Source organism: Chlorocebus sabaeus, chromosome 20 (assembly GCF_047675955.1).
Source record: "Chlorocebus sabaeus isolate Y175 chromosome 20, mChlSab1.0.hap1, whole genome shotgun sequence".
In the NCBI taxonomy this organism is placed as follows: Eukaryota; Metazoa; Chordata; class Mammalia; order Primates; family Cercopithecidae; genus Chlorocebus; species Chlorocebus sabaeus.
In genome coordinates this window covers 125,444,135-126,015,276 of record NC_132923.1, presented here as the reverse complement: position 1 = coordinate 126,015,276, position 571,142 = coordinate 125,444,135, and the positions used below count along the sequence as shown (strand labels likewise).

Below are 571,142 nucleotides of genomic sequence, written 5' to 3'. Positions count from 1 at the left end.
TCCTTCTGCTCTAAGGCCTTTCGCCCCCCAACTCACCCATTAAGCCCAAAACAGGTGGCACCTCCTCTGGGGGGCCGTTCCTGATGTCCCCCTGCCCCAAATTGGATTAGACACCCTGTCTGTGCTCCCATAGCCCCCTTGTTTTCTCTGTCAGAGCATGTATTATAACTGTCTTCTCCCTAAACCCTCCCATTAGATGGTGTGTGTGTGGTTTTAAAATCTATGTTTAAATCATCGCTGTATTTCTTTTTGTTTTTTTTTGAGACAGAGTCTCACTCTGTCACCCAGGCTGGAGTACTGTGGTGCAATCTTGGTTCACTGCAACCTTCACCTCCTGGATTCAAGCAATTCTCCTACCTCAGCCTCCTGAGTAGCTGGGATTACAGGCACCTGCCACCATGCGTGGCTAATTTTTGTATTTTTAGTAGAGACAGGGCTTTGCCATGTTAGCCAGTCTGGTCTCGAACTCCTGACTTCAGGTGATCCACCTGCCTCAGCCTCCCAAAGTGCTGGGATTCCAGGCGTGAGCCAACACACCTGGCCTAAATCATTGCTGTAGTTCTGAATTAACCAGTTCTGGGTTCAAATCCAGCTCTGCTACTTACCAGTAGTGTGACTTGGGGCAACTCCCAACCTCTCTCAGCCTCAGTGTCCCCATCTCTAAAATGGCAAGAAAACCAGGTTCTGCCTCACAGTATTGTCAGGAGAATTAATTGAGATAATTCATGCAGGGCACTTAGCCTGGATTCACACGTAATGACTGTTGTTATGATTATTTCCAGCATCCAGCAGAGTGCTTAGAAAATGACAAGTGAACGAATAGTGTCTCTTTGCTCGATGTGCATGCGTGGTGGGGGATGTGTGGCGTATGCCAGGGCATGGGGGTGGGTAGGAAACCAGGATGTTCCAGGAGGCAGGTCCCGTATGGATGTGTGTGTCCACTCTGAGGGTAATGGACTCGTTATTTATGGTCAGGGCTTAAAAAAAAAAAAAATGAAAAAAGACAAACCAGTGTTCAGTAATGACAAAGTAATTACCTTTTTATTATTTTTTCAATAGGATTCAGAGGAGTGTGGGTCTTGGCTGCAGCTTGGCTTCCTGAGGCTCTGTGCTGTCCCCGTACTGTCTCCATGCCCACTGCCCTGCCAGGGAAGAGGCTGGGTGGGAGAGGGCCGAGCGGCGCTCCTCAACGTGGAAGGGGTCAGGGACCAGGGAGAGGGGCCACCCAGTTGACAAAACAAGAACCCCCCGGCCAGGTGTGGTGGCTCACGCCTGTAATCCCAGCACTTTGGGAGGCCGAGGCAGGTGGATCACCTGAAGTCAGGAGTTCGAGACCAGCCTGGCCAACGTGGCAAAACCCAGTCTCTAAAAAAAACACAAAAATTAGCTGGGGGTGGTGGCGGGTGCCTACCATCCCAACTTTTTGGGAGGCTGAGGCAAGAGAATAGCTTGAACCTGGGAGATAGAGGTTGCAGTGAGCCGAGATCGCGCCATTGCACTCCAGCCTGGGCAGCAGAGTGAAACTCCATTTTAAAAAAAAAAAGAGAGAGAGAGAGAAAGACCTAGAAGTGAAGTTCTCCCAAGCCCTGGCAAGATGTCCACGACAAAGGGGCCAGACCCACAGCCTAGAACATTTAAGAATGGTTCAGAAAGAAAAATTAAAGCCCAGAGAGAGGAAGCGGCTTGCATACCAGTGACCCTGGTGACCATGCAGAGCTAGTGACAGAATGAAAACAGAGCCTGGGTCCTCTGGCCCCAGCCAGGGCTCTTTCCCACCTTATGACTTACTTGAAAATGGGGTCTGGCTGGCCCTGGTGTTCTGCCTCAAATTTCAACCAGGAGGGAGGCCCCTGCTAGATGGTGATTTTTTTCGGAGTCCCTCAAGAATTGTTGAAGACATAATTTCAAGGTGCCAGGACTCCTAGGTGTTAACTAGACTACACTGTGATTGACATTAGCTATCTAGCAAGTGACCATCCAAGGTGCCCTTTTCCACTGTCCAGGAAGGGGATGAAATCAGCTTTAGTCTCTTATGCATTTATCCACCTATCCATCCAATAATCCATCCATCCATCCATCCACTCACCCAACCTTTAATCGATCCATCCATTTATCCATCTGTTCATTTATCTACCCTTCCATTTTTCCATCCATCCACTCATCTATCCATCCGTCCACCCTTTCATCCATCCACCCACCAATTCATCCATCCAGTCAGCCGGCCAGCTTCTATCCTTCCATTCATCCATCCACTAATCCATCTATCCATCCATCCACCCAACCTTTCATCCATCCATCCATTCATCCATCTATCCATCTATGTCCCCTTCCATGCATCCACCCACCAATTCACCCATTCATCCTTCCATCCATCCAGTCACCAATTCATCCATTTATCCATCCATTCATCCATCCATCCACCCAACCTTTCATCCATCCATCCATTCATCCATCTATCCATCTATGTACCTTCCATGCATCCACCCACATATTCACCTATTCATCCTTCCATCCAACCAGCCACCAATTCATCCCTTTTTCCATCCATCCATCCATCCCTCCATCCAGCCACATATCTGACAAACATTTGATGAGTGCCCCCATGTGCCAGGCACCTTGCTAGGACCCAAAGGTCTGGGGATGTTGAGATGCACAAAACAAAAAATTGGGAACAGCCAGTGGAGAAAATCCAGCGGCATAGGCGGTGTCTCAAAGACATCTAGAGATAAGTGCAGGTAGATGAAAGCTGACTTGACAGGGAGTCAAGCCCCCTGGCTTCCAAGCCCAACCCTGTCATTAACTTGCTGGAGAGTCTTAGATATGTCCCGTCCGTGTTCTCTTTGCTATGGTTTCTTCCTCTATCACTTGAGAAGGTTGGACTAGCTCAGAGGGCAGGCAGACATTATCCAAAGAGCCCCTGGATGAGAAGTATTTTGAATGGGAGGTTGTAAAGTGCCAAGGAGACAGGGAACAAGAGTTTCTTTGGTTTTCAGGGAGAGAAGGAGGACCAGAAGATTCTGAAAGAAAAAGAAGGAAGAAATGAAGAGTGGGCGCTCTGTCCCAGCTCTACACTGCTGCGGATCTTCAAACCATTCCTCTGCTCTTCTGCCCTTCTTTGTCAGTCTCTGGATCTGGGGGATCCCATTCCTGGTAACTGACAAGGCCCATGGCCCTTTGTCCTCCCTTCCCCACCTCCCAGCCCCTGCCTCCCTGCAGCTGTGATAACCGACACGTAGCACTTTACCCTCTGGAATTTATTTTAAGGTCTTGGCTTGTTTATTTATTTTATTTAGAGATTTCTCGGCGCTTTGTGGGGAGGAAAATTCGAATGGGGTGATTATGAAATACTATTTCACCTCGCTGTTCATTCACAACAAACAAAGAGAAATGATTGGTGATTAAAAATGCATTCTCTCTGCTTGTTTTCTTTTGTTTTACCATTATGGAAATATTATAAATACTGAATACTAATCTGGACCTGCGGGGACCTCACAGACCTTCCAGAAAACGAGTCTCCTGTTCTTTCTTGGGGCAACCTCATGCTGTCCTCTGGGGCTCCAAGCTAGGGCTCAAACCCCTGCCATTGCTCTGGTCCCAGGCCAGGCGTCCCTGTCACCCTGGGCAACCCCATTCAGTCTTCCCTGGACTGGGACAAAAGTCTCCTCACCTCCTTCTCCCAGTTCCCTATCCAGCAGAACCTAGTCAAGGAGAATAGGGACGTGAATATGAAGAGCATTTGCTTAGTCCCAAAGTCACCATTCATGGAGTTTTCTTCCCAGAGTCAGGCTGCCCAAGCCCAACGTCCTGCTCCACCACTTCCTGGCTGTGCAATCTTGGGCACTTTGCTTGACCTCTCTGAGCTTCTGTTTCTTCTTCTGTAAGATGGGAGTAAAAATGGTACCCACCTTATACACTTGCTTTAAGGATTAAATGGGATCATAACATCTCATCTGATCATAGCGAACGGAAGTGCTCAGTTAATGCTGGCTCCTATACTGAGTCATATACTATCTCCCTTTCCTGGGTCTCAGTTTCTCCCTCTGGAAGGTGAGAGCTATGTTGGCTGCCCTCTAAGATCCCCCCCAGCTCTGGTGGGGTGGAGTGGGAATGCCCTCACCCACCTTGACTCTCACGGAGACCTTGTTCTCCTTCCCAGGAACGCAGCCTAAGCCTGCCTCGTCGGAAGCCCTGGGCCTCCTTCTTGGGTTCTACTTTCTACCATCTCCTTTTGAGCCATAAAACTGGCGCTTTTCCGTTTATTTTCATCACAAACAAATAAATAAGAGTCAAAGTGCCCGATCCAATCACAAAGTATTACACAGAGTCCGGATAAACAGCGAGTCCTGCGGTGTCCGCATTCCTTTTATCTTTCACTTTATTTAACCAAATTAACCGCTGTCCGTGTCCCCTGCGTGTAAGTGTCTCTCTCTGTCATATAAAATACAATCACGCTTGCTTGCTACATGTTTCAGATACTTTATCATTAACATCAATTCCAGCCAAATTAGGAGTTTCTCCCAACATAATTGCCCTTCCCATTATCCAGCACTTTATTTTTTCAAAGCACTTTCCGACCATTAATTAGTTAACCCTTAGGACGCCCCAGAGCCGAAGCTCAATGTCACCCTCCCCGCCTCCTAGCTGGGAAGAGGGGATGGGGAGGGGTCAGGTGGTTTGTTGGAAGTCACCCTGGATGTGGGGGCTGGGGGCTAGGGTGGGACCTTGGAAATCCTCCCTCCAGCCTCACTTCCTGGCCTGGGGTGCCACTGACTTTAATCTAATCTGAGGCGGGTGGGGGTCCCCAACACCTTTAAATTTGATCTGAGCTGGCAGGGGTCCCCGACACTTTAAATCCTCTAAATCTGCATTCTCACTATGGTTCACCAAATGAAAAAGGGAGCAGAATAAAACATCGGCTGGATGGCGGTACCACCTTTGCTGGGCAAAGGGAGACCAAGGCACCCATCAGCCAAAGAGACAAGCAGGTGCCATGTGGGCAGCCCAAACCGTGCAAACCATGTGTTTGCCCCCACCATCCACAAGCACCCACGGAGTGCCTAAGAGGTGCCATGTGCCATGCCCTCCCTCCTCCAGAATGTCATGAAGCCAAGTGCTTTTGGTGTGATGGTTATAGTTAACCAAAGTGAGGGAAGACGTGGGGGCCATCTGGAAAATGGAATCTCTCAGGCACCGTTCCAGAAGTGTTTGGGGCCCAGCTCGCTCTGCAATTCTGCCAGTCCTATTCCCTTTCCTGGCTAGGTGCAGTCATGGTCTTAGTGGGTCCTGAGTTAGGTGGGCAAGTTAAAAACTTTGGAGCAGACGGCCTGGGAAGATTCAAGGGGAGCCATCTCGGGAAAACAAAATGATTCATTTCTTGGACATGGTTCTGGCTCATCAAGATGAACTCTGCCTACAGCTGCTAGGGATACACTGTCGAACCACCTATATTTTACATTTACGGCCTCTCCAGAGTCCTAACTTCTTTAATGATTTTTTTTTTCTTAAAATACATGAGCTGGCTCCCACAGGGACATTGCCAGGAACCTTCAGAGAGGTTTTCCAAGAGGCTCGTTAACTGGAGCATGGTGGGTTTTGCAAATTTGTCAGTTTCAGCAGTTTACCTTCCTACCAGCTGCCTGGAGGCTGGGGCTGCACGAGCTAAGGCAGCCTTGCAGATAGAACACCAGTTACCAGCCTGGGAACTTTCCCCTGGCTCCCTCCACTCTTTCCATGCTACTATTCTGTGTGAAATCAGACTCCAGCGAGCTCTTTCAACCCAAGGAATAGACCTGCCAGGGCAACAGAGCAGAGCTGACCTTGCGGTCTCCCGAGTCAGACACCCTGGGGTCTGAATCCCAGCTCCACCTCGTACTAGCTGTTTTGACCTTGGGCAAGGTGACCTCTCCAAGCCTCAGTCTGTCAACTGGAAAATGCAGCTGTTGAGAGGGCTGAGTGAGACGAAGTATGTGAAGGTCTTAGCGCGGCGCCAGGCCCATCGTGAGTGCTCAGCGTGCCTGACCTATCATTTTGGTCAAGGAGCAGATTGTAGGTTTTATTGTGAATTTCATTCCTCCAACCTTCTGTTTTCATTTTGTCTCCATACCATTTCTTTCAGACTCTGGATCTGAATATGCAAGCAGGGTGATGTGGTTAGATAACACCCTGGTTCTTAAACTCTGCATTTCATGGAGGGGAACAGACACAGAAAGGAGGAGAAATCTGGTTGGCCCCAAGTCCCCAATCTGCCGCCTGAGACACGTTACCTTCCAGGTGGCCCTCATGCTGTGAGGTCAGCTCCCTTGCCAGTCACTGAGAGCACCGTGAGAGCAGGACAATGTCTGGCCTGTCCAGGGTTGTAACCGCAGCTCCTATCCATGCACTTGGCTCGCAGAAGGTGCTTTACTGCTACCAGCTGAATACTTAAATTGTCCCTGAAACTGCACTCTTCTTCTGGGCTTGGATAATTTTGTGTATGTCTCTTAAACTTCTGGAACTCTGTGCAAATAACAGGTCATAGCTTGAAACTGTCAAAAACCATGGGGGAGCTCTTTACTCAATTGCCACTGTCTTTATAGTTTCACTTAAAAGGACAACCCTACTCATCCTTGTCTAACCAATGATATTCCTGCAATCACACACTCATTTGTTTATTCGCTCAACATATATTTACCGAGTGTCAGGTTTAGCTGAGCTGGGTTCGAATCTTGGCTCTACCGCTTACAAGCTAGGAGAACTTAGGCAAGTGACTTAACCAGGCTGAGCCTAGTTTCTTCCTCTGTGAGAGGGTAAGAGTTGATGAGACACAGTGACTGCCCATTGCTCAATACAGTGCCTGGCACATAGTGGGCCTTGCATACATGGTGTGTATTTTTTTTTTTTTTTTTTTTGAGATAGAGTTTTGCTCTTGTTGCCCAGGCTGGAGTACAGTGGTGTGATCTCAGCTCACTGCAACCTCTGCCTCCTGGGTTCAAGCGATTCTCCTGCCTCAGCCTCCTGAGTAGCTGGGATTACAGGCGCGTGCCACCATGCCCGGCTAATTTTTGTATTTTTAGTAGAAACAGGGTTTCACCATGTTGGTCAGGCTGGTCTTGAACTCCTGGCCTCAGGTGATCCACCCACCTCAGCCTCCCAACGTGCTGGGATTACAGGCATGAGCCACTGTGCCTGGCCTATGGCATGTATTTTTCTCATGGGCAAAAGTTAGTGCTAGGATCATAGTCGGTGCAGAGCTGAATTTGAGTCTTTTCCTGCAAAGGGTTTATAATATAGTGGATAAAGGTTTCCATAGGACAGTTAGCCAATTTTGACTGCTAAATAACATAATTGCAGAAGTTTTGTGAATGTTATCAATTTACAGAGCACTCATCTGGAGACACTGTCTGCTGCATGATTGCTAGCCTTGTTTCACACAAGGAAATCAAAGCTCAGAGAGCTTGTGTGACTCTTCAGGTCACAGAGCAAAGCCAATCTAAGAACCTCACACTCGGTTTCTAGCACCTTTCTCAAACTCCTGCCACTACCTTCATGCTCCTACTCTGCCTGGCTCCCCCTTCGCTGCCATACCACCAAATGACATCTTTTACTTACCCAGGGGTGGCCAGGGGCCTTCAACAGCAGGCTGGAGTGTTTGCCTGGCACTCTGTGGGATTGAGACACCCCCAGGCAGACCCACCATGGCCATGGCAAGGCGGCCACACTATTGACTCCAGCAATGCTGCTTCTGTGACAGCAACCATGGAAGCTGCCCAGTCCTGGGGCCCAGCAGTTCCTGGGCCAGAAGCACTAGGAAAAAGAGGGTCAGAGTCAGCCTGGCTTTCCCTGAGGCTCCCACCACCCTGCCCCTTCTAAGGACCCATTGACACCCTCACCGCATGTCCTCGAATCCTGACACTGAGTGAGGGACCCCTCCCAAGCTGTCCCTGTGGCCCTGCCAAGAGGCTGGCACAGCACTGGTGGCCAAGGGCTGGAGGCACCTTCCCAGATTCGTCCTGTGAGCCATGCTGGGCTGGAGGTGGGGCCCTCCTGCTGCCCCCAGCCCAGTTCTGCTGGGGCCACTGCCCCTCCTGCCACCCATAGTAAGTGCTGAGGGCTTTGACTTCCAGCATCTTATTTAAGCCTCACCCTCACCCCTTTGAGACGGAGTCTGCCATCATCCCCATTTCATAGATGCTCAAAGTAAGGCTTAGAGGGGTCGAGAGACTCAACTCTGTGCCCCAGGAACCCAGCCCTGTGCTCAGCAGGTCCACAGTAGACATTTGAAAGAAGTTTGATGAATAAATAAAAACATAACCAAGAGGGTGGACGCACGAAAGGTGATAGTTCCTGTTAATCAGGGCCTGCCATGTGCCAGCCATGTTCCACAGAATTTCTACATGCTAGCTTGTTGAATCTCTGCAGGCATCCTGTGATTGGGTGCTACCCCATCAAACCCTCCAGACGTGCACATCAAGACCCAAGGAGATGAAGAAGTGACTCCGTTGGGGGCACACAGGTAGCGGATGGTGTGGCTGGGAGTGGAACCCAGGCAGTGTGGCTGCAGAGCCTGCCTGGTTACATCTCTGTGCCACAGTAAAGCTTCTGGGAGGTAAGTAAATGGGGGGAAGATGAGGGTTTGGGGGTCCAGGTGCTCTGCTCCTACAGCAGTGAATATTCTCAGCCTGTATCCAGGCAAGGGGAAGCATTTCCTCTAAGTCCTGACCGCTCTCCCCGGCACATTCCCACCGTTACCTACACAGGGAATTAAGACTCAAATCCTCGTTTGACACGATGCAGGAGGATGCTAAGTACTTAAGCGCTAATTAATTAGTGAGCTGTACCCGCTGCCACCAGCCGCCGGAGGAAACCTCAAACAGACCCCCAGAGCGCCAGCGCCCTCCCCGCCACGGGTGCCAGCCAAGCCCGAGGACAGTGAGGAGGGGATCGCATGGGCAGGCCCAGCCTCTGGTGAGAAAAGGATCCAGACCAGATCTGACCCTTGCCTTCCAGTCCTCAGGAACCTGGGAGAGGGCTGGAGTTTGGGGACCCTGCCATGCCGCAGCCCTGGATGTGACTCTCACAATGAGCAAGCCGGGGTTTGTCTGACTTTGCGACAGGCTCTCCAAGGAAAAGTAAGATCGCAGGGGTTGCACTGAGCCCCAGTATTGGGGCCAGTTTTTGGGGTCCTTTAGACAAGAAGGAAGCATCGAATTCCCCCAGACCAACTGGTGTGTGTTTTCAGGAGCTGGACCAAGAGGTCCCCTGAAGCCAGCCACACTGACAGAGCACCGGCTTAGCGTAGGGCGCTCTCCGCCTCACTGGATCTTGATTTCACCATCGGTGTCAGGCCAAGGTCAACTTCCCAGATGGGGCAGGTGGTAACTGAAACCTAGTGCTTTGGACTCAGACTGCACTGGACTCTCTGCTCTGCCACTTCCTAGTTGCATGACTTCATGCAAGTCAGGTCCTAAGCCTCGGTTTTCTCGGCTGTAAAATGGGACTAATGAATCTCCGCAAGGCCTGTGGTGGGCGTAAGTGAGATGCTGCCTGTAAAGCTCCTCTGATGGTGCCGGGCATCTAGTGATCGCTCAATAAATGGTTAGTTGTGTTAATATTAGTGGTTGTCGTTTTTATTATTATCATCATCATCGTCTAAGGAATCTTCCCATTTCATTCCTTGAGGCCTGTAGAGTGAACCATCACCCCGATTTGCTCAAGATTCTACTGGTTTAGCACTGAAAGTCCCATGTCACGAGAAACTCCGCAGTCCAGCACAAGCCGGGACAGTGGATCAGACTCCCAATTGCCTCCAAGGAGGGTGGAGGGAAGGAGAAGAAACCTGACATTGTGTGCCGGACAGTCTCTACTACGCCTTCTCCCCAGGGCGGGACTCACACAGACTCCAGGCCCTGAAGCCCCTCTGCAGAAGTGGCTAGACCTGGGGGAGGGCCAACTAGGGTACCTGGAGCGCTGAAGGATCTGTGGGTGGCAGAGGCCAGGGCCCTGGCCTTGGAGCTGCAACTCTGATAGTGTTCCCAGCCTGCGTCAGCTCTGAGGCCCTGCCTCCTGCAATATTTGCTTAACAATCAGCCCAGAAACAGCATTGTTCAGAACAGAAGTGAAAAACATTAGGCTGGGGCTTGTTTTTTCTTCTCTGTCCAAATTCTTCTGGGCCCTTGGGAGAGGAGACTGTATCTTGGCACCACCCCCTCAAGAACAGGCAGAGGCGGGAGTGTGAACTCCGGGTTCAGTTTCCCACCTCTACTACCCCTAGGAGCTTGGGGGCAGGTCCTCAGTTTCCCCAAGTGCTCAAGAGGGGGAACTTCAGCCTGGAAGCTTAGTAGGGCCGGAGACTCTGTGGTTAAGTTGAAATAGCTATCACCCCTTGCACTCTTACTGAAGCCTCAAGACCATCCAGGGAGAAAGTCTCACTCCCATTTTACAGATGAAGATGTTGAGGCTCAGAGCACCCACCCCAACCAGCATGAACACCAAAGCCAGTCCCTGGAGGTGGAAGAGGGAGTGGCTATTTGGCATCTCAGGGGAGCCGAAGGCTTCCGAGAAATGGGCCTTGTCTGTTTTGTTTGCTAGCTAAACACCTTTATCGAGGGCTGAGGAAGTGGGCGGGAGGAAGGGGAGGAGGGGGCTTTGCACCTTTCTCCAGAGTCGACACCTACCAGCACTCTTGGGAGCCCTTAGAGAGGAAGGCTGCCCTCTGTGCCCAGTGCCCACTTTCCCTAGCCCCAGCCCAAAGGGGTAAGAGCCCTGACAGGGCCCTGCCCCTGCTCGGCTCCCAGCTCTTTCCCTGACACCCACAGGAGGGGGAGGAGGCAGGCGTGCCTGGCTCACCTGCCAAGGCTGGCAGCCTGGCATGCAAATGGGTGTGGGGCAGAGACTGAAGGTGCCCAGGCAGGGGTGTGGGCACCTGCAGGGGCCCCCACACTACATTTCTTCTTTCTTTTTCTTTCAGGGTCAGGCTGGCTGCTGGAGAGGAAGGCGGGCAGACGCTCCCAAGCCCCTCTGTGTTCCGGGCATGTAAAATGCATCACCTTATGTCCTCACAAAAACCTCAGGAGGTCGACTGGTCCTCATCGCTGTGTTCTGGGGTGGTGGGGAGGAAACTGAGGCTCGGAGAGGTGGCTTAATGGTGGAACTGGAATTCAAACCCAAGCCTTTCTGACTCTCCGCTTGACACACCTCCCATCAGCCGGGTGGCGTTAGAGACAGCTCTAGGGCCAGGTCTCACAGGTTCAAATCCTGACTCTCTCACTTTACAGCCACTGCAGAAATTACATCCTGGGCCTGGGCCTCCGTTTCTTCATCTGCAAAATGGGTCACTAGCACAACCTCCTCATAAGGTTATCATGAGGGCGCAATGAAATCGTGCGTGCAAAGTGCCAAGCATGTACCAGGTGCCTGGCGGGGCAGCCGTTATTATCCCTATCTGTCATCCGTGGAATCACCTCACTGCTTTATGACAGAGGCTGCCTCTTTGAAAGCAGCAAGACTGGCAGGGGGTCCCACACTGGAACCTGGTCCCCCTGTCGCTCCCCACCCCTGTTCCTTGGAAGATACTTGTTATTCTCAGCCTCTGTTCTGGCCCATTCTAAATGCTCTGGTCTTGCCAGGACTATGTGAGATCATATTTGTCTGTGGCCTGAGCAGGGATACCGTGATGGACCCTCATTCCCACAGGTGCCCACTATCCTTCCTTGTCCACGGTGGGGAAGGGGCGCGGGTTTGCGCCTCAGCTCATTGTCAAACTCAAGCAAGAGCCTCTCCCAGTTCTAGGCCTCTAGGCTGCTACCCTAAGTAGCTGCTGCCCTTGGTAGGGGGAGAAGGTTTGAGAACTCATGCCCTGATTGCCCTGCCTGGGGCTGACTGGGGAGCACAGTTCCTATCTGCATCTATAAGCCCCAGGGGTCTAAGATGTAGGAGTTCCAGACTGAGCCGAAGGAGGAGGAAAGGCAATTCTGCCGCCCAGGCTCCCCTGGGATTCTGCGGCCTCCTCCTTGAGGGGTGCTGGCCCTGCCCACCTGCTGTTCGTGCAGCAGCAGACCTGAGCCCACAGTGCCCTGCTCAAAGCCCATCAGAGGCTCCTGGGGCCTGCAGGACGTGGGCCAGTTCCCTTCACATGACTTGCAAGGTCCCACCTCCCTCTCTGGCTTCACTGTCTCCTCTCTTCGCCAGGGCTCCCCCTCTCCAATGCACTGGCCTGCACTCACTTCCCCAGGCCCAGGTGGTCTGGCCCCCGGCCTTTGCCCCTGCTGTGGCTTCCCATAGAATGCTCTTCCTACCTGCTCCCTGCCCCCACCCTTCTGTTGTAAGGTCTCAAACGAGACAGGACCTTCCTGGCCCCCACCTCCCTAGCCTTGTCCCTCCTCAGTTCCCAGAGACTCTGGCTTTCCCTGCGCATAGGACACCACCTGGTCCCTGTCTTCAGAGAAGGACATGAAGCAAGCCCACTGGTACTGGCTCCTTCATTCAGCTCATTCTTCAACCAACAAGGATTTATTGAGCACCTACTATGAACAGCTGCCAGGGCTGAGCCTGGGGTGCTTGTGCTCCTGAGGACCGGAGCCCTGAGACCCAGGGGGTGTGGGCTATTTAGAAAGGGGCTCTAGGAAGGCACATGCGATCTCCTCTCCTCCAGGCCTGAGAGTAGTCACAAGGCCAGTACCACGTGCTAATAATGTTTTACTTTTCCCCATAGAGCACAGCATTGGGCTTGGCATACAGTAGGGGCTCAACCAATGCAGGCAGAAGAGAACTGACGGATGATCAGGTTTTCTCTTTTTTTTTTTTTTGAGACGGAGTCTTGCTCTGCCACCCAGGCTGGAGTGCGGTGCTGCAGTCTCAGCTCACTGCAACCTCCGCCTCCCAGGTTCAAGCGATTCTTGCACCTCAGCCTCCCAAGGAGCTGGGATTACAGTCACCCGCCACCATGCCTGGCTAATTTTTGTATTTTTAGTAGAGGCGGGGTTTCACCATGTTGGCCAGGCTGGTCTCGAACTCCTGACCTTAGATGATCCACATGCCTCGGCCTCCCAAAGTGCTGGGATTATAGGCGTGAGCTACCGTGCCCAGTCAATGATAACCCTACACCAGGAACTTCATGAGTTCCAGGAGGGAAAGGCAGACCGGTGTGTGTTGCAGCAGAGAGGGCTTCCTGAGGGAGGTGCTGGGAACAAGGCCTTAAAGCCTGTGGAGGCTCAAAGTAGTTGGGAGGGATGAGGGTGGATGCTTTCTAGGGATTGTGGAGACCAGGATACAGGCAGCAGGAGCAAGAGGTGTGAGTTTGAAAGCAGGTGGGAGGGGGTGGGGCATCTGTACAAACATCGTGGGTGATGTTTAGGAGAGTGTCAGGCTGTGCATCTGGACACCACCATACCTAGGACCCCTAAGTCTTGCTCTGGCTGGGGGTGACTAGGGGCCACAGTTCTTGTCTGCAGGAAAACCAATGGCTGCAGTTAAAGACAAGGCTGCCCTCCCCCCAGCCCTGGAGCCTGGGGAGTGCCCCGGGCAGGGCTTGCCCAGACCTGGCACTCCAGCTGCACCCTCCGCCCTGGGACATCTTGTACCCAGGAGGACCTATTAAAGGGACAAAGGTCCCCATGGGGTGCAGGCACCCCAGGCTCGGCCCTGGCAGCTGGCCCAGGCTTGGGCTGCAGCAGGAACCCCCACTCTCAGCCCTGCCATCTCAAGCCTCAGGGCAGAGATGGAGGAATCTGGGTCTCAGGTCCATCTCCCTTGAGGCAGAGCCTCCCCCGTTGTGTGAGGACGGGACAGTGCTTGGCAGGTGCTCTCCCTCTGGCAGGGCACAGGCAGCTGGCGGGACACACAGCACTTCAGTCTGGATTCTGGGATCCAGCAGTCTTGAGTTCGAATCCTGATTTTGCCCCTGCCCAGCAATGTGAACTTGGGAAAGCGACTTGACGTCTCTGAGCCTCAGTTTCCTCATCTCTGAATAAAACAGGGTTAAGAATAGTCCTGGTTATTCATGATCCAGTGAGAACCTGCCCCCAACACTGCAGAGCATGGAGCAAAGTCAGTGTTCAGTGAATGGGAGCTGCCGCATGCCGCTCTTGGGAGAGAGGGATAGGTAGATAGGTACCACAGGAGTCCTTGGGCTCTTTCTGCAGGTCCTGGAGGAAAGCAAACAGCTTTGAGAGACATGTAGAGATGGGAGGCTGCGTCCCCTCCCTGGAAGTGCCCTGGGGAGCCAGCCAGGTGTGGGGGTAGGAGGGTGTTGGTGGAAACCCCACTGGGTGGCAGAGTGGGAGTGGTCTCCTCCACAGAGGCCTCTGGTAGCACAGGCCATAGGCTTCTGTATTGCTGAATCAGGGTGTGGGGGCAATCAGCTGGGTGATTGTCGCTGAATGTTATTATCCTTGATAAGAAGCAGATTAAACAGGGGAGGGGGGCAGAGGGGAGAGAGGGTGGAGAGAGGGGCGGAAGGGTGAAGGAAGGAAGCAAAGTGCAGCTTCGCTTTCGCTGAGCCAGTCCTTGGCTGCTCTCGGGCTGGTCAGGGCCCAGTTAGGACCCCAGAGTCAAGCTCCTTCCACGGGACACTGGGAGGGGCAGGGATAAAGGGACTGGTGGGTGAGCTGCCAGGCATGGGCCAGGCTGGCCGTGGAAGGAGAAGTACGGACTTCCCACGCCGAGGGTGCCCACACAGGCCCCAGCTCTGGTCCTCGGCAGCCAGCCATCACCTAGGGCTGCCTACTGAAATGTCCCAACCAGGGACAGAAGCCGGTGACCCTGGGCAAACCAAGTTCATGCTGTCAGCCTCGGTTTCTCCACCAGTGAGGCGTATTGATGAGTGCGCCTCCTGCAAGGATCAGGGTGAGGAGGAGATGAGGTAGAGGAGGCGGGGTGTCAGCCACACAGAGACACACCTCCCTCCTCCCACCGCATCCTTCCAAATAATCAATGACGCTCTGATGCCATCTTTGCCTGGCTTTGCCTTTGTCCCTTTCCCTCTCTTGCCATCATGGGAGCCTACCTGAGGGACCCGCTGACCCTCCGCCCCATTCTCTCCAAGCCTCCGGACACTTCCTCACCAGGGGAGGCAGGCAAGGCCCAACATTCCCGTTTTACAGATGGGGAAAATGAAGCCCAGAGAGGGATAATGGCTGCCCAAGACCAGAGTTGGAACCCAGGAGCTCCGGCTCTCTGTCCAGGGCACTTTCACCTTGTTGGCCAGCCTCCCCACCACTCTGACACCTGGCTGGGGCGGGGGCCTGGCGTCGAGGGCACCAGACTGCTGGGGTGTTGGGCTGGTGTGACTGAAGAGCCCCCAGCCCCTGGAGGTGTCTCTGCTCAGGGGACAGGACTCCCTAGGATGGGCCCCACAGGCATTCCTGGCCATCAGGGAAGGCTATAAAAAGCAACACTTTTCAGCCCCAGAGTGTGACCTGTGTGACTTCACAGAATCCAGGGAAAAACACAGATAACCTTGGGGAGGCCTGACCTTCAAGAGGGGTGGGAACAGGAAGAGGGCACCCTGGGGCCGCAGCTTGGCCTGGGCTGGGGACGGGACCTGGGGGTATGGTGTGAAATGAAGCATGGAAGCTCATTGGAATAATGATAATCACTGCTATTATTTTATTTATTCATTTATTTTGAGACAGAGTCTCACTCTGTTGCCCAGACTAGAGTGCAGCGGTGCAATCTCAGCTCACTGCAACCTCCGACTCCTAGGTTCAAGCAATTCTTGTGCCTCAGCTTCCCAAGTAACTGGGACTACAGGTGCTTGCCACCACACCCAGCTAATTTTTGTATTTTTAGTAGAGATGGGGGTTTCGCTACATTGGCCAGGGTGGCCTCAAACTCCTGACCTTAGATGATCTGCCCACCTTGGCCTCCTAAAGTGCTGGGATTACAGTCATGAGCCACCGCACCCAGCCTGCTATTATTCTTCTGTGAGCTACTGGTATTCAACACTGGCCAAAGGCAGGCTCTATACATCAACTCCAGGGTCCTCCCTACTCCCAAAAGATGGATTCTAATGTAATACCCCGTTTGACAGACCAAAGGATGGAGACTCAGAGAGGACCAATAATCACACAGCTAGGAAAGGAAGAGGAGTTGAGTTTCACAGTCCCCCACGCGCCCCACTCAGCACACTCCATATTTCAGCCACGCCAACACTGGCTCTTCTCAGGACCCTCACACAAGCTGCTCCCTCTGACTTGGGGGCTTGTCTACTCTCTTTGCCCATTAAATGCCTCTCTATCCATCAGAGATCAGCTAGAACGTCATCTCTTTAGATAGGCTTTCTGGACAACCTTGCTCATTCATTCACTCATTCATTCAGCACATATTTATTGAGCACCTACTACGTGCCAAGCCTTGTGTTGGGTGCTTGTGACACAGCAGTGACCAAACTAACGAAATCCCTGGCCTTGAGAAATTAACATCCAAGTGGATCATTAATTGTGAGCTTCCCTAGCAGGCGGAGCTGACCCCCACCCTGGAGAGATGAAGCCCTGGGATAAACTGGCACATCTTCCCAATCCATCAGTTTCTTTCTTAAATTTTGGTTGGGGGAGCATTAACTTTTCTTTTTTGAGAGGGAGTCCTGCTCTGTCGCCCAGGCTGGAGTGCTGTGGCACCATCTCAGCTCACTGCAACCTCCGCCGACCGGGTTCAAGTGATTCTCCTGCCTCAGCCTCCTGAGTAGCTGGGATTACAGGAGTCCGCCACCATGCCTGGCTAATTTTTGTATTTTTAGTAGAGATGGGGTTTTGCCATGTTGGCCAGGCTGGTCTCAAACTCCTGACCTCAGGTGATCCACCCGCCTCGGCCTCCCAAAGCACTGGGATTATAGGCATGAGCCACCGCGCCCGGTCAACTTTTCTCTCTTTTTTTAGAGGCAAGGTCTCACTCTGTCTCCCAAGCTGGAGTGCAGTGGTGTGAACACAGCTCACTGCAGCCTCGACCTCCTGGACTCAAGTGATCCTCCTGCCTCAGCCTCCCTTATAACTGGGACCACAGGTGTGTGCCATCACACCTGGCTAATTTTTAAAAGTTTTTTGTAGAGATGGCATCTCACCATGTTGCCCAGGCTGGTCTTGAACTCCTGGTCTCAAGTGCTCTCCCTGCCTTGGTTTCCTAAAGTGCTGGAAGTCGGGTGTGAGCCACCACGCCTGACCTGCATTAACTTTTATTTAAGCAACACAAATCCATTATGGGATAGCACATCAAACTTGCATAAACTTTTAAGAGATACTCTAGACTGAAGGGGGCCCTTGGAGCACCCTGGGTAGTGGCCACCCTTAGTTGGGGGAGAAAGTTTGAGACCTCATGCCCCAAGTGAGCTGCCCCAGCCTGAGAAAGCCAGACCTTCAGAAGACTGGGCTAAGGGCTGAATTTCTCTGGGCTACCCTCAGAGCAGGGAAAGGCAGAAGGGTCTGAAAGCCAGGAGCCCCGAGTTCCAGTCAGAGCTCTCACTGTGCCTGCTGTGTAACCTCGGGCAAGCCGCCCCACCTCTCTGAGTCTTTGTTTTCTTGTGGGTAAAATGACCAGCATATAATAGAGCTCTGCTAGGATCCCAGCAGGCCCCACAAACCTGTCTGACTCTAAGGCCAAGCTCGGGTGGCCGGCTTTGAGCAGTTCCACACCCTCTCCCAGACTCCTCTGCTCCTCTGTGGGCTTCCTTCTCCTTCCCTGCCTGGACAATGCCCCCACCCCATCGGTCCTACTGGTACCTCCAGCCCAAGCCCCAGCTGCAGGCAGCCACCCTGCCCCACCCCTCCCCAGGTTCCGAGGAAAGAAAAAGGAGAGGCAGAAGGAAGGTCACATTTCTCACTTGGCCCGCTGCCTGGTTTTCATTAGGCCCGCTGCCTAATTTTCCTGGGCGGCACTCACTTTCTTGGCCAGTCTCTCCTCTTTCTTAACCATCTCAGAGCAAAGAGCTGTCTCACCCACGGGCCCCTCGCCTGGTATCATGGCCTGGAGTTCTTCCTGCCATGTCACCCCGTGCGTCTTGCTGCCTCGGTCAGCCCACGCCCCCTTTTCCGGAGTCCCCAGGGACAGAAAGACTTGGCTCATAAGAACACCAATTATGATGATGCGCATTTATTGAGCTCTTACTGTGCGCCATGGTCTGTGAACTCAGTGACTTTCCCCAGAAGCCTAATGAGGCTGAGGCCCTTCTTTATCATCCTCATCTTATAGGTAAGGAAAATAAGGCTCGGAGATGGTGAGTGGTGGAGCTGGGACCTCAAATCAATGTTTCTAACCACTATGCCACGTCGACTCAAAGAGTCTTTGAAGCCGGGTGCAGTGGCTCACACCTGTAATCCCAACACTTTGGGAGGCTGAGGAGGCTGAGGTGGGTGGATCACTTGAGGTCAGGAGTTCGAAACCAGTCTGACCAACCTGGTAAAAATCCCACCTCTACCAAAAATACAAAAATTACCCTGGCGTGGTGGTGCACACCTGTAATCACGGCTACTTGGGAAGCTGAGGCAGGAGAATTGCTTGAACCTGGGAGGTAGAGGCTGCAGTGATACCACCACTGCACTCCATCCTGGGCAACAGAGTGGGATTCTGTATTTAAAAAAAAAAAAAAAGAGAGAGAGAGTCTTGGAATGTCCTCCTCTTGGCTGAACATGCTCCCCAGCATCCCCCACCACTCCAACACACACATACTTGTCTTGTAGATCTTGCTCTGTCAGTTCCAGAATGGTGCTTTCCTTAAAAGTAGGGAGTCAACGCCCCCAAAACAATGCCCTTGAAGCAATAGGCTCTGGAGGACCCAAGCCATTTGAAAGGTGAGGGAGATGAGGCTGCCCAGGCAGGACCTTTGGGCCCCAAAGCTGGTTTCTGGGGATACCAGGGGCCAGGCAGCTTCCTGGGAGTGAGATCAGCTGCAGATGGAACCGCAGGGGCATTGAGCTGCTGGGAAAAGGGTGGAGAGAGCCAGCGTCTTCATGGGGATTCTCACTCCCTTATCTGGGAGATGCAGGGCCAGAGAGCTGATGCTGGAAGTGAATTCGTCCCCACCGTGGACTGAACTTTCCCACCAGTAGAGATCCGTGGAGGGGAGAGGAAAAGGCTGTACTTGGAATTTGAGCTTTTTGTCCTAGCTTGATGGGGGAGACACAGGCCCTTCCATCTTAAGGAGAAGTGAGCGTGCTGCTCCCTGCAGCCACGCTGCTCTACCCTACCCCGACCCACCCCGATTTCCCCCAGTACCCAGTCCTTGGCAGGCACCAGTGGGGCTGCCCGGCTCCTCAGGGACCAGGCCTGCGATAAAAATCCTGCAGTGGCAACTGCAGTGATCAGAGTCAGGAAAAAAAAAAAAAAAAAAAAAAAAGAGAGAGAGAGAGAGAAAGAAAGAAAAGGGGAAAAAAACCCTCTAGTGCCTGACATTCTTTTTAGGATGCCCATAAAAGATAATGTGACCTGTAAAATCTGCAAGCTGTTCCCAGCCTGTGGCGCCTGGCCCCACGCCCCACTCCCACTCCCAGCTCCACTCTCCTGCCCCCAGGCTGAGGACACTACTGTGGGTGTTCCCCAGGGTCCAGGCCCTCTAAGCATCAGGGACCCTCAAGTTGGGGGAGGCAGCTGCCCTGTGGCACCACAGTCTGGCCAGGTGGGCAGTGGTGAGACCCTTCCCGACTGCCAGTGCACCCTCCTCTTCAGCACCCCCCGCCGACCGTTCCTGGGTGCTCAGGTCAGCAGGGCTGCTGCTGCCAGGCCAGGGGGTGGGAATGTGCTGGGGCAGATCCCGGCTCTCGTTCTCGGGTGAGTCACCCCGTGGGAGTGTGTTGATGAATCCGAATCCCAGTTCTTTGTTTTCAGCTACTGGGAATTCACAAATTGGGGGCAGACACTCCATCCCCTGGTCTGCCGCCAGGTAGGGTGGCAAGATGGGAGCCAGTAGGCCTGGGGTCTATTCCCAAATTCACCACCAATTGCCTGTTTGGAACCTTGATAAGTTCTGAGCAGCTTTGAGGCCTCAGTTTCTCTACCTTTAAAATGGACATAAAAGTCCAGCCCCTTGTAATTTTGCAAGAAGATAATAAAGAAAAAAAACCTATATCCTAGCAAGCATAGTTCTCGGGATGATGACAATAACCATCACTTACAGAGTGCCCTGCTGTGTGCCAGACACCATACTAGAAGGTTTATAGTTAACCCTCCGGACAACAGTAAGACATCTGTGAGATCACGATCTCTTTTTTAAAAGAAGGAAACTGAGACTCAGAAAGGTTAAGTAACCTGCCTGTGGCCACATGACTTACATACCCAACTACCAGGCTCGCCGGCCACCCACAGTGGAAATTAAAGACACCCCTGCAAATGCCAGGCACATGATCACGGCACTGGCCGAGCCCCTCCCCTGCTGTCCAGGAGGCTGAAGGCGGGAGTTTCCTTCCACGGCTTCCTCTCCAGATAATCCACGCCTGCCACAGGTCCTGATGGGACTCACAGCAGGACCCTCCCCAGCCATGTCCCCACCCCACCTCTGACTCAGAGAGAACTCAGAGAGGCCCTGGATCCTCCCAGCACCCTCTTGTGAGCAGACAGGGCTGAACTCTGTTTCCTAAAACTGTGAGGTGCACACGTCACAACCAGGGAGCTTCCAGACAGGCAGATGTGCCTCGAGAAAGGCCTGGCAGCCGGGTTTCCCAATTTCCCTGACTTGACATCCTTGCCCCATCCCGGGAACCCAGCAGTTCTTTGGGGCCCCACAGCTTCCTGAGGGCAGGCCCTGGGTACACCCTTCCTTTGTAGGGTCCATTTCTCCAAGCTTTGCTCCTAACTTCCTCACAGACCCTCTCCTGGGGTCCACCTGACAGTCCTCAACACTCCTGTTAGGCAATGAGGCAAGGTTTAAAATACTCCCTCCCCGGCCAGGTGCAGTGGCTCACGCCTGTAATCCCAGCATTTTGGGAGGCCGAGGCAGGCAGAGCACTTGAGGCCAGAAGTTCGAGACCAGTGTTGCCAACATTGGTGAAAACCCTTCTCTACTAAAACTGCAACAATTAGCCAGGCGTGGTGGCACACACCTGTAATCCCAGCTACTAGGGAGGATAAGATAGGAGAATCCTTTGAACCCGGGAGGCGGAGATTGCCGTGAGCCGAGATTGCACCACTGCACTCCAGCCTGGGCCACAGAGCGAGACACAGAGGATTACAAGCTTGAGCCACTGTGCTGGGCCAATAATAAATTAATTAAATAAATTTTTTAAAATAATAAAATACTCGCTCCCCAGGCAGAAACCCTCCCCCAGTGTTCCTGTTTCTCTACATTTTCCTAAGTACTCTCATTCACGTGTTCCAATCCCCAATGTGACGAGACAGCAATGGCAGTGCGTGTCCCGGGCCGCGCGTGCTGCGTGTGAGGTGCTGTCCTTACAGTTAGTTGCTCATTTCACCTTCCTGTACAGATGAGGAAACTGAGACTCTGGGAGGTCAGGTGGCTGGCCCAAGGTACACATTTAGTGCATGGTAGACCCAGGATCCAAACCCACATCTCTACCCGGCACCAAGACCCTGGCTCTTAATCAGCACGTTTCTCTTCTGTCCCACCATTTGCAAGCCTTTTGCTGCCTGCACCAGAACAGCCCGGTCCATAGCTCTTAAGAGTGTCCAGTGAATGCTTCCTGGGTAGATGAACTTACTGAATGGTTTTTGAATGTGTGAAAACACAAATGAATGAATGAGTGGACAAATGGATGAGTGAACGACTTCAACTCTCACAATAACCAGGAAAGATATGCAGCTTCTTCCCCACGTACAGGAAATTGAGGCTGAGAGAGAGAAAGTAACATGCTTGAGGTCACACAGGGCGTTGGGGGCTGTGATGGAAAACCCAAGCCACCCAGGGAGGCGGCGGGCACAGCGTCTTTAAGCTGCCCTTTCAGGGACGAGCCAAGGAGGGCCTGGGGAGGGGGGCTCCACCCAGCACGCAGGGCCAGGAGCCCACACCCGTCTCTCTGAGATGGGGTCAGTGTGGGGGGTCTTCCTCTGCAAGCACTTACCGCACAATTGATGGGAGAGGCGCTCATCAAATGAGGGACAAATCATAAAGTTCGGGAGATGGAAATGAGGCACGGACAAACGAACCAGGTGCAGGGGAGATTTATGGGGGAGGCTGTATTCTAGCTAATGATTTCTGCTAATGATTCTCCGAAGTGTACAGTGGCACGGGGCCCGCGCTCCGTGGGGTGACATGAACCCTGCGGGCCGATGAAGGACGTTCCTGGGGAGACGGCAATGGCGAGGGGATGGGGAAGAAGGGTGGAGGAAACTCCCCGAATACCGGGGTCCCCGGTGGCGGGAGGGGACGGGGTTCTTGGGGTGTGAGTAGGCCCTGCCTGAAATTTATCGCTCGACCTGGCTCCTCGGTCCTTTCTCCACTCGCCCTGAAAGTGCCTCCCTGCCTGGCAGCTCCGAGTGTTGGCGGGGCCTGCCCGCTGACACACACATTTTCCAAGCCCACCGCCATCTTTCATCCCGGCAGCCCCCATGACAGACGCAGGTTTCTGGCTGTAAACCGTCCCTCCCTGCCCCTTTCTTCTCCCCTCCCCGACCCTCTCCTCTGCAAGAGCTGTCCCCTCCAAAAGGCCACTTGTGCCTCCCACCCCACTTCATAGCCCTTCTCTTCCACAGGTACGTTTCAGTGTCTCTGAGACGGCCACCTCCGGAGGCCCCAGCCAGAGACTCTCCCAGCATCTGGTCCTGAAGCTCTCAGTCTTCCCCCATTTTCCTCCATCACCAGACCCAGGGATGCTGACACTGCCAGCTGGGACAGTCCCTCCCACATCTACCCTAAATCCTGCTTACAGTAGAACCAGTGGGGGCCTCCTGTTTCTGTGGCGAGGCCCTAGGGCAGTGGGAAGCCTCTGGCCTTCAGATCCATGACCAGGAAATGCTCAAAGGAGCTCATTCCTGGCGATCAAATCACCAGAAAACGACATTTGCTTTTTTTTTTTTTTTTTTTTTTGAGACGGAGTCTCACTCTGTCGCCCAGGCTGGAGTGCAGTGGCCAGATCTCAGCTTACTGCAAGCTCCGCCTCCCGGGTTCACGCCATTCTCCCGCCTCAGCCTCCCGAGTAGCTGGGACTACAGGCACCCGCCACCTCGCCCAGCTAGTTTTTTTTTTTTTTTTTTTTTTTTAGTAGAGACGAGGTTTCACCGTGTTAGCCAGGATGGTCTCAATCTCCTGACTTCGTGATCCGCCCGTCTCAGCCTCCCAAAGTGCTGGGATTACGGGCTTGAGCCACCGCGCCCCACCGACATTTGCTTTTTAGAACCTTGGTGCGTTTTCTAACTTCCCCACAATGAACGTGTGTGTGTAATTTCTTAAATGGGAAAATTGGCAGGTGTGAGGATGAAGGAATGGAGGCAGCCGGAGCGCCCCCCACCCCATTGCCCAGGCCACCCCTGCCTCTCCTGGACAAACTCCCTTCTCTCAGCGGTGCTTAGCCCCTGCAAGCCCAGGACTCAGCACACTCTACGGGCAAACTCAGGAGTTTTCACAGCAGCCCTGCAAAGGTTTTTTTGTTGTTTTGTTTTTTATCGTCCCTGTTTCTCTATTGGAAAATCGAGGTTTGTGGAGATAAGAGGTCATTCAAGCCATGCACAGTGGCTCTTGCCTGTAATCCCAGCACTTTGGGAGGCCAAGGAGGGAGGATTGCTTGAGCCCAGGGGCTCGAGACCAGCTTGGGCAACATAGTGAAACCCCATTTCTATAAAAACAAAAACAAGCAAACAAAAAATTAGCCAGGCATTGGTGGTAAGCAACTGTGGTCCCACCTAGTTGGGAGGCTGGGGCGGGAGGACGGCTTGAGCCCAGGGGGCTGAGACTGCGGTGAGCCATCATCATGTGCTGTCACTGCACTCCAGCCTGGGCAACACAGCCAGACCCTGTCTTTAAAAAAAAAAAAAAAGTCATTCAAGTCCTCGTGCTTAGTATACGGCAAAGCTATACTTGGAACCAATTCCTTTGAACTCACACCCATGTTTTTCCCACTGTGTTGAACCCTCCCACCCGCCCAGACCAGCTGAGCTGAGACCCCCTCCGTAGACGGATCCAGAGACCGAGGAACCAGGTACTGAGACAACCTGGCAGGAGGGCCCAGGAGAGAAAAGCCGGAAAGGGGCAGCCTCGGACCACCTGGCCAGGGAGAGTCAAAAGCCGGGAACAGTGTCGATGTCCAGGGTGAAGTAATTGGTGAAATAAAGTGTGGCCCAGGGACCCTTAGGTCTCCACTGAAAGCAGCTTTTAATGCACCAGCACAGACAAGCGTTCAACATACACTGTGAAGTGAGAAGGGCAGGTTTCAGAACAGTTTGAGGCACACAGCATGCCGTTTGTCATAAGGGAAAAAGATCTTTGTGCAGATATATGCACAGTGTCACCCCTTCCCCCAGTGTTGGTGTCGAGGAAAAAAGATTTGGGGACCTTTTTCTCTGTATTGTCTGAACCCGATACAACAAACATATGTGACTTTAATCCTCAGAGGGGAGAAACCCAACAAAGCTATTTTCATTTGGAAAACAGAAAAAGAAACGACCCGAAGGGTGAGACAGTGACAATGCCAGGTGGGGGCTCTATCCTTAGATCACTTGCTCGCCGCCACCCTGGTCTCTTGTCCTCGGAGCGTTACTCCAGGCAGCAGATACTTGTACATAGCAGGGAGGGTGTCACCTTGGAATTCACTTTCCCCAATGTCCCTGACAGCCCCACACCTCCCTGGCCCACCCGCCACCCACCCCGGGCATGATCAAAGGCCAAAGTGAAAATGAGATCTGAAACTTCAGCCTGGAAAAGCAATGATGCACTGATGCCGGATAAGGAAGGAAGGAAGGATCACCGCTCACCAGCTGGGCGCCCCCCCACCCTGGCGCCGCCCCTTCCCCTCGGTCGCCTCCCAGCCTCCAGCTCAGGCCCTGTTTGAGGGAGTGCGGCTGCTACCGGGGGCATGGCCCCAGGAACCCTCTCCCACCCTCTGTCCTAGAGCAGGTTGAGGGGCCTGCCCTCTTCTCTCCCTTCTACTGGCCTCTGTTCCTTGGGATTCAGGCAGTGTCTCTAGAAGCATCTCTAACTCCTCTGATGGAGTTAGCAAGTTCCTGGAGAGAGGTAACCCATTACACAGGCTGGATGAAGTGATCAGGTCAGCAGCTGATGGGCTGGGACCCGGGAGAAGTCAATGTAATGGGAACCAAGTGGCAGCTCCTGGGGCAGGGGGCGCTGGGGGGCAAGAGGAACCCTAGGGAGTTAGGAGGGAAGCTGTGAAGACAAACTCCACAAAGCATCATGGGAAGATCATGAACCCTGGCACCCCTAGCTCTGGAACCTTGGGCAAGCCACGCAACCTCTCTGACCCTCCTTGTAATCACCTGTGAAATGGGAATAATATAGCAACAGCTTCACCCTGCAAATGGAGGGGTTCGATTTAATGTATGCAGAGCTGCTGGTAATTGCTAAGGGCTCAATTAATGGTGGCTGTTACTATTCTTGTCAAACTTACAGAGGAAGAGACAAGCGGCCTAGAAGAACCATAAACTTTGTCTTGGATAGATGAGATTGGGGGCTGAGTAGTCACAGTGTCACTCTGGCCCACCCAGTGACTGGAGGAGGGGATGAGGACAGGAAGAGGAAGGGGAAGGGGAGGCACTGGGAGATTACAGAGATAAATATATGTCATGATCTTGCCCCATCTGGGTCACTGGCTGCACCCCGGGGGTGATGACTCACCTGCTGAGAAGTTCCCCACCCAGAGACTGGTCCCACAGGCTGTGGCTCAGCCCCACAGGCACAGCAGGCACGCACTGGGGAGGCCCATGGAGCAATGCCCAGGGTTACCCATCTGCTTGAGGGCTCAGGCACCCCTCTTTGACCTTTTCACACCCCTGTCCAAGCTGCAACCTAGAGCCAGCCAGCTGACTCTCCTGACGCAGGGCAGGCCCAAAGAGATCAAAGAATTTGCCGGGGCCAGACAGCAAGTCCTGTGAGGTTTCGTCCCATTTAAACCCAGAGAGGTCAAGTCACTTGCCAAAGGTCACACAGCTTGGATGTGACAGAGTGGGGAAGTCCAACGCTTGCCTGTAGTACCAGGCTGCCCGGAGTCCGGCTGGAGACTGGCACTGGTGTGAGCCTCAAGCCTTTTAATCCTAAGACCTAATAGCTGGGCAGCGCCCCGGAAAAGCAGCACTGTGGGCCCAGTGGGCCCTGTGGTGCTCAGAGGGGGCTTCTCAGAGACTCCTGAGGACCAGACTCAGGGGGCGTTTTCACAGCAGGCCTTGCTCTCGCATGGGCAATCCCACCCATCCACATGCCCTTGGGGACTGGCCTCAGTGCCGGGCTCCCCAGGGGACTCCCCTTCCACCAGGAACTCCTCCCCCTTGTGCTCCCATTAAACCCAGATTCCCATTAAACCCCTATTTTAAACCCTCTGGCCTCCTCCAGGCAGCCTCCCTGCACCACTGTGCCTCCCTGAGCCATCTGGCCCTCCACCCCAGTGCCCTGAAATCAGCATCTCTGCCCTCTGTGTGGCTGGGTGACTTCTCTGGTCTTCTTTTGTCTTTTTCTTCTGTGTGTGTGAGCATCATGTTTATTTCTTTTCTTTTTTCTTCTTTTTTTTTTTTTCTTTTGTGACAGCATCTTGCTCTGTCACCCAGGCTGGAGTGCAGTGGTGTGATCTTGGCTCATTGCAACCTCCGCCTCCTTGGTTCAAGTGATTCTCCTGCCTCAGCCTCCCTAGTAGCTGGGACTACAGGTGCCCACCACCACGTCTGGCTAATTTTTGTACTTTAGTAGAGACAAGTTTTCGCCATGTTCACCAGGCTGCTCTCAAACTCCTGACCTCAAGTGATCCACCTGCCACGGCCTCCCAAAGTTCTGGGATTACAGGCGTGAACCACATCATGGTTATTTCTTCATGGGTTAATCATTATGTGTGATGTGAGCTCTAAGCTCCCCAAAGGTCATGACCATATAATCATTTCCCACCCTCACGACCTAGGACGGGACTCTGGCCACAGTGGATGGTCAGAAGATTCCAGCACACTCAAGAATAGCTGGGAAGAAGGCACCCAAGGCAGCTTTGCTGTAAGTGAAACTGACTCTTGACTTGCTAACCCAGTATACTAAGGGGTAAAATCCACTCTACAGAAAGCCTTTGCTTTAGAGAAGGATGCTCACAGGGGTTCTTTAAACAGCCAGGTCTCTTGGTACCTGCAAGACAGATTTATTCACAGATTGCCAACTTGCCTGGCCTGCTTGGAGCATCATGGGCTGGGTCCACTGGCAAGCCCAGGGAGCCCACGTACCTGTCTGCCCTGTCCGCCTCTTTTGTGTGGCATTCGAGGCCTTTCCCAATCGAGCCCCAGCCTGCCTTTCATAACAGAAATAAAAACTGACAGTGATCCTACGGGTTAACATTGGCTGAGTGCCTCATGCGTGAGGTCACCTGGCAGATGGGGTCGCTTCATTCATTCTCCAGGTAACTCTGAAATGGGGTGTCAACTGTCATCTTCACTTTAGAGAGAGTGACAGAAAATCCAGGATGTCCCAGAAAGAATCTGGGATTTGAGCCCAGGTTGACCGCCTGGCCCTTTGGGGCAGCCTTCCTCTCCAGGCAGGCCAGCCAGCCTCTCTCCAGCCAACACTATCATTCTGACCATAAGCCTTCGCACACACAGTCCCCCTGCCTGTCCCTGGGCCCAGCTCCTACTTACCTTTTCAGACTCAGCTCAAACATCACCTCAACTCCACCACACAGAATTCATCCTGATGGCTCTGAGTTCAGGTCTCTGTGTGGCGTCAAGGACGTGGCCTTGGTATTGTCCGTGTCTGTTCCCCTTGCTGAATCAGGAGGAGTCCCGAACACTCAATCAGGATGTATTAAAATCGTTCACCCAGGCCAGGCGCGGTGGCTCACGCCTGTAACCCCAGCACTTTGGGAGGCCAAGGCAGGAGAATCACTTGAGCCCAGGAGTTCGAGACCAGCTGTGGCAACACAGTGAGACCCCCTTTCTATGAAAAATTTAAAACATATGCTAGCTGGATGTGGTGGTGCATGCCTGTAGTCCCAGCTACTTGGGAGGCTGAGGCGAGAGGATTGCTTGAGCCTGAGAGGTCGAGGCTGCAGTGAGCCATGATCATGCCACTGCACTCCTGCCTGGGTGACTCAGCAAGATCCTGTCTCAAAAAATAAACAAATAAAATAAAGTAATTCACCTGGTCAACCGATATTTATTGAACACCTACTATGTGCCAGGCGTTGGGGTAAACAAGGTGGACAAGGCCTGAGCTCACAGGGCACAAATCCAAGAGGGAGACAGCAATACCCATGTCGGCTGACACATGAGCAAGCTAATTTCAGACAGTGATAAATCGTATGAAGAAACAAATTGAAGTTCTAGAGAGAACCTGAGCTGATAGGACTCTAGCTTTCACCAAAGCGAGTCCCTCTCCCAGCTTGACCTGGCTTTCTCTCAAGACCAGCACATTTGTTACTCACTCACTCATTCACTCACTCATTCATCCACTCATTCACTCGCTCATTCATTCATTCATTCACTCACTCACTCATTCACTCACTCACTCATTCATTCACTCATTCACTCACTCATTCATCTGCTCATTCACTCGCTCATTCATTCACTCATTCACTCACTCATTCACTCATTTGCTCACTTATTCATTCACTCATTTACTCATTCATTCATTCACTCATTCACTGAGCACCCACGATGCCAGGTGCTGTCCTCCAACACCCTGGGGTCCCTGGGGAAGACAAACCTGCTCCGAGTGCCAGTGTATCCAGGGAGACTGAGGCTAGAGCAGGGAAGGAGGGGGGCAGGGGCGGCGGGGGGGCGCTGCATGCTATAGAACATTTCCACCCCCTCTGATCAGTCATGCTTCCTAATTCAATAAGGTGAGAAGGAGCATAATTTGATCATATTTGTTTTGCATCACTGCAAAAACAGAAAATGAAGGGCTGCAGAACCGCACCAATTTACTTCATCCGACCTTGATTAAAAGAAAATTAATTGTCGCATCTCTCAGGATATCACAGGCAGCAGCCAATGGCTCTCCAGGATACCACAAAGAGAGGGAAAGGGAGCGCAAGACGCCCCATGCCCTTTTCTCTAACCACTTCCAGCCCGGTTCACAGCAGAGACAGTGGAGCTGCCAAGGCCTCCAACTGCAGAGGAGGCTGGCGGCGGATGGGAGATGGGACCACTGAGCCCCTGAGCCCCACCCACTCTGAGTTGCATTTCCTCTACCCGCCACCCACTCCCCAGAGAGGGTTCTGAAGGCTGGATCCCCATCCCAGAGCCCAATACAGCTTTGCAGAAGCCCTCGGGGGCTCTCCTCCCTTTCCAGGGCTGGCAACTGCCCTGTGGAAGAGCCCCAGAAAGATGCCCCCCAAAGATCCAGGTCCCCTCAAGTTTGCTCGACTTCACCACTGGCTCCCCCGCCCCAGCTCCGAGATAGAAGGAGGGGAAGGAGGAGGCTTGGCGCTGCCCGGGTGAGCCAGGGCGGGGGGTGACAGTGGGGAGAGCAGCTCATGAAAAGTTAATGCCCCCTTGCAGGTTGTTGATTTTTGTTTGTTTTTCTCTTTTTGCCAGAAGAGAAGCCTCTTTCATTAGCCCAGACTGTCATTACCCGGCATTAAATTTTCATAGAGCGGGCGGGAGGCCGGGCAAGGGGAGGCAGGCAGGGGGGCAGGCTGGGGCCTCCCTGGGCCGGGCCTGCCGGAGGCTGAGACCAGCTCCCCTGGGCCCCCATCTGCACACTGCTAGGTCTCAATAAGAAGAACTGGCTTTCTCCATCGCCCACTATGGGCTAAGTGTGGCCCATGGACTCAAGCCTTTGATCTTATGCTGCTAAGGTGTGGGTTCTGTGATCACCCCCATTTTACAGATGAGAAACTGAGGTTCAGAGAGCTTATGTCTCGTGGCCGTCACAGCCAGAAAGTGGTGGCACCACTGACTTCCAAAACATGCCCTTCTCACCAGGGCTGAGAGGCCGAGGGAGGCACAGGGGAGATGGTGCGGGCTGGAGGGGCAGGGGAGGTAGCCCCAAACAGGGAGGAGTTCAGGGTGCCGTCGGGGGTGCTTTCCCCTGGGGAGCAGAGGGAGTCTGGACCCCCAGCCCCACTCGCGGGAGGCAGTGGGCGGCTCCTCTCAGCCAGGCGGGTGAGGGTCTGTGCCGGCAGGGCATGCGACCCGCCAGGCAGGTGTCAGGGCCCTCACAATGGTGCACCTGGCGTGGGCGCCAGGCCTGCCCATTCAGTCCGGAACAATCACTGCTCGGCAGCCGCCGGCCCAGCGGCCTCCAGGGGCGGGAGGACCGAGGGCGGCAGAGCGGCAGATGGGCCGCGGGTGTCAGGTTTCCAGCCGGAGGAGGGGGCGGGTAGCCCGGGAAGGGGACGGGGAGGAATCAGGCTCCTCCCCACCCCCACTGGCCCCTCCCAGCCTTGGGTGTCGGAGCAGGGTTGGGCAGACTGCCCACCGCCACTGCCACCTAGAGCAGGCCGGAGGGGGAACAAAAGCCCCAGGTCAGGGCTGGGCTGAGGGTGAGGGGCTTGCTGTGGGCTTCTCGCGGGGCTGATGAATCCTGAGCTCGCAAGCCCAGCTGGCAGAGCCTCTCTGGGCTTCAGTTTTCTCATCTGTGAAACGGGTGTCCACTCGCTAAATAAATACTGAGCATTTGTTCCGTGCCAGGCACTGCTCTGGGCACCAGAATAGTAGCAGTGAGCAAACTGGAAGCAAATCCCTGCCCTTGATGCACTCATGTCCTGGTGCAAGAGACAGACAAGAATCAAGATTAAGGAATGGGCTGGGCTCGGTGGCTCAAGCCTGTAATCCCAGCACTTTGGGAGGCCGAGGCAGGTGGATCACTTGAAGTCAGGAGTTTGAGACCAGCCTGGCCAACATGGTGAAACCCCGTCTTTACTAAAAATACCAAAAAAATAGCAGGGCATTGTGGCGGGCACAAGAATCGCTTCAACTTGGGAGGTGGAGGTTGCAATGAAATGAGATCACACCACTGCACTCCAGCCTGGGCAACACAGTGAGACTCCATCTCGAAATAAATAAATAAATAAAATAAATGGCATACATAGTCACTCAGCTAGGAGCAGCGGGGCCGCAGAGGAGGAAGTTGGGCGAAGGAGTAACGACCTGTGATAGGAGGTCCATTCCAGAAGGAGGTGGGGAGCAAGCCAGGAAAATCTGGGGAAAAGCATTCTAGCCAGAGGGAACAGCGGTGGAAGATTAGTAGTCCTACCCTGTAGGGTTTGCCTGGGGCTAGAGGAGGGGACACAGGTGAAACATCTAGAGCCCGTCTCACTGTCATGCTCCCGATGTGAGGCAGTGACCCCACGTCTATGGTGGTTTGTTGGTCCGTCCACCCCTGTAGCCCCTGAGCTCCTGAGAGATGGCATCATCAGCCCGTCTCTGCCGAGACTCGGCAGGTGAGTAAAATGCCCCGCAGTCTGGAAATCTTCCTAGTCACTCTCAGCTGAGCTTCAAGGGACCAAGGGCCTGTGGGGACAGAAACAGGAGGATCTGAGAAGGGATGGGGGAGAGTCCAACCCTTTTATGTTACCAAGAGGGAAACCAAGGCCCAGAGAAGGCCTTTGGAGAGGCAAGCCCCTGCTCATCCCCGGCTTTGGTGATTGCATCTGTGCAATGGGGGTGGGGCTCCAGCAGGTGTAGAGTGCCGGCCACTGCAGGGGTGGAAGGCATCCCCAGTCCATGGAGGGGAGGGGCCAGCCTCAGAGATCAAGTGAGCAGAGTCTCCTGAAGGGTGTGGACACATACAGATGTGCACACCGCAGGGAGGCAGACGGGGAGCAAAGAGACCAGAGCAGGCGGCTGCTTAGTTCTCAAGCTCCACTGCTACTGTCCCACTTCTGGGGGTGAATAGATGTCAAGAAGCCTGTGGGGGCCGAGCCTGGTGGCTCACGCCTGTAATCCCAGCACTTTGGGAGGTTGAGGCAGGAGGATCACTTGAGCCCAGATGGTGGAGGCTGCAGTGAGCTGTGATTGCACCACTGCACTTCAGCCTGGGAAACAGAGTGAGACCTTGTCTCAAAAACAAAACAAAACAAAACAAAAAGAAGAAGAAGACGCCTGTGGGCTCTTCCCTAGACCAGGACGGGGGTAGCAGCTGGCAGGAGGTGGAACTCATGGGCCCTGGACGGGCGTTGGCATTACAGAGATCTGGATTCAAACCCAGGCTCTGCCTCACACTAGTGTCTGACCCCAGCCATTCACATGACTTTGCCAGGCCTCGGTTTCCTCATCTATAAAATGGGGAGAATAATAGCAAGAGCCCTGGCTTCGTGGGATTGTTGGGATGGGACTATACCCCAGGCCCCAGCCAGCCCAGGCACAGGGTCAGAGCTAGAGGCAGGCACTGTTGTGGGTGCTCGATGGGCTGAGAAGGAGCATCTCACCTGCAGGAAGGGTCACAGGGAGGCAGCTGAGGCTTGAAGTGTTTAGGGGATGCGCCTAAGCTCACACTGCTAGTGAGAGAAAGAGCCGGGATTTGCACTCGGGTCCTCCTCCTTCCTGGGCTCTTAGCAGCCTCTGGTGCACAGTGGTGGGAGGGAAGGCCAAGGGAAATCAGTGATGTGGCTCAGGGACACTGAGGTCACTCCCAGGCCCCTCCCAGGCCCCGCTGGCCCCCCAAGGGACCCCCACTGGCGGGTTCAGGGCCTGACAGTGCCTGCCTTACTCCTGTTGGCGGCACCAAAAGGCGGCAGATGAGGGATGAGGGGACCTAGCTCCCCCTTCCAGTCACTCTCGAGCTTGGCTGGGTTCCTTTCCTTCTCTCCCGTCCCCCACTTGCTCTTCTAGGAACAAAGGCAGCACGGGCACATCCCCCTTCCTGGCGGTGTTGATTATCTAATTCTCTACCCCTCAATTACCGCTTCCTGAAGGAGGCATTACCCTGGGAGCAGCCGCCTGCCTGGCCCAGAGGCTGCGGAGGGCATCTGTGGTAAGGGGTCCCCATCCTTCAGGGAAGCCCACAGGGGACCAGGCTGGGCCCTGGACACTGGCCCCTTGGAAGTGCCCCAGGAAGTGCACCAGCCTCCAGGAAGTGTGCTTTCCAGTGGGACGCCCCAAGGCCCTGCCCCTGCACTCCTTCAGGATCCTGGCCTCTTGGCCCAGGCGGCCGCACGTCCACAGGTTCCCACACAGTCAAGGCCAAGCAAGGGCAGGCATGCGTGTGGGTGTATGTTAACCCTTGTAAGTGATTCATGCATGTGAGCCAGCATGCAAAGGTGTAAGCACATATGAATGTAGAAAACGAGAATGTGGATGTGTATATGTGACTGGGTGTGTAATGGTGCATGTGTGCAAAGCTGAATGTGGCACAAGTCTCTGCACACATGTGTGGGTCAGTAACGAAAATGACTGCATAAAGGAGTGTGTAAGTGTGTGCAGGTGTGTGCGGTGTGAATAGGTTTGTGTGCATTTGTGCTTGGGTAAGTGTGTTTTGGACTGAAAATGATAGTGCAAGAGTGTGACTGAGTGTAAGTGTGAGTGTGGACAGGGCCCACTGAGGCCAGGGCAGGGGAAGGGGACCCCCTTATCCCAAGCACGGAGGCTGCTGGGTCTGGCAGTGCAGGAAGGACTGGGGGGATGGTGGATGGCCCCAGCCCAGCACTGCAAAGACCTCAGACCTCCAGCCAGCTTCCTGCTGGACGGGAGCTAGCATCCTTCCTGTCAAAAGGAAGGAAGTGCTCACCTATGGCAGGTGGTCCGGCTGGCAGCAGATGCAAAAAGACTGAGTGGAGATTTGCATCTTTCATTTGCATATATTTCCATAGGGCTCACTGATTGGTTACTTGAAAGTCCCCAATTCCTGTCAACCCCTGTCTGCTTGCAATGGCCCTGTGGGGTGGGAGTGGAGGTGGGGGAAGTGTAGTTGGGCTCTGCTTGGCTGAGAGCTGAGGCTAGCCCCTGAGGGCTGAGGCTAATCCACAGGCCACATCTGGGTGGGACTGAGGGTGCTCGCTGAGAATCAGGCCCGTAGGGGTTGCTCACTGGCACAGAGCAGGTAACAATCCCAGGCCTCGCCTAACACAGAAAGTGCTCAGCCAGCTCTTTCTTCAATAGATGAGCAAAGCGTGGATGGGGCAAAATGAGCCAGTCTGCTCAGATCTACAGGTGGGGTCTTAGTGATGGGGTCCTCAGCACTGCTGAGATGGCATCTGGTCCCCTGGGCCAGCGTGGCCAGCCCTGGGGGGTGGATGTCGGGGAATCTGAGAGGCTGCCGGTCAGATGCTGCCAGCTTCACCTCCTGCCTTCCCACTCCACCTGGGGACTAGGTGCCTGGCTGTGCATTTGTGGAAGCTCTGTTTCCACAGCCACCCAGAGGGCAGGCAGCAAGAGGCCGAGGAGTTCTCAAAGAGGAGGAAAGGACTGTTAGTCCCAGCAGAGGGCTGAGTGTGTGTGCATAGCCTGTGTGCACAAGCATGCCTGTTCAAAGGTACACGTGCTTTGGTGGGTGAACATGACAGTCTTGAATACAGGGGAGTTGTGCATCTTAACACAGATGTACATGGATCTGTACGTCTGTGTGCATAGGTGTGCGCCTGTGGGGTGTGTGTGCTCACTCGTGTGTCAAGGAAAATCGAAGTTTTCAGTGTGAAAGGCCTCTATGGCCCCTTTCTGTTTGCCTTTTTGCTGAATTACCTGACCTCCCCCTAGAGTGAAGAGCACGGCTTGACAACAACAGGGCTTTTGAAATGTCCTTTCTTCAGAAACACATTACACACATGTATGTGGAGACATAAACATCTGTGTGACTGTATTATTGAGTGTATGCACACCTGTGTGTGCACATGTTATACATGCACGTGTAGGCTGGGCGTGGTGGCTCACACCTGTAATCCCAGCACTTTGGGAGGCTGAGGTGGGCGGACCACAAGGTCAGATCGAGACCATCCTGGCTAACACAGTGAAACCCCATCTCTACTAAAAATACAAAAAAATTAGCTGGGCATGGTGGCGGGCACCTGTAGTCCCAGCTACTTGGGAGACTGAGGCAGGAGAATGGCATGAACCCGGGAGGCGGAGTTTGCAATGAGCCGAGATCATGCCACTGTACTCCAGCCTGGGCGACAGAGCGTGACTCCGTCTCAAAAAATAAATAAATAAATAAAATAAATGCACATGTACATGTACCTCCATGTGTATCAACTGTAAACATGCTCATGTTAACAACCAAGGCTATTGCATACACCAGGGCACATGTGTGTTCCCATGTATCGTTTGCCCATGGGACTCCTGTGGGACTCACGTGCGAACTGTGTGCAGGCATGCATGGGAGATCTCCCCAGCATAGCAGAGAGGTCACTGGGAGTGGGTGTCCAGAGATTCCCATGGGTACATGTGTGCCCTGAGTTGTGCCTGCACACACGTGTGAGTGCGGGGGGTGTGCGTGACTGTGCGCAGTAGGTGTGTGTACAGTACAGCATGTGTTTGCATATCGGGAGTTGGGGATGTTTAGTAATTAAATCCCTTTTCATCCTTCTGCACCTGTCTCCTTCTGAAAGCTGAGAGAACAGACGTCAAACGGGACAAGGGCTGGATTGAATACAGCCAATTCTGAAATATTTATTAGCTTGCGACTCTGCTCAATGGAGGAGAAGGAATGCCAGCTAATCCACCCAGCAGCGCTCACAGCAGGGACGCTTTTCAACAGGGACTTCTTACATTTCAGTGACTGCCCACTCTGTCCAAAAATGAGAGCGTTTTCATCTGGGTCCGTGCAGCGTTCTCCAGAACTCTGGTTCGGCATTCACGGGGCAGAATCAAACCTGAGCCTGGGGCCATGAAGGTCTCTCTTCCTCAAAGACGGTAAACCAGCAGGTCCGGTGGTGGCCTGTACCGGTCACTGTTTATAGGAGCCTTCCTGTGTTCCAGGCACCGTGTGTGGGCCTTTCCATACGTCTTCTCATCTAAATCTTCACAAAAGCCCAGTGAGATAAATGCCGAGTATGACCCCATTTAATACACTAGGGAGCTAGGAAATGCAGAAACTTTCAACGAATGAGAAACAGAGGCCCCCAGTAATGATGCCACTTGTCTGAAGACATAAGCTACCTAGTGGTGGAGCCAGGATGTGAGTCTAGGGAATCAGCACCCCCAAACTCAAACTCTCACCTGCTACCCCTGCTGCCTCCTAATGGAACCGTGACAGACCTCCTACGTTCTCTGTGTGGAGAATTATCAGGGTGCATCTAAGATCATTGAGAAAGAGTGGGGTGGCCCACTGTGGCAGGAGGAGATGGCTGTATATTTGATGCCCCTCAGCCCTGCCCCACCCCACGCCACACCTGCTCATCACCAAGCCTGCCCTTTGCTCTGTCACCCAGGCTGGAGTGTAGTGATGCAATCAATCTTGGCTCACTGCAACCTCCGCCTCCCAGGTTCAAGCACTTCTCCTACCTCTGCCTCCCCAGTAGCTGGAATTACAGTTACCTGCCACCACACCCAGCTAATTTTTGTATTTTTAGTAGAGATAGGGTTTTGCCATGTTGGCCAGGCTGGTCTCAAACTCCTGACCTCAAGTAATCTGCCCTCCTCGGCCTCCCAAAGTGCTGGGATTGCAGGCATGAGCCACCGCGCCCGGCCAAACCTGCCCTTCTTATAAGTGCAGCTCAATTCCTCTAACTGCTCAGGCCAAAACCTTTAGAGTCTTCCTTTACTTCCCTTTCTCTCTACCCCACATCCAACCCTTTGGCAAATCCTGGTGTCACTCCTTTCAGAAGATACCCAGGATGCAACCACCGCTCACCCTCCCAACTGGTGCGGCCCTGTCTGAGTCTCCATCATTTCTCCCTTGGGTGATTGCAGGGGCCTCCTTATGTCTCCCTACTTCCAATCTTACCCCCTGCGGTCCAGAGTGAACCTTCTAGAACTTAACTCAGATGATCCTGCTTCTCTTCTCAGGGCCCTCCGATAACTTCTGTCTCACTCAGTGTAGAAGCCAAAGCCCTTGCATTGATCACAAAGCCCAACCTCACTGACCTCACCTCTACTCTCCCCCAAGCTCATCCGGGTCACCCTGGCTGGCCTGCTCCTCCGTGAACACAGCAGGCACGGTCTCTTTTCAGGGCAAAAATCAAATGTGAGCACTTGTTTCTGGGCTCCTGGGGCCGTGAAGTTTGCTCTTCCCCAGGTAGAGACTGGCGAGCCAGTGGGTCATCATGGTAGCTTGTACCAGTCACTGCTTATGGGCCCCTTGGAGCCCCAGGCTGCTCCCCTGTGCCTGGGATCCCTTGTCCAGATCCTCACGCAGCTGGTTCCCTCGCCTCCTTCAGGCTCTGCTCAAAAGCCGCATTCTTGGAACCACCTTGTGGAAACAGTGAAAGCCCTTCCAACGGGGCCCACCATTCCACCATCCCTGTTCCCTTTACCCTTTTATTTATTTATTTATTTATTTATTTATTTATTTATTGAGACAGGGTCACACTCTGTAACCCAGAGAGGAGTGTAATGGCAAAATCATAGCTCATTGCAGTCTCTACCTCTTGGGCTCAAGGGCTCCTCCCACCTCAGCCTCCTGAGTAGCTGGAACTACGGGCATGCACCACCATGCCCAGCTAGTTTTTAAAACTTTTTTTGTAGAGATGAGGTCTCACTGTGTTACCCGGGCTGGTCTCAAACTCCTGGACCCGAGTGATCCTTCCATGTTGGCCTCCCAAAGTGCTGAGATTACAGATGTGAGGTACTACGCCCAGGCTTTATCCTGTTTTATTGTTCTCCATAGTTTATATTTCACATCCTAAACACTTGTGGATTTCATTCATTTTACTATTCAACAAATATTTACTGAAAATCTGTGCCAGATGCTATTCTTTCATCACTGGTTTTCAGTAATTTGACCATGATGTGCCTGAATATGGTTTTCTTCAGATTCCTTCTGCTTTGGAGTTCATTGGGGCTTCTTGAATCTGTGGATTTGTCATTTTCATCAAGTTTGGAAAAGCTTTAGCCATCGTTTCTTCAAATATCTTTCCCATCTCCACCTTTTTCTTCTGGAACTCCAATTACACATATATTAGACCTCCTGTGTTGTCCCACAGGTCGCTGAAGCTCTGATAATATTTTTCCCCTCTGCATTTCACTTTAGCTAGTTTCTATTGCTATGACTTTGAGGTCACTAATATTTTCTTCTGCAATGTCTAACTTGCTGTTAATTCCACCATTGTATTTTTCATTTCAGATGGTGGTTGCATTTTTCAACATTAGAAGTTGTTGAGTCTTTTTAGTATTTTTATTTCTCACACCATGTTCATGCTCTATCTTCTCGAACATGAAGAGTGTATTAGTTGTAGTTGTTCTAAATGTCTGCTAACTCCACCATCTGTGACATTTCTGGGTCTATCTCTATTGATTTGTTTTTTTCCTCGTTATGGGTCATATTTCCCCCTTTCCTTGCTTGACTGGTAATTTTTATTGGATGTTGGACATTTTTAAAATAAAAATATATTTTTTGAGACAGGGTGTCGCTTTATCACCCAGGCTGGAGTGCAGTGGTGCAAACACAGCTCAGTGCAGCCTCCATTTATCTGGCTCAAGCGATCCTGCCCCTTCAGCTTCTCAAGTAGTTGGGACTGCAGGTGCACACCTGGTTAATTTTTGTATTTTTGATAGAGTCAGAGTTTCACCATGTTGCCCAAGCTGGTCTGGAACTCTTGAGCTCAAGTGATTCGCCTACCTCAGCCTCCCAAATTGCTGTGATTACAGGCGTGAGTCACTACACCCAGCTAAAATACACTTTTAATTTTGGAATAGTTTTAGATTTATAGAAAAGTTGCAAAGATAGTACAGAGAGTTCCCATACACTCCACACCCAGTTTCCCCATCATTAACATCTTACATTGCTTTGATATATTTGTCAAAACTATGAGCCTGGGAGCTCGAGGTTACAGTGAGCTATGATCTGAGCTCTGAGTGTGCCACTGCACTCCAGCCTAGGCAACAGAGCAAGACCTTGTCTCAACTAAAAACAACAAACAAAGAAACAAAAAATTATGTAACTGACATTAGCCCAGTACTGTTAACTAAACTCCAAACTTTATTTGGGATTCACCAGTTTCGCCATTAATGTCCTCTTTCTAGTCCAGTATCTAATCCAGAATATTATATTGCATTTAATTGTCATGACTCCCTCTGGTCTATGACAATTTCTCAGCCTTTTTTTTTTTTTTAACAGAATCTCACCCTGTCACTCAGACTGGAGTGCAGTGGCGTGATCACAGCTCACTGCAGCCTCAACTTTCCACTTCAGTCTCCCTATTAATGGGGACTACAGGTGCATGCCACCATGCCCAACTAATTTTTTGTTTGTTTTTTTGTAGAGACCAGGTCTCTCTACATTGCCCAGTCTGGTCACGTGATCAGTGTCTTCTTGTTTTGCATGACCTTGATGATCTTGAGGCATATTGGCCAAATATTCTATAGAATGTCCCCGATCTGGGTTTGCCTGTTGTTTTTCTCATGAGTAGATTGGAGTTATGGGTTTGTGGAAAGAATATCACCATGAAAGTGAAATGCCCTTCTCATCACAGCATATTGGGACATCACGAATGAGGCTAACCCTCATCACTTGATTAAGGTGCTATTGACCAGGTTTCTCCACTAGTAGTAGCAAAGGTACTATTTTTTCCTTTCCCTGCCCTCTTCTTTGGAAGCAAGTCACAAACTGAACCTCACACTCCGGGGGATGAAAACTAAGCTCCACTTCCTGTCAGGAGAGAATCTACACATATTATTGAGAATTCTTCATGAGAAAGATTTATCTCTTCTCCCTCTTGTATTTATTTATTCAATTGTATATTTACATCAGTATGGACTCATGCATGTTTATTTTATACTTTGGGGTTATAACCAAATTCTACATTATTTATTTTATTGTCCAAATTGTTCCAGCTTTGGCCATCGGGAGGTCTTCAGGCTGGTTTCTGTGTCCCTTTGACATGTCCCCTCCTGTTTTTGGAGTCCTTTCTTTGCTTACCTTCTTTTCTCTTTTTTCTTTTCTTTTCTTCTTTTCTCTTTTCTTTTCTTCTTTTGACAGGGTCTCACTCTGTCACCCAGGCTGGAGTGCAGTGACATTGTCACTGCTCAATGCAGCCTCAACCTCCTGGGCTCAAGTAATCCTCCCCTCTCAGCCTCCAGAGTAGCTGGGACTACAGGTGCACGCCACCGTGCCTGACTAATTTTTGTGTTTTTTGTAGAGGCAGGGTTTTGCCATGTTGCCCAGGCTGGTCTTGAACTCCTGAGCTCAAGTGCTCTCCCTGCCTCGGTCTTCCAAAGTGCCGGGATTACAGACGTGAGCCACCATGCCTGGCCATAGAATCTCTTTTGTCTCAGGTATGAGCCACCGTGCCTGGCCTGCTCTTTCTGGTATACACGATGCTCTGCCTCATCTTGTATTTTTCCAGCTCAGGTCCTGGAATCCACCATTTTCCTTTTAGTGGAGAATGGTATTAGAAGCCAAGATCTGGCTGGGAGTGCTTGCTGCTACTAGGTTGCCACTGCTGCTAGGCCCTCTCAGAAGACATAACCCATGTATCCACACATGCCTGTACTCCTTTCTGTATCCATCCATCCGTATCTACACTGAGCTAAGCATGAGTTCACACTGATGTCTCCCGCTCTAATCCACAGAGTCCATTCCAGGCTTCCCTCCTTGTTTTTCTGTAAGCTTCCTCTCCAACCACAAGAAATCTGGCTCCCACCGACCACCATCCATTTTCTTATTGTTCAATCAGCATTTAAAATATTACATTTTTGGGTGCTAGATTTTGTTGGATTCCTTTAAATATTGCTGGCTTTGCTCTGGAACGCAGCTAAGTTATTTGGAATTGGTTTGCTGCCATCAAGGCTTGCTTTTAAGCTTTGTTAGCACTTGTTCCGAGCAGCCTTAGTCTAGGGTGAATTCAGTCCCACTACCAAGGTAATGCCCTGCTGGGATCTCCATCTGATGCCCCACGGAGTACAGATCTCTCCATTCTGGCCACAGAGAGAGGGAACACCTCCTCAGGTCACTGCACCGTCTCTCTGTGCACCTCCTTCCTCTTTGGCATTTGCTGCACAAAATCTAGTCATTCTACCTCCCAGAACCCCAGATTCCATCTCCTCAACTCTGTGACTCTATTTTGCCTTTCTGTTTACTTTCCCTGGGTTCAGGCCTGGTAATTCTCCAGGAGGTAAGCTGAGACAATTGCAGGACTCATCTTTGTTTTCTTTTTTTTTTTTTTTTTTTTTTTTTTTGAGACGGAGTCTCGCTCTGTCGCCCAGGCTGGAGTGCAGTGGCACGATCTCGGCTCAATGCAAGTTCTGCCTCCTAGGTTCACGCCATTCTCCTGCCTCAGCCTCCTGAGTAGCTGGGACTACAGGCACCCGCCACCACACCCGGCTAATTTTTTGTGTGTTCAGTAGAGACGGGGTTTCACCGTGGTCTCGATCTCCTGACCTTGTGATCCGCCCGCCTCAGCCTCCCAAAGTGCTGGGATTACAGGCATGAGCCACGGCGCCCAGCCTGTTTTCTTTTTTTCATTTATTTATTTATTTATTTAAGACAAGTTCTCACTCTGTCTCTCGGATTTGGAGTGTGCACTGCAGCCTCTGCCTCCCAGGTTCAAGAGATTCTCTTGCCTCAGCCTCCCAAGTAGCTGGGATCGCAGGCGTGTGCTACCACACCAGGCTAATTTTTGGTATTTTTAGTAGAGATGGGGTTTCATCATGTTGCCCAGACTGGTCTCAAACTCCTGGGCTCAAGTGATCCGCCTGCCTTGGCCTCCCAAAGTGCTGGAATTCCAGGTGTGAGCCACCACGCCCAGACTTCTTTGTTTTCCTTTTCTTAGAGATCACCTTCCAGCGTTGCTTATTGTCCAGTGTCTGAAAACCACTGATTCATAGATTTTGTCCAGTTTTCTGGTCCTAATTTTTTAGAGTTGAGGTCTTGCTATGTTGCCCAAGCAAGACTCAAACCTCTGGGTTCAAGTGATCCTCCCACCTCAGCCTCCCAGGTAGCTAGGACTACAACATATGCGACTATACCAGGCAGAGTTTTCTGGTACTTGAATGTGAGAAAGTAAATCTGGCCCTGTTACACCATCATGTCCAGAGGCAGACGTCCAAACACTGTTCTAGACGCCAGGGCACAATAGTAAATCAACGGACCAAAAGCCCCTGCCTGTGAAGCTGGCATTCTAATGCAGGGTCAGGCACATTCTAATGTGGGCAACCACAGACTTCTACAAAAGGCCAGATGGGCCGGGCACGCTGGCTCATGCCTATAATCCCAGCACTTTGGGAGACCAAGGTGGGCAGATCACCCGAGGTCAGGAGTTTGAGATCACCCTGGCCAACATGGTGAAACCCCGTCTCTACTTAAAAATACAAACTATTAGCTAGGCCTGGTGTCATGTGCCCGTAATCCCAACTACTCAGGAGGCTGAGGCAGGAGAATTGCTTAAATCCGGGAGGCGGAGGTTGCAGTGAGCCGAGACTGTACCACTGCCTTCCAGCCTGGGCAAGAGTGAGACTCTATCTCAAAAAAAAAAAAAAGAAAGACAGATGGCAAATATTTATTCTTTGTGGGCCACAGGTAAAAGTGAGTTAAAACCACATCGCTGTGATTTGTAGTGTGCAAAGCGACGGGAGCGCCACATGCAGTCTCCGTCATGGCTGCCTGACTCCACCATCACAGTGCAACAGTGGCCACAGGCAGCATGGAAATGAATGAGCATGGCTGTGTTCCAATAAAACTTTATTTATGGATATTGGAATTTGGATTTCATATCATTTTCATATATCACAAAGTATTATTCTTCTTTTGATGATTTTATAACTAGTTAAAAATGTAAAAACCATTCTGAGCTCTCCAGCCATACACACACAGGTGGTGGGCCAGATGTGGCCTGCTGTGGTTTGCCAATCTCTGATCTAGTGGAAGGGACAGAAAACAATCAAGATAAATAAGTTAAGTATGGCCAGGCATGGTGGCACATGCCTGTAATCCCAGCGTTTTGGGAGGCTGAGATGGGTGGATCACTTGAGCTCAGGAGTTTGAGACCAGCCTGGGCAACATGGTGAAAACCCCATCACTACAAAAAATACAAAAATCAGCCGGGTGTGGTGGTGCACACCTGTAGTTCCAGCTACTCAGGAGGCTGAGGCAGGAGGATCACTTGAACCCAGGAGGTGGAGGTTGTAGTGAGCCGAGATCGTGCCACTGCACTCCAACCTGGGTGACAGAGAGAGACTCCGTCATAAAAAAAAAAAAAAAAAAAAAGCCAGGCGTGGTGGCTCACGCCTGTAATCCCGGCACTTTGGGAGTCCGAGACGGGTGGATCACGAGGTCAGGAGATCGAGACCATCCTGGCGAACACGGTGAAACCCCGTCTCTACTAAAAAATACAAAAAACTAGCCGGGCAAGGTGGCGGGCGCCTGTAGTCCCAGCTACTTGGGAGGCTGAGGCAGGAGAATGGCGTAAACCCGGGAGGCGGAGCTTGCAGTGAGCTGAGATCCACCCACTGCACTCCAGCCTGGGTGACAGAGCAAGACTCCGTCTCAAAAAAAAAAGGAAAAGAAAAAGAAAAAGAAAAGAAAAGATAGAAGTTAAGTATATAGCATGTTAGATAATAAAAAGTGTCAAGGAGGAGGAAAAAGATAAGCAGGGAAAGGGGAAAACCTTAGACAAGGTATCCAGGGAACATCTTGCTGAGGAGGTGACTTTTGTGTCAAAATCAGAAGGAGTCGTGAAGACGAGCTCCATGCTTACAGCACGTGCGAGGCTGATTAGCTGCTGGGCTCATGTCTGCCGCCCTGACCAGGCAGAACTCCCTGAGAACAAGGGCTTTGTGTCCTCAGCCCCTGAAACACTGCTGGCCTCGGTGATTGCATCTGTGCAATGGGGGTGAGGGGCCCACTGTTGGGCTGAGCCGGGCTGTGTTTCAGGGTGTGCTGTAAACCCCACGGCTCACAGTGGGCGCTCGGTAAGAAAAAATAATTGTATTACTGGACTGACCAAATGATTCCCTGGGCAGAGGATGCCTGGCAGAGCAAGGCTAGAATCCCAGCTCAGCCGCCTTTGTACTGTGGCACCCAGGAAGGCTCCGTTACCTCTCTGAGCCTGTTTCCTCCCTGAGGAAATGGAGTCTCCCCTGCCCCAGGGACTGCAGGGTTTATGAAATGGCTTATGGGGTGTGCCTGACTCCACCTGATGCTCTGTAACATTTTACCAAAAACAGGCTGAAGGGCTGCCCTGGAGTGGCCCCTGTGTTGGATCTGTGAAGCCAAAGGCCTGAGCTCCCAACTCATATCCATCACCTCCTTCCCCCAAAAGCCCTGGACTCCCAAGGCCCAGGAGACAGGGACCTCCTTACCTTTCACCATAGGTAAGTGGACAGTGGGAGGAGCACTTTGCAGGAGTCCAGAGCCCCAGCTTCCAGTTCTGACTGCATCACTGCTTCCACTGAAGCCCTGGGCAGGTCATGCCCTTTGCCTGGGCAGCCGCCCCTAAGAGAAGGCAAACAAACAAGGCAAGCCCTGCCATTGCCCCAGCAGGACACCCCAGGCCACAGCACAGGGATGGGAGGGGACATCCGAGTCACCAAACCTTGGCCTTAACCAGCATGCTGACCTGCTGTCACTCAACCAACCCTAGCCCCCGGAAAGGGCTGGAACTGGGGACGCCGGGTTTGAGTCTTACCATTGCTGCCTCCTGGCCAAGGGAGCCCGGATTGTCAGAATCAGAGGCAGATGCTGTCCACAGAGAGGGCCCCTCCTCTCTCTTGTCATTCAGCCTAATGTCACCTTCCCCATCTCCATCCCCCATGGAAACTCAGGTCACTGTCACAGCACCTGCTCTTCCTGCCCTCTGGGGCTTACCACGGCCTGGTTCCCCTTCCTCCTAGTCTCCTGTCTGTAACCTCCATGGGGACTGGAACTCCACGAAGGAAGGCAGTGCCTATGTGGGTCCCATTTGTCCCCACACCCCCAGCCCCTGAAACAGTTAGGCAGGTTGTAGGTGCTCAGGGAATATTGTTAAATGGATGAAGCCAAGATCCCTTGGCAATCGTTCAGTCCAGCACCCCCCACTTCCCCGCTATTATGAAGATGGGGAGTAGGTTTGAGGACCACACAGGGGTGGGGCTTGCTGAGGGTCACACAGAGGGTTTGAGGCAAAGCAGAGCCTCAACTTTGGGCTGGCTTCCCTACTGCACACAGGTCATCTCTGAGCCTCAGTTTCCAAGTTAGGACAATGGGGAGGTGGTCCCTCCTCCTTATGGTGGGCTCTCTGGGGGCACGAGGGTGCAGCAGTTAGTTCTGATGAGCTGAAGCTGGGAGGTGGTGGGGACCCCTCTTCAGAGGTACCAGGCTTGCCAAGGTGAGGATGTCGGGGCTCTGCCAGGATAAAGCACTTAGCCAGTGCCTGGCACACAGAAGGGCACAGGAAGGGCACCACTGCACTTACTCCTTTGTGTGGTTTTTTTTTTTTCTTTTTTTAAGACTGAGGCTGGAGTGCAGTGGTGCAATCTCAGCTCACTGCAACTTCCACCTTCCAGGTTCAAGTGATTCTCCTGCCTCAGCCTCCGAGTAGCTGGGATTACAGGTGCACACCACCATGCCCAGCTAATTATTGTATTTTGAGTAGAGTCAGGATTTCACCATGTTGGCCAGGCTGGCCTCAAACTCCTGACCTTAAGTGATCTGTCTGCCTCGGCCTCCCAAAGTGCTGGGATTACAGGCATGAGCAATAATAATAATAAAGCACCCGGCCCCTGGGCTTACCATTACTACTGCCCTGTCTACCCTTGGGCTTGTTCTGAGGCCCCATCACAGCACATCCATGCAAGTGAGAGAGCTTCATTCTTTGTGACTGGGCAGGACAGTGCCAAATGTTAGGGCTCAATTTTATTGTTCTTACCAATCGTATTGATACTCTAAGCTTGGGTTTCCACGGACTGCCTTCCAAAAGGTATAAAGTGCTTTGCCATCCTCCTCACTCACAGACAAGCCCCAGAGATAGGCCAGCAGGGAATATGCTAATCTGATTACCCAGGACCTGGAAGGCGGGGTGACGAGTCTAAGGGATTGTGGCCAGCGACCTTGCTGCTCCGGCCCCCACCACCCATGGAGCCAGGAGCCCTTCCTCACCCGCTGCCTAGGTCTGCTGACCAAAACCCAGCCCAAGTCCCCCAGAGCTTGGCTGTCTCTTCCATGCAGACCTCGGGGGAGCCCCCAGCCCCTGGGGTGGGGGGTGAAACAAGTCAAGGTCAGACAAGGCTGATTTGGGTCTGATGCCATTAAATTCATGGTGCCTAGTCAGCCACTAGCCAGTCTCTAGGGACGGACATCAGAGCATTTAAAGGGGTTCAGCCCATAGGAGCTGCGGGGTTGTTATATCCCCAGCCCCAAGCCCTCCCCTAGCTGGTCCTAAACTGGCAGCTGAGCCCGGCCTGTTCACATTCTCTCCTCTGTCCTGAGGCCCAGCCTGTGCCCATTCACGAGTTGAGTGGGGGCACCAGCTCTGGGTGGCCCAGGGTCAGCAGAGGGGCCGTGAGTCAGCTAGTGACCTCAATAATCAACAAATTTGGCAATTTCAGAGCACTTCCTGAGCCAGGTCTGTGCCAGGCACCTGAGGCTGGAGGTAAAACGCAGGTCCCTGGCTGAAGTGAGCACAGAGTTTGCGGCAAAGCACAACTCCAGCTTCGGGCTTGGACTCCAACCATCACACCCTCACCGGCCCCCTTTACAGACACAGTCAGTCTAGCTGTGGAGTGAGGCAGATGACAGACTCCTGCAACATAGTGTGGCCATCGCAGATGCCAGGGCTCCCCAGAGGAGGTGGGGCAACCTCATCTGAGGCTGTTCAGGGAAGCTTCTGGGAGAAGGCTACTGAACTAGCCGGAAGGACAAACAGAGTAACTAAAGGTAAGAAAAAGAAAAAGGGCCAGGCACGGTGGCTCACGCCTGTAATCCCAGCACTTTGGGAGGCCAAGGCGGGCGGATTACAAAGTCAGGAGATTGAAACCATCCTGACTAACATGGTGAAATCCTGTCTGTACTGAAAATACGAAAAATTAGCCGGGCGCGGTGGCGGGCACCTGTAGTCCCAGCTACTTGGGAGGCTGAGGCAGGAGAATGGCGAGAACCTGGGAGACGGAGCTTGTAGTGAGCTGAGATTGCACCACTACACTCCAGCCTGGGCCACAGTGCGAAACTCTGTCTCAAAAAAAAAAAAAGGAGAAAGGGGATCCCAGATGAAGTCAGTTCCTCATCAACAAAGTGAATAACAGACCTCAACTCAAAGGGCTGCTGTGTTTTAAGAGAGAATGAGGGGAAAGTTCTTTTAAAATGGAATCACAGAATGAATGCGAGGAATTATTCTTCAGGTCCTTATTAAGATGGACGGGGTTCTTGGGCTCCAGGTCCCTCTCTCAGACCCGAAGACTGACCCCAGGACCCACCCTGCTGTGGCTGATGTCCACCTGGAGAGTCCAGGCCCTGCAGGAGGCCTCTAGGTCATGAGGCCCACCCTGACACCTATGCCAGCTGCGAGGCAAAAGACGACTCACCCAAGACACGTTGTCAGACTTGGATCTGAGCCCCATGACCTAACTGTTCCCTACTTTGTCCAGCACTTGATCCTTTCTGCCTTGGGCTACACTGGGGGAAATATTCCTTTTGGTTGCTTTCAGCCATCACCATGACAACCATCATCAGGATTACCACCACCACCTTGCTCACCAAGAGCACCATGAGCACCACCACTACCATCACCACCCTCACTAGTCTCCCTCCACTGGCACGAGAACTACCACCATGAACACCGTCATCACCATGACCATGATTTCCACCACTGCCACCATTACTACCACCATCACCATCACCGCTATCACCACCACCACCACCACCAGACCATGACCACCACCATGATGACCATCACTATCATCACTACCATTGATAGCCTCACTCCACACCACAGGCACTACAACTATCACCATCGCAACTACCACCATGAACATCACCATCGCTGTCATCACTACCACCATTACTACCACCATCACCATCACCATCACCACTATCACCACCACCACCACCAGACCATGGCCACCACCATGATGACCATCACTATCATCACTACCATTGATAGCCTCACTCCACACCACAGGCACTACAACTATCACCATCGCAACTACCACCATGAACATCACCATCGCTGTCATCACTACCACCATTACTACCACCATCATGATCACCATCACCACTATCACCACTATCACCACCATCACCACCAGACCATGGCCACCACCATGATGACCATCGCTATCATCACTACCACCATTACCATCACTCCTGTCACCACCAACAACAACATCATGATCATCACCACGGTGACCATCACGACTATCAGCATCATCACCACTGCCCTGATCACCATCATTACCATCTCCACAATCACTAGCCTCAGCACAGCCACCAGCACCACCACTATGATCATCACCATCACTGCCACCATCACCACCCTCATCAACACCATCAACACCACCACTATCACCACCATCATCACTACTGCCATCATTACCACCATAATCATCACCATCACTACCACTATTGTTATCACCATCATTACCACCATTGCCACCGCCATCATAACCACCACTATCAGCATATCACACCACAACCACTACAATGACCACCACCGTCACCACCAAAATCACCACTACTACTATCCTGATCAACATCCACATTGCCACCTGCCACTACTGTGGAGTCCCAATCAGGGAAAAGGAGTTGGGCTGGCAGGAGCAGGGGAAAGCAGAAAGAAAAAGCAGATAAGCTCTAAGTCTGCCTTTCTTCATGGTCCAGGACATGTAGCCCTCCTGAGCCCAGCTTCTCACCAGACACCTGTAAGTTAGCTCACTGCAACCTCGGCATTATCAGTACTGCACAAAGCCCTCTTCAGCACACAGCACAAGCACCATCCTATAAAATCCCCAGTAAGCCTTTGTCTCCTTGCAGTCAACTCCTTTGTATTAGTCTGTTCTCAAACTGCTATAAAGAAATACCTGAGACTGGGTAATTTATAAAGGAAAGAGGTATGCCAGGCACAGTGGCTCACACCTGTAAACCCAGCACTTTGGGAGGCCAAGTCGGGCGGATCATGAGGTCAGGAGATGGAGACCATCCTGGCTAACACAGTGAAACCCTGTCTCTACTAAAAATACAAAAAATTAGCCAGGCATGGTGGTGTGCGCCTGTAGTCCCAGCTACTCAAGAGACTGAGGCAAGAGAGTCACTTGAACCCGGGAGGTGGAGGTTGCAGTGAGCTGAGACTGCACAACTGCACTCCAGCCTGGGTGACAGAGCAAAACTCTGTATCAAAAAGAAAAAAAGCAAAGAAAAAGAAAGAGATGTAATTGACTCACAGTTCAACATGGCTGAGGAGGCCTCAGGAAACTTACAAGCATGGCAGAAGGGGAAGCAGGCACCTTCTTCACAAGGCAGCAGGAGAGAGCCGAGTGATTGAAGCAGGGACTTCCAAATACTTCTAAAATCACAAGATCTTGTGAGAACTCACTCACTATCATGAGAATAGCATGGGGGAAACCACCCCATGATCCAATCGCCTCCCACCAGGTATCTCCCTCAACATCTTGGGATTACAATTCAAAATGAGATTTGGGTGGGGACACAAAGCCTAACCATATCATCCTCTCTTGCTGGTCTGCCCATTGCACCCTTGCAGTGTATTTTCATACTTCCTCTAATATGTCTGCCTTTCTTTACCTACAATTGTCTTGGTAAAGTCTTCTTACTGCCCTTGTGATGCCGGTCTCAGGTAGTCACTGCTCACCTGAGACAGCTACCATCTTCAATTCCATCATCATCATCCTCCTCCTCCTCCTCCTCCTCTCCCTCCTCATCTTTCTCAGTCATCACCATCACCACCTTCAACATCCTTCAACAACACCATCTTGTCCTCCTACATGATGAAAGGACCTTATAGGTTTATTTTCCTTTGGGGACCAGTTGTCATGAGGAAGATCTCTGCTCTCTGGGGTTTCTGAATTGAAGGCCAGCACTGCTGCTGGGGATAGGCACAGGGCTGGCGGGATTCTAAAGTCCTTCTTTCCCTACCACTTGTGCTGAGACTCCTGAGCTCCAGCCCAGATGACTGCAATTCCCCATGGGCTGTGTTTGCCTCTACGCCCTGCCCTGTCAGTTTCCCCTCATCACCTCCGTGGTGGACTCAAGAGTCAGCCCTCCCAGGAAGGGTTTCAACCCCAAGTCCAGGTTGAAAGCCTATCTCAGGAGCCAAGGCACCTGTGGTTCACTTGTCTTGCTACTTGTCTGTCTGCCCCACTAGAGAGTGAGCTCCTTGGGGGCAGGGCTGGGTTTCCTTCAGCTTTCTATCCCTGGCACAGTGCCAGGCTCAGAGGAGGAGCTCAAGAAATATTTGTTGAACAAATGAATGCTTGTTAAATAAATGTGTAAGAAATGTTGCAAATCATGAATCAGAAAGCTTTTGGCAGGGAAGAGGAAACAGAAAGGTTCTATACTCACCAGGGTAGAGCCAAGGACGGTGAGAAGTGGGAAGCTAACTGTGGAGGGGAATGGAGTTGGGGGCTTGATAAGGCTTCCCTTGGGAGGGAAGGTCTGACTCAGATACACTCTGTCAGCCAAGGAGCCCTCTCAGTCCATAGCCTCTGGGGTGAGGTGTTTGGGGGAAGTGGGGTCAAGGGTCAACTGCCCACCAAGCTGGCACTCTCCCCGGGACCCCCAGCCTTGGGGAGGGAGAGGAAAGTAGGTCAGCCCCCCTCGCTGCCTAGTGCACAGTGGCCTCCACTCGACCCCTTTAAGACAGCCTGGGCGGCTTCCCTTTGCTTGTTGAAACTGTTCAGTTTTCGGACAGGACAGGGGAGGGGGGCGGGGGGGAGGTCACACCTGTTGTGGAACTTGAGAGAAGGCTTATTTATAAATGTTCAGGGCTCGGGATTCTTGCGGAGCTGATGTCCGGAGGGGAAGGTCACCAAAATGCTTGTTTATAAAAGCAACAGCAACTGGGAACACCATAAACGGGCTAAACGATGAAATTAACAAGCCATCTGAGGCGGGGCATGGCGGGGCACAGCCGGGCCTCCGCTGGCCAGGGCGCTGCTGCTGGGCAGAGCCCCAGACCTGCCTCCAAGCCAGGGCCCTCCCGGGCCCCAGCCACCCTGCCTGCCCCCCAAACACGGGCCCAGCTCCAGTGCCACCCCCACCCCACACCAGCCCTTGCCCCGTCCTCACCCAGGGGCACGTGGTTCACACAGCAGCTCCTCCAAGGCACAGTCTTCGCTGTGCCACCCCAGCAAGAGCTGGTCCTTCACCATTTCCAAGGTGGGCATTTCTCACCACCACCCAAACCCCCGCAAATGTACCAGGATGATGCTGGATTGGGAGTGTATTTTTTTTATAGCTATCGAAGGCCAAACTTGGGCCTCCAGCCTGCCTGGGAGTGGGCCCGGGGCCCCGTGGAAGTGTCACAGAGCAGGCATTTTCCCCTGCTCACCCCCTCCTGGGACTCTGTCCGATTCCCAGTTTTAGGAAAGCTGTATTTTCCTTGGGTGACTGATGGCTGAACAGGTGGCTTCTGGGTTAGAGAGTGTCAAGTGAACAGCGGCAAGGAGAAGTGGCCCTGCCATGGCTCACTTTCGCTGCCTGCCTGGCCCTGGGCTGCTGACAGCTCCCTGGCCTCCCCTGCTGAGGGCGTGTGTCTGGCCACCCCCCACCAGACACCACCCTGGCCCTGCAGCCCACCAGCCGGGGCTGTCTGCACGCAGAGTCCTGACAGCTGAGGGGGAAACTGGGCCCTGCCCTCTTCCACACGCCACACACGTGATCACAGACACACGAGCACAGTCACATGAGGAGGCCACGCGTTCTCCTGATGGAAAGTGCCTGCCCCCCACTTTCCAATTTTCCATCGAATTCACCGAGTGATGGTGAGCCTCGCAGTGTGTCTTGTGCATCAACAGTCCCAGAGCCAACACGCATGGACACGCTGGACTCCAGCTGTCTCCACCTCCTGCGTTCCCGTCTCACAGGCAGAGGCCCCTGGCCCGGCACCCCACTTCTTGGCTTCAGTATCCCTCTGTGTGTCTCTGTCTCTGAGAGACTCTCTCATCATCTCTGTCTCCCTCCCGTTCTCTCCTTTCTCTTGGTCTCTGTCTCCGTCTCTCTCTCCATCTTTTGTTAGATAAATTGCTACCTCTTTTTGTCTCTCTCTCTCTTTCTCTCCATCTGCTTCCTGCCTTGGTGTCTACCTCTTTCTGTCTCTCCCCTCACTGACTCTCTTCCTCTCTCTCCAGCTCTGTCTGTCACAGAACCCCCCCACCCCCGCCCCCAGCACATGGCCTCCGTAACTGGAAGTCCCATCCTCTGGCATCAGCGTCATCGGATCTATTTTCTCCCTCCGCCGCACTGCTCAGAATTTCTGAGAGGAGCTACTGGCTTCAGCCTGGCCCTCACTGTGGGCCTGGTAGGTGGAGCGGGCAGCTCCCTGGGGCCATGGAGGACCCACACCCAGGGACACAGGCTGGACTGGCTCAGAGACTTCCTGGCATGAGCCAGAGCCGGCTGCCAGCCTCTTGGCTCTCCTTGGCACTGGAGCCAGTGAGGCCATGCATTTGAGATCTGTGTGACCTGGTGCCCAGTGGGCCACAGCAGTGGGACCAGGGCCGCAGGAGGGGGCATCACCAAAGTTTCTTCGTCGGTCACTTCCTCGGCCAGTACCATTCTCTCCCCGAGAGGACGCGGCCCTCTCAAAACCTGCTTAAAATGCTGGATTCTGGCTCCCTGGTCAAGGGGAAGGGATGTTACCCTGAAAAGACCCTTAGAAGGAACAGCCGAGCTGCCCAGCAATGCTTCAGCTGCCAGGCAGTGGCGGGCCTCAGGTGCCTTGTGTGGCCTGGTGCAGCCCAAGAGGGAAGTGCCTGGGAGGGGACACTGGGGACAGTGGCCTGGAAAGCACCCTCCATTCCACACCCGTGCCCAGAGGGCATCCCGGCTCCCCATCAGCCCTGAATCCACAGGGAGGCAGGAAAGCTCCATGCCAGCGACAGAATGGGCATGGGGCCCTGGGGAGGGCAGGGCACGTGAGTGACAGGTGTCATTCCTGAGGCCCAAGACAGAGGGAAAGTGGGTCCAGGAGACCACCGCTGCCTGAATTCTAATCTGCATGCCCTCATCCCCCACTTTTTTGCATGGATATCAATCAATCACTCCTTCACTGGGAAAATACGTATTGAGCACCTACTATGTGCCAGGCCTTTACCAGACACCCCGATAAACCCACAGTATGGAGAAGGAGCAGACAATAAGCAAGAAAACAAATATCTCATCACAAGCTGGAATTAGTGAAGGAAGCAGGAGCATGTTGCAGGGTGAAGGGAGAGGGAGAGGGAGAAGGAGCCTCCTCTGATGGGAGGTGGCAGAAGACCCCTCCGAGGAAGGGACATTGGTGTCTCAAGACCCTCCCTCCATCCTGGAAGCACCTCCCCTCCAGGTAGGAAGTCAGGAGTCCCACACCCCAGCTCATCACAGACTGTGGGCAGACCCACCTTGGTTCAATAGTCAAGAAAACTTCAGCCATCACTTAACTCATTGAAGACCTGTCTGTACCAAGTGCTCTGAAACTTGTTTCTGTGTATTATCTCTTTTAAAGTATAGAACAACCCAGAGGCAGGTACGAGTAAAAAAAAGACTTTTGGCCAGGCATGGTGGTTCACACCTGTAATCCCAGCGCTTTGGGAGGCTGAGGCGGGTGGATCACCTGAGGTCAGGACCAGCCTGGCCAACATGGTGAAACCCCGTCTCAACTAAAAATACAAAAGCTAACTGGGCATGGTGTCAGGCGCCTGTAATCCCAGCTACTCGGGAGGCTGAGGCAGGAGAACTGCTTGAACCCACGAGGCGGAGGTAGCAGTGGGCCAAGATGGCGCCATTGCACTCCAGCCTGGGTGACAGAGCAAGACTTCGTCTCAACAAAAAAAAAAAAAAAAAGAAAAAGAAAAAAGACTTTTGGCCAGATACAGTGGCTCACGCCTGTAATCCCAGCACTTTGAGAGGCTGCAGTGGGTAAATCGCTTGAGTCCAGGAGTTCGAGACTAGCATGGGCAACACAGTGAAACTCTGTCTCTACAAGAATTACCAAAAAAAAAAAAAAAAAAAAGGGCATGATGGTGCTCATCTGTGCCCTCAGCTACTTGGAGGATGAGGTGGGAGGATTGCTTGAGCCCAGAAGCGGGAGGTTGCAGTGAGTGGAGATCACGCCACCGCACTCCAGCCCGGGCAACAGAGCAAGACCTTGTCAAAAAAAAAAAAAAAAATTTAAAGATGAGGAAACTGAGGCTCAGAGAGGTTCAGTGGCTTGTTTGATGTCATGCAGGTTGTAGGAGGCAGGACCAGGATTTGAGTGCCCAGTGCAACATCCATGTACCCCAATTTTCCTTCTGTGAGAGCCATCTCTGACCCCAGAAAAGAGGGTAGCAGCCTGCATTCTGGGATGGGACAGGAGGAGCTGGAGGAAGAAAGGGGTTTTTCAGGCCCTTTCCAGGGCATCTGTCTCCAGTCAAGCCCCCTAGACTGGGACTCCCAGCCCCTCTCATCTTCTCTACTGTGGACTACGGACCACACAACACCTCAATGCCCCCATCTGGCTTGCAACACCAGTCCCCCAAACCCAGCGCAGACTCCCCCACCCTCAGGCACTCTGGGTACTGAGAGAGGCCCCATCCCAGTCCCCCTGTTGCCATTGTCTTCTCCAGACAACCATTAGCATATGTGCAATGCAATTACCTTTCAGCTCTCCTGGCCCGGGGCTGACACGGAGGTCCCCATCCCCAGTGATTTGGGGGGAAGGGGGGTTATTACAACTCACAAAACCTTAAATTAAGAATGAATAAGAGAAGCGTTGTATGCCATTTCTGAAAGGCTGCCAGCCCAGGCTGGGGTGGGTGACGGGTGTATTATACTCTGCGCCGATGGAGGAGCTGATGGATGTGCGCGTAGTGAGGAGGACGGAATAGCAGCTGGTACCTGTCCGCACCAGGCCCAGCACTTTTCCAAAGCGGCTGGGTATGGAGAGTTAATCCCTTGCTATCCCCTTATGGCTGCAGGGTTTGCAAAAGGCAGAAGTAGGACTTGATCTAGACTTGGGTGGGGAAGGGTAGGTGTGATCAGAGAGCCTCCCTGGAGAAGTCAAAACAGAGCTTGCAGGTTGCAGAGGAGTAAACCCTTCAACCCCCAGGTACAGAGCAAGGGGGCAGAGGTCTGGGTAGAGAGACCAGTGTGTGCCAAGGTCCTGGAGTCGAGGGTCACGGCGCACAGCAGGTAAAGAGCTGGAAAGGCATGGAAGTTGGCCCTGGGGAGCAGGGAGGAGGGTGTGACTCTGGGGAACTGGGCAGGAGTCACTCTCTGGCGAGCCTTCTTGTCCAGCGTCCGGATTCAGGATTTGGTCCTAGGAATGCCAAGAGGAGGAGTGTGCAATGTGACTGTGTTGTGTTTAAACAAGGTCCTCTGGCCACGGTGCAGGGAACAGACTGGAGCTGGCAGAGGCTCTATGGACGCTCCAGGGGGCCCATGCGGTGGGCTGGGAGAGACGGTGGTAGCCTGAGCAAGGGAGATGGGGGCAAAGGAGAGAAGCAGGCAGACCAGAGAGGGTCAATTACGGGAGGATCGATTAGTCGTGGTGACGGTGGCAGGGAAGAAGGGGTGGGGGCAGGGATGAAAGCCAGATTTGTGTCATGTGCAGTTTGGGGGATGGTGGAGCCACTTATCTAGATAAGGAAATGGAATGGGGACACAGATTTGGGGTGCAGGAAGAGAAAAGGTTCAGGTGTGGATATGAATGTCATCACCTTCCTGAGCCACGATTTCCTCTGTCCGTAAAGTCCGACGCCACACCTGGCTCACACAGAGCTGTGGGGCAGGCCTCTGACACTTAGTTCAGCTGTCCCCCAGGTGTGAGTGTGCGTCCACGGGCTTGTCCTTTGACCACTGTGAGTGTCCGTTTCCTCAAGGGCAGGGCCAGGTGTGAGGCTCAGAGGAGAACCAACAAAGGAAGCACGTTACAACATGAAAACATTAGGCAAATAAGTGCCCGTGTGCACCTTCCCTGCTCGCTCTGCGATCCTAAGCAAGATCCTCATCCTCTCTGGGCCTCAGTTTCCCCAACTTGAGTCTGGAATCACAGGCTGGCTCAAGAGGGGCCTTCTAGCTTTAATGCCCTCAGTCAGGGGCAAGACCTCAGGACTCTGGCCCAGGCCAGCCCCCAGGAAAGGGGCATCCCAGCCCAGGCCCAGGGACTCTCAGGAAGGTGTAGCCCATCCACTGCTGCTTGGCTGAGCTGGAAGGTGCCACCCATCGGCCTGCCCGCGGGAGCCTGGCTTCCTCCTCCATCAGAGCTTAGGGTTGAAGGTGGGTGTTCCGATGCCTTTCTCCTGCAAGTCCCACCCCCTGGTCTGTATCTCAGGCTGTGCCCTGGGCCTCCACAGCTCTGGGGAATCAGAGCAGGTCAGGCCAGGGTCCCTGGCCCTGGGATCTGGTGCAGTCCTGGGCTCCCCCAACCTTGCACATGTCTTTCAGGCCTGCAAGTAGGCAAGGAGCTGGGAGAAGCAGCAGCTTTGAAGTCAAAGGGGATGAGGTCATGGGCAGGGGAAAGACGGGGCTGACAGCCCACCACACCCACAGGGGCAGGGTGTTGAGACGGGTCCCTCCAAAGCCCTGTGACCCTGGGATGCAGGGGAGTGGGGGGAAGGGAGGAGACAGCAGTCCCCTTCCCCCAGCCAGGAGCCCTGGGCTGCTGCTCGTATATCTGTCCCTGGATAATGTATATCCAGCTTATGGAAAATATTCATAATGCTCCTTACACCAAACTGGCCCCCTTCCATAGTGCGTGATCTAAAATTAAATCCATTTCAAATATACAGTAGATCGAGTCAAGCTAATATAAATGAAACATGATTAATAGGCAGAACGCTGTCCTCCTTAGCAGGACTGAGGAGGCAGGGCTGGGGCCACTCTAGCTCTCCCTCCCTACAGTCCCCAGCCCCCCAAGGCCTCCAAGCCCCTATCCTTATCCCAAACTCCCTTTCCTCTGCATCTGAAATTCCTGGAATTCACCCAGTTGTGAAGGGCAAGTGTCAGGGAGCAGAGCAGTTTAAGAGCGGACTTAAGTGTCATGACAGAGCTGAGACCTAAAGCCGGTGACCTCACCTCTCTGAGCCTCAGTGTTCTCATCTATACAATGGGACGTTAACAACTCCTGCCTGGCAGGGATGTTGTGAGTGTTAAATGCAAGAATAACGCAGGTTAAGCACAGAGGACCAGTCACCCGAGAAGGGGACCCTCGTCCCCAAAAGTCTGCCACCTCCACCCCCTCCTCAGCCCCCAGTGGGAGTGGGGATGTGTGCCCCCCACTGGCCCCCTGATCAGCCGGCAGAACAAGGGCCAGCCGGAATTCCTGCCATTGCAGGGATATGCTTAGTGGGTTATTTTTAGTACGTTGGCAAGTGACTCTGTTACTGACCAAATGTTCCCACATTGGGGACAGAATCTGCTAAGAGGGCACTTGTGTGCTGAACCGAGGAGGGGGTTTGAAGCCCATCTCAGGGGCTCCTCGTGTGTCCTTTTTTCCACGCACATTTGAACTTGGGCCCCGTGGCCACTGAGGGAGGGAGAGCAGAAAGAACTTGGGAGCTCAGGGAAGCACGCGCGCCTGGCCTGTCTCCTTCCCAGCTGGGCACTTGGGCGCCTCACACGAAAGATGCTCCTCAGTGTGGAACGAGAAACAATGTCACCCTGGGAGAGCGCTCCATGCTCCCCCCTTCAGGAAAGACCCAGGCTTCCACTGGCTGAGTGTGTGCACCTGTGTGTGTGTGTGTGTGCACGCGCGCGCCTGTCTGCTCATTGCTCCCCCAGGGATGTCTTGTTGCAGGTATGCGTGTCCCTCACTGTCCACCTGGGTCCCCAGCCTGATCCCTGGATCTTTCTGCTCACACCGTCAAGGATGTTCTTCTGAACTCCTCATGTACTTGCCCCGACCTGGGCACCCCACCGTTTGTGCAGGCCCACGAGAGTCAGGGGGGTGTCTGCCATCATCCATCCAACAACAGCCCTCCACTGTCTTCTTCTCCCGGAGGGGTTGGAAGAGGAAGAGTCCCTCAGGGTGGGAGGGGGTGCTGTTGGCTTTTTCCCTGTCATTGGCCATTTGCTGCCTGCTTCACCAGGCGTGTTTTGAGCATGTTTGCATAAAGTGGATGCAGGCTGCAATTCCGTGATGAATTCTATGAATACTAATCTGCTACTACCCTTGACCTTGGGGTCACCGAAAGATCAAAACCAAACCATTTAATATTTTCCTTTTTCAGATCAATAGAAGCATAAATTCCCCCTCAATGACAAGTATAATTTCAAACAGATCTATAGAAGCCATGCATGCATTTCCAGCCGGGGACACTCACTGCCTGCTTTGCCTTTTGGGGAGCAGACGAAGAGTTTCTTGCCTTTTCTACCATTGAATTTCTTTTTGCCTTTTTTTATGGCGCTGAAATGCTATTTTCAGCAGCTGCTGTCATATAAATATCTCTTGTTTTTCTTCTCCTCTTTCCCTCCTGGTGAAAAGGGCAGAGGACCTATTGAAAATTCCGCTTTATCTCTTTCAGTCGGGTTCAAGTACAGGTCGAATAATCGATCCCTCCTCCTTCTCTTTTTTAAGTTTCCTGTCGTTCTTTTGGCCAGATCAGCAGCGGAGAGAAATCAGGAGGGCAGCTCGCTTTATGGAGATCTTCTCAGAGTGTCTATATTGCTGTATTTGTGTGCGTGTTTGCGTGTGCGCGTGTGGGATCTGCAGTTTGTGTGTGTGTGTGTGCGTGCGTGCGCGCGCGTACCTTTGTGCACCCGATGATAAACACTTGCTCCCGTTCAAACACTCGCCCAGAACTCGAGGAGACAGAAAACAGAAAATTACCAAAGAGAAAAAGTTAAGGGCTGGAGCGGGCATTGTTAACCGTTGCAGAGGTCCCAGGCAGAGCTGGGGTGGGGCTGGGAACATCTCCCAGCTGGACCTGCTGTCCTTGCTCCGAGAACCACTTCACCTCTGTGTGCATCTCCCCAAAACTCCTGAGTCTTTTCTCGAATACAGCTCTAAGAAGGGAAAAAAAAGATGCAAAAAGAAGAGAGAGAGAGAGAGAGAGAGAGAGAGAGAGAGAGAAAACAAAAAAAAAAACGGAGGCAGACTGGGGGAAAAGCACAAGAAAAGAGAAAAGAGAATTAAACCATTAATCTGCCTGGATTTTCCACTTCACAGAGTAATCAGTTTGGAAGAGACTGAAATAAAGTGGAATGTATGATTGCCACCACCTCCTCCCTCCAGTCCGCATTTCTTATTTACAGAAACACGAGGAGCTAGGGAGGTGTCCTCTCTGCCCTACACAAAGGCCCCCAGTGTCCACTCCAGGAGGGGACAAGGACCCCAGCCCTCGGCCAGAGCTGCCCACTGCCTCAACACCCGTGTGGCATCCACTCTGAGCTGGAGGTGCAAAGCCAAGATGATTTAATTTATAGAAAGGACAAGGATGTCGTGTAGCAGATTTAATCATCAGAGAGTTTAAAAAAAAAAAAATAAGGACCAGGCTAATGTCATAATTTACATTTCAGGATAATAAAGAGAGAAAGACAGAAAAGGAAGGGGCCTGCAGCCTGCAAGGGGAGCAGGGAGGGGAGAAGGACCAGGGGGCCAAGGGAGCCCAATAGATTTGCCTGAAACACCAATAAATTTAAAAACAAACCCAGAAAGCTAAAGACAGCCCCTGGAAAGTGCTGGGAAAATGGACCATCGATTTTAGACTTGATCTGCATTTCGTATTTTAATAATGCTCTCTCTGTCTTTCCTTTTCTCTCTCTCCCTCTCTCCCTCTCTCTCTCTCTCTTTTGCAAAATATAAAAGCTGATCTGATAAATATTAATTTGAACCATCATAATGTATTTGAAAATTCCAGCTAAAATGTCACCACATGGAACATTAATGTAATATTTCAAGGCCCTGAGAGCAATACTCATATTGATTGCATTTATTTCACTCTAGGGAGGAGAGATAATTCTTCAATGTGGGACACATCTGGGAGCCAAGGAGGCAGAGGCAGAGGCTGAGGGGAAAAATGCGAAATTATATATGGTCATAAAAAATACAAAACAGAAAATCCTCCCCAAAACTCTCTCCTCATCCGTGGCATCCCGCACCCAAACTTGCCATTTTCATTTCCCAGAGTAGCGTGGGGCCCGCGGGAAAGGCAGAAGCCCAGGGCCCTCTGGGACCGCGGTTGCGGGATTGAGAGCTCAGCAGCCTCTCCCAGGTCCCTCACTGTGTAAGCCTGCCTTGACCACGACAGACAGACAGACAGACAGACAGACAGACAGACAGACAGACAGACAGACAGGGGCTGCCCACTGGAGCCTCAAGCTCTCCGGGTGAAAGTTTGTGAATGCCCAAGGGCTGTGAGGTCCTGGGAATGGGGAGAGAAGAAGGAAAGGAGGGGAGGGGAGAGAAGAGAGGAGAGGAGACAGCTGAGAGAGAAAGGAAAGAAAGGAAAGAAGAGGAAAGATAGCAGGACCCAAGGGAGAGGAGGGAAGAGGAAAGGAGAGAGGCAGGCAGGAGTGAAGGAGAGAGAGGGGAGAGGAACGAGGAGAGAGAGAGTGAGAAGGAGAGAGGCAGGCAGGAGTGAAGGAGAGAGAGGGGAGAGGAACGAGGAGAGAGAGAGTGAGGAGAGAGGGGACATGAATCAGGAGAGAAGGAGGAAGGAAGAGTGAGCCGGGAGGGGAGAGGACAGGAGAGGTGGAGGCGGGGTGGGGGGCTGGGGCTGGGCCGTCTGGAGTCCCAGCTCCTCTCACTGTCATTAAGGATATTGATGTGCTCAGGCGTCAATGAGTCTTTGCACAAGTGAAAGGAAACCCGATGCTTGTGACCCTGAGCCCACGCCCTCCACCTGCCCCCCACACTGGTCCCGGCCCTGGAGCTGAGAGCTGGGAGATGGAGGGGCCAAGCCCCTCACCAGGGGCTGAGCTGCTCAGACTCCAGGATCCCAAGTATCCCCAGCCCAGCACCCCGTGCAGGAGTGGGGAGGGGCCACCTTGAACCTGACCCTTCTGCTGCCCAGTCCCCAGGGCCCCAGAGCTGACTGGCTGCTGTAACCAGAAGAAGGCTGGGCAGGAACCTCATCTCATGGCCTCAGCCCGCAGCAGGGTCTCCCCAAGACTCTCCCCCCTGCTTCTCAGGATGTGTGTGGGTTTTGGGCTGCTGACTTTTACAGCACCTTTAGAAGGCCAGGGGCCGGGCAGAGAGAAACCCCAGTGGCCCAGGGACTGGCCAAGGTCAGCCCCCTCTTTGCCAGTCGGGTCTCTGCACAAATGTCACCTTCTCCCAGAAGCCTTCCCTGGCGATCCGAACAGCCTCAGCCGAGTTTTATTTTATGCAGAGCGCTCACCTGGAATCATCTTCCTTGTCTGTTTATGTGCTTTGGATCTGCACCACCCCCCCGCCCCAACCTTTGAATGTAAGTTTGAGAAGGATGGGGCCGCGCCTACCTTGTTCCCCATCACATCCCCCGCCCCTCACGCTGAGCCAATGCTCCCTCTGCCCCAGCTGACTCGGTGGAGGACGGACGGACGGACGGACAGACGGACGGACGCTGCAGCCTCCGCCCTCCGCTCGGCAAGCCCCCCTGCCTGAGCGCTTCGGGGCCGGGTGACCCAGCCGCGCCCCCGCCTCGGGACCCCTCCCAACCCCCGCCGCCCCCGCCGCCGCTCGAGGCTGCGCGCCCCCGCCTCCCCGGAGCCGTCACTCGCAGAGCTGCCACAATATTGTGAAGGCTCCGCGCTCCCGCTCCGCGGCGCAGCCCGCAGCCCGCGCGGGGGCCGTGAGGGAGGCGCGGGCGGGCGGGCGCCCGCGATGAATAATGCATGACCAAGGCGCCCCCTACCGGCGGCCGCGGGCGGCGCGGGGACGGCCCCACCGCGCCCGAACCCGGCCGGACCCGGGACCCGCACGTGTCGCTGCCCACTCGGGAGGGAGCTCCTGCCTCTATCCCCGCCTCAACCCCGATCCGGCCAGGCCCTCCTCCCCCACCCTCCACGTCCGGGGAGCAGCCTCCTACTCACCCCAAGACCGAGGAACGAGCTTGGGGAGGCGGGGAGGCTGCACAGAGCCCAAGCTGGAGCCCCTTCCTGTGCTCCCGGGTTCGTGGTGCAATGGGGACCAGGACCCCCCATTTCCCCTCACCCTCACCCCAGGGCTTCTGGACCAGGACTTGCAGCCTCAGAGAAGGACAGGCTCGGAAGGACAGAGCAGAGAAGGAGATTTCACTCGTTTATAAAAATGAGTACAAACAATTTCACAAGAGTTTCCAAGTTTCTGCAGAATATTTACAACATTGAGATATGAAGGCTTTTTTTTTTTTTTAAGTTCAAATGAAATACAGGAAAGCCCACTGTCTGTAGATGGGTCTCTGTGCTTTTAGAATAAGGGTCCGGGAAGTGTCTTCCTGGGGGCTTCTTGGTGGAAGGAGTGGATCTTCTTGGTTGCAGATGATCTGCTTGGATGGTAGAGGACATGGTGTGGGGAGCCATGACCAAGAGCAGACCCCTGACGGGTTTGGAGTGTCCCCTAAGATGCCCGTGATCTCTGGGGATCTGCCTGCACGCTGTCGCCTGTTCTCCAAGCCTGCCAGTCCTCATAACAAGCAGGTAGTGAGGAGAGCAGAGGCCTCTTTCAGGCAGCCGCTTTAGCTCCCAATCACGCAGGCCCCTGGGGAGCTGGGCCAGCCTCTCGGCCTCATGGCCTCTCCTCATTGAGAACAGATTCTAATGACCCCCCCGCCCCCGTCCACTCCCCATGGTTCCTGCTGTGCCCTGACTCCCCGCCCAGCCTTAATAAGCCAGAAGGCAGAAAAGACCATCACAAGGGCGGGGAACCCAGGGCCATTTGTCGAGCATCTGCTGAGATGCTGGCTGGTGTTGAGATCTCTCATCCCAGCAGCATTCGGATTGTAAGCCCCATATTACAGATGAGGAAACCAAGGCCCAGAGAGGTGCTGTCATGGGCCAAAGATCACACAGCTGCTCAGAGATGAGCCCAGAGGCGTGGAACTGGGCAGAGGAACTCCATCCCCCGACCCAGATGCTGCTTTGTGTCCTGGCCCCATGTCCGGGAGGTCAGATTCAAACCTTGCGCTGGGCTATAAGCCCTCCACATTGGAACAGCAGTTGGTCTGCGTCACTAAAAATGAGTTGCAAACTCGGTTGCCCTGGGCCTAGACTGGCAAGGCAAATGCATAAAGTGGACCACACATGCAAACACATGGTTCCCCCAAGAGTTTCCCAAATAGTTTGGCTCTTCAGGAAACAACGGTTTAAGGTGATATCTGACAACCGGTTAGCAACCTTTCCCCTGGAATCTTCCTCCTTCAGGCGAGGCCTGGATTTCAGCCCCTTTTGCTTGGCTCTGTTATACCTTGACCAAGGAGTCTTACCTCTCTGTTCCTTCATCTGTAAACTGGGAGTAAAAACACTACCTGTGTCCCAGCAGGGTGCGTGGGCCAGAAGAGAGGAGGGACGTGTAGAGTTCTGCAGGGTGGGCCAAGATAATTCTGTCTGCTAAGATAATTCTTGTTAGTAAGCTGGGGGTCTCACCCCTCCTTTATTTGGGCGTGATCCCCAAAGAAAATGGTAAGAGAGTGGGGAGGCAAAATGTAGGAAGCCGTGTCACAAGGCAGTTCCTGTGTGGGTGGCCGGTCCTCAGCTCACCTGGGGACCCTGCAAAGCCTGTGGATCTCCGCTCCAGACTCTCCCAAGAGGTGTTGGGGGGCGGGGAGGAGGTACTTATTTATCGACCAACTGTCATCTGTCATTGGTTGAAGGTCACAGGGGGCCAAGCTTGCTCCTATGGCCAGAAAGATATCCTTGGGGAACTTGAGGTAGAGTGACAGGAACTGTCAGGAGAGGCTGCAGATGCCCTCTGTGTAGACCAGAGGATATGATGGGGGCCCAGTGCCCACTCGAGTGGTCTCACGCCTGCCAACTACACTTGTCATCAGCAGAGCCCACCTTGGGCTGTACAGGCTCTGGAGCCAGCATCGGGCCAGATTCAGCCCTAGCTCTATTAAAGGGGAGGGAGGAAGCTCACTCTTCCATAGAATGCATGGAATGAATGCTGGGAGACAGGTGAGCCCCTTGCCTTTTAGGAGCCAGACACAGGAGTATTCAGTTCAGCCTGGAGGCTCAGAAGGCTTCCTGGAGGAGATGACATTTTCCTAGCAGAACTCTGAGCTGAAACTCTGTTCTCTGTGCTGGGACCTAGGGGGACCTCACCCTCCAACTGTCCTCTGTTGCCAAAGCTCCTTCTGGCCGTGGTAACTAATGTCACACTGCTACAGCTGGAGTGGAGAGGTGTCTCTGCCTCTCTCATCATCCTGGACTCCAGGACAGCTGTCCTCCAATCCAGACTCTGTCGTGCCCCTGGTGCTCCTGGGTGCAGGGTAGACTCTCTTTCTTGAGAGGGGATTAGGGAAGAGAGACAGTAGTTCTGAGCCTAGGACCTGAGGCACTACCAGAGGTTAGCCAGCAACGTTTTCAGAACTTTAAACAAGTCTGGGGAGCTTGTTTAAAATATAGACACAGATCCCACTCAGATCTCTATGCCCAGAGCATCCAGGCAGGGATTGGAACTTCCTCATTTTTAAAGCAAGCATCCAGGGCCTCCTCATGCAGTTGGTGGATTTGGGTTGGGGACCCATTCTCCTGCTGTGTGCTGAGCTACTAGTCACCTCCCCCCACCTCACGGAAATCACGACAAGAGACTTTCTATGGTTGTGAGCTCCTGGGGGCAACTCCTCCTTGGCCATCCCTGTATAGTCCCTCCTTCAACACTCCTTCCTTACTGGGAGCTAGGGCCAAGCAAAGAGGGTGGCGAGGAGGACACAGCTTCCCCAGGGATCAACCTCTGAGAGCTCCACTCTGCAAAGACCCTCCCACCTCTGTTCTCTGGAGAGCATGGGGGCCCCTCCCCCACTGAATCTATGACCTCCCATTCATTCATGTGCGTGGATCAAATTTTGGAAATGCAATTAATTACCTGTTGTTGTATCTGCTTGAATTATTGTCATGTTTTCTATGCACTTTATGCAACTTAATAAACAGTTGAGGAAACAAGATCTTGGTGGGGCCGGGGCTCAGGAGAAGCTGCGCCCTTTCCATCATCATTCATGATCAAACCCACTCATTCCTTCTCTCATTGGCTCATTCATTCATTCATCCAGTCAGCCATTGATTCATTCACTCAGTCCTTCATTCATTTGGATACTCATTTACTCATTCATTCATTTACTTATCCAGGGAATACTTGTTAGCATAGTCACGTGACAAGCTCCAGGACAGGTGCCAGGAAGCAGTGGTAAATAAAACGACAAGGTCCTTGCCTTAGAAGAGCTGACAATCTGGTGGAGACACAGACAATAAATACATGCAATGATTACAGAAAAGAGCTGGGAAAGTCAGGGAGGACTTCTTGGAGAAGGCAACATTTAAATCCACTCCCTGATTTATTCATTTCTTTATTTATCCATTTAGGCAGAGCAGACTCTGTTCCTGGAGAGGGCAAGAGATGGAAGGCCCAGTGCTGAGGAGCCAAGACTCAGGGGAAGAGTCAGCCAGCAACCAAATTATTATAATGCAATGGGGAAACATGGTGGGGAGGAAGGAACCAAGAGAGATGAGAGACCAGAGGCTGGGGAAATGGCTGGGGAAATGGCTGGGGAGGTTTTTCTTGGGAGGAGGCACTGAGAAGGTCTTCCGGGACCTGTAGAAGGTGAGTGCTCTGAGCCTACAGAGGACAGTTCAGGGGTCATGTTCCAGCTTTTTTTCTTTTCTTTTCTTTCTTTTTTTTTTTTTTTTTTTTTTTGATGCAGAGTCTCACTCTGTCACCCAGGCTGGAATGCAGTGCTGCGATCTCAGCTCACTACAGCCTCCACCTCCTGGGATCAAACGATTCTCCTGCCTCAGCCTCCCAAGTAGCAGGGATTACAGGTGTGCGCCACCATGCTCGGATAATTTTTGTATTTTTAGTAGAGACGGGGTTTCACGATGTTGACCATGGCTGGTTTCTAACTCCTGACCTCAGGTGATCCACCTGCCTTGGCCTCCCAAAGTGCTAGGATTACAGGCCTGAGCCACCATGCCCGGCCATGTACCAGCTGTATAAGCTAGCCATGCCTCTGCAGTCAAATCACCAGTCAATAACTTCAAGGGGGAAACAGTCAGGGCCCCAGGCCAGGGCAAGATCAGGTGGTAAGAGCCATCAGGATGACCGCTCCAGGTGGCCAGGAGTCCAGAGGAGAGGATTAGGCTCTTAGGGAAAGAAAAATTCAAAGTCAATAACACCCTAGTGTTTACCAGGTCCTTCCTCCTAGGCAGTGGCTTCCCATTCTTCATCCCATTAATAATAGTAATCGCGGGAGCAACAGCCACCTAATAACTAACACTTATTTTGTGCCAGCTTCTTTCTGTTCTAGGTGCTTTTACCCATATTGATTGCTTTAATCTTCACAACAACCCTATGAGGTGGGTACTATGATCACTGTCCCCATTTGACAGATAAGGACATGGAGGCTCGGAAGCTGAGTGGCCTCTCCAGGGAATAAGTGGCTGAACCGGAATATGCACTGAGACCTTCCTGATTCCACGGTCCGTGCTGGCTTCATTTTGCCCCACATTCCATCAAGGGAGGGGCTGGGGCAGGGGTGTGGGGCGTGGGCCCAGGGTCCCTGTGAGGAGCTGCAACCTGGAGTGGTCCTGTCCCTGTCCCTGTCCCCTCCCCTCAGGCTGCCTCGGGCTGCATTCCTCCTCTGCTGATTGAGGCTGGTGTTTTATGAACCCAGAACCGCAGCAAGATTCTCCTATTAATTTATTGGTATTGCTAATTAAACATCATATTCGCAAATGTAAATTTCCTAATGGCCTCCCTTCCATTTCCGAAGTTTCCTAAAAGAGCCTTCTTGTTATGGTTGTCAATTGAAACCAATTACATCTCACCGGATGGGTGGGCTGTGGCTGGCTCAGGGGTCACTGGACCTGGAGGGGATCAGGGGCCTCTGGAGGGGGTCTGACTGGAGCCCTTTTTGACCTCAGGGGAGAACAGGAACAGGGGAATGTTGGGGAAGAGAAGTAGAGGAAGCCCAGTCCGAAGCTCTTGGGTGTCAGCCTCCTTCTTCTCCCTGACACGCCCTTGTCAAGGACAGGCTTTCTCCTCTTGCCCCAGTCCCCATTCTGGTTGCTGGCCTGGGCTTGTAGCTGTTTGCAAGGCTATGTCAGGGAGGCCAGGGCTAGGATGAGGAGGCAGCGTGGAGGAGAGAATACTAGAATGAGCAAATGTCAGTGTTTAGAGGGACCTCAGAGATTTTCCAGTCTAACCCCCCCATTTGAAACATGGAGAAACTAAGGCACAGTGGAGGAAGTGACTTGCCCAGGGCTACAGAGTCAATCACTAGAGGAGTTGGGACCTATATAGAGGTCACCTTCTGATCCCTTTGAAAATCTGATGAAGCCAGGAGCCATGACTGATGCCTATAATCCTGGCACTTTGGGAGGCTGGGGTGGGCAGATCACTTGAGGTCAGGAGATCGAGACCAGGCTGGCCAACATGGTGAAACTCCATCTTTACTAAAAATACAAAAATTAGCCAGGCATGGTAGCACACACCTCTAATCCCAGCTACTCAGAAGGCTGAGGCAGGAAAATCACTTGAACCTGGGAAGCGGAGGTTGTAGTGAGCCGAGATCGTGTCACTGCACTTCAGCCTGGGTGACAGAGTGAGACCCCATCTAAAAAAAAAAAAAAAGAAAGAAAGAAAACTTGATGATCTGTGCCCCCTACTCCAGACAAACGTGTTCCCTGCAGGAATTGCATAATTGCAGAGACAATGCTCTACACCATGGCAGCCTCCACCCCAATTCGGTCACTGTGTGGTGTTTGAAAGCAACAGCTCTTGGATCAGGGAAAACCACTTTTGAATCCCACATGCAGCAAGTTCTCCACCTCTTGGGACCTCAGTTTCCTCATCTGTACAGTGAGGACAACAGTCTGTTTCTCCCAGGGCTGCTTAGAGATTATTTGGCAAAGCGTGTGAGTGAGTACTCCATCACGAGTGGCCGGTATTGGGCTGGGCCTTGTGGTGTCAGAGCCCAGCCTCCTAACTCAGTAGGGCAGAGGACTCTGGCCAGTCCTGGCCAGGTTGTCAGGTGGGACCCAGGGAGGTTGGGATAGGGTGAGGCCACCCAGGCCTAGGACTTGGCCTCATCTTTGGAATAATGTTCACCATTTCCTGAGCATAGTGCTGAGACTGAGACATCACGTGCATGGTCTCCACAATCCTCCCCAACCCAGTTACAGATGGTGAAGTGGAGGCCTTCGGGGTTAGTTAGTGACTTGCCTGGCCTGAGGTTTCCCAAGGGAGGGACTCTCTGACTCCAGGGTCTGAGTTGGCACCTGCTCTGTTCTGCCTTTACTGAGCACCAGCTCGAGACGTGAGAGCAAATGTAGACTATCTGCCGGGAGTTCAAGCTCCCGCTCAGTGGCCTCTTTGCTGGGAGACCTTGAGCATGTCAGGTCTGAGCAATCAGGTCCCATGTGAGACACATCAGAGGGGAGTGCAGGTCCCTGCTGGCCCCCCGACACCAGAATGCACGCTGATGTCAGCATTGCCAGTTCTGCTCTGATGACTGTGGGCCCGGTGTCCCTGCCCCACATCCCTAAGCGCAGCCTCCAGGGAGCAGGGCAAGAAAGGGAACCTGCTGGGTAAACTGAGTCAGAACATTGGCAAGGACCTTGAGGGTGCAGAAGACCTTCCCTGTGACTTTGTCTCTGGTACGTCTGGGGACAGCTGGAAGTGGAGCTGGCAGGCCAGGGGTGAGAGGTGACAGACACTACCCAGATACCAGGGAGCAAGCAGCCTACGTGCGTTTGTGGTAGCCCACGGGGAGAAGGGCCTCGGAAGGTCACCTCCTCCAGCCTCGGCCCTCCAAGTAGGGTCACGCATCTGAAGGACGTTCCCAGCCCTCTTCCTCCTGCCTCGAGAAGCCTGTACTTTCCAAGTTGCAGATTTGTTCTTCGGGGGCCCCCATGGCCCACTCTGCTCGTGTGTCATTATCTTTAGGGAGCCAGTGGCTAATCGGAGTGTTTTGATGGCTGCTTGGGAATCTGCATTAGGGAAAGCTTTAACAATACACTCTATCGGCTGGGCGCGGTGGCTCAAGCCTGTAATCCCAGCACTTTGGGAGGCCGAGACGGGTGGATCACAAGGTCAGGAGATCGAGACCATCCTGGCTAACCCGGTGAAACCCCATCTCTACTAAAAAATACAAAAAACTAGCCGGGCGAGGTGGCGGGCGCCTGTAATCCCAGCTACTCGGAGGCTGAGGCAGGAGAATGGTGTAAACCCGGGAGGTGGAGCTTGCAGTGAGCTGAGATCCAGCCACAGCACTCCAGCCTGGGTGACAGAGCGAGACTCCGTCTCAAAAAAAAAAAAAAAAAATACACTCTATCATTGTTTACTATTCATGGCAATGACACGTGAGGGCAATGATGCCCCTCAGCCCATCATCCGGGGCTTGCTATGTGCTGGGGTTGAGCAGCCGCACCAAGAGCCCTGCATGGAGTCTGGGCTGGGCTTGAGGCATGGGATGAAGCCCGGGAGTATCCAGACTTTCTCTCTCTCTCTCTTTTTTTTTCCTTTGAGACAGGAGCTTGCTCCAGGCTGTAGTGCAGTGGTGTTATCACAGCTCACTGCAGCCTCTATCTCCCAGACTCAAGCCATCCTCCTACCTCAGCCTCCCGAGTAGCTGGGATCACAGGTGTGCACCACCACACACCTGGCTCATTTTTAAATTTTTTTGCAGGCTGGGCACAGTGGCTCATGCCTGTAATCCCCACACTTTGGGAGGCTGAGGCAGGTGAATCACCTGAGGTCTGGAGTTCAAGACCACCCTGACCAACATGGAGAAACCCCGTCTCTACTAAAAATACAAAGTTAGCCAGGCATAGTGGTGCATGCCTGTAATCCCAGCTACTTGGAAGGCTGAGACACTTGAACCCTGGAGGCAGAGGTTGTGGTAAACCGAGATTGCACCATTGCACTCCAGCCTGGACAACAAGAGTGAAACTCCGTCTCAAAAAAAAAAAAAAAATTGTAGAGATGGGGTTTCTCCATGTTGCCCAGGCTGTGTCCAAACTTTAAACTTCTTTTTTATTGTGGTGACATACACAGAACATAAAATTTACCAGTGTAAACCATTTAAAAGTGTACATTTCAGTGGCATTAAGTACGTTGACAATGTTATGCAGCTATCTAATTCCAGAACTTTTTCATCATCCCAAAAGGAAACCTCATACCCATTAAGCGATCACTCCCCATTTTCCCATCCCCCGCATCCCTGACAGCCACTAATCTACTTTCTGTCTCTACGGATTTGCCTATTTTGAATATTTCATATAAATGGAATCATCTGATATGCGGTCTTTCGTTTCCGGTCTCTGCCTTTCAGCTTCATGGTTTCAGGGTTCGTCCAGGTCGTGGCGTGGACCCGCGGCATCCCTTGTTCTGCGTGGCTGAAGAGTATTCCGTTGCACGGATGGACCACATTTTGTTTATCCAGCCTCCCACTGATGCACATTCCGGTTGTATTCCCCTTTTGGCTATTGTGAACAGCACTGCTGTGAGGTGTCCAGATGTCGAGCATGTGGTTCTCCAGGCTCTAGGCAGGGAGGAGATGTCTAGATTCTGGTGCACAGGTATCAAATAGTAGGCATAAACACACCCAGATATGCTAGGTGTGACAGTGATTAGCCTGATGCCCTCCTCAGGTAGGAGGGTTTCCATAGGCCCTTCTCCTGGTCCCAGTGCTGAGCCCCTGGGGAAGTTCTTGGTTTTCTTTAAAAAGAAAAGTTTTCTTTTTAAAGAAAACTTTTTAAAAATCTCTGTAGAGAGGGTGGGGGCTTGTTTGTTGCCCAGGCTGGTCTCGAACTCCTGGTTTCTTTCTTTCTTTTGTGTGTGTGTGTGTGTGTTTGTGTGTGTGATGAAGTCTCACTCTGTCACCCAGGCTGGAGTGCAATGGCACAATCTCGGCTCCCTGCAACCTCTGCCTCCCAGGTTCAAGTGATTCTCCCACCTCAGCCTCCTGAGTAGCTTTGACTACAGGCGTCTGCCACCATGCCTGGCTAATTTTTTGTATTTTTAGTAGGGGCAGGATTTCACCATGTTGGCCAGGCTGGTCTCAAACTCCTGACCTCAAGTGATCCTCCTGCCTCAGCCTCCTGAAGTGCTAGGATTACAGGTGTGAGCCACTGTGCCTGGCCAGTGAAGGCTTCTTGAGGTAGATGGAGGAGGGGCTGGGAGTGCCCCTAGATGTGTGACCCTGCTTGGAGGGTGGGGGCTGGAGGAAGTGACCTTCTGAGGACCCTGCTCGATGTGGGCTGCCACAAAGGCACAGGGCAGAGCCTCTGTGCAGAGATCATAGAAGACAGAACATCAGAGAGAAGCCAGGCTTTGCTGCTGTTCCATTCAAGTGCCCACCCAGGGGTGTTTTAGAGATGGGGAAACTGAGGCCAGGGAAAAGAAGTGACCTCGTCATTAGCGGCGGCGTCACCAATGCCTCAATAGGTACCATTGCCCGGCACTTCCCATGTGCTTGGGGGGGTGGGCACTAGAGCATCCTTCAGCCACACAACATAGCAAGGGGCCCTGTATTGTTATCCCCATTGTACAGATGAGATTATGAAGGCCCAGAGAAGCCAACTCGTTGCATAAAATGTAGGAGAGGAACAGATGTCTCTAAAGGGAGCCAGAGGTTTTACTGCTAGCTATGCACCACTGCGGCCTGGTCAAGGCCAGCACTGAGTCACCTTCTACCAGGGGGTTAGCAACCCTGCAACCTTCTGCTGGGATCACCATCCCTCAGCCCACCCCCAAACCAGAGGCCGGACACCTTGGGGAGGTGACATAGATTGTGGCAACAGCCCAGACAAGGGTACAAATCCCAACTCTGCCCCTTGGTAACTAACTTATTTTATGCTCCTGGGCCTCAACTGTGCCCACCTGCCAAATGAGGAGTCTTGCCAACACCCACTGCAGAGGGTTGCTTTAAAAGTCAAATGAGTCGATGCATCTCCGATGCTTACACAGAGCATGGCACACAGAAATTGCTCCCAAGTGAATTCACATGGCCTCCACTCACGGCCTCACCCTGGCCTCCCACCAGGCCCTAGGTTCCGAAGCGCTGGGTTGCCTGACAGACAGGAGACTGGGGAGACTGGGGCCACCCCCTGAAATCTGTAGCTACAAAGAACGGTGTTCACAGCATCCCTGGGATAATCGGAGAGGACACCACCTTAATTCCACCTCCATCAGACCTCCGCCAGAAGACACGACCCTTTCACCTCATCAATATTCAAGAGCTTAACAAAAAAAGCTATAACTAGGGAAGTCAGAAATAATGGAATGCTGTATTGATTATTTTATGGTGCGATTAGGGGTAATTACATCTCTCAAATTTTATTTTAATGTTACTTTCTACTACTTTTAGCCTTTTAAAATTATCCCAAACATCCCCATTTAATGGAACACCCATGCCTTCAATTTCAATGTGAAATACTTTTTTTCTGCTAAAGTGTGACCTCGGTATATTTGAAAACATAAATTACACTATGTATAAACCATAAAAAATGAATGATGAATTTAATTCTGGTGAAGCGTGAGGGAACGGGGAGGCAGGCAGGCGGAGGTGCTGTTTATCCAGCGCGGAGGGGACAGTCAGAGGCAGGAGGGGGCAGTGGGAGTCAGAAGGGGTGCCTGACCTTCAGGGGCACCAGGAACAGGGCTCAGAGCTCTGGAGGACACAGGCCAGGGAGGGATCCGAGGCTGCACCTGCCCCATTGCCCTCCCTCCTTGTTGTCAAGTGAGCTCAGGCTAGTTCCTCCGTAGGAAGTGAGTTCCAGGCCGGGCGCGGTGGCTCAAGCCTGTAATCCCAGCACTTTGGGAGGCCGAGACGGGCGGATCACGCGGTCAGGAGATCGGGACCATCCTGGCTAACACGGTGAAACCCCGTCTCTACTAAAAAAATACAAAAAACTAGCCGGGCGTGGTGGCGGCGCCTGTAGTCCCAGCTACTCGGGAGGCTGAGGCAGGAGAATGGCGTAAACCCGGGAGGCGGAGCTTGCAGTGAGCTGAGATCCGGCCACTGCACTCCAGCCTGGGCGACAGAGACAGACTCCGTCTCAAAAAAAAAAAAGGGAGTGAGTTCCAAAGCACGTAAGGGCCCTAGGCTGGCTTGCGCCTCCCAGCCTAACTCTGCCTGTAATCGCTGGTGTGGTGTGGTCACGAATGCGCCGTGGCTCCATTTCATGGGTTCCATTTTGCAGATGTGCAAACTAAGGCTGAAGGGACTCGCCTAAAGTAGCTGGTCAAATAAGTGCTGCAGTACTGGGAGCCAGCTGCAGACCCAGAATGTGGGACTCTCAGCCCAAGAGCTCCTGCTGTCAAAAAGAAGAGCCTGGGCTGGATGAAGTGGCTCATGCCTGTAGTCTCAGTACTTTTGGAGGCCCAGGCAGGCAGATCACTTGAGCCCAGGAGTTCAAGACCAACCTGGGCAACATGGAGAGACTTCATCTCTATAAATAAATAAATAAATAAATAAATAAATAAATAAAATAAACAGAAAAATTAGCCGGGCATGATGGAGCATGCCTGTGGTCCCAGCTACTCTAGAGGCTGAAGTGCAAGGATCACCTGAGTCTGGGGAGGTCGAGGCTACAGTGAGCAGCGATTGCACCACTGCACTCAGCCTGGGCAACAAAGCGAGACTGTCTCATAAAACAAAACAGGCTGGATGCAGTAGCTCACACCTGTAATCCCAGCACTTTAGGAGGCCGAGGTGGGCGGATCATGAGGTTAGGAGTTCGAGACCAGCCTGGCCAACATGGTGAAACCCTGTCTCTACTTAAAAAAATAAATATACAAAAATTAACTGGGTGTGGTGATGCGTGCCTGTAATCCCAGCTACTTAGGAGGCTGAGGCAGGAGGATCACTTGAACCTAGGAGGTGGAGGTTACAGTGAGCCAAGATCGTGCCATTGCATTCCAGCCTGGGTGACAGAGCAAGACTCCACCTCAAACAGACAAACAGAAGAGCCTGTTATAACTACCTGTGTCACAAGTGGACATGACTGTGCCCTTGTGGACATCAGGGCGGCAAGCAGAGTAATTAGGAACATGGACTCCAGGGACAGACAGCCCTGGGTTTGAAACCTGGCCACCTTCTAGGAGTGCCAGGAGGACTCTCTAGCACTGTAAAGCTCTGAGCAGGTTGTATTGGTTTCTCCCAGGCTTGCTGCACCCCTTGCCCGGGGTGTGTGTTGGGGGTGAGGTTGGGGTTGAGGTCCCTGGGATGTGGGTTTACACAATGTGGCTGAGACCTCTTCTGAGCCCTTAGGACATGGCCTCCACACCTTCTGGCCTTGTCTGGTGTCTGCCCTCTCCTTTTCCTTTCCTCTCAGACGACTGGCAGCTCATTATTGGGAACCCTGCTGCCCCTTGGCATCATGAGCCCTGGAAGGGCAGGGGCCACATCTCCTTGTTCGTTGCAGCACCTCTAGCACCTGTGCATCATAGGAGATAGAGAATGTGATGTGAATGAAACGCGCTCTGCAACCGTGACCTCGAAGCAGCTCATTCCAGTGGTCTCAGCCTCTCAGCAGTCTTTGTGGCTGGGGGCCTCTCCCTCCCCCAGACACTCTTGTCTTGGTTTCCTAGACTGCAGGCTCCTGCCTTCCCTCTGACTCCCCCGGCTGCTCCTTCTTGCCTCCTTTGCCCCTCTTCACCTTGGAGAGCTCATCCTGGGGGCCTCTCCTGTACTGTACTCAGTCCCAGGGTGACCATCCTGCTCACAACGTTCTTTTTCTTTTTTTTTTTTTTGAGACAGGGTCTCACTTTGTCACCCAGGCTGGAGTGCAGTGACGTGATCATGGCTTATTGCAGCCTCTGCCTCCTGGGCTAAAGCAATCCCCTGCTTCAGTATCCTGAGTAGCTGGGACCACAAGCGTGTAGCACCACACCCGGCTAATGTTTTAAATTTTTAGAGATAGGGTGTGCCATGTTGCCCCAGCTGGTCTTGAACTCCTGGGCTCAAGTGATCCTCACACCTTGGCCTCCCAAAGTGCTGGGATTACAAATGTGAGCCACCACACCCAGCCCTGCTCATAGCTTTAACCACCATCTAGGTCAGTTGCTGTCCAATAAAAACAGAATGCAAACCTCCAAGCAATTTTAAATTGTTTTGGTAGCCACATTTTTAAAAAGAGAAATGAATTCAAATACTCTAACCAAGTACAATGTATCCAAAATATTATCGTTCCAACTTGTGATCAATATATAAAATCACTAATGAGCCATTTTGCTTTTTTTTTAATCCAAGCCTTTGAAATCTGACTTGTATTTTACATCTGGCGACACATCTCAATCAGACTAACAGCAGTTCAAGAGCTTGGTAATCACCCGTGGCTGGCAGCTGCTGTATTGAGCAGCAAGAGAATCTATCTTGACCATTCTATTGGCGTCATCTCCAGCCCAGCTCCCCCTTCTCAGATCTGGAGGCACGTGTACTTACTCCTACTCCGCATCTCCTCTTGGCAGTCTAATAGGCATCTCAGACGCCAACCTCCAAAGCTGAGCTCCTGATCTTTCCTCCACCACCCACCCCCCATCCAATTTCCATGATTGCTGCTCTAGATTCAAAATACACCCAGAGGCCGGGCACGGTGGCTCATGCCTGTAATCCCACCACCTTGGGAGGCCCAGGCGGGTGGATTACCTGAGGTCAGGAGTTCAAGAACAGCCTGGCCAACATGGTGAAACCCTGTCTCTACTAAAAATACAAAAAGCTCAGCGTGGTGACGGGTGCCTGTAATTCCAGCTACTCGGGAGGCTGACGCAGCAGAATCACTTGAACCCGTGAAGTGGAGGTTGCAGTGAGCCAAGATTGCCCCATTGCCCTCCAGCCTGGGTGACAAGAGTGAAACTCTGACTCAAACAAACAAACAAAGAAACAAACAAAAAACCCAAAATACATCCAGAATGCGATCACTTCCCACCTCCTCCACTGCTGCCACTATGGCCCACGCCACCAACACCTCCCCTCTGGATACCTGCAATCACTTCCTCCCTGGTCTCTCCACGTCCACTCTCGCCCTTGCCCCTATAATCTGTGCTCCACCCAGATCCCAGAGTGGTCCAGTTAAAGGCTAAATTGTTTGCTGCGCCGAGCGCCGGCAAGGTGGGTCACGCCTGTAAACCACCTTACAGGCCGAGGCGGGTGGATCACTTGAGGCCAGGAGTTTGACACCTGCCTGGCCAACATGGTGACAACCCCCAACCCCTCCACTCCATCTGTGTACTAAACTACAAAAATTAGCCAGGCACAGTGGCGAGGGCCTATAATCCCAGGTATTCAGGTGGCTGGGATACCAGAATTGCTTGAACCCAGGAGGCGAAAGTTGCAGTGAGCCGAGATCGCACCATTGCACTCCAGCCTGGGTGACAGAGGTAAGTCTGTCTCAAAATAAATAAATAAATAAATAAATAAATAAATTGGCTCTTGTCACACCTCTGCTCACAACCCTCCAATACCTCCCTGTCCTTTATAGCATGAAAGCTAAAGTCCACACATTAGAGCTCAAAAATAGTAGCCCAGACAAACAGATGTGTTCCTGCCTCAGGGCCTTTGCACTGTCTGTTCTGGGCTTTCCCACAGCTATCTACAAGGTCTTCCTAAGTAACATTGACATTTCTCTCCCCACCTTCCTACCCCCTCCTTTATTTCTCTCTGCAGCACTCATAACTTTCTAATACATTACATCATTTATGTATTTTTTTGTTGTTGATTTTTTTGGGAGACTCACTACTCCCCCTACTCTATGAGGTCAGAATTTTTTTATTTTTTTATTTTTACTTTTATTTTTATTTATTTATTTATTTATTTATTTTTGAGACAGAATCTCGCTCTGTCATCAGGCGTGATCTTGGCTCACTGCAGCCTCCGACTGCCAGGCTCAAGCGATTCTCCTGCCTTAGCCTCCAGAGTAGCTGAGATTACAGGCACGTGCCACCACACCCAGCTAATTTTTATATTTTTAGTAGAGACGGGGTTTCACCATTTTGGCCAGGATGGTCTTGATCTCCTGACGTCGTGATCCACCCACCTCAGCCTCCCAAAGTACTGGGATTACAGGCGTGAGCCACTGTGCCTGGCAAGGTCAGAAATTTTTTATGCTTTTGTCTGTTTTGTTCACTGTCCCACCGCAGTGTCCACATGGATGATGTTTGACATATGTTATGCATTCACACATATGTGATGGACAAATGAAAAAATAAGTCCCCTGTAAATGGATAGCCATTTGGATCAAGACCATTTACGAAATTCTGCTTATTTGAAATGTCACCTTTATCATAAACTAATCTTTCACGTAAATATGGACTAGTTCCTATCCATTGATCAATTTATCTAATCTCATTCCAATATTGCACTGTTTGGATTATTACGAGTCTATAGTGTTTTGTCAACTGTTAGAGCTCTTCTCCTTCAAAAAACTGTTTTCAATATTATTATGTATTTTCTTCTTTTTTTTTTTTTTTTTTTTGAGACAGAGTGTTGCTCTTTCCCTCTGGCTGGAGTGCAGTGGTTCGATCTCAGCTTCCTGCAACCTCTGCCTCCCTGGTTCAAGCAATTCTCATGCCTCAGTCTCCTGAGTAGCTAGGATTACAGGCACCCACCATCACATCTGTCGAATTTTTGTATTTTTAGTAGAGACAAGTTTCGCTGCATTGGCCAGGCTGGTCTCGAACTCCTGACCTCAGCTGATCTGCCTGCCTTGGCCTTCCAAAGTGTTGGGATTACAGGCGTGAGCCACCTCACCCAGCCCCTCTTTTCTTTTCTTTTTTTTTTTGAGACAGGGTCTCACTTTGTTGCCCAGGCTGGAGTGCAGTGGCAGGATCACAGCTCACTGCAACCTCGACCTCCCAGGCTTAAGCAATCCTCCCATCTTGGCCTCCCAAGTAGCTTGGTTTACAGGTGTGCACCACCACATCTGGCTAATTTTTTATTTTATTTTATTTACTATGATTACTATTTTATTTTTATTTTTTGGTAGAAATGAGGTCTCATTATGTTGTTGCCCAGGCTGGTCTTGAACTCCTGAGCTCAAGCTATTCTCTCGCCTTGGCCTCCCAAAGTGCTAGGATTATAGGCATAAGCCACTGTGCCCAGCCCATTTTCTTTTTTTATATGAACTCTACAAATGAACTATCATGTTTGATAAACATTTGTGTTGGAAACTTCATTGAGATTACATTCCATTTATTAAGAAGACTTATTTCGATATTGTCATCTCATCTAAAATATATCTCTCCATTTCTTTTCTGTTGTTGTTGTTTAAGGCCATTGTTGTTCTGTCCCTGTAATAAATCCTTTAATTCATTTAATTTTTTTAGAGATAGAATCTCGCTATGTTGCCCAGGCTGGAGTGGCTTCATGGGCGTGATCATCACACGCTGCATCCTCAAACTTTAGGCTGAAGAGAGCCTCCTGCTCCCGAGTAGTTGGGACTATACGTGTGTGGCACCACACCTGGCTCTCCATCTCGTTTTTTTTAAAGAAATGTTTTATATAATGTTTTATAAAAACATTAGAGGAAAATATTTTCACAAACTCAGGCAGGAAAAACAAGACACAATCCAGGAGGCAAGAGGAAAAATAGTGTTATATTCTTTTATGACGTCAATATTTAACATTTCTATGTGACAAAACACCAGCAACAGGCTATGAGAAAAATGATTTATACCTAGAATATATAAAAACATTAGGAAATGCACTAAAGATATAAACACATTTCACAGAAGATAAAATGAAAATGGCAAATAATCATATGAAAAATAATTCACACTTATTAGTAATCAGATGAATGAAAGTTAAAACAATGGCATCTTTTTGTTCTTGCCTGACAAACTGGAAAAAGTAATAAGATGGATTAATATCTAGTATTGGTAAAAATGCAATGAAATGGTCACTATCATACAATGCTGGTGAAGGGCTACACAAGTTAACTTTTTGGAGAACAGTTTGTTTGTTTGTTTTTTCTATTTTTATTTTTTTGAGACAGAGTCTGCCCTGTTGCCCAGGCTAGAGTGCAGTGGTACCATCTTGGCTCACTGCAACCTCCGCCTCCCAAGTTCAAACGATTCTTATGCCTCAGCCTCCCAAGTAGCTGGGATTACAGGCGTGCATCACCGTGTCCAGCTAATTTTTGTATTTTTAATAGAGACAGGGTCACCGTGTTAGCCAGGCTGGTCCCAAACTCCTGGACTCAAGTGATCTGCCCACCTCAACCTCTCAAAATGTTAGGATTACAGGCATGAGCCACCAAGCCCAGCTAGATTTTTCATTTTTTTAATTCTTTTGGAGACAGGATCTCACTCTGTCTCCCAGGCTGAAGTGCAGTGATGTGATCTTGGCTTACTGCAGTCTTCACCTCACGGGCTCAAACCATCCTCCTGCTTCAGTCTCCTAAGTAACTGGGACTACAGGTGCATGTCATTATGTCTGTTTTTGTTTGTTTGTTTGTTTGTTTGTTTTGTTTTGTTTTCTGTAGAGACGGGGTTTTGCCATGTTGCTCAGGCTGATCTTGAACTCCTGAGCGCAAGCAATCTGTCCCCCTTGGCCTCCTAAAGTGCTAGGATTTCAGGTGTGAGCCACCACGCCCGGCCAGAACCATTTGTTAATATCTATTGAATTTAAACATTTGACCCAGGAATTCCACTTCCAGTGCTCTCTTTTCCAGAAGGACTTGTTTGGGTGGGCAAAGATGTATGTAAGGATATTTGTCACTTTGCCTTTTTGTAATAGAAAATATGTTTGAAAAAACATAAATGTCTATCAATCAGAGATTGGATAAATACTTATAGCATTGCCACACTGAGGAACCCTGAACAGCTACTAAAAATGTGAGGTAGATCTATGAAAATCTGTAAATATCATGGAAAGATCTCCAAAACATGCTGTGAAGGGCAAAGAAGCAAGTCAAAACAACAAATGTGGTGTGATGTTATTTATGTAAAAGGTAATTAAGATACTTGAAAAAGGGCAAAGGATTTGAACAAACATTTCTCCAAATAAGCTATACAAATGTCCAATAGATGAGAGAAAAAATGCTCACCACCATCAGCCACTAGGGAAATGCAAATCAAAATGACAAAAAAGTACCACTTCACACCCACCAGAATGGCTATAAGCAAAAAGACAGATAATAGCAAGTGTTGGCAATGGTATGGAGAAATAGGAACTTTTCTACACTGCTGGTGGGTTGTAACATGGTACAACCACAAATCAGTCTGGCAATTCTGCAAAATGCTAAACATGGAGTTACCGTGGGACCCAACAGTTCTACTCCTAGGTATATACTCAAAATAAATGAAAAAGTTTTGCTGGCCAGATGCAGTAGCTCATGCCTGTAATCCCAGCACTTTGGGAGGCCGAGGCAGGTGGATTGCTTGAGGCCAGGAGTTCAAGACCATCCTTGGCCAACATAGTGAAACCCCCGTCTCTACTAAAAATACAAAAATTAGCTGGGTGTGGTGGCGCATGCCTGTAACCCCAGCTACTGGGAGGCTGAGGTATGAGAATCACTCGAACCCAGGAGGTGGAGGTGGCAGTGAGCCAAGATGGCACCACTGCACTCCAGCCTGAGTGATAGAGTGAGACTCTGCCTCAAAAAAAGGAAAAAAATTTTGCCCACACAAAAGCTTACATAAGAATGTTCACGGCAGCATTATTCATAATAGCTAAAAATAGAAACCCAAATGTCCATCAACAAACGAAAGAATAAGTAACCTGTGGTATATCCATACAATGAGTTATTATTTGACAATGTAAAGGAATGAAATATTGACAATCCATGCTGCAACATGGGCAAACCTTGAAAATATTATACTTAAGTGAAAAAGCAATACATAGAGATGTATGATTGTCTGTTTCCATTTATATGAAATATCCAGAATAAGCAAATCCAAAGACAGAAAACAAACTGGTGCTTTCCTAGGGCTGGACACTGAGAGGGAATGAGGAGTGACTGCTGTGGTCACAGGGCTTCTTTTAGGAATGATGGAAATGTTCTAAAATTGGTGTGGTGATGGCTGCACAATTCTGCATATACTAAAAATCACTCGATTTCACACTTTATTATTATTATTGAGACAAGGTCTCATTCTCTTGCCTAGGCTGGGGTGCAGTGGTATGATCATAGCTCATTGCAGCCTCCAACTCTTGGCCTCAAGTGATCCTCTCATCTCAGCTTCCCAAGTAGCTGGGACTACAGGCGCACACCATGACACCCAGTTAACTTCTGCATTTTCTGTAGAGACTGAGTCTTGCTATGTTGTCCAGGCTGGTCTTTAACTCCTGGCCTCAAATGATCCTCCTGCCTCAGCCTCCCAAAGCGCTGGGATTACAGGCATGAGTCACCTTACCCAGTTGAATTTTACACTTTAAATTAGGTAAACTATATGGCACGTAAATTATATCCCAATAAAGCTATTTTTTAAAAAGATAATTAAGATGCTTGCACGTGATGCTTTCTCACTGGTTAATCACAGCCGAGGTAGTGGACTCTCACCCACAGTCCAAGTACCCCTGAATGGGTCTCCTTTAAAATCCGTGGTGAACAATCTACAATGAACAAAATCTCAAAAGTTTAAATATCAGGATCAGTATTCTGATTTTTCCTTTGCTGCAGGCTCCAATATGTCTCAGCTAGGCAGTTACTGATCTTGTCTGTATTTAAAATTTTGATACGTTGTTCACCACAAAAAATTTTGCATTAATTTTGCTTTTAAAAAGTATTTCATTAGGCCGGGCGCGGTGGCTCACGCCTGTAATCCCAGCACTTTGGGAGGCCGAGGCGGGCGGATCACAAGGTCAGGAGATCGAGACCATGGTGAAACCTCGTCTCTTCTAAAAAAATAGAAAAAATTAGCCGGGCGCAGTGGCGGGCGCCTGTAGTCCCAGCTACTCGGGAGGCTGAGGCAGGAGAATGGCGTGAACCCGGGAGGCGGAGCTTGCAGTGAGCCGAGATTGCGCCACTGCACTCCAGCCTGGGCGACAGAGCGAGACTCCGTCTCAAAAAAAAAAAAAAAAAAAAGTATTTCATTAGGGCTGAGTGCAGTGGCTCATGCCTGTAATCCCAACACTTGGGGAGGCTGAGGCAGATGGATCACTTGAGTGCAGGAGTTCAAGACCAGCCTGGGCAATATAGTGAAACCCTGTCTCTATTAAAAATACAAAAATTAGCCTGGGGTTGGGTGTGGTGGTTCACGCCTGTAATCCCAGCACTTTGGGAGGCCAAGGCGGGTGGTTTATTTGAGGTCAGGAGTTCGAGACCAGCCTGGCCAACATGGTGAAACTCCATCCCTACTAAAAATACAAAAAATTAGCTGGCGTGGTGGCACGCACCTGTAGTCCCAGCTACTTGGGAGGCTGAGGCAGGAGAATCACTTGAAGGCAGGAGGTGGAGGTTGCAGTGATCCAAAATGACGCCACTGCACTTCAGCGTGGGCGACAGAGTGAGGCTCCATCTCAAAAAAAAAAAAAAAAAAAAAAAAAATTAGCCGGGCGCAGTGGTGCAAGCCTGTAATCCCAGCTACTCGAGAGGCTGAGGTGGGAGGATCACTTAAGCCCAGGAGATGGAAGCTGCAGTGAGTCGTGATCTCTCCACTGCACTCCAGCCTGGGCCACAGAGTGAGACCTTGTCTAAAAAAATAATAATAATTAATAAATAAATAAATTGCACGAAAATATTATTTATCTTGATTTCTGAGGGGTTTTTGGCGCCCCCTGAAGTTTGGCACTCAAGTGCCTCATTCGCGCCCTACCCAGGTCCCCGCCCAGGATCACAGGATTTGTGACCCTGGCCTTGGCCCGGCCCTAAAACCTTCACCCGGCTCTCCCAGAGAGGGATGGGGCCTCCAGACGCTCAAAGCCCACAGCTTCCTGCCCGGGGCGGCTGAGCGGTCCTGGGGAGAGCCCTGGAGAGAGACAGAGAAGGGGAGGCGGGGAGCGGGGCCCCCACAGCAGAAGAGGGGCAGGAGGGAGGCGAGAGGAGGCCGGAGTCTGGCTCGAGCCAGAGGGGCGGAGAGGCGCGGGGTGGACGCGGCCCGGGGGTCCCAGACGCGGCGCCCCTCCCCACCCGGCCCGCCCCGCCCCACCCCCGGCGCGGGAGGCCCCTGCTCTGCCGTCGGCGGCGCCCTGGGGAGGGGGCGCTGTGGGGGCTCCCGGCCGCCCGCCGCCTGATGCGTATCGATCGGAGACCGGGGTCGGCGCGGGGGCACCAGCTGCCGGCGGGCGGGGCGACCGCACATTAGCGCGGCCGGGACCACTCCCCGGAACGCGGGCCGGGCAGCCCATTAGACGCCCCCGGGCGGCCGGGCGACCACCGCGCGGGCGGGGCCAGGCTGGCTCCAAGCAGGCGGGCCCTGGGCGGGCTGCGGGCGCAGCGGGGGTGCCGGGCCTGGCCCGACGGGCGAGGCTGCAGGCCCCTCCGAAGCCCCGGCACGCCCGCCCCGGCCGGCTGGCTCCCTCCGTTTCCCGAACTGCGCTCCAGCCTCCAAGCTTTTGCCCGTGCTCTACCCCCTGCCAGGGACGCCCCCGTGCCATCACTCCTCACCAAGCCTAACCCTGCTCGTTCTCTGGCTCCCTGCATATTAGTGGGTTCCTTGAGGAGATTGCCCTGACACCCCTGATCCTGTCGCTGGCCTTGCGCTTCTTCAGCCGACCCCATGAAAGCATCTAACTCCCCATACCGAAGGCATAAACACAAAAGCAGCAGGAGGCAAAACCGCGCAGCCCACAGGCGCTTCTGACAGGGAGCTCCCAATCCGATCCCTGAGAGCAGGAGAATATTGGGCAGAATTGGGGCTGAATTCGAATCTACCACTTAACAGCTGCCTGACCTTGGGCAAGCGACTTAGCTTCTCTGGGCCTAGTTCCCACATCTGCAGTTTCATCGAGGCTTGGTGGGAAAAGGTCCATGCGGATCCTAATTCCTCCCCACAGCGGGAGACTCCCAGAGACCAGTACCCAAGCTGGGGAGGTGACTGGAAACCCCATAAGGAGAGGGCTCTGAGTGCACTGTGGAATCTCCAGCGGGGCATGGGGCAGACGGGAAACAGGCCATGCTCGGGCGCTGCTGCTAGGGGCCCGGAATGGGGAAATTCCACACGGGCAACCTGGCAATCTAATGGGAGATGGCACCTCCCATCTAAGGCCAGCACCTCCCGCTGGGCCCCGGACTCATCCCTCTCCTTGTCTGGGGACAGAGCTCCAACTCCATTTCAAGCAGCAGGAGCTGTCCCTGTCTTGGGCTCATCAGCCTCACTTCTCCCTTGACCCCACCTCCCTTTGGTTACCATCCTAGTCTCAGACTCAGGGAACTCGGGTTCCTCTCCTCCCATCCTCTATGTCACTAACTGCTCTAGTCTAGGGTCCAGGTAGGGAGCCCAGTCATCAGCTCGCAGCCCTTAGGACCCAGTGGTCCCTACGCCCTCCTGAACGCCTGTTCCTTATTTGGCTGTTCCTCGCCGTTTTCCTCAGCTGCTCCTTCCAGTCTACTCTGCAGCTTCCTCTTCCTCATCCCCACCATAAACACCCAAGCATCCTCTGACTCTTCTCCACGTGCCGCCTCCCTCTGAGAACCCCTCTGTGCCTTCACTCTTTAAACACCGAGCATATGCTGACAATTTATAAACTTCTATCTGTCGCTCAGTCCTCTCCCCAGAGCCCCCAGCATGTCCAGAGCCTGTCTGCTGCACATCTGCACTTGGAGAAGAGGCGGGGCTGCCTCCAGCTCTTACAGCCTTTAGCCAGTTAGGAGAAAGTGACTTTCTAAAGCAAAAGAAACTTTCTTTAAAACTTGGCACTGCACATGATCCCATCCAGCCGCGGGAAGGCTGGACGGGAGGAGGCAGAGCGCACCTGCTTGCTCCAGACCAGGCCAGGCAGCCCCAGACTGGTCCTTGCAAAGGGAGGAGGAGGGCACTAGCTCTGGGGTTTAATCAGTAGCATCCAGCTTCAGTTCATCTGAACAGCAGTTCTGTAAATCAAACTTCTTGTTAAATCTGTGGCCAGAGCATATGCATCCCGTTAGAAGCGGTGCCTGGGCTGGGGCATGGCAGTGCCCCCGCACTCACCCCTTTAGCTTGGCCTGGGTTGGCTCGGAAGCAGCTTTCCTGGGGGCAGCAGCCCAGGCCGGGCACACACACCTGCTCACCTACACCAGGCACTAAGGTAACAGTCACACTCTGACCACTCCCCTCACCACCCCTGCCCTGTGATGCAGCCTTGACAGGTTTAGACTTGGGTGGAGGTGGAAACTGGGCTTCCCAAGGAGGCTATGAGCAAGAGGAGCAGCCTCAGGGGCTGCTCTGAGCGTGACTGCAACAGAACACCGTCCTTACCTGTGTGCAGGACCTGGAAGGTAGACAGATCTACGATCAAAATGAAACCCCCTTGGTTATGCTGCCCTGGTATAGTGTACAACCTGTACAACCTTACCTGACAGTCCTGCTAATAGGTGCCTGTATTAGTCAAGATAAATTATGCTGTTGTAACAAACAACATTAAAATCTCAGTGTCTTAGAACAACAAAGGCTTATTCCTTTCTGATGATACAGGTCCAGGGCAGATAGGCAGGGGGCTTTCCTTCATGAGTCACTCAGTAACCCAGGTTAATGCAGGTTCCACCTCAGTGCCTCCTCCTTAGGCAGCCTCAGGACAGAACCCGCGGAGTTGGAGGTGATTAAATGCCCTGACCCAGAAATCATACATATGACTCCCCCCCACAATTCTCTGGCCAGAGCTAGTCTCATGGCCACATCTAACTTCAGTGTGGCAAGATGTACCATCCTCCTATGCACCCAACAGAGAACAGGGTACCAAGCTCTCAGTGATGTCTGCCTCAGCCCCCCAAACATAACGTGTTCCAACCAAATTCCTCCCAGGCTTCCCAGCTGTCCTAATGGCATCTCCACTTCTCCAAGGCTTGGGTGTCCTGGATTCCTCTCTTTTAAAGATATCCCACAGCCAGCCAGGCGTGGTGGCTCATGCCTGTAATCCCAGCATTTTGGGAGGCAGAGGCGGGTGGATCACCTGAGGTCAGGAGTTCGAGACCAGCCTGGCCAGCATGGTGAAACGCCATCTCTACTAAAAATGCAAATAGTAATAATAATAGTAATAAAATAGCTGGGGGTGGTGGCACATGCCTGTGGTCCCAGCTGCTTGGGAGGCTGAGGCAGGAGAATTGCTTGAACCCGGGAGGTGGAGGTTACAGTGAGACAAGATTTTGCCATTGCACTACAGCCTGGGAGACAAGAGTGAAACTCCATCTCAAAAAAAAAAAGAAAAGAAAAGAAAATCCCACAGCCAAGTGATTTGCAAACCCTGTCAACTCTATTTACAAAATTCATCCAGAAGGAAACCACTTCTTTCCAGCGCACACTACCCACCTGGGCTGAGCTACCATCATCCTGGACTGTCACAGAAGCCTCCGAAATTCTACCTTTGCACTCTATGCAAAGTCTCCACTCAGCAGCCAGAGGCATCCTGTTAGACATAAGCTGGATCACATTGCAGCTCTGCTTCAAACCCTCCATGGCTCCCACCAGGACCAGAGAAAAGCCGAAGTCATCACAGTGGCCCTCAGAGCCCTGCCATCTGCATCTCCTCCATTATCTCTCTGATCTCACCTCCTCCCACCTCACCTCTCCCTCTACTCCAACCCCACTGGCCTCCTTGCTGCTCCTGGGACAATCAGGCCACTCTGCCCCAGGGCCTTTGCACTGGCAGGTGCCTCTGCCTGGAGTGCTTTCCCTTCAGATCTCAAAAGGGCTCTCTCCTTCACCTTCCTCAAGACTTGGCATGAATATTTCTTTCTCAGGGATATTCCTTGACCTCCCTATTTGAAATTGCATGCCGACTTCTATACTCCCTCTGTTTTTCCTTTCTTTCTTTCTTTATTTTTCTTTTTTTCTCTTTCTTTCTTTCCTTTCTTTTTCTTTCTTTCTTTTCTTTCTTTTTCTTTCTTTCTTTTTTTTCTTCCTTCCTTTCTCCCTCCCTCCCCCTTCTTCCTTCCTTCTTCCTTCCTCTCTTCTTTCTTCCTTTCTTTCTCTTTCTTTCTTCCTTCCTCCCTCCCTCCCTTCTTCCTTCTTTCCTTTCTTTCTCTTTCTTTCTTCCTTCCTTCCTTCTTCCCCTCTTCTTCCTTCCTTCTTTCCTTCCTTTCTTTCTCTTTCTTTCCCCTCCCTCCCTTCCTTCCTTCTTTCCTTCCTTCTTTCTTTTCTTCTTTCTTTCTTTTTCTTTCTTTCTTTCTTCTTTCTTTCCTCTCTTTCTTCTTTCTCTCTCTTTCTTTTTCTTTCTTTCTTCCTTCCTTCCTCCCTCCCTCCCTCCTTTCTTCCTTCCTTCCTTTCTTCTTTCTTTCTTTCTTTCTCTCTCTCTCTCTCTCTCTTTCTTTCCTTCCTTCTTTCTTTTCTTTCTTCTTTATTTTTTGAGACAGTCTCACTCTGTCTCCCAGGCTGGAGTGCAGTGGCACAACCTCAGCTCACTGCAACCCCCATCTCCCAGGTTCCAGCGATCTCATGCCTCAGCCTCCCAAGTAGCCGGGATTACAGGCATGCACTATCATGCCTGGCTTATTTTTTGTATTTTTAGTAGAGACGAGGTTTCACCATGTTAACCAGGCTGTTCTCGGACTTCTGACATCAGGTGATCCGCCCGCCTCGGCCTCCCAAAGTGCTGGGATTACAGGCATGAGTCGCCACGCCCAGCCCCTCTACCTGCAATAGCATTTCTTTTTTTGCCAGGAAACTTGCCACCTTTTAACAACGTAAAGATTATACTTACTGTGTTCACTGTCTGTTGCCACAACTAGAATGTAGGGCAGAGATTTTTATCTGTTTGGTTCACTTCTATATACCTATCATTTGTAATAGTGCCTGGCACTAAGTAGGTCTCAGTAGATACTCTCGAATAAATGAACAAACCAAAGCATTGCATAGTGGCTAAGAGCTCAGACTCTGGAACCAGAATGCTGGTTCCAGAACCAGTTTTGCTACTTTCTGTATGATTTGGGGCAATTCACTTGACTTCTCTGACCCTCAGTTTGCTCATCTGTACAATGGGAATAAGAATAGTACCTACCAGCCAGGCACAGAAGCTCACACCTGTAATCCTAGCATTTTGGGAGGCCGAGGTGAGCAGATCACTGGAGGTCAGGAGTTCGAAACCAGCCGGCCAACATGGTGAAACCCTGTCTGTATTAAAAATACAAAAATTAGCTCAGTGTGGTGGAAGGCGCCTGTAATCCCAGCTACTCAGGAGTCTGAGGCAAGAGAATCGCTTGAAACTGGGAAGTGGAGGTTGCAGTGAGCTGAGATTGTGCCACTGCACTCCAACCTGGGAGACAGAGTGAGACTCTATACTCTATATCAAAAAAAAAGAATGGTACCTACCACAGGAGTTGTACATTTCAATGAGCTAATACATGTAAACTGTCTTTATAGTATCTGGCATACACATGCTTGGTATATGTTGGCAATTACTATTTTAAAACTTTGAACCTATAATTCTACTTCTATTCACTTATAGTAAAGAAATAGTCAGAGATTGTTCTGATTATGGGCAAAGATTTACAAACAGTAGTTTCCTCATGGTGTTTTTTTAATAGAAAAAGTTGAAAGCAATTAAATTTCTGAGAAAGTGGGATGATTGAATAAAATATGGTACTCCCATTGAAGGAACACTAGGCAGCCATCAAAATTCAAGTTCTCAAAGAATATTTATTTATCTATTATTTTTATTTCGTTTTGAGACAGGATCTCACCCTGTCGCCCAGGCTGGAGTGCAGTGGTGTGAACACAGCTCACTGTAGCCTCAACCTCCCTGGGCTCAGCTGATCCTCCCACCTCAGCTTCCCGAGTAGCTGGGATGACAGGTATACGCCAACACGCCCAGCTAATTCTTTTGTATTTATTTTGATAGAGGCAGAGTTTCACCATGTTGCCCAGGCTGGTCTCAAACTCCTGGGCTCAAGCGATCCTCCTGCCTCCACCTTCCGAAGTGCTGGGCTGGGATTGTAGGCGTGAGCCACCACCTGAAATCCCAGCACCTTGGGAGTGGATATCTGGTTGTTTGTTTTATTATTATTCTTTAAACTGTACTTATACTCTTTTGCATATATTAAGTAAATCATAAAATTCAGGAAAAAAGCAGGGTATGAAACTATATGATTCTTATGACTTTATATTGATCCTTAAAAAAATATAAAAAACTATATGATCCTAATTCAGATTTACATGCACTCCCCTAATCCCTACATATTCATAGAAAAAAAGAGTGGGCGATGAGAAATTGAAGGATTGGAACTTTTTTTCTATTTTTTATTATATTTTCCATATTTCTTACAATGAACATGGACACTGCAATGCTTTAGTAATCAGGAAAAGGGGAGTTTTTAAGGATTTAGGTCAGCATTTTCCAAACACTATTTCCACAGCACGTTATTATAATAACAGGTGGCCAAAACCAAGATTCTGAAGGATCAGGGAAGTTTGACAACAGTCAGGTAAAGAGAACATAAGCGGCTCAGCACGGTGGCTCACGCCTGAAATCCCAGCACTTTGGGAGGCCGAGGCGGGCAGATCACTTGAGGTCAGGAGTTCAAGATCAGCCTGACCAGCATGGTGAAACCCTGTCTCTACGAAAAATACAAAATTAGCCAGGCATGGTGGTGGGTACCTGTAATCCCAGCTACTCAGGAGGCTGAGGCGGGAGAATCACTTGAATCCTGGAGGTGGAGGTTGCAGTGAGCTGAGATCCCACCATTGCACTCCAGCCTGGGCAACAGGAGTGAAATTCCATCACAAAAAAAAAAAAGAGAGAGTGAGAACATAAGCATGAGTGCAAACTATGGTGGTGGGAGGCATGGCAGGACAGGACTTAGGAAGTTTCTTTTGCTCTTTGACCCAGTATTGGTTGAAGGAGTGCAGCCAAAACTGTAACCAAACGAGGCCTGATGCTTCCAGAAGAGTATTGCAAGCAATAGTAGCAGCTTTAAGGGAAGGTAGAGGGATTCAACTAGTTGGAGTGAAAGCTGGAGATGAAGTTATTCTCCCAGAATACGGAGGCTCTAAAGTTGTTCTAGACAACAAGGATTCTTTCTTTTCTTGTCTTTTTTTTTTTTGAGATAGGGTTTCACTCTGTCACCCAGGCTGGAGTGCAGTGGCGAAATCTCGACTCACTGCAACCTCCGCCCCCTGGATTCAAGCAATTCTCCTGCCTAAACCTCCTGAGTAGCTGGGAGTACAGGCACACGCCACCACGCCCGGCTAATTTTGGTATTTTTAGTAGAAACAGGGTTTCACCACGTTGGCCAGGCTGGTCTCAAATTCCTGGCCTCAAGTGACCCACGTTCCTTGGCCTCCCAAAGTGCTAGGATTACAGGCGTGAGCCACCATGCTCAGTTTTTTTTTAGATTTTCTTTATATTACTGAATTTATAAAGCAACAATTATTACAGGAAGAAGAAACTTCAGTATCCAGCCCATATTGTCAACCAAGAAGTTAGGTGACATTTTGCTTTGTCTTTGAGATTTTAGATGAAGAGATGCTTAGGGAGAGGTATGTGGGAAGGGGTGCGGAGCTTCCGTGCCCTCTCTGGACATGCCGCCCACCAGCAACCTCCACTTACTCAGAGATCTGGAAGCCAATAAGGACTATTTCTTATTTAGAGATGGTGACATTCTTAGGATGTATGTGGACTGAAATTAATTGCTCACTGAAATGGCATCACATTGAAGCTGCCATTCCACTGCAGTTCTGAAAGTTTCACCGTGTAAATAATTTGTATGTCTCTTCTATAAGAAACTAATAATATCTAAACCAAAAAAGACAGAAACCAAGCAGTTTCACCTCTGCAGGCCTTCTCAGAGCCTTTATAGTCGCACCCACCACGGCCCAGTCAACAGCGTTTCCTGGATGTAGCGGGAAACAGAGTAGCTCATGGTGAATCCCTGGGTACCGAGTGGGGCTGGAGGTGCTTGGATGCCATCTGTACTCGTGATGGGCCTCTGAGGGCTGCTGTGGTCTCTCCAGGTTTCCCCACACAGAATCTGGAATGTGGGCCTGCGTCAGTCTCTTTGGGTCTCCTCTGCAAGCCTCTGCCCACCTGGGGTGTCCTTCCTCTGCACTGACCCTGACCCAACCCTCCCTGGAAGTCTGAGCCTCCCTCACTCTCTTGAGCTCCAGTGGCATTGACTGAGCTTGGGTCGGGGGCTTACTGGTGCCCCTTACCATGATTTCATGACTGTATTTGGATGCTCTTCTGCATGACTAGGGGCGTATTCTGTCCTCCCAGCCAACTTGTAAGGTCCCTGGAGGCAAGGCTGGTTGTGGGGACTTCCCCTGGGTCTCACGTAGCACTGAGCACAGCCTGGACACGCTGCAGACACACCGCAAGCACTTCACTGGGAAACCCACTTCCACGACCCACTTCCAGCTGCCCTCTGCTCCCAGAGGCTGCCTCCCTTCACCCAAGTCAAGACACCCAGCTTCCCCAAACTCTCCCAGGGTCCCACCCCCAAATTCCTGCTTGCCTCCTCCTCCTCCCTCATGAAGAACTCCTGCCATCCCTTCCTCCAAGAAGTCCTCCGTGATTCTCAATCCAAGCGGAAGTCATCCCCTTCTCTGTCTGGCAGTGCTAGAAAACGCCGCTTCCCTGCCCCCAACGCCTCCACCACCACTACACACACACCTGTGCCAGGCCCAAAAGCTTGGGGACAAATGTGGCCAATGGAGAGGGCTCTGGCCTGTTTTTCTGGAGCATCCTGAATCCAGGTGACCTCCTGGGACTTGCCCACTGCTGCTGACTCATCCAGGGTCTGAATCATTTTCTCTTCCTGGGTTTCAGTTTGACTGTCTCTCCAAGAGGAACAGGAGACAAGAAAACCCCCCTTGCCTGCTGTTGAAGGTGTCGCTGTCTTTGTGTCCACCGCTGGGGCAGCCTCGTGGAGCGGGGTTCGCTTGGCGTCCACTCATATTAGCGTGTTTCCAGGACACATTGCCCCTGTGTGATGCGCGCATGTTTGTGGGTATGAGGCGTTGAAGACCTGACCCTGAATCCCTGTGAATCCTGGCGAGTGTGTGTATGTGTGTCTGTCTGTCTGTCTGTCTGTCTGTGAGCAGATGTACCCATGACTCTCGAATGACTCAGAGCTCCCTCCTTCCCCCTCAGGTCCGGAGAGAGCTCTGCAGACCTGGCCATAGGGCAGGAGTCCCAGGCAGAGTGGGGCCGGCTCAGCCCAGGATAGAATCTCTCCTTGCCCGTCCGCATCCCCAGCCCAGCTGCAGACAAAGTGAGGGAGGACTCATTTTCCCTGGGGTGAGCCATGCCAGCCACATCCTCTAACGGGATGACCAGGAGTCCCAGGGGTCGGAGGGCCCCCTCAAGGCTGTCAGGCCCCCCAGGGCCCCGGGCCTGCTGTGGGAAGCCCCATAAGGCCCTCCCTGCCCTCCCACGGCAGGCACAGTGGGGAACACCTCACACCCTGCCCAGAGGGACCTGGCCTTGACTCACAGCCACAAGCAAATGGAGTGAGGATCCCCTGGCGCCCCGGCTCCCCGCCCCCACCCTCGGGGCTGCTCTTCCCGCAAAATCAATCATCCTGCCACTGTTTGCGGGAAGTGGGGGCAGGAGGCCTCGCAGGGCCCTGGCTCCCTTGCAGGGTGACAGCCCTTGTGAGTGGTGCCCGGGCTCACGGGCGATGCTGGGGGCCTGGCAAAGCACTCCCAAGAGAATCCCACCCCGACCTCTGGACCCCTTCCCAGCTGGTCAGCCAGGCCCAGGGCTGAGAGGGCAGGGTGGTGGGAGTTACCCCAGGGCTACCGCCAAGGGTGCGGCAGACAGGGCCCTGGAGACAGAAGAGCCCCCCAGAGGCCAGGGTGGAAGGAAGTAGCAGGAGGGTGTGTGGAAGTAGCTTGAGCTATGTTAAGTGTCTCTTCTGTCTCTTCCACAGGATGTAGGACCCGATTCATTCATTCATGTGTTCAAGGGGAGGTGACCAAGGACTTCACGGTCCTCTAGGAGCTGGAATGTTATGATACAGGGGTCTCGACTGGCAGTGTGGGGTGGGCCAGGGTGATGAGTAAAGGCCCCAAAGACTTCCTCGGCTGCCTGGATTCCACCATAGAGAGCCATTGCCCAGCCCCAGGGAGGTGGCCCTCCCGCTGTCCTGTCCACATGAACATGCCCCATGGCTGGGGAACAGACCAGGAGCTGCCAGGTCTCCGGTACCCTCTGCTGCCACCATGACTTTTTGTAGAAACACAATTGAAACCTCACACTGAAAGAAGGCTTCAGGACATAGAAAGTACCCTGTAGGGGGCCGGGCGCGGTGGCTCACACCTATAATCCCAGCACTTTGGGAGGCCAAGGCGGGAGGATCACTTGAGGTCAGGAGTTTGAGATGAGACTGGCCAACATGGTGAAACCCTGTCTCTACTAAAACTACAAAAATTAGCCATACGCGGTGCCACACGCCTGTAATCCTAGCTACTCAGGAGGCTGAGGCATGAGAATCCCCTGAATCCTGGAGGCAGAGGTTGCAGTGAACTGAGATCACATCACTGAACTCCAGCCTGGGTGACAAGAGCGAGACTGTCTCAAAAAGAAAGAGAGAGACAGGGAGGGAGGGAGGGAGGGAGGGAGGAAGGAAGGAAGGAAGGAAGGAAGGAAGGAAGGAAGGAAGGAAGGAAGGAAGGAAGGAAGGGTCCTGTGGGGGTGGGTGGGGGAGCAGATGTAATGATTTTCACCCCATTTTACAGATGAGGAAACTGAGCCTTGGAGAAGTCTGACTGCCTGAATGAATGAGCAAATGGCAACACGTTGTGGCAATTAGAGCTCAGGGAGGAGGATGAAGAGGAGGCGCTGGGTGTGTGATGGGGATGTGGAGGGTGCTGAAGTTGGGGGCAGGAGGACAGTCTCCCAGCTGATGTGTTCTCATGGGAAGAGCACTGCACTAGGAGTCCTGCAGCCTGGTGGAGCCCTGGCTCCTGTACTGACACGTTGAGCAAGCTGAGTCTCTTCCCTGGGCCTCTACTTCCCCCTCTGTAAAATGGAGTTAATAGCCCTGCCCTGCCCTGTGGGGATGTTGCAGGGAGCAAACCAGTGCTACCGGATGGGAAAGGGCTTTGGAAACCACAGGGAATTGCCAGTGCACCAGAGTCATCTGCCCACGTCTGCCTCCCGGTCCTCAGGGAGGCAGCCCAGCTGGATCTCGGGGTCTAGAGCCTGGACCTTAGCCCAACTTGGAGTTCCAGAGCCTAACCTCTCTGGGCTCCACTGGGCTCAGCAGCCTCCTCTCCAGGCTGTGAGCTGAGGGGACCTGGAGAGGCAGCCCGAGATCCACCCAGAGCCTCCTCCACCTTCCCCAGTAGCTGGGACGGGGGTGTGTGTGGGGGGGATAGCAGGCCGGGCTGCCAATGTGAGTATTAGCTGGCATGAAATAATTTGATGGTGGTGATAAAGGCTGGGCTGCCTGGGGCCCCGGAGCCCCACCCAGCTCCCCCACCCCAATTCCGCTCCCTGCCAATAACATTGAGGCTGAGCTGTCTGGGTTCCGGCTCCCCATTCTCAGGTGATGAAATCCTGGCTCAATCGGGCTGGCTAGCGCTGCAGTTACCAAATCGCTATAATTGAGATTAATTTGGGGGCTGATTGGGTTAGCCCTTGCAGGCACCCATTAATTAGTGGGGGAGGCTCAAAGCCCCAACAGCTGGGCCCTGCACAGTGGAGCCTGAGGCCACTGTGGAGGGGGGCATTGAGAGATGCTCAGGTAGGTGTGTGTTCCAGAGGAGGGGGCAAGCTGGACAGAGCCTCACCCCCGCACCCATGCCACTCCCACCTCCTAGCCGGTCCTAAGCTCGCTCCCACGCCCAGGAGGGGAGGGGACAGCAGAGCCTTTGACTCAGGCCCAGAGGCAGCTCTGGGCCTCCAAGGGTTAAAGGGCTCATTACAAGGGTGGGGAGAGGTGGAGAGGTGCTCAGAGGCTCCTTGGACTTCAAACAGCTCTTGCAAAACTTCTAGATGAGTTAAGTGCAAATGAATTTGAAACAGACAATGAAGTTCCCTTTAGAGACACCTGGGCAGAAAAATGAAGGGAAAAGTGCCTCAGGGAGAGCTCGTTTGTGGATTTTTTTTTTTTCCTGAACCCAAAACACACAGGGAAAAACAAACCCACCCGTCTACTCGTCTGCTCCGGGTGCCAGAGGCGGGCAGGCACGCCCTGACTCAGTGCTGGGCTGGCAGCAAGTTGGGCACACACGTGAGGCCCAGGCACACGCTGCGGAGTTGGGGGCAGCGGCACAGATGTGTGTGCAGAGCCGGAAGTTCCGGGCACACCAGTGTGGAAGTGGCACTGGTCCTGGAAAGGAGCAGAGCCCCTGGGCACGGGAGGATGAGTCGGTAGGGGGAGGGCACACGTGTATGGGTTGCTGGAAGGAGGCCAGATGAGGGTGAGGGGCAGGGCCCATTTGGGGTGAGGGGCAGAGCTCTGGCCCCGCCCCATAGGGGCCGTGGCACCCTAGTCACATGAGTGCTTCTGGCCCCGGGGTGGGGCCCTCCCAATTGCCAGGCGGGTGAGGTGTCAGAGTGGGGGCCTCTAGGCCTGCCTGCCCCGCCCCACTCACCCGACTTGCTCCGGTTAATTGCCCGGTGTTTGATTTTTTCCCTGTGAATCTCACAGAGGGACAAAAGCAAGTTCTGAGTCACCAGGAACCGCCTCCCGCTTCTGCCCACGCTGGAGCCTGGTCCCCACCCCACTGGGAGAACCCAAGGACCCCGAGGCGGCGGGGCCTGGCCCAGGCTGACTTGTGGGAGCCCTGGACCCTGCCGGGTCTGTGAGGTGTCCCCACCGCTGACCAGCACCCCTGGGGCCCAGGCGTGTGACTTCCCTGGGGGCCCTAATGGAGCAGCCTCCTCCCTGTGGCGCATTTGCAATTCATGGCTCCAGCCGAGATTGCATTAGGGCCTGGCTGTCACTCGTGATGAATGTCGCTTGTTTTCCAGAAAAAAACAGCCCCTGGATCCAGAGTGACAGGGCCTCGGGAGGCACCGGCCCTCCCTTCTGTGCCTGAGGACCGGGGCATAGTGGGTGTCCCCAGTGGTCTGTCAGCAGCCTCAGAACCTGACTCCTTCGGGGGCTCTCTAGGATTCCCAAATAGAAACTCTCCCCCAATTCCGGCTCCCCAGGCCTGTCTTCCCGTCCCTCAGGTTCTCCCAACAGCTCTGTGGGAGGAATGCTGCTAGAGCAGCTCCACTGGACAGATGAGCAAACTGAGGTCTGCAGGAAAAGGGAAGGTAGGCACAAGTGTGTGGGCTGGAGGGGAACTGGAGAGGGGTCCCAGGATCTAAAAGCTCAGAGAGGTTCCTGAGGGGGTCATCTGGGAGACGGTCTTAGGGGAAGTGGATTGCAGGGGTGGGAGGTGAAGAGACTCCTTGCAGGCTCCAGCTCTCCCTACTACATCCTGTCTGTGGGGCTTGGTGGCCACCCCGGGACCCAGGACTGCTGTCGGCCCTCTCTCTTCCTGGCAACTTCCTTTCTGTCCAGAAGATGGGGGTCCTGCAGGTCTGAGGCTCTGGGCTGTGCCTTCTGGCAGCCAGTAGCTTCCATGAAGGCAAAGGAAATGCATTCGTTCCCATCCCACCTCTAACCAGGCCCACAACTGGGCCTGGAGGGATGGGGAGCTGGGGCATGGGAATTAGCTGGAGGTCTCAGCAGGGCCCCCTCCCACCTATCCCTCCCACTTAAAGAGCGCGCGTTCCCCAGGACTTTGGGAACAGAGAGGCCCGGATGGGCCTCCCCTGTGGCTCAAGGGCTCCCAGTGGCTCCCACTTTCCCACATCTTACTCTGTTTCATCTCCATTCCTGCCCTCACCATCTGGGAACCATAGCCTTGAAGAGTGACAGACAGAAGAAAAGAATTATATCCATGAGTGTCTTGTCAAACCCATTCCCAGGAAAAAGAATGATGCTCACCGTGCCCCTTCACCTCGGAGATCGAAACAATTTAGGCAGAAGGAGATAAAATGGGTCATGCGAATCCCCTCATCACAGATGAGGAAACTGAGGCCGGGGGCTCAGAGCAAGAGACAGAGGTTCTGTCCTCTGTTGAAAGTAGTGGATTTGCCGGGCGCGGTGGCTCACGCCTGTAATCCCAGCACTTTGGGAGGCCGAGGCGGGCGGATCACAAGGTCAGGAGATCGAGACCATGGTGAAACCCCGTCTCTACTAAAAATACAAAAAATTAGCCGGGCGCAGTGGCGGGCGCCTGTAGTCCCAGCTACTCGGGAGGCTGAGGCAGGAGAATGGCGTGAACCCGGGAGGCGGAGCTTGCAGTGAGCTGAGATTGCGCCACTGCACTCCAGCCTGGGCGACAGAGCGAGACTCCGTCTCAAAAAAAAAAAAAAAAAAAAAAGAAAGTAGTGGATTTTTGTTTTCTTTTATTTTTATTTGTTTGTTTGTTTGTTTTTCTGAGACGGGACCTCACTCTGTCACCAGGCTGGAGTGCAGTAGCGTGATCTCGGTTCACTGCAACCTCCGCCTCCCAGGTTCAAGCAATCCTCCCGACTCAGCCTCCCAAATAGCTGGGATTACAAACGTGGGCCACCACACCTGGCTAATTTTTGTGTTTTTAGTAGAGACAGGGGTTTGCCATGTTGGCCAGGCTGGTCTCAAACTCCTGGCCTCAAGTGATCCTCCCACCTCAGCCTCCCAAAGTGCTGGGATTACAGGCATGAGCCACCACCCCCGGCCAAAAATCGTGTTTTGTTCACTGGTATATCTCTGTACCTAGAACAGGGTCTGGCGTGGAGTAGGCATTTGCTGAATGAGTGACTGAATGAGTAATGGCCCTAGCAGGACACAGGAAGCTGTGGGCTGCTGGGGAGGCTGAGCCATGAAGCCTGGCACTCCAGCACTTCATGCCCCCTCAACTGCCTCCCTCTTGTGTCCGGGGCTAGGCAACCTGCTGCCTGCTGACACAGTCCCATGGGTGTCCTGTTGCAAAGCCAGCTGATGGGATGGGGGCCTCACTTTCCCCCAGTCAGAGTCCAGGTTCCAAAGTACCAAAGCTCCGCAGCCCCAAACCCACCCAAAGGGACCAAGGCAGTGCAGTCCAGAAGGGAAAAAACACAAAACACCCTTCGCTGGAGGTCTGGAGCCTGAGGCTGGGCCCAGATGGGCCATTCTAATCCCAGCTCCTTGTGTGCCAGGCACCGTGCTGGGCAGGCACACATTGTGTTATTTCCTCCCCGTGACAGTGCGCTAAGCCAGGTGCTGTCTTCTGCTCATTTTATACCTGACCACATCCCTGGAATGGCTGGGCCCCTGCTGCTGTCCTTGCTCATGAAATAGCTGGGGAGCCAGCCCCTCTGGTGGCCCTCCCCTCCCCAGGTAGAGCCCTTGTCCTGTCCTGGCATTTTTGCCCAATGTGGAAAGCCTTGTCCAGAAGGCCAGGAGTCAGCTCCTGCCAGCTGCCTGCCCCATTTGTTCCAGGGTGGCCCCAGGGGCATCCTCACAGTCGGACCAACAGTCAGGTTTTCCTTGGCAACAGGGCCAAGGCTCTGGATCCATGTAAGTGACCCCACCCCCTCTGCCGCAGCCCCTGTCCCCGGTGTCTGGAGGCCAAATGGTTTTCCAGAAGCCAAACCCGCTGAGTCCCTGACCCTTCCCTGTATGGGCAGATGTTGGTCCCATCCCCTACGATGTGAACAGCTGAACTGCAGTCTGGAGCAGGCCAGAAGCCAGGGCTCAGAGGCAACATTGTCCCCACCTCCAACCGCACCTTCCAAGCGAGGCATGGGGCCAGGCAAAGAGAACACTGGTTCTAGAATGAGCTGGGTTCAAATCCCAACACTGTCCCCTCGTAGCTGTGTGACCTTGAACAAATGGCATCCCCACTTTGAGCTTCAGCTTTCTCATCTGTAAAATGGGCATGACCATGTCCTACATCACACGGTGGCTATGGGGTTCCCGGGAGCTACATGTGGGCACTGGATTCCACACGCTGGGTACGTGGGCACCATCCCTCCAGGCCCTGGGTCCCCATCCACCGCTGTCATCTGTGCCTGCTGCTGTGCCACTTCTACCACCATCCATCAGAGCCAGCTGTGCCTGCCGCCATCGGGGCACCATGCCCAGCCCCATATACCCCAGGGGCCCTGCCACGCCCTGTCCTCCCTGCAGCCCACACCGTCCAGTCCAGCCTGCTTCAGGCTCCCAGATGAGAAGACTACAGCAGCACCCCCAGGTCCCAAGGGCACCCTCTTTATCTTCACCCACGGGGGCCTTCTGCACACCCAGGGACTCCTCACGAAGATCTGGGACCCAGGGGCCAAGCTGGAAGCCCCTCTGCTCCCAGAGGGCAGCCCCCGCCCCTCTGCTACTCTGCCCGGCTCGTACCACATCCTGCCGCAGCCCTGCGTCTATTTCATCAGGCCAAGGATTGCTTTTTAAATAAATCTAAAAAACTCCACTTCCTCCTTGGCAAGTTCATTTTAAGTCATTTTATCTCTTTCCCCCCTATATTTTTCCCAAATAATGTGATTAAGTGACTCAGCGCCGGCTGCCTCTGGCAGGCCTGGTCTCTAATTCAGTTTGAGGACGGCCACCTTTGACCCCACTCCACTCTGGCTAAGAGAACACTTAAGCAATACTCTACCGCTTCCTACAGAGGGAGGCGGGTGGGGGGGCCCGCAAGGGGTGGGGGCGGTGGGGGGCGGGGGGCCGCGAAACAAACTTTCACATAAAATTATGGTATATGGATAATTGAGAAGTTTAAAAACATGAATCTAATTGTACGGTCCCCAGAGAAACCCATATCGAGCCACCCTATAAGAGGCCTGGAATCTCCCGATGATGATTTATTGCTAAATCCTAGTATTTTTCAATACATTATAGTTTTTAAATTGTGTTTAAATTGAGTGTAGAGGAGCAGAGGCCATTAGGAGATGCAGAAATGATGATTATATTTAAATATTCATGCACGCAGTACCTTATTATTGAATCTGAACACTAACAAAATCAATATTAAGTGCGGTTTGACATGAATTTATTTATGAATTTCGACTTTCTAAGTACTGTATTTTTTCACTCAAAAATTGTGAGTATAATGTAGTAATGATATCAAAACACGGTGTCAGGGAGCATTAGCTGGGGAGGTTATAAACCTCTGGATTAGGGGGCCCAAGATTGCCCTCAAAAGTGCTTAGTATACAAAACCCAATTCTTTTTTTTTTTTCCCCTGTTTCTGAATCGTGCAGATCCACATACACTCCGGAGAGGGCGGGCGGGAGGATGGGGAGAGGAAGCAGGGCTGAGCTGTAGTCGCAGGCACGGCCACGGGCACTCAGCTCCGTGGAGGCTGGGGTGCAGGGGAACCAGGATTCTCCGCCAGGCCCTCCCCTGAGCTCTACGCCCCAGAAGCAGCCCCTCTGGCCACGGGCTCCCTGAGGATCTGGGGTTCAGACTCCCTCGAGGGGCACACTGTGGGGGTGGGGAGAGCGGGGGGTGTCTTTACATCCCAGGCTGGATTCTGGGGGCAGGGTGAAAGCTGGAGGCGTCTGGCCCCAGGAAACCAAAGCAGAAGGAGGTAGAAAGAAAACCTTTGCCCCCAGATTCTGAGTCCTGGCACCGAGTGGGTGCCCAGGGCAGAAAACTTGGGCCACTGCTTCCTGCTCAGCCCACCGGGACCTCCTGCCCGGATGCTGCCAATGATGTTGGTGAAGATGAGGAGGGCATCCTTCCTCCCTCTCCCTGAGCCCACTGGGGTAGGAGGAAGAGGCCTGGTCCTCTCCATCCAAAGCTTCTCCTTCGTAGTATTGCCTGGAACCCCTCCCCCACCTGCCACCCCTGTGCCACCCCTGCCCAGGAGGCCGCCAACAGCTTCAGGGTTTCCCTCCCTCCCTCCCCTCCAGAGAATCGATGTCTGTGTGCTGGCAGGGGCAGCCCCCAAGCCCGGCATAGCCACAGCCTACGGTGGCCTCTGTGCCCCGGGAACCACCCCTCTGTGCGCCGTTCACATACACCAGGATCCCACAGAGCCCCATGTAGACAGACAGAATGACACACTCATAGATAGAGCATGGAAATGAATTAGAGGCCAACTAGGAGGAGACCCCACTTTTCAGATGGAAAGTAATTCCCTGATAATGCAGGCTTTTTGGAAACAGGTAACCTACATTCCCCAACGGGAAAGAACTGGACATCGCTGCTGGTCCCTGACTTAGGCAGACGACCCCCAGCCCACTCCACGCTGTGACACAAACCTGACCTTGGCCGTCAGTGGCCCCAGGACACTCTAGATAGACTCACAGCTCTGCATGCATAAATCCGTGAGCGCCCACTGCCCAGTACTCACCACACCCTGCTTCTAGGGCACCCACCAGCACTGTAGCACCCAGGCTCACACCCCAACAACCACCACTCTCCCATTCTCCCACAGAAACAGTCACACTGGTAGGTATTGCCGAGCACACACGCTAGCACACACACACAGAACCACAATCACCTTTACACAATCCCACACACCTCAACCACTTCCACACAGGCAGACCGTGACATGCACACAGACGCCCCAACATACACATGGACACACACAGGCACAGCCAACATTCACATGACACCCCAACATAAACACGAACACCCTCACTGACACATGGCTACCCCAACATACACACGAGCACACTCCCACTTCCCAACACCCAGCCTAAGTGCTCAACACGTCCACACTCGCCCGCAGCAGGCTGGGGCCAGGTGAGCCTGGCCCTCCAGCAGCAGGAGGATGCAGCCAGGGTCGGGGGTCAAACAGCACTCAGAAGGTTTGATTCAGAATATTCATCAGTCTTTAGGGGGGAAAAAAAGGAAGCCCACACATGGGGGAGGAGGAGGAAAAAACCCAACCCCGACCCTAAACTCTTTTCCAGTAAATCGATGTATTTTGCTATAATTTTATTAGGAATATAAAAGGAGCCTTTTCAAAAGTGCTTAGGACGCAAAAAAAAGAGGCGGGCGATGGAAACATTAGTCTGTCTGTATTAGCAATCCCATAGTCACATTTTATTGTTACTGTCAGGATGCAAAAGCTGTGCTTAAAACAAAATAATACATAATGTATTACTGAGGCATAAACATCAGCGAGCCGCGAGCGGCCGGTGCTTTTATTTTAAAAAGAAGATGCAGAGAAAAAAAAAAAAAAGTGGAGGGACAGAGGGTGGGGGGAGGGGTGTGGGCAGCCTCCAGGGATCAGTCAAGCTGGGACCCCAGACCCAGAGGGCAGGGGAGGCCAGAGCAGTGATGGAGGCTGATCTGTACGGATGATTTCAACCTAGGAGAAACAATGTCACCCCCGTATCAGTCCCCAAAAGTAGCCCCAGGTTCAGGGTCCTCCTACCTGCCAGCTCTGCCTTTGGCACCTTAGGGTTTATAAAACTCTGGCCCATGTCATGCCCCAACCTCCACTCTCACCACGTGCCAGGGAAGGAGGCTGTGCGGCTCTTCTTGTCCTTGTTTTGCAGGAAAAGACACTGAGGCTCAGAGAGGGCAGCTGTAGACTTCAGGTCGTGTTGTCAGTGAGCTGGGTGTCCAGTACTCAAATCGGGGCAGAGTACCAGAGTCCCTGTTCCGTGCATTTTCTACTGTTCTGAGCTACCCACGTGCTTGACAGTCTCCAGGCAGGCCCTTGGGCCCTTGGGCCCCTGAGGTGGTCTCTCTGCACCACCCTTGCTCGCTGTCAACTATTCTCCAACATCAACAAATGTAATCTTCCAAAATGCAGACCTTGTTTCTCCCGTGCTGAGACCTCTATGCCCCGTTCCCTCCTACCTAGGAGACAATTGTGGCCCTGCAGGATTCTCCTTGGTCTGGCCCTGCCTTGGGCTTGCCTCCTCCCCCATCCTCTGCACTTGCTCACTCAGCGGGAGACCTACTGACCTTCCTATTCTTTGAGCCCACTAAGTTCATGCCTGCCTTAGGGCCAGGGCTCCTGCTGGCCCCTCTGCCTAGAAGATCATTTCCAGCCCTTTATAGCAAATACTACCTCCTCTGAGAAGTCCTTCCGGATCACCTAATCTAGACAGATCCTCCATCACTTTTTTCTGGCCTTTGACAGTTAATACTATCTCCTCCAAGAAGTCCTCCTGGATCACTCAATCCAAACAGACCCTCCATCACTTTTTGTTCTCTCTGATCTCTCTGGTTTTCTTTTACTAGGAATATCAGGAATTTCAACAGCAGAATGTCTAGTGCCCATTTTCCCCAAACGAAACAGTAACCCCTGAGAAAGCACGGGCCTCATGGTCCTGTTCACTATGGTATCCCCAGCACCTGGCACAGGCACAGTCCGTGTGTTCCAGGGAAGGATGGATAGGGCCGGGCGCGGTGGCTCACGCCTGTAATCCCAGCATTTGGGAGACTGAGGCAGGTGGATCACTTGAGGTCAGGAGTTCGAGAGCAGCCTGACCAACATGGTGAAACCCTGTCTCTACTAAAAATACAAAAACAAGCTGGGCATGGCGGCGGGCACCTGTAATCCCAGCTACTCAGGAGGCTGAGGCAGGAGAATCGCTTGAACTCTGGAATCGGAGGTTGCGGTAAACCGAAATTGCGCCACTGCACTCCAGTGATAGAGTGAGACTCCATCTCAAAAAAAGAAAAAGAAAAAGAAAAAAAAAGGATGGATGGGGGACCGCATTGCCACTTGGCTGTCATAGTGGGCAGGTGGGCCTGACTCATGGAAGCCTGCACACTCCAAGACAGGGCCTGCCCACCTCAGCAGTGTCTCGGCCAAGCACTGCCTAGAACATCTGGCACGACCTCTCCCCCAACCTGTACCTGCTCCCCAAGCTTCTCCCAGCTGCCCTCCAGTACTCTCTGGGGGATTCCCCTCCACTCCCTGACCCTCTGCCCCCTCTCCTTCCTTCATCTCCTAACCCATTGGGCAGCTGCCAGGGAATCCAGTGACAGCTGGGACTCGTCCATCCTCCCTGCCCATCACACTCCAATCACCTGCCCCCTCTGAGGCTTCCCACAGAGCCTCAAGTCAACTTCAGGGCCATTGTTCACTCAGGGGCCACTGATCCTTCCAGGAGGGCTTTCAGGAAGCAGAACTGAAGAAGGGACCCAGGCAGACCCAGTTTGAGGCTGACTCTGCTTCTTAGTAGCAGTGTCACTTTGGACACACGGCTTTCACTTCCCAGAGCCTCAGTTTCCTCATCTGTGAAATGGGGACAAGATGGTACTTATCTCGTTGGCCTGTGAGACTTGTGAGGACATGTGAGGGATGTATGACCACCCTTTAGCACAGCTTTCTTACAGGCTGCCATGCCATTCAAGAAAGGGGACATGGGGACAGGAGGCCCAGTCAGAGCACGAATGTAAGGACCGGCCCCTCCACCTCCAGCCCTGAGCCCTTCTGGGATGACTTCCTGCCGTCTCAGGGCACTTGGCGCCACCTAGTGACGGGCGGGGGCACCAGAGGGCCTGGCAGGGGCAGGGTGGGGTGAGGTGGGGGGCCTGGGGCAAGATGGAAACCAGAAAGGGTGAGACGTGGCCAAGGAGCAGGTGTCAGCAGCTTCTCTGGGCCCTGCTTGGGGCCAGTGTGCACCAAGAGATCACAGCCCCCTCCCAGCCTGGAGGCCATCCTGGGAGAGCAGAACAGGACAGTGGGGGGCATGGGGGGAAGGGCTGCAGCGGTTGCTTCCAGAACACCTGGGCCAGCTGGGGAGTCCCCAGCCAGCCCCGCCAGCAGCAGCTCAGACACCAGCATCCCACCAAGAGAGGGAGACTGAGAGCTGTGCGGGAAGGAGTGGGGGTGGCACCTGCAGCCCCCAAGGGACCCAGCCTCCTGCCTGTTACACCAGCCCCTCCTCGGGACCGGGACACAGGAAGCCCTGTGTGCTGAGGCTGCATGGCCCTGTTCAATCATCCATGGAGTCCCTCCCTTCTACACACATTTGTGAGTCCCCACTGTGCCATAGGACACTGGGGACAGAGGGAACAGGGCAAACGCCCCCCTCTGTAGGGCTGACATTTCGTGTGAGGGTGGGGAGAGGCGAGGAGGGAGCAGAATAGCAAATACTGAAAGTTCACAGTCTGTTTTAAAGGGCACCAATGGTTAAGGTGGCAAGGGACACCAAGCAGGGGGCAGGCAAGGAGGGAGGGCTAGTGCGGGTGACAAGGGTTCACCCCACCACCACAGCATAACCTGGTAGTTAAGGCCTTGGGCTTTGAGCCACCAAGCTGCTTGTCTCTAATCTAGCTCTGTGACCGGGTGAGCTGTTTAATCTCTCTGTGCCTGTTTCACAATTCCTAAAGTGAAGAATAAGAGCTGCTCTCCACTGGGCTTGTCCCCAGGGCTGAATGAGGCTCAGAGCACAGGGAGGACCTGCGGCTGTTAGACTGGCTTCAGCTCCAGGACCCTCTGCTTTGTGGAGTAAAGTCCAGGGCTGCTTCTAAGCCCCTGCCCAACCACCTTCTTCACACACACACTCACGTGCACACACACATTCTCACACTCACACACAATCAGGCACACACACGCACACCTGTGTGCACACACACTCAGAGCAGAGGAACACGGGGGGCGGGGGCCCTCTGCATATCCAGGGAGCAATGCCCAGGCAGTATCAGGAATCAGGGCTGAGTCTGGACACGTGTGCAGGGACCGCGTGTTGTCCTTCCTGGAGAGCCATCTGTGCATCGTCACATGTGGTGGGCATGCAAACGTGAGCCTGCGAACATGACTGTGTGGGGGCAGGGCTGGGGCTGCCCATGTAACCACGTGCACTCTCGTAGGGTCCAGGTTGCCAGGACCAGGGCTGTGCTCTGTGCCTGCGTGTGGGGGTACAGGGCCCCAACTGGGACTGTAGTGACCACTGATTGTTTAGGGACATCATTGCAGAGGAAACGTCACTCAGCCACTCCTCTTGGCCCGTCCCTGGCCCACCAGAGCTGAGAGTGAGAGGAATTTCCAGCCTACCCACAGGGCAAGCTCAGGGCCCAGCCCAGTGTCCTCTCTGGGATGTTCCTGTGCTTCTAGAGCTCATCCCTGGGGTCCAGGAGTCTGCTCTGACCTGGGCTGGGGAGCAGAGTCCAAAGAGGCTGCACCCAGTCTTCTGCCGTCAAATCACTGGCAGTGCTGAGATGGACTCTTCCTGCAGTGCTGAGATGGACTCTTCCTGCAGTGGTATCAGTGCCATCATTCCAGGCCTGCCCTGCATGGAAGTCCCAGGAAGGGGAGGCTGCAAGATCTCAGACAGTCTTGAGTTCTAATTTTTGGTACTGCTTCTTCATGGCTGTGTGGCTTTGGACAAGTCACATAGCTTCTCTGAGCCTCATTCTCTCCCCTGTAAGACGGCAATAAAGATATTCACTCCTGCAGGATCTCTGGTGGGAACTGACATTACAAGAATGTATGAACGGCCGGGCGCGGTGGCTCACGCCTATAATCCCAGCACTTTGGGAGGCTGAGGCGGGTGGATCACTTGAGGTCAGGAAGTCAAGACCAGCCTGGCCAACATGGCAAAATCCCATCTCTACCAAAAATACAAAAATTAGCCAGGTGTGGTGGCGCATGCCTGTAATCCAGGCTATGTGGGAGGCTGAGGCAGGAGAATCACTTGAACCCAGGAGGCGGAGGTTGCAGTGAGCCGAAATCGCACCACTGTGCTCCAGCCAAGATGACAGAGCAAGACTCCATCTCAAAAAAGAAAAAAAGAGTATATGAGGCTTGGCCACTGGCACGGGGCAGGTTCTCATTCATGGTGCCTCTGCGGTGCTAATGGCTACATTCATGGAGCTGGAGCCCATGGAGTCGCCGTGCGGAGCCCTTTGCACCACTGTCTTGGTCTGCAAGTCCCCCCCACAGTCCTCTGCAGTGGCTGCTTTACTGCTCTCTCCATTCCTCAGATGAGGAAACTGAGGCTTGGTGAAGGGGCATGACTTGCCTGAGTCACGCAGCGAGCAGGTGGGAGAGCACGACATGCATTCAGGTGCCTCCACCGGCCTGGTCCTGCCCTCGGGGCATTTCTGCTCCCAGTAGACCCCTTCATCACGCCCCAGCTCAGCCCCCAGGGCTGGAGTTTGCTGAGTATCACCAAGTTTCCAATGAAGCCAGAGTGGCTAGATGGGATTTCCTTCTGAAACCCCTTCCTTCCCCCTTCCCTGTCTGGTCAGGCTGGGAGGCTGGATCGCGAGGAACCTGCCTCACCCCCTCGGGGAATCCCTGAGAAATGAGTTGAAGGAGCCCCTCAGTCTCCTCCTCATCCAGCATTCTTCTTTCACAGGTGGCAAAACTGAGGTCTGGAGGCCCAGGTCACTCACACAGTCCACATCGGGCCTAGCCAACAGTGATTCCCTACAATGAGAGCTCAGGGAATGTGGGCAAGGAGGTAGGATCCAAGCTCAAGGGATGGATCCCTGGCTCCCAGGATTAGTGTCCATCCTCTGCGCCCTCCAGTCGGTCAACCAAGCCCTGTCTAAGCACTTCCAGGTTGACCAGGACAGGAGATGACGATGCCTGGGAGAAACAGGACCTGTGGCCTGCCACAGCCTGGTGAGCAAAGCCAACAAATAGAAATCAGTAAGGTGAGCCCACGGCCAGGGAAGCAGAGGAGCATTTGCCCTGGTCATAGGAGGTCAGGGGAGGCTTCCTAGAGGAAGAGGTGAGGCCTTCCTGGCTCCCAGCCTGTTTAAGCTAAGTCTTAAGGGATGAATCAAACATTTGCCGGAAGAATGAAGGAAGGGTACTCCAGGCAGGGGAACAGTGTGGCCAAAGGTGGAGAATGTGGGAAACACCATAGCATGCTGGGAACTCCAAATACATCTATGGAGGGAAAGGTGTGTGGGGAAATGGAGAGGTTCCGGGGAGATTGTTCCAGAATCTATGGCTGCATAACACACCACTCCCAAAACTTCGTGGCCTAAAACAGCCATTTTATTATGCCCATGGGTTGTCTGGGACATGAATTTGAACAGGGTATGGTGGGAACAGCTTATCTCTGTTGCCTCATTCTAGGGTCTTGTCTGGGAAGACAAAGGCTGGGGGTGACTTGATAACCAGGGAATGGAATCAGCCAAAGGCACATTCACTCACACAGCTGACAGTTGGCTGGGATCTCAGCCAGGCTCTTGGCTAGAACCCCATGCACAACCTGTCCGCATGGACTCTCCACGTGGGTTAGCTTGGGCTTCCTCACAGCATGGTGGCTGGGTTCCAAAGGCAAGTCCTAGGAGAACAAGACGGAAGTGCATGAAATGCTGGTGATCTAGCCTCAGAAATCATGTAGTGTCCCTGCAGTCATGTTCCATTGGTTGAGGCTTTCACAAAGTTCTGCCCAGATTCAAGGGGAGAGGACACAGAGGCCTCCACTGGAAAGGAGGACCACTGAGAGCACACTGTAAGAAGAACCTGCTGATGAAAGATGCTGCTGCGGCATCTTCAGAAAACACAATTGGCTACAAGGGCCATGCACGATCTTGATTGCTGGGCTAATGGGGCTGACTACTCCAGTACATGGGGGAAGAAAAAGAGCCCCAGAGATAGAGGAAAGAAGACCAGAAAGCTCTGGGGAACCACAGTCACCAGTCTAAGGGGCAGAAGCTGGTGTCTGGGATTAGGACTTCTTGGTTAGTCCCCAAAGGATGCCACCCAACACCATCCCTCCTTGCATCCACACAGGGCTGGGGTTGCAGGACCTCCCACAGTCTTAGAAGGCTCTGAGGCCTGGGAGGTGTGTCTTTCTGGAGTCCCTTTATCCTGGGCCAAGAACCCCTGGCTCTGGCTGACTTCTCTCTGGTCCTGGACCTTCCCAGGCACAGGCGGGAGGGGGTAGCAGCATGGGGTGCCTCAGCCTCCCCCATCGTTGCTCCTGTACTCCTGTCTCTAAAGTTGGCCTAGCATGGCTTCCAGAAGGTGCTAAACCTTACAGAGGGCCAACTTTCCTCTTTGTAGTCTAAGACAGGGATTGATGTCCAGGAAGGGAAGAAAAAGGTTTCTTTCCTAGACTGTGCCAGGCTGGGTCCCATATCTCCCCTCCAGGGGTCCTACCACGGACCTCAGGGCCAGGAAAGGGTGGCCTCCCTGCTGCAGAGCCCCTGCCTTGTCTCTCAGACTCTCAGGTCCAGGTGACAGTGCTTAGCAGCCATCAGAGTCTCCCTCCCTCCACCAGGCAGCTTCTATGAGCAAGGGAGCTACTGGGACAGGGTCTGGCCTTCCAATTTGATGGACCCAGTAACTCATTATTTGCTTAGAAGCCTGTCTCCCCATCTTCACTATGAGCCAGTGAGGGCTGGGACGGCCTGCTTCTTCTCTGTGACCCAGCACAGAGCCCAGCACATGGTGGGTGCTTATTTAATATGAGGTGAGTGAATAACAAATGAATCTTTTAAATTTCCATATTCCCCTTACATAGTACTTGGCACACGATAGGTGATCAATAGGTGTTTGTTGAACGAACAAATGAGCGAATGAAGTGGATTTTCTTTTTTTCTGGATCCCTAACGCCCAGCAAAATTCCTGGCACAGAGTAAGTGTTCAGGACTTATTGAATTGAAATGACAAACTGAAACCCCTGTGAGGCAGGCCTGTCTGGTCCAAAGGGGACTTCTGTGATGGGCTGTCACTTAGACTGGCCACAGAGACCCAGCCTCGGCATCCCAGCAGGGCTTGGGTTCTGGGTGCTGTGGCCCACTCTCTTCCCACCTCCACTCTGCACCATGTCCCAGAGTGGGTGGAGCCTCCTCTCCCTGGCACAGGAAGAGCTGGGTCAGAAGCAGGAGGGAGAGAAGGGAGGGGCAGACAGACGGACAGACAGACATCACTGAGATGGGCCTTCCCCGTAAAGGTGGCACGAGGGCACCAGTCGGCATCTCCAGAGGCCCCTCCCCTGGTCCCTATGGGTGTCCCAGTGAAAAGGGCTCTCCTGAAGGCCCCTGACTGAAGGCCCCTTGCTTCCCAACCTTTAGGGCACTCAGTAGACTGGGGAGGGGGACAAGCAAAGGGGAAGACAAAATTCTTCCTGGCAGTTTAAAGAGTTTTGGCATTTTCACGAGGGCACATGTAATATTTAAATTACTTCCCCCCGGCACGCCCGCATGCCTGCCTTGGCTTCCCAGGTGAATTTGTAGGCGCTGAAATGGTCTAATTTCCCACACAAGCCATGTCAAATATAATTTGGGTGCAAAGTTGGTAATTATACGTAACATCAGTCTGATGTTAAAAACACTGAAAAATTTAGCAAGAAGAGACGACTGGAGAGACAGAAGTCTGAGGCCCAGCCAGGAAAAGGCAGGCCTGGGCCCCACCGAAGCCAAAGTCTTTAATTAATAATAGCATGTTTTCAGGGACTCAAAGGACGCAGGTCCCCAACTGTCTGAAACTCCTTTGTCTACCAATTACCAGCTTTTGGGGAGGGGAGAGCCAGGGAGGAAGTGGGCGGGGGGCACCCAGATCTTGGCGGAGAACTGCTGGGGTTCTCCCTGTGGGCTAACATCCTGTGGCCAGGCAACCCCACCCTGCTCCTCTATCACCAGAGACCAACCCCGATGGGCCCAGGGTCAGGGAGGAGGGACTCATCCCCCTTGAGTCTGGGTCAACTGTGAGGTGGGGGTGAGCGAGGTCGGACCAGAGGACAAGCAGTCCCAGAGGTTCAGAGGGTCTGAAAACTGTGTCCAGGATCCTCTTGATTTAGGTGATGCCTTTTTCATCTCTTTTCAAAGAACTCAATCCATCTTTTTGTGAAGACAGGAGCCACATATTTCTTGTGAAGACAAGGACACGTCCTTGTGTCCCTGGCACCTGGCACATAGTAGGTGCTCAACAAACATTTGTTAAATGAATGCATCATGCAAAACAAGGTCTAACCTGTTCTCCCCTGCCCTGTGTGGATGGAGTGAGACCCTCCCCCCTCCCCACCGCCTGAGGAACAGCACAGCAGAGGTCAGAAAGGTTAAGGAGCAGGCACAGAGCCAGGAGTAGAACCATGATTCCATACTTACTGGTTACCAACACTCCGCCTCAGTTTCCTTGTCTGTAAAACGGGCACGGGAATAGATCTACCCCCTAGGATCGCTGTGAATTCTGAGTGGGAGACATCGCGTGAAGCACTCTGAGCAGTGCCAGGCAGGTAGCTCGTGTTTTGCTCTAGGAGATGGATAAGGTGCAGCTTTGCAGAATAGCTCCCCAGATGGGGTTTCCAGAGGCTGTGGGAGGAGGGACAAGGAGAGAACAGGCAGCCGGCAGGGCAGAGGAACCTGGAGTGAAGAAACACATGTCCAGTGGTTGCTTTAATAAAGCTTCTGCTGTTGGGGTTGTGAGATGAAACTTCTTCCTTGATTCCCCAAGAAACCATCCACAAAGGCCAGTTGTGGTGGCTCACGCCTGTAATCCCAGCACTTTGGGAGACGAAGGCAGGTGAATCGCTTGAGCCCAGCAGTTTGAGACCACCTTGGGCAGCATGGCAAAGCCCTGTCTCTACCAAAAATACAAAAATTAGCTTGGTGTGGTGCTGCATGCCTGTAGTCTCAGCTACCCTGGAGACTGAGGTGGGAGGATCGCTTGAACCTGAGATGAGGAAGTTCCAGTAAGCCGTGGTTGTGGCGCTGTACTCCAGCCTGGGTGACACAGTGAGACCCCCTCTCAAAAAGAAAAGAGGGGAAAGAGAAGAAAGAGAGAAGGAAAGAAGAAAGAAAGAGAAAGAAAGAAAGAAAGAAAGAAAGAAAGAAAGAAAGAAAGAAAGAAAGAAAGAAAAGAAAAGAAAAGAAAAGAAAAGAAAAGAAAAGAAAAGAAAAGAAAAGAAAAGAAAAGAAAAGAAAAGAAAAGAAAAGAAAGGAAGGAAGGAAGGAAGGAAGGAAAGAAGGAAGGAAGGAAGGAAGGAAGGAAGGAAGGAAGGAAGGAAGGAAGGAAGGAAGGAAGGAAGGAAGGAAGGAAGGAAGGGGGGAGGGAGGGAGGGGAAGAATAAAGGAAAGAAAGAAAGAAAAGAAACAGAAAGAAAAAAGGGAAGAAGAAAGAAAAGTAGAAAGGCAGGAAGGCAGAAAGCAAGAAAGCAAGGAAGAAAGAAAGAAAATTGCCAACAAAAATCTCCTCTCCTCTCTTGTGTTCACGTTATGGGATCACGTCTATTTGGGACGTGTGGCTTCCAGGCGGGCAAGAGCAGGCACAGATGAGACCGGCGAGGTGGGTCGTATCATTATTTGTGTTTTGTTGGTGTGAAAGTGAGCCACAGAGAGGTTCGATGGTGTGCCCACACTTCACACTTTGGCACAGTGGGTTTATCTTCAGACGCCAGGCTCTTAACCCTCTGTGTTCCCCTGGCAGATTCTGCCAAACAGTAGCAAAAACAGTAGCTGGCATGAAGCACTTATTGAAAGCCAGCTGCTACACTAAGTCCTTCATGTGGTTTAACCCATTTCATCTTCTCAACAGCCCTGGGGCAACGGGTGGTACTGTTCCCTATCCCCATTTTACAGATGAGTAAGCTGTAGCCCAGACAGGTTAAATCACTTGCCCCAGATCACAGAATATAGGAAGTGAAACAAAACCCAGGCTGGACCCCCAGTGCCCTTCATGGTGACAAGATCATCTCCATCCAACCTTGCCCTTACCCTACACCCCTGCCCCAGCTAAACCTCCACACTGGGGTTCTCAGCCCTGCACACTGGAGGCATCTGAGGATCTTTGGAACCACTGATGCCCCGCTGTGAAGCGCTGTAAGTGCTGTCTGGGCGTTGAGATTTTTTAGCTCCCAGGTGATTCTAGGGTTGGGAGTTTAGAACATTAAACTTACCCTACTTCAGCTCAATTCTCCAACTGCGTCTCCAACTGCAATGTGCCTACGATTTACCTAGGAATCTTGTTAATATTCAGGCTTTGATGCAGTCGGTCTGGGTGGGTCGAGAGCCTGGGATTCTGCATTTCTGACAAGTTTCTAGGTGATGCTGCTGCTGCGGTGGTCCAAGAGCCACACTTTGAGAAGCGAGGCTCCAGATCAAAGGCTCTTGAGTTTGCTGCACATCGGAATCTCCTGTGGAATTTGAAAAACCACAGATGCATGGGTTCCAGCCCAGAGATTCTGGTGTCATTAGAATAGAAAGTTGGTGGTTTTCAGGCCCAGCTGCACATTCAATCAGTTGGGGACTTTGAAAAATTACCAATGCCCAGGCTACATTGCAGACCCATGAGAATCTCCGGGGCGGCCCTGGAGCCCCTGTATTTTTTAAAGTACCCCCGGTGATTCTAATGAGCAGGCAGGGTTGAGAACTACAGCTTCGAGGGGCGTCTCACATAGTTCTTGTAGCTAGATCCCGTAAAATCCAGGCCTTGGTGTGCTTCTCCACGGGGTTCAGATTATTGGGTCAGGGTGGAACCTAGGAGCCAGCATTCTTTTTTTTTTTTTTTTTGAGATGGAGTCTCTGTTGCCCAGGCTGGAGTGCAGTGGCACGATCTTGGCTCACTGCAACCTCTGCCTCCCGGGTTTAAGCGCTTCTCCTACCTCTGCCTCCAAAGTAACTGAGACTACAGGTGCCCACTACCATGCCTGGCTAATTTTGGTATTTTTAGTAGAGACAGGGTTTCACCCTGTCAGCCAGCCAGGCTGGTCTCGAACTCCTGACTTCAAGTGATCCGCCCACCTCACCACCTCAGCCATCGCACCCAACCTGCCAGCATTCTTTTTTTTTTTTTCTTGAGACAGAGTTTTACTCTTGTTGCCCAGGCTGGAGTGTAATGGCATGATCTTGGTACACTGCAACCTCCTCCTCCCGGGTTCAAGCGATTCTCCTGCCTCAGCCTCCTGAGTAGCCGGGTTTACAGGCATGCGCCACCACGCCCAGCTAATTTTGTATTTTTAGTAGAGATGGTGTTTCGCCACGTTGGTCAGGCTGGTCTCGAACTCCTGACCTCAGGTGATCCACCTGCCTCAGCCTCCCAAAGTGCTGGGATTACAGGTGTGAGCCACTGTGCCCGGCCCTGCCAGCATTCTTGACACACTTCCCAGGGGATGATAAGGCAGTGGGCCTCAGGCTGTAGGTCAGGAAGAGCTCCTCTGTTTCCTCATCCTCAGCCCCTCTAAACCTGCACCATCCACCCAGCACACACCCCCCACAGCCAGTGGGGCTATTATGGGATAACCACAAGGGAGAAGAGGGACATGGAGGAAAGATCTACAAGGTGCTGGCCCAGCCACAGCTACCTGTCGCTGTTGGTGGTTGAACAGGGCTCAGAGGTCATCTTTGCCCTGGGGCAGGCAGGGAGGCAGGACCGTGCTTCCAAGAAAGGCAGTGGGGGAATAGCAACTGGGAACCAGACGAGAGGTCTCCTGTCTAGCCAGTTCCTTCCACTGGCTCCCTGGGCCACCCACCCAGGCAAGTTAGGACAACACCTCCCCTCCATGACTCCGTTTCCTTATTTCGAGAATAAAGAAAATAATCTCGCCCCACCTCACCTTGTATGCGTGATTTTGTATTTTTATTTTATTTTTAGATTAAAGTAGTAACTGCTCAAGGCAAAGAATTCAAACAGAGCAGAAGCATGTGAAGTGAAGTGTCTTTTAGAGATCCACTGATAATAGTTTCTTGTGTGTGGTTCCAGACAATTTTTTTCAGCATGTGCAAACATGCATCTGTATATACTTTTTAAAAAAGAGGATAGCATATATCATTGCAATTTGTTGTTTAATTTAGTAATGTATCATGCGTATCCTTCCACAGAAGTCCGTAATGATCTATCTCATTCTATTTGCTTTTTTGTTTTTTGTTTTTTGTTTTTCTTGAGACAGAGTTTCGCTCTTTCGCCCATGCTGGAGTGCAGTGGCTGGGATACCAGCTCACTGCAACCTCTGTCTTCCAGTTTCAAGCGATTCTCCTGCCTCATCCTCCTGAGTAGCTGGAATTACAGGCATCCGCCACCACGCCTGGCTAACTTTTGTACTTTTTTTTAGTAGAGATGGGGTTTCACCATGTTGGCCAGGCTGGTCTTGAAGTCCTGACATTGTGATCCACCCGATTCTGCCTCCCAAAGTGCTGGGATTACAGGCATGAGCCACCGCGCCCGGCCTATCTCATTCTATTTGAAGTCTGCGTAATATTCGACAGTATGGAGAGACCACACTCTATTTAGCCATTCTCCTACAGATAGACATTCCGGTTGGTTTTCATTTTTTTCCTGCAACAGACAACGATTCAATGAACACTCTTATCTTGAACACTTCGGCAAGTATATACAGAGGCAAATTCTTGGAAGTGGCTTTGAGACTCATCCCCCCACTTTCCATCTTGTTTTATGGGAGATTGACAGGTTGGAGTCTGCAATATATATGGATCTTTAATGAGAAGTGACAAGCTGATGACAATCAGGTCTGCCACGGATTCTGCACCACAGTGAGAAGAATTTCAGGTAGAAACTGATCAACACCACCTACCTCATTTCCATGATCACCGCCAGCACTAACCCCAGCATCAGCCATAACCTCTAACTCACACGACTCTTCCTTCCAACCTCACCACCAGCACTGGTGCCATCCCCATAACCACCAACACCACCATTTCCAGAGCAGCCGGTGTTCTCAGTTGCAAACAACAGAAGCCACTCTGGTTTAAGTGGAAAGGTATTATAAAAGGGTATTGGGCATATATCTAATATACCTATATATACCTAATATAGCACTATACTAATATGGTATATTAGGTATATGCCTGGAAAAAAAATATAGGAGAAATTCTGTAAGAGCTTGGGTTAGGCAAAGGTTTCTTTCTTTTACTTTTCTTTTTTTTTTTTTTTTTTTTTTGAGATGGAATCTAGCTCTGTCGCTCAGGCTGGAGTGCAATGGCGCAATCTCGACTCACTGCAAGCTCCGCCTCCTGGGTTCCCTCCCGCCATTCTCCTGCCTCAGCCTCCTGAGTAGCTGGGACTACAGGTGCCCGCCACCACACCCGGCTAATTTTTTTGTGTTTTTAGTAGAGACGCGGTTTCACCGTGTTAGCCAGGATGGTCTTGATCTCCTGACCTCATGATCCACCCGCCTCGGCCTCCCAAAGTGCTGGGATTAAAGGCTTGAGCCACCACGCCCGGCCTATTAAAACACAAAAGCACAGACCATGAACGGAAAAAAATTGATAAATGTCATGTCATCAAGATGGAAAAGTTCTGCTCTTTGAAGACACTGGTAAGAAAAAGAAAAGGCAGGTCACAGATTGGGAGAAAAACATTTACCAGACACACATCTGATAAGAGACTGGTAACCTATATATAAAGAACTCTCAAGACTCAAAAATAGGAAAAGAACCCAATAAAAATACGGGCCAACCTAATAAAAATATGGGCCAACAATGTAAATAGACACTTCACCAAAGAAAATGTACGATAGAAAATACGCACATGGGCCGGGCACGGTGGCTCAAGCCTGTAATCCCAGCACTTTGGGAGGCCGAGATGGGCGGATCACGAGGTCAGTAGATCGAGACCATCCTGGCGAACACAGTGAAACCCCGTCTCTACTAAAAAAATACAAAAAACTAGCTGGGTGAGGTGGCGGGCGCCTGTAGTCCCAGCTACTCGGGAGGCTGAGGCAGGAGAATGGCGTAAACCTGGGAGGCGGAGCTTGCAGTGAGCTGAATCCAGCCACAGCACTCCAGCCTGGGTGACAGAGTGAGACTCCATCTCAACAAAAAAAAAAAAAAAAAAAAAAAAAAAAGAAAATACGCACATGAAAAGATACTCAGGCCAGGCGCGGTATCTCGAGACCAGCCTGACCAACATGGAGAAACCCTGTCTTTACTAAAAATACAAAAAATTTAGCCAGGCATGGGGGCACATGCCTGTAATCCCAGCTACTCAGGGAACTGAGACAGGAGAATCACTTGAACCCAGGAGGTGGAGGTTGCAGTGAGCCGAGATTGCACCATTGCACTCCAGCCTGGGTAACAAGAGCAAAACTCCGTCTCAGGAAAAAAAAAAAAAGATACTCAACAGCATTAGTCATTAGGAAAATGAAATAAAATGAAATGAAAATAAAGCCACAGAGAGATACCACTACACACCTATTGGAATGGTTTAGATGAAAACTACAGGGTCGGGTGCGGTGATTCTTGCCTGTTATCCCCAGCACCTTGGGAGGCCGAGGCAGGCGGATCATCTGAGGTCAGGAGATCGAGACCAGCCTGGCCAACATGGTGAAACCCCATCTCTACTAAAAATACAAAAATTAGCTGAGCATAGTGGGGTGGCATGTGCCTGTAATCCCAGCTACTTGGGAGGCTGAGGCAGGATAATCACTTGAACCCAGGAGGTGGAGATTGCAGTGAGCCAAAACTGCGCCACTGTACTCCAGCCTGGGTGACAGAATGAGACTCCATTTAAAAAAAAAAAATGTAGATAATAACAAATGCTGGCAAGGACATGAAGCATGCAGTGCCAGCTGGAACTCTCATACGTGGCTGGTAGGGGTGCCAAATGGTGCAGCCACTTGGGAAAACTGTTTGGCAGTTTCTTACAAAGTTACACATACATTTAAATAGAATCATATCGTATGTGACCTTTTATGTCTGGTTTCTTTCACTTAGCATCATGTGTTCAAGGTTCATCCGAGTTGTAGCATCTATCAGTACTTCATTCCTTTTTACGGCTGAATAATATTCCATTATATGAATATACCACAATTTGTTTATCCATTCATCCACTGATGGATATTTAGGTTGTTTGCAGTCTTCGACTATATGAATAATGCTGCTACAAACATTCACCAACAAGTTTCTGTGTAGACATGTCCTCTTTTCTCTTGGGTATATGCCTAGTAATGAAATTGCTAAGTCATATGGTAATTCTATGTTTAGCTTTTTGAGTTAAGCAGCCAGTCTCCCGTGGCTGCTACAGTGCCACTGTACCAATGAATGAGGGTTCCTATTTCTCCACATAGTCAACACTAATTTTCCTTTTAAAGAAATTATAGTCATCCTAGTAAATATGAAATGGTATCTCACTATTGGTTTTTGTTTTTGTTTTTAAGACAGTCTTACTCTGTCACCCAGGCTGGAGTGTAGTGGCAAGATCTCAGCTCACAGCAACCTCTGCCTCCTGGGCTCAAGTTCTCCTCCCACCTCAGCCTCCTGAGTAGCTAGGACTACAGGCATGTGCCACTATGTCCGGCTAATTTTTGTATCTTTTTCGGTAGGGATGGTGTTTCACCATGTTGCCCAGGCTGGTCTCACACTTTTGGGCTCAAGCAATTCACCTACTTTGGCCTCCCAAAATGCTAGAATTACAGGAGGGAACCACCACACCTGGCCTCACTACTGTTTTGATTTGCATTTCCTTAATGACCAGTGATGTTGAATATTTTTTCATGTGCTTTTGGCCGTTTGTATATCTTTTTTGGATAAATATCTATTCAATTATTATACCTATTTTAAAATTGCAGAGTGTATCATTTTGTTATTGGGCTGTAAGTTATTTAGATATTCTGAATATTAAATCTCAATTCTTGGCCAGGCACAGTGGCTCACGACTGTAATCCCAGTACTTTGGGAGGCCAAGGCCGGTGGATCACGAGGTCAGGAGATCGAGACCATCCTGGCTAACATGGTGAAACCCCATTTCTACTAAAAATACAAAACAAAATTAGCCGGGTGTGGTGGCGGGTGCCTGTAGTCCCAGCTACTTGGGAGGCTGAGGCAGGAGAACGATGTGAACCCAGGAGGCAGAGCTTGCAATGAGCCGAGATTGCGCCACTGCACTCCAGCCTGGGTGACAGCAAGACTCTGTCTCAAAAAAAAAAAAAAAAAAAAACTCAATTCTTTTATTTAGAGTCAGGCTCTTGTTCTGTAAATCAGGCTGGAGTGCAGTGGCACAATCATGGCTCACTGCAGCCTTGAACTCTCCCACTTCAGCCTCATGAGTAGCTAGGACTACAGGCACATACCACCATGCCTAATTTTATTTTACTTTTACTTGTTGTAGAGACAGGGCCTTGCTATGTTGCCCAGGTTGATCTCAAACTCCTGCCCTCAAGTGATCCTTCTGCCTTGGTGTCCCAAAGCCCTGGGATTACAGGGATGAGCCACTACCCAGCTTGGACTCTCAATTCTGTTCCAATGGTTTACATGTCTATCTTTATGCCAGTACCACACCTTTTTGATTACTGTTGCTTTATAGTAAGTTTTGAAATCTGGAAATGTAACCCTTTGTTATAGGCTGAATTGTGTCTCCATCCCCAAAATTTCTATATTGAAGTTCTAGCTCCCAGTATACCTCAAAATGTGACTGTATTTGGAGATAAAGCCTTTACAGAGGTAATCGAGTTAAAATGATGACATTATGGGGGGACCTAGTCCAATAGGAGTGGTGTCCTTACAAGAAGAGGAAATTCAAATATAGACACGCGCAGATAGAAGACCATGTGAAGACACAGAGAGAAGAGAGTCATTGCAAGCCAAAGAGAGAGGCCTCGTCAGAAACCAAAACAGGCTGACACCTTGATCTTGGACTTCAACTTACAAAATTGTGAGATAATACATTCTGTTGTTTCAGCTACCCAGTCTGTGTTACTTTGTTATGGCAGCCCAAGCAAACTAGTATATTCCTCCAACTTTGTTTCCTGTTTTGACTATTTGGGGCCTCCTGCAATTCCATATGAAGTTAAGGGTCAGCTTTTTTATTTTTGCCCCCAAAAGACCATCGGAATTGTAATAGGGATTGCACTAGAATCTGTGGATTGCTTTGAGGAGAATAGCAATACTTAGCAATACTAAGCAATACTAAGCTTTCCAATCTATGAAAATGGGATGTCTTTCCATTTAATCTTTAGTGTTTTTCAGCAATGTTTTGTAGTTTTCAGTGTACGAGTTTTTCAACTCCTTGGTTAAATTTTTTTCCTAGGTATTTGGATGCTGTTGTAAATAGAATTGTTTTCTTTATTTCCTTTTCAGTTTGCTCATTCTTGGTATATAGAAACACAACTGATATTTGTGTGTTGATCTTGTCTCCTGCAACTTTGCTGAATTTATGGCCCATAACTTACAAATGATAAATTGTAAATTTCAGGCCGGGTACAGTCACTCATGCCTGTAATCCCAGCACTTTGGGAGGCCGAGGCAGAAGGATCACTTGAGGTCAGGAGCTCGAGACCAACCTGGCCAACATGATGAAACCCTGTCTCTACTAAAAATACAAAAATTGGCCAGATATAGCAGTGCACACCTGTAATCCCAGCTACTCAGGAGGCTGAGGCAGGAGAATTGCTTGAACCCGGGAGGTGAAGGTTGCAGGGAGCTGAGATCTTACCAGCCTAGGAGACAGAGTGAGGCTGTCTCAAAAAAAAAAAAAAGTAAATTTCTTATAGCCTATTGACTCTCACAGAGTGCTTCAATTTTGCCAAACTCATGTAACTGGAACCAACCTGTGGCTGCAATTGACAAACAAGTGCAGATCCGATGTGAATGTTGGTTGATATTTTACTTAACGTTAGAGAGTAACAATTAAAACAACCGGGGCTGGGTGCGGTGGCTCATGCCTGTAATCCCAGCACTTTGGGAGGCCGAGGTGGTTGGATTGCTTGAGCTCAGGAGTTTGAGACCAGCCTGGACAGCATGGAAAAACTCCATCTCTACAAAAAAAAAAAAAAACACAGCCGGGTGTGGTGGCATGTGCTTGTAGTCCCAGCTACTTGGCAGGCCAAGGTAAGAGGATCACCTGAGGGTCAAGGCTGCTGTGAGCCGTGATTGCGCCACTGCACTCTAGCCTGGGCAACAGAGTGAGACCCTGTCTCAAAATAAAGCATTAAAACCACCTATCTGACTGGGTGCAGTGGTTCACACTTATAATCTCAGCATTCTGGGAGGTCGAGGCGGGCAGATGACAAGGTCAGGAGTTGGAGACCAGCCTGGCCAACACAATGAAACCCCGTGTCTACTAAAAATACAAAAATTAGCTGGGCGTGGCGGTGGGCGCTTGTAATCCCAGCTACTCAGGAGGCTGAGGCAGGAGAATCTCTTGAACCTGGGAAGCAGAGGTTGCAGTGAGCCGAGATCATGCCACTACACTCCAGCCAAAAAAAAAAAAACCCAAACATACAAACAAACAAACAAAGTCACCTACCCTCGCATACAACTTGGACACTGAAGACTGAAGCTATCTCCCTTCAAACAAATGACAGTGTACAACAAGACTTCTTTATTCCATTGTCTCCATGCTATTCTGGGAGACTCTTGCCCACACAAATGACTTGATCGTGCATTAGACAAACTGCCCATAAGACCCACCAATTCCTCAATGGGAAGTATTGACAGACAGCACCCTGAGATTCTCAGACTCCCCTGTGTCACAGACTCTTACCTTGCTGTCTCCAAAACAAAGCAATCTCCTGGACTGTGTTGTGACCCTAACACAATCCTGTTTTTTATTGTTGTTGTTGTTTTATTTTTGAGACAGAGTCTTGCTCTGTCACCCAGGCTAGAGTGCAGCAGTGTCATCTCAACTCACTGCAACCTCCGCCTCCCAGGTTCAAGCAATTCTCCTGTCTCAGTCTCCTGAGTAACTGGGATTACAGCCCAACTTCCAGCCATGTCTGGCTAAGTTTTGTATTTTTAGTAGAGATAGGGTTTCACCATGTTGGCCAGGCTGGTCTTGAACTCTTAACTTCAAGTGATCCACTGGCCTCGGCCACCCAAAGTGTTGGGATTACAGGCGTGAACCACCACGCCCAACTCCTAACACAATCCTAATCAAACTCCTGCATGGAAAGACCCTCCTTGACCAAACTTTCAGTTCTTAATGGATTCCGACTTTGCTTTCCCACTTTGAAATAGCGGCAAAGCCCTGCCAATGTGATGTTCTCCCTTCCTATAGCAAGCAATAAACCCAGCTTTGTTTTATCAGTAGGTTGTACTGGCGGCATTTGGGGAGCCATCATTTGAGAAGAGTAAGACAAAAATAAAACAACAAAGATATATGTCAGGACTTCATTAGTTCATCAATGATGTGAGTGACTTCTTTGCTGAGTCAGATCATAGTTTTTAAACACTGGAAGAATGTTTCCTTAATTTTTTGTGTTATTCTCAATGTAATGGCCACAGACATGACACACTTATAAGTTTCAGCTGTATTATTTGCCCTTTCTCCACTACTTTGTCATGTCTAGACAATCAGCAAAACAATAAAATCAGACCTTGATTTGTAGCATTTGCCAATGTCTCTGATATAAATACTACAGCCATGGCCAATTTTAAGCTGCTCACATGGGGTCACTGAATTCAAAGTTGAGAAGAGCTGTACATTAGCGCATCATTAGATAGTACTTCTACCATATAGATACAACGGACATAAATAATCTCAGGTAGGTGCGGTGACTCACGTCTGTAATCTTAACACTTTAGGAGGCTGAGGTGGGAGGACTGCTTGAGGACAGGAGTTCAAGACCAGTGTGGTCAACACAGCAAGACTCTCATCTCTTAAAAAAATATAATAATAGGCCGGGCGCGGTGGCTCACGCCTGTAATCCCAGCACTTTGGGAGGCCGAGGCGGGCGGATCACAAAGTCAGGAGATCGAGACCACGGTGAAACCCCGTCTCTACTAAAAATACACACACAAAAAAATTTAGCCGGGCGCAGTGGCGGGCGCCTGTAGTCCCAGCTACTCAGGAGGCTGAGGCAGGAGAATGGCGTGAACTCGGGAGGCGGAGCTTGCAGTGAGCCGAGATCACGCCACTGCACTCCAGCCAGGGGGACAGAGCAAGACTCCATCTCAAAAAAAAAAAAAAAAAAAAAATATATATATATATATATATATATATATATAAAATAATAAAAAATAATCTCGGGGCATCTAAACAGTAAAAGGTAGCAAAATAATTAGGAGGTGTTAAGTTTATTACCTTTGTTTTATTTTATTTATTTATTTTATTTATTGAGACAGTGTCTCACTCTGTCACCCAGGCTGGAGTGCAATGGTGCAATCATGGCTCACTGCAGCCTCAACCTCCCAGGCTCAATCGATCCTCCCGCCTCAGCCTCCCAAGTAGCTAAGAGCACAGATGAGTACCACCACGCCTGGTTAATATTTGTATTTTCAGTAGAGCTGGTTCTACCATGTTTCCCAGACTGGCCTCAAACTCCTGGGCTCAAGCAATCTACCCACCTTGGCCTCCTGAAGTGCTGGGATTACATACATGAGCCACCGTGCCTGGCCTTATTACCTTTGTTTTAATATAAATTTTTGTTAGTTTATATAATTTAATGTTTAATGATGACTATGTTTAAGAAACAGCTTGCAAAGTTCCTCAAAACCTAACAACTGGCTCCCATGAACTGATACTAACCAGCTCTCTCACACCACTGGGTTTGACTACCAAGCGGCACTTAGAGATTTTGGGAGTTCTGCATCTTGATTGTGGTGGTAGCTACATGACTGTGTAAATTTGTTAAGGTATATAGAACTATCTGCACAAAAGAAGTAAATTCTACTACGTGTAAATATTACTTCAATTCACCCAAAAACTGGGGCACTAGGTAACTCACAAACTCTCTAGAGGTGCCACAGGATCAGACTTGGAGGCTGGACTAGCACCCAGGGATGCTCCGGAAGAGTGATTTCAGCTGCTGTTGCTGAGCACAGAGATGGTAGTTCAAGCCACCCTAAGTTATCAGGAATACTCCTGCCAGGACACCACCACTGCTGCCTCTGAAATCTGGCTGTCCCCCTCCCAAGCTCCATCAGCACAGAGCCTGCCCACATCTCTTCCAAGTAGAAATCCTGATTGGTGGAAGCCAGGTCACATGGGTATACTCTAGCTGCAAGGGAGGCTGGCAAAGTGAATTTCTGACTTCTACCTTGGGGGAGCAGGACTCCTATCGTGACAGATGCCTCCACTCTAAAAAGAGGGTTCACAGGGCGTTTCCATAAGCATGAAAACTGTTCCCTACAATGACCATGAGTTACCATCACCAGCACATCACCACTGCACCAGCATTGTGATGCTTACTGTCAGGAAGCCTGGCCCTGGCCCTTCTGTGTTCAGGGGCACTGTTAGACACTCACATAGGACAGGTATGAGGTGGGCCCCTTCCTGGAGAGGGGTGCTTTCAGGTTGGAAGGCCCAGTCACCCACCCTGCAGGACAGTGTGTGCTCAACTGCTGTCAGGGAAAGTGAGACCAAACATGGGAGGGTGAACCCGAGAGAGAAAGAGAGGGTTCCAGGCATTGGAGAGGAACAGGGAGGCTTTCCAGAGAAGGGAGTATTTCAACTGAGCTTTAAAACTGGCCAGGTGCAGTGGCTCATGCCTGTAACCCCAACAGTTTGGGAGGCTGAGGCGAGTGGATTATTTGAGGCCAAGAGTTCTAGACCAGCCTGGCCAGCATAGTAAAACCTCATCTCTACTAAATACACAAAAATCAGGCAGGCGTGGTGGGGAGCATCTGTAATCCCAGATACTTGCGAGGCTGAGGCAGAAGAATCACTTGCACCCGGGAGGTGGAGGTTGCAGTGAGCTGAGATTGTGCCACTGCACTCCAACCTGGACGACAGAATGAGACTCCATCTCAAAAAAAAAAGGGGGGGTGGGTGGTGAGCGGGGCAGGCATGATGGCTCACACCTGTAATCCTAGCACTTGGGGAGGCCAAGGCGGGTGGATCACCTGAGGTCAGGAGTTTGAGACCAGCCTGGCCAACATGGTGAAACCCCATCTCTACTAAAAAAAAAAAAAAAAATTAGCCGGGCGTGGTGGCAGATGCCTGTAATCCCAGTTATTCAGGAGCCTGAGGCAGGAGAATCACTTGAACACGGGAGGTGGAGGTTGCAGAGAGCCGAGATCGCGCCACTGTACTCCAGCCTGGGCGATAAGAGTGAAACTCTGTCTCAAAAAAAAAAAAAAATAGCCAACAAAAGGTGGCAAAAATCTAAGACAAGGGCAGCAGCAGCAGAAGGGACCTGAAGAGGAAAACCTGTGTGGCTTGGGGCAGGAATTGTGCTTGCCAGGCTAGGGCACTTGGCTGGTATGGAAATTCTGGCCATGTTTCTCAACATTCTTGACCATGACTTCAGAGTAAGAAATATCTTTTGGGCCAGACAGGGTGGCTCATATCTGTAATCCCAACACATTGGGAGACTGAAGCAGGAGGATCCCTTGAGACTGGGAATTTGAGACTAGCCTGGGCAACATAGTAAGACCTTGTTACCACAAAACATTTTTTTTTTTTTTTTTTGAGACAGAATCTTGCTCTGTTGCCCAGGGTGAAGTGAAGTGGCACAACCGATCTTGGCTGACTGCAACCTCCGCCTCCCGGGTTCAGGCAATTCTCCTGCCTCAGCCTCCCAAGTAGCTGGGGCTACAGGCGCGTGCCACTAGGCTCGGCTAATTTTTTGTATTTTTAATACAGACAGGGTTTCACCGTGTTCACTAGAATGGTCTCAAACTCCTAACCTTGTGAACCACCCTCCTCAGCTTCCCAAAGTGCTGGGATTACAGGCGTGAGCCACCACACCTGGCCTACAAAACATTTTTTAAAATTAGCTGGGCATGGTAGCACACGCCTGTAGTCCCAGCTCCTTGGGAGGTTACGGGCAGGAGGATCGCTTGAGCCCAGAAGTTCGAGACTGCAGTCAGCTGTGATAATGTCACTGCACCTCAGCCTGAGTGACAGAATGAGACTCTTAAAAAAAAAATGCTTTAATTAAAAGATTTAGAAGGGAATTCTGTCATATGCTACAACAGACATGAACCCTGAAGACATTATGCTATAAGGGAACTAAGTCAAACACAAAAGGTGAGAGAACGTAGGATTCCACTTACATGAGGTCCTCAGAGTGGTCAGATTCACAGAGACTGATGTGGTTCGGATGTTTGTCCTCTCCAAATCTCATGTTGAAATACAATCCCCAGCCGGGCGCGGTGGCTCACACCTATAATCCCAGCACTTTGGGAGACTGAGGCGGGTGGATCACGAGGTCAGGAGATCGAGTCCATCCTGGCAAACACAGTGAAACCCCGTCTCTACTAAAAATACAAAAAAAAAAAAAAAAAAAAAAAATTAGCCGGGCGTGGTGGCGGGCACCTGTAGGTAGTCCCAGCTTCTCGGGAGGCTGAGGCAGGAGAATGGTGTGAACCCGGGAGGCGGTGGAGCTTGCAGTGAGCAGAGATCACGCCACTGCACTCCAGCCTGGGCAACAGAGCAAGACTCCATCTCAAAAAAAAAAAAAAGAAAGAAATATAATCCCCAGTGTTAGAGGTGGCTGGTGGGAGGTGCTTGGGTCACGGTGGGGATCCCTCACGAATGACCTGGTGCCATCCTCATGGTAATTAGTGAGTTCTCTCTCTCAGTTCATGAAAGATCTGGTTGTTTAAAAGAGCATGAGGCCAGGCACAGTGGCTCACGCCAGTAATCTCAATACTTTGGGAGGCCAAGGCTGGCGGACCACCTGAGGTCAGGAGTTCGAGATCAGCCTGGCCAACATGGCAAAACCTTGTCTCTACTAAAAATACAAAAATTAGCCAGGTGTGGTGGCACACGCCTGTAATCCCAGCTACTCGGGAGGTTGAGGCACGAGAATCACTTGAACCCAGGAGGCAGAGGTTGCAGTGAGTGAGGTCAAGCCACTACACTCCAGTCTGAGAGACAGAGTAAGACTCTGTCTCAACAACAACAACAACAACAACAACAACAAAAGACCGTAAGGCTGGGCAAGGTGGCTCACATCTGTAATCCCAGGACTTTGGGAAGACGAGGCGGATGGATCACCTGAGGCCAGGAGTTCGAGACCAGCCTGGCCAACATGGAGAAACCCTGTCTCTACTGAAAATACAAAAATTAGCTGGGGGTGGTGCTGCGTGCCTGTAATCCCAGCTACTCGGGAGGCAGAGGCAGGAGAAGGGCTTGAACCTGGGAGGTGGAGGTTGCAGTGAGCCAAGATCGCACCACTGCACTCCAGCCTGGGTGACAGATAGAGACTCCATCTCAAAAATAAATAAATAAATAAAAAGAGCATGCTACCTCTCCCCACCTCTTGCTCCTGCTCTCGCCAAGTGACACGCCTACTTCCTTTTCGCCTTGCACCAAGATTGGAAGTTTCCTGCAGCCTCACCAGGAGCAGATGCTGGAGCCATGCTTGCACAGCCTGTAGCACTGTGAGCCAATTAAATCTCTTTTCTTTATACCTTACCCAGCCTCAGGTATTTCTTTATAGCAATATACAAGTAGACTATTACAGAGACAGAGAGTAGGGTGGTGGTTACCAGAAGCTGCGGGCAGGGGGGAATAGGAAGTTAGTGTTTAATGGGTGCAGAGTTTCAGTTGGGAAAGATCAAAAAAATTCTAGAAGTGGATGGTGGCAGTGGCTGCCTAATCATGTGAATGTACTTAGTGCCACTGAACCCGTGCACTCGTACACTAAAAAACAATTAAGATTGACTGCGTGCAGTGGTTTATGTCTGTATTCCCAGCACCTGGGGAGGCTGAGACAGGAGGATCACTTAAGGTCAGAAGTTTGAGACCTGGGCAACATAGTGAGACCGTGTCTCTACCGAAAAAAAAAAAAGATTAAGAGTGTAAATTTTATGTTATATTAATATTTATAATTATATAAAATATAAATATTATATAAAAGTATATGTTTTATATAACATTTATATATTTATATATATATATATATATTTTTTTTTTTTTAAGATGGAGTCTCACACTGTCGCCCAGGCTGGAGTGCAGTGGCGTGATTTTGGCTCACTGCAACCTCCATTTGTCTCCTGGCTTCAAGTGATTCTCCTGCCTTAGCCTCCCAAGTGGCTGGGACTACAGGCATGTGCCACCACGCCTGGCTAATATTTGTATTTTTAGTAGAGACAGGGTTTCACCATGTTGGCCAGGCTGGTCTCAAACTCCTGACCTCAGGTGATCCACCCACCTCGGCCTCCCAAAGCGCTGGGATTACAGGCATGAGCCACCACACCCAGCCTATATGTATATATTTTTTAACACACACACACACACACACACGATTTAGAAAGCTCTATACCAAGCTTACCCAACCTGCGGCCTGGGATGGCTTTGAATGCAGCCCAATACAAATTCATAAACTTTCTTAAAACATTATGAGATTTTTGTGTGATTTTTTTTTTTGGCTCATCAGCTATCATTAGTGTTAGTGTATTTTATGTGTGGCCCAAGACAGTTCTTCTTTCACTGTGGTCCAGGGAAACCAAAAGACTGGATACCTTAGCTTACACAAATCTAACAGTAGTTACCATGAGGAAGGGACTGACTGGGGCCAGTCTAGGCAAAAGGGTGTTTCCTGTTTTACGCTCTATGCCTCGGTGGGTTTTGTAATTTTTGTAATGAGTGCTTTTCTTCAAAGTGACTTACTTGATTTTTAAAAACCAATTGACTATATATATATGTGTGTGCATGTGTATACATATATATACACACATATATACACATATATATACACATATATATATACACACACACACATATATATATATATATAAAATTCAGAGTGGCCGCAGGAGTAGAGGGTTAGAAGGTGGGCATGAGGGAGGGGCTGGGATCTGGGGAGGTCTGGGGAGGCAGGCACGTGTGGCCACAGGCAGTACCCCATTAGGTCCAGTGCAGAGTGGAGCTGGGGAGGGTGCCTAAGTTGGATAACCGCTCACTGAAAGAGGGAGTTAAAATCCACCACAGTAAACACTAGGAGCTCTAACCCAGTGTCAGAACCCAGGGAAGGTCAGGCACAGTGGCTCACGTCTGTAATCCCAACACTTTGGGAGGCCAAGGTGGGCAGATCACTTGAGGTTGGGAGTTAGAGATGGGCCTGGCCAACATGGAGAAACCCCATCTCTACTGAAAATACAAAAATTAGCTGGGCATGGTGGCACGCGCCTATAATCCCAGCTACTTGGGAGGCTGAAGCAGGAGAATCACTCGAACCCTGGAGGTGGAGGTTGCAGTGAGCCGAGATGGCACCACTGCATTCCAGAGCCCACAGAAGGTGCCTGATCCAACCTGAGGACCCGGAGGGCTTCCTGGAAGAAGTGGCTGGCGCAGGGGCACTGAGTGTGAGTGGTGAGGCTGAGCAGTTGTGGGGCCTGCCAGCAGGGGAGACTACCATGAAGCACCGTCTGGAGCCCGGCGCCTGGGTGGACCTCAAGCATCCCCAGGGCTGCAAGCTGAGTGAGGGAGGGTTGGACTGGGCTGGGGGCTGTTGTCCCCTGATCCCCGCATCCACATGGGTCCTGCCCAGCCCTCTCCCCAGAAAGTGGCCTAGGGCACCACAGGAGCGGTTATGCAAATCGCCTCCAGGTGTGGCTCTCCTTCCCTTTTGGTGGCTGGGGCCGCAGAACGTCCTGAGGCCGCTCTGGGCCGGAGGTGGGGGGAGCAGGGACGGACAAACAGCCTGCACCCTTCTCTTTCCCCAGCTCCAGCTCCAGTGGAAAAGAAAAACATCTCTCTTCTGGAAGAGCCCCCAAGACCTCATCACATCTGGTTCCCATTGGCCCTGTTTGGTTCTAATGATCCCGCTTCCTGCTACCGTCTCTGGGGGCCTCCAACCCCTGCCCAGTTGTGGGAACAGCCCCGACCCCTTCACTCAGCCTTCAGCAAATCCTGCTCAGTGGGGTCCCCGACAGCCTCATTCAGACATGGGAGACTGGTACTCAGGAGCTGCAGGTGGTTGTCGTCCTGGACAGTGCAGCTCTAGATTGAAAGGCTCTGTCGGGGTGGGTCCCAAGCGTCCCCCTGCAGTCCTGGGGATGCTTGGGGTCTATCGAGGCTCTGGAGGGTCCTGGCCTCACCGTGAATGTGATGGATCATCTCGCTGCCCCAAGATGTGTCCCCAGACCTTTCCTCTGGCTGTTCCCGTGGCTTGGGGGCCTGTGCTTTCATAGTGCCACCCACAGCCTGCCAAGTCCTGCCCAGACCTCCAGGAACCCCACTGTCCCCTAGGCCTGGTTCCCCTTACCTTCTGGAGTGGGTTCTCCTGTGCATCAGGCACTGTGTTGGGCTCCCTGCTCCCCACCCCCACCTCCCACCAACCCTCCCTGGGAGGTCCTTGGTAACCAGGAGTGAACCAGAGGCTCTGTCTGTGCTGAGAGCACAGAAGCAAGATGGAAGTTCTGTTTACCTGGAGGGTGTTTCTCTTCAAAGCCACTTTCAAAGGCCTCAGGGCCTCAGGGACAGAGCTGGGATAGGGTAGGGTAAGGGTGGGTGTGTCAGGGAGCAAAGAGATGACGGGTGGCAGGCGAGGCTGGGAGACTAAGCCCAGAGAGCATGGACTCCAGGCGCAGCCCAGGCGGACCCAGAGAAACCATTTGGAGGGAAAGTCACAAAGTCCCTCTGCTCTCCCCTCCAGGCGGTGGCAGCTTGGGACCTGCTGGGAGTGCAGCTCTCTCTCCGGGGCGGGACACTGCCTTCAGCCCTCCCAAGTGCAGCTGTCAGGACAAGGTGCCACGTGACGGACAGCATTTGTTCCTAATTATTACTAATCATTAACAGGTTGCACACACTGTGCGCAAAGCTCTGCTCTGCCTGAGTCGAGGGTGTTAACTCCCTTCATCCCCACAGAAACCCGAGAGGGAGCTGCTTCCATAATATTGATAATGATTATCATCCCCATTTCACAGATGAGAAAACTGAGGCATAAATAGGTTAAGTAACTCTCCCAAGGTCAAACAACCAGGAAGCAGTGAAGCCAGGATGCGGACCCAGGAGCCACTTACCACTCCCCGCCCTACTGTACGGAGGCCTTGGGGTCCCCCAGAATGCAGGGGTCTCTGACTCCACCACTACCTCTCCTTCCTAGACTGGACCAGACTCTGGACTGGGAGCTCCTCGAGGGCAGCAACGGGGACAGGTTTCACCTGTGTCTCCTCAGCAGCCAGGACTAGGCCTTCATTCATTCATGCATGCATGCATTCATTCATTCACGATTTTTATGAGCAGCAAAAAGCACCTGGGAGCCATGCGCCAAAACCCCTCTGAGCCTCAAGACCCCTCATCTGCAAAATGGGAATATTGTTGGGCGTGGTAGCTCACGCCTGTAATCCCAGCACTTTGGGAGGCTAAGGTGGGTGGATCCCCTGAGGTCAGGAGTTCGAGACCAGCCTGGCCAACATGGTGAAACCCCATCTCTACTAAAAATACAAATATTAGCTGGGTGTGGGATGTGCGCCTATACTCCCAGCTTCCAGGGAGGCTGGAGCAGGAGAATTGTTTGAACCCGGGAGGCAGAGGTTGCAGTAAGCCGAGATGGCACCACTGCACTCCAGCCTGGGCAACAGAGCAAGACTCTGTCTTGAAAAAATCAAAAAGAACAAAACGGGAATATTGTCTAGAACAAAGCAGTCCAACAGAAATAAAACAAACCGCCAGGCACAGTGGCTCACGCCTGTAATCCCAGCAGTTTGGGAGGCTGAGGCGGGCGGGTCATCTGAGGTCAGGAGTTTGAGACCAGCCTGACCAACATGGAGAAACCCCAACTCTACTAAAAATACAAAATTAGCTAGTCATGGTGGTGCATGCCTGTAGTCCCAGCTACTCAGGAGGCTGAGGCAGGAGAATTGCTTGAACCCGGGAGGCAGAGGTTGCAGTGAGCCGAGATCGCACCATTGCATTGCAGCCTGGGAGACAGAGCAAAACTCCGTCTCAAAAAAAAAAAAAAAGTAAGAAGTACCAAGTGAAATTAATTTTAACAACGTGGTTTTTTTTTTAAGCCAGTAGCTCCAGAATATTATCCTGTCAGCCCGTAGTCAGGGGTAAAATGATGCATGAGATATTTCACATTCCTTTGCTTGCACCAAAGCTGAGCAATCCTGTGCATCTTTTACTTGTAGGGTATTCAGACATGGGAGACCAGTGCTCAGGAGCCACAGGTGGCCATTGTCCTGGACAGTACAGTTCTAGATTGGAAGGTTCTGTCAGGGTCCAGAGCGTGCGCTGGTGAGAGGGTCCCAGCCCCCTTTCTCTCGGCCTGGCAGAGCCTCCCCTTTCCTTCCTTGCCAGCCCTGCCCAGCAAGTCGGGCCCCTCTGGAGCGCTCCTGGAACCAGGACTGAGGCCTGCTGGTTTCCGGGGAAGGAGGAGGAGAAGAGAAAGAGCAGGCTGGGCGGTGAGGAGGGAGCTGCTGCCTGGCACGGGGACAGGGTTTGTTTGCACCTCTTTGAAGCCGGGAGATGAAAGCGGGACCCACATGGGCTGCATGGACTGCCTTTGATTCTCTCCTCCCTGGGCCCCACGCAGCTGCAGCCGGGCCAGGCCCAGCCCTCCACTGCCCCAGGGGGAGCAGAAGAGGCCCTACGCTGAAGGTGTTGCTCCCTTGGGTGGCTTGGGGTAAGTGGACAAGGCATCCTCAGCCCTGGGGGATGGCCCTCCCACAGACCTACCCTAAAGGGACAGCCACAGCCTCCCTCAGGAGGAGCCAGCAGGTGCACTGTGCAGAACCTGCGGCCCCAAACCTCTCCTCTGCCAACACCTGGATGCCCGCCCTAGCAGCCAGCCCTGAAGGACAAACACAGTAAGAGCACAGAGGCTGAGAATCGGGTGGATCTCTCACCCTCTCCAAGCCTCTTTCTTAAGTATCCGTTGAGGGCCTACTGTGAGCCGGAACTATTGTAGATGCCCTTCCACTGTGTGTCACAGAGCAGATGGAATGTAATGACTGCGTAAAATGCTCAACACTGCAGCCAGGCGCAGTGGCTCACGCCTGTAATCCCAGCAGTTTGGGAGGCCAAGACGGGTGGATCACTTGAAGCCAGGAGTTCGAGATCAGCCTGGCCAGCATGGTGAAAACACGTCTCTACTAAAGATACAAAAATTGGACGGGCGTGGTAGTGCATGCCTGTAATCCCAGCTACTCGGGAGGCTGAGCAAGAGAATCACCTGAACCAGGGAGGTGGAGGTTGCAGTGAGCTGAGATCGCACCACTGCACTCCAGCCTGGGTGACAGAGTGAGACTCTGCCTCAAAAAAATAAAATAAAAATAGGCTGGGCACTGTGGCTCATGCCTGTAATCTCAGCACTTTGGGAGACCGAGGCTGGCAGATCACGAGGTCAGGAGATCAAGACCTTCCCAGCTAACATGATGAAACCCCGTCTCTACTAAAAAATAGAAAAAATTAGCCGGGCATGGTGGCGGGCGCCTGTAGTCCCAGCTACTTGGGAGGCTGAGGCAGGAGAATGGTGTGAACCCAGGAGGCGGAGTTTGCAATGAGCCGAGATGGCGCCACTGCACTCCAGCCTGGGCAACAGAGAAGGACTCTGTCTCAAAAAAATAATTTTAAAAAACTTAATAAAATAAAATAAAAATACTTAGCACTGGGTCCGGCACATAGCAAGCGCTCAGTGCATTTAACCAGCCTCCCCATCATCATTGTCATCACTACTGCATTCTCCAAGGTCTCTTAACTGCCACCAGGCTCTGAAGGCAGAGAACCAGCGGCTAGAACAGTGCCGATCCCTAGGTCCTGTCCCTCCGTGTTCTGGCCTGACATCAGCCTCCTCCACTCTCCCAGATCCCTTGGGGGCAGCTTTCGCACTGGTGGAAGCCAGATGACTTCACTCTGTGGCCAGAGAACAGCAGCTCAGATCCGAGGCGTCATGCTCCAGAGACCCCCTGGCCATTATAGAGGCAAAGCCCCTCAAGCAGTTGGGGACTCCAGGTAGCAGCAAAGCTCTGGGGCCAGTAGGGGTCAAGGCCTCTGCTTCACCAGGGGGGTGGCCTCTGCCATACTGGACCCACCATCATTTCAGGCAGCATGGATCAAGTGTCCTAGGCCCTCCCCACTATCCAAACAGCCTCTGGAGCCCCCCAGTCACCCCACCTCTGTGGGCAGGGACAGCCACCTTTGTCTTCCTCCTTCTTCCACCAGGGCGTGGACTGTGCTGCTGGTCACAGCATCCTCCCACACAGGGCTTGCTCTGTTCCCAGGCAGCGCAGGGACAGACGGCAGGAGGGCCCGTGAGCCCCTCTGGGCATGCACCTTTACTCCTGATTCTCCCTCCCTGGACCTCCTGCTGCCTCCCGTGGGTAGGGGAGGAGAGATGGTGAAACCAGGCTGGTGACAAGGAGCACAGTGGACAAGAACCAAGCCCTGAGGGCTTGCAAATGACCGCTGGGTTTGCAGGCCTGGCTGAGGCGGGCTGTTTCCAGGTGTGTCTCTGACCCTTGCGTTGCTCTTTCCAGGCCGGCGTGGTCATCCCCATTTCCCAGATGAGGAGGCCGAGGCTCAAAGCCATAGAGACGTTTGTCCACGATCACACTTAGGAGTTAGTGCAGCCGGGATCTGATCCCAGGTCTGACTGATTCCAAGTTTGTGTTCCTTCCACCCAGCCACACTGCCAGGGAATTCAGCCCCTCTCCTTGGTGTGTCACGCAGCTCCAGGCAGCTCCTCTAAGGTCTGAAACTGCGCGGCCGAGAAGCCAGCCCTGAAAATGACTCGTGAGAGATCCAGCGCTGGCCTTGGAGGCAGAACAGCCAGGCAGGACTCTCACCAACCCCATGGCCTTGGACGGGCCACCTCACCTCCTGACCTTCGTCTTCTCTGCCAGGGAAGGGGCATGGAGGCGGGATTTCCAGAAGCATGTGAGGCTGGCACGATGATCTTCGCGTTTTCAAATGCTGTAATAGTTTTAAATTTGTTTTATCGTGTATTAGAGCAGATAGAGGTAACTAGTGTGTCAAATTCACAGCTTCAGGGACATTTTTGCTTAGGTACTATCTACATAAGTAAAAGAAGTGCAGCAATTTAAGGGAAAATACTAAGTAAATGAAAAGCCGGCTGGTTGGAGGATATGGCTCACGGTGTGGAGGAAGATGAACACGCTGGTGTCTCAGCAGTAGAAACCAGAAGACCTGCATTGACCGGATCAGAGCTCAGGTGGGAAGGGGCTGGAAAGGAGTGCCCTGGCCCCCGGCCCCATGGACAGGAGAGAGGGACTCAGGGAGGAGGGAAGGCAAAGCCCAGGAGAGGAGAGGGAGAGAGCCGAGTAGACGCTTCTAACCAGGCGCCCCACGCGGAGCCTGGAAGCCACATTGCTGCCCCCGACCCCGGGCCGCCCTGTCCGCAGCTGGCTGATGTAAAACACACATGTTTTGACTGAAGCTTCTCTCCCCCCACCTCCTGAAAAACGCCAACATTAAAGGGAGCGTAGCTTTGTAAAACTGAAACTGTAAAACGCTTCTGAAACCCAGCCTGGGGGATTAAAGAAACCACATGAAAAGGGACTCGGGACGACCTGGACGTTGACTTCCTGTTCAGAAGTTCGTTCAACATGTGCCTCCCACCCGGGCCCATGGCGTGTATGGAGGAGGGGGAGGGAGGAGGAGAGAAGAGGAAGACCAGGACCGGTAGGGGCTGGCGGGTGCCTCAGGGGGCTCCGGAAACCCAGAGCATGGCTAAGGTCTGAGGCCTGCAACCCCACGCCAGAAAAGGGTTGATGCTGATCTTGGCCTTGGGACCCTGCCCTGTAGTAACAGAGGGGTCAAGAGCAAAAGACCGTAGGCACCCAATGCCCCACCTCCCTGCCTCTGCCAGTCTCCCCTGCTGTTCCCAGCACGGTCCTCCCTGGACCTGGGCATTCGGAGATATGGAATTCGCTTGGACCCCAGCTCAGCCTCCCATCCAGTGGTGGTGAAGAACTTTCCCCAGCCAGGCACAGGAGCGACTGTGGGTTCAAATCCCAGCTCTGCCATTTCTTAGCTGTGGGTCCACCCAGAAATCCTAAAACACTCACCCCATATGGCTATTCAGGAGAATGTGCTCGGCAGGGTGCCTGGCACATAGTAAGGGCTCCAGGAACGGCAGCCACCTTCAACCAGCAGCCACCCACCTTCTCCCCATGGGGCGGTGGGAACATGCAGTGTGTGTGGGCAAGGATGCTAGGGCCGGATGGTGCAGCCAGCACCCTGTGCTGTGATGAGGGGGACGAGGCAGTTCCTCCTCTGCCCTCTGAAGACGGGGTCTGAGTTTCCCCCCTGGTCCCCTCCTTGCTACGTGGCCTTGGCCAAGTCACCTCCCCTCTCTGGGCTCAGGGCCTGCATCCTGGGGAATAGAGGACTGGGTCGAAGGTCCCCTCCAGTTCAGATGTTCTAGTTTGGGGCCAAAGGATGAAAAGAAAGGAGGAAGCCTGTGTGTTCCCTGTGGCTGCAGGACCCCAGCAGGTGTAATAAGTGATTTCTGGCACTGCGGCTGAAGATGGGGCCCGCTGTCCAGGGCTATGGCCGGGGGAAGCCCTGTCTATGGACACTCACACTCCCTGGATCTTGCACAGGTCACACACACACAGATACCCACCCATCACCCACACACACCACAGGCCACTGGGTGGCCACCACCCCCCAGCTTCATCACAGCCCTCCCTCTGCTACATAAACTCCCCATGCCCTCCAGTGTCCCCCGCAATCACTTGCCTAATATTAGGATATTAAAAAATATGGCAAGATTTTAAGAGACTTATTAAAATGCAATTAGCAGCGTGTACGACTTAAGCAGAGAGATTATTTTTAAAAATGACTTGATTGTGCGGAATACCACGCACCTTCCCGAGGCCGTAAACCTGCCAATCACACACGTTCTCAAACGAGGAGGTTTCCTTGCTTTCTCTTTGTCCTTCAGGCTTTTCTCCTGTTCCCCTTCCCCCAGTGACCACTAAGGCTGTGGTCCCCAGCCCACAAAAGCCACCCACCCACCCACGAACACAGAGACCCCTCCAGAGGCCCCTCAGAAGGAAGCCAAGGGTTAATGAAATCCAAAGCAAAGCCTGGAGAAGCTTTGAGAAAGCAGGCACGGGGTGGGCAAGGGGATGGAGAAGCCCCCTCCTACTTACTCCCACCCCCATAATCATGTGGATTCGGGCAGAGGCTGCCACCAGGGTAAGGATGACAAACTGTCCTTGCCATGAAGGGACAAGGGGTTGGAAGGGCTGAAGGGAGGAGGAAGAGGTCCCAGGGTGGGGGCTACTTCTGACCTCCTCCGAGGGCTGAGCCTCAGGGACCCCAGGGTTTCGCAGCCCCTGCAGCGCCCGCCGGACGGGCTGGAACGGTGGGTTATGCTGCTCCCTGCTGCTCACTCTCTGAACTGCAGCTCTGCTCCCAGGACCTGGTGTCGGAGCGAAGGCATTGGCGTGGTCCCAGGGCCAGCCCTTCTCCAGCTGGGTGGCCCACGGGGCCCCCTGGGGTCTTCCACAGTGCTAACCTGAAGATAAACATGTATCTGGAAATGGGGGGAGCTTCTCTCTGGCTGCCACCTCCCACACAGCCCCACCCCTGGCTGGAGGAGTTTATCAAATAACTTGCTACTTCCTGGCATGAGGCTCCCCCTGGCACTTTTATTCCAACCATAAAAAGGCTATTTCATTGAGAAATAAAGTCCCATCCCCCTGACGTGTAACTCCTTTCAGAGCTCTTACTCAACTGCCAGGCGAAATTTATGTTTCCTGGATGTTCGTGCCTAAGATTGCAACTGGGAACCGGGAGAGGGCTGGAAGCGGGGATGCCTCTCTGGCGGGGGAACATGCGGTCCAAGAAGCCGCAGAAACCCAGTGTCCAAGAGAGAGCCCTCCCCCTGGAATGAGGAGGCCGGGGTTTTGGCCCTCGTGCCACCATCCGCTAGTTATGACCTTGGGCGGGCCCTGAGCCTCAGTTTCTTCCTCTGTAAAATGGGAAAAACAATTATTTTCTCCCTGGAAGGGATGCTGCTGGGCACAATGAACAGATGGAGGTGGCAAGTACTTGGGCGGTGTATGAGAGTCAAGTGTTGGATTGTTATGGAGGCTGTGACATTCTCTAATTTAGGGAGTATCCCTCGCAGATTCTCTCATGCAGCACTTCTGAGCTTACACAGTGGGGCATCAGAACCCCCTGGATGACTTCAGTCCCGCAGACTGCCGAGCCCCACCCCTGAATTCCGGCTCTGTAGGTCTGGAGTGGGGCCTGATAATTTGCATTTCTCTAACAAGCATGAGATCGGGGTATGGGGGTGGGAAGGACTGCTGTTCCGGGGACGCTACTTTGAGAACCACTGTTCTGAGAGCTTTTCGATCTGGGATGTGGAACAGCTCAGCCTGATTGTCGGGAAAGGAACTGGGAGCAGGTGGGAGGTCATCTGTGGAGCAGGTGACAGGTGGGCTCTGGCTGCCTGCATGGGAATGAACTTCTGTCCATATCGTCCCATCTTGTCCTCCCGCCTGGCTTGGCTTAATGTCTCTGGCAGCCCCCAGCCCCAGACACCAGACCTGTGAGCAGCAGAGGTGTTGGGCCGTGGGCCGGGGCCGGACTGGGCTGGAGATAATGGACCCTCAGAAGAAAGAGGTTCTCCCCTGGCTGCATGAGAGACTCTGAACGTCCTATCTGCATGGGATGGCCCAGGTGTCCTCCTGGATCAGAGGTTGCTGGGCCATTCACTCTGGTTTCCAAACAGCCCAACAGCAAAACTGAGGCTCAGAAGGTGAACTGACTAGCTCAAGGCCACATGACTTGGGGGAACAGATCTGGTTTCCAGACCTCCAGAAGACACTTCCCAGCCACACTGCCTCTCTGGTTACACAGCAATTGGGAGGATTACTAAATAGAAACTACAGTTCCAGCTTAAGTAATGTTCAAACACCCAACCGAAGGGCTGGACACAGTAGTTCACGCCTTCTAGCGCATTAGGAGGCTGAGGTGGGAGGAGCCCAGGAGCTGGAGACCAGCTTGGGCAGCAGAGCAAGACCTCATGTCTACCAAAAAAAATTTTTTAAAGCTAGCCAGGTGTGGTGGAGCATGCCTGTGCTCCCAGCTACTAGGGAGGCTGAGGTGGGAAAATCACATGAGCCCAGAAGGTCGAGGCTGCAGTGAGCTATGATTGCACCACTGCACTCCAGCCTGGGCAACAGAGCAGGATCTTACCTCAAAAACAAAAACAAAAACAAATAAGAGTATGTTGTGATGTAAAGTCTGCTGAGGGAAGCATTGAACCTTTGGCGGCCAGGCGAGGTGGCTCATGCCTGGAATCCCAACATCTTAGGAGGCTGAGGTGGGCGGATCACCTGAGGTCAGGAGTTCAAGACCAGCCTGGCCAACATGGCGAAAACCCATCTGTATTAACAATACAAAAGTTAGCCAGGTGTGGTGATGTGCGCCTGTAGTCCCACCTACTCAGGAGGCTGCGGCAGGAGAATTGCTTGAACCCCAGAAGTGGATTGCAGTGAGCCGAGACTGCGCCATGGCACTCTAGCCTGGGCAGCAGAGTGAGACTCCTTCTAAAAAGCAAACAAAAAAACTAGGAATTCAGGACCTTCAACCAGGGAAAAACAATGAGCCTGGATGCTGAAGGGCGTGAAAGGCTTTGTGCTCAAGAAGGAAAGCCCAAAAGAGAAACTGGACCAGCTCCAGCTGCTCCGTGTGGCAGGAGAAAAGGACAATAAACGCAGCATAGACTTTGGACTTCATGCAGAGTCGTGGGGGGTGGATAAAAGATGAGAATCCAAGCCGCTAAGGGCGGGGAACCACCGAGCGATGTCTAAGCACCTGGAACAGCCCAGGCTGTCAAAGATCTCCCGGCAGCTGCTGACCCCGAGGGAAAGAGCTGCTCCCTTCCAGAATTTCACTGATCACAGACGTGTCAGCCATAAACAAATGACTGCAAGACCTGGGAGGTCTCAATGGGAAAACCGGCAGAGGCAACACCCGTGCGTGTCCCAGGATCAGGCATGGGTGCCAGCCAGGTCTGCCCTGGTCACAGAAATGGCGTTGTCCCATCTGGAGGGAGAATGGGAACCTTCCCGAGAACCCCAAGCACTTTCTAATTAAGCACGACTGCCCGCTTTTGAGCGGGTGCAGAGCGAAGCTGGGGGAAGGAAGAGAAGTAAAGTGGTTTGTTCCAGCTGCACGGAGCGCTGAGCTGGGAAGAGTGCCCAGAACAGTTAATGCCCAGACCCTCTCAGCCTTGCAAATCGCCGCCCGCCTGGGGGGTGAAGAGCCATTTATGCCAGGTAAAGGCTGGTGATTTCATTAACTCCCTTCCCTCTGTCTTGTCTCCAAGGGCACAGGGTGGTTGTTAAACACAGGAGGACTTGGTAAAGGGTTAGCCCTGGTTTATAGGACTTTCTCGCACATGGGTGCTCCTGCTCTACCCTGTCCCAAAGCTGGGGAGCTCTACAGGGATAGAGAAGGGGCCGGGGTGGATGGAGGTGGATGGAGGTGGAGGTGGAGGGGAGGAGGCAAAGAGAGACAGAGACTGTTTCCTGGGAAACACACCATGGCCAGTGTTGAGATAAAAGATGCAAGGTGGGCGGATCACAAGGTCAGGAGTTTGAGACCAGCCTGGGCAACATAGTGAAGCCCCATCTGTACTGAAAATACAAGAATTAGCCGGGCGTGGTGGTGTGAGCCTGTAGTCCCAGCTACGCAGGAGGCAGGAGAATCAATTGAACCTGGGAGGCAGAGGTTGCAGTGAGTTGAGATCAAGCTACTGCACTCCAGCCTGGGCGACAGGGAGAGACTCTGTCTCGAAAATAAGGGCCGGGCGCGGTGGCTCAAGCCTGTAATCCCAGCACTTTGGGAGGCCGAGACGGGCGGATCACGAGGTCAGGAGATCAAGACCATCCTGGCTAACCCGGTGAAACCCCGTCTCTACTAAAAAAATACAAAAATCTAGCCGGGCGAGGTGGCGGGCGCCTGTAGTCCCAGCTACTCGGGAGCCTTGAGGCAGGAGAATGGCATGAACCCGGGAGGCGGAGCTTGCAGTGAGCTGAGATCCGGCCACTGCACTCCAGCCTGGGCGACAGAGCGAGACTCCGCCTCAAAAAAAAAAAAAAAAAAAAAGAAAATAAGTAAATTAATAATAACAATAAGATGCATCATGTCTCCAATGTCACTAGAATAAGATGCATCATGTCTCCAATGTCACTAGGCAGCCACTTCCCCTGCGTCATCTGGACGCAGGTGTGGGAGTGGCACAAGCCCTCAAAGAGGAGACCCTTTGTGTCACCTTTCCTTTCAGTGGGGCTGCTGCTCTGCCCCTCTGACGCCCACTCTCCAGCCAGCCTTCTCAAGCCAAGGCTACTGCTTTGCTCAAAGGCCCCTGTTGGACCAAAGGCCCCTGTTGGACAGCCCATGAAGGCCAAAATAAAATCCGGGCTCCTGATGGCGTCTGCAAACCCTGGAGGCCCATCCCCCCTGCACTCTCCTGCTCACACCACCAGCTTCCATGGCCTTCTCTCCATCCTTCCAGCCGGCCTCAGGGCCCTTGCTCTTCTGTCCCTCTGCCTGGACGCCACCCCCAGCTCTTTCTGCGGTTGCCTCCTTACCTCCTCAGAGGGGTCTTCCGACCTTCCCACCCAAAGCAGCTGGAAACCCGAGTTGCCTGTTTGCTCCTCTTCAGAGCAGGAAGCATTGTCTGAAATTGTTTTGTGTCTATTATTGTTGTTCAATCCCCCTCTCACGCGCACTCTAGAACTTTCCTTCCCACACCGGGGATTTCGTTCAATTCACCGGAGCCCTCCCGGGGCTGGAACAGTGCCTGGCACCACCGAGGAGGCGCTCCATAAACCTTTGTTGAGTGGTGGAGTCCCAGACACACACTGTGAGAAGGCGACTGGGAGGCTAGGGCCCTCCCGCGTGAGCCTATGGCATCGGCGCTGGGCTCTAACCACTGACCCCACCAGCCTTTGGAGATCATCGGCCTCCAGCTATGGGCTCCTGTGAGCCTCCTCCAGCTCAGGCCACCCAGCCCGGTGTCCAGGGTGGTGGCCAGAGACGCAGGCCTCCTCCCACTGGCTTTCCCTCTAGGTGTCAGGCTTCCCCAGGCATGGGGGCCGCCGTCCCAGGGCAGCGGCTGCCCGCAGGGGAATCGCCTGGTAGGGCTGGTGGGGGCTGGCCTTGAAGTCACGGCTCCGATTCGAGAAGGGAAATCATCTGAGCTTTTAAAAAATTAAATGGAGTCAGTAATTTGATTTCAGAGAGAAGCTGAAAACCTCGTAATGGCAGGAGCAGCTCAATCTCGTGGTGAAAAGGAAAAGCCTTAAATGGGGCTATTAAGCTTTTGCCTGGGACGGATCTGCCCGGAGAGGGAGGAGGAGGGTGCGCAGAGGGGGGAGAAGTCTTCTTCGAGGTGGGGACCGTTTATCAGCCAAGACAACCCTGATTACTTATTTATTTATTTCTTGTTCCGGGCGGGCGTTGCCGACGGTCTCCTCTTCTTGGCTGCATTTCAAATCCCACTTCCAGTGATGGGTCGGCCTGGAGGTGGGCGTCTGGGGGGCCACCCTCCCAGGGAAGCACCGAGTGAGTGCTCTTCCGGCCAGAACACTGTCCCCAGCCACAGATGGGCATTGAAGCCAGGGAGCCTGGGGGCAACTGGTCACTGAGGGTCACCGGGACCATCCTAGCCAGCAGGGTACCAGCTGCTGCCCTGGAATCCAGAGGAAAAGAGTGATGAGTAATGAAAACAGAGCAGTGACATCCCATTATCCTCCCCTGGAGTCCTTTAGAGACCTGGGGTCATGGCACCCCAAGGCCTGGGGAGGGGTAAACACCAAGAGTTCGTATCACCATCACCAGCCACCCCCAGAGATGTCTGAACCATGGCTCAGGCCCGCCGTGCTTTCCTGGGCCCGCAAGCATCCCCTCTGCCTGCGCTGGGAGGTAGATGGTGAAATGATCACCATAAGAACAGCTCTCGAGCTCTGGGCATGCTGGGTGTCATGCTCCGTGAGGTGGATGGTGATGGTGTAAGATTGCCGCAAGAACGGCTCTTGAGTTCTGAGCGCACTGGGTGTCGTCCGGCTCCACACCAAATGCTCTATGTTCCTTTCCCACACAACCCTCAACGGCCGCATCGGAAGGAACTGTTACCGTCCCCATTTGACCCATCAGGAAACTGAGGCTCAGAGAGGTGAGTGCCTTGCCAAGGTCACACAGCCAAAGGACAGAGGAACTGGGACTTGAACCCTAGCTCCTGGCAGGCCTGGCTGCAGAGGCTGCGCCTTACCCTGATGCTTCCCCACCTCTGACAGCAGAGCAAGCCCAGAAATGCAGCTGGCAGGTCCAGGGAGAGATGGGGGGACACTGCCCTGCACTCAGCGCCTCTTCCCTTGGGGAGGTCCGCGCAGGCAGATGGCCTGCCACTTCACCACTCCCTCTGGGTTCCATGGCAGCAGCTGGTACCTTGCTGGCTTGGATGGTCCTGGTGACTCTCAGTGACCCAGTGCCCCTGGACTCCCTGGCCTAGATGCCCAGCTGTGGCTGAGCACAGCAATGATCTGGGCCAGAAGAGCACTGGGGCTTCCCTGGAAAGACAGCCCCCAGCCCCCACCTCCAGGCTGACCCATCGCTACCTCCCACCCTTTGCACTCCACCTCCCCAGGTGCACCCAGGACTCACCGTGGAGTCACCATGGAGACTCAGCGTGGGACCTCTCAGGAAGCCCCTCCACACTGTCCTGAAGCTCAGGAGGCCTGTGGCTTTCAGCACTGGGGGCCAAGGTGGGCCCTGTCAGCTCCTGCTGGGGTGAGGCCCCCCGGCCAGCCAGGAAGGGGTGTTCAAGCTCTACCAGGCTGGGTAGTGACTGTCCTGTGGGAGCCCACGGGCTCAGGGTTTGCGTGGACAGAGGACTGGATGCGTGTGCAGCCCCCGATTCCTCCTGGCCCGCAGAGCCAGGGGTACACTCCAGGTATAGGGCCTGGTCTGACCCTCCTGCAGATGAGGTTTTGGGTGTCAGAAGAGCTGCCGGGCGAACGAGTTCTGCTGGCAGAGGTTCCATAGGAAGAACCGCCAAGGGCGCTGCCGGCCTCACCCTGGGCGTCCCGGTGAGTTCGGGTCCTGAGGCCCCGGCACAGGCACTGGGGTCTGGCTGCCTCACACTTGGGGTGGAGAATGTGGCATCCCTCCCCAGCAGGGTGGAGAGTCCCGGCCCCTCCATGTCCTCGCTTGGCTCTGAGGATGAAAAGTCCACGAGTCCCCTGGCCCCCTCCCTGGGGAAACCAGGCCCAGCCTGGCGCAGCCTCTCCACCTCTATTCCAGAGGATGTTTCCTGGGACTCTCGGGGAGAATGGTGAGAAACCAGTGCCTCTGCCGCCAGCCTGGCCCGCCAGGGCCTCATCAGTGGCTGGAGCTCCTCGCTGGCTTGGCCAGGCTCCCCCGAGATGGGCTCAGGTGCAGCCATATCCCCTCTTGACAGCCCTCTCAGCAGGAGGGGACTTCCTGGAGACTGGGCGGGGTCCTGCTCAGGCCTCACAGTTCCTAGACCTTCAGTCAGGGTGACAGATGGTCCCGAGACCAGGAGCGATTCAGACTGTCCAGGCCTCAGGGCTGGCAGTGGAGGAGAGGAGGCGTCTGAGGACACAGGCAGGGTCAGAGTCGGGTGCACTGGCAAGACTGGATGTGGCCGCCAGGGACTAGCCTGGACACCCTCTACAGGCTCCGAGGGGAGCGTCACTGGAGGCGTGGGGTGTCCAGGGAACCCCACTTCCCCTGGGGGAGCCTGGAGACCTCGCTGAGCTTGCATCACTCTAGGGAAAATGGAGGCAGATGTCTGGCCTCTCCTCGCCAGTTTGGCTGTTTGCAGCAATGGTCCAAGCCCCTTCTTCATCAAGAGAGAAGTGGAGAGAGAAAAAGCATCAGAAACAAGAACACATGGGCTCTGGCTGCCCTGAGAATCTCAGCCCAAAGATGGGTTCGAGGAACCGGGTGCGGTGGCTCACGTCTATAATCCCAACACAATAGAAGGCCAACACAGGTGGATCACTTGAGGCCAGGAGTTCCAGACCGGCCTGGCCAATATGGTAAAATCCCATCTCTACTAAAAATACAAAATTAGCCAGGCGTGGTGGCACGCGCCTGTAATCCCAGCTACTCAGGAAGCTGAGGCAGGAGGATCGCCTGAGTCTGGGAGGTGAAGGCTGCAGTAAGCCAAGATCGTGCCACTACACTCCAGCCTGGATGACAGAGCGAGACTCCATCTCAAAAAAAAAGAAGAGCTGGAGGAAGCTGTGACCTCTGGGTCTCCAGTCCTCTGGTGTGCCTCAGTTTCCCTCCCTCCGTTTGTGTGCATAGCTGCTGACACCCCCACTGCCTCCTTTGGCTGTGTCTCAGGGCACTGGGAGGTTGCTGTGTTCCAGGCTGACAGACGAAGGGGGCTGCCCTTAGGTGGGAGCTCTTGGGGGCCCAGCTTTCTCTGGGAAATATTCTGAATTTGAGAAGGTGACACGGTTGGGGATCACAGTGGGGCTGTCTTTGGAAGAACAGTGGTGAGAGAGAAGGGCCTCAGGCCCAGCTGGGTCTACCGATACCTCACGGGGACCCGACTTTTTGGAGGAAACCGTGGGCAGAGGATGTAGTCATAGACTTGCCTTGGCCAGCGCATCAGAAGGTTGGTGCAGGAGGTCCCAAGAAAGCCATTCCTGGGCAGCTGGTCCTGCAGCCCACACCTGGGAGGAAGCAGCAGATGGCACTCTCGCTGGAGGGGTCTCTGGTCCTGGGGATGGCGGGGAGGGTGCGGCCCTCGGTGTAGCAGTTGAGGCAGGCAACTCTGTTCCTGAACCTTCCAGAGGGAAGACAGAGGTCAGCCTTCCTCCTAAGGAAGCAAAATCCTCCCCACGCCCTGCTGAAGGGACCGTGAGGGACCCTTTTCCACAGGTGGGGAACGGAAGCTTGGGGAGGTCAGATGCAAGCCCTGGGTTGGGAAATGTCCATTTGCTGAATTTCACAGTCCTCCCACCTAGAGTCCTTTTTGAGACTATGTGGACATCAAGATACCTTTTTTTTTTTTTTTTTTTTTTGAGATGGAGTCTCACTCTGTGGCCTAGGCTGGAGTGCAGTGGTGCAGTCTCAGCTCACTGCAACCTCCACCTCCTGGGTTCAAGTGATTCTCTTGCCTCAGCCTCCCGAGTAGCTGGGATTACAGGTGTGCACCACCACATCCAACTAATTTTTTTTGTATTTTTAGTAGAGATGGGGTTTCACCATGTTAGCCAGGCTGGTCTCAAACTCCTGACCTCAAATGATTCGCCCGCCTTGGCCTGTTAAAGTGCTGGGATTACAGGAGTAAGCCACCACGCCCGGCCCATTTTTTTAACTTAAATGACAGAAATTCAGATTTCTGCAAGGGGTACCTGGTCCTGACTCGCTATCGTAGCTTCAGTGCCACCCGCTGGTTTCATCTTTGAGCCATTTCCTATTTCGAGGTCAAATACATTGGCCCAGCCTCAGAAACCACAGAGAACCGGAGAGTGCGCCCTGCCCGACCACCTTTCAGGTTAGACTCAGCCCAGGCAGCGTAGGCATTCCAGGCTGATCACGCTTTGTCAAGTGCGGGAGAGGAGGTACAGTGCAGGGTGTTTAGCAGGCCCCCCGGCCTCCACCCACCAGATGCCGGTAGGATCCCGAGTCACGACAACCAAAAACGTCTCCAGATGTTGCTAAGTGTCTCCTGAGAGGCAAAAATCGCCCGCAGTTGAGAACTGCTGGTTCGAGCTCCCAAATTCTGGCCCAGGGGTCAAAAACAGCCCTAGGACATGTTTGACTTGGCCTGCAGGGTGTTTGAACTGTTTTTTAAATTAACCAACAACATTTTAAAAGCAGGAGTTCTTATATAACCAGGTTATCGTGGAAAACCAGATTTGGCTACATGGACCTGCCTCCCTGCAAGATAGGGTCAGCTCCAGCCAAGCAAGGCTGCTCTGCTTAGAGGGACCTGGTGGCTGCAGGTTCCCAGGAGTCTCCACCACTCCCTGTCACCTCCCACACTGAGCTTTGCTGCCTTATCCTCCCACGCCCAGGCCCTGGGTGTTCTTATCCTCCCCACTCTCCCACCGCTGACATTCCCTTCCCCACCCCTAGAGGCATTTCCATCCGTGAACCCAACTTCAAAATGTAAAAATAGGCCAGGCACAGTGGTTCACACCTGTAATCCCAGCACTTTGGGAGGCCAAGGCAGGAGGATCACTTGAGTCCAGGAGTTTAAGAACTGCCTGGGCAACACACATGATCCCATCTCTATAAAAATATTTAAGGCCAGGCACAGTGGCCCACGCCTGTAACTCCAGCAGTTTGGCAGGCCAAGACAGCCAGATCACCTGAGGTCAGGAGTTCAAGACCAGCCTGACCAACATGGTGAAATCTCGTCTCTACTAAAAATACAAAGATTAGCCAGGCGTGGTGGTGGGCACTTGTAATCCCAGCCACTCCGGAAGCTGAAACAGGAGAATCACTTGAACCTGGCAGGCAGAGGTTGCAGTGAGCTAAGATTGTGTCATTGCACTGTAGCCTGGGCAACAAGAGACTCCGTCTCGGGAAAAAAAAAAAAAAAAAATTTAAAAACTAGCTTGGTATGGTGTCTTGTATCTATAATCCCAGCTGCTCAGGAGACTGAGACAGGAGGATCCCTTGAACCCAGGAGCTCAGTGTTATAATGAGCTTTGATTGCACTATTGTACTCCAGCCTAGGCAACAGAACAAGACCCTGTCTCTTATAAAATACACACACACACACACACACACACACACGCATATATATATACACGCATATATATATATATATATGCGCACACACACACATATGAAAACAGCTATATCTAAACCATCTCCTAGATTTCTCCAGACCACTTAAATAATTAGGATTTGTCCTATAGGTTCTAATTACTTTTGGGGTCAGGGAAAAGGAAGATTTTTTAAAAATCTCTAACCACGGGGAGTTTAGGCAATTCCAGCATATATTAATAGTCCAGCATATATTTTGTAAATATGTGACACATTAGTCACATATTTACAAAAGAAAAATGTTATCTGTGTAAAACATTTTTTAAAATTCCTGGTGAAAATTCAAGCCAACAAGCATTTACGAAGTGCTTACCAAGGGCAAGGCGGCAAGATAAGGCCCTTCAAGAATAAGAAGCCGAACAGGGCACAGCCCCTGATCTAAGGAATTCATACTAGAGGGAGAGACAGGAGCGTGCACCAATAACTATAATAAGAATAGAAAGACCTCGAAGCTGCAGGGAAGCTGCAGGGGAGGTGCAGGGGAGGTGTGCTGGGAACCAGGGAGGGGAGACATTCATTCTGGTTGCTGATTAACAAAATGAGGAAGAGAACATTCTTTCCCCGTGTAAATCTTTCCAGAGAGGCCAAAAAAACTCTTCCTAAAATGTTTCTATTGCTGTTGCTGATCTATTTTTATGCTGTATTCCGTATCTTCCTATCAAGGACCTGCCCTCTCATCAAAGCCCAGGATAAAGATCATTTACTCTCTGACATCTCTCCTGAGCCCACCTGCCCTCATAATTCTCTGGGCATTTCTTTTTTGTTGTTTTTTTTTTGTTTTTGTTTCTGTTTTGAGACGAGTCTTGCTCTGTTGCCCAGGCTGGAATGCAGTGGCACAATCTCAGCTCACTGCAACCTCCACCTCCCAGGTGCAAGTGATTCTCCTGCCTCAGCCTCCCAAGTAGCTGAGATTACAGATGTGCACCACCATGCCCAGCTAATTTTTGTATTTTTAGGAGAGACAGGGTTTTGCCATGTTGGCCAGGCTGGTCTCAAACTCCTGGCCTCAAGTGATCCTCCCACCTTTGCCTCCCAAAGTGCTGGGATTACAGGCGTGAGCCATTGCGTCCGGCCTTTCTCTGGGCATTTCTTATCTCCCCTTCCAGACTGAACGCTGCCTGAGAGCAAGAACAGAATCCAGCAACCTCTGTTCCCACCTAAGCCTTGCATGGGGCCACATACACCGCGACTGCTTAGTGAATATCTGTTGGATAAAGTTCTAGCCCTCCCTTTCCAAGATTAATGTCATCACTGCAGCAAACTGTTAAAATAAAAACAGCCGAAATGTGTAAAAATTTTCAAGAAACATTTCCATTTTTAGCAGACTGTCAGAACTCACCCCCCATCCCGCCTTTTTCTTTGTTTCTAATTCTGAATTTGGGGCTAGCTGTGGTAGGCAGTCCCCCTTTTAATCTTTAAATATAGTTCTGAACATAATTACATTTTTGTGCAGCACCGAAACATCATATCCTCGTGACGGGGCAAACTTGCACTATTAACATCTGACTTAAATCTCCTTCGCGTCTGTCTTTGATTGAGGACAGTTCGGAAGTAAAAGATGAAAGTGATCGACATCATTTGTGAATTATGTGCATTTCCTTGTGCTGTATTTCAATGGGTTTTGCTCCTGGTGGTTTTGCATGTGTGAATACCAGGTTCTCCATTAGCAGAGCTTTCTCCAAAAACCCCATCCCAGCATCCTGGCATGAAGACATACACCACATTTAAAAGAAGGTTCCTCTTGAGCTGAGAAACAAGTTGCATCGTGTCGTGCTCTTTGCCAAGGACACTGATCTGTCTACCAAGTGACCCGAGGAACTGGAGCCCACGCAGAGAGAGTGGATAAATGGAAATAGCTCCTCTTGCTGTTTCAATCCTCAAAACAGGTACTGGTATGCCTATTTTCCAGATGAGAAAACTGAGGCTCAGCGTGGTTAGGTAACTCACTGAGGTTGTGCAGTGGGTTAGGAAAGGGATGCACCCCCATCTGCCTCCCCTGTCCTCTCCCTGGCAGACTCCAGGGCCAGGAACCCACATCACCACTCAGTTCTCATGACACTGTTGTTCTCCTGCCAGTTCCAGCCAGTATGTCTGATGCCTCACTTACCTTGTAGGTGTGGGACCTGTGTGGTCCAGGGAGTGAAACATTGTCACAGAAGAAGAACCCCAGGGCCAAGGAAAGAGGGTTTGTGCAGTGTATACCTGTTACCAGCAGTCACACCCTCATGGTGCTGCACTCACCCACACACTGGAAGAAGCTCTCCACCGTCCAGAGGACTGGGGCAGCCATCTCAGCAAATTGCAGGCTCAGGTCTACCCTATAGAAAGCTTGTGTTCCCAGGGTTCCTCCGACTTCTTGACATCGCTGTGAGGCCACAAGAAATTAGTTTTACATTGGCTGGGCACAGTGGCTCATGCCTGTAATCCCAGCACTTTGGGAGGCTGAGGCAGGCAGATCACGAGGTCAGGAGATCGAGACCATCTAACTAACACAGTGAAACCCCGTCTCTACTAAAAGTACAAAAAATTAGCTGGGCGTGGTGGCAGGTGCCTGTAGCCCCAGTTACTCGGGAGGCTGAAGCAAGAGAATCGCTTGAATCCAGGAGAAGGAGGTTACAGTGAGCCGAGATCGCGCTGCTGCACTCCAGCCAGGGCAACAGAGTGAGACTCCATCGAAAGAGAGAGAGAGAGAGAGAGAGAAATTAGTTGCACGTGGCAGGGGACATCCCATGCCCTGTGGCTGTCCCCTGATGGGGCTACCTTGGTAAGAGTATGGGCCTGAGGGGCATACATGGTGAAATCCACTTTCAGCCAGCACCACAGATCTGCCCTCCATGTTTCTTTCTTTCTTTTTTACTTTTATTTTTTGAGACAGGGTCTCACTCCCATTGCCTAGGCAGGAGTGCAATGGCACAATCACAGCTCATTGGAGCCTCAACCCACTAAGCTTAAGCAATGCTCCCACCTCATTTTTAAATTTTTTTGTAGCAACGGGGTATCACTATGTTTCCCAGGCCAGTTTTGAACTCCTGGACTCAAGTGACCCTCCCGCCTCGGCTTCCCAAAGTGCTGGGATTACAGGCATGAGCCACTGTGACCAGCCTACCCTTCACGTTTCTGACCTCACATGGCATTGGTGACCGAAGGAGAAGGGCCTCAGGAAGAGAAGGGGCAAGACAGAGATGCCACCGGATATTCACCTGGACCTGGAGCACCCCGGCCGCCGGGATGCTGACCACCACAAAGTCCTTGTTCTCAGTCACCATAAAGATGTTGGACTGTTGGACTCGGAGGAATCTGAGGCTCAGGGTTTCCTCAATGTAGGAACCTCTTTTGACTAGACCCAGTCTCTGCTTGGGGATGTGAACGAAGACCTCCGACTCTGGCTGGAATGACACTGGAATGGGAAGGACACAGGACACAGAAAAAGACACACTTTGCAGGCTCGTGGGCCTTCACCCGGCGCCACACCTGTGGCCAGCACAGCACACTTCCCCAGTCAGTGACAGCAAGTTACTTGGTGTCCCGGTATCACTGCCTGGGCTGAAACTTAGCTGCACGGATGAAGAAGAGAAGAAAAAAAGACCATCCCCAAACACCTGACGGACCTCGCCACTCTGGAAAGGCCCATCTGCATCCTGATGGAAGCAGATGCCATCAGGGAAGCTACTGAGACCGTCTTTGGCTTCAGTGACCTAGCCCAGTGCCCTTTCCATTTCCAAAGCAGCTCTTAACTAATACAGCTCCTAGGCCGGGCACGGTGGTTCACACCTGTAATCCCAGCACTTTGGGAGGCCAAGGTGGGTGGATTACCTGAGGTCAGGATTTCAAGACCAGCCTGGCCTATGTGGTGAAACCCCATCTCTACTAAAAACACAAAAAATGAGCCGGGCGTGCTGGTGGAAGCCTATAATCCCAGCTACTTGGGAGGCTGAGGCAGGAGAATCACTTGAACCCTGGAGATAGAGGTTGCAATGAGCTGAGATCGCACCACTGCACTCTCGCCTGGGCAACAAGAGCAAAACTCCGCCCCCCCCAAAAAAAGAAAGACATATAGCTCCTATCAGTTGTTTACACTTTAGCAAGAATTTCCCTGTGTCAGGCTCTTGGGGGGACATTTTAAACCAGCTCTGCAGCTGCTAATGGAAGCATCTGCCTTTACATAAAGGGATTTGAAACATTGTGAACTGGGAAAGAGATGTTTGGGGGCTCATCACGGTCACCGCCAATGTCTGAAAATCCCCAGAGCCCTGATCCCAAAACTCAGTCCATGATAAAATTCTATACAAATGGAAAGTCTAAACCACCTCTAATCTACCCACACAGGATGAAGCCTTTGATCCACCTAACGTTGCACACCGAGTTCTTTGAATTTAAATTCCCCGGAGGTAGGAAGTGGTCTTCCAGATTCCAGACCTCTTTATATGACATAAGACCCAGGGCAGCGGTGTCACTCCAGGCTGAACAAAACAGTTATCACATACATGGCCTAGATCAGGGGTCCCCACTGCCCTCAGATCACGGAGCCCTGGAGGGTCTGACCAGGCTGCACGCTCTCTCCCATCTCTGTTCTCAGAGCCCCTGGGGCCAGCTTGGGTGCTCCCAAGAGTCTGCAGACCCCAAGTTTGCAGGTCTGTAGTAGATGATTTTACTTTTCATTCACCCCACATCCCACCTCTACTCTACACATCTTCCAGCAAAAGCAAACTTCTCTTTGTCCCAAGCATTTCAGAAATGCATAGCCAAGGTTGGGACTGAGGAGAGAAGTAGGATGAGACAGAGGGGATTAAGGTGCCCAGAGGAGGGAAAAAACAGACGAGAATGTGATGAAGTCAGAAAGGTGGACATTAGGGGCACTCCTGGGTCTTACCCGGTGGGCAAGCAGCTTCTAAAGAATAGGCATGGTGACCGCTCACCAGCCATAGTGGCAGGAGCTCAGCAGAGGTATTCAGCACCTGGGGAGGGAGGAAGGTCCCCCGTGAGGTCTCCAAAACTGCTCCTTCCAGATGCAAACTCCCACCACAGGGGCCCCCTCTCCCACCTTCGAACTCATCTCTGAACTAAAGCCCCAAGTGTTACAAAGCCCAGGTCAGGGACTATTGCGCCGATGCAACCAGGAAATATTATTTAGCTGAGATATTTTTAGCAGGAAGCGAGCTCAGAGCAAATGTCATGTGAGCCGTCTTCTCTTACACGGCAACTTTGGGCTATTTAAAGAGATGGTAATTACGCTCCTGCCACCATGATCAGGACGAGCTGAATGCATGATTGCAGGAGCCCCTCGTCTGCAGAGCGGAGCACTTCACGCTCATGGGGACCAATTTTCGAAGGCGCCTGCCTAAATCTGTCCAGTCTCGCAGGTGGACATTTGACTTGTCACTGGAGGGGTGGCAACCTGCTCTTCTGGGTGCTATGCCCCAGAGGCCCCGCACCGCCTGGCAGGGCCTGCTGCCCACCACTGACCTCCCACCTCTGAAGGAGTCCTTGTCTCGGGCTTTGGACGGTGACAGTGGTGGCACTGATGTCCACATACAGTCCCATCAGGCTGGCATCTTCAAGAGAAGCCACCAGCTCCCCTCGAAGGGACAGCAGCCATGGAGTCTGGAGAAACAGGACACGTTCACAAACCGTGTGGCCAGGGAGGCACGGTCACTAGGAGTCATGGAGAAGGGACCCTTGAGGGGTTACCTAGGAAGGTAACAGGGTCACAGGGAGGATGGCTAGGCCAGGAGGCAGGACGGCAGGCCACTCGGGGAGGACAGTCAACCAGACACTAACACGCTCATACTTTAGGGGAGGTGGTCCCTTGCAGGGGTGCTTGGCACACAGTAGGTGTACAACGCAGCTGAAAGAACGAACACACAGTGACCCCTAACAGCAATGCCAACCAGTGAGCCCCTGTGCCACCCTGGCTGGGCACAACTGGAGTCCTGTCCTTGGCTCTGTTTGCCACCCTTTAGTGGGACATGGGAATGAAGGCCTTGAATAAAGGTGAGGGCCAGATGCGGGGAGACAGGTAGGGAGGGGTCCCCAGCTCCCATCTCAGGAAGACTGGCAGGAGGACGCCAGGAAGACCTGGGGAGGTCAAGTTCACTGATCCCAAATACTCAAAGGGATGTGAAATGGAGAAGAGGGACTGGCTCCTTCCGGGAGGCTTCGGGAAACACTCCAAGGACCAGAAGAAGGAAAATTCGGGAAGCACCTGTGCAATGTGGAACAAGCTCCTTACAAAGGAACAAGCTCCCTGTCACTGGAGACTTGGCAGAGAGAATCTTAGCACGGGAAGGACCTTAGAGTCTTCCAACCCAGCCTCCCACCCAAAGCTGAGGTCCCCTCTTCCAGGTTCTTCCCAGATGGCCTCAGGCCTCAGGCCTCTGCCTGGAGGGCACCAGCGGGAGCTTCAAACTTCGGCTGGCAAGACCTGGTCCCTGAAGAGTCCGTACCGTCCACTACACTCTCCGGAGGACAAGCAAACTCAAAAGCTGCGTCCGAGCATCCCAAGCACCCACCAGGCCTGGCAGAAACTTCCAGAGAGTTGTTCCTGCTACTCCAACGGGGCCCACTTACCTGTCTATTGTCGCTGCGCAGGGGCAGGGGCCGAGAGACCTGCAGAGACAAAGAGGAAGCAATGTCTCCTGCAAGCGGTGAGCAAAGGTGAGCAAACATCCCTGCCGGTGCCCATCAGCGCCGGCAATTACCCCAGCAGGAGGCCGGTGAGAGAGCGGTGCCGCCGGCTTGTTTGCTCATTAACACAAGAAAATCATTTATGTTCTGGGACTCGAGTGTCAACAGACGCAGGGAAATGTCGCTGCCTCAGCTGCCACCCTAGGCCTGGCCAAGGGGGCAGCTGGGGTCCTGGGCGCAGCTGGTGAGGCCAAGAACGGGTGTGCATGGGGCCAACGCTGCTCAGAGCCCACTTCCATGGGGGCTGCTTCGTAGGCCTCTTGTCTTGTTTTTTCCCTAGATCCCAATTTCTTCCTCACCCTTTTTCTTCCACTTTGGATCCAACTAGCAGAAGTAGAGAGTGAGGGCTTCTACAGGCCCAGAGAGTACACCTGTGCCCCCCAATGGCACCGTTCTTAGAGGGTCCAACCATCCCGGTTCCCCAGGATTGGGGAGGTTCCCCTGATGTGGGGTTTTCAGTGCTAAAACTGAGACAGGCAAACTGAGACAGTGGTTTCTCGTGCCACGCCTGAGTCTCACGGCCATTGCGTAGGGTGGCACCATTCTCCCGTTTCACAGACCAGGGCCCAAGGTGATGGCGTGGGCAAGGGACCTTCCCCAGAACCCCTGTGCAGCCAGTGCCACCCCACCCAGGTGCTCTCTCAAGTCTGTCTACTTTCTCCAGCTGCCCCTTTGCCTTTGCGTCAGACTTGGCCAGGGAGGTTGTGGCACTGAACAGTCGCAGACCAGCAGAGGGTCCCTCAGAGATCATCAGACCCCCTCTCCTACCCAATACAGAATGGGGAGACTGGGGCCAGAGCGGACTGACTCATCTTGACAGCTCCCCAACTCAAGGCTACCCACCTCTTCTCCCCAGGGACAGACAGGGGCTTCCAGAAGCAGAAAGGAGTGGGTGGGGCCAGGAAGAGGCCCCCCACCACCCTGCAGCCTCCCCAGTTGCCTAGCTCAGCTGTTCCTTGGCCCCAGAGAGCCCATGTTGGCAGCAGGCTCAGGCGGCCCACAGGGAGCCCCTCAGGTGAGCCCTGTGATGGCCTTGCTTTTAGGGGATGCTGTCTTCCCTTGGGGAGCAAAGTGGAAGAAATGGAGAAGACGTCCGCAAGGTCTGGCAGGAGAATGAAGAGGATGCGGCAATTCCCCGACACCACCCAAAGCTGCACCATGGTGCCCCAGTCCATCCTCCCTGCTGAACCGTGAGGAAGGCGAAGGCCCCCAGAGGTCAGACTGTAAGAAGGAGGGAAGCAATTCTGCTAAACAAAGAAAGGGAAGGCCAGGCACAGTGGTTCATGCCTGGAATCCCAGCACTTTGGGAGGCTGACGCAGGTGGATCACCTGAGCTCAGGAGTTCGAGACCAGCCTGGGCAACATGGTAAAACCCTATCTTCACTAAAAATACAAAAAAAAAAGAAAGGAAGGAAGGAAGGAAAGAAGGAAGGAAGGAAGGAAGGAAGGAAGGGAGGGAGGGAGGGAGGGAGGGAGGGAGGGAAGAAAGAAAGAAAATTAGCCAGGAGTGGTGGCGGACACCTGTAGTCCCAGCTACTCAGGAGGCTGAGGCACGAGGTTCACTTGAACCCAGGAGGCGGAAGTTGCAGTCAGCTGAGATTGTCCCACTCACTCCAGCCTGGGCGACTCTGGCCAGAATGAGACTCTGTCTCCAAAAAGATATTTAAAAAAGGAAGAAGGGAAAACGTGACAAGTGCACAGCCAAAATGCACCGTGCCCTTTAAGTCGCCATGAGGAGGCTATATTTAGGGCCCGTGGACATTCCGCAGGAGCTCGGGCAGCCTTCACTGGGAGTAATCGCTAATCACTGCATTGAGTTTACGGGTGCCCCTGGGCACACTTAACCCAGGGCAATGAATAGTTATTGCGCGGCCTCCCGCTCGGGGCCTGTGGGCACACTTAAGCGAGCTCGCACATCACTGCGAGCAGGGCACAGCTCGGGTACACCCTTGGGCACCCTGCGCCATCAGCGGGGAGAGGCAGAGTATTAAATATCTATGTGCCCTGTGCCCACAGCTGCATTTAGCCAAGGGCAAGGCCGGTGAAACGGCTTTAATTAAAACTTAATGCAAGTTCAAGGTGCAGCCACGGAAGTGGCGGCTGCAGAAGTCACCAGGAATGAATCAGTCAATTCGATGAGGTTCTCAGATGGGGGAAGGGGTTGGAGGGGAGGCGGGGGCAGCAGAGACCCGCCTCTGTTGCTCGTCTTCTGCCCACCTCTGTGCAACTCTGTTTAGGGATGCAGAGCCCCCCTCCCCCGACCCGCTCCCACACCTCGGTCAGTGAAGGATGCCGGAGACTGGGGCATTGGGGCATCTGGGCTTCAAGGGCAGGACGATGGAGACCAAGCGGGCGCCCGGGTCGGAGTCGTTTCTGCTTTTCTCAGCGATTCGCCCCAGTGTCGGGTGATGCCGGCAACACCGTCCCCCTGGCGGCGGCTTCCAGAATCACAGGCCCAGTGCAGAGGGAGCAGTGACCAGCCCCGGGATGTCAAACAGGTGCCCTGGCAGTCCTGCTTGGGGATCCCGGGGTGGGGCCCCACAATTCTTAGGTGTACCAACACCGACTTTGGCGTGGCCACTCTGAGCCCTTAATAAAGGCAGGTGGGCAGAGGAAGACCCTCCCGCTCAGCCCCTTCTCCTTCAGGTTAAGAAGCAAAGCAACTTTGGATTCCAACAAGGCAGTGAGCCCGGATGAGCGGACATGAGCCCAGGTCTTCTGAGCTGGGCTGGTGCAGGGCCCCTTCCACCACAGCACACTCATTTTTGAAGTTCAGATCAGATAAGAAGAAAGCGATAAGCTCTTCCTGGGGCAAGTCACGCCTTGGTCATATCTGTTCCCTCAGCACCAGCACAGGGCTGGGCATACAATAGATGCTCAATAAATGCTTGTTGGGGCCAGGCGCGGCAGCTCATGCCTGTAATCCTAGCATTTGGGGAGGCCAAGGCAGGTGGATCGGTTGAGGTCAGGAGTTCGAGACCAACCGGGACAACATGGTGAAACCCCATCTCTACTAAAAATACAAAAAAATCACCCGGGCATGGTGGCACATGCCTGTGATTCCATGAGAATCGCTTGAACCGAGGAGGCAGAGGTTACAGTGAGCCAAGATCACACCACTGTATGCCAGCCTGCGCAACAGAGCGAGACTCTGTCTCAAAATAAATAAATAAATAAATAAATGCTTGCTTGTTGGATAAATGGTGTTTATCAGCAGCCTTTTCACTCCAACCTCCTCCTCTCAGTTCTGACTTCCTCTCCTTTCTCTTCCTCCTTCCTTCCTCCTCCTCCTCACAGGCAGAAGATGCCCAACCAAATCCCTCAAGCCAAATCCAGCACTTTATTTGAACTGCGCAATGCCTACAAAGTTAAAGTGACTTGACTGGGCACAGTGGCTCACACCTGTAATTCTAGCACTTTGGGAGGCCGAGGTGGGTGGATCACTTGAGGTCAGGAGTTCTAGACCAGCTGGCCAACATGGTGAAACCCTGTCTCTACCAAAAATATAAAAAATTAGGCTGGGCGCGGTGGCTTACGCCTGTAATCCCAGCACTTTGGGAGGCCAAGGCGGGCAGATCACAAGGTCAGGAAATCGAGACCATCCTGGCTAACACAGTGAAACCCCATCTCTACCAAAAATACAAAAAATTAGACGGGCATGGTGGCAGGTGTCAGTAGTCCCAGCTACTTGGGAGGCTGAGGCAGGAGAACGGCGTGAACCCAGGAGGCGGAGCTTGCAGTGAGCCGAGATTGCGCCACTGCACTCCAGCTTGGGTGACAGAGCGAGACTCCGTCTCAAAGAAAAAAAAAAAAAATTAGCCGAGTATGGTGATGCATGCCTGTAACTCCAGCTACTCGTGAGGCTGAGGCAGGAGAATCACTTGAACCCAGGAGGCGAAAGTTGCAGTGAGCCGAGATCATGCCACTGCACTCCAGCCTTGGTGACAGAACAAGACTCCATCTCAAAAAAAAAAAAAGAAAAAAAAAGAAAAAGAAAAATTACAGTGAACTTTTTTAAACTGGAGGATTTCACATACAATTATAGATTTCCAGTTTATCTTGAAATGTTGGAAAATCTGGCAAAATGGGGCTGGAGTGGAGTCCAGCCTCCGCTCCCTCTGTAGAGGGCCAGGACTGCAGGTTGTGCCTGTTCCAGCATGCCCCAGCCCCTACCATGTGGCCTGGCTCAAAGCCCAGCTCTGTTGCTACCAGCTGGCAAGTCTCCTAATCTCTCTCTGCTTAGTTCTCTCACCTGCAGAATGGGGATCAATATAGAACCAACTACACAGAATCACTGTGAAGGTGAGATGAGTTAATATTTGCAAAGTGAGTAGAACGGTGCCCAGCACAGAATGAGCCATATATAAGAGTTTGCTGGGCCAGGCGTAGTGGCTCACACCTATAATCCCGGGGCTTTGAGAGGCCAAGGTGAGAGGATCGCTTGAAGCCAGGAGTTTGAGACCAGCCTGGGCAACACAGTGAGTCTCTCTATCTCTACAAAAAATTTAAACATTAGCTTGGCATGGTGTTATACGCCTATAGTCCCAGCTACTCGGGAGGCTGAAGTGGGAGGATCCCTTAAGCTCAGGAGGTCAAGGCTGCAGTGAGCCTGCGTGACAGAGCAAGATCCTGTCTCTTTAAAAAAACAGGCTGGGCACAGTGGCTCACACCTGTAATCCCAGCACTTTGGGAGGCTGGGGCGGGTGGATCATTTGAGGTCAGGAGTTCGAGACCAGCCTGGCCAACAGGTGAAACTCCATCTCTACTAAAAATACAAAATTTGCCAGGCATGGTGGCACACACCTGTAATTCCAGCTACTTGGGAGGCTGAGGCAGGAGAATTGCTTGAACCTGGGAGGCAGAGGTTGCAGAGAGCCAAGATCACACCATTGCACTCCAGTCTGGGCAATAGAGCGAGACTCCATCTCAAAAAAAAAAACCAAACAAAACAACAACAACAACAACAACAACAAACAGCTGACTAAATGAAGGAATGAGTAAAATTCTTTACTGCCTCCTCCTCAGTCCAGCATGCTCATTTCCGTGGCGGGTTTGGTCCCTATAGATGTTTGGGTTTCTAGCCCTCCCCACTCCCATCCAAATCTTGTTTCGCTTACAGAGCTGCCCCGCTGATGAGAGCTGGAGAGAAACTTGAATTCAAGGAGCACATACGGCCGTGAAAGAGCTCAGAATTGGATCTGGGGCTCAACCTTTCTTCCCTGATGCTTAAAATGTAGACATTGCACCTGATCGTACCTGGGGTCTATAACTCTTTGACATTACCCAGGTCCAAAAAACAAAAACAAAAACAAAAAACAAAAAAACATTCAAACTAGCCAATTTTTTCAATCCAGAGAGAAAGGACACAAAGATGCAATTTTGCAGCTTTGGTGATAACCCAAGTGACCCTCTGAGCCAGCCAAGATGGGAAATCCAGAACCCGAGGTCAGACAGCTTTAATCTCCCCCTCCCCTCCCATCTCACCCCTCCCCTCCCATCTTACCCCTCCCCTCCCATCTCACCCCTCCTTGCTCAGAACCAAACCCAGGAGACTTAGCACCCAGCCAGTACCCAGGGATGTCTAGAAGAACGATGCTGTACTGCATCTGCAGCTACCACCTGTCTTTCTGGGCCACATTCTGCAGTGCAGGGGCTAGGGCCACCTGCCTTGGCCTTTAGAGAGATGCCCAGCCTGGGAGGCCCCTCTGCCACCTCCCAGACCCTGGGAACCCATTACCTGGATGAACATGGGTCCACAGTGGACGCTTTCCTGGCCCAGTCTTGACCTTAGCATTGGACACTTCATTATGTATCGATCACTCCGCTCCAACCTTGTCACCCCTTTCTGAAATATTCTGATTTCCAGCTTGTAATTTGCTTTCTGGAAGGAGGGCAAAATTCATGTGTGCAAATGAGAGAGGAAAATACAGTTAGTAGGCTGCAATTATAGGTCAGTCCCTGTTCACAGCAAATAGGATACCATGAACCTGCTAGAAGGTGGGCTTGTGGAAGAGGGATGGGAAATGAAACCAGGGTCGACAGCAACTCGGAGCCTGGGTCTGGCTCTGGAAGCTCAGCCCCTACCAAGGAAGCCCTCCAGGCCAGGGAACATTTGTGGGTTTTGGAAAGGTCAAACCTAGTCAGACAGAATAAGAACTTGCAACCCAATGCCCCTTGACAGTTGACAAACACACTTTATCTCCTTTGACGCCCACCAGTGTCTCATAAGGCTGGGCTGTTTTTTGTTTTAGAGTCTCACTCAGTCACCCAGGCTGGAGTGGAGTGGTGTGATCTCTGCTCACAGCAACCGCCACCTCCCAGGTTCAAACGATTCTCATGCCTCAGTCTCCCAAGTAGCTGGAATTACAGGCATACGCCACCACGCCCATCTAATTTTTCTATTTTTAGTAGAGACAGGGTTTCACTATGTTGGCCAGGCTGGTCTCGAACTCCTGGCCTCAAGTGATCCGCTCACCTTGGCCTCCCAAAGTGCTGGGATTACAGGCGTGAGCCACCAAGCCCGGCCAAGGCTGGGCTTATGAGACAAAAAATTCTCATTTTACAGATGAGGCAGTTGAGGCTTAGAGAAGGTAAATGACTAAGCCAAAGGCATGTGGCCATTGCTGAGACTAGACATGAGAGCTGGTCTAGATCATTCCAGTACAAGGCAGACTTCAAAGATGTCAAACCAATGGGTCCCTCCATCCCTCCCAGACTGCCCTCATTCAGCCACACAAGAAGAACTCAAATCTAAGCTTTGCGTTGGGGCCTGAGAAGGGCGGGTATTGACGGGGCTGTCAGAGAAGGGTGACCACAGAGAGGAAGAGAAAGAGGAGGAGCAGGGTAGTTCCCAAAATTCCTTCCCCCACTCCAGACCACTGACCCACTCGGGAAAAACTCTGGGCTGGGTCAAGGAAGGGAGCACAAAGAAATGGAAAGGGGAAGTGCAGGTGAGGAGAAGACAAGAAAAAAAAACTGTGAGCCAATCTGTGGGGCTGGTCGTCCCCTTGCAGGACCCCTGGCGTGAAATTTAAGTAACAAGAATGCTGGCACGGTGGCTCATTCCCATCATCTCAACACATTGGGACACCGAGGTGGGAGGACGGCTTGAGCCTGGGAATTCCAGACCAGTCTGGGCAACATGGTGAAACCCCATCTTCTACAAAAAGTACAAAAATTATCTGGGCATAGCAGTGCATGCCTGTAGTTCCAGCTACTCTGGGGGCCGAGGTGGGTGGATCACTTGAGGTCAGAAGCTCAAGACCAGCCTGACCAACAGGGTGAAACCCCATCTTTACCAAGTAGTCCCAGCTACTTGGGAGGCTGAGGCAGGGGAATCGCTTGAACCTGGGATGTGGAAATTGCAGTAAGCCGAGATTGCCTCACTGCACTCCAGCCTGGGCAACAGAGCGAGGCTCCGTCTCAAAAAACAGAAAGGAAAAAAAATACAAAAATATCTTACTTCTGTAAATTTTAGAATCACATGGTCTCGTGAGCCCATAATGGGCCTGTGCAAGTGAGGGCTGTCAGTCAGCCTTTGCAACTCCTCAGCACCATTTATTCACTTCATTAAGCACTTACTGAGTACCTACTGTGTGCCAGGCCCTGAGGCAAGCCTGTGGGTGTGACTGCCTCACCCTAAAGACTCCAGGTCCAGCAGGAGATGGTGTGTGAGCGGGCACATTGTGAGTCAGTGTTGGCAATGACAGAAGCAGGTCCACTGCACAGAGAAGGGGGGATTCTCAGGAGGACTGCCTGGATGAGGCAGCATCTGAGTTGGGCAGCCTTTTAATATCTATGACCATAAACTCCATGAAGGCAGAGATTTCTGGTCTCCCTCAGCTCAGTTTCTACAGAGGAATAATGGTGCAGTGTCTCCTTACTTGACATCTGCTTAGCTCCTTAAATCTCCCTTAAAAAAAAAAAAAAATTCCCAAACCCACCTCTTTCTGCACAAAGCAGGCCGAGTATTGAACTTGAAAAAAGAAGTCACCATCTGAAGCCGGATGCAGGAAGTAGCCACATTTAGCAAAAGAAGAATCCAGGTGGTTAGGGGCCCTCCAGGCGCCTGGAATGAGAAAGGGACAGAAACGTGGGTTGAGCCTGTGGAGGTGGCTTCTCTGGCAGGGTCAGAAATATCAGACTCGCAGGTAGAAACTGCTCTGCCTGGAAGCTTCTTACCTGGAGGGGATAAAAAATAGCAGTAATTTTTAAAAGTCTGAAAAGGCATATACCAACAGGAAAGCCCAATGGTTCTTCAATCAAGGTGTATCCAGAATCCGACCCTGTCTCCCTACACGAATCCTCAGCTTGTGTCACTGCTGCTGCCTCCTCCCATGTCCCCCAGCTTCCTCCTTTGCCCCTGTTGTGAGTATTCCATGCAGCAGCCCGCAGGATCCCGTTCAAAACGTAGGCAGATTGCGTCTCTCCTCTGCTCAGACCTCTTCATTGCCAGCCAGGTGTGGTGGCTCACACCTGTAATCCCAGCACATTGGGAGGCTGAGGTGGGAGGATCACCTGAGCTCAGGAGTTTGAGACCAGCCTGGCCAACATAGCGAAACCCCATCTCTACTAAAACTACAAAAATTAGCCAGGTGTGGTGGCACATGCCTGCAATTCCAGCTACTTGGGAGGTTGAGGCACGAGAATGACTTGAACCTGGAAGGCGGAGGCTGCAGTGAGCCAAGACTGTGCCACTGCACTCCAGCCTAGGTGATGGAGTGAGACACTGTCCCAGAAAAAAATAAATAAATAAAAAACTCCATTGTGTAAAAAAACAAAACCCTTGCAAGCCTCACGTGACTTGCCCTCAGTTCTCTGACCCTTTTTCCCACTTCTCTTCCCCTCCCTCCCTCTGCTCCAACCACACCAGACCCACTGCTATTTCTCAATTATCCCAGGCCCACTCCTGCCTCAGGGCCCTTGCACTGGCTGTGCCCTCTGCCTGGAACTCTCTTCTCCTAGATATCCGCATGGCTGACTCCCCTACCTCCTTTCAGTCCTTGTGCAAACGTCGCCTTCTTCATGAAGCCCACCCTAACTACCCACTTAACACTCCCCCATCTTGCCCTCCTTCACCCTTTTCTGCACACTCATTGTCTTCTAACCGACTATCTTACTGGCTTATTTGTTATATTGATTGTTTATTGTCGTCTAGTCAAATGTCAGCTCCGGCTGGCTCACGCCTGTGATCCCAGCACTTTGGGAGGCCGAGGCGGGCGGATCATGAGGTCAGGAGATCGAGACCATCCTGGTTAACACGGTGAAACCCCGTCTCTACTAAAAATACAAAAAATTAGCCAGGCGTGGTGGCGGGCACCTGTAGTCCCAGCTACTCGGGAGGCTGAGGCAGGAGAATGGCGTGAACCCGGGAGGCGGAGCTTGCAGTGAGCCGAGATTGCGGCACTGCACTCCAGCCTGGGCAACAGAGTGAGACTCCATCTCAAAAAAAAAAAAAGGTGAGCTCCATGTGGCTACGGGTATTTGTCTGTTTTGTTCATTGCTGCATCTTTAGTGCCTCAAGTTATTTCTGGCACACAGAAGGTTCTCAATAAATAGTTGTTGAATGAGGCTGGGCATGGTGGCTCACACCTGTAATCGCTGCACTTTGGGAGGCCGAGGTGAGTGGATCACTTGAGGCCAGGAGTTCAAGACCAGTCTGGCCAACATGGTGAAACCCTGTCTCTACCAAAAACACAAAAAAATTAGCTGGGAGTGGTGGCAGGCACTCAGCTACTCGGGAGGCTGAGGCAGGAGAATCACTTGAACTTGGGTGGCAGAGGTTGCAGTGAGCTGAGGTCACGCCACTGCACTCCAGCCTGGGCAACAAAGTGAGACTCTGTCTCAAAAAAATAAACAAATAGAAATAAAAATACAAAAATTCGTTTGGCACGGTGGGGGCCACCTGTAGTCCCAGCTACTCCAGAGGCTGAAGCAGAAGAATTGCTTGAACCCAGGGAACAGAGGTTGCAGTGAGCTGAGATTGCACCACTGCACTCCAGCCTGGGCAACAAAGTGAGACTCCGTCTCAAAAAATAAATACATAAATAAATAAGTAGTTGTTGAATGAGTGAAAAATAAAGGGGGCTATCTCTGGGTAGAGGGATTATAAGCAGTTTTGATTATCTCCTTTGGATTGCCTCTAGTTTCTGTAATTATCTTGTATTGCTTTTGTCATGATTATTTTTAAAGCATTTTTAAATCTCACAGTTTCACTTTCAAACGCTTGACTCGATTGTGCATTTGATGGGAGATGAATACGCTATTCCAGAAAACAGCTCTGGCAGCCTTTCTACGTGGGATTCTCTGGTGACATGCTTTCCTTTCAAAAGCACGCAGCTTCCACCGCTATCTTTAGCAAGAGATCAAGGCCGTGCCTCTGGCGTAGGAAGGCTGTGAAAGGTAGCTCGCTGGGGAAATAAAGTGTCTGAGCTGGATGTGCAAATTGACCTGGATCGTTTTAGTTTTGCATTCACGTTTGCACTTTGTAAATATTTGCCTGGCACCCTGCTGCTCACACCTGCTTGCTGTCCCCTCAAGTTTATGGAAGGCAGCAGGCACCATCATTTCTCCATCCCCACCTGGTGCTGCCGTGTGAAATGAAAACTCTCCCTCAAAAGCCACAGGTGGCTCTGACAGCGCCTAAAACTAATGGCCTGTGGCTGGCTGCTGTGACTAATTCTCTGATTATTGGCTTTATGATTTTACGCTTAAAACTTCTTTATAATAACACACAGAAATGTTTAATGGGCTCTATCCAGAGCCATAAAAATTACTTATTGAACAAGCGTTTTAAAACTATTAATCTATTGTTTTCCATTAATAATGGCTCTCCAAAGAACAGGCGACAGCTTAATGTATCCACAGCTTTTCTCCTGGAAAAGTGGCCTTTTAATACACAAATGTCTCTCCCAAGACCTCCTGGGCTGGCTGGCCAGTGGGTGGTTGGCCCTCCCAGGGCAGATTTAGGCCCTACCCGTCCCAGAAGGTGCTTTAGGAATTTCCAGAATGAGCAGGGTCCCTGGGAGGTTTTCCTAGACTTCCGGAGAGACTGGAAAGTCTCCCTCCTCGATATCTATTATTCTGTGCAAAAGAGAGGAGGAACCTGGGGGCTGGCTTTGCAGCCACTGAGATGGAGAGCATGGAGGGAAGCAAGCTGTTTGCTCCTCTCTCTACTCGTGTTCCTTCCAGAAGGTTCCAGGTACCCTGATGCCATCCAGCACTTTCCTACTTCTTCTGTTGGAAAGCTCATGGCAGAAAGGTTTCTGGAAGGGACACTATGCCCTTGTTTTTTGCTATTTTAGGTGCGCTCTTCCCCCACCAAGCATGTGATGGCCTTCCATTTTGTGTGAGAATCACCCCTTTAGTCTCACTTCCACTTTTGCAGAGTGATTTCAATTTTGGAGCATATCGGCACCAGACGGGCGCTTCTTCCAGGGCTTTGGGCCACTTGTTCATTCAACAAATATTTATTGGGACTCTTCTAAGCACGAGGCAGTGTTCTTGGTTCTGAAGACGCAGCTGTAAACAAAAAGCACGTGGGCCGTGCCCTCACAGCGCAGCCTTCTGTTGGGAAGAGGGGTGCAGATCACAAGCTTGGGAACAATGGCAGGAGATCATCTTACTAGTGAGGAGTGCCAAGATGGTGACCGGGGTGGGCGTGGGTGACTTTAGAGAGCCTGGAAGGGCTGCAGGGGGAGGTGGCCTTTGAGCAGAGATTTGAATGATGCCCAGGAACCTGCAAGAGCCATGGGGGAGGAGCACTGCAGGCAGGGGAAGGCAACACAAAAGCCCCAGCAAAGACCCTGCCCAGCCACCGACTGCCTCTTACCTGGCAAGTGCAAGGTCCTAGCCAGCCACAGCCTCAGCCCCTCCACGTGGCTCCTCGGGATCCACAGGGTCATGTAGTCTGAGAAACACTCGACTGTGTCTGTCCAACAAGAAGATGCTTCCGAGAAGGAAGGAAGGGAGGGAGGGAGGGAGGGGAAAAGGGAGGGGTGAGGGAGGGAGGGGGAGGGGGAAGGGACTGGGGCAGGGAGGGAGGGACTGGGGAAGGGAGGGGGGAGGGAGGGAGGAAGGAAGGAAAGGAAGAAGGAAGGAAGGAAGGAAGGAAGGAAGGAAGGAAGGAAGGAAGGAAGGAAGGAAGGAAGGAAGGAAGGAAGAGAGGGAGGGAGGGAGGGAGGGAGGGAAGGAAGGAGCTCCCCTCAGCCTGGCTTCAATGGAATAGTCAGGAAAGGGCATGTAGGGGTCGTACTGTCCTAACAGAGTGACCCTTTACTCCATACAGAGGTCACAGTTCACAGAATGTCCAAGGAGGAAGAACCTGTTGGGGAGGTCCTCAAATTCCAGCCTGCAGGCCGGGCACGGTGGCTCACACCTGTAGCTTGGGCACTTGTTAAAATACAACTTGGGCATTTGTTAAAATACAGATTCGTAGGCCTAAGGCAGGGTCTGAGATTCAGCAGTTCTATCAAATTCCCAAGTGATGGCTGCTGGTCCAGGGACAACACTTTGAGTAGCAAAGTCTTGGAGGTCATTAAATCTAAACTTCGTTTTATAGGGGGAGACAGGGAGCAATGTGACTTCATGGTACATGTGTGAGTACTCGCCAGCATGGTGGCTCACACCTGTAATCCCAGCATTTTGGGAGGCTGAGGTGAGCAGATCGCTTAAGCTCAGAAGTTTGAGACCAGCCTGGGCAACAGCAAGAAAAAAAATTCATTTAAATTAGCGGAGCACAGTGGTGCACAGTAGTGCACGCCTCAGCTACTCGGGAGGCTGAGGTGGGAGGACCGTGAGCCCAAGAGGCAGAGGCTGCAGTGAGTTCAGCCTGGGTGACAGAGTGAGACCCTGTCTCAAAAAAACAAAAAAAAAGATCATAGGCACTGGTGTCAGTAGGCATCTGGGTTTGAATCCCACCTCTGTTTTGTGTGTGTGTGTGTGTGTGTGTGTGTACACCTGTTGCTTAGTTTCAGTTATTTCTGTGAATTGATTGTATGATAATGATGGTGATGACAGTAATAATGGTGATGGTAGTAGTGGGATGATATTGATAGTGATTGTGGTGGTGATGACGGTGGTGGTGATGATGGTATTAATGGTGATGATCATAGTGATGGTGGTGATGGTGGTGATCATGATGGTGATGGTGATAATCATGGTAGTGATGGTCATAGTGATGATGGTGCTGGTGATGGTGGTGATGATGCTGGTGATGGTGGTGATGGTGGTGATGGTGGTGGTGATGGTGGTGATGGTGGTGATGGTGGTGGTGATGGTGGTGATGGTGGTGATGATGGTGATGGTGATAATCATGGTAGTGATGGTCATAGTGATGATGGTGCTGGTGATGGTGGTGATGATGGTGGTGATGGTGGTGATGGTGGTGATGATGGCGATGATGGTGGTGATGATGGTGATGGTGATAATCATGGTAGTGATGGTCATAGTGATGATGGTGCTGGTGATGGTGGTGATGATGGTGGTGATGGTGGTGATGGTGGTGGTGATGGTGGTGATGGTGGTGATGGTGGTGGTGATGGTGGTGATGATGGTGATGATGGTGGTGATGATGGTGATGGTGATAATCATGGTAGTGATGGTCATAGTGATGATGGTGCTGGTGATGGTGGTGATGATGCTGGTGATGGTGGTGATGGTGGTGATGGTGGTGGTGATGGTGGTGATGGTGGTGGTGATGGTGGTGATGACGGTGATGATGGTGGTGATGATGGTGATGGTGATAATCATGGTAGTGTTGGTCATAGTGATGATGGTGCTGTGATGGTGGTGATGATGGTGATAGTAATGATGGTGGTGATGATGGTATTAATGGTGATGATCATAGTGATGGTGGTGATGGTGGTGATGATGATGGTGATGGTGATAATCATGGTAGTGATGGTCATAGTGATGATGGTGCTGGTGATGGTGGTAATCATGGTGGTGATGATGGTGGTAATAGTGATGTGATGATGGTGATTATGGTGTTGATGGTGGTGATAATGATGGTGGTAGTGATGATGGTGGTGTTGGTGCTAGTGACAGTGATGATGGCAATAATAGTGATGGTGATTATGGTGGTGGTGATGGTGGTGGTGATGTGGTGGTGGTGCTGGTGACGATGGTGATGGTAATGGTAACAATGGTGGTGATGATGGCAGTGATGGGACTTCACAGGGTAGATGTGAGACTTTAATGAGTTAATGCATATAAAGGTCTTTACAGGGTGATCACTGCAGAGCACATGCCTAAAGGTGACAGCTCTTATAATAATAATAATAATTACTGTCATCCAGAGATGAAAGGACTTATCCAGGTACAGAGCAGCAGGACCAGTGGCGCAAACTCCCCGCCATCGTTTTCCAGGCCATCACAGAGCCAGACAGAGTATTAGAGAAATTGATTAAATGTTAGAATACACATGGCGCTGAATCAATAACGAACCCAATGTTGTGTTCCTCTGCAGTTATGAGATGTATATCTGACTCCTACAGGCCTCAGGGCTTCATTGTGGACACAGCCTCCCACTGTCTAGGAGAGCTGGTGGAGAAACTGGGAGGTCTCCCCTGAATCTGCTTGACATGGATATGGGATACTCACGCACACTTTAAAAAAAATACAGGCCGGGCGCATATTACTCACATACAGGCGTATTACTCACGCCTGTAATCCCAGCACTTTGGGAGGCCAAGGCCAGTGGATCACCTGAGGTCTGGAGTCCAAGACAAGCCTGGCCAACATGGTGAAACCCAATCTCTACTAAAAATACAAACATTAGCTGGGTGTGGTGGTGGGCGCCTGTAATCCCAGCTGCTTGGGAGGCTGAGGCAGGGGAATCGCTTGAACCTGGGAGGCGGAGGTTGCAGTGAGCCAAGATGGCGCCACTGCACTCCAGCCTAGGTGACAGAATGAGACTCAATAAATAAATAAATAAATAAATAAATAAATAAATAAATAAAACAAATAGGCCCCAGGTAGAAACTTGTTTACAAGTCACTTGACTCATAAAAGTAGAGTAAGGGTGGCCGGGCACGGTGGCTCATGCCTGTAATCCCAGCACTTTGAGAGGCCAAGGTGGCAGATCACCTGAGGTCAGGAGTTCAAGACCAGCCTAGCCAACATGGCGAAACCCTGTCTCTACTAAAAGTACAAAACTTAGCCGGGCATGGTGGCGTGTACCTGTAATCCCAGCTACTCAGGAGGCTGAGGCCAGAGAATCGCTGGAACCCAGGAGGCAGAGGCCGCAGTGAGCCGAGATGGCGCCACTATACTCCAGCTTAGGTGACAGAGCAAGACTCCATATCAAAAAAAAAAAAAAAAAAAAAAAAAAATGTAGAGTAGGGGCAAACTGGCTCAGCCATGGAATTCTGCAGTTCTGCTGACCCCTCCAGGCAGACAGCACAGCCTGTGCCCAGACCAGAGGGGAGAGGCAGTGTGCAGTGTCATGGTCACCCCTGACTCCGGCCTCTGCCCATCCCACCCTGGTCCGTTCTCAACACGGCAGCCATGAGGGATCTTCAAATGGAAATGAGATCATGTCAACCCCTTCTCAGAACCTTCAATGACTGCCCACTACCCTTGGAATAAAATCCAAACACTTCCACAATCCATGTGGCCCTGAGCCAAGCTGGTCTTTTCTCTACCTTATGGCCTCTGCACATACTGTTCCCTCTGCCTGAAACACCATTCCCTACTCTTCATGTGGCTGGCTCTTCTTCATCTGCAGGTCTAAAATTAAATGTCACCTCCTCTGGGAGGTCCTCCCCGACCACCCCCACCCATTCTCTACCCTAGTCCTGTGTCTCTTTCCTTCCTGACTTGAATCACTGTTGGGAATTATGTTATCTAGTTGTTCATGAGATTTCTGTATACTTCTCCTACTCAAGTGAGAATGGGTGGAGATCAGGTTGTCTCCCACTGAGGCAAAGAGAAGCTCAGGAAGGGGAGGGGCTGTGTCTGCCTTGTTGACGACTCTATCCCCAGGGTCCACCCATGGACCAGTGCCTATTGGCCAGCAACTGCTCAGTATCTGTCCAGCAAAGGGCTATGGCCGGAGCCTGGCCTGCCCTGAAGCTGGAGAATAAGAGAAGCCGTCACCCAGAGATTTGTCGTTTTCCCTTCTCCCCCTTGACACAAACTACAAGCTCCAGGAAAAGGCGTGAGTTGTGTCTAACTTGTTCACCATGGCACCCCCAATACTTTGCCCTGTGTGTGGCACCCACAGAGGCCTCTGCTAAATATGGGTTAAGCACATTTTCATCCCAAGTACTCCAGTACAGAAAACTGGAGTTTTCTGTAATCACACAAGAACAACAGTATTGAGACTGTTCAGCCACAGGAAGTGGAATCTTGTTGGATGTAACCTATTTCCCCCAATAGAGCCCTGCCCAGAGTTGATAGAGAGCTTAAGTTAAATATATACTCCAAGCTGGGCGCAGTGGTGCATGTCTGTAGACTCAGCTGCTCTGGAGGATGAGGCAGCAGCATCGCCTTTACCCAACAATTTGAGGTTCTACTGTGCAATGATCATGCCCGTGAATGCCACTGCACTCCAGCCTGGGCAACATAGCAAGACCCTGTCTCTGAAATACACACACACATGCACACACTCTAGACATGAATTATTTTACAACTGCAGAAATGGGAATATGAAATAATATTATCTCCTGGGCTAATTTGTCTCTCAACGGAGACATTTAAGCTACCAGGAAGAACACAAGGCACTGAGCCCTGGAGTTGGATGATCAGGGCTTAGACCCTGGATCGAGCTATGTAACCTGGGGCAAGTCATTTAATCTGTCCAAGACCCCATTTCTTCTTCTGCAAAATGGGCACATGTGCAGTAAATAATTAACCTGGGCCCAAAGAATTGACCCTTTGCCCCTCCTGGGTCAAAGCACCTGGGAAATAAATTCTAAGCCCTTGGAATGTTTTGCCTGTTAAGAGTGTCTTTGTGGCCGGGCACGGTGGCTCAAGCCTGTAATCCCAGCACTTTGGGAGGCTGAGACGGGCGGATCACGAAGTCAGGAGATCGAGACCATCCTGGCTAACACGGTGAAACCCCGTCTCTACTAAAAATACAAAAAAAAGAAATTAGCCGGGCGAGGTGGCGGGCACCTGTAGTCCCAGCTACTCCGGAGGCTGAGGCGGGAGAATGGCGTGAACCTGGGAAGCAGAGCTTGCAATGAGCCGAGATTACGCCACTGGGGGCGACAGAGCGAGACTCCGTCTCAAAAAAAAAAAAAGAGTGTCTTTGTGGTGGGTGCAGTGGCTCATGCCTGTAATCCCAGCACTTTGAGAGGCAGAAGTGGGCAGATCACTTGAGGTCAGGAGTTCAAGAGCAGCCTGGCCAACATGGTGAAACCCTATCTCTACTAAAAATACAAAAATTAGCTGGGCATGGTTGCAAGTGCCTGTAATCCCAGCTACTCGGGAGGCTGAGGCAGGAGAATCGCTTGAACCTGGGAGGTGGAGGCTGCAGTGAGCCGAGATCACGCCACTGCACTCCAGCCTGGACAGCACAGCAAGACTCTGTCTCAAAAAACTAAAAATAAAATAAAAATTAGAAAAAGACTAAAGTCAGTCACGTGGGTAGTCAGCCATGGCTACGCAACTGACCTCCAGTAAAACCTCTGGATAGGAAGGCTCAGGAGCTCTTCTCAGGTCGGCATACTCTGTGTGTACTGTCACTCATCACTGCTGAGAGAAGCTGGCCCTGTCTGTACAACCCCACGGGGAAAGGGCACCCAGAAGTAGTGGCAGTGGCTGCTGCTATCACACTGGCTGCAGCAGGGAGGTGTGGCTGGGGCTGAACACTCCAGGGAGCCGGTGGGAGCCCCACCCCTTCTGAGGGTGGGAGCTCCTTGGGTGCCTCCGCAGACTCCCAAACAGCAGCTGCAGACCCAGGCCTCCTGCTCTGTGGAGCAGGTGGGAGCCCCACCCTACTGGGCGGGGCTACAGCTGCCCAAACTGCAGCTGTGGATCACAGCCTCCCTGTGCTCTTGCGGGAGGGCTAGGAGCAGGCAGGATCTGCCTTCCCGGGTGCAGCTGCGGCTGCCCTCCCAGGTGCAGGAGCTGGGTGTCTCTGCAGCCTGCACCCTCGGGGACCCCAGGAAGGACCCCCCACCGAGTCTCTGCAGGCTCAGGGCGTGTCTTCTCCTGCAGCCTGGTCTGTCTCCACTCCAGGGACCTGCTCAGATCTCTCAGAGGGGTTGGTGCCAAGCCTGTGGACCATGAACGGCAGTGGGAGGCCGATTGATTCCTGGGTGGAAAGGGACAGGTCCCCAGTACGGCCCCACCTGCAGGCCAGGGAGGGCCTGAAGGCTGCGGGCTGGGCTGCCAGTCCCTCAGTCTGGAGTAGGGACTTGTGGGGCCTCTTTCCGGCTGGCCCATGGCTGCCCGTGGACCAATCAGCACACACTTCCTCCCCTCTGAGGTCCATAAAAGCACAGGGCGCAGTAAAAGCCAGGCAGAAGACGGCCAGAGGAAGACGAGGGCAGAGAGATGATGGGATGAGTTGGATGACCAGTGAGCAGAGAGAAGCTAACCGCTCTGCTGAGAACTGCAGAGACCTGCAGAGACGTCTGAATGACTTGCCTGCAGAGAGGAGCCACCCTCTCCAGGGCCTCCTTTCTGCTGAGAGCTGAACACTCGGTGGGAAGACCTGCCTACGGAGAGGAGCTAGCCACTCCTTTGAGCTGTTCTAACAGTAAATAAAACTCTTCCCCTTCTTCATCCTTCACTTGTCTGCATTCCTCATTCTTCCTGGACACAGGACAAGAACTCCAAGAACTCAGGCAAAGGTGCCAATGGCCACAGAGGTTTCCCACCAGAAAAATCAACACCCCAGAGATCCCATAACAGAAACTTGTCCCTGGGTCTCTCCTGTACTGCACCCCGTACACCTCTTCCCTTGGCTGACTTTAACCCACGGCATTTAACCATGAGTATCAGTTTTTCTGAGCTCTATGGGTCCTTCTGGTAAATTATCAAACCTGAAGGTGGTATTGGGCACCCTTGAACTTGGAGTTGCTGTCAGTAGTGAAGGTAGTGTTGGAGACTCCTGAACCTTGTAGCACAAAAATAGCTTCTCTCTCATTGATATCAAGAAGGTGAAATGAGGGCCGAGCATGGTGGCTCACACCTGTATTCCCAGGCACTTTGGGAAGTCAAGGCGGGCAGATCACCGGAGGTCAGGAGTTCAAGATCAGCCTGGCCAACATGATGAAACCCCGTCTGTACTAAAAATACAAAAATTAGTTGGCTGTGCTGGTATGCGCCTGTAGTCCTAGCCATGCGGGAGGCTGAGGCGAGAGAATCGCTTGAACCTGGGAGGTGGAGGTTGCAGCAGTGAGCTGAGATCACACCACTGCAGTCTAGCCTGGGGGACAGAGTGAGACTCTGTCTGAGGGAAAAAAAAAAAAAAAGGAGATGAAATGAGATGATGGCATGTGAAACCCTCAGCACAGGGCCAAGCCCAGAGTAAGTGCTCAGCAAAGACGTGTTATACCCACAGTGTCAACTGTTTGCAGGGTGGCTAAGTGCAGGGGCTCTGGAGGGTGAAATCCTGGCTCTGCTACTCATTGCTATGGGACCTTAGACAAGTCACTCACTCCTCTGGACTTCACGTCATCATCTAAAAGTCTTGTTAGAACGAGTTAATTAATAGACACAAATTCCCCAAGACAGGCCTGGCACACCACACACGCTCCCTGTCCTGGTTTTTATTATTGAAACAAGCAGTGAGCTCTGAGTCAGAGGATGCCAGGCCCAGCCCTAAGTCTGGCCCCAGCCAGCCACATGAGCTCCAGCACTTGGCCTGCAGGAATGCCACTTCCTTCTTGAGAGAACAACAGCCCGAAATCCATGCTTTGGTGAAGGCTTTGGAAGGCTTTCTCGCTTCCAAAGTTGCCCACTGTCACCCAGCGGGTTCGTTCTCAGTCTGCTCATTGGGGAAATGCCCAAAGCCTGATGCCAACCATAAAAGTGTGAGTGATTTACCTGTTAAAACTTCCGGTGCAGAGCTTGGCTTGTCCCTATCTGACCTGAAGGAGAGGCTCCATGGGAACACCGTGGGCTGAACACAGGCAAGGTAGACGGCCCTGTGGGAGAGGAGGGAAGGGTGTGGGGAGATGCACCGCCCAGCCACTGCCTCATCTACCTTCATTCACTCAGTATATTTCTTTTTTTTTTTTTTTTTTTTTTTGAGACGGAGTCTCGCTCTGTCGCCCAGGCTGGAGTGCAGTGGCACAATCTCGGCTCACTGCAAGCTCCGTCTCCTGGGTTCACGCCATTCTCCTAACTCAGCCTCCCGAGTAGCTGGGACTACAGGCGCCCGCCACCATGCCCGGCTAATTTTTTTTGTATTTTAGTAGAGACGGGGTTTCACAGTGTCAGCCAGGATGGTCTCGATCTCCTGACCTCGTGATCCACCCATCTCGGCCTCCGAAAGTGCTGGGATTACAGGTGTGAGCCACCGCGCCCGGCCAGTATATTTCTTTTGAGTGCCTACTATGCACAATGGCCAAGACACAAAAAACCAACCATAAGTAAAGAAATAGAAGAACAAAATAATCTCAGATAGTAATCAGGCTCAGAAGAAAATGAAACAGAGTGGTGAAATACAGAGAGCCTGAGAGGACCTCTGATGAGGTCAGTGTGAAAAGATCATTCTCAAAAAAGGCAACATACATTTTAGGCCAGGTGCAATGGCTCACACCTGTAATCCCAACACTTTGGGAGGCTGAGGCAGCGGGGGATAGCTTGAGCCCAGGAGTTCAAGATCAGCCTAGGCAACATGGTGAAACACTGTCTCTACTAAAAATATAAAACATTAGCTGGGCATGGCGGCCCACGCCTGTAGTCCCAGCTGCTCAGGAGGCTGAGGTGGGAGGATCACCTCTGCCCGGGAAGTTGAGGCTATAGTGAGGAGTTACTGCACCACTGTACTCCAGCCTGGGTGACTGGAGTGAGACCCTGTCTCAAAAATTATATTTTTGAGACGAAGTCTTGCTCTTATCCTCCAAGCTGGAGTGCAATGGCGCGATCTTGCTCACTGCAACCTCTGCCTCCCAGGTTCAAGTGATTCTCCTGCCTTAGCCTCCCGAGTAGCTGGGATTACAGGCGCCTGCCACCATGCCCGGCTAATTTTTGTATTTTTAATAGAGACAGCGTTTCACCATGTTGGCCAGATTTGTCTTGAACTCCTGACCTCAGGTGACCCGCCCGCCTCAGCCTCCCAAAGTGCTGGGATTACAGGTGTGAGCCACCATGCCTGACCTCAAAAAGATTTTAAATGATGAATCTCATGCCTATAATCCCAGCTGTAGCTGTAATATCAGTTACTCGGGAGGCTGAGGCAGGAGAATTGCTTGAGCCCAGTAGGCAGAGATTGCAATGAGCTGAGATCACGCCACTGCACTCCAGCCTGGGTGACAGAGTGAGACTCCCTCTCCAATAAATAAACAAATAAATAAAATGATTAATCTGTATTAAAGATTTTATTAACCCATTATTAGTGAAGGAACCAGGCAGAGGTTACAACCAGTTCAAAGAAGAAAGAAGAGATACATTTCTAGATGAGGAATGTTCAAATGAATTTGCAAATAGACACCAAACTGGCTTCTTCCACAGTGGGGAAGGGAAGCCAATGGAACCTCCCCTGAGGAAATTTATTTGCATGTCCATAGGCAGGAATGGTTGCATTGCCATAGGTTCTCTACGACTTAGAGCACTATAAAATAGCACAAAGGTGATGAAAGGCTGGAGTTAGACAGCAGGAAGCCTCTTCTCCAAACAATGCTTAGTTTTCCATTGAAGACCTCAGTAACCTTTAAAAATAATCTTTTTGTTTATTCCAAATTTCTCTTTTTGCCGGGCACTGTGGCTCACACCTGTAATCCCAGCACTTTGGGAGGCCGAGGTTGGTGGATCACCTGAGGTCCGGAGTTGAAAACCAACCTGGTCAACATGGCGAAACCTCATCTGTACTAAAAATACAAAAATTAGCCAGGCGTGATGGCACGTGCCTGTAATCCCAGCTACTCAAGAGGCTGAGGCAGGAGAATTGCTTGAACCCGAGAGGCGGAGGTTGCAGTGAGCTGAGATCACGCCACTGCACTCCAGCCTGGGTAACAAGAACAAAATTCCACAGTAAAAAAAAAAAGAAAAAAGAAAAAAAAAAAATAGCCACCACGCCCAGCTAATTTTTTAGTATTTTTTTTGTAGAGATGGAGTTTCACCATGTTGCCCAGGCTAGTCTCAAACTCCTAAGCTCAAGCAATCCACCCACCTCGGTCTCCCAAAGTGCTGGGATTACAGGAGTGAGCCACTGCACTGAGCCCTCAAATTTCTTTATGTCAGGTAAATCATCACTGAGAGGTGACATTTGAACCAAGATGGTATATATGTCACGGAGTCCCGCTGGGCATGGTGGCTTACACCTATAATCCCAACACTTTGGGAGACTGAGGCAGGAGGATCACTTGAGCCCAGGAGTTTGAAACCAGCCTGGGCAACACAGCAAGACTTGATGTCTACAGAAAATTTTAAAAATTAACCTGGCGTGGTGGCACGCGCTTGTGGTCCCAGTTCCTCAGGAGGCTGAGGTGGGAGGATTGCTTGCACCTGGGAAGTCTAGGCTGTGAGCAATGATCATGCCAATGCACTCCAGCCTGGGTGACAAAGCAAGACCCTGTCTCAAAAAAAAAAAAAAAAAAAAAAAAAGGAGTCCCACGAAAAGACCTGGGGAAGAGCATTTCCCAGCAGAGGAAATAGTGCACAGGTGCAGACAGTCAGAAATGAGTTTGGTGTGTGTGTGTTTAAGGACTCAAAAGAAGGTCAGTGGAACTAGAGCCAGTGACAGAGGGGCTGCTGGTGGGCAAAAAGGAGAGGGGCAGGCAGGAGCCACGGCCGGGGTGCAGGCTGGGGTTTTACCATAAAAAATGATGGGAAGTTCTGGAGAACTCTAAGCAGGGAAGGGAGAGGATCTCGCTTTTTTTTTTTTTTTTTTTTTTGAGACTGAGTCTCTCGCTCTGTCACCCAGGCTGGAATGCAGTGGCGCAGTCTCAGCTCACTGCAATCTCTGCTTCTCAGGTTTAAGTGATTCTCGTGCCTCAGCCTCCTGAGTAGCTGGGATTACAGGCGTGCGCCACCACGCGCCTGGCTAATTTTTGTATTTTTAGTAGAGTCGGGGGTTTCACCATGTTGGCCATGGCTGGTCTTGAACTCCTGGCCTCAAGTGATCCACCTCAGCCTCTCAAAATGCTGGGATTACAGGTGTGAGCCACTCCGCCTAGGGTAAGGATCTCGCATTTTAAAAGACTCTTTGGGCAGCTGAGACTCTAGTTATTTAAAATGACTACAGGCAAGAACCTAAACTTCCCACAAAGAAGCTTTCCTTAGAGGAGTTCAGGAAACAATCCTGAAGCCAGAAGCTGGAAAGAAAGAATGACAGGGAGAGACTGGCACAATGTGGAGCACTGAGAAAGCTCCTGCCTCTGGGAGGGAGTGAGGTTGGTTCAACCACTCTTGGGAACTGGTAGAATCTACTATAACTGAACATTCCTCCACCCTTCGACCCAGCACTTCCGCTCCAACGGCAAGGCGAGCACAAGTGCATCAGAGGATACGTGCAAGATTGTTCATAGCGGTGCTATTATTTCCTGTAACCTGGAAACCACCCAAATGCCTAGTTGTGGTAGAATGGACCCATTGTGGTCTATTACTCCAATGGAATACTGAACTGCAATGAAAAGAAATAAACTACTATATTGGATGGGCACGATGGCTCATGCCTGTAATCCCAGCACTTTAGGAGGCTGAGGTGGGCAGATCACTTGAGGTCAGGGGTTTGAGACCAGCCTGGCCAACATGGTGAAACCCTATCTCTGCTAAAAATAGAAAATTAGCCTGGTGTGGTTGCGCATGCCTGTAATCCCAGCTACTCGGGAGGCTGAGGCAGGAGAATCACTTGAACCTGGGAGGTGGAGGTTGCGGTGAGCTGAGATGTCGCCGTTACACTGCAGCCTGGGCAACAAGGGCAAAACTCCATGAGAGAGAGAGAGAGAGAGAGAGAGAGGAGAGAGAGACAGAGAGAGAGAGAGAGAGAGAGAGAGAGAGAGAGAGAGAGAGAGAGAGAAAAGAAAAGAAAAGAAAAGAAAAGAAAAGAAAAGAAAAGAAAAGAAAAGAAAAGAAAGAAGGGAGGGAGGGAGGGAGGGAGGGAAAGGAAGGAAGAAAAGGAAAGGAAGGAAGGAAAGGAAGGAAGGAAGGAAAGGAAGGAAGGAAGGAAAGGAAGGAGGGAGGGAGGGAGGGAAGGAAGGAAGGAAAGAAGGAAGGAAGGAAGTTAGTTAAAGTTAAAAAAGAAATGTGAAAAGCCAGGAATGGGTGCTGCATTTCCTTCTAGGGCTGCCCTCATTGAGCCATTCGATTCCTGGGTGGGCAGAGGGCCAGGGCCTCAGGCCCAGCCCAGGGAGGCCAAATGCCAGGGCTCACGGTCTCCCCAGAGTGGGTTGGCAAAGAATGACAGGACTGGTTCCCCAGCCCGGAATCTAAGCTCAGCTTGCAGCCTTCGAGCTGGGAGGAGTTTGCGGCTGTCTGGCTGCCCTGCTTCATTCACTGAATTCAGAAGCGCCTGTGGCGAGCCTCTCTCATGGACAGCCGGGTACCCGCCTGGGCTCTGCTGCCTGGACACTGAGCCCGATGCGGGATTCCTCTCCCAGCAGCAGGGAGGCGCTATTATTACTTGATTAATTTGCAAAACAAAAACCTGACTGGGGCAATTGAAGGAAGGTTCTCCCAGGGTGAGTAAATCTGAGACAGGACCAGAAGAATAAACTTGGGGAAGAGGAAAGTGGCTGACTCTGGCATTGAGCCCCGGCCTTGCCGGGGACCCCGACTCTGCTGTTACGCAGGGAATGCTGCCCAGAATCAACCCGGTGGCAGGTGGGGGATAGACGGCTCTCCCCTCCGTCTGATGCCTGCTCCTGTTCTCCTCCTTGAGAATCAATTGGGAGAAAGACGTGGGTGTGGGTTTTTCCCCCTTACTTCTCAGTCCAGCTGGGGCAGACTGGGGAGACATGACGCTCCATCCCCCAAGCCTGAGCCTCCTCATGAGGCATCCAAGAGAAGGCAATGGGTCCCCAGGGCAGGGCCCGGACCTCCCCCTTGCTCACCCGGCCCCACAAAGCCCCACTCAGCTTCTCCACCGCTTTCATTGTCTACAGACTTCAACCTCACAAAATGCCAAACAAAAGCCCTGCAGTCCACGGCCCAAAGGCCACAAGCCAGCTATTGTGACTTTCAAGCTGGCCTGGGAAGCTTCACTTCCCACTCTCAGGACGTTTGTTAAAGTATTTCTTAAAAATGCATCTCAGCTGGGGAAGGGAGGTAGCAATTCTGTTGCCAAGGAAAATGAGATTTTGGCCAGACGCAGTGACTCATGCCTCTTATCCCAACACTTTGGGAGGCCGAGACAGGAGGATGGATTGAACCCAGGAGTTCAAGACCAGCCTGGGCAACACAGTAAGACCCTGTCTCTACAAAAAAGAAAATTAAAAAATTAGCCAAGTGTGGTGGCACATGCCTGGGAGGCTAAAGTGGGATGATCACTTGAGCCCAGGAGTTAGAGATAACAGCGAAGTATGATTACGCCACTGCACTCCAGCCTGAGCAACAGAGCAAGAACGTATCTCAGGAAGAAAGAGAGAGAGGGAGAGAAAGAGAAAAGAAAGGACGGAAAGGAAAGGAAGGGAGGGAAGGGAGGGGAGGGGAGGGGAGGGGAGGGGAGGGAAGGGAAAATGAAATTTTCTCCTAATCCTTACATCGAATAGCTAGCGACCACAACTTCTATCATTTGAAAACTCCTTGAAATCAAGCATCTCTTGGTCAGCTTGACCCCTAATTTGTTTTGTTTTAAGGACCCTCTAGAACAAGGAAGGCGTGTTCTGTTTTCTCCCAACCTTCTGTAAATCCTTCCCAAGATGGAATGACTGGAATTCCAGAACCAGGGATGACCGGAGCATGAGAAAGGTGGGAGTGACTGTGGTTGGACCTCACCTAAGAAGGCCAGCCGTTCCCAAGGCATCCATGCCCCTGGGCCCCTTGCCCACTTGGCCCCTCTTCCCTCTCAGATTCAAGGCTTCTGATTCTAGTGGAAGATAATTGGCTTCTTCAAGGAGTGTGGGCACACTAAGCATGCCACTGGCTTCTCCCAATTCCTGAATAAGGGACACTTACCAGGCAACTGCCAGGGACCCCCACATCCTCAGGCCCGGCAGCTGTCTCCTGCCCTGGGAGAATTTAATCTGAAGCAGTTCCAAGCACCTAAAGGAAACGTTGGCCCCTCCTCTTCCCCTCCAGTGCAGGTCTCAGGGGTCACTCAGGTGCCAGAAAACACAGGTGGGTGTCAACACTCTCAGCTCCTCCCCATCCCTCTGCATGGGTGAGATGAATTGCTTTAGCTGCGGGAGCTCAAAATAAGAATGCTGATCAGAAGGCTGAAGATGAATTGTTCTGCTGAGGCTGGAGCGCAGGCCCTCAGCCTCAGCTCCTGGGAGAAGCCTGTCTCTGTGCCCAAGGAAGGAAAGAAGCTGAGAAACTGAGCTTCACTGGAGGAACAGTCATGCTGTCTTGACGGGGCTTCCCAGAACCCTGCTCCAGGCCCCTCCTGGCAGAGTTCAAAGGGAGCTGAGGGGCCAGGCCTGGTGGCTCATGCCTGCAACCCCAACACTTTGGGAGGCAGAGGTGGGCAGATCACTCGAGGTCAGGAGTTCGAAACAAGCCAGGGGAACATGGCAAGACCCTGTCTCTACAAAAAATTTAAAAACTAGCTGGGCATGGTGGCACACACCTGTGGTCCTAGCTACTCAGGAGGCTGAGGTGGGAGGACTGCTTGAGCCCAGGAGGTTGAGGCTACAGTGAGCCGTGATTGTGCTACTGTACTCCAGCCTGGGCAACAGAACAAGACCCTGTCTCAAAAAAAGAAAAAAAAAGAAAAAAAAGGACCGGGCACAGTGGCTCATGCCCATAATCCCAGTGCTTTGGGAGGCCGAGGCAGGCAGATCACCTGATGTCAAGACTTCGAGACCAGCCTGGCCAACATGGTGAAACCTCATCTCTACTAAAACTACAAAACTAGCCAGGTGTGGGGGTGCATGCCTGTAATCCCAGCTACTTGGGAAGCTGAGGCAGGAGAATTGCTTGAATCCGGGAGGCGGAGGTTGCAGTGAGCCAAGATTGCACCATTGTACTGCAGCCTGGTTGACAAGAGCAAAACTCCATCTCAAAAAAAGAAAGACCAGGCGCAGTGACTCACACCTGTAATCCCAGCACTTTGGGAGGCCGAACTAGGTCAGGAGTTTGAGACCAGCCTGGCCAACATGGTGAAACCCTGTCTCTACTAAAAATACAAAAATTACCTGGGCTTGATGGCAGGCGCCTGTAATCCCAGCTATTCGGGAGGCTGAGGCAGGAGAATCACTTGAACCCAGAAGGTGGAGGTTGCAGAGAGCTGAGATTGCACCACTGCACTCCTGCCTGGGCGATAGAATAAGATTCCATCTCAAAAAACAAAAACAAAAACAAAACAAAACAAAAAACCGGAAGAGGAGATTAGGGCATGGACACATATGGAGGAATGACCATGGGAGGACACAGGGAGAAGACAGCCAGCTGTGAGCCAGAGAGAGGCCTGTGGAGAAGCCAGCCCCGCCTGCACCTTGATCTCAGACTCCTCGCCTCTAGAACTGTGAAGAAATCAATTGGTGTGTAAGCCCCAAGTCTGTGGTAATCTGTCATGGCAGCCTTCGCAAACAAATACCCCTGCAAAATGAAGATTTAGGACTAGATGGTTCCTAATACCCTTTGCAAGTGAAAAAAAAAAAAAAGTCTTGATTTTAACTATTCCATTTTATCTGTGTGTATCCCTTTCTCCCCCTGCCCCAAATACTTGCCATTATTGAAAGTCGAGGAAGCTAGGCACAGTGGCTCATGCCTGTAATCCCAACACTTTGAGAGGCTGAGGCCAGCGGATCACCTGAGGTCAGGAGTTGGAGACCAGCCTGGCCAATATGGTGAAACCCCATCTCTACTAAAAATACAAAAATTAGCAGAGTGTGGTGGTGGGTGCCTGTAATCCCAGCTACTTGGGAGGCTGAGGCAAGAAAATCACTTGAACCCGGGAGGCGGAGGTTGCGGTGAGCCAAGATGGCATCACTGCATTCCAGCCTGGGTGATGAACGAAACACCATCTCAAAAAAAAAAAAAAAAAAAAAAACCCAGAAACTAATTATCTCCCAGGTTTAGAGGCCAGAAGTCCAAAATCCAGGTGTCAGCAGGGCCACGATCTCTCTAAAGACCCCAGGGGAGGGTCGTTCTCTGCCTCTTCCTAGCTTCTAGTGGCTGGTGGTGGTCCTGGGTGTCCTGGGCTTGTGGCTGTGTCACTCCCATCTCTGCCTCCATCACCCACACATGGTGTTCTCCCTGGGTGTCTCTGTCCACATTTTTCTCTTTTATTTATTTATTTATTTATTTATTTATTTATTTATTTTTATTTATTTTTTTGAGACAGAGTCTCACTCTGTCACCCAGGCTGGAGTGCAGGGGCTCTAACAGGCATGAGCCACCACACCAGGCCCAAATTTTCCTCTTCTTATAAAGACTCTAATCACTGGATTAGGGGTCAGACTAATCCAGTACGAACTCACCTAACTTGATTGCATCAGCAAAGACCCTGTTTCCAAATAAGATCATATTCTCACATATCTGGGATTTGGCTTTTTTTTTTTTTTCCTTTGAGACAGGGTCCTATTCTGTCACCCAGGCATGAGCGCAGTGGTGCAATCATGGTTCACTGAAGCCTCGACCTCCTGGGTTCAAGCAATCCTCCTGTTTCAGCCTCCCGAGTAACTGAGAATACAGGCACACACCATCATGCTTGGATGATTTTTAAATTTTTTTTAGAGACAAAAGAGACCAGAGGGGCCAGGCACAGGTGGCTCATGCCTGTAATCCCAGCACATTGGGAGGCTGAGGTGGGCAGATCATTTGAGGTCAGGAGTTTGAGGCCAGCCTGGCCAACATGGTGAAACCCCATCTCTACTAAAAATACAAAAATTAGTCTGGCATCATGGCACATATCTCTAATTCTAGCTACTCAAGAGGCTGAGGCATGAGAATCGCTTGAACCCAAGAGGCGGAGGTTGCAGTGAGTCGAGATCACACCACTGCACTCCGGCCTGGGCAACAGAGCAAGATCCTGTCTCAAAAAACAAACAAACAAGAGAGAGAGACCTGAGGTCTCTGAGATGGGTTCTGTACAAAAGACACCACTATGTTGTCCAGGTTGGTCTCAAACTCCTCGGCTCAAGTGATTCTCCTGCCTCAGCCTTCCAAAGTGCTGAGATTACAGGTGTGAACCACTGCACCCAGCCTATTTCTTTTTTTTTTTTTTTTTTTTTTTTTGTGACAGAGTTTCACTCTCTCACCCAGGCTGGAGTGCAGTGGTGCGATCTCTGCTCACTGCAACACCCGCCTCCTGGGTTCAAGCAATTCTCTGCCTCAGCCTCCCGAGTAGCTGGGATTACAGGCGCCCGCTACCACGCCCGGCTAATTTTTTGTATTTTTAGTAGAGATGGGGTTTCACCATCTTGGCCAGGCTGATCTTAAACTCCTGACCTCGTGATCCACCCACCTCGGCCTCCCAAAGTGCTGGGATTACAGGCGTGAGCCACCGCGCCCGGCCCTGTTTCTCTTTTTAACTCATCTTTTTGTTGACCAGCTTTTCCTTTAATCCCAAATCGCTCGGGATTTATCATGAGCCGCCTCAGAAGACATGGGGTTGGAAGTGGAGACTCAGTGTGGTGCATGGAAGCTGGTTGTCGCCAGGGTCTGTTCACGCTCGGGTGAAAGGCCCTCATCACACCAAACAGAAGCAGGCAGGAGCAGAACACACAGCTGGTGAAACCCTCACAGGCCCTGGAGGAGGCCCGGATGCCCTGGCCCACTTCATAAGGCCTCAAACAGGAATGCCAAAGCCAGGGCAAACATCACTGGTACACAGCTCACTCAGAGAACATGCAAGGACCACCTCAGAGTTATTGTTTAAATCTTAAAAAGAGAAGAAGAAACAGGAATTGAAAAACAGGTTTTCTTTCCTATTCTGATACCCTAAACCCCATTCCTCCTACACACACACGCACACACCTATAAACATAGCCACAGACATCTCTACACACACACCCTGAAACCCACCTACACACACAACCCTATACAAAACTCTTAGCATATGTCCCACACACTCCTAGAAACGCGCGCGCGCACACACACACGCAGTAGGGACTCCTGTCTTAGATAGTTTTAGAGGAAGCAATTTCATCGCAGTCTTTCCAGTGGAGCTCAAATTTCATTTCTCCATTTGGGAAAATCACATTTTCAAAATCTTTTTTTTTTGGGGGGGGACAGAGTCTCGCTCTGTCGCCCAGGCTGGAGAGCAGTGGAGTGATCTTGGCTCACTGCAACCTCTGCCTCCCGGGTTTAAGTAATTCTCCTGCCTCAGCCTCCCGAGTAGCTGGGACCACAGGCGCACGTCACCACGCCTAGCTCATTTTTTTGTGTGTTTTTAGTAGAGACGGTGTTTCACCGTGTTAGCCAGGATGGTCTCAATCTCCTGACCTCGTGATTCGACCGCCTCAGCCTCCCAAAGTGCTGGGATTACAGGCGTGAGCCACTGTGCCCGGCCAAGAATAGCTTTTATGCAATAGTTGGAAGCCGTGAGAATTGGCCAAGTCAGCCCCGGCACGGTTTTCCCCATGGTTTTCTTATTAACACCTTCCTTCTCTTGCAAATACCCACTGAGCTGGTTTTTCAAAAGCAGAAACCACTGACTCACTCACTGGTCTCCTTTGATACTTAGAGGTTAATGATTAATAAAAATATACATATTGATTCCAATTGCCAAGCTTCCCAGGTCTTTTCAGTGTGTCCATATTGGTGAGATCTGGCACCATTACTTACCACTTTTATGACGAGGAAACCAATATTTAACCAAACCATTATCGGGCTTGCTGAAGTTCCTCCTGATCAGTCAGTTACAAAACACACACAACAACTAGACACTTCTTTGCCTGAGAGGCAGAAGGTGAATGGGCAATGCACCCCGATGCTGAAACACAGTCTTTTTTTGCTCAGTTAGAATCATGAGACCCGGCGCGGTGTCTCATGCCTGTGATCCCAGCACTTTGGGAGGCCAGGGCGGGTGGATCACCTGAGATCAGGAGTTTGAGACCGGCCTGGCCAACATGGAGAAACCCCACCTCTACTAAAAATACAAAAATTAGCCAGACATGGTGGTGGGTGCCTGTAATTCCAGCTACTCGGGAGGCTGAGGTGCAAGAATCACTTGAACCCGGGAGGCAGAGGTTGCATTGAGCCAAGATCGTGCCACTGCACTCCAGCCTGGGCAACAGAGCAAGAGACCCTGTCTAAAAAAAAGAAAAAAAAGAAAAAAAAAAAAAGCAGCAGCATGATTCAGGCCAGGCATGGTGGCTCACACCTGTAATCCCAGCAGGATTTGTTGAGCCTAGTAGTTCAAGAGCAGCCTGGGCAATAAAGTGAGACCTCTGTCTCTACAAAACAGAATTTTAAAAACTCACCAAGCATAGAGTGCTAGGCTATGGTCCCAGCTATTGGAAAGGCTGACGTGGCTGAGGCAGGAGGATCACTTGATCCCAGGAGGTTGAGGCTGCAGTGAGCCATGATCATGCCACTGCACTCCAGCCTGGGCAACAAAGCAAGATCCTGCCTCAAAAAATAAATAAATAAGTAAACAATAAATAAACGGGCAGGGTGGCTGCAGTCCCAGCTACTTGAGAAGCTGAGGCAGGAGGATCACTTGAGCCTGTGAGGTTGAGGCTACAGTGAGCCATGATCATACCACTGCAATCCAGCCTGGGCAACAGAGTGAAACCCTGTCCAAAAAAAAAAAAAAAAAAAGAGAGAAAGAGAGGGAGAGAGAGAGAGAGAGAAAGGAAGCGGGGGAGGGAGGCAGGGAGGAAGGAAGGAAGGAAGGAAGGAAGGAAGGAAGGAAGGAAGGAAGGAAGGAAGGAAGGAAGGAAGGAAGGAAGGCAGGCAGGCAGGCAGGCAAGAAGGAAGGAAAGATTTAATCCATTCTAGGAAGGAAGTTCCCTTCTCCTGGAATAGAATGAAAATCTTTGCCCGTCCTTGCCCTGGAAGGAGAGGAGCCAGGTTTTTTGCTGCTAAGAACTGCTATTAATGGGCTGGCCTCCTCTGAGTCAGCAGGGTGCTGAGCGCCTGACTTGAGCATCTCATGCAGAAGTTCTTACCTGGGGTCCACCCTCAAAGGTACATGCACAGAATTCATGGGGTGCTTGAACTTGGATGAGGGGGTGGAAATTACTTTTTTTTTTTTTGAGACAGAGTCTTGCTCAGTTGCCCAGGCTGGAGTGCAGTAGTGTGATCTTGGCTCACTGCAAGCTCCGCCCCCCGGGTTCACGTCATTCTCCTGCCTCAGCCACCATGCCTGGCTAATTGTTTTTTTTTTTTTAGTAGAGACAGGGTTTCACCATGTTAGCCAGGATGGTCTCGATCTCCTGACCTCGTGATCCGTCCGACTCGGCCTCCCAAAGTGCTGGGATTACAGGAAATTACATCTTTATTTTCAATAACTTCTACTTGAAATTTAGCATTTGTTTCCATTATGACGGTAGTCAACAAGTCATCGCATTGTTATGACTCTACGACTCTGTCCCCAACAGAAATTCCAGATATTTTCCTATCACATGACAGTTGTTATAGAGATCTCCAGATATCCCCAGATATTTCTCACTACTTTTGAATTAAGGCACTGACCCAACCTGCTGCCATTTGATGTCAAAGAAAAAAGTGCTTACAGTCAGGCGTGGTGGCTCACACCTGTAATCCCAGCACTTTAGGAGGCCAAGGCGGGTGGATCGCCTGAGGTCAGGAGTTCCAGAGCAGCCTGGCCAACATGGTGAAACCCTGTCTCTACTAAAAATACAAAAATTAGCTGGGCTTGGTGGCCCACGCCTGTAATCCCAGCTACTTGGGAGGCTGAGGCAGGAGAATCACTTAAACCCAGGAGGCGGAGGCTGCAGTGAGCAGATTGTGCCACTGCACTCCTGCCTAAGCGACGGAGTGAGCCTCTGTCTCAAAAAAATAAAAATGAATAAATAAATAAATAAAGTGCTTGCATCACCTGCTGAAAAAATTAAAACAAAAATAAAAAGTGCGGCCGGGCGCAGTGGCTCACGCCTGTAATCCCAGCACTTTGGGAGGCCGAGGCAGGCGGATCACGAGGTCAGGAGATCGAGACCATCCTGGCTAACACGGTGAAACACCGTCTCTACTAAAAATACAAAAAAATTAGCTGGGCGTGGTGGCGGGCGCCTGTAGTCCCGGCTACTCGGGAGGCTGAGGCAGGAGAATGGCATGAACTCGGGATGCGGAGCTTGCAGTGAGCCGAGATTGTGCCACTGCACTCCAGCCTGGGTGACAGAGCGAGACTCCGCCTCATAAAAAAAATAAAAAATAAAATAAAAAGTGCTAGACCAGGCACGGTGGCTCACACCTGTAATCCCAATAGCCTGGGTAACAGGAGAGAAACCTTATCTCAAAAAACAAAAACAAAAAATAAAAAAGTGCTTGCATATGACATCATCAAAAATTTATTTAATATTTTCATACCCGAGTTTTGATATAATTTTTTTTTCTGTACAAGCAGTTTTTGTGGATTTTTTTTTTTTTTTTGAGACAAAGTTTCGCTCTTGTTGCCCAGGCTGGAATGCAATGACGTGATCTTGGCTTACCACAACCTCCGCCTCCCGGGTTCAAGCGATTCTCCTGCCTCAGACTCCCGAGTAGCTGGGATTACAGGCATGTACCATCACGCCCAGCTAATTTTGTATTTTTAGGAGAAACAGGGTTTCTCTATGTTGGTCAGGCTGGTCTCAAACTCCCCGACCTCAGGTGATCTGCCCGCCTCGGCCTCCCAAAGTGCTGGGAGTACAGGTGTGAGCCACCACATCCGACTTGTTTCTTTTGTTTTGTTTTTGAGACAAGGTCTTGCTCTGTCACCCAGGCCGGAGTGAAATGATCCGATCTTGGTTCATTGCGATCTTCAACTCCCAGGCTCAAGCGATCCTCCCTTTAGCCTCTAAAGTAGCTAGAACTACAGGTGCACACACCACACCTGGCTAATTTTTGTAGAAATGGGGTTTCACCATGTTTCCCAGGCTGGTCTCAAACTCCTGAGCTCAAGTTATCCACCTGCCTCAATCTTCCAAAGCACTGAGATTACAGATGTGAGCCACCATGCCCGGCCTACAGGCACTTTTTAAAATTATTTTTAATTGTGGTAAAATACACACAACATAAAATTTACCATCTTAACCATTTTCAGTGTGGTGCTCAGTGGCATTAAGCACATTCACTTTCTTGCGCAACCCTCACCACCATCCATCTCCATGACTTTTTCCATCTTACAAAACTGAAACTCTGTCCCCAGTAAACAATAACTCCCCATTCCCTGCTCTCTCCAGCCCCTGGCAACCATCATTCCCCTCTCTGTTTCTAGGAATTTGTTTTTTTGAAACAGAAAAACTCTAGCCTGCCATGCAGCCTAGAGTGCAATAGCATGATCTTGGCTCACCGCAACCTCTGCCTCCCGGATTCAAGCGATTCTCCTGCTTCAGCCTCCCAAGGAGCTAGGACTACAAGCACGCATCACCATGGCCAGCTAATTTTTTTTTTTTTTTTTTTTTGGTATTTTTAGGAGAGTCGGGGTTTTGCCATGTTGGCCAGGCTGGTCTCGAACTCCTGACCTCAGATGATCCACCTCCCTTGGCCTCCCAAAATGCTGGGATTACAGGTGTGAGCCACCGTGCACAACCAGAGTTTCCTTCTTTTTCAAGGCTCATCTTCCATTGTTTGTATACACCACATCGCATTTAGCCTTCCATCTATCAACGGACACTTGAGTTGGATATAATTGGTTTTCTTAGTAATCCCATGTATTTTATCCTATCATTTAAAACTTTATTTTGAAAAGAGGTTCCTGGGCTTCACTAGCTTGTCAGAGGGGTCCTTGTGTAATACACAAAAGGTGAAGAACTCTGGTGAGATAGACTTTAGGAAATAGGCTCAGCGTTCAGGCACTTTTTTCTTTTTTTTGAGATGGAGTCTCGCTCTGTCGCCCAGGCTAGAGTGCAATGGCGCGATCTCAGCTCACTGCAACCTCCACCTCCCGCATTCAAGTCATTCTTGTGCCTCAGCCTCCTGAGTAGCTGGGATTACAGGCATATGCCACCACGCCCGGTTAATTTTTGTATTTTTAGTAGAGATGGGGTTTCTCCATGTTGGCCAGGCTGGTCTGGAATTCCTGACCTCAGGTGATCTGCCCGCCTCAGCTTCCCAAAGTGCTGGTATTTCAGGCGTGAGCCACTGCACCCAGTCCAGAGTTCAGACACTTGCCCAGGGTCACCCAACTGGGATTCAAGCCTGACTCAGTCAGACTCAGAGCCCACTGAACGATATGCTTTTCCTTTCACTGCAAATGATTCAGACTCTGGCTTCTACGGGCATTTGGTTTATTTTTCAGATGGGTCCTTCAGAAGCATTGTGAAGGGATTGAAGATACCTTCACATCCTAACACGGAAACCCAGGGGATGGATCAGTGTTTGCAGAGGAAGGTCCAGTCCTCTCTCTACTCCCATTCCTTGGGCAGCTCCCACCATGTCTGGGTCTTCCCTCTGCCTCTACTGAAGCCCCTAACGTGGACCCCAGGGCAACCGTGAGACCCAAGGGGACCCCTGAACACTAGAGGGTGGCAGCAGGACTCCCTTGTGCCCCCCAACAATGTACGTGGGCCTGCAGATCTGGAACAGTGGGGAGCATGTGCCTGGGTATGCACCCCGCCCCATCTGTGAACATGCAACTAGCTCACTCTCACCAGACAGCTGCAAGAGAGCAGGATTCCTACACCCTGGATGGAGTCAGAGTGACGGTCACATACTTCACTCCCGAGAGAAACTTCTGGGCCTTGTAATTGCTCCAGTCTAGCAAAATGTCCCCCTGTACTGAGATCATTCATGGGTCATGGGAGACCCTCTGGAAAACATGGAAGCTCTCTGACACGACCATGTAATGATTTTTTTTCTCTTTCTCACGAGTGCAGATGGGTAAATAATAGTAGCTAATATTGACTAAGAACTTTTGATGTGCCAAACACATCAGAAAAAGCTTATTTATGGCCGGGTGCAGTGGCTCACACCTGTAATCCCAGCACTTTGGGGGGCCGAGGCAGGTGGATCATCTGAGGTCAGGAGTTCGAGACCAGCCTGACCAACATGGTGAAACCCCATCTCTACTAAAAATACACAAAAAAATTAGCCAGGCATGGTGGCAGGTTCCTGTAGTCCCAGCTACTTGGGAGGCTGAGGCAGGAGAATCACTTGAACCCAGCAGGTGGAGGTTGCAGCAAGCCAAGATTGTGCCACTGTATTCCAGCCTGGGCAACAAGAGTGAAATTCTGTCTCAAAAATAAATAAATAAATAAATAAATAAATAAATAAATAAATAAATAAATAAAATTATTTACGTATTTTTATTATTGTCTCTTTAATTTTTTATCAAAGGTCCCTGTATTAGTCCACTTTCATGCTGCTAATAAAGATATACCCAAGACTATGCAATTTACAAAAGAAAGAGGTTTAATGGACTTACGGTTCCATGTGGCTGGGGAGGCCTCACAATCACTGTGGAAGGTGAAAGGTGTGTCTCATATGGTGGCAGACAAAAGAAGAGAGCTTGTGCAGGGAAACTCCCCTTTTTCAAACCATCGGATCTCGTGAGACTTACCATCACAAGAACAGCATGGGAAGACCTGCCCCTATGATTCAATTACCTCCCACCAGGTCCCTCCCACAACATGTGGGAGTTCAAGATGAGATTTGGGTGGGGACACAGCCAAACCATATCAGTCCCTTACTGGTCCTACTTCCATGAGTGGCCGTGACCAGGGGAAAAGGGAGAGGGACCAGCCGGCAAGGGGAGGGACCATCTCACAACATTCCATTCATACACAGACTAGTATCAAGTCACTACTCTGTGGCTAGGAGTTGGAAGCACAGGTAGTAGGGGTGTTGTTAAAAAAAAATACAGCCCCCTCCCCCAAACTGGGGTCCCTGGGGACACTTTAGTCTGCTTCAACACAAGAGGAAACAGAAGATCAAAATCGGTTTGGGGCTGGACGCAGTGGCTCATGTCTACAATCCCAGCACATTGGGAGGCTGAAGTGGGAGGATCACTTCAGCCCAGGAGTTCGAGACCAGCCTGGGCAACAGAGAAAAACCCTGTCTCTACAAAAAGTAAAAAAATTAGCCAGGTGTGGTGACATGTGGTCTCAGCTACTTCAGAGGCAGAGGTGGGTGGATTGCTTGAGGCTGGGAGGTCAAGGCTGCAGGGAGCTGTGGTTGCACCACTGCACTCCAGCCTGGGCAACAGAGTTAGATTCTGTCTCGAAATTAAACAACAACAACAACAAAAAAAAAAAAGTGGTTTGGGAAGGCCAGAAACATCAGGAACGGAGGCAGGAAGAAAATTCAGGTGCTGGGAAGGCCCTGGGGTGGCAGGCTGTTTGGAAGGGATTGCCTTCCCTGTGCTGGGATCCCCTGCAGCACTTCAGGTTTGGCAGGAAGGGGGCAGGGCTGCCAGATGTTCCAGGCATGGGGCTGGAGGGAACTCACAAAGGCATGCCCTCCAGGGAGATGATAGCGCCACTCCCAGCTCCTCTGCCTGGGTGCCACGGTCCTTGACCTCCTTGTAGCAGTTTGCTTGTTCATGCTTGATCCCTGTCGACTTCTTTTGGTTTTTTTTGTTTTTGTTTTTTTGAGATAGAGTCTCGTTCTGTTGCCCAGGTTGGAGTGCAGTGGTGTGATCTCTGATCACTGCAATCTCCACCTTCTGGGTTCAAGCAATTCTCTTGCCTCAGCCTCCCGACTAGCTAGGATTACAGGCACGTGCCACCACACCCAGCTAATTTTTGTATTTTTAGTAGAGACGGGGTTTCACCATGTTGGCCAGGCTGATCTTGAAGTCCTGACCTCAAGTGATCCACCCGCCTTGGCCTCCCAAAGTTCTGGGATTACAGGCGTGAGCCACCAGGTCTGGCCCCTGTCAGCTTCTTGATGGCATCCTTAGAGCTGGCATAGATCATTTTGCCCTTGAGTGCAGACTCAGGGGCCCAGAAGATAAACACCAGGTCCTCTTTGCTCTCCTTGGTTTCATGAGTTCCATCACCTCAGAGGACACAGCAGCAGTCTTTGGCAGCATCTTGGCAAAGGTGGTATAGGGGTCATCAACAGTCCAACCTGGCCGGGCGCGGTGGCTCAAGCCTGTAATCCCAGCACTTTGGGAGGCCGAGGCGGGTGGATCACGAGGTCAGGAGATCGAGACCATCCTGGCTAACATGGTGAAACCCCGTCTCTACTAAAAAATACAAAAAACTAGCCGGGCGAGGTGGCGGGCGCCTGTAGTCCCAGCTACTCGGGAGGCTGAGGCAGGAGAATGGCGTAAACCCTGGAGGCGGAGCTTGCAGTGAGCTGAGATCCGGCCACTGCACTCCAGCCTGGGTGACAGAGCGAGACTCCGTCTCAAAAAAAAAAAAAAAACAGTCCAACCCATGTCATCCACCAGGGTCTCCTTCCCCTCCTCCAGGGCGATGTTCTTCTCACCCTCACTCAGGCAGAAGAGCAGCACCGTTTTCCTGCGCTTCTTCACCTCCTCTGGCGTGGAAGATTTGCCTACCATCATGTCAGTGAACACCTTGATGACACCATCAGAGATACCCACACCAGAGGCCATGTTTTCAGAAAAGAAAAGGAGATAGCAGCCAGATGCCATGGCTCACGTCTGTAATCCCAGGTTTGGGAGGCCAAGGCAGGAGGATCGCTTGAGCCCAGAAGTTTGAGATCAGCCCAGTCTCTACAAAAAATTAAAAAAAAAAAAAAAAAAAAATTAGTCTGGCATGGTGGCATGCACCCGTAGGCCCAGCAACTTGGGAGGCTGAGAGGGGAGGATCGCTTGAGTCCAGGAGATTGAGGCTGCAGTGAACCATGTTCACGCCACTGCACTCCAACCTGAGCAACAGAGTGAGCCTGTGTCTCAAAAACAACAGCAAAAAAAAAAAAAAAAGAAAAGAAAAAAGGAAGAAAAGAAAAACGAAGGCTGCGCATGGTGGCTCACGCCTGTAATCCCAGCACTTTAAGGGAGGCAGAGGTGGGTGGATCACTTGAGGTCAGGAGTTTGAGACCAGCCTGGCCAATATGGTGAAACCCCATCTCTACTAAAAATACAAAAATTAGCCTGGCGTGGTGGAACGTGTTTGTAATCTCAGCTACTCAGGAGTCTGAGGCATAAGAATTGGTTGAACCTGGGAGGCTGAGGTTGCAGTGAGCCAAGATTGCATCACTGGACTCCAGCCTGCACAACAGAGTGAGACTTCGTGGGGAGGGGAGGGGTGGGGAGGGGAGGGGAAAGAAAAGGAGATGGCAAGGAGAGCCAGAGAAGAGGAGAGCTGCTGAGGCTGCTGCCAGGGTCTGACTGAACCAAGTACTTTAATTGTCCCTGTAACCCTATGATATGAGGTCCGTACTCTTACTACCCCCATTTTACAGAGGAGGAAATAGAGCCCTAGAGTTGTTAGTGATTTGGAAGAAGTCTCAAGTCTGGTGGGTGACTTGAACTTGGCCCCACGTGTTCTGGATGAGGCAAGTTACACCAAGACCTATGTGTCTCTTTTCTAGAACATATGCCTCAAGTTGCAGCAAAGGAGGGAGGCATGTATGGAAATGGCTGCAAACTTTGTTAAAATGTTTTTTCACCTTGTTTAGAAAACATACTAGTTTGATTTAAAGAAGCAAATCAACAGTTAAGAGCTCAGATTCCAGAAATATTCAAACTCGGGAGATATCAGAGAAATGCAAATGAAAATGACATTATGAGAGAGCATTTTACACTCATCAGAAAGGCAAAAATGAGGAAGGTGGGAATGAGACGGGTGGAGGATTGGCCAGGCTGTGCAGACAGGCAGGAGAGCAAGGAGCTAAGAGCCCAGGTGCCATAGCCAGTCTGGGGTGGAGCTCAAAGCCCATCCTGGCATTTCTGGGCTGGTTTCCTTACCTGAAAAATGGAGACAATGTTATAAAATTGTTGTGAGGATTCAAACAACCATGGACATCAAGTGCTGGGAATGGTGTCTATGCTGAATAAGGGATCTGAACCCAGCACCGGCCACTGTAAGCTCCCAGAGGGAAGGGACTTTTCCTGGCTCCTTTGCTGTATCCTCAGTGCCTACAATAACCGAGCACAGGGACAATCACCAGGGGAACCAGCAAGTAAACTATGGTGGAGTCATACTATTCACTATCCCATACGCTGCAGCAGTTAGAAGCAATCACCTGGTGCCAGGGTTGGTGAACTTTTCCATTAAAGAATAGATAGCACTCTGAGAGGCTGAGGCAGGCAGATCACCTGAGGTCAGGAGTTTTAGACCAGCCTGGCCAACATGGTGAAACCCTGTCTCTACTAAAAATACAAAAATTAGGCCAGGCGCAGTGGCTCACACCTGTAATCCTAGCACTTTGGGAGGCCGAGGCGGGTGGATCACCTGAGGTCAGGAGCTCGAAACCAGCCTGGCCAACAAGGTGAAACCTCGTCTCTACTAAAAAATACAAAAATTAGCCGGGTATGGTGGCACATGCCTGTAATCCCAGCTAATCAGCAGGCTGAGGAAGGAGAATCACTTGAACCTGGGAGGTGGAGGTTACAGTGAGCCGAGATCGTGCCACTGCACTTCAGCCTGCACAATGGGAGTGAGACTCCATCTCAAAAGAAAAAAAAAAAAATTAGCCAGGGGTTGTCGGGGGGGAGACTGTAGTCCCAACTACTCAGGAGGCTGAGGCATGAGAATCACTTGAACCTGGGAGGTGGAGGTTGCAGTGAGCCAAGATTGTGCCACTGCATTCCAGCCTGGGTGACAGAGCGAGGCGAGCGTCTGTTTAAAAAAAAAAAAAAATAGGCCAGGTGTGGTGGCTCACGCCTGTAATCCCAGCACTTTGGGAGGCCAAGGCAGGTGGATCTCTTGAGCCCACATGTTCCAGACCAGCCTGGGTAACAGGAAAACCTGTTGAAAACAGGAAGACCAGCCTGGGGAAACTCTGTCGCTACAAAAATTACAATAATTAGCCAAGTATGGTGGTATACACCTGTAGTTTCAGCTACCTGGGAGGCTGAAGTGGGAGGACAACCTGAATCTGGAAAAGTCAAGGCTACAGTGAGCTGTGATCACACCACTGCACTCCAGCCTGGGTAACAGAGGGAGACCCTGTCTCAGAAAAATAAATAAATAAAATGACCAATCTGCTTTAAAAAAAAAAAAAAAAAAACAGTTATTTTATTTTATTTATTTTATTTATTATTTTTTCTTGAGATGGAGTCTCTCTCTGTTGCCAGGCTGCAGTGCAGTGCAACCTCCTACTCTCTGCAACCTCCGACTCCCTGGTTCAAGCTATTCTCCTGCCTCAGCCTCCCAAGTAGCTGGGATTACAGGCACGTGCCACCATGCCCAGCTAATTTTTGTGTTTTTAGTAGAGACGGGGTTTCACCATGTTGGCCAGGATGGTCTCAATCTCCTGACCTCGTGATTCGTCCGCCTCGGCCTCCCAAAGTGCTGGGATTACAGGCGTGAGCCACGGAGCCCTGCCAGATAGTAAATATTTTAGGCTTTGCAGACCACAAAGGCACTGTTACAGCCTTAGATAATATGCAAATGAGCGGGTGGGGCTGTTTTGAAACCTTTATGGACATTGAAATGTGAACTCCATGTTATTTTCTTTTTCTTTTTTTTTTTTTGAAACAGACTCTACTCTGTCGCCCAGGCTGGAGTGCAGTGGTGCAATCTTGGCTCATTGCAACCTCCACCTCCCCGATTCCACCTCCCCGATTCAAGCGATTCTTGTATCTCAGCCTCCTGAGTAGCTGGGATTATAGATGCACACCACCACGCCCGGCTAATTTTTGCTATTTTTTTTTTTTTTTTTTTTTTTTTGAGACAGAGTCTCGCTCTGTCACCCAGGCTGGAGTGCAGTGGCCGGATCTCAGCTCACTGCAAGCTCCGCCTCCCGGGTTCACGCCATTCTCCTGCCTCAGCCTCCCGAATATCTGGGATTACAGGCGCCCGCCACCTCGCCCGGCTAGTTTTTTGTATTTTTTAGTAGAGACGGGGTTTCACCGTGTTAGCCAGGATGGTCTCGATATCCTGACCTCGTGATCCGCCCGTCTCGGCCTCCCAAAGTGCTGGGATTACAGGCTTGAGCCACCGCGCCCAGCCAATGTTTGCATTTTTAATAGAGACGGATTTCACCATGTTGGCCAAGCTGGTCTTGAATTCCTGGCTTCAAGTGATCCTACCACCTTGGCCTCCCAAAGTGCTGGGATTACAAGTGTGAGCCACCACGCCCAGGCTCCATGTCATTTTAATGTGTCACAAAATGTGATTCTTCTTTTGATTTTTTACTCTAGTCATTTAAAAATTAGCTCGCTGACTGTACGGAAACTGCCATGCCCCAGATTTGGCCTATGGGCCATAGTCTGCTGAGTCCTATTCTAGGGCTACAACCCAGAGAAATTTTTTTTTTTTCTGAGACAGCGTCTTGCTCTGTCTCCCAGGCTGAAATACAGTGACACTGTCAGAGCTCACCGAAGCCTTAACTTTCTGGGCTTAAGTAATGCTCCTACCTGAGCCTCCAAGGTAGCTGGGACTACAGGCTCACAACACTACATCTGGCTAATTTCTGTTTTGTTTTGTTTTGTTTCTTCAAGACAGAGGCTGTCACCCAGGCAGGAGTGCAGTGGCACAATCTCAGCTCACTGCAACCTCCACCTCCCCGGTTCAAGCAATTCTTGTGCCTCAGCCTCCCAAGCAGCTGGGATTACAGGTGTGTGCCACCATGCGTAGCTAATTTTCAGTAGAGTTGGGGTTTCGCCATGTTGGCCAGGCTGGTCTCGACTCCTAGCCTCAAGTGATCCACCTGTCTCAGCCTCCCAAAGTACTAGGATTATAGGCATGAGCCACCACGCCCAGCCAATTTTTGTATTTTTAGTAGAGATGAGGTTTTGCTATGTTGCCCAGGCTGGCCTCTAACTCCTGAGGTCAAGCAATCATCCCACCTTGGCCTCCCAAAGTGCCGGGATTACAAGTGTGAGCCACTATGCCTGGCCAACACATTCTTTTTTTTTTTTTTGGAGACGGAGTCTTGCTCTGTCACACGCCCGCCACCACACCTGGCTAATTTTTTGTATTTTTAGTAGAGATGGGGTTTCATCATCTTGGCCAGGCTGGTCTTGAACTCCTGACCTCAGGTGATCCACCCTCCTCAGCCTCCCAGAGTGCCGGGACTACGGGGTTGAGTCACTGTGCCTGGCCAACACATTCTTCAAATACAACAAACAAAGCCAGTGATCTTGGGCAGAATGAAGGTTAGAGAGAGATAATCATGCATCCTTGCTTTCCAGGGACAGATAGTTGACCCTAAGTTGTCCCAGTAATTAATAGCCTCTCCGTCACTCTCAAAAATCCCAGATTGAATTTGCTCCCTGGCCCCAGTTAAACCATCATTCTATTTATATAAATTAAACACATACATTCCCTAGAGTATCCCCAACCTCTGGAGCACTGGTCAGCAATTTTCTTTTTTCTGTAAAGGGCCAGACGGTCAGTATTTTCGGCTTTGTGCCATACAATCTCTGCTGTAACTATTCAATTCTGCCAATGTGGCATGAAAGCAACCAGAGATGTACATAAAAAATGAGCGTGGGCGGGGTGCAGTGGCTCACGCCTATAATCCCAGCACTTTGGAGGCCAAGGCAGATGGATCATCTGAGGTCAGGAGTTCAAGACCAGCCTGGTCAACATGCAGAAACCCCGTCTCTACTAAAAATACAAAAATTAGCCAGGCGTGATGGCACATACCTGTAATCCCAGCTACTCAGGAGGCTGAGGAAGGAGAATCGCTTGAACCCAGGAGGCGGAGGTTGCAGTGAGCCGAGATCACACCACTACACTCCAGCCTGGGCAACAGAGGGAGACTCCGTCTCGAAAAAAACAAACAAAAAAAGGAGTGTGGCTGTGCACCAGTAAAACTTAGACATGGATACTGACATTTGAATTTCATATAATTTTCTGGTGTCACAAAGCAGTATTCTTTTGATTTTTTTTTCAGCCATTTAAAAATGTAAAAACTGACCAGGTGCATTGGCTCTTGCCTGTAATCCCAACACCTTGGAAGGTCGAGGCGGGCAGATCACTTGAGGTCAGGAGTTCGAGACCAGCCTGGCAAACATGGTGAAACTCCATCTCTACTAAAAATACAAAAAAAAAAAAAAAAAAAAAATTAGCCGGGCGTGGCGGCAGGCGCCTGTAGTCCCAGCTACTGGGGAAGCTGAGGCAGGAGAATCACTTGAACCCAAGAGGCAAAGGTTGCAGTAAGCTGAGATGGCACCATTGCACTCCAGCCTAGGCAACAGGGTGAGACTCTATCTCAAAAAAGAAAATATATATATATAAAAACCATTTTTAGCTTGTAGGTTGTATAAAATCTGTCAATGGGCTGTGGTTTGTTGCTCCCTGATGTAGAGTAACACCTGGCACCATAGTAGGTGTTGAATAACCTAGTAGTAGGTGTTGAATGTCTGGTTATTGCTACACATGCAGATTTAAAGACAGATGAACACCCTAGTGAGGGCCTAGGAGGGGGAGGGGAGAGGGACTAGAGGTTGGGAGTAACTGGAGAAAATAATGAAATAGGTCAGGCACGGTGGCACATGCCTAGAATCCCAGCACTTTGGGAGGCCATGGCAGGAGGATCACTTGAGCCCAGGAGTTAGAGACCAGCCTGGGCAACATGGTGAAACCCTGTCTCTACAAAAAGTACAAAAATTAGCCGGGCATGGTGGTGCGTGCCTGCAATCCCAGCTACTTGGGAGGCTGAGGTGGGAGAATTGCCTGAATCTAGGAGGCAGAGTTTGCGGTGAGCTGAGAGAGCACCACTGCACTCCAGCTTGGGTGACAGAGAAACTCTGTCTCAAAAACAAAAAGAAAATAATGAAATAAAATAAGCCAGGCTTTGCCCAGGCTGAGGAGGGTGGCGGGCCATGAACTGAGGAGGGCGATAAACTCCACTCTGCTCCTGAGGCCCAAAAAGAAAAAGAAAGTGAGAGCTCCAGGGAGAGAAAACCTACATTTTAAATTTTTTTTTTTTTTAAGGCAGGGTCTTGAACTGTCATCCAGGCTAGAGGTGGCACAATCATGGCTCACTGCAGCCTTGACCTCCTAGGCAAACAATCCTCCTGCTTCAGCCTCCTGAGTAGCTTGGATCACAGGCAGATGCCACCACGCCAAGCTAATTTTTAAATTTTTTGTAGAGATGGAGGTCTTACTATATTGCCCAGACTGGTCTAGAACTCCTGGGCTCAAGCGATCCTCCTGCCTCGGCCTTTGTGAGGCAGAGGCAGGAGGATCGCTTGAGCCCAGGAGTAATACCTCCCACCTGTACTGGTATTACAGGTGTGAGGCACCACACTCAGCCTAGATTTGAAACTCAGACACTGCTCTCACTATCTGGTGACCTTGGGTAAGTTGAACCTCTAGAAGGTTCTTTGTAAAATAGGACTAAATGTGGTACCTACTTCATTGGCCTGTTAGGGATTAAAGAAATCTACAGAGATAATGTGTTCAGAACAGTGTCTGGCATTTAGTAAGTGGTGTTACAATGTTGTGGTTGTTTTCTATAAAGAACAGAGAGCAAATTGTCCCCCGGGTTCGAAATAAGGAGACTGATTAGAGGTGATTAGGAGTATGGGCTCTGGAACCAAGGACCTCAGCTTTGCCACAGACTGGCTATGTGACTCTGGCCAAGTTACTTGACCTTTCTGTGCCTCAGTTTCCTCAGAGAAGGTCAATAGTAGTAGTACTTGGTAAATAGAGTTGAGGTAAGAATTAAATTAGCCAACTCTGAGCCTAGTGTATAAATGCTCAAATAAATCATTATGTTATCACTTTGGTCACACAATTTCTGCCCAAGAGGAAATAATAAAAGGAGTCAAAACAACAGTCTCCTGTGAAATATTCCAACAGGTCCAAGGAGTTGGGCTACAGATTTTGGGCAAAGGGAAGATAGCCTCTAATGTGAAAGGAAGACCCAAAAATGCCAGGCGCAGTGGCTCACGCCTGTAATCTCAACACTTTTGGAGGCTGATGCAGGTGGGTTACCTGAGTTCAGGAGTTTGAGAACAGCCTGGCCAACATGGTGAAACCCTGTATCTACTAAAAACACAAAAATTAGCCAGGCGTGGTGGTGGGTGCCTGCAGTGCAGCTACTCAAGAGGCTGAGGCAGGAGAATTGCTTGAACCCGGTAGGCAGAGGTTGCAGTGAGCCGAGATCATGCCACTGCACTATAGCCTGGGTGCCAAAACAAGACTACATATCAAAAAAAAAAAAAGAATAAATAAATATAACAATAATAAAAATATTGAAGGTAAAATTGGGGACATTTCACAGAAAGTAGAATTTAAAAAATTGTAGCAACAAAAGAAAAAAAGATTTTCAAAAATGATACATCATTGTAGGAAAGTCAATAGCTAACGAGAATTTCAGAAAGAGTAAACCAAGGAATCACTGGGGAAAAAGTTGTCAAAGAAATAATACAACAAACTTTCCCAGAATTGAAGGATAAAAATCTTTATAACGAAAAGATCACCATATGCCCAGAACAATGAATGAAAGAAGACCTTCAGGAAGACAAAGTCATCATCTTGAATTTCATTTTTTTTTTTTTTTTTTTTTGAGACAGAGTTTTGCTCTTGTTGCCCAGGCTGGAGTGCAATGGCACAATCTCAGTTCACTGTGACCTCCACCTCCTGGGTTCAAGCAATTCTCCTGCCTCAGCCTCCCAAGTAGCTGGGATTACAGGTATGTGCCACCATACCCGGCTAATTTTGTATTTTTAGTAGAGATGGGGTTTCACCATGTTGGTCAGGCTGGTCTCGAACTCGTGACCTCAGTTGATCCACCCACCTTAGCCTCCCAAAGTGCTGGTATTACAGGCGTGAGTCATTGCGCTGAGCCTTTTTTTTTTTTTTTTTTTTTTTTAAGACTAGTCAAGTGCAGTAGTGAGAAAAGGGGAAAGAATAGCATAAGATGTTAGATCCGTAACTGATCAACTGAGATAACTCACTACCTTCAGACCAGCCCATCTTGAATTTCAGAAAATGGATGATACGGCAAGATCACAAAAGAGTCCAGAGAGAAAATGCAGATCACATGAATGACCAAGAATGCAATGGACTTCTTAACAGCAATAAGAGAAGCTAGGGGTCAGGAGAAAAATATCTTCTCAATGTTGAGTATGAATGACTTTCAACCTAAAATTCTATATACAACTGGACTACCAATGACATGCAAATGGAGTAAGACCATTTTCAGACACATAAGAAGTCCCCAGGATGACAACTGATACAATTTCCATCAAGCAATCTGGGAAAGGAGGCATGACGACTCCAAGAAATAAAAAAATAAAAATTACAAACTATCTGGCTGGGCACAGTGGCTCTCGCCTGTAATCCCAGCACTTTGGGAGGCCAAGGTGGGTGGATCACTTGAGGTTAGGAGTTCAAGACCAGCCTGACCAACATGGTGAAACCCCGTCTCTACTAAAAAAGTACAAAATTAGTCAGGTGTGCATTGGGAGGCTGAGGCAGGAGAATCACTTGAACCCGGGAGGCAGAGGTTGCAGTGAGCCAAGATTGCGCAACTGCACTCCAGCCTGGGCAACAGAGCAAGACTCCATCTCAAAAAAAAAAAAAATTACAAACTATCTGACAGATTTGACTATAAAAAAACCTTATTCAAGACATTTAAACAGATTTTGGAGGGCATAAAATGATTATTTAGATGTTCAAAGAGAACAAAGCAAATGAACAAGCAAGGCGCTAGGCACGGTGGCTCACGCCTGTAATCCCAGCACTTTGGGAGGCCGAGGCAGGTGGATCACTGAGGTTGGGAGTTCGAGATCACCCTGACCAACATGGAGAAACCCCGTCCCTACTAAAAATACAAAATTAGCCAGGTGTGGTGGCACATGCCTGTAATTCCAGCTGCTCAGGAGGCTGAGGCAGAATTACTTGAACTCAGGAGGCAGAGGCTGCAGTGTGCCGGAGATCACGCCATTGCACTCCAGCCTGGGAAACAAGAGCAAAACTCCGTCTCAAAAAAAAAAAAAGAAAAGAAAAAGCAAGGCAATTATTAACTCCAGGAAAAAGTAAAGTTGCACAAGAAAAGATAAAACTTGTCTTGGTCATGAACACAATTTATGTAGTCATAATAATGTAAGCATTAAACGTGTATTTAACCAAAAACGGTGATATTAGGTATCAGTATATTAAGAGGATGGAGGAAATGATAATGAAGTGTGAGCTAAAAAACCCTCATTAGACATAATAGGAAATCAATAGATACTTTCAAAATTGAATAAACGAAAATATTGCAGGATAAGGCCAGGTACGGTGGCTCATACCTGTAACCCCAACACTTTGGGAGGCCAAGGTTGAGCCCAGGAGTTTGAGACCAGCCTGGGAAACATGGCAAAACCCCATCTCTAGCAAAAACACAAAAATTAGCCAGGCATGGTGGCGCACGTCTGTATTCCCAGCTACTGGGGAGGCTGAGGTGGGAGGATGGCTTGAGCCTGGGAGGCAGAGGTTGCAGGGAGCTGAGATCGAGACACTGCACTCTAGCCTGGGTGACAGAGCAAGACCCTGTCTCAAAAAAATTTTTTTAATTGCAGGATAAATTTATTATTTTAAAAGATGTAGGTATATCCATAAGAAACAACTAAAAGAATGGTTACTTCTGATAAGAGATATGGAAGGGGCTGGGGAGAACAAGAGACTGTAGTTTTTTTGTTATTTGTGTTTTTGTACTAACTGGTTTTTTACAAAAATGATTTTAAAAACCCAAGATCTAGAACAAATAAAGGAGGCATACCTTAATTTTGGCAGCTAAGATGCTTAAATTAAAAGGAAAGTAAATCATGATAAAATAAAAATATCTAACCTTAGTATCATATTAGTTTATATTAGTTTACCTTTCAAAAGTGCTTGTGGGCAGGGTGCTGTGGCTCATGCTTGTAATCCCAGCACTTTGGGAGGTTGAGGAGGGCAGATCGCTCGAGTTCATGAATTCAGGATCAGGCTGGGAAACATGGCGAAACCCCATCTCTACCAGAAATACAAAAAACAAACAAACAAACAAATAGCTGGGTGTGGTGGTGTGTGCCTGTAGTTCCAGCTACTAGGGAGGCTGAAGTAAGAGGATGGCTTGAGTCCACGAGGTGGAGGTGGTCGTGAGCCAAGATTGCACCACTGCACTCCAGCCTGACCAATAGAGCCAGACCTTGTCTCAAAAAACAAGGCCGGTGCAGTGGCTCATGCCTGTAATCCCAGCACTTTGGGAGGCCAAGGCGGGTGGATCACCTGAGGTCAGGAGTTTGAAACCAGCCTGACCAACATGGTGAAACCCCATCTCTACTAAAAATACAAAAATTAGCTGGGTGTGGTGGTGCATGCCTGTAATCCCAGCTACTTGGGAAGCTGAGGCAGGATAATTGCTTGAACCTGGGAGGCTGAGGTTGCAGTGAGCTGAGATCACACCATTGCACTCCAGCCTAGGCGATAAGAGTGAAACTCCATCTCAAAAAAATAAACAAACAAAAAAATGCTTCTGACAAGAACCTAATGCCCAGATTCTGATTTCTAAATCATTTTTCCCACTATAAGAAACCAGAGATTGGCAGGGCACAATGGCTCACACCTGTAATCCCAGAACCTTGGGAGGCCAAGGTGGGCAGATCATGAGATCAGGAATTCCAGACCAGCCTGGCCAACATGGTGAAACCCTGTCTCTACTAAAAATACAAAAATTAGCCAGGTGTGGTGTCATGCACCTGTAATTCCAGCTATTCAGGAGGCTGAGGCAGGAGAATTACTTGAACCTGGGAGGCAGAGGTTGCAGCGAGCTGAGATTGAGCCATTGCGCTCCAGCCTGGGTGACAGAGAAAGACTTCATTTAAAAAAAAACAAAAAACAAAAAAAAACATAGATCCTTTGAGGAATGGCTGATTCCAGGGATACAGCAGGGAAAATTATTATAAGACAAGCCTGGTACATTTTGTTGGGCCAGAAGGCAAGAACATGCTCAAAGGCTAATAGAGTAAGTTTAAAGGGTTTCCACAGAGCCTGAGTAAAATAATTTGATCATTAGAAACATTAATGACTATAACCTATTTTGAAACACTAAATAAATAAAAATGCAAGAGTTCACAGTGACTATTTTTTTATTATTATTATTATTTTTTCTTTTTGAGACAGGGTCTCACTCTGCCTCCTAGGCTGGAGTGCAATGGCACAATCTTGGCTCACTGACTGCAACCTTCCCCTCCTGGCTCAACTGATTCTCCCACCTCAGCCTCCCAAGTAGCTGGGACTACAGGTGTGTACCACCACATCCGGCTAATTTTTAAATTTTTTGTAGAGATGAGGTCTCCCAATGTTGTGCAGGCTGGTGTTGAACTCCTGGGCTCTAGCAATCCACCTGCCTCAGCTTCCAAAGTGCTAGGATTATAGGCATAAGCCACTGCACCCAGCCATGACTATTTTTAAACAAGAAAAAAATATGATTTATTTGTCACTGTTGGAGGTGATTATTGTGGTCAATCTATCCTGAACATTAATTAAGCAGTTAGAAGGTACTGTTGTTCATTTCCAGCTGATGAAGGAAAATTTTTTACAAAAGAATGTAGACGTACTGGAGAGGAGTTGACTCATGCCAGTAATCCCAGCACTTTGGGAGGCCGAGGCAGGAGGATCGCTTAGAGTCAAGAACATGAGACCAGCCTGGGCAACATAGGAAGACACTATCTCTACAAAACATTTTAAAAATAAAAAAAATTGGCCAGGCACGGTGGTTCAAGCCTGTAATCCCAGCACTTTGGGAGGCCGAGATGGGCGGATCACAAGGTCAGGAGATCGAGATCATCCTGGCTAACACAGTGAAACCCCATCTCTACTAAAAATACAAAAAAATTAGCCGGGCGTGGTAGCAGGCGCCTGTAGTCCCAGCTACTCGGGAGGCTGAGGCAGGAGAATGGTGTGAACCCGGGAGGTGGAGCTTGTAGTGAGCTGAGATCGCACCACTGCACTCCAGCCTGGGTGACAGAGCAAAGACTCCGTCTCAAAAAAAAAAAAGAGCCAGATATGGTGGTGCACTTGTAGCCCCCACTACTCTGGAGGATAAGGCAGGAGGATCTCTTGAGCCTAGGAGGCCAAGGCTGTGGTAAGCCATGATCACACCACTGCACTCCAGGGCGACAGAGTTAGACTCTATCCCTAAAAAAATAAAAATAAAAACAGATCGGGTGTGGTGGCTCACCCCTGTAATCCCAACACTTTGGGAGGCCAAGGCGGGTGGATCACAAGGTCAGGAGTTTGAGACCAGCCTGGCCAAGATGGTGCAACCCCGTCTCTACTAAAAATACAAAAATTAGCTGGGTGCAGTGGCAGGTACCTGTAGTCCCAGCTACTCGGGAGGCTGAGGCAGGAGAATCACTTGAACCCAGGAGGCGGAGGTTTCCGTGAGCCGAGATCGTGCCACTGCACTCCAGCCTGGGCAACAGAGCGAGACTCTGTCTAATAAATAAATAAATAAATAAATAAAATAAAAAATAAAAGCAAATAAAATTTGCCATTTTGTAACCCCCAAGGAAATAACAGAGTCAGGCAAGGATCATCAGTGGATGCTAGACCATCAGGTGAAAGGTTGTAGGGAAATGGGATGTTTGCCCTGTGCCAATGTATCATCTAGAGATACCTTGAATTTCGCAAAGGGGGGAATACATCTTTTCCGTGGAGAGATCTGGTGGTCACAGTCTTAATTGAGAGATCAAATTTAGCATCACTAAAAGTGAGACGACCAGACATTATGTGGCCCTTGATGAGGAGCACTGGGATATTCAAAGTTTTCCCCACGAAGTGTTGTGGCCATTGTGTTTAACCTGGATGTAATCGTGTCTTTAGATCTAACTTCCAACATGAAGGAAAAATAGGGAATAGAGGACTGTGCTGAGTAGTACCACAAGGAAGCAACCAGATGAATTCAGAAGGTACAACATTCTACAAACTACCTGACCAGAGCTCTTCCAAAAGTCAGTATCTTGTATGGGGAGATTATTCTAGATTTTAAAAAGATTAATGAGGCCAGATGCGGTGGCTCACGCCTGTAATCCCAGCACTTTGGGAGGCCAAGGCAGGTGGATCACCTGAGGTCAGGAGTTCGAGATCAGCCTCAACTCCATCTCTACTAAAAATACAAAATTAGCCAGGCGTGGTGGTGCATGCCTGTAATCCCAGCTACTTGGGAGGCTGAGTCACGAGAATTGCTTGAACCTGGTAGGCAGAGGTTGCAGTGAGCCGAGATCACGCCATTGCACTCCAGCCTGGGCAACAAGAGCGAAACTCCGTCTCAAAAAAAAAAAAAAAAAAAAAAAAAAAAAGATTAATGAGACATACTAAGTAATGCATGAAACTTAATTGGATCCTATTTTAAGAAAATAGAGGCTGAAGGCTGGGCGCGGTGGCTCGCGCCCGTAATCCCAACACTTTGGAAGGCCGAGAGGTAGGCAGATCTATGAGGTCAGGAGATGGAGACCATCCTGGCTAACACGGTGAAACCCTGTCTCTACTAAAAATACAAAAAAACTAGCCGGGTGTGGTGGCGGGCGCCTGTAGTCCCAGCTACTTGGGAGGCTGAGGCAGGAGAATGGCTGAACCCGGGAGGCGGAGCTTGCAGTGAGCCGAGATCGAGCCACCACACTCCAGCCTGGGTGACAGAGTGAGAGTCCGTCTCAAAAAAATAAATAAATAAAATAAAATAAAAAAGAAAATAGAGGCTGGGCACAGGGACTCACACCTGTAATCCCAGCACTTTTGGAGGCCAAGGCGGGCAGATCACTTGACCCCAGGAGTTTGAGACCAGCCTGAGCAACATGGTGAAACTTCATCTCTACAAAAAATACAAACAAACAAAACAAAATAGCCGGGTGTAGTGACGTGCACCTGTAGTCCCAGCTATCCAGGAGCTGAGGTGGGAGGATCATCTGAGTTCGGGAAGTCGAGGCTGCAGTGAGCCAGGATCGTGTCACTGCACTCCAGCCTGGGTGACAGAGTGAGACCTTGTTTAAAAAAAAAAAAAGAAAAGAGAGAAAGAAAAGAAAAAGAAAATAGCAATACAAGATATTTGGGGGGAACAATTGTAGAAATTTGAATGTGAACCAGATATTAGATAATAGTAGGAAATAACTATTCATTTTCTCCTATGATTATCATTGTGGTTATGTAGGACAATGTTCTTGTTCTTAGGAGAAGCAGGATGAAGGATTTAGGAGTGAAATGTTGTGATGTCTGCAATTTACTTTTCTTTTTGGGGGGTAGTAGGGGGAGATGGGGTCTCACTCTGCTGCCCAGGCTGGAGTGCAAAAGTGCAATCTTGGCTCACTACAACCTCTACCTCTTGGGCTCAAACAATCCTCCCACCACAGCCTCCTAAGTAGCTGAAACTACAGGTGCATGCCACCACCTCTGGCTAATTTTTGTATTTTTTGTAGAGACAGGGTCTCGTTATGTTGTCCAGGCTGGTTTCCAATCACAGTCTGCCCACCTCAGCCTCTCAAAGTGCTGGGATTACAGGCATGAGCCACAGCGCCCTGCAAATTTACTTTTTTTTCTTTCTTTCTTTCTTTTTTTTTTGAAATGGAGTCTTGCTCTGTCACCCAGACTGGAGTGCAGTGGCACCACCTTGGCTCACTACAACCTCTACCTCGAGGGTTCAAGTGATTCTCCTGCCACAGCCCCCGAGTAGCTGGGATTACGGGTGCCTACCACTGCGCATGCCCAGCTAATTTTTGTATTGTTAGTAGAGACAGGGTTTCGCCATATTGGTCAGGTTGGTCTTGAACACCTGACCTCAGGTGATCTGCCCGCCTCAGCCTTCCAAAATGGTGGAATTACAGGCATGAGCCACTGCGCCCGGCCCAAATTTGCTTTCAAGCAATCCAGAAAAAAGAAAAAATAAGATAGAGAAATAGCTCAGTAGATACATACAACAAACATGGCAAAATATTAACAGTTGTTACATTTAAGTGGTGGTTATGCTGATGTTTGTTGTACCATGGCTTCAATGTCTCCATAAGTCTCAAATTTTTCAAAATAGAAAGTTAAATAATGGTTGAAGAAATAATGGAATTAGAAAATCACCATTCTGTAATAATCGTAGTAATAACTAATTAGGCAAGATTCATCAGTCTGCGAGGTACAGTGGCTCACGCCTATAATCCCAATACTTTGGGAGACTGAGGCAGGCAGATCACTTGAAGTCAGGAGTTTGAGAACAGCCTGGCCAACATGGTGAAACCCCATCTTTATCAAAAATATAAAAAGTAGCCGGGCGTGGTGGTGCACGCGTGTAATCCCAGCTACTCGGGAGGCTGAGGCAGAAGAATCGATTGAACCTAGGAGGCGGAGGTTGCAGTAAGCTGAGATCATGCCACTGCACTCCAGCCTGGGAGACAGAGTGAAAGGTCTACCTCAAAAATAAATAAATACATAAATAAAAGATTCATCAATGGGTCCTAAAACCACTGGGTAAAAATTTGAAGACAAACAGAATACTTACATAGTCGCAGTATATTTATACACAAATTATTAGTCGTAGAAGGGGGAAAATGGTAATTTTACAGTGAAGACTACCAACAAACACCACTTTAAGCAGGGATCAAGGTTAGCATCACGGATTATGGGACCAACAGACCTCGTGTGCCCCCTGCCGTGATACACAAAGACATCACATCGCTTCAGAGATCTTCTGGCCAAACACTTATAACCTGAATCAAATGATGAGGAAACATCGGACAACCCCAAATTGAGGGACATTCCAAAAGCAATGCAAGCCTGCACTCTTCAAAAGTGCCAGTGTCATGAAAGACAAAGAAAGGCTGAGAAAGTGTTCTAGATTGAAGGAGATGAAAGAGCCACAATGATGGAATACAATGCTCCTGGATTGGATCCTAGATCAGAGAGAAAAATTACTCAAAGGACGTTTTGCTTTCGTTTTTGTTTTTGTTTTGTTTTGAGACAGGGTCTCACTCTGTCACCCAGGCTGGAGTGCAGTGACGTGATCACTGCTCACTGCAGCCTCGACCTCCCCAGGCTCAGGTGATTCTCCCACCTCAGCCACCCAAGGAGCTGGGACTACAGGCGTGCACCACCGTGCCTGGCTAATTTTTTTTTTTTGTAGAGATGGGGTTTCACCATGTTGCCCAGGCTAGGCCTCTAACTCCTGGGCTCAAGGGATCCGCCCACCCACCTCAGCCTCCTAAAGTGCTAGGATTACAGGTGTGAGCCACCACACCAGCCTCTTTTTGTTTCTTTTTCCAGGGGGGCGGGAAGGGCCAAATTTTAAAATGGGTGTATATTAGAAAAGAGTGTTACATTAACATTAAAATCCTGAATTTGATAACAGTATTGTGATTCTGTAAGAGAATGTCTTTGTCCTTAGGAAAGACAAACTTTTTAGAGGCAAAGGGGCATGTGGTCTGTCATTGATCTCAATGGATAAGAACGTACATGTTATTAATTATTAATTTTTTTTAGATGGAGTCTCGTCCTGTCGCCCCAGTTGGAGTGCAATGGCATCATCTCAGCTCATTGCAACCTCTGCCTCCTGGGTTCAAGCGATTCTCCCACTTCAGTCTCCCGAGTAGCTGGGATTGCAGGCATGAGCTACCATGCCCAGATAATTTTTGTATTTTTAGTAGAGACAGGGCTTCATCATGTTGGCCAGGCTGGTCTTGAACTCCTGACCTGAGGTGATTTGCCCGCCTTGGCCTCCCAAAGTGCTGGGATTACAGGCGTGAGCCACCGTGCCCAGCCATATTAATTTATATGTCTAGAGAGAGTGATAGACCAAATGTGACACAATGTAATCAGCTGATGAATCTGGATGAAGGGAACACAGTAGTGTTCGCACTATTATTGCAACTCTATCATAAATTTTAAATTATTTCTGAGTAAAAACTTTGTTTTTAAAATCTAAGTTAGACCTAGACTATTTGCGAAGGCAGCTTCTAATTTTGGCAGGAGCTAAAAGCATGGAGATGAAGAGGAAATTAAATCTTGATACAATAAAGTTACTTTTTTGGGGGAGACACGGTCTCCCTTGCCCAGGCTGGAGTGCAACAGCTTGATAATGGCTCACTGCAACCTCTGCCTCCTGGGCTCAAGGGATCCTCCCACCACAGCCTCTCTAGTAGCTGTAACCACAGTTGTACATCACCACGTCTGGCTAAATTTTGCATTTTTTGTGGAGACGGGGTTTCACCATGTTGCCCAGGCTGGTCTTGAACTCCTGGGCTCAAGTGATCTGTCTAACTCAGCCTCCCAAAGTGCTGAGATTACAGGTGTGAGCTACTGCGCCTAGCCTAAAGTTACTTTTTTTTTTTTTGAGACTGAGTTTCACTCTTGTTGCCCCCGCTGGAGTACAATGGCACAATCTCGGCTCACCAAAACCTCGGCCTCCCAGGTTCAAGTGATTCTCCTGCCTCAGCCTCCCAAGTAGCTGGGATTACAGGCATGCACCACCATGCCTGGCTATTTTTGTATTTTTAGTAGAGACAGGGTTCTCCATGTTGGTCAGGCTCCTCCTGACCTCACGTGATCTGCCCGCCTCGGCCTCCCAAAGTGCTGGGATTACAGGTGTGAGCCACCGCTCCCAGCCCTAAAGTTACTTTTATTTAAATATCTTTATTGGCTGGGTGGTGGTGCGTGCCTGTAATTCTAGCATGTGGGAAGGCCAAGGTGGGAGGATCACTTGAGGCAAGGAGTTCATAACCAGCCTAGACAACATAATGAGACCCTGTCTTTACCAAAAAAATTTTTAATTAGCCAGAAGTGGTGGTGCACACCTACATAAATAAATAAATAAATATATATATATATAAAATTATTTTTTTTCTTTTTTTGAGACGGAGTCTCGCTCTGTCGCCCAGGCTGGAGTACAGTGGCGCAATCTCGGCTCACTGCAAGCTCCGCCTCCTGGGTTCCCGCCATTCTCCTGGCTCAGCCTCCCGAGTAGCTGGGACTACAGGCGCCCACAACCGCGCCCGGCTAATTTTTTGTATTTTTAGTAGAGACGGGGTTTCACCGTGGTCTCGATCTCCTGACCTTGTGATCCGCCCGCCTCGGCCTCCCAAAGTGCTGGGATTACAGGCGTGAGCCACCGCGCCCGGCCTATAAAATAATTATTGCCCTGGTATTTCTTTCAGTTGTTTTTTTTTTTTTTTTTTTTTTGAGACAGAGTTTCATTCTTGTTGCCCAGGCTGGAGTGCAATGGTGTGATCTTGGCTCACTGCAACCTCCGCCTCCCGGGTTCAAGCAATTCTCCTGCCTCAGCCTCCCGAGTAGCTGGGATTACAGGTGTCTGCCACAACGCCCTGCTAATTTTTCATATTTTTAGTAGAGATGGGGTTTCATCATGTTGGCCTTGAACTCCTGACCTCAGGTGATCCACCCACCTCAGCCTCCCAAAGTGCTGGGATTACAGGCGTGAGCCACCGTGCCCCCCAGCCTTCTTTCAGTTTCCAGGAATGCTGTAGAGCTTCGTCCTGTTCACCTCATGGAGCTGATGAGCTGGGAGAATTCAAGGGAGGTGACGGAAGGGGAGAAGGTAAGTCCCCAAGTGACCCAGTTGAAAACCGGGGTCTGGGCCAGGCACAGTGGCTCACTCCTGTAATCCCAGCAGTTTGGGAGGCTGAGGTGGGAGGATCGCTTGAGGTCAGGAGTTCGAGACCAGCCTGGCCAACATGGTGAAACCTCATCTCTACGAAAAATTAGCCAGGTGTGGTGGCACACACCTGTAGTCCCAGCTACTTGGGAGGCTGAGGCAGGAAAATAGCTTGAACCCGGGAGGCAGAGGTTGCAGTGAGCGGAGATTGTACCACTGCATTCCGCCTGGGCGACAGAGCAAGACTCTGTCTTGAAAAAAAAAAAAAAAAGCTGCATTTCAAACAACTTTTGACAATCAGTGCTGTAAAGCTGAATCCCAGAGATAACTGAGACAGGAGCAGGAGGATCTATGGTCCAGCCTCCCTCTGGCCCTATAATTCTCTTCCTGATTGAGTTACTTATATTCTTCCAGATAGTGTTTGCTTCTCCTCCCAACTCGCCTGAAAACTTCTAGGGAGAAGGGCCAGCCTTTGGGGTTGTGTTCCTGTGTGATCTATCCCTAGGAGATCCTGCACACCCAGTTCTGCCCACCTGCAGCCAGTGTCCAGGACTACACAAGACTACCCGCAATAAATACCTCGGTCTCAGTCTTGTTGCAGAAAGTGGCCAGTGTGGTGGACATAGTGCAGAGGTTTAGGTTCTGACCAACCTGGGACAGCAATTTATGGGCTAGGTGACATCCTTGAGCAACTGTATGACCTCAGGCCTGTCATATGGTGTCTGAGCCTCAGGTTTCTGATCTGTAAAATGGGAGTGATAAAACCAACTTCTCTGACAGGTATGGTGGCTCACGCCTGTAATCCCGGCACTTTGGGAGGCTGAGGCAGGTGGATCGCTGGAGCTCAGGAGTTGGAGGCCAGCCTGGGCAACATGTCAAGACCCTGTCTCTGAAAAATTACAAAAAATTGGCTGAGTGTGGTGGTGTGCACCTGTGGTCCAAGCTACTCAGCAGGCTAAGGTGAGAGGATCGTTTGAGCCCTGGAGTTGGGGGTTACAGTGAGCCGAGGTCACCGCACTGCACTCTAGCCTGGGTGACAGAGTAAGACCCCATCTTAAATAAATAAACAAAGTACTTTGTGTAAACATTTGTAACTGTAATTCATTGAATGTGATACATGTATATACAAAGAAACATAAAGAGTTGTCAATTAAATTATGACACATCATCATCAACTGGAACTGGAACTGAAATCACATACTGACTTTAGAAATGTGAAACAAATTTCGGGCACGGTGGCACTTTGGGAGGCTGAGGTGGGCAGATCACCTGCAGTCAGGAGTTTAAGACCAGCCTGGCCAACAGGGGTTAAAAATACAATAATTAGCCAGGTATGGTGGTACACGCCTGTAGTCCCAGCTACTCAGGAGGCTGAGGCAGGAGAATACCTTGAACTGGGGAGGCGGAGGTTGCAGTGACCTGAGATTGTGCCACTGCACTCCAGCTTGGGCAACAGAAGGAGTCTGAAAAAAAAAAGAAACAGGGGAGGGGGGAGGGGGAGGGGAAGGGGAGGGGGGAGGGGGAGGGGAAGGGGAGGGGAAGGGGAGGGTGAGGGGAGGGGGAGGGGGAGGGGGAGTGGGGAGGGGAGGGGGAGGGGGAGGGGGAGGGGGAGGGGAGGGGAGGGGGAGGGGGAGGAAAGGAAAAGGAAAGGAAAGGAAAGGAAAAGGAAAGGAAAGGAAAGGAAAAGAAAAGAAAAGGAGGGGAGGGAAGGGAAGGAGGGAAGGAAAGGAAAGAAAGGAAAGGAAAGATAGAAAAGAAAAGTGGCTCGCGCCTGTAATCCCAGCATTTTGGGAGGGCGAGGCGGGCAGATCACTTGAGGCCATGAGTTCGAGATCAGCCTGGCCAACATGGCCAAACACTGTCTCTACTAAAAATAACAAAAATTAGCCGGGCATGGTGTCTTCGCACGCCTATAATCCCAGCTATCCCTTGAACCTGGAGGTGGAAGTGGCAGTGAGCTGCACATTGCGCTACTGCACTCCAGCCTGGGGGACAAGAGCGATACTCCGTTTCAAAAAAAAAAAAAAGAAACAAAAAGTGTGCCTTAAAATAGATGAAGTACTGTATTATTATTATTATTAGAGGGCTGGAGCCAGAACAAGTTAGCATTTTGTGCCTCGAGATTCAAATTCCAGGTCTACCATTTATTCCTTGGGTGACTTTTTTTTGGCGGGGGGAGGACAGGGTCTCACCTTGTCGCCCAGACTGGAGTGAAGTGGCACGAACTCGGCTCCCCTCTACCTCTGCCTACCGGGTTCAAGCACTTCTCCTGCCTCAGCCTCCCGAGTAGCTGGGATTACAGGCGAGCGCCACTACCGCCCGGCTAATCCTTGAGTGACTTTAAGCAAGATACTTGATCTCTCTGTGCCTCAGTTTCCTCACCCGCTGAATGAGTATCAATAGTTCCTGCTTCACCAAACTGTATGGGCTATTATTAAATATGCGAATACTCAGAAAGTACCTGGTACAAAGTAGCGCTATTACTGCTGTTATTTAGAATTAAGTTATTGTTTCCAGGTTTGGAGGTGGGCTGGCGGAGGGAGGAGAGGACGCACCTGTCCGCCTTTCAAAAAAGAGATCCAAGCTTTCCCCCGCCTCCGAAGTGGACTGGGCCCAGGATCCCGAGCCCCGCCCCCTCCACGCCCCGCTCCGCTCTTGCTGGCCGAGACTCTGCGCTACTCTCGCGCTCTTTGAAAGTGCGCGAGCTCTGACCGAGACCTGGGCCGGCGGTTGGTCGGCCGAAACCATCTGCTACGTTACATGGGGGGAGGTCAGCGCCTATACAGCCACACTTTTTGCAATCTTCAGCTTTTCAGGCCTAGGTCCTGGTTTTATTTTAGCTTTCAGAGCTTCTCTGTAGGCTCGAATTTCCAAGAGGCAGCCCGAGTCCCTGGGGAGAGGGTCATCGTGGCTCTCCTCGGCGCCTTCCACCTCTGGACGGGCAACCGGTGGGAGAGGACGCCGGTGGGCGGGGGGAAGGAGGCGGCCCTAGCGCCATTTTGTGGGAGCGAAGCGGTCGCTGGGCTGCGCTTGGGTCCGTCGCTGCCTCGGTGTCCCTGTCGGGCTTCCCAGCAGCGGCCTAGTGGGTGAGTCGCGGAACCTTCTCATTGAGGATGCCGTAGGTGCTTCGGCTCCCGCACTGGGGCGGCCCGAGGCGGACGCAGCGGCTTCGGCCTCTGCCCCGGGATGTGAGTCGTGAGACCGGGCCTAGTTCTGCCCGAGCTGGCTCGCGCGGGAGCGTCGTCAGGTCCGGGCACAGGGAGGCCGCTGGTGCAGAAACGGGGAGCCGGGTCCGTGGTGCCGCGCAGGCTGAGGCGGAGGTTGGCCCCGGACCCGGACAGTGCCGGAGCCTTCGGTACTTTGTACTCCGAGGGACGCTGCCAGCTCGGGCCTGGTGCTCCTGCGCCCCACCCCGGGCCGCGCAGAGAAACTCCTCCCTCGGCTGGCACGCGCGGGCTTCTGGGAGGCGGCGGCCGGCTCCGCCAGGACCTGTCGCCGCGGGCCTTGCGGCTGGGGCTCATGGAGCTCCCGGAAGCTCCAAAATGAGGAACAGAGAAGAACTTTTCTCCTGTTCTTTACACCTGATTCACTGCCCATATTCAGTCTTCAGGTTCAGCTGATGGATCGCTTGCTTAGGAAGATCGACTTGGAGCCATCACGCCCATGCCTCAGCCAGTTAGGCTCTTCCCCTACTTTCAGGATTACTTAACGACTTCCACTATGGTCATAAAATAGCTACTGTTTATTGTTCCCTTGCATACCCCAGCTTGTAACCAGCAAGCCACGTTGGACTCAGTTTCAGTACCTGACGCATCTATAAGCCTTCAGGGAAAGTTTTTTGAATGAATGAACTGGCGAGGCATCAGATTTTGACAGGAAATCACTACCCTTACCTTCACCTCGTCATTTTTCAGAGATAACCAATGCATGTACGAATCCAGACAAGAATTTTTCTGGAAGTCAGAACACTAACATAGTTTGGGTATTATCGTTATGAGGAAACAGTTACTGTGACGTGAATGTTGTTCATTCATATCTCTTTTCCCTTTAAGAAAAGTAAAAGATGTCTGAATATATTCGGGTAACCGAAGATGAGAACGATGAGCCCATTGAAATACCATCGGAAGACGATGGGACGGTGCTGCTGTCCACGGTCACAGCCCAGTTTCCAGGGGCGTGTGGGCTTCGCTACAGGAATCCAGTGTCTCAATGTATGAGAGGTGTCCGACTGGTAGAAGGAATTCTGCATGCCCCCGATGCTGGCTGGGGAAATCTGGTGTATGTTGTCAACTATCCGAAAGGTTTGTTACTATTTGTTTTTGTAATCATGCTGAAGTGTGGTCGGGTGTGTGTCTCATCCATGGATCTTAGCCTTGTTTCCTGGCAGAATGTCTCCTGTAACCTCAGTATTTCCTTGAACTTCACTATTAACATGAGTCTAAATTTATGGAAACTGCGGATTATAGATCATTTTAAAAGAGAGAGCGATGCATTTTAAAAATATCTGAATAAGCTTTCCAAGTTGATGCCAAATTTAAGGAATTACTAATAATGTTTTGCGCTTCTATCAGTGTTGTAAATAGATTCTTCTGAAGTGCTCGAGTATTTGGATTTGATCATTGTCCTTTTGGTCTTACATCATTCATTCAGCACATGTGACTTCATTTCTTCCCTTAAATGAACAAATAGTTGCAGTAGCCAAATCTTGAATTAGTGTAGTTCCAATTACAATTTTGAGGTTCTGGTCTTATCCTTCTCGCTGCCTTTTATCACTGATGTTCTAAATCTAAGAAAAGGAAGCATGAAGTTTAAGAAGTGTGCCAAAGAAATAGCTAATTTTCGCATTTTGAAGTAGTTTACTGTTAATAGTCAATCTGTGTGTTCCTTTTATTATAACTTGGTATTGCAACAAAGTCTTATCAAATTTGGTCAGTATGCAAGACACTCTTTTACATGTGTAGAAAAACTTTAGGGCCAGGCACGGTGGCTCATGCTTGTAATCCCACCACTTGGGAGGCCGAGGCTGGTGGATCACCTGAGGTCAGGAGTTTGAGACCAGCCTGGCCAACATGATGAAACCCCATCTTTATTAAAGACACAAAAAGTTAGCTGGATGTGGTGGGTGCCTGTAATCCTAGCTACTCCGGAGGCTGAGGCAGGAGAAGAATCGCTTGAACCGGGAGGCGGAGGTTGCAGTGAATAGATTATGCTGTTGCACTCCAGCCTGAGCAACAAGAGCGAAACTCCGTCTCAAAACAAAAAGAAAAAAACGAAAACAAAAATTAGCTGGGTGTGGTGGCGGGCGCCTTGTAGTCCCAGCTACTCTGGAGGCTGAGGCAGGAGAATCACTTAAACCTGGGAGGCAGAGATTACAGTGAGCTGAGATTGCGCCACTGCACTCCAGCCTGGGTGAAAGAGCAAGACTTTGTCTCAAAAAAAATATAATGAAATAATAATAATAATGATTAATAATGTAAACTGGGGGTTTTTAGTATGCTGTTTCTTCAGCCATTGGGTATAGATTAATATTTACCCAAATTTAAAATATCAGGCTGGGTACAGTGGCTCACACCTGTAATTCCAGCACTTTGGGAGGCTGAGGTGAGCAGATCACCTGAGGTCCAAAGTTCAAGACCAGCCTGGCCAAAGTGGTGAAACCCCGTCTCTACTAAAAATACAAAACTTAGGCGCAGTGGTTTGCATCTGTAGTCTTAGTTACTGGGGAGGCTGAGGCAGGAGAATTGCTTGAACCCAGGAGGTGGAGGTTGCAGTAAGCTGAGATGGTGCCACTGCTCTCCAGCCTGGGCAGCAGAGCGAGACATCGTCTCAAAAAAAAAGAAGAAAATGTCATTTAATTTATCTCTCCAGGCCGGACGCAGTGGCTCACACCTGTAATCCCAGCTACTCAGGAGACTGAGGCAGGAGAATCGCTTAATCACTTGAACCCAGGAGGCAGAGGTTGCAGCGAGGGGAGATTACACTACTGCACTCCAGCCTGGGTGACAGAATGAGAATCCATCTCAAAAAAAAAAAAATTATCTCCCTCTCTCTTCTAAATAACCTAAGGTTAAGGTTATGTAGGAGTTTTTTGTTGTTGTTTGTTTTTCGAGATGGAGTCTCACTCTGTCACCCAGGCTGGAGTGCAGTGGCGCGATCTTGGCTCACTGCAAACTCCACCTCTGGGGTTCAAGCAGTTCTCTGCCTCAGCCTCCTGAATAGCTGGGATTACAGGCGCCTGCCACCACACCCGGCTAATTTTTGTATTTTTATCTATCTATTATTTTATTTTATTTTATTTTGAGACAAAGTCTCGCCCAGGCTGGAGTGCAGTGGCACAATCTTGGCTCACTGCAACCTCTGCCTCTTGGGTTCAAGCGATTCTCCTGCCTCAGCCTCCCAAGTAACTGGGATTACAGGCGCCTGCCACCGAGCCCGGCTAATTTTTTTGTGTGTTTTTAGCATAGATGGAGTTTCACTATCTTAGCCAGGCTGGTCTTGAACTCCTGACCTTGTGATCCACCCGCCTCAGCCTCCCAAAGTGCTGGGATTACAGGTGTGAGCCACCACGCCCAGCCGGTTATGTTTTTTTAAGTAACCCAACTTTTGGTTTCTTTTTCTTTTTTGAAATTAGAGATGGGAGCTCTTGCTCTGTTGCCTAGGCATATTGTAGTGGCTGTTCATAGACACCCTGCAGCCTCAAACTCCTGGACTCTAAGGCAGGAGTTTGTTGAAACTTCCTCCTCAGCCTCCTGAGTTGTTGGAACTTACAGGCATACACACCACTGTGCCTGGTTTTCCATTTTATTGCAAAAGCTGTGTATTGTTGAATGTTTAGGAAAGATAAAAGTTAAATCTACATCGGGAGATACAAGTTGCTGATACTTAAAGTCAAAGTGAAGTAGAATTATTTTTGTTTTGATAAACCTTTTGAGAGAGATTGTAATCTGGAAGTACTAAAAAAACAAAATTGGAAATCACTGAATTTGCACCAGAAAAGCACCTCAGACACTAAACTTAAGCCTTTATTCTGTCCTCTAGAGCAAAAATCACTTCTTGCAAGTTTTCAGTGTCTTACTCTTCTTAGAGTCTTCTTTTTGCTTCTCATTTCTGGATGTAGGAGGTAGTGTTTTTAAAGAAGTGCTAAGTCTAAAAGGTTTCTGCTCATTTTATTTAGATAACAAAAGAAAAATGGATGAGACAGATGCTTCATCAGCAGTGAAAGTGAAAAGAGCGGTCCAGAAAACATCCGATTTAATAGTGTTGGGTCTCCCATGGAAAACAACTGAACAGGACCTGAAAGAGTATTTTAGTACCTTTGGAGAAGTTCTTATGGTGCAGGTAAACTTCGATTGCATCAAACAGTTTTTCTTTACAGTGAATGAGCATCTAGCATTTATTTATTGGTATACATAGAGATGGGGTCTCACTATGTTGCCTATGCTCTGGTGTTGAACTCCTGGGCTCAAACTGTCCTCCTGCCTCAACCCCAGTGTGCTGAGCCATGATGCCTTAGCCACATTCTTGTTACTTTTTTTTTTTTTTTTTGGAGACCAAGTCTCACTTTGCTGTCCAGGCTGGAGTGCAGCGGCACTATCTTGGCTCACTGCAAACCTCCACCTCCTGGGTTTAAGTGATTTCTCCTGTCTTAGCCTCCTGTATCTGGGATTACAGGCACACATCATCACGCCTGGCTAATTTTGTATTTTTTAGTAGAGACAGGGTTTCACCAGTTGGCCAGGCTGTTCTTGAACTCCTGACCTCAGGTGATCCACTTGCCTTGGCCTCCCAGTGCTGGGATTACAGGTGTGAGCCACCATGCCCGACCATATTCTTGTTATTTTAATGGCACTGTACTTCCTGTTACACAGATGATACTTCCAATATTTGTTACATTTACACATATATCTTGTACTCTATATTATTGCCTTCAATATTGTAAAATCTTGCTGTTGCATGAAGGCTTAAGGGAATTAGGTGATAATAGCTTTTTATCTTTGAATTTGTTCTAAGACATTCTGTTAAAATCCTGTTGTGGTGGCTCATGGCTGTAATCCCAGCATTTTAGTAGGCTGAGGTGGGAGGATTGCTTGAGGCCAGGAGTTCAAGACCACCTTAGCCAACATAATCCAGACTCAGTTTCTCTTTTTTTCTTTTCTTTTCTTTTTGGAGACAGGGTCTGGCTCTCTCAGTCAGGCTCTAGAGTGCAGTGGTGCAATTTAGGCTTGCTGCAACCTCTGCCTCCTGAATTCAAGCTATTCTTGTGCTTCAGCCTGCCAAGTAGCTGGGACTACAGACGCATGCCACTATACCTGGCTAATTTTTGTATTTTTTGTAGAGATAGGGTTTCACTGTGTTGGCCAGGCTGGTCTTTAACTCCTGTGCTCAAGTTATCCACCCTCCTCAGCCTCCCAAAGCGCTGGGAATACAGGTGTGAGCCACCACGCCTGGCCCCATCTCTCTTTTTTTTAAGAACTCAAGAACATCTCTTGTATAAGTGAGTTTTGCTCTATTGTTAACACGGTATGGATTCAGTATTAACCTCCTTGTTTTTACTCTGAAGACTAACTTGGTTTAAGTTTTAAACAATTGCATCCAGTTAAAACCATTCAAATTGTTTTTTAAGGAACTATGATTTGGCCATGGAGTGTGTATGTGTACTGTTAGAGTAAACTTAAATCATCCTTTCTAGGTCAAGAAAGATCTTAAGACTGGTCATTCAAAGGGGTTTGGCTTTGTTCGTTTTACGGAATATGAAACACAGGTGAAAGTAATGTCACAGCGACATATGATAGATGGACGATGGTGTGACTGTAAACTTCCTAATTCTAAGGTACTTGGGTCTGTGCTTTGGGATTTTTTGCTGACAAACTTCCTTAGAAGATTGTAAGATAAAATGTAAACACACTTAGAAAAGATAGTGGTAGGGTGTGTTCACGAAATCCTTTTGTTTTGTTGAAGTCTTTGGCCCTTAATGCATGCTGAATATTTTATGCTTGTTTGAAATATTTAGTTTATTACTTCTCCAAATGAAACCTTTGTTCATTTTGTTCTTCCTTTTTGTTATGCATGGAAAAGAGGAAAGATTATTTGTCAAGTTAACAGTTTCTTACATAGTTATATGTTAAAACATAAAGACAATCAGAATACGTACATTAATCTTGTTATAAAGGCCTTTTTCCAAGCAAACAAATAACATTTGCTTATTTGGAACATCATCATCTTTGCCAGGAGATTGCGTATTTATTGATTTTCTCAAATCCAAATACAGTCATGCGTCACATGGCAAAGTTCATCAGTCAGCAGCAGACCACGTGTACAGCAGTGGTCCCATAAGATTATAACACTGTTTTTATGGTACCCTTTCTATGTTTAGATACACAGATACTTACCATCATGTTACAGTCAGTCACCTACAGTGTTGAGTACAGTAACTTGGAAGTTTGTGGCCTGGGAGCAATAGGCTATACCATCTAGCCTAGGTGTGGGGTAGGCTGTGCTATCTGGGTTTATATGATGTTTGCACAATGACGATCTTTTGTTTGTTTGTTTGAGACAGAGTCTCACTTTGTCGTCCAGGCTGGAGTACAGTGGTGCGATCTCAGCTCACTGCAAGCTCCACCTTCTGGGTTCACGCCATTCTCCTGCCTCAGCCTACTGAGTAGCTGGGACTACAGGCGCCTGCCAACACGCTTGGCTGATTTTTTGTATTTTTAGTAGAGATGGGGTTTCGCCATGTTAGCCAGGATGGTCTTGATCTTCTGACCTCATGATCTGCCCAGCCACTGCACCTGGCCTTTTTTTTTTTTTTTTTTTTTTTTTTGAGACGGAGTTTTGCTCTTGTTGCCCAGGCTGGAGTGCAATGGCGTGCTCTTGGGTCACTGCAATCTCCGCCTCCCAGGTTCCAGCAATTCTCCTGCCTCAGCTTCCCGAGCTTCTGGGATTACAGGTATGCACCACTATGCCTGGCTAACTTTGTATTTTTAGTAGAGATGGGGTTTCTCCATGTTGGTCAGGCTTATTTTGAACTCCTGACCTCAGGTGATCCACCTGCCTTGGCCTCCCAAAGTGTGGGGATTACAGGCGTGAGCCACTGCGCCTGGCCCTTTTTTTTTTTTTTTTGAGACGGAGTTTTACTCTTGTTGCTCAGTCTAGAGTGCAAAGGTGCACTTGGCTCACTGCAACCTCCACCTCCTGGATTCAAGTGATTCTCCTGCCTCAGCCTCCCAAGATGCTGGGATTGCAGGCACCTGCCACCACACCCAGCTAATTTTTGTATTAGTAGAGCTGGGGTTTCACCATGTTGACCAGGCTGGTCTTGAACTCCGGACCTCAGGTGATCACCCGCCTCGGCCTCTCAAAGTGCTGGGATTACAGGCGTTCACACCACACCTGGCCACAATGATGAGATTGTGTAATGGCTCACGATGTATTTCTCAGAACATATGTCCATCGTGATGTGATGCATGACTGTGCTTTTGTAACTTAAAACCTTACTCTTCACTGAAGCCTTATAAGAAAAAAAATGTTGATGCAAAAAATTAAGGGTATGTCTACTTTTTAATGATTCACTGCTATCCAAGGCAGAATGATTTTGTTATATCCCTTACCTTAATGCTTTTTTCATTGTTCATAACATATTTCTGAGTTTTTTTTTTTTTCTTCCTTTTGATTTGATCAGCAAAGCCAAGATGAGCCTTTGAGAAGCAGAAAAGTGTTTGTGGGGCGCTGTACAGAGGACATGACTGAGGATGAGCTGCGGGAGTTCTTCTCTCAGTACGGGGATGTGATGGATGTCTTCATCCCCAAGCCGTTCAGGGCCTTTGCCTTTGTTACATTTGCAGATGATCAGGTATTTTTCTCCTTAACAATATGTCCCGACCAGGCGTGGTGGCTCATGCTTGTCATCCTAGCACTTTGGGAGGCTGAGGTGGGCGGATCACGAGGTCAGGAGATCAAGACCATCCTGGCCAACATGGTGAAACCCCGTCTCTATTAAAATACAAAAAAAAAAAAAAAATTAGCTGGGTATGGTGGTGCACGCCTGTCGTCCCAGCTACTCTGGAGCCTGAGGTAGGGGAATCACTTGAACCCAGGAGGTGGAGGTGGCAGTGAGCTGAGATCACGCCACTGCACTCCAGCCTGGTGACAGAGCAAGACTGTCTCAAAAAAAAAATATGTCCCAGGTAATTAGGTAATTTCTCTTGAACATTTCCCATCCAGCTAATTGCTAGTCTTAGCTGAGTTTTCTGACCTTGTAAGATGTAGGGTGTATGGGCCTAGACGTTTGTGATACCTGCATCTGATATCCCAAATGTAATATTTTTTAAAAATCTAAAAGTAAGTATACCTTTAGATAGTTTTCAGTATGTGGCATTTGGGAATGTTATATACTGTTTTTTGTTTTTTGTTTGAGATAGAGTTTCGCTCTTGTTGCGCAGACTGGAGTGCAGTGGCGCAATCTCGGTTCACTGCAACCTCCACCTAACGGGTTCAAGCAGTTCTCCTGCCTCAGCCTCCCAAGTAGCTGGGATTACAGGCGCCTGCTACCATGCCTAGCTAATTTATTTGTATTTTTAGTAGAGACACGGTTTCACCATGTTGGCCAGGCTGGTCTCAAACTCCTGACCTCAGGTGATCCACCCACCTCAGCCTCCCTCCCAAAGTGCTGAGATTACAGGCGTGAGCCACCACGCCTGGCCATTTTTTTGTATCTTTAGTAGAGACAGGGTTTCACTGTTTTGGTCTGGCTGGTCCTGCACTCCTGACCTCAGGTGATCCACCTGCCTCAGCCTCCCAAAGTGCTGGGATTACAGGCGTGAGCCACTGCTCCCACTCCTGGTCCCCCCCCCCTTTTTTTTTGAGACAGGGTCTCACTCTGTTGCCCAGGCTGGTGGAACACAGTGGTGTAATCAAAGCTCACTACATCCTAGAACTCCTGGGCTCAGCCTCCAGGGGAGGATCCTTCAGCTGCAGCCTCCTAAGTAGCTAGGACAGGTACATGCCACTATGCCCAGCTAATGTGGCATTTTGTGGGGTTTTTTTAATAGAGGTGGGGTCTCCCCGTGTCGTCCAGGCTGCCAGGCTAGTCTTCAACTCTTAGCCTTACACAGTCCTTCCACCTTGGCCTCCCAAAGCGCTAGGATTACAGGCATGAGCCACCATGTCCAGCCTATGTCTTTTGAAAATCGACGGAAATATCACTGCTGCTATTAATAAAACTAAAAGCTGTATTGGGGGTTTAAATGAAATGAACAGTCATTGCTTATTTTTCCTCTGGCTTTAGATAAATTAATACTTGTAATCTAAGTTTTGTTGCTACTTTAAATGTATGAATCAACGGTTTAATCTTCTTTGTTTACATCCCTTATTTCTTATAGATTGCGCAGTCTCTTTGTGGAGAGGACTTGATCATTAAAGGAATCAGCGTTCATATATCCAATGCCGAACCTAAGCACAATAGCAATAGACAGTTAGAAAGAAGTGGAAGATTTGGTGGTAATCCAGGTGGCTTTGGGAATCAGGGTGGATTTGGTAATAGCAGAGGGGGTGGAGCTGGTTTGGGAAACAATCAAGGTAGTAATATGGGTGGTGGGATGAACTTTGGTGCATTCAGCATTAATCCAGCCATGATGGCTGCTGCCCAGGCAGCACTACAGAGCAGTTGGGGTATGATGGGCATGTTAGCCAGCCAGCAGAACCAGTCAGGCCCATCGGGTAATAACCAAAGCCAAGGCAACATGCAGAGGGAGCCAAACCAGGCCTTCGGTTCTGGAAATAACTCTTATAGTGGTTCTAATTCTGGTGCAGCAATTGGTTGGGGATCAGCATCAAATGCAGGGTCGGGCAGTGGTTTTAATGGAGGCTTTGGCTCAAGCATGGATTCTAAGTCTTCTGGCTGGGGAATGTAGGCAGTGGGGTTGTGGTTGGTTGGTATAGAATGGTGGGAATTCAAATTTTTCTAAACTCATGGTAAGTATATTGTAAAATACGTATGTATTAAGAATTTTCAAAATTGGTTTGTTCAGTGTGGAGTATATTCAGCAGTATTTTTGACATTTTTCTTTAGTAAAAGGAAGAGCTAAAGGAATTTTATAAGTTTTGTTACATGAAAGGTTGAAATATTGAGTGGTTGAAAGTGAACTGCTGTTTGCCTGATTGGTAAACCAACACACTACAATTGATATCAAAAGGTTTCTCCTGTAATATTTTATCCCTGGACTTGTCAAGTGAATTCTTTGCATGTTCAAAATGGAAACCATTGATTAGAACTACATTCTTTACCCCTTGTTTTAATTTGAACCCCACCATATGGATTTTTTTCCTTAAGAAAATCTCCTTTTAGGAGATCATGGTGTCACAGTGTTTGGTTCTTTTGTTTTGTTTTTTAACACTTGTCTCCCCTCATATACAAAAGTACAATATGAAGCCTTCATTTAATCTCTGCAGTTCATCTCATTTCAAATGTTTATGGAAGAAGCACTTCATTGAAAGTAGTGCTGTAAATATTCTGCCATAGGAATACTTCTGTCTACATGCTTTCTCATTCAAGAATTCGTCATCACGCATCACAGGCCGCGTCTTTGACGGTGGGTGTCCCATTTTTATCCGCTACTCTTTATTTCATGGAGTCGTATCAACGCTATGAACGCAAGGCTGTGATATGGAACCAGAAGGCTGTTTGAACTTTTGAAACCTTGTGTGGGATTGATGGTGGTGCCGAGGCATGAAAGGCTAGTATGAGCGAGGAAAGGAGAGAGCGCGTGCAGAGACTTGGTGGTGCATAATGGATATTTTTTAACTTGGCGAGATGTGTCTCTCAATCCTGTGGCTTTGGTGAGAGAGTGTGCAGAGAGCAATGATAGCAAATAATGTACGAATGTTTTTTGCATTCAAAGGACATCCACATCTGTTGGAAGACTTTAAGTGAGTTTTTGTTCTTAGATAACCCACATTAGTTGAATGTGTTAAGTGAAATGATACTTGTACTCCCCCTACCCCTTTGTCAACTGCTGTGAATGCTGTATGGTGTGTGTTCTCTTCTGTTACTGATATGTAAGTGTGGCAATGTGAACTGAAGCTGATGGGCTGAGAACATGGACTGAGCTTGTGGTGTGCTTTGCAGGAGGACTTGAAGCAGAGTTCACCAGTGAGCTCAGGTGTCTCAAAGAAGGGTGGAAGTTCTAATGTCTGTTAGCTACCCATAAGAATGCTGTTTGCTGCAGTTCTGTGTCCTGTGCTTGGATGCTTTTTATAAGAGTTGTCATTGTTGGAAATTCTTAAATAAAACTGATTTAAATAATATGTGTCTTTGTTTTGCAGCCCTGAATGCAAAGAATTCATAGCAGTTAATTCCCCTTTTTTGACCCTTTTGAGATGGAACTTTCATAAAGTTTCTTGGCAGTAGTTTATTTTGCTTCAAATAAACTTATTTGAAAAGTTGTCTCAAGTCAAATGGATTCATCACCTGTCATGCATTGACACCTGATACCCAGACTTAATTGGTATTTGTTCTTGCATTGGCCAAAGTGAAAAGTTTTTTTTTTGTTTTGTTTTTGTTTTTTGTTTTTGTTTTTTTTTTCTTTTGAAATCTAGTTTTGAATAAGTCTGGGTGACCGCACCTAAAATGGTAAGCAGTACCCTCCGGCTTTTTCGTAGTGCCTCTGTGCATTTGGGTGATGTTCTATTTACATGGCCTGTATAAGTCTCCATTGGGAAATCATTCCTTCTAAAAAGATTATTTGGGAGAGTGGGCAAAATGTTGATTATTTTCTAATGCTTTGTAGCAAAGCATATCAATTGAAAAGGGAATATCAGTACCTTCCTAGCTTGGGATTTGAAAAGTGGAATTAATTGCAATAGGGATAAAGTAGAAGAAACCACAAATTATCTTGTGCCTGAAATCCATTAAGAGGCCTGATAGCTTTAAGAATTACGGTGGGTTGTCTGTCTGGAAGTGTTAAGTGGAATGGGCTTCGTCCTCCAGGAGGTGGGGGAATGTGGTAACATTGAATAAAGTTGAATAAAATCACTTACAAAACTCAGACTCTCACAATGCATTGTTAAGTATGTAAAAGCAATAACATTGATTCTCTGTTGTACTTTTTTGTAACTAATTCTGTGAGAGTTGAGCTCATTTTCTAGTTGGAAGAATGCGACATTTGTTGTGTTAGTAGTTAATGCCCTTACCTAATTAGATTATGATAAATAGGTTTGTCATTTTGCAAGTTACGTGTTTTAAACATTTATAAATGAAGTCATCCTTTAGACTTGTAATCGCCACATTGTTTCATTATTTGGTTTCCTCTGTAAAGGGATCTTGAGTTGTTTTAATTTTTTTTTTATCTGCATCTAAATCTGCATGATTTCCAAACCCTGTACCATCTGAATTTTGCATTTTAGCACTTGCACTATTACTCAGCAGCAGTAACATGGTAACACTTAAAATGGTACTCGGGGACCTCCAAAGACTAAACTGACAAGCCTTCAAGAAGCCCAGGGGTAAGTTAACTTGTCGACGGCATGGTTTAATCCCTTCTTTACACTTGTGTAAATTTCAGTTACTGGTCTTAGAAGGCTTTCAATGTTGAGTAGCCTTTTATTAACATGTTTATGGTACTGCATAGATACGGGTATTTATTTTACCCTAAAAAGATTTTGAAGTTTAGAAGTACTTAAACTATTTGGCAAAGATTTGTTTTTAAAAATCTATTTGGTCATCTAAATGCATTCATTCTAAAAAATTTTTTGAACCAGCTAAATAAAAATTTTTTTTGACACCACAGTTTAGTGTCTGGAGTCTTACTGGAAAAACACGATTTCTTTTTATATGTGACATACAGATGCTGGAAAGTTACCTTTAAAAATTGAGTCTAAAAAAAGAAAATAAAAATTGAGTCTCAAGATGTTGTACTTTATACTTTATATGCACAAGAGAAATGAGGCCAAGACTCACAGTAAACTTTTACATGGAATGTTAACTGTTAGACTGAAAAACTTGAATGTTAGCTATTCAAACCTTTTAGGAAGGAATAGCCAGCTAAAATGAAATGAGATTTTTAAGGTTAAATCAGCACTTAAGTTTTGTCCTTAGTAGGAAAAAGTAGGAACTACTCCGTAATCCAAGAGATAATGTGTAATAGTAAGAATGATTTTGTTGTTGAGTACAAGCAAAGTAGCTCCTAACTGTGTATTAGTGTTCTGTACTTGACTCAACTGTTGTGTGATCTGTGCTCTTGTTAGGCATCACTGTGCCCAAGTATTTCATATTCATTGTAAAGGGGAAAAAATTACAGATTTATCTATAACGTCACCACTTATTTCTAATGCCATTTTTCATCTTGTAGAAATGCCACGTTTTGATTCAGTCTTCTGAATTTGAACATTATTCAGGTTATTTCCAATTGCTGGGAATATCCTTACTGCTAAAATAAATTCTTAGCATTGAAATTGCTAAGTCGAAGATTATGCATGCTTTTTAAGGGCTTTTGAAATGTATTGCCAGTCTGTGGCCTGCCACTCTCCCTGAACATGCCTGGTCTTGCTTAAAATGTATTGCCAATCACGTTCCTTTTGTCTGACAATTTGATAAGTGAATAATCGTATCCCACCAATTTGTGGTATTGGTTTTTAACATGGAAATTTTAGTCGGTACCTGGCCTGAAGTAGTGTGTTTCCAGCCTACCTACCCCAAAAGATTCAAGGTTATCCTTGAATCAATACTGCTATAATATATAAAGCACTTACAGAGATCAATAAGAACAAGTTTAAAAACAGTCAAAGACCATGGACAGGCAGTTTACAGAAATGCCAACAGCCAGTATGAAAAGAGACTGGCCTTATAAAGTAACAAAATGTAATTTGAGCAGTGACATTACATTGGGTTGCCAAAGGTGACTATCACTTGTAGCTTATGTCCCCTTGAGTCAGTGGGTAAGGTTGGAATTAAACTGGTAAGTGGAGAAATGACAGCAGTCTCACCTGGAGTCTGTTTTTTGGGTGGAGCAACAACTGCCATGTTCATAGTAATGATTAATGCTTCTCAGGTCCCGTTGCTGCCAAGGTCTTCATAGGCATTTCTAAACATGAGGAATCCTTGACTTGACTGCAGACATGCGAATTAAAAATTACTAATTATGTTCTTGATCCAGGGAATATAGTTAATGACTTTTGTATAGACTCCGTACTGACCTGCTTCCCCACAATTCATGGAACCCCAGGACACTATTCCTCCCACAAACCACCTCTGTGTTTCATTATCTAGAAACACCAGTGCCCCTCCGCTGTCACCTCTGCAGCTGTCCTTGCCCCCACTTTCTAAGCCAGCGCAAAGCATGTTAGCAGTTACACTTCCCCCTGGATAGGGTGGCTTTTCATATGCAGCAGTACATTTTTGATGGTCAACAATTGGTATGTCGACATACATTAGATTTCTAGCAAGAAAGCCTCTTTGGGTTAATCCCCATCCAGATGCAGTTCCAATGTCATCTGTCCTCATAAAGGATTCAGCTTCTTTTCTTGGCAGACAAATAGGCGTGATGTTGCTATTGATTACAACTTTGTTATTCAATTTAATCAGTGCTATGTCATTGTCAAAGCCAGCATCATGAGTATAACCTTCATGTATAAAAACAGCTTCAGCCCAGGCTTGTGTATAATGAGGTGATAGTCTCTTCAGGGCGCCCAATCGAATGTCCAGGGAGGATGCATCATGTTTTTGCTGATATATGGCATGAGCAGCTGTGAGGACCCAGTTGTCATATAAAAGTGCACCTGCTGCTGTGCTTCCACCTAATATCAGGACTTGCCAAGGAAAATCACCAGGTTTTGCCTTTTGCCCTCCATATATACGCCCTCCTGTTGTACGGGCTGATAGTCCACAAACTGAGGGAAAAAAGCAGATAGGTAGAGAGCCTTTGTAAAATGTCAGTCATGTTTTTCTTAAATTATGACCACTTTCAAGTATGTATTCGATGTCAACCATAAGTTACATTACATGAGTTGGTGGGTGACCACCTATACAGGCAAGTGAGGCTATTTTAAAACATCGTAGTTCAAACACCTGATAAAACCTTTTGGTATTTCTTAGCTCCTCAGAAAACGAGATTAGTGAAAACTGACTTTTAGAAGTTATTTTGTTTTGCTAAAATAATTTGGTCTATAAGATTGGGAAGGCAGGGCATGGTGGCTCATGCCTGTAATCCCAGCACTTGGGGAGGCCAAGGCAGGCGAATCATGAGGTCAGGAGATCAAGACCATCCTAGCTAACATGGTGAAACCCCATCTCTACTAAAAATACAGAAAGTGAGCCGGGTGTGGTGGCAGATACCTGTAGTCCCAGCTATTCAGGAGGCTGAGGCAGGAGAATGGCGGGAACCCGGGAGGCAGAGCTTGCAGTGAGTCGAGATCGCGCCACTGCACACTAGGCTGGGCGACAGAGCAAGACTGTCTCAAAAAAATTTTTAAAAAGATGGGGGAATTGGCTGGGTGCAGTGTCACACCTGTAATCCCAGCACTTAGGAAGGCTGAGGTGGGTGGATCACCTGAGGTCAGGAGTTTGAGACCAGCCTGGCCAACATGGTGAGATGCTGTCTCTACTACATATACAAAAATTAGCTGGACGTGGTGGTGGGCACCTGTAATCCCAGCTATTCGGGAGGCTGAGGCAGGAGAATTGCTTGAACCTGGGAGGCAGAGGTTGCAGTGAGCCAAGTCATATCACTGCACTCTAGCCTGGGCTACAAGAGCAAAACTCCATCTCAAAAAAAAAAAAAAATGAGGAAAATTAACAGGGCAAGCAAGCGTTGTCTGAGCAGATGGACTGGATGATGTGCATAGGAATTAGAAGGACATAACCTTTCACTGTTTCTGTTTTCCTACTTGTAAAATGGGGATTTATGTAATCCTAGGAAAGCAGGAACTAAAGTCAGTATCTTTGCAAAATTACTTTTACCTTTGAACATACAAATGTTTTAGACATTAGAATGTTGCATTTGTGGCTAGGACCCTGCAGGTTCCAGAATTATATTTTTGGTCTAGTTGATTCTTCCAAACTAAGTTTTGTATCTTTATTGCAAATTAAATACACCCATTAATGTAGCATATGTTCCCTATTGAGGTAGTGCACTTGCATTAAAACCTAGACTGGGCCAGGCTCGATGGCTCACGCCTGTAATCCCAGCACTTTGGGAGGCTGAGGCGGGTGGATCACGAGGTCAGGAGATCGAGACCATCCTGGCTAACACAGTGAAACCCCATCTTTACAAAAATACAAAAAAATTAGCCGGGAGTGGCGGCAGGCCCCTGTAGTCCCAGCTACTGGGGAGGCTGAGGCAGAATGGTGTGAACCCGGGAGGCGGAGCTTGCAGTGAGCCAAGATCGCGTGCCTCTGCACTCCAGCCTGGGCGACAGAGCGACTCCGTCTTAAAAAAAAAAAAAAAACTGAGCCAAATAGCACAAGGGTAATTAATATATTATTATCTTTCTGATTTTGGTAATTAATGTTATCTTTCTGATTTTTTTTTTTTTTTTTTTTTTTGAGACAAGTCTCACTCTGTCACCCAGGCTGGAGTGCGATGGCACAATCTCGGCTCACTGCAAGCTCCGCTTCCCGGGTTCACGCCATTCTCCTGCCTCAGTCTCCCAAGTAGCTGGGACTACAGGCGCCCGCCGCCGCGCCCAGCTAATTTTTTGCATTTTTAATAGAGACGGGGTTTCACCGTGTTAGCCAGACTGGTCTTGGTCTCCTGGCCTCGTGATCCGCCCGCCTCAGCCTCCCAAAGTGCTTTTTTTTTTTTTTTTCTGAGACACTGTGTCGCTCTGTTGCCCAGGCTGGAGTGCAGTGGCCAGATCTTGGCTCACTGCAAGCTCCGTCTCCCGGGTTCCCGCCATTCTCCTGCCTCAGCCTCCTGAGTAGCTGGGACTACAGGCGCCCGCCACCACGCCTGGCTAATTTTTTTTTTTTTAAGTAGAGACGGGGTTTCACCATGTTGGCCAGGATGGTCTCGATCTCCTGACCTCGTGATCCACCCGCCTCAGCCTCCCAAAGTGCTGGGATTACAGGCGTGAGCCACCGCGCCCGGCCTCGATTTGTTTTTTTTAATAATTCTACAGAGGGGGAGGTTGCAGTGAGCCGAGATTGCACCACTGCACTCCAACCTGGTGACAGAGCGAGACTCCCTCTCAAAAAAAAAAAAAAAAAAAAAAAAAAAAAAAATCATTCTACTCAACTATTATCTTTGGAGCCAATTCTGGTTTAAAAAAATTTAAAAAGCGCTATTAAAAGGCAGATTGCATTGATGTTTAAAAACTAGATGTTGAAAACAATTGCTTCAGGAAATTATTAGCTTTGGGTTTTAATAGCATTTTAACATAGAGTAACTCAACAGAAGAACTCGTATTTATAAATGTATAAATTGTTCAAGATAATTTTAAAAATCCTTTTTTTTTTTTTTTTTTTTTTTGATATGGAATATCACTACTGTTGCCCAGACTGGAGTATAATGGTGCGATCTCAGCTCATTGCAACCTCTGCCTCCCGGGTTCAAGCGATTCTCCTGCTTCAGCCTCTCAAGTAGCTGGGATTACAGGCATGTACCACTACGCCCGGCTAATTTTGTATTTTTAGTAGAGACGGGATTTCTCCATGCTGGTCAGGGTGGTCTCAAACTCCCAGCCTCAGGTGACCCACCTGCCTCGGCCTCCCAAAGTGCTGGGATTACAGGCATGAGCCACACCTGGCCTAAAAATCATTTAATTTTTTATGCTTGCCTAGTTATAAAGTCAAAAATAATCAAATGACTAATGCATTCAGCACCTAACAACCTCTCTATATGGAAAGGGGGTAATGAGAACATATTATTTGGAAATAATAACTTAGCCTAAGAGCCAAGTGCTGAAGTTACATTTCTGCCTACCACAGCTAAAGCTCTCCTTACTGCCTCCTACCCAGTTCTACTTTCCATCAATTACCAATCTCTTGTATAAATGTGTCCATTACCAGGCTCACAGACTGGCAGTGATCTTTCTCCTTTGGAGCTCGTCCAGAATCCATCAGCCTCACACACATATTTACCTGCAAATCATTGGAAAAGCAAAAATGTTTAACTGCATGTATAAGATGGTTGTCATTTGCTTGAATACCCCCTTGAAAAATGTCGATTCTTGAGCATCCGTGGGAAATAGAGGTGTCTGAAGAACCATTTTACATGATTTCATAAATAGGAGGTCTCTGCATTACCATGTTTGCTTGCAAAGTGGAAACCTTTTAGATGTGTAACTTGAATATGTATCAAGATCTCAAGTGCTTAATGATAAGGTTTTGACTTGTTAAATTAAACCATTTGGAATATATTGTGTGTTTGTAGTAGTCATTTACTAGATCTGTTTTCAGATTTTTGCAAATTGACATTAAAGTCACTTTAGCTATAATATTTCACTTAGCGGATGGGAGAAGTGACTTTTAATCTTTTGTCTAGCCTTAGCCAAAAATGTTGGTTAAAGTTTATTTTCAGACCATGGGGGCTTAAGTTCCAAGTATTGCCCACCCCCAACTTTGAACAATATGCATACCATCATTCACTTTCATTGTGTAGAAGGTCTCTTCACAGCTGTACTGAATCACAGCTTTGTAGGTGGTCACTTCAGGACCTGTGATGTACTCCACTCGGCCACTGGGTAGATCATCAGGAGGGCCACAGTCAACAACTAAGAAAGAAGCGTGGAGGGAGGAATCCATTGATCATTTCAATGCTAACTTTCCAAAGGTCTGGAGAAGCACCTTTGGGAGACCGAGGCAGGCAAATCCCTTGAGCCCAGGAGTTTGAGACCAGCCTGGGCAACATGGCAAGACCCCCTCTCTACAAGAGATTAAAAAGTCGAGCATGGTGGCACGTGCCTTTTGTCCCAATTATTGGGAGGCTGAGGGGGAAGGTAACTGAATGGCTGAACTGAGGGGGAGTGGTCCATGCGGAGGAAGAGGTGTGCTACCTTTCCTGGAGAAAGGGAATTTGAAACCACCGGAGCTCCTTAGCACCCTCACGTCAATATAAGAAAGGTCTGCAGCAGAATAGCACGCGACATGGCACAGGCTGGTTGGATGTAAAAGCTTGCAATTCACAAGGCAATAAGGGTAGAAAAGGACACGACAGTAAGATTGGAGGACCCAGGCTTGGTGGTTCAAACCTGTAATCAGCATTTTGGGAGGCCAAGGTGGGAAGGTCACTTGAGACCAGGAGTTCAAGACCAGCCTGGGCAACAGCAAAACCCTGTCTACCAAAGGTAAATTGGCTGGGCTTGGTGGTATGGTCTCAGCTACTCTGGAGGCTGAAGCAGGAGGATCGCTTGAGCCTGGGAGGATGAGGTTGTAGTGAGCTATGATCATACCACTGCACTACAGCCTGGGTGATAGAGACCTTGTCTCCAAAACAAAAAATTCAGTTTATTCTTCTGATCCCTTTAATAAGTTGAAGTATTTAGAAAGACTTAGAAGTCTTTCTAAAGCTCACTGGGCATGGTGGCTCACACCTGTAATCCCAGCACTTAGAGAGGCCAGGGCAGCCTGGGCAACATAGTGAGACCCCATCTCTAGCAAAAATTTAAAAGGAGCTGGGTATGTGGCACGTGCCTGTAGTCCGAGCTACCCAGGAGGCTGAGACAGGAGGATCTGAGGGTGTGTCATATGAGCTATGGATTTGAGGGTGTGTCATATGAGCTATGATTAAGCCACTGCACTCCAGCCTGGGCGACAGGGCAAGACCCTGTCTCCAAGAGAAAAATACATGATTTTTAGTTCACAAAATGATAATGTACATCATTATCCCAGTTTGGGATGTGTGTATTACCACATAAAATTACCCCCTTTTCTACATACAGTAGTATTTACTTGCTCACACGTGTGAATTGTGTGTAATTGGAGGGACACACGCCAAAAGAGTAACAATCAGGCCGGGCCTGGTGGCTCACACCTGTAATCTCAGCACTTTGGGAGGCCAAGGTGGGTGGATCACTTGAGATTACGAGTGCGAGACAAGCCTGGGCAACATGGTGAAACCCCGCCTCTATTAAAATTAAAAAATTACGGGGTGTGGTGGCAGGCACCTCTAATCCCAACTACTGGGGAAGCTGAAGCAGGAGAATCGCTTGAACCCCGGAGGAGGAGGTTTCAGTGAGCCGAGACTGTGCCACTGCACTCCAGCCTAGGCGACAGAATGAGACCCTGTTTCAAAAAAAAAAAAAAAAAAACTGGCTGGTCGTGGTGGCTCACGCCTGTAATCCCAACACTTTGGGAGGCTGAAGTGGGTGGATCACTTGAAGTCAGGAGTTCAAGACCAGCCTGGCCAACATGGTGAAACCTCGTCTCTACTAAAAATACAAAAATTAGCTGGGCTTGGTGACAGGCCCCTGTAATCCCAGCTACTCAGGAGGCTGAGGCAGAATAATTGCTTGAACCCAGCAGGAGGAGCTTGCAGTGAGTCTAGATGGCGCCACTCCACTCCAGCCTGGGCAACAGAACGAGACTCCGTCTCAAAAAATAAAAACTAAAAAAACAAAAACAAAGTAATGATTAGGCCGGGCGCGGTGGCTCAAGCCTGTAATCCCAGCACTTTGGGAGGCCGAGACGGGCAGATCACGAGGTCAGGAGATCGAGACCATCCTGGCTAGCACGGTGAAACCCCGTCTCTACTAAAATACAAAAAAAAAAATTAGCTGGGTGTGGTGGCCAGCGCCTGTAGTCCCAGCTACTCGGGAGGCTGAGGCAGGAGAATGGCGTGAACCCGGGAGGCGGAGCTTGCAGTGAGCCGAGATCGTACCACTGCACTCCAGCCTGGGCGACAGAGCAAGACTCCATCTCAAAAAACAAACAAACAAACAAACAAAAAATAATGATTATACTTGCATATAGTGGCATTATGGGCATTAAGATGTTCATAATTTTCTGTATTTTCTATCTTCCATCTTCTACCATGAATATTATTATTTTTATACTTAGAAAAAGATTGTCAGGCCAGGCACTGTGGCTCATGCCTGTAATCCTAGTGCTTTGGGAGGCCGAGGCAGACGGATTGCCTGAGCTCAGGAGTTCAAACCAGCTTGGGCAACACGGTGAAACCCCGTCTCTACTAAAATACAAAAAATTATCCAGGTGTGGTGGCGTGTGCCTGTAGTTCCAGCTACTTAGGAAGCTGAGGCAGAAGAATTGCTTAAACCCAGGAGGTGGAGGTTGCAGTGAGCCAAGATTGCACCACTGCACCCCAGCCTGGGCTACAGAGCAAGACTCCGTCTCCAAAAAAAAAAAAAAAAAAAAAAAAAATATTGTCAAAGAACACACTTTGGGAGCCTGAGGCAGGTGGATCACTTGAGGTCAGGAGTTCGAGACCAGCCTGGCCAACATGGTGAAACCTCATCTCTACCAAAAAAATTCAAAAATTTGCGGGGTGTGGTGGCATGTGCCTGTAATCCTAGCTACTCAGGAGGCTGAGGCACGAGAATCTTTTGAAGCTGGGAGGCAGAGGTTGCAGTGAGCTGAGATTGCCACTGCACTCCAGCCTGGGTGACAGAGTGAGACTCCATCTCAAACACACACACACACAGACACGTACTCACACTTTGGGAGGCCGAGGTGGGCAGATCACCTGAGGTCAGGAGTTCAAGATCAGCCTGGCCAACATGGTGAAACCCCCATCTCTACCAAAAAATACAAAAATTAGCCTGGCATAGTGGCATGTGCTGGTAGTGCCTCCCAGCTCCTGGGGAGCCTGACGTGGGAGAATCGCTTGAACCCAGGAGGCAGAGGTTGCATGATCCGAGATCACACCACTGTACTCCAACCTGGTCAATAGAGTAAGACCCTGTCTCAGAAAAAACAAAAAACAAAAAACAACTTGTCAAAGAACATGCTTTTCTAAGCATATCCCTTCCCTAGTAGGTTGGTTGTTTTAACCTCTAAGAGTGCACTGAGAGATGGGAGAAAAGAAGCAAATTTGAAATTCAAGTGCTGATAAACGGATCATTAATAAACCAAGGATCCGGGCACAGTGGCTCACGCCTGTAATCTTGGCACTTTGGGAGGCTGAGACGGGCGGATCACTTGAGGTCAGGAGTTCGAGACCAGCCTGGGCAACATGGTAAAACTCTGTCTCTACAAACAATACAAAAATTAGCCAGGCACGGTGTCAGGCACCTGTAGTCCCAGCTACTCAGGAGGTTGAGGCAGGAGGATTGCTTAAGCCTGGGAGACAGAAGTTGCAGTGAGCCAAGATCACACCACTGCTCTCTAGTCTGGGCAACAGAGCAAGACCCTATCTCAAAAAAAAAAAAGGAGAAAAAGAAAAGAAAGAAACAGAAAACCAGAGAAGCAATAGAGACAGCAACAGTTAGCAGCAGAGGGAGTTCGGGCGGTTATGGGGGTTGTAGTCACCACATGACCGTACTGCTACACGAGGGCATTGGCCGGTCCCAAGATCCGTCTTTCTGACAAACTGCAGTAAATGATTTCAGGGGCAAGTGACCCTGAAGAAGAATTCAGAATACATTAATTTCCTTGTTTATATCAAAAAAGCACTCCCCAAAGCTGTGCTCTCACAGTACTTCCTATTCTAGTGTTTTACGAGGTACTCCCAAAGCGGGTGGCATCGCACATGACCAGTATCTGCATGTGCTGGGGTTGAGGGGACCTGGCACATGGACGCACTGCCCCACCGCCTCAGTGCACATCTATGCCACCTAGGTTATGTATTTCATTGTTCAACAGGTATTGGCATTTTATGAATCAGATGGAAACTTTGCAGCAATTTATGATTCTTTTGTTTGTTTGTTTTTCACTGTAATACAAAAACATATCAGATTTCAGCCGGGTGTGGTGGCTCATGCCTGTAATCCCAGCACACCTGGAGACCAAGGCAGGTGGATCACTTGAGGCCAGGAGTTCAAGACCAGCCTGGCCACCATGGTGAAACCCTGTCTCTACTAAAAAATACAAAAATTTAGCCTGGCGTGGTGGTGTGCACCTGTAATCCCAGCTCCTCAGGAGGTTGAGGCAGGAGAATTGCTTGAACGTGTGAGGCGGGGGTTGCAGTGAGCTGATATTGCAACACTGCACTCCAACCTGGGTGACAGAGTGAGACCCTGTCTCAAATCATCGTCATCATCATATCTCAACATTTCTGCATCTGATGTTCCACCATTTCTTTATATAAAGTGACAGAGGGCCAGGCGCAGTGGTTCATGCCTGTGATCCCAGCACATTAGGAGGCCAACCAAGGTGGGAGGACTGCTTGAGCTCAGAAGTTCGAGACCAGCCTGGGCAACAGAGACCCCCCCCCCCCACCTCTACAAAAAAGACAAAAATTAGCCGGGCATGTTGGTGCTCGCCTGTAGTCCCAGCTACTTGGAAGGCTGGGGTGAGAGATTGCTTGAGCCTGAGAGGTCAAGGCTGTGGTGAGCCATGATATCGCACCCCTGCCCTCCAACCTGCGTGACAAAGTGAGACCCTGTCCAAAAAAAAAAAAAAAAAAAACAGAGGGCTGTGGTGACAAGTTTGAAAAAGCAGGTGTGATAAGACTTGCAAGTATATCTGTGTATCTGTCTAGCCTGTGGCCATTAGCTGGAGGAGGACTCCTAAGAATTCTTTTGTGAGTTTCGTCTGTGTGCTGTCCACCAGCTTTCACTGCCAGTGTCATCCACAGGGAAACATTTTTCGACTTGCTGAGATAATGTTTTTCTAAAATCAAACATTAAAATAGAGACGGCTTTTGGCAGAAACCTTGTGCTTCAAAGGATTTCAGGACTTCTTGTGTTAAGTCAGAAACTAAAGAGGTTTGTGGTCCGAGGATCTGTGGAAAAGAGCCTGCCCAAGAAGTTTGCAAGGTGGGAAAAGTGTCTCACTTTTTTTTTTTTTTTTTTTGACCCTCCACAGGACTGTGGATTGCATAGCTAGTTATCATTCCAATGTTATTACATCTTACCACTGGGATTCAGTGACAATTTTGAAGAACATAAAGAGGACGTGTTAATTTCTTACCTGTGCCCCTAAAGCAACATGCTAAGCATTTTTTGAAATTACACTCCTCCCTTAACAGTGATCACTATTTATAACTTTGCAGAATACACTATTTCCCAGGCCTGTCTACTTTTTTGTGGGCCCAGGAGTTGTTTCATGGAAAGGTCATTTGACCAGGGGGAGGACTTTAATTTGATGCAAGGCAGGGCACTTGGAACAGGATAGCAAACTCATTTTTCTGTCGTTCCAGCCACTTTACGAAGAGCTGCTGTCGTGTGTGACCAACAGAAAAGTTGCCCATTTTATTTTATTTTATGCATTTTTTTGAGACAGAGTCTCGCTCTGTCACCCAGGCTGGAGTGCAGTGGTGCAATCTCAGCTCACTGCAACCTGCGCCTCCCAGGCTCAAGCGATTCTCCTGCCTCGGCCACCTGGGTAGCTGGGATTACAGGCGCCGGCCACCTAATAATTTTTGTGTTTTTAGTAGAGACGGGGCTACTACCCCTTCTAATGTTTATATTTTTACTTTTACTTCTTCTTCTTCTTCTTCTTATTATTATTATTATTATTATTATTATTATTATTATTATTTGAGATGGAGTCTGGCTCTGTCGCCCAGTCTGGAGTGCAGTGGTGTGATCTCGGCTCACTGCAAGCTCCACCTCCCGGGTTCACGCCATTCTCCTGCCTCAGCGTCCCGAGTAGCTGGGACTACAGGCGCCCACTACCATGCCTGGCTAATATTTTGTGTGTGAATTTTTAGTAGAGATGGGGTTTCACCATGTTGGCCAGGATGGTCTCGATCTCCTGACCTTGTGATCTGCCAGCCTCAGCCTCCCAAAGTGCTGGGATTACAGGCGTGAGCCACCACGCCAGGCCTAATTTTTGTGTTTTTAGTAGAGATGGGGTTTCATCACGTTGGCCAGGCTGGTCTCGAACTCCTGGCCTCAAGTGATCTGCCTGCCTTGGCCTCCAAAAGTGCTGGGAATACAGGTGTGAGCCACTGCGCCTGGCCAATTGCCTATTTTCATCACCAGCTTTCCAAAGTAGCTTTAAAACAAAGGGCTCGCTTACGTAAATTTAAAGTTACGTTTAAAGAAAAAAGAAAGAGGCCAGGCGCGGTGGCTCACGCCTGTAATCCCAGCACTTTGGGAGGCCGAGACGGGTGGATCACAAGGTCAGGAGATCGAGACCATCCTGGTTAACACGGTGAAACCCCGTCTCTACTAAAAAACACAAAAAACTAGCCGGACGAGGTGGCGGGCGCCTGTGGTCCCAGCTACTCGGGAGGCTGAGCCAGGAGAATGGCGTGAACCCGGGAGGTGGAGCTTGCAGTGAGCTGAGATCGCGCCACTGCACTCCAGCCTGGGCGACAGAGCGAGACTTCGTCTCAAAAAAAAAGAAAAGAAAAAGAAAGAAAGGGTAGAATTCCCAGAATCAAATTTTCCATAGCCATCCTTTTTGTCCTCTGCAAACTTATTTCTTGGCTTTTTATCATTTAAAGATAGACAAAAGAAATCATGCTGACACACGATTTTCCCACTTTGCTTTCACATATCTGCAGATAGAAATATGTTCACATTTCAAAGCGATCGTGATTGATCGTGGTGTACTTAGTCTTGTTTTAACTCACTTGCAGAAGCTCATAGCCAGGCTCGCAAAAGATGGAGAAGCTGTCTTTCAGGATGTATTTGGCTTGCACAGGTGAAACGTGGCCATTAGGTGGCGCCATCGGATAAGGGCAAGGCTGCGCTGCGCAGAGGAAACCAGGCATATTGGTTTTGATGAGGTCTATAGCAGCCAAGTCCGAATCGAGCCGTCTGAAGTTCTTAGTTTATAAAGGAAATACTTAACATGTAAAGAGAGCTTGCCATTCGTGGGGTAGGGTTCTTAAGATTTAACACCAAAGGCAAGATTAAACTCTCAGGTGCTTTTCCAAATTAAGGTTTCTTTTTTTCCCTGGGACTGAGCCAAAGGTATGTGAGAAAGCCGGGTATGTGGGAAGATGGGGCAGTCCCCATAAATAGAATGTCTGCTCTATGCCAGGAATTTCAGAGCCACGCTCGAAACCGAGACAGAGTGTAACTTTGAGGAAGAGAGCTCGGGGGAGGCTTTGGGACCTGCATGGGACTGGAGCTGGGTTTAAATCATAACTCTCCATTTCCCAGTGGTTATGTGTAACCTCTCGAAACCTCAGTTTCTTCATCTGCAAGATGGGGAGCGGGTGATGATGATAATAGTTGCCCCAGGGCTGTTGTGAAGATCAAATACAAAGCACCTAGGCTAGTGCTTGGTGGAGCTGTAATTCACCCTCACAGCCCCCCCTCATGAGCGCCTATCCACAGTGCCAACCCACCAGGACACTGCATTCCACTCTGGCCCCCAAACCCTGGCCTCCACTCACCCCAAGGCTTCAGTGCTCCCCAGCTGCCCCTTAAAACCCACCGGTCAGTTTCTGAGTCCTCTCCTCCCTCCGGCACCTGCTAGGGCCTAGTGGTCTCTGCCAAGCTGCTGGGGCAGCTGGGTGCACCTGAGTGCCCCTGACCCAGCCTGTGGCCTGGGGCAGCTCTCAGTCCCATGCAGGTCCCAAAGTCTCCCCTTGAGGAATCAATCTCCAGGGATAGCCTTGTTGGACCTGTGGGAGCCCAGGGCTTCTAGCACCTGAGTGTCTGTCACGAGGAAGAGGTGGTGGCAGTTCTGGCAGGGCCTCAGAGGGCAGAGCCAGGGCCAGTAGGGGTGGTCCTGAGAGGTACAGTGTGTAGATCCTGGCTGCATACTCCTCAAGCTGTGGCTGTGGTGCAACCCTCCACGGTCAGAACTCCTTTTTCCCCTGCCCCAACTCATACCCACACCTCACCTTCTACAGCTCCACACCCTGAAGAGTGAAGCCTCTGGGGGACTTTTGTGCATACTCTTCTGCCACCTAGAACTCTGTCCAATACCCACTTATCCTTTAAATTCAATCTTGGCATTTCCTATTCCAGGATAGCTTCCTAGCTCCTAGCCCCTGTCTGGTGAGGTCCTCCTTTGGACTCTCACATTGTCCAGTGCTTGGCTGTAGGCTGTGCTTGCCACAGGGTTCCGGTTATGTTTCTGTGACTGTTCCCTCACTGGACTGAGCAGAGGCTGCTGGAACTGTGGCTTCCACGTTACATATCCCTGGTACACATCCATAGGATGGAATGATGGTGGACGGAAGGATGGTGGATGGATGGATGGATGGATGGATGAATAGATTGGTGGATAGAAGGATTGGTAGGCAGAAGGATGGGTGGATGGATAGATGGCTGGCTGGATAGAAAGGTAACTAAGGTAGAAGAATGGATGGATGGACAGATGAATGACTGGAAGGATGGATGAAAGGATGAATGGATGGATGAGTGGGATTGGTAGGTAGAAAGATGGGTGGATGGATAGATGAATGACTGGCTGGATGGAAGAATGGATGGATGGATGCATGGATGGATATATGGGTGGGTGGATGGATGGATGGATGAATGGATGCATGGATGGATGGATGAATAGGATTGGTAAGTAGAAGGATGTGTGGGTGGATAGATGGATAGCTGGAAGGATGGATGGATGGATGGATAGAAAGATGTGTGGGTAGAAGGATGGGTGGATGGTTGGATGAATAGAAGAATGGATAGATAGAAGAATGGGTGGATGGAAGGATGGGTGGGTGGGTGGGTAGGTATATGGACAGAAGGATGGATGGATGGATGGATGGATGGATGGATGGATGGATGGATAGATGGATAGGATGGGTGGGAAGGTGAATGGCTGGAAGAATGGGTGGATGGGTAAATGAATGGGTGGGTGGATGGATGGATAGGATTGGTAGGCAGAAGAATGGGTGGGTGGATAGATGGACAGCTGTAAGGATGGATGGATGGATACATAGGAGGATGTGTAGGTAGAAGGATGGGTGGATGGTTGGATGAATAGAGGAATGGATGGCTAGAAGGATGGGTGGATGGAAGGATGAGTGGGTGGGTGGGTAGATGTATAGAAGGATGAATTGATGGAGCTGGGCTCAGTGGTTCATGTCTGTAATCCCAGCACTTTGGGAGGCCAAGGCAGGCAGATCATGAGATCAAGAGATCAAGACCATCCTGGCCAACATGGTGAAACCCTGCCTCTACTAAAAATACAAAAATTAGCTAGGCATGGTGGCACATGCCTGTAATCCCAGCTACTCTGGAGGCTGAGGCAGGAGAATCGCTTGTTTCCAGGAGGCAGAGGTTGCAGTGAGCTGAGATTGTGCCACTGCACTCCAGCCTGGCAACAGAGCGAGACTCTGTAAAAAAAAAAAAAAGAAGAAGAAGAAGAAGAAGGATGGATGGATAGGATGGGTGGGTGAATGGCTGGAAGAATGGGTAGATGGATGAATGGATGGGTGGGTGGATGGATGGATAGGATTGGTAGAAAGAATAATGGGTGGGTGGATAGATGGACAGCTGGAAGGATGGATGGGTGGATGGGTGGATGGATAGATGGATGGATGGATGGATGTGTAGATGAATAGAGGAATGGGTGGATAGAAGAATGAGTGGGTGGGTCGATAAAGGATGGATGGATAGAAAGATGGGTAGGTAGAATGAATGGACAGATGGATGGCTGGGAGAATGGGTGGGTGGATGGATGGATGGATGGATGGATGGATTAATGGGTGGATGGATGGATGGGTAGGATTGGTAGTAGAAGGATGGGTGGGTGGATAAATGGATATCTGGAAGGAATGGATGGATGGACGCATGGATACATAGATGGATGATGGATGGATGGATGGATGGATGGATGGATGGATAGATGAATGGATGGATGGATAGATAGATAGGTGGGTGGATGGGTAGATAAATAGAAGGATGGGTGGATAGAGGATGAGTGGGTGGAAGAGTGGGTGGGTGGGTGGATGGATGGAAGAATGGATGGATGGATGAATGGATGGATGGATGGATGGATGGATGATGGAAAGATGTGTAGGTCAAAGGATGGGTGGATGGGTAGATGAGTAGAAGGATGGGTTGACAGAAGGATAGGTGGGTGGAAGGATGGGTGGATGGGTGGATGGACGGAAACATGGATGGATGGATGGATGGATGGATATAAGGATGAGTGAATGGATAGATGGATAGGTGGAAGAATTGGTGGATGGATGAATGGATGGATGGGTGCATGGATGGATATGTAGGTAGAACAATGGGTGGATGGATAGATGGATGGCTGGAAGGATGAGTGGAAGGGTGGATGGATAAGAGTGGTAGGTAAAAGGATGGGTGGGTGGATATATAGATAGCTGGAAGGATGGATGGATGCATGGATACATGGATGGAAGGATGGATGGATGGGTGGACAAAAGGATGGGTGTATGTATGGATGGATAGAAGGATGTGTAAAAGGATGGGTGGATAGAAGGATGAGTGGGTAGTAGGATGGGTGGATGGTGGATGAATAGAAGAATGGGTAGGTAAAAGGATAGGTGAGTAGAAGGATAGGTGGATGAATAGATGGATAGCTGGAAGGATGAATGGATTGATGATAGAAGAATGGATAGGTAGAAGGATGAGTGAATGGACAGATGGATTGGATGGATGGATGGATGAATGGATGAAGGATAGGTAGGTAGAAGGATGGCTGAATAGAAGGATGGATGGATAGGATGGGTAGGTAGAAGAATGGGTGGATGGTTGTGTGGACAAAAGGATAGATGGGTGGGTGGATTGACGGATGGTTGGAAGGATGAGTGGATGGAAGGATGGGTGGGTAAACGGATGAGTGGATGGGTGAATGGGTGGTTGGAAAGATGAGTGGTGGAAGGATGGATAGGTGGCTGGCTGGAGGGAGGGACAACCGATGCTTCCCCTTAAAAGACTGCTGCCTCATACCTCAGACACCACTAAACCTGGTGTCCCTTCCTAGTCCTGGCCCAGAAGGAGACCCACACTCTACAGCTCCTTGACACTCCAAGAGAGAGGCAGCTCTGAGCTTCCAGCCAGGATCTGAGACCCACTTGCTCACCTGTGCTCGTGTAGTGGATCTTCCAGCCTGTGTGGTCTCCTGACTCATCTGTGACAAAGGTGATGGTCACCGTGTTGCTTTTTGTTTCAATCCTGCGGGGCAATGTCTTTCCACAGAACGGGCCGTGTTCTTCACTGTCCGTTTGAATCTGAGAAAGAAGCTCATGAAAGCAGGGGAGCGGCTGCCCGGGTCTGGCCTGGGCCAGAGGGAGACAGCCCACCTCCTCAGCAGTTCAGGGAGAGCCAATGAGGCCACCCCAGGCCACGGATCAGGGTGCCCCTCCCCGCTCTCCCTCCCACGCTTGTACTCAGAAGGCCCCAGCTTTGGACCCCCACAGCACCTGGAGAGGTGGGGGGTTGCTGAAGGTGACGGGAACATGGTGGGGACCGTGCTGCAGGAAGTAGGGGGTGCAGCTGGGCTGAGGGGGAGGATCTGGGACAAGATGATGGCCCCAGAAGCCAGACCTTGAGAAAGTCGTAGGGACACAGGGTTTCAGGGTGCGTCTCCACATCGAAGGACTCCACAAAGTCCAGAATGACACTGAACCCCTCCTCCAGGCGGATGCTGTAAGTGCAACTGGAGAGTTTGGGGTACGGCTGTGGGTATTCAGGGCTGCTGAGCTCCCCAGACCGCTGGGTGAAGACCTGGCTGGAGCACAAGGCTGGAAGGAGGGAAGGCGGGGGAGTGACTTGGTGTGCCCTCCATCAGCCCTCGCACCAAGAGCAGGGTGGGTGCCTCGGGGAGCAGGAAACTGGGACAGGGATGTGGCTGGGACATCTGCATCCCTGGGTTGGGCTGGGCCCTGCAGACGGCCAGCCCCTGAGGCCAGGCCAGAAACCAAACGACCTACCCAATGGCTGAGGGGCCACTTAGAGAAGGGGTTTCTCTTGCTTTGAGGCTTTAGCCTCATGGAGTGCATGGGCCCTCGCTCACACCCCCAGACAGTGTGGTGGTGTCCTGGGCCAGAGTTGCAACCCCAGGGTGGGGGCTAGAGCATTGAGTTCCACCAGGCCCTGCCGGGGTGCAGGGCAGGGGTGGATGGACACACAGGAAGGAGGAAGAGGGGACACTCTCCTTGGTCCCTGGGAATTCGGGAAAAGAGAAGGGCGTCTCCTTGAGCCTAAGGGCCCCTTTGGCTCTCCCCCAAATTCCCCTACAGCCACCCCAGCGATTCCAAAGTTTATTCATCAGGGGTCTCCTACCCGAACCCAGCCAAGACCAGCCAGCCCCCTGGGTTCCTGGGGGAACTGTCCGGAAGAAGGGTCTCTCATCACCCCCTTCCGCCAGGTCTGGCCCCTGTCCCGGGGACAGCTCCTGGAAGTTCAAGGCAACAGTGATCATGACTGAGTCTAGCGCTCTCCTTCCTCGCTGGAACAGCTGATGCTGCTGCCACAGGCAGGGCCTCGGGTTGGGCTCCATCCCTCAAGGAAGGCTTGGTCCCCATCCCATACCACCACCCCACCCGCAGCTACAGTGGGGGGCATTCAAGTTGTGAGGCCTCTGGGAAGTGGGGAGCCCCAACATTACCTGCCTTCTTCCACATGGAAGTGACCTATGGGGCAGTGGAGATCACCCCTGGATTTGGGGGGACCAGACTGCTCCCTCCATGAATACCTCCCAGGGTGTCTTCTCTGTGGGTCAGGCTCCTCCAGGCCAGACCCTGAATGGGGGTGGTTCAAGATTACTCTGGGCTCAGCCTCTGGGGGACCTGGACACGAGCGAGGCCCTGCCACTCTCTGGGTCTCAGTGCCTCATCTTCAAAACGGGGGGTGAGAGCAAGCCCTTCTGGCCAAGGAGCCTGTGGCCCCATGGAGGAGGCTCCCACAGACCTGGGGTTCATGAGGCTGTGAGGAGGGACAGCAGAGAGGAGCGCACCCCGCCACCTCCTGACCCTCCCACCCCAGAGACACGCAGCAGCAGGTGGGGTGGAGCCAGGTTTATTATTGGGTCCGTGGGGGGTGAATGAGAGTTGGGGCACAGCCATCTCAGCCTGACCCGGAGCTGAGGCCAGCAGGCTGGCTCTGGCTTCTGACCTGCTGGGCAGGCTGGAGCTCCAGGGGAGGCTAGAGGCTCTGCTCTGGAAAAAAGATCAGAGAGACGAGGAGAGACACCGAGAGGGAGAAACCAAGTGTGGGGAGGCAGCGTCAGCGCCAGCAGGTGGGGCTACCCATGCCCCAGAGCACTGGCCAGTTCCACAGTGCAGGGATGGGGTCCCAAGGAACCAGGGCTAGATCCCCCCGACTCTCCCACCCCAGGAGCGGGCAATGGCTGTCCTGGTGGGAAGTGGCTACATGAGGGCCTCCCAGACCCAGGTGGGGCCAGGTACACGGCGAGGTGTTAGAATTAGCCTCAGTTGGTGGGGAAGGGTGGCACTGGGAATGAGCCTGGCTGCTGGGAGGGGAAGCAGGGCTGAGAAGCGGAGCTGCAGGCGGGAGGGCCTAGAAGCACCCAGTGTCCAGGGCCCAGGCCCTCCGCACCGCTGGGCAAAGCAGCAATGACCCTGAGGAGCCCCACGTATCCCAGGACAGGGTGCGCTGGGGCCCAGGCAGCCTCCCTCACCTGAGCAGGTGCGCTTGTTACGATGCAGGATGTAGCCTACACGGCAGGAGCAGTAGAAACCACCCAGGTGGTTGTGGCAGTGGTGGTCGCAGGCGGGCGCCTCTCCCGGGGCCACCTGGCACTCATCAATGTCTGGGGGAGAGGCAGGGCCAGGCAGGCCGTCAGGAGGGAAAGGAGGGATCCAGCCTGGCATCCTCCCAGGAGACCCATGACCTCACAGTGGACCTCAGAGGAGGCCTCATCCTGTCTAGGGTGGAGGACTGGTGTCGGGCCAATCACCTTCAGGCCTAGGGTTGCTACAAGCTCCCGGCAGCACTGGGAGAAAGATGCAAACATCACCTCTGTTAAACCAGAGGGAGTTTCAGTGTCCGGCCCAAGGCCACCCAGCTAAAGATGGAGTCAATCAAACCCAGGGGGCGGGGCTATAGTGCCGAACCCCTGCAGCCGCTTCCTAAGGAGCAGAGAAATTGAGCCACTTGCCCAAGGTCACACAGTTGGTCTCTGCAGGGACTGAGATCTGAAATCAAACATCCTGGCAGCGCTTCCGCTGGAAGGGCCCCACTTTGTCAGCTGTAAATGGGGTCCTCAGCCCCTGCATCATTTTCGTTTTTTGTTTTTTGAGACAGAGTCTAGCTCTGTTGCCCAGGCTGGAGTGCAGTGGCACGATCTCAGTTCACCACAGCCTCCGCCTCGCGGGTTCAAACAATTCTCCTGCCTCAGCCTCCCTAGTAGCTGGGATTCCAGGTGCATGCCACCACGCCCAGCTAATTTTTGTAGTTTTAGTGGAGATGGAGTTTCACCACGTTGCCCTGGCTGGTCTTGAACTCCTGACCTGAAGTGATCAGCCAGCCTCGGCCTCCTAAAGTGCTTTAATTACAGGCGTGAGCCCCCGCACCCGGCCAGTCCCTATGTCACTTGAGGCGATGCTGTCCTCAGGTCCCTGGCTCAGAGTTGGCACTCAGCCCATGTGAATGGAGGTCACGGTCACGGCTGTTTTGGTCTTTGCATTGTAGCTGATGTCAGGCCAGAGGCCCCTCCCCTGCCCTGGGGGAGGTGGGGAAACTGAAGGTAGGGCTGCCTGGCCTAAGACAGAGTTACCCCCACAGTCAGCTGCGCAGACTGAGATGTCGAAGGTCCCCTCTTGGCTCACCCTCGGCTGCGTAGAAGGCCTCAAACCCTGTGAATGGCTTCTCGTTGGAGTAGTCGGAGCGGAAGGTAATGTCCAGGCTGGAGCCCAGCGAGTAGAAGGTGTCGTTGCCAGGGGCCCGCTCCGTGTCTGTGCTCTCATGCCCACACAGCGTGGCCAGCACCTTGGTCCCCGAGCTCAGCTGTGGGGTCAGGTGTCACAGGGAGGGAAGGCAAGACCAGGCCTGATCTCCCTCCTGGCCAAGCCTGGCCCCTGCTCCCAGGTCTCCCTGAACCCTGGCTACTCCGTGGGGACCCCCGATCCTGAGAGACCCCAGCCCTCCCGTCCTGACGGCACCTTGACGAAGTCGTACTCGCAGAGGTGGGAGAGCTCCAGGTCAAAGTGGGTGAAGTAGAGGCGCAGGCGGTAACCGGGGGGTGCGGTCAGGGTCCAGCGCCATTCCTGGTCATTGGCGTACTCCCCTGGAAAGCCAGGGGATGCCAGGCGCCCAAACACAGGTTCAGGCCACTTCGGGCCCAAGGGGGTGGCCACCGAGCCACACAGCAGGCCCAGGAGGGTCAGCAGCCTGCGGGCAGGGCAGGGGCGGTGAGGGCCCAGGCCTGTGCTCCCGCCCCACACCCTGCAGGGAGTCTGTGGGTGCCCACCTACCTCATGGTGTGCCTGTCCAGCTGGCCTGGCCTGGTCTGCAGCCCTACACTGGTCTCACCTTTGATCTGTTTGTCCAGTGACCTGCCCCTGCCCCCAGCCTCCCTGACTCTGGGATTCTGGGAATCACCTCCATGACTCCAGCCTGTTCAGAGTTCCAGGCAGGGAGAACGGGCTGCTCCAGGAGCCAGGAGTTGGACCTAGGCAACAACAGCTTGGAAACAAATCCTGGCTCTGCCCCTCCCCTCTTTTTTTTTTGGATCCTGTTCTGTTGCCCAGGCTTGAGTGCAGTGCTGCAATCATAGCTCACTGCAGCCTCTACTTCCCGGGTTCAAGCAATCCTCCCACCTCGGCCTCCCAGGTGGCTGGGACCACAGGTATGCAACGCCATGCCCGGCTCATTTTACTCCTTCCAGGAATGTGTCTAAGTTTCTGCTGGGGTGAGGGGATGGGGAATGGGGATTGGCTAGGTGGTGGTGGTGGTGGTTTCTTTTTTTTTTTTTTTTTGAGACGGAGTCTCGCTTTGTTGCCCAGGCGGGAGTGCAGTGGCCGGATCTCAGCTCACTGCAAGCTCCGCCTCCCGGGTTTATGCCATTCTCCTGCCTCAGCCTCCCGAGTAGCTGGGACTACAGGTGCCTGCCACCTCGCCCGGCTAGTTTTTTGTATTTTTTAGTAGAGACGGGGTTTCACCGGGTTAGCCAGGATGGTCTCGATCTCCTGACCTCGTGATTCGCCCGTCTCAGTCTCCCAAAGTGCTGGGATTACAGGCTCGAGCCACCGCGCCCGGCCGGTGTTTTCTTTTCTTAGAGACAGGGTCCCACTGTGTCACCCAGGCTGGAGTGCAGTGGTGTGATCTCATAACTCACAGCAGCTTCGACCTCCTTGGCTCTAGCAATCCTCCTGCCATCAGCCTCCCAGGTAGTTGGGACCACAGGCACATGTCACTATGTCCGGCTAATTTTTTTATCTTATTTTTTATGAGACAGAGTCTCACTCTGTCACCCAGGCTGGAGTGCAGTGGCACAATCTTGGCTCACTGCAACCTCCGCCTCCTGGGTTCAAGTGATTCTCCTGCCTCAGCCTCCTGAGTGGCTGGGACTACAGGCGTGCACCACTACGCCTGGCTAAGTTTTGTATTTTTTTTTTTTAGACGGCGTCTTGCTCTGTTGCCCAGGCTGGAGTACAGTGGCACAATCTCGGCTCACTGCAAGCTCCGCCTCCTGGGTTCATGCCGTTCTCCTGCCTCAGCCTCCCCAGTTGCTGGGACTACAGGTGCCCGCCACCACGCCCAGCTAATTGTTGTATTTTTAATAGAGACGGGGTTTCACCGAGTTAGCCAGGATGGTCTCTATCTCCCGACCTTGTGATTCACCTGCCTCGGCCTCCCAAAGTGCTGGGACCACAGGCGTGAGCCACTGTGCCTGGCCTAAGTTTTGTATTTTTAGTACAGACAGGTTTCACCATGTTGGCCAGGCTGACCTTGAACTCCTGATCTCAAGTGATCTGCCCACCTTGGCCACCCAAAGTGCTGGGATTACAGGCGTGAGCCACCACACCCAACTTTCATGTTTTTATTTTTTGTAGAGAGGTCTTGCTGTTGAAATGGGAAGTTTTGCTGTTGCTCAGGCTGGCTAATTTATTTCTTTTTTTTTTTTTTTTGAGACAGAGTTTTGCTCTGTCGCCCAGACTGGAAGGCAATGGCACGATCTCGGCTCACTGCAACCTCCGCCCCCCGGGTTCAAGCGATTCTCCTGCCTCAGCCTCCCAGGTAGCTGGGATTACAGGCAAGCACCACCATGCCTGGTTAATTTTGTATTTTTAGTAGAGATGGGGTTTCTCCATGTTGGTCAGGCTGGTCTCGAACTTCCGCCCTCAGGTGATCTGCCTGCCTTGGCCTCCCAGAGTGCTGGGATTACAGGTGTGAGCCACCGTGCCCAACCTCAGGCTGGCTAATTTCTTAAACCCTGCTGGAAAGACCTGGTGCCACCAATTCCCGATTCCATTGCAGGGTTAGAAGTTGCTTTTGGCCAGGCTTGGTGGCTCATGCCAGTAATCTCAGCACTTTGGGAGGCCAAGGTACCCAGGTGGATCACGAGGTTGGGAGTTTGAGACCAGCCTGACCAATATGGTAAAATCCTGTCTCTACTAAAAATATAAAAATCATCTGGGTGTGGCAGCGTGCACTTATAATCCCGGCTACTTGGGAGGCTGAGGCAGGAGAATTGCTTGAGCCCGGGAGGCAGAGGTTGCCGTGATCCGAGATCGCACCACTGCACTCCAGCCTGGACGACAGAGTGAGACTCCATCTCAAAAAAAAAAAATAAATAAGTTGCTTTCCAGTCATTTCACACCTGTTTATCTGTTCTTCCAGCTTCCAGAACTTTGAGGCTGCTGCTTCCTTTTCCACACTCTATCCTCATGGATTCATATCTTTTCTTTTTTTAATCCCTTTTGTTTTTGTTTTTTGTAGAGATGGGGGGCAGTGGTCTCCCTGTATTGCCCAGGGTGGTCTCGAACTCCTGAGCCAAAGCGATCCACCCGCCTCAGCCTCACAAAGTGCTAGGATTACAGGTGTGAGCCATCAAACCTCCGCCTCCCAGGTTCAAGCAATTCTCCTGCCTCAGCCTCCCGAGCAGCTGGGATTACAGGTATGCGCCACCATGCCTGGCTAATTTTGTATTTTTAGTAGAGATAGGGTTTTTCCATGTTGGTCAGGCTGGTCTCGAACTCCCAACCTCAGGTGATCCGTCTGCCTCAGCCTCCCAAAGTGCTGGGATTACAGGCGTAAGCCACCATGCCTAGCCTATTTTCTTTTAGAGCCTGGGACTCTGGCTGGGTGTAGTGACTCCTGCCTATAATCCCAGGAGGCTGGGAGGCTGAGGCAGGTGGGTTGCCTGAGACCAGGAGTTCCAGACCAGCCTGGGCAACATAGCAAGACCTTGCCTCTAAAAAATATATATATTTTTTAAATTAGCCAGGCACGGTAGCATGCACCTTTAGTCCCAGCTACTCGGCAGGCTGAGGTGGGAGGATCGCTTGAACCCAGGAGGTCTCAAGGTTGCAGAGAGCCATGTTCATGCCATTGAACTCCAGCCTGGGTGACAGAGTAAGATTTTGTCTCAAAAAATACATACATAGTAATAATAATGCAAGAAAATTTCCCAGAACTGAAGAATGTGATACTGATCGAAAGTGTGCCTCAAGTGCCCAGAAAAGGAGATAAAAATATTAATACACCTTTACATATATTTAAAAACACTGGAGAGAAAAATTATGTTCTACAAACAAAGAGAAAGAGAAAAATCAAGCAGCAAATCACATTCAAAAGATCAGAAAAAAGAATTATTTTGCAGTTCAACCTCATCTCTACTAAAAATACAAAAATTAGCCGGGCATGGTGGTGCATGCCTATAATCCCAGCTACCTGGAAGGCTGAGGCAGGAGAATCGCTTGAACCTGGGAGGCTGCAATGAGCCGAGATCGCGCCACTGCACTCCAGTCTGGGACAGAGTGAGCCCCCGTCTCAAAAAAAAAAAAAAAAAAAAAGGGTCTCACTGTGCCACTGTGCCCAGCCACGACTCCATCTTAAAAAAAGAAAAGAAAAAGAAAGAAAGAAACTACACCTGTCTTGTGACTGCTTATTAATCTTACCAAGGTGGTGGTTCAGCCCCGGAACAGGGAAGAGAGTAGTTTTAGGGAGGAACTATTATTACTCTTGTTTCAAGTTGAACTCTAAATTCCTCCCCTGGTCAGCTGGGCCTACGCCCAGGAATGAGCAGGGTCAGCTTGGAGGTCAGGAACAGGATGGGGTCAGTTATGTCATAATTTTGCAAGGGCAGTTTCAATAGGAAGACATAAGGTCCAAGAGACGCCATTCACTAAGGGACTCCATTGGGGGTGGTGAGAAGGCTCTGGACAGCTTCTCCAGAAAGGGGACAATGACAGAGCACTGTTTGGGTGAGGAAGAAGGGACAAGATGGAGGAAGGTAAACAAGAAGGCACCGCCCTTGTTGCTTCCGGGTTCTTCACCACCAACTTACTTGCGTGCGGGAAAATGCAGCCCGAGCCCGGGAAAATGCAGATCAACTGAGCAGGTGCCCCAGGACATCAATCCGAAGAGATCAAAACTTGCCCAGCCATGCCTATGGAGACGCCCCTATCACGCCCTTATCCTGCCCAGTGCCCTCCCCCTTTCAGTACCAATGCATAAAAGTCCGCCGCCGGTAAACGCCGGTGTGACTTCCTCGGTCCGCGTATTCGTGGACCGGAGAACCTCACCTGAGAGCGCCGGCGCAACTTCCCTGGCCCCCCACACCTGAGGACCAGAGAACCTTGCCCGAGAGTGTGCGCATATTTGCAATAAAAGACTGCCACTTTCTTACGTACTTTGGCCTCATGTTTAATTACTTAGCTCTCCTAAATTAAGTTATATTAAATTAAATTAAGACAAGCATCTGTTGAGTCCCAGGAGCATTTAGAGAATTAGTGAACATTTTGGGGCTAAATTAGTGATAAATGTATTGAAGACTAAGTAACGAGAAACAAACAGAAAAAGAACCTCCAGGGAAAACAAGAAGCTGTGTAGGAGATAAAATGTTATCATAAGGCCAGATGCAGTGGCTCACACCTGTAATCCCAGCACTTTGGCTTTTGTGTGTGTTTTTTTTTGACACGGAGTTTTGCTCTTGTTGCCCAGGTTGGAGTGCAGTGGTGTGATCTCAGCTCACGGCAACCTCCGCCTCCTGGGTTCAAGTGATTCTCCTGCCTAAGCCTCCCTAGTAGCTGGGATTACAGGCATGCACCACCACACCTGGCTAATTTTGTATTTATAGTAGAGACGGGGTTTCTCTGTGTTGGTCAGGCTGGTCTCAAACTCTCAACACTGTGCCCGGCCTTAATCCCAGCACTTTGGGAGGCTGAGTCGGGTGGATCACTTGAGGTCAGGAGTTTGAGACCAGTATGGCTAATATGGTGAAACCTTGACTCTACTCAAAATACAAAAATTAGCTGGATGTGGAGGCACGTGCCTGTAATCCCAGCTACTCCGCCTCCTGGGTTCAAGCAATTCTCTTGCCTCAGCCTCCCGAGTAGCTGGGATTACAGGTGCCTGCCACCACACCCGGCTAATGTTTGTATTTTTAGCAGAGACCAGGTTTCACCATGTTGGCCAGGCTGGTCTTGTACTCCTGACCTCAGGTGATCTGCCTGCCTCAGCCTCCCAAAGTGTTGTGATTACAGTCGCGAGCCACCATGCCCTGACTAGCTCAAGCAATTCTTAAAGAAAAGCCTGGTCGGGCATGGTGCTACCTGACTTTCAGTTACATGGAGGTGGGCCAGAGTGCAGCCTGATCAATGCTAAATTAGAACTCTATTTCCGTCCAGAGTTATTCTTTTATTTTCTTTTGCTCTTTCCTTTTATTTTCTTTAACTGTTTTTTCATTATTATTATTATTATTATTATTATTATTATTATTATTATTTTAAGACAGAAACTTGCTCTGTCGCCCAGGTTGGAGTGCAGTGGTGTGATCTCGGCTCACTGTAACTGTAATCGCCGAAAGGGTTCACCTTGTTCGCTGCCTAGACAGAGCTGATTCATCAAGACCGGGGAATCACAATAGAGAAAGAGTAATTCAGCAGAGCTGGCTGTGCGGGAGACCAGAATTTTACTGCTACTCAAATCAGTCTCCCCGAGCATTTGGGGAACAGAGTTTTTTTTTTTTTTTTTTTTTTTGAGACGGAGTCTGGCTCTGTTGCCCAGGCTGGAGTGCAGTGGCCGGATCTCAGCTCCCTGCAAGCCCCGCCTCCCGAGTTCATGCCATTCTCCTGCCTCAGCCTCCCGAGTAGCTGGGAGTACAGGCGCCCGCCACCTTGCCCAGCTAATTTTTTTTGTATTTTAGTAGAGACGGGGTTTCACCGTGCTAGCCAGGATGGTCTCGATCTCCTGACCTCGTGATCCGCCCGTCTCGGCCTCCCAAAGTGCTGGGATTACAGGCTTGAGCCACCGTGCCCGGCCAGGGAGCAGAGTTTTTAAGGATAACTTGGTGGGTGGGGGAAGCCGGTAAGCCAGGAGTGCTGTTGGTCAGGGATGAAATCACAGGAAGTCGGAGTCAGAGCTGTCTTCTTGCACTGAGTCCGTTCCTGGGTCGGGGTCACAGGATCAGATGAGCCAGTTTATCCATCTGGGTGGGGCCATGAAGTGCAGGGTCTGCAAAATATCTCAAGGACTGATTTTAGGAGCAGTTTAGGGAGGGTTGGAATCTTGTAGCCTCCAGGTGCATAACTCTAAACCATCATTTCTAATCTTGTGGCTAATGTTAATCCTACAAAGACAATCTAGTCCCCAGGCAAGAACATCTGCTTTGAGAAAGGGCTGTGACCGTCTTTGTTTAAACCATAAACTAAGTTTCTCCCAAAGTTAGTTCAGCCTACACCCAAGAATGAACAAGGACAGCTTGGCGGTTAGAAGCAAGATGGAGTTGGTTAAGATAGGTCTCCTTCACTGTCTCAGTCATAATTTGGCAAAGGTAGTTTCACAACCTCTGCTTCCTGGGTTTAGGCGATTCCCCAACCTCAGTCTCCTGAGTAGCTGGCGATATCAACGCGCGCCACCACGCCCGGCTAATATTTGTGTTTTTAGTAGAGATGAGGTTTTGCGACGATGGCTTCCCAACGCGCCTGGCCTCAAGTGATCTGTGCACCTCAGCCTCCCAAAGTGCTGGGATTACAGGCATGAGCCACCAACCCCGGGCTGCGCTCATTGTTCATGAATTTGTAGAGCTTCATCTTCAGACTTCTGATCCTTTCCTGGTGGTCACTGGGTGGGGTGAAGGTCCCAACCCTCCAGTCTTTAGGTCTTACCAACCCCACCCTGAAGCTCCCCGGGGGCTCTACCCTAAATCACTGCGTTAGCATAAACTCAGGAGTTATCTGACGGAGCATATAAGGAATGACAAGACACTCGTACCCATCAGGGATTTCCAAAGGTGTTAGGGGCTCCGTGGCAGGAAGTGGGGACAAACACCAAATCGATTTCTTTTTCTGCTACAGAAGATAAACACCAAAATAATTAGCTCCAAGGGGGAAAGAGGCCGCGGGAGGAGGACTGTGATTTTTCTTCTGACAAGCCACAGGGACCCATGAATCCTTAAGCCAGGGGCCTGGCTCATTTTAATAAATCAAATTTTGAAAGGTCTAGATAGGATTGATGTTATTCCCCATGCCACACTGGGCCTGTTTGTGGCCCAAAAATTTCTGGGCCCAAAGATTCTATGGCCCAAAGATTCTGGGGGACCCAGGTTGTGTCCTCATCAAGGCTGCTTGTTTCAGTAATTATCCTGGGCTGCATCGCACTCACCCGGTCGTGGGGCTCAGGCTTGCCCCCATCCCTGGCACATGCCCCTTCAAGGCGGGCAGGTGTGTGTATAGACTTGACTATAGGCTGGGGAGGCAGAGGATCCACGCTACCAGCAACTTCATCTTCCTGCTGCTGCTTCTCAGATCTCCTGCTTCCCAGATGGCCCCGGCTGTTTCCGCAACCTGGTCCACCCTCCCTCCTCTCTCCTCGCCCTGATAGGTGGTCCTGATGGGCCAGTGCAGAGCGCTGGCACTGGTTGTGTGCTGTGTCGCACGTGCTTCTCACCAAAGCTTCCTAACGGACGGTGTGCTCCCCCTCTGACATCGGGGTAACAGGCAGAGGGTCTGCATGGCTGCAGGTCACAGAGCTAAGGGAAGCAGAGTTGAGATCTGGACCGAGGTCTGATTCCAGAGCCCTTGGGGAAAGGCCCTCACGCCTAGGGGGTCATGGGATCCTCCCTCTAAGGGCATTCCTGCCTGGATCTTGGCCAGGGAGTAGATGTCAGAGAGACCATCCATGCCAGGACATTCAGAGTGCCTGGCCTGAGATGCAGGAGGCCCTGGGGTGAGCAGGGTGGAGTGGCCTCAGACGGTGGCTGCTGATTGGCTGTGTGTCCTTAGGCACATCGCCTTGCCTCTCTGTGCAGCAGGAACAGTACCTTGCAGGCAGGTGGTTGTGAAGATTAGATGAAAGTGCCTGGTCCACCCAGCTGCAGCGTGGCCTGTTAGGCTCCAGAAATAGCCCCTGCCAACCCACCTGACCGCCAGTTGCTCCTCTTGGGCCTTCCCTGGGACTGTGAAGGCCCCGGGGCAGACGCCAGCTCCCCAGACTGATTTGAAAGGTCAGGGTGGCCTGGAGAAGTTAGCCTGAGGTCAGATCTGCTGATGGGCCAAAGGTCTGAAGGTGCTCAGTCTGGTGAGCTCACAGGGGTGGGGAGTGGGGGGCGGGTGGAGCCTGGAGGGCTGTGACTGGCCTGAGGCCAGAGTTTATGGCAAAATTGAATCCCCCTTATTCTGATGTCCCGGAAAACATTCCCGGGTGAGTCAGGGCTCTGAGGTGGCTGCCTCAGCTGGGAGTGGGGCCTCCCACCCTGATTCATCCTGTGGCCCAGGCCCTGCCCAGGGTGGGGAAAGGGGTTGGCAACTCAGGCCCATGCCCATGCAAGGAGGGTTCTTTTTCTGTCCTCCTCCCACCACCGTTGCGTCCTGGAAGGCAGGAGTTCAGCACCTTGGAGAGGGGACAGCCCCTGTCCTCGCAGTCCCTGGTGCGGGCGCCCACATCTGCTTTCTCAATTTGTCCACACGGGAGGCAGGGCATGGTGGGAATTTGAACCCAAGCCTGAATACCTCGAGTGGGGTCAGGGCACAGTCACTGGGCCAGTGTTAAGCTCCTGATGTGCTTAAAAAGGCCCAAAAAACTAGCTCTGCTATCCCTTCCTGTATTTGCCCTGGAGCACCTGGATGGGACCTGACTTACACCTGTGAGTGGCCTCAATTCTGAGGAGGTTCCCGGGCAGCCCCACCGTGACCTCACTCACCCCACTGCCTTGGGGGGCTGTCACCAGTGGTCTTGTGAAAGGTTTGGTAAAGGGACGGCTACGTCAGCTTCCCAGGACAGTTCTGGGTCCCACATGATGACTGCGGTGACCCTCTGTGCCCCAGGCTATCCACGAGGGCTCACCTGCAGCCCCAGGCCTGCAGCAGACCGTTGGGGGTCAGACAGCAAGGCCCCTGCAGACCCTCACCCCAGAGGCGCCCAATGAATGTGGCCCTGCCTGGGCCCAGCCAAGGTCAGGAGACACAGAACTCCAATCTTTGCTATAAATACACGTGTTTGGTGAGTGAGGGGCAACAGAAGGCAGAGAGATGGCGCTGTACACAGCTGGTATAGGCTTGGAGGTGGAACGCCAGAGAGACAGACACACAGACAGTCCGCCTAGCAGGGCAGGCCGGGCAGCATTCTGGGGCTTGTAACACTTGGTTGGTGGGCGAGAGCCGGGAGGAGGTCTGGCCCAGGGCTGGAGGGGCCGAGGCACCCTGCAGGCTCCAAGGTCCGAGGTCCTGGGTGGCATCCGCGGTGGCACCTGGGCTCAGCTCACATCATTCAGGGCCTGGAGGGACACGAGGCCAGTCAGGAGGGTGCTCCGGGTCCCTGGGTCCCCCCACCTGGCCCTGCAGGCCACCCACCTTGCGGGCAAACTCGGGCAGCACGAAGGCAGCGCGGTGCACGTCGGAGTTGTAGTACTTCAGCTGCATCTGTGCCACCTGCTGCTGCGTCAGCGGCTGCACCGGCTCCTGGAAGTTGGTGCTCTGGGGACCGGGCCAGGGCACATGGGGGGGCACTTTGTTTTTTTTTTTTTTTTTTTTGAGACGGAGTCTCGCTCTGTTGCCCACGCTGGAGTGCAGTGGCATCATCTCGGCTCACTGCAACCTCTGCCTCCTGGGTTCAAGTGATTCTCCTGCCTCAGCCTCAGGTACATGCCACCACACCCAGCTAATTTTGTTTTTTTTTTGTTTTTTTTTCGTATTTTGAGTAGAGATGGAGTTTCTCCATGTTGGTCAGGCTGGTCTTGAACTCCTGACCTCAAGCAATCTGCCCGCCTTGGTCTCCCAAAGTGCTGGGATTCCAGGTGTGAGACACCGCGCCCAGCCTGGGGACAGCTTTTTTTTTTTTTATTTTTTTTTGAGATGGAGCCTTTCTCTGTCCCCCAGGCTGGAGTGCAGTGGTGTGATCTCGGCTCCCTGCAAGCTCCGCCTCCCGGGTTCACGCCATTCTCCTGCCTCAGCCTCCCCAGCAACTGGGACAACAGGCAAACGCCGCTGTGTCCAGCTAATTTTTTTGTATTTTTAGTAGAGATGGGGTTTCACCGTGTTAGCCAGGATGGTCTCCATCTCCTGACCTCGTGATCCGCCCGCCTCGGCCTCCCAAAGCGCTGGGATTCCAGGCGTGGCCACCGCGCCCGGCAGGGGGAGGGCTCTTTATTTACGCCCACCTTCCCCCGACCCCCACGCCTGGGCACCCCCATCTCACCGGGTTCTTGCTGCACAGCATGAAGCCGATTTGGCCGCTGGGGTAGGTGGGGATGGTGCAGTAGGCGTAGGCCACCACGGGGAACAGGGACTGGCAGAACTGTCGCATCTCCTTGATGAGGTCCAGGTGCAGCCACTGGCACTCGCCTGGGGGCCCCGAAGCATCAGCATCTGGCAGGGCCTGCCCTGCCCCGCCCCACCCGCCCCGCCCCACTGCTCCAGGCCTGTGGCTCACCCTGGCAGCAGAGGACACCATCTTCCTTGAGGGCCGTCTTCATAAGCTGGTAATAGGACTCCTTGAAGAGACTTTCGGCGGGGCCTGAGGAAGGATGGAGGGAGACACACTGAACACAGTCTGGCTGAGACCTCCAGGGCCACTCTTACCCTGCTACACAGACCCACACAGCTGCCAGGTGGCCAGAGCCAGGATCTGAACCCAGGACTGTGGGTGACAGGCTCCACACCTGAGTCCCATTCTTGGGGGAGTGTCATTGGCACCACAGCAGAGGAACCTCTACCCCAGGCCTTGGCCAGTCCACAGCAGAGGGGAGGCTGAAGAGGACACAGGGGCCTCAGTGTCCCAATGCCAGATCCCCACTCTCCTTGGGGCCCAGCTTGTGAACTCGGGGCAGTGGCCTGGCTCCTGCCTACTGTCCTGAGCCATGTTTCAGAGGGCAGGTAACAAAACTGAGAAGGGAGAAGAACAGCTCTAGTTCGGGGGGTGGGAGGCTGCTCTATCCTCTGCTCTGAAGGCCTGGGGGAGGCTGACCTCCAGACCCGCAGCTGCCAGGAAACCCTGGGGCCCATCCGCTGCTTACCCATAGGGTCTGAGGAGTCAGTGATGATCACATCGAAGGCATCCTGATTCTGTTTCATGAACTCAAAACCGTCACCCACATGTAGGGTCAGCTTCGAGCTAGAGTAGCCAATGGCCATGCCTGGCAGGAACTTCTTGGAGACTTGGATGACATCCTGGAGGGGATGGGAGGGACCAGACTGGGCCAAGGGGCTGGGGGACCTGGAGCCAGACACAGCCACGTGGGACTCTCCAAGTGCCTCACAGGCAAGTGGCCTTGGCCAAGTCCTTCCTTTTTTTTTTTTTTTGAGACAGGGTCTCACTCTGTGGCCTAGGCTGGAGTATAGTGGCATGGATCATGGCTCACTGCACCTTCGGCCTCCAGGGCTCAGGTGATCCTCCCACCTCAGCCTCCTGAGTAGCTGGGACTTCGAGTGTGTTCCATCACGCTTGGCTACTTTTTAAATTTTTGGTAGAGATGGAGTCTCCCTATGTTGCCTCGAACTCCTAGGCTCGAGGGATCCTCCCACCTCGGCCTCCGAAAAGCGCTAGGATTACAGTTGTGAGCCTCCACAGCCGGCCCCTTTTAGGAACCTCAGTTTATAATGTGTAAAGCGGGAAGAACTCTGGTACCTCTCTTTCTCCTTGAGAGCCGGCTCTTGCCTGTGGCTTGAGCTCCTCTCTCCCATCCCTACCCGCTCCTTCCAGACCAAATCACCCTGTCTGAGTGGCTTTCTTGTCCCTCCCTATTTTCTTTTTTTTCTTTTTTGAGATGGAGTCTCGCTCTGTCGCCCAGGCTGGAGTGCAGTGGCGCGATCTCAGCTCACTGCAAGCTCTGCCTCCCGGGTTCACGCCATTCTCCTGCCTCGGCCTCCCGAGTAGCAGGGATTACAGGAGCCCGCCACCACACCCGGCTAATTTTTTGTATTTTTAGTAGAGATGGGGTTTCACCGTGTTAACCAGGATGGTCTCGGATCTCCTGCCCTGGTGATCCACCCGCCTCAGCCTCCCAAGGTGCTGGGATTACAGGCGTGAGCCACCACATCTGCCCAGTCAATATTTATTTTTTCGAGACAGAGTCTTGCTTTGCTGCCCAGGCTGGAGTGCAGTGGCACGATCTCAGCTCACTGCAACGCAACCTCCTGCCTCAGCCTCCCAAGTAGTTGGACTTACAGGTGCACGCCACCAAGCCCTGCCATTTTTTTTTTGTATTTTTAGTAGAGACGGAGGTTTCATCATGTTGGCCAGGCTGGTCTCAAACTCCTGACTTTGTGATCCGCCCACCTCAGCCTTCCAAAGTGCTGGGAGGCGTGAGCCACCATGTCTGGCCATTTGATGTCTTCTTTAACTAGGACATCAGCTCCTAGGGGGCAGGGACTGATCTGTCTACCACTGTCCCCGTACCCGGGCAATACCTGGCACGTAGCATGATTTTAGTGAGCAGCTACTGAGCATAAGGGGTAATATACTAATAGTTGAGCTGTCTCTGGGCCCTGCCGGGTGATGAGATTAAAAATCAGCTTAAAAATCAGCTTAGTCGACTGGGTGGGACGGCTCACGCCTGTAATCCCACTACTTTGGGAGGCCAAGGCTGGCAGATCACCTGAGGTCACGAGGTCCAAGACCAGCCTGACCAACATGGAGAAACCCCATCTCTACTAAAAATATAACATTAGCTGGGCATGGTAGCGCATGTCTGTAATCCCAGCTACTTGGGAGGCTGAGGTGGAAGAATTACTTAAGCCTGGGAGGTGGAGGTTGCAGTGAGCCAAGATTGTGCTACTGCACTCCAGCCTGGGCAACAAGAGCAAAACTCTGTCTCAGGAAAAAAAAAAAAAAAAAAAAAAAAAAAAAAAAAAAAAAATCTGCTTAGTCTTACTAAGAACTCGCCACGCAGGTGCCCTCACCACCTGCCAGGCTCTCTGCCATCTGGTTTTCCTACTGAACCCTCCCTGACCAGGTGTTTTCCAGATGGGGAAACAGGCCCCACCTGCCTTGCTCAGGGGTGTGCACCCATTTCAAGGGAACAGCTGGCCGGCGGGAGAACCAGGACTCAAACCCCACCCAATTGGCTCTATGCCGGCACTCACCTCGTCTATTTCACACTGGACCACAGACTCCACGGATGGGTGCTTCACCACCTCACGCAGGACACCTCCATCTCCGCCCCCAATGATCAGCACCTGGGAGGAGGGGGCAGTAAAGGCAGGGGCCCTGGCAGAACTGGGCGCCCCCAGGACCCAGAAGCAGGCCCCCTGGTCCCTCGGACCCACGGGCCTCATCATTTTCTACCCTCGGAAAATCTTTCGTGCTGGTGTCCCCTTTCCTGGAAGTTCCTTCCAGGGCTGCCCTAGGCTTCCGAGGCGGCGTCAGTGTCGGCCCCCACCTCTCTGCGGGACTCCCTGGCCTTGCTAGCACTTTCTCTGACAACCGTGCAGGCAGCATCTGGGAAGAGTCCGGGGCACACCTGGGGCCGCCCCTCGTCCGGCACTGTTCCAGGGGACACTGGGGTACCTTTCGCGGGTTGGGGTGGCTGCAGAGAGGCAGGTTGGCGATCATCTCCTGGTAGGAGAACTCGTCCCTCTCCGTGCACTGGATGACACCGTCCAACACCAGCACGTTGCCATAGGTCTTACTGCGGGCGGAGTGACAGTCAGGGGCCTGGGTTCTCTGGGGTGGGGAAAACATACCCCAAGCCGCCCTGGGTGAGGAGGGTCTCCCCACCCCGCCTAGGGGTCCCAGGGGTGGGGAGCGATGGTGACACGTGGCGAGGAACGGCAGGCGGGCCGCCGGGTGGAGGCTGGGGTGGGAACCGGGGTCTACTCGGGCTCTGACGTATCCCGAGGCTGACACGTGGAGCGGGGCGCAGACTCCGGCTCCCCCGCCCAAGAGGCGAGCCCGCAGCCCCAGCCCCAGCCCAGGGAGGCGGGGTGAGGGGTGGCGATGGAGCCAGGGCAGGACGGGGTCCGGCCGGCTTGGGTCCCGGCGTGGAGGGGCCCGTGAGGCGGGGAGCAGGCGGCCTGGGCTGAGCCGAGGAAGCCGGCGCCCGCGGGCAGCGGCGGTACCTGCGGAAGACTAGGATGTCCTGGTAGCGCGAGCGCCGGTGGTGGAGCAGCTGCTCCACCTGCAGCGACAGGGCCTGGCCGGGCCACAGACTGCAGGTCTCGCGGAACCAGCCCTCGCGGATGGCGGCGGGGCCGGATGCAGCGGGGCCATCGGGGCCAGGCTCCATGGCGGGCAGGCGGGCGGGCGGCGCGGGGCGCGGGCCCGGGACTGCAGGCCGCGCGGAGCCGCAGCACAACGGGACCAGCTCCGCCCGCCGCCCGCGCCGCAACCTAACCCGGGAGCGGGGCGGGGCCTGCCGGCGGGGGCGGAGCCCGCGCTCTCCAATGGCAAAGGAGCCTCGCCGGGCGCTCATTGGCCATCGGCACGCAGAGCGGCGCGGAGTGGCTGGGGGGCGCCGTCCGTCGGCGGCAGCAAGGTAGTGCGGCCCGCTGCAGGGGCCACGTGGGGCCCGGCCGGGGCCGGGCTGCCGGGCAGGGTTCCGGGGCGGGCTGGGCCGGCGGAAGGGGTCTGGGTCCTTCCTCCGCCTCAACCAGCCGGGGCGGTGCACCACCGGCCTCTGCTCCCTTCTCGGGGTTGGGAAGCACCGAGGGCCGCTAGGGACTGCGGGACTCGGGCTTGGTGCGGAGTGCGAGAGCGCTGGGACGTGCGGACTCGGGAGTCAGCCTTTGGGCTGGAGACACGGGAGCGGGCAGCTACACTGGGTTACGTTGTTGCACGGAGCGAGTAGAACGTATCCCTCGCTGCGTCCAAAATCTGGTTCCTTGTTGGATTTGAACAGATTATGTGGCTCGTCGGGGCGAACTGAGGGTTTTTATTTACTTGGAAAGAATCATCACAGTCCACGAATTAACAAGCTGGATTTAGCCAGTTTCCCTTAGTTCCTCTGAGCGATGAGCCTATGGCTGTTGAATACGAGAGAAGTGCTTTTCTAAACGAGTTTCTAAATTTACCAAGTGTCCAGGAAGAGGCCCAGAACATACATATTCAGCACCAGAAAAGACTGGCACGCAATTTTTCTTGACAAACTGGGTCTTGCTCCTTGAAGGGTGGGTGGGAATGTGCTTTCTGTTTTTATGAGAATGTCAAAGAACTTCTCAGAATCACATTAAGCATGCTAATTACCAAATATTAAATGCTAATTGTTCTACACGCAGTTCGAATGCCAAGGAAGATGAAACTGGTATAAGCTACTCTTGACATTATGTCAGGGATGGTTTTGACACGTTTTGCAGCCTCCGCCTGGAGGTGGGGAACGTTTCCTGTGTCGTCTCCAGAGCTGAATAAGTGTTGTTTATCGGTGAGAGCAAGCCTCAAGCCTAGGCAACAATGTGCCTTGCTTGCCTTTAAGCCTCTTCTAAAGGGGAGGTAAACCAAGGCCGCTAAAGAATTGCTAGGTGCCTGGGCGCGATGGTTCACCCCGGTAATCCCAGCACTTTGGGAGGCCGAGGCGGGCAGATCACGAGGTAAAGAGATCAAGACGATCCTGGCTAACATGGTGAAACCCCGTCTCTACTAAAAATACAAAAGTTAGTTGGGCGTGGTAGTGCGCGCCTGTAGTCCCAGCTACTCGGGACGCTGAGGCAGGAGCATCGCTTGAACCCGGGAGGTGGAGGTTGCAGTGAGCCGATGTTGCGCCACTGCACTCCAGCCTAACCTGGCGACAGAGCGCGACTCTGTCTTAAAAAAAAAAAAAAAAAAAAAAAAATTATTGCTAGGCATAGGCTGGGCGCGGTGGCTCACGCCTGTAATCCCAGCACTTTGGGAGGCCAAGGCGGGTGGATCATCTGAGGTCAGGAGTTCAAGACCAGCCTGGCCAACATGGTGAAACCTCGACTCTACTAAAGATACAAAAAATTAGCCAGGGTGGGGGCGGACGCCTGTAATCCCAGCTATTCGGGAGCCTGATGCAGGAGAGTCGCTTGAACCCGGGAGGTGCAGGTTGCAGTGAGCCGAGATTGCGCCACTGTACTCCAGCCTGGCAACAGAGCAAAACTCCATCTCAAAAAAAAAAAAAAAAAAAAGAATTGCTAGGCAGCTGGGCACAGGGGCTCAGGCTTGTTAATACTAGGATTTTGGGAGGCCGAGGCAGGAGGACCACGTGAGCCCAGGAGTTCGAGACCAGCCTGGGCAACATAACAAGACCCTGTCTCTAAAAAATAAAAAACATTGCTAGGCAACAGCTTCCATGGACTTGTTCCAGGAACAAAGATTATTTGTGAAAGGTCCACACAGTGGGTAAGAGTCCGTGTGTCCAGTGCTACAGGCTTGACTGGGTTCAGCCCTGTACTTGGGTCAAGGTGTTCGCTTACCTTGCCTGTACTTCCTCGAAGACATTTCTGCCTCTGGATTGTAACTGCCTGTGTACTCGTCTGTGTTCCCTGAGCCAGATCGTAAGCTCTGAAGCTGAGGATGGTGGCCGTAGATGGCAGGGCTGCATGCAGCCAGGCGCCTTGTGGATCCGCTTGCTTTTAGGTGGTGAAGGACTGACTGTAGACGTGGCCCTGGCATTCCAGGGCACTGCATAGGGGGCAAGTGGAGGGCCAAGTCCATCCCATCCCTTCTACAAGCTGGACAAAGCTGCTCCGGCATGTGGGTCCTCACATGACAAAGGCTCACACATTGACATCCTTTGTCTTCCTGTAGAGGGAGTGAAACTGAGGCCTCAGCCTCCAGCAGGAACAGAACTTGAGACCTCTGGGCCAGAGTGCACAGAGATTGCACAAACCTTCCAAGTTCAGAGAAGACCAAAACCCTGAATAAATTACAGACAAAAAAAAGCCCCCAAACGTACAGCACTGTGAATCCAAAAATGCCACCTGACTTCAGGTCACGAGGAAGAAAAACTGATTTTGCCGGAAGTAGCCATTACTGCACAGCCCAGTTACAATCACAATTGACGTTAAAGTCAGGCCAGATGACTACAGAAGTCTACAGAAAAAAAAAAACCAGGATTGGCCATGTGTGGTGGCTCACGCTTGTAATCCCAGCAGTTCAGGAGGCCGAAGGGGGCGGACCGCCTGAGGTCAGGAGTTCAAGACCAGCCTGGCCAACGTGGTGAAATTCCATCTCTACTAAAAATACAAAAATTAGCTGCCATGGTGGCACGCACCTGTCATCCCAGCCACTCGGGAGGCTGAGGCATGAGAATTGCTTGAACCCGGGAGGTGGAGGTTTCAGTAAGCCACAGTCGCACCACTGCACTCCAGCCTAGGTGACAGAGCAAGACCCTGTCAACAACAACAAAAAACAAAAACAAAAAAACCAACACCAAAAATCAAAACAAAAAACAAAAAACAAACCAGGATTGAGAAAATCAGGCTTTAGCATTAAATGTTTCTCCCTAAAATTCAGACCAATGTACCTCAAAAATCCAGTTATAAAGCTTAAGTGTCTAGTGGGTTAACTATCCCACCCAAGCTCCTAAAAAGTGTCGTTATAAAAGGAAAAAGGGGAGACAGGGTAGAGGAGAGAAAGGTGGGCCAATGGCTGCTGTTCAAGGAAATGGTTTAAATGGGGCTGCCACGTGGTTACGTGTCTGTCACAAGAGGCTTGTTAGGCAGTTAGCACTTGAGTCATTTTTCTAGCCTTCCATTCAGCCAGGCAGACAGCTGCGGTTATGAGTGGGAACAATTTTGGCCATTATGTGGTGTGGCTTGGTTGAAAATGCCTATGGCAAGCTGCCTAAGGCACCGCAAACAGCAGCATACCTCCTTGAGCACACAGCCTTCCTGCTCATAAATTCTCTCTACCTCCAACCCAGCCAGCCCTGCCAGATCCCTTTCCCTTCCCCTTGGAGCACAGGCCCAGCCATGGACTCTACTACTCAGTCACTGTACAGTTTCTGACCCACACACACCCCTTTATGTGCTCCCCATCCTCCTTCATCCTGTCTCAGGTGCTCCCCAAGTGACCTGACATTGAGCTCCAGCTGTTCTTTGAACACCTGAAGACCATCATCTCTACCCCATGGCTCAAGAGTTCTGGATTTTGGGGTTGATGGATCAGTAAACCTGCGCAAACAGCATCTAGGGACTGACACTGGGTTGCGAACCTTTTATTTGGCAAGATTGACCATTTGAAAAGATCTTAAACTCCTGTCTAAGGTTCCTGTCTTTTAAAAAACAAACAGAAGGCTGGGCGCCATGGCTCAGGACTGTAACCTCAGCACTTTGGGAGGCCAAGGTGGGTGGATTATCCGACGTCAGGAGTTCAGGACCAGCCTGGCTAACATGGTGAAACCCCATCTCTACTAAAAATACAAAAATTAGCCAGGTGTGGTGGTGGGCGCCTGTAATCCCAGCTACTCGGGAGGCTGAGGTAGGAGAATTTCTTGAACCCAGGAGGTGGAGGTTGCAGTGAGCCAAGTTCATGCCATTGCACTCCAGCCTGAACGACTGGAGAGGGAGACTCTGCCTCAAAAAACAAACAAAAACATTATTACAAAGAGAAAACCAATATGGAAAACTTCCAAAGAAAGGGTGCAGCATTACTTCAACTCTCTGGGAGACTGTTTTCATTCATCTCTAACCAGTGGTAAGACCAATGCACCCGCTCAGCCAGGCTCAGGCCTGTGGCTTCAGCTAACAGTGGTTCTCAAACTTCAGCAGGCAGAAGAATCATCAGGAGAGCCAGGTGAGCACAGCGGCCCCGGCAGCCTCCTGGCTCTGGGTGGCACTGGATTCTTTCTGACAAGCCCCCATCTGGGCTGTCAGAAACCTCCGCTTTGAGCAGCGCTGCCATAGAGCTCTCTGGAAGTCCCTTGCTCCTCAGGGTCCAGTCCGAATGCCCCTTTCACGAGGCCTCTCAGGCCATCTTCAGTAGAAAAGAATTTCTCATTTTGGCCGGGTGCAGGGGCTCACACCTTGCAATCCCAGCACTTTGGAAGGCTGAGGCGGGCGGATCACTTGAGGTCAGGAGTTCGAGACCAGTCTGGCCAATATGGTAAAACCCCGTTTCTACTAATTAGCTGGGTGTGGTGGTGGGCGCCTGTAATCCCAGCCACTTAGGAGGCTGAGGCAGGAGAATCGCTTGAACCCAAGAGGCAGAGGTTGCAGTGAGCCGAGATCGCGCCACTATGCTCCAGCCTGGGTGACAAGAGTGAGACTCTGTCTCAAAAAAAAAAAAAAAAAAAAAAAAAAAATTTCCACCTGTGAGGCCGGGTGCAGTGGCTCATGCCTGTAATCCCAGCACTTTGGGAGGCTGAGGTGAGTGGATCACCTGAGGTCAGGAGTTCGAGATCAGCCTGACCAACATGGTGAAACCTCATCTCTACTTAAAAATACAAAAATTAGCCGGGTGTGATGGCAGGTGCCTGTAATCCCAACTCCTTGGGAGGCTGAGGCAGGACAACTGCTTGAATCCAGGAGGCGGAGGTTGCAGTGAGCCAAGATTGTGCCATGCCATTGCACTCCAGCCTGGGCAACAAGAGCGAAACTCCGTCTCAGGAAAAAAAAAAAAAAAAAAAAAAATTTCCACTTGTCAATTTTTTATAGCAGAGACTGCCATTTTTGGGCAGTGACTGTTCTTTGTCCTTTGATGTCTGTTCTTCCCAAATTCTATAATAGAACCCTGGGCTTTTAGCTGGACACATGGATGACTGAAATAATGACATTTCCTAAGATCCCTTGCTGTGGTCATGTGACTAAGTTCTGACCAACGGGAAGTTGAAATGGGCAGTGTCCTATTCAAAGAGATTGGGTGCTCTTCTTTCCTCCTCCCAGCAGACGGGAATGAGAAAGTAATGGCTGGAGCAAGGGCAGCCATCTGCATCATGAGGCGGCAGCCTTGCATTTGAGCTGAGGATGGTAAAACAATCGGAGTCTGTGTCTGATGATCATGAGCACCACACTAGCTCTGGACCAACTACATTTACAAAAGAGGAGGAAAATCATCTCTCTTGTTAGAAGTCACTCAAATCATCTCGCTTGTTAAGTTTGGCTTTTCTGTCATTTGCAATCAACCTAGTCCTAGCTAATACAAACTCCAGCCTATCGTAGGACAGGGCTGTTCTCTGCTGTTCTGCTTGCATGGGAGCTCTCTGACAGCAGTGATGTGTGATTTAGTTTGGTACACCCCAAAGGGTATCATATACAGTTGGCAGTCTCAATACTTTGTGGGATGAATTTCAAAGAAAAAAGGTTCCTAGGTTAAGTATTTGTAAAAACCAAAGTAATAGCATTCTGTGCTTATTAGTCCATCTCAGAATTAAAATAAAATGAAATTCTTTTTTTTTTTTTTTTTTTTTTTGAGATGGAGTCTGGCTCTGTGGCCCAGGCTGGAGTGCAGTGGCCGGATCTCAGCTCACTGCAAGCTCCGTCTCCCGGGTTTACGCCATTCTCCTGCCTCAGCCTCCGAAGTAGCTGGGACTACAGGCGCCCGCCACCTCGCCTGGCTAGTTTTTTGTACTTTTTAGTAGAGACGGGGTTTCACCGTGTTAGCCAGGATGGTCTCGATCTCCTGACCTCGTGATCCGCCCGTCTCAGTCTCCCAAAGTGCTGGGATTACAGGCTTGAGCCACCGCGCCCGGCCAATAAAATGAAATTCTAAAGAAATTATCAGAGATTGGGTCACAAATTTATAGAAAAGTTCAGTGCTGCATTATTAAGAATAGCACCAAAAATGAAAACCTAAATGTTTAACAGTGGGGGTTGGCAAAACTAAATTTTAGATTGAGAAAAGTGTCATAATATAAACTTTCAAGGTGAAAAATGATAGAAACCTAAACCCAAGATATATTAAAAAAAATATATCTATATACACATAGCAAAAGCTTATAAGGAAATACAGGAAAATGTTAAAGATTATCTCAGTTGGGCGTGGTGGCTCATGCCTGAAAACACTGGGAGGACAAGACAGGAGGATCGCTTGAGGCCAAGAGTTCAAGACTAGCCTGGGCAACACAGCAAGACCCCGTCTCTATAAAACATAAGAAAAATTATCCAGGTGTGGTGGCATGTGCCTGTGGTCTTAGCTATGTAGGAGGCTGAGGCGGCAGGATCACTTGTGCCTGGGAGGTCAAGGCTGCAGTGAGCCAAGATCACACCACTGCACTCCAGACTAGGCAACAGAGTGAGACCCTGTCTCAAAAAAAGAAGAAGAAGAAAAAAAAAAAGCATCTTTGTGTGGCAGGACTACAGATGATTAGAATTTTCTTTGTATTTTTCTTTTGTTTTTGAGAGAGTATTGTTCCACTGCCCAGGCTGGAATGCAGTGGTGTAATCTCAGCTCACTGCAACCTCTGCCTCCTAGGTTCAAGCGATTCTCCTGCCTCAGCCATCCGAGTAGCTGACATTGCAGGTACTCACCACGCCTGGCTAATTTCTGTATTTTCAGTAGAGATGGGGTTTCACCATGTTGGCCAGGCTGGTCATGAGCTCCTGACCTCAGGTGATCCACCTGCCTCAGCCTCCCACAGTGCCGGGATTACAGGTGTGAGCCACCACGTCCGAACTTGCATTTTACTATATTTCCCACATTTCCTGCAATGAACATGTTATTACTTCTATAATCAGAAAAAAAAAAAAAAAGTTGATTTAAAAAAAAAAAAAGAACAGAACAGAGTAGAGAACAGGTCCTTAGGAGCCGCGGCTAGCTCTAGGGCACCTTACCACTTCCTTTCCTGATGGCATTTTTTCACCAGGTGGCTCCATTCACGTTATTTGAAGGCTGGGGAAAGAAGTGAAACTGCCCAGAGAACCCTCTCAAAGTGGAGCGATGAGCATCACAGCCTGTGCTTTGCAGGTGCTGCCACTTCTGAGTCCCAGCAATTTGTCTCATATTCCTCCTCGGGAGTGGCTCTGGATTTTTCTTTTTTTTTTTTTTTTTTGAGACGGAGTCTTGCTTTGTCGCCCAGGCTGCAGTGCAGTGGCGAGATCTCGGCTCACTGCAAGCTCTGCCTCCCGGGTTCACGCCATCCTCCTGCCTCAGCCTCCCGAGTAGCTGGGACTACAGGCGCCCGCCACCATGCCCGGCTAATTTTTTGTATTTTTAGTAGAAAGGGGGTTTCTCTGTGTTGGCCAGGATGGTCTCAATCTCCTGACCTCATGATCCGCCTGCCTCGGCCTCCCAAAGTGCTGGGATTACAGGCGTGAGCCACCGTGTCCAGTCAGCTCTGGATTTTTCTAGAAGTCACCATAATCCCTGGAACACACTCACCTGCCCACAGACAGCTGAAGATGGTTGCCTGAACAGGATGGCAACCTGCCCAGAGCTGTGGCGGCAACAAAATAAAAGTCAGGAATCAGCTTTCTTCCAGGAAGAATATTTTTTAATGGTTTAAAAATGCGTCTGTACAAAAGCAGCACTGGCATTTGGTGCTTCTGGTCCACGGGTGCCGCGTGTCTTCCAGGACTATCTCTGTGGCCAGTTGTACCTGAAGCCTCTGCAGAGACAGTGTAAAAACAACAGTTATTTCTTCTGGGTTGGCTGGATGTTCTCAGATGGTTTACAAAACGGTGCAAACCTTAATCATGCAGAACAGAGGGAGAATGGTTTGTTCAGGGGCCCCCGAGAACTTGGCGGCCCAACAGAGTTGGCTGCTGAGCAGCATCTCGAGAAGGCAGACCTGTTCTTCCTGCCCCTGGGCAAGTCCCCTAATCTCAGGGTCAGCTTGATTATTAGGATTTTATGTTTTTTTTTTTGTTTTTGAGACAGAGTCTCGCTCTGTCGCCCAGGCTGGAGTGCAGTGGCGAAATCTTGGCTCCCTGCAAGCTCTGCCTCCTGGGTTCACGCCATTCTCTTGCCTCAGCCTCCCGAGTAGCTGGGACTACAGGCGCCGCCACCACGCCCAGCTAATTTTTTGTATTTTCGGTAGAGACAGGGTTTCACCGTGTTAGCCAGGATGGTCTCGATCTCCTGACCTCGTGATCCACCTGCCTTGGCCTCCCAAAGTGCTGGGATTACAGGCGTGAGCCACCACGCCCGGCCAGGATTTTATGTTTTTAACAAAAATATTTCTCCAGGTGCAGTGTCTCACACCCGTAATCCAAGTACTTTGGGAGGCCGAGTTGGGAGGATCAACTGAGGCCAGGAGTTTGAGACCAGCCTGGCCAACATGGCAAAACCCCATCTCTACTAAAAATACAAAAACATTAGCCAGGCATGGTGGCAGGCACCTGTAATCCCAGCTACTCGGGAGGTTGAGGTGAGAGACTTGCTTGAACCCAGGAGGCGGAGGTTGCAGTAAGCCGAGATTGTGCCACTACACTCCAGCCTGGGTGACAGAATGAGACTGTCACAAACCAAAACAAAACCAAGTCAAACCACTCTTCAACAACAAGGATAACCCACACGTGCTTACTTTTTCCTCATTCCTAATAGGCTGGTCCAGGAAAATTTCGTAACTATTCACACCTATTTTCCCTGAGGTGACCCCAGGAAACACAGTAACTGGAAAGCCAGGAACAAGGGGCATCTGAGTCCTGGGGCGCAGTGCCTGGCTCTGTGATGTGTGGCACAGAGCAAATCACGTCCCGCCCTTGTTTTCCAAGTGGCGAGAAGGACCTGGCTGTGGGAGGTTCTCTGAGGCGTCCTGGTTGAAGAGCCCTGGCACTCGCTCCCCACTGACTTCTGAGGCGTCCTGGTTGAAGAGCCCTGGCACTCGCTCCCCACTGACTGCACCATGCAGGCAGGTGCTTTTTCACTGGGCTCCCTGGGCCACACCGCCGTCCACTGCGTACCTGTCTGACTTTCCCGTCGGAAAGGACATGCTTTTGTTTCCCACCGACTGTTTAATTTTTTTGGCTGCAATGCATTTCTGGAAAGAAAAGAAACCGTTTAAGCTGGGTAGGCACCTTGACCACAAGATACACAGAAACACACACCTGAGCTCAGGGGGCCAAAGATTCTAGCAGCACAGGTGTGACTTTAGATTCCCTGCGAGAGGATGTTTCTGTGTCTCTGAAGGCAAAGCTGCTAGGATGCGCTGCAAGAGGAACAGGAGGGCCCCAAAGCAGCCCTGTCCCTGCGCCTGTGGAACCTGCAGCCATGCTGTTTCCCTGGCACCAGCACCAACACCCACGTGGGGCGAATGCAGGCTTGTGCTGGCCCCAAAGGGGGGTGCTTTTGGCCTGCAGCTGTGGTTCCCATGGTAGCAAACACAGAATAACACTCTTTAAAAACCACACGCCAGCTTTTACAGCCTCGTTTTATGAGTTGCCGGGGTAGCTGACGGGTATTGCCCGCGCTTGGGAAGAAATGAGGTGAGGAAAAAGATATGCAAAGGAATGGACTCCTGGATGGGTCTGTCTTCTCAGCAGAGGAGGAGGTCAAAAATAGGCGCCACGGGCGTGCTAAAATCCTCCAGGAACAGTTCTTACCTTGCCAGAAGGGGTCTGTTTATTTGGATCAAACTGAGAAGCAGCTTTGGATTTGCTGTTTCCTGAAAGGTAAGAGATGAGAGAGACCTGCGGTCAGGTCAATGAGTTACCAGGCATCACAGGCTCACAGCGAGGCCGGGACCACGACACTCAGGCAAGCCTTGGCTGTCAGAGTGCAACCCCCGTCACAATGAGGGGCTGTGGCTCGTGGCTCACGTAAATGAATACATGGTGATCCTGGTCCCTGTGGGCAGTCTGAAGACCAGGCCTGTTTCTCTCGGCTCTAGTCGCAGGGACGTTAGGGGCAGGTGGCTACAGCAGTGGCCCCTGCACATAAGGAAGTCCATTCTGATCTCTGTGCTGGGTGATGCCGTCAGGAACTCGAGCTCTGAGGCGACACTCCTGTATAAAGGGCCACTGTGTGGAATGGCCTCTGCGCTCTCTTTTCCAAAGGAGCATGTTGCGCCAAAGGCTGCTCGAGTCGGGAATGCCATCTGTAGCCCCTTTGAAGCAGATGGACTCTCACAGCTCCAGCACCCATAGGGGTTCATGTCATAGGTTTTGAGATTTTTCAACAAACAAAATCCTCAGTGTGTGTGTGTGTGTGTGTGTAAGAGAGAGAGAGAGAGAGAGTGTTTATGGGCACAAGTTACAGTGAGGAAGGATGGAGCCCTGGTCACAATGGAAGTGACAGGTGATCTTACTAACCCACCATGGAGGCCACCAAGAGAGTGGGCTCCAGTGGAGGAGGTGGCAGGCGACTGTCCACATTGCCACGGCCTCTCTGGACTACTCCAACAATTCCTGGCGAGCGCCATGCCTTGCGCAGGGCTCACTTGGCCCCTACGTTGCAGTCTCTTTCTGGCTTCCTCCCCTCTCACGCACACAGATGCCCCCCTATGGGGCCCCAGTACTTCCTCACCAGCAAAAGCCTTGAAGTCTGACTGGCAGTAGTCATAAGGCGTAAACTCTTTTGCTGGCGGCTCCAGGTCCTTTGGCTTCTTGGAAATTTTGAGTCGTTTCTTCTCTTGTTTCTGTTCTGTGGTCCTTGGGTCACTTGTTGCTCGCTCTCTCTTCTTTGCAGCATTTTCTAGCTGTAGATCAGGAACAGATGTGGGGGAGGAACAGGGAGGCATATGGGAGAGGGAACCCCGCTGGCCTCAGCAGTAGCTGGGATCCAGCTGCCTAAGTGGTAAGAAGAACTGTCAGTGGTGGGAAGAGGAGCTATGGCTGGAACTTCGGACCAACACTCAGGGTCAGCTGAAACCAATTCCTCACTGGACAATGACATGAGGTCATTTAAGAAAGGCAAGCAGGCCAGGTACAGTGGTCATGCCTATAATTCCAGTGCTTTGGGTGGCCAAGGTGGGAGGACTTCTTCAGGCAGTCTGAGACCAGCCTGGGCAACATAGCAAGACCTCTATCTCTACAAAAAAATGAAAAAAAATGTAGCCGGGCATGGTGGTGCGTGCTTGTAGTCCCAGCTACTTGGGAGGCTGAGGTGGGAGGATCGTTTGAGCCCAGGAGTACAGGGCTGCTATGAGCTATAATCGCACCACTGTACTTCAGCCTGGGCATCAGGGTAAGAGTAAGACCATGTCACCATTTTTTTTTTAAAAAAAGGAAATTAAAAAAAAGGTGAACTGAAAAGAAGTCAGGACTTAATATAAAGCATAGGGCAAGCTCCCTAAGATACCCAAGGAAGGTCCTGACCACAAGGAGGGGCATCGTTTTCCAAAGGAAAAAGGAGAAAGGCTGGCACGTACCGCGACCTGCTGTCGGACGGAGACGGCCTGTTCTGCTGCAGCTTTGCACGCCTCCTTTGCCTGTTCCCGGGCAGCTGCAAGGGAGAGAACTGTCTCTGGAGTTGCTGAATCCAGCAACCACCCTCCTCCATCTCCATCCTCCTCCGACTTGGCCTAGCCACAGGGGTTGTCATGGCTGATCCCTCCTCCCTCGCAGCTCCCTGGTCCCGCATCTCTGCAGGACAGGCTGCCTCAGGGCTCAGGCTCAGGTGCGCTGTGCACCTTCACCTACACTTGAGCTGATTCTCCCTGGCCCTGGCTGCTCCTGTCCTGTGAACCCAAATGCTCAGTGGCCTGTGGACCTGAGGGCATTTAACAGGATCGTCACCATCACCATAGTGGACAAGCTGGCTCAAACCAGCTACTTCGGCTGCCAGCAACTCCAGCTTTCCAGCTGCTCAGGACAAAATCTTCATCCAAGGCTCCCTCCTTTCTCTCACATGCCACATCCACCTCATCCTCAAATGCTGTCAGCTTTGCTACGGGACAGATCCAGGCTCTGACAGTTTCTCGCCACCTCTTCTGCTCCCACGCTGGTCTCAAGGCCACTGTTCCCTCTTGCCTGGGCCACTGTCATGTCTCCTCTCCCTTCCTGGGTTCCCATCCTGTCGCCTATCGTCTGCTCTTGACACAGCAGCCAGAGGGCCACATGTCAGTCACTTCCCACCCTGTGTCTGCTCAGCACCCTCCTGGCTTCTGAACTCAGAGTAAAAGGCAGCATCATCCTGTGGGCCCTGCCGGCTCCTTCCCCATTTCCTGCTCTTCTCTACCTGCTCTGCTCATGCAGGCCCACTTGCTGCTGCTGAGCATGCCTAGTGAACTACCCCCAGGGCTTCTGGGCTCGCTGTGCTGTGGCTCCAGAACTCTTCTCTAGCTCACTGCAGGTCTTGTCAACGTCACATTCATTAGACTGCCTTCTCCAACCACCGTCAAGACAGCTACAGCACCCCCCAGCACTCCCCACCCATCTCTCTGCACAGCACCTGCTGCCATCTGCCAGGATAGACACTGATTGGCCACCATCCCTCAGCAGAAGGGAAGCCCCACAGAGCAGGGGCTGTGCCTACTTCATTCACAGCCGTATCCAGCACGTGGCTGAAACAGCTGATGTGCAACAGCCGTCCTTTAACAGCTGACTGAGTTACAAGGAAGTGAGTGCTACCTGTTTGCTCAGCTGCCTTCTTCTTGACAGTTTCTTTAGAGTCTTTTTGTACTTGTACCTGGGCCAGCTTCCAACGGTTGCTGATCTATAATGAAAGCAAATATAACAAAAAAACCCCTCCAAAGTCAGCCACCCAAGTCTGTCTTACTTTTCATGAGATGATGTAGGGCAGGTTAACCTAAGAAGTACACACATTCTAAGTCATAAGTTTCAAATCTAAGGGCATGAAAAACAAATTTCATGCTGGCTTTATTGCTAAAATCGTTATTAAGGGGGACAAAGTGCTACTGTCCTCCAGGCACTGGGCCATCCGTCATCTCGTTCAATCTCTCTGTAACCCTGGGACAAAGGTACTGTCATCACCCTCTCTTTAGAGATGAGCAAACAGGCTCGGGGAGACTAAATAACTTGTCCAAGGGACACGGTCAGTAAATGACAGAGGCAGACTCAAGGCTGGGCTTCCACAAGTCTGCTGTGTTTCCTTATGACACCCCACTGACCTATGGCGTTACAACACATGGAGGTGACACTGGGCACAACACACGGGACGTGTGGTTGTTCAATGTGCCACAACCCATCAGAGGAAAAGAGGAGAGGAGGCAGAAGCCCCACCTGATTCCCCATTTCTAAAAATAGCAAGCTAACTCAGGGACAGGGACAGGGCTAGGGCCAGGGGACCTGTTGGTTTTGCCTAACACAAGAGTTCTGCTGCCACACACAGGGAGCCAGTCACTCATGTCATCAGAACAGAGGCTTCCTGCAGGGAGGAAGGAGGCTGCGAACCATAGTTCATGTGCTGGCTCCTGGAAACATCTCAAGGGGGTCTAGGGGAGGTGTGTTCTCATCCTTATTCATAATGCTGGTAAAAACAAGCCAGATAAGTAAGATAGAGTGTTTTAAAATTAAAGCTGTCACCTTTAAGATCCTTAACGTAACAGACATCTGTAAAAATGCATCAAGCTGTATACTTAATATTTGTGTACTTTACTACATATAGATTAAACCTCAATTAAAAAACCGCAAGTGAAGATTTGTTTCTTAACAAGGTTTCCCAGTGCTTTTAAGAATCTCACTGAAGTTCTGGACCCTTTCCCTAGAAACAACGCTAGAAAATAAAGGGCTTTTGCATTCATTGTCAAGGGATTCACAGATGAGATGGACTTGTCTACAACAGAAACCTGGTCTGAATAATTAGGAAATCCCCTTTTCTTAGAAAGTCTCTTTTAGGGCCAGGTGCAGTGGCTCACGCCTGTAATCCCAGCACTTCGGGAGGCCGAAGCGGGTGGGTCACCTGAGGTCAGGAGTTCCAGACCAGCCTGGTCAACATGGTGACACCCCATCTCTACAAAAATTAGCTGGGCATGATGGCAGGTGCCTGTAATCCCAGCTACTCGGGAGGCTGAGGCAGAAGAATTGCTTGAACCTGGGAGGTGGAGGTTGCAGTGAGCCGAGATCGTGCCACTGTACTCCAGCCTGGGTGACAAAATGAAACTCCGTATCAAAAAACAAAACAAAACAAAACAAAACAAACAACAACAAAAAAGTCTCTTAGAACAGGTGACAAGTCTACTTACTTCATAGATTTTTGTTGATGGATCGAACTTCGCTGCCTGAGAGACGGCACGGTGTCCTAGTGAGGGCAGAAACTGGAGGAAGGAAACGGCTGTGTGAAATGTTGCCGGGAACGGAATCTAGGCCCACAGCGCAGAGGCGCTCAGATGGGGGGCTGCTGGTGCCATGTTAGCGTCTTTGCCTGGACACCAGGGCAGCTGACACACTGGCTTCAGAGGCTTCCTTCCCAGGTGAAAGCATGTACAGCTGTAGGCATCTCTATATATCCTGTCAGCCCTGAGTACACAAAACTACGACTCACCATCCTAAATGGATTTTCAAAGGACTCCATGATGTTCTGGGCTTTTTTCTGTGCAATTGTCAATGGACCCCTTTTATTGTCTTCAGCACTAGGTTCCTGCAGGGACAGACAAAAAAATGATCGCCAATAACCATGATCATCTGTGACATCAAGATGCAAGCAAGACAGCAACAGTGAATAGTGATTTTTTTTGTTTTTGGAGACAGAGTCTCACTCTGTTGCCCAGGCTAGAGTGCAGTGGTGTGATCTCTGCTCACTGCAACCTCCATCTCCTGCATTCAGGCGATTCTCCTGCCTCAGCCTCCTGGGTAGGTGGGATTATAGGCACGTGCCACCATGCCCGGTTAATTTTTGTATTTTTAGCAGAGACCAAGTTTCACCATATTGGCCAGGCTGGTCTTGAACTCCTGACCTGAAGTGATCCACCCGTCTTGGCCTCCCAAAGTGTTGGGATTACAGGCATGAACCACCGTACGCACCCAGCCAGTAACAGTGATATTAATACCAATGGCTAAGGCTAATTTTTCATGCACTGTCCTATGTAGAAGGCGTTGTGTCTGCAACAGCACCCAGTAGCATTTCAATATCAATGTGCTGGATCAGTGAATTTTCACATGTCCGCATAGCCTATGTGGTGGTATTACTCTCACCACCTTACAGAGGAGGAAACTGAGGCCTACAGAGGTTGTGACAGTCTCAGAGGCTTGCAGTGAATATGAGCAGACCAAGGATTTAAACCCAGCATGGTCTAGCTCTAGAATATGAGGTCTTAATTGATGCCTGAAATTTATTTTATGTATGTATGTATATATTTTTTTGAGATAGTCTTGCTCTGTTGCCCAGGTTGGAGTGCAGTGGTGTGATCTCTGCTCACTGCAACCTCTGCCTCCCCGGTTCAAGCGATTCTCCTGACTCAGCCTACCGAGTAGCTGGGATTACAAGCATGCGCCACAACCCCCGGCTAATTTTTGTGTTTTTAGTAGAGACAGGGTTTCACCATGTTGGCCAGGCTGGTCTCAAACTCCTGACCTCAGATGATCTGCCCACCTTGCCCTCCAAAAGTGCTGGAAGCCACCGCACCATGCCTGAAATTTAATATTACATACCTTTACAGGGAATCATTGAAATTATGCAACAAAATGCTGCTTCCAACTGGGTTCATAAATATGTGCTATCCTTTTGCTTCATTTGTAATTATGCCCCTTTGCAACACAGAGTGTGGGGAGACCACAGCCTCCTTTACCCCAAACAGCACTTCCATATCAAAGCAGCCCAAAGTTCATGCTAACACGTTTAGCTAATAAATCACCTTCATAACTCAAATTAGCTCTGAGGTCAACTAAAGCACCTCATATTTTCTCATTAATTGCTAAAGCAAGGCCCAATCTAGATTTATGAGATTAAGTTAAAAACAAAAGTCAAGCCCAGGTCACATGGTGAAACCCCATCTCCACAAAACATACAAAAATTGGCTGGGCATGGTGGCACATGCCTGTAGTCCCAGCTACTCAGGAGAAGGCTGGGGCAGAAGGATTGCTTGAGCCCAGGAGGCAGAGGTTGTAGTGAGCCAAGGTGGTGCCACTGTACTCCCACCTGGGTGACAGAGTGAGATCCTGTCTCCAAAAAAAAAAAAAAAAAAGAAAAGAAAAAAAAAAAGCCGCGTGTGGTGGCTCATGTCTGTAATCCCAGCACTTTAGGAGGCTTAGGCAGGTAGATCACCTGAGGTCAGGCATTCGAGACCAGCCTGACCAACATAGCGAAACCCCATCTCTATTAAAAATGTAAAATATTAGCTGAGTGCGGTGGCAGGTACCTGCAATCCCAGCTACTACGGAGGCTGAGGCAGGAGAACTGCTTGAACTTGGGAGGTGGAGGTTGCAGTGAGCCGAGATGGTGCCATTGCACTCCAGCCTGGGCGACAAGAGTGAAACTCCATCTCAAAAAAACAAACAAAGGCCAGGCGCGGTGGCTCACGCCTGTAATTCCAGCACTTTGGGAGGCCGAGGTGGGCAGATCACAAAGGTCAGGAGATCGAGACCACAGTGAAACCCCGTCTCTACTAAAAATACAAAAAATTAGCCGGGCACGGTGGCGGGTGCCTGTAGTCCCAGCTACTCAGGAGGCTGAGGCAGGAGAATGGCGTGAACCCGGGAGGCGGAGCTTGCAGTGAGCCGAGATCGCGCCACTGCACTCCAGCCTGGGCGACAGAGCGAGACTCCGCTTCAAAAAAAAAACAAAAACAAACAAAACAAACAAACAAAAAAAGTGAAACAGCTGGGTGCAGTGACTCATGCCTGTAATCCCAGCTACTCGGGAGACTGAGGCAGGAGGAACATTTGAGCCTCAGAGGGAAAGGCTGCAGTGAGCCATGATTGTGCCACTGCATTCCAGCCTGGGTGACAGAACAACATTGTATCAAAAAAAAAAAAAAAAAAAAAAGGGTTTCAAAAGCGTTCCTCTTCTTCACTGAAAGCACACATATGTGATGCTGGGGTCAGGCAGGAAGCTACGGGCAGTGCACATTCTACAGTTCGTCGGACAGCACACCTACGCCACCCAAGATGGGCGTCCAGGTGAACCGTTTTTCCGCAGCCATCGCTGCAGCTTGTCAACAAAGTCCTGCTTGTATGTTCTCTTAGCGCAAGCCCTCCTCCTACTAGGTGCTGTTTGACAACAGGATGTCAGCCTTTCCCTGAAGATTTCTTCACACACAGAGCTCAGAGAATCCTCCATCCACGTCCCCAGACCACCTCCTCCAGAGTGGTCAGTGTCACCTTGCTCATCGTTCTCTGTGCCTCTCCCAGCACTGCTGGGTTTTGCTCTCAGCATTAGTCTTCGAGTGTAAGCAACACTCCAGGGAGACAACTTGCTGGATAAACCCAGTAAATCCCAGGGGGTCCTCATCACCTCAGTGAAGTTTCTGGGCTACTCACATTAAATAACGTGATGACAGCTGTGGCAATCAGGCATGTGGTACCCAGCAAGTTATCTTCTTTTTCATCAGGGAAGAGGCTCGCCTGCTTCTGAACTGGCACAGATCCTAGAGAAGCAGAAGATAATAAAGTCAAAGCCTACAGAATTTTATTTTGTTTGTTTATTTTTTCTTTTTGAGATGGAGTTTTGCTGTAGTCCCCTAGGCTGGAGTGCAATGGCACAATCTCGGCTCACTGCAACCTCCGCCCCTTGGTTCAAGTAATTCTCCTGCCTCTGCCTCCTAAGTAGCTGGGATTACAGGCATGTGCCACCACGTCCAGCTAATTTTTGTATTTCTAGTAGAGATGGGGTTTCACCATGTTGTCCAGGCTGGTCTCAAACTCCTGACCTCAGGTGATCCACCCGCCTCAGCCTTCCAATATGCTGGCATTACAGGCATAAGCCACTCCTGGCCAAGCATACAGAATTTGAGACAAGGTAGCTGTGCCCCAACCTCTTCAGGACAGTCAGGAGGGCTCTCAACTTTACCATTGGTTGGGATGATTGGATAGCCATCCGGAGGGGCATGGGAGCAGTCATGAGGTCCAAAGAGAACATTCTCCAATCTCTGCATCAAAAAGACACCAGCGGGCTGGCATGTAAAACGTGCAAGCCAGCAGTAGCTTTCTGCTAGCTGTCAGCACAGGCCTCTGTCAGAGGTATACTTGCACTGGCCGTGACTGACGTCTTCCCTCCCGGGGGAGAAAATGGATCCGACACTCTACCTCGGCACTGGGCAGCGGTCCGCTCTTCTTCACTCCAGCTGCAACTTCAGACTAACAATAAAAACAAAGAGAATTGGGGAAAGTTGCCCAAACGCCTCAAGTCCAACCCCCAGTCCCCAGCGCTGACTGTGTTCCTTTCCCAGCCTGTTTCTCAAGAGCCCGGAGGTTTTCTTTCCTCTCTTCACTCTTTACAGTGCCTGGCACGATAATTATTTGGTGCTCAATAATTACTTGTAGAATGAAAGAATAAAGCTCTTTATCATGACTAAGCACAATAGGAAGGATTCCAAAGAGTGTGAAAAAGACTCTTCTCTAGTAATCAAGGTCTCTCTTTACTTGGACAAAGCACAAAGCTTACAAAACATTTTTAACATAAAAATTGCAAATGTGGGGCTGGCAGGTGGCTCATAACTGTAATTTCAGCACTTTGGGAGGCCAAGCTGGGAGGACTTCTTGAGCCCAGGGGTTCAAGACCAGTCTGTGAAACACAGCAAGACCCAGCTCTATAAAAAATTTTTAAAAAACTGAGCTGGGTATGGTGGTGTGTGCCTGTGGTCCCAACACCACTTGAGCCTAGCAGATGGAGGCTACAGTAAGCCATGATTGTACCACTGCACTCCAGCCTGGGTGACAGAGCAAGACCCTGTCTCAAAACAACAACGACAAAAAAACCCAAAAGAAAACTGGATGTCATTGTCATCATTTGCTATGAAGTCCCATCAATCTTTTCCTCTGATGTTTCCTATACCTGTTTTTTCCTTTCCAGTCTGTGATTCCTCACTTATTTAGGGAGCTATCACTTCATATCTGGGCCACTGCCAGGCTCCCAAAACTAGCTCCCTCTGCTGAGGTCACCACTCCATCTCACTCCACCAGATTAACTGCCTTAGAACAGTGAATTGGCCCAGTTACCAGATAGTACTTGCTGCTGAATCATCAAAGCTAAGGTCATAAAATAAAAAGAATGAGTTTTCACATAAATAAAAAGATAGCTTTCAACTATCATTAAAAAAAAAAAGCAGCTAAATTTATCAAGATACACACACTGGATTTCCCAAGCCCTATTATTTCCTTAGGGTTGTTTAGAATGGATACCAGCTCATGAATCTAGGCAGCCACAAGGAATAAGATGCTAGCAGAAAAAACAGGCCTGCTAAGGCTGGGCGTGATGGCTCAAGCCTGTAATCCCAGCACTGTGGGAGGCCAGGTGGGCGGATCACCTGAGGTCAGGAGTTCAAGACCAGCCTGGCCAATATTGTGAAACCCCGCCTCTACTAAAAATACAAAATTAGCCGGGCGTGGTGGTGCACGCCTGTAATCCCAGCAACTAGGTAGGCTGAGTCATGAGAATCGCTTGAACCCTGGAGGCAGTGAGCCGAGATCCTACCATTGCACCCCAGCCTGGACGACAACAGTGAGACTCTGTCTCAAAAAAAAAGAAAAAAGAAAAAAGAAAAAAAGGCCAGGAGCGGTGGCTCACACCTGTAATCCCAGCACTTTGGGAGGCCAAGGTGGGTGGGTCACGAGGTGAAGAGATCGAGACCATCCTGGCTAACATGGTGAAACCCTGTCTCTATAAAAATACAAAAAAATTAGCCAGGCATGGTGGCATGCACCCGTAGTCCCGGCTACTCAGGAGGATGAGGCAGGAGAATTGCTTGAACCCGGAAGGTGGAGGTTGCAGTGAGCCGAGATTGGGCCGCTGCACTCCAGCCTGCAGACAGAGCAAGACTCTGTCTTAAAAAAACAAAAACAAAAAACAAAAACCAGGCTTGCTAAGTTAGGACCCTTCAGTAGAAAATCTTTTTTTTTTTTTTTTTGAGACAGAGTCTCACTCTGTTTCCCAGCCTAGAGTGCAGTGGTATGATCTCGGCTCACTGCAACCTCCACCTCCCAGGTTCCAGCGACTCTCCTGCCTCAGCCTCCAGAGTAATTGGTATCACAGGTGCGCACCGCACACCCGGCAAATTTTTTGTATTTTTAGTAGACACGGAGTTTTACCATGTTGGCCACGCTGGTTTCGAACTCCTGACCTGAAATGATCCATCCATCTCAGCCTCCCAAAGTGCTGGGACGACAGGCATGAGCCACCAGGCCTGGCCACAGAAAAGCTTCTTACCTTGAGCAGGGGCATCTCTCGAGCCTGCTGGATTAAAAGGTGCATTTCATTGATCTGCTGCCGCACAAGGGGTGGTACTGGGTTGCAGCAAGCTATGATGCCCTGAGGTTCCCTGAAGACAAGAACACACTCAGTTTGTCACTCAGAAATGCAGCCCTCAAACACTTCCAGATAAGAATAACGACTGGGTAAAGCCAGGGTAGCACATCTAAGCTGAAGCTACAGCTAGGTGACTAAGGAAACACTGATGTCAGGCCAGTCTAGGCCAACTTCTCCATGTGTTCTTTGCAACACCAAGCTTTAAGTGGATCCCTCTTGGAGCCTGACTCCTGCAATCAGGGACAGCTGGAAGTAAGTGCCACAGCACTATGGATTCTCAATTCCGCAGGGGGCAACCAATGGGCTGTGGATTTTGATTCTTGCTTATACTTCAGTCAAGATCACAAAACGTTTAAGATCATGAGCTGCTTGAATTTGGAAGAAAGTACAGAGGAGAGAATCTGGGACATTTTCTTCCCTTGCAAGTAGATGCTATAAGGCTCAGAGAGTTAAAATGAACTCAAAACTAAGGCATAATCATTGAAATGATTCCAGTTCAGAAGTTTTAATTCTTAAATGGCAGCCTGAGGGCAGACATTCTATATTCCTTTGACTTGCTACCTTCCAAGCTTAGAGCATTAATCTCCGAGTAAGCAGCCTTGGGAAATAGCAACCAGAAAAGCTTGATTTTGAAGAACATAAGATCTACTGAGAAAGTAAGAACAATAATCAGCTCTCAGACTCACTTAGGCAGTTCTTCAGCTATTTTCAGCATCATGTGGTTTGGCAGTACATATCTGGAAAAAAAAAAAAAAAAAAGCACACACAGTGGGAACACATCATATTCAGCCAGCAAGTTCCATTAGATACTGTCACATAGGGGAAACAAGCAGCTTTCATGGCAAAAGAAAAAAGTCCATTATTTACCTGTTATTAGATCTCCTCAGTCTGGAAACAAGCATTAAAAGAATCTCTAATCCCTTACCCATAACTTTCATCTTCCCTGCGAGCGGTTTTATCCCTCCAGGCAAACAGCAGCTGAAAGGCTGTCAACTGCTGTGTGTTAAGGTGCTTCTTTTGCTTCCTATAGAGTTCAAGGTAGGACTCGTCCGTGAAGATAGGTTTGATGAATTTCTACAAAGTATTAGAGAATATTCAAAATCAACGGGAATCAAAATTGTGTGCCCTGGGCTCTGCAAAACGTTTGGCTCTTTTCATGAATTTAAGGAGCAAACCTAAGAACTAGAACCTGGCCAGACACAGAGCCCGAGTGTCGTGGTCTGTGTGACTGTGGCTGAGGTGTACCTTGAGGCAGATGTCCCTGCTCCGCTGCCACACCACCTGCAGCTGCACGGGCTGGCCGTTGCCGCGCTCCCACAGCTCCAGCCTCATTTTGTCATAGATGTATAGCAGGTAGTGGGTGTCATCCCGGGCATAGCTGAGCATCTCCTCAGGCAGAGGGCTGGAATTGCAGAGGACACTATTTCACTGATTGCCCCCAATGACAGCAATTCAATTTGTCTATTCCTTGGGTGCTGGGACTTCCTTAGACTCTTCCAATATGAAAGATCCTTTCATAGCCAATACTGCAGTTATGCCAACACTTCCCAGATTTTAACATGATAAACCATTATTTTAACAGCTGGGTGGAAAGGGAGGCAGGATAATGCGGTGGTTAAAATAAGGGCACTGTCAGCTACTCTGGACACACACAAGAGGCAGCAGAAAAGGGGGCACTGCTGTCCTGAGTTCAAATCTCAGCTCCAGATGTCTGTCCTTGGACAAGTTCCTTAACCTCTTTGGGCTTACCCACCTAACTTGTGAAATGAGAACCAGGTACTTCATAGGCTGTTGTGAGGACTACATAGGACCACATCCTTGAAGCACTTAGCCCAGAGCTTGGCACAGGGTAAGGGCTCAGTAAAAGGGAGTGGTTTTTAGATTTTATCAATTTTCGTCTTTTATTTGGACTTTATCAGTCCAAATGTAATTTTACTTTTATATTTAGAAATTCTGGCATTCTGGGCCAGGTGCAGTGGCTCATGCCTGTAATCCCAGCACTTTGGGAGGTGGAGGCGGGAGGATCACCTGAGGTTGGGAGTTCGAGACCAGCCTAACCAACATGGAGAAACCCTGTCTCTACTGAAAATACAAAATTAGCTGGGCGTGGTGGCGCCTGTCTGTAATCCTAGCTACTCGGGAGGCTGAGGCAGAATTGCTTGAACCTGGGAGGCGGAGGTTGCAGTGAGCTGAGATCGCGCCATTGCACTCTAGCCTGGGCAACAAGAGTGAAACTCCGTCTCAAAAAAAAAAAAAAAAAAAAAAAGAAAAGAAAAGAAAAGAAATTCCGGCATTCTGGCATGTGGAATTCCTGGAAAAGCTCAGCGGCACCTTCCTATGACAGGTGCAAGCTCGGAGAGGTAGCAAACAAGCAGAAAATGACCAAGCTGAGCAAGGCCTGCAGGAAGTGGGGCAAAACTGCTACCTTATGCCACAAAAAATGCTCAATATAAAGCTAAACCAACAGTGTCCTTTAGAATTCTTTCCCACCTATGGAAGATCATCTTACACACACACACAGTCATCCCTAGGGAAGATCTTACACACACACACACACACACACACACACACAGACACACACACAAAATCATCTAGTAGAGAGATCCCAGTTTCAAACAAGAGACCAGTACGGGCAAATACTGACTTGGCACCTCTTTTTCAGCCACTATTTCCATGAAACACAGTGTAACTGCATCAGCCCATCATAAAGTCCACATTATCGTTAAAGAATTTCCTACCACTTTTATGCTGCTGAAGATGCCTGGTGAAAACCTGATGCCATTCATCTCAATGAGTATGGTATGGCTCAAACCCAGGTCTCTCTGGACGACAGGTTAATGAATAATCACTTTCTTCTGCCACCCACATTTCCTCATTAAGAGCAAACTGACCGTATTCTCCAATCAGCCAGCTGATACTGCTTGTTTGAGTCCACATTGCAGTAGAGTTTCAGGAGATGATCGAGTGAGTGCCTGCCCAGGTTAAGAAGGCGTGCTGCCTGATGGGTATCAAACATGTTTACTACATACAACCCAAAGTCTTTCTGTAGCCACTCTATGTCTGAATCAGCACCATGGAAGACCTGAAAACAGAACCAAAGTCATGCAGTACACTGGTAGCAGGCCACTCATGCTCGGAAATTAACTCTGCCTCTAGTTTATTAGAACACTGGAATTAGAAGGTAGTCTCTGCTGTCCCGTCTGTAGTGCAGTGGTGTGATCTTGGCTCACTGCAACGTCTGCCTCCTGTGCTCCAGCAATCCTCCCACCTCAGCCTCCCAAGTAGTTGGGAGGCATGCCACTATGCCCAGCTGAACTTTGGTATTTTTTGTAAAGATGAGGTTTCACTATGTTCCCCAGGCTGGTCTCATTCTCCTGGGCTCAAGTGATCCTCCTGCCTCAGCTTACCAAAGTGCTGGGATTACAGGCCTAAGCCGCCTCGCCTGGCTGAAGCCAATGTTCTAATCAAGATTAGACATATGCAGCCGGGAGTGGTGACTCACACCTGTAATCCCAGCACTTTGGGCCAAGGTGGGTGGATTGCTTGAGGTCAGGAGTTTGAGACCAGCCTGACCAACATGGCGAAACCCTGTCTCCACTGAAAATACAAAAATTAGGCGGGTGTGGTGGCGTATGCCTGCAATCCCAGCTACTCGAGAGGCTGAGGCAGGAGAATCGCTTGAACCTGGGAAGCGGAGGTTGCGGTGAGCCGAGATCGTGCCATTGCACTCCAGCCTGGGCAACAAGGGCAAAACTCTGTCTCAAAAAAAAAAAAAAAAATTAGATATATGAGTTTTAAAAGTTTCTTTTGTCTTCTGTCACAGCTTTCTACACTCCTGATTCCATACCCTTAAAGTCTGAAACTGTTATCAACCAATGAGACATGTGAAAGCAGCTCTAGTAGCTTCAGTACGGTCATTAAGTCCAAACAATCTTGACGGCTGGGGCTCACTGCAGTAGTCATTAAAATTATTTAACATTTTTCTGGGTGGTAACAAGCTAAGTCTTAGCTGTTCTAACAGGGATTTAGAAACAAAAGCCATTTAGCATGGTACCCTAGTTAGGAAATGACACGATTCCGCCCGACTTGACTGGGTCTAGGTTGAAATGATGAAATAGTACACTGCAAAGCACTAAAATTCTTGTATGAGCTCACATGCATGAGTTACAAAAGGCTGGCTGACCTTAACGATAGCTGGGTCTGTGAGGCTCTCATTGAGAATGTACATGTCACTTCGAAGCTCCAGAGTGTCAATGATGAAGTCTTCCGTCCGAGTGGAAATTTGCATCAGACAGGTCAGTCCCAGGAAGCTCCTGTAAGAGTGGTGCTAAACCACATAGAAGGAGGAGAGAAGAGAAAAAACAAAGATTATATTAGACTTTTCTTTACTGATTTTGAAAAGTCAGCTACAAAGCTAAGTTATATGATTAATTTTTTACCAAAAAAAATTATAATTAGTATCAATTTTATACTTCTCCAATAGATAAACTCACAGAAAATGTAAAAATTTTACCCAGGGTCATTTACAAGATACCTCCAAGTCGACTGCAAATTCCTGACAATTCAAGAGCTTTTCGTTGAGTTCCACAAGTTCATCCAGGGAGGATATGAAATGGCATGGTGTCTCTTCTATAGGTCTGTATAACTGCATCAAGAGAATAGTGAGAAAAAGGGAGGAATATAGAAATCATCCCCCAGTAAAGTACAAAGTGAACTACGTGTCTGAGAAATGACCCAAAACTGTAACTTTCTACCTTAAAGATCTTCAAGGAAAAGTCAAAATTGCATCAATGAGTCTACTTATTTGATTCCTCTTGGGCCACTACAAGGCCCCTTATAAACTAAGGCTGGGTACTAACCTGGGGTTGTGGCTTTTGAAACACTGAATCTGGTGGGGTAAAGTGATTTAGTTCATATTGATAAGGATGTGCAAACCTGAGTAAATAAAACAAAAAGAGAAATCATTCTGATTAATTCCACGATTCAAACGAAAAATAATGCCTCTTATCCAATCTGTAAAAACAAATGAGAAAAGGCCACCGTGAAAATATCTTCCTTTTATAAAGAGCTTCATTATTTCAGTAATTCGAGTACAAATCATAAATCAGATATTTACTCACTCTTAAAATACGATAATTAAGTCTATTCATTTCTTTAGAGAGCTGGAGATCCAAGCAGCTTTATAAAGATTTGAGTACTTATTTGCAAAGTACTGTATGGTTGATGTTGTGGATAATACCAAAATGAGAAATATATAATTCCTGTAGTTTGAAATAACACATCTGTAAAGTAAGGATGAAGCAAATATTTCAGTTGGCCAAGAGCTTAATGTTATGTTTTCTTCTGATCGTAAGAAATCTGTATAAAAATCCTCAACCTGTGATGTGTTCCTCGAGGATCACAGTAGCCCAGGAGGGCAGGGTTGCCTTTCATGGCCTTTATTTCTCCAGCACTTAGCTTGTGGCCTCACATTGCAGAGCTGGGGCTAAAGGCATGAATGCCCACACAGACTCTGGCTCTATGTGAGGAAAAGGCCAATACTAACCAAATTTTTATCACCTTTTTGCGTTATACTAAAGGCAACGTCCATTTGTCTATTTTAAGTGAAGTTTTTCCAAGATGCTTATATTGTCAGTAAAAAATGCCTTTTCTTTACTAAATTCATAAATGAGCCTTGGGCTGAGCACGGTGGCTCACGCCTGTAATCCCAGAACTTTGGAAGGTCAAGGCAGGAGGATTGCTTGAGGCCAGGAGTTTGAGGCCAGCCTGGGCAACACAGAAAGACCCTGTGTTTACAAAAATAAAAACTAAAATTAAAAAACAAGTCAGGTACCAGGTACGGTGATGTGTGCCTGTAGTACCAGTTACTAGGGAGGCTGAGGTAGGGGGATTGCTTGAGCCCCAGGGGTCAAGGCTACAGTGAGCTAGGATTGCACTATGGCATCCAGCCTGGGTGACAGAGCAAAACTTAAAAAAACAAAAAAACAAAAAAAGCCAGAGCCTTACCTACTATTTGAGTCCTAATAAGAAAGGCAGAGCAGTATAGTATGGAGGAAAGACAAATTTAAGAAAACATGGGGCTGGGTGTGGTGGCTCCAGCCTATAATCCCAGTACTTTGGGAGGCCAAGGAGGGTGGATCACCTGAAGTCAGGAGTTTGAGACCAGCCTGACCAACATGATGAAACCCTGTCTCTACTAAAAAAAAAAAAAAAAAAAAAAAGATACATTAGCCAGGTGTGGTGGCACATGCCTATAGTAATCCCAGCTACTTGGGAGGCTGAGGCAGCAGAATCATTTGAACCCAGGAGGCAGAGGTTGCAGTGAGCTGAGATCGAGCCACTGTACTCCAGCCTGGGCAACAAGAGCAAAACTCTGTCTCAAAAAGGAAAAAAAAAAAAAAAAGAAAGAAAACATGGGCCAGCTCTGGCCAGGCATAGTGGTTCATGCCTGTAATCCCAACACTTTGGGAGGGCAGGTTGGGAGAACTGCTGAGGCCAGAAATTCAAGACCAGACTGGACATACAGAAAATATAAAAATTAACTGTGCATGATGGCTCACGCTTGTGGTCACAGCTACTTGTGAGGCAGAGGCAGGAGGAACACTTGAGCCCAGGAGGTAAAGGCTGTAGTGAGCTGTGTTCATGCCACCACACTCCAGTCTGGGCAACAGAGCAAGACCCTGTCTCAAAGAAGTTCCAATTCTATGAGAAGTCTGCATCTCTCATTTTGCTTTTACATCTTTTTTTTTTTTTTCTTGGAGACAGAGTCTTACTCTATCACCCAGGCTGGAGTGTAGTGATGCCATCTCGGCTCACTGCAACCTCCACCTCCCAGGTTCAAGTGATTCTCCTGCCTCAGCCTCCTGAGTAGCTGGGATTACAGGCACACACCACCATGCCTGGCTAACTTTTGTATTTTCAGTAGAGGTGGGGTTTCATCACGTTGGCTAGGCTGGTCCTGAACCCCTGACCTCAGGTGATCCACCGGTCTCAGCCTCCCAAAGTGCTGGGATTACAGGCGTGAGCTACCGCGCTCAGCCCTTGCGTTTTACGTCTATAAAATGGGAATGAGGCCGGGCGCGGTGGCTCAAGCCTGTAATCCCAGCACTTTGGGAGGCCGAGACGGGCGGATCACAAGGTCAGGAGATCGAGACCATCCTGGCTAACACGGTGAAACCCCGTCTCTACTAAAAAATACAAAAAAACTAGCCGGGAGTGGTGGCGGGCACCTGTAGTCCCAGCTACTCCGGAGGCTGAGGCAGGAGAATGGCATAAACCCGGGAGGCGGAGCTTGCAGTGAGCCAAGATCCGACCACTGCACTCCAGCCTGGGTGACAGTGCGAGACTCCGTCTCGGGGAAAAAAAAAAAAAAATGGGAATGAGAGTCACTGCTACTTCTCAGGACTGCAGTGAGGTTTATGAGGCAATGCTGTGCAGGCCCTTTGTGAACACAAACAGCAGGTTTTATTGCTAAGGCCCAGGTTGGGGTAAGGAGGAAATCACTGCTCCTCAGATTGTTTTCATGTATATACTCCACAAAAGTGAAACTGTGAAAATGTGGCATAAAGGTAAGTACTCACAGCATAAAGCTCAGACATAGGCAAACACTTACATGTCTTGCTCAACCTGCTGGGTTCTCTGCTGATGGATGAAATCAGCCAGTGCAGGGGGGACGTCCAAGTCCTCAGGACGATCCTGTGGGCGTTCCCGCCTTTCCTTAGAGAGAGCTGGAGACCCAAGCAGTGACAAAAACATCATAAGCACATTCGTGTCTTTTCTAGTTACACAGGGGTAAACTGGCTCCCTTCGTGTTTTGTTTTTTTTTGAGACAGTGTCATGTTCTTTCCCCCAGGCTGAAGTGTGGTGGCACAGTCACAGCTCACTGTAGCCTTGACCTCCTGGGCTCAAGTGATCCTCCCACTTCAGCCTCTGGAATAGCTGAACTGGGCTCCCTTTGAAGAAAGGAGGGTGGAAGAGAGACCTGTACACCCTTCCTGGTTTTTGCATCAAATAAAGTGAGACTCAAACACAGGCAAAGTATGCACTATTTACCTTGAGGGAGAGGTTTCTGAGCATTGGGTTTGATGAAGATTTTAGGAAGAAATGGTGTGTTGGAATTGTCAATCTTCTCTCGAAACTTGAGCTGAGGTCGGATGATATTTTTTGCATGAAGCAGCCGGAAAGTTTCAGATTTTGCTTTTTTGCCATATTCTGCTGCCTACGATCAACGCATACAAATACTTTATAACACACCAACTTGATGAATTAGAAAAGTAAATTCCAATTTATGACTTCCAAGGAGACAAGAACATCGCAAGGGCCATTCACTTAAGAATGTATGTGCATGTGGAGGTCTTCAGAAAGTGGAGAAGAGGGTGTAATTAGGTTGCATGTGTTTATGAGAACAAACTAAAGAAGGCAGTGGCCAGTTCTCTAACAAATTAGAACAGAAATGCATGTCAGAATGAGCAAAATCCCTATTATGAAGCTGACATCAAGAGCCAGTTAATCTGAAAAGCCCTCACCTTACGGTTCCAGCTGGACACTACCGTTTTGGGGACCTGCAAGCCAGCAGGGAGGACAGGCTGTTGATTCTTGTTTACACCTGAGGCTTCATCCAGTAAAATACCCTAAAAGTAGAAGAGGTACTAGTAAAGCATTTTTCCTTTTGAGGTAGAGTTAATTACCTAACATTTTATTGGTTTAACACGGAGTATCACTCTGTCACCCAGGCTGGAGTGTAGCGGCATGATCTCGGCTCACTGCAACTCTTTACAGTTCTGAATAAGGCTCATTGCAACCTCTGCCTCCCGGGTTCAAGCGATTCTCCTGCCTCAGCCTCCCGAGTAGCTGGGACTACAGGTGCCCGCCACCACTCCCGGCTAGTTTTTTTGTATTTTTTAGTAGAGACGGGGTTTCACCCGGTTGGCCAGGCTGGTCTTGAAATCCTGACCTCAAGTGATCCGCCTGCCTCAGCCTTCCAAAGTGCTGGCATTATAGGCGTGAGCCACCACACCCAGCCTAATTCCCTAACATTTTAAAGAGATGTATTCAGAGACATTTGTGTAAGAAAATATACATATATAAGAACAGATCAATGTATCTATCAAAATATCATGTTGTATGTGATAAATATATAGCTGGTCCCCAATGTAAGACAGTTTGACTTATAATTTTTTGAGTTCACAATGGTGTGAAAGTGATTTGCATTTAGTAGAATCCATATTTCAAGCACACTTACAACCTGTTTTTTTTCTTTTTTTTTTGGAGACAGAGTGTCTTGCTCTGTTGTCAGGCTGGAGTGCAGTGGCGTGATCTCGGCTTACTGCAGCCTGCCTCCCGGTTCAAGCAATTCTCCTGCCTCAGCCTCCCAAGTAGTTGGGACTACAGACACGCACCACCATGCCCAGCTAATTTTTGTATTTTTAATAGAGATGGAGTTTTACTATGTTGGCCAGGATGGTCTTGATCTCTTGACCTTGTGATCTGCCTGCCTCGGCCTCCCAAAATGCTGGGATTATAGGTGTAAGCCACTGTGCCTGGCCCTGTTTTTCCTTTATTTTGAGATGGAGTCTCACTCTGTTGCCCAGGCTAGAGTGCAGTGGTCCAATCTCAGCTCGCTGCAGCCTTCGCCTCCTGGGTTCAAGCAATTCTCGTGCCTCAGCCTCCTGAGTATCTGGGACTACAGGCGCACACTACCAGGTCTGGTTAATTTTTGTATTTTTTTGTAGAGATGGGGTTTCACTATGTTGACCAGACTGGTCTTGAACTCCTGACCTCAAGTGATCCACCTCCCCTGGCTTCCCAAAGTGCTGGGATTACAGGCATAAGCTACTGTGCCCGGCCACAACCTGTTTTTCACTTTCAGAAGTATATTCAATGCTACTTGAATTATATGAGATATTCAACGCTGTAGTATAAAAATAGGCTTTGTGTAAGATTTTGCCCAACTGTAGATTAACGGAAGTTTTCTGAGCACACTTAAAGCAGGCTCAGTTACACTACTTGGTAAGTGAGGTGTATTAAATGCATTTTTGACTTATAATATAGGTTTATTGAGACATAACCAATTGTAAATCAAGGAGCACCTATACAAGTTTTGACAATTTAAAAAAACAAAAATTTTACAGAGTTGATCAATAAAGGTGATTAGTATGTCATGCCAAGTAATTAATGCATTATTTGTTCAAAGGCAGGCAGGACAGTAACTATCCATGCCCATTACTCGACTGACTCTTTACAGCTCTGAATTGGGCTGAAAATTCTAATATGATTTAATAGTGTAATGTGGTCACTAAAATAACTAAGAAGTCCCTGGACTGCCTACATTAAATACAGAAGTATACTGTTTAGAACGAGACTGCAGGGAGTCCTAATCTATTTTGCACTTTAAAGCAGACGTGAAATATCAGCTTGGGCGCTACTAACAGAGGCACACGCAGGTGATATATAGGAGTATGGCAGGACTTGAAATCACAATATACCAGAAACTGCAAAAAGATTTGTGGGCACTTAGACTAGGGAAGTGATAACTTCATGGGACAGGAGAGCATGATTTAAATATTTTCAGGACTGTCAGATGGTTGAGGTTAGATTTGTTTTCCACGATCCCTGTGTAATAATGTTCTGCCATAGAATTAGGCATAAATAGATAATAAGCAAGATAGAATAATACACAACTCCTTCCAATCCTGTGAGCTGGGGGGTTCAGTAGATTTTGAGTAACGGTATAAATCACCTCAATTTTGGTTGGGTGATATAAACGCCTCTTCTCTTGACAAATAGAATTTTCAAATCTTGTCAGGCACGGTGGCTCATGCCTGTAATCCTAGTGACTAAGGAGGCTGAGGTGGGGGGACTGTTTGAGGCCAGGATTGTTTGAGGAGTTCAAGACCAGCCTGGGCAACACAGCAAGACACCGTCTCTATAAAATTAAAAAAAAAATTAGCCAAATGTGGTGGTGCACACCTGCAGTCCCAGCTACTTGGGAGGCTCTGGTGGGAGGATCACTTGAGCCCAGGAGTTCGAGGTTGCAGTGAGCTATGGTTGTACCACTGCACTCCAGCCTGGGTGACAGAGCAAGACTTCAGTCTCCAGAAAAATATAAACAGAATTTGCAGATCTCGATGGCAGATTCAGAATAAGGCACTTTATTTATTTATTAATTTTAAATAAACACAAGGTCTCACTACGTTGCCCAGGCTGTTTCTGGAACTCCTGAGCTCAAGTAATCTTCTCACCTTGGCCTCCTATAGCGCTAGGATTACAGGAGTGAGCCACTGAACCTGGCCAGAATAAGGCAATTTAACTTTTTTTTTTTTTGAGATAGAGTTTCACTTTTGTTGCCCAGGCTGGAGTGCAATGGTGCAATCTTGGCTCACTGCAACCTCTGCCTCACGGGTTCAAGTGATTCTCCTGCCTCAGCCTCCCGAGTAGCTGGGATTACAAGTGTTCACCACCAAGCTCAGCTAATTTTTTATATTTTTAGTAGAGACGGGGTTTCACCATGTTAGCCAGGCTGGTCCTGAACCCCTGACCTCAGGTGATCTACCCACCTCGGCCTCCCAAAGTGCTGGGATTACAGGCATAAGCCACCACACCAGGCCACCTTTTTTTTTTGATACAGAGTCTCACTCTGTCACCCGGGCTAGAGTGCAGTGGCATAATCTCGGCTCACTGCAACCTCTGCCTCCCGGGTTCAAGCGATTCCCCTGCCTCAGTCTCCTGAATAGCTGGAATGACAGGCATGTGCTACCATGGCCTGATTAGTTTTTATATTTCAGTAGAGACAGGGTTTCACCATGTTGGCCAGGCTGGTCTCGAATTCCTGACCTCAGGTGATCACCTGCCTTGGCCTCCCAAAGTGCTGGGATTATAGGTGTGAGCCACCGCACTTGGCCGGAATAAGGCACTTTAAAAACAGGCTTTCAGGCCCAGCGCAGTGGCTCACATCTGTAATCCCAGCACTTTGGGAGGCCAAGACAGGCAGATCACTTGAGGCCGGGAGTTTGAGACTAGCCTGGCTAATATGACGAAACGATGTCTCTACTAAAAATACAAAAATTAGCCAGGAATAGTGGTGGGTGCCTGTAATCCCAGCTACTCAGGAGGCTGAGGCAGGAGAATCACTTGAACCTGGGAGGTGGAGGTTGCAGTGAGCCGAGATTGCCCCACTGTACTCCAGCCTGGGCGACAGAGCAAGACTCCATCTCAAAAAAAAAAAAAAAAAAATCCTCGATGGGGCAGTGATATTTTTAAGACAACTGTAATTGTTCTTAGAAAAAACATACCAACTATCAGAAGGGAATATTATTATAAGAAATGTTTTTTTTTTTTTTTTTTTTTTTTGAGACGGAGTCTGGCTCTGTCGCCCAGGCTGGAGTGCAGTGGCCAGATCTCGGCTCACTGCAAGCTCCGCCTTCCGGGTTCACGCCATTCTCCTGCCTCAGCCTCCCGAGTAGCTGGGACTACAGGCACCCGCCACCTCGCCCGGCTAGTTTTTTGTAATATTTAGTAGAGACGGGGTTTCACCGTGTTAGCCAGGATGGTCTCGATCTCCTGACCTCGTGATCCACCCGTCTCCGCCTCCCAAAGTGCTGGGATTACAGGCTTGAGCCACCGCGCCCGGCCTATAAGAAATGTTAAGCTTATTTTCTTTTCATTTTCTAAGGTGCCTGGGTTGCTCCGTCTATTCATATATTTTAATAATACAAAGCTCTTTGTTAGTTACCATAAGAGTAAAGGAAAATACTCACCACTCTCTCCAGAATTACATCATTGGCATCAACCAGCAGATCAAACTTGTCTTCCAACTCTGTCACTTTACTTCGATCCTTAATGTTGCTGCGACACCCATGGTATTGCATTACTCGGCTCATGCTAAGCAAAGGAAAACCAAGGTTAGCTTGTAGATTTTTATTTCATTTGTTTACATTCTGTGAGAGAAAATGTTCAAATGATGTGGCTTGGACTGTTCCCAACACATTTTTTTTTTTTTTTTTTTTGAGACAGAGTCTTACTCTGTTGCCCAGGCTGGAGTGCAGTGGCATGATCTTGGTTCTCTGCAACCTCCACCTCCCGGGTTCAAGCAATTCTCGTGTCTCAGCCTCCTGGGTAGCTGGGATTACAGGCACACACCACCAGGTCTGGTTAATTTTTGTATTTTTGGTAAAGACGAGGTTTCACCATGTGGGCCAGGCTGGTCTCGAACTCCTGACCTGAAGTGATCTGCCTGCCTTGGCCTCCCCAAGTGCAGCCTCCGCCTCCCGGATTCAAGCGATTCTCATGCCTCAGCCTCCTGAGTAGCTGGGATTATAGGCACATGCCACCAGGTCTGGCTAATTTTTGTATTTTTAGTAAAGATGAGGTTTCGCCACGTTGGCCAGGCTGGTCTCGAACTCTTGACCTGAAGTGATCCACCTGCCTCAGCCTCCCAAAGTTCTGGGACTACAGGTGTGAGCCACGAGCCCAGGCTTTTTCTTTCTTTTCTTTTCTTTTTTTTTAAAGAGACAGGGTCTTGCTCTGTTGCCCAGGCTGGAATGCATCAGTGCAATCACAGGTCCCTGCAGCCTCGAACTCCTGGGCTCAAGTGATACTCCCACCTCAGCCTCCCAAGTAGTTGCAACTACAGAGGTGCACCATCACTCCCAGCTACTTTAAAAATTTTTTGTAGGGATGGAGTCTCCCTGTGTTGCCCAGGCTGGTCTTGAACTCATGGGCTCAAGTGATCCTTCTGCCTCGGCCTCCCAAAGCACTAGGATTACAGGCATGAGCCGCCATGTCCAGCCCCCAATACTTTTTGATGAAACCAATAAAACTTGCACCCCAGCTGGGTGCAGTGGCTCACACCTGTAATCCTAGTGCTTCGGGAGGCTGAGGTGGATGGATCACCTGAGGTCAGGACTTCGAGAGCAGCCTGGCCAACATGGTGAAACCCCATCTCTACTAAAAACATAAAAAATTGGCTAGGCACAGGGGCTTATACCTGTAATCCCAGCACTTTGGGAGGCCGAGGTGGGTGGATCACGAGGTCAGGAGTTCGAGACCAGCCTGGCCAACATGGTGAAACCCCCCTCTACTAAAAATACAAAAATTAGCCAGGAGTGGTGGTACGTGCCTGTTACCCCAGCTACTGGGGAGGCTGAGGCATGAGAATCGCTTGATCTTGGGAGGTAGAGGTTGCAGTGAGCCGAGATTGCACCACTGCACTCCAACCTGGGTGACAGAGTAAGACTCCGTCCTCCACACCCCCTAAAAAAAAAATTAGCCGGTTGTGGTGCTGTACACCTGTAATCCCAGCTACTTGGAGGCCTAGGCAGGAGAATCACTTGAACCTGGGAGGCACAGGTTGCCGTGAGCCGAGATTGAGCCAATGCACTCCAGCCTGGGTGATGAAGCAAGGCTCTGCTTCAAAAAAAAAATAAATAAATAAATAAAAAATAAATAAATAAATAAATAAATAAAAAATAAATAAAAGAAATACCTGCTACTCTACAAGTTGTGTGAAATAATCTTGGATCTGGCTGGGCACAGTGGCTCATGCCTGTAATCCCAGCACTTTGGGAGGCTGAGGTGGGTGGATCATGAGGTCAGGAGATCAAGACCAGCCTGGCTAACATGGTGAAACCCCATCTCTACTAAAATAACAAAAAATTAGCTGGGTGTGGTGGTGGACGCCTGTAGTCCCAGCTATTCGGGAGGCTGAGGCAGGAGAATGGTGTGAACCCAGGAGGCGGAGCTTGCCGTGAGCCGAGATCGTGCCCTTGCACTCCAGCCTGGGTGACAGAGTGAGACTCCATCTCAAAAAAAAAAAAAAAAAAAGAAAGAAAGAAAGAAAGAAAGAATGAATCTTGGATCTAAGTGTTCAATTCCCATATTAATTAAAAAAGATCTCTACAAAAGTCAATGTTTTTTTTGTTTTTTGTTTTTTTGAGACAGAGTCTCACTCTGTTGCCCAGGCTGGAGTGCAGTGGCGGGATCTCAGCTCACTGCAAGCTCCACCTCCCAGGTTTACGCCATTCTCCTGCCTCAGCCTCCCGAGTAGCTGGGACTACAGGCGCCTGCCACCTCGCCCGGCTAGTTTTTTATATTTTTTAGTAGAGGGGGTTTCACCGTGTTAGCCAGGATGGTCTCGATCTCCTGACCTTGTGATCTGCCTGTCTAGGCCTCCCAAAGTGCTGGGATTACAGTCAATGTATTTTTTAAGTACAAAAGTCAATACATTTTTAAAAAGCTAAACTAAAAATATACCAAGTAATATTTCCCTCATCAAAATCCATTGCTTCAATTTTCATATTTTATGGCTCTTCATACCACAGAAAATGTTTAAGGAAAAATAAATTTCAGGAAAAATTTATCTTTGTTTTCATTTCTTTTCATTAACACAAGAAAACAAAATATAGTACTTACCACTGAAGCAACCTGTCTCCCTGTGTTTCACAAAATGCTTGGAAGCCAGGAAAACTTCGGTAAAAATCATACTCATCGCCAAACTGTGGTAGGCCCCCAGATGCCTTGGTGACTGCCACCACGGACCCAAGAGCAAACTGTCAAAAACAAGAAAAGATGGCATGTTTTACACATGGATCCCCATTCATTTGGTATATCATTTTTACGATCTATTGTATACAAGGTATCTACTCTTCATCCATCAAAAAAGTACTCATTTAGTGCCAAACCCCAATCTAATCTAGGCCCTAAGAATACAAGCGTGAATGGAAAACCAAGTTTGGAGCTTACATTCTTGGGAGAGTTGAGAGACAGAACAAACACATACATATATAATCTAATATTCACAAAAACCTGGGGTTGAATCTTGACTCTGCTATGCATTAACTGAGATCCTGGGCAAGTGATTTCTTTTATTTGGACTTTAGTGTTCTCCTCTGAAAAACAGGAAAAATAAAAAGGGCCTACACCACAGAGTTTTTGTGAGGACAGAATGAATAAGCTAATAAAAGCACTTAGGACAGTTCTTGGCATATAAGTGTTATTATTATGACTCAAGTTCAGATCTAAGAGCTTTCTACAACAATGTGTTTTTGTGTTTTCATCTGGATGAGTATCTAAAAACAATACAACCTTATCCTAGATCCTTGGACGACAAAGTTATAACAGCTACTATCTAAAACTGGATTTGTGTTTATTGTTCAGTTAGTGTCAAGTGGTTCTCTATTTTAGCTGTTGTGAGGTAAAGAAACAAAACCGTGAAGTGACATAAATGATGGCTGATCATGTGAAGGCCAAATAAACATTTCCCAAGAAAAAAGCAGAGAAAGGAGGTGGGAAATTAAGTCATAGAGGGGCACATGGTAGCTTATGAGCATGACTGCCACACAACCAAGACCACAGTTAGTGGTCCAGGAATTAATGAGAGCCATGTTAATGAATCAACAGCATTAGCTAATGGCAAATTAGATAGATACAACGTGAGTGGAATTTCTGTAAATTTATAGCGCTAATTTACAAATTATTTTAGTTCCATGGTTTTGTAAGAGCTATGCACAGTTTAAGCCTAGTTGTACGTTTGTTCACATTTAAGCTAAGTTATACAAAGATCTTAAGTGAACGCTCTGTGTGTCTTCCAGGAGTTACTGATAGAAGTGCAATGGGGCTTTAACAGGTGACATTTAACTCAGGGTTAAAAATTATGTAGGATTGGACTTCAGGAACAGAGGAAGAGAAGAAAGGCCATCCTGGTCGCGGGAGGGGACAACTCCAGGCAAGTGTGCGGAGCGCGAAGCAGCCGAGCCCCTGAGGAGAACTGGTCGGGTGGCTAGGGCGTGGCGGGGGCGACGTCGCAAGGGCTAGGGACGTCTGGGTGGCAAGGAAGCCTTTCCCAGGATGCAAGATGGGTTTCCACATTTGGGCCTACATGGACTTAAGCTGGCAAGCGGGACGCCCCTCAGTGTCCGTTTCTGAGGCCCCATCCCCGGAGGATGCAGGAGTCTGCGCACAGCGCGGACAGGGGCCCCGCGACCCTCGCTCGGGATCTACTGCGGTGGGCGGGCATTGGCTGCCCAGAGGGCCCGGGTCGGCTTCCGGCGGCAGCGGGCGACTCCTGGTACCCCCGAGGCCCCGCGAACTCACCTTCACAAAGCTGTCGGCGTCCGGGAAGCCTGGCAGTACCATCTCCCCGTCAGGTTTGGTCGCGCTGGTAGCCGTCTGGACACTGGGCTCGCGGGTACTGGGCGGCGCCATGTTTTCGGCCTGCACAGCTTGTCTCGCGAGAGCGTCTCGGTCGACGCGACGCGACGCGTGCGCACCACGCATGCGCCAGGTCGATGCGGCGGGCGGGGCGCCTGCGATTGGGGTGCCTGCGATTGGGGTGGCACGTCTGAGATCTGTAGCATGAATTTCACGTTCTTTTACCTCATGTTGTATTATCCCAACAACCCTGTGATCTAGGGTGCGGCCTGGAGGACCTGATTATCACATATATTTTTGACATGAGGTCTCGCTATGTTTGCTCAACCTGGTTTCGAACTCTTGGACTCAAGAGATCCTCCCACCTTAGCCTGCGAAGTAGCTGGGACCCCAGGCGAGGGCCACGAGCCCCGCTTACCCTCGTGTTTATTTAAAAACCGGGATTACCGGGCGTGGTGGCACGCATCTGTAGTCCCAGCTGCTCGGGAGGCTGAGGTGGGATGGTTGCTCAAGCCGAGGAGGTGGAGGTTCCACTGCACTCCAGCTGGGGTGACAGGGTGAAACCCTGTCTCAAAAATTTCTTTTTAAAGTTATGTTTTTGAGGCTGGGCGCGGTGACTCACGCCTGTAATCCCAGCACTTTGGGAGGTTGAGGCGGGTGGATCACCTGAGGTCAGGGGTTTGAGACCAGCCTGGCCAACATGGTGAAACCCCGTCTCTACTAACAGTACAAAAATTAGCCGGGCGTGGTGGCATAGGCCTGTAATCCCAGCTACTTGGCGGTTACAGTGAGCCGAGATCAAACCACTGCATTCCAGCCTGGGCAACAGAGTGAGACTGTATCAGAAACAAAATTATGTTTTTGAGACAAAGTCTCACTCTGTTGGTCTTCCAAAGTGCTGGGATTACAGGTATGAGCCATCAGCGTGCAGCCTAGTTTTATTTTTATTTTTTTTTGAGACGGAGTCTCGCTGTTGCCCAGGCTGGAGTGCGGTGGCGCAATCTCGGCTCACTGCAACCTCCTGCCTCCCGGGTTTAAGGAATTCTCTTGCTTCAGCCTCCTGAGTAGCTGGGATTACAGGCATGCGCCATCACACTCGGCTAATTTTTTTTGTATTTTTAGTAGAAACGGGGTTTCACCATATTGACCACGCTGGTCTCGAACTCCTGACCTTGTGATCCTCCCACCTCGGCCTCCCAGAGTGCTGGGATTACAGGCGTGACCCACCGCACCTGGCCTGTTTTTTTTTTTTTTTTCTAGACAGTCTCACTCTGCTGCACAGGCTGGAGTGCAGTGGTGCAATCTCGGCTCACTGCAACCTCCGCTTCCTGGGTTCAAGTAGCTGGGATTACAGGTGAGTGCCACAACGCCAGGCTAATTTTTTTTTGTATTTTTAGTAGAGATGGGGTTTCACCGTGTTGGCTAGGCTGGTATCGAAATCCTGACCTTGTGATCCTCGCCTCGGCCTCCCAAAGTGCTGGGATTACAGGTGTGAGCCACCAGCGCCTGGCCTAAATTATTTTTTTTAGGCTGCATCTTACCAACCTGGTCTCGAATTCCTGGGCTGAAGCTGTCCTCCCACCTCACTGGGATTACAGGTGGGAACCACTGTGCCCAGCCCAGCCTCATATTTCAAGTCACCTCCTCCCAAACTCTGGCTGGTTCTGTGTTCCCCTCACCCACTTGGTCTTGGCTCCGGCAATTAATTACACCTCCCCTGCCCCTCCATCTATCTTTTCCCTCTCTATTGGTTCATTCCTAACCGCCTACAAGTATACTGACATCTCTCCCAACTAAAAGAGAAAAGGAAAAAACACGGGCTCCCACATCTCCTTCCAACCGCCATCACCTCTCTCTCGCCCTTTACAGGTAAGCTCCTGAAGAAAACGTCTAGCTCCCACTGTGCTTCCTCCCTCCAGTGCCCTCTGAACTCCCCCAAAAAGACGTTCTTTCCTGCGGACACTGCTGGAACCATTCTGGTTAACACAGAGTGGGAACTCAATACACATTTGTGAAGTGAACTCCTGGAAAAGCTCTTGTGAGGGAGGCACCAAATTATCAGGCAGCTCAGGAGATAGATTCACTCTCCTGAAATCAGAGATGGGATGCCCTTAATACAATTCATTCCACCCATTAAGTGTTCAACAAATGTTCAGCATATCCAATTAAGAGAATACTTGCTTTTCACTTTTTCCATGTGTGTGCCTCAGGTGCACAGGTGCCCTGGCAGGACAAAGGCCTAGTTCATTTAGTATTTTTGAGTGCCTATTTCATGTGGTTCAACCTAATACCATGTGTCAGGCTGTGCAAATGCTCCCCCATGGATTATCTTGTCTTTCAGACAGCCTCACAAGGTAGGGCTTACCCACACTTTCAGAGGAGACAAGCAGAGAGAATCTAAGTAAATTATCCAAGGTCACAAAGGTAGTATGAGATGGAGTTGATATTTGAAACTCAGTAAGTTAACACTACAGCCTTCTTTTTTTTTTTGAGATGAAGTCTCACTCTATTGCCCAGGCTGGAGTGCAATGGTGCGATTGCAACCTCCACCTCCTGGGTTCAAGCGATTCTCCTGCCTCAGCCTCCTGAGTAGCTGGGATTATAGGCATGGACCACCATGCTCAGCTAATTTTGTATTTTTAAGTAAGAGACGGGTTTCACCATGTGGGCAAGGCTAGTGTCGAACTCCTGACCTCGTGATCTGCCCATCGCAGCCTCCCAAAGTGCTGGGATTACAGGTATAAGCCACCATGCCCGGCCTCAGCCTTGATTCTTAAAAAATACAGTTGGCCGGGTGCAGTGGCTCACGCCTGTAATCTTAGCACTTTGGGAGGCTGAGGTGGGAGGATCTCCTGAGCTCACCAGTTTGAGATCAGCCTGGGCAACATGGCAAGAACCAGTCTCTACAAAAAATACAAAAATTAGCCAGGTGTAGTGGCATGCACCTGTAGTCCCAGGTACTCGGGAGGCTGAGGTGGGAGGATAACTCGAGCCTGGGAGGTGGAGGTTGCAGTATGTTGAGATTGCACCACTGCCCCCCAGCCTGTACTGCCAGACTTTGTCTCCAAAAAAAAAAAAAAAAAAAAAAAACCGTTAACCTGTGAACAACATCTGGTAATTAGGGGCTCCCATCCCTTTGAGCAGCTGAAAATTCACATATAGCTTTTAACTCCCCCAAAACTTAATAGCCTCCTGTTGACCAGAGGCCTTACCGGTAACAGAGTCAACTGACAAATATTGTGTATATGTATTATATACTGTATTCTTACAATAAATAAGGAAAATTATGAGAAAATATATTTACTATTAAGTGGATCATCATAAAGATCTTCATCCTTATGTATTTATTTTTAGAGCCAGGGTCTCTGTCATCCAGGCTGGAGTGCAATGGCAGAATCATAGCTTACCATAAGCTCAAACTCCTGGGCTCAAGCAGTCCTCTGGCCTCAGCATCCAGGGTAGACCGGGCCCATGACACCATGCCCAACTAATTTTTTAATTTTTTGTAGAGGCAGGGTCTCACTATGTTTCCCAAGCTGGTCTCAAACTCCTAGATTCAAGCAATCCTCTCACTTTACCTTCTCAAAGTGTTGGGGTTACAGGCATGAGCCACCGTGCCTGGCTGGACTAAACTGTATTTAAAGGCCTCCACTAGCTCCTTCCCTGCCTTTGATAATTCTTCTCAAGAAACCCAGAAGGCTTTGCTTAGATGTAACTTAAAACCTATTGGATTCACCAAAGACCTTAATCCAGACTCTCATATCCTAAAGAATATATCTTTATCACTAATGGCCACCATTTTCCTGTGTCCATTCATTCTCACACCTTTGTTGTTCATGAATGGTAACATCACCGTAGTCACTGAGAGTTATTTCATCTGGAACCAAGAAAGTTATGGTGACCATATTTTCTGGAGCAAATAAGTGATACATGGTTTAGGACTGTAACAGAAAATCCAAGTAGGTATATGACTTTCTAGCTGTGAGTGTTAAAACTGTTACTAGTGTCACTATTGAGATTTAAATTTACCTTTTAAAAAAATTTTTTTTGTAAACAGTCTTGCTCTGTCAGCCAGGCTGGAGTGCAGTGGCGCAATCTCAGCTCACTGCAACCTTTGCCGCCTGGTTCAAGTGATTCTCCTGCCTTAGCCTCCTGAGTAGCTGGAATTACAGGCGCCTGCCACCATGCCTAGCTTTTTTTTTTTTTTTTTTTTTTGAAATGGAGTCTCACTCTGTTGCCCAGACTGGAGTGTAGTGGCACAATCTTGGCTTACTGCAAACTCCACCTCCCAGGTTTAGGCAATTCTCCTGCCTCATCCTCCCCAGTAGCTGGGATTACAGGTGCATGCCACCACACCCAGCTAACTTTTGTATTTTTAGCAGAGACAGGGTTTTGCCATGTTGGCCAGGCTGCTCTCGAACTCCTGACCTCAGGTGATCCGCCCCGCCTCGTGAGCCACCGCACCTGGCCACCAGTTGTCTTTTAAAAACACCACTCAGGGCTGGGCACAGTGGCTTCTCTGGGAGGCTGAGGGGGGGCAGATCACTTGAGTCCAGGAGTTTAAGACCAGCCTGGGAAAGATGGCAAAACCCCACTGTCTACAAAAAATACAAAAATTAGCTGAGTGGGTAGGTGCACATCTGTAGTCCCAGCTACTTGGGAGGCTGAACCCCTGAGCCCATGGGGCTGAGGCTGCAGTGAGCCATGATTGTGCCACTGCAGTCCAGCCTGGGTGACAGAGCAAGACCCAGTCTCCAATGAAAACAAAAACAAAAAACACCACTCAGATACGATTCCATCGTAAAACTTCACAACATCAGGTTCATACTCCTTGCTGCTGAACTGATGGAGGCCCCGGTCTGGCCCCGTGCTACTTTCGTGCCTCCTTTAGTTCCTATTATTTTCCTGTTACTCCCTTTATTCCCCACTGACCACTGAGCCAGATACGCTGAACTATGAGGTGCAGCCATAAGAAAATGCCAGTTTTGTATGTTAAAAATGGTCCACGTACCTGCAATTTCATATGGTCCAAGTGATACTTGCTACTGCTGTGGATACCATGCTTTCACAGCAGTGCCTCACACTTCCTTTTCTGCTGAGAATGTCCCCCCTTGGTTCATCTGACAGACTCCCACTCCTCTTTAAGACCCATGCCAAACATCCCCCTTTCTATGAGGCTTTCCAGGCTCACCCGGTGGAATTTGTGCTCCTACCTGTGGCCCATACACGCCTCTTCTCAGCACTTGGCCGGGGTAAGTTCTGTTCACTTGAGTGGCATGCTGTCTCCACCTGTCTGGCCTGGGAACAGTCTGAGGAAAGGGACCACATCATGTACACCCTTATGTCCTCTGTCATCCCTACTACAGAGTGCTTACTAAAGGCTGAGTGCTGAAAGAGTAAATGCTTCCTTTTTGAATTGATCAAAATTACGACTAAAAAGCCACTCATATACATATGTTTAAAATTCTGATGTCATTTATTGGCACAAAAATTATTCCGATACAACCTGGTGTCTAGACATGGCTACACTTTATACTTTGTGCATTTAGTTGAGTATTTGTTCTGCTCATAATTCCCAATATGTACCAGACCTTCCCTGTGTTCAGCACCTCCATGACAGTATTTCTGTTTTCTGAGCCCTTGCTCTAAACAGAGTATTCTGACCACTGAAATCATCCCAGAACCCTGCTGCAGAAGGCCAGTGAGGGTGGTCCCACTGTGCAGTGATCCCCTCTGTGCATCTGCTCAGCCGAGGCCACCAGTGATCTGAATAAACCTCCCTACTAGCGGTCAGGTCTTGGATTGAAGCGTGAGTCGCAGCATCACTGGGTCTGATGGAAGACAGACCTTTTGTAAAACTCATTTTGGCCTATCTTGCAAACATTTCTGCTGCTGTCCGCAGACCAGTGAGGTCTTGGGATAGGTGGCAGGGGTGAGGTTGGCATCTTCTGTGTCTTTACAGTCTAGGATCCTAATCCATGTCCTCCATGACCTGAGGCTTCTTGGCTGTGCTGTTTGCTGTACCCATGTTGAGAGGAGCAACTAGGTCATTCTTCCATCAGCAAGTACTTGTGATGAGTTCTCTTGTGAGTTAAGTCAAAACCCGTATTTCTAAAGTTATGGATCTTCTGTTCCCCAAAATGAATGGCTTGATTTACGTGGTATTACTGTGTTTCACTGTCCTGGGAACCAAATCAAGCCTTGTGTTTCTGACAATATATTCTTCAACAGCAGCTAGAAAGTTGGTTCAAACCAACTTTTAATATACAGTAGTTCTTTTCATTTACATTTCAAAATATTTAACAAAGTCAAACTTTCTCACCATGGTTTCAGTTTAGTGGAAGCATTTACTAAAGTAAAAAAGCCTCAGAAAAAACATGACAGTCACATCTGGGCCTCCAGTTACCAGAAAGGGCACCTAAGAAGGCAGAAAGAAAAGGAATATTTTAATAATTTGAGCTTCTTCAAAGCTTTACACAGATAACTTGAAAATGAAAAGGCCAAGGTCTGACAACCCCAGGGTATTCCCTGAGCTCTCCCACAGCTAATTGCATGGGACACACTCATCATTTCCAGTCAAGGCTACTGCCCACCGAGGTCCCGCAAGGACACTTCCCCAGCATCTGCTCTCTCAAGTTTCTGCCTTCAAGCATGCCTCGGGCAATTAATCAAAGCACACCCCAGAGTGGTCCTTGAGGTTAGGCTCCCAGATCATAAATCTGTCTTTTCATCTCCTTCTCGCTGTCACTGCTCTAGCTTTTTTCCTTTGCCCTTCCTGTATCTCTGCATTGGACTGACAGCAAAACCCAAAAGGAACCCCTCACAAACAACCCTTGCCTATTCTCCTAAACCACTTATCTTAATGTAATTTTAGTTTTAGTGTTTGCCTTCCAAATATGCATCCATATTTCTCAATTTTTTTAAAACAATGAGCACATGCAATAAATATGAACTGTTAAACAGATCTGAGCTCTAACTGCCCTTTACAGATACGCCACCAAATCTCTTTTTGCTACCCTGGCTTTGGGGCCTAGGCTTGGGTTGTGATTGCTTATTTTAACAAAGTCACTTTGAGAGCCCCACTCACCAGCCAATATAGCACTGGCAGAGGTTTTCATGGGATGTCGCTTGTTTGATGAGCAGCTCAACTTGCGTTGGAACATCCAAAGTGTCATCATGAGAGAAGTCCCGACCTAGCACAGGAGCATCAAAAACATTTCACTCTCTTCCTGGCAATCGCTGCACTTCTTCTTCCCTATTGGCTTAACTGTCCATACCAACAGCTTATCCTCAGACATGAAGATGAAGGATATATCATAGTTGGATTTGAAAAATTCAGCCAGGTGTGGTGGCTCACGCCTGTAATCTCAGCACTTTGGGAGGCTGAGGCAGGTGGATCACCTGAGGTCAGGAGTTCAAGACCAGCCTGGCCAACATGGTAAAACACTGTCTCTACTAAAAATACAAAATTAGCTGAGTGTGGTGGCACAGGCCTGTAGTTCCAGCTACTTGGGAGCCTGAGGCAGGAGAATCGCTTGAACCCGGAAGGTGGAGGTTGCACTGGGCCAAGATGGCACCACTGCACTCCAGCCTGGGTGACAGAGCAAGACCCTGTCTCAAAAAAAAAAAAAAAGAAAAATTTGGCTGGGCATGGTGGGTCATGCCTGTAATCCCAGCACTTCGGGAGGCCGAGGTGGGTGGATCACTTGAGGTCAGGAGTTTGAGACCAGCCTGCCCAACATGGTGAAACTTCATCTCTACTAAAAATACAAAAAATTAGCTGGGTGTGGTGGGGGGGGTGCCTGTAATCCCAGCTACTGGGGAGGCTGAGGCAGGAGAATTGCTTGAACCTGGGAGGCGGAGGTTGCAGTGACCCAAGATGGAGCCAGCGGACTACAGACTGGACAATAAGAGCAAACTGTCTCAAAAAAAAAAAAAAAAAAAAAAAAAAAAAGACATGATTAAAAAATACTTCCCTGAATTTGGCTGATTTTGGACCCAATAGAAATTTATTCACCTCCTGAGTTACATGAGATTAACCATTAAGTACTGTTATCAGTCATCAGAAAAAAGAATCAGAGACAATGTTTAACTGATGACTTCAAAGACACTCTTTGTCAGCTGCATGGTGCCCAAAGCTCATCACTAACACTACTGGACATGGGGCTGACCACCACTCAGAGAGAGGAAAGTGTGCTCAGATTTTATGTCTCCTTTTTTTTTTTTTGAGATGGAGTCTCACTCACTCTGTCGCCCAGGCTGGAATGCAGTGGAGCGATCTCGGCTCACTGCAAACTCCACCTCCCAGGTTCACGCCATTCTCCTGCCTCAGCCTCCCAACTAGCTGGGACTACAGGCGCCCTCCATCACACCCAGCTCATTTTTTGTATTTTTAGTAGAGACGAGGTTTCACCGTGTTAACCAGGATGGTCTTGATCTCCTGACCTCGTGATCCGCCTGCCTCGGCCTCCCAAAGTGCTGGGATTACAGGCATGAGCCACCGTGCCCAGACTTATGTCCCCTTTAAGTAAACACATGACACACTCACCAGTGAGCTTATCTCGAACCCTGTTAATAATCTGAATAGCTTTCTTATTTAGGGCCTCTGGTTTCACCAAACCGTCTCCAACTGGAATACACAAAAGTAGAAATAACAGTAAGAATGGGAGCAATACAACAGGTTCAATGGGTGCCCTGTTTTTCTCAAATATTCACTTTTGTAAGTGTTGAGCAATCCTTCCTCTATGTTCATCTTTGTCCTCAGAATATAATGAGAAATTCATGGAACCTTTTCTGCTCAAAGGCAGTTTTGTTGCTTCATCTTGTTGACCCTTCTCAGGGTATAACACAGCTGCTATTTTCTTAATGAGCTAGTCATTGGTGCAGTTCCTCAGAGGCTGAACTTACTGAAAGAATGAATAGATTCTGGCACTGTGGTCCCCGTTTTCTTATGGGCTGGCTCCCCAAGTTCCACACCGTCCAAAATTTCTATGGGAAAAGAAATCAATTAACAGAAAATTCAAACACCAAAAAGCCACTGTTGGTGTTAGCATCTAATTCTCTACACACTCTATTCCTTTAATGCCTGCCCTGCCTACCCTAAAGGGGAAAAGAGAAGGAAAATTTTATGTTACTCTTTACGTATTTCAAAGTTTTAAGCTGGACACAGCTGTAATCCCAGCTACTCAAGAGGCTGAGGTGGAAGGATCACTTGAGTAGCTGAGTTCAAGACTAGCCTGAGACTCCATTTGCAAAAAAAAAAAAAAAAAAAAATCTATAAAGCCATTTTCAAATGTGAGTTAATAATTATTGAAAAAAATTTGGTGCTTATCAGAATTGAAACATAGATTTTCAGGCAAATTGCATTAACAAAATAAACTCATAGGAATAGGAACAGGAGCACAGGTCAAAAGCCTCATGACAAAATGTGTTTGAACAAAAACTGATAAAGAAAATTAACTTTGGGGCCGGGCGCGGTGGCTCAAGCCTGTAATCCCAGCACTTTGGGAGGCCGAGATGGGCGGATCACGAGGTCAGGAGATCGAGACCATCCTGGCTAACATGGTGAAACCCCATTTCTACTAAAAAAAAATACAAAAAAACTAGCCAGGCGAGGTGGCGGGCGCCTGTAGTCCCAGCTACTAGGGAGGCTGAGGCAGGAGAATGGCGTAAACCCGGGAGGCGGAGCTTGTAGTGAGCTGAGATCCGGCCACTGCACTCCGGCCTGGGCGACAGAGTGAGACTCCGTCTCAAAAAAAAAAAAAAAAAGAAAATAAACTTTGGAATGTATCACACACAAGGTTGAAATGTTATTCCTTGGAGGAATTTTCATATCAACTCTGGGTAGAAAAAGTCCTCAGGTGTTAGGTTCACCCTCCACTGATTATGGCTTTTAGCAGGAGTCTGAAATCAGAATTATGAAGTTTTTTGAATGCTGTCCTTGTACATCACAGACCTTCTGAATGAAGGTAGTGATAATTGTACTTCTTTTTTATTTTTTGAGATGGAGTTTCACTCTTATTGCCCAGGCTGAAATGCAATGGCGCAATCTCGGCTCACTGTAACCTCTGCCTCCCGGATTCAAGCGATTCTCCTGCTTCCCGAGTTGCTTAGATTACAGGTATGCGCTACCATGCCCGGCTTATTTTGTATTTTTAGTAGAGATGGGGTTTCTCCATGTTGGTCAAGCTGGTCTCAAACTCTTGACCTCAGCCTGCCTGGGCCTCTCAAAGTACTGGGATTATAGGCGTGAACCACCGCACCCGGGTGATAGTTATACTTCTATTAATGATCCGTTGGAAGTTTTTTTTTGAGACAGGGTCTTGCTATGTTGCCCAGGCTAGTCTCAAACTCCTGGGCTCAAGTGCTCCTCCTGCTGGGCTTACAGGTGTGCACCACAACACCCAGGTGGAATTTAACTTTTAAGCTAAACAACCAAATCCACCATCTGGTGCCAGCAGAACTGGCTGTTCTTGTTCCCTTCTGTATGCTACAGGCAGCATATAGTAGCCACTTAAGAATGTGTTAGGGAGGTGGGCCCTGAGAATGAAACCGGTAAGTCTCAGCACACTTCGTTTGAGACCAGCCACCGGTATAAGCTACCCCAGAGACCGTGGGTCCTATGAGCCTGGTGATTCAGGCATTCACAAATCCTGTCACAGTGTCTGTGTATGACATTATAACCCAGTATCCCAATTTCTTGCCTGAAACACCCTTTTGCTTTCTACTCATCGAGTCCATCCATCCAATAATGATAAATTACCCTTTGGCAGGGCAGGGTGGCTCATGCCTGTAATCCCAGCACTTTGGGAGGCCAATGCAGGCAGATCACTTGAGATCAGGAGTTTGAAACCAGCCTGGCTAACATGGTGAAACCCCATCTCTACTAAAAATTAAAAAAAAAATTAGCTGAGCATGGTGACACACGCCTGTAATCCCAGCTACTTGGGAGACTGAGGCAGGAAAATTGCTTGAACTCGGGAGGTAGAGGTTGAAGTGAGCCGAGATTGCGCCACCATACTCCAGCCTGGGTGACAGAGCAAGACTGTCTCAAGGAAAAAAAAAAAAAGAAAAATTATCCTTTGTCAAGTGAAGTGATGATTAGATGCCACCAACCCAAGTGCTCTCTTGGCAGCTACGGTTCACAGTGAAGTCCCCTTTCCTGAATCTCCACAGCCTTCTACTCCACACCAAAGCACCCACAGGCTCCACAGCAGAGTGTACTGCTCTCTGATTATTTCACGCAGGTTATGGTCAATTCTGTAATGCTGTTCTGTGCTTCTTCAGGCGACCACTGCACCTCACATTTTCTTTTTGCACCCCTAGACATTATTTGGCTTAGTTTATTAACTAGTTGTAAGTTTTCTGTAAACATTTGTAGAAAATATTTACTTTTTTACACCCCAACAGTAATTCCCAAAGTGTGAACTATGTAGAATGTTGCTAAATGTCATGAAGGAAAAAAGGGGTGGGATGGGGGGCGGGGAAGAGAGGAGGGCTAAACAAAGTTAAACAGTTTTACCCAAAAACCAACCAACCAACCAACCAACCAACCCACAAAAACCCCCTAAAACCAATAACTTCAATGCTGTGTGTGCTGGAAACTAATACAAATAAAACAAAGTTAAACAGCTTGACTCTAACACTCCTGAGAGGTTTCCACACACAAAAAGTACTCTGGCTCTCAGAGGGACACAAGTCTTCCTAGACCCCCGCTCTGTGAGTCACGCTCCTAGAAACACTTCCATGTGGTTCCAGGGCTCCTCCCAGCAACACAAATAAATTTCTGCTGCCTCCATCTTCCCATTTCTGAGCTACTATCAATGCTTGAGGACCAAGGTAATATTGTTAATAATTATTCCAACCCAGACACCATTAGTGAGCTGATATTCAGACATACTTTAAACTGTGTTTTTACAGATAGATTAAAATCAGATAGTTTGATAAAAATCTCAGAGCTTCAGGTACCCACTCCATGTGTGAAACAGTAAATAAAAAACATATTAGCTGCTTGGTGCTCAGTAAATATTTCTAGACCAAGTATTTGAAGTTCGATTAAATGCTTATCCGGTGATAAGCTGGCAGTAATAGCACCCTTGCAAAACTATCACTGTCAAGAATTGCGAGAAAACTAGGTTTACTTCCTTCATATTCAGTAGCCATTACCACTTTGTCTCCTACTGGCAATAACAAAGCCCACCCCATTCTAGAAACACTCTGGACAAGGGGGAGAGCTTCTGTAATGTCCTGCAGGATGCACCCACCGACTGAAGCCCACCCCATTCTAGAAACACTCTGGAAAAGGGGTAGAGCTTCTGTAACATCCTGCGGTATGCACCCACCGACTGAAGCCCACCCCACTATAGAAACACTCTGCACAAGGGGAAGAGCCTTTGCGACCTCCCATGGATGCACCCACCGACTGACTGGCCGGCAGAGTAGGAATCCGTCCTCGTTCGGGATCGCTTGTTGCCTTTGGTATTTGCTAGGGAGAGAAAGAAAGAGTATTGAAACATGCTTCAAATTTTGACTTGAAAGAAACTTGGTTATTTTCTTCCAGTCATAAAAATATAATTGTTCTGGGAGGCCGAGGCAGGAGAATGGCGTAAACCCGGGAGGCGGAGCTTGCAGTGAGCTGAGATCCGGCCACTGCACTCAGCCTGGATGACAGAGCGAGACTCCATCTCAAAAACAAACATACTATATATATATATATATATATATATATATATATATATATATATATATATATATATATATAAAATTGTTCGTAAAGCTACAGCCCCAAAAAGAGAGATGACAGGCATATTACTCAGGAATAAGCGGGTGGGTATTAGCATGGGATGTGAAACCCAGGGGGACACTCTATACTGTTAATTTGGACAATGTGATACAGATAATATAAGGTCAAAGTATGACTTAATTTCAATGGATTAGAAGTTCTTTTGGTAAACATCCCCTAAGGTGGCAGAACAAAGGGTAGATGAAGATACTGCTGTCCCAAATCATAACTATTTGCATTTCTTATTAAAATTTTAGCTTACTACTCTATATAAAGCCCAGAGAAAAACCACTAGGATACTTGGTTAATACTGAAGAATATTTTAGTATCTAAATGGATAATGGCATTTTCTGTTTTAGTTAATAAAAATACTTGAAGTTCTTTTCCAGGTGTCAGAACTACTCTGTGCAAATGTAATGCAATAGCTCGGCAATGTATCCCAGGCTGCAGGCTTGAAGGGGCATAGGTTTGTAAAATGTTATATGCTGGATATTGCTAATTTGGGAGGCTGCCAACCCCAGCTTCCATACACTTGATTTTGTTTTTTATTACCTTTATTTTTAAAATTAAATTTATTTTTTTGAGACAAGGTCTCACTCTGTCACCTAGGCTAGAGTGCAGCAGTGACACGATCATAGCTCACTCTGCCTCAACCTCCCAGGCTCAGGTAATCCTCCTGCCTCTGCCTCCTGAGCAGGTAGAACCACTGGCATGTGCCACTGTACCCACCTTAATATGGCTTGGCTGTGTCCCAATCCAAAATCTCATCTTGAACTGTAATCTAAATTGTAATCCCCATGTGTTGGGGGAGGGACCTCATGGGAGGTGATTAGATCATGGGGATGGTTCCTCCATGCTGTTCTCGTGATAGCGACTGAGTTCTCATGAGATCTGGTGGTTTTATAAGGGGCTTTTCCCCCCTTCACTCTGTATTTCTCTCTTCTGCCCCCAAGTGAAGAAGGATGTGTTTGCTTCCCCTCCCACCATGGTTGTAAGTTTCCTGAGTTCTTCCTAGCCAAGCGGAACTATGAGTCAATTAAACCTCTTTCCTTTATAAATCACCTACTCTCAGGCAGTTCTTTATGACAGCGTAAGAACAGACTAATACATGCCTAATTTTTTCAGTTTTTGTAGACACATGTCTTACTACGTTGCCCAGGCTGGTCTCGAACTCTTGGCCTCAAGCAACTCCTCTGCCTTGGCCTCCCAAAATGTTAGGATTACAGGCGTGAGCCACCAAGCTCAGCTCCCAGGCACTTGATGATACTCACTGTCCATCAGCCTCCAGTTCAGCAAGGGGTCATAGACAAAGGCTTCCAGCACAGCCATGACACTGTCCTTGTGCTCCCGCAGCACCTCCATCACTGTGTGGCATGTGATTCTGTAGTTGCCATCCAGGCCTGTAACCTAGAAATGGGACAGAGCCACTTACCACATGAGTTACTAACTCTCCACCCAAAGCAAGCTGAGGGGGTCTGTTACCCTCACTTAGGAAGCAGACACAGGCCATATTGATGTATCAGGGTGAGAATGTCTTAGGAGAAGGAATCAGGGTAGGACTGTGATCCACAGGAAACTAGGTCAGAGGTGAAGTGATAAGCCTTTCATAGATCATTTCTAACACAATAGGAAATAACAGAAAACTGCTACAAAAATCACAAAGGCATTATGGGGAACTGATGGGCTCTAACAAGCAAGTGTGTCTTCAGAGAAGGTTGTAACTGTCTTGATCCCATTTCAGAGCAGCTCGTTCCCAATATCCACTCACCTCCATAGCATTGGTCAACATTCTTGTTAGTCTAAATGGAATTTTCTCTGGAAACTTCTCTCGGGTCATAGCAACCTACAGAATAATAAATGGGAAAAGCCAAATCAATGTTTATTTTCTTAACCTGGAGCCAGGTGGAGCAGGTGGCTTTCCTCTGCATCACCTGCAGATTTTAATTAGAGCAGAGACATGAAGCAGCTTGGGTTTAGTGAGAGGACTTGTCATAGGGATTTGAAAGACAACTTAAAAAACAAGAAACAACAGAAAAGAAGAGAAAACAAAAAGGAAAAAAGACAAATGTGCATTGTGTCCAGGCCCTTGGGCAACAAGTGGTATGGAGGATGGGGAACTCCTCCACTCACAGGGCATGTGAACAGCAGCCCTTGCTCCAAGGGGGTTACAGTCCAACTAAGAGCCCAGATTTCATTTCTTACACTGACTTAACTACAGCCTTGGTAGGGACAGAAGGGGTTAAGAGTAAGGCAGTTTGGGCTTGAGTCTGCCTAAAGTGTCAGAGGCGGGGGAAAAGTGATCACCCGGGAAGATGAGGGTGGGGTTCTAGAACATGTGTTCACCTCAAAGCAGTCCCCAAAGTCAATGTGCAGGATCTTCCCACTCAGACGGTCCAGCATCAGGTTGGATGGGTGTCTGAGAAACAGAAAAGAGATCAGGTAGGATCAACAGAGAGCACGGATAAAAAAAATCAATAAGTACGTGATACCGTAAGCTAGGAGTTGGTAAACAATAGCCCTCAGCCAATCCAGCTCCTCCACCTCCACTTTTCTGCAAGTCCAGTTTTACTGGAACACAGCATGCTCCCTTGTTTAGGCACTGTTCCAGGCTGCTTCCGTGCTACAACAGCAGAGCTGAGTAGTTGTGACAGAGACCAAAGGGCCCACAAAGCCTAAAACAACTTAACTGGTCCTTTACAGAAACAGTTTGCCAACTCCTGCTGAAATATGGGTGTGTGTGTGAGTCACAGGGTGTCCCACTGTACTGAGATCCTGAGGTCTTTGGTGACCTAATAAGTCATTTCTGGCAGCACTGGCACCTTCTGGTGATAAGACTCTATCATTTTTACTGAGCAGTTGTAACAGGGTCTCGTCTCCTTAAGTCCCTGAGCCAATCCCGGCAACCACCTGGCTTTTATCAACAGATATTCTGCTAGACTTTTAAAAATAAAAATCTACTATTTTTGTGGGATAAAATTATTTTTACTTTCAAATAGTTGCATGAGACATGATTCCAGGATGAAAAACAGTAGACATCAGAGAACCAGTCTTCTTCACATTCTTGTAAGTCCATTTCTGAACATTCCTAAATTACATTTTCAGTCAGTACATTTGGACAAAACTTATTATGCAAAAATATCGAAGGATCTAGTTTAGTTGGTTTCAATTACAGAAATAAAAAGATTTATCTTAGCACAGTGGTGACTGACAAATATTTATTGAATAAAATCAATATGATTTACTTTTTTTTTTTTTTTTTTCCAGACAGAGTTTTACTCTGTTGACCAGGATGGAATGCAGTGGTGCAATCACAGCTCACAGCAGCCTTGACCTTCTGGGCTTAAGTGATCCTCCTACCTCAGCTTCCCAAAGAGCTGGGACTACAGGTGTATGCCACCATACTTGGCTAATTATTTCATTATTTGTAGAGATGGGATCTTGCTGTGTTGCCCAGGCTGGTCTCAAATTCCTACGCTCAAGTGATCCTCCCACCTCAGCTTCCCAAAGTGCTGGAATTATAGGCATGAGCCTGCCCTGAAATACTGCTTTTAATACCTTAAGCCAAACTAAGAAGAAAGTAGTATCCTTGAACTATGTGGGGCTTTATTGAGATGGGCTCTTGCTATTACCCGAGTTGGTCTCAAACTCATGGCTCAAGTGATCCTCTTGCCCTGGCCTCCCAGGATGATAGGCATGAGCCACTGCATCCAGCTTGAACTATTCTTCCTTTTCTTTAGTTTGATGCATTCTTCTGATGGCATCACAATCAATAGGGAACTAAGGCTAATGTTGTAAAAGAGACCTTACATACACAATACCAATATTTATTTACCAAAGAGCCATATATTTAATTGGAAAACCAAATGAAACCATTTAGGAAAACTACAATGGGATAAAGAAGACTAAAAAAACCAAATTAAATTACTCACCTATCTCCCAGGCCTAAAATATACCCAACCATTGACATGACCGCTAAAGAACGGGTATAATTGGTTCTTCGGTCAAACCACACCTAGAATACAGGAGTGCATGTGAAGCAAGGCTCTGGAAACTTCAATTTCAACATAATTATACTCTAATAAGCTGTCTTTTGTTTGTTTTTTGAGACCGAGTCTCGCTTTGTCACCTAGGCTGGAAGGCAGTGGTGTTATCTTGGCTCACTGTAAACTCCACCTCCTGGGTTCAAGTGATTCTCATGCCTTAGCCTCCTGAGTAGCTGAGATTACAGGCACCCACCATCACTCCCAGCTAATTTTTGTAGTTCTAGTAGAGACGGAGTTTCACTATGTTGGCCAGACTGGTCTTGAGCTCCTAACCTCAAGTGATCCACTTGCCTCAGCCTCCCAAAGTGCTGGGATTACAGGCCTGAGCCACTGCGCCTGGCCTAATCAGTTGTTTTCTTACAGTCCATTAATAACTGGTTAGAATGTATAACATTACAAAAACCTCATTCACAATTCTAACAATGAACTATGCCTTGGATTAAACTTAATTAGAAATGTATAAGACTTAAAGATCTGAGTAAATGAAAAATATCAGTTTAAGAATATCCCCTTGTGAGTATAAAGATGTAACAGCCTCAAGAAAAAAAATAGATGACAACAGCCCCTGAGAAGGGACTTGTATTAACACCATGGAACTTGAGAAACAGGCAGAAAGAGCAATGAAACAGAAGAGGAGTCCTAGAAAGAAATCCAACGACACGTAATAATTTAGTGTTTGGGCCGGGTGTGGTGGCTCACGCCTGTAATCCCAGTACTTTGGGAGGCTGAGGTGGGTGGATCACCTGAGATCAGGAGTTTGAAACCAGCCTGACCAACATGGTGAAATCCCGTTTCTACTAAAAATACAAAAATTAGCCAGGTATGGTGGCACAGGCCTGTAATCCCAGCTACTCAGGAGGCTGAGGCAGGAGAATCACTGAACCTGGGAGGCGGAGGTTGCAGTGAGCCAAAATCGTGCTACTGCACTCCAGCCTGGGCAACAAGAGCGAAACTCTGTCTCAAAAAATAAAAGAAAAAAAATTTAGTGTTCAATAAAAACAAAATCTTCTAAATAGCAGGGAAAGGATGAATTATTTGGCCAACAGTGTTGTCCTGGCTAGTCATCTTTAAAAAAATAAAGTTACACCTTAATCTTAAAATAAATTCCAAACTTAGTTAAGATTTTTTTTTTTTTTTTTTTTGACAGAGTCTTGCTGTATTGCCCAGGCTGGTGTACAATGGCATGATCTTGGCTCACTGCAACCTCTACCTCCCCAGTTCAAGCGATTCTCCTGCCTCAGCCTCCTGAGTAGCTGGGATAACAGGCATGTGCCACTATGCCCAGCTAATTTTTGTGTTTTTAGTAGAGACAGGGTTTCACCATGTTGGTCAGGCTGGTCTCGAACTCCTGACGTTGTGATCCACCCGCCTTGGCGTCCCAAAGCGCTGGGATTACAGGTGTGAACCACCGTGCCTGGCCTTTTTTTTTTTTTTCTCAAGAGACAGGGTCTCACTATATTACCCAGGCTGGAGTGTAATGGCTTTTCATAAGTGTGGTCTTTTTCCTTTTTTTTTTTTTTTTTTGAGACAGGGTCTGGCTCTGTCACTCAGGCTGAGTGACAGATTGTGCAGTGGCACAATCTCAGCTCACTGCAACCCCTGCCTCCTGGGCTCAAGTGACCCTCCCGCCACAGCCTCCTAAGTAGCTGGGACAATGGGCAAGCGCCATCATACTCGGCTACTTTTTTATTTTTTGTAGAGATGGGGTTTTGCAACACTACCCAGGCTGGTCTCAAACGCCTGAGCTTCAAGCATTCGCCTGCCTTGGCCTCCCAAAGTGTTGAGAATATAGACATGAGCCACTGCACCCAGTCCATAGGTGTGGTCTTAATGTGCTACAGCCTTGAACTCCTGGGCTCAAGCAATCCTCCTGCCTCAGCCTCCCAAGTAGCTGGGACTACAGGTGTGTACCAAAGTGTCTGGCTTGGGTTAGAACTTAAATGTAAAAAAACCCTGTAACTAGTGTAAGAAAATATAGGTTAAAAAAAAACCTCAAGGTGGAGAGGGCCTTTCTAAATATAAAACCAAAGGAAGAGGCCAGGTGCCATGGCTCATGCCTGTAATCCCAGCACTTTGGGAGCTGAGAAGGGCGGATCACTTGAGGCTAGGAGTTCAAGACCAGCCTGGCCAACATGGTGAAACCCTGTCTCTACTAAAAATACAAAAGAGTGGCCGGGCACGGTGGCTGTCGCCTATAATCCCAGCACTTTGGGAGGCTGAGGCGGGTGGATCATGAGGTCAGGAGATCGAGACCATCCTGGCTAACACAGTGAAACCCCATCTCTACTAAAAATACAAAAAAAAAAAAAAAAATTAGTTGGGCATGGTGGTGGGCGCCTGTAGTCCCAACTACTCGGGAGGCTGAGGCAGGAGACTGGTGTAAACCTGGGAGGCAGAGCTTGCAGAGATCGGGTCACTGCACTCCAGCCTGGGTGACAGAGCGAGATTCCATCGCAAAAAAAAAAAAAAAAAAAAAAAGTTAGCCAGGCATGGTGGCTCACGCCTGTAATTCCAGCTACTCTGGAGGCTGAGGCAGGAGAATCACTTCAACCTGGAAGACAGAGTATGCAATGAGCCAAGACTGCGCCACTGCACTCCAACCTGGGTGACAGAGCAAGACCCTGTCTCAAAAAAAACACAAAAAACAAAAAAACACACAAACACACCACACAGAAACAAACCAAAGGAAGAAACTTTAAAGAAAAGGATTAAAAATTTGGTAACTTCTAACTTTTAAAAATGCTTGTACAGTCGTCTCTAAGTATCCACAAAGGATGGGGTCTAGGGCCCCCATCGGATACCAAAATCTGCAATATTCAAGTGCCTTATATAAAATGGTGTAGGCTGGGTGTGGTGGCTCATGCCTCTAATCCCAGCACTTCAGGAGGCCAAGGCAGGAGGATCGCTTGAGCCCAGGAGTTCAAGACCAGGCTGGGTGACCCAGCGAGTGAGACTTTTGTCTCTAAAAAAAAAAATTATTGTTTTGTTTTGAGACAAGGTCTCGTTCTGTCACCCAGGATGGAGTGCAGTGGCATGATATGGTTCACTGCAGCCTCATTCTCCTGGGCTCAAATGATCCTTCCGAGTAGCTGGGCTTATAGGTATGTACCACCATGCCTGACTAATTTTTTTGTAGAAATGGGGTCTCACAGGCCAGGTGTGGTGGCTCACACCTGTAATCCCAGCACTTTGGGAGGCTAAGGTGGGTGGATCACTTGAAGTCAGGAGTTTGAGACTAGACTGAACATGGTGAAATCCTGTCTCTACTAAGAATACAAAAATTAAACCTACATGGTGATATGTGCCTGTAATCCCAGCTACTTGGGAGGCTGAGGCAGGAGAATCGCTTGAACCCAGGGGGCAGAGGTTGCAGTGAGCTGAGATCTTGCCATTGGCACTCCAGCCTGGGTGGGGGAAAAAAAAAATAGAGATGGAGTCTCACTATGTTGCCCAGGCTGGTATTGAACTCCTGGGCTCAAGTGATCCTCCTGCCTTGGCCTCCCAAAGTGCTGGGATTACAAGTGTGAGCCACTGCACCCAGCCAAAAACAATATTTTAATAAAATGGCACAGTATTGTATGTAACCTATGCACAACCTCCCTTATACTTCAAATCATCTTGAGTACATATAATACCTAATACAATGAGAATGCTATACAATGTAAATAGTCATTCTACTATATTTTTTAAAATTTACATTTCTTATTTTTATATATATATATATATATATTTTTTAAATATTCTATCCACAGTTGGCTGAATCCACAGATGCAGAAGCTATGGATATAGAGGGCTGACTGTGTATCAAAAACCAAACCAAACCAAACCAAATCAAAAATTAGCAACATTTAAAAACTAAGTTAATAGGAAATTTGTAACACATATAAAAAAGACAACTATCTTTAATTCTTTAATATATAAAGAGTTCTGGAGAAATATTAAACTACTCATTCTAACTCTGTGAACTTGTCTTGCTCACCCATTTCATTTTTGTTAGAAAAGTCTGGACATGCTGTACAGCCAATCACAGCAAAGAAGAGCCACTGTGTGTGCATGAACAGACAGGAGGGCCATCCTATTGTGAGTGGGGGATCCAGGAGAGCGCAGGTCTGCAGGGCCCAGTGGCCTACCTCAGAGCTGGGGCTTTTCAGCCACAGCAGCTTGGCCAGGTCGTCCCCAGCTGTATTATTGACGGCATGCTCAAACACCTCCACCTTCTGCATCAGAGTCAAGTGGTCATAGTCTGGAGCCATCTGCATCAGGACACAACTGTTCAGTAAGAGAGCAGCCTAAAACATGTAGTTTTGAGTCCAGGAAGAAACAAGTCTTGGGGTCCAGGCAGAGCTGAGTTCTAACTTCCCCATCACAGCCAAAGGAGAAGGGAAATAAGAACGTGGCAAAAGGAAAAACGAAGTGACCACTCTAACCTGATGACCACTGGAACCCCAAGGCGTAAGGGAAAAACACGAGACCTCACCTCAGTATAGGCCTTCTGTGCAGATGAGAGTACTGGAGCTTTCAAGCAACTGTTCAACAAGCAATTCTCTTTCTTATTACTTACACATCTACTAAACATTATTTCTCCATACGGCCAGTGCTTTGTATACATTAGTAAATACATGGCGCCGAATATTTATCTGTCTAGTCTTCCCTAGGATGGTGAAAACAGTTTCTCAGCTTAAGGGTCCTTCAGTTTCTTAGAAGGTTATCTGCTTTAGGACTCACTTTATTAAACCTTCTTCAAAGCTGATTCTCTCAAAGAGATTTTTCAGTGACAGACATACAGAGAGGAATGAGAAGAGCAGCGCTACAGAGATTCCTTGCCATGGAAGGGGTATTGGCTCTCGTGGCCACATCACATACCCGCAACATGATGCGATGCTCGATGTTGAGAAGGATCTTCTTCTTCTCCCTGTAGTCCCGGATGAGGGCGTGCAGTGTGTCACAATGGGGCACCCAGCCAATGAGGCCCGAGTTGGTCGATAAAGGGATGACGGCATATCTCTGGATGCTGGCGCCCACAGAAAAGCAAGGTTAGTGTACTGTAAAGAGAGTATAACCTTGTTCAGCTCAGGACACAGGCAGACTATTTTTTTTTCTTTTTTGAGACAGAGTCTCACTCTGTCACCCAGGCTGGAGTGCAGTGGCGCAATCTTGGCTCACTGCAACCTCCACCTCCTGGGTTCAAGCGATTCTCCTGCCCCAGCCTCCCAAGTAGCTGGGACTACAGGCACATGCCACCATGCCCAGCTAATTATTTTTGGTAGAGACGGGATTTCACCATGTTGGCCAGGATGGTCTCAATCTCTTCACCTCATAATCTGCCTGCCTCGGCCTCCCAAAAGTGCTGGGATTGCAGGCATGAGCCACTGCGCCTGGCCCTGACTATTTTTAATGAGCCCCCGCTGCACCAGGCTGGTGTGTGTGTTGAGGGACGCTTTGTGAAGAATAAGGCATCATAGAAAGACAGTGCACTGATGGTGCAGTGAAAACAACACGGGTCTCCTCAACTTGCCCAACTCATGGCTTTGGGGGAACAATCAAGTGACTAAAGTGCCTCTCAAGTGAATTCTCATGGTCTTAACAGGAAGAGGAGTGCCAGAGTATGGACGATGGGAAAGGTTTGGCTTTCATCCCACAAGGGGTGAGACCCATCCCATCTGCCGACTCTCCAGTCTACCTGCCACAGATTGCTCCCTGCTGGATTCTTTGGAGGTTGTTAAAGGCATTTCCCAATGAGAATACCCTAAAAACTCTGGAAGAACTTGGTTATAAATTAAGTTACACAATTTTATAACTTAATTTTTCATTTTTAAAACATTTTTTAAAAATTTACTTTTTGAGTCAGGGTCTCGCTCTTACCTAGGCTGGAGCACAGTTGCACCATCACAGCTCACTGTAGCCTCGACCTCCTGGGCTTAAGTGATTCTCCTGCCTCAGAACCCTGAGTAGATGGGACTACACTGTGCCCAGCTAATTTTAATTTTTTTTTGTAGAGACAGGGATTACAGGCGTGAGTCACTGTGCCCAGCCTATTTTTATTTTTAAATTTTTTGAGAGAAAGGGTCTTGCTCTGCTGCCCAGGCTGGAGTGTAGAGGCACAACCTTGGCTCATGACAGTCTTGACCTCCTGGGCTCAGATGATTCTTCCACCTCCATCTCCCAAGTAACTGGGACAACAGTCATGAGCCACCATGCCCAGCTGATTTTTTTATTTTTTGTAGAGACAGGGTCTTACTTTGTTGTCCAGGATGGTCTTGAACTCCTGGTCTCAAGCAATCCTCCTGCTGTAGTCTTCCAAAGTGTTGGGATTACATGTGAGCCACAATGCCTGGCCACTTAGTTTTTTTTTCTTACTTTAATTAATTTTTGAGATGGAGTTTCACTCTTGTTGCCCAGTTTCACTCTTGTTGAGTACAATGGTGTGATCTTGGCTCACTGCAACCTCCGCCTCCCGGGTTCAAGCAATTCTCATGCCTCATCCTTCTGAGTAGCTGGGATTACAGGTGGCCGCCACCATGCCCAGCTAATTTTTGTATTTTTAGTAGAGACAGGGTTTCACTATGTTGGCCAGGCTGGTCTCGAACTCCTGACCTTAAGTGATGCACCCGCCTGGGCCTCCCAAAGTGCTGGGATTATAGGCGTGAGCCACCGTGCCTGGTCACCTTTTAATTTTTTTAAATAAATAGTGATGGGGTCTATGTTGCTTAGGCTGGTCTTGAATTCCTGGGCTCAAGTGATCCTCCTACTTCGGAATCACAAAATATTAGGATTATAGGTGTCAGCCACTGTGCCCAGCCTTTTTCTTCTAAAGAGACAGTCTTGCTCTATTACCCAGGCTGGAGTGCAGTGGTGCAATCACAGCTCACTGCAGCCTTGAACTCCTGGGCTCAAGCCACACCCCTGCCTGAACCTCTGGAGTTTCTGGAACTACACGCATGAATTCAAGTGCCTGGCTCCCTAATTTTAGTTTTTTTGTTAAGGTATAATACATGACTACATGAGACAAATGTAGGAGAAAACTGGAAGACTTCTCAAATTGTTGCCATTTCAGGGTTTCTGAATACCTGAGGTTTTTCCGAAGAGATGTTGGGTCATTGGCCAGAAGGGTGTTAACCAGGCCGAAGAGCTGCATCACACGCTCATCCTGGCGCAGATCTTCATGGCCTTTTAGAAGGAAAACAAACTCATGCCCGTTGCTGCCTGTAAGGAACAGTGGGAGCGGTAAGTGTACATCAGAGGTCCTCAGCTCTTCAGCTAAGAGCACCACTGCATTCAAGAGATCCCACAGACTACATATGCCTTACTTAATCACACGTTCCTCACAAAAAGAAAAAACAACCCTTAGAATTGATGAAAAGAGTGGCTTTGCCTTTTATGGTTCTCAATGACCAATGTTGTTCAAATTAAAACAAAACCAAACCTGTTTTTGAGGACCAGGAATGGTTAGGCACAAAAATGATCATTCCTGTTTTGTGACCCACTCTGTCCTCCTCTGTTCTGAGAAGCCTGACTCCTACAGGCTGTATCACCTGGGATCCCACTTGGGCATGGCCATGGTAGAAGGGTACTGGCAAGAGGTCAAAGGATGGGTAGAAGGAGAGGTCAGGATATGTGCCCCCGACCACCAGCCTGGCCCCAGTTCTAGAAGCTGCCACACCACTCTCTCTGGGCCGCAGACTCTGCTAGATGGCCTCTCCAGCACGGTGATGGTTCTTGCTGGGCTCCTTGTTCTTCTAGTTCTGGAGTGTGGGGGTGAGGGCTGAGTAACAATTTCTCACTTGTACTTGTTCATTAGCGCTCCTTGTTGATTCTGTTAGCTTTGTTCACACCTCTGGAAACAATTCCTTTCTTAAACTTTCTTTAATTAAACACCCCAAGAACCAGCCTGACCCACATTTTGGTATCAGAAGACAACAGCCCATGCAGAGACAATCACCTGTGGACCATGATTAATTGGTGTTGGTGAATAATCACTGCATTTAAGAAACATTAGTATTATAGGCCGGGCGCGGTGGCTCACGCCTGTAATCCCAGCACTTTGGGAGGCCGAGGCGGGTGGATCACAAGGTGAGGAGATCGAGATCATCCTGGCTAACATGGTGAAACCCCGTCTCTACTAAAAATAGAAAAATTAGCTGGGCGTGGTGGCGGGCGCCTGTAGTCCCAGCTACTTGGGATGCTGAGGCAGGAGAATGACGTGAACCCAGGAGGCGGAGCTTGCAATGAGCCGAGATTGCGCCACTGTACTCCAGCCTGGGTGACAGAGCCAGACTCCGTCTCAAAAAAACAAAAAAACAAACAAAAAAAAAGAAACATTAGTATTATGAAGAGCGAGAGGCGAGGTCGGGTGCGGTGGCTCACACCTGTAATCCTAACACTTTGGGAGGCTGAGCTGGGCGGATCATCTCAGGTCGGGAGTTTGAGACCAGCCTGACCAACGTGGTGAAACCCCATCTCTACTAAAAATATAAAAATTAGCTGAGTATGTGGCGTGCGCCTGTAATCCCAGCTATTAGGGAGGCTGAGGCACGAGAATTGCTTGAACTCAGGAGGTAGAGGTTGCAGTGAGCCGAGAGCATACCACTTCACTCCAGCCTGGGCAACAGAGTGAGTCTCTGTCGTGGGGCGGGGGGAAGAGTGAGAGGCAGCCAGGCACGGTGGCTCACACCTGTAATCCCAGCACTTCGGGAGGCTGAGGCAGGCGGATCACTTGAGGTCCGGAGTTCAAGACCAGCCTGGCCAACATGGTGAAACCCCAACTCTACTAAAAACACAAAAATTAGCCAGGCGTGGTGGCACATGCCTGTAATCCCAGCTACTCAGGAGGCTGAGGCAGGAGACTCACTTGAACCTGGGAGGTGGAGGTTGCAGTGAGCCAAGATTGCGCCATTGTACTCCAGCCTGGGCAACAAGTGCAAAACTCTGTCTCAAAAACAAACAAACAAACAAACAGCGAGAGGCCTCAAAGTGCCACCACAGCACTCAGGCCTCCCTAAACATCCCCCATAAGTAACACTCTACCCCAAGGGAAATTCCAGAGGCCACTTGCTTAACAAATCTCACTGTGAGAATCCACTTGTTCATTTTACACAATCATTTACCACAGAGGCTATGATGGTAAAAAAAAAAAAAAAAAAAAAAATTCAAGAGCCAGAAGCCCCCTTTTCAGAGGAGCTAGCAACTTCCCTGCTTGCACCCAGCTGCCTCCTTCCTGGCCTCATCAGTCCCCAACACCTGCCTTCCACTGTTACTTCTCTGCTTTGTATGCCTTTGTCATTCCCTTTATGTGTGATCATGCTTGACATAAGCCCAACTACATGAATGAACTAAGTCCTGACGACATAATAAGAAATTTGCTTGTCCTCTATTTTCCTCTCAATGAGCATGGGAAAGATGTAGCTATGATAGGTGAGTAGTGGGAATGGCAAGCAGTAATTTCAGAAGAGGGAGGGGGTCTCAGCCAGGGTAGGAGGGAGAAGCGGGTGACAGAAGTGCACAATGGTCCTTACCCATAAGTGTCAATTTCCGGGGCCTCTGCTTGGATGTGATGACTTGCAAAGACGGTGCTATGGACTGAATGCGAATGATTGGCTGGTTGGGGTCATATGTTCCTGGCACAGCCAATTCAAGGTCCCGGCACATCAGAAGTTTTGGGGAAACATATTGCAGCTCTAAGGATGTGAGCTGTGAATAATTACCAAAGGATTTAGTGTTCTGCCTCCAGGGAGGAATTTAAATGCAATTTAACTATTTTTCAGTGGATTGCTAATAACAATTACTTGTCCCAAAGCAGAAGTAAAACCAGATGCTTTGGAATGAGTGTTAGAACATTCATAGACAGTAAAACAGAGAGGACTATAATGACAGTTAACCCTGCCAGGAGCTCCTACCTGAGGCAGCTGCTTTGAGATTCGTCGGAACACATGATAATAGAGGTCCCAGGCTTGAGTGAGGTCCTTGACATTCCCTGATTTCATGTACTTCCTGCACCACTCTTGGGCCTCCATTAAATCTCGACCATAGGCCTGAGAGAGAAAGCAGGGACATTTTCAAGTGGTTAAAGTCTCAACCAAGCCAGGCGGCAAAATCCCCAGGCTGACTGCAGACATTACTCAGGAGCCCGCTGTGGACTGAAGACACTGGCAGGGGTCTGGAGAAAGCGAGAGCAGAGGTGCAGGCCTCCAACCCTGGAGTTCCCAAACCAGCAGCATGGCTTACAGGGAAGGAAGGGTGAGAGGAGAGACAAGATGACCCCTTGAGAAATCTTGGGCTTTTCCAGTTAAAATTCAGGAGGGTCCCTGTAACTAATTTCTGGTGTTTTATGCTCTGTGACCTCCATTAGAGCTCGTTTTATTAGTCTGACAAAGGCCTTGGGTCACGTCCTTTCATTTTGTAAAAACTTTTCTCATTTTTTTTTTAGTGGCAGAATGTTTCCACAGGGTTATGTCCTTTCGTGTTTTTTACCCCATACCTGATTAAAGGATGTCTCCTTCAGAGTCTGGGGGCCCCGTTCCATCATAGCATGCAAGGGCTCCAGCACCTCAAACATGCCTTTCACGTTCCTCTCCCCAAAGTACAAACGAGATGCCTCTTCCAGGCCTTCGTGCCACATCTCATGCCACAGGATGGCCACTCGGATCAGCTCCTCACTCACCTGAAGCCAAGAGAAGAAGGAGAGAAGCACCAAGAATCAGCTAACCTCAGAAAGGTCTGTTTTGGAGACACAGGAGGAACTCTTTCTGGCAGTCAAAGGGAGTGCACAGCACCAATGTGAGGAAGAAAAACAATCCCACTCGTACCCACCAGCTAGGTGACCAGGGTCTGTGGAACCCCACAGTGGCTCCAACTCACCATCATGGCCTGCTGGACCAGGGTGTTGCTGTGCTCACACATGTTCTTCAGAATCTTGTTGGCTGCGTTGTGCCGGGCTGTCGTGGTAGACTTAGAAGCCACTGTCAGGGGGTAGATGAGGGCCTGAGGGAAAGACAGAAGGAACATCTATAAAGGAATGTGGGTTGGGGGAGAGCTGGTGTGAATTTTAAGGAGAATGACAAAACAAGTGATGAGTGTGACATTAACATCTGCTTGAGGCTACCAGGAAGGGGCTAACTCAAGTCTTGGAGGGAATATGCTTTCTTTTCAGCAAGGCTCCCGGGCCCTCTGGGACAACTGGCTGGACAGACCCTCCTGGGCCAGGATGGAACACATGACTCCTAGTTCCTGCGCTTGTGTCTCCAGGGCAGCTTTTGGAAAGGCTGACCACCAAACCAGTGGTTAGAAGAGAAACTGCTCAGGGTCTCCACGTACCTGGGGGTGGTACCGACCAATGTCTGTGAGAAGCTGGTGAATGAGACGTCCCACCAAGGGTCTGGGAGTATCAATTCTTGCAATGAGCTGAGGTATAACCTGGTATTCAAAAAGACACAGTATGTGGCATATGAAACTTGAAACAACTAGTTATTCTTCTAGGCAAAGATCAATTATTATCACTTGTTTTGGTTGACACTCTGAAATGGTTCATTCCCTTCCCTTTAGTTTCTAAAAGAAAATAAAGAAAATATGGACCCTTGACCCTGGGACTGAGCCCTACTTCCTTAGCACTGTATGAACACGTGCTGCCTTGCAACGCTGAACAGAGCATGCTTGTATGAGGAGACACACAGGAGAGAGACTTGGAGCCACCTTCACCTGTAACCGAGTGTCCTCGCCTGTAGCTAGGTATCAATCTGGATGGCTCTCACCCTCTCCAGAAGAGAAAATCGGGGCCACCCTTACCTGTAACCAAGTGTTCTCACCTGTAGCCAGGTATCAATCTGGATGGCTTTCACCCCCTCCACTAAGGCCTCATTGACATCTGGCCAGTGACCATAATCAAACCATAAGGTGAGAACTCTGAAAAAGAAATGAGAAAGTCATAGAAAATTTAGTTTCCCAGTTTTTGCCTGTCTGTTTTTAATCTTTAAGGCTTCCGAGAAGAGATCTGGCAGGGACTCCAACCAGTGACTCTCAAATGTGTTTGTTCTCCCATGGGAGCAGGTGTCTGTGATGGGTGGCAGTGCTCTTGACTGAACACCACAAGAATCACCCTGAGCAAATGAGCATTTCATCCCAGGTCACTGAGGGGTCACCACAGCACGTACGAAGACATCAAACAGACGAGCCAGGATGACCTTTAGAGAGCCACAAGTCTGCACATATAAGAGTCGCTGTAGGGCAGAGGCAACAGGGACACCTGCCTCTTAGCTGGCTGGAGATCCTCCAATGAAGGAGGACATGGACCTTGTCACCTTTACCCTCTGGACTGATTGATATGGGTCATTTGTTTAGACCTCTCCAAGTTGCTGAGGGATTTTAGAAATACTGTGACTTCAATGGGCAGTCAGAAAAAAAGAAATATTGTGATTAACAAATGGGTGAATAGTCCCTACATAATAAACCACACATGGGGAGCTCTCGCTCCACTTCTCCTCCTCACTCTCTGCAGGTTTCACCACACAGGCGGGGTCCAGTCAGCTGTTACTCTTCAAACTGCAGTGCAGAAAAAAGGCACATACACCCATCTTGGGTGTCCTCATCAGGGTCAGGAAGGGAAAGAGGACTTTTACGTGTGACTTCTATGTCCTGCCATTAACATAGCCTACCAGAGTTGCATCCTCCCCTTCTCTGATACCTGAGTGTATCCTGGAGGTTGTTGCCTCGTGACAAGGAGATGGAACGGAAGAAGCCCTGGACGGCAGGCACCGTGTACATCAGGAGGGTTTTGGACAGATCCTGTTGGAACACACACGTGTTAGTGACACTCTTGCCTCAGCTTTCTCATCTGTAAAATGGGCGTAACAGCATACTAATAGTACCTACTTCAAAGGGTGGTTATAACAATTAAATTGGTTAATGCATGAAAAAGCTTTAATCATTACCTGGCACACAGCAAAGACTCAATAAATGGCAACTGTATCATAACTTATTATCTGGGGCTGACGGTGGCTTTCTGAACGGGATGGTGGGAGGAGATGGGGCTGAGGCTCTGAACACTCAGATCTCTGGGCCTGCCAGCTGCCCTGGTGCATTCTGAACTGACAGTCCAAGAAGAAGGGGAAGAAGTGGAAGTGGAGAGAAAAAGGCAGAGGATGGACCTCCCAAGCCCCATCCTCAGAGTGGACCTGCAGCTGCGTACAGCCACCCACACACAGGTGCAGCACGTAGAGAATGAGCTCATCCACGGGGAAGCTTGACAAGGAGCTTGTTCTTCAGCGTGGAGGCTGCGTCAGCTCCCCAAACACAAATATCCACACAAAGCCCTGTCTCAGGCAGTGCTGGATGGCAGACAGGCAGTATTTTCCAGCTCCACCTGGCACTTCAGATACAGCCTCAGGTTCCTTTTAAGCTTAACAACGGTTCCATTTCTCAGAGAGCCTGGCACCTTGGTTGGTTGGTAATAAGGAAGAAGGGAAGGGTACCTCAGTGACCTTCTTCTGCAGCGGCGATGGGGTGGGGCTGTTCTCGGTGCTCTCAGCCTCGCTCTCACTGTTGCTGCCCTCGGTGCTGGTGGTGGTGGTGGCAGTAGCGGCCGTGGTGGCGGCAGTGGTGGTGTTGGTGATGTTAGCCCCGCTGGCATGACGCAGTTTCTTCTTCTCGTCGCGGGCTTGGTTCTGATGTTTGTAGTGTAGCACAGCTTCGAAGTTCATCACTGCCCACGCGTGCCAGGCCTGGTTGGGGAGAAAGGCAAGGACAGACACCAGAGCTGTGACCAACAGCAGGGCTCAGAGGAGTGCAAGGTAAATGCTGAGGAACAGCTGCTCCTGCCTCTTCTCTGTGTCCATAAAGCAAACACTTCAAGGAGACACTCAGAAATGGCTGTTTTGCTAAATTCAACATGATCCACTGACTTTGTGGAGCACTAACTATATAACGTACTGCTGTGACTGCACTGCGAGAAGGGCACAGCAAGAGGAGCAGGAGACAGCTCTTGCCTCAAGGGATCTCCTGGCCTCCTAGGGGAGCTCACGCACAAACCTGAAGACCTAGGTACTCTGCAAGGCGCAACGGGAGTAGCAAGGGCAGGGATTTGGAAAGCTTTGTCAAGAAGGGATTTGGGGTAGGTCTGGAAGAGAGCTGCAGAAGGGCAAGGAGGGAAACGAGAGAGCAGCGGTGGGGACTACTTGGCAAGGGGGAAGAATAAGGCCAGAGATGCACAGATTGGTTCATGGGAAATAAGCCCATGGATGTGACTGCACAGGAGATACACGCAGGCGAGGAGTGAGAGCGAGGCCAGTAAAGCATGCCTGCAGCAGGCACGGGGCTGGCACTTTCACCCAGAAAGCAGAGCTGCATTGGATATAAAGTGTACATTTAGGGGAGAGCAGAAGCGGCAAGCAGAAGTGGGGGCAAGCAGCAGTCATCACAGTATTTCAGGGGAGCAAAGTCTTGACAGGTCACCAGATAGTGGACAAAGGAAGACATGAAGAGCATAGGAGCATGATGGAGAAAGAATCTCACCCATCCACCTGGTCTCCACACCTAGCCCATGGCCTGACAGAGAACCAGTGCTCAATGCTTGATGGACGAACCCTTGGTGCTTATTTGGATAAAGGAATACTACTGTCTCTCTGGGGTTCTGAGCGGCAATGACTCTATAGCGTACCACTGCTTGGTTTAGCGAGTGTGAGGCAGAGTTTGCTTCCAGGCACGGTAACTCTGCAGTGACAGCAGGACACTACATGACCCACTAATAGCTGAACTTTCTGAATAATCAGGTAATTCATTTGTATGCCTTGCCAAAAACCTTGAACACAGGTGTGTCCGTCTTCTCATCTAAGCAGAATAGACTGATCACAATTAACCTTTACTTGGTGAGTAAGAATTCTACAATGACCCAGGTTTCAGTTTTTCCATACCTTCATTTATTCACCGAACATCTCTTGTATATCTGCTATGTGCCTAGCAATGACCTGGGGTCAAGGTGAACCAGACAAACAGTCCTGGAATGCACACAGGGCCATGACGTTGATGGTAGAACACATTATAAAACCAAAGGGACCCACATTAGGAAATGCTTTTAAAAACTAAAACTAAAGTTCCTGAAACCAGCTTTTTTCTTGCGATTTGCTTACTTCCTAAAAGCTAAATGAAGAAAAGTAACTCTGGTTAGAATGCAACTCTGATTAATAAGCTTCCAGCTAATAGTGTTTACTGGATGTATTTTCCAGCTTTGGACATACAGCTTTGGACATTCATGCAAACCAGAATGAAGCATGCCTAAACAAAGGTAAGATCTGTATTATAAGTGCTTCTGCAGTCCTCAGATGCAAGTTTAGATTTCAGAGGGATTAATTCACAAAGTATTGGCAAACCAAGGAGATACTGGAAAGACATCAATGACATCTGCCACACCTAGTTACCAGGAAGCCTCTCAAAAAGAAATGAGAATGTGTGTTCTCACTAAAGATATATACTTGCAAAAATCACCCCTCTATCACATCTTTTAAAAATTTTCTAATTCTGTTTATTTCTTTCAAAAGTTTCCTGTAACATAACAGGATGTTACTTGGATCTTTCCAATAAAAATAAAGAAAGTTAAGTTCTTAGCTGAGGAGCAGGCAAGGATGGAAATCAGAAAAATGCTGAGCAGGAACAGATGACCCAAGGGAAGATGAGGCTCCAGAGATTAACCATGTGTCCAGATGCTCCCAGGAAAACAAGCAGCTCAGAATCTGTAAGACAGCAGCAATCCCCAGCACCCCACACACCTAATAATGGTGTAACAAGTATTTCTCACAATAATCTTTCTGTATTAATTAAACTTGTAGGGGGAAACGCAGGCTCCCTGGGCCTTGACTGACAGACTCCAGGGACTCAAGAAGCAAATTAACAGCATCAGCCTAGCTCCACAGAAGCTCAGCTGTAACCACGAGCACACAGGAGGACATGAGCAAGCCAGCCAGGGTGCTGGGTCTCGCAGGCGGCCCTGCTTCTGATCACCTTGTACCAGCTGCGGTCGTGCTCGGTGGCAGCGCTGTAGTACTGCAGCACTTTGGGGATTGTGCTCTCGTTGATGCCCTGTAGATTCAGCTGCCACTCTCCAAGTTTCAGGAAGCATCTGGAAGCAGAGAAACAAGCCCCCATGATGCTCCCTCCTCAAAACAGCCCTCGTAAGAGGGCCACGAATTGTTAGGGGGACACTGAAGCCCTTCTAGTATTTCCTCTTGTTCTCAGGAGGCAATGTGAAGGAGCCAGCAAAATTTTCAGCCATATGGAAGAAAGGAGATGGGCTTTTGGAATACATTTTTTTTTTTTTTTTTTTTGAGACGGAGTCTTGCTTTGTTGCCCAGGCTGGAGTGCAGTGGCACGATCTCGGCTCACTGTAAGCTCCACCTCCCGGGTTCACACCATTCTCCTGCCTCAGCCTCCCGAGTAGCTGGGACTACAGGCGCCCGCCACTACGCTGGCTTAATTTTTTGTATTTTTAGTAGAGACGGCGTTTCACCGTGTTAGCCAGGATGGCCTTGATCTCCTGACCTCGTGATCCGCCCGCCTTGGCCTCCCAAAGTGCTGGGATTACAGGCATGAGCCACCGAACCTGGCCTGGAATATAATTTTAAGATACCATCTTTCCATCTTGACCTTTGTCTCTCAATGACAGCATAAACCAGGTACCTGGTACAGATAGGTCTATATGGACCTATCTACCCCAAATCCAATTTTTGTGGGTGACAGTTGTTGAGAGTTACTTCTCTTATTGCTATATGGCTTCTCCCTTACTTTTTCCTTCCCCTCCATTCATTGAAATGAGATTAGCCCACATTTATTGACTGCTACTATATTCCAAGTGCTGCTCGAAATGCTTGACATTGTACTCTTTGCATTAATCCTCACACTACTTTATACCACCCTAGGAAATAGAAACTGTTACTGTCCCTTTTATATTGATAACTGAGGCACAGAGAAGTTAAGTCACTTCTCTGAAGTCAAATATCAAATCTGCAGCATAGGGTGGCACAGTGGCTCACACCTATAATCCTAGCACTCTGGGAGGCCATGGAGGGAGGCTGGCTGGAGTCCAGGAATTTGAGACCAGCCTGGGCAACATTAAACTTGTAGGGGGAAACGCAGGCCTGTTGTTTGTAGAGACCTCATTTCTACAAAAAACTAGCCAGTGTGGTGGCACGTGCCTGTAGCTACTTGGGAAATTGATATAGGAGGATTGCTTAAGCCCAGGAGATCAAGGCCATACTCTAGCCTGTGTGACAGAGCAAGACCATCTCAAAAAAGAAAGGCACCATATCTGACATTTGAAAACAAGGACTCTAACTCTAAAGTCAGACGCCAAGAGAACAGCACATGGGTGTTCTTGGGCTGCTGAACCTAGGAAAGCAAGTGGCAGAGACTTTGGAGCAGCATATTTGGTGGTTGCCTGGGATCCCTACTGGAAAAGGAAAGAGATGTCAGCAATCAGCCACCCAAGAAGCCTTGAACTCCTCCTTGCTGCAGAGGCTGCTGGGATGACAGGGCTGGAATATGACTTGCCCTAGGTCAGTAGGGACCTCACCGGGCCATGAGCTTGTGCAGTTCCTGCTTATGCTGCTGGTCCTCAGTAGCGATGGCATGCTGGGCCTGTTGCTGCATGGTCTGGACAAAATGCTGCATGTGCTGGAAGGCATCGATCTGTAACAGGACAAAGGCACAGAGAGCCACTTGGTATGTGGCCCAACTTCAGAGGAAGGGAGCTACCGTTCATCTGATAGGCACATGAGTCAACCCCTCTCCAAAGAGAATACCCTAAAGCACAGGATGACGACCCCATAGGACAGAGGACCAGGGCGTGATGCTGGGAGAGGCTGGGCTTTTCAAAAATATTCATGACTTATTCAACTCAAGTCTTGGCTCTCCTCTGCCAACTATAATTACCAGTTTTATAAGCCTTGGCAGTTTCATGCCTGGCTACCCCAAATAAAAATTCCTATGAAGTAATTTGAAACAACTGCTTACTTCACTATCAATATGTTACCCTGGGGGATATTAGGCTTTTGGGAATTGTTTCAGGCTAATAAAACTTTGGTATTTGTTTACAACACCAGGGTACCTTGGACAGTCCAGCAGAGCAAAAACTATAGATTTAAAAATCATATAGCACCCAAATAACACAGATTTGGGGTGAAGACCCTCATGCATTCACATGGAACAGGGAGAAGATATCAGCTCAGCAGACATCTGGTTGAACAGGGTGACTTAGGGGCAAAATCTCCAGAGCACCCTAAAGCAGCTATATCTATTTACACTACGGGCTTGTATACAACGTGAGCAGAGGACATGTAAGTCAGGAACAGACAGCTGAACTGAGGAAGAGCAGAGACAGAATCACAGATCTGGGACTACTGTACAAGCCCGCCACATCCAGTCGAACCAGCATCTTGATAAGTGGGGTCCATATCACTTTTAAAGGGAAAAACGAATCTTTTGTTTTTTCTAGAGGGGGAAAAAACCCACAAATAGAAACAAAAATAATAATAAAGGGCTTCAAGGATGGAGATAGAATGTACAAACATCAAAAGCTCAAATGGAAAAACGGCAAAATCTAAATGTGTTAACACAGGGAAAGGAAATATTATATGAGAGAATGTGAAAAAGAGACAATGTGTTCTGTGCTGCAGAAGAAAGAAAAAATCAAGACTTCAGATAAATAATAGTTCTCCTTATGGTAAATCAAATAAGAGGTACTTTTGTTTGTTTTAAATAAAAACATGTTAGCCAGGTGCAGTGGCTCAGCACTTTGGGAGGCTGAGGCCGGTGGATCACCTGAGGTCAGGAGTTCCAGACCAGCCTCACCAACGTGTCAAAACCTGTTTCTACTAAAAATACAAAAATCAGCCAGGTGTGGTGGGGTGCACCTGTAATCCCAGCTATTTGGGAGGCTGAGGCAGGAGAACTACTTGAACCCGGGAGGCAGAGGTTGCAGTGAGTCAAGATCGTGCCACTGCATTCCAACCTGGGCAACAGAGTGAGACTGTCTCAAAAAAAAAAAAAAAAAAAAAAAAAAAAAAAAGGCTGGCGTGGTGGCTCACGCCTGTTATCTCAGCACTTTGGGAGACCAAAGTGGGTGGATCACCTGAGGTCAGGAGTTCGAGACCAGCCTGGCCAATATGGTGAAACCCCATCTCTACTAAAAATACAAAAATTAGCTGGGTGTGGTGGTGGCTGCCTGTAATCCCAGCTACTCAGGAGGCTGAGGCAGGAGAATTGCTTGAACCCGGAGGCAGAGGTTGCAGTGAGCCGAGATCACACCACTGCACTCCAGCTTGGGTGACAAGAGCAAAACTCTGTCTCAAAACACACACACACACACACACACACACACACACACACACCCCACAAAAAAACATGTCAGTGATGATGGTCTTGAAGAAAATGAAACTCCCTAGCTTGGGGACCAGGACGATCCCCAGACGCTTTTCAATATAAGGAATTAATTGGCATGAAGAGATTGGGTTAACCCAGAGCCAGAATGACATGACAAACAATTGATCAAGCAGTTAATCCATTGCATGAGGACAGGGCAGGCACACAGATGTTCCAACACTTAACACCTGTCTCCCTCAGACGTCTGTCTTCACAGAGATCCATTACTCACCACCAGCTTTGAAAAATGAACTACATTAGTATCCCACACTTGGGAAGTGATAAATTTTCCTTTAATTTTAATTTTTTTAAATTTAATTGTTTATTTCTTTAGAGACAGGGTCTCTCACTGTGTTACCTAGGCTGGAGTACAGTGGTACAATGATAGCTCACTGCAGACTTGAACACTTTTCCTCAAGTGATCCTCCTACCTCAGCCTCCCAGTAGCTGAAACTACAGGCACACACCACCACATCCGGTTAATTTTAATTTCAATTTTTAGTAGAGATGAGGTCTTGCTATGTTGCCCAGGTTGGTCTCGAATTCCTGGGCTCAAGCAATCCTCCCACCATGGCCTCCCAAAGTGCTGGGATTACAGGTATGAACCACTCTTTAGTTTTTTTTTTCTAGGAGAACTACACTGACCCATCTTAAATCTGATTTTTTGTTTTGTTTTTTTGAGACAGAGTTTCGCTCTTGTCACCTAGGATGGAGTGCAGTGGCATGATCTTGGCTCACTGCAATCTGCCTCCCAGGTTCAAGCGATTCTCCCGCCTCAACTTCCCAAATGGCTGGGAGTACAGGTGTGCACCACCACACCCGGCTAATTTTTGCATTTTTAGTAGAGACGGTGTTTCACCATGTTGCCCAGGCTGGTCTCGAACTCCTGACCTCAACTGATTCGCCTGCCTCGGCCTCCCAAAGTGCTGGGATTATAGGCGTGAGCCACCACACCTGGCTTAAATCTGATTATATGTATATAAAAAAAAAGAATTGGGAGGCAGTAGTAAAAAAAATCCATCACTAAAAAGGTGATAACTCAGTGTGATCATTGCGTATGTCACGCAGGTAGGAGCTAAACCAGGAACTCTGACACTAGGTGCTTTTCAGAGCTCGTAAGCTACCTGCATTAACAATCCAGACACTGGGTTTAAACTCTTTGGTGGACTTAATACGGAGCTGAACAAAATATAAACTGCCAAAGCTGGGGAGGCTGGGTATTAAGTTTGGATTTGAAGCTCAATATTTCATTTATCCAGCATAAGAGAATCCAATATCTTTCTACTGTATAGTACCAGGCAACTTATTTTCAAGGAATTGAAAATTTTCTACTTAAAATTTATTTTCTCCATCCCCAGGAAATGAAAAAAGGGAAAAGTGATTCTTTCCCTCTTATAAATGAAGGACCTGTCACTTGGAAGAAGGGGCTTCTCATAGGCCCGCAGGATTATAGTTAGGCACAATATTCTGGTTCTAGATTGCATGGGTGGGTTTGTGGGCAAGAACAACGGCCTTGGCTCAGTGAAATTTTACAGAAGACCAGCCTGTCTCTGGACTCTGTGAAGTGTCTCGTCTAGGAAAACATGATACATATACCCATAGCCTGATGCCTTCCAGGATAACAGGGTCTGCTTTTCCCATAAATACTTTCCTTGCCTCAGGCAAGGCAGAGCATGATTCTTGTTTACAGTGGAGGCAAGTAAGGCTCAGTGAGTGTCTTGATCAGCAGCACAATTATTAAGTAGTCAGTTTTCTTTGGGTAGCTCCTTAACTATGAAGATATGACATCTCTAGTTCTGGGCTTGAAGTCCCAGCACTTTACTTTAAATAGGTTCCTAATTTTTAATTCCACCAGAATTTGGGCTACTAAGAAAGACTATTCTACGGAGAAGTTGGGCTGGGGCCTTTTTTTTTTTTTTTTTTTTTTTTTTTTTTTTGAGACGGAGTCTTGCTGTGTCGCCCAGGCTGGAGTGCAGTGGCCAGATCTCAGCTCACTGCAAGCTCTGCCTCCCAGGTTTATGCCATTCTCCTGCCTCAGCCTCCTGAGTAGCTGGGACTACAGGCGCTCGCCACTACGCCCGGCTAGTTTTTTGTATTTTTAGTAGAGACGGGGTTTCACCGTGTTAGCCAGGATGGTCTCGATCTCTTGACCTCGTGATCCGCCCGTCTCGGCCTCCCAAAGTGCTGGGATTACAGGCTTGAGCCACCGCGCCCGGCCTGGGCTGGGGTCTTATGTTGAAAGAAGCCACTCCTTGCTTGAGATATTACCCAGAAGACTTCTTCGGCCTAACTTGGGCAAGACAGTCAAAGACTTGGAGACTATACATAGGAGGGAAACCAGACTATACTCAGATTCAGCACCTTCTGTTTTTCTCATTTGCCTGGAGGAGGTCAGGCTTTGAATCAGAAATGCTCTGGCCTGGGAGGCTCACAGAGACTGAAAAATAAAACAAAACAACAAAAACAAACAAAATATCCAAGCTGCACATTTGAAGAAGGAAACTTAGGTCATTGGTACTGCAGTAAAGCCCAAAGACAAGGTGCCTGGGTACAGGCTAGCTGATCCCACTTTGGGTGGCATTCACAGCCACCCTGAGTCAGTCATATATAAAGTTAGTCAATTTCTAGACCCAGTCCCCAGATCTCCTAAGTGTGCCTTCCGCAGAAACACAACTTCTATTTTATGAGATCTCCCCACAGCAGAGGCTCCCAGTGGGTTTTATTCCTCTCTCATCTCAGGTACCTCACTGTGGGGGTCACAATGGGGAGAGAAGGCTAGTTGGGACTCCCTCTTCCTTTTCGTAAGGAGGAGGACGGGGAAGCCAAAGCAGGTGCTGACTTTGCCTCCAGGGCCTACTGGTTATTAGTCCTCACCATCATCCAAGCAGATTACTTAAAGAAAAAAAACCCCAAACCAGGAGCCACATCTATTTCCCAAGGGCTTGTCTGTAAATAAAGTCAGAGGAATTCTACATTGGCTTCAGGATAACTTTCCCTCCTGGTTTCAGCATTACACCCTGCATGTTATTCCTTTTGAATCCAAACTGATGACAGGAGAGGAGACCAGAAGTCTGAAAAACCCAAATTGGTCTTGTGAAAGTTCTAGTCTGTATATTCACAAATCTGCTCTTTTTTGTACCAAACAGCCCATCTTCTCTTAGGGGTAGGAAGTGTGCCTCTTCTATGTCCCAGCACTTTCTAGATACAAATACATATAACTGTGATCACATTCATTGGTTTGATCAATGGTATACATGTATCTCCTCAACTATGATTCACTTTATGAAATCAGGCCAAATAGCTTCACAACAGGAAGAAACTCCCTGACATTGTGAGTAGGTGGTTTAAACACTGTTTCTTTTCTGGCCTTAAAGGGGCAGAGAGAAGCAGATCAGGCGGGCATTCTGGAGAAGGTGGTCTGTTCTGGATGCACTGGGATACAGACCTTGCGGGCGCTCTTCCACATGTTTTTCATGTAAGCATAGGTCACCTGAGGGTGAACTGTCGGCAGGGGATGGTCAAGTTGCCGAGACGGATCAACTCCCAGGAGCAACACTAAGGTTTTATGAGCAAGAGCCTTAAAAATAAGAGAGACTGGGTTACAGACAGAACTGGACAGCCCAGGGACACCCTGGGGCCCTACCTGCCCATGTGGGTGGGTGGGTGTCACTCACCAGTCTGCCACTCTTGCCACACAGGCTTGCGTACTTGAGCCAGGTTCTCATGTCTTCATGAGGGCTGACCACAAGGGACCGCACCATAAGGATTTTCTGCCAGTCCTCTACGATACGCTGGCAGCCCTAGAACATTCAAGTGAAGATCAGATATGTCTTCTGATACATTGTTTTTGAGGCAGAGTCTTGCTCTGTCGCCCAGGCTGGAGTGCAGTGGTGCAATCTTGGCCTACTGAAACCTCTGCCTCCCGGGTTCAAGCAATTCTCCTGCCTCAGCCTCCCGAGTTGCTGGGATTACAGGCATGCGCCATCATGCCTGGCTAATTTTTTTTATTTTTAGTAGAGACGGGGTTTCAGTATCTTGGCCAGGCTGGTCTTGAACTCCTCACCTTGTGATCCAACCGTCTCAGCCTCCCAAAGTGCTGGGATTACAGGCGTGAGCCACCGTGCCCAGCCTTTTCTTGTATTTTTAATAGAAATGGTGTTTCACCATGATGGCAAGGCTGGTCTTGAACTCCTGACCTTAAGTGATCTGCCTGCTTCAGCTCCCAAAGTTCTGGGATTACAGGCATGAGCCACCGTGCCTGGCCTTCTGATACATTTTAACTTCCCTGCAAGTCACAGTCAAATCCACTGTGAAACACAAAGGAGATTTGCTGATAGAATCTAAGCTTTCTCAGGTTAAGGGCACTGTGAGTGAAATACCCTTAGGCAGTGGTCCCCAACCTTTTTGGCACCAGGGACTAGTTTTGTGGAAGACAATTATTCCACATATTGGGCAGGGGCGGGGGAATGGTTTTCGGATGACTATTCTACCTCAGATCATCAGGCATTAGATTCTCATAAGGAGCGTGCCACCTAGATCCCTTGCATGCACAGTTCATAATAGGGTTCATGCTCCCATGGGAATCTAATGTGGCTGCTGATCTGACAGGAGGTAGAGCTTGCCCATCCCTCACCTCCTGCTGTGCCTCCCGGTTCCTAACAGGCTACCCACCAGTCCCCGGCCCTGGGTATGGGGACCCCTGCCCTTAGGGACTTCTCAGCAGTTTGAGAGATGGTATAGCAAGGGTTTGGAGCTTGAATCCTGCCTCTGCCACTTGCTACCTATGTGACTTTGGGCAAATCACTTAACCTCTGACAGATCTGTAGAGTGGAATAAAAACAGTACCAGTTTCATAGGGATACGGCGAGGATTAAATAAATTAAATGATTGATTTCAATTTATTTTGTGAATGGTGAATATAATACATAATACATCTTTAAGTTTAAAATTTTGTTTCAGTCTTTCTGGTTGAAGATGACTATCACTGACAAAGAAATTAAATTTAAAATGTATCATCCAAAGTTCAAAAATGAATTAAATGTAAATAAGTTTAAATAACTTTCAAGTGACATTGTTTTTAAGTTGGTGGCATTTATATTTCTGAAGTTATTAAAGCCTCAACCTCCGTTAAGACTTCTGAAAAAACAAAAGACTGTTGAGATACCCTGTATGTTGGCATCTTAGATTCTTTCTTCTTCATTTCTACTTGTCTGAGATAAAAAAGTATACACAGAAGGGGAAATGCTTCATTCAGTTACACTTAGAAATTATTCTTCTTTCTTTTTTTTGACAGGGTCTCACTCTGTCACTCAGGCTGGAGTACACTGGTGCAATCACGGCTCACTGCAGCCGCAACCTCCCAGGTTCAAGCGATCCTCCCACCTCAACCTCCTGAGTAGCTGGGACTATGGGCGCACAGCACATCTGGCTAATTTTTGTATTTTTTGAAGAGACGGAGTTTTGCCATGTTGCCAAGGCTGGTTTCCAACTCCTGGGCTTAAGCTATCTGCCCGCCTCAACCTCCCAAAGTGCTGGGATTATATGTGGGATTGCTCTTGTTGCCCAGGCTGGGGTGCAGTGGTGCGATCTCGGCTCACTGCAACCTCTGCCTCCCGGGTTCAAGCGATTCTCCTGCCTCAGCCTCCTAAGTAGCTGGAACTACAAGTGCATGCCACCACGCCTGGCTAATTTTTGTATTTTTAGTAGATACAGGGTTTTGCCATGTTGGCCAGCCTGGTCTTGAACTCCTGACCTCAAGCGATCCGCCTGCCTCAGCCTCCCAAAGAGCTCGGATTGCAGGCATAAGCTACCATGCCTAGCCAAGTGAACTCCTTTTTCACCCTTGTTGATAAGAAGTCAGACTCAGAAGGGGAGTTCCTGAGATCTGCTGTTTCATGGTAAATTCCATGAACCCATGGAGCTGAACTCCGCGGACATAAACTTAAAAGTCTAGCAACAATGATCTCAGGCTTTTAGCCATGATAAGATGCAGTCTGAGCCTGACTGGAGAACCCAAGGCAAGAAGAGACCCAGTGCCAGTAATGCTGACCTCTCTAACTGCCCTATGGGAGGGTCTTAGGAACCAAAAGCATTGTGCAACTCCAAAGAAAAGTAACAAACACGTATTTTTCCACTACTATAATACTGGTTGGGGATTTTAATTTAAATGATTTGACCACAAAATGGCAGTTTTCTAGCCCCAGCAGTTCATTTGACAGCAAGCCATCCACAAGAGCCAAATTTCCACTATAAATGTAATGCTTTATTTTCAGGCCTTGGACTACAATTTTCCATCCCATGAAGTGTGACAACAATGATTTAGAAAGTTAAAATAACAGAAAAAAAGTACATTGAGTGATTGTTTTTTGTTACTTCTCACCAACAGTTAGGTCCTCCCAGATGCTGAAATAATTTGGCCTCCCGTAAGCCAAAAAGCATCTTGCTGCCTCAAGATAGGAAAGTCACGAAGGCTTAAGGTGGTAACAGTGTCCTGGACCCAGTAAAGTCAGACAGGCATCTCTCTTCCCAGGACTCATTCCATGCATCCCCTCCCCTCCAAGTCTATATTTGGATCAAGTCCCACTTGTCAGACTGTCAGAAGGTTCATCAGATCTCTGCTGTAGAAACTCTTTATTATAGGCATTTCAAAGAACTGGGGTGTGTACAAATTAAGTGGGAAATGCTTATTTGTGGAATTCTTTCTGGTGCCCAGGAGACAATTTTCCATCAAAACATTCACTGGGCATTTCATAATTACTAATAAAACATGTAAAAGAACTGTATGTGCTCATTTCAGAGCCATAAATGACTGTATTCATAGATGTTCCCATGCCCATTGCTCTCTCCTTTCCAGGGGAATGTGCCCTGAACTTCCTAGGCAGGAATGCAGTTTGGAGTGAGAGGGTTTTGTCACAGCCTACTGAGACGCCTGAAGCACAAACTTCGACTGGTCTGAAGCGAGAATTTGGAATTAGGTGGGGATCTAGTTGAGAGGAAATGTCTTATAATTGGGGGGATGGATTATGATAGGCAGGGAGACAAATGGTTTCTGGAGTGGTAAAGGCTTTCTCTCTTTTTTTCTTTTGCTGATGAACTTCCTATCTTACCCACTCAAGGAATGGGAGAACTGGCCATCCTTCCCAGAACACTTAAGACTCCTGACTCCCAGAACTGGAGTGACAGTTCCTCATGTTAAAATGATCAGAATGTGATAATGAAAATACTGATGGAGGACTTGGGAAAGCTTCTCTACAAGGGGAAACTGCAGTGGAAAAAAGTCTCAATGCAGGCAACAGGATGACTCTGACCTAAGTAACTATCAACAGGAGGAGTTGGCCAATGAGAACCTAAGGCAACCCCATCTGAAAAGCTAGTGCGGGTGGTCTGCAAGTATAGTTAGAACAGTGGTTCTTAGCTTTGGCTTGTGGAATCATCTGGGGGAACCTGAAAAGATACTGATCCTGAGTCTCTCCCCAGAAATTTAATTGGCCTGGGGAATAGCCTGGGCATCAGGACTTTAAAAAGCTTTCCAGGTGATTCTACTGTGCTGCTAAAGTTGAGAACCAATGATTTTGAGATTATGATTCCTGACTGGTCACAGGTGTCACTTATTAAAAAACATTTTTTTTAATTCCTAGAGGAGAGAGTAAGAAGAGACGGGAAAATTGGTCATTCTCTCACAGCTTAAACTTAGATGAGGAGCATTTGAGTATTCTGCTTTGTATGCAAGCCAAGCAACACACTGGTGGAGGAGGCAGGAAAAGCAAGTTGAGTAAGAGAGGGAGTGGAGGGGGGCACTCTCCCAGGTCCTGGAAGGGGCAGGGGTAGGCGGGTGAACTGGGGCTTTCTACCAAGCTCACCTGCAGTCTCTCCCACCAGATCTGGCGGATGATCTCTCGTCGCTCGGGGACAAGTTTGTACTGGATAACCTCCTCCAGCTCGGACAGCATGTGGCAAGAAACCATGGCCTGATGGAAGCAAATCACATTCCAAACTAATTACTGCACAAACAATCCAAAAGACAGGATTTAAATCATTCCTTCTGGTGTCAGGGTATCTGCCGATCAGAGAAAACAGGCATGTTTCCAGCAGCCTGTGAGTTCTCAATAGCCCATTCTGAAAAAAGTATGGAAATAAGCCTCAAAAATGACAATGTGCAGAATAGTTGACACTTACCCCATATGCCCGACTGTAACTCTCTCCTGCCATCGCAGTTAATTCAGCATCCAGCAGGTCCCTGGCCTTGTCAATGCACTAGAAGAGAAACAACCCTTGGGACTGAGCTCTGGACTTGGGAGCTTAGGGTTATTTTAGGGCACCCCAACTAGCTACAGAAGTTATCTGTCTCACTTAAATTCCAGGGATGAAGAGAGAAATTTGCTGAAGAAAGGCATTTTCCCAGAAGTGAATGGCTTGAGAGGAGGTATTATCCAATTTCTCATCAAAGACAGAAATGCGTGGCATCCAAAACTTTAACATCTATCTAAGGTAATATACACAATCTTAGGTGGCAAGGGCATGGGAATGAGGGCTGTAAAACTGAATCATGGGTTCTTGCATCTCAAGAGGACATAATTGGGGATCTACCTTTTTTTTCTGAGGCACAGTCTCACTCTGTCACCCAGACTGGAGTGCAGTGGCGTGATCTTGGCTCACTGTAGTCTCCACCTCCCAGGTTCAAGCGATTCTCCTGCCTCAGCCTCCCAAGTAGCTGGGATGCTGGGACTACAGGTGCCCGCCACCATGCCCAGCTAATTTTTGTATTTTTAGTAGAGATAGGGTTTCGCCATGTTGGGCAAGCTGGTCTCGAATTCCTGGTCTCAAGTGATTCGTCCACCTTGGCCTACCAAAGTGCTGGGATTATAGGTGTGAGCCACTGTGCCCAGCCTGGGGATCTACCCTCTTTTAACTTTTCCTTGCTGGGCATGTTTATGAAAATAGATTCTGCACACACTTCAATGGCCCCAGGTGGTAGCTCTGGCTTCCAAGCACCCTCTGTCCTTATTAGGGAGTGCCTCTGAAATTGGCAGAGATGCCCAATCCTGTGCATGTGAACGGGAGCTCTTGTGTCTCTGACAGAGACAACCAACATCTTGGTTCTCATCACACAGATGAGAGCCTGGAGGATGCCACAGCACTACAGTTTGAGTTTCCTCTGTGCCATCAATTAAAAATCCCTCATGCAGAGCTTTTCCTGTTTTTGAATGTTTAAGGTTAATTATAGTGTCCCAATGCCTTAAGTGCTCAGATCATTTACCAGGGCACCTCATTTAGTCTTGTGTCTCACAGGGTGGATGGGATTACTTCATTATTTCATTCTGCAAGTCAGCACACTATTTGCAAATAAGTACTAGCTTCCTTGGAAGGTAATCAATGTGTGACATGCCTGCATGGCCAGAAGACCCTTGTGACTGATTTCTGCCGCACAGTGAGACTGCTGGCTCTCTGACTCCTATCTTTTGGTGAAATACAGCTTCTCTCTACAGCAAGGGATGTAACGATGACCCAACAAGCTAACTCCAAAAGCAACTGAGACAGCAGCTTCCAGAACACATTTATCCCCCTCAGAACAAAAAGTATCCCCAGCAGACCTGCTGGCAGTCTTCTGAGTGCAATGCATCAAAACCATTCAAATGCACTCACAAAGCCAAGTAAACATCAGACCTGAAGTATAATAGCTATTTACTGAAGCTCCGTGTGCTCAGAAGCACTACAATCTTTTCCTTGCTGAGAGATCTGGGTGCATGCAGTTTTTACCTGTTGTGCCAAGGAGAAGAGGTCCTGATGCAGTGCCAGCACAGCTCTATAAAATGCTCCATCATGGGTGTCCCGAGGGATCATACAGGTGTATTCTTCCATGCTGTCCCACTGACCTATACACAAACACACACACACACACACACACACAAAGCATCAAGGGGGTTGGCTGGTTGGGCTAAAGGCAGCATCTCAAATAGGTCTTACCATTGTTACTTTCCTTTAGCTTGGGATACAAACAAGACAAATGCACTTGAGCCTCATGTACCAAAATCCTGCAGAGCCCCTATACACACTATGCAGGTTGACTTAACAAAAAAAAAAAGCCACATCTCTCTCCTAAACACAGGACTCCATGGCTGCCCAGGGAGCATCTTGACAGATGAGGGGGGAAGTGCATGAGTGTGAAGTCTGCACATCAAGTGGGCTGAATGCAGCACCTCATTATCCTAGAGAACTCTCTCAGGTTTCTCCAGGTGAAACAAAATTGCTTTCTTCCCTACTAGTGAGGCAGCTCACAGTTCAATAGTATGTTGGGAAATTACATTTTCCTCTAAACAATTGAAAATAGCCATTACACAGATGATAGGGGATAGGATTAGACACACAGCTTGCCCATTTCATTCTGGCAACATCTTTGCCTCAGGAGGGAGGAGATAAATATTGTAAGCAACTCCATTATAACAAAAAGCCGGGCTAGGTCACAGCACAGTGGTCTCTGTGTCATGTTAGACTGGGGAAATGGCTGCATCCGGGAAGAGGTATTTACTTCTCCTGGTGGAGTGAATATGTATCAAATGCCAGGATTTCCAAGACCATCTGCAGAAAAGATATCAGCTTCATTAGCTGCAAACTGCAGGGCTGCCAATTTTACAAGGCATTTTCCTGCCTCTCACTCCAGACCATCGGCTCATCCATTCTCTATGCCTCTGGGCACAAGCAAATAGCTAACGATGACTCCTCAGGAAGCAATTTGTTTTTGAAAAATGTTCCGGATCTAGCCCAGAGCTCATGAAAGGAAAGGGTATAAGCTCTGTGACTCAAGAGGGACAGAAGAGGAGAATGGAGGTAGAAGGTTATGTAACTTTCCTCTGGGCTCCACAGGTGAAGCTTTTCACCAGGGACGTTCTACATATCCTTTCCCTTCTTATCAAGACCACCTCTGGAACAGATATTGATAGTCCTCTTAGCTGGGGCCCAGTGTCAGAAATTGACATGTCTGCAGGGATTGAGAGGAAATCTGTTTTAAAATACTCTGGGAGTAGGAGTGAGGTGGGTAAGAATTGGGCAGCAAAGAGGAGAACAGAGACAATAAATGGTGAAAATGTTTGTAATTGCTAGAAAAGGTGATGGGCAGATAGGGGTTTATTATACTATAATCTTCACTGTTATATATATTGGGAAAGTTCTAAACTATAAGTTAAGAAATATGAATAAAAGGAGATAGACAACTGTCTTCTCCCTTTACTCCTGCTTGGGATAAAAACATGACATGGGGAGCTCCAGCAACCATGCTGGATCATGTGAACTTTAAAATGGAGGCATGGGCTGAGCGTGCAAAGCAGCAATCTGGAAAAAGGCTAATGATAATAGAGCCAAAATACTAGTCTGGAAATGTTTACCTCTAGATTTCATTTATAAGAGAGGAAAATAAATCATTATCTTGCTTTAGGCAACCAAAGCCAAATCCTACTGTGGTATAAGACAAAATATGTTTGATCTTTGTCCCTAGTGCCTGGTATAGAGCTATCAAAAACCCTTTGCATTTCCTGAGTGATAGAAGTGTTCTTTATTATTCATAATGAGCCCCTACTGATTATGCTGATAAGGTAGAATAGTTTAAGAAAAAATTTATTTATTGAGAAGGTCAACTATAGAGACGACTTTAGGCATAGCAGGATGCAGGAACCTAGAGAGAGTTCTCTTCATCTCTCTTTAAAACAAAAAAATGAGGGCCACCCGCAGTGGCTCAAGCCTGTAATTCCAGCACTTTGGGAGGCCGAGGCGGATGGATCACGAGATCAGGAGTTCAAGCAGCCTGGCCAACATGGTGAAACCCTGTCTCTACTAAAAATACAAAAATTAGCTGGGCGTGGTAGTGGTGCCTGGAATCCCAGCTACTCAGAGGGCTGAGGCAGAGAATTGTTTGAACCCGGGAGGTTGCAGTGAACCAAGATCGTGCCACTGCACTCCAGCCTGGGCGATAGAGTGAGACTCTATCTCAAAAAAAAAAAAAAAAAAAAAAAAAATTGTGTGTGTATATATATATACATACATATATATGTATACATGTATACATATATGTGTGTATATATGTGTGTGTGTGTGTATATATATACACACACATATAAAATTGGTAGAGATGGAGTGTCACTAGATTGCCCAGGCTGGTCTCAAACTCCCGGGCTCAAGTGATCCTCCACCCAAGCCTCACAGAGTGCTGAGATTACAGGTGTGAGTCACCACACCCAGTCTCCTCGTCTCTTGTTTCTGCTTTCAACTGCAAAGGTAAATGGAGACAGAGAGATGCATACCCTAATACCCTGCTGAATGTGTGGGCGTAGGACCCCACTAACCTTGCAGAATATCCAAGCCTATTGCCAAAGAGATTGGTTCGCTAAGTAGCATGTGACTTAAGCTTTGCCTAACATTGTCTCTCCCTCCTTCTCCCCTTCCAGGATGGGGCTGGTTACCAGAAAGACCAAGTAATTACCAGGTTTGAACTTTCAGCCCTGTCCACTGACATCCAGGAAAGGTGAAGAGGTTGAAAATTAAAGGCAATAAAAACTCTTGAACAACGAGCTTCCAGGTTGATGAAGGTGCTGGGAGGGTGATGGTAAACCCCAGTACCACACAGGACATAAACTTCTGCACTCTAGACCCTTCTAGACCTTCCCTCATTGTATCTGTTCATCTGTATCTTGTATAATACCCTTTATAGGAAACCAGTACATGTAAGTAAAAGTGTTTCCTTTTGTTCTGTGCGCTGTCCTACCAAATTATCACACCTGTGGAGGAGAGTTATGTTAACCCTGATTTACAGCTGGTCAGTGAGAAACACAAGTCACAACCTGGAACTTGTGATTGGCATCTGAAGTGGGGCAGTATTTTGGGGTGAGCCCTTAACCTGTGGGATCTGATGCTATTTCCAAGTAGACAGTGTCAGAAATAAACTACCTGACACCCCATTGGTGTCTGCTGACAATGGCTTGGTGTATGGGGAAAAGCATCTGGCATCAGTATTCTGTGTGAGTGTGCTAAGTGTATATTTCTCACCCACTAAATCTCAATTTTGATTTTGTGCACTCTTTTCCTTGGCCTTCCAACGAAGATCCAATTTTCCCCATGTCCAACAAGTTCATAAAAATCATCAGGTAGAAAGGACAGATGAAAGGTGTAGAAGTAGGTGGATACAGACTGTTTTTACACTTCCACAGACCTGGATCTCCACCTAGAGCCAGCGCCTTACTCTTCTGATGCGAGCCCCTAGCCTCACTCACCCCATTCTTGATGGAGTGCCTGTGAGGGAAGCTTTACCTAAACCCCATGCAGCTGCAGCAGCCATCCGGGCCATCTTGGCTTGGGTCTCATCATTAACCAGGGTCCACTTTTCACAGCACTGCTGGTGGAGTTGACCCCTGAAGGAAATGAATTATACAGTCAGATTAATCCAAATCTCCTTAAACTACCAATCTTCCTCTCCTGCCCCTTGGGTTAGTTGAGGACTACACAGGAACTGGACCCCTTTAATAAAAAAGCACATTCTACCAGGTCACATAATAGATAATGAATGGGCTATTTGTTGTTTCTATGATCTAGTGTTCATAATTTGTCTGGGTGAGTTTATCAAGGATAGGAACCATGTCTAACTCTGTGATATGAAATGTCCTGAACATCTGGCTCCCTTCATAAATATTAAATAACTTCTCTCCTATGCCAAAGAATTCTGGGCTCTTTCCCTTTGGCAGGCCTACAGAGAAGGCAATCTGAAGAGACGCATCTGGACATTCATTTTGGGCTCAAAGCTATAGGGAGAACTGGCTCCTAAAAGTATTATACAAATGGTTTCAGTCTGAAATGAAACCCAGATGAAATCAATCTGTACAGAAGAAAGGCTCTACAATGGTCACATCTACAGAAAGCTAGATGCTGCTTATTCTCAGAATTTTGCACAATTAACTGAATGTGAAGGAGGACTATGAGATATTGAGATATAAATGGTGCTTAAGACACCCCAACAAACAAAGAGAATGCGGAAGCCCTAGAATAAGGTCTTGCTATTGACTGTTGAAACTCCCTCTCATGTTTCGCTTCTCAATAAAAAGAAATAAACTCTGCTATTATGCAAATCCGAGCCCTTGATTTCATATGAGTTTCAAGATGCAGCTAGGAGACTCCTTAATTTTTCCTGCTTTCTGAAAGACATGCTGCAGGATGATTTAACTTGGCACTGGAGGTGTAGTCACGAGGAAGGGCACAAGTTCTAAGTGGCCCAGGTCAGAAGCCTCATGGAACATGAGCTGCTCTCTACTCTAAGGTGGTGGAGGAGGGCAGGGATAAAGAGGCTGAAGTCAATCCCTGCAGAAGGAATCTAGGCTGAGCTCACCAAGAAGCTGATTGTGGACCATGTCAGGAGAGGTACTCAGGGCCATTATCCAGCATTGCAGTACGGCGGATATTAACTTTGTCGTCTCTCTGGCACATGATCAAGGGAACCAGGGACATAAGCACTCTGGCTCAATACAGAGCTGAGACCAAAAAGAAGAACTGGTGGCCATGATGCCCTATACACTTACTGAAGCTCCATTACGGGAGCAGGATAAACCTCTGTGTTGGTTTCCTGCCACTGAGACTTATAAATCTTCACTCCTAGGCCCTGCTAGGGGTTCCCTTAGTGCAGTAGTTCTCAAACGAAGTGTATCAGAATTCCCTAGAAGGCTCCTTCAGATGGCTGGGCTCCACTCTCTGAGTTTCTGACTCATTAGTGTTGGGGTAGGGGCTGAGAATGTGCATTTGTAACAAGTTTCTATGTGACGCCAAAGTTGCTGGACCAGGGGCCACAGTTTGAGAACCACTGGCTTAGAGCAGAGGCACAGCTCATCTGCACAGCGTATTTTTATAACGATCCTGACTAGAGGTAGGAGAGAAAGCTGCATGATCTCCAAATGGTCCTTCCAATTCTATAATTCAAAATTTACAGCTGGTGAACACAAGTAACTTGGATGAATGCATCCTCCATGCAAGCTGTCCCTCCTAACTCAGCCTTCCTCTACTATTTTGTTAGGATCAGCTGATTCTGTGCCACAGGACCAAGGATGTAATTTTTTTTTTCATCTAGAGCAGGAAGCAAGTTCAGTGCTGAAATCCCACAAACTGTTACAAGAGACAAAGCAGGGAGCAACGTAGGAACAGCAACTCGGAAAGGCAAGCCCTAGCAGTGAACCTCGCACTGCCTTCACCATGTAGCTGTGTGGGAACAGCTGTCAGAACCTGGTCAGTACACAGACAACAGCTCTGCTCTTCCACAAACATTTGTTACAAAAAATAACGCAGAATATACTGAGTCCTGCCTCTCAAAGGCGGTTGGGTGGGGGGCAAAACCAAATAAATAAAAAACACGAGACTGTTTATGGGGCAACAACTAGGATAGTTGTTGCTTTCTGATACCTTTTACTACACACAGGGAGGACTGGGTAAAAGGTGCACCCTCTGGGACTTTGATTTTCTCACCTAGTGTTGGGGCAAAAAACGCAGAAAGTGTAGCACATATACTAAAATTGGAACGATACAAAATTGGAACGATATAGAGAAGATTAGCATGGTCCCTGAAGATTTAAAATGAACAAAAAGTTTAGGAAGTATTCTTTCATTTGGAATGGCTCCATGGCTCCTCTTAGGGTTGAAGGCCTATGATCTCACTCCCGAGGAATCTGTTCTCAGTGACTAGAGGCTCTGTGGGAACAGTGTGAGGAGGGGGTTCACTTTAGTTCACTTTGGCTACAGGTGTGGCTGTCCGCACCATAGGGCTGGGCGGGGCGGCGGGTGGGGATTGCCTAGCTCTCACAGCCTCCTGGAGGCAGACAAGCACAGGGAAAACGGGAAGGGTCTCTGCTCACTGGTAACTCCAGGACATTCCGGATGCCACCTCTGACGAACATCTGCCTCAGGCATGTTCAGGATATACGCACAAAATAAATTTAGAAATTGTACTCTAAACACAGTTGACTGAATAAACCGTATCAGAAACCTGCATATGATCAGGAAAAATATTCTGCTTCTTTCATCTCATTTTAAAATTTCTTTTAGTCTCCCACATTCTTAAATCCTTTGGTCAGCATTACTAGCCACTTATGCTTTATAGATAATTATAAAACTCGAAAGAACCCAAGAGATCAGAGGTATTTGGGACTGAGAACGGCAGTATCAGGAGATCGGTATCACTCAGCTTGGTCATCTCAACTTCTGTGAGCCTCAGTTTCTTCAACTATAACACAAAGGAACTGCAGGAAACCACATCACAAGTCTCTTCCAATGCATCCAATCTGTTCCTACTAACCCAGCTAGGAAAAGTGGTCCTCTTTAATGTGAAAGGAGAGGAGTAGAAGGGGAAGGGGCCAGGAGAGGTTTCGAGAAGGAAGAAACAGTGCAGAGGATTTCAAAAGTAGAAAAAGGAGCAGAAGAAGAGGGCAATTCAAAGAACGGAACAAATGAATGTGGGATTTGGAGAAAAGTGAATAATTTGGCCAGAGCTCAGATTATGAGAGAAGGGTTCATTGAGAAATGTGCTGAACAAGCGGGCTGGTGCCACAATAGGAAAGACTTTGAATGCCAGGCTGTGATATTTATATGTAAATCCAATGGCAACAGTCAAACACTTAAGTATTTTAGGAATTGATTAGAGTTGAATTTTAAGAACACTTCCATCCCGTTTTATCTTTCCCATAACAAGATATGATTATATGACAGCTGATCTGAAAGTAGAAAAACTGTTTTTGAAATGATGTGGCTAATTCTTATTAACATACTTTTCTTTTGCCTTAGATCAGTGTTGTCCAGTAGAGCTTTCTGTGATGATGGAAAAGTTATCTATGTGCACTGTCCAATATAGCAGCCACTGGCCACATGTGGCTACTGAACACCTAAAATGTGGTATGACTGAGGAACTGAATTTCACATTTTATTTAATTTAAAAATAGCCATAAGGCCGGATGCAGTGGCTCACGCCTGTAATTCCAGAACTTTGGCAGGCTGAGGCAGGTGGGTTTCTTGAGATCGGGAGTTTGAGACCAGCCAGGACAATATGGCGAAACCCCATCTCTATTAAAAATACAAACATTAGCCGGGAGAGGTGGTGCACGCCTGTAATCCCAGCTACTCGGGAGACTGGGGCAGGAAAATCACTTGACCCTGGGAGGTGAAGGTTGCAGTGAGCTGAAATCACAGCACTGCACTCCAGCCTGGGTGACAGAGTGAGACTCCATCTCAAAAAGGAAAAAAAAAAGCCACATATGGCTAGAGGCTACCATATTGGACAATACAGCTTTAGATACTTGTTGGACTAAAAACAACAGCAGCAGCAACTTTAGTTACATAAATGAATAAAGCAGATTTGAAAGGATATGCTTCCTCAACTTATTGAGGTAAATGAATATGGAGTTTTTGTTGTCGTTGTTGTTGCCCAGACTAGTGTCAAACTTCTGGGCTCAAGCAATCTGCCCGCCTTAGCCTCCCAAAGTTTTGGGATTACAGGTATCAGCCACCACACCCAGCCTTTTAATGTTAATTTATAAAAATAAATAACACTTTTGAATCTTCTTAATGATGGTTAAATCAGACAAGCCACTTTCAAATAATTTTAGAGTATTATCTCTCTCTCTATATATATATGATCCAATGCCTAAGGCTAAATTCACTGACATTAAATTTTCATGCAAAACATTATAACATCTTCTATCTTGGGGATGTAGTAATAACTTTATATTAAGAAATAACGGCCAACCTTTGCAACATAGTGAGACTCTATCTCTACAAAAAATAATTTTAATAATTTAAAAAAGTTAGCCAGGCATGGTGGTGCATTTCTGTAGTTCCTTCTACTCAGGAGGCTGAGGCGGGAGGATTGCTTGAGTCCAGGAGTTCAAGACCATAGTGAGCTATAATCACACCTCTGCACTCCACTGAGAGATAGATTAAAATCCTGCCTCTTAAAAAAAAAAAAAAAAAAAAAAAAAAGGCTGCATACAGTGGCTTATACCTGTAATCCTAGCACTTTGGAAGGCCAAAGAGGGAGGATGGCTTGAACCCCAGGAGTTCAAAACCAGCCTAGACTGCACTGTGAGATCCTGTCTCTACAAAAAATTTAAAAAATTAGCCAACTGGGTGGTATGTGCCTGTAGTCCCAGCTACGAGGGAGGCTAAGGTAGTACAGAAAGACTGCATGTAGTGAAAGATCATTCTTTTAGAAGGCTTACTTTGATTTTGTACAATATTCTTAAACTTTCCAAGGTAGAAATGTCTAAACAAATAAAAGTTTGCCTATATTAAATAGACTCGATTTATTGATATGATAAAATATCACACAGCTATTAAAAAAATGAGGCAGTAGCTCTGTAGATGCTGATACGGAACAGTGGCCTAGACTTAAGCGAAAACAGCAGAGTGCAAAATGGTATAAACAGCACATTACTGTCAATGTACATCCTTGTGATGGGGGTCAGAATATACTACCCTGAAATATGGTACCTTGGCATACTGAATATTTTAAGAAAATGGCAGCAAAAAAAAAAAAAAAAAAAAAAAAATTACTCTGACTACCCCCTGCCCTTATCCCCTGAAGCAGGTCATAACATCTAGGAAAAATATTTTGACCCTCCCCTGAAGGAGGTCATAAGGCCCTCCTGTGAGAAGTGCCTTCCCTATACCTGGAGGAAAGGAACATCCTTATTTCTGAAGACGGGGGTCACAGAGAAGAATCTGAACAAAAAGGCCTATTAAAAATCCCCCAGGCCGGGCGTGGTGGCTCACGCCTGTAATCCCAGCACTTTGGGAGGCCGAGATGGTTGGATCACAAGGTCGGGAGATCGAGACCACCCTGGCTAACACGGTGAAACCCTGCTCTACTAAAAAAAAAAAAAAAATACAAAAAAATTAGCTGGGCGTGGTGGCGGGCGCCTGTAGTCCCGGCTACTCGGGAGGCTGAGGCAGGAGAATGGCGTGAACCCGGGAGGCGGAGATTGCAGTGAGTGGAGATCGCGCCACTGCACTCCAGCCTGGGCGACAGAGTGAGACTCTGTCTCAAAAAAAAAAAAAAAAAAAAAAAAAAAATCCCCCATACTGTGCTCCTCACTGTACAGGTCCAACTTAGATATCATTTCCTCCTGATATCTTCCAAGGCTGATTAGGGTGCTTCCTATTACCCACAGCCCCCTGGGCTTCTTTACTGATGGTATCACAATGTATTACGACAGCCTGGTTGTCTATCCTGTAAGCTGGAAATGCAGGGGCTGTGACTGTCTTGCTCACAGCTGTGTCCCTAGGGCCTGGCATAGATATTAGCAATGAATACACACTTGATAGTTACTAGCTGAATGAAGGAACAGTGGACCCTAAGTATCATGTTCCAGAGAAAGTTGGGATAATCCACTAGTCGGGAGGTAGCATGGCACTTTTAGTCATTTATTTTTTGTTTTTTATTTATTTTTATTTATTTTTTTGAGACAGAGTCTCGCTCTGTCACCCAGGCTGGAGTGCAGTGCAATCTCAGCTCAATGCAACCTCCGCCTCCCAGGTTCAAGTGACCCTCCTGCCTCAGCCTCCCGAGTAGCTGGGATTACAGGCCTGCATCAGCACATCCAACTAATTTTTTATTTTTAGTGGAGACGGGGTTTCGCCATGTTGGCCAGGCTGGTCTCAAACTCCTGACCTCAAATGATCTGCCTGCCTCATCCTCCCAAAGGGCTGGGATTACAGGTGTGAGCCACTGCACTCAGCCTGTTTTAGTCATTTAAAACTGCAGTTAAAGAGTTTAACAATGATAATATAGCATTTTATTTTAACTATTTTTTAAAAGTTGTACTTGTTGCTGGAAACAGAATGGAGGCCATTTTTTTCCTTCAGCATTCCCAAGCAACTCTCCAAATCAAAACCTAGCTAAATGTTCTCAGTTACGCATTATTGTTGCTTCCACCTGGAGTACCTGTCTCCCCACTCCCTTCTCCTTTACCTGTCTCCTAACTCTCAGTCTTTCCTCCAGGAAGTACTGCAAGATCACCCCGTTTCCTCCTTTGGGCTTTCAAGGTAGCATGGCTCATACCATTATCAACATCCTCTCAGGCTATAATAACCCTCTGTTAATGTGCCTGTCTCATCAACCTCAAAGGAGAGGCCTATTTTCTTGTGTCTTTTGTTTCCTTGGAGCCTGGCATAGTGCTGGACACACAGTAAGCATCTGATATAGATGAAGCACCTGAAGAGGGTAGTCACTGTTCTTTCCTAAAAGCATTTGCAAGAGCTAATTTAAAAAATCAAGGTTGCCAAGTAAGAATATGACCTCTTCACTGGGTCAGTAAAGATGAGAAGAGTACACAGGAGAAGTAGATCCCAGGAGCACCCCTAAGGCTGTCCTGTCCTAGAACATTGTAAAGTTTAAGTGAAGGCCTTGCTACTTAGTAGCTGAGATAGAATGGAGAGAGAAAAACACCAAAAGTGAAAGATGATTTCTGAGAAGTATCGAGTGGAAGAAAATGAGTCTGAAGTGAGAACTCCGTTTGGGGGAAGCCTTCCTTTCAAATCCAAAGATCAAAGTGATGAAGTCTCTGGCAGCCACGCATGCCATCATCCTAGGAAGCTCACCATTCCCCCAGGGCCTCGAGGCAGCGCATGCGGCCCAGCATCAGCTCTGGGTCATCCTTGTTGGTGTCCATTTTCTTGTCATAGGCCACCAGGGCATCCTCCCACTCATGCAGTTTCTCATACCAGGTAGCCTGGATCTCCTGTCGCATGGGAAAGAAAGAAGACTGCTGTGAGGTGAAGAGAAGGGATCACATTTTTTAATCTACATACTCTCTTTCCATGGAAATGTTGTACGCATGACACGTCACCTATCAGTTATGTCTGGGCTTGGATTAAAAAGAACTTCAGACAATCTGGAGGAGTGCTGTTCGGGGAAGGTGGAAATGCTGGTTCCTTGGCACATGGATAGAATGATTCTGGGATTATCTGACAGCAGATGTCAGGCCATACTCCTCCCCCATTATTTCCTTCCCAGACACATGGGTCATCAGAACACACCAGGATGTGGGGACATGAGGACAGGGGAAATCATTTAGGGTTAGCAGAAAACGCCGACCACAGCACCAGAGCTGCTGCAAAGATGCCATCGCTCCGATCTGCTGGAGTGCTGACACTGGGCTACTTGACAGGGATGGCAGCTGCTTTCCTGATGGGGCCAGAAAGACCAGGCCTCATCTGCATGTTTGCTGGAGGAGAACAACTCACTTTTTTAAAGCTCTTGATTCTCTGCATTTCTTAATGCATTTTTAAACTTTCAGGAAATAATAATTTAAAATATAACACCACCATTTAAAATTTTTTGGAAAGTCTTTCCCCTATTCTTCTAGAGTCTCCCATCTAATGTTCTCTCCTGCTCAGTGCTTGGCAGGTTTACCAGTGTCAGGGGCCAAAGGAGGGATTGCATTACCCTAGCAGATGGTGTGCCACGCTGAAACTGGGTGTTGTCCACGTGAGTAGGAGGTGCTACAGTCTGAAAGTTACAGACTATGACTCTCTAAATGATCAGGAGACTATTTTATGTGCCCTCCATCTCAGTTTCTCTCCTGGGCTGCTTCATCATCAGCTCAATAAATGACTATTTTTGCACAGGCAAGGGTAGTGTCTCTCTAGGGATTTCTTTAACAACAATATAATTCTGCAGTGAAATTTGTATGATATAATGCAGGGCCCACACTAGTTTCTCCCATTACCCTCTTCCCCTTTCTAAATAAAACTGATGTTTGTACAGTATGTAGACTAACAACTACTCCGCTAAGCTGTCTAAAATAACCTTTTCTTCTTGAACCTCTGAAAAGAGGTCATTTATGCTGGAGATTGTTCTCTTGTACCTACTTCCCCCCATCTGGTTCTTTCTGGCAGAGCCGGTGCCCTCTGCTGCCCCTAGACTAATTTTGCTGCCATGAAGTCTTTGCCCAACATCAGTGGAGTTTGTCAAAATGGGCATATCTGGCTCCATGTAAGGCAAACTATCTCAACTTCATTTTTCAAGCCTGTCCAAAATAATACCTATTATGCCTAAATACAAAATAGAAAACTCAGAAAAGACAGACTACAAAAACAGCGTAAAATTTAAAAGCACTGGTAAATTTCTCATTTCAAATTTCTATACTGGGTGGAAAAGAAAAAAAAAAGAGCTGGTGACTAATGTGTGGCATACACTCAGCATGAACAAGCAGAGGGGAGAGGGGCAGCATATGGAGTGGGTCAATTAGAGGGCAGGATATTTTGAATTGCAATAGATTGCAGAAACTATAAGGTTTAAGCAATGAATCACACAAAATTCTAATGAGATTGCTGTTACATAAATTGTGCTGAGAAAGCACCAGCTCTGCCAAGAAAAAGCAAACCATTGTCAAGCTTAATATGATTCAGCTACCTAAATATAACAGAAAATCCACCACGGGTTTAGCAATAATCCTAGAGCTAATGGCCACCTTTGGAACCTGAAGATGGAGAAACTTTCATTGAAGGCTGGCATTCTGAGTACAGGGTATAAACCATCTGCTGGCAGATCACCTGAATACCAGATGTCTGAGGAGTCCTTGTCTCAATCAGCACTTACTGGCATCTAAGCTCTAAGGATATCAAAGGAGAGAACATCTTGATCTAGGTGGAGTACATTAAGTGCCCCCTCGCCCTACTTACTTCTCTCTGCAAACAAGGATTGCGGCAAGGATGGATGAGACACAGTTCTTTTACTTTGCCATCATCTGGAGTAATGTTGTCTTAGTCTAGTTACAGATAATACATGCTAAGGCTGGGCACGGTGGCTCACGCCTGTAATCCCAGTACTTTGGGAGGCCGAGGTGGGAGGATCACCTGAGGTCGGGAGTTTGAGACCAGCTTGATCAACATGGAGAAACCCTGTCTCTACTAAAAATACAAAATTAGCTGGGCGTGGTGGCGCATGCCTGTAATCCCAGCTACTAGGGAGGCTGAGGCAGAAGAATCGCTTGAACCCAGGAGGCAGAGGTTGCAGTGAGCCGAGATCGTGCCATTGCACTCCAGCCTGGGCAACAAGAACAAAAGTCTGTCTGGAAAAAAAAAAAAAAAAGAAAAAAGATAATATGTGCTAAAGGTGGCAAAAGATTCCCTTAAAACTTTCATTCTAATTTACTAGGTGTTCTGTGAGGCAAAATGCTGGATGATCAAACAAAAGCCTGTTAAACAGTCACAATTTTTCTCACTTTAACATCCTGGGCTCCTGATCAAGGCAAACCACAGTAAGCGACCTACAAGACTAATAAAAGGTTCCTCATCAAATATATGGACCTAGAGCTTCTTGACCTTCCAGGAATTCAATGCTAAGTTGATTAAGTTGATGCTTTATATATTTTAGAAGTTATCAAATGCCCTGCCAAGACCACAAAGAATAACAGAAACATTTTAAATACTGGTAGGCCAAAGATGGCAGTAGGGAAGCAGCTATGTAAGCAATAATGAACCCAAAAATCCCTCAATGTCAGATATTAATTATAGCATGCATTTAATTAATTAATTAATTTATTTATTTTGAGACGGAGTTCCGCTCTTGTTGCCCAGGCAATGGCGTGATCTCAGCTCACTGTAACCTCTGCTTCCCAGTTTCAAGTGATTCTCCTGTCTCAGCCTCCTGAGTAGCTGGGATGACAGGCATGCATCACAATACCCAGCTAATTTTGTATTTTTAGTAGAGACGGGGTTTCTCCATGTTGGTCAGGCTGGTCTTGAACTCCCAATCTCAGGTGACCTGCCTGCGTTGGCCTCCCAAAGTGCTGGGATTGCAGGCATGAGCCCCTGCACTCGGCCTTATAGCATATATTTTCTTTTTTTTTTTTTTTTTTTGAGACGGAGTCTCGCTCTGTCGCCCAGGCTGGAGTGCAGTGGCGCAATCTCGGCTCACTGCAAGCTCCGCCTCCCGGGTTCACGCCATTCTCCTGCCTCAGCCTCCCGAGTAGCTGGGACTACAGGCGCCCGCCACTGCGCCCGGCTAATTTTTTCTATTTTTAGTAGAGACGGGGTTTCACCATGGTCTCGATCTCCTGACCTTGTGATCCGCCCGCCTCGGCCTCCCAAAGTGCTGGGATTACAGGCGTGAGCCACCGCGCCCGGCTTATAGCATATATTTTCTAAAGAACTGGCCATGGTGTCTTCCTAAGTATCTAATGAGGATTAACCATGGCCTAGACACAATGCAAGCTCCCACAAATATAACTCAGATCAGGGGCAAATGCCTTGGCTCTAATGTCAGACTGCCCTGGTTCAAATCCTGGTTCTGTCATTTATTCACTCTGTCAGCTCAGACCAGTTCTTAACCTGCTGGGACCACAGTCTCCTCATCTGTAAAATGTGATAACAGCAGTAACCACTTCATAGCACTGTTGTGAGGACCAAATGAGATGAAGCATATAAACACTTAGCAAAGGGCCAGGCACATGCTAAGAGTTTGATAAAATCAGTGCTTACTGCATATTCAAATCTACCCTCATGATTTATCTCAGCTGAAATAGAGTCCCTACAGACATAGTTTATCTCTTTCATCCTGAAGATAGGTAAGTCAGCATCAGACTGGCATGAATTGGAGAAAAATCAGAAAAGGAAAGTAACTTTCTGAAGGTCAGGACCTATACCTCCCTAGCCAAGTCTCTACCTCCTGCTTTTCCAAAAAGAATGAGGTGCTTACCAGTTCTCCAAAGTGTTTCATGGCATATTCTAACACTCCGGCCGCTGCCTCCGGCTGCTGTAGCTTATTATTAATGCTGAGAAAACAAAGGGAAAAGGTAGTTACACTCAACAGGTCTGAGGGTGGGAGATGTGGGGGTCATTTGTGGGCAGATGGTTCACCAGCACTTCAAGTACAATGTCTTACAGATGTTGGAAGAGTATCAATTATCTATTACCATCCAGAAAGCTCAGTTTAAACTGTTTCATCTGAAAGAGGTTTTTGGTCTCCTCCCCTGACTCTGCGGGTCAGTAATGGGAACACTCATCTTTGCTGCTCTGTGGCCCTTCCTTTAAGAGCATAGACTAGTTTCCTCTCAGATGCTGGCAGGCAAGCAACATGTGTCTGTTTCTGAAACACCAGAAACCTTGGATATGAAATTATCCTTGTTGTAGTACACAATCATATGAGACTCCTCTGAACTTTTTTGTTTTGAGAAAAGCTCTCGCTATGTTGTCCAGGCTGGTCTCGAACTCCTGGGCTCAAGTGATCCTCCTGCCTCAGCCTCCTGAGTAGCTGGTATTACAGGCACACACCACAGCACCTGGCTCCTCTGAACTTTTAAGTCTTAACTTCTCATCAGTTGCCTTCAGTAGTAGAAATAACAAAATTAATCAAAACCATCAGATTCTGTGAGCAACACAGAGGTGGCACCAAGGTTGGGTCATGCACGTCAATGACAGAACCTTGGGAGCTGTGGCAATGCAGCCATGCTGACTGTTCTGACAGAGCCCACCCCCTTCAAATTCAGATGCCTCCCAAGACCCTCTTCAGGGGCTGTTCCCTTCCACCCTTTGCAGAAGGCTGCCAAGGGACCACATCTAGAGTTACTTGAACTGGCCTCTACTATAGAGTAGCTTTTCACTAATGACACCCTGCTCTGCTCATGCCATCTTTAGGCTGGAGGACTGTTATCACACTGGGACAACTGGGCAGTGCCACTGGGAGGCCTGGTGCCTGGAGTTGGTTCATCACAGGCTGCTAGGAGGCCTTGAAAGCAGAAAAGCCATGGGGGCTTAGATCCTTGTTCCCGTAGGAACTTATGCAACTGAGCTCAACACTAAATATAAGCCTGAGGTATGGAAGGAAGGGAAAAGATGGGAGGGCGAAGGAGCTCGCTTGAGAAATTCACAAGACCACAATGATTATATCTGTTAAAAGGCAGGGAGCAAAATGTGACACATCAACCTGGAAGTCTAGACTGGTTTAATGAGCAAGGATCCAGTTTACTGCTTTGAGTACAAACTGTCTACTTGACCAGAATTAATTTTTAAGTGGTTTTGGGAAATTCCAGGATTTGAGTTCAGTGTGGCAATATGGCAAGAGATTGCTGTTATAAATATTATTTTAAAAACCCAAATTCTGCCACATTTCTTCCAATAAAACCAAAAGAAATTGCCCAGAAATCTAAAGAAGCTAACATTTGTGAAAGTAATAATCTAATGCCTCATGTTTACAAAGCGTTTTCAAATAATCTCTCCAATCCATCACTTCTTTGACCTCATGCATCCCTAAGAGAGTGGGAAGGGAGAGGTGTTATCAGACCTGTTTCACTAACGGGGAAGCTAAAGCCCAGGAAAGGCAGGGATTTTCCCCAAGGCCCACAGGAATCGGGACGGTCCCCACAGTAAATGAAGCACCTTATGCCTCTTTGTTAAGGACAAGTTGGGGGTGAAGTAGCCTTGGATTTGGAGTCAGAAGACAGGGTTTTCCCCCATGATCAGACTGATCACATGCTGACGTGATAACAAGCTTGAGGGAGACACATCTTACCACATGTGATGGTAAAAACCTAATCATCATATATAAATGAATACAAAAGGATCAAAATTTGGGTTTAACTTTCTGGAGGTCTAATTCTGCCACTTATAAACTGTGTGATCATAAATAAGTTGTTTTAAACATCTTAATTTTCATTTTAAGTCATCTTTTTTGAATGTAAATTCCTTATCTATGAAACAGGGCTAATACCACCTCCTCCTTCAGAGGGTTCTTCAGGGAATTAAACAATGAACATGAAATTGCTAAGCAGGTCCTTCACCTGTGTTTGTCCAAGCATAAAAGCTGCTAAAACACAGTTATATGCTTGTCTGCAGGAATAACATACACCTACGGTGGAGACTTAAGTTAGGACTAGGAAGTCATCACTGTGAATTCCAAATGTTTCCTGAGTAGAACTGTTTGAGTGTCCAGTATCTAGGTTCTACGCTCCAGATTTGTTGGGGAAGCTATGGGGCTGGTGCTTCTTGAGCTGGTACTAAGCAAGGCAATGAGCTCCATGAGTTAGCTCCATAAGTTAGCCTGCTACAAAATTCAGAGATGTTTTTAATTTCAGAGTGAAACCATCGCATGATGGTTTCTTTTAGGAAGCCCTATATGAGTTTTTCTAACCTGAGAATGAAAAGCAAGTCTAAAGGAACCTACTACACTGTAGGTTCATTGGGAAGCAGTTCCCAATGCCTCTTGGCCCCCATAAGTCAGGTACTGGGCTTTGTGCCCAATCACATGGGGCTGGGAAAACTGTACTAATAATATTACTAGGTGTAGATTTGGGATTATCTAGTTCCTTGAAGCCAAATAAAGATTTTGAAAGCATAAGAAAACAGGAAAAAAACAAAGCCAGTGGCTGGGCGCAGTGGTTCATGCCTGCAATCCCAGCACTTTGGGAGGCTGAGGCAGGAGGAATGCTTGAGCTCGGGAGTTTGAAATCAGCCTGGGCAACAGAGCGAGACCCCATCTCTATTAAAAAAAAAAAAAAAAAAATCCAGGAGTTCTAACAACTGTCTTCAATCTTGTGTTCTGGAAAACATTCTCTTTTCTTTTCTTCTTTCTTTCTTTTTTAAAGAGACAGGATCGGCCGGGCGCGGTGGCTCAAGCCTGTAATCCCAGCACTTTGGGAGGCCGAGACGGGCGGATCACGAGGTCAGGAGTTCGAGACCATCCTGGCTAACACGGTGAAACCCCGTCTCTACTAAAAAATACAAAAAAACTAGCCGGGCGAGGTGGCGGGCGCCTGTGGTCCCGGCTACTCGGGAGGCTGAGGCAGGAGAATGGCATAAAAACCCGGGAGGCGGAGCTTGCAGTGAGCTGAGATCCGGCCACTGCACTCCAGCCTGGGCGATACAGCGAGACTCCGTCTCAAAAAAAAAAAAAAAAAAAAAAAAAAGAGACAGGATCTTGCTCTGTCATCCAGGCTGAAGTTAGTGGCATAATCATGGCTCACTGCAGCCTCAATCTCCTGGTTCAAGCAATCCTCTGGCCTCGGCCTCCCAAAGTGCTGGGATGACAGGTATGAGACACCGCACCTGGCCTCCAGCCTATTTTTAAATTTTAATATTACCAAAGCTTGACTCATTCTGAGGACAAAACAACAAAAACAAAAACAAACACAAGTCTTTTCCTAATCCACCTTCCCAATTATTACAGTGCATAAAAAATGAGTTTACCACAAACTGATCAAAATTAGGAAGTAGTGATTAGGGACCTCAAAGGAGAAACAAATTTTACCTTAATATATAGCTACGGCCTTGATATACGACCTCTAAGGACTGACCAGCACAGCTTTGCAAATTAAAAATGTAAAAACATATGGCCCTAACTCCTTTAAGAGAGAGTCCAGGCCAGGCGTGGTGGCTCATGCCTGTAATCCCAGAGTTTTGGGAGGTAAAGGTAGGAGGATCATCTGAGGTCAGGAGTTTGAGACCAGCCTGGCCAACATGGTGAAGCCCCATCTCTACTAAAAATACAGAAATTAGCCAGGTGTTGTGGCACACGCTTGTAATCCCAGCTACTCGGGAGGCTGAGGCAGGAGAATCACTTGAATCTGGGAAGGTTGCAGTGAGTCAAGATTATGCCACTGCACTCCAGCCTGGGCAACAAGAGCGAAACTCCATCTCAAAAAAAAAAAAAAAAAAAAAGAGAGAGAGAGTCCAATGACTTATTTGTACAATATTTCCCATTTGAATGTGTGGAGGCAGGTCAGGCTGCAGACAGAGCTCAGTGGGCAGGAAAGAGGGCAACAGGACCAGGCCTTTACCAGTGGCCACTGAACTTGGGGGTGCACCTTGGAATTCATGATAAGCTCTTATTGAGCAGTAAAAACATAATCATTAAAAAATTATAACTTTGGCCAGGCGCAGTGGCTCATGCCTGTAATCCCAGCACTTTGGGAGGCTGAAGTGGGCAGATCATGAGATCAAGAGTTCGAGACCAGCCTGGCCAACATGGTGAAACCCCATCTCTACTAAAAATATAAAAATTAGCCGAGCATGGTGGCGGATGCCTGTAATCGCAGCTACTCGGGAGGTTAAGGCAGGAGAATTGCTTGAACCCAGGAGGCGGAGGTTGCAGTGAGCCGAGATCGCACACTGCACTCCAGCCTGAGTGACAAAAGCAAGGCACCGTCTAAAAAAAAAAAAAAAAAAAATTACAACTTTGACTAAACTCATGAAAAATTAACACCCTCATTCTGAGAAATTAATTTCTCTCTGATTTGAGAACCTGAAGGTAAGAAGGACACTGTCCACATCCACTCTCTTTTTTTTTTTGAGATGGAGTCTCACTCTGTCGCCCAGGCTAGAGTGCAATGGCGCAATCTCAGTTCACTGCAACCTCTGCCTCCTGGGTTCAAGCGATTCTCCTGTCTCAGCCTCCCAAGTAGCTGGGATTACAAGTGCCCACCACCACACCTGGCTATTTTTTGTATTTTTAGTAGAGATGGGGTTTTGCCATGTTGGTCAGGCTGGTCTTGAACTCCTGACCTCAGGTGATCTGTCCGCCTTGGTCTCCCAAAGTGCTGGGATTACAGATGTGAGCCACCTCGCCTGGCCCACTCTCTCTTTTTCACGACAGGGTCTGGCTCTGTCATCCAAGCTGGGATGCAATGGTGCGATCTCAGCTCACTGCAACCTCCACCTCCTGGACTCACGCAATCCTCCCACCTCAGCCTCTCAAAGGCCTACACCACCACACCCAGCTCTTTTTTTTTTTTTTTTTTTTTTTTTTGTATTTTTAGTAGAAATGAGGTTTTGCCATGTTGCCCAGGCTGGTCTCAAACTCCTAAGCTCAAGTGATCTGCCTGTCTCAGCCTCCCAAATTGTTAGGATTATAGGCATGAGCCACCACGCCCAGCCATACCTACTCTCTTGATTGTTCAAAGAATAAAGAGATTTTTAGCAAACCAGCTGCTATTGCCCTGTGTATTTATTTCCTCTTCCCCCTTTTCCTCTTTAATTTCCTACAGGACTTTCTCCCTAAGCTACATTTCTCTTATTTCCTTCTGAGGAGTTCCCATGCACGCCTCTAAGGCTGCTGGAGAATACTAATTATGGATGTGGACGCTCTGGACAGTGAAGTGAGCAGGCTTATTAATCCTGGTGATCAAGAGAGTCTGTTATCTTGTTTGGGACCTTAATTTTTTCTTCTTCCTCCATGCCTTCTGGCACTCTATCATGGGAGGCAACAAAAAGATACAACAAGATACCAAAGTAAGAATAGAGGCCAGGTGCGGTGGCTCACGCCTGTAATCCCTGCACTTTGGGAGGCTGAGGCAGGTGGATCACGAGGTCAGGAGATCGAGACCATCCTGGCTAATGCAGTGAAACCCCGTCTCTACTAAAAAATACAAAAAATTAGCCGGGCACGGTGGTGTGCACCTGTAGTCCCAGCTACTGGGGAGGCTGAGGCAGAAGAATGACATGAACCCAGGAGGTGGAGCTTGCAGTGAGCCGAGATCGTGCCACTGCACTCCAGCCTGGGCGACAGAGCGTGACTCTGTCACAAAAAGAAAAAAAAAAGAGAGCTCACCATATGTGCCAGGCACTGCACTTATGTTTCTATGTATTATTTCGACCCTGTGAAACTATTATTAATATTCTCATTTTATATATGAAGAAAACATGGCCCAGTAGGTCACAGGCTGTTGCTTTCCCTTAAAAGGTGACTTTCTCTTAAAAATGTTACCACTGAAAAGTATCTTTAGTGCCATGTTGAGGTAAAGAAAAAAAAGTATCTTAAGTAATAATGAAGGGTATACTGTAAGCTCTGCAATGGGAGGGACGGGGCAGTGTCTTAGCTTTCTCCTCTTGGCATCAGTAGGCACCCGGGAATGAGGTGTAAAATGAATGAGCATGAGCAATGGGTGGGATGTTTCCATTAACTCTGTCTCTAGAACTCATTGTGCAGGTGAAGGGAGCCCTCCTGTGCCTTCATTTTAACTTCCTCACTAACATTCCCCTCTTACTCCCAAGCTCCCATCTCACATTTTTTATTTCCTTCCAGAAGCTACTAATATGCCTCCAGCCTCCCAGGTGACAAGTCAGCAAGCCACCACAGCAGGCTTTTCAAAGACAGCCAGGCTTATAGTTCAGGCTGCAAAGTGCAGGACAAGCAAGCCTCTGTGAAAACGCAGGAGTTCACAGCCACTAAGTCCCAGGTCTCCTGCCTACCTGGGTGATACAAAGCTGTCCTTTGAATTATGTCCCTTTTCTACTGAGATGTGGTTTTTATGAGACTGAAGGGAGAGACTGTATGTTCAGCTCCTGTGAAGAATTCGCCTTTGCTCAAAAGCCCCCTTAGTGAGAAACTCTTGTTTTACAGGGAAGCTGGGAGTTTTATAAAGCCCATTCTATAAACACTCCATTGTGTGCCCCTCAGTCGTTCCCTATTAATGCTGAAGGCTTATAAAGGGCAAACTGTTCAAAGCCCCAGCCCAACAGAAGAGGAATACTTAACACCACAAACCAGACCCTGCTGATGCTGGTTTGGTGGAAAAGATCTGAACACAAACAAGTTTAGAGAGACTGAGGCTTGCCAGCAACGTGCCTACAACAGTGTGCAGAAATGACAGGTCAACTAGATTTCCCATCTCCTTTTGACACGCATTGAGGCCAAAGGAAAAGAGCACTGAGTCCCAAGAATTTTCTAAACTAGTGATTCTCACTGCCTCCCTAACACGGGTGTGCAGTATTAAAATGGAGTTATCACTCCATTTTCCAGTGGTAACATCCAGTTGCTATTATACAGTTGTGAATCTGCAGAACAAACAGAAACTGCCTATCCACATAATAGAACCCAGAGCCCACAACTGACCCTGGAGTTAGGAAGACAATGAAGACAGGTGGAAAGGAGAACATGGTGAATCTGGGTATCAGGAGCAGTACAGACATACTCATTCTCATTCATTCTTCACTCTCCCCACCCCATCCAATCAAAATCAATTGGATTTTGATTAAAGGAGGCTGAATTGCAGAGCCTCCTTTAATCAAATTCGAGTTTTGAACTGAGTTGGGAAAGTTCTTGGCAATTAAGGAAAACATTTTCTAGAGCTGAGCAGAACTAATACTAAGAAATTGCCTTGCTGCCTTCCTATAGCAAACATCGCACCATTACGCCAAGCATCTTAACCCCACTACCCAGAAACCTCGTTCCCAAGGCAGGGCAAGCGTGTGAGCTGAGCAGCGGGTGATTCGGCTGTGCAGGCGCTTCCCCCAGCAGAGGCCCTGTCAGGAGTGACAATAGAGCAGCTCACATGGGCAGTGGGGCCTGCTGCCTCCCCACAGCTCTTTCCTTTCAGGCTCTCCCTAGCGGCTTTGTTTTTTTTGAGACACGGTCTCACTCTGTCGCCCAGACTGGAATGCAGTGGTGCAATCTCGGTTCATCGCAATCTCCGCTTCCCAGGCTTAAGGATTCTCGTGCCTCAGACTCTTGAGTAGCTGGGATTACAGGTGTGTGCCACTACCGCCCAGCTAATTTTTGTATTTTTAGTAGTAGAGACGTGTTTTCACCATGTTGGCCAGGCTGGTCTTGAACTCCTGACCTCAAATGATCTAACTGCCTCAGCCTCCCAAAGTGCTGGGATTACAGGCATGAGCCACTGTGCCCAGCCCCCTCACTGCCTTTTATTGGAGGAGGATGAGACTGACCGAAAGAGTGGGTCATTCACTGCTCAAGGACTTAATGCTGACCCACAGCAAAGCAGTCTAAATGTCTTTCCTGCCACCTGAAGAGAAACCTGGAGAACACTGTCTCTGGAAGTATCCTCAGTCATGGCTCCACAGGCTTCTGGACAGATGTTGAGTCCACAGTAACTTGGCCTGGTAGTACCTCCTTGCGTGGCCCACTTGGTTATCGCCCTCATCCCTCAGCCTTGGTGCCGTGTGACCTCTGGGCTGTTCAGAGCGAAGTGATGCAAGACTCTTCCCCACACGGCCACGCCTGTCGGAAAGTCCTCAGGCAGCAAGGAGCATCTGCAGGCACATCTGGGGGAACACTCAGGCTTCCCCAGTGCTCCCATCAGGAATGTATGAGAACACACCCACTGGCTTCCCAGATGCCCGTGGGCCTTCTTTCTCCTGTCTATTTCTAGTGCAGACCACAGTCTGCGTTTCATTTGGTTCCCTGTCAAGTAAGAATTCTCTGAATTCCCCTGGCCCTAGGCTGGTGACACATGCATCACAGCTGATGGGGCTGTGACAAGTCTGACTAAAGTGGCCTAACCAGCCACACTGAGGCCACCCTGGACACTGCTTTGGGTCCTAACCACTGTATCAAGCAGTTTCTCTCATGGAGTGGTAACTGCTTGAGATCCTCCTGTCACTTCTCCTAGCACTGAGGCTTAGCTCTGTACCCAACACAGGATTAAAAACCAAATAATCTGATTCCTTCTAGGGCCAGGGAGATCTGGGGTTGGCTAGGCCCTGATGTCTTTATCAGGAAGCTACTTTGGGAATCTGGGAACAGGAGAATGGTCTGGGGAACTCAAGAATGAACAGACTAATCTAGAAGGGAAAGGACAGCAGTGCAGACAGAGGCAAAATGAAAACATCTGAAAAGTGACAGGGCAGAAGGTTGGGAGGGCTGCTGGAATGCAGACAGGAGGGGAAGTGAAGGGAGACAAAGCCAGAATCAGATGATGAAGACAGAACCTCTGGGTCTGGCAGGGCCAGAACTCAGGAAAAAGAACTTTACATATTAAGAGAAGGCTGGCCCTGTTACAAGGTTTCAAAGCTGGGGCATTTGGTGTCCTTGGAGCTCTTGGGGACCTAACGCACCAAGATAAAACAGGTTTGGTGCAACAGAGGTGGCCAGCTTCAGAGAGTCAAAATAGGTTTCCTTGGCTAGGCGCAGTGGCTCATGCCTGTAATCCCACCACCTTGGGAGGCTGAGACAGGATGATTGCTTTAGGACAGGAATTCAAGACCAGCCCGAGCAAGACTTCAAATCTACAGCAAGACTTCAAATCTACAAAAAATTTAAAAATTAGCTGGGTGAGGTGATCTGTGCCTGCAGTCCCAGCTATTTGGGAGACTAAGGCGGGAGGAACGCTTGAGCCCACGAGTGTGAGGCTGCAGTGGGCTACAATTGCACCACTGCACTCCAGACTGGGTGACAAAGTGAGACCCTGTCTCCAAAAACAAAACAAAAGATTCCTGATGTCTCAGGCTCAGAGTGGCCTAAGAATAACAAGAATTCTTACTATGTCTTCATCCTTCTTTCTGTGTGGTCACAGTTTAAATGGTTTGTCTGTCATAGTACCTACAGGACACGCTAAATCTGTATGTGAGGTGGTGTGAGCCCTTGGAATAAAGAAGGTAGAATAGTTAACAGTTGTTATTAGGAAATGCATGGGGGGGAGGGGGCGCGTGTGCAAAAAAATATCTTTTCAAGATTGGTGAGTGGAAGTATCACTTTTTAAAAAGAAAAAAATGGAGAAGTTGATTATAATATAATCACCTTTCCAAGATACTTTTACCTGTGCATATTCTGCATAAATGCATATTTTATACATATTGGTGATAAAAGCATATATACAATTTTGTATGCTGCCTTTTCACATTTCCACTCCATTCAGTCTTCATAATTGCTTTTACTGGCTGCATACCCATTTCCTCCCACTGAAAGATCCCATGGCTGGTTAGCAGCAGCACTTGTTAGATACCAGGTCACCAGGAGTGCTGCTGATGAGCTCACATTCGGCACTGTCTACGCTAAGGGAACTGTCCTGCAGAAGTTTACAGAGTCAGCTCTGGGGATCCTAGTGCCCAGCCCCGGAGAGAAATACTGCCCAGCAATGAGCTGGCAAACTGGCCCATTTGACTCACTGTCTCCAGGCATCTCCTGGTTGGATGTAGGGCCCAGGTACCTTAGCACAACCCAGAATAAGGCAGAGAGAGGTGCACAACCCCAGAATGTGAAAGCACACGACTTTTGCTGGCTGGGTTTGCAACCAAGGAGCCTGTCAGAGGCGTGTTGTAAAAATGATGAATGGCTGTCACATTTCCAAGGCTCTGGCTGATTTAGGGAGCTATTGGCAGGCACGTCGCTCCCAGCATGTCAGCCAGTTAATTACTTCCAACTTTATCTTTCTTGTCAACACTTCTTGACAAATTGGCCATTATCTTTTTATTCTACAACAATGAGCACTGCTCCTTTTCTGGTGATGCCTGCAGGTTCTTCTCCCCCTTTCTGCTTCTTCACATCCAGAGAGAAATGAAGAGCTTTGAGAGAGTCTATTAGAAAGAAGCAGCAGTCAGGAAAAGGATGGGGAAAAGGAACATAAGGGGTAGGCTGATAGAGTGACTCCAAAGCTAATGTTCATCTCTCTTGACTCAAAACTGAGTTGATATTTTGGGTAGAGTCCTGATTTCTTGGCTTCTGAACGTCCAAGAACTCTGACTCAGTCCACTATGTGGATAAAGTTGGGAAACAAAACTTAAACGAGCTGGCACCTAGTGATCTGGCAGCTTCTAACTCTTCACATTTAATTGTAGCAGCAGATGTGAGCTGGTCTTCCACTCTATTAAGAAGCTGGGCCACAGTGTAGGAATAATGATGCCCATTCTGGGTTCAGGGAAAAGAAAAAACCATGCCTACCTTCTTGGTAATGGAAGCCTTATGGAAGAGAACTGTGGCACTCTATAACTGGATTCCCAGGATTCACAGCCAGTGAAAAGTACAAAAATGTTTGGAGAGACCAGTGGTGCCCCTACTGGATACACCCTATTGTCACTGGAAGAACAGTCAGAGGTGGCCATGAGACAGAATCCAGCACCTACTAGATTTAATTAGTTCTAAGACACACATTTTTTTCACACCTTAACATCTCTGAAATTGGGATGCAGCGTACAATTCAAGGTTTCACAGCACTGGGACACAGTGTAACTGCCAGCAGTTTCTTTCCCTCCCCCAGTGTTATATAAAAATCAGAAGCAGTTTCTCTAAGTCAGCATAAGAGCAGTTCCATTAAATCTCCAGGTAGTCCGAAGGATAAGCTAGCTTCTGTAGATGAGTTTAGGGATACCACTGAAACAAAGCAAGTTTCTCCCCTTAGAAGGGTCTGGTTTTGTAACAAAAGCCCCTCTGTCTTTTTGGTCAGCTTTAGGAGAAACCCCAGAACTCTTCTCTTCTTACAATTCCTCACTGATGGCAAGGTTTCTCCACTGAAGAACCTTCCCCGGGGTTCGTAAGACACTCTACAAAGGCAAGCTGTTACAGTGACCCTGTGGGAAGTCTTGACAGCAGTTGGAAGTAAATGCATGCTCTACTGATGAGTGGTGAGAGATCTGGCCTCTTGGGCTAAATCTAAAAGGCAATTAAAAAAAAAAAAGATGGGCTACAGCAAAAGATACAATCTGCTTCTGCTTTTGCTCTTTTTTCCTACTCTTTGCTGCGTGGAGCTTTTCTATAAAGGGCACAGATTCCTAGAGGCACACTGGCCCTTCTGAAGTCAGCACGAACCCAGAAGTTTGGAATGTGGTTTTTTGTTTGTTTTGAGATAGGGTCTTATTCTGTTGCCCACACTGGAGTGCAGTGGTGTGATCATAGCTCACTGTAGCCTCAAATTCCTGGACTCAAGGGATCCTCCTGCCCTGGCCTCCTAAGTAACTGAGACCACAGGCACATGCCATCATGCCCCACTCAATTTTTTATAGAGACAGGGTCTTGCTATCTTACCCAGGCTGGTCTTGAATTCCTGGCTTCAAGCAATCCTCCTGTCTTGGCCTCCCAAAGTGCTGGGATTACAGGAGTGAGCCACTGCACCTGACCTGGAATGTGTTTTGCTGTGAGCAAAACCTCACCTCTGTGGACTGACTGCCTTTTCTTCCAGCAGAGGTACAGAAAAAGGACCGCATACCTTTTCTGGAAGCCAGGAAACAACTGTAAAAGCAGGACTCATACTTTCAAGCAACACAATATTGACACCTTGGAAACATGTGTTTAGAATCAAGACAAAGAGTGGATTTTCTTTGCCATTTAGTCCCTTGCCTGCAGACTGTAAAACCCAGTCACCCTTGCCATTAATTGGTTGCTCAGGTATAACTGGCACAAATCCTCTAACATTCTTAAAGAATGACCAGGCCTGTTTTCCAGTTTGTAGTGCCTAAGTCAGGGTGGAGGTGTCTAACCCAAAGAGAAGCTCTGTAATTCAGAGAGCAGCTTGGGGGGTGGACATGTGATCTTGTCCTGCAACCCCTGACAAGGTCTTGTCTCTAGCTAAGGGTGATTTACTGAAATTGCAATATAATGGACATTTGACTCCCCTTTGGGGACAGATAAGCTTTGTTAGGTTACTGGGGATAAAATATGGGGACTATGGCTGCCCAGAAATAAGGCAGTTTTTTTTTTTTTTTTGAGATGGAGTCTCGCTCTGTCACCAGGCTGGAGTGCAGTGGTGAGATCTCGGCTCACTGCAACCTCCGCCTCCCATGTTCAAGCGATTCTCTGGCCTCAGCCTCCCAAGTAGCTGGGACTACAGGAGTGTGCCACCACACCCAGCTATTTTTTGTATTTTTAATAGAGATGGGGTTTCACCATGTTGGCCAGGATGGTCTCAATATCTTGACCTTGTGATCCGCCCGTCTCGACCTCCCAAAGTGCTGGGATTACAGGTGTGAGCCACCTTGCCTGCCCGAAATAAGGCAGTTTTTATGGGGACATGTTACTTCCTTCATTTTGTCGACATTAGCTGTTGCATGTGGCCCCTTGGGCCAGTGCAGGTTGAAGTAATCAGATATGTCATTTACACAGGCTTCCGGAATAAACAGGAGAGGGATAAAACCTGATCCCAGATACTCTGTGGTCCTCTTGTTCATTGTCTTCATAAGTAAAAAGGAGTGATGAGACACAGCCTGGTGATGTCTAGGAATATGTATACAATATATTATACAATAAGGAAGCTACCTCAAGTTATTGATTTAAAAAATGGGGTTGAAGCTGGATGTAGTGATGGGCACCTGTAATTCCAGCTACTTGGGAGGCTGAGGCAGGAGAACTGCTTGAATCCGGGAGGCGGAGGTTGCACTGAGCTGAGATCCCACCACTACACTCAAGCCTGGGCGACAGAGCGAGACTCCATCTCAAAATAAATGAACAAATAAAATAAAAATTAAAAAGAGGGTTGAAACAAAGGATCTCACTTCTCCTAGTTTTCGCTTTCTTTGATTCTGTGACTAAGACCTAAAGAAGGAAAACTGGCCCCATGCAGGACAGAATGTGATGCCCTGCAATGAAGACTTTACCACAGTGAAACACTGGAAACGTCCATGGAGAGAGACTATAAGTCTCCATAATAGATATTTAGGGGCAAGAGAATCTTCTGTTTGGAATTCATTATTTCATTTGACAAGTTCTAATTTAGTATGTATTTTGTCTTAGGCTTTATGCTAAGTGCTAGATGCTAGAGGTACTGTGGAAAATAAGACAAACATATTCTTTGCGTTCACAGAGCTTACAGTTTAGAGTAGTAGATACACAAAAAAGTACAAACCGAGGCCGGGCGCGGTGGCTCACGCCTGTAATCCCAGCACTTTGGGAGGCCGAGGCAGGTGGATCACCTGAGGTCAGGAGTTCAAGACCAGCCTGACCAACACGGAGAAACCCCATCTCTACCAAAATATAACATTAGTAAGGCATGGTGGCACATGCCTGTAATCCCAGGTACTCAGGAGACTGAGGCAGGAGAATTGCTTGAACCTGGGAGGCGGAGGTTGCAGTGAGCTGAGATTGCATCATTGCACTCCAGCCTGGGCAACAAGAGCAAAACTCCGTCTCAAAAAAAAAAAAAAAAAGGTACAAACTGAAATAAGTGCTTTTGTGGCAAATACCATGAAGAGAACAGAGTGCTTAGAGAAAAAACATGGGGATTTATGTTAGACTAGGGTAGTTGGCAAAGACTTTTATGATGAGACAACAATTGTGTTCTAAATAATACAATACTACTACTTGGTATAATACTCTTACTTGATATTTGCTAGACATTGACTGTGTCAGATACTAGTTCAAGTGTTCTTTGTGCATTATCTAGTTTTACACCAACATCCTAACTCAAGTATACATACATATAGGAGAATATAACACCTAAGTGTACAGTTTGATGAATTATCATAAAGTGAAGACACCTTTGTAACTACCACCCAGACCAGAAACAGAACACAACTCACTGCCAGCAGCTCAGGAGCACTGAGCCCCCTCCCAATCACTGCTCCCCTCTGTATCCCCAGAGGTCTGTAAACCCTACTCTGACTTCTAACACAATGGGGTTGTTTGCTCATTTTTTGAGCTTTATTATATAAACATTCAACACTATGTTTGTGAGATGTACCCAGGCTGCTGCACATCACAACAGCTTTTCCTTTCTATTGCTGAACAATGTGAATATTTCCCAATGTGAATATACCACCATTTATCTATCTTACTGCAGATGAACATTTGGCTTGTTCTCAGTGTTTGGCTATTACAAGGGGTATTACACGGACACTCCTGTCCATGTCTTCTGGAGCATGTGTGCTTGTACCTCTGTTGGAAAATATCTACAGCAGAATTGTTGAGTTACATGTAAGGATATGTTCAGCTTTATAAGATACTGAGATTGTTTTCCAAAGTGGCTTTACCGATTTACATTTCTACCAATAGGACATGAAAAGCCCACTTGCTTCACATCTCTGTCAACATTTGTTATTTTCAGTCTTTTCCGTTTCAGCCCTTCTGGTTGGTGTCCAGTGACATTTTATTATGATTTAAATTTTTATTTCCATAATGACTAATGAGATGGGGTAGCTTTTCATATATTTATAAGCCTTTTGGATATCTTTGTGAACTAAGTGCCTGTTCACATCTTTTGTTGATATTTTATTTTTTTCTTTTTGAGACAGAGTCTATGTTGCCTAGGCTGGTTTCCAACTCTTGGGCTCGAGCAATTCTTCCACCTCAACCTCCCGAGTAGCTCGGACTATAGGTACATGCCACTGCACCTGGCTTCTTTTACCAATCTTTTAATTGTGCTACCTTTTTCCCCCTTATTGTTTGATAAGAGTTCTTTATACACTCTGGGTATAATACATATACAATATTGAAGATAACAGAAATATTTCTTGCCTTTTCATTCTCTTCATTGTGTCTTTCAATGATTAGAATGACTACTTTTATTGCATTTCTTAATATTTTCCTTTATGACTGGTGTTTTTTGTATCTTGTTTAAGAAATCTTTGCTTATCTCAAGAAGCTAATCACCTAATCTCCTATGTTATCCTCTATAAGTCTGATTGTTTTACTGTTCACACTTAAGAGTTTAAATCTCCTGGACTTGAGCTTTTGTATGTGGTGTGAGGTAATGATTAACAGCCTTTTCTTTCAGAAAAGGGATCACTGAGGGGAAAAAAAAATTTTTCTTCCCCCATAAGGCTATCGAGCTGACTTAGCAGTCCTTTCCTCACCATTCTGTGGTGCTACCTTGTCACAAATCAAGTGTCTATATCACATGGCTTGAGAGGAAAAGAATAAATACATAAATAAATACATACATAAAATAAGTATCTCCATATATGTGGGTCTGTTTCCGGATATTTAATTCTGTTCCATTTGTTCATGCTATGTCAATGCTGTACTGCCTTACTCACTGTAGCTTTATGCTAAATCTTGATATGTAGTAGTGTAACTCCTCCAAATTTATTTTCCTTACCCAAAAATACCTTAGTTATTTAACCCTTTGCTTTATTTACTTTAATTCTCATGAAAACCCTGTGGTATGAGACAGTTTTGATTTTTATCTCCATTTCACAGGTTGACAAACTCAGAGAAGAAATCTGCCCATGGTCACACAGCAACCAAGTGCTAGGGAGGGATTAGAATCTAGATTTGTCGGCCGGGCGTGGTGGCTCACGCCTGTAATCCCAGCACTTTGGGAGGCCAAGGTGGGTGGATCACTTGAGGTCAGGAGATCGAGACCATCCTGGCTAACACGGTGAAACCCTGTCTCTACTAAAAATACAAAAAATTAGCTGGGCGTGTGGTGGGTGCCTGTAATCCCAGCTGCTCGGGAGGCTGAGGCGGGAGATGGCATGAACTCAGGAGGCGGAGCTTGCAGTGAGCTGAGATTGTGCCACTGCACTCCAGCCTGGGCAACAGAGCTAGACTCTGTCTCCCAAAAAAAAAAGAATCCAGATTTGTCTGCTTCTAGGCCTAAGAACTCAAGTATTGCATGTACTACCTCCTTAATCCTAATGCCAAATCACCCCATCAGGGTATTTAATATGAATGCATTATAATTTTAAGAAATTCTCACGTTCTAAATCATTCATCTGCAGTGAAAAAATCTTGTTCAGGCTGTGTGTTGTGTGGTGGCTCAAGCCCGTAATCCTAGCACTTTGGGAGGCTGAGATGAAAGATATCTTGATACCAGGAGTTCCACACCAACCTCAACATAGTGACACTCCGTCTCTACAAAAAAACTGAAAAAACAGGCAGGTGTGTTGGTGTGCATCTGTATTCCCAGCTACTTTGGAGGCTCAGGCAGGAAGACTGCTTCAGCTCACGAGTTCCAGGCTTCAGTGAACTGTATGATTGTACTACTGCACTCCAAGGTGGGTAACAGAACGAGACTATGTCTCTAAAAAAAAAAAAAAAATTGTTTGACAATTACAAAGGCCAGTTTCCTGGTGGAACTCAGCTAACAGTGGAACAAGAAGGAAAAACTTCTAGGATTCCTTCCCATGTCTACAGAGGATCAGTCCTGCTCCTCACCTGGGCTCCCCGGGCATGGCCCCCCTCCACCTCTCCAGCTTTAGCTTCTGCTGCCATTCCTCTTCCCCTTGACCCTTAGGCCAAGAATGCTTACATTCTCCCACTAGTCCAAGTCTTTCACATAGCTGCACCTTTGCTCACAACATCCTCTCCCCTTCCTGGCTATTTCCTTTTTCTTTAAAACCTAGGTATCACTTCTCTGGGAGGCCCTCCTTGTCCTCTGTGTCTCCCATCCTAACATGTCACACTGTCAGTTCAGCTGTCTAGACTGCCGGATGCTGGGCCAGCATTATCACTGGATTCTGCAACTTGAATGGTGGCTAACAGAGCTATAAAGTCCTGACAGAAATCAGAGAGAGACTTTTTTTTTTGCTATATTCCATAATTTAAAATGGACTCTGGCCAGGTGTGCTGGCTTATGCCTGTAATCCTAGCATTTTGAGAGGCTGAGGCTGGAGGATCACTTGAGCCCAGGAGTTCGAGGCCCTGGCAGCAACAGAGTGAGACCCCCATCACTAAAGAAAAGAAAAGAGAAGAGAAGAGAAGAGAAAAGAAAGAAAAAAAGATAGCTGGGTGTGGTGGTACACACCTGCAGTCCCAGCTACTCAGGAGGCTGAGGTGGAAGGATCACTTGAGACTGGGAGGTTGAAGCTGCAGTGAACCATGGTTGCCCCATTGCACTCCAGCCTGAACAGAGTGAAACCCTGTCACAAAACAAAACAAAACAAGCCTCTAAGAGAAGGCCTGAGAGAAAAGACTTCTAATAGGTTCAGGACACATTCTTTGGTAGAAGTGGCAAATTAGAAAGCTTAGGGAAAAGACGAAATTATTTTCTGTGATGGACTTGGGCTTTCAGTTGAGATACGAATGGGATGGAGTGCCAGAAAGGCAGATATTTGACTGGGCGTGGTGACTCACGCCTGTAATCCCAGCACTTTGGGAGGCTGAGGCGGGTGGATCACCAGATTAGGAGATCAAGACCATCCTGGCTGACACGGTGAAACCCCGCCTCTACCAAAAATACAAAAAATTAGCTGGATGTGGTGGCAGGTACCTGTAGTCCCAGCTACTTGGGAGGCTGAGGCAGGAGAATTGGCGTGAACCCGGAAGGAGGAGCTCGCAGTGAGCCAAGATTGTACCACTGCACTCCAGCCTGGACAACAGAGTAAGACTCCATCTCAAAAAAAAGAAAGAAAGAAAGAAAAAGAAAGGCAGAGATTCAATGGTTGTAGAGAGTATGGCAGGCTGTGGTCCATTTAAAGACTTCAGAAGAAGTGAAATATTCCTTTGAGGTTCCCAATTAAAACTAACAGCAAGGCAGCTTCTTCTGAGATGTATTCATTCCACAAGCTGAGAGTGGGGAGCAGTCTCTCCAATGGGGTATTTTCAAGCAAATGAGATCTGATGCTCCTCTCTGGACAGAAGGAGAGACCACCCCTAGGTGCTCCCCTGCCCTGTGACACTCAGACTACCTCGGTGCCAGCCTATGGCAGTGCAGCCCAAACACTGTGAAGCCTTTGAGAATCTCCAGTTTGAGTACAACCTCACTGACTTTTTTCATTAAGAACATAAGCTTAATTTTCATAAACATCTTTTCCAGGAGCACCAAGCTAGCCCTCTTTCACCACCAGCAAAATGGAGAAAAGGAAAATCTAAATAGTATCCAACCCAGGTTTTCCAGATTTTCTCAGTTAATTCCCATTTTTATGGTCACTCTGCTCACTGAAAGGCAGAAAAAGGGCTTAAAAGCCTCTTTCAGAGAAGGCAATACCATTTTAGTCCTCCACATCCTTGATGGTTTTCTCTACTGGCTTAGCTGTGCTCAAAACAAGGACTTATTTTTCCTTCATTTAGATATTCAGAATCTAGGACATCATAAGGTTGCGGATGTTTTAGAAAACAGATAATCTTCTGGCATGAGAAATATCCTTAATTAGCTACTTTTCCTCAAAACTGGAGGGGGGTGAGTATTGACATTTGGGTAGCTTATGCAATTCAAGAGCTTCTGTCTTCTGTCTTCAAGTATTGCCTTATGTTAGAAATAAGTTTCCAGAAAATAAATGTCAAAGACCAGACATTCATGCTAAAGGCTAGATGCTTCCGATCCAAACTTATGAACTCCTCCTACCTTTCCTAAAAGGGACTGTTACATGAGGTGCAAATAAGAATGATTAATTCATTTTCTGCCCAGATATAAGAATCAATTCATAACACTTTCCTGTTTGGGTGAGTTACTGGGAAGAATAAACAAAAGCAGGATGGAACTCCACAAAGTTCCACTGCGCTTTTGTGCTTTCTCTGCTGCACTGTTATATGGGAGTTCCAAGGCAGCAGGGTCACACGGGATGCTATACATCAGTGGTCTTCAATCTTTTTGGCACCAGGGACTGGTTTCGTGGAACACAATTTTTCCATGGACCAGGGCGGGGGTGGGGAGATGGGGGATGGTTTCAGGGTGAAACTGTTCCACCTGAGATCTTCAGGCAGTACTTAAGATTCTCACAAGAAGTGTGCAACCTAGATCCCTCACATGTGCAGTTCACAACAGGGTTCACACTCCTGTGAGGATCTAATGCTGCCACTGATCTGACAGGAGGCAGAGCGCAGGCGGTAATGCTTGCTCACCTGCCGCTCACCTCCTGCTGTGTGGCCCTGTTCCTAACAGGCCTCGGACAAGTACAGGTCTGCAGCCTGGGGATTAGGGACCCCTGCTATACACGACTGTATGGTGCAAAGCACTTCTGTGGCATGTGGTTTAAGATCAGTGTCATTTGATGGCCAGAGATCCACTTGAAGATCCCCATTTTTAGTAGACCTTGTAGGATGCTAACATTTGGGTCCAGATTCTCCTTAGTGAAATGAATGCTATGGAGCTAAGGCTGCGGTGCCCAGCCTGGCTAGACATTTGCAAAAAGAGAGCAGAGACTGGCAGACAGTGCCAATTCTCAACAGAATCTTTTGATAAAAATGCCAAGTTGCTATAAGGGTATCAGTAACATCCTCACCCTTTAGCAGGCAAAGGAGGCTGGGGATGTGAGAAAACAAACTCTGATCCACCTGATCCTCTACCGCTTTTTGATTCCGAGAAAAAAAAAACTGTTCAGTAACTCCAGCTGCCTGAACAGAAATTACTTCCTGAGGAGCTAGAAGCCCTGACTGGAAAAGAGCTCTGGGGGATTATGGCATGGGAGGAGAGCTGTCAGGCATCAGGCTTATATGGGAAGGACCCACGCTGACTACAACAGTACAAGTAACTGCTTGAGTGGCTCCATAACATGGAAATGGCAATCGTATGTTCCAAAGACAGAGTTACTGTTTTAAGGACAGAGGAACCTTTGTACACATTCTCAGTGAAAAGCTTATTTTAAGGATGTTTGCTGAAATTCCATGTTTCTCACATTTGTTTTCAAAAGAGCAGTGTCCTTCACATATAGTACACGAAAAATTACAATATTCATGTTTTTTAGATACAAAGTCATACACAAATAGAGGGGGAATAATTTCAAATTGCAAACCATACCCCCATAGAAAGAGGGAAATGAGAGTGTAGATACGGATTTATTAGGTGATAGGAATTCTTTTTTTCTCTATATTTTAATATATTTTCCAAGTTTGAGCCATGGGCCAAGGATGGGCCTGTTCTCTGTCCTGCCTAAAACCTGACAGAAGCATGGATGACCAATCCCAGAACCACACTTGGCACTGCTGAGTTTTCATATCTTCTGACACCGTCTTGCAAAATGTCAAGAGTGAGATGCTAATACTGGCCCTCTCTTTGTTGGAGGAGAAAGCATGTAAAAAGACAACTGTCCAAACCCTGTGGCTACAAAGTCCTTTTCTGGCTTCCTAAGATATTTACTCTATTCTTCTATTTCTAGAACTTTTCTAAGTTGGAAGATTTCAAATGTGAGAGAGCGTTAGATCCAGGTTGAGTAAGGATTTTATAAAATACTAAATGATGATCAGAGACGGGAATAATCAGCCTAGTTAAAAGCATATTCAGCACAATTTCACAATATACCAGATCCTCATATAAACAGCATGGATTACATTAACAGGCCTCCCTGGGTGAGTAGCGTCTCTTTTGCCTACCTTAATGCTCACACCATGGTTATATAACCTTTTGAACAGAATTTGGAAATTCCTCTGACCCTGCCCTGCTTGCTGATAGACTTGAGCCAGTGGTTGGCAGGGGCATAATCTAATAGGCGAAACTAGAAACACACAAATTCACAGTCCTCTTGTCTCAGCCCAGAGACTGTACAGGCAAGGAAAGAAAGACTCGCCCCGTCTCCCTCCTCCCCTCCTCTGGCCTAAGTTGCCGCTGACTTCACCCAACAGGCACCTGACCCTCCCAGATGAGCTGGGAGGGGCTAAAGCCCGGTGCGGCCATGGTGGGGGTGGAGGTACAGGCAGCAAACAATATTTAAGATGCTGACTTGTGGAGCATTCGGGCTTGGGAAGGAAAGCTATAGGCTATCCATTCAGCTCCCCTGTCAGAGACTCAAGCTTTGAGAAAGGCCAACAAAGAGCAAGGAAAAGAGAGAAAACAACAAAGTGGCAAGGCCCTCAGAGTGAAAGCGTAAGGTTCAGTCAGCCTCCTGCAGCTTTGCAGACCTCAGCTGGGCATCTCCAGGCTCCCCTGAAGGAAGAGCCTTCCTCACCCAAACCCACAAAAGATGCTGAAAAAGCCTCTCTCAGCTGTGACCTGGCTCTGCATTTTCATCGTGGCCTTTGTCAGCCACCCAGCATGGCTGCAGAAGCCCTCTAAGCGCAAGACACCAGCACAGCTCAAAGCGGCCACCTGCTGTGAGGAGGTGAAGGAGCTCAGGGCCCAAGTCGCCAACCTCAGCAGCCTGCTGAGTGAACTGAACAAGAAGCAGGAAAGGGACTGGGTCAGCGTGGTCATGCAGGTGATGGAGCTGGAGAGCAACAGCAAGCGCATGGAGTCGCGGCTCACAGATGCCGAGAGCAAGTACTCCGAGATGAACAACCAAATCGACATCATGCAGCTGCAGGCGGCACAGACGGTCACTCAGACCTCCGCAGGTAAGGAGACGAGTCCCCTGTGGGAGCGTGGAGTGCCTCACCACCTACAGCACTGCTTCTACATATCCTGGTCATCAGAACCACTACTGGGGCCTCTTTTGGGGGTGTACTTTCCCTTTAGTAAAGGCTTATGCAGTATTTCCTTTGACTGCTAATGCTATGTAAGTTTACCTCACACCTTCACAGGTCACTTTTATCCACACAATGTTTCAGCCTACCATCTTGGAGTGCTGAGACATTACATGGTTTGCCCAAAGTCACCCAGCAAGTCTTAGAAGCAGGGTTCAAGTCTTCCTGATTGGTGTAGCTCTGCTACTTCCTCACCAATAGCTGACAGGCTATATCTCAAGAAATTCCAAGGAAGCACCAAACTGTAACAGCTGTTCCTCTGGAAGCAGAGTTTTGCCAGAAACAGTTCTCTGGTATTCCTAAGATTTACCAGGAATGAGCATTAGTGGAATTTTGTGTCCTCTCTCTGTAAACATAACTCTTCTCATTGGCTCAGAGTTAAGTGTAGAGACACGTAGCCATGTGAAGAGTCCCTTTGTGTTCAGGAAGGATATGGCTCCTTAAGGTTCCTCAATTGTGATACGTCTACTTTTTTCCATGGTCCTTTAAATGAATTTCTCCTAATACAGGATTTTTTAAATGCAATGCTGAAATACAGATTTTTAATAGGCCAAACATAAGATAAATTTAATCTTTCTTTTGCAAAACAACTTTTATTTCTGGTTAACTCAGCTCAGGTGGGTCAACATGAATTTATGGTTTAGAGATTAAAAATTTGGTTTTCTGAAATTATCAGGAAAATATTAGTTGTAAGGAGCATATCCGATAGACATGTCATTTCTTGCTGATATAAAAACCATTGGTCCCATTATAAACTATATGAAGAACAAAGACATGATCAGCTTCTACTGACTAAGTCAATGGTTGCCCTCAGCTCAAATTAAGAAAAAGTTTTAACATGAAACTGAGCTTGAAAATTGTTACCTGAACCAACATGTACGAATCACTTTCTAAGCATGGACTTCCTGGCCCTCAGCTTGGGATTAGAAAGGTATTCTCAGGCCATTTTCCAGACAAATGAGTCCTGATTTGGTCTGTGGGATGAAACCAGACATGTGGAAAACCAGGCCAGACAGAGGAATCTGACTGTGCCACTTCCTGCTCATCCAAACAGGAGGCTTTCTCGCCATTCCACAAGGAGGTTCTTGGGGTCAAGTGCAGCTCTCCCACCAGGCCTCTTGCTCTTCTTGCCCAGGACATCATTCCTTATTTTTCTTCTCTATGACCAAGTGCTCAGTTACCCGTATATTCTATAAGGAGGTAGCCCCTTAGAGGAAGCAGTAAGTTGGTGCTTTCACCACTAAGGGGAAATGAAGAACAGTGATGGGGAAGGCATACGTACTCTGCCTCCCTTTCCCAAGGTGCTTTGCAAGATAACCTAAGTGCCTCGGACAAATCCCATCTGCCATCTTGGTGCTTTTCTCTAAGGTCCCAGTGCAGTGATCACCAAGAAAAGCACCCCGAGACAGAGCGGGCAAGAAGCTTCTCTTGGATATTAAGGGCTGCACTCTCTGAATCCTATCAGAAAATGCTGTCTCTTCCACAGTGCTCTTTGATATTTAGAATACAGAGCCTAAATCCTGCATAAAGTAGCAGCTCCATGGCCCTAGAGTAAAAAAACTGGCCCGTCTGATGCTCTCATTTCCTTGTTTTAACAAAACTTCCTGGGGGGAAGGCCTCAAAGGTTCTTCTGAGAGTTTTGAGGTTCTAGCTGGATGGAAGGGGAAAATATATAATAAACTCTATCTCCCTTAATTATGGTCTCAGGTGGCAGTAGCCACCACCTCTGAACAACACCACAAACAACCAACCAGGAAACATCAACAAAACCAGACTCTATGAGATACTCACGACCGATGTGTTATAGAGGCGGCTGTCTAAGAAGTCTGAATCTATCTGACAGGAGTATCTGTTACGTGGCCCTCATACACTGTAACATTTCTAGAATTCATGGCCTAGCTATAGCACAATAATTTATTTCAGAGTTAACCTGAAACCACCTGTCGGAACGTCCCACTAATGCTATCCAGGTGAAGGGCTTCCCTAACCCTCTGCTCCACCACCAGTGAAGCCAAAATACACCCCCTCTGGATCTCCTGATATCCACCTCTCCCAAATGCAGACACTGATGGGTAATTAACACCAGTGGGAATCTCAGGGTAGAAATAAAGGCTCAGTTAAGGCCGGGCGTGGTGGCTCAAGCCTGTAATCCCAGCACTTTGGGAGGCTGAGATGGGCGGATCACAAGGTCAGGAGATCGAGACCATCCTGGCTAACCCGGTGAAACCCCGTCTCTACTAAAAAAAAAAAAATACAAAAAACTAGCCGGGCAAGGTGGCGGGCGCCTGTAGTCCCAGCTACTCAGGAGGCTGAGGCAGGAGAATGGCGTAAACCCAGGAGGCGGAGCTTGCAGTGAGCCGAGATCCGGCCACTGCACTCCAACCTGGGCGACAGAGTGAGACTCCATCTCAAAATAAATAAATAAATAAATAAATAAATAAATAAAAATAAAGGCTCAGTTTCTAAACATTCAATTCAGAGGGAGCCCCGGGTCTAAATGCTCACCCTGTGGTTTGTTCTCTTGTAGACGCCATCTACGACTGCTCTTCCCTCTACCAGAAGAACTACCGCATCTCTGGAGTGTATAAGCTTCCTCCTGATGACTTCCTGGGCAGCCCTGAACTGGAGGTGAGGTCATTACAGTCATTGGCCACACCCTAATACCTGTCCTTCACCCCCTCAAGGGGACTGCAATAACAGGGCCATTCACAGTTTAAAGAAAGGAAAATTTGGCTGGGCAAAGTGGCTGACATCTGTAAACCCAGCACTACGGGAGGCCGAGGCGGGTGGATCACTTCAGGTCAGGAGTTTAAGACCAGCCTGGCCAACATGGTGAAACCCCGTTTCTACTAAAAATACAAAAAAATTAGCCAGGCATGGTGGCGGACGCCTGTAATCCCAGCTACGCAGGGGGATTGCTTGAACTCAGGAGGCAGAGGTTGCAGTGAGCCGAGATTACGCCACTGCACTATAGTCTGGGAGACAGAGTGAGACTCCATTTCAATTAAAGAAAAAAAAAAAAGAAGAAAGAAAGGAAAACTCAAAACACAAGCAAACACACCAAACACCAGAGAGCTATGCAAACAGTTAAGTTTATGCCCTGCACTCCAAACCCAAGCATCTGTTTGGCCCCTTCAAATCATTATCAAATACCAAGCCTTCTAACATAGATCAGGTAATTCTTATAACCACCACATAACTTAGTTTAAATGTCTTGCCATGTCTTAGAACAGCTATTCCTTGAGGGAGGAGAAAACATGAAGGCAGCATCAAAAGTATCTGGATTTTCAGCCAGGCATGGTGGCTCACACCTGTAATCCCAGCACTTTGGGAGGCGACATGGGTGGATCAATCACCTGAGGTCAGGAGTTTGGAACCAGCCTGGCCAACATGCTGAAATCCCGTCTCTACTAAAAATATAAAAATTAGTTGGGTGTGGTGACAGGAACCTCTGGTCCCAGCTACTAGGGAGGCTGAGGCAGGAGAATCACTGGAACCCAGGAGGTGGAGGTTGCAGTGAGCCGAGATTGCACCATTGCCCTCTAGCCTGGGCAACAAGAGTGAAACTCTGCCTCAAAAAAAAAAAAAAAAAAAAGTATCTGGATTTTTCCCTTCAAGCTTCATGTGCACTCACCCCCGGGCCCAATTTGGATTGTTCTTCCAGAGCAGTGTACCACCCGCCCCAGCTCACCAGCAGTGGGGCAGCATCACTGCCCGAGTGAGCCAGTGTGACTGCGGGAGTGCACGCATCTACTGGCTCTGCAGGGACAGGAACAGGTTGGGAAGTCTGCCCTCTTGCTCCTGCCTCCTGCCCTGCAAGTCCCTCACCAGAGTATCCCTTCTGCTCCAGGTGTTCTGTGACATGGAGACTTCAGGTGGAGGCTGGACCATCATCCAGAGACGAAAAAGTGGCCTTGTCTCCTTCTACCAGGACTGGAAGCAGTACAAGCAGGGCTTTGGCAGCATCCGTGGGGACTTCTGGCTGGGGAATGAACACATCCACCGGCTCTCCAGACAGCCAACCCGGCTGCGTGTAGAGATGGAGGTAAGCACAAGGCCAGGGGCCCCATGACTGGACCAGTGCCACCACACATGACTGTGTACGACTCTGAGGGTGCCATTCCTATTCTGATTCAAGACAAATCTGTATATTCATTGTGATGGTTTTCCTGCAAGTTATAATAGAGTTGAGGAAAAATAGGTATTTTTCCTTTCTGCACCTCCCAACCCCCCGCCCCGCCAACAAAAGTGGGGCTGCAGGTGGGACAGGAAGGGGACAGAAAGAGGCCAGACCCAGGCCAGAGTAGAGCAAATCCAACAGTCAGTTGTGCCGAACACTAGTCTCTGCTCTGGCTGAGCATGAGGTCCTTTAGGTGCAAATCTTACTGATACCGGTTGGGGACCCTTGCTGAAGGTCTTAAAGCACTCACTACATCCTCACATTTCTCTTACAGCAGCTCTGTGTGGGATTCAGCAAAAACATAGCTATACCTTATAGGCAGGAAAGTGAGGAATATAGAGAGACTAATCAAAGCCATATGGTGAATCAGGAAACAAGTTCGAGCCTTCTTTTCTGATTCCCAGGTTGACGCAGTAAACTGGAGGTAAACACGTAATAAAGTCTTATTACATTCACATCTACAAAAAGATGTTTGGCTACAGGGCTGTCAGGAGAGAAGGGGTACAGAGACAGCATGAAATGGAGCCTGCTGTACTTTCTTTAAGGCTCTGCTCCTCCTGACAGGACTGGGAGGGCAACCTGCGCTACGCTGAGTATAGCCACTTTGTTCTGGGCAATGAACTCAACAGCTATCGCCTCTTCCTGGGGAACTACACTGGCAATGTGGGGAACGACGCCCTCCAGTATCATAACAACACAGCCTTCAGCACCAAGGACAAGGACAATGACAACTGCTTGGACAAGTGTGCACAGCTCCGCAAAGGTGAGACTTGGGGGGACCGGAAACGAGAAGTTCAGGTGCAAGCCCATAATCCCACTTGAGGAGAAAGAGTGAATTATAACTGTACAGTTGATGTTCCGGCTTTGGTATTCTTTCTAATGCTGGCTCTAACTCCTTACCTGATGACTGGTCTATCACAGTCAACTTACTAGCATTGGGTCTGTTTCTCATGCCAGGTGGCTACTGGTACAACTGCTGCACAGACTCCAACCTCAATGGAGTGTACTACCGCCTGGGTGAGCACAACAAGCACTTGGATGGCATCACCTGGTATGGCTGGCATGGATCTACATACTCCCTGAAACGGGTGGAGATGAAAATCCGCCCGGAAGACTTTAAGCCTTAAAAGGAGGCTGCCGTGGAGGACGGATGCAGAAACTGAGACACTTGGAGATTGGATGAGGGCAGATGAGGACAGGAAGAGAGTGTTAGAAAGGGTAGGGTTGAGAAACAGCCTATAATCTCCAAAGAAAGAATAAGTCTCCAAGGAGCACAATAAAATCATATGTACCAAGGATGTTACAGTAAACAGGATGAACCATTTAAACCCACTGGGTCCTGCCACATCCTTCTCAAGGGGGTAGACTGAGTGGGGTCTCTCTGCCCAAGATCCCTGACATAGCAGTAGCTTGTCTTTTCCATATGATTTGTCTGTGAAAGAAAATAATTTTGAGATCGCTTTATCTATTTTCTTTAAGGCTTAGGCTACATGAGGGCAAAACATAAATCCCTTTGCTAAAAAGAACCATATTATTTTGATTCTCGAAGGAGAGGCCTTTGAGTGTTAGAGAAAGGAATGAAGGAGGCAGGTGGGAGATGGATATTTCTATTTTTAAATCCAGTGAAATTATCTTGAGTCTACACATTATTTTTAAAACACAAAAATTGTTCAGCTGTAGGTGAACTGACCCAGGCTGGACTTGCGAGGAGGAAACTCCAGGGCACTGGGTCTGGCAATCAGACTGAGCACTGCCCCTGCTCGCCTTGGTCAGGTGCAGCACTGAAAGGTATGAAGCACCAGCAGGAGGTGGACACAGTCTCTCATGAATGCTGGCACAAAACTGCCTTAAAATATTCATAGTTAATACAGGTATACGTATTTTTATTTACTTTGTAAGAAACAAGCTCAAGGGGCTTCCTTTTAAATTTTGTCTATAGGAAATGGCTGAAAACTGAAGATAGATGGTGTTATAGTTAATAATGAATGCTGTATACAAGCATCTTGCTTTGTAAAAATAAAACACTGTGGTTTTGTTTTAAACATTTAACATTTCTTTTCTTCCTACAATAAACACTTTCAAAACTTGAGTATTTTCTTTTTAAATTCTTACCATTACCACTTAGAGCAGGATAAAAAGTTAAATTTAAATCAGAGGGTGAGCAGTGACAGAGGCCTGGGGTTTGTTTTGGTGTTCAGGGCAACCAAGTGGAGAGCAGAAGCCAAAAGGAAACAGGTGAGGGACAAAAGGGCAGCAGCAACCAGGACAATTTTTCATAAAGGGGATTACACATCAGGGGCTGGGCGGTGAAGGCATCCAGCCTTATCAGACCCTCTATTCTACTTAGGATAGAGAAGCAAAAGCAGGCCAGCAGACCTTACCCTAATGCTCGGGGCTAACCAAGTAAAAGTCGTGTGTGTGTGTTTTCTAATAATCATATAACCACTCAATACTCTGTGCCCAAGAAAAGAAATGTATTTACTGATGTGTGAGCTTTAAGGAGATGGGAGTAGTTTATACTATCTCAGTGTTAGCCCTGGTTTGGGATTATATCTGGAATTTAATTTGCCCTGTAGTAGATAGGTAAAAAAGTCAATAGGTTGCAAGACAGATTGAACTAGTAACAAGAGAACAATACTGTCAACAGAACATGGTTTTTTAAAGCAAAGACAAAAAAATAAGAAATAGCCGCACAAGGCCGGGCGCAGTGGCTCACGCCTGTAATCCCAGCACTTTGGGAGGTCAAGGCGGGGGGATCACGAGGTCAAGAGAGCGAGACCATCCTGGCCTACATGGTGAAACCCCCTTTCTACTAAAAATACAAAAATTAGCTGGGCGTGGTGGCACACACCTGTAGTCTCAGCTACTTAGGAAGCTGAGACAGGAGAATTGCTTGAATCCAGGAGGCGGAGGTTGCAGCGAGCCAAGATTGCGCCACTGCACTTCAGCCTGGGGACAGAGTGAGACTCCATCTTAAAAAAAAATAATAAAAATAAACATAAATAAATAGCTGCACAAAGATGTTTTTGTGTAAGGCTACCCTAATTGTTTCAAAAAGAATTTAGGGAAGTTGACTCAAACATGTATACTAAAATGAACTCTAAAAAAGCAGACAAATTGGTGAAGGGAAAATAAGAGTAGGAAAAATAAAAACAAAGTCTGTGGGGGTTGGGAGAGAGTTAGTAGTAAAAACAGGTAAGATGTCTGTAATTTGTTGGAGGTAGACTAGGAATTTAGCTTCAAGCTCTCCAGTAGCCACTGTGAGGAAAGGAATTCAATCCCTTACTGCAAAGCGATGTCTCCAAGGCCAGATCAAAGTAGTGGCTCAGGGACATACAACCAACAGTGGGAAAAGACCCCTGAGAAGAATTTCCATGAGGCTCACCCACAGAACTAGGGTAGTGCTGTGAGCAACTTTCTTAATAGCAAGTTTGTCTAAGGTTGTTTCTTAAAACTTCCTTCAGTACAGACGACAGTATACCACCACAACCGGGCTTAGGAAAAGCAGCTTTACAAAATCAGAAGTAAAAACTGCAAACGGAAGCAAAAAAAGAAAGGTGATAGGAAGATACAGGAGACCAGCAGAAGGGAGGCAGAAATGCAAGCTGAGTTGACTTGGCTGAGGACACCCAAAGAGCCAAGCACACTGGCTTTCCCCAGAAACAGCATTCATTCATTCATTCATTCATTCATTCATTCATTCATTCATTTATTGAGACAGAATCTCGCTCTGTCATCCAGGCTAGAGTACAGTGGCATGATCTTGGCTCATTGCAACCTCCACCTCCTGGGTTCAAGCAATTCTCCTGCCTCAGCCTCCCAAGTAGCTGGGATTATAGATGTGCACCACCACGCCCAGCTAATTTTTATATTTTTAGTTGAGATGGGGTTTCACCATGTTAGCCAGGCTGGTCTCGAACTCCTGACATCAAGTGATCCACCCACCTTCGCCTCCCAAAGTGCTGGGATTACAGGTGTGAGCTACCCCACCTGGCCTGGAACAGCGTTTTAAACAAAGGACAAGATCAATCTCCAGGGAATTCTGAGGACTTACTTTCAATTATATTTGCTTACAAAGCTAAATAACCTTCTAGAGCACTTTTCCAGGCCTCTTCTCTGCTACAAATCTGCATAACTTTAAGTTTTTATGATTGTCTCAAATATGGGGAAAAATTAAGGGTGGAATTAGGAAAGTTTCAAATAGGTCTCAAACAGGTGAGCAAGGAAATTAATACGCAAAATGAGTTATCTGACCTTAAAGTGATCGTACTTAGTTACTATATTTTCTATTAGTTATCATGTGAGAGCACATTACCTAAGCCAGAGATGGAAGGAAGAAATGTGGATTTTCACATTTACTGTGTCTGATTTGAAACTGAAGCATGCCTCAGAGGACGGAAAGTTTTTATTTGTTCCTACATGGTATTTCAGAAATCAACATTTTCTCCAAGTCCAATTTATTTAGGCAAAAACAGGATTCTATTTCTATCTTTTTGCTTTTTAAAGTGTTAAAGGAACTCTTTTAAATATCTTCTCAAAAGCACAGCTAGGAAAGGACTTGGCTGTTTGATCACCCTCTCAAGCAAAGTAGGCACCACACACAGCAGGCTCTATTAGCCACGGTGAAGGAACTTATTAGCTGGATGATTTTTTCTGAACTATCTGCAGTGAGATGAAAGACCATGTTAGCATTCACATGAAGATAATGAGATCCCAGAGTTGATATTCTCTGATAATCACTAGGGGAAGCGAATGATTCTTTAGGAGCTGGACTTAATGTTTCGTGCTGCTTGTAATTTCCTAACAGCAGAAAATTTATTAAACAACCTATTTTTTCCACACCCAGAAGACTGAAAACTGTCTTAACAGAGGAGCGAACATAACCACATCAGAGAAAAGACCATTAGATTTCAGATTATGCTCTGCCTTTTATATTCACAAAACACCATAGGAGGAAGATGCAGGCATCAATAGATTTAGTTGATAAAACCCCACTGTGCCTTTGGGTACCCTCTGAAGCCCAGGAACCAGCACATTCTACTCCAGTTCTAGACAGCACTATCTAACCCAGACGTAAAACCTATCTTCCTAGGCTGCCATGGCCACAGAATTGCTTCTCAACTAATTTCACTGGAACAAGAAAGGACAGGTTGGAAAACAACAGGAGCCCAGGTGATAAGGGTCAACAGAAATGACAATCATGGCTAGATTCCTGGGAAGAGCCATCTGCAACATGTCACTTAAACGTGCTGGCCAGACCCAGAGGCAGATTTCACAGAGCAGAAGTCTCCAAGTGACACCAGTGAAGTGGCACCAGGCAGTAGGATAAGAGAGGTCATTTTGCATGAAGGCGGCAATTAAAAAGGGTTTATAGCCTACCTGATGAGAGATTCTAGAATGGCAGGGGTGGGGCCTTTCTGGAACTCCAGTTCTTTGTAGTGTAGTGCTTTGGCATATGCTCGGCACTTGGCAGCTCTTTCACCCAGCAGAACAATGCCGTTGTCATCTCTCAGTGGCAGGGGGCCCTGGAGGAGAGCAAAACCTCACAGCATAGGAAAATGGCAGATGGGGCACAAACAAGAGAAGGCTGTGTGGATGCTTCTCTCCTCCCACCAGCTGGTTCCCTGTCAGCCTCCATCTGGACAATGGGGAAAAGTCTCACCTTGTCACTGTGTTCCATGAATTCAGCCAAGTTTAAGAGGGTTTGTGTGACTTCAGCGATGTCTTGTGAGGTGAGGGCCAACTCGATGCTTCTGATGAGCTCATCCTGTTGATCTTCATTCAATTCAGACCAGCAGGACACAAATGCAGCATTGAAGAGATCCCTGAAGGCACAGAAGGTGGAAAATAGAGAGACCTCCCATGCCTCTGCCTGCTGCCTCAAAGTCACACCTATCAATTCGCTTTTGGCATCACTGATTTTGGTTACACAGACCAGTGCTGTCCAAGAGAACTTTCCTGTCCAATATGGTAGCCACTGATGATTAAAGCACTTGAACTATGGCAAGTGTGGCCAAGGAACTGAATTTTACATTTTATTTATTTTTAATTAAATTAACCACATATGGCTAGTGTCTACTGAATCTTACACTGCAGGTACAGACACTATGATATGTAGGGACTTGGGGGGCAAGTGGCAGGGCGGGGAGAAGAGCAGAGCAAATTAACTTTTCTCCAAAGGAATATTTCTTGGCAGTTTTTGCATCATTTCTCTTCACTGGAGGAAATGGGAAATGAATAGAATGGGGACTTCTGACAAATAAGTTGGCATTAACAAATGTGGAAAACAATAATCGTTAAATGATTCTTGGGATGTTTCTGGGACAATGTCTAAATTCTTAAGGTCAGAAATGTCAAAGACAGCATCTGCAATTGCTTTCAAAATATAACCAGAACCCTTAGTTGGAAGGTCATAAAAAATGACAACAGGACTAGAAGCATTAGCAAATAGGATCCAAATCTGTAAGTTCTAAAAGATTTTCTAAGCCAACAGTTGGGGCCTCACAAAGACGTGGGACCAGAGGTTCCATTTCAAAGATTACTATGACTACTTACATTACCATAGTACCACATGATGGACACATTTGCCATCCCTTACATCTTACATCAATCCTATCCTCCCCACTGTTCTGGTGACTGTATGGGGAAGGGAGTGGGAAACAACAGGATATACCTACAATGGATAGATTTAGCATTTGATGCCTCTATACCTACTTTCTTTTTTTTTTTTTTTTGAGACGGAGTCTTGCTGTGTCGCCCAGGCTGGAGTGCAGTGGCGCGATCTCAGCTCACTGCAAGCTCTGCCTCCTGGGTTCCATTCTCCTGCCTCGGTCTCCCCAGCAGCTGGGACTACAGGCGCCCGCCACCACGCCTGGCTAATATTCTTGTATTTTTAGTACAGACAGGGTTTCACCGTGTTAGCCAGGATGATCTCAATCTCCTGACCTTGTGATCCACCCACCTGGGCCTCCCAAAGTGTTGGGATTACAGGCGTGAGCCACTGCGCCCAGCTTATACCTATTTTCTGTTACATATTAACAGGTTAAGTCGGACCAATGCGTATAATTTTGTAATTTGATAGAAAAAACAAAATTTGAAATCCAAAGGATAAAATGAAGACCAAAAAAAGTCTGTTATAAATTTAAAAATAAGTTTTCGGAGCCAGGTAATTACAGTCACTGGTCATCCAGGCAACTTGGGAGACTGAGGCAGGAGGATCTCTTGAGATTAGCAGTTCAAGACCAGCCAGGGAAATATGCAAGACCTTCTTCTCTAAAGACATGAAAAAAGTTTTCCTGATCTAGGTCAGAGGCCACACTGGATCCTGAATGAACGTACTTGGGACTAAGGGGATAAAACATTATGTGGGTATCACAAGCCTCTTGTGGATAACACTGTGCTCAGAGGTGACCTGGGCAAAAAGAGGAATAATAAAAACATTGGCTGAGCATATGCTATCTCCACACTACGGAAACAGGGAAGTCCTAGAAACTATTTTAAAGCATTAAAAAATACTTGAAAGAAATTAGAGGAAGAAAATCATGGCATCAAACCAACAGTCTCAGGGGCCATCACTACTGCTAAATATACATCATAATAGCAAACCAGCTGTGCTGACAAAAATGAAGTGAAACGCCTTGCTTTCTGCTTCTTGCCAATGCGAAGGGCTGCTTATTAATTAAATCACCATTTTATGCCTCATTATAAATAATTAATGTCCAATGCAGAAAAATCTAAAAAATAAGGAAGAGAATAAAAAAGAAAATAATCACTCCTTAAGCCTTCCCTAGAGATAACCATCGCTATATTACTTTCTTTTTTTTTTTTTTTTTTTTTGAGACGGAGTCTCGCTCTGTCGCCCGGGCTGGAGTGCAGTGGCCGGATCTCAGCTCACTGCAAGCTCCGCCTCCCGGGTTTACGCCATTCTCCTGCCTCAGCCTCCCGAGTAACTGGGACTACAGGCGCCCGCCACCTCGCCCAGCTAATTTTTTGTATTTTTTAGTGGAGACGGGGTTTCACCGTGTTAGCCAGGATGGTCTCGATTTCCTGACCTCGTGATCCGCCCGTCTCGGCCTCCCAAAGTGCTGGGATTACAGGCTTGAGCCACCGCGCCCGGCCATTACTTTCTAATCTTTATCCTATTCACATTTATTTTAATTTTCAACTTTGCATTCCATTTTATTTACTTACATTATATCATAAACCTTTCACATGCATTAAAAGTTTTATAAACCAAAAAAAAATTTTTTTTGAGATGCAGTCTTGCTCTGCCATCCAGGCTGGAAAGCAATGGCATGACTGTGGCTCTCTGCAGCCTCCAAACTCCTGGGCTCAAGCAATCCCCCCAATCCTCCCATCTCAGCCTCCTGAGTAGCTAGGATTACAGATGCATGCCACTACGCTTGGCTAATTTTTTATTTTTGTAGAGATAGAGTCTCGCTAGGTTGCCCAGGCAGGTCTTGAACTCTTGGCCTCAAGTGATTCTCCTGTCTCAGCCTCCCAGAGTGCTGAGATTACAGGCAGGAGCCACCATGCGCAGACTGTAAACCAAATTTTAAATGGCTGTTTAAGATTTACTATTTAGGCCGGGCACAGTGGCTCATGCCTGTAATCGCAGCACTTTAGGAGGCTGAGGTGGGCGGATCGCAAGGTCAGGAGATCGAGACCATCCTGGCTAACGTGGTGAAACCCTGTCTCTACTAAAAGTACAAAAATTTGGCCGGGTGTGGTGGCACACACCTGTAATCCCAGCTACTTGGGAGGCTGAGGCAGGAGAATGGCTTGAACCCAAGAGGCAGAGGTTGAGGCGAGCCGAGATCGCGCCACTGCACTCCAGCCTGGGCAACAGAGCAACACTCCATCTCAAAAAAAATAAAAATAAAAATAAAAGATTTACTATTTAAAACAATACATTTTTTGGCGGGATTGAGGGATGAGAAATTACCTGATGGGTACGATATACACTATTATTCAGGTGATGGTCCTACTAAAAGCCCAGACTTCACCACTATGCAACATATCCATGTGACAAATCTGCACTTGTACCCCAAAATCTATAAAAAATTTTAAAAATTAAAAAAAAAAAAAGGTGATGACTCATGCCCATAAATCACAGCACTTTGGGAGGCTGAGGCAGGACGACTGCTCGAGTTCAGGAGTTTGAGATCAGCCTGGGCAAGACAGTGAGATCTCGTCTCTACAAAAAATAAAATTAGCTGGGCCTGGTGCGTGTCTGCAGTCCCAGCTCCTCAGGAGGCTGACGTGGGGATCACTTTGAGCCCAGGAGGTTGGGGCTGCAGTGAGCTGAGATTGTGCCACTGTACTCCAGCCCGGGCAGCAGAGACCCTGTTTCAAAAACAAAAATGAAAAACCAGGCAGGGCACACTGGTTCACTCCTGTAATCCCAGCACTCCAGGAGGCCAAGGCGGGTGGATCACTTGAGGTCAGGAGTTCAAGACCAGCCTGGCCAACATGGTGAAACCCCATCTCTACTAAAATTACAAAAATTAGCCAGGCATGGTGGCGGGTACCTGTAGTCCCAGCTACTTGGGAGGCTGAGGCAGGAGAACTGCTTGAACCTGGGAGGCAGAGGTTGCAGTGAGCCACAATCATGCCACTGCACTGCAGCCTGAGTGATAAGAGCAAGACTCCATCTCAAAAACAAAAACAAACATGAAAACAAAAAAACCAACCAAACAATAAAAAAAGATAAATGTCTAAAGTGATGAATATCCCAATTATCCTGATTTGCTTATTACACATTATATGAATATATCGAAATATCACATGTACTTTGAAAATATACGTACATCTATTATGTATCAATAAAAAAAATTTTAGCCAAGTGACTCACGCCTGTAATCCCAGCACTTTGAGAGGCCAAGGTGAGCAGATCACTTGAGGCCAGGAGTTCAAGACCAGCCTGGCCAACATGGCGAAACACTGTCTCTACTAAAAATACAAAACTTAGCTAGGTGTGGTGCTACACGCCTGTAATCCCAGCTACTTGGGAGGCTGAGGCAGGACAATTGCTTGAACCGGGAGGCAGAGGTTGCAGTGAGCCACAATTATGCCACTGCACTCTAGCCTGAGCAATAGAACAAGACTGTCTCAAAAAAAGAAAAAAATAATTCTGGCAAATTCTATTTTCCAAAGACGTCTGCAACAGTGGCTCCTGTCCCATACACTCTGTGAGAATATTACTTCTCCTCTATCAAGAGGTGGGTGTCCATGTCTTCTTCCCTTGAGTCTGAGTGCACCTTTGTGGCTGCCTTGAGCAACAGAGTCAGGTAAAAGTGACTCTTCATGACTTCCAAGCCTCTTTATGACTTAGGTCATAAAAACACCATGCTCTTCCACTACCTCATTCTCTTGGGACACTCACTCCTGAAGCCAGTCACCTTCTGTGAGATGGCCCAAGCAACCCATGGAGTGATCCCATGGAGAGGAACCAAGGCCCCCAGCCAGAGCTGCTTCCCTAGTTGAGAGTCACCTGCACTTTGCCAGACACACAAGCCAGCCTTGAATGCGGATCCTCCATCCTGCCCCAGTCAAACCATCTCCACTGACACCATGTGGAGCGGAGGCGAGCTGTCCCAAAAGTCCTCCCAAATTGCAGATTCAGGAGTAAAATAAATAACTGTTATTGTTTCAGACCATTTTTTTTCCTGTCATTATTTGTAACAAACAGCAATAATTAGAATACCATTGTTACTGGCAATAGGTTACATTCAACTATTACACAGTTGCTTTTAGAGTTATAAGTAACTTTGTAATTAAAATGTTAGACGTAAAGGTACTAGAAAAAGGAATTTGTGGTCTACTAGCAAGGTTAAGATAGATGCTACAGTATGAGCTTGTTGACTTTGTGTTTTTCTTTCTTTGCATCCCACAAAATTAGAAAAATTAAAAATACCGGCCCCTTGATTATTACTTCTAATAAAAACTAATTTGTATATATCATTTTCTAAGTGCTGATCTTCTCCACCTGCCCTGACACACTATACCTGGCCATCGGGTTGTAGGCCTGTGCCAGGGCCCAGCAGGAGCGCAGGGAGGGCGATGATGAGTCCTTCAGCAGCTCCAGGCTCAGCCGTCTCAGCCATTCCAGCCAGTCATCTTTGGAGACCCTTCTGGCAGCACCCCAGGCCTGTGATCCCACAGGTGACAACGGAAAACAATCAGCTTCAAGGGCCAATTGAAAAAAGTCCTCATCTATTTAATGATTATTCTACTTTTAGATTTATAAAATCCATCTTTCATGAAAAAATTCCCCTAGAGTGCAAATACAAAAGAATAATATTTAATTAAAAGCCATAAAGCAAGAGCAGCAACTCCGGAACATACCACACTGTGGAAAAAGCCTGTTTCACAACTTCTTTGTGCTGGACTCTGACTACAGCAAAGGAGAGAGTTCTACAGAACCAGAATACATGGGACTGCCACACTTGGGTGCATTCGACAAAGCCTAAAGGGCTCCAGCAGGGCATGAAGGGAGCTGCATCCTCTACATTAGAACACCAGGTCATCTGACAATGAAGAGTCACGCAAGAAGAGGGAAAAGGCTCAGGTTTACACCATAGTGAATCATGTTGCAACCAGGTGAGCAGTGAGCCCAAAGCACACGGCACTGTGGTAGAACAAGAAAAAAGCGTTGAACAGATTTAATTTCTACTCTATCCCCTCCAACTTCTCTCAGACCTCTGAACTCTCCAGACATCAAGAGTTACTACCAGGGGCAGCTTAGGCAGGTGGGTGGAAAGGCTGAGGTTTTGGAGAGGTCAGTACAGTGTAGTGGGCAACAGCCACACTTGACTTGATGGCTTGAGTTCAAATCCCAGTTCTATAACATAATTGGCTCTCTGATCTCTGGCAAGTCATTTAACTCCTCTGTGCCTCAGTTTCCTCATTTGTAAAATGAGGATTATAGTTTCTGCTTCCTGGGGTTTTTAAGTTAATAAATGTAATGAATTTATAACAGTGCTTGGCACAAAGTTAGTACTATTTGCCTATTTCTCTCAAGTTAGAAACACCTGCCTGGGATCCTGGCTCTGCCACTCAGCAGCTGTTAACACCCTGGGCAAATTACTTGTATTCTGCAGCTGAGCCTCAGAGTGCCTCATCTAGGGATAATGTATCTAAATGACTTAGCTGGAATAAATGAGCAAAAAATGACTGTTATTATTGTCAAAACGACACCTATTTGAACTGGCCTAGCCCTAACTACACTAAATCCCCAACTTTTAAAATACATTCTTCAAAGATTTTTCCAGCAGGACAGATCAATCCTCCCTAAATGGGGGAAATCATGTAAGTCAGAGCAGAAGGTCTCAAACTTCGGACCAGTGAAGTAGTCCAGTGAGTGAAAAGACCCCATGTGCCATACCATCAAGGACTCAACTGTCACCTCCCTGGGATATACTAGAGATCTGCTGTTGCTTCTAAAGAGTTACTGATGAATAGAATTAAACAAACTATCACTTTATGTCAAAAACCGAAGTAGAAATATTACAAGAGACAAACTAATACCACTGACCATACAATGAGAACTCCTGAATGAGAAGGAAGAGGGGACTAGATACCAAAGACTTGACTTTTAGACCTTTTTCTGTTGAGCAAAATGGGAATATCCAGGCCTTTCCTGCCCACAGATATCTGGCTTCTTCCCTATAAGATGGGTCTGTGCGTAGCTGTATTATATTATACAGCAATTGTTAAAAGCTGGACATAACCAGGGAAGTATTATTAGTTTCTTTTTCCCTCTAATGAAATGGTTGGGCCTGGGTAAGACAGAGACAATTCAACACAGTGGTTAAGAGAGTGGGCTCTGGAGTCATGCTATCTAGCTCAAATCCCAGCTCCACCACTGATGCTAGTTGACACTGGGCAAATTACTTAACCTGTCAGTGCCTCACAGTCCACATTTACAAAATGGGACAGCAATGACAGCACCTAACTCATGGGGTTATCATGAAGATTAAATGAGTTAATATAAAGTATTCCACCACAGTGCTTGACACATTGAAAGCATTCAATAAATGTTAGTTGTTACTATTACTTGATAAATGGCAGTAAATATGTTTTCAAAAAATCATAGCTTAATTTATCAACTAGGCCAAGTCCCCCATGTGGCTCTTTCCCCCTGATCTGTAAAACATTATCATCTCTCAATTCTCTGGGTTAGGCCAAGTCCCCTATGTGGCCCTTTCCTCCTGCTCTGTAAAACATTATCATCTCTCAATTCTCTGGGTTAGGCCAAGTCCCCTATGTGGCCCTTTCCTCCTGCTCTGTAAAACATTATCATCTCTCAATTCTCTGGGTTCTATATAATAACTGTGTAAACACGAGCTGCTTCCTCTTGCCATCCACCCACTGCTGATCACCTCATCTGGTGATGCTGGTGCCTGTTCATAGAATGCCAGCTTACTCACGGTGAAGGTAAGCCCAAACGGATTATCATAAGACAGACAGTAAAGCTGCTGAAAATTCTGGAAGGTGTTCTAGAGGTATATATAAATGGTTTTTATGTTTTCTGTATCACATAAATCCTATATTATCATAACCAATAAAATGGTGACTGAGGTGGCAAATTGTTACTCTGAAAGTTGGTTAAGACTGATAAATATACCAATCCCTAATTATTATTACACGACTATAAGGAGGCACAATTTACTTCTGAACAGTGAGTTCTGCTGCCTTTTTTTTTTTTTTTGGTGAGAAAATCTTGCTCTGTTGCCTGTGCTGGAGAGATGAAGTGGTATGATCACTGCTTACTGCAGCCTTGACCTCCCAGACTCAAGAGATCCACCCAACCTTAGCCTCCTGAGTAGCTGGGACAACAGGCATGCACCACCAAGCCCAGCTAATTTTTGTATTTTTTGTAGAGGGGGATTTTGCCATGTTGCCCTAGCTGGTCTTGAACTCTTGGGCTCGAGTAATCCTCCTGCCTTGGCTTCCCAAAGTGTTGGAATTACAGGCATGAGCCACTGCACCTGGCCGCCTACCTCCTCTTTTTTTTTTTTTTTTTTTTAAAGAGAATCTTGCTCTGTCGTCTCGGCTGGAGTGCAGTGGTGCAATCATAGCTCACTGCACCCTGGAACTCATGGGCTCAAGTGAACCTCCTGCCTCAGTCTCCCAAGTAGCTGGGACTATAGGCAGGTGCTACTCTGCCCAGCTAATTTTTAAATTTTTTTCAATTCCTTTTTTTTTTTTGAGACAGGGTCTTACTCTGTTGTCCAGGTTGGAGTTAATTTTTTTCATTTTTTCTTCATTTTTCATTTTTGTTACAGAGACGGTGTTTTCCTATGTTGCCCAGGCTGGTCTCAAACTCCTGCTCCAAGTGATTCTTCAAGTGATTTTGGCCTGCCAAATTACTGGGATTACAGGCATGACCACCACGCCCAGCTCCCACAATTTACTTTCTAATGAAATAGATCTGAGAGTCAGCTGCAGACGATTTTGTCCAGAGTTTTGAACTTGATCTACTTTCTCAGGTGAGATAAATTAAGAGTCTTTCTTTTGTCTATCTGGCAAGATTTATGCTTATTTTTTCCAAGTCTGGGTAGAAAGCAAAACTTTCTGGAAGCAAACTAGATTAGTGAGGAATTTCCTAAAACAGAGAGAACAAAGCTCTAAAGCAGGGTGGACGGCTGCCTGGTTGGAAGGACATTCTGAACCTAGTCAGGATGAAAACATCTGGGTGGAAATGTACATTTGGCCTCCTGCCTGGCCCCTCCCTCCAGTGTGAGGTGTCAGCAGGGTGGCCTCAATGACTGCCTGGGAATGCCAGGTGACAATCTTTTTCTTCCTCCTAAAGTCTCAGATTAGTAGTTACAAAATCCCCAAAGGGAAAGCAGCATCACTCCTGACCCAGGAATATTTTACCACCTCTATCTTAACCCAGCAAACGTTTCTTAGCAGTAGTCACTTGAAGCTGTTCTTGTGAGTAAAGACTCTGAAACAACAGTAATAAACTCCCAGTGTTCCAAAGCTGAGCGTGAGCCCGCACACATGCACAAAGAACTGTGTTCAAATCTTCATGTGCTTTGCCAAAAGAAGTGAACAAGTCATCTGGGACAGTCTTGCCCAGTTCTTCACCTCTATCTGCTGCTGCACATGGAGTGGGCTGGCTAATAGATGAAAAATAACACTGAAATCAAAACTGGAAGTTGCTTACAGTCACCAGAAACATGAAGGACTAATGCAAAATGTGGAAAATACTCGATGTGGTATATTTATTTAAAAGTTGGTGAAGTAATTATGATTATTCTGCTCTGATTCACTAGAGATGCTTTGAAACTGCCTGTTTTTAGGTGGATGGCTGGAGGCATACATGGTGAAAAGCTGATCATATCTTAGGCTTTGGCCAGCAGAGATAATTCAGTAATCACTTGGAAAGATCTAAAACCTCACTACTCAAAGTATGGTCCATGGGCCTGCACCATCACATTAGCTAGCAGCTTGTCAGAAATGCAGAGTATCAGGCCCCAAATCAGACTGCCAACATCAGAATAAGCATTTTTACAAGATTCCCAGCAACTGGTAAGCCCAATGAGTTTGAGAAGTTTGAAAAGCACTGTTTTAAAGTGCCTTCATCAGTCTCACTGCCCTCACTAGCTTTGTTCTCTTAATGTAAAAAATGAGAATGTATTTGCAACAAAAGGTTCTACCATTCATATTCCAAGGGAGCACAAAAGGACATTTCGTTCTCTACTTTTTCTCTATTCAAAACAAAACTACAATTCAGATACCTGTAAAAAGACAAATGATCTAAGTTCATGGTATCTAGATTTCTGGAAAAAACACCTGGGCCGGTTTTTGGTTGGTTTAAACAGCTGAAAGTTTTGAGTAAGTGAGAAGAGCAGAGCTCTCCTTTCCCAGTCCCCTGAAACAATGGATTTACCTTTTGGAGGTTGATGGTGCTGACGTGCAGTTTCTTCATGGGTCCTGTTTCCACTGGTCCACTAGCCAATGCATCCCCTTGGCCACTCCTAAGCATTCGATGCTGGTAAATCAAAGGATCCTCCTCTTCATCAGCAAGTGTGTATCCCTGCAACCAGAGATTTATAGGAAACACCTACAACTCTACTAGATGCTTCTGGTTTAGGAAATATCCTTATATTTTGGGAGGTGCAGACCTGGTAGAGCCAGGATTTCAGTAAGAAGTAAAAAGTCCCACGTATGGACAAAATGAACCACAGATGGGCTGACTCCCCAACTATAGACAGTCTTTGCTAGTCACTCCTAGTTAATGACAAGCACTGACTTAGTAGTACGAGCAAGCAACCATGCAGCTAGCAAAGATAAACAATTGTCAGCAATGGGAAAGGTGATAAAGTGTTTGGAGTAAAGGCAGCAAACAGCCCCCATCCCCCGGCTTTTTAAAATTTTTTAAAAAGAATTATCTATTCATTTATTTATTTATGCCACTCCCTACCTGCCTATCTAATCTAACCTATTATTTATTTATTTTTTTGAGACAGACTCTGTCTCCCAGGCTGGAGTGCAGTGGCACAATCTCAGCTCACTGCAATCTCTGCCTCCTGCGTTCAAGCAATTCTCTTGCCTGAGCCTCCTGAGTAGTTGGGACTACAGGTACGCACCATCATGCCTGGCTAATTTTTGTATTTTTAATGGAGATGGGGTTTCGCCATGTTGGCCAGGCTGGTCTCGAACTCCTGACCTCAGGTGATCCTCCTGCCTCAGTCTCTGAGTTCTGGGATTACAGGCGTGAGCCACTGTGCCTAGCCTTTAATCTACTTTGAGAGATAGGGTCTCACTCTGCCACCCAGGCTGGAGTGCACTGGTGCAATCACAGCTCACAGAGGCTTCAGATGATCCTCCCACTTCAGCCTCCTCAGTAGCTGGGACCACAGGTATCCGCCATCATGACCAGCTAATTTTTTGTATCTTTTGTACAGATGGAGTTTTACCATGTTGCCCAGGCTGGTCTCAAACTCCTGGGCTCAAGCGATCCACCTGCCTTGGCCTCCCAAGGCATAAACCACCGCACTCAGCCCCCTGCCTGTTTTTATATAGCCCAAGAGCTAAGAAGGGTTTTTATACTTTTAAATGGTTGGGGGTAAAAAAATTCAAAAGAGGACTGATATTTTGCAACACATAGAAATTGAGAGAATCAAATTTAGGTGTCCATAAATAAAGTTTTAGTGGAATGCAGCCAGGCTCATTGTTTACACATCGTGTGTGGCTGCTCGCAGGCTGTAGAGGCAGAGCTGAGGAGTTGCAAAAGAGACCACGCAGCCTACAAAACTGGAAAAAAGTTTGCCAATCCCTAGTTTAGAGCTAAAAAGCTACACAAACTCCCATAGCCAAGATTACAAGAATATCAAGTAGTAAAGACAACAGGGACTTCAGAACAGAAAGGAAGTATAGTTCACCTTGACAATTCTGCAGATGAGCACATCATAGCGCTGATGATTGATTCGGTGTCGCACCAGAACTTTATTCACCATTGGAATGAAAATTTGGTACTAAAACAGGAGGGGGAAGAGATCAGAAACTATCATTTTGGAGAGTGGAAAAAAAGTAGAGGAAAACATATTATACAACTACATTATGACCATTTCTTCTGGGTTTGTGACTAGCTCTGTGATATTCAGAAGAATCCTTCTTCCCATCTCCTGCCATAATCCTAGTCTAAGTCCCCATCATCTGGTTTATGATGGTGGCCTCTTGAGAGATCTTTGCTTCTGCCCTTGCCCCCACAGCCTATTTTCCCACATGGCATTGACAGTTATCATTTAAAAATATTAAGTCAGATCTTATTTTTCCTGTGTTCAAAGTCCACCAAAAACTTCCAGTCTTGCTCAGGGTAAAAGCCAAAGTACTTACAATGGCCCACAATAGTGATTTGCATATTTTAGTGGGCGTCAGAATCACCTGGACAGCTCATGAAACCAGAGATTGCTGGGCTCCACAGTTAGAGCATCTGATTCAGCAGGTATCAGGTGAGATGAGGTCTTGCTGTTGCCCAGGCTGGAGTGCAATGGCACAATTATGGGGGTCACTGCAGTCTGGAACTCCTGGGCTCAAGCGATCCCTCTGCCTTAGCCTCCTGAGTAGCTGGGACTACAGGCACATGTCCCTATGCCTGGCTAATTTTAAATTTTTTTTTGTGGAGACAGGGTCTTGCTAAGTCTGGAGCTGGTCTCCAACTCCTGATCTCAAGCAATCCTCTTGCCTCAGCATCCCACATTGCTGGAATTACGGGTGTGAGTCACTGTGCCTAGCTCAAGAATCTGCATTTCTAACAAGTTCTCAGGTGTGGAGATACTGATATTGCTTGTCCAGGAATTATACTTTGAGAGTCACAGGCCTACAAATCTAGTCTCTACTATTCTGCCTTGTCTCGGTCACCTTAACTCCAAGTACTTCCCCGTTGCTCGCTCCTCTGAGATCACACTGCTCTCCTGCTGTGCCCTGAACTCTTTGAGCAAGCTGCTGCCTCAACCTTAGCACTTGCTATTTCTTCTCCTTGCACCCAATTCTTTGCAACTGAGCCTTTATTTTATCTAGGTCTCTGCTTAAGTGTCAACTGATCAGAGGTCTTCTCTGTCTATCCTAAATAAAGAGCACTTCTCTTCACTTCAACCCATCACTCTTAAGAAACAAACTGTTTATTTGCTTTGCTTCATTAGGATGGAAGCTCTATGAGAGCAAGGACTTTATTCTTTTTACCCTGTTATCCCCAGAATGGCACTTAGCTCACATAGGTTGCTCAATAAATGTTTGCTGAACACATGAAAAAAAAAAAGCAAATAATTCCATGTTCTCTGATGGTGGCTGGCATCAGACAAAGTATGAGTGGCTCACAGACAAAGTCTTCTTTCCAAATAAGGCAGAAGAGCACCTGTCTGTCCAGACTCCCATCTTACCTTCTTCCCCAGTTGAAAAACAAGTGAAGACAGCGTGTCCATGGCTGTGGAGCGCAGTTCTGGGCTCTGGTCCAGTGTTCGAACAATAGGGTGAATGATCCGGGAGGCATAGTCAGTGAAATCCAGGGACTCCGTCAGGCGGTCCACAGTCTCTAGCGCTGCCCTACAACAATCGCTAACATACAGTAACTGCTAACATACAATCTCCAAGGAAGAGACGTGACTGAGGGTGAGCTTAACAATCAGCACCAAAGGGATGGGAATGAATGGCTTCTAAGGTATTTTGGATGACATGGATCCAACATTTATTCCAATGGGATAGGGACAGTTAAGATTTCCATAAACCTGGGATATTTCTAGACTAAAATAATGCGAGTTAAAACAACAAAAAAATAGAAAGATGGCCTGGGAACTTAAGAAACAAACATTTTCAACAAAACATTAAAAGCTTAATGATTGCTAATCCGAAAGGGGAGGTGCTCACTTTCGAGATGGCAGTGGAGCTTCAGGGGCATCAAACAACTTCACAATAGGAGGCAGCAGTAAATGTAGGTAGTCATCCAGGTTGGCGCCAAACAGCTGGATTGCAGCCAATAACTGCAAAAGGGAGCAAAAGCATGGTGATGAATAGTCATGTCCCAAGTATCTGAGGACACGCAGCAGGCGGTGGTGTGGATAATTCAAAGTTCTGAGGGGACTGGGAAAAGCCTTTATTAGATGGCCTTGAACTATATCCTTTTGGTAGCACTTTCTCCCCCTCATTTTATTTGCTTACATATTACTTTGCTTTCTCTGTGCTTATTTGAGTTGATAAGGAACCCGTTGCTGGATAATAAAGAAAATTAGTCTGGGATAAAATATTTGCCAAGATTAATCTATTGAAAGAGATAAGGATAATCAAGAGAGGATTACAGACATTCTGTAAACTGCACACATTGGGTATTAGTATTCTTGGGATTCTGTCTTATGGAGTGGGCATCAACCTGTCACTCAGAACGAGGTCTCAGCTTTTAGCTGATCACCCAGGGATTCAGAGGCAAGCAGAAAATCTCTCTGGAGGATGACATAGGCTACTCACCTTGATAGAGACGATGCGGCCTGGGCTGTTGTCATGCATGAAGACACGCAACATGTGTGGGATCAGCTGGGGCAGGTAAAGCTTAAATTCACCCCCAAGAGCTACCACAATTTGCTCAATGAGAAGAATGATCGTGCTCTGAATTGAGGTATTCATGACCCAGAATTCCTACAAAGAGAGAAAAGTCAGAGGAGCTGAGTCAGGTCCCTTTCTGCTGATATATGAACCGAGGAATTGAGATGGCCAGAAAAGCAAAACCGTAGTGAGCATGGTCTGCGCCGAGATCAACTCCTCACTCCCCTCCTCCCGCTGGGCCCTTCTTGTGTCCTGTGTTGCAGCCATACTGGACAAACTCAATTGCATTTCCCCAGATGCAGGAGGCTACCTGAGTCCTCTGGGCTTTGCTCATGCTGCTTCCTCTACCTAGAATCCCACTTCTTGCTCAGCTACGCCCTGTCTTTCTAGACCTGGCTCTAGCCTCACTTCTCCCACGGAGGCTTTCTTCTTCTCCATGATCCACTTGGATCCTTCGCACTCCCTTTGATAGCGACAGCAGTTGTAAGACTTCCTTTGCTTTGCCGTCCTGCCTGTAGATTGTAGGCTACTTAAGGACAAGAAACCTCTATCTCTGTATCCCCAGAATCTGTCAATCAGAGCATCTGGAATATTCTAGAATGAATACATTACTAAGTCACTCGAAAAGCTCTGAAGTGGTCCAGGGTGGATGTGGACCTTACTTTGGTATCACCTGATCTCTACCAGAGGGTGACTCCAGTATTACAAAGATTTCCCGGCTTTTCTGGATTTAGATTTTGCTAAATCCAGATTTTGCTATTAATAGATAGCATCTGACATCTGTCCCCTCCCCAAAATCTATCCATCAGGCCTGAACAATGCCACAAAATGAGCCCCTTTCTATACCCACATGGTTATTTTCCACACAAGTTACTAAAATAAAAACTTGGCCAACTGGCCACAGATCCTGCCTCAGTGTTGCAAAGCAAATTAGTCCGAGCCTCTAACTCCAGGAAAAGCTATTATTTCAAATCACCTCAAAAAGACAGCTGCCTATCACCATCTTTAAGAGTTCTGGAGTAGGAGATTTAATGATAACAGAAACCCTACTAATCATGTCAACACATGAATGTTAATATTCTTGGAGCCTCTAAATAGTTTAAAGTCCATAAAAACAATGATAACTCCTCAGACAAAAGGCTTTATAGAGAGATATAGTATTTTTATTTAAAAAGGTATCTTAAAAAGCATAATGGTTTAGAAAGTAAAAACCATACTAGAAGATGCTGATAAAACTTCCTTTCTCTCTACTTGGAGAGAAGTATTCTCTCTGAAAGAGCTGTGTTTTCTAGGTTAAAAGTGTTGCCAAAGAAACACCACAGATTTCAGAGCCTCCAGAGTTTGTCTGATGTTCATTCACTTGAACCCCACTCTGCCTTCTTTAGAGAAGGCCTACCTACCTCCCAGCTGCATTATCATCAGTTCCTCACAGGGGCTTCTCTACCTCAAAGATGCGAGGCAGCATGCCGAGGGATGTCAGCTGGATCACTGTTCACAAAGACTATTTTCTTCCCAGGCTCGGGGGAGCTCATTAAAATGCTCAGAATCAACAGTCAAAGGAAGAGCCCCTGCTGCACCTTCTCTATCTGGGGTGAAATGGAAGCTGCATTTTGCAGGTGTGAGGCTCCCTGCCTCACTTCCCTGTGTTTTGGTCATCAACATGTTATGACCATAATATGGTCATATTGTATCTTTGTTTAGCCTTCTTGGTGGGATTAAGTCACAGATTACTACATCCTCCTCCCCTGAGGACACTGCTTCTTCCCTTGCCCCTCCTCCCACTAAGACGAGCCACTGGCCTCTTTAGTATTCTGCCTAAATCTTCCTTGTACAGAGGCTTCTGTGGTAGGAGTCAGGGAATAGAGCAGCTTTTAATTATTTATACATGTAGGGAGGTTTATCAGTTCTGAGACCCAGGTGTTGGGAAGTTCCATTTGAAACCAGCCATTTTGATTTTAGTCCTGCTGTTTCCTCCAAACTAACTACAAAGGTCTGGTGTGAAAGAACAGAAATCTTCCAACTCTTTGAGGACATGCTGTCCCTGCAAAGCAACCTTCCTCACGGAGACATTTAAATTATATAGAACAGAAGGAAAAATGATATTGCCAATGGGGTGTCTTCTGGCACCTACTTAATGCATGTTATAAAATCCTGGGACCTCAGCCTTTTCTCATGTGCCACTGCAGTCAAAAGGTGGTATGTATGGTTTTGGAAGTAGCAGGGTAAAGCATCACCTTGTTCCTTAGTGCCCAACACGTGTCGGTCATATTTAACAGCCCTAAGAAAACCCAACCCCCAATCCCTTCATGGTTTACGAGCAGTAACGAAGAGGGCGTTCATGAGAATAGAAAAGCACCGTTGTGATATTAAAGTGAAATTGCTTTGTTGTGTGTGAGGCAAATAACCCAAGAGTCTATTTCTGGCAGAACAATTACTTCAGGATTTCTCTTCAGCCTTCGTGCCTTGTAGTTTTATACCTGGGAACCTGGAGCAACAGCCCTTCCTCCCCCTCAATATCCAGTGGGCTTTGTTCCATTTCCCGTACTAAGGCTGTAACAGCTCAACAAAGATCCATGAAAAAAATGTCTGTCATTTAAATTTGCTTCTGAGCCTTCCTTGATCCAAACATGGAAGAGGCCAAAGCATTAACTTCTACTCACTCTCATGAGGGTGACTATTTCATCCATATAAGGTCTGATGTGGCTCTTCACAAAGGACACCAACATTCCCAGCTGCTGGAACAAAAACTGAAATGGACAAAAGGTCAACCAGTTGGTATCATGAAAGACACTGAACCCCCAGGCTTACCTTAAATTCATGTGAACAAATAAAGACAACTATGGAATGGGTTTTCACACTATACCATCTACTGAGAATATATTTCAAAGACCCAAGTTTGGCTAAGTTTGGAGGCTCAGTGCTTTGGGAGGCTGAGGTGGGAGGACTGCTTGAGGCCAAGATTTCAATAACAGCCTGGGCAACATGGCGAGATCCTGTCTCTACAAAAAAGTACAAAAAATTAGCTGGGCACTTGCCTGTAGTTCTAGCTACAATAGATGTTACGGTGGGAGAAAAGCTTGAGCCCAGAAGTTCAAGGCTGTAGTGAGCTATGCACGTGCCACTGTACTCTTCAGAGTGCAGGGTGACAGGGTGAGACCCTGTCTCTTTAAAAAAAAAAAAAAAAAAAAAAAAAAAAAAGACACAAACTGAAATGGTGATGGTGGTGGGAACTCCAAACAATTATCAGGGGCTTTTACACACCACGTGAGCCAGTTACTGCATAGCAGGGTCTTTGTAACCCTCATTTAACCTCCCTGTGCCCAGGCTCTTCCATGGGAAAATGGAGATAATACTTAACCTCACAGATTTCTAAGGCTTAAACGGGATAATTCATGTCAAGCACTAGAACAGGGACGTGAATACTGTTCAGTACTCAGTGAATATCTGTTATCATTGAAGGATTTCTGGAATCACTAAACTTAAAAATAAACCTGAAAGTTTTTACCGACTGTAAATGTACCTTTTGCTTATTTGGCTCTAATTAATTACCACCCACTTCCTAAACTAAATACAGCTAACTCTTGATTATGGGTATTTAGCTCATTTACAGTAATTAACTCATTACTTAGGTCTTAATTAATTAACTATGTCTGTGAGAGATTATGAGCCAAAATAACAAGCAAACTGGGGTAGGGATAGGATGAGGGGATTCTACTTAAGTCGGCACCTTTTAGGTGTAGGAAGAAAAGACATCCACTAAATAAAGCTGGGAATAAAGAAGGTGTGAGTAAAGAAAATCTCAACTACTTTCCAGGTTAAAGATTTGTCTTTAAAATGTAGGTTTTGTTATGATCTTCAGATAGTATTACACGCCAGTAATAAGTAGCAAATAATATTTGACACCCCTTCCCCCCATTTTTTTTTTGGAGACAGAGTCTCGCTCTGTTGCCCAGGCTGGAGTGCAGTGGTGTGATCTTGGCTGTAAGCTCCGCCTCCTGGGTTTAAGCCATTCTCCTGCCTTAGCTTCCCGAGTAGCTGGGAATACGGGCGCCCGCCAAAAATGCCCGGCTAATATTTTTTTTGGTTTAGTAGAGACAGGGTTTCACCATGTTAGCCAGGATGGTCTTGCTCTCCTGACCTTGCCCTCCCAAAGTGCTGTGATTACAGGCATGAGCCACCGCATCCGAACCCCTTCTCCAAATTCTTTTTTTTTTTTTTTTTTTTTTTTTTTTTTTTGAGACGGAGTCTCGCTCTGTCGCCCAGGCTGGAGTGCAGTGGCCGGATCTCAGCTCACTGCAAGCTCCGCCTCCCGGGTTCATGCCATTCTCCTGCCTCAGCCTCCCGAGTAGCTGGGACTACAGGCGCCCCCCACCTCGCCCGGCTAGTTTTTTTGTAGTTTTAGTAGAGACGGGGTTTCACCGTGTTAGCCAGGATGGTCTCGATCTTCTGACCTCGTGATCCACCCGTCTCGGCCTCCCAAAGTGCTGGGATTACAGGCTTGAGCCACCGCGCCCGGCCCCCTTCTCCAAATTCTTACAGCTCTCTCTGCCTTTGCTTCTCTCCATTAACAAGGATAACTTAGAAAATGAACATATATGTTTTCACGCCTATCCACATCAAGTCAGGTAAGTTGGGATAAATAAAAAGCATTACTTAAAAAAAAAAGTGTTATTTCAAACAGAGAGTAATGGACTTATAGTACTCATTACCCAAAGAGGTAGGATCAATAGGACATACAGGATTGGGCTCAAAGAAGAGTCTGAACATATTTCCTAATGATAACTTTGACTTCTAAGGTGATTACAGCCTGGTTACCACGTGGCACACATTTGACTCAGTAGACTCATTTCTACCTATCTCCTGGTCCCCGCCATCCCCCAAATTGAATCACTACAGTTTTATAGTGATTCCCTATATAAATATGTATAGTGGTCCCTATACAAATATGTTATTACAGGCCTGGCACGGTGGTTCACGCCTGTAATCCCAGCACGTTGGGAGGCCGAGGTGGGCAGATCACAAGGTCAGGAGACCAGCCTGGCCAACATGGTGAAACCCCATCTCTACTAAAAATACAAACTTTAGCTGGGCATGGTGGCACGCACCTGTAATCCCAGCTACTCGGGAGGCTGAGGCAGGAGAACTGCTTGAACCCAGAAGACGGAGGTTGCAGTGAGCCAAGATCACACCACTGCATTCCAGCCTGGGCAGCAGAGTGAGATTCTATCTCGAAAAGAAAAAGCCTGAAAGTAGAAAACCTAAGCTGGAGGAAAACAGGCCAATAGAGATGGTGGGAAGGTCAGAGAAAACTGAGAGACAGAAAGAGGAAACAAGCTTCCTGGCCCTTGGTGCCATTTTATTAGGCACAATTAGGGAGCACTTCGGTGGCTTATTCATAAGGAGTAGCTGCCCAAGGGACATGGACAGGCAAGCACCTCAATGCTGAGGAGAGAGCTAGAGGAGCTGCCTCTTCTCCCTTTGCCTTCCACAAGCATTCTTTTTTTCCTCAGAACATGAGTATTTTAAGAGAACACAGTTTTGCTCCTGAAAATATGATGCATTAGATTTCCTCCCAAACTCTCACACTATGAAAAGCCTAAAATTAAGGCAAAAAAAAAAAATAAACATGATTATAAGATTATTAGAACTGAAGTGGCCAGGCGCAGTGGCTCATGCCTATAATCCCAGCACTTTAGGAAGCCAAGGCAGGCAGAACTCCTCGAGCTCAGGAGTTCAAGACCAGCCTGAGCAACATGGTAAAACCTTTTCTCTACCAAAAGTACAAAAAAAATATTAGCTGGGCATAGTGGCATATGTCTGTGGTCCCAGTTACTTGGAAGGCTGAGGTGGGAGGATTGCTTCAGCCTTAGAGGTGAGGTTACAGTGAGCTGAGATCATGCCACTGCGCTCCAGCCTGGGCAACAAAGTAAGACCCTATTTCAAAAAAAAAAAAAAAGAACTGAAGCCTCTCACCTAAAGCCAGACTTTCAAAGAGCTACATATTAAGATAAATAGTGAGTTAAAAAACAAAAAATCTGTCCACTGGTAAAAGGAGATAAAGAAAGTTGCCAGTTGTGATGTGGGGTCTAGGCAGAAAAATGCCTCCCCTAAGAGTTCATAATTTCAGGCATCTATTGTATGGGTTTATGGATTTATTTTCACTAACTGTGTGGCCTGGGAAGCTCTAAGCCAAGAAATTAAAGTTCTCCTGGACCACCTGGCAGAAGTAAATGCATATCCTCTCTGGAGAGATGCAAATTTAGAGCAGATTTTCTAGTACTGCTCCAGGGAAAGCCCAGTTGAATATGCTATATGATTCAAAATTATAAAACACGTGAGGAAATAGACCGTTACAAGCATGACTTCTCAGAAACAATACACAGAATCAGACTTCTATTATATATAATAGAAGTCTATTTATATTTGATAGAAAATTTAGTCTGTTTAGACATCAGTACACTTCCCCCTAAATAGTTTATTGTGCATATTAATAACTTGATTTTAATCTTTACTTTCAGCCCCAATTTTTTCCTTTGAGGTACAATTTACACACAAGGAAATGCACCAGTCTTAGGGGTACCACTCAACAAATTTTGACAAATGCATGCAGATGTGTAACCTAAACCTCATCAAGATATAGAATATTATGCTATCTTCCCAGGAAGTTGGTTTATGTCCCTTCTAGTAAATCCCCACCTTATTCTCTCAAAGGCAACCACTACTCTGTTTTGTTTTGTTTTGTTTCCTACCATGGATTAGTTTTGCTTGTTTAAGAATTCCATATTGAGTGGAATCAATGGCATGTTTTATTTTGTGTAAGTCTTTTTACACTGAGCAGGAAGCTTGGGATTCCTCCATGCTGCTGCATGTATTGGCAGTTCCATGCTGTACATTGCTGAGGAGCTTTCTATTGTATAAATATACTACAGATTGTTGATTAATTCTCTTATTGATTAGTTACTGAGCTTATTCCAATTTGGGACAATTATGAATAAAACTAAGTACATTCAAAAAAAAAAAAAAGAAAATTTAGTCTGTTTAAAATGCCTTAAAAAAAAAAGTGGGAATAAGGCTGGGCGCGGTGGCTCACACCTGTAATTCCAGCACTTTGGGAGGCTGAGGTGGCTGGATTGCTTGGGGACAGGAGTTCAAGACCAGCCTGGGCAACATGGTAAAACCCTGTCTCTACTAAAAATGCAAAAAAACCAAAAAAAATTAGCCGGCATGGTGGTGCATGCCTGTAGTCCCAGCTACTTGGGAGGCTGAGGCGTGAGGATCACTCGAACCTGGAAGGCAGAGGCTGCAGTTAGCCAAGATCGTACCACTGCATTCCAGCCTGGGCAGCAGAGTGAGGGAGGGGAGGGGACGGGAGGGGAGGGCAGGGCAGGGGAGGGGACGGGAGGGGAGGGGAGGGAAGGGGAGGGGACGGGAGGGGAGGGGACGGGAGGGGAGGGGAGGGGAGGGGAGGGAAAAAAATAGAAGGGTATAAGGACAAAATTCCAAAAAAGATAATACATGAGAATTTCTCAGGAACTGATAAAGATACCAATCCTTACATTTAGGAAGCCCTCCAAGTCTCAAACAGGATAATCAAAATAAATTCACATCTAGATATATAATAGTGAACACTTCAGGCTAACAAAACAATAAGAAGTAAAGCCACAGAAAAAATATTATGTAAAAGGGATTCATGATTTCTCAACAGCAACAAAAAGAAGTCAGAAAGTGGGATCATATCTATAGCTGTAGAAGAACCTAGAATCATACTCTTGGCTAAAAACTAAATTTTTTATTTTAATTTTTAAATCTCTAAATGAAGATTTAAAAAGAGGGTGAAATAAAGACTTATTCAGATAAGAACAGTTTATTTCAATGAATGCTCCTAAGAGGAATTTGTACTAGGAAGAAAGAATATGGTTCTAGGAGTAAGCTCTAAGACGGAGTGATAAGACATGAAATAATACATGTGGATGAATATAAACAAACACCACATAAAACGATAATAATGTTCAATAATATGGAGGAAGAGGGCCAAGGAATGCAATCAGTCTCTAAAACATGCTTGTCCAACTCCTGCTCTAGAAGCTAGAAAAAAACAAGGAAATCAATTCTCCCCTAGAGCTTCCAGATGGGAACACAGTCCTATCAACACCTTGATTTTAGCCCAGTGAGACCTCATGTCAGAAATATAATCTAGAGAGCTGCAGGATAATAAATCTGTGTTAAGCCACTAAATTTGTGGTAATTTGTTATAGCAGAAATAGGAAATAATACAGGAAGGAAGAAAACAAGGTATAAAGATGGTGCAGAAGCTAGATGTTGCTGGATAGATCTTATTTATAGTTCTAGCTCTGGAACCATGTTAATGTCTTATATAACTAAAATAAAAATTAATTTTTTTTTTTTTGAGATGGAGTCTTCCTCTGTTGCCCAGGCTGAAGTGCAGTGGTGCAATCTTGGCTCACTGCAACCTCTGTCTCCCAGGTTCAAGCAATTCTCCTGCCTCAGCCTCCTGAGTAGCTAGGACTACAGGCACGCACCACCATGCCCGGCTAATCTTTGTATTTTTAGTAGAGACGGGGTTTTGTCATGTTGGCCAGGCTGGTCTCAAACTCCTGACCTCAAGTGATCCCCTTGGTCTCCCAAAGTGCTGGGGCTACAGACGTGAGCCACCATGCTCAGCCTAAATTTTTTGTAAACTCAAGGAAATTTCTAAAAATTGAAAATAAACAGAAACAAATGAGTTTAACTATAGGCCAAGTTGGCCGCACAATCACACAAGAAGAATATCAAGTGAAGTCTTAAACTACATTTAGTCATTTTATTGTTAACACTAACATTGGCCATTTTCTATTTACATCTATAAAAATACGTATGTATGTAATCTCACTAAAAGAAAATCACAGCTCCTTGGAAATGGCTATGCCCAGGTTTGAGTGAAATATACTTGATATGCTTGGAGTAATTTTTTTCCACCAGAAAGCAAGAAAGTCTACTGGGCCATGTAAGAAGGACGCAACAGCCAGGGTGATCAGGATAATCTGACTGTGAAAAAGATTAGTGCCTGCAATAGACAGAAATATTACATATACATATATATATAGTGTGTTTGTACATATATTCTATATATACAGAAATACTCCATATAGTGAGCTCTGATTTCTTTCAGTGAGATTACACACATATATTTTTTTATACACACAAGTAGTAAATGACCAATATTAGTTTTAACAATAAGATGACTAAATGACTTTCACTTGATATTCTTCGAGTGACTGTGCAACCAACTTGGTTTACAGTATAAATAAAGATAAATTACATATATATATCTCTTCATGAGTTCATACTGATACTCCAAAGAATAAGAGTAGGATTGGGAGGTGGGAAGGTGCCTGGGTCACCTCTGAAAAGTTGTTAGAGGCTTGACTCATTATACTAAAAAACTGATACATTGATAAAGGTAAAGAACCATGAATGCATTTTGTTTTTCCTACATGATCTACACTTCAAATTACCTTGATAGTTGATTATATAAAGTTCTTTTTTAAAATTAAAAAAAAATTTTTTTTTTTTTTGAGACGGAGTCTCACTCTGACGCCCAGGCTGAAGTGCAGTGGCCTAATCTTGGCTCACTGCAAGCTCCGCCTCCTGGGCTCATGCCATTCTCCTGCCTCAGCCTCCTGAGTAGCTGGGACTACTGGTGCCCGCCACCATGCCTGGCTAATGTTTTTATATTTTTCAGTAGAGACGGGGTTTCAACATGTTAGCCAGGATGGTCTCGATACCCTGACCTTGTGATCCGCCCGCCTCAGCCTCCCAAAGTGCTGGGATTACAGACGTGAGCCACCATGCCCGGCCTAAAAAATGTTTTAAATAAAATGAGATGGGGTCTTGCTATGTTGCCCAGGTTGGTCTCGCACTCCTGGACTCAAGCAATCCTCTCATCTCAGCCTCCCAAAGTGCTGATATTACAGCTGTGAGCCACCATGCCCAGCCAAGTTCTTTATTTCTAAAGAACTTTCCAGCTAATAAATACAGAAGGAATAATCAAATTAGAAAATCCCCATTTTGGGGCACAGGTTCTCAGGACCTCCTGAGAGATGTGTCATGGAAAAAAAATTTTTTTAATTAAAAAAATACATATAAATAAGAAAATCACCATTTTGCAGTCCCTGATCAAATAATAGCTCTAGGAAGTAACTACCAATGAATGCTAAAATGATTAGGAAAAAGGCTGATGGGGAACTTTATAACAAATGGATCACATGACAATATCCGAACTCACTGATTAGCCTTCACATCACTAGCAGTGGGTCATTTTGAAAGTGTCTGTTTACTAAATGTTGAAATAGGAAGTATACAGTACTGTAATCTATGAAGTATAGGAGGGAAAAGGTAAATAAATGGTGAAAGAATGATATATATCAACCAAATGCCAGATGTAGACCTTATTTGGATTTTGATTTGAATAAACCAAATTACAATGAATTTTTAAGGCAACCAGGGACACTTGAAGAAGGGTTGGTATTATATAATACTAAGAAATTATTGTTAGCTTTGTAGGTGCCATACTTGTGGTTATATAGAAAAAAGTATGTATTGGTGAAATAATATGATACCTGTAATTTCTTTTAAAATATTGCAGAAATGTAGGTACATGTGTGAGGGGAAAAGGCGATGCAGGTAAGGGATAAAACTAAATTGACAAAATGCTAGTAATTACTGATGGGTATATGAGAATCTAACATAATAGGTTGTCTAGTTTATTCATGATAGAAATAGTCTATTAGAAAATGTTTACAAAATTAAAGGTGGCCAATGAGTGAAGGCAAAAGATGAAATAAAAAATTAAGGCTCAAAAAATCCAGAAAAAGACAGAAAAGAAAGATAAACAGACAAAGCAGCTGGGTGCGGTGGCTCACGCCTGTAATCCCAGCACTTTCAGAGGCCGAGGCAGGTGGATCACAAGGTCAGGAGATCGAGACCATCCTGGCTAACATGGTAAAACCCTGTCTTTACTAAAAAATACAAAAACTTAGCCAGGCATTGTGGTGGGTGCCTGTAGTCCCACCTACTTGGGAGGCTGAGGCAGGAGAATGGCATGAACCCGGGAGGTGGAGCTTGCAGTGAGCCGAGATTAGGCCACTGCACTCCAGCCTGGGCGACAGAGGGAGCCTCAGTCTCACAAAAACAAACAAACAAAAAAGACAGACAAAGTAGGACAAAAAGAATGCACTAAGTAAGATGGTGGAAATAAACTCAAATACGGCCAGGTGCGGTGGCTCACACCTGTAATCCCAGCACTTTGGGAGGCCGAGACGGGTGGATCACTTGTGGTCAGGAGTTTGAGACTAGCCTGGTCAACATGGTGAAATCCTGTCTCTACTAAAAATACAAAATTCGCTGGGCGTGGTAGCATGCACCTGTAATCCCAGCTGCCTAGGAGGCTGAGGCAGGAGAATCACTTGAATGCAGGAGGCGGAGATTGCAGTGAGCCGAGATTGCGCTATTGCACTCCACCCTGGCAACAAGAGCGATACTCCACCTCAAAATAAAATAAATAACCCAAATATATCAGCAATCACAATAAATGCAATTGGCCTAAAATGCACCGGTTAAAAGACAAAAAATTTTTAATTGGATTAAAAAGATAATCTAGCTATATTCATAAGAGAGCATCTAAAACAGTAAGTCATGAGACAGTTAAAAGTAAAAGAATTGGAAAAGACATACGCCTCCAAAAAAAAAGCTGGTGTGGCTATACTAATGTTAGGCAAAATAAATTTTAAGGTATTATTAAAGATAAGGATTACTGCATAATGACAAAACAGTCAACTCACCAGGAAGGTATCAGGATTTAAAATTTGCATGCATCTACTAATATAATCTCAAAAACATATAAAACAAGATTGACTAAACTGTCAGAAACAAGCCTACCATTGTAAAGGGAGATTTTTGTCTCACTTCTCTCAGGATTGATAGATCAACCAAACAAAAATTAACAAGGACACAAAAGATTTGAACACAATAAGTAATAAGTTCAATCTAATGACTTATATAGCACCCTGTCCATAACGTTAGCAAATACATAGGTATTCCCAAGGATATAGGAAATACTTAAGAAAATCGATCAACCACTAGACCATTAAAGCAGTTCCAGCAAGCATGAAAGAATCATAAACACAGGCCGGGCGCGGTGGCTCAAGCCTGTAATCCCAGCACTTTGGGAGGCCGAGACGGGCGGATCACGAGGTCAAGAGATCGAGACCATCCTGGTTAACACGGTGAAACCCCGTCTCTACTTAAAAAAAAAAAAAAAAAAAAAAAAAAAAGAATCATAAACACAATGCAATTAGGTTAGAAATCAGTATCAAAATGAGAAATTAAAAACCCTGTAAGTTTACAAATAAAATACCCACTTCTAAATAACTCAAGGGTAAAAGAAGAAATCCTAATGCTGGAAAATATTTCTGAACAATAATGAAAATACTACATAATTAAGAGCAATAAAGGAAGAATTAATTACTGATACATGGCACACATGGATGAACCTCAAAAGTTTTAAGTGAAAGAAGCCAGATGCAAAAGACCACATATTCTATGACACCAATTATATGAAATGTCCAAAAAAGTAAATCTATAGAGATAGAAGCAGATTAGTAGTTGCCCAGGGATGAGGCAGAAACAGAAAATGACTGAAAATGGACAGGAGATTTTTTGCTAGGGTGATTTAAATTTTCTAAAATTAGATTATTAGTGATAATTGCATAACTCTGTAAATATATTAAAAATCAATTAATTTTATGGTATGTAAATTTTATCTTAAAGTTTTAAGAAATTTTGGAAAGCAGTTAAATAATACTTGGAGTGAAATTCATAGCCTTAAGAGATCACATTAGAAAAGAAGATTGACAATGACTTAATATTCTAACACATTTCTTTTAAAAAGCAGAAAAAGGAAAATAATAATAGATCAACAAGTCAAAAGTTGGTTCTTTTTTTTTTTGAGATGGAATCTAGCTCTGCCACCCAGCCTGGAGTGCAATGGCACAATCTCAGCTCACCGCAACCTCCACCTCCCGGGTTCAAGCGATTCTCCTGCCTCGGCCTCTTGAGTAGCTGGGAGTACAGGCATGCGCCACCATGCCTGGCTAATTTTTATATTTTTAGTAGAGATGGGGTTTCACCATGTTGGTCAGGCTGGAGTTGAACTCCAGACCTCAGATGATCCACCTGCCTCAGCCTCCCAAAGTGCTGGGATTATAGGCATGAGCCACTGCGCCTGGCCAATAGATGCTTCTTTGAAAAATACTTTAACAAATCTCTACTAGAAAATTAAAACATAATCCATTCAGTTCTGGGTCATAAAGAAAGATCTTAAAAAAATTAAAACGTGAGAGAACAGTGTGAACAATTTCATGTCAACAAGTTTTAACACTTAGACAAAATGAACAGCTTCCTAAAAAAAAAGTACCCAAAACTGCTTCAAGTAGATATAGAAAAGCTAAACAGATCTTTGAGCCCATAGTTAAAAAAGAGAAAATTATAGACCAATTCAATCAAGAACACAGATGCAAAAACTCTAAGTTGAACTGACATAAGATTGAAATTTAAAAATACATTATAACCAAGGTGGTTTTAATACAAGAATGCCCGCATTCTTACATTAGAACACGTTATCAGTGTGATTCAACATATTCAACACATTAAAAGACAAAAATCATATGATTATTACACACTAAAAACTTCAATACCCATTCATAATAAAACTCTTTAGCAATCTCTTTATATGAGAATATTTGACCTTTATAAAGCTATCTAGTGCTAATTTTGGCAGCACACATACTAGCATTGGAACAATCTAGAGAAGATTAGCATGGCCCATATGCAAGGATAACAGGCAGATTTGTGAAGCATTCCGTATTTTTTAAAAAATAAAAATAAAATAAAATAAAAATATATCTACCAAAAAGCTACAACAAACATTATACTTAGTAGTGAAATCTTAACAGCAGTCCATTAAAAGCAGGAGCAAGGTTACAGATCTCCACGACCACTGCATCCCATCAACATGGAAGTAGGCCAGGTGCAGTGGCTCACTCCTGTAATTCCAGTGCTTTGGGAGGCCAAGCTGGGCAGACAGCTTGAGTCCAGGAGTTTGATACCAGCCTAGGCAACATGGCGAAACCCCAAAAAAATCAGCTAGGTGTGGGTGTACATGCCTGTAGTCCCAACTACTCGGGGGGCTGAGGTGGGAGGATCACTTGAGCCTGGGAGGTAGAGGTTGCAGTGAGCCCATATCACCTGCTGCAACCTCTGCGTCGCCAGCTTGGGCAACAGAGCAAGACCCCATCTCAAAAACCAAAAACATGGTAGTAGAGGTCTTATTACTTTTTTATTACTTATTACTTTTCCTTACTGTGTCACTAAGTGGTTTACGAGATTAAAACTAAAAAACAAAACATCCTTTTTTTTGTTTTCCCTCCCCCCCGCACCAGACTATATAACTGTCTAGAGTAAAAACCTGAGAGAATTTACAAGTAAATTATTAGAGTTAGTAAGAATTCTGGCTGGGCATGGTGGCTCATGCCTATAATCCCAGCACTTTGGGAGGCTGAGGCAGTTGGATCACTTGAGGTGAGGAGTTCAAGACCAGCCTGGCAAACATAGTGAAACCCTGTCTCTACTAAAAATACAAAAATTAGCCAGGCATAGTGGTGCACCCCTGTAATCCCAGCTACTCAAGAGGCTGAGGCAGGAGAATTGCTTGAACCTGGGAGGCAGAGGTTGCAGTGAGCTGAGATCGTGCCACTGCACTCCTGCCTGGGCAACAAAGGTAGACTTTTTCTCAAAAAAAAAAAAAAAAATTTCAATGAGGTTGATAGTTACGATTATAAATATAATAGAAACAAATAAACAGTATGCCTATACTCCAGACACAAAGTTAGGAAATATAATTTCTAAAAACATGTTATCGCCTCTAAATGTACATCATGTGGACAATATGATCAGAGGGAAAAGTAACTAATTGAAGTATCTTTTAAACATAGTACTCTAACTGTACACCCTTAGTAAAGTGTATCTAAGAATAACAGGAACTACAAAGCTACCCTGAACTTTACTTAGATCTGTGGTTGGTAGTAGTGTGGACATATAATCTTGGAACCATTTTGCATACTCTGTGGTTTAGAGAAAGACACAAGAAACAGCAAGAGTGAGATGTGGGGGAGGGGAAAATTCCTCTTTACAGAAAAATGCTGTCGGCTAATAAAATGGAGAAGGAATGACAAAAATAGAAAGTCATCACTTTGCAACCACCAGTGTGACTGATAATCAATTCAAGTGAGGATTATCAATGGATGCTACAATCACTGGATGGAAGGTAGCCGAGGAACAGGAGAGCCATGGAGTCTCAAAGTGTCACCCCACAGATTACTTACTAATGGCAAAGGAAAACAGGTAAGTTTACAATGAAGAGATCAGATAAACACCCACTTGGCTGCATGCTCGCACTGAGGATCAACAATAACGGGACCAACTGGTGGCAGTATGAGTTCCAGTAAGAGCATGCAACTTCACCTGTGTAGTATTTTCACTAAAAATGTTATGACTTAAATCTTGTCATGAAGGAGCAACCAGAAATCCAGACTGATTTTGTATTTGTGGGGCATCTACAACTTGACTGAACTCTAGATTACTGAGAATGACAATGTTTTTCCTCCCCTAGGCCATTCATCTTCTAGCCATCTTTTTCTCGAGATGGAGTCTCACTCTGTTGTCCAAGCTGGAGCGTGGTGGCACGATCTCAGCTCACTGCAACCTCCACCTCACAGGTTCAAGTAATTCTCCTGCCTTAGCCTCCCGAGTAGCTGGGATTATAGGTGTGCACCACGACTGGGTAGTTTTTGTATTTTTAGTAGAGATGGGGTTTCACCATGTTGGCCAGGCTACACGGTGGTGACCTCAGGTGATCCACCCACCTCGGCCCCCAAAGTGCTGGAATTACAGGTGTGAGCCACTGAACCTGGCCCTTTTAGCCATCCAAGCCAGGACATTGGAGTGAGCCAATCGTACACTTACACGTTGGGAGTTAAGGGGGAGGAAGGCATTAGGCTCAAGGGCACACAGAATGCATGATTAAGAAGCTGAAGCACAGATGGATCTGTGCATGCGGTGCAGAGGAGAAAGAGAAAGATTGGAGTTTGAGGTACTTACTTCCCGGATGGCCCCATCACAGACTCGAATGACATTAAGGAACGTGGGCATGACCTGGGGCAGGAACTGCACACATTTGAGTCCCAGGGACTTGAAGATGAAGGTGATGGCCTGGACAACCATGGTGTGATGGTGAGAGAGTGACTGGTCTCGGAAGATCCGCATCAGGGCCACCATGGACACAGCTGGGTAGAACTCATCCAGAGGCAAGTTTCCCATGTTAACCAGCATTTCACTAGTGCTGTAGTCAGCTAGGACAAAAGAAAAGAGAGCATTAGAGCTACACATGGCATGACATGACTTTAGGCAGAGCATAGTTAATAACAAACAACCTCCTAACAGACATTAGCATTCATATCTTTCTTCTTAGTATGTTCTAACACTATTGGTAATTCAAGGTCTGTTAGGAACCAACAAATAGCTTCTCAGCATCAAGGAGTAAACAGTTTTTGGCTTTTCTATTACTCAAACCACAAAAGCCTAAAACAGTACATGATGGGTTGGTCTTCTCTAAATTGCTCTGTTTAATTTAGCTTCTTACCGTTCACAACTTTAAAACTGAAACCATCAATAAAAATAATTACTCCCCCAAAATAAAGTAAAGGGAATTAAATTAAGCAAACATCTGTTCAGCAGCTGCTTGGTTCCCCGAGGGAGCTCAGACAAGTTGGTAGGCAAATACTACCTATCCGACTTGAACAATAAGAACCTGAAGGACTCTGATGGTGGTGGAGGGGGCAGCGGCAAGGGAGGGAGGTATAGTAACATGAAGAGTGCAGTGAGGAGGGTAAGCACTAAACAGATGAAGAGCTGGGCTGACTGGTGCCATGAATAAGGAAGAACACCAGGAGCAACATGGCTCGGGCCCTGCTCTCCACAGCCATGGGGCTGACATAATGACATCACAGGCATGCCTCCCTGATACCAGAAGAGGAAGAAATCTGAAGCAATACCATCCCATCTAGTGAGTTTAGAAACAATTCATTTTGCAGTAATAACATTTTCCTGGAATAGTTGGGATAACTAATGTTAACTTTCAATGTCAGAAATAGGCCAGCCCTGAGGGAATATGGGTTAAGTCTAGAAAACTCTCCTGCAACCCCATACCCTACCCCCATTCACTCAGGCTACTTGTCAAAAGGCAATGGGCTATACAAAAATTAACCAGGTGTGGTGGCACATGCCTGTAGTCCCAGGTACTTGAGGGGCTGAAGCAGGAGGGTCACTTGAGCCCAGGAGGTCAAGGCTACATCATGCCATTGTACTTCAGCCTGGGTGACAAAGTGAGACCCTGTCTCCAAAAAAATAAAATTAAGATAAAATAAAAACAATAAAAGGCAATGGGCAAAAGACCACCAGAAATTATTCCACCTATCTAACTGGAACCTTGCACTCATTGACCAGCCTCTCCCTATTCCCCCTCCCTGTGTCAATTAAAAATAAAACAAAACTTAAAAAAAAAAAAAAAAAAAGGCGTCCAGGCACAGTGGCTCATGCCTGTAATCCCAGCACTTTGGGAAGCTGAGGCGGGCAGATCACTTGAGGTCAGGAGTTTGAGAACAGCCAGGCCAACATGGCAAAACCCCATCCCTACTAAAAATGCAGAAATTAGCCGGGTGTGGTGGTGTGCACCTGTAGTCCCAGTTACTTGGGAGGCTGAGACAGAAGAATTGCTTGAACCCAGGAGACGGAGGTTGCAATGCTGTATTCCAGCCTGGGCAACAGAGTAAGACTCTCCACCTCAAAAAAAAAAAAAAAAAAAAAAAAAAAAAAGGCAAGGCAATGTGGCTCTTGGGCCAGACCATTTCATGGAAAAAAGAGCCCCAAATTTCTGATTGCTGCTAGTTTTTCCCTATGGCTCTGAGCCTCGCCTCTGATTTCCCCATCAATTAAAATGGAGAATCAATTCTCTGTTCTTCTGTAGATACTATGGGAATGAGAACATCAAAGAGGCACTAAAAAAGAATGAGAGATAGATAGAGGTGATGGGGTTATAATGTGTATCTCTTGCATTGGCACCAAAAAGCAGACAGACTTGGCATGTCAACCCTTGACAAAGAATCTAGACAGACATGAGGACTCTGGCCACAATGGAAAGCAGCATCCCTTCTGGGATTCAAGAAGAAACTACTGACTTTTCATTCAAAAGTTGCTAAATGAGCCAATAACCTATTTCTCAGTAATCCAGCTCCAGACTTTCTAAACACAACCAGCAAGGGCTCTGTGAGTGAGAACTTCGCAAGTCTTTCATGGCTACCCCCAACTTACAGGAATCCTGACTTGACTTGGATTCTGACAGGCTGACAGCAGAGGCATCCCGGGACTGGTCTATCATGCCAATGTTCACTTTGTGCTTGTAGGGATCCAAAGCCCCTAAAAGCCCTAACACACGGATGGCCTGGGTGGGAAATGGGAGGGAAAAAAGAAAACATGATTACACAACATGATTACAACAAGTATCACAGATACTCCTCTCAGGTTACATAAACCCCAATTCATACCCAAATGACTAGCTACATGAACAAAATGGAGACGGACAGGAAGTGTGACTGATACTGTCAGAGCATGTTAATGCTGCAACCTTCTCTCTCTTACCATCCTCCCAGTAAAGTCTTTCAAGACCAAGTTTGCCACGTCCCCTACCTCTCTGCGTGTACCCTGGTTCTGCTCAGTCTTCAGAAAATTCAGTAGCACCTCAAGCAAAGTAGGGTACTTCCTGTAGGGCTCTACTACATAGCCAGTGCTGGCCACCAACTGTCCCAGGGTCCACAGAGCCACCTAGATAGGCACAAGATCACATGGTTCATCAAGCCAGTATGAGAGAAAAGAAAACATAGTTGAACTCTTTGTATGATGACTGTAATGAAGTGTTAGAGGCTATAAGAAGACAAGAGGTTTCCAGTAAAGACACTAACCATGAAAAGAAATCCCAAGAGGGCATAAAACCAAGGCTGATCAAGCACACAAACCTGCAACAACCACTGGATCAAGAGACAAAGAAAATTCCCACCTTTCTCAAAGAAAATACATCATTCTTCCATATCCCAAACGATTAACAGGAGATTCAAAAGGAAATTAAGATTTTTTTGTTGTTGTTGAGATAGGGTCTCACTGGAGACTGGAGTGCAGTGGTGCGATAACAGTTCGCTGCAGTCTTAATCTCTTGGATTCAAGTGATCTTCCCATCTTGGCCTCCAGAGTAGCTGGGACTACAGGCACACACCACTATGCACAGCTATTTTTTTTTTTTTTTTTTTAGTAGAGACAAAGTCTAATTATGCCCAGGCTGCTCTCAAACTCTGCAGCTCAAGCGATCTTCCTGCCTCGGCCTCCCAAAGTGCTGGGATTACAGGTGTGAGCTGCCATGCCCAGAAATAAATTAAGACTGTTCTTAATTTTAGTCTAGTCATCTAATAGCCTCAAATTGGGAAAGCAGAACCAGGACTGGGCAAGGATGAGCTAAACCTCTGTTCCCTCATAGGCAGTGGCCAAGGCTTTCTTTTTCCCTCTGAGAGCTAGGGCTCTGATAATCGACCTGCATTTTCTTTTGTATAGACAAAATGGCACTTGTCAGCCCTGATACTTATTGAAACTGACTCTGGGTCAGGACAACAGGTAATTCTGGTTTCAAATCTATCTAATTTTTACTCATTCAACAAATATTTTTGAGCACCTACTATGTATCACACTCTGTTCTAGGCACTGGGTGAGGACACTAAGGTGAATAAAGAAGCAAGGTCCCCGGACTCATGGGGTCTGTCTTGCTCAATCGGGAAGCAGTAATACTCACCTGCCTTTTGGCCAACAAAGAGGAATCCTGGAGCATGTCCATAATGATAATAAAAAGTTCATCAACCCATTTCCTCATTTCCAGGCCACTAACCTGCAAAATGAAAAAGAGGGTGGTAGGTAGGGTTAGAAATTATGGCATTAGGCCGGGCGCGGTGGCTCAAGCCTGTAATCCCAGCACTTTGGGAGGCCGAGACGGGCGGACCACGAGGTCAGGAGATCGAGACCATCCTGGCTAACACAGTGAAACCCCGTCTCTACTAAAAATACAAGAAAATTAGCCGGGCGTGGTGGCAGGCGCCTGTAGTCCCAGCTACTCGGGAGGCTGAGGCAGGAGAATGGCGTAAACCCGGGAGGCGGAGCTTGCAGTGAGCCGAGATCGCGCCACTGCACTCCAGCCTGGGGCACAGAGCAAGACTCCGTCTCAAAAAAAAAAAAAAAAAAAAAAAAAAAAAAAGAAATTATGGCATTAAATAGTATTTTGAGGCCGGGCACGGTGGCTCACGCCTGTAATCCCAGCACTTTGGGAGGCTGAGGAGGGCACATCACCTGTCATCAGGAGCTCAAGACTAGCCTGGCCAACATGGTGAAACCCCATCTCTACTAAAAATACAAAAATTAGCTGGGTGTGGTGGCACACACCTGTAATTCCAGCTACTTGGGAGGCTGAGGCACAAGAATAACTTGAACCCAGGAGATAGAGGTTGCAGTGAGCTGAGATCATGCCACTGCATTCCAGCCTGGATAAAGTGAAACTATCTCAAAAACAAATAAATAAAATAAAACAACTTTTTAAAAAAAGGCCTTTCTTCCTTTCTCCACCATCGTGGTGTGTGCTTGACTCTGCTTCTCGCCATGTCTTCTCACAAGACTTTCAGAATTAAGCAATTCCTGGCCAAAAAACAAAAGTAAAATCGTCCCATTCCCCAGTGGATTCGGATGAAAACTGGTAATAAAACCAGGTACAACTCCAAAAAAAAGACGTTGGAGAAGAACCAAACTGGGTCTATGAGGAATTGTACATGAGATGGCACACAAATTGATGCTGTCTGAAGGTCACAATGATGTTACCATATCAAGCTGAAAATGTCACCACTATCTGGAGAGTCGGACGTGTTTTATTGAGCATGTATTATTTCTCTCTGAATATGTTAGGAACATGTTGGTTGGCTGGGTTCCGTAATAAACACGTGAGACCTTTCATTTAAAAAAAAAAAAAGTATTTGGACTTCCTCAGAGGTGAGTTTCCTTTCCACCCCATCTCCACCACGGAAAAAGTAGCTGCCCCTTTACCTGTGCCAATTCTCCTATTGTTGCTAGGACATTATTGATCACACCTGGGTTTGGATCAGGGTCTGGATCTTTCAGTTTCAAAATTAATGCCTAGGGAAAGAAGTTATGAGAAAACGAATGCAGGTTAGACTCTACTAGAAACCTTTCTTGTACATTAGTAAAATTCACCCAAGACACCATCTCAGTCATAAAGAAATTTCTCCTAAGCTTTATGAACCCAAGATTTCTCCGGAATGTAAATTCTCACACTTTTCTCCATACGAAGTATAAGTCTGACATGTGAGAGAGCTAGGAAGCACCAGGATGTGAAAGTATCCTCTCATGTCTCCTCTAAACTGTCTCAGTGATTGTTCATCCAGATTCACATACATTGTAAAATACTTCACATGACTCTAATGTGTTCAGATTTGAAGGTTGTTTCAGATTTTCAAGCTCATTTTTTCCTCATTTTGGGAGAGCTATTTTATGCTACTATCCACCTACTGCTCCTTTCCAAACACCTGTGATGATGTGTCTGAAGCATTATCTCTTACTTCTTATAAGGAGAGCACTTACCTGCAACTGATGAGATTCTTGGTATTCTTGAACTGAAAGTGCCTGATATGGCCCTTTGGTCTCCAAGCATGAGAGCAAGGAAATCATCTACTTTGTTCAGTGTACTAGTGAGCACTGAAACACTCCCATCTCCCCATACGAGCTGATGACAACGCAGAGAGGAAGTGCCAGCCTCTCGGTTTGTGTTACCTTCAGAATAGGCTCCATGTAGGGACGGATGAGTCGGGGCGCATTGGAGACCAGGTGCCCCAGCATGCGGGCACTCTGCTCTTTGATTCTTCCAATCCCGCTGTGCTCCAGCTCTGTCAAAATCTGTAGGGAAGAAAGGCTCATATGTTCTCTATGGCAGAAGACATTCTAGAGAGAGACTGTGTCAAACAGAAAAAGTGGCAGGGAACTGGGGGAAAAACCAAGACTTCCACGAGAGATGAAGCAGCTGCTAGATACTCAATGAGCTACAGACATCTCTGCAAGTGACAGAACAGCCTTAGATACAAGTGCGCCAGGAAGAAAAACTATTCGAAAACCTACTCCCTTTCCTTTTATCACAGCATTCCAACGTCCCATGGTCCTCTCTAAAGCAGAGCTTTAAACCATGTAGCACAGCCAAAGACTGAAAAACCAACAGGAAGAGCTGAGAGTAGAGTTCTATAAAAATGAGGAACAAAGGTAGGGCCCTTGGGAGAAAAATCTTTGTCCAGACAGCAAATTACTAAGGACTACAAATAATGGCAAAGGAATCAAAGAACAGTTAGAACAGCTATGATGTCAAGAGAAGTGTTGATACTCTGTAGCTGTTTGGGGTACATCTAGATAAACCTCAATAGGTGGGGATCACATTGGCAGGATCCCCCGAAGTCTCACTGACTGGAGATAACATGTTGGTTCTAACTGACATCCTTATGACACCAGCAAATCAGCACATTAAGCTCATGGTGACATAGACAGCATAATATAGACAGACTTCTGGATAAAGCTGCCAGAAGGAAATCAATGAGCAGTAAGAAAAGCAGATGTCACAGAGCTCAGGCTAACTCAGCTACCCAGAGGAGTCTATATTTTAACATTACATTTTGTCTTAGGTTACTGACTTAATAACCTGATTTTCTGGATTCCCTTGGCAGCCTGTTTTCCCCAGTCATAGCAGACCACAGGGAAAAGAAATGAAGGGGATACTGAGAATAGACCTGTGCGCCAAGAAGACATGGGTGACTGCGAGGAAATGTGCCTCACAGAGCAGAGCCCAACTATCTGCAGCAGTGCAGGGCCAATCCAAAGAACTCCAAGCTCACTTCCAGAGCCCGAGAGCCTCACTGCATCCTAATAACAATAACCAGTGCCCACCCTGATGACCAAGATCGCAAGAAAGGCCAAAGTCAGCCAGGCATGGTGGCTCATGCCTGTAATCCCACCACTTTGGGAGGTGAGGCAGACGGATTGCTTGAGCCCAAGAGGCAGAGGCTGCAGTGAGACGAGATCCCACCATTGCACTCCAACCTTGGTGACAGAGTGAGATTCTGTCTCAAAATAAAACAAAACACCAAAGCCTTTACCAAGGCATGAAAACGTACAACTCAATTTGGAAAAATCTATATCAAAGGTTAAAAACAAAAAAGAGTAATTTTAAAGTTTCAAGCGCTAAATTCAGTACATAAATTCACTCAAAGGAGCTTCACATTCTGCAGTATTGAAAAAATGAGATGGCCTGATAGCTTACTATCAGCTTCAAGAAGATTAGAGCTGGCCGGGTGAGGTGGCTCACACCTGTAATCCCAGCACCTTGGGAGACTGAAGCGGGCAGATCACAAGGTCAAGAGATCGAGACCAGCCTGGCCAACTTGGAGAAACTCTGTCTCTACTAAAAATACAAAAATTAGCTGGGCATGGTGGCAGGCGCCTGTAGTCCCAGCTACAAAGGAGGCTGAGGCAGGAGACTCGATTGAACCTGGGAGGCAGAGGTTGCAGTGAGCCAAGATTGCACTCCAGCCTGGAGACAGAGCAAGACTGCGTCTCAAAACAAAAAAGAATGAAGATTGGAGCCATGCCTGGCTTGTTCACTGCTATATTCCCAGTACCCAGCAGTACCTGGAACATAGTGGTCAAAAAGTCTGCTGACAGAATGAACATATTGTTACTCTCATTAGGAGGTATTTATTTTTTCCTTTTTTTTTTTTTTTTTTTGAGATAGGGTCTCACTCTGTCACCCAGGCAGGAGTGCAGTGGCACAATCACAGCTCACTGCATCCACAACTTATCAGGCTCAAGTGATCCTCCCATCTCAGCCTCCTGAGTAGCTACGACTACAGTATGCACCATTATGCCCAGCTAACTTTTGTATACTTTGTAGAGATGTGGTTCATCATGTTCCCCAGGCTGGTCTCGTCAAACTCTTGGGTTCATGTGATCCGCCTGCCTTGGCCTCCCAATGTGCTGGGATAACAGACACAAGACACTGTGCTCAGCCGTTTAAGAGATATTTCTATGCCAAATTAATGTAGTATGATTTGAGCTAGCAGGCGCAACAGTGATTTCGCTGTTTTTTTTTTTTTTTTTTTCCTGAGACGGAGTCTCACTCTGTCACCCAGGCTAGAGTGCAGTGGCGCGATCTCCCCTCACTGCAAGCTCCGCTGCCTCCTGGGTTAACACCATTCTCCTGCCTCAGCCTCCCTAGAAGCTGGGACTACAGGGGCCCGCCACCATGCCCAGCTAATTTTTTTTGTATTTCCAGTAGAGACAGGGTTTCACCATGTTCGCCAGGATGGTCTCCATCTCCGGACCTCGTGATCCGCCCGCCTCGGCCTCCCAAAGTGCTGGGATTACAGGCATGAGCCACTGCAACCAGCCGTTTTTTTTTTTTTTTTTTGAGATGGGAGTCTCTCTCCATTGCCAGGCTGGAGTACAGTGGCGTGCTCTTGGCTCACTACAACCTCCGCCTCCTGGGTTCAAGCAATTCTCCCAGCACCAGCCTCCAGAGTAGCTGGTATTACAGACGCTCGCCACTATACTGGGCTCATTTTTTTTATTTTTAGTAGAGACAGAGTTTCACCATGTTGGCCAGGCTGCTCTCGAACTCCTGACCCCAGGTGATCTGGCCACCTCGGCCTCCCAAAGTGCTGGGATTACAGGTGTGAGCCACCATGCCCAGCCTTCAACAATGATTTCTATTCCTTCCTAAAACTCAGAAATGTTTTTAAGACTTAAAATGACAGGCACTTCTAACGCAGGCCAGCAGTTAAATAAATCATTAGGCTAAAAACAGAAGTGCCAACATAAGTACAGCTTCCTAATTTGTTGATTGATGATATAATTTACAGCCACTTTACAACAAATTGTGAACAAACATTTCTCTAGAGTGAGTTACATATATTAATGATTTTCTATGTTTAAGTTCCTTATATATTACAAAAAGTGTTTACTTCAAAACAAAGCATAAGGGAGGGTCAGGAAGCAGACAGCGAGCAATGGGGACAGGAAATGAATGGGTGAACCACATAGAGACCCAGAAGAGGCAGGTGGAAATAACTTCGCCAGGCAGGACTGGACCATGTATTGCTCACCAGGAGGCCACAGAACTTACTCAGGTAGGTGAAGACAAAAACTGAGGTGCCATATCTCAAGAGGAATTCTACCTTAGGCTACAGATCAAGCAACTGAGTTTGGCATTCTCATATTATTTAAGAACAAAAGACAGGATCACAGACTGGGGCAATGACTATTAGAATAAATGGTGGAAACGGTCTCACATTGGTTATTTTTGTGAAGAACAATGGCCTCCATGCTTGACCTGGCACCAGCAAGAAAAGCAGGAGAGTGGAAGGATAGGGAGGCGCTGGGAAGTCTGACACCATCTGCAGCAGATCAACCCAGCAAGCAAAGAGGGCCAAGAAATGGGATCACTGGCGACTTGCCAGGAAAAAGAAAGAACTGCATGAGAGGACTCCGAACCACCTTGGAGTCATATTGACAAAGGGCTCATGAGGTGATGAGCACTGGAACTGCCATTATAAAGTCAGGGAAACGTGGACCCTTGCAGACAAATGTGGCTTTTACCAGGTACCTCAATCTTTCTCCCCAATCCTTGTCCTCAACTCTGCTTCCTCAAGCAGCTCTCACAGTGAGAGTCCTGTCTTCCCTGCCTGTGGGTCTGGCCATCATTCCGGTTACCTGGATGAGCATCTTGCGCAGGAAAGGCATCACAAACGCAGGGTTCATGCTACTGAGTCGGCCCACAGTGCAGATGGCTAGCTCCCGGATCTCAAACACCTGGTCATTCAGAGCCACAAACAAGGCCTGCAAGTTCTCCGCCTGGGCCAGGTGTGCATCAAAGCGCTCGTCCAGGGATGCCAAGACGCAATAGCGAATGTCAGGGTCTGCAAGAGCAATGGAGCCTTTGAACATTTCTTCATGACCCCATCACTCTAGCCCTTCCCAGCTTCCACCTCCACTGCCATCAGCGTAGTGGGAAGATCCCAGATGCTTTCTCTCATCTAACCTCTGTTACTCTTTTCTCTACTCATAGGAGTAAAGACAAAGAATTAAAGGCAGATTATCTTACACCAACAGGCTAGAGTAGCTGCGCCTAACATGCGTTGGCGGAGAAATAGCTGAGTATCAGCTTGTTGAGGCCGAAGATCTCTAGAGAGGCCACATAATGAAACTGGCTACTCCCAACTGCCCTAAGCTCCTTAACTCCCCTAGATTGGTTCTGTCTGGGAAGCCTTACCAGGATCTGTTATCCCAACCACGAGCAGTTTGCTAAGCACATCTGCCACCACTTGCACTGCAGTCTGGCTAACCACATGAGCATGGCCACTGATGAGGTGGATGGAGGGCGTGAGCAGGCGGGAACAGGTGCGGGCAGCCTCCATGCGGATCTCCTTGTGCTCACTGTTTAGAAAATGATCCGCACAGTGGCGAACAAATTGGGTCAGAGAGTGGCCTGGATAGAAAGGTAGAGAGAAAACAGAATAAACACTGCTGCTGCAGACAGGTAGGTCTGCAGCTTGCTAGCTGAATTTTCCATTTTGAGGCTACTAATTCTACTTTCAACCAGATATTGATCAATAAGATACTGACCCAGAACTCCTTTTTTTTTTTTTTTGAGACGGAGTCTCGCTCTGTCACCCAGGCTGGAGTGCAGTGGCACGATCTCCGCTCACTGCAAGCTCTGCCTCCTGGGTTCATGCCATTCTCCTGCCTCAGCCTCCCGAGTGGCTGGGACTACAGGCGCCCACCACCATGCCCGGCTAATTTTTTCTTTTCTTTTTGTATTTTTAGTAGAGACAGGGTTTCACCATGTTAGCCAGGATGATCTCGACCTCCTGACCTCGTGATCCGCCCGCCTCAGCCTCCCAAAGTGCTAGGATTACAGGCATAAGCCACCGCACCCGGCCTGACCCAGAACTCTTAAAGGGTAACAAGGGGGCTTTCAATCAGCAGAAAGGCAAAAGTGGGTGGTGAAGGAGCAGGGAAACAGATCAAAGATATGCCCCAATCCTAGCCTTTTTATATTCCCTTCAAATAATAAATTATTTTGCTTTATTCCAACTCAACCCCTTACATTCTTAGAGGATAATACAATTCTTGATCAAATTTACCTTGCCTGTTTTAGTTCCCAGATTTAAATACCAGACAAAGAGTCTATGTAGGCTGGGTTTAAACATAGCTACTTTCTATTCACTGGAAATAAATTATCACCAGTGTGAATCAATGTTAAGTGGAGGAACTGCAATAGAGAAACCACAGGTGGCTGTCTCCAGACAGCATGTTCAGGCTTTCTGTACTTGCTTGTTTCCCTACAGTCTTGACCAATACTACCTATACGATCTTAAATTTCAAAAGTATCAACTTCTCCTCCTGAAATATATCTCTGTGGGGTATTATTGTGGGTTTATTTGCAGTTTAGAACTACACAGTACAGTACTTTTAGAAATCATACCGCCAGCCGGGCACAGTGGCTCACGGTTGTAATCCTAGCACTTTGGGAAGCCGAGGCAGGCAGATCGCTTGAGGTCAGGAGTTCCAGAACAGCCTGGCCAACATGGTGAAACTCCATCTCTACCAAAAATACAAAAATTAGCTGGGTATGGTGACACGCACCTACAGTCCCAGCTACTCAGGAGGCTGTGGCCAGAGAATCGCTTGAACTCAGGAGATGGAGGATGCAGTGAGCTGATATCGTGCCACTGCACACCAGCCTAGGCAACAGAGAGACTTTGTCTCAAAAAAAAAAAAAAAAAAAAAGAGAAAAGACACCATACCACCATAGACATGGAAACACCCAAAAGCCCCTGCTTATACATTTTAAAGCATTACATATCATCTCAGCTACAAGGAAGTGAAAAAGTGGGGACACGAGGGGGATCTGTCTCTGAAGCATTATTTCCTTGGATCAATGTATACTTTCCCGCAAACCATCTGCCCCCAAACTCAGTATGGGACAAAGAAACAAACAGGAATTACCAATATATGGAAAGAGTCTAGGAAGGATGAGCTGCTACAGAACCAGCTACCCTGTCTCTGGGATCACAGCAAGATCCAGGAAGTCTAGATACTTTCATTCCTTTCCCAAAGTTTCCAGCAGCTCTCACTACCTTGCCAAGAGACATTGTAATTTCTTACCTTCAAATTCAAAGCTGCCAAGCGTTCGGAGGGCAAGAGTGATGCTGCCCACATCGCTGGCCTCAGGGAGGGTTGTGAGGCCAGGAGAGGCCAGCTGATGGGCCAGGCCCTTGGGCATGCCTGGGTGGCGGAGTGGTTTGTGCATAAGGACCAGGGACAGCATTTTCAGTAGCCCATCTTGAATGTCCTTCTTTAGCTGTGGAATCTGACGGCTCAGGTCATAGAGCACTGCAGTGAGGGCAGGGCTGAGGGGAAGGAAACAAGCCACATAAGGGCTGGGCACATGACGCTGAGTCTGTTCTTGGGAAGAAATAGCTTTCTCTCCTAGCAAGGGGATCAGGCCTCTGTTCTTCAGAGTAGAAAGGATATTATAAAATAAGAATAAAAGTGTAAACTCTCTTGGCTTAGTCTCAGGTATCCAAACAATCTGTGAGTTTCTGGTTCTCGCCACAAAAGACTTGCTCACTATAATTTAGCCACTACAGAAGACCAAGTCTCAACAAACACTCTGGAAAGCAGATTTAAAACACTGTCCTTATTTTATAGATGAGGAGAAATTAGTTTAGGAAGCTTAAGCAACTTGCTCAATAATAATATACACAATATTTGCAAATATTTATTGAGTACTTCCTATATGCCAGGCATGGTGCTAAGAGTGACTATATCATGAACCCACAGCAACCCTAGGCAATAGGAATTACTATTGTACCCACTTTTCAGATTAAAAGAAAAAAATGAGGCCGGGCACGGAGGCTCACACCTGTAATCCCAGCACTTTGGGAGGCCGAGGCAGGCGGATCACAAGGTCAGGAGATTGAGACCATCCTGGCTAACATGGTGAAACCCCATCTCTACCAAAAATACAAAGAATTAGCCAGGCGTGGTGGCAGGTGCCTGTAGTCCCAGCTACTTGGGACACTGAGGCAGGAGAATGGCATGAGCCCAGGAGGCGGAGCTTGCAGTGAGCTGAGATCGCGCCACTGCACTCCAGCCTGGGCGACAGAGTGAGACTCCTCAAAAAAAAAAAAAAAAGAGGCTCAGAGAAATTAAATAACTTAGTCAAGATCACATAACATGCTAGTGATGAAACTAGGATTCAGTACTAGCCTATGTGTTTAGTCTAAGCTATCCTGTCCATCCAATTGAAAGTGCAAACAACCACGCCTCACTCTTTTAACAGTCCCAACACTGGGGGCCAAGCCGCACACTGATATAGGGCAAGCTCAGGTTTCTGACACCCACCTTAGTCCTACTGCCAGCATGGGCTCCAGCAGCTCCTTGATATCCTGCTGGATGCTTGGCCCCATTGCTCGAGCCAGCATGCTGATGCAAGTGAAGACTGTGGCGTCCACCTGCATTGCCTTCTGCCTCCTGCAGAGAAACCAACAGTGGCTAGTTGAGACATAATGACATTCTTTAATGTCCCACCTCAAAATCACCTTGGGGCAAGGAGAACAGGTTACTCAGGCAGGGCTACCACAGATGGGTGTGCAAGCTATCCACAGCACAGTTCAAAGGGGCCCATCACATCACAGTGACTGTAGATGTGTGTTTCTACAACAATCCAGCAGATGGCAGTAAAGTGTCTTAAGGAAGGGGCCCCTTTTCCGAATTCACACAGCTGTACCATATGGATTAGTGTGGTGCTCACCAAGATACTTATGTAGGAGGGGAGCTGAACAATGTGTTCATCAGGGACAAAAAGGCAGTACACAGCCATCGTATGGAAAGAAATTCTTCTATGATGAGAATGCAGGGCTTTAGAATGGAGCCAGGCGCAGTAGCTCACGCCTGTAATCCCAGCACTCTGGGAGGCTACAGTGGGTGGATCACTTGAGGCCAGGAGTTTGAGATCAGCCTGGCCAACATGGTGAAACCCTGTGTCTACAAAAAAATACAATAATTAGCTGGGTGTGGTGGCACATGCCTGTAATCCCAGCTACTTGGGAGGCTGAGGCAGGAGAATCGCTTGAACCCAAGAGGAGGAGGTTGCAGTGAGCCAAGATTGCGCCACTGTACTCTGGCCTGGGCAACAAAGTGAGACTCTATCTCACAAAAGAAAAAAGAAGAAGAATGAATGGGGTGTATTAATTCACCACAGCAATCTTCACTAATAAACAGGGAAGTATAAAGACAACCCTGAGACAAAGGGTGAGGAACACTGACCCCCCCGCCTTAGCGAAGACACCTGGCCTCTCCATCTGGCAGGATGCTGAGGGAGTTTCTCATAGTGTATTCTCCAGAAGGTTTAAAGAGGCGGAATATCGTATTCAACTTCAGCGATGAGGAAAAAGATGACCCTTAGGTCCCTTCAGTTCCAGTAGAGGATTCCTCTCTTTAGGTCTTATATCAAAATAAGACTTTTAAAAGCCAGAGAAAAAAGCAAAACTAGCAGATTCCCAGTAAATAATAACACTGAAAACAGCACTGACATCTCACGTGTTCTCAGGGTATTCAACCTTCCCAAATAGTTCATATATGTTATTTCATTTGGAAAAGCTTAGAATTCAACTGAGGAAGGGCTGTTCTTCATATGATTTGCTATACCCTGGAGTTTAATGATGCAAAAAATGGCTTAAGCTCTGTGGATCTGGGATAGAGCGTCCCTCCTCTCCAACCAAATGAAGCGGAAGGTGAAATCATAACAGAGGTGCTTACTTATGGGCGAAGTCCTTTGGGGGCAGGGCCGCTCGGATGATGTCCAGCACGCGAGGCAAATAGACCTTAAACTCAGACCTCACAGCCACAGAAAGCAGCCCCAGGGCTTGGAAGGCTGCTGTACGTTCCTTCTCCTTCTTGACACAGCTTAGGACATGGTTCATAGTATCTTGGAGGTACTGAGTATCTGAGTACAGAAAAGACAAAGTAGATAGCTCCAGGTCAGGGTTAGGGTCTATACATCAACAGTCAAAGGTCCTATAAAGCAATTCAGTTTAAGAATAAATTAAGAAAGTTGCCAGTGGCTCACGCCTGTAATCCCAACACTTTGGGAGGCCAAGGATGGAGGATTGTTTGAGGCCAGGAGTTTGAAACAGCCTGGGCAACACAGCAAGACCCTGTCTCTACAAAAAATAAAAATTAGCCAGGTGTGGTGGTGCACGCCTGTAATCCCAGTTACTCGGGAGGCTGAGGCAGGAGGATCACTTGAGCCCAGACGGTTGAGGCTGCAGAGAGGTGTGATCATGTGCAGTGCTGCACTCAAGCCTGAGTGACAAAGCAAGACCCTGTCTCAGAAAAAAAAAAAAAAAAAATCCAAAAAACGTAAAAGGTTGCCAAAACAATATCATGTAATTGTCTTCATTACTGTTACATTTTGATACAAGAATTACATGCTCGGCCGGGCGCGGTGGCTCAAGCCTGTAATCCTAGCACTTTGGGAGGCCGAGACGGGCGGATCACGAGGTCAGGAGATCGAGACCATCCTGGCTAACATGGTGAAACCCCGTCTCTACTAAAAAATACAAAAAACTAGCCAGGCGCGGTGGCGGGCGCCTGTAGTCCCAGCTACTCGGGAGGCTGAGGCAGGAGAATGGCATAAACCCGGGAGGCGGAGCTTGCAGTGAGCTGAGATCGGCCACTGCACTCCAGCCTGGGCGACAGAGCGAGACTCCGTCTCAAAAAAAAAAAAAAAAAAAAAAAAAAAAGAATTACATGCTCTTGCTTAAGAAATATATGTCAAACATTGTTTAAAAACAGAAGATCTAAACAATTTTACATTATAATGAAATTTGAAGTACAGTCATGGGCCAGGTGCAGTGTCTCACACATGTAATCCCAGTACTTTAGGAGGCTGAGGAAGATCACTTGAGTCCAGGAGTTTGAGGCTGCACTGAGCCAAGAGCCATGCACTCCAGCCTGGGCGACAGAATAAGACCCTGTCTCAGGGCCAGGCTGGTGGCTCATGCCTGTAATCCCAGCACTTTGGGACGCCAAGATGGGTGGATCACTGGAGGTCAGGAGTTTGAGACCAGCCTGACCAACATAAAGGAACCCCATCTCTACTAAAAACACAAAATTAGTCGGGCACAGGGGTGCATGTCTGTAATCCTAGCTACTCGGGAGGCTGAGGCAGAAGAATCACTTGAACCCGGAAGGCGGCGGTTGCGGTGAGTCGAGATCACGCCACTCCACTCCAGCCTGGGCAACAAGAGCAAAACTATATCTCATTTAAAAAAAAAAAAAAAACAGACCCTGTCTCAAACTAATAAAAACCCAGTAGAGGGCCGGGCACAGTGGCTCACGCCTGTAATCCCAACACTTTGGGAGGCCAAGGCGGGTAGATGCCTGAGCTCAGGAGTTTGAGACCAGCTTGCACAACATGATGAAACCCCGTCTCTACTAAAATACAAAAAATTAGCCGGGGGGGCGGTGGCGTGTGCCTGTAGTCCCAGCTACTTGGGAGGCTGACGCAGGAGAATCGCTTGAACCCGGGAGGTGGAGGTTGCAGTAAGCCAAGATTGTGCCACTGCACTCCAGCCTGGGTGACAGAGCAAGACTCTGTCTCAGAAAAACAAAGAAATAAACAGTACAGTCTTGCGCCACTTACCAATGTTTGTGTTAACAATGGACCACATATATGATGGTGGTCCCATAAGATTATAATACAGTATATTTTTGCATATCTTTTCTATGTCTATGTTTAGATACACAAACATTTACCACTGTTTTACAGTTGCCCATTCATTACAGTAACATGCTGCACAAGTTGTAGCCCAGGAGCAATAGGCTATACCACAGAGCTAGGTGTAGAGTAGGCTATACCATCTGGGTTTATGTAAATATATTCTATGATGTTCATACAAGGATAAATTCTCCTAAGAACGTATTTCTCAGAATGTATCCCCATCGTTAAGTAATATATGACTGTAATACTGAACACTGTTTGCAATAAACAGGCTATTCCATTCAGCTTAGGCTTGGAAATCATTTTGCTATTACCTAGAGATTTTTGTGACAGTTATATTTAATAGAAGATTTAGTCTGTAATTTGGAAAGCCGCATGTATATTTTCATTAAGTTTACATAAGCCAGTGTGCATGGGTAGGCGATTCTCGTACAATTCAAGCTAAAGTGTTATTTCTCCTCTGAAAGCTGGAATTTCCTGATTCTTGCTTCTTGTCTATTCCTTCTTTTCCATTGATGTTGGTCCCCAGTATAGGCACCAGTAGTACACATAAAGTAGGAGAGAAGGGAAAACCACACATCCCTTAGGAAGTTAGGGGTGTTGAAAGCTACCAGAACCACATTTAGACAGTGGATTAGACTCCTAAAGCAGCACATATCATGACTGCATTTACTCTGAGAAATGTTTTCTCCCATGGCTTTTGTGGTCAAATGACAATGAGGCATGCTGGGGCTTGAAGACAGATGACCAAGGCGATACAACCCTAAAATAAGAGTGAGTCAACAAGAAAAACTAGGGGGATAGCATTTCGGCAGGAAATGGGCTAAAATCAAGAGTATAATTTCTTGGCAAGGCGTCACGGCTCATGTCTGTAATCCCAAGCACTGTGGGAGGCCGAGGCAGGAGAATTGCTTGAGCCCAGGAGTTCAAGACCAGCCTGGGCAACATAGTGAGACCCCATCTCTACAAAAAATAAATTTAAAAAATCAGCCAGGTGTGGAGACTCACGCCTGTGGGCCTACCTACTTGGGAGGCTGAGGTGAGAGGATCGCTTGAGCTCAGTAGGTCATGGCTGCAGTGAGCTGTGACCGCATCCCTGCACTTCAGCCTGGGAGACACAGCAAGACCCTGTCTCAAAAAAAAACCCAAGAGTGCGTAATTTTCTTTTCTGGATTTAACACCCTGAGAGATTAGAAATCTGACTTTAGAGATTCCAGTTCAGTCTTGGGAGTATTTTTTGTATTTCTAAAGCTTATACCACTGAGAAGTTTAAGCAATAACTTCCAAACTGCAAGCTTTAAACAAATAGTATTTATGCAATGAAGCAAATACTTATAGGGGGTGCCCAGGCTGAATGTCACTGGCATATTTTAGCAAATTTAATAAAACAACTTTGACTAACCTTAAAAAAGAGAGCAACAACAATAACAAACACCCACATCAAAAGAAGAAATCTAGGGCCCTCTGAGCCTTCGTATCCTGCTGCTAGGCAGCCTTCTGAACTTACAAGGGTAACTTACAAGGGTAACATGCCAGACTTTCATCAAATTTGGCCTAGTTATTAGTTTCTTTTGAACCACAGACTTTTAATCCAAGATCATTTAAAGCTCTACTGAACAGCAGCCTGTCTGGTCATTAAAAAGGAGAAAAGCTGCTGGGTGCCAGGCCGGAAGAATAGAAACTAACAAAATACGGATGATTTTCCTTCTGTTATTTCTCTCTGGTTCAGTGGTTTTATGTGGCTAATTGTCAAGTCCTCAACCAATACGTTTTATTTCTTTTGAGCAGTGTGTTTAACACCTGACCAGCTATATTTCTCCCGTGGTTTGTCTGGGCTGGGTGGCGTGAAGTGAGTCTGTGTGCTAGGGAATAGGTTCTGCTGAGGGCCAGGCTGGCCTTTTGCTTATGTTTCTGGCTCTCACTGGGTCCTGAATGCTTCACTAAGCACAGGCAATGAGCACCACGGTAAAGTGGGAAGACATGTTCAAGACTGGGTGCCTGTGCTCAGCAAGTAGGGAGGTAAGACAAGGACATTAAGTATGAACAGGCAACTGGAACACTAAAAATTTTATCTCTACCCTGTTTCCAAAACAGATTTGAAGTAGCCTGAGGAGGCTGTAATAATATATAATGGTTTCCACTTATTAGGGCTAACTTTGTGCCAGGCACTACAGTAGGTGCTTAGGCATTAATGCTGCTCATCTTGGGAGGCAGAGATTGTTATTCTGATTTTACAAGTCAGGAAGCTGAGGCCCAGGTAGGTAAAGTAATCTGTCCAAAACCTCATGGTTAAGGGCAGAGGTGGGGTTCATCTCAGGCCTGATGCCAAACCTTTCCATAGCTGAGGGCTATGACGGAAGAAGGAAAGGACATTTACAGCTAGAGCAATCCAGGAAGGCTTCATTGAGAAGTTGGAATCTGAGTTGGGCCAGGTTCAGGAGCCAGGGATTGATGCTGCCGGCAAGTGGTGAGGCAGCTTGGTGACCACCTCAGGGACAGAAGCAGGACGATCCCCAAACCCTCCCTCACAAAGCTTTGACGTAGATACTGCACAGTAGCTACATCAAAACTGCCTGCCCTTAGGTCTCTTTTAAGTCTACTTGTGAACTTGCTTGGCCATAGAACTGCCTCTCTGCCTACCTGTTCTGATTGTTCCTATGTCTGCTGCCTCTGACATTAGTGGAAAACGTGAACTAAATATCATTGAAATTGGACATGAGGCAAAGAAATCAGAGATTCATTGGCACTGCTTCAAAGGAAAAGATATTTGGATTTTCTGGAATCACCTGTTCCCTGTTTAATTACCCTGAGATGGGTAATGATGTCTTCCATGGACATCCTCACCTGTGAAGGCAGAAGGTCGGAATGCAGCCAAGCGGGGCAACAAATTAAGGATTGTCATTTGGATCAGCGAGTTCTTGCTATTCCTGCATTTCAGCACCCACTGGCATACCTGAGAGAGGAAGGATAAAGGGTTGGCAGGGGAAAAGTGAGGTGTGGAGCTTGGGAAAAGAAGGAAGGGGCCTCTCACCACCTACCTGATCAAATTTCTCCTCCATCAAGTCTCTGCAACACCGGCTCTCCACCAGGGTGGACTTAGCTGGGCTGGGGGAGGCCCCAAATCCCATGAGGCCTTGGTGAGAGCTGTACCCCAGCAGCCCCACCAAGGCATTTGACTGCTGGGGCTGTACAGCCTGGAAGCTGGTGAAGGGGGTAATGTGACGAGGTTTTGTTCCGAAGCCCATGAGATCTTTGCAGTACTTGTCGTGTACCAGTTGCTGCTGTGTGATTTCTTCCATTTCTTCTCTCAGACGCTATATATATAAGGAAAAAAAAATCATCTTTACTTATGACTGGCATTCAAACTGGGCGCTGTGGAGTTTACAGACCATTACATTTGCCTAATCCCAAAATGCAACTACTTCCAAAGTGAAGGGTGGCCACTCTTCATGTTTAGGGTTACAATCTCCACAGAACCTTGCAAGGGACCTGATTTTGTTCTAAGTTAGGCAGAAGAGCACCACCTACTGAAAATAAAGCAGCAGCAGACGGCTGCCTTGCCAAGGGTTCTCAACCTCCCAGGACTCCTCACTTAGTTTGGAAAGGCTGACTTGCATATTGCTGTGACTACTGACCTAGGCCACCGCAATGAGGCTTGCAAAGGTGATGGGAGGCCCCTGCCAGCATGCTGTTAAGGACTGTCTGATCTCTTTCTTCCCCCCTGGAAACCCAGGTAAAAATTTAAGCAGGCCGGGCATGGTGGCTCATGCCTATAATCCCAGTAATTTGGGAGGCCGAGGTGGGTGGATCACCTGAGGTCAGGAGTTCAAGACCAGCTTGGCCAACATGGTGAAACCCCATCTCTACTAAAAATACAAAAAATTAGCCGGGCGTCGTGGCGCGTGCCTGTAGTCCTGGCTACTCAGGGGCTGAGGCAGGAGAATCGCTTGAACCCAGCAGGCAGAGGTTGCAGTGAGCCAAGATCGCACCACGGCCATCCAGTCTGGGCAATGAGAGAAATTCTGTCTCAAAAAAACAAAAAACAAAAACTTAACCAAGTAATTTTCTCAGAATCCTAGGAATCCACAGGTGGTATGGAATAAGCTGACTGAGAACTCATGTCTATTCCCTTTACAAAGGGCTGCGTAATTACTCATCCTTAGCCAGAAGCAAGGGCTCACACCTGTAATCCCAGCACTTTGGGAGGCCGAAGAGGGCAGATTATGAGGTCAGGAGTTCGAGACCAGTCTGACCAACATGGTGAAAACCTGTTTCTACTAAAAATACAAAAATTAGCTGGTTGTGGTGGCACAAGCCTATAATCCCAGCTACTCGGGAGCCTCAGGCAGAAGAATTGCTTGAACCCAGGAGGCGGAGGTTGCAGTGAGCTGAGATCACACCAACTATACTCTAGTCCGGGCGACAGAGCAAGACTCGGTCTTGGGGTCGCAGGAGCAGGGTTGGGGAGTACTCATCCTCCAAGACTCCAAATTGAGAAAGAGACACAAGTTTTCCAAACTTCTAAACTTTTCTTGACACACATATTTTCACTTTTCAGAAAATCTTACCCACTCCTCTTATCAAAGTTACCAATGAGTCTTAAGCTGCTAAATCCAATGGTCAATTCTCAGTCCTCATCTTATTTGACTTATCTGCAGCATTTGATCCAACTGATACTTTCACCTCCTTGAAGCCCTTTCTTCACTTGGCTTCTCAGACTCTAAACTCTCCTGGCTCTCCTCCTCCCTCCCTGGCTATTCCTTCCCCATCCCCCTTGGTCCTCTTCATCTCCTGACCTCAGGTTCGCAGACCCCATCTCTTCTCCAACTATACTAGTTCCCTGACAATGCCCAAATCCATCCCCCTTGCCCAGACCTCTCCCCAGAACTATTCAGTATCTCCACTCAGGTGCCCAACAGGTCTCTAAGATAACAGGTTCAAAACCAAACTCCCAGCCTTCTCCCTCAAGCCTGCTCCTCCCATTTCAGTCTTCCCACTGCAGTGAATGGCAACTTTATCCTCCTAATATTCAGGCCAAACACCTTGACACTTCTTCCTCTCCACCTACCTCCAAACCATCAGCAAATCCCAAATTCAGAATCCAGTTGCTTCTTGCAACTCCATAGCTCCCACTGTGGTCTGAGTCACAAATATCCCCCGCTAAGATTGTGGCAGTTCCCTCCTAACTGGATTCCTGGCTTTAGTCCTTGGCTCTCTAACAATCCATTCTCAACACACTGGCAAGAGTGATCCTTTTGAAATATGAGTTAAATGTCACTTCACTGCTCAAAGCCCACTTATAGCTTCCCGCTTCCCACACAAAGGCCCTATGTAATATGCCCCTTCCTTCCCCTAGGTGTTCCTCTGACTCCATATCCCCACACACCTCTCCTGCTCAACTCTGCTCAGTCATGGTAGGGGAGCTGCTATTCAGTATTTGCTGCTCCTCTGATACACCAGCACACTCCTGCCTCAGGCCCACTGCCTAGAATGCTCTTCCCCAGATACCTGCAAGGCTTTTTTCTAACTTCCTTCATGGCTGTACTCAAATGGCACCACGTTTTAAAATGTAATCCTTAATCTAGGCTAGCATTCTGTATTCCCCTTCCTTACTCTACTTTTCTCCATAGCTCTTATAACCATATGATATATAATAGGTTTTTACTTGTATATTATCTATCTTTCCCTATAAGAATGGAATCTATTTTGTTCACTGCTGGATTATTCTAGCTCTTAGGACACAGTGTAGCTGGCATATACTAGGTGCTCAATTAATATGTGTTGAATGAATGAACAAATTGTGAAATTTTAATACCTTATATTTGGATAGTTTCTTTTTTCTTTTCTTTTTTTTTTTTTTTGGAGACGACGTCTCACTATGTTGCCCAGGCTGGTCTCAAACTCCTGAGCTCAAGTGATTCTCCCACCTCGGCCTCCCAGAATGCTTGGATTACAGGCATGAGCCACCATGCCCAGCCTTGGATAGTTTCTTATAATTTACAAACCACCTTCACAAGAACTATTTCACTTAAATCTGACAACCACTCTATGAGCTAGGTGATATTGTTCTGTTTTAACGAGAGGAAACAAAGATCTCAGAGCCACCCAGATTACAATGGAAAACATCATATTAAACTCAGGAAGGAAAATCTGAAGCTTACCACTTATAGAATGCCCACTATGTATCAGGTGCTGTGCTGGACACTTCACATACATAGTCATCCCCTTGGTATCCATGGGGGTTGGTTCCATGACCCACTGTAGATACCAAAATCTGCTGATGCTCAAGTCCCTCAGATAAAGTAGCATAGCATTTGCATATAACCTATGTATAGCCTCCCACATACTTTAAATCATTTCTATGCTAGTTATAATACCTAATACAATGTAAATGCTACGTAAATATTTGTTGCACTGTATTTTTAAAAATTTGTATTATCTTTAAATTGTTGCATTGTTTTTTTCTTTGATTTTTCTTTTTAAAAAGTTAAAAAAATGCTTTTCATAGAGACACGGTCTCACCATCTTTTGCCCAGGCTGGTCTCAAACTCCTGGGTTCAAGTGATCTTCCCACTTCAGCCTCCCAAAGTGCTGAAATTGCAGGTGTGGGCCACTGCACCCAGCTCTGGGTATTTGTGAACCATTACTAGTTGAATCCAGATGTAGAACTCATGGATATAGAAGGCCAACATCATTTAGAAATCATACAAGAACTCAATGAGGTAGGTAAGAGCTCCCGTCCAAAGGGAGAAAAATGAGGTTAAACAGGTAATTTGCCTGAGTCACACAGTCAACAGAGCGGTGGGGATCTGAAGCCAGACTCCTCCTGCTTCTGCACACTGCTGCATGCGCTGCTTCCACATCTGCGCACAGCTATTATCTAACAAGCACTGTGTCTATTATAAGCAGGAATCCCCAGGGTAAAATTTCACAGCTTGTTTTCTACAGCCAGTCTCACAGATGGAGCTTTACCTCCCAAATATATCCTCAATCAACTACTTCTCAGTATCTGTGCCACCATTCTTAGTCAAAGCCACCACTGTCACTCATCCAGACTACTGTAATAGCTTTGTCTGGCAGCCATGAGAATGCAACCTCCAACTACAAGGCACATAACCAAGGGCCCCAGCTGCTGCTCTGAAACCCATCACCATTGCTCCCAGTCAATGACAGAACACAGTAGGGATGCTAAGGCTGTCCTGCTCCTGGGAGACACAGACCTCTCCGACGGCCAACTTTGGCTTGAGGACCCTGCAGTGGCCCTGCAGAGTAGGCTAGGACACTTCTATCTGTATTTTACCCTCTTGCTTACTCAGGGTCAGATGTACATTGCGGTCTGATGGTTCTCCCAGCTCCCTCCCCATATTCTCTTGAAGGCTGTTTCCCTAATAAAATCCATGTACTTTTAAACCCACCTTCTCAAGTCAACACATCTCCTAATTGGTCTCCCTGCTTTCATTCCTGCCTTTCCTCACAGTTTTTCCTATAAGCAGTCAGTGATTGTTAGAAACGCATGACATCACATTATTTGCCTGTGTGCACACTTCCAATGTCTACCCTGCAAAAGCTCGTGTTTACTGTGAACTGCGGGCCTATTAATTTGGCCCCTCCTTCCCTCTCCCTTGCTCCCGGTACACCAGCCATACTTCCCTTCCGTTTCATCAGTATCTCACACTCTTCTGCCTCAAAGCCTCAGCCTGGAACACAGTTCCCTGGCCTGCTGCAAGGTAGCTCCTTTGTATCATGTGGACCCCCCTCAAATAACACCACCTCAGAGAGGACCTTCCCCGACCCTCCACTCACCCCATCCCAGTCACTCTCTATCCTACTCTTCTTTAACTTTCTTCACAGAACTTACTGCTATCTGAAATTATCTTATTTACTTATTATGTTTCCCACCACAAAATGTCAGCTCCATGAGGACATGGATCTCGCCTTGCCTTGCTCCAAGAATGGTACATGGGGAGCCTGGACTCCCCTCTGCCGTGGCTTCTCACCTCTCCCTCCATGCTGCTGATTCGGACCAGCTCGTTAAGGATCAGCAAGGCTCCATGGATCCGATCATCCCGATTCATGCCCTTCTCTTTGGCCAAGGTCTCATCAAACCCTTTCTCTGCTTCTTCAAATGTGTGCTATGTAAAGAGACAGGGTACCTTCATTAGAGACAGAGTACAAACCCAGAAAGAATATAGGCCCATCCCATCTACACTGGGGGTTCTGAGGTGTTACCATGCCTGTTCAGTGCCTTGTGCCAGTTATCGACAAAACTGATCAATCTCTTTTATTTAATTCAGCTTCAATTCCTTTTTTTTTGAGACGGAGTCTTGCTTTGTTGCCCAGGCTGGAGTGCAGTGGTGCAATCTCGGCTCTCCATAATCTCCACCTCCTGGGTTCAAGTGATTCTCCTGCCTCAGTTCCCCCGAGTAACTGAGATTACAGGCACACACCACCATGCCTAGCTAATTTTTGTATTTTTAGTAGAGACAGGGCTTCACCATATTAACCAGGCTGGTCTCAAACTCCTGACCTCAAGTTATCCACCCACCTCAGCCTCCCAAAGTGCTGTGATTACAGGTGTGAGCCACCACGCCCAGCCCCGGCTTCAATTCTCATAATAAGCCTTTGAGGAAGATACCACCATCATCTCTATTTAACAGCTAAAAACACCGACTCAAAGAATTTAAGTGACTTGTCCAAGATAACACAGCAAAGGCAACACTGGAACCCAGGTCTCTCAATCCCATGTTCAGAGCTCTTTTTCTAATATAAGACTCACTGATAAGTTCCCTCTGCAGCAATAATCAGCACAGGCCTCATGATACTAGAACAGAGAGAACTGGCACTTTCTAAATTGGTATCATTTGTATCACACTGATTTTAAGACACCTATTTTTCCATATTTTAACATCTCTGAAAAGAGATGTCTTTTTTTTCCGAGACAGAGTCTCACTTCGTTGCCAAGGCTAGAGTGCAGTGGTGTGATCATGACTCACTGCAGCCTTGATCTCTTGGGCTCAAGCAATTCTCCCGCCTCAGCTTCTCAAATAGCTGGGACCACAGGCATGTAACACGAGGCCCAGCTAATTTTTTTATTTTTTGTAGAGATGGGGGTCTCACATGCTGCTCAGGCTGGTCTCGAACTCCTGAGCTTAAGCAATCCTTCTGCCTTGGCCTCCCAAAGTGTTGGGATTACAGGCATGAGAATCCGGCTGAGATGTCTTATAATTATTGATAAGAAGAAGGTACAAAGTCAGCTGGGCACAGTGGCTCATGCCTGTAATCCCAGCACTTTGGGAGGCCGAGGCGGGTGGAACATGAGGTCAAGAGATCGAGACCATCCTGGCCAACACGGTGAAATCCCATCTCTACTGAAAATACAAAAATTAGCTGGGCATAATGGCACATGCCTGTAGTCCCAGGTACTCGGGAGGCTGAGGCAGGAGAATCACTTGAACCCAGGAGGCAGAGGATGTAGTGAGCCAAAATCGTACCACCGAACTCCAGCCTGGTGACTGAGCAAGACCCAGACTCAAAAAAAAAAAAAAAAAAAAAAAAAGAGGTACCAAGTCACAGTTTAAGTGGCATATTTGCATTCTTAGTCATACATAAAATAACGTATAGAATAATGGTGTGGCAATCCATAGATGTTTGCTTTAAAAAAATGCAATAAAGTAACTATTGATTCATACTGAGCATAAAAAATTCACTGGAGGCCGGGCACGGTAGTTCATGCTTGTAATCCTAGCACTTCGGGAGGCCAAGGCAGGTGGATCACCTGAGGTTGGGAATTCGAGACCAGCCTGGTCAACATGGCAAAACCCTGTTTCTATTACAAAAATTAGCTAGGCATGGTGGTACACGCCTGTAGTCCTAGCTATTCGGGAGGCTAAGGTGGGAGAATCGCTTGAACCCGAGAGGCGGAGGTTGCGATGAGCTGAGATTGTGCAACTGCACTTCAGCCTGGGCAATCCAGCTCAAAAAAAAAAAAAAAAAAATTCATTTGAGACCAAAACAAAAACTGATTCTTGCTCCATGGCAAGGGCCTGTGGCTGCCCCTTAGGCCAGGTGATTCTCTATGTAGACGTGCTTTCCTAGCGTTGGGAATGGATCCATCTCCTCACCCTGTACCACTGAGGCTTCTGCATCTCCTTCGGCTCACGCTGGGTGGTGAGAATCAAACAGGCTCGAAGGGCGGCCACAGCTCCCTCACGGATGGCCTGTTTGGGGTCCCACACGGCCACAAAAATGTTGTCAAAGAAGGGCTGCACTTGCTGGAAGAAGAAGGTAGGGACGCTGATGGCCAGCTCACGGAGAACCAGGACCTGAAGAAAAAGACAAACCGAGAACTCCCGTCGGTACCAGTGTTTTGTTCTCTCAGGAGTATGGTCTTTTATCATCTTAGAGCCATACACACTAGGAACAGAGAAGGCTTGCTCACTCTTCCAGCTAGGAAATTCTGGGGACAGAGGAAGGAAAATAAATTTGATTAAACATCTCAGTGGTCATTATCCTAAGTTGTTTACAAACACAGAATGCTTGTAATGTTTAAATATAAGCTCTGGAAGCGCAAATGTGTTTTATGCTTTCTATATCACTATACTAATAGCATAGAACTCCACCTGGAATACTGTAGGTATGTAGTAAACATTTATTGAATGGATAATCCTGTTTAATGTTTAATCTTGTTGTTATTTTTATTTGACAGAGGAAGAAACTGAAGGTCAGAAGCTGCCCCAGGTTACAGAGTTAGGTAGGAAGTTGTAAAGCCAAGACTTGAGCCAGGGTCCAAGTGTGTGTCCTTCTCCTGGTATCATGACCCCTCCTCACAGTACTGCCTCCTCTGAAGGGCAGCGGACTGGAAAGCATGCGGTTGATGCTTCTGATCCCTACCACACCACTGCTAGATTCTCTCTTAAGGACGGACTCTACCCCATCTCACAGCCTGGAATCCTAGCCCTTCTAACCAGTCTTTTTCAGGGATGAGCCTCAGAAGGAAGCAAAAGACCCCACCATGACACCATCGCTCCCCAAGCCTGGCTGTGCTCCTCCCTGCAGGCACTCACAGCTGCGTGTCTCCGGCCCTCATTGCGGTCAGCACCCAGCCATTCCAGGGCTCGCTTCACCTCAAATTCCACATACTCAGCGGTGAAAGTGTCTCCTGCCATGGCAAGGCGGCCGATGGCCTTGGATGCCATTTCCATGACAACTGGGTCATTGGAGGGGAGGAGGTTCCGAAGATAGTTGGCAAATCTGCCAATTCGGGTGGCATTCCCACCTTCCACTCCTATGAGGCTGGCTGGAAAAGAGAGGAAGGCAAAAGGTGATGATGGGGCATAGGCTGACCAGGAAAGTACACAGACTTCAACTAAAAGCTGGCAAGTGCTGGCTAGGCGCAGTGGCTCAAGCCTGAAATCCTAGCACTTTGGGAGGCCAAGGTGGGCGGATTGCCTGAGCTCAGGAGTTCGAGACCAGCCTGGGCAATATGGTGAAACCCCTTCTCTACTAAAATACAACAACAAAAAATTAGTCGGGTGTGGCGGCATGCGCCTGTAGTCCCAGCTACTTGGGAAGCTGAGGCAAGAGAATTGCTTGAACCCGGGAGGCGGAGGTTGCAGTGAGCCGACATTGCGCCATTGCACTCCAGCCTGGGTGACAGAGCAAGACTCTGTCTCAGGAAAAAAAAAAAAGAAAAAAAAGCTGGCAAGTGATCCCTCCATTCTACTTTGAGTACACTTCTAGAGGGCAAGGACACAATTTTTATTTTAACCCAGATATTTAATACTTATGCCAGAAATATTTACATACAGCAAACTAATCTCATGCTAGTGTAATTTTCCCCCCTAGGAAAAAAAAGGGAAGAAAAAAGGGAAAGCAACTGAGACTGGATAATAATTCACAGGATTGATGACCAGTCCTTAGAAGTTAAAAATGACCTGCCTGGCCAGGTGTGGTGGCTCACACCTGTAATCCCAGCACTCTGGGAGGCTGAGGTGGGCAGATCACTCGAGGTCAGCAGTTCGAGACCAGCCTGCCTAACATGGTGAAACCCTGTCTCTACTAAAAGTACAAACATTAGCGGGGCATGGTGGCAGGTGCCTGTAATCCCAGCTACTCAGGAGGCTGAGGCACGAGAATCATCTCAACCCAGGGGGCAGAGGTTGCCATGAGCCAAGATTGCACCACTGCACTCCAGCCTGGGCAACAGAGTAAGATTCCATCTCAAAAAAAAAGAGACCTGCCTTTTATTAACTATACCGATTCCACTTTTCCATTCGTGAGCCCCACTATGCAAAACCCTGCTCTACTGAGGAACCAGAGCCCACAAAACGCAACATGAAGGAGGGGAAAGAAAGCTGGCTTCCAGTCTCAGCTCTGGTAAACTGTCTGAAAAGTCACTCAGTGGTTCTGAGACTCCACCTCCACATCTAAAAATACGTTTTTCCTGTAGCCCAGGACTGTTGCTAGAATTAAAAGCCACAGGCTTCTTAAATTTCATTAAGCAAATATGAACTAGCATCCAGTAAGTGGCAGACACAGGGTGCAACGGGCACAAAGGTGAGTGTGTTGTTTTTGTGACCAGAGACTCTGTCCTTACCTATGGCCAAGATGCCACCTTTCCTCTCATTGGCATCTGAGCTGGAAACCAATTCAAAAATGTGATGGTTCAGCTGGTCATAGAAGCGAGTAGACTCCTCTTGACTCATCTGCAAAAGAAGATATAATCAGAACAATTTCTAGTAATTCTCTGACTGTGGTGGTGGGAGTGGGCTGGCATCTAAAGATTAGATCCTGAGAGGCAGGTAGTATAGTTCAAACCAAAGACAACAAGCTACTGCTCACTTCTACAGGATTACACTGTAGAGCACCTGAACCTGCAATCCTCTGATTATTTAACAAATATTTATTGGGTATCCACTCTGTGGCAGAAAATGTTCTGTCCCAGGTTCTTTCTAGTACCAGGGATACAAGGATAAACAAGATATTGTCTCTGACCTCAAGTCTGGTCTCTATTTAGAAAGTCCCTAGTTCTCAACTCTCCAAACCCATCCCAATCACTGTTACCAGACAGAAAGCATTTGAGGGTGTGGTATGTGGTAAGGAAAAAAGAAAAAGCTAAAAGAAACAGCTAAGTCTATTCTGGCCCCTAAAATGTGACCACAAACAAGAAAAATGCCACAGAAATGTGCAACTGCTGCAAAAGAACCTGCATGTTTTATGGATGTGAGAGGTTGAGTGCCTTTCTAAAATAATCTCTGTTTTCCAAATCCTTGCTTAGCTGTCCAAAAAAAATCTAAACCAGTGATGATACATTTAGCCCAAACATTCCACAATGACTGGCCCCAAATCGCAGAAGCACCTCTCGGAGTTCCATGGTGACATAGTGCTGGAGCTCCTTAGCAGCTTTGGCCCTGGTCTCCTCATTCCGGCTCTTCAGGCCACTGGCAAACTGCTGTAGAACACTCACATTGCTAGATGTGGTGGCAGCGGTGGTGGCGGCGGCAGGTCCGGTTCCAAGCATCTTGTCCTGAGGTTCTTTAAAGAGAAGTTTTCTTTAATATTCTGGACAAGAAAGTATGGTGATAAATTTACTTACGGCCCTGGTCATCCAACACAGATCTCCCCCAAGCCCTTGTCAGGCAGGGGATTCTAAAAAGGTTGAGAGATCTTATTGGCCGGGCGCGGTGGCTCAAGCCAGTAATCCCAGCACTTTGGGAGGCCGAGACGGGCGGATCACGAGGTCAGGAGATCGAGACCATCCTGGCTAACACGGTGAAACCCCGTCTCTACTAAAAAAATACAAAAAACTAGCCGGGCGAGGTGGCGGGCGCCTGTAGTCCCAATTACTCGGGAGGCTGAGGCAGGAGAATGGCGTAAACCTGGGAGGCGGAGCTTGCAGTGAGCTGAGATCCGGCCACTGCGCTCCAGCCTGGGCGACAGAACCAGACTCCGTCTCAAAAAAAAAAAAAAAAAAAAAAAGAAAAAGAGAGATCTTATTGAGGAACATTTAGAAAGCCTAGATTCATTAAACAATGACTAATGTTTAAAAGAGGCAGTGTGGTAGGGAGGGTCAAATTGCGGGCTATGGGAGCTGGCCTACTTGGGTTTGAATCCTTGGGTTAGATACCTTGAGCAGTTTGGGAGGCCGAGTCAGGAGGACCACCTGAGGTCAGGAGTTGGAAACCAGCCTGGCCAACATGGTGAAATCCCATCTCTACTAAAAATACAAAACTTAGCTGGGCGTGGTGGCATGTGCCACCCGGGAGGCTGAGGCAGGAGAATCACTTGAACCTGGGAGGTGGAGGTTGCCGTGAGCCAAGATCCTGCCACTCCACTGTCTCAAAACAAAAACAAATGAAAACAAAAACAAGGTTATATACCTTGAGAAAGACACTAAAAATGTTTGTTTCTTCAACTACAATAGGAAGATAATAGTACCTAGTTCATGGGTTGATGTGAGGACTAAATGAGTTAATACATGTCAAAAGGTATTTAAAACAGTGCAGGGCATATACTGAGTTCTTAATAATTGTTAGCTATTATTATTACTACTACTACTATGTACATGGCACAGTGCCAGGTAACAAATGTGGGGAGGTAGGGAAAGAATCAAAAATGACTAAGACTGCCCCTTTGCTCAAGTTCAGTCTAAAAAGAGAGATTATTATTCTACAGCAGCATTGTCTAATGGAAATATAGACCAGGCACAGTGCCTCACGCCTGTAATCCCAGCACTTCGGGAGGCCAAGGCAGGCAGATCACCTGAGGTCAGGAGTTTGAGACCAGCCTGGGGAATATGGTGAAACTCCGTCTCTACCAAAAATACAAAATTAGCCAGGCATGGCAGTGCGTGCCTGTAATCCCAGCTACTTGGGAGGTTGAGGCAGGAGAATCACTTGAACCCAGGAGGCAGAGGTTGCAGTGAGCCAAGATTGCGCCATTGCACTGCAGCCTGGGCAACAAGAGCAAAACTCCATTCCAATTGAAAAAAAAAAAAAAAAAAAAAAAAAAAAGAGGAAATACAGTGATCCACAAATGTAATTTTAAAGCTGCTGGTAGCCATATTTTAAAAGGTGAAAAGAAACAGGTGAAATTAATTACTTAAACCAATATATCCAAAATATCATTTCAACATGTTATCAATATTTAAAAAATTGATATAGTGTCCATTCTTTTTTTGTAGCGAGTCTTCAAAATCTAATATGCATTTTACACTTACGACAATGTCAATTTGGACTAGTCACATTTATTTTTTGAGACAGAGTCTCGCTCTCTGTCACCCAGGCTGAAGTGCAGTGGCGTGATCTTGGCTCACTGCAACCTCCACCTCCTGGAGCGGTTCAAATGATTCTCCTGCTTCAGCTTCCCAAGTAGCTGCGACTACATATGTGCAGCACCACACCTGGCTAATTTTTTTTGTATTTTTAGTAGAGATAGGGTTTCATCATGTTGGCTAGGCTGGTCTCAAATTCCTGACCTCAGGTGATCCACCCGCCTTGGCCTCCCAAAGTGCTGGGATTACAGGTGTGAGCCACCTGAACTAGTCACATTTCAAGTGTTCTACTGCCACATGTGGCTGGTGGTTCTTGTACTGAACAATGCAGTTCTACAGGGGACTAGCACTTCAAATGTAAGCTAAAAGAAACCAATTAGTTTCTGAGATCATTCCTTCATTCCTCAATTATGCCCACACTGCTATGGGTGTAACACACCTATCCTAAGTATGTTCAGCTTATGCTACAAAACCAATTTCTCAAAATTCTTATTTTTGAACCAATTTGTAAGGCACAGAGGAAAAACCAGGGAATAATTGGTTTTGAAAAGCTTTCAAATACTCCAGTGCCAAGAAGAAGACTGCAGAAAGAAATGTCATCCTTTAGGGGAGAAGAAACTTAAGAATCCCTAAGAAAACTACTCCAGTTTGTGTGTGTGTGTGTGTGTATGAAAGGGGGGAAGGAGGCTGGCAAGGAAAGGCTCAAGAAAGAACCAGTGTAACTTCATATGGTCTGAGGCCCACAGGCCATCTGCCCCAGGCTGAATTCAATTAAACTTAGGATATCTGAAGTCAAACATCCTAAGGGTCTTGATAGGGCTTAAGTAAGTTAAAATTGGATGGGAGAAACAGGGATGGGGCTGGGGGAGAAGGCGAGAGGATGTACCCCAACGATGTAAACCGAGCTCAGTTTCGGTGACTGGGTCTCTGAGAAGTGTCCACGGTGGAGGATAAGGGGCTGACACGGACGCTGGTGTTCCCTGGGGCAGAGATACAAAATTTTTATACGTGGCTCAGAAGAAAGGGTGGCTGTAACGGGCAAAAGACCCAAAGGGCAGTACCAGAGCAGATGGGCCGGCCTTCGGGCGGACGTACCGCGGGCCGAAGGGTGCAGCGGTCTCTTGGGGGTCCCGGGGAGGTGGGCGTTGCCTCGAGGGGTGGGACTCAAGGGCTCAGACTGTGCCCAGGTCGTGGGGCCGGCAGTGTGGGGACCCCACGTCCCAGACGGGCGGCTTCCCCTGCCCCCCAACGGGCAGGTTGGCCGTGGGTCTGGACATTACGCCGCCTCAGAGGGGTCGTTCCAGGCCCTAGACTCACCGTGCGGCTTCGGCCAAGGCCTCAGCTGCCGCCGCCAGCACCGCTGCCGCCGCCAGCACCGCTACCGCCGCCTCAGGCCCCCTGCCCCACCGCCCGCCTTCCCCGCTGTCCTCTAAACCGGGAGCGAGGGAAGGAGGGTTCCTAGCCCTGAGGACCAATCGACACGTACAGGAAGAAGATGGACTGAAAAACAGGCCAATAGTAATGAAGAAGAAGTGAAGCTTCAAGACCCGGCTTCTCCAGGGGGCGGGGACTATTCAAATAGACAAACCACGCGGCCAGTGGCAGCTGAAAACAGGCTTGGGTCCACTCGGGAGAACCAATCGGTCGTGAGTTGACCTCAGTCACTTCCACTCACACATCCGGTGCGGCGCTGCTAGGATTCCCCTCTGCATCCGGGCTATGAACTCAGGGAGTCCGCTGTCTGGGTACCTCCGGATCGCACCAAGAGCAGCTAGCAGAGGTTCGCGACTCCTCCAGGTGTTAATTCTGAGAGGAGAGTGTGAGCAATGCTGGCGCCCAGAAATTACTGCATCAAAAGACGTTTCGGGCTAGAGCTCTTTATGGATCCTATGATTTCTCTTTTTGTTACATTTAATAAGCATTTGAAAATGTTTTTAATTAGATTTTCTCACTTTCCCAAAATTATCTAATTCAGGATCATTCCAGAGAAACCATAGCCAAGTTTTAACCAAAAGAACTACTCATAAATAAAAATTTTCAAAGAAACATTTTTTTTTAATCGTTTCAAAAAATCAATAGCTGGCCCGGCGCGGTGGCTCACGCCCGTAATCCCAGCACTTTGGGAGGCCGAGGCGGGCGGATCACTTAAGGTCAGGAGGAGTCGAGACCAGCCTGGCCAACATGGTGAAACTCCCCCGCGTCTCTACTAAAAATACAAAAATTAGGTGAGCATTGTGGCGCACGCCTGTAATCCCAGGTACTCGGGAGGCTGAGGCACGAGAATCGCCTGAACCCGGGAGGCAAAGGTTGTAGTGAGCTGAGTTCGTGCCACTGCACTCCAGCCTGGGCGACTGAGAAATCTCCGTCTCAACATGCATACATACATACATACATACATACCAAAGAAAATAAATAGCTGCTGGTCAAAGTGGCCTACGCCTGTAATCCCAGCACTTTGGGAGGCTGAGGCACGAGGATCGCTTGAGGCCAGGAGTTCCAGACCAGCCTGGGCAAATAGTGAGACAATGTCTCTACAAATTGGGAAAAAAAAAAAAAGAAATCAATAGCAAAAGTGGATTTGACTACATTTCTTTTTTTTTTTTTTAATCACAGTGCTATTTGTCACAGTAAACACTGAAAATTCCTAAATATTTCAAAGTAGGAGTCCAGTAAAATATGATGCATTCAGCCAGGTGCGGTGGCTCACACCTGTAATCCCAGCACTTTGAGAGGCCGAGTCCGGCGGATCACGACCTCAGGAGTTTGAGACCAGCTTGACCAACCTCGTGAAACCCCGTCTCTACTGAAAATGCAAAAAAAAAAGTAGCGGGGCATGGTGGCAGGCGCCAGTAATTACAGATACTTGGGAGGCTGAGGCAGGAGAATTGCTTGAAGCCAGCAGGTGGAGGTTGCAGTGAGCTGAGATCACACCACTGCATTACAGCCCGGGTGACAGTGCAAGACTCAGTCTCAAAAAAAAAAAAAAAAAAAAAAAAAAATGCATTCATAATAAGAAAAATATGTAGCCATTAATAATGATAATTTAGAGCCTATCATGGTGGCTCATGCATGTAATCCCAGCACTTTGGGAGGCCAAAGCAGGATTGCTTGAGGCCAGGAGTTTCAGACCAGCCTGAGCAACATAGTGAGACCCTCATCTCTACAAAAGAAATTTAAACATTAGCTGTGCATGGTAGCACGTGCCTGTAGTCCCAACTACTTGGAAGGCTGAGGCAGGAGAATCACTTGAGTCCATGATTTCAAGGTTGTGGTCATCTGTGATCACTGCACTGCAGCCTGGGCAGCAGAGAAAGATCCTGTCTCAAATAATAATAACAATAATAATAATAACAAGAAATAGTGGTAATGAGATGAATATTTGCTAAGAAGGAAAAGGTTCACAACTAGTTCAAAAATTACAAATTATACAACAATGCAAGTATAATATAACCATTTACAAAAATATTTATGCTTTTCTCATATGTCTATGTTTACATGGGGAGATGTGCACAATGGGAAAGACACACTTTTTTTCTTTATACATTATCATCAATTACTTATGTAATAAAAAGAAGTGAAGGTAGAAGGAATGAGTTTTCAGAAGGCCTAAACTGCCAAATTAAAGACGGTTGGGCTGGGTGCAGTGGCTCACACCTGTAATCCCAGCATTTTGGGAGGCCAAAGCAGGAAGATTGCATGAGCCCAGGCATTTGAGACCAGCCTGGGCAACATAGTGAGACCCCAATCTCAAATAAATAAATAAATAAATAAATAAAGATGGTTGATAATATTCTGTGGCTAACAAAATGCTTTGTTTGGCAGGGTTTTTTTGTTGTTGTTAATACCTATGATATTGGCCAGGCACAGTGACCCAACACTTTGGGAGGCTGAGGCAGGTGGATTGTGTGAGCCCAGGAGTTTGAGACCAACCTGGGCAACATGGTGAAACCTCACCCTTACAAAAAATGCAAAAAATTAGCTGGTGTGGTGGCATGCACCTGTGGTCCCAGCTACTTAGGAGGCTGAGGTGGGAGGATCACTTGAGTCCAGGAGGTCAAGGCTGCAGTGAGCTGTGATCTCGCCACTGCATTCCATCCTGAGTTGACAGAGTAAGACCCTGTCTCAAAAAAAAAAAAAAAAAATTATGATAGCTACTTTTTTTTTTTTTTTTTGAGACAGTCTTACTCTGTCACCTAGGCTGGAGTGCAGGGGAGCGATCTCGCCTCACTGCCACCTCCACTTCCCGGGTTTAAGCAATTCTCTTGCCTCAGCCTCCCAAGTAATAATGGCTACTTTAGATTTAGCCTCTTTTCATTGCTTCTGTGAGATAACTGTTCCTCTAAACTTTACATTTTCACTGATGTTCAACAACTTTTTATTTTTTTTAGATGGAGTCTCATTCTCTCACCCAGGCTGGAGTGCAGTGGCGCAATCTCGGCTCACTACAACCTCCGCCTCCTGGGTTCAAGTGATTCTCGTGCCTCAGCCTCCTGAGTAGCTGGGATTACAGGCGCCCGCCACCACACCTGGCTAATTTTTGTATTTTTAGTAGAAACGGGGTTTCGCCATGTTGGCCAGGCTGGTCTTGAACTCCTGACCTCAAGTGATCCGCCTGCCTCAGCCTCCCAAAGTGCTGGGATTACAGGTGTGAGCCATCGCACCTGGCCCAACATCTATGTTTTTATCATTAAAAATTTCTAATATGCAATATAGTCACTATTCAAATCTCAAAATAAACAAGTTATATTTATCATGAAAAGTCTTGCTCCACCCTTGCCCCTTAACTACGTATTTTCTCAGTTTCTTATGCATCCCTAGATTTTCTGTCTGCAAAAACAAGCAAATATATGCGTATGTATATCCCCCCCCCCCCCTTTTTTTTTTGAGACAGAATTTCGTTCTGTGGCCCAGGCTGGAGTGCAGTGGCATGATCTTGGGTCACTGCAACCTCTGCCTCCCAGGTTAAAGTGATTCTCCTGCCTCAGCTTCCCCAGTAGCTGGGATTACATGCCTGCACTGTCATGCCTAGATAATTTTTTAATTTTTAGTAGAGATGAGGCTTCACCACATTAGCCAAGCTGGTCTCAAACTCCTGAACTCAGTTGATCCGCTCGCCTCAGCCTCCCAAAATGCTAGGATTACAGGCACGAGCCACCACGCCCAGCCCATACATATATTCCTATTTTCCCCTTTTGTTATACTATATGCACTATTTTGCATTTTTAAAATTTTAGTGTATCTTGTAGATCTTTCTCTTATAGTTCCAACAGGTTTATATGCCTGCTGCACAGCAACAGACCAATACAATGAGACAGCAGAGTCTGCAGCAGAGAGAGAGTTTAATGATCACAGGGCAGCCAAGTGAGGAGATGGGAGTGTTACCAGTGCTGAATCTCCATGGTCTGCAGCAAGCTCAGTTCTTGCCTCCTCTGAAGAAAGAATTCAATTGAGGGGCATAGGGCAGAGTGAGAGACTGAGGCAAGTTTCAGAACAGGAGAGAAAGTTTATTAAAGAGTGTTAGAGCAGGAATGAAAGGACACTTGGAAGAGGACCAAGCAGTTGACCTGAGAGATGAAGTGCGCTGTTTGACCGTGACTTCGGGTTGGCATACTGCAGGGTCTTGCTTCCCTTCTCCCCTGATTCTTCCCTTGGGGTGGGCTGTCCACATGCAGGGTGGCCTGTCAGCACTTGGGTGGGGGCGCATGTGCAGTGTGTTTACTGGAGTTGTGCGCATGCTCACTCACGGTGTGCTTCCCTTACCAGTCCAGTGTTCCTAGAGGAAGATCATCTGCCATTTTGCCTCTTAGTGCCCATGCTTGAGCCTACTCGCCCAGCTCCTGAGATCTTATGGGAAGCTGCTGATCACCAGTTTCAGGTGTTTCTGTCTTTTGGGAGACTGCCTTTCCCTGGCACCAGCTGCAATCAATTATTATTTTAGCGCAATAGCTTAACTGCCTGACCATCACCCAATGGTTGCTTGATATTCCTGGGGTTAGGGGGTGGGGGCCTCTCCTGCTCTGCTCAGGTCTGACTAGTTACCTACTATAACAGGAGGAGACCTCCAAATTCATCTCCCCAAGGAATTCTGAGCTGGCTTTTTTTTTTTTTTTTTTCCTTGTGATGGAGTCTCCCTCTGTTCCCCAGGCTGGAGTGCAGTGGCAGGATCTCAGCTCACTGCAACCACTGCCTCCCAGGTTCAAGCAATTCTTGTGCCTCAGCCTTTCGAGTAGCTGGGATTACAGGTGCGTGCCACCACACCTGGCTAATTTTTGTATTTTTAGTAGAGACAGGTTTTCACCGTGTTGGTCAGGCTGGTCTCAAACTCCTGACTTCTTGATCCACCTGCCTTGGCCTCCCAAAGTGCTGGGATTACAGGGATGAGCCACTGAGCCCGGCATGAGCTGGGGTTTTTAAGGGGATTGTAGAGGGAGAGAGGCTGTAAATTTGGTATCGTTTATCGGTTGGGGTAAGGGGGATGAAATCATTAGGATGTGGAAACTGCATTATTTGGTGAGTTAGCTCCCTGTGGGGTCTTTCACAATGGCTGTCACCAGTAGTTTCACTGATATGCAGGACCTGGAAGAATACCTCAGGTGGAAAACAATGTTTTGCAAGCTTAAGTTGTCTGATGACAGGGTCTGCGTGATTCTGGGACAGTAGGCAGCAAACAACTATGAGGAAGTATCTCAGAGTTCAACGTGACCTCACAATGAATGCTGAACGTGCTGCAAGCTTTATTTTCATTTCTCTCCCTCCCTTCTTCCCCGATTTATTTTATTTTATTTTGAGACGGAGTCTCACTCTGTCGCCCAGGCTGGAGTGCAGTGGTGTGATCTCAGTTCACCACAACCTCCACCTCCTGGGTTCAAGCGATTCTCCTGCCTCACCCTTCCAAGTGGCTGGGATTACAGGTGTGCACCACCACACCAGCTAATTTTTGTACTTTTTTTTTTTTTTTTGAGACCAAGTCTCTCTCTGTAGCCCAGGCTAGAGTGCAGTGGCATGATCTTGGCTCACTGCAACCTCCGCCTCCTGGGTTCAAGCGATTCTCCTGCCTCAGCCTCCAGAGTAGCTGAGATTACAGGTGTGCGCCTCTGCAGAGTAACTGGGATTACAGGCACGTGCCACTGCGCTCAGCTAATTTTTTGTATTTTTAGTAAAGACAGGGATTCACCATGTTGGCCAGGCTGGTCTTGAACTCCTGATCTCAGGTAATCTGCCTGCCTCGGCCTCCCAAAGTGCTAGGATTACAGGTGTGAGCCACCATGTCCGACCTAATTTTTTTATTTTTAGTAGAGTCGGGGTTTCACCATGTTGGCCAGGCTGGTCTTGAACTCCTGACCTCAAGTGATCTGCCTGCCTTGGCCTCCCAAAGTGCTGGGATTACAGGCGTGAACCACTGCACCCGGCCCCTGATTAATTTTATAAAGTTTGTTGGGACGGTTTCATTTCCATCTTGGTACACAGAGAGTTTCTTGTCCTTTTGTTGTTGCTACAGCTGCATAGTGTTCCATCACATGGTTGTGCCATAGTTCATTTTCCAGTCCTCTGTGAACGGACATTTGTGTTATGTCCAAATTTGTGCTATTACAAATGCTGCAATGAATGCCTTTGTACATATATCATTTTCTTCCCTGACAGCTATATCAAGATAAATTCCCAGAAATGGAATTACAGGGTCAGACAGTTTTGATGAAGCTTGTCAAGTTGATCTCTATAAGGGAGGTACCAATTTTTACTTCCATCAGCCATATAGGAGATTTTTGCCACCCTGAGATATGATAAAGCCCTGTTTTCTAATTAATAATCAAAGATGATTTTAGAGCAACAGAAATTAGTGCATTTGTAGGTTTCTGTTTACAAAGAACTTTCTTTTTTTATTGTATTTTTGCAAGTCTTTTTATTTTATTATAATACTTTAAGTTCTAGGGTACATGTGCACAACGTGCAGATTTGTTACATAGGTATACATGTGCCATGTTGGTTTGCTGCACCCATCAACTTGTCATTTACATTAGTTATTTCTCCTAATGCTATCCCTCCTGCAGCCCCCCAGCCCCCAACAGGTCCCAGTGTGTGATGTTCCCCTCCCTGTGTCCATGTGTTCTCATTGTTCAACTCCCACTACAAAGAACTTTCTTATTTATTACACTAAAATAATAGCTAATATTTATTGAGCACTTACAGCGTATCAGGGATTTTGGTGGACATTATTGAGTACTTGTTAAAAGCAGCTTGGAGTCTAACTGAATCTGAAATTTGGCTGCAATGCTTAGTACCTATTTCCTTATGTATAAAACTTGAAGGATTATAGTCCCTTCGTTGGTAGGCATTATTGTGGGGGTTAAACGCTAACACCACAGGTAAAGTACCTAAAAGAGGTACTTGGCTGGGCATGGTGGCTCACGCCTATAATCCCAGCACTTTGGGAGGCCAAGGTGGGTGGATCACCTGAGGTCAGGAGTTTGAGACCAGCTTGGTAAAACCCTATCTCTACTAAAAATATAAAAACTAGCTGGGCGCGGTGGCAGGCACCTGTAGTCCCAGCTACTCAGGAGGCTGAGGCAGGAGAATCACTTGAACCTGGGAGGTGGAGGTTGCAGTGAGCCGAGATCGCGCCACTGCACTCCAGCCTGGGCGACAGAGCAAGACACCGTCTCAAAAGCAAACAAAGTATATATGGCTTATGTGAACAGTCAATAAATGCTGTTTACTATTATGCCTGAGCATTTCTATGAGGCAGGTTATATTGTTCCCACCTTATATATAAGTAAGCCAAAGAACAGAGATACTGGGACATGTAATTGGTAATTGATAGAGTCAGGATTTTAATATATCTGCTCATATATTGTCTGATTTGACATTGTATGACTCATGGGTTTGGCCAGCATAGAAAGCTTTGTGCTGAGTGGTAAAGTTGTAATGTTTAACAACCAGATTGGGGTAAGAGAGAGCAGATATATACAGAGCTAGCTTCACAGCTACGTCATGCTCTGTTTTGCAATTGTTAATGATTTTGAACAAGAGGCCTCACTTATTTATTTATTTATTTTTTTGAGACAGAATTTCACTCTTGTTGCTCAGGCTGGAGTGCAATGGCGCAATCTCGGCTCACCGCAACCTCCGCCTCCCGGGTTCAAGTGATTCTTCTGCCTCAGCCTCCCAAGTAGCTGGGATTACAGGCTTGTGCCACCATGCCCAGCTAATTTTGTATTTTTAGTAGAGATGGGGGTTTCTCCGTGTTGGCCAGGTTGGTCTCGAACTCCTGACCTCAGGTGATCCACCTGCCTCAGCCTCCTGAAGCGCTGGGATTACAGGTGTGAGCCACCCCACCTGGTGATTTTTTTTTTTTAATTTTTTAAATTAATTAATTACTTTTTGAGATGGAGTTTTGCTCTTATTGTCCAGGCTGGGGTGCAATGGCACCATCTCGGCTCCCGCAACCTCCACCTCTTGGGTTCAAGCGATTCTCCTGCCTCAGTCTCCTGAGTAGCTGGGATTACAGGCATGTGCCACCACACCCAGCTAATTTTGTACTTTTAGTAGAGACGGGGTTTCTCCATGTTGGTCAGGCTGGTCTTGAACTCCCGACCTCGGGTCATCTGCCCGCCTTGGCCTCCCAAAGTGCTGGAATTACAGGCGTGAGCCACCGCGCCTGGCCTGGTCCCACTTATTTACTTATTTTATTTTATTTATTTTTTTGAGATAGGATCTCACTCTATTGCCCAGGCTGGAGTGCAGTGGCACAATCATGACTCACTGCAGCCTCAACTTCCCAGGCTCAGGTGATTCTTCCGCCTCAGCCTCCCAAGTAGCTGGGACCACAGGTGCACACTGCCACACCTGGCTAATTTTTTTTTTTTTTTTTTTTGAGACAGAATCTCGCTCTGTCGCCCAGGCTGGAGTGCAGTGGCATGATCTCGACTCACTGCAAGCTCCGCCTCCCGGGTTCATGCCATTCTCTTGCCTCAGCCTCCCAAGTAGCTGGGACTACAGGCACCCACCACCACATCCAGCTAATTTTTTTTTGTATTTTTAGTAGCGATGGGGTTTCACCATGTTAGCCAGAATGGTCTTATCTCCTGACCTCATGATCTGCCCGCCTCGGCCTCCCAAAGTGCTGGGATTACAGGCGTGAGCCACTGCGCCTGGCCCACACCTGGCTAATTCTTTGATTTTCACCGTGTTGTCCAGACTGGTCTTGAGCTCCTGGGCTCAAGCGATCCACCTGCCTTGCCCTCCCAAAGTGTTGAGATTACAGGCGTGAGCCACCACTTCTGGTCTTTTTTTTTTTTAGAGTGGAGATCTCACTATGTTGCCCAGGCTGGTCTCTAACCTGAGCTCAAGCGATCCTCCCACCTCAGCCTCCTGAGTAGCTGGAACTGCAGGCACACATTACCACACCCAGCTCCACCTCTTTAGTTTGCAATGGGTACCACAAATTAGGTAGTCAGTCCTGTGTGCATATATGTTGCATGTGTATTATAACTTTCACTGATGTAAATGATGTGTAGCATACAGTTTACAAATACTAAAATATACAGGACTCTATTGTGAACTCCATATAGCCAGTTCTCACAGTATGTTTTATTTGATGTTGGGTAGCTTCCCTATGGTCCCAATTGATCAATGAGCATAGTTCAGACATGAATGTTGGTTGATATTTTATGTTAGGAGTAAGAGGAAAGTGAAACAATCAAAAGAGATACGTCAGAACTTCACTAGTTTGTCAAGGCTACGAGCGACTTACTTGTTCAACTGGATTATAATTTGCCAATATTGGACAAATATTTCCTCAAAGTTTTGATGCATTCACTTACACTTTTTTTTCTTTTTCTTTTTTTTTTTTTTTGGGACGGAGTCTGGCTCTGTCGCCCAGGCTGGAGTGCAGTGGCCGGATCTCAGCTCACTGCAAGCTCCGCCTCTGGGGTTTAGGCCATTCTCCTGCCTCAGCCTCCCGAGTAGCTGGGACTACAGGCGCCGCCACCACGCCCGGCTAGTTTTTTGTATTTTTTAGTAGAGACGGGGTTTCACCGTGTTAGCCAGGATGGTCTCGATCTCCTGACCTCGTGATCCGCCCGTCTCGGCCTCCCAAAGTGCTGGGATTACAGGCTTGAGCCACCGCGCCCGGCTCTTTTTCTTTTTTGAGATGGAGTCTCTCTCTATTGCCCAGGCTGGAGTATAGTGGGGTGATCTTGGCTCAATGCAGCCTCTGCCTCCAGGGTTCAAGCGATTCTCCTGCCTTAGCTTCCTGAGTAGCTGTGATTACAGGAATGTACCACCACACCCGGCTAATTTTTTTTTTTTTTTTTTTGAGATGGAGTCTCACTCTGTCACCCAGGCTGGAGTCCAGTGGCGTGATCTTGGCTCACTGCAACCTCCATCTCCCGGGTTCAAGCAATTCTCCTGCCTCAGCCTCCCGAGTGGCTGGGATTACAGGTACCCGCCACCACACGAGGCTAATTTTTGTATTTTTAGTAGAGACGGGGTTTTGCCATGTTGGCCAGGCTGGTCTTGAACTCCTGACATCAAGTGATCCGCCCACCTCGGCCTCCCAAAGTGCTGCGATTACAGGCGTGAGCCACCGCACCCTCCAACACTTTCAAGTTTAACCAGTAATGTTAGTGTTTTCTCCGCCACTTTCTTAAGTCTAGACGACTTAGCAGTTATGAAGCATTTGCTGACTTGCGTGGTGTAAACTCTCCCACCATGGGCAGATTTCAAGCTGCCGAAGGATGTCACTGAATGGAAAGCTGATAAGAACTTTCATAGAGTATTTCCACAGTGCAGATATGGCAGACGTCAGAATGTCTGCACACAGCAGGCGCTCAATAAATGCTTGCAGCATGAATAAATTAATGAATCCTACTTCGTGAATGAAAGTGCACCCGGTAAGTCCTAAAGCAACACGCCTTCGAGTTCTTAGGATGCTAAGACAGGCTGATTCCAGTTAGTCTGGAAGTAGCTGTGGGGCGCAGTGCAGGCAGGAAAAGGGCTGGACCCCGAGTCACCGCCCGGCCCCAGCCCCTGCCCTGTCCCCGCCCCCGACCCATCCCCGCCCCCTCCTGCCCCACCACCGGTCTGGCCCCGCCCCTCATCCCCGCCCCACCCCTCACTGCCCTTCTCCCCGCCTCTGACCCCTCCCTTCCCCGCCTCTGACCCCTCCCTTCCCCGCCTCTGACCCCGCCCCGTCTCTGACCCCTCCCCACCTCTGACTCGGCCCCGCCCGCCCCGGCTCTGATCAGGCTCCCCACAATCCCCACCCCTCACCGCCCTTCTCCCCGCCTCTGGCTCGGCCCCGCTCCCTCCCAGCCTCCTGCCCACCCTTCTGTCCGGCACGCGCCGCTGGCACCTGTTTCCGGGCGCGCCTCCAGAGGCCGGCGCACAAGATGGCGGGCCTGGCGGCCTGAAAAGGGTGGCCGGGGCTCGGCCGTGGGCTCTAACGCTGGGCTGGGGGTCGGAGACAGACTTCACCCAGGTGACAGGTAGTAGGGGCGGCGCCGCTGGACCTCTTGGGGTGTAAGACCCGCTTGCTGCTGCCCCCGGACCTTGCCGCCACACCAGCCCTGTCCTGGGGCGGAACCGAAGGAAGGTCAGGCCCGGCTGCCCCGCCCCGTCGTTCCTCCTTCCCGGGCGGTCACTGTGCGTGGCTCACTTTTAGAGTTTACTACAGCCACGTGGAGCTTCCATGGCGGCCTCTCTGGTCCTGGGGGAGAAGATTAACATCCTGTCGGGAGAGACTGTCAAGGCTGCGGACAGGGAACCGCTGGGGAACGACTGTCCCGAGCAAGATAGGTTCCCCCAGCGCTCCTGGAGGCAGAAGTGCGCCTCCTACGTGTTGGCCCTGAGGCCCTGGAGCTTCAGTGCCTCACTCACACCGGTGGCCCTGGGCAGTGCCCTTGCCTACAGATCCCACGGTGTCCTGGATCCCAGGCTCTTGGTGGGTTGTGCCGTGGCTGTCCTGGCTGTGCACGGGGCCGGTAATTTGGTCAACACTTACTATGACTTTTCCAAGGGCATTGACCACAAAAAGAGTGATGACAGGACACTTGTGGACCGAATCTTGGAGCCCCAGGATGTCGTCCGGTTCGGAGTCTTCCTCTACACGTTGGGCTGCGTCTGTGCCGCTTGCCTCTACTGCCTATCCCCTCTGAAACTGGAACACTTGGCTCTCATCTACTTTGGAGGCCTGTCTGGCTCCTTTCTCTACACAGGAGGTAAGCCTTGGCCTGTCCTGTTCGCTGCAGGTCTTAGTGGCGTCCACTGGAAACCGCTGCTTTGTAGAGGAGTTATAGGGATGTCAAAGGTGCCTTTCTAAATTAGGCCACTTTAAGTCTATAATTGTGGGTCATGAGAATTTTTTGAAACAGTGATTTGAGAAGATCCTGGTTTGACTTACGGACGTAGGGCATAACTCAAAATTTTATATGGACATTTATTTTTATTTTTATTTATTTATTTATTTTTTGAGATGGAGTCTCGCTCTGTTGCCCAGGCTGGAGAGCAGTGGCACGATCTCAGCCCACTGCAGCCTCTGCCTCCCGTGTTCAAGCGATTCTCCTGCCTCAGCCTCCCGAGTAGCTGGGGCTACAGGTGCACGCCACCACACCCGGCTAATTTTTGTATTTTTAGTAGAGACGGGGTTTCACCATGTTGGCCAAGATGGTCTCGATCTCCTGACCCTCGTGATCCACCCACCTCAGCCTCCCAAAGTGCTAGGATTACAGGCGTGAGCCACCGCGCCCAGTCAGGACATTTTTAAAAAAATTTTTTTGAGACAGAGTCTCGCTCTGTTGCTCAGGCAAGAGTGCAGTGGCACCATCTCTGCTCACTGCAACGTCTGTCTCCTGGGTTCAAGCGATTCTCCTGCCTCAGCCCCCAAGTAGCTGGGAAAATACAGGCATGTGCCACCACGCCTGGCTAATTTTTGTATTTTTAGTAGGGACAGGGTTTCACCGTGTTGACCGGGCTGGTCTCGAACTCCTGACTTTGTGACCTGCCTGCCTTGCCCTCCAAAAGTGCTGGGATTACAGGTGTGAGCCACCATGCCCAGCCTATATGGACATTTTTTGTGACTCTTTTTTTTTTTAATCACTCATACTTTCTTTTTTTTTTTTTTTGGAGACGGAGTCTCGCTCTGTTGCCCAGGCTGGAGTGCAGTGGTGCGGTCTCAGCTCACTGCAAGCTCCGCCTCCCAGGTTCATGCCATTCTCCTGCCTCAGCCTCCCGAGTAGCTGGGACTACAGGCACCCACCATCACGCCCAGCTAATTTTTTGTATTTTTAGTAGAGATGGAGTTTCACCATGTTAGCCAAGATGGTCTCGATCTCCTGACCTTGTGATCCGCCCACCTCGGCCTCCCAAAGTGCTGGGATTACCGGCGTGAGCCACTGCGCCTGGCCTCACTCATACTTTATAATGCCACAGTTTCAAATATTAGTAGAATTAAATTTGAAGAGTTCAAAATGATACCCGTAATTACTTCTAGCTACTTTGCTAGGTGACTTCTTGCAAGAGGCTGATTAAGGTAGTGATGGGCAGGTGGGTAAGCCCTATATATTGAGCACCTATTATGTACCAGGCACTGTTCTGTGTGATGACAGCAGTCACAGATCCCTGCCCTCGTGAAACTTATATATTGTCGTGAGAAGAGACAGAAAGTAAAACTAGAAAATTATAGTTAGGGTGACCAACATCCTGGTTTGCTCAGGACTAAGGCAACAGGACTAAGTGGGATGTGCAACTTCTGGTACTAAAACCAGGAAAGTTTAAAAAAAGTAGAGCTATTACTATTTTAAGTAGTTGGATCAGGGTAGTCTTCATCAAAAAGGTAACATTTGGCTGTATCCCAGCAGCTCATGCCTGTATCCCAGCCCTTGGGGAGGCTGAAGTAAGAGGATCACTTGAGGCCAGGAGTTGAAGACCACCTTGGGCAACGTAGACCACTGTCTCTATAAAATATAAAATAAAAAATATTAGCTGGGCATGGTGGTGTTTGCCTATGGTCCCAGCTATTTTGGAGGCTGAGGCGGGAGTACCGCTTGGGCCCAGGAGGTCAAGGCTGCAGTGAGCCCTGATCACACCACTGCACTCCAGCCTGGGCGACAGAGTGAGACTGTGCCTCAGAAAGGTAGTATTTGAGTTGAGTTAGATTGAAGGCGGTAAGAGATGAGGGAGTTGGCCAAGCAGATATCTGAGAGAGGAGCGTTTCAGGAAAAGGAACAGCAAGTGCCATAGGCCTTAAGGCAGGAACATGTCCAAAGAGCTTATGGAGCAGCAAGGAGTCCAGTGTGTGAATGAAGGAGAGAGTAAAAGGAGGTAAAGTAAGAGAAGTACGTTTGGGGAGGGTAAGGAGGCACACGGATTGTATAGACCTTGTAGGCCACTGGTCTTGGCTCTGGAATGGAGGAGCCACTGCAGGACTTTGAGCAAGGGAGTGACGTGATATAATGTTTTCAAAGAATTGCTCTGGATAAGGTATTGAGAATGGATCAAGGGGAGTGGGGCAAGTGTAGAGGCAGGAAGACCAAGTAGGAGGCTCTTGAGTAATCCAGGCAAGCGATGTTTGGTGGTTTGGATCTAGCGGGTGGTAGTGGAAGAGGTAAGTAGCCAGATTCTAAATATGCTTTGAAGGTCGGCAGGGTTTGCTGATGGATTGGTTGTGAGGTAAAGAGAAACAGAGGAATTAAGCGTGTCTCAAAGGTTTTTTTTTTTAATGACACATTCCACATTTTATTTACATTTTAGGACTAACTTTGGGCTGGGCGCTGTGCCTCACACCTGCAATCTCAGCACTTTGGGAGGCCAAGGCAGGTGGATCACTTGAGATCAGGAGTTCCAGACCAGCCTGGCCAACATGGTGAAACCTCATCTCTACTAACAATACACGGAGGATTGCTTGAGCCTGGTAGGCAGAGGTTGCAGTGAGCTGAGATCACGCCACTGCATTCCAGCCTGGGCAACAGAGCAAGACTCCATCTCAAAAAAAAAAAAAAAGACCAACTTTATTTTCAAAATTATATATCCATATACCTATCCCTTTTTTGTTGATGTCACTTGACCTTAAGTGCGTAGTTTGTTTAAAAAAAAAGACTGTAGGCCGGGCGCGGTGGCTCACGCCTGTAATCCCAGCACTTTGGGAGGCCGAGGCGGGCGGATCACAAGGTCAGGAGATCGAGATCATGGTAAAACCCCGTCTCTACTAAAAATAGAAAAAATTAGCCGGGCGCAGTGGCGGGCGCCTGTAGTCCCAGCTACTCGGGAGGCTGAGGCAGGAGAATGGCATGAACCCGGGAGGCGGAGCTTGCAGTGAGCCGAGATCGCGCCACTGCACTCCAGCCTGGGTGACAGAGCGAGACTCCGTCTCAAAAAAAAAAAAAAAAAAAAAAAAAAAAAAAAAAAAAAAAAAAAAAAAGACTGTAAGCAAATATTTACCATGTCTGATACATATAACACACATGAACAGCTTTTAACAGAAATTCAACTTCCCCCCAACATTTTTTATTATAATACAGGTATCAAAACAATCCTGAACATATTTTTCATACTAAGTAGTCAGCACCCACACCACTTCACACATTAACACATTTGTGCTGGGTGTGGTAGCTTTTGCCTATAATCCCAGCCCTTGGGGAGGCCGAGGCAGGCGGATCACCTGAGCTCAGGAGTTCGAGACCAGCCTGGCCAACATGGTGAAACCCCACCTCTACTAAAAATACAAAAATTAGCTGGGCGTGGTGCTACATGCCTGTAGTCCCAGCTACTTGGGAGGCTGAGGCAGGAGAATCACTTGAACCTGGGAGGTTGTGGTGAGCCGAGGTCTTATCACTGCACTCCAACCTGGGCAACAGAGCGAGACTCCATCTCAAAAAACAAAACAAAACAAAACAAAAAAACAAAAAACACATTTGTGACAGTGTTCATTGTACCTGCTACTTTTTTTTTTTTTTTTTAATTTTATTTATTGAGACAGAGTCTTGATCTGTTGCCCAGGCTGGGGTATGGTGGTGCAATCTTGGCTCACCATAACCTCCGCCTCCCAGGTTCAAGTGATTCCCCTGCTTCAGCCTCCTGAGTAGCTGGGATTACAGGTACTCACCCGGCTAATTTTTGTGGTTTTAGTAGAGACATGGTTTCGCCGTGTTGGCCAGGCTGGTCTCTAACTCCTCACCTCAAGTGATCCACCGTCCTTGGCCTCCCAAAGTGCTAGGATTACAGGCGTGAGCCACCATGCCTGGCAAATACCTGCTACTTTTTAAACAATTTCAATTGCAGCTCTCTTTCACTAAGTAAGATGGATAAAGCATGCCATTTCAGTTTTCTTTTTTCTCGAGACGGATTTTTGCTCTTGTTGCCCAGGCTGCAGTGCAATGGCACAATCTTGGCTCACCACCACCTCCACCTCCCGGGTTCAAGCAATTCTCCTGCCTCAGCCTCCCAAGTAGCTGGAATTACAGGCATGGGCCACCACACCCTACTAATTTTGTATTTTTAGTAGAGACAGGATTTTTCCATGTTGGTTAGGCTGGTCTTGAACTCCCAACCTCAGGTGATCCGTCCCACCTTGGCCTCCCAAAGTGCTGGCATTACAGGTGTGAGCCACCTTGCCCAGGCTCTGTTTTCTTTTTTCTTTCGTTTTTTGTTTGAAATGGGGGTCTTACTCTGTCACACAGGCTACAGTGCAGTGGTACGATCTCAGCTTACTGCAACTTCTGCCTCCCAGGATCAAGCAATTCTCCTGCCTCAGTCTCCTGAGTAGCTGGGACTACAGGTGCGTGCTACCACGCCTGGTTAATTTTTGTATTTTTTGTATGGACGGACTTTCACCATGTTGGCCAGTCTGGTCTTGAACTCCTGGCCTCAAGTGATCTGCTCGCCCGAGCCTCCCAGAGTGCTGGGATTATAGACATGAGCCACTGTGCCCAGCCCTGCTTTCTTTATTGAGATTTTTAGTCTTTAGAAACACACATGCTTCCACTGCCATCTGACACTTCTTACCACGCTTTCATCTTGTAAACCTGAATTCTATTTCAAGTACTCCAAGTTTATGTTTAAATGACAGTACCTTAACAAGAGAAAAAAATTGAGTTGCATTTTTCCTACTGTTACCTGAAAACATAATGGGTATACATATATTAAATATATTCTTACAAATATCCAGGTCATGTTTACCAGCTGGAATTCTTTTGTTTAACATGTGGGTATTTTGCATTGTGATATTTAATCAAGACATTAACACAAGTAGAAGGTTGTTGATGTAAGACAAGTTTGAGATCCACTAAAATTAATTGTTGTATGTTTGTCCTTCCAGTGGCTGTGGAAGCTTCATATTTTCTTTGGACATCATTAGACATCTTAGCTCTTGAAGTACAACTTTAATGCTATATGAATTTTGTCATTTTGCTAATACTGGTATGCTGCAGTCATCCACCATCCCACTGGAATTATTTATTCCATTCATATTAATTCTTGTTACAAATCTAACTGATTGGGGAGCTTCTGGGTATTTAGGTCCACTTTCTACTTTCAGACTGTATATTCTTTTTTTTTTTTTGAGACAGAGGCTCGCACTGTGGCCCATGAGCGCAATGGCGTGATCTTGGCTCACTGCAGCCTCCACTTCCTGGGTTCATGTGATTCTCCTGCCTCAGCTTTCCAAGTAGCTGGGATTACAGGTGCATATCACCATGCCCGGCTAATTTTTTGTATTTTTAGTAGAAATGGGGTTTTACTATGTTGGCCAGACTAGTCTTGAACTCTTGACCTCGTGATCTGCCCTCCTTGGCCTCCCAAAGTTCTGGGGTTGTAGGCGTGAACTGCCATGCCAGGCCTATATTCTCTTTTCATAATTTGTCCTTGGTGGCCCAATAATCATGCCTGTCCACCTTATAAATGTCATATCTTCATCATCTTCAAGGCCCCTGTTAATCATACCATTGTCTTTCAACAGCTGCATAAGCATAACTCAAAGGTTTTGACCTGAGAACCGGAAGATACCATCTGGAGTGATGTCATTATGTGAGAAGGGCAAGGCTTGGGGTAGAACAAGTTTTGGGGGAAAAGCAAGAGATTGACTTCGTGGTTTTTTGTTTTGTTTTTTGTTTGTTTTGAGACAGAGTCTCACTCTGTCTCCCAGGCTGGAGTACAGTGGCGTGATCTTGGCTCACTGCAATCTCTGCCTCCCGGGTTCAAGTGATTCTCAGCCTCCCAAGTAGCTGGGATTACAGGCGTGCGCCACCATACCTGGCTAATTTTGTATTTTTAGTAGAGACAGGGTTTCACCATGTTGGCCAGACTGGTCTTGAACTCCTGACCTCAGGTGATCCACCTGCCTTGGCCTCCCAAAGTGCTGGGATTACAGGCGTGAGCCACTGTACCTGGCCAACTTTGGACATCTTAATGTCTTAAATCTCCTAACAAATATGTCAAATGGGTAGTTCAAGTTCAGGGAAGCCTGGGCTAGAGATTACATATTTGGGAGTCATTAGTCTATAGATGAAGTTGTAGGACTGGGTGAAGTCATCAAGGGAGGGAGTGTTGGTAGAAAAGTCAGTCCTGGTCTGAGCCCTGGGACACTCCCACATTAGAGGTGGGAGAAGAAAAGGCACAGGTAAAGGGTATGTGAGCAAGCATCCAGAGGAGTAAGAGGAAAACCAAAAGGCTGTGGTGGCCTGGCAACCAATTGTAAAGAGTTCAGTGAAGAACTCAATGAGGTGCTGTAATAAAAAGTACAAGGTGGTGGTGAAGGGAAGAGGCTGTCTTTGTGAAACTGACATTTAAACTAGGGCTTGAAGACGGAAGGACAAGGAGCTGGCCATGGGGTGGAATTGGAGTCTGATTGCGATGCTGAGTCCTCCAAGGCTGAAGGACCACCAATTGCAAATGTGGTGGGTAGGAGAGAGTGTGACATTGGCTAGGATCTACTGAAAGGTCTGTGTGAGCCAGAGGGGGTATGAGACACAGTTGGCGAGTTAGGCAGGGTCTCTGTCATGGCGATCTTAACAAGTCCTACTCCTCAGCCTCCAGGGCTCAGTCCTTGGACCTCTTTTCTCTATCTCCGTGTACCCCCTTGGTGATTTTAGCTCATGGCTTCAGATGCCATCTGTTAAGCTAGTGACTCTTAAACTCCAGACTCATATCCAACTTCTTACTCAGCAACTTCTCCTGGAACTGTCTCACAGACATCTCAAGCTTAACATGTCTGAGACCAAATTCCTGATCTTCTCGCCAAGGAAACCTGCTTCACCAACAGCTTTTTCCCCATTTTGCTCAATGGCAGCTTCATCCTAGTTCTTCAAGCCAAAAGCCATGGGCATCATCCTTGACTCTACGTCTCACATCCAATTCATCAGCAAATTCTGTTGACTCTCCTTTCAAAATGATTATAGGATGTGACCACTTCTTACTGTCTCCAGCCACCACTGTGATCATCTGTCCCTGGATTTTTGCGGCAGGCTCCCAGCTGGTCTCTTTACCTCTGTTCTGGTCCTGTTCAGGCTGTTCCCACTCAGCCACCAGAGTAATTCTGTTAAAATACAGGGCAGCCCTGTCAGTCCTGCTCAGAACTCTTCAGTGGTTCCCATCTCGCTCAGTGTAAAGGCCAGGGTCTTTACAGTGACCCCCCAGGGTCCTACATTCTTTGCCCACCCTTTGCCCTCCCCCCAGTTCTCTGACCCACCCTCCTCCTTTCTTCCTGCTTATCCTGGGCCAGCCACACTGCCCTCCTTTCTAGTCCAGGAACATGCCTGACCCCTCCTGCCCCTCCCTCAGGTCCTTTGTAGTTGCAGCTTCCTCTGTTTGAAATGCTTTTCCTGCTTCTAACAGTGGGGTTCACTTTCTCACTTCCTTCACCTATTTGCCCAAATGTCAGCTCTCAGTGAGGCCTTGCTTTCTACCTTGCTTGAAATCACACACCTGCTCTGTGCCCCTACCTGATACTCCCCTGCTGCTCTTCTCTGTGGTTAGTTTTCTTCATAGCACATGTTACCTTCTAATGTGCCATATAAAGTACTTAATTCGTTAATTATCTTCCCCCTTAGACTGCGAGCTCCCTCCCTGCAGTCAGGGATTTCTGTCTCTGGTCTTAGCTGAACCCTTAGCACCCAGAGCAGTGCGTGGCATGTAATATTACTTAGTAAATATTCATCCAATGAACAAATGGGGAGGCATTGAAATATATTGAGCAGAGTAGTGACATAATCTGGTTTAGGATATTTTTAAACATTGACTTTTATTGACGTATAATTGACACACAGTGAAATACACAGATTTTTAGTGTTGCAGCTTGATGAATTTTGACAAACGTATACAGTTGCATAACCCACACTCCCATCATCATCCAGAACACTTCCATGACCCCCGGAAGCTTCCTAGTGCTTCTTGCCTGTCAATCCCACACTCCCTGCCCCCATCCAGAGGCAGGGAAAGAATCACTGTTCTGATTTCTCTCACATAGATTAGGTTTCCCTGGTCATACAAATGGAGCCATTCAGTATGAACTATCTATGTATGCATGTGTATTTATTTCAGTCTGAGCTCTCGTCTGGCTTCTTTTGCTCAGCGTGATGTTTTTGAGATTCATTGCGTTGTTGTGTGTATCAGTAATCCCTTTTCTTGCTGAGTAGCGTTCCATTGTAACATACCACAACTTCTTATTCCATTCTCCTGTTCAGGGACATTTGGATTGCTTCCATATTTTGGCTATTATGACTGAACATTCATGTTCAAGTCTTTTTGTGGATATTTGTTTTCATTTTTCTTGGGTAAATGCCCAGGAGTGGAATTGCTGGGTCACAGGGCAGATGATGTTTAATTTTATGAGAAACTGCCAAACTGTTTTCTGAAGTGGTTGTACTTCTTTACACTCCCACCAGCAAGAGTTCCAGTTGCTCTGCATCTTGCCAACTTTTTGATTTATGTCTTAACAGATTCATTCTGGCTGCCATGTGGAGAACTGGCCCAGTATTTCACTATGTAAGCTCATTCAGAAAGTGGGGTTGGGAGAGGAGGAATGCCTAAAAGGAAATTCCCAGATGGGCCACGTCTTTGAATCAGGTAGAGCACATGAGCCTTGGGCCATGTATCAAATGCTAGGAAACGGCTTTCTCCCCAAGGGCTCTACTGTTTTCTTGTGTCAGATAACCAGATCTTTTTCCTCCCCAGAGTGGGTTGCTCTTGGTTTTGGGGTGGGGACAGAGACCTCTGCTCAACCTTGCTTACATCATCCTTTTTTTTTTTAAAGACAGAATTTAGCTCTTGTTGACCAGGCTGGAGTGCAATGGTGTGATCTCTGCTCACCACAGCCTTTGCCTCCTGGGTTCAAGCGATTCTACTGCCTCAGCCTCCCGTGTAGCTGGGATTACAGGCGTGCGCCACCATGCCCAGCTAACTTTTTTTGGATTTTGAGTAGAGATGGGGTTTCTCCATGTTGGTCAGGCTGGTCTCGACCTCCCGACCTCAGGTGATCTGAGGTGATCTGCCTGCCGTGGCCTCCCAAAGTGCTGGAATTACAAGCGTGAGCCACTATGCCCGGCCTTTTTTTTTCTTGAGATGGAGTTTTGCTCTTGTTGCCCAGGCTGGAGTGCAATGGCGCGATCTCAGTTCACCGCAAACTCTGCCTCCAGGGTTCAAGCGATTCTTCTGCCTCAGCCCCCCGAGTAACTGGGATTACAGGCATGCGTCACCACACCCGGCTAATTTTTTGTATTTTTAGTGGAGACAGGGTTTCTCCATGTTGGTCAGGCTGGTCTTGAATTCCCGATCTCCGGTGGTCCACCTGCCTTGGCCTTCCAAAGTGCTGGGATTACAGGCGTGAGCTGCCATGCCTGACCGCTTACCTTGGTTTTTGCCAAGTGATCTGAGGAGGTGTTCTTGGAGAATCCAGCCAAAGGTCAAGGCTGCAGTGCTGTTGCATTTTCTTTCATAGCCAGACCCGTGGAGTCTCTTGGGGAGCTGAGGAAACAAGCACAACAAGAGTGGGCAGCTATAGAGGAACTGGCTAGGTCTGTGCTAGGAGTATTCCTGCCCAGCGTCGTCTTTGGGTGGGTGTAGTCCCCTAAATGTGTGAGATATTGCAAGAGACATCAATTTACTAATTCTGAACTGGAGCTCGTTCTGTGCTTGAGGGAACTTCCTCCTGGAGGGCATGTCCTCATACGACCAAATTATTTGTGAAAACATGGCTTGGTATAAAAATCATCCAAATAGAAGGAAAAAAAAAATTGTCTTGAGGGTGCAGAATTAACTTGCCAAGTGTTGGAGAGTGCCAGTGACCATGCCTTAATGCCCTTCCCTGGAGACACTTTGTTCTAAAGAACTAAGGGTGTGTATTTAGCACCAAGGAACCCCAGCCGCTGATGTGAAGGGGAACTTGGGCTGGATCTTGTTCCTTAGCTCCCATGGCTTTTGAGCCTCGAAGACCATTGTTATCTGTCATTTTATTTTATTTTGATTCCTGTGGGTAGTGGGAACATCTGTCATTTTAGACTGGTTAAAATGCCTAACCAGAGGTTTATTTTCTGATCCTGAGTCCACATCTCGTAACTTGCTTGGAACTGGAGTTTTATAAGCTTCTGTAGCAATCGGTGTGTGGGTCACCTACCTCAGCTTCACCCATTCCATGCTGCTTTACCTGTTTCAGTCTGAGTGGGAGGTTTTTTCCTCACCTTGGTCCCGAATTCCAGGTGCTTGTTACTGTAGCTCTGTGTTCAGTTCAGCCCTTGTGCCAAGTATTGGGGAGTGAGCTGTGACCAAGCCAGACACATGTCCTGCCCTCATGGAACTTACAGTTGAGTGAGAAAGGTGGAGATTAATTAGAAGCATGATGAAGTTTTTGAATATGGCAGGCACATTACCATGGGAGCATATTGCAAGGGGATCAAATGTGGCTTAGGGGTGAGGGGAGGTGGTCCTGGGGAATGGTCTTTAAAGTCTTAAAGGGCAAGTGGAGTTAGCCAGACCAAGGAGGGGTGTCTGAAGGCTTTGATGGATTGGAAGAAGTCTGTGTGAAGAGGGGAGGAGAGCTCAAGGTGACGCAGGAGAGGTGGGGCGGGGCCACAGGTGAGCCGGGTTAAAGATCTGGAACTTTTATCCCCAGGATGAGTGGTTGATAAGGGTTTAAGTGTATGTTGGGGGAGGGAGTGGTCAGATTCCTTTTTTATCTGTTTGTTTATTTACTTATTTTTTTGAGACAGAGTCTCGCTCTGTCTGCCAGGCTGGAGTGCAATAACATGATCTTGGTTTACTGCAACCTCTGCCTCCCAGGCTCAAGCATTTCCCCTGCCTCAGCCTCCCGAGTAGCTGGGATTACAGGTGTGTGCCACCATGCCTGGCTAATTTTTGTATTTTTAGTAGAGATGGGGTTTTACCATGTTGGCCAGGCTGATCTCGAAGTCCTGACCTCAGGTGATCCGCCCGCCTTAGCCTCACAAAATGCTGGGATTACAGGTGTGAGCCACTGCGCCCGGCCAGATTCCTATTTTTAAAGGTTCACTCCAACTCCTTTTTAGAGATTAGATTAGGGATGGAGAGGGGGAGGGGTTATGAGATTGGAAGGTGGTAGACCAATTTGGAGGATGTTGCAGTATCCCAGGCATAAGATGACCATGAGGTAGATTTGGGAATGGGGTAAGGGTGATGGAGTGTGGCCCTGGGGATGGAGAGAATGGGTAGTTTTGAAGGAAGTGGGTTAGACAGTCTTTGAAGTAGATAAGCAGGACAGAAGCAGGAGGTAGGGGTGGTTTAGTTTCAACCTCATGGGAGACAGAGGAGGGAAGCAGCATTATGACTCTCCTGTCCTCACTGTTTTACTTGTTGCAGGGGTGCCCGTTTAGGGACCCTGAAATTTCACTGAGATTCACTGGGGGTTTTTAAAACCAGAAGATGCCTTGAGATTGTAGGGGAAGGAGGTGGAAAAGTAGAAGGCTGGGGTGGCTGTTCTGTGAGGGATTGATCTCACGGTGTCTTGCAGGGGTTGGTGAAGGGTGAAAGACAGCAAAGAACTGGATTCTAAGACTTTTGGATCCTTCCTGGGCTCTCCCATTGAACTAAGAGTGTAGTGGGTGCCCAGTGTGCTATGTTGCAGAGCTCTGTTGTGGGACAGTAGGAAGGGAAACTTGGGTATGAACCTGAGAAGAGGGACTTGAGGCCTCACTGGGCATTCTCTCTGCACCTGTGTCATTGGAGAAGAAATCAGAATTTCCTCTGTGGGGTTAAGGGACGAAATGAGTGCCTACCTGTACAGTCTAAGGATTTACCATTTTCAGCCAGAAGTGGCCTGCCTCTTCACTGGTGAACAGTCCCTAAATTTCAAGCCTTGGTCTCACACCAACTCTCTGGATTTTCTGGCCGCAGGAATTGGATTCAAATACGTGGCTCTGGGAGACCTCATCATCCTCATCACTTTTGGCCCGCTGGCTGTGATGTTCGCCTACGCCATCCAGGTGGGGTCCCTGGCCATCTTCCCACTGGTCTATGCCATCCCCCTTGCCCTTAGCACCGAGGCCATTCTCCATTCCAACAACACCAGGGACATGGAGTCCGACCGGGAGGCTGGCATCGTCACCCTGGCCATCCTCATCGGCCCCACGTTCTCCTATATTCTCTACAACACGCTGCTCTTCCTGCCCTACCTGGTCTTCAGCATCCTGGCCACACACTGCACCATCAGCCTGGCGCTCCCCCTGCTCACCATTCCCATGGCCTTCTCCCTTGAGAGACAGTTCCGAAGCCAGGCCTTCAACAAACTGCCCCAGAGGACTGCCAAGCTCAACCTCCTGCTGGGACTTTTCTACGTCTTTGGCATCATTCTGGCACCAGCAGGCAGTCTTCCCAAACTTTAAGGGGACAAGTAACTCCCACCACGACATGTCTCCTTTTCTTAGAATATATTAAAGTCAGAGTGTCTGAGGAAGGAACGTGATTTGGCAGTCAGGGTACTAAGCATGGGTGGGAACTCCTGCCTTTTAAAAATTGTTTTTGTGTTCTTAAAGTTAATATGTTGTTTTTCTCTCTCTCTTTTTTTTTTTTCTTCATTTTATGGGGAATTTAAAAACCATTCTTGTATCAGAAGGTGAATTGGGTGCACGATCCTTGTTTTATTAATAATTTCCACTAGAGGGTGTTCTCAGGTCACTTTGCAGTGAAGTGGACTTAGTTCCTCCTTGTTCCGTAGAAAATGTCCCCAGACTTTGTAAAGGAGCGCCCAGTTTCGCCTCCTCTCCCAAAAAGACCCTAACTGGGCAGAGTGTCGTCCTGCTTTCTTAATCTTGTAAGATGTGCTATGATTGGTGCCAGGCCTCACTAACACAGGGGCTACCTGTCTCTTACTCTCAGCACCTGTGTCCTGAGTTATGCTGCCTGAGAGAGAGAGAGTCCCTCATTAACAGCCTGTGTGACTGTCAGCTTTTTGCCTAAATTGTGATTCAGATGCTTTTGTTCCTCTCTCCTTTCACTTATTGCCACAGTTGAGGAAAAGTGTCAGATTACCCTGCAGCAAGACATGCCAAGGACTGGGAGGGGAAAAAAAAACCACCCTGGAGGCAACTGAGAAAATCACTGCCTTTGGATAGAAATCAGTAGGGTGGCTGTTTTCCCTTTGTTGAATCTACTAGAGTGATGGCAAGGACTCCCAGCCCTTTCAGTAACTCTCAGGAGCCCTGAAACGGTAGAGGCACTGCCATTCTTGTGGGATACTCAAAGCCCACAGGGCTTTTCCTCCCAATTGCATCTTCTGATGCTCCCCATGCCCACCCTCCACCTCTCCACCTCTATGGTGTTCCCATTTGTGTGTTTCCCATCTGTGGAGCCAGACTGTTTGAGCAACAGCTTAGCAGCGAGTCAGGGACAGCTGCCACTTTCCACAGAGCCACAGGATGGGCAGAGCAGGGACCCAGTGAATGAATAGCCAGTGGACAAACAGTCTTGAGCTCTGTTCAGCCAGAGTGATCAGCCCCGCCAGTGAAGGGGCTGTGTCTTCATTCTTGAAGACAGATGTGCAGTATTGACCCTGCCTCTCCCCGGGGCTTTGTGGATAGTTGAGGGCTTCAGTGAGGTCACACTCAGAATGGGGCAATTCCAGCATTTATCCTGACTGCGTTTCATTGCATTGTCTGTGAAGTGTAATTTCTGGGCCAGAATTGCTCAGTTGCATTTGATCCAGGACTAAAATAGATTGGAAGCGGTCATCATTGTTTTCTGTTGTGATTTTAGCCATTCTACAGAAAATGATGTAAGAACTAGTTCTTAATCTTTCAGATCAAGCTAATTATGATATGGAACCTTGAGTTCAAATTGATTGGTTTACTTGGGAAAAAAAACATGTTTGAAAATTGCAAAAGTTCCTCTAAAGGTAAATCAAAGATGGTTTGTCTAGCAGAGAGCCAGAATCTTCTAATAGTGGGCAGAGCCCAGAGACAAGGGGAAGAAAGACGACCTTCTCCCCTGTCCTTCCCAGCACCGTTTTTGTTTCACACCAGGCTTGTGGCATTTTGGTGCTCACAGGGGTTCTGCCTTCTGACCTCTCTTTGGAGTAGGCCATTCTCATTCAGGGCTCACCCTGAGGCTGGGAGGACCAAGGACTCCTTGTGTCCACCTACCACATATGCCTTTGTGGTCACTCCTGTCGGGGCTGTCAGTTCTGCACTGTGCCCTGGTGCGGATTTTAATGCATATTTTTATACATAAATGTTCCCAAAGGCCAAATTTGGTGCCAGGTTTTATATGCAGGTCACCATAATTTGTATTATGTCCCCTGAGTCAATGAAGGTTTTCTTTAGACTTCTTTTTTTTTTTTTACATGGATGAAATGTTTTATTATGGAGTGGTCATTTGAAGAAAGATGGACTTGCAATGGTCCAGGGGAGGAGCATCTGCTTGGCAGGACACCTCCATGGTCTAGTGTCTGTCCAGGACATCAGGGGACTCACAGGATTCTTGAGCTCCATCTGACTGATTGCTGGTGACAGACCGGCTGAAGGGACTTTCTCTAGAGCCGAGGCTACTCGAGGTTGAGTGGGTTCGTGATCGGGCGAGCCGAGTCATGATGGCAGATGGTATGTAGCCCATTCCCTGCAAAAAGTACTTGAAGGCCTCGGTGAGCTTCCCAGGCTGAACTACCTGGGGCAGTCCCCCGCAGTCTGCCATCTTTAGCAAAGTTGTATTTACAGGGTTCAGGCGCATTGCATTCGACCACAGCCTCAACTGCAGGCGAATTGTCCCCTACCACCAGTAAAGTAGAAAACTTTAGTGTTTTTGATTTGTAATCATTTTGGCCCAGTCTGGGTCTTTCAATCCCCAGGTCTCTGCGTCCATTGTAGGAATTCAAGAAGAGCTGCAGGTTGTCTTGGTTGATGTCTTGGGCAATATGCATTCTGTAGGTTTGGATCAGGTCCAGGTTGGCCCGTAACTCTTCCGGCCCAAAGTGATGAGCCAAAATAATGTCCACAACATTGGTTGTCAGGCCAGAGAGTTTGGAAGCTGCCCAGTCAATCCAGCCTTTTGCGCAAGGGTCAACATTAATGAGCACAAGGCCTTCCACAAGCTCTGGATGGTTGAGTGCAAATCTGCTGAGGATGTAAGCTCCAGCTCCAACTCCAATTCCAATGATGCTTTTCAGGCTTAGGTGGGTAAGAACAGGAGGCAGCATTTCGGCCAGCTCATCCATTGTGGGGTACTGATACCTTTTTGGGAAAGAGGGTGCACCTTCCTGCTGGCCTGGAGCATCCACATGACAGACAGCAAAGTGCTGGGTGATCTCGTGCATATCCTCAAAGTTAAATAATGCATTGAAACAGGATTTATGGTTGAGGCCAATGTCATGATACGTTAGTATAACTGGTCTGTTTCCTTTGGGTAAGCCTCTTATAGTGATGTGGACCACACCATGAGTTGTTTCTATGTCATGTTCCTGACAGTCAAAGTCCTGGAAGTTTCGTGTACCATTCTTATCATTTAGAAGTGGTTTGATCTCTGTGAGCTGAATATCCTGAAGTTCAACCATGACGTCAGATGACGAGAGTAGAGGAGTCTCAAGAATAAATTGGTAACTCTGAGGCGCGGGCAACCGCCGTGAGTGCAGCAGCAGCGGCAGCGCTGGCGGCGGAGGCGGCGGCGGCGGCGGCGAGGGGGCGGGGGAGCTTCTTTAGACTTCTTAATTAAAAAAGAAAGAAAATTTTCACCAGTGGTCTGGCTTCTGGTTTTTGGTTTCCTCATACTTACTGTGTGATTGTGAACTCTGATTTGTAAATCTCAGGGAGACCAAGGCAGTGACATTGGACATTCAGTCTGTGCGGAGGGGCACCTGGTCTTTGGTAATGGGTTTGGGTAGGGTTTGACCAGATTCGATGGGCCTTTAGAAAAGGCAGCAGGGACTGGGCATGGTGGCTCACGCCGGTAATCACAGCAATTTGTGAGGCCAAGGTGAGAGGATTGCTTGAGCCCAGAAGTTTGAGACCAGCCTAAGTAACATAGTAAGACCCCATCTCTACAAAATTTTTAAAAAGTTAGCTGGGCATGGTGGTGCATGCCTATAGTCTCAGCTACTCAGGAGGTTGAAGTGGAAGGATCACTTGAGCCTGGCAGGTCGAGGCTGCAGTGAGCTATGATCATGCCACTGCACACCTGCCTGGGCGATAGAGCGAGACCCTGTCTCAAACAAACAAACAAAAAAAGCATTGAGGGCAGCATGTAGCTACAGTGGATTTGCCAAGAGCCAGTCAGTCAGGCCAGATTAACCTTGTTTCATTTTTCTTTTTCTTGATAGGGTCACTGTGCTGATAGATGGAGAATGTGAGGTAGATTGAGTACATGTGGGTTTCAGCTAGGCATTGGACAATATATCCTATGAACAAGGCAGAGATATGTGGGATGGATAACAGTGGAGTTAGATAAATTCCTGGGAGACTGAACAGGCCGTGGGAGTAAGCTAACTGATCAGCACGTCAGTGTCAGCTGGGAAGGAGCCCTTAGCAGTTGGAGCCCTGCCCTCTGCCCTTTGCTCAGCTGGATTCAACACCTGTTATTAATGACTCGGATGAGGCAGCCAAAATGAAAGGTTTCATGAACCTCGGAGGAAGAGCTTACAAAATGACTGACAATTAGGAGCCTCATAAATCAAAAGGCTGCTTTGATGGGTCAAAAGAAAAATGTAGTGTGAATAAATACAAAGTGATACACTGGGGTCCCAAAATGAACAGCATACACATCAGAGGGGGAGAGCCATGGTGTGACCACCATGGAGATATGGGGGCATGAGTTTTCTCGGTGACTCTGGAATCTGACATCACTTGTCTTTGTTTATATATTCATTTTTTTGAGACCAAGTCTCAGTGTCACCCAGGCTAGAATGGAGTGGCGCAATCTCGGCTCACTGGAATCTCTGCCTCCCGGATTCAAAGCCATTCTCCTGCTTCAGTCTCCCCAGTATCTAGGATTACAGGCACACACCACCACACCTAGCTACTTTTTGTATATACATATTTTATACATATCTCACTCTGTTGTCCGGGCTAGAGTGCGGTGGCACAATCTCGGCTCACTGCAACCTCTGCCTCCTGGGTTCAAGCGATTCTCCTGCCTTAGCCTCCTGAGTAGCTGGGATTACAGGCACCTGCCACTATGCCCAGCTAATTTTTTGTATTTTTAGTAGAGACGGGGTTTCACCAAGTTGGCCAGGCTGGTCTTGAACTCCTGACCTCGTGATTCACCCGCCTCAGCTTCCCAAAGTGCTGAGATTACAGGCGTGAGCCACTGCACCCAGCGTAATTTTTGTATTTTTAGTAGAGACGTGGTTTTACCATGTTGGCCAGGCTGGTCTCGAAATCCTGACCTCAGGCGATCTACCCATCTGGGCCTCCCAATGTGCTGATTACAGGCATGAGCCCCCGCGCCCGGCTGCCTTTATTGCTTTGAGTCAGATTTATTCTGCTCCCCAGTCAAGTGGCTGGAAATTCAATGCCAGCTACCTCTTGAGCACCCTCCCATCTGTCTGGGATCACCCAGGACTCCTGGCCTCTGTAGGGCCAGAGCCAGGGATTTTTGCTTACCATCAACCTCTCTGCTACTGGATGCTGGGGTTTGGCCCTGGAATCTGCCCTTATCTTGGACACTGCTCCTCTAGAAAGGTTCAGAATGCCCTTTCCTGGTGACAAGTACCAGTGAGGCACAGATTCCTGCTACTCCAGTCACATTCTGCCCAGTCTTGGAGCACTACCACTCTACCTATGATAATGCCCCATCCAGCTCCCCTACTCAAAGCGTTTCCCTTCTTCTCTGCCCTTTCCAGGACCTTTGCACTGAATCCCACTCAGAGGACCTTTGGAAGCTCAGGGCTGGCTTCTTCTGGAGTTGGGTGGGAAAAGATATGAATATGTCTTATGTTTTCTTACTAATGCTTCCCTTACTCCTATATTAAAACCACCAGGCCAGGCACAGTGGCTCATGCCTGTAGTCCTGGCACTTTGGGAGGTTAAGGTGGGTGGATCACTTAAGGTCAGGAGTTCAAGACCAGCCTGGCCAACACGGCGAAACCCTCTCTTTACAAATAAATACAAAAATTAGCGCCTGTAATCCCAGCTACTCGGGAGGCTGAGGTGGCAGAATCTCTTGAACCCAGGAAGCGGAGGTTGCAGTGAGCTGAAATCGCACCACTGCACTCCAGCCTGGGCAACAGAGCGAGACTCCATCTCCTAAATAAACAAATAAATAAAAAATAAAACCAACACCTGAGCCTTTGACCTGGGCCAAAGCTTAGTCTGAGTCAGTAATGAGCTCCAACTTTCATGCAGGTTAATGTGATCTGAGGTAGAATTAACAGGAGAATTAGCATCCAGAATAAGGAAGGCAGAAGTTCTGCCTATCCCTGTGTGGGTCATTCCTCTCATGCTGGGCTGGGGCCAGTCCTGGGTGCTTTGCCTTCTTCCTTTTCTCTAGATATTAATAGAATCAATGTGGTGAGAGATCAAGAACATGCTGTAGATATAATATACTTGGATTTCAGCAAGGCATTTGACAACATACTATGAAATATGGAATGGGACCGAGCACGGCGGCTCATGCCTGTTATCCCAGCACTTTGGGAGGTAAAGGCGGGTGGATCACTTGATGTCAGGAGTTCCAGATCAACCTGGCCAATATGGCGAAACCCTGTCTACAAATAGACAAAAAATAGCTGGGCGTGGTGGTGCACACCTGTAATTCCAACTATTCAGGAGGCTGAGGCAGGAGAACCACCTGAACCTGGGAGGCAGAGGTTGCAGTCCACTAAGATCGCACCATTGCACTCCAGCCTGGGTGACAGAGTGAGACTTCATCTCAAAAAGAAAAAAAAAGAAGGAATGGAATGGATAAAAAGACAATTACAGGAGCTTGCTTTTCTATGTGCATGTGTGTGCATGTGTGTGTGTTTGCATTGGTAACGGCTGTGGTAGAGATTTCCATTTCTCAGTATAAGAACCGCATTTTGAGGATGTTATCAACAAACTGGATCTTGTCCAGAATGCCGTTGGCAGATGGGTGGGGGCACATAAAGCCATATCAGCCTGGAAAGGAGAGTCACAAGAAGGCTGTCTTTGGGAAGATGGGTTGGACCTTTTTTTTTTTTTTAACCTTTTTTTGCATGTGACTTCAAAGGGTAAAACTAGGACCAATGGGTAGAAGTTATATGTCCCCAAGTTGAAGCTCTTAGCTCAGGAAGGTTTCTTCCTTCCTTTCTATTTTCTTTTCTTTCTTTCTTTCTTTCTTTCTTTTTTTTTGAGACAGAGTTTCGCTCTTGTCACCCAGGCTGGAGTGCAATGGCGCGATCTCAGCTCACTGCAACCTCTGCCTCTGGGGTTCAAGTGATTCTCCTGCCTCAGCCTCCTGAGTAGCTGGGATTATAGGCACGTGCCACCATGCCCAGCTAATTTTTGTGTTTTAAGTAAAGATGGGGTTTCACCATGTTGGCTAGGCTGGTTTTGAACTCCTGACCTCAGGTGATCCACCTGCCGTAGCCTCTCAAAGTACTGGGATTACAGACTTGAGCCACTGCACCTGGCCAGATCAGATCAGGAAGGTTTCTTAGCCATTGGAGAAATCAGCGAGTGGGATGTTCAGAATGTCTCAGTCGGGGGTGAGTTCCTTGTGACTAGAGGCATTCAAACAAAAAGAAGATTCCTTGTCAGGAACATGGGTGTGAAGAGTCACATCAGTGAGGTGTTGGATGAGAAGACCTCTAAGGGTCTTGCAATCCTGTGATTCAGTTGTTCTGTTATTACAGGATTGTCTTTCAGACCTGCCCCCAGGGGTTGGGAGGACAGAGTACAAGAGCCATGTTGACATTTCTTCTCCTTGATGTCAGACCGTTGACGGTCTACCCATCTTAAAAGGAACAGCTGTGATAGATATTCTTTTTTTTGAAAATATTTTATATATATATACACACACACACACACACACACACAAACACACACACACTCACAGAGTTGATTGCACCTCGAAAGCCCTTGAAGTGAGAGGGATGACAGCTCCTCTCCTCTGAGCCCTGCGGACCACTCTGCTGCTAATGGACTGTCAGCTTCTTTCATTATGGGCTCCAGACTGTGCAGGCTGGTGTAAAAGGAGTGCCTCTGGCAAGAACCTGGCACTTGGGTTCCAGCCAGTTGACATTTGTGATCTGCCCTTCTTCAAACTGGGACAGCCCTCCCACCATGAGTGACTAAGCTAGGATGGCAAATGGTGGTATAAACCAAGTCGGGTTCCTGCCTGAGGAGGAGGCAAAGGCTGAGTCTGGGCTCATCAGGAGGCTTGCAAACGGCTTCCTGGGGTCAGGGAAAGGCTGTAATTGTAAGGCACAGACTCATTTCAGAAGATGCTGGAGCTCTGGGAGGAACAGTGAGGGCCTTGATCACATGCTCCCAACCAGGCTGAGCTGGGTAACACAAGTTGGTCTGGGGCCCTTCTATGATGTTAATGCATCCCCATGCATCCCGAGGGGCAGCGCTCTGTGTGGTGTGATTCAAGGGGTCCTCCAAAGTCTGCATTCCCACGCTCCTGCCATATCCTGGCCTCTTTCTCCCCCAGCTTGGCTTAGAATTGCCTCCTATTAGGATCACAAATGGGTTTAACAGGGAAGACAACAGCATGCTGTGTATTACGTGTCTATTAGTTTGTCAACATGTTTATTGTCAATTTCTCCCAGTAAGTGGTAGGACTAGAGTATAAGGACCATGTTTTCTTTTCCAGCCCATCTTAGCACTAACACAGCGTGTGGTACAACAGAGCAGATACTCAGTAACTAGTTGTTGAATGACTGAGTTACATGGGAGGGGCTGGACCCTCTAGGGCTGACTGACAGGTGTGAGGGTTTGGACCACTGCATCACATCAGCTGGCAGTAAGGACAGGTGAGTTCCACTTGGGGTTGGAGTAGAGGAGAACCATGGCAGTAACTCATTATTATTATTATTGTTACTATTTTGAGATGGAGTTTTGCTCTTGTCACCCAGGCTGGAGTGCAGTGGCGCGATCTTGGCTCACTGCAACCTCTGCCTCCTGGGTTCAGGTGATTCTCCTGCCTCAGCCTCCCAAGCAGCTGGAATTACAGGTGCCCACCACCACGTTCAGCTAATTTTTGTATTTGTAGTAGAAATGGGATTTCACCATGTTGGCCAGGCTGGTTTCGAACTCCTGATCTCAGGTGATCCATCCACCTCAGTCTCCCAAAGTGCTGGGATTACAGGTGTGAGCCACTGTGCCCGGCCCCATGCCAGTGACTCTTAAGAGCTTTTAAGTTCCGGCTCATATTCCTGGTGCGTAGAAGTCTCTACATAAATACGTGTTGGATGACTGGCCGAGGGAATGGCAGTAATAAAGCTATCATTTGTTGAATGCTCGCTATGGACTAGGCACTGTTCTGGTGCTTAAATACATTCTTTTAGTGCTCATAACAACCCCACAAATTGGATATTAAGGTCTCTTTTTCATAAGAGAGAAAACTGAGGTTCAGGGAGATTAGTAAACTTGTCTAGGGTCATCTGGCTAGTAAGCGATACAACCATGATTCAAATCTTGCTCTAATTCAGTGAAAGTTCTTTTATTATTTTTTTTAATTAAAAAATTGAGACAGGGTCTCATTATGTTGGCCAGGCTGGTCTCGAACTCCTGGCCTCAAGCAGTCCTACCTTGGCCTCCCAAAGTGCTAGGACTACAGGTGTGAGCCACCGCACCCAGCCTTCAGTGCAAACTTCCCCTCATCTCTCTGCTTGCCCTACAGTTCCTTGCGTGAAAGGGGCTCAATCCATTGGTCTGCCCTTAGCTGCTCCCAAGTGTGTGAGTGATGGGGCCAGCTATGGGCCTACAGAAGTGGCCAATGCGCTAGTGCCAGGGAGGTGGTTCCCATCAGGGTGGGATGGCTGCCTCCTGGCTGGTGGCATTCCCACCAACACCCCCAGGGGCCAGCTCTGTGGGGATAATAACTAAGCTTGTTGGTCTAACCTACTCTGGCTGGTTGGGCCAAAGTTACAAGTCAAAGTCTGCCCATCCCCAGATAATGGAGAGTGGCTCCTGCCTACCCACGATGATGGAGGCGAAGGTCCAGTCTCAGGTTAAATGTATGCTTCTGTCCCCTCATCTGTCTGTCCTCATTCGTCTCTTCTCTTCCAGTCCTCATCTAGCCACTGAAGCAGAGTGCCCACATCAGGAGCGTGGGAGCAGCCAGTGCTCAAGCTCCCAGAAACTGCCCAGTGACCTGCCTCCTAGACCTGCTTCCTGAGAATGGGGCTGGCCACTTTCCAGGAGAGGAAAGTGAGCCCCTTCCCGCCTTGGGATGGGCAGCACCTGGAGCTGATAGTTGTATGCATGTTCAGGACACAGGGTACTCAACTCTTCAGGTTCAGTGTGCCGTGTGAAGGGAGAGGAGGTTGACACACGTCAACCATAGAATAAACAACAACCACAGAACATCAAGGTAGAGATGGGGCTGCTGGGTATCAGGAAGGCTTCCAGGAAGAGGTGACAATGAGCGGGGATCAAGGTTTCTAGGAAGAGTTGGCCATGAGAGGTGATTGTTCCATGGAAACTGAGGTGCTGATGGGCAGCTCAATTCCCCCAGCTGGAGAAAGCCCCCCTGTTGCTGCCTGAGAGTAAGACTCAAAGTTTTCCTTAATCAGCCTCTTTCTTTTGGCTGTGCAGTCAGACAACTGGAGCATTGAGGCAGGTGTGCCAAGGGCACTCTGACCACTGCTAAAGTCAAAGCCTTCTGCAGAATCAAAACTCCGACACCTCCTTGCTGAGAAACAAACGAGACAATGGCAGGGGTGTTTAATCATCCTCAGCTGCCAATACCTAATCAAGATGAATGGCCTGGAGAGACAAGGCCCGGGAAAGCATCCCGTGAAGCGGGAGCGCTGAGCCCAAGTCTCCTGTGAGTCGGGAGCCCCTCAGCTCTGGGCCACACTGAGGCCAAGGGAATACCAGGTGGGAGGCCCTCAGATTCAAGGGAAGTGCTGAGGGGGTCAGAAGTCACCATGGTCACCAACGAGGGCCTTCCAGCTGACACTTGCCTTGGCCAAAGACCTTTACTGAGAGCCTGCTCTGCCCCAGGAGGCAAAATAAACGAGGCACACCCCTGCCTTTCCAGGACACACAGTGAAAAATAGCAAAAGCTACATACATACATTATCCTGCCACCTCAAGCATCAACACAGACACTTGCACCTAGAGATTGTTAAAGCCCCTCTGAAGGACAGGCCACTCACAGCCACGTGTAAGACCCAGAGGCACAAAGGCTATGGGGGGATGAGGGCAGAAGAGATGAACTTCTCCATGCCCCATTGTTCCAGACCACGAACAATTCACTATCTGTGACTAGATCTCCTCTGGTGCCATCTGCAGGTGGCTGCAAGACCAATTTATTGAGCAAGTATTATGTTACAGGCACTTGCTAAACTCTGGGAGGTATAATGGTAAATGGGACCTGATCCCTATCCTCAGGCAACTTACGCTCTCCAGAGGACAGACAGACAAACAGGCACACCTTATATCACTCCTGGAGTTTGACTGTTGAAGTGGAAAGAGTTTGGGCTTTTGAGTCTGGCAGCACTGGGTGGGTAGAAGTCCAGGCTCAGTGACTCACCCCCGGGGATACCCTCAGACAAGCTACGTAACCTCTTTGAGCTTCCAGCGCCTCCTCTGCAAGGCAGGATGATAGTATTTGCCTTGTAGGGTAATTTTGGGTTTAAATGAGGTAGTGCTCACAGAGTACTTAGCGTGTGCCTGGTATGTAGTAGGCACTTCATAAAGTGAGTTCCCCCCATCCCCCACTTTGTTTTGAGACAGGGTCTTACTCTGTAGCCCAGGGTGGAGTGCAGTGGCACAATCATGGCTCACTGTAGCCTTAACCTCCCTGGGCTCAGGTGATCTTCCCACTTCAGCCTCCAGAGTAGCCTAGACTACAGGCTTGCACCACCATGCCCAGCTAATTTTTGTATGTTTTATAGAGACGAGGTTTCACCATGTTGCCCAGGCTGGTCTCCAGCTCTTAGGCTAAAGCAATCCGCCCGCCTCAGCCTCCCAAAGTACTGGGATTACAAGCCTGAGCCACTGCTTCCAGCCCCCTTTCCTTTCTTATGGATGACTATTTTAGAATGTTGTTTTTTGTGTAATCTCGGACTTTCCTACCGAAGGGGAGAGGGTCCATGGTTGAGGGTCCGTGTTCTTCCCGATACTCGGCACAGTGCCTGGTACATTCATTCATTCATTCAACAAACATGTATTGAACACCTGGTAAGTACCAGGAACTGTGTTAAAACTAAACATAGAAAATGAACAAGACCAGATGTCTGTGCTCCCAGAGCTTGTATGATAGTGAGGGAGATAGAAAAGAAACAACTATTCATCGTAAAACTCTCTGCTGTGGTTTGAATGTTTGTGTCCCCCCAGATTCATGTTGAATCCTAATGTTGAATCCTATGTTGAAGCCTGATCCCCAACATGATTGTATTAGGAGGTGGCAACTTTGGGAGGTGATTAGGTCACGAGAATAGAGTCCTCACGGGTAGAGTATTAGTGCCCTGATAAAAGAGACCCCAGGGAGCCGCCTTGCTCCTTCTTCCATGGGAAGACACAGCTGGAAGGCGCTATCTATGAACCGGAAAGTGGGCCTTCACCAAACCAAGTCTGCCTTGGTTTTGGACTTCTTAGTCCCCAGAACTGTGCGACATTTCTGTTGTTTCTAAGTCACCTAGTTTAATGCTATTTTGCTGTAGTAGCCTGAATAGTAGCCTGAATGACACTGTGTGTATGGGGAGTGTCATTTGGTGATTCTGAGGGGCTCTGCCCTGAGGCCAGGATAAGTTCCATGCAGAAACTGAAAGATGACCCGTTTGCAGCCCTTCTGTCAGGAGAGCCAAGCCTGGTTATGCTGAGACCGGAGTCCTGGTGGGGTGACTATGACAAAGTTGGGGTCTCGGCCTTGGGGTCAGAGATTGTCAAGGTGACTTCTCATGCGAATGCTTCACAGCTCTAGAGGCTTGACAGTTAAGAAGGTACTGAGGAAGTCCTGGATGGAGAGATAGGTGGTCTTACATGTGGCTGTGAGTGACCCGTCCTTCTGAGGGGCTTTAAGAATCTCTAGGTACAGCCAGGTGCGGTGGCTCAAGCCTGTAATCCCAGCACTTTGGGAGGCCGAGACGGGCGGATCACGAGGTCAGGAGATCGAGACCATCCTGGCTAACACGGTGAAACCCCATCTCTACTAAAAAATACAAAAAACTAGCCGGGCGAGGTGGCAGGCGCCTGTAGTCCCAGCTACTCAGGAGGCTGAGGCAGGAGAATGGCGTAAACCCGGGAGGCGGAGCTTGCAGTGAGCTGAGATCCGGCCACTGCACTCCAGCCTGGGCCAACGAGCGAGACTCCATCTCAAAAAAAAAAAAAAAAAAAAAAAGAATCTCTAGGTACAAGAGAAAGAACATCTCCTTGGGTTGCAGTCCAGGTTCATTCAACAAGGGAAGAAAACTGGAAAACATCTGATGTCTGTTTTACCAGAGTTGTTATTATTACTATTTTTTTTTTTTTTTTTTTTTTTTTTTTTTTTTTTTTTTTGAGGCGGAGTTTCGCTCTGTTGCCCAGGCTGGAGTGCAGTGGCCGGATCTCAGCTCACTGCAAGCTCCGCCTCCCGGGTTCACGCCATTCTCCTGCCTCAGCCTCCCGAGTAGCTGGGACTACAGGCGCCCGCCACCTCGCCCGGCTAGTTTTTTGTGTTTTTAGTAGAGACGGGGTTTCACTGTGTTAGCCAGGATGGTCTCGATCTCCTGACCTCGTGATCCGCCCGTCTCGGCCTCCCAAAGTGCTGGGATTACAGGCTTGAGCCACCGCGCCCGGCCAATTACTATTATTATTATGGTTTTTTTTTTTAAGATGAAGTTTTGCTCTTGTTGCCCAGGCTAGAGTGCAATGGTGCGATCTCGGCTCACTGCAATCTCCATTTTCTGGGTTCAAACAATTCTCTAGTAGCTAGGATTACAGCATGCACCACCATGCCCAGCTAATTTTGTATTTTTGGTAGAGACGGGTTTCACCATGTTGGTCAGGCTGGCCTCAAACTCCCGACCTCAAGTGATACACCCACCTTGGCCTCCCAAAGTGTTGGGATTACAGGCATAAGCCATTGCTCCCCGCCAGAGTTGTTACTGTATTTTTAAAAATTGGGCCAGGCATGGTGGCTCATGCCTGTAATCCCAGCACTTTGGGAGGCCGAGGTGGGTGGATCACCTGAGGTCAAGTGTTCAAGACCAGCCTGGCGAACACGGCGAAACCCCATCTCTATTAAAAATACAAAAATTAGCTGGGCATGGTGGCACGTATTGTAATCCCAGCTACTCCGGAGACTGAGGCAGGGGAATCACTTAAACCTGGGAGGCAGAGGTTGCAGTGAGCTGAGATCACGCAATTGCACTCCAGCCAGGGCAACAGAGTGAGACCCTGTCTCCAAAACTAACTAACTAACTAACTAACTAAATAAATGTATGTTTCCCATGTGCAAGTGTGCACATATGTGCAAGTGTGCACATATGTGCATGTGTGCACATATGTGCATGCACTTATGGACATGTGGGGCCCCCTCCTGTACCCCACAGTGGTGCAGTTATTATTCTGGGTTTTTTGTTTGTTTTTTTTTTTTTTTGAGACAGAGTCTCGCTCGGTGGCCCAGGCTGGAGTGCAGTGGCCGGATCTCAGCTCACTGCAAGCTCCGCCTCCCGGGTTTATGCCATTCTCCTGCCTCAGCCTCCCGAGTAGCTGGAACTACAGGCGCCCGCCACCTCGCCCGGCTAGGTTTTTATATTTTTTTTAGTAGAGACGGGGTTTCACCGTGTTAGCCAAGATGGTCTCAATCTCCTGACCTCATGATCCGCCCGTCTCGGCCTCCCAAAGTGCTGGGACTACAGGCTTGAGGCACCGCCCCCGGCCTATTCTGGGTTTCAAGTAGGCGCCGAACATGAAGGGAACCCAGTGCAAGGAGCGACACCTGGTAAAGCTATCTCAATGTCTGGACAACCAGTCTCCATGCAGCTCCAAGGAGGATAACGGGAACCACAGAGGCTGTGAGCAAAGGGTTGCTCAGAGCCCCTTCGGACGGAGGAGAGGAGGAGGTGGAGCCATCCATTATCCTGCCAGCTTGGCACAGAGGTTGGGTGCAGGGGTTGGGTGGCTCTGCTGAGAAGAGCCATTCCATTTCCAAGAAGGAACAGGGAGGGGATGGTGAGGAGCGAAGATAAAACTAAGTCAGTCAAGCAGGGCAAAGCACGGTGTAATCCGTGCCCCAGGCCATCACAGTGGCTGCAGCCAGTCTCACTGCATGAGAGGTGGGAGAAGAGGGGCTTCCCCAGGAGAGGCCCTGCCCTGGAAACCCCACTGCCTGCCCTGGGTCATCCTTGATACTCATTCCCTTGTCTCTCTCAGTGGTGGGAGTGACAGTGGCATGTCAAAGCCGCCTAACCACAGTCGCAGACAGAGCCAGCAGACGCTGGATCTGGGCAGCAACTTGGGGTTCACTGAAGCCTTCTCCGTGTGTGTCTCACGCCGGCCTCCCCATGGCCCTGAGAGGTGCGTGCTCAGCTTGTTTCATGGGCTGAGTGGTTCAGTGACTTGCTGGCACAGCAGCACCACACATGGTCTGGACTGGTTCTCTTCCAACTCTAAACACAGCACTCATTTGGTTAAAAGTCTTTCTCATTTTCAACACTTCTTTTCTTTTGAAGGGGGGAGCAAAGCGTGATCGGTTGCCTTTTATAAATCTCGTTTTCAATTTCAATCTCTTTTAAAATGTTGAAAGAGTCACAGCTGCCTCTTTTGTTATTGCCTTCATCTCCCACCCTCTTTCCCGCCTCTCCTCCTCGCCTTTCTCTCCCTTAACCCTTTGCATGGCTCCTCTGAGCCGCCCAGACATGTGGCCGGCTTGTCATGCTGGTGGCCTTGGGTGTGGGAGAAGAGGGAGAAGAGGTAGGATTGAGGGGCTGCAGCAGAGACAGGGTCTCAGGGGTCTTCACAGTTTGATGGATTTTTTTTTTTTTTTTTTGAGACAGTCTCTGTTACCCAGGCTGGAGTGCAGTGGCACGATCTCGGTTCACTGCAACCTGCGCCTCCCAGGTTCAAGTGATTCTCCTGCCTCAGCCTCCTGAGTAGCTGGGACTACAGGTGTGTGCCATCACGCCCAGCTAATTTTTGTATTTTTAGTAGAGACAGGGTTTCACCATGTTGGCCAGACTGGTCTCGAACTCCTGACCTCAGGTGATCCACCCGTCTTGGCCTCCCAAAGTACTGGGATTATAGGCGTGAGCCACCATGCCCAGCCTAATTTTGGTAGAGGCAGAGTCTTGCTATGTTGCCCAGGCTGGAGTCAAATAGCAGAAAGGCTCTGCTCCAAACAATGCTTGGTTTTCCATTGAAGACATCTAATAACCTTTACAAATTTTTTTTTTTTTTTTTTTAGACAGAGTCTCCCTCTATCACCCAGGCTGGAGTGCAGTGGTGTGATCTTGGCTCACTGCAACCTCTGTCTCCTGGGTTCAAGCGATTCTTGTGCCTCAGCCTCCTGAGTAGCTGGGATTACAGGCGCCTACCACCATGCCTGGCTAATTTTTGTATTTTTAGTAAGACAGGGTTTCACCATGTTGGCCAGGCTGGTCTCAAACTCCTGACCTCAAGTGATCCACCAGCCTCGGCCTCTCAAAGTGCTGGGATTACAGGCATGAGCCACCATGCCAAGCCAAAAAAATATTTTTGTTTATTCAAAATTTCTCTCTCTCTCTTTTTTTTTTTTTTTTTTTTTTTTGAGACAGGGTCTCACTCTGTGGCCCAGGCTGGAGTGCAGTGGCAAGATCACTGCTCACTGAGGCCTCGACCTCCCAGGCTCAGGCGATCCTCCCACCTCAGCCTCCCAAGTAGCTGGTACTATAGGCACGCACCACCACACCCAGCTAATTTTTGTATTTTAGTAGATACAGGGTTTTACTATGTTGACCAGGCTGGTCTCGAGCTCCTGACCTCAAGTGATCCACCTGCCTTGGCTTCCCAAAGTGCTGGGATTACAGACATGAGCCACCACACCCAGTGAATTTGATTCTATTTGCTTTGTGCGGTCTGACTGATGGAAATCATCTCAGCCATGTCTAGGCATTGAAGTCAGGTTTAGGCACAAGTGGCCTCCAGGTCACCTGCAGAAACACACGCTGCCATGGCTCACCCCCTTGCCCCCAGTCACTCTGCGTCTGAGCCGACTTAGGATCACATATGTGTTTTCTCACACTTGAGACTCTTAGCAATTCCATGACTGAGGTATGACAACTTCCATTTTATAGATGAGGAAACTGAGGCTCCTTCAACAAGTTAAATATCTTGCTCTCAATGTCCCCAAACAGACACAGCACCCCAAGGTCTCAGAGATGATGGCAGTGCTGGGATGAGAAGCCAAGCCCTTTGACTTCTAACCCAGTGCTTTTCCTGCCATGCTCTGTGTCCCATCCTCGGTCCGAACCTTGAGAAGGCAGGACTAAGATTGGAGGACTTGTGGCTTCCAGGTTCCTCCTGAAAGCCACTAGAGATTAAAAAAAAAAAAAAGGTGAGAGTTTAGCCTGATCTAGCAAGAGCAGCGATGGCACCCCGGGTGAGGATACATGCCAGCGAGTGAGGAGCCACTGACTGGGGGGTGATCTCCCTGATAAATGATGGAGTGCCAGTTGCTTCTGCAGCTGCAGGGCTGCATCTGGGCCCCAGTGCTGACGCATGCTCCGCCTCCAGATCCGCATTGTCACCAGCTTGTTGGAAAAACAGACGTTATTGTCCTCTGTTCCTGTCCCTTTGTCCCTAATAGGCACTTAAGCGCAGGAGGGGAACAAGAAACGGAGACAGAATTGTGTAACTATTTCAGGCTCTTTCCGGAAGCATGCACTTCCGTGGGACTGGGGGTCTCTGGGATAGAAATGATGCAGGGAAGCACCCCCTACCCCCTGCCCCAGTGTTTCTGGGACAGCCCTGGGGAGAAGCTACCCTGTTGGTCCAAGGCAGTGGGTGCTGAAGACTAGTTCTTGGAGGAGACACCTTCCTTCTCTCTTAGATCGGCACCTGGAGTGGGCCCTAAGCTGACATTTCAAAGAAGGAATGCTGGGGACCTCTGGTCTTCTGTCTGGACTCCCAGAGTTTGGAAGATTGGATGAGGTCAAGGGCTGATGAGATCAAGGTCTTTTATTCCATTCTTGTTTGGGCTTCATCCATCCATCCATCCATCCATCCGTCCATCCGTCCATCCATCCATCCATCCATCCATCCAATGATTTGCTAGGCATATTCTTTTTTTTTTTTTTTTGAGACAAGGTCTTGCTCCCAGACAGGGGTGGCAGTGGCATAGTCACAGCTCACTGCAGCCTCCAGGGCTCAAGCAATCCTCATGCCTCAACCTACCAAGTAGCTGGGACCACAGGTACGTGCCACCATGCCTGGCTAATTTTTTTATTTTTTGTAGGGATGGGGTCTCACCATATTGCCCAGGCTTAGGCACATCCCTAAGGGCTTAACCCTACCCCTGACAGCAGCATACTGGTTTGCGGGTGAAAACTTTTCATGGAAAGGACAATACATTCTCTTCCATCAGGTCAGCCACGGCTATGATTTAATGGGAGCTCTGAGGCTCTCCTGCACCTAAATAGCTCTGCATCAACCTGCCTCTGTGCCTCAGATTCCACCATTAGTCAGTCCTCTGAATGAAGGCCTTCTATTTCCCAAAGGTCCTTGCTAAAATACGAGCACATAACTGAGGAGATTCTCATCAAGGAAAAAAAATCTGCTTGTCACCATGGAGAACAGAGGATCAGGGCCTAAAATGAGTGCTACACAAGATAGGGACATTTTGATCGGGGAAAGATGAGAAGAGGGATGTCCATTCTGTGGGCTGCTGTCCTGGGAGGGAGGACCTGAAGGGTTGTATGAGAGAATTAGGAATTCAGGGGAAGCAGTTCTTTTTTTTTTTTTTTTTTTTTTCGAGATGGAGTCTTGCTCTGTCGCCCAGGCTGGAGTGCAGTGGTGCGATCTCAGCTCACTGCAATCTCTGCCTCCCGGGTTCAAGCAATTCTCTTGTGTCAGCCTCCTAAGTAGCTGGGATTATAGGCGCCCGCCACCACGCACGACTAATTTTTGTATTTTTAGTAGAGACAGGGTTTTGCCATGTTGGCCAGGCTGGTCTCCAACTCCTGACCTCAAGTGATCCACCTGTCTTGGCCTCCTAAAGTGCTGGGATTACAGGTACGAGCCAGTGCACCCGCTCTAGGGGGAACAGTTCTGAGAGGGACCTGGCTGCATGCATCATTGGTGGCCCCATTCTGCTTTGAGACTGGCTGTGTAAGTACAGACTCCTAAAGAACTATCTCAACCTTCCTGGTCCTCGCTGGAGTCAGATATGGTTTTTTGTTTGTTTGTTTGTTCGTTTTGTTTTTTGAGACAGGGTCTTGCACTGTTGCCCAGGCGGGAGTGCCATGGTGGTGCAATCATAGCTCACTGCAGTCTCGAATTCTTGGGCTCAGTGGATCCTCCTGCCCCAGTCTCCTGTGTAGCTGGGACTAAAGGTGTACACTGCCTTGCCTAAGTTTTAAAAAATGTTTTGTAGCAATGGGGATTTTGTTGTGTTGCCCAGACCGATCTCAAACTCCTGGGCTTAAGTGATCCTCCTGCCTTGGCCTCCCAAAATGCTGAGATTACGGGCGTGAGCCACTTCATCCAGGTGGGATGCATTTTTATGTTCTATTGACCCTCAAAATGGGAAAGCTCAGAGATTGGGTCACCTCTGTCCCCACAGGTACCTCCCTCAACATTTCACTGGGATATGAGGGACAGAAATGGGGTGGAGGCGGAGGCCCTCGCACCCCATCCATCTCCCATGCTCCTGCTGCCTTACCATGCCCTGCACGCTGCTCTGGTGCTTCTAGATGGTAAAAGTGGACAGAGCATTTGAGGGCTCAGTCCTGCCACCAAGGATGCTGGCATTGGCTAGTGGGGACTCAGCAAAGGGCATTGGTAACTGTATTAGTTATAAATTGCTGTACGGTAAAGCACTGCAAGACGTAGTGGCTTAGAACAAGTGTCTGTTTGCTTATGGTCCTGTGGGTGGCCACTTTGGGCTGGGCTCTCCTGGGCTTATTCATGTGGCTGCAGTTGGCTGGTGCCTGGGATGGCACATATGTGTCTCTGTGCCTGTCTCCTCCCACAGCTGGAACTGGGGGGCTAATTGCAGGTGAGCTCAGGCCCCTAACCAGGAGCTTTTCTTTTCTTTCTTTTTTTTCTTTTTCTTTTCTTTTCTTTTTCTTTTTCTTTTTTTTTTTGAGATGGAGTCTCACTCTGTGGCCCAGGCTAGAGTGCAGTGGCACGATCTCGGCTCACTGCAAGCTCTGCCTCCTGGGTTCACGCCATTCTCCTGCCTCAGCCTCCCGAGTAGCTGGGACTACAGGCGCCCACCACCACACCCGGCTAATTTTTTTGTATTTTTGGTAGAGACAGGGTTTCACCGTGCTAGCCAGGATGGTCTCGATCTCCTGACCTCGTGATCCGCCCGCCTCGGCTCCCAAAGTACTGGGATTAACAGGGGTGAGCCACCACGCCTGACACTAGGGGCTTTTCAAAAGCAGAGTGCCCTGGTCCACCTGGACAATTTTGATGAAAGAAGGGAACGGCTTTGAGAGGGTGTGGGAAGGACCCTCGCCTGCCATCCCCCTCACCTGATGAGTATTAGGGAGTTAATTACCTGGGAGGTGCTACCAGGCAGAGATACCCTTCATAACCTCTTACTGCTTAACATTCAGAACCTGTTTCACCTTCCTGTTGCAGAACTTCTGAAAAAGTCACCTAATAAAGCACATTAGAATTAATCTTAAAAAGGGTTCCATAAAGATGATGATGATGATTATCTAGGGATAATTCCAGGTGGGTGCACAGGCTTACTGAATGCTGGCACAGAGGAGTGGGGGAGAGGTCGCCCCTCCAACCAATGCCCCCAGCCTCTGTGGGCCACACACATTTTCCTGCTCCAAGAGTGTCCCCAAAAGCTCCATCCCTACCCCGTCCTCACTGCATCCCAGCTCTTCTGCGTTCGCATCACAAAGTCTTGTTTCCCTCTGATGGCCCTTTTCCGCTCCCCCAACTCTTCCACCCACCTGCCCACTCCTGCTCCCATGCTCAGATCTGGTATGGCAATAGAGGCGTGCTCTGGACCAAAGGGCTTTGCCCTGAGGACGAAACACAGGACTTAGGATGGGGAGGAGCCATGAGAAGTTGGAAGGCCATATCCTTGTCTCTAAGCAGGAACTCCTGATTCAGTAGCTCGGAAGGCGGTGACTGCCTACCTCTGGGACCTGGGCCACGGGCTTTTAAAAGCCTGTTCCCTATGCATATACAATCCTGCAGAACTAATCTATGGTGTCAGAAGGCAGGACAGAAGTTGCCCTTGTTGGGGTGGGGGGTAGGGGTCTATTTAAACAGATGTATACACTTTGTGAAGATTCATTGAATTGCACACTTAACTGTGCACCCTTCTGAATGTATGTTACACCTCAAGGAAAAAAGTTTACCGCCAAAGCCCTTTGTGAAGTAGAGTTGTGACTTCCATAATGTTGAAATTAAATTACCTCTGATAGGATGGGATGACGCAGTAGAAAGCAGCAGATAATCCACAGTTGTTTCCTACTTGAAATTAGAACATTCCGCACAATATGCACATTTGTGAAAGATTCGCTTTTGTAATTGTGCATATACTTGCTAATTTTAACATTGGCAAGAGCACACAAGAGCATGCACTTGCTAATCTCTAAACAGTAGTACTCAACTTCCAGGCGAGATGGTCCAGAAGCATTCAGGTGGCAGGAGGTCACATTGAGACAGGATTAAGAATTTGGCACAGATTGCCGGCCAGATGGGGAGACTCACACCTGTAATCCCAGCACTTTGGGAGGCCAAGGTGGGTGGATCACTTGAGGTCAGGAGTTCAAGACCAGCCTGGCCCACATGGTGAAACCCCACCTCTACTAGAAATACAAAAAGTTAGCTGAGCGTGGTGGCCGGTGCCTGTAATCCCAGCTACTCAAGAGGCTGAGGCAGGAGAATCGCTTGAACATGGGAAGTGGAGGTTGCAGTGAGCCAAGATTGAGCCACTGCACTCCAGCCTGGGCTGGGTGACAGAGCAAGACTCTGTCTCAAAAAAAAAAAGGGAATCTGGCACAGATTCCCTCTTCCCTCTGCCTCCTGTCCCTCAGCATTGGATGTGATTGTTGTTCGGGTTTCAGGAATGCACATTCTCTCCTAGTTGGATGGGTCCCAAGGTCTTGAAGAGTAAGAGCCGTCATCTCTTGGTGTGAAGGGTTGAAAATAAACCGTCCATTGGAGGAGGGCCCCAGAACCTGATCCCAGATTGGTCACTGTCGTGTCCTGTTTGCGATAAACCCCCCATCCCTGTGGCACACCCCTCTGTCATGTGCCTTTGGCTCATTCTTCTCATCAGAAGGTTGAGTCTTGTTCCCCACCCTTTGAATCTGGATTGGTCTTTTGGCTTACTTTGACCAAAAGGATCTGGTGAAAAGTGATGCCAGGAGTCTGGTCCAACTTCCTAAAGGATGAGACGCCACTCGAAGCAGAGAAGAGCCATCCCAGCTGAAGTCCCTAGACCATCCGGCCAATATCCAGCACCAACCACCAGATGTGTGTGTGAAGCTGACTTTAGACTCACCAGCTATCCCAGCCACCAGCTAACTGCAGCCACCCAAGTGAGTCCAGGATCCCAGCTCAAATTGGCCACCTAGAGGACCATGAGCAAATAGAAACACTATTGTTCTAGGTCACTAAGTCTTGGGGTGGTTAGTCACACAGCAATTCATAACTGATACAGTTACCCACACCCTTTGCTGAGCCCTGCTGGCCAGTGCCAGCATTCTAGGGGCAGGACTAAGCCTTCAATCTGGGAAGCAGCTTTCTTCCCAGGATTTGTTTCTTCACTCATCCCCACCAGTTTCCAGGGCTGACACGCCAGTGCCCATTGCTCTTTATTAGTTTAATATATATTGAAACCTCCAAATAGATGCTGGGGCCCAGGTGGAACAGATGAAATGTGACTAAGTTCTGGGAGATGATTGATAATGAGTAGGGACTGGAAAATCAATTGTGTTAATTCCTGGTCTGTCACTGGGACCAAGAATTAATGAGAAAATCTGTCTAACTTAATGGTATTTACACATTATACAGAGTGTGATAAAATTGTCTGCAGGTGCTGCCTGGCATTTCAATTATACGAGGCCTGTACTAACCAAGGGGCAGGCAGGTCTCAGCTGTCCAGGACCTGGGCTGGACATATGCAAACTCGCTGGAGGCCCCCAGTGACCACACCAACTTCTGAGCAGGTCACGGTTCGCAGGTCCCAGGCCCTTGCATGGACCCTCTTGGCATGGTTGGTCCTTGCTGAGTGTGGATCATCCAACTGGCAGCATCCCAGGGTTTTGCTATAGGGCACATTTTAGGCCTGCTTTGAGGATAACCACTCCAGAAGCCATGTGGGCAGGTGAACACAAGATCAAGCCAGGAAGGGCTTGATCTTATGTGTTGGCAGAGCCCATGGCTCAAGACACAGATAGTCCTCTTGACCCCCAACCCCTTCCCCAAGAGATGGTCAGCACCAGCCCTGCCCCATGTCACACCCACCAATTGGAAGGCTGCCTTGAAAAGCGTGGTGGAAACTGATGAAAGAGCCTGCTTCAGGGGCTGAGCGTGTGCTTCCCTGGAACTCTGCAGGCCAGGGCTCCTCCTGCTGGTATGGTTTGGCTGGGTCCCCACCCAAATCTCATCTTGACTCGTAGTTCCCATCAGCCTCATGGGAGGGACCTGGTGGGAGGTAATTGAATCATGGGGGCGGTTTCCCCCACGCTTGTGAGTAAGTTCTCACGAGATCTGATAGTTTTATAAGGGGCTTCCCCCTTTGCTCGGCTCCCATTCTTCTCCTTCTTGCCACCGTGTGAAGAAAGATGTGTTCGCTTCTCCTTCTGCCATGATTGTAAGTTTTCTAAGGCCTCCCCAGCCCTGCTGAGCTCTGAGTCAATTAAACCCCTTTCCTTTATAATTCACTCAGTCTTGGGTATTTCTTCATAGCAGCCTGAGAAGGGACTAATGCACCTGCCTAGGGCTGCCCACGGGAGGTGGCATGGCAGCCAGCCTCCAAGATGGTCCTGACGATACTACTACTACTACTAATCCCCAGCTCCTGATACATCCTTCATGATCTTCTCTTGTACTGCATAGGGCTGGTCTGAATATCCAGTAAGATATCGCTTTGGCCTGGTTCTCTCTTGTATCACCCACTCTGGGGAGTGCCACCATGTGGGCAGGCCCATGTAGGGAGGACCCCAGGCCTCCTGCCAACAGCCAGCACCATGTGAGTGCCATCTTGGAGGCGGGTCCTCCAGCCCTAGCAAGACCCCTGAGGACGGCGACCTCAGGAGAGAGCCTGAGCTCAGCTGCTCCTGGACTCCTGACCCACAGAAACTGGAATAGGGATGGAGATGTTTACTGTTGTCTTAAGCTGCTAAGTTTGGGGGTAGCTCACTAATCCAGGTGGGGAGGGAGATGGGTCGGCAGGCCCAGGGTCCGTTCACCTTGCAGTGTGGCATTCATGGAACGCCTCTGTTGCTCTGCCCTCCACATCCACTGATTTTTATTCCAGTGAAATCCACTTCCGTGTTTTACAACCTCCCAAACCCAGCCTGCCCTTCCTACCTCCCTGCCCCTTGCTGCTCTCTTTGCCAGGAATGCCTTTTCTGCTCCTCCTCCTTCTCTTCTTTATTCCTAAGATGAACTCCTACTCAGCCTTCAAGACCCAGCTCAAATGTGCCCTCGTCTATGAAGGCTTTTCCAGTCTCTCTTGGACAGTTTTTGTCACCTTCTTTGGCACTCCCATGATACTCTATTCCTCAACGGATAGCTGAGAAGGGTGAGCGATCGTGATTGGTCCTCTGAGCTCTGGCATTTAGAAACTGAATTTCATTAATCAACTCTGCCCTTCTCTTTTCATTGGCACCCAGAGGAGGCTCCAGGTAACGGTGTTGAATGAATGAATGAATGAGTGTGCAAGCAGAACTGCTGCCTTGGGGAGAAAGGCAGGAAACTTGTGAAGCCTGCATGGCTGGAGGAGGGCAGAGCTTGGCCTGAGTGAGGACCAGGCTGCTTCTTGGTCTGTGTCTGTGAGTTCCAGGGCTGCTCATTCTAACACCATCAAGGGCACTCTTCTCTCCAAATGCCCCAGAGCTTCCCTGGCTCAGGGGCCAGGCATACCTGGGAAGCCCTTTGTGTCGGTGTGTCCCTGTCATTCTGTTTTTTTATTTTGTCTTGTTTTGAGGCAGAGTCTTGCTCTGTTGCTCAGGCTGGAGTGCGGTGGCTCAGTCACAGCTCACTGCAGCCTTGACCTCCTGGGCACAAGCAATCTTCCCACCTCAGCCTCCCAAGAAGCTGGGACCACAGGCACGTGCCATCACACCCTGCTAATTTTTAATGTATTTAGTAGACAGGGTCTTGTTATGTTGCCCAGGCTGGTCTTGAACTCCTGGCCTCAAGTGATCCTCCCATCTCAGCCTCCCTAAGTTCTTGGATTACAGGCATGAACCATCCTGCCACCCTCTTTCCCTAAACCTTGCCCTCCCTTGCCCACTGCTTTCCATGCCTGTCAGACAGCCCTCCAGAGTCCCTTCCCCTTATTCCAGTCCTGGAGAGCAGATGAGCCGCAGCCAGACATCTGATTTCTCAAGCAGGTTTAAAGGGCTTTTCCCAGAGACCCTGAGCTCATTTCTCCTTTCTGTGTCTCCAAAGTGCCAAGGCAGCAATTTGGATCTCAAACGCCCCAATAGGGGTGCAGCCAAGTTCTTTATTGCACACAATGAATTTGTTATGTGGGGATTCTTTGGCCTAAAGGATGACTTAAAGTCCTGATGTTCCACTGTGTCCTAGCCTGGCCAGTGCTGAGGGGCAGGAGCGCTGCCTTGCTTGCCTGTCTTCTGAGAGAATGGTTGTGGACACCTGAGATCAGGGACAGATCCCTGTGGACTCCAGTCTTGCTGCTGGCTGCTCCTGTTTATTGAGAGCTTTGCAGGCCCAGAGAAACCCATTTATCTGCAGTCCCACAGCAGGAAGCTGCAGAGCTGAGATTTGCTCCCAGTCCTGTCTGACCTCAAAAGCCCCTGCTCTGGATCCTGAGGCCACACTCTCTCAGCCTGGTGAGTCTGTGGGCCCAGCTGCTCCAGGGGTACCGCACCCCCTCCCAGCCCCAAGTTCACCCAGGGGCCTTATGAGATGCAGTAGGACTGAGCCAGAAGCCGAAGGGAATGACAGACTGGGGCTGAGGTTCCTGGGTCCCTGACACTCACAGACTGCTCCAGCTCTCGGAAGCCAATCAGAGACTCCGTGGTTTCCTGCTTGGCTGAATTCTCCCTGGAGGCAGAGGAAGGAGGTGCTTTGCCATCTCTGGTTGTGGGGCTTTATCTCTGGAAACTCTGCAGTGCGTGTGAAAAACCTGTGAACCGAAGAACGAGGAAGGAAGATTAAAGAGGGAAAGGATTAAGATCTACAGGGCTTCCCATGCTCTGCAGAACCGCTCTCAGAAGCTGCTCTGCGATCTCTCTATTAGATGACCCGACAGCTGCCAGCTCTGGAGGTTGAGAAGGGCTGAGCCCCTCACCCCAGCCTGGAGTCGCTGAGAAAGCAGCATAGTCAGGACGAAAAGACAGGAAGGGCGAGGGTGGGGGGCGGTGGGGTTGGGAGGTGGCAGAACACAGAAGTGGATTTCACTGGAATAAAAGGGCAGATGGGGAGGGCAGAGCCATGGATGTGTTCCATGAGTGCCATGCTGCCGGGTGAAGGGACCCTGGCCCTCCCACCCATCTCCCTCCCCACCTGGATTAGTGAGCTACCCCCAAACTTAGCAGCTTAAGGACAACAATAAACATCTCTATATTCCAGTTTCTGTGGGTCAGGAACCTGTGGGCAGCTGAGTTCTGGGTCTCTCCTGAGGTCGCCATTATCAGGGGTCTTGCTGGGGCTGGAGGACCCGCCTCCAAGATAGAACTTACATGGTGCTGGGGTCCTCCTGCATAGGCCTCCCCATGTGGTGGCACTCCCCAGAGTGGATGACACAGGAGAGAAAGATCCAGGCCAAAGCCGCCATGGTTGGTTTTTGTTTGTTTGTTTTTTAGATAGGGTCTCACTCTGTCACCCAGGCTGGAGTGCAGTGGTGGGAGTTCGAGCCCACTGCAGCCTCGAACTCCTGGGCTCAAGCAATCCTCCCACCTCAGCCTCCCAAGTAGCTGAGACTTTAGGCGGGCGCCACCACACCTGGCTAATTTTTAGTTTTTTCTTTGGTAGAGATGGGGGTCTCACTATGTTAGCCAGGCTGGTCTCGACCTGGCCTCAAGTGATCCTCCTACCTCAACCTCCCAAAGTGCTGGGATTACAGGCATGAGGCCACTGTGCCCGACCCCCTACCATGGTATTTTTATGAACCGGTCTCAGAAGTCTCATACCATCCTTAAGGTCACCCATTATTGTTCCCAGCTTCCCCTGTACTCCAGACAATCACTGCTGACAGCCAGGCTTCCAGGGGTGCCTGCAGTGGCTGTGTCTGATGCCAACATGGCCAGCCCCTAAAGGTTGTGATATCTGTGTCCCCAGGACCTCTTTTCAGATATCATGATGTGGTCAACTTCAGTCTAGGGAAGGTAGACCCTCCAAACTGTGCACCATCCCACACCCTTCACTTACCTCCACCCTCCTCTCCTTGTTGCCCCGCTTATAGCCACATCTTCCATCTCCAAAGAAGATGCTCTCAGCAGTGACTGGAGCATGGGGAGGCTGGAAACAGTAGGAGCCCACTTTTATGGAGTGCTTGCTATATGTGAAGTTGGTACTGAGCACAGTAAAAGTTCTAACTCCTTACAGCCTCTCTGCAGGGTAGGTGCCTCCCATTATACAGATGGGGAAACTGAGACACAGGGAGGGTAAGCAGCTTGCTGAAGCCACACAGCTCTCAAGTGGCGGAACTAGGAATTGAACTCCAGTACTCTGCCTCCAGAGCCCACGCTGTTAACCTTATAGTTATAGCATTTGTGACGTGAGGCAACATTTCCTTTCCACAAGAAAGCCACATTCATCAGACAGGGATTGGAGTTCAGGGTACAGCAAGAAAGACAGAGGTTAGACACCTGGAGGGCTTTCCAGGCCACAGGTAGTGAGGCCTCAGTGCAACTTTGTCCCCTGAGGATGTTCAGAAAATGAGGTCTTCCCAGGCTGTGTTGAGCACAGCCAAAGGCTGAAGGGCTATGGTCGTTGTTTTTAAATTAAAAATTGTGATAATTTATACATAACACAAAATGTTCCATTTTAACCTTTTTCTTTTTTCTTTTTTTTGAGATAGGGTCTTGCTCTGTCACCCAGGCTTGAGTGCAGTGGCTCGATCTTGGTTCACTGCAACCTCCGCCTCCCAGGTTCAAGCGATTCTCCTGCCTCAGCCTCCCGAGTAGCTGGGATTACAGGTGTGTACCACCATGCCCAGCTAATTTTTGTGTTTTTAGCACAGATGGGGTTTCACCATGTTGGCCAGGTTGGTCTCGAACTCTTGACCTCAAGTGATCCTCCCGCCTCAGCCTCACAAAGTGCTGGGATTACAGGCATGAGGCACCGCGCCCGGCCCAGTGTAACCATGTTTCAGTGTACCATGCAGTGGCATTAAGTACCTTCACATTGTTGTGTAGCTGTCTCCACCGTCCATCTTCACAACTGTTTCATATGGTCTTTTCTGGAAGTGTCTGCTGGCCCCAAGACCTTTGGCCAGCCTGGACTCCCTTCCTCCCTGCCTCCCTGACGTGGATGGGGCTGCTGGCAGGGGCAGGACGAGCACACGGAGGGAGGGAGAAGGCACGGCACAGACTTACCTCTTCAGAAGGGAGGTATTAAAATGATCCACCTTTGAGGCTCGATCTTGGCTTCAAAGACCCACGGCAGCTCTGTGGAGGATGAGCCGTAGCAACGGTGTGAGAGGGTTTATCAATAGTACCTGGAGCAGAGTAACTCATAAACCTTTCATTAGTTTTACATCGATGATGGCCCAAGTCCTAGGAAGTAGGTTTAGGCTGGAAGATGGATGTCTCCATAAATCATCATCTCGGCAAATTAGGGAGTTGGAGGCAGCCTTTTTATAGGATTTCCCAGCAGCTCACTCAGGAAGCTCTGCTTCTTTGCTCCCGTTCTGAGCTGATGCCAGATTCTGAGCCTCATATGCTTGGGTGGAAAATGCAGTCAGAGGCTCAGAGAAGGACCTGCCCAGGACTAGGAGGAAGAGAGCACCACACTGCTCTCCCTGTCCTTGGGTTCCTCCAGGCCTGGCCGCTGCTTTTACGGCCTTATCTGCCCATCTTGTTATCTACAGACGGAGCAGCTTTCTAGAAGGCATTTCTCTGAGAGAAAGAAATGGAGACAGTAGCAGCAGCAGCAGCATAGGCAGAACAGTTTTAAGATCTCTCACCAGGCCAGGCACGGTAGCTCATGCCTATAATCCCAGCACTTTGGGAGGCTGAGGTGGGAATCACCTGAGGTCAGGAGTTTGAGACTAGCCTGGCCAACATGGTGAAACCCCGTCTCTACTCACAATACAAAAATTAGCCAGGTGTGGTGATGTGTGCCTGTAGTCCCAGCTACTTGGGAGGCGGAGGCAGGAGAATCGCTTGAACCCCGGAGGTGGAGGTTGCAGTGAGTGGAGATCGCGCCACTGCACTCCAGCCTGGGCGACAGAGCGAGACTCTGTCTCAAAAAAAATAAAAAAAGATACCTCAGCAGACATGAGAAAAAAACAGGAGGGAAGCTTCTGTTTGCTAATGAGAACAATAATAATAATAATAACAGCACTCTTGGTGCCTGCCACATAGCCCATTGTCAGTGCGGATCAGATGTTATTAAGGATTTATCTTTAGGTTATTATTATCATCACCCTCTCATTTTACGGATAAGAAAGCTGAAGTCTGAGAGGTTAAGTGATGTGCCTCTAAGATCAGTCCAGGAGCAGCCTCTTATTGACTTGACCTTCCTACCCTGCCTTCCTCTCTGAGTCTCAGTTTCTTCCCATCTCTGAAACAGAGAATCAACTTCAGTGCTCCCCATTCCCCAGAAATGAAGCTGGAGAGGAGTCAGATGGGAAACACAAAGCCTAGAGCTCCTGGGGAAGATGATGCACCTGCTCAAAGGGCAGGGAAAGCCGTCCATTTCGGGATGATGTCCACATCTTCTATTTCATGGCACCATCTCAAAGGCAGAGAAGGCTGTCCATTTCAGGACGACTTCCACATTGATGGCCTTGGCAGATGTTGCTTATTCCCATTTTACAGATGAGGAAATTCATCTCTTGCCCCCGCCTCCCCGAGTTTCAGTCCCACAGCTAGTAAATGGTCCAGGCTGGCTGGAACCGGGTCCTGACTAGTGCTGTGGTGTCAGAGGTCAGTGGGCAGCTCAGCTAGTGCTGCCAGGCTCCCCGGAAGGCCATGTCTCCAGACAGGGTATCAGGGCATGGGTCCCTGCTGCTCCCTTCCCCCTGGGCAGGGATCCTCTCAGGTGGCTCCCCTCTGCTTTGCTCTGCAGCCCCAGCCTCAGGTGCTCCTATGCCAGCTTCTCCTGCCCACCCTTTCTGTCCCCCAGGGCTGCCCTAAATGCTCAGACAGACTAATTACAAGCGCTGGCAGAACACTGGGCTGCTGATTTGGCACGTGGGGCTTTAGGACTCAGTGGTGCTCACCAGCGCCGGCAGGCTCCCTGACAAATCAAAGACTTTTCCATTTCCTTTCCTCTCCTTCTCTTGCCCCTGGAGGATGAGCCAGCCTGCCAGCGAGTGAGCCAGTGAGCCAGTGAGCCAGAGGTGAGCTGCTGAAGTCTGTGTGGCATGCTGGCTGTGGAATGAGAAGGCTTTGAGCAAGCCATGTCCCAGGAGAACTTTTACTCAGGAATAATATGCATGAGGATTTATTTCCTCATTGCTGGGCTTCCAGCAGAAGTACAGGCACGTCTCTGCTTGGCTCCGGCAGGGGAACTCGGCTCAAAGGTTTCAACGAAGCAGACGAAGATTCTGATTCAACGAACACTGAGCACGTTCTGTGTAGGAGGCTCCATGCCAATAGCTCTGCCCACTCATCCCATTTAACTTCCTTTACTTTTTTTTTTTTTTTGGGTACTGGGCCTCCCCATGTCATCCAGCCTGGAGTGCAGTGGCATGATCATGGCTCACTGCAGCCTCAAACTCCTGGACTCAAGCAATCCTCCCGCCTCAGCCTCTCTCCTGAGTAGCTGGGACTACAGGCACAAGCCCCCATGCCTGGCTAATTTTCAAGCTTTTTGTAGAGATGGGGTCTCACTTTGCTGCCCAAGCCAAGTCTCAAACTCCTGGCCTCAAGTGATCCTCCTGTCTTGGATTCCCAAAGTGCTGGAACTACAGGTGTGAGCCACTGCACCGGGTGGCCCCCAGTTAGCTTGGGAATACCATGGTGAGCCCATAGCCCGTGTCCTCATGTAGCATTCAGTCTTGTGGAGGTAGAGATGCATAAACCAGCTGTAATATTGTGTACTAAATTCTACATGGCCAAGTGTGGTGGTACACGTCTGTAACCCCAGCACTTTGGGAGGCCAAGGCGGGAGGATTACTTGAGGCCAGGAGTTCAAGACCAACCTGAGCAACATAGCAAGACCACCATGTCTACAAAAATTAAAAAGTTAACCAGGCATGATGGTGGACATCTGTAGTCCTGCTTAGTCAGGAGGCTGAGGCAGGAGGATCACTTGAGCCCAGGAGTTTAAGTTTGCAGTGAGCCATGATGGTGCAACTGCACTCCAGCCTGGGTGACAAAGTGAGATCCTGCCTACAGGAGAATCCCTTGAACCTGGAAGGCAGAGGTTGCAGTGAGCTGAGATCACACCACTGCACTCCAGCCTGGGTGATGGAGTGAGACTCCGTCTCAAAAAAAAACCAAAAAAACCCCAAAACCACAAAACAAAACAAAACACACACCTCAGTAAATTCTACAACAGGTATAAGTCTGGGAGACTCCAGGTGCAAAAGAGGGTGTACTTAACCTCTACCTGGGGGGACTGGAAGACTTTCTGGGGGGATGGCATCTAACCTGAGCCCTGAGGAGTTAGCCAAGCAACATGAAGCATTCCAGATAGAGTTACCAGTTTGTATAAATGCCTGGAGGTGAGAGAGCAATAGTTCTCTCTCTCTCTCTCTCTCTCTCTCTCTCTCTCTCTCTCTCTCTCTTCACTTTTCCAGCACTCTTGTGACTGCACACTCTTCTGGATGCTGGACTGGCTGTGTCACCAAACAAGGCAAGCAAGCTCCCTGCTTTGTGGTGCTCACATGCTAGGGAATGTGGCCATTCAGGTGACCCAAAGACGTCTTGAGGCTGGAGGTAGACATGTGGAAGGGACCGTGGCCCCTGCCCTGCCCAGAGCACCCGGGCCCTATCCTCCATCCTTCTGCTGAGCCTGGCAGCTAGCCCCAAGCCCTCCTGCACCAGCCAGCTGTAGGGAGATCACCCAGGCCATGGCAGGAGCCTGTGCCAATGTTTTAATAGCCAGGCCGAGGCCTGCTGGGCAGCTCTGCTAATTATAGTGATTAATGTGTTTAATTTACTTAGAAACAGTAATGTGTCACCACTCTGTTGTCACAGCCGAGCTCCAGAGTCTGCTCCCTCCCCTCTCCCCGCACAGGTGCCCCCCAAGCTCCTGCAGGCTCCCCACGGTGGCCCAGCCTCCCTTGAGTCCAGTCACTTGGCCCTCCCATTCCCATGCCTGTCTGGGGCCTGTCTACTGTCTCCGTCCCGGTGGTGCAAGAAGGAGCTCTCTTATCCATCCCCACTGCTAGAGCGCTGTGTGGCCGCAGTGGTCAGGGAAAGTGGACCTTCTCATCCTCCAAGTCACCTTTGCAAGGAGCAGAGAGAGCCCCTGATCTCTAGCTCCCTTCATCCCTCCCCCGACCCCCACTTCGTCCCATGTGGCACTCACCTCTAGCTGAAGTTATTTTATGTGACTTCCTGTTTTATGGCCACCTTCCGGCTCTGGAGTGGGACAGAGACCTTTCCAGGTGCTCTGTTTGTTGAACCGAGGAATGAATGAAGGAGTCAAATCCCCCACTCCGTGTGCCTCCACCCTTACAACAGGATGAGTTTGGATCTGGTGCTTTTCTCCCCCAAATCTCACGTGTTTCCCTTGCCAGCTCCCCTTCCAGGTAATGTCTATCGGGGACAGGTGGCCCAGTGTCTTCATCCTACAACCAGAGAAAAGTTAAGACCACACTGCACAGAGTTGAAGCCCGATTATCTGAATCCATTGCTATGTTAGCTGGAGCAGCCCTTCTGTGTGTGTGAGACGGAGCCTCACTCTGTCGCCCAGGCTGGAGCACAGGGTGCCATCTCGGCTCACTGCAACCTCTGCCTCCCAGGTTCAAGCAATTCTCCCATCTCAGCCTCCCGAATAGCTGGGACTACAGGTGAGTGCCACCACGCCCGGCTAATTTTGTATTTTTAGTAGAGAGAGGGTTTGGCCACGTTGGCCAGGCTGATCTCAAACTCCTGACCTCAGGTAATCTGCCTGCCTTGGCCTCCCAAAGTGCTGGGACAGGTGTGAACCACCGTGCCCTGCCAAGACCAGCACGCTCCTGCCCTAGCGGCCAGAGGAGCCGCGTCTTGACTTCTAGGGGATGGCTTCAACCTCCAACTTGAACGAACTTTCTTTGACTGCTGTCATTTCCTAGTGCCCCCAGGGAAGGCAGAACTTCCTCATGCCTGGCAGTCTTCTCCTGATGTCCAACCTGACACTCCCTTTGGACCCACTCTGCTCTCCATCAGTGAAGTTGGGTGGGGGGCCTGAGGGAGAGGGGCCTCTTCTCAGGGGCAATCTAAGAACTTTGTCCCACCTGCCAGGCCCTCTGGTCCCTCCTGGCGCTGGGACTGCCTCATTGCCTAGGGGGGCGTGTTTGTTTTGCTTGCTCACTCACTGCCACGCTTGCCCCAGTAGGCAGCCAACTGGCAGGAAGCCCACAGAAGCCCTTCTCTCACCCGTGCCTGGCATGGCCAGGGCTGAGTCGGGACAGGATTGGGTGGGGTAGGCTGTGTCTTCACTTACTCTCCCTGCGGGGGTAAGAGACGTCACCTGCCAGTCCTTCAGCCCAATTAGGACAGGACAAGGACAATGCAGAGAAAGGGATTGCAGCCACACTGAAAACCAAAACACACCTCAGAAGGGAAGCGAGTTAGAGAACCTGAATGCTACCCTAGGAACCACAGCCCCCACCTTGCCATTAGATGTCTGTGACTGAGTCTTGTTACATCTTACTCGGCCTCAGTTCCTCCACCTGTAATGTGAGAAGGGAAGAATAGGAGGATCCCTTGAGCCCAGGAGTTCAAGGTTGCAGTGAGCCGTAATCACGTCACTATACTACAGCCTGGGTGACAGAGTGAGACCCTGTCTCAAAAACAAACAACAAACAAAACAAAAAACCTAAATAAAGTCAACAACAGGTATAAGCCTGGGAGACTCCAGTGCAAAAAAGGATGTACTTAACCTCTACCTGGGGGGACAGGAAGGCTTCCTGGGGGGATGACAGCTAACCTGGGACCTGAAGGATCTGAGGAATTAGCCAGGCAAAGTGAAAAGTGTTCCAGGCAGAGTGATCAATTTGTACAAATGCCCGGAGGTGTTTGATGAGCTGAAAACTAAGGTCTCTTTTAGTTCTGGGATTCAACACAGACAGTTCCTGCCTGAAGACACAGCTGAGAATGGAGCAGGGTAGATCTTTGACCCCTCAGGGGTGACCCGGCACTTCCCGGAGGCGCTGGGACCCGGGACCTAATGACCATCACCCCCACACGGGAGAGCTGTTGGGTCTCTGAAGGCCAGGCAGGAGGCCAGGTTGATAATTGACTCCTGCCGTGGGGGAGCCGGCCTGGCTTCATCAGTATGCAGGGCCTGTGAGGAGTGCTTAAGAAAAACTTATTAATTTCCCCTCCGCAAAGACTGAGAGTTCGACGGTAATCACAGTATCAAGTCGTAATAATAATAAAATCCCTCCCGTTGAAAATCACGGTTGGGACTCTGGAGAGTTCAACAGGAAAAGATTGTATTAAGATAAAGGAGATTATAACAGGGCAGACATTAAAGGTTGTCATTGTCGGGTAAATCACATCAGGGAGGCCCCAGGACTGCTGTATCCCAGGGAGGGGGCGAGGACCCCGTCACTGACCTGGCAACCCCACTCTATCCACCTCCCGCTCACCCTGGAACTCTGCCTCCTCCTGCCCTTGAAGGCTAAGATAACACAGGTGGCTCTGGAGCAAACTTGGGAATCAGACGTCCTGCCCTGAGGACCCTCATTATGGGCAGAGGGTGGAGCACTGTACAGGTTCTGGAGGAGGAAGGAGATCTCTGCTCTAGGTTAGGCTCTTACAGTCTAGCCTGATGGTGCTCTTCAGAATATGTGCCCAGTCATGCAGGGGCCTGGGGGTGGGGTGGTGTTTCTGGGTCACCTGTCCTGTTGGCATTTTCCTGGTGAGGATGAGAAAGGAGGATGAGCTTGCAGAAAGGAGGTGATGGGGCCGGGCGTGGTGGCTCATGCCTATAATCCAAGCACTTTGGAAGACCGAGGCGGGTGGATCACTTGTGGCCAGGAGTTTGAGATGAGCCTGGCCAACATGGTGGAACCCTGTCTCTATAAAAAAAAGTAAAAAAAATTAGCGGGGTGTGGTGGTGTGTGCCTGTAGTCCCAACTATTTGGGAGGCTGAGGCAGGAGAATCCCTTGAACCTGAGAGGCTGAAGTTGCAGTGAGCCAAGATTATGCCACCGCACTCCAGCTTGGGCGGCAGAGTGAGACTGTCTTTCAAAAAAAAAAAAAAAAAAAAGGATGAGAATACATACCAGGGCCCCTGGACACCGCCCTGCCCTGCCTCTGGGACATAGGCCGAATCAGAGAGGGTGTCCCAACCTGTCAACAGGGAGTCCCAATTCCAGTGGAAAAGCCCAAATAATTCTAGTGAGATATTATCAAGATGAGAAAACACTTGCCCAGGTGCCAGGTGACCACTGCCCCCGGGTCTGGGGCTGGGTGGGGTGCAGGGCCAAGCCGGGGGTGGCGATCCTTCTCTTGGACATCTTCACTTGGGACAAATGAGAGGGTTCTCTAGGTGTAAAGATGCAGTTGGATCTGAAAGTTACACTAGACTTGGGACAAGAAGCTACAAGCTGTTAATGATGGGGACAGGGGCCACATGGAAGAAAGGAGTTCATCGTGGGCTTCTCCGGTCATTACCAAGTGGCCCTATAATGTGGAGGCTTTGAGTCCTGGCTCAAAAGGTTTTAGCTCTGCATCCTCGGGCAGGTTACTTAACCTTTCTGTGCGTCAACTTTCTTATCTATAGAATGGTGGTGATGGCATCAACTTAGTGCTGTGATGAGGATTCAATGTATCATTATAGTGAAGAATTATAAACAATAAAGGCCTGCTTTTATCTCTTAATTGCCCTTGCCTGAGGTCACACAGTCAGTAGGTGGCCAAGACCATCTCCTGCCCATCACTAACCTTTTTTTTTTTTTCAGACAGAGTCTCACTCTGGGGTGATCTCAGGCCACTGCAACCTCCACCTCCCAGGTTCAAGTGAGTCTTCTGCCTCAGCCTCCCGAGTAGCTGGGACTACAGGCGTGTGCCACCACCAAATTAGAAGGAATGCTAATTTCAGAGGGAGAGATACATTCTGGGAAGGAGAACTTACAGAATGCCCAGCTAATTTTTGTATTTTTAGTAGAGACAGGGTTTCACCATGTTGGCCAGGCTGGTCTTGAACTCTTGATCTCAAGTGATCTGCCCACCTGGGCCTCCCAAAGTGCTAGAATTACAGGCGTGAGCCACAGCGCTCGGACTCATCACCTCCTTTCTGCAGGCTTCTCCTTGTGGAGTGCAGTGTGGCAGCCAAGGGCTTGGGCTTTGGACCCAGAGTGTCTGGGGTTCACATCCTGGCTTTCACTTGGGCCAGGAACTTCAATTCTCATATCAACTTTCTCCCTTAGGAAAGGCGAACGTCACCCTCCCAAGGCCAAGGCGATGCTGCTGGGTAACTTTCTGAGTAACTCAGAAAGGGGCAGCTGAGGCAGGCAGCTTTCCCTGGGGTCTCTGGCCCTAAGCCCCACCCCCGGCCTGTGGCTGTTAGGCCCAGTGGGACGGTGCTTCCTCCCCCTGCCCTCCAGGTGGCATCCAGCCCTCTGTGGCTGCAAGCCATGGGCACCAAGGACGGTTCTGAAGTCGCCCTGAGTTTATGAGGCTGAGCGGAGAGGACGAGGCGTGTTAAGTGTAATGGGGTTGTGTGAGATTAATGTGAGGCCGGGTGAAGCAGCTAAGACAAGTCGTTTTGGCAGTTAATATGTACATTTAAGGAATGATTTGAGAGTGTGAAAACATTTAAAAGGAATGCTAATTTCAGAGGGAGAGATACTTTCTGGGAAGAAGAACCTGCAGAGGACAGAGCTGGGATGGGGCCGGGATGGAGGTGCCAGGTGATCCTGCTCAGAATTCAGCCCCCTGCAGTTTGTCCGGGTGCTCCCAGGGCCTCTCTGTACCCACCTGTCTCCAGGAGCACAGGCCTCTCGGAAGACCTGAAGCGGGCACTGGGTGGGAAGAGCTGGGCTGGAACCTTCTGGAAGCAGGGTCCTTGTCCGTCTGCATTGTGGAGCATAGGGAGTGGAGGGGGTGCAGCTCAGGCGGCTTTGTGGAAGGGGTATCATTTGAACTGAGCTTTGAAAATGGGTTGGGAGGAGAGGGTGGAAGCATGTGGATTTGGACTTTTCATCCAGGAGAGAAAGGTGCTCCGTGACTGAGCCTGTGATCCGGGTAGGATAGGGCGGCCGGTATAAGAGGGGAGACTCAGCTTCTTCAGGCCTGCGTGCGGGCTTCACTAGGGTCCTGGAGAGCAGGAGGCCAGGAAGAGCAGCCTCCTCCTCCTCCTCCTCAGGGAGCTCTCCCTCTCCTGGACCCACTGGATGGGAAAGGTGGAATCTCTGCTCTGAAGTGCTTTTTTTTTTTTCTGAAGCAAGTTCTTGCTGTGTCTCCCAGGCTGGAGTGCAGGGGCACAATCACAGCTCACTGCAGCTTCGCAGCTTCGACTTCCCGGGCTCAGTTGATTCTCCTGCCTCAGCCTCTCAAGTAGCTGGGACTACAAGCATACACCGTCATGCCCGGAGAATTTTTGTATTTTTTGTAGAGATGGGGTTTTGCCATGTTACCCAGGCTGGTCTCCATCTCCTGGACTCAACTTATCTGCCCGCCTCGGCCTCCCGAATTGCTGGGATTACAGGCGTGAGCCGCTGCACCTGGCCCCACATGCTCCTTGATGGCGCAAGCCTCCTCAGCCCTGCTAGTGAGATTGGAGGCAGGCTCTTCCTTCCTGGAGTTTGATCTTTCAGCACCAGAAAGTGTATAACCCGGGATCTCCCGGGAACCCCTTGGCTCTAAGACCCCAGCCCTCCCATCCACGGATCCAGCCTAAAAGTGGAATGAGCTGATCCTCAGCTTCCCGTCCCATCTCCACCAGAGGCCCAAGAGCCAAGGAGTTAGTGCCGCCACAGCTGGCTGTTAATAATGTCTCCCGGCTCTGAATGCCTCTTTAATTCCTTTGCTTAAACCACTCTGGAATCCATAACACTTGCCCCTTAGCCTGTGGTTATTCCGCTCCCTTAATGGCCTTTTATGGAGGGACCTTATTGAAAGCTTTCCCCCAGCCTGAGTAAATCATGTCCTCTGGGTCATCCTTGCCTGCAATTTTATTAACTTCTTATGAGAAGTCAGAGGGACCAGAGGGAGGCCAGTGTTTCCTCCATGTTCTCTCCTGCCCAGGCCCAACACTGTCCCTTTCCTGGCTGGGATCTCAGAGGAGGAGATGGCTGGGGATGTTGGAGATCAATAATGTTTGGAATGTCTCAACTCAGTGCCCCTGCCTCCTACACTCTCATCTGTCAGTCTTTCTAGGTGGATAGGGACTGGGAGACCAGGCACTGTGAACTGGACAAGCAGGGGACACTGGGAAGCAGGGGCAAGTGCCAGGAGGGACAGGATACAATCAGTTACCTGGTGCATCAGTTACCTGATTCATTGCTTACCTGGTGCCTTGGTTACCTGGTGAATTGGTTACCTGGTTCATTGGTTAGTTACCTGGTGCGTTGATTACCTGGTGCATTGCTTACCTGATGCATCAGTTACCTGATTCATTGGTTACCTGGTGCATTGCTTACCTGGTGCACAGGTTACCTGGTGCATCAGTTACCTGGTTCATTGGTTACCTGATGTGTTGATTACCTGGTTCATCAGTTACTTGACTCATTGGTTACCTGGTGCCTTGGTTACCTGATGCCTTGGTTACCTGGTGCATCAGTTACCTGACTCATTGGTTACCTGGTGCATTGATTACCTGGTTCACTAGTTACCTGGCTCATTAGTTGCCTGGTGCACAGGTTAACTGGTGCATCAGTTACCTGGTTCATTACTTACCTGGTGCATTGGTGCATAGGTTGATTACCTGGTTCATCAGTGATGTGGCGAACACCAGGTTTGGTAGCCGTAGTGGGGGGCTGAACCAGAGCCAGACACTGGGGCCAAAAATTGGGAACTGGAAAAGGCCAAGCACCATGCTAACGTGAGATGATAACTGAGGAAGCTGTGTTCCGGGGAGAGGGAGTGTATGGAAACTCTTTTCTTTCTCCTGTGTTTTTTAGAGCTGCTCTAAAAAATATAAATATAATTTTTTTAAAAAAGCAATTGGGACCCTAGGAAATGGAGATGACTGGGAAGAAAAACAGGAGATTCCCCCTGGACATCTGGGAATGCAAGGGTTTGTGGCTTTGGAATGGCTTTCAAGGGCCCCGTGTGCTTCTCTCCTGCCCCAGGAGAAAAAGGGGAGGGGAGCAGGGGAAATAATGGGAAAAGTGGAAGAGGGCACTGGGGCTGGGGACAGGGTGTCACTGGGGAGTTGGACGGGACTTCTTAAGGGAGCATAGACCCATCTCTGCCGTCTGCTCCCTGGGCCAGGGGCGGGGGCATTCCCCAGAGAAGGACCATGTCAGACTGACATTCAGCTGCCCCGTCTTGTGCCAACTCTGAACTTCCCTGCAACCTCCAGCTCCTCCCTCTGGCCTAAGAGAAAGTCAGACAAGCCACTCGGCCCAGCTGTGGAGCTCCGCTGAACTTCTCCCCGCAGAGAGCGTTAGAAATCATCTCTATGACTACAGCGGAAGGGAGGCTGGGGTGGGGGTGGCCAGGGGTGGGGCTGGATCCCAAACCTGGAGGGGCCAGTGTCTTCAGCTATCCCCGGGAAGGGTCTTAGAGGGGTTTCCAGCCCTGACCGACCACCGGCAGCAGAGGTTTTGCGAATTCTACCTGGAGTCTAGGAAGGTGGGTTTGGCATGAGCAGCTCTATGAGGACCCCCTGCCACTGGTGTCACCATCTGGGCCAGCCAGGTCATTGGAGGAGGGTCCTGTGAGTCCCCTCTCCTGCCACTCCAGGAAGTAGAGTGAGCACCAGACCTGAAGTCAGGAATTGGGCTATTCCCACCTCTCACCAAGAGGCTGCAGTCCTGACCAGGCGCAGGCTCACGCCTGTAATCCCAGCACTTTGGGAGGCCGGGGCAGGCAGATCACTGGAGGTCAGCAGTTTGAGACCAGCCTGGCTAACATGGTGAAACACCGTCTCCACAAAAATACAAAAAAACAAAAAAATTAGCTAGGCGTGGTGGTGGACGCCTGTAATCCCAGCTCCTTGTGAGGCTGAGGCAGGAGAATCCCTTGAACCCGCGAGGCAGAGGTTGTAGTGAGCCGGGGTCATGACACAGCACTCCAGGCTGGGTGACAGACTACATCTCAGAAAAAAAAAAAAAAAAAAAAGGAAAAAAGGAGAAAAAGAGAGAGGCTGCAGTCCTAATTCTGACCTGTGGCAGGGGAAATAGCTGGCTCTGGCTGCCCCAGCCCCTCCTTCGTTCAGCTCCGGGCTTGGAGCTAGAAACCAGTTGATGCCCTCCCCTCTCCCTGCTTCCCCGAGCCGCTGGCAGGCACTGGGACTTCCCCTGTGCCAGGCTCTGTGTTGAGGGCTTTACACGTATTATCTCATTTAATCCTCTCGCCCACCCGGCCTACGTAGACTCTCCTCAATGACTACTTTCCGTTTGCCCCTGTTCTCCACTTCTAGCCCCGATAACAAGCCAGAATATGCATTTTCTTGTTTACTTGTCATCTGTCTTCCCACTTACACTGTGAATTCCTTTTGTTCTCTGCAGCATCCCGAGCACTCGGTAGAAGGCCTGGCTCACTACATACTTTTTTTTTTTTTTTTTTTTTAAATAAATGAGGGACTTAATCAAGTGAAGAGGCTCAGAGTCATTTTCTCAGGATCACCCAGCTTGTGTCTGTAGAGCTGGAATCCACACCCATGTTGCTGAGGGAACCTGCTCCCCTGTGAGGACAGGAGCTGCTGGGAGGCGTTTGCATTTCAGGCCCTGCACAGAAGCCAAGAATAACTGAGACCCCGGTGTCTTTACATTCACCTCTGCACGATGAGTTGAGTTTCCCAGTGGTGCTGGGAGCAGAGCCGGATTCTCCCCTAAACTGGAGGCTGGCTATCGGACACCCTTCCTGGCCTGAACTCTCTTTCCTTCCCTGCAGGGAACCTCAGGCATGGCTGCATGCTCTGGCTGGGAGTAACAGTGAGCCTCAGGCTGGGGAAGCAGAGGGACAGCAGAGCATACACCCCTAGATGGATGTGGAGGATATGGGAATAAAGGCCATGTTCCTCACCCCTGCTTGGAAAGGGGGAAGTGGGAGAGGCACAGCTCATCTGCCAGCACTGTCAACTCAGCCTGAGGAATAGACCCTGAGTCTAATGACTCCATCCCCACCACTACCTACCGCTCCATTCCCCTCACCTCACAGTTGCATGACTGAAGGAGCCTCTGCCTCCCACTCAACTCCTACTCTCTGTTTTCCACCCAGCAGCCAGAGTGGTTTTAAAAAGAACAAACCAGGCTGGACGTGGTGGCTCATGCCTGTAATCCTAACACTTTAGGAGGCTGAGTCAGGAGGACTGCTTGAGGCCAGGAGTTTCGAGACAAGCCTGGGCAAAACAGCAAGACTCTGTTTCTAAATAAAAGTAAAAAAAATTATCTGGGCTTGGTAGTGCACTTGCATAGTCCCAGCTACTTGGGAGGCCAAGGTGGGAGGATGATTTGAGACCAGGAGGTCAAGGCTGCAGCCAGCTGTGATCATGCTGCTGCACTCTAGCCTGGGCAATAGAGCGAGACCCTGTCTCAAAACAATAAAAATAAAAGAACAAACCAGATTATGTCATTGCTGGCTTAAAACTTTGAATAGCTTCCTATTCTACTTACAAAAGAATCCAGGCCAGGCACAGTGGCTCATGCCTGTAATCCCAGCACTTTGGGAGGCCAACGTGGGTGGATTGCTTGAGTCCGGGAGTTCAAGACTGGCCTGGGCAACGTGGCGAAACCCTGTCTCTACAAAAAACACAAAGATTAGCTGAGCATGGTGGCACGTGCTATAGTCCCAGCTACTAGGGAGGCTCAAGATCCCTTGAGCCCAGGAGGTCGAGGCTACAGTGAGCCATGATCAGGCCACTGGACTCCAGCCTGGGTGACGGAGTGAGACCCTGCCTGTGTCAGAAAAAAAAAAAAAAAAAGGCTGGGCGCGGTGGCTCACACCTGTAATCCCAGCACTTTGGGAGCCCGAGGCAGTGGATCACTTGAGGTCGGGAGTTCAAGACCAGCCTGGTCAACGTGGCGAAATCCTGTCTCTACTAAAAACACAAAAAATTAGCAGGGTGTGGTGGTGCACGCCTGTAATCCCAGCTACATGAGAGGCTGAGGCAGTAGAATCGCTTGAACCCAGGAGGTAGAGGTTGCAGTGAGCCGAGATTGTGCCACACTGCACTCCAGCCTGGGTGACAGAGCAAGGCTTCGTCTTGGAAAAAAACCAAAAAAATCCAAGCTCCTCTTTGTGTCCCACACCTGATCTAACCTTCTCTTCTTTTTCCAGCCTTTTCTCACCCCAAGATCTCCTCCACTGCCCTGCTACACTGACCCTTTCTGCCCCTGTACCGCCAGAACTCGGTCCCTTTCCACACCTTTGCCCTTCCATTCTCTCTGCCTTACGTCATTGCTGGCTTAAAACTTTGAATAGCTTCCTATTCTACTTACAAAATAATCCAGGCTGGGCACAGTGGCTCATGCCTGTAATCCCAGCACTTTGGGAGGCCAATGTAGGTGGATTGCTTGAGCCCGGGAGTTCAACACTGGCCTGGGCAACGTGGCGAAACCCTGTCTCTACAAAAATTACAAAGATTAGCTGAGCATGGTGGCACGTGCTATAGTCCCAGCTACTAGGGAGGCTGAAGATCCCTTGAGCCCAGGAGGTCGAGGCTGCAGTGAGATCTGAGGGCTGACTGCTTCTTATCATTCAGGTCTCAGCACAGATGTCACCTCTCTGCAGAGCCTTCTCCTGACCACCCCCCAACCCAGCACGTCCTATCTCCTTTTCCTGTTTTATTGCTTCATTGCGCTTGACATTGTGAGTCTAAAATCTAAGATTACATCGCTTATTTGTAGTTTCTTCTTTTCATATCTGTCTCTCCCACTGGAATGTCAGCCAGCTCCATGAGGGCAGGGATGTCTGGTCATTGTTCTGACTCTAGGGCCCTGAACAGTGTGCGCCTCATAATAGGTGTTCAATAAATGTTTGCTGAATGAATGAATCAATGAACATTTCACGTTGGAGGGAGGCTTGCTTGGGGCATCCCTGTTGGGCAGCTTAGCTCCTTCCTGCCCCAAGGCCTTGCTATGCCAATACTAGGAGGTGAGGAGAGGGGCAGGGAGGGAAGTGGGGATGTGGCCAGAGCTCCCAGCCTGAGTGCCACTCCTCAGGTGCTGAGCTGTGGGGGTTGACGGCCACTCTGAGGGAGATGGATGACCTGTACTGGGTGGCTGCCCCGGGAAGCTGCTTCCTATTAATAACAGCAGTGGCACTGCCAGGAGGGGAAGGGAAGGGAGGCAGAGGCAGTGGAGATGGGATAATGCCCCTCACCCCTCACCCGGCTGGGAAAATGGCATCGTATTTTCTAGAAGACAAGAATGCCACTTTTTAAAAAAATTAGGGCTGGCTGGTAAATGGGTCTGTGTCTGCTCTGCCGCCCTCCCTGTGGACAACCCCTCTGTGCATGGAGGCTTCTTCCCTGGCTGGGTGGACCCTGCAAGCAGCCAGAGGGATGTCCCTCTCTTATCCCTCCCCTTGACTGGGCCAGCCCCAAACAGAGGCCGTGACTGAGAGGGAAGTGTCTGCACCCTGGGGCTGGGGAGGGTGAACTTTGTCCAAACTCCTCTGACTCCTTTCTCTGAGGGTGGTTATTGGGGAACAGAAGTGAAGGTGAGTATGGGAGGGAGGAGGAGGAGAAGGATTGGGAGAACAGAGATGGTGCAGGCTGCTGGGTGGCAGACTGGGGCATGGGCAGGAAGGCCCAATCTGGCCCCACCAGATACCTGGCTTTGCCCTCATCCTGGGGCAGGCAGGGGGCATGAGGAGCTGGCAGAATGCCGCTTTCTCTCCCAACAAGAAAAGAGCCCCGTCACTCATTTTCAGGGGAAGCAGCATGCTGTCACCCCCCAAGGCACCTCTGTCCCCGGCACAGTAGCTCCCGATGGCTGCCCAGTGAGGATGCTGTGGACAGGTCCCACTGTCCCCCCAGGCTCTGGCGTGCTCCCCGCAAACCCAGATGCCCCAGCAGGGCCCCCCAGTGGCCCAGGTCTGTGGCCGTCCTGGTTCCTGGCTCCACTGTCTGTCTGGAGCCCCCCAATAAGCCCCCATCCCCCACCAACGCCCTCCCCGCCTCACTGGGCCACAGCCCCAGCTTCTCACTCAGCCCTGCCTCTCACTGGACCTCACTGATGCCCAGCCCCATCCCTTCTTTAAGCCCTGATCTCCAATCCTGAGTCCTCTGGCCCCAGACACGTCTATACTTCCATGACCAAGGGTCTTTGTAAATTCTTCAGGCACTCTCCAGAAGCCCCAGTCCCCTCATACTCACAGCTCTGAACACAGCCCAGCCCTGTCCCTAAAACCCAGACAGGACCCCCATGTGCCATGACCTCCCATTCTCCAGTGCGGCCCCTGAGAGCTCAGGGTCGGGCTTGGTGTTAGCCCGGAGGCCTGGAGCCTGCTCATTCAGTCCTGAGCTGACAGAGAATGTCATTAGCAGGTTCCTAACTGGGCCACACCTCCTGGGCTGCCAGGATGGCTTGTGCCAGAGAAGCATCACACTCCGTGTACGTCACTCCTTGGGGTGGTGGTACTTGGTGGTGCCGGAGACTCCCACATGTACTTGTGAAAAGTCTCAGTCCCCCATCTCCTTCCAGCCACCTCTCTGTCACCTCCCTCTGCTGGGTTGTGGAGGGGTCAGGTATGTCTCGGGGTGTCCCTGTGTGGCCTCAGGCATCATTTGTAGCTTTCCTGGGCATTGAGATTTCTTCTCCGGGCCCATTCACCCCGACTCCCATGACCCTACCCGACCATCTCCTAAGCAATAACCCTGTATCAAGCACTAGGCTAAGCAGGATCTTCATGGCCTTACAAGGTGGGACCTGTCATTATTTCTGTGCTCAGCAGAGGAAATGGAGGTTCAGAGTTGTCAAGCCACTTGCCCAAGGTCACAGAGCTAAAACCTGGTGGAGCTGTGATTAGGCTATAGGTCTGGGTGGCTCCTGCCTGAGTTCCTGGGGCTCAAGTTACCCCACATGAAACTGGGAGACCCTGTGTGGTCATTTCTTGGCGCCAGAGTCTGGGTGAGGGGCACAGGCAGAGAAGCTGGGTCTGGAACAGTCTGTCGGGTTGGACATTGTGATCTCCTCCCTCTGAAGCAGGAAGAGAGGCAGCCATAGGCCGTAAGTGAGTGTTTATTCAAAATGAAAGGAAATCTCCCAAACAAAGCAAGAAACTCAAAGAGAGAAGAGCAGGGTCTGGGTGGGAAAGAAGAGATTATCCCGTCCCTGACCTTCCCCAGCAAAGCAGGCATAGCCAGAGCTGTCCTAAGCCAGCACCAAAGGCTGGGTCCCTGGCCAGGCGCAGTGGCTCACACCTGTAATCCTAGCACTTTGGGAGGCCAAGGAGGATCATTGGAGGCCAGGAGTTTGAGACCAGCCTGGGCAACATGGTGAAACCCGCTGTTTCTTTTCTTTTCTTTTTTTTTTTTGAAACCCGCTGTTTCTACAAAAAACAGCCAGGTGCCTATAGTCCCAGCTACTCAGGAGGCTGAGGTGGGAGCATTGTTTGAGCCCAGGAGTTCAAGGCCATAGTGCGCTATGCGCTTGCCACTATACTCCAGCCTAGGCAGCAGAGCGATACTATGTCTCAAAACAAAACAAAACAAAAAAACCCAACAACAAAGCAGGCCCCTAGGAGGCCTGTGGCAGGGGCCTGAGGGGTGGTGCAGGTAGGGTTGGTGGGGTTTTCCTGCGTCATGCCTCTAACTAGATAATAGTGATGCCTACCTCGTTGGGGTGTGGTGGGAATATAGAGTACCTATAGTGTATATGCAGTGTATATGTACACATATAGTGTATTTATAGTGTACCTCTAGTGCGTAGATGGTGTATATGAAACATATATATAGTGCACATGTGCTCTGTAGTGTATATAGTGTGCATATGTAGTGTACGTGTAGTGAATATACAGTACATGTGTAGTGCACATATAGTGTGTATATGAAACATATATATACGAAATGTGCACTATGCATGCACTACATTACATTACACGTGTGCATTACATTACACATCTATCATATATATGGCATACATGTAGTGGACATACAGTGCATATGTAGTATATGAATATGTAGCAAATATACAGTGCATATAGAGTACATATGTAGTGCATATACATCACTATATGTAACTACATGTGCATTACACATACACTGTATGTGCACTACATATCACTATATATGTAATCTATATGCACTGTATGTTCACATATATGCACCATATATGTATAACATTACATTACATGTGTAACATTACATTACATATGTGTGTTACATTACACATATATATGGTCTGTGTGGTGTACATGTAGTCCCATACAGTGTATATATAGTGCATATGTATATATAGTATATATATGCTATAGTATGCATAGTTCATATGTAATTTATATGTAGTGAGTAAACTGCACCTATAGTACCTATGTAGTGCATATATAGTGCATATATAGTATCTCTATTGTACAAGTGGACATGTAGTGCACATATGGCATATATATCATGTATGGCATATTTATAGTGCACGTGTGGTGCATATGTGGTGCATACACTGTGCATATGTAGTGTGTATACATATAGTGCTCAGGGATGATGCGTCTCCTGCCTGGGTTCCAGGGGCAGGCCCTGCCATCTCCTCTCAGACCCCCAGGGGGCGCACCTCCCCCACCCCAGCAGGACCTGTTCAGGCAGCAGCTTCCCTGCAGACCCCATGCAAGCAGGTGCTTTTTATTTAGACTGATTTATTATTGAAACAACTTGAATCAGCTTCAAAGTAAGTTAAATGAGAAGAGATCTTCACCCCTAGTCTCATAAATCAAGCGGCATTCAAAGAAAAGGGAAAACAAAGAAATCACAGAAGCCTGGAAACAGATGGGCTTTCGTGGCCTTGTATTCCTGCCCTCTCTGCTAGGGCGCTCTGGGAACCCGTCTTCCTTTCCTTCCTTCACCTGAAGAGCCTGGGTCGAAAGCTGTGCTCCTCTTCCCCCTCATCCCCCTCCTTCACCTCCTTCCCCTCCTCCCCCTCCCCCTCTTTCCCTTTCTCTTCCTCCTCCCCCTCCTTCTCCTCCCCCTTCTCCTCCTCCCCCACCCCCGCCGTCCTCCTCCCTCTCCCCCTCTTTCACCTCCCCCTCCTCCTCGTCCTCCCTTTCACGGTCGCCAGGGAGAGGCTGCTGTCTCCATAGCAAGGGCTGGATTTAAGTTGGGGACCAATTACTCTTTTCCCTTATGCAGTGCACATGCCCAGAGCCCCTTTCTAGCCTCGGGGCTCCTGGTGCCCTGTGGGGCAGGGGAATGTCTCCGGGCAGTGCGGTTTGGGGTTGGGAGTTGGAAGGACTGTGGTTCCTGGATGATTGTGGAGAGATGTGAATTTGGGAGTCTGGTTGTGAGGCCATATGAGGCTGCCCAGTGTGTGGCTGTTGTGCTTTGTGTCCCTATGTGTGTGTCCTCCTGTATGTGTGTCTGTGTGTATGTGTGTGTCCCCATGTGGGTATGTGTGCATGTATGTGTGTGTCCCCGTATGCACACAAAAGCAGCTGAGCATTCCTCAGGCCTGGCCTGGAATTTCAAATCCCCTCGGGATGAAAGGGAGCTGCTGGCTGCCTGTTCTGTTCCCCTAACTATGGTCACTGCCTCTCCCTTATGCCAAGCTGCTCACAGCTGAGAGCAATTGAGGGTCTCCCTCTCTCCACAGCAAATCCTGGCTGGGGACCCCACTCTCCTGCTCCACAGGCCACCTGGACGCACTGCCCAGGGCCATGGGAGGGACATCTGCAGTGGATGGACATCAAAAACTAAGGCCAATGGCTGGGCGCAGTGGCTCATGCCTGTAATCCCAGCACTTAGGGAGGCTGAGGCAGGAGGATCACCTGAGGTCAGGAGTTCAAGACCAGCCTGGCCAACACGGTGAAACCCGTCTCTACTGAAAATGCGAAAATTAGCCAGGTGTGGTGGCGGGCATCTGTAATCCCAGCTACTCAGGAGGCTGAGGCAGGAGAATCACTTGCACCTGGGAGGTGGAGGTTGCAGTGAGCTGAGATCCAGCCACTACACTCTAGCCCGGGCTACAGGGAGAGACTCTGTCTCAAAAAAAAAAAAGAAAGAAACTAAGGTCAATTGCCAATGAATAATGAGACAGCGTGGGGGTGAGATGGGAGGATACACCAGGAGGGGCTCAAGAAATGCCAGAGGCAGGAGACAGATGGGACCAAAGGGCATAGAGCCTGCTCCAGTGGCTCCTCGGAGTGAGATGGGCCAGAGAGGGAGGCAGGAGACCAGAAAATACCAAGGAAGAAAAATCTAAGGCAAGGGAGACCAAGAAACAAAGGAGAAGGAGTCAGACATGCAGCTGCAGGGACAAAGGCACATAAACCAGGGTGAGAGAGACAGAGCAAGAGTCGCCTCCAGCTGGAGCTGGGTGGAGAACTTGGATCCCACCAGGGCTGTGGATTTGGAAGCTTGCTTGTGGGGAGGCAGGCTAATTGGCGATTTCACCCAGGTCCTCCAGAACGTCTGCAGAAAAACAAACCCGCTAAACGTCTCTCACCGTCTGTCATCTTCATTTTGCTTTTGTTTTCAGAATAAAGAGAATCTGAAACTCCTGAGGAGGAGCGGTGCAGGCGGCTCTCAGGCTGTCTCCCGTTCTGCTCTTTCTTCATGCTTTTCTGGTCGGAGTCTTTGTTCCTCAGCTACTGGCCCTGGTTCAGGCCAGCAGCCTCTCTGACCCGGCGTGCTGGGGTCTCCATCCCCGTCTCTGTCACACTGTGGTCTGGAGTGTCTGGTCTCTCACTCCCCTCCCCCACCCCCCAGGCTCTGCCTGAGCCACCCCACCCGCCTTGGCCCACATGGCTGCCGCTGATCCCTGCTACTCTCAGCTGTCTCCGTGGCTCAGCCTGCAGATTGACAGGGCCCATAAATCACCGTGGCAAAGCAGGGCCCTGGGAAAGGAACACGGGGCCAGGTGCTGACACGGCTGGCCTTGGGAGCTGGGGCTCGCAGGTTTCTGGTGAATCGCTGGGGCGTGGAACCTGTGGCTTCTCTCCCAGCTAAATGGAGCATGTTGGTTGCAGTGCCCGTGTCTCCTGCCGATTTTCTCCAGCTCCCTGGAAGGTGGGACGAGAAGAAATACGTTGAATGTGAAGCAAGTGGGATTTGGATTAGACTGAAAAGAAGAACTTGCCGTGATGAGGCTTAACTTTGGAAAGCGGAAACACTGGGATGGGAAATGGTGAAATCCCTTGGCAAGGAGTTGGTAAAATCTAGATGGATCCTGTCTGATGATTTATAGTGCTGCCTGGAGACAAGGGAATGAACCAAATGATCCACTTGACACAGAAGCCCTTGCTTTGTTTGTGGGGGGGGACCCGGGGGGCCAGGAGAGCAAAGAAGTTACCAGTAGGGGCTTGGGGGACATGCAGCGTGGCCGTAGATCTCAGCTCCCCTCCTGTCCTGCTGTGTGATCCTGAGCAAGTGACTCAAACTGGCTGGTCTCTATCTGTAAAATGGGGATAATCTGACTTCACAGAGTTGCCCTGAAGCTTAAAGGGCAGTGTATGCAAAGGGCTCTGCACAGTGCTTGGCACAGAGAACTTTTAATAAAGCACAGTTATAGGCCAGGCATGGTGGCTCATGCCTGTAATCCCAGCACTTTGGGAGGCCGAGTTGGGCAGATCATCTGAGGTCAGGAGTTCAAGACCAGCCTGGCCAACATGGAGAAACCCCATCTCTACTAAAAATACATTAGCTGGGTGTGTTGGTGCATGCCTGTAATCCCAGCTACTCGGGAGGCTGAGGCAGGAGAATCTCTTGAACCCAGGAGGTGGAGGTTGCAGTGAGCCTTGATCACACCATTGCTCTCCAGCCTGAGTGACAGAGCGAGACTCACTCTCAAAAACAAACAAACAAACAAACAAACAAACAGTTATTATTATCGGGCAAGATACTCAACCTTTCTGAGCCTCAGTATCTTAAATAAAATCCTAACCCTCACTTACTCATTCAACACACACACCTGGAGAGCCCCAACCACGTGCCAGACCCCATCCCAGGCTCTGGGGACATAGCAGTTCACATAACAGACAAAATTCCTATCCTTGCAGAACTAACATTCTAATTAGGGGGAAGGGAGAGAGACAAACAGGAAACAAATAGATGTACTCTGAGAAACTAAAGCTGAATAAGGGGCATAAAGAGTGATGGCTGGTGCAGTGGCTCATGCTAGTGCTTTGGGAGTCCAAGGCAGGAGGATCGCTTGAGGCCAGGAGTTCAAGACCAGCCTGGGTAACATAGTGAGACCCTGTCTCTACAAAAAATTAAAAACTTAACTGGGCATGGTGGTGTGTGCCTGTAGTCCCAGCTACTTGGAAGGCAGAGACAGGGGGATTGCGTGAGCCCAGTAACTCAAGGTTGCAGTGAGCCACGATTGCACCATTGCACCCCAGCCTGGGCAACTTAGAGTGAGAATCCATCTCTTAAAAAAAAAGTGATAGATAGGAGAGGCTATTTTATATGAGGTGTCCAGACAGGCTGCTCTGATAATATTTCAGCAGAAACCTTCAGGAAGTGAAGGAGTGAGCTGATAGGGCATGTAGGGTGGAGCATGCAGGCAGTGGGAACAGTGATTGCAAAGGCCCTGAGTCAGGTGAGTGTGGTTGGATTGGAGCCCAGGAGGGGAGAGTGGGAGAAGCCATTGAAGAGGAAACATAGTTCATTGTGAAGGCTTATCTATTGGCCTGTGGAAATGCGGCACTCTTGCAGAATTTTGCTAGTGGAGTTCACCTGCCCTGGGAGGCCCTTTGGTTCCAGCATCCTGGGTCAACTTGATCTCCTGCTGCTCCTACCCGTTCAGGACCTAGAGAACAGCAAGCCCAAGGCTCTATCTCCTGTTTACCAATGTCTGTTCTGCTCTGTTTCTGATCCATGGCATGCAGCCATGACTTTTTAATTTTCAAAATCCTTTATTGCCGTAAGTGGAGGGGAGTTTCATGCATGCAAACTTGTCCCAACCTGGCAGCTTCATCTTCATTTTGTAAATGTTGCAATGAAACTCCGGGAGGTTCTGTGCTTACTGGAGGCGTATGGGCCATATGGTGTGGAGGAAGGGCTGTGGTTGACCACTGCTTTATAAGCAGCTTTGTAAATGTATATATTTCAAGATGACACACACATACACACACACACACCAGTCCCAGAGTGACACAATCATAGGGCCATTGCCAGAGCAATCATGAGTACTGAAAAAGTGAACACATGGCCTCTGCACACCAGGTCCCAGGCCGCAGCTGTGGCAGACATCCCTAATCAATCACAGAACTCCTTCGTGCTGAGCTCAGATGCAACCTCAGAATCCTGGAAAGCCCACGTGGGGTTGATTCATAAAAGTAAGCATTGGCCATTTTTGCTGCAGGGGCAAGCTGTCCTGGGGGGGCCTTTCCTGGGGGATAGGGAACAGCATTGGCATAATCTTGGGACTTGGAACCCTGTTCTTGAACCCTTGGCAGCATTCTCTGCCAGATTATAAACTGACTGCAACTCTGGAACGTGAGACAAAATTAGTGCAGCCTCAGAGAGTGCTATCTCGAGATTGGCTTTCCAGCGAGTGACTGGGTCTCCTACTCACCCCACAGGTGGTGCTGTTTGAGTCCCTGGTAGGATTTGTTCCAGCTGCCAGACATGGATTAGGCTTTTGACTGTTGAGCCCAGAGAAGGGGACCAGCTGTTTAATGAGCTGGAGGAGGAAGTGGCTCCTGAAAGCAAGTCCTTTTCTTGGCTCAGGCATGCAGATCATACATGGAACCAGAAAAGCTGCTTCGCCAAGGTTGGTAACCAGAGGGAAATGAATGATAGTGATCTGACAGGGAAGGATAAAGACAGGAGAGAAGAGGGGAGGCGGGGAGAGGAGCAGGAGGGGAGGAGCCAGGAGGGAAATCATGGACCAGCCTTTGCCTAGACCCCAGGGCTCTGCTGGAGGCTCCATAACCCTGGCTTCTTTTGCTATCAGTCATTGCGCCTTGGATCCTGGAGATCCTGAGGCATGTATATTATCTAGGTGTAGGCTAGATACAGATTTATATTTATACCTGGAGACAGGATAACCCGGGTTGAAATTCCTGTTCCTCATTCACTTGCCTCAGTTTCCTCATCTGCAAAATAGGCTTCATGTTTCCATGAGCAGAGGTGTAACACTCCCAGACTTCCCCACCCTGTCACATTCTGCCATTGAGCTGTTGGTAAATGTTCAAACTGCCATTTGGACCTTTATCCACGGGATTTCAGTGTCTCTCTCTTGATTGGATCTGAACTTGGTGGAGGAGGTGGTGGGTTTATTCATTAGAACCCACAGGCCAGGCACGGTGTCTCATGCCTGTAATCCCAGCACTTTGGAAGGCCGAGGCGGGCGGATCACGAGGTCAGGAGATCGAGACCAGTCTGGTCAACATAGTGAAACCCCATCTCTACTAAAAATACAAAAAATTAGCCAGGCGTGGTGGTGGGCACCTGCAGTCCCAGCTACTCAGGAGGCTGAGGCAGGAGAATGGCATGAGCCCAGGAGGCAGAGCTTGCAGTGAGCCGAGATTGTGCCACTGCACTCCAGCCTAGGCGATGGAGCAAGACTCAAAAAAAAAAAAAAAAGAACCCACTGAACATTAATGGCACCGACCCACATGTTTGATGTGAAGATTAAGCAGGTGAAGGTATGCTTTGTAGCTGCTTGTATCCTCCGTGTGTAGATATATAGCTAATCGATACCTATGCATATCGATACCTATGCACATCTATACCTATGTATATCTATACCTATGCATATCTATGCCTATCTGACTATCAATACACACTGGGGCCCAGCACAGATCGGTGCTTAGTTTGTTTGTTTGCTTTTTGAGACAGTGTCTTGCTCTGTTGCCCAGGCTGGAATGCAGTGGCATGATCTTGGCTCACCGCAACCTCCACCTCCCAGGTTCAAGCAATTCTCATGCCTCAGCTTCTCAAGTAGCTGGGATTACAGGTGCCTGCCACCAAGGCCTGGCTAGTTTTTGTATTTTTAGTAGAGGCGGGGTTTCACTGTGTTGCCAGGCTGGTCTCGAACTCCTGACCTCAAGCAATCCGCCCACCTCAGCCTCCCAAAGTGTTGGGATTACAGGTGTGAGCCACTGCACCCAGCCAGGTGGGTGCTTAGTTTAATTTCAGCTGGCGAGTCCTTCCCTTCCAGCCACCTCCTAATGTGCCATTGTTGGGAGATGGCAGGGAGAGTCTGAGAGCAGCCTCATGCCTTACTGGAAGAGTGGGCCTGGCCTGGGGCCTGGAAAGCAGGGATGTGGTGGCAGCTCCCCAGGCAGCTTCCTGCTCCTCAGCTGAGATTTGGAATGAGTGATCCCCTCCCTGCACAAACCCAGGTAGTCCTCAGGGAGGCAGGTGAGGGGAAGGTTCCAACCCCGCTTCTGCCACCAACAGCGAGGGGGTGACCTGGGGGAAGTGAGTAGGTTAGGCCTGGGTTCGGGGCTCCGAGGAGATGGGTGGCAGGGCACAGCTTCCTAGAAGGTCAGGGAAGCAGGGCTAGCTCCAGTCACTGTCCCAACTGTCACCCAGTTTATGGAGGACGGCTCTGTGCCAGGCCCGGTGCTGAATAAGACACGCACGGCCCTGGCTCTCAGGCGGTTGATATTAATGTGCTATCCTTCATGAAAATCATGAGCGTGCTGTCGGCCACAGTGCTGCAGAGAAGCCGTTGGGGCCACATGCATTTCAGATTTCAAAATCGTTTTCAGATGTTAGAAATGTAATGTTCCCTATATTATGGACGTCTTCAACTTACTCATATGTCTGTAGCAAAATCCATATGAATAGTGGGATAAAGACTCTAAGTACCTCTAAAGTCAGTTCAGTTCAGGTTTTGCTACCAAATGAGTTCTGAAAAGCTTTTTGGTCTTAGAGCTTTGGGGATGTTGGAATGACAGAGAAGGGATGAGGGACTGACCACTTCCCAAGCTCTGAGAAGCACTGGGCTGAGCACTTTCACTGGCTGAATACATTAAATGCTCACAACAGCCCTATGAGGTCCGTTCTAGTTTTGTCATTCTGACTTCACAGAAGAGGAGATCCAGACACGGAGAGGTTAAATAATTCACCTAAGGACACGCAGCTAGTAAGAGGCAGAGCTTGGATTCAAACCCCTCAGGGGCCAAAGCCCGCCAAGGTCACATAGTTTACAATCCAATGTGTGGTGGGCAGGTTGGGGAGGTCGGGGGAGCTCTAGCAAAAAGATGGTTACAATACAATGGAAGAAGTGCCACAACTGGGGGGTCTAGGTCCCTGAAGCCCAGAGGCGGGGGCCCAACTCAGCTTAATGAGTTGGGGAAGATGCCCCCGGGGAGGTGGCAGCTTCCCCAACCCCAAGGGTACCAGCCAGGTGACAGCGGGGAAGGGAAAAGTGTTTCAGGCAAAGGGAATAGCATAAACAGCCAGAACAAAGGCCTAGAGAAGACAGAGAACAAAATGGGGGTGCAGCCTGGAATGGGAGGCCGCGGGGAAGGAGGGCGGTGGTGGGGGGGCACAGAGGGTAAGCTGGGACCAGCCTCACAGGGCCTGGGGGGCCATGCTGTGTCCTCCTGACTCATCTACTCCCTGACCCCTCACACCACCCTGGGGAATCCCATGATGGGAGGAGGTCAGATCTTCCTGCCTTCTGTCCAGAAAGAGGGATCTGAGGAACAGGACTGTTTCCTGTGCATGAGGTCCTGAGTCCGCAACCCCAGCAGAGCTCACCTTCAAAGGTGATGGGCAGGGGAGCAAGGGACTTAGAGACACACAGAGAGGGAAGGATTCATTTTTTTTTTTTGAGACAGAATCTCATTCTGTCACCCAGGCTGGAGCATAGGGGCACAATCTTGCAACCTCTGCCTCCCGGGTTCAAGCAAGTTTCATGCCTCAGCCTCCCAAGTAGCTGGGATTACAGGCACACACCACCACAACTGGCTAATTTTTGTACTTTTAGTGGAGACAAGGTTTTGCCATGTTAGTCAGGCTGGTCTCGAACCCCTGACCTCAAGTGATCCACCCACCTTGGGCTCCCAAAATGTTAGGATTACAGGTGTGAGCCACTGCTCTCAGCCGGGAAGGATTTATCTTTGACTAGGAGTGCTTGATGAAACACTGGGGCTGGGGAAGGGGTGGGAGGATGAGAAGTGGACTAGTCCTTGGAGTGTCAGGACTCCCTCCCTGGGGGGCCATCTCCTCCCTCCCCAACAGGCTGGGTGCTCTGCTCCAGCCACTGCCAAGCGAGCAAACCCTCTGAGTGCCGAGGATGCACAAGCTGCCTCTCTCCTGGAGACGAGCCCCTGCCTGACAGATGAAATCTTTATTATGATGATTTTTATTTCGGGGCGTGTGAGTGCGTGCACATCTGGGGCCCAGGCGGCAGCTGAAATTCCCACAAACATGGCTCATGAATATTCCACGGTGTTGCCCGCTGCACTTTGCAGCCATCGATTATTTATATGTGAAATAACGAAAGCTTCATAAATAATGGAACTGCCTGTGTCCCAGCTGCGTCTCCTGCGTCCCTCTGCCTGGTCCAGGTGAGGGGATGGGCTCTGCAGGGAACGGGCATCCGAGTAGGGAGTGGCCTTGGTGTTCAAAAACTACTTTCTTTTTTTTTTTTTTTTTTTTTTTTTGAGACAGAGTCTGGCTCTGAGGCCCAGGCTGGAGTGCAGTGGCCAGATCTCAGCTCACTGCAAGCTCCGCCAACCGGGTTCACGCCATTCTCCTGCCTCAGCCCCCCGAGTAGCTGGGACTACAGGCGCCCGCCACCTCGCCCGGCTAGTTTTTTGTATTTTTTAGTAGAGACGGGGTTTCACCGTGTCAGCCAGGATGGTCTCGATCTCCTGACCTCGTGATCCACCCATCTCGGCCTCCCAAAGTGCTGGGATTACAGACTTGAGCCACCTCGCCCGGCCATTCAAAAACTACTTTCGCCAGCAGAATCCACATCCTTCATAGGAAGGAGGCCTGTGTGGTGCAGGAGTGTGTGTGTGTGCGCACATTGTATGTGTACACTGCGTGCACTCACTTTCCCAACCAGGGAAGGGCCAGAAGACACAGGACTGGGCTGCTGGGGTTGTTTACACTGTAGACCCTGCAGGAAGGCTCTGATGGGCACAGAGAAAAACCTTGTGTTAGATTACTCATGACCTGGGAAAACAGCAGACATCTCTTTGTTCAATTCAGTTTCAACCTCACCACTGTTGACTTGGAGTTGGCCAGTGTCTGATTCAGGAGGGGAAAATGGTTTTATGAAGTTCTCCCCTGCGTTACCCCTTTATTTATTTATTTATTTATTTAGAGACAGAGTCTCACTCTGTTGCCCAGGCTGGAGTACAGTGGCGTGATCTCGGCTCACTGCAACCTCCGCCTCCTGGGTTCAAGTGATTCTCCTGCCTCAGCCTCCTGAGTAGCTGGGATTACAGGCACGCACTACCACACCCGGCTAAGTTTTTATATTTTTAGTAGAGATGGGGTTTCACCATATTGACCAGGCTGGTCTCGAACTCCTGACCTCGTGATCTGCCTGCCTTGGCTTCCCAAAGCGTGCCCAGCCAAGTGTTACCCCTTTAGACACAGAGCATGTCTTAAAGGGACAGAGAAAGCTTCCAATCAGCCTTGTCCCCCAAATCCTGCACTACAAAAACTGCTTCCAAGTCTTCAGGGGGAATGTTTGGGGTTCAGGGGAGGTGAAGGCATGGCAGCTGAGCAGGTGTGCCCATGCGGAGTGGAAGCCTGGGATTGAAGGTGAAGACCCACGTGCCCAATTCCTCACCACCCACCAGACATTTGACAATAGCTTCTTCCTGTGAGCAACTTCCGTTTTTCAGTCTTCTCACCTCCATTGTCTCCAGTCCGTACAACCACCTTTAAGGCAGGTGCAATTAAAATACCGCTTTGCAGAGACGGTTAGTGTGGTTAAATAATTTGTCCAAAGTTGCAGAGCTTGATAAGTAGGAGAGCCTGAGCCTGTCCAGTTTTCCTCTTTCCACTGTTTTCTTCCTTCCCTCCTTCCCTCCCTCCCTCTCTCTCTCTCTTTCTCTCCCTTTCTCTCTCCTTCCTTCCTTCCTATCTTCCTTCCTTCCCTTCCTGCCCCTTCCTTCCTTCCTATCTTCCTTCCTTCCTTCCCTCCCTGCCCCTTCCTTCCTTCCTTCCTTCTTTCCCTCCCTCCCTCCCTCCTTCCCTCCCTCCCTCCCTCCCTCCCTTCCTTTCTTTTTCTTTCTTTCTTTCTCAAACAAGTCTCACTCTGTCACCCAGGCTGGAGTGCAGTGGTGCAATGTTGGCTCACTGCAACTTCTACCTCCCAGGTTCAAGCAATTCTTGTGCCTCAGCTTCCCGAGTAGCTGGGACCACAGACGTGTGTCACCAAGCCCAGCTAATTTTTGTATTTTTAGTAGAGATGGGTTTTCACCATGTTGGCCAGGTTGATCTCAAACTCTTGATCTCAAGTGACCCACCTGCCTCGGCCTCCCAAATTGCAGGGATTACAGATGTGAGCCACCGCGCCTGACTCGCTGTTTTCCAATTAAGGTCTTTCCTATTGTCTGGCCAGCACTGGACAGGGCGAGGACATCTACATCCTCAAGGGGTGCACATTTTCTCCGTGACTGCTGAAAGGGGGAAGTGTGTGGACTACACATTGATTGGGACATTGAATTATTAGTATGAAGTACAAGTTGGGTAAAATATAAAAACTAAGTCTGACGAATGTTGAATCACTAGGGGAGCTTTTTGAAAACTGATTTTGAATTAAACTTTATTTTGAGATAATGATAGATACACATACAATTGTAGAAAATAATACAGAGAGATCCCATGTACATTTTGCTCAGCTTTTCCCCATGTTAACACTGTGCAAAACTGTAGTATAATTATGCCAGTGAGCAGACATTAACATAACCCACTAGGCTGGGCGCGGTGGCTCATGCCTGTAGTCCCAGCACTTTGGGATGCCAAGGAGGGCAGATTGCTTGTAGGCCAGGAGTTCTAGACCAGCCTGGGCAACATGGTGAAGCCTCATCTCTACAAAAATAATAAAAATTAGCCAGGTATGGTGGCAGTGCCTGTAGTCCCAGCTACTAGGGAGGCTAAGGTGGGAGGATCGCTTGAGCCTGGGAGGTCAATTCTGCAGTGAGCTGAGATGGTATCACTGCATTCCAGCTTGGGTGCCAGAGTGAGACTCTCTATGTATGTATGTACGTATGTATGCATGTATGTATCTCTCTCTCTCTCTCCCTATGTATCTGTGTATCTGTATATCTAAAATCCACTGATCTTATTCAGATATCAACAGTTTCCTATGATGCTAATTTGTGTGTTTATGCATTTTGATTACATGTGTAGGTTGTGTATCAAGATACAGAGCAGTCCCATTGGCATGAGGGTCTCTTATGTTGCCCTTTTATAACCACATCCACCTACTCCCCCTTCCCCTCTCCACCCCAACCCCATCCCTGACCCTTGGCAACCATTCATCTGTTCTCTCTGTAATTTTGTCATTTTGAGAATGTTCTATAAATTGAGTCATACAGCATGTAACCTTTCAGGATTGGCTTTTTTTTTTTCCCACTCGCTCAGCATCATTCCCTTAAAATTCATCCTAATTGGAATGTGTATCAATAGTTCGTTCCTTTTTATTGTTGGATAGTATTCTATGGTATGGGAGCAACACAGTTTAACTCGTTGAAGGATCACTGGGTCATTTTCAGTTTTGACTATTACAAATAAAGCTGCTACTGGGGTACTTTTAAAACACTCAGCCTGGAGGATCTGACTCAAACAAAAGTGGGTCTAGGGTAAGCCCTGGAAATGTATAAAAGTTTGAGCCGTCACTGACCAGGGTAAGGCATGAGTGCAGAGTTGGGGGAGTAAAGTTTAGACTGGATCCTCACCACACCCCTAAAGTGAAAAACAAAGATAGATAGATAGATATAGTCAGTCAAAGATATGTACCTTGTATGGACAGCTTGAGTTCTCTGAGGTTACTTCTATCTTTGTCTATAATAGAAAAGGCAATATGTGGCCGGATGCAGTGGCTCACGCCTGTAATCCCAGCAATCTGGGAGGCTGAGGTGGGTGGATCACCTAAGGCCAGGAGTTCGAGACCAGCCTAGGCAATATGGTGAAAGCCCATCTCTACTAAAAATACAAAATTAGCCAGGTGTGGTGGCACATGCCTGTAATCCCAGCTATTTGGGAGGCTGAGGCAGGAGAATTGCTTGAATCCAGGAGGTGGAGGTGGCAGTGAGCCGAGATTGTGCCACTGTACTCCAGCCTGGGCAGCAGAACAAGACTGTCTCAAAAAAAAAAAAAAAAAAAAAAAAGGAAAGAAAAGAAAAGAAAAGCAATCTGTGTTTGGGGAGAAAGTTCTGGTCTGGAGTTTTGGAGGATTTGTGTTGTACTATTTCTCTTTGTACCCTTGAGTTCTTGCCTCATGATGGGACTCATTTTGTCCATCTGCAAACTGGGAGCTGATTTTACTTCTTTAGATATTTATGATAGAAGAAAGCAATTGTGGCTGTGGTCTTAGGATTCCTTCAGTGCAGACACCTGGGTTCATCTGAAGGCCGGGAAGGAGCTCCCGTCTCTTAGTTCGTGCCTGTGAGTTGGAAGGGCTGGGAGCCTCCTCAGGGCAGCTGGTTCCTCCTGCAAGTCTCCCTCAGCAGCCCATGCAGCTGACACTGCCCAGATGTGACATTGTCACTTGTAGCTCAGGACACAGGCTCAGTCCCTGGGAGAAAAGACAACTTCAGGGCGAACTAATGAGGCCAAACTGCACACCACTTCCGCCCTTCATCCCAGCCCTCCTCCTGCCTCACTGATAGCCCCTCATCCTGCTTCTCTCACTCCTCTCGGCTCTCCCTCCGGAAGGAAAGCCGGACCCCCTCTCTGCTTCCGAACCAAGGCTGGAATTATTTAATGCCAAATCAGTAAAAGCGTCAGCAGCTTGCAGCTTAACTGCTAAGAGGAATGATTCATAACCCCATGCCAGGCACCGAGCACTTCCTTCCCATCGCCTCGGCCCACCCTGCACGAGAAAGGAGATAAATTACTGTCATTGCTTTTTATGGTACATATAATCGGGTGGCAACATGGAGACTCGACTCATCTCAAAGTCATTTACAATGAATTATTCATTTGGCTGAAAAAAAGTCTTCAACTGGAGGGGGAAGTTCGACTCCCTGGCTTCGGGCTGCCCTGTCGGTAGGTGGGAAGGGAATCCTGGACCTGGGAGATCCAGGTTCCCCTTGGTAACTTCTGGACCTCAGAATCCGAGAGTGTGGGCAAGAGGGTGGGGTAGGAGTCTGAGCTGCAGGAACTCACTTACCTAACGTGCTTCTGGAAAATACTACTGGGGTCCTGGAGTAGCTATCCCTCCCACTGGCATACTCAGAGGAAACCACAGATCCTTGTTCACATCAGGTAACCCCTCTCTTCCTCCCTCCCTCTCCTTTCTTTCTTTCTATAAACATTTCTTTCCCCCAAGAGAGAATCTCACTCTGTCACCCAGTTTGGAGTGCAGTGGGGCAATCTCCATTCATTGCAACCTCTGCCTCCTGGGTTCAAGCAATTCTTGTGCCTCAGCCTCCCAAGTAGCTGGGATTACAGGCTCCCCAGTAGCTGGGATTACAGGTACCACCATGCTCCACTAATTTTTTTGTATTTTTAGTAAAGATTAGATTTCACCATGTTGGCCAGTCTGGTCTTGAACTCTTGGCCTCATGTGGTCTGCCTGCCTTGGCCTCCCAAAGTGCTGGGATTGTAGGTGTGGACCACCATGCCCGGCCTCTATAAACATTCGTTATCTACTAATATGTGCATATCAGTCAGCACGTGGCACCTTATGCTGCAGTAACAAGCATCCCCCTACTTTCAGAGGTGTAAGAGCACAAGGCAACTCATTTCTCAGGCAACTTGTCACGCAGGTCTATCTTGTCCTCACTCTGGGAAGCGGCTGGTGGAGCAGCCGCTATCTTGATGGTTGCTGCCACACGCATATCCTCTTAAAACATATACTCAGAAAGGACACATGTTGCTTCTGTTTGCATTTCATGAGCCAAAGCAAATCTCACGGCCACACCCAACTTCAAATGGGTAGGAAGGTGTCACCCGACCTTATGCCTTGGAGGGGGAGAAAAAGGAACATCTGTGAATGCCCCTGATGCTTATCTCACAGGGGCTGTGTCAGGCCTTGGAAAGTAACAATGAAAGGGACCTAGTCTTTTTCTTGATGGTCTAGTGCAAGGGGCAGATGGAAAAGACATGCACAGACAAGGATGATCCAGGGGGCTCCACTCCAGGAAAGAGGCCTTCCTGGAACTCCCAGGAGGAAGGGCGATGTGGGATCTGGCCTCAAGGGACCTGATCCCTTGGGGCTTTCTGGTCATAGGCAAATGAATTCATGTCTTTGAGCCTCAGTTTCTTCCTCCTTCACTTGGGGGTGATGAAGGTGAGACAGTAGCACCCCACTCGTTGGGTGGTTGTGAGAAATGCGTGAGGTTATATCTGTCGAAGACTTTGGAAGGTGAGTCATTGGCATGGTTTGCTATGAATTCATTTGCACTTGTTTTTGGAATAACAATGCTAAGTTGCTTCTAGCAGGGACATTCAGTTCCTGAGGTTGGCCCCCACCAACTGTGCTTCTGAATCAGGGTTCAGCCTGGTAGGCCTGGCTGGCTGGGAGCTCCCCAAGGGGCAGCTCCAGCTTTATGAAAATAGCAATTCCCCTGGAGAACTCAAGTGTGGACTGGGGGCAGTGCCCCCTCCTGACAGGAGGGGCTTTGGACTGGAGGGTGGCCTGAGCATGGTGAGTATGGAGCTCACCTACAGGTCTCATCTGTGGGTGAGGTCCCAAGCCCCATCCCCAGCTCCCTGTAAGCCTCAGCCCCTGTGGCATTCATTCATTTATCCCACACACATTGATTGAGTGCTGGCCCTCACAGGCATTGCACTGGGGCTGGGGACACAGCAGATGAACAGGACAGACCAGCCTCTATTCTCACGGTGCTTGCATGGCAGTGGGAGAACAGGTCATTTTTGTGGTTGACTCTGTTGGTTGACCAAATGCCCCGGGATCCCTTTGCTCATTTCTGTGTACTTGTCCTTCAGCTTCTGTGTGCTTTTTTCTTTTTTTCTTTTTTGAGATGGAGTCTCACTCTGTTGCTCAGGCTGGAGTGCAATGGTGTGATCTGGGCTCACTGCAACCTCTGCCTTCCGGGTTCAAGTGATTCCCCTGCCTCAGCCTCCTATGTAGCTGGGATTATAGACATGCACCACCACACCCAGCTAATTTTTGTATTTTTGGTAGAGATGGGGTTTCACCCTGTTGGCCAGGCTGGCCCCGAACTCCTGATCTCAGGTGATCCACCTGCCTCAGCCTCCCAAAGTGCTGGGATTACAGGCGTGAGCCACTGCACCTGGCCCTGTATGCTTTGTTTCTGAGAACGAGCCTGCGCCTGTGACTCTCTTTAGAGGACTGCCCTGGGCTGTGAGAGCTGGTGTGCCCAACCCATGCAGAGAACCAGCAGTGTGCTGAGAGTTCGTGTTTCCCCTGAGGCAGCCCTTAGCCCAGGACTGATGAGTGTTGGAAAATGGAAGTCCTGCTCCCTCGCCTTGAGTTGGGACATCTCTTAAGATGTCATTTCTACTCCAGGGCCTCCCATAGGGCCAGGCTAAGGCTGGGAGTTTGCTTGAAATTGCCTCCCTGGTTAGCTTCCTCCCTTCTCCGTCCTGACCCCTTATCCGTTTCTTCTGGGAGCACCTTCTTTTTTTTTTTTTTGAGACGGAGTCTGGCTCTGTCGCCCAGGCTGGAGTGCAGTGGCCGGATCTCGGCTCCCTGCAAGCTCCGCCTCCCGGGTTTACGCCATTCTCCTGCCTCAGCCTCCCGAGTAGCTGGGACTACAGATGCCGGCCACCTCGCCCGGCTAGTTTTTTGTATTTTTTACTAGAGACGGAGTTTCACCGGGTTAGCCAGGATGGTCTTGATCTCCTGACCTCGTGATCCACCCGTCTCGGCCTCCCAAAGTGCTGGGATTACAGGCTTGAGCCACCGCGCCCGGCCTGGGAGCACCTTCTTGAATCACCAGCACACAAATCCTCATAGCAGGGTTTGCTTCTAGGGAGCCTCACTTACAACAGCTACCTGACACACCCCCTTTCCTTCCTCAGTGGGCGGAGCCTCTGTTTTGTTCTCAGCTCTTTCTCCTCTCCACAGGACTCAGCACGAGTACTGTTGGTCTGACTGGTCACACTCGATTTGCCCTGAATAGTGTTAGCTGGGAGCAGGTGACTCAGATGTGGCCAAGGACACAGGATGGGATATGGGTGGGGGGACTTCTAGGAATGGTTTTCTTTTTCTTTTCTTTTTTTCTTGAGGCAGAGTCTGGTTCTGTCGCCCAGGTTGGAGAGCAGTGACATGATCTCGGCTCACTGCAACCTCTGCCTCCCGGGTTCAAGCAATTCTCATGCCTCAGGCTCCTGAGTAGCTGGAATTACAGGCACATGCCACCATGCCCGGCTAATATTTTGTATTTTTAGTAGAGATGGGGTTTCACCATGTTGGCTGGGCTGGTCTCGAACTCCCTACCTCAAGTGATCTGCTCACCTCAGACTCCCAAAATGCTGGGATTACAGATGTGAGCCACCGCGCTGGCTTGGGAATGGTTTTCTTAAAATGATAGGCAGAGGACAAATCCACTTCCCCCACTGGACACATGGCCACATGCAATGGCAGGAACCTTGACCAGTGCACTGAGGAAGCCAACACACCAAGGATGGTGCGGCTCAAAGGTGAAGACACCTGTGCTCCACACGATGCCCGGGAGGCTCAGATTGCCAGCCTGGAGCCCCCACCTCAGAATGCCTTGTTCTGTGAAATGAGAAATTCCCTATTTGGCAAAGCCATTTTGAGTCTGGTCTGTTGTTATTTGCAACTAAAAATATCCCAGTGGATATGATTTTATTTACTTATTTTATTTTATTTTATTTTAGAGACAGAGTCTTGCTGTGTCACCTAGCCTGGAGTTCAATGACGTGGTCTCCTCCTCTCGGGTTCAAGTGATTCTCCTGCCTCAGCCTCCTGAGTAGCTGGGATTACAGACGTCTGCCACCAAGCACAGCTAATTTTTGTATTTTTAGTAGAGATGGGGCTTCACCATGTTGTCCAGGCTGGTCTCGAACTCCTTACCTCAGGTGATCCGCCCACCTTGGCCTCCCAAAGTGCTGGGATTACAGGTGTGAACCACCATGCCTGGCTTGACACAGTGGATATGATTTTAGATAGTGATAAGTTGCCATGCAAGATGGGTTCCTTCTGGGTCTCTGTTTAGTCTGCCAGGTGGGTCCCATTGGACTTCCGTCATGTACTAGGTTTGGGATAAATTACACAATGTCATATGGCATGGGGTAAGGAATAGGCTTCATTGGAGAAACAGAAAATTAACAAGGTAGAGTCAATAAGCAAAACAAATTGAAGGTATGGGGTCAGATAGCAGTGGGAAGGACTTCAGGTGTCCTGGGAATGTAACATCATATTATTTATCCCTCATGTCTCCTGAAACAGCTTTTTCTGTTTGCTCTTTTGGGCTCTAAAAATCTTGTTTCCTTCTTTGCTATGGCCATCGGGAAGCTCAGTGTTAATTTGTGGCACCTCTCATTTACTGTTAGTACCTTATAGTATGTAAGTTTATGTTGTCCCTTTTGCCTGACATTATCTTATTTTTCCTTCACTCCAAGTTCCTCATCTATCTGTTTTTATTCTGTTGGGCTCTGCCTATTTCTGTAAGTTCCATCAGTTATTCTTCACAGTGAAGCAGGATACGCCTGAATCCATCCATCCATCCATCCCCTGAAGCTGCACTTAGAACCTCCCTGAGGATGGTGACTGCTAAGTGGCTCTGAACAGCCTCCCCAGGCATCTGGCAGGCTGGGGAAAAGCCGAGAAAGGCCTCTTTCTCTGCAGCTTCAAGGAGGTATTTATTGGCTGCCTTTCAGGCACATTTTAGCTGTCATCCAACATTCTCAACCTTAGTCCCCTTCTCTAGGCTAAAGGGAGAATGATGGTCCTACCCCAGTCTCCCAGATGCCAGGTCTGGGAAAGGGAGTGGAAAATCCTTTGAAATTCCCAATAAATAAATAAAAATAACGTGGAGGGCTCATCACCATGGAGACCAAAGGCTTGGTTGGTCGTCATGGTGACCCTTGGATAGGCTGTCAGCCTGGAATGATCAGCATCACTAGGAAAGAAGGGCCAAGAGGTGGAGAGACAGGACCGCATGCCACAGGGTGAGAGCCAGGTGCCGGCAGATTTCTCCAGGCAGGTCGAGAACAAGAGTGGGATGACATGGAGGTGCGGGAGGAGATCAAAGCGGGGGAGCACATTATCTTCTAGAACTTTCTTCCCGCCACGGTGCCCCCTCTTTCGTCCACCTAATTCCTCTGTGCTCCGTGCCCCCGGGGCTGGGAGGGGAACCCGGCCTCCTCCTTGGCAGTGCTGCCGGGGAGTCTCCATGACAACCCCAGCCCCCACCTGTGGAAGCAGAGCCCTCAGCTAGGACCTCAAGGGAGTTGCCTGGGTAACCGGGCTCCCTTGCCCCACTTCCCCGCCAACCAAACCTCCTCAGCCCCTCCCTCTCTTTGCGATGGGAGGGTGAGAGGATGGGGTCACCATGGAGACTCAGCTTCCCTCCCACTGCCCCCTTTCCAGAGCAGCTGTCACAAGATGACTGTTGGGAGGAGACCTGGGAATGAGGTGTCTGCTGGGCGAGGAGACAAATGACCAAGACCCTCTCTCTGGCGGAGGAAGAGCATCCTGGCTCTTTAAGAAGTGACACTTCTTGGGATGTTTGGGGCGTTGAGTGCAACTCCCCTCAGCCACCCCCTGCTGGAAGTCCTGGGCTCAGCGGTGGGCCTGGGGAAGGAGGTCTGGAGGAGGGACCTTCTCCCTCCCTGCCCGGCTGTACCCCTGCAGATGAGCTGTGGCTCTTTCAGCAACCGAGAACACTCAGGTGGTTAATGAGCATTTATTCCCAAACGAGGAGACAGTTACATGACTAGTTGTTATTTTATCTTGCTAATGAAAATACATAAAAAACAAAATGGCCAATTAGCAAGACCATTCGTTCCCAGGTCTTGGCTGTTTCTTTCTGGAGAGGGAAATCATTCTCTGGGTTGGGGCTGGCCCCTCAGTCAACTGTGGTGGCCTCTGAGGCCCCTTCCCCTCACTCCTGCCCTTGTGGTCTCTGGTACCCTTGCCTTTGATTTCTGATGTGTGCTGCCAGCAGCCAGGCAACCCCTGCCCATGTTCCCCGCCAATCCCACTCTGTAGCCTCCTCATTTCTTTCTTTTTCTTTCTTTCTTTTTTTTTTTTTTGAGATGGAGTCTCGCTTTGTTGCCCAGGCTGGAGTACAGTGGTGTGATCTCAGCTCACTGCAACCTCCAAACTCTGCCTCCCAGGTTCAAGTGATTCTTCTGCCTCAGCCTCCCAAGTAGCTGGGATTATAGGCATGCCCCACCACACCCAGCTAATTTTTGTATTTTTAGTAGGGACGGGGTTTTACCATGTTGGCCAGGCTGGTCTTGAACTCCTGACCTCAAGTGATACCCCGCCCCCCGCCTCGGTCTCCCAAAGTGCTAGGATTACAGGCATGAGCCACCATGCCCAGTGGCTTCTCCTGTCCTTCCTTCAGCTGGCCAGACACCGCTGGGTTCTCTCATCCTTTCCTCACCACCTCCTTCTCTCACTCCCAATAAAATACCTCATTTTCTTTGCTCTGCTCCCAACCAGACTTCCTCACTGTCCCCACTCTCATTTCTTTTTTTTTTTTGAGACAGAGTCTTACTCTGTTGCCCAGGATGGAGTGCAGTGATGCGATCTCAGCTCACTGCAACCTCCACCTCCCAGGTTCAAGCGATTCTCCTGCCTCAGCCTCCCGAATAACTGGGATTATAGACACGTACCACCATACCCAGCTAATTTGTGTATTTTTAGTAGAGACGGGGTTTCCATGTTAGCCAGGCTGGTCTCAAACTCCTGACCTCAAGTGATCCACCCACTAAGCCTCCCTAAGTCCTGGGATTACAAGCGTGAGCCACCGCACCTGGCCCCCACCTCATTTCAACGTCAGTTAGAATTCCTCCTCTTCCAAGAAGTTTGCTCTGATAGAACAGACTACGCCTGCTAAGAATGTTTACTTGCTCTCCATTCAGCCACGTTTCCAGGAAAGCGCCTCCTGAGCCTTTCTCTGTCTGGAGAATCTGGAGGCCTCCACCACCTATCCCTGCAAATAGAAATGCGGAGTTTGGGCTCTGGTCCTAGTGGCCTTGGTGTCTGCCTTGAGCCTGGAGCTCTCACAGATTCTGACAGCACCTCGGCCACTGTGGGTGCTCGGGGGATTCGTGGAGCCGTTAGGCCTCCTCTACGGCCGGTGAGATCTCCTGCTGCTTTCAGAGAAGTGAGATTGATACATTACGTATTTGTGACCTGTTGAATTCAAGGGAGACAGTCAGGAGAGGAGAGAAAAGGCAGCCAGGGAAGGGGTGCTGAAAAGAGATCCCCGGCTGTCCCCGGCAAGCTTGGTGACCAGTGAGCAGGACTCAAAATTGTAGTTTGACTGATTGCCTGCAAACACAAGGAAGCTGTGTCCCTGGGAGCTGGCGGGGAGGGCACGGGGTGGCACCTGGCAGCAAAAGAAAACAAACCTGTTATAATTTGCATCGATGTGGAAAAGCAGCGCGCATGCAGGCGAAGTGGAGGAGCCACTGGGGGGAGGGGGACACCAGGATGGGGGCCCTGTGAGTGTAAATTAGAGAAACCAGAAAGACATACAGTCCCTGGGAACCTGGAAGCTACAGTGTTCCTGCTACACCCTTACGTGTGTAATCTGCAAGGTGGGCACCACCATCCCCATTTTATGGATAGATAAATCAAGGCTCAGGGAAAAGACAGTATGTCCCCTGGAAGGTTGTAAGCCAGAGGGATTAAGAGTTTGGAATCTAGAGGCACTCACTCTGCTTAGCTTTGAGTTTCTGCCTAGAGACTTTCCAGCCATGTGACATCGACCACACAGTCTCAACTTCGGTCTTCTTGTCTTCTCATCATAAACTTGGTTACGATTACTGGGAGGGCTGCTGGAAGAGTTATTAATACATGAAAAAATGTACATCAAAAGGACTTAGCATGGCACTTTGCACATAGTAAGAGCTCAAAAATGGTAACTATACAGCCGGGCACGGTGGCTCATGCCCATAGTCCCAGTACTTTGGGAGGCCAAGGCAGGCAGATCACTTGAGGTCAGGAGTTTGAGGCCAGCCTGGCCAACATGGTGAAATCCCATCTCTACAAAAGAAATTAGCCCTGTGTTGTGGTGCATACCTGTAGTTCCATCTACTTGGGAGGCTGAGGTAGAGGTTGTGGTGAGCCAAGATCACGCCATTGTACTTCAGCCTGGGTGACAGAGTGAGACTCCGTCTCAAAAAAAAACAACAAAATAAAACTATTATCATGGTGCATCTCCCGGGCAGACCTCATTCCATCCATCCATCCATCAGTTCATTTAGCCATCAAACTTTGATTGCCAAGTACATGGTACACAGGTGATGAAGGCACAGTCCTCGCAAGAAGAGGCTTGCAAACTAGTAAAAGAGACAGACACACAGACACATAATCAAATATGCAAGGATGGTGAGAGAGGTTTGAACAGAGCCTGTGGCGGGGTGGGGATGGCCGATTCTCCTTGCAGACGGGTCAGGGGCTGCAAAGCTGACCCTCCAAACGTGAGGGATGGGAGCTTCCTCTGAGTTGGGAAGCGTGTGGCCGAGCTCACCTTTCTTCCTTGGCCTCCCTCCTCCACCTGTTCCAAGCAGCCCCTTGGATAATGGAGGTGGGTGGTCAATGACGGCAGCAGCTAATTTTCCTGTTCACAGGCTGCGGTGCCATGTGACCTGGCCCAGCTTCAGTGGGCGTGCTGCAGGCACCAGGTGTCTCTTAACGTCTTCTCAGTTCAAGATTAATGAGGAGGGGCAGGGGTCCCCAAAAGACTGCCCTCCTCTCTCCACCTCCTGCGCTGTGGCCTGCCCTCCGAAATGCCTTGAATGCTTTTGGTTCATTGCCATGAGCAGGCTCAATTGCCTACCAGCATGAGGACTGGAGTTTATGAACCCCAAACCCGAACACATGGTCTGGTGCGTACTTTGGCAATAGAACAGAATACCAAGATTGTCATGAAATTGCAAACAGATGGGAGGGAGGGGATACCTGTGTGGTATGGTTGAAGGGATTGAATGACATGGGCCCCCAGCAACAGCAACAGCACCCCCACCCCTCCACACACACTTGCTCCCCACTCCCCACTCAGTTCCTGATGCCTGGGGTTTCACAGTCCTTCCTTTGTCTAGAGTTTATTCCTATAGTCGTGCCTCTGTGCCTATGTCCAACAAATGTATGAAGCCCTCCAGAATGCCAAGCCCTGTGCTAGGCAGGGAGGACCTGAAAATGAACAAAACCCAGCTCCTGCTCATGGTCACAAAACTCACCGTCGGCTGGGGCAAGAAAACTCACAAACAGTCGAACAAACCCAGCAAGGCTTGGAGTGAAGCACCGTTTACAGGGCACCATTTACACTGGCGAGGGTGGCCTAAACTTGCGGAGGGCCAACCTCGAGGAGAGGGGAGACAGGGAAGGCTTCCTGGAGGAGGTGACTCCTCAGCTGGATGTTGAAGCTTGAGAAGGAGCCGGCTGAGCAAAAGGGGCTGGGGTGACAGAGGAGGGGTTTCAATGTAAGGTGGTCCCTGGCACAGGTGCTGTAATGTGCCCATGGTTTTCTCAACTGGCACTCCCTGGTGTGGGTGTCATGGAAACTCTCTCAAAGGCACGTGGAGGTAAAGCAGGGGATGGCCTGGGAGAGCCCCGAGCCCTGTGCAGCAAAAAGGGTTTGGGGGTGTTACTGCAAAGGGGTCCCGATCCAGACCCCAAGAGAGGATTCTTGGATCTCACACAAGAAAGAGTTGAGGGCAAGTCCATAAAGTAAAAGCAAGTGTATTAAGCAAGTAAAGGAATAAAAGAATGGCTACTCTATAGGCAGAGCAGCCCCGAGGGCTGCTGGTTGCCCATTTTGATGACTGTTTCTTGATTACATGCTAAACAAGGGGTGGATTATTCATGCCTCCCTTTTAGACCATATAGGGTAACTTTCTGACGTTGCCATGGCATTTGCAAACTGTCATGATGTTGGTGGGAGTGTAGTGGTGAGGATGAACAGAGGCCACTCGCGTTGCCATCTTGGTTTTGGTGGGTTTTGACTGACAGGCTTCTTTACTGCAAGCTGTTTTATCAGCAAAGTCTTTATGACCTGTGTCTTGTGCCGACCTTTGATCTCATCCTGTGACTTAGAATGCCTTAACCGTCTGGGAATGCATCCCAGTAGGTCTCAGCCTTAGTTCACCCAGCTCCTATTCAAGATGGAGTTGCTCTGGTTCACACGCCTCTGACCACAGGAGCTAAAGGTGAACTGAGGGCAACCTCACTGGGCTTCAGCAGGAAGGGACAAGGCTGGGAAGAGAGAAGGAAAGGAAGTTGCCACCTCAAAGCACAGACCTCGTACCTCGTGCTGGATTTGCCCCTTTGTGCCTGTATGACAATGCCAGGCTATTTTACCTTTGCCCCTTTCTTGGGGGCACTTCTCATCAGTTCCCTTCTGCTGGCTGGTTAGTGCCCTGTGCAGGGCCTGGGGCGTCTATTTCTTCTATTTTTACTGGAGCAGCTTATTCAGGCTCTGCGCATAGGAAGTGCTTAATGAAGGGTGCCTTCGGTTGAGACACAGGGATCTAGTCAGGGTTTCCAGAAAATCTGCCTGGGCACTCACACTTCTCTAAAATGTTCTCTTGGCCCTGGGAGCCGGCAGGTTTGTAGTGGGAATCTGGGGCCCTCGGTCCTAAGCATGGAAGCTTGGGTAAGCCTGAGAACCTTTCTGGGTCAAGGCTTCCTCATCTGTGAGCCTGGGATGGGGCATTTGGCAGTTCTTTGAAGCGGGATACTTCATAGATAGCACCTCACCCCACCCCTCTTCTCACGATGTCAGTTCATCTGCAATGACCTGTCCTGGGTTTTCCTTGGCCACCAGTGCCATTGTGGGAAAGTGTGACTTGGGGACACCCACTGGATCAGTAAGCATTCATTTATTTGTTTTTGAGATGGAATTTTGCTCTTGTCACTCAGGCTGGAGTGCAATGGTGTGATCTCGGCTCACTACAATCTCTGCCTCCTGGGTTCAAGTGATTCTCCTGCTTCAGCCTCCCGGTAGCTGGGATTACAGGCGTGTGCCACCAGGCCCAGCTAATTTTTGTATTTTTAGTAGAGACGGGGTTTCACCATGCTGACCAGACTGGTCTCGAACTCCTGACTTCAGGTGATCCGCCTGCCTCGGCCTCCCAAAGTGCTGGGATTACAGGCATAAGCCACCTCGCCAAGCCAGTAAGCATTTCTTTAGTTAGTTTTTCAAGCCACAGGAAGCCTGATCTTGTGTGTTCAGCTACTGCCCTCAGTCTCTGTGTATCTTGTGGCTATTACAGACACTATTAGCATCCATCGATCAGCCCAGTGTGGCCACCTAGCTCTGCTAGAGGAAGGATTCTTGGCTTCCGTAGACCCAGCAGGGACCCCCTCTCTGGTGTGTTGCAGGGGTAGGGAAGAAAGGGAAGGAGAGGGACAGGGAACGCTTGAGGGAGTGAAGAAGTGGATGACTATGGGCTATGCTGCTTAATGAATCCACTGCCAAACTTTAGGCTTCACCCCTGTCTCTCACATTATATGTTCAGTGTGGTTTAGAGGGGATGGGGGTGCTCTGTCTAGCATAAAGGCCGAAGACCCAGACCCACGGGGGCTCTTTCATCCCGTGGCTGCAGCACCTGGAAATGAGACTCTGAGGGTCACTGCAGCAGGCACGAGGGAAGGGAAGGCCCCACACTGGCTTCCTTGTGTTTCAGCTAGAAGTGAAAGTGACTCCTGTGACTTTTCTTGTTTTTGAGACGGAGTCTCGCTCCGTCGCCCAGGCTGGAGTGCAGTGGCGCGATCTCGCTCACTGCAACCTCCACCTCCCCAGTTCAAGTGATTATCCTGCCTCAGCCCCCTGAGTAGCTGGGATGGCAGGCATGCATCACCACGCCCAACTAGGTTTTTTTTTTTTTTTTTTTTTTTTTTTTGTATTTTTAGAAGAGACAGGGTTTCTCCATGTTGGCCACGCTGGTCTTGAACTCCTGACCTCAGGTAATCTGCCCGCCTCGGCCTCCCAAAGTGCTGGGATTACAGGTGTGAGCCACCACACTCGGTCTTCTGTTATTTTCACTTGCAGCCTTTTGGCCAAGTCACATGGCCCTGAGAGGGGGCTGGAAAACGTGGAGGAGGCGTGGCTCTGGTGGCTGGACACACATCTCTGCCATGGTGATTGACGGAGGCTGTGAAAGGACAACCTGAGTGAAGAAGTGAATGAGGTGAGGTGTGAATGAATGAAAGAGGGAGCGGAGGGTGCAAGGGCTCATTTCCCAGCCTGGGAGCCTCTCGAGACAGGCCGAGTCCCAAGGTTCCCAGTAGCTGCACGGAGCATCCCTCCCCTGGGGGCCGTGTCAGCCACAGTCCAACTGTCACCTCCGGAATTACATTTCAAAAACTCATTTTGAGAGAGACAAGCTGGGCCCAGGGGGGCTGTATCTCTGTGTCCTTGTCCTTGGGAGGTGGAGAAAGGAGAAGAGGAGGAGGAGGAGGGACAGCAGGAGGGACGGGCCAGGCTGCAGAAAGCAATTAGTGGAAAATGGGAAATTACTTTCTCTCTGTGTTTGGCATCACCGCCCTTCCCCAGCAGCTTCAGTCGGGCTGTGCTGAGCGCCAGGCAGGTGTAGCCTTGGCCAGGGATCCACTCTGGGGTGAGACGTAGAGCTAGTGGGGACCGAAGGCTGGGATGAATCAAGGAGGGCTGGCGCCTGGCCCCTGAGTACTGCACATACACTTTTTTTTTTTTTTAGATGGAGTCTCACACTGTTACCCAGGCTGGAGTGCAGTGGTGCGATGTCAGCTCACTGCAACCTCCGCCTCCCGGGTTCAAATGATTCTCTCAATTCAGCTTCCTGAGTAGCTGGGATTACAGGCATGCGCCATCACACCCAGCGAATTTTTGTATTTTTAGTAGATATGAGGCTTCACCATGTTGGCCAGGCTAGTCTCAAACTCCCGACCTCAAGTGATCTGCCCGCCTCGGCCTCCCAAAGTGCCGGAATTACAGGCATGAGTCACCGTGCCTGGCCTACACTTCGTTTTATCAAAGGCAGGAATGATGTACCATTTCATCTTAGGGCATCCCTGTGGTGCCAGCGCGTGTCTGGATTCTTAGCTGGGGTCCATCCCTCCCAAATTAGAGCCTGAGACAAGTGGTTGAGCACTGGTAGTTTAATCGCGAAGCAGGCTTGAGGGAGGGGCGGGGGGTTAGGAGAGCCAGGGAAGGAGGAGAAGACATTCGAGGTTGCCATATTGAGGTTACTGCCGTGGTCCACGGGTGCTGATTCCACGGGGACTTCCTGAGAAGGGTGGAGAGGCTCCCAGCAGACAGGAAGTATGAGATGCATCCACTGACTCCCTTCCCGATTGGCTGAGGGTCCCTTGCGGGTGTTGACTCCGCTGCGTTCTAGGCTGCATTTGCTTTGAGGGACTCTTGACCCACAGCGCATGGAGGTGGGAGGTTGCTGTCAGCTGACATCACCGGTGGGTTCTGGGGAGGCAGCCCTGGGCTACCAGAAGCATGTGCCACGCAGGGGCAGGGCAGCCCTGTAGGGGTGGAGCCGGGGATCCCCCCGATGGGTGCCAGTCCCCACTGATATCTTTCTCCACTCCTCATTCTACTCCCACAGTCAGAGACCGCCTAGGAACAGGAAACCTACCTCCTCTATTTCTGGGTTCCCAGTGTCCTGCCCAGAACCCATCATGTGGCAGAAGCTCAGGACACAAATGTCAGGGGGAGAAAACTAAGTCCTTGCTCTGGGCGGGAGTCAGGACCTGTGCAGTTCCTTGACCCTAGAATGGTTTCCCTCCTGCCTCACTCCCTGTGTAGAATTTGGCCCGGAGGCTCCCTGCCATGTGACTTGGCAGGAGCTCCCTCTAGAGGAGGGGGAGTGATATAGCTCTACATCTCACGTTGAGGCTGGGCATGGTGGCTCACGCCTGTAATCCCAGCACTTTGGGAGGCTAAGGCAGGCGGATCACCTGAGCAGGGGTTCCAGACCAGCCTGCCCAACATGGCGAAACCCTGTCTCTACTAAAAATACAAAAAAAATTAGCCGAGTATGGTGGTGCACACCTGTAATCCCAGCTACTCGGGAGGCTGAGGCAAGAGAATCGCTTGAACCCAGGAGGCGGAGGTTGCAGTGATCTGAGATTGTGTCACTGCACTCCAGCCTGGGCGACAGAGCGAGGCTCCATCTAAAAAAAAACCCCAAAAAAAGTCATGTTGAAATGTGATCCCCAATGCTAGAGATGGCGTCTGGTGGGAGGTGTTTGGATCATGGGGTGGATTTCTCTTCATGCCGTTCTTGAGATAGTGAATGAGCTCTCTCAAGATCTTGTTTAAAAGTGTGTGGCACCTCCCTCCATCTCTCTTGCTCCCACTCTTGCCATGTGAGATGCCTGCTCCCCCTTCACTTCGGCCACAATTGTAAACTTCCTGAGGCCCTCACCAGAAGCTAATGCTGGCCCTATGCTTCTTGTGCAGCCTATAGAACTGTGAGCCAATTAAACTTCTCTTCTTTATAAATTACCCAGTCTCAGTCTCAGGTATTTCTTTATAGCAATGCAAGAACAGCCTGACACAAGGAGTGTATTTTTGCATCGGTTATAGACTACATTGCCATTGCATCCATGATTAAGAATAGGCTGGGCATGGTAGCTCACGCCTGTCATCCCAGCACTTTGGGAGGCTGAGGCAAGTGGATCACCTGAGGTCAGGAGTTTGAGACCAGCCTGGCCAACACGGCTAAACCCCATCTCTACTAAAAATACAAAAATTAGCTGAGCATGGTGGCACACGCCTGTAGTCCCAGCTACTCAGGAGGCTGAGGCAGGAGAATTGCTTGAACCCAGGAGGCAGAGGTTGCAGTGAGCCAAGATAGTGCCAGTGTACTCCAGCCTGGGTGACAGAGTGAGATTCTGTCCATTCCCCCGCCCCCCCTCAAAAAAAAGAATAAAGAAATTCATAAGGGTGGGTCCAAATCCAATAAGACGGCTGTCCTCATAAGAAAAGGAAGAGATACCAGGGGTGCATGCACACAGAGGAAAGCCCCTGGGACTTAGCCTCGTGGGTTTCATCTCTGACCCTGGTATAGTGATCTCTCAAAGTGCTGATGCTCTGTTTACCTTGATGCATGGGGAAGATGCCACCCTCGTTGGAGTTAGGATTGTAGATGGGTAGAGGAGGTCTCCCAATTTTTGTTTTCCATCCTACTTCTCACCTTATTCTGACAAATCACCACCCAGATTGAATCATGTACCCCTGCCCTTTTTTGGAGAATTGCTCTCTCTTCAGGCCTTCCTCACTCCATCTGCTTCTGGAGGGGCTGCCAATCACATTATCCTACAACCCTGTGCCTCTGCCATAGCCACAGCCACAGTGATTGGCCCAGGAAAGGACACGTGACCAAGTTGGGCCAATCAGAATCCTTCCCTGGGACTGTACACATGAACATGTGGTAAAAGAGAAGCCACCTTCTCCCTTTGGACTTTGAATGGGAAGGGTGATTCTGAAGTGCCAATGAGCATGTCTTCCCAAGTCATGTGGCTGCCCAGACAGAAGATAAAAGGGGAACAAGTTCCTGGTGGACAGCTGCAGATGTCTGGTGGTCTCTGTGGGGTGACCCTGCTGGTGCAGCTTCCTTCCCAGGATGCTGGTGGCAGGCCCAGGATGGTCTTTTCAATATGCTGTTGTGACTGTGGCCTGTTCTAATTTAGGCATCCTGCTGTCATAAACAAAGTCTGACTGCTTGGCAGGTGGAAAGGTTAGATTTGCATGAAGTGGCTTGTGTAAATCCCACTTCTTTTCTGTTACTGTTGCTCACCTCTGACATCACAGGTCTAGGTTTGGTTGTAACACTGGCCTTCTGGCTCCCTGGATCCCTCTCCTCCTTTGGGCCAGAGCCGGGCCCTACCCTGCTCTCCAGACTTCCAGGCAGGATGCTCCTCTGACCCTCACAGGACCTTCTTTCCTCTAGCCTGGCACGGTCCAATAGCAACATAATATGCAATTTAAAAAATTCTAGCATCCACATTAAGAAATGCAAAGAGAAACAAGTGAAATTTATTCAATTAATTTATTTATTTTGAAATCGTGTCTTGCTCTGTTGCCCAGGCTGGAGTGCAGTGGCGCCATCTCCACCCACTGCAACCTCCACCTCCCAGGTTCAAGCGATTCTCATACCTCAGCCTCCTGAGGAGCTGTGTTTACAGGCATGTGCCACTATGCCTGGCTAATTTTTGTGTTTTAGTAGAAACAGGGTTTTGCCATATTGCCCAGGCTGGTCTCTAACTCCTAGGCTTAAGCAATCCACCCGCCTCAGCCTCCCAAAATGCTGGGATTACAGGTGTGAGCCACCATACCCAGTCTAATTGATTTTCACAATACATTTTATTTAATCCAATAATCAATATAGGAACTTACTGAGATAGTTTACATTCTGTTTTTTGTACAAAACCTTGACTCTTACGGAATATCTCACTTGGGACCAGCTACATTTCCAGTGCTCAGTAGCCACAAGGGGCTGGTGACCACCAGTGACTCTAGGCCATCAGGAAAGCGGCTTGAGGCCTGCAAAATCCTGGGTAATTTTGGTCTTTTCATTTCAGTCGAGCGTCTCCTTTTCATTAGAATGGTATCGTGTGTTTATTACTTTAGATCTGACATCCGAGCTTGGCAGTTAGTTCACAGGCCAGAGGACATGAAGGCAAGGTCCGGAAGCCAGCAGTTCCTCACCCTGTGGGAGGCAGGAGGGGACCATGCAGGGGTGGGGAGTTCTTTGTTTTTACCGTTTTGAGGGGAATCATTTTAGATTTACAGACAAGTGGCCAAGATAGTACAGAGTTCCTGTACACCTTCATCCAGTGTCCTCTAATGGCAACATCTGACTAAAGTAAGAAATTAGCGTTCATACGGTACTATTACTAAAACTTCAGACTTTGTTCACATTTCATCAGGTCTTCCACTAACGACCTTTTTCAGATGCACGGTCAAATCCAGCCTGCCACATTGCATTTAGGGGTCTTGATTTTTTTTTTTTTTCTTTTTGCCCAGTTTCATAAAATAGGAGCGAGGCCTTGATTTTTAAATAAATAAATACATCTCTCTTCTGTCTATAAAACAGCTTTATGGAGGTATAATCAACATGCAATGAATTGCATGCATATGAAGTATACATTTTGATACGTTTGACTATGTATATCCCTATGAAACCATCCCACGAGTATGTATTTTAGCTGAGCTACAAAATAACAAATAGCCAAACCTGTGTGGAGTTTACTAAACCTAGGCACTGTTCTACACACTTTACACAAGTGAATGTTTTTGGCTAGATGCGGTGGCTCATGCCTGTAATCCCAGCACTTTGGGAGACTGAGGTGGGTGAATCACCTGTGGTCAGGCGTTCGAGACCAGCCTGGGCAATGTGATGAAACCCTGTGTCTACTAAAAATAAAAAAAATTAGCCAGGCATGCGGCACATGCCTATAATCCCAGGAGAGACTGGGATCTCGGGAGACCAAAGCACGAGAATTGTTTGAATCCGGGAGGCGGAGGTTGCAGTGAGCCCAGGTTGCGATACTGCGCTCCGGCCTGGGCAAAAAAGCAAGACTCTATCAAAAAACAAAACAAAACAAAAAACCCAAAACAACAACAAAAACAAAGTGAATGTTTCTATTCCTTATAACAACCTGTGGCACATGAGATTACTACTGCCATTTCTTTACTCCCTGGTATAGAATTCTGCCCCTGTACCCTCTGCCATGTGACTTGGCAGGAGCTCCCTTTAGAGTAGGGAGAGCGTATTTCCCCACCTGCTGTGGACTAAATTGTGTCCATAATTAAGATTAAATGAGTTCATAAGGGTGGGGGCGTAATCCTCTAAGAAAAGGAAGAGACGCCGGGCGTGGTGGCTCAAGCCTGTAATCCCAGCACTTTGGGAGGCCGAGACGGGCGGATCACAAGGTCAGGAGATCGAGACCATCCTGGCTAACATGGTGAAACCCCGTCTCTACTAAAAAATAAAAAAAAAACTAGCCGGGCGAGGTGGCGGGCGCCTGTAGTCCCAGCTACTAGGGAGGCTGAGGCAGGAGAATGGCATGAACTCGGGAGGCGGAGCTTGCAGTGAGCCGAGATCTGGCCACTGCACTCCAGCCTGGGCAACAGAGCGAAACTCTGTCTCAAAAAATAAAATAAAATAAAAAAATAAAATAAAAAAAAAAGAAAAGGAAGAGACACCAGGGGTGCAGGTACACAGAGGAAAGGCCATATGTAGGCACAGGAAGAAGGTCTGCAAGCCAGGAAGAGAGCCCTCACTAGAAACCAAGCTTGACAGCACCTTGATCGTGGACATCCAGCCTCCAGAACTGTAAATAAATTTCTGTTGTTTAAGCCACCTAGTCTGTGGTGTTCTGTCATGGCAGCCCAAGTAGATTAATACACATGCCTACCGATATTGGGTTTGACCATGCAACTTGTTTTGGCCAGTGATATGTTAGGAGTCATGACGCTTGCAAAGATTTTAATGTGCTTGGTAGATTTGACTCACCCTCCTATGAGAATTCTGTGATTCTCTGTGAGAAAGAGAGACCCGGGGAAGCTGCTGGTCCATGGACAGTGAGGAGACACGTGGAGCTGATTTGAACCCAACCTGTGGCCTGGAGCCAAGACTGGACCAGGCCCAGTTCAATCCTGGCCAGGTCCTGGAGAGCCACAGCTGATCCACAGATCCATGAGAAAGAAAATGAATATAGAGGTTATAAGCCACTGAGATTTTGAGATTGTTTGTTATGGATTGAAAAAAAAAAAAAAAAAAAAAAAACTGACAGCCAGGCACGGTGGCTCATGCCCCTAATCCCAGCACTTTGGGAGGCCGAGGTGGGCAGATCACCTGAGGTCAGGAGTTCAACACCAGCCTGACCAATATGATGAAACCTCACCTCTACTAAAAATACAAAAATTAGCCAAGTGTGGTGGCATGCACCTGTAATTCCAGCTACTCAGGAGGCTGAGGCAGGAGAATCGCTTGAACTTGGGAGGCAGAGGTTGCAGTGAGCCGAGATTGCGCCATTGCACTCCAGCCTGGGCAACAGGAGTGAAACTCCATCTCAAAAAAACAAAACAAAACAAAAAAAACCCCCAAAACTGACTAACAATCTATGAGTTGAGATACTATTGTTATCCCACATTTTAGCAAGGCAATTTAGGCATGGAGAGGTTAGGTGACTTGCCCAAGATCACACAGCTAGTGAGTGGTATATCCAGGATACAAACCCAGGCAGTCTGGCTCCAGCGTCCATGCTTACAACTGGTTCTTGTATGATCAGAGTTCTTCACCATTCATCGATCCAGTGATTTAATGAATTCATTCTTCGACTTGTTAGTTCATCAAACATTTACACAAAACAGGTTCCACCATTAATTTCTCTCATAACACCCACATCTTTTTCTTCTTAGCATTTATCATCAATGGTTGTCATGTCTAGCAGTCCATTCCTATGCTGGTGGATCTGTCCCTCTGCTTAGATTTTATGCTCTGTGAGGGCAGGGACCATATCTTTCTTGTTCTCACAGTATATCCATCAATAGCAGTCCATAACTGCTTGAGTAAAACAGAGTTAGTTGTTAAATGCCAGTCCTGGCTACATAGTGGGAACACAGCAATAAGGCATGTTATCTGTTTGGAGGGCAGGTGGAGGAGCAGACAGGCATCTGATCCCCAGACACCATGCTGAGGAGCTTGGCCCTGGGGAGTGGTCAGTTGCAGGTTCCTGGATGTGTCTCAGCCTGACACCACAGGCACTTTTGTGTACAGAGTATTTATACGTTGGAAAAGGGTGCCCGACAAAAGTCCTGTCCAGCTCTGAGACTTGCTGATTGGTCTGATTAGGATGCCCAGAGCGGGAGACAGACAGAGGTGGAGAAGGAACTGGGTGGCTGTAACAGAATTTAAGTGAGCTGGGGTGGAGGCAGGGGTGGTCGGCAGCAAAGGGAAGAAGCCAGTAGAGCAGATATTGAAAAGAAAGATGACATGAGCCTACCGAAAAAGTAGGAGGTGTGAAGGAGAGGGCTGCGCCAGAGGGGCATCCAAATTTAAGCAAGAGGTTGCCGAGAATGCCCCGTGCTCTGTGTCTGGCCCAGGGCAGGAGAATTGCTCAATATGTGGTCATTGTTGTTGGGGTTGTGGATGATTCGGTGGAAGACTGTAGCTGCTGAGGTCTGGACATGAGGATTGGGATTCAACAGCAAATGACTGGAGTGTGCATGTCAGAGCTCTGGACTGGGAAGCAGGTGTCTTGGGATCTAACTACCGGAAGGTCAGTAGATGCATCGCTGTCATCTAGCTATTTATTTTATTTTATTGTGACAAAATATTCATAGCATAACATTTACCATTTTAACCATCTGAAGTGTACGGTTCAGTGGCATTTAATACACACACACTGTCGTGCAACCATCACCACCGTCCATTTCCAGAAGTTTTTCATCACCAGACAGAAACTCCATTCCCCTTAAGCAATCACAGCTCATTACTGGGTGGAATTGATGGATAACTGTGTTTTGCCATCAATTTGCTGTGTGCGTTTGGTGAAGTCACTTCCACTCTCAGATGCTAGTTCTTTCCTTATAACTTTAAAATGGAGGTTTCTTTTGATTTTGTTAGGCTGAAAAAGCTAGGTGGACAGATGATGTCTCTGAAAGAGAAAAACGTTGAGTGCGTGTGGAGGGCCGAGGAGTGAGCCTGAGCGGGTGCGGGGAGAGGAATGGTGACAAAAGAGGAGCTGGCAAAGGAAACAGATGAAGAGTGGGGTGAGAAGGAAGAACAACTTCTTTGGGATTGGGAGAAAGGTTAGGAAAAGGGGGAAGAAGAGAAAAAGAAGAGGTTCACCCAAAGGAATGCTCAAAATTAGGCAGTTAATGTGATTTCATGGGACAAGGCTGGGATTCAGCATAAAATCCGGGGTTAGAGCCAGCGGCCTCATCCTCTCCAGAGCAGGAATCGTGTGGCGGGAACGGAGGCCACCAGCTGCCCGTGAGGGTGGGCTGGGGTCTGGACAGGAGGCTGGGACAGCTGTAGCTGGGTGTGTCAGGGTCAAATTAGGAGAAATAACAAGACTGCTAAGCCAGCCTGTCATTATTGAACTCACGGTAAAGAAAACATATTTCCTTCCTTCCTTCCTTCCTTCCTTCCTTCCTTCCTTCCTTCCTTCCTTCCTTCCTTCCTTCCTTCCCCTCTCTCTTTCTTTCTTTCTTTCTTTCTTTCTTTCTTTCTTTCTTTCTTTCTTTCTTTCTTTCTTTCTTTCTTTCTTTCTTTCTTTCTTTCTTTCTTTCTTTCTTTCTTTCTTTCTTTCTTTCTTTCTTTTTTTCTTTCAACACAGAGTCTCTCTCTCTCTTCCAGGCTGGAGTGCAATGGTGTGAGGCTCACTGCAACCTCTGCCTCCCGGGTTCAAGTGATTCTCCTGCCTCAGTCTCCTGAGTAGCTGGGATTATAGGTGTGCACCACCATGCCCGGATCGTTTTTGTATTTTTAGTAGAGATGGGGTTTCACCATGTTGGCCAGGCTGGTCTTGAACTCCTGACCTCAGGTGATCTGCCCACTTTGGTCTCCCAAAGTGCTGGGATTATAGGCATGAGTCACTGCGCCTGCCCACTTTTTCTTTCTTTCTTTCTTTTTTTTTTTTGAGACAGGATCTGCCTCTGTCACCCAGGCTGGAGTGCAGTGGCATGCTCTTGGCTCACTGCAACCTCTGCCCCCCAGGCTCAAGCGAACTTCCCATCTCAGCTTCCCAAGTAGTTGGGAGTACTGTTGTGCACCATCATGCCCGGCTAATTTTTTTTTTTTTTTTATTTTTGGTAGAGATGGGGTTTCACCATGTTGCCCAGGCTGTTCTCAAACTCCTGGGCTAAGAGATCTGCCGGCCTTGGCCTCCCGAAGTGCTGGGATTACAGGTGTGAGCCACCATGCCCAGCAAGAAAATGTATGTCAAAGGGAAATCAACATGGTAACGAATGTGTATACTGCTTTATTTACACACACCCTATCTGGTTCCACATGAAATTTACAGGTTTGTTTTATTTTTATTTTTGAGAACGAGTCTGGCTCTTGTCACCAGGCTGGAGTGCAATGGTGCGATCTTGGCTCACTGCAACGTCCAACTCCCTGGCTTAAGCAATTCTCTTACCTCAGCCTCCCGAGTAACTGGTACTACAGGCACCTGCCACCATGCCCAGCTAACTTTTGTTTGGCATCAGTTAATGAATGCTTACATTTTGGGTTGAGAAAAGATCAATGTAAATAGGTAACAGGAAATAACCCTCTTTTGTGAATATTTCATAACAGCTTTTATTTCTTGAGCAGCTTTTCTGCAGCTGACCTGGTGATAGCTCAATTACACTTCATACCAACCTGAATAGGGTTGGTTGTCTTTTTTTTGGTCACTCTTTATATATTATCCCTTTTTACAGATGAGAAAACTGAATCTTGGAAGGCAAAGTGACACCATGCTGGAAGAAGAGCAGAGAGGAATTGGTACCCACTCAGGACCTTGGAAATCTTCATCCTTCTGGAAGGACTAACCAGGCGTTCTTCCTTGGCCTCCACTGGCTCCTTCTCTGTCTCTAAAGAAGATTTTTGAATAATGTGGCAGGCAAGGCTGCTTGAAGGCTGGGGACAAGCAATGGTCCCTGGGCTCCTCCCCAGGGCTCGATTTCTCCTTTGCTGGTGCTGTATCCACAGGCCCCCCTGTGTACGGTGCAGGATTGGAAGGAGTACTGGATGGGGAGTCAGTGGAAGAGGTGTGAGTAGCAGCCCCAGGACAGCCTGCTGGGTGATCCTGAACCAGGCGGTTGCATTTTCTGATCCTCAACAGGCTGGCTGTGTATGGGAGCTGATACCTCCCTGCCAGGGCTGCGGCAGGGATCAGGCCAGACTGGAATGTGAAAGGTCTCTGAACAGCCGAGCCCAGGGTGGGTGAGGGAAGGTAACGTCGGCAACCTGTGGGTGGGCCCTGGTCACACTGACGGCGGAACCGTCTCGCGGTTATCCTGCTCACTCTCTGTGGGGTTTTCAGAGGAAGCAGAGTCCCTCAGCTTCAAGCCAGATCTGGGCTTCCAAAGACCCACGAGGGAGGCCCACAGAGGGAAGGTTATGGGAGGATTCTGGAGAAGAGGGTGCAGGGGGCAAAGCCTCTGCCAAACAGCGCCTCCCCTGTGCATGCGTGTGTGTGGATGGCTGTGTGGAGTGTGTGGTGTGTGGTGTGTGTGTATGTGTATGTGTGGTGTGTATGGATGGGTGTGTGTGGCGTGTGAATGGGTGTGTGGATGGATGTGGGTGGTGTGTATGTGTGTGTGGTGTGTGTATGAGTGTGGTGTGCATGTGGATGGATGTGTGTGTGAATGGGTGTGGTGTGTGTAGAGTGAGTGGTGTGTGTGTGTGGTGTATGCGTGTGGATGGGTGTGTGGTGTGTGTGTATGAGTGTGATGTGTGTGGTGTGTGTGTATGAGTGTGATGTGTGTGGTGTGTGTGTATGAGTGAGTGTAGTGTGTGTGGTGTGTGTGTGGATGGGTGTGGTGTGTATGCATGAATGGTGTGTATGGTGTGTGTGTGGATAGGTGTAGTATGTACGCATGGATGGGTGTGTGTGGTGTGTATGGTGTGTGTGTGTATAGGTGTGTGTGGTGTGTGTGGATCTGTGTTTGGTGTGTTTGTGTGCTTTGTGTGTTGTGTGTATGGTGTGTGTGGTGTGTGTGGCATGTGTGTGTTGTGTGTGCAGATTTAGTAGAGACGGGGTGTGGACTGTGTGTGTGTGGCATGTATGTGGTGTGTGTGAGAATGGACGTGTGTGGATGGGTACGTATGGTGTGTGTCGTGTGTTCGTGGTGTGTTGTGTGGTATGTGTGGTGTGTGTGGTGTATGTGGATGAGTGTGTGTGGTGTGTGTGTGTGTGGGCTGTGTGTGGGAGTGCAGATGAGAGTGTGGGCTGTATGTGTGTGTGTGTGGCGTGTATGTGGTGTGTGTGTGAATGGACGTGTGTGGATGGGTATGTATGGTGTGTGTGATGTGTGTGTGGTGTGTTGTGTGGTATGTATGGTGTGTGTGGTGTGTGTATGTGGATGAGCGTGTGTGGTGTGTGTGTGTGTGAGTGTGTGGGCTGTGTGTGGAAGTGCAGATGAGAGTGTGGGCTGTGTGTGTGGTGTGTGTGTGAATGAGCGTGTGGGCTGTGTGTGGATGGCTATGTATGGTGTGTGTGTGTGGCGTGTGTGTGGTGTGTGTGTATGGACGTGTGTGGATGGGTATGTATGGTGTGTGTGATGTGTGTGTGATGTGTGTGGTGTGTTGTGTGGTGTGTGTGTGGTGTATGTGTGCAGATTAGCGTGTGGGCTGTGTGTGGATGGGTGTGTGTGGTGTGTGGATGGGTATGTGTGGTGTGTGGTATGTTGTGTGGTGTGTGGATGGGCTTGTGTGGTGTGTGGTGTGTTGTGTGGTGTGTGTGGTGTGTGGTGTGTGGTGTGTTGTGTGGTATGTTGTGTGGTGTGTGGATGGGCGTGTGTGGTGTGTGGTGTGTTGTGTGGTGTGTGTGGTGTATGGTGTGTGTGGTGTGTGTGGCATGTTGTGTGGTGTGTGTGGTGTGTTGTGTGTTTGTGTGGTGTGTGGATGGGTGTGTGTGTTGTGTTGTGTGTTGTGTGTGGTGTGTTGTGTGGTGTGTGGATGGGTGTGTGTGTTGTGTGGTGTATGGTGTGTGGTGTGTTGTGTGGTGTGTGTGGTGGATTGTGTGTTGTGTGGTGTGTATGGTGTGCTGTGTGGTGTATGGTGTGTGTGGTGTGTGGATGGATGTGTGTGGTGGGTTGTGTGTTGTGTGTTGTGTGTGTGTTGTGTGTTGTGTGTGGTGTGTGTGGTGTGTTGTGTGGTGTGTGGATGGGTGTGTGTGTTGTGTGGTGTATGGTGTGTGGTGTGTTGTGTGGTGTGTGTGGTGGATTGTGTGTTGTGTGGTGTGTATGGTGTGCTGTGTGGTGTATGGTGTGTGTGGTGTGTGGATGGATGTGTGTTGTGTGTTGTGTGTTGTGTGTTGTGTGTGGTGTGTTGTGTGGTGTGTGTGGTATGTTGTGTGGTGTGTGTGGTGTGTGTAGTGTGTTGTGTGGTGTGTGGATGGGTGTGTGTGGTGTGTGTGGTGTGTTGTGTGGTGTGTGGATGGGTGTGTGTGTTGTGTTGTGTGGTGTGTTGTGTGTGTGATGTGTGGATGGGTGTGTGTGGTGGGTTGTGTGGTGTATGGTGTGTGTGGTGTGTTGTGTGGTGTGTCTGGTGTGTTGTGTGGTGTGTGGATGGGTGTGTGTGGTGGGTTGTGTGGTGTGTTGTGTGTGTGATGTGTGGATGGGTGTGTGTGGCGGGTTGTGTGGTGTATGGTGTGTGTGGTGTGTGGATGGGTGTGTGTGGTGTGTTGTGTGGTGTGTGGATGGGTGTGTGTGGTGGGTTGTTTGTTGTGTCATGTGTATGGTGTGCTGTGTAGTGTGTGTGGTGTGTGGTGTGGTGTGTGGTGTGTAGATGGGTGTGTGTGGTGGGTTGTGTGGTGTATGGTGTGTGTGGTGTGTAGATTGGTGTGTGTGGTGTGTTGTATGTTGTGTTGTGTGTGTGATGTGTGGATGAGTGTGTGTGGTGTGTTGTGTGGTGTGTGGATGGGTGTGTGTGGTGTGTGGATGGGTGTGTGTGGTGTGTGTGGTGTGTGGATGGGTGTGTGTGGTGTGTTGTGTGGTGTGTGGATGGGTGTGTGTGGTGTGTTGTGTGGTGTGTGTGGTATGTGAATGGGTGTGTGTGGTGTGTGGATGGGTGTGTGTGGTGTGTTGTATGTTGTGTTGTGTGTGTGATGTGTGGATGAGTGTGTGTGGTGTGTTGTGTGTGTGATGTGTGGATGAGTGTGTGTGGTGTGTTGTGTGGTGTGTGGATGGGTGTGTGTGGTGTGTGGATGGGTGTGTGTGGTGTGTGTGGTGTGTGGATGGGTGTGTGTGGTGTGTTGTGTGGTGTGTAGATGGGTGTGTGTGGTGTGTTGTGTGGTGTGTGTGGTATGTGAATGGGTGTGTGTGGTGTGTGGATGGGTGTGTGTGGTGTGTTGTGTGGTGTGTGTGATGTGTGAATGGGTGTGTGTGGTGTGTGGATGGGTGTGTGTGGTGTGTTGTGTGGTGTGTGTGGTGTGTGGATGGGTGTGTGTGGTGTGTGTGGTGTTTGGATGGGTGTGTGTGGTGTGTTGTGTGGTGTGTGGATGGGTGTGTGTGGTGTGTTGTGTGGTGTGTGGATGGGTGTGTGTGGTGTGTTGTGTGGTGTGTGGATGGGTGTGTGTGGTGTGTTGTGTGGTGTGTGGATGGGTGTGTGTGGTGTGTTGTGTGGTGTGTGGTGTGTGAATGGGTGTGTGTGGTGTGTGGATGGGTGTGTGTGGTGTTTTGTGTG

The 571,142-nt window shown here is 48.8% G+C and overlaps 8 protein-coding genes, 2 non-coding genes and 3 pseudogenes across 18 annotated transcripts; 4 read left to right on the top strand and 9 right to left on the bottom strand.

Moving 5' to 3' along the window:
- Positions 1–142,325: 142,325 nt before the first annotated feature.
- On the bottom strand, positions 142,326–166,386 carry CIROZ (ciliated left-right organizer protein containing ZP-N domains). The gene is made up of 11 exons (XM_007980586.3): positions 166,270–166,386; positions 162,383–162,507; positions 160,177–160,320; positions 154,323–154,361; positions 153,219–153,356; positions 152,626–152,710; positions 150,956–151,152; positions 149,997–150,120; positions 145,568–145,758; positions 143,601–144,801; positions 142,326–142,629 (listed from the first exon to the last, which is right to left on the bottom strand). The coding sequence occupies exons 1-10, from the start codon at positions 166,340–166,342 to the stop codon at positions 143,608–143,610; spliced, it is 2,310 nt and encodes a 769-aa protein (XP_007978777.3). The 5' UTR covers positions 166,343–166,386; the 3' UTR covers positions 142,326–142,629; positions 143,601–143,607.
- A 25,185-nt stretch (positions 166,387–191,571) lies between these two features.
- Positions 191,572–193,509, bottom strand: LOC140709402 (cofilin-1-like; annotated as a pseudogene).
- A 21,777-nt stretch (positions 193,510–215,286) lies between these two features.
- On the top strand, positions 215,287–233,765 carry TARDBP (TAR DNA binding protein). Of its 7 annotated transcripts, XR_012089786.1 has the most exons (8): positions 215,287–215,503; positions 216,470–216,718; positions 219,592–219,755; positions 221,107–221,247; positions 223,096–223,266; positions 224,795–227,915; positions 232,905–233,002; positions 233,416–233,765. XR_012089786.1 is itself a non-coding variant. In XM_007980585.3 (6 exons), exons 2-6 carry the CDS (start codon positions 216,481–216,483, stop codon positions 225,323–225,325), a joined length of 1,245 nt encoding a protein of 414 aa, XP_007978776.1. In that variant the 5' UTR covers positions 215,287–215,503; positions 216,470–216,480; the 3' UTR covers positions 225,326–231,225. The 7 variants fall into 7 exon arrangements, 2 of the variants coding, with proteins under 2 accessions (XP_007978776.1, XP_072863945.1); XR_012089787.1 differs by lacking the exon at positions 232,905–233,002; XR_012089785.1 differs by having other exon boundaries at positions 232,905–233,765.
- Positions 229,534–258,458, bottom strand: MASP2 (MBL associated serine protease 2). Its single transcript, XM_073008031.1, has 15 exons — positions 258,335–258,458; positions 257,898–257,970; positions 257,252–257,366; positions 253,985–254,099; positions 253,825–253,870; positions 249,476–249,704; positions 249,143–249,320; positions 247,993–248,124; positions 245,898–246,094; positions 245,434–245,581; positions 241,046–241,164; positions 237,845–237,923; positions 233,985–234,119; positions 233,413–233,487; positions 229,534–230,297 (listed from the first exon to the last, which is right to left on the bottom strand). Exons 1-15 carry the CDS (start codon positions 258,456–258,458, stop codon positions 229,534–229,536), a joined length of 2,529 nt encoding a protein of 842 aa, XP_072864132.1.
- Positions 258,459–258,954: 496 nt separating this feature from the next.
- Positions 258,955–264,304, bottom strand: SRM (spermidine synthase). 2 transcript variants are annotated; one of them, XM_007980577.3, is made up of 8 exons: positions 264,032–264,303; positions 263,481–263,601; positions 263,057–263,149; positions 260,989–261,142; positions 260,406–260,489; positions 260,172–260,317; positions 259,328–259,450; positions 258,955–259,251 (listed from the first exon to the last, which is right to left on the bottom strand). In XM_007980577.3, exons 1-8 carry the CDS (start codon positions 264,196–264,198, stop codon positions 259,231–259,233), a joined length of 909 nt encoding a protein of 302 aa, XP_007978768.2. In that variant the 5' UTR covers positions 264,199–264,303; the 3' UTR covers positions 258,955–259,230. The 2 variants fall into 2 exon arrangements, with proteins under 2 accessions (XP_007978768.2, XP_072863944.1); XM_073007843.1 differs by lacking the exon at positions 259,328–259,450 and having other exon boundaries at positions 264,032–264,304.
- A 7,972-nt stretch (positions 264,305–272,276) lies between these two features.
- Positions 272,277–302,337, bottom strand: EXOSC10 (exosome component 10). Its single transcript, XM_007980573.3, has 25 exons — positions 302,193–302,337; positions 300,513–300,649; positions 297,860–297,983; positions 293,630–293,734; positions 293,157–293,322; positions 292,717–292,831; positions 289,964–290,039; positions 289,639–289,749; positions 289,288–289,431; positions 287,996–288,186; positions 286,350–286,506; positions 286,030–286,178; positions 285,791–285,841; positions 285,006–285,117; positions 282,887–282,937; positions 282,651–282,729; positions 282,122–282,228; positions 279,189–279,284; positions 278,890–278,961; positions 277,316–277,400; positions 276,115–276,188; positions 275,271–275,442; positions 274,349–274,410; positions 273,710–273,786; positions 272,277–272,412 (listed from the first exon to the last, which is right to left on the bottom strand). The coding sequence occupies exons 1-25, from the start codon at positions 302,301–302,303 to the stop codon at positions 272,382–272,384; spliced, it is 2,655 nt and encodes an 884-aa protein (XP_007978764.3). The 5' UTR covers positions 302,304–302,337; the 3' UTR covers positions 272,277–272,381.
- Positions 302,338–307,702: 5,365 nt separating this feature from the next.
- Positions 307,703–459,447, bottom strand: MTOR (mechanistic target of rapamycin kinase). Of its 2 annotated transcripts, XM_007980575.3 has the most exons (58): positions 459,322–459,447; positions 456,091–456,266; positions 455,329–455,437; positions 453,797–454,029; positions 452,855–453,055; positions 450,731–450,865; positions 445,772–446,047; positions 445,578–445,686; positions 440,768–440,954; positions 439,352–439,480; positions 438,110–438,354; positions 436,212–436,427; positions 435,653–435,858; positions 431,678–431,800; positions 430,934–431,023; positions 429,642–429,734; positions 428,495–428,629; positions 428,120–428,249; positions 425,852–426,102; positions 412,297–412,383; positions 409,562–409,729; positions 408,968–409,080; positions 408,484–408,646; positions 406,987–407,079; positions 405,492–405,638; positions 400,597–400,739; positions 395,253–395,415; positions 394,970–395,115; positions 363,178–363,253; positions 359,076–359,215; positions 351,762–351,862; positions 348,225–348,340; positions 346,644–346,721; positions 346,328–346,435; positions 342,143–342,268; positions 341,914–342,045; positions 336,622–336,737; positions 335,055–335,172; positions 332,534–332,782; positions 331,747–331,847; positions 330,872–330,968; positions 330,384–330,482; positions 329,928–330,050; positions 329,548–329,730; positions 328,967–329,101; positions 328,586–328,760; positions 326,141–326,276; positions 323,937–324,084; positions 323,204–323,326; positions 318,960–319,042; positions 317,374–317,446; positions 316,799–316,873; positions 316,302–316,437; positions 314,668–314,733; positions 311,157–311,237; positions 310,798–310,878; positions 309,337–309,442; positions 307,703–308,667 (listed from the first exon to the last, which is right to left on the bottom strand). In XM_007980575.3, exons 2-58 carry the CDS (start codon positions 456,250–456,252, stop codon positions 308,652–308,654), a joined length of 7,650 nt encoding a protein of 2,549 aa, XP_007978766.1. In that variant the 5' UTR covers positions 456,253–456,266; positions 459,322–459,447; the 3' UTR covers positions 307,703–308,651. The 2 variants fall into 2 exon arrangements, 1 of the variants encoding a protein (XP_007978766.1); XR_012089784.1 differs by lacking the exons at positions 307,703–308,667; positions 309,337–309,442; positions 310,798–310,878; ... (1 more) ...; positions 314,668–314,733; positions 318,960–319,042 and having other exon boundaries at positions 316,403–316,437; positions 459,322–459,400.
- On the bottom strand, positions 364,935–365,041 carry LOC119619532 (small nucleolar RNA U13). Its single transcript, XR_005235997.1, has one exon. It is a non-coding gene; the product is annotated as a small nucleolar RNA U13 (small nucleolar RNA).
- ANGPTL7 (angiopoietin like 7) lies at positions 384,685–391,679 on the top strand. Its single transcript, XM_007980574.3, has 5 exons — positions 384,685–385,281; positions 387,938–388,038; positions 389,261–389,455; positions 390,155–390,353; positions 390,548–391,679. Exons 1-5 carry the CDS (start codon positions 384,912–384,914, stop codon positions 390,715–390,717), a joined length of 1,035 nt encoding a protein of 344 aa, XP_007978765.1. The 5' UTR covers positions 384,685–384,911; the 3' UTR covers positions 390,718–391,679.
- LOC119619541 (U6 spliceosomal RNA) lies at positions 423,458–423,564 on the top strand. The gene has a single exon (XR_005236005.1). It is a non-coding gene; the product is annotated as a U6 spliceosomal RNA (small nuclear RNA).
- Positions 459,448–470,219: 10,772 nt separating the features above from the next.
- On the top strand, positions 470,220–487,177 carry UBIAD1 (UbiA prenyltransferase domain containing 1). The gene is made up of 2 exons (XM_007980571.3): positions 470,220–471,221; positions 483,355–487,177. The coding sequence occupies exons 1-2, from the start codon at positions 470,693–470,695 to the stop codon at positions 483,840–483,842; spliced, it is 1,017 nt and encodes a 338-aa protein (XP_007978762.1). The 5' UTR covers positions 470,220–470,692; the 3' UTR covers positions 483,843–487,177.
- On the bottom strand, positions 476,192–476,584 carry LOC103225609 (ubiquitin-conjugating enzyme E2 variant 2 pseudogene; annotated as a pseudogene).
- LOC103225611 (protein NDRG3 pseudogene) lies at positions 485,815–487,000 on the bottom strand (annotated as a pseudogene).
- Positions 487,178–571,142: the final 83,965 nt, after the last annotated feature.

Excerpts from the sequence above, each read along its gene's own strand:
- ANGPTL7 (XM_007980574.3), top strand. The coding sequence starts at position 384,912 with ATGCTGAAAAAGCCTCTCTCAGCTGTGACCTGGCTCTGCATTTTCATC. Across the intron at positions 385,282-387,937 it reads GGTCACTCAGACCTCCGCAG|ACGCCATCTACGACTGCTCT; the intron begins GTAAGGAGACGA and ends GTTCTCTTGTAG. Across the intron at positions 388,039-389,260 it reads TGGGCAGCCCTGAACTGGAG|GTGTTCTGTGACATGGAGAC; the intron begins GTGAGGTCATTA and ends CTTCTGCTCCAG.
- TARDBP (XM_007980585.3), top strand. The coding sequence starts at position 216,481 with ATGTCTGAATATATTCGGGTAACCGAAGATGAGAACGATGAGCCCATT. Across the intron at positions 216,719-219,591 it reads TGTTGTCAACTATCCGAAAG|ATAACAAAAGAAAAATGGAT; the intron begins GTTTGTTACTAT and ends CATTTTATTTAG. Across the intron at positions 221,248-223,095 it reads GTAAACTTCCTAATTCTAAG|CAAAGCCAAGATGAGCCTTT; the intron begins GTACTTGGGTCT and ends TGATTTGATCAG.
- SRM (XM_007980577.3), bottom strand. The coding sequence starts at position 264,198 with ATGGAGCCTGGCCCCGATGGCCCCGCTGCATCCGGCCCCGCCGCCATC. Across the intron at positions 263,602-264,031 it reads GACATCCTAGTCTTCCGCAG|TAAGACCTATGGCAACGTGC; the intron begins GTACCGCCGCTG and ends CTCCGCCCGCAG. Across the intron at positions 261,143-263,056 it reads TCCAGTGTGAAATAGACGAG|GATGTCATCCAAGTCTCCAA; the intron begins GTGAGTGCCGGC and ends CATCCCCTCCAG.
- EXOSC10 (XM_007980573.3), bottom strand. The coding sequence starts at position 302,303 with ATGGCGCCGCCCAGTACCCGCGAGCCCAGTGTCCAGACGGCTACCAGC. Across the intron at positions 282,730-282,886 it reads GACCGCTGCCCAGTGCCGAG|AGATTGGAGAATGTTCTCTT; the intron begins GTAGAGTGTCGG and ends TTTTTGATGCAG. Across the intron at positions 274,411-275,270 it reads AGACTTCAAGGCTTTTGCTG|GAAACAGCAAATCCAAAGCT; the intron begins GTGAGGAAGTAC and ends CTTACCTTTCAG.
- CIROZ (XM_007980586.3), bottom strand. The coding sequence starts at position 166,342 with ATGACCCTGTGGATCCCGAGGAGCCACGTGGAGGGGCTGAGGCTGTGG. Across the intron at positions 152,711-153,218 it reads GACTCCTTCAGAGGTGGGAG|GTGCTGAATACCTCTGCTGA; the intron begins GTCAGTGGTGGG and ends CTCCCTCCCCAG. Across the intron at positions 145,759-149,996 it reads GAGCTTCTTCCAGTGTGTGG|GTTCAGGAACAGAGTTGCCT; the intron begins GTGAGTGCAGCA and ends TCCCTCTGGAAG.
- UBIAD1 (XM_007980571.3), top strand. The coding sequence starts at position 470,693 with ATGGCGGCCTCTCTGGTCCTGGGGGAGAAGATTAACATCCTGTCGGGA. Across the intron at positions 471,222-483,354 it reads CTCCTTTCTCTACACAGGAG|GAATTGGATTCAAATACGTG; the intron begins GTAAGCCTTGGC and ends TTCTGGCCGCAG.
- MASP2 (XM_073008031.1), bottom strand. The coding sequence starts at position 258,458 with ATGCCCTGCCTCCCGTGTGGACAAATTGAGAAAGCAGATGTGGGCGCC. Across the intron at positions 246,095-247,992 it reads TAACAAGCGCACCTGCTCAG|CCTTGTGCTCCAGCCAGGTC; the intron begins GTGAGGGAGGCT and ends CCCTCCTTCCAG. Across the intron at positions 245,582-245,897 it reads GTCCCTACGACTTTCTCAAG|ATTCAAACGGACAGTGAAGA; the intron begins GTCTGGCTTCTG and ends CTTCTTTCTCAG.
- MTOR (XM_007980575.3), bottom strand. The coding sequence starts at position 456,252 with ATGCTTGGAACCGGACCTGCCGCCGCCACCACCGCTGCCACCACATCT. Across the intron at positions 439,481-440,767 it reads CCAAAGGACTTCGCCCATAA|GAGGCAGAAGGCAATGCAGG; the intron begins GTAAGCACCTCT and ends GTTTCTCTGCAG. Across the intron at positions 317,447-318,959 it reads ATTTTAGGCCTGGGAGATAG|ACACCCATCCAACCTGATGC; the intron begins GTGAGTAATTTA and ends TCTGTTTCTCAG.